The sequence below is a fragment of the Scyliorhinus canicula genome, chromosome 6 (genome assembly GCF_902713615.1).
Source record: "Scyliorhinus canicula chromosome 6, sScyCan1.1, whole genome shotgun sequence".
Taxonomy (NCBI): Eukaryota; Metazoa; Chordata; class Chondrichthyes; order Carcharhiniformes; family Scyliorhinidae; genus Scyliorhinus; species Scyliorhinus canicula.
In genome coordinates, this window is record NC_052151.1 from 11,733,252 (window position 1) to 12,257,680 (window position 524,429).

At 48.3% G+C, this 524,429-nt stretch overlaps 2 protein-coding genes across 2 annotated transcripts; one reads left to right on the forward strand and one right to left on the reverse strand.

Moving 5' to 3' along the window:
- Positions 1-52,931: 52,931 nt before the first annotated feature.
- On the reverse strand, positions 52,932-384,136 carry LOC119966981 (inactive tyrosine-protein kinase 7-like). The gene is made up of 20 exons (XM_038798955.1): positions 383,847-384,136; positions 261,860-262,153; positions 232,287-232,389; positions 222,335-222,522; positions 186,556-186,703; positions 161,533-161,663; positions 156,896-157,162; positions 139,640-139,773; positions 130,356-130,491; positions 124,909-125,028; positions 108,552-108,698; positions 107,549-107,690; positions 101,573-101,700; positions 101,256-101,456; positions 92,615-92,770; positions 84,985-85,217; positions 72,682-72,762; positions 68,176-68,327; positions 57,121-57,299; positions 52,932-54,223 (listed from the first exon to the last, which is right to left on the reverse strand). The coding sequence occupies exons 1-20, from the start codon at positions 383,929-383,931 to the stop codon at positions 54,063-54,065; spliced, it is 3,186 nt and encodes a 1,061-aa protein (XP_038654883.1). The 5' UTR covers positions 383,932-384,136; the 3' UTR covers positions 52,932-54,062.
- A 93,171-nt stretch (positions 384,137-477,307) lies between these two features.
- LOC119966988 (cold-inducible RNA-binding protein B-like) lies at positions 477,308-478,938 on the forward strand. Its single transcript, XM_038798965.1, has one exon. It carries the CDS (start codon positions 477,455-477,457, stop codon positions 477,935-477,937), a length of 483 nt encoding a protein of 160 aa, XP_038654893.1. The 5' UTR covers positions 477,308-477,454; the 3' UTR covers positions 477,938-478,938.
- The last annotated feature ends 45,491 nt before the right edge of the window (positions 478,939-524,429 follow it).

Below are 524,429 nucleotides of genomic sequence, written 5' to 3' on the forward strand. Positions count from 1 at the left end.
ACTAATTCCCGGGATGGCAGGACTGGCATATGGAGAAAGATTGGATCGCGACTGGGCTTGTACTGACTGGAGTTTAGAAGAATGAGAGGAGATCTCATAGAAATATATAAAATCCTGATGGGACTGGACAGACTAGATGCGGGAAGAATGTTCCTGATGTTGGAGACGTCCAGAATTAGGGGTCACAGCCCCTGAATAAGGGGTAAGCCATTCAGGACTGAGATGAGGAAGAACTTCTCTCAGAGAGTTGTGAACTTGTGGAATTCTCTACCACAGAAAGCTGTTGGGGCCAGTTCGTTGGATATATTCAAGAGCGAGCTGGACGTGGCCCTTGTGGCTAAAGGGATCAAGGGGTATGGAGAGAAAGTGGGAGTGGGATACTGAATTTGCCATGATCAGCCATGGCCATATTGAATGGTGGTGCAGGCTCAAAGGCCCGAATGACCGACTCCTGCACCTACTTTCTATGTTCCCATGTTGATATGTCCCCATTGTGTGGTTGATAGGCATCTTGGATAAGTCCAAACTGGTCTGGTAAGGTAGATTTTTGATCCATAATCATTTAAGATTAAAAGTGTGCACAGTTTGAAATGTCACCAGGAAGCCCCAGACAGCTCTGAAGTACTGTTCTTCCAAAGGAGGCTTGGAAATGTTAATGGGCTCCTGCAGTAATGGTGGTCACAATTTCTGGGTTTTCAATTTTCAGCAGCATGAAATGAAATGAAAATCACTTATTGTCACGAGTAGGCTTCAATGAAGTTACTGTGAAAAGCCCCTAGTTGCCACATTCCGGCGCCTGTCCGGGGAGGCTGGTACGGGAATCGAACCGTGCTGCTGGCCTGCCTTGGTCTGCTTTCAAAGCCAGCGATTTAGCCGAGTGAGCTAAACCAGCATCTCCCTGATTGACATTTCTGAAACTTCCCCACAGTGTGGAAATATTTTCAGGTCATGAAACCATTGATTCCTGGCTTCTGCTGCATCTTTTCATTGCTGACTATTTGTTATTTAATTTAATTTGTTTTTCCATTTGGAGGGATCTTGGCAGCCGACTTGGAATTCAGGGCTGTTCAAGGTGCATTTTAAGACAACAATTTTGACTGCTGATGATGTTAAAGATTTTTAGAAACTCATTCTGGCCAAGAGCTTGAGTTTTTTTAATCTTACAATCTCTTCCGACATTGCACTCTTTGGGGTTTTATTTCTACTTTCTGCTTCCAATCCCGCTTTGGAACTTTTCTCTGGAAATTTCCGTCCGCATCTTTGCTTCAGCACGTCAGAATGCTGCTCTTTTTAATCTTCCAGGTTTCAAATTTCTTCTGATAGGCTCTGGGTTGTTCTAATAAATGCCACCTTGTGGTCAGATATCGTGAGTAGTTCAGTGGGCCTCACAAAGAGGTCCTGAGTTTTGTATAGTGTAAGGATCCTCGTGTAAATCCTTGTCAGTCTCTTGTTTTCTTTTATTCATGTGTTCTTTGGGCTTTTATACTTTCTGTACCTGGACAAGAAACTTGCCTATACCTTTAAGATGACCTGCACCTTTAATTCAAAACCAGGAGAATCTCATCAGGCTGTGACATCAACGATGACACATCTTGATGGTTTTGTCTGTCAGCCAATGGGCTACTTTCCATCCCGGGTCTTAACTGACACTCAATGCTTATTGGTGCTGGCTGTTCCAGAATGTTCTGTAAAGGCAGGCTTGTTCTCAGGAAGTTTCATTTTTAGTTTCATTTTTGAACATAGAACTGAAGAATGCTCTTTTGGAATCTCTCTCTCAGAGGGTAAAACTCTCTCGTGGCTAGCACGAGGGGACATAGCCTTAAATTGAGGGGTAATAGATATAGGACAGAGGTCAGAGGTGGGTTTTTTACGCAAAGAGTGGTGAGGCCGTGGAATGCCCTACCTGCAACAGTAGTGAACTCGCCAACATTGAGGGCATTTAAAAGTTTATTGGATAAGCATATGGATGATAATGGCATAGTGTAGGTTAGATGGCCTTTAGTTTTTGACTTCCCATGTCGGTGCAACATCGTGGGCCGAAGGGCCTGTACTGCGCTGTATCGTTCTATGTTCTATGTACCCAGTTGGAGGCTCTGTGTTCTCCTCAGCCGAGCTGGTAGGCATCCTAGGGAAACTGAACACCAAGTAAGATTAAAAATCCAATCTGGGTGCTGGGTTTGAGTGGAGACAAGTAATCTTAAGGATCCAATCAGCCAGTAGCTTAGCAGGGTCTGTGCTTCAGATTCTCTCCTTGCAATCTCGTGTGGAGAACTCTAGTCTTATCTCAGTGAGGCTGACAGGTATTCTGCTGGAGTTGGAAGCATGTCAGAATTAAACAGACCTAAGGTGGATCTTCTGAATGAAGGCCCAGGTTAATACAAGTTAAAGTGACTCCCTCGGTGGGAACCCGTAACTTGAGAGTTCTGCCTGAAGGTTTCAGCCAGAAGACCCTCGTTAGCCATCCACCCGACAGTATTCAATCTCTTTGCATCCTAGAAGAACAGTTAACTGGAAAAAAACTTCCACATCCGAAGCAAGGGTACTCATCTTCCATCCCACATTAGTCCTCTATTATTTTTACCCTCCCCTTCCCTCCGTGTGTGTCCATCTTGTGTGTGTTTGAGTAGAGGGTGGGGTGGTAAAAATGGGGGGGGAGTAGTAGATTAGCAGGCGGTTATTCTCGTGTAATTATTGCATGCCTTCTCACTACTGTTGTTATAAATAAACAGTTGTTGTGTTTCACTTACAAATCTGGTGCCTGTAAGTCATTGGAGCAATCAAGGGTCAAAGATCTCAGACACTATATACAAGCCGTGGGCAGCACGGTAGCAAAGTGGTTAGCACAGTTGCTACACAGCTCCAGGATATCAGGTTCGGTTCCCGGCTTGGGTCGCTGTCTGTGTGGAGTCTGCACATCCTCCCCGTGTCTGCGTGGGTTTCCTCCGGGTACTCCGGTTTCCTCCCGGAGTCCAAAGATGTGCAGATTAGGTGGATTGGCCATGCTAAATTGCCCGTAGTGTCCTAAAAAGGTTAGGTGGGGTTTCTGGGTTACAGAGATAGGGTGGAGTCGTGGGCTTAAGTGGGGTGCTCTTTCCAAGGGTCGGTGCAGACTCGATGGGCTGATTGGCCTCCTTCTGCACTGTAAATTCTATGATTCTATGAGCTACTGGTTAATTCACTTGTGTTGGGACTATGGGGCCTGGTCCAGGGTATCGTAACAATAGCTTAACAGTGTTTATCAACAACTTGTAACTAGGTACATTTATACAGTGCAAAGTCTAAGCTAGGAATTGTCTCCTGCTTTGCTCTACACAGGTCTCTGTCTAGTATAAGACTTCCCTCTAGACCCAGGTCATGTGTTCCTTTACATTGTACTGTGGGCAGTGCAGTGCCCAGTCCCACATTAACTCTATCTATGCCAGGCCCTCATGCTAAAGTGATCCAATTACTCCTTAGCCTCCTGGTATTGGGGATAATGTATTGACGTGGATGGAGAAGGAGGTTGGCAGACAGGAAGCAGAGAGTGGGAATAAACGGGTCCTTTTCAGAGTGGCCGGCGGTGACTAATGGGGGTACCGCAGGGTTCAATGCTGGAACCCAGCTATTCACAATATACATTAATGATTTAGACAAAGGAATTGCAAACAATATCCCCAAATCTGCAGATGACACTAAGCTGGGTGGCAGTATGTGATGTGAGGAGGATGCAAAGAGGCTGCAGGGTGATGTGGACAGGCTGGCTGAGTGGGAAAAAATTGGCAAATGCAATAAAATGTGTGTAAATGTGAGATTATCCACTTTGGTGACAAAAACAGGAAGGCAGATTATTATCTGAATGGTGGCAGTTTAGGAAAAGGCGAAGTGCAATGAGACCTGGGTATCATGGTGGAAGTCGCTGAAGGTTGGCATGCAGGTGGTGAGGAAAGCTAATGGCATGCTGACCTTCATAGCCAGAGGATTTGAGTGTAGGAGTAGGGATGTCTTTCTGCAGTTATACAGGGCCTTGGTCAGGCCACACCTTGAGTATTGTGGGCAGTTTTGGTCCCCCAGTTTGAGGAAGGACATTCTTGCTATTGAGGGTGTCCAGCGAAGGTTCACCAGACTAATTCCCGGGATGGCAGGACTGACATATGGAGAACGACTGGATCGCGACTGGGCTTGTACTGACTGGAGTTTAGAAGAATGAGAGGAGATCTCATAGAAATATATAAAATCCTGATGGGACTGGACAGACTAGATGCGGGAAGAATGTTCCTGATGTTGGGGACGTCCAGAATTAGGGGTCACAGCCCCTGAATAAGGGGTAAGCCATTCAGGACTGAGATGAGGAAGAACTTCTCTCAGAGAGTTGTGAACTTGTGGAATTCTTTACCACAGAAAGCTGTTGGGGCCAGTTCGTTGGATATATTCAAGAGGGAGCTGGACGTGGCCCTTGTGGCTAAAGGGATCAAGGGGTATGGAGAGAAAGTGGGAGTGGGATACTGAATTTGCCATGATCAGCCATGGTCATATCGAATGGTGGTGCAGGATCGAAGGCCCGAATGGCCTACTCCTGCACCTACTTTCTGTTTCTAAAAGGACTTAATTGGCTGTAAAGCACCTTTAATATAAAAACATAAAAAATAGGAGCAGGTGTAGACCATCTGGCCCCTGGAGTCTGCACAGCAACCGTGGAGGAAGGGAAATCATGTTTGACTAATTCTTAGTGTTTTTTGAGGAAGTAACAAAAAAGCAGACAAAGGGGAACCCTCACATGTGGTACACTTGAATTTCCAAAAGACATTTTGTCAGATGCCACATAAAAGGTCACGACACAAAACAAGTGCTCATAGTGTAGGGAGTAACATGTTAGCATGGATTGAGGATTGGTTAGCTAACAGGAACAGAGACTGGTATAAATGAATCATTTCTGGGTTCACAGACTATTAACTAATGGAACAATGAGGGATCAGTGCTGGGTCCTCAACTATTTACAATCTAATGTCATATGAGAGAACCTTTAAGAACTGGGTGTTTATTAAATAGCTGTAGTGGATGTACCTTTAAGAAATGGGTGTTTATCAAATAGCTGCAGTGATGTCAGGGTGTGGGTGGAGCTGGGCTGTCTGTCTTTCACTTTTGTTTTTGAGCAGGTAGCTACAGGGTGTGTTTACTTTCATTTTGCAGATTGGGAGCTGCATCCAGAGAAACAAGGTGTAATTCTGGTCAGTCTCTGTATGAAAGGAATGTCTTCAGATCACTTGCTAATTTAACAGTGATGTCTGCTCTTAGTAGAGAATTTAAACCTGATCTCTGTGTTAAAAACGGTCTTTTGCCTTATGGATGTTGCAAGGATTGATTAAGGGTTACCTATAGAATATAGTATCTGTGGGGATTTATTGGTGTTGATAGTTGTTAAGATATTTACTGTGGGTTTATAAAGTGTTAACTGGTTTCATAAATAAACATTGTTTTAATTTAAAAGTACTTTAGCTCACTGTTGCACCACATCTGTAAAGTAGGCCCGTGTGCTCCCCATAACACAATCTATTAAAAGTTGTGGGTCAGGTGAACTCCATGATACACTTTGGGTTTCTCTAAACCTTGGCCCATAACACTATATGTATGGCATGGAAGATGGAACCAAATGTATGGCAGCTAAATTTACTAATGACAGAAAGTTAAGTAAGTTGTGAAGAGGACAGGAGTTAAATAGGTTAAGTGAGTGGGCAAACATTTGACAAATGAAGTATAATGCGAACGTGTCCACTTTGGCAGGAAGGTTAGTAAAGCAGTGCAGTATTTGAATGGAGAGAGATTTCAGACTTCTACAGTACACAGGCACCTAGATAAGCTGATACATAAATCACAAGATGTTAGTAAGTAGGTACAGCATTCTCATGAATGCTGTACCTTTCATAAGTCTGGAGGCAGTAGGGAAAAAGCTGTTCTTGAGTCGGTTGGTACGTGACCTCAAACTTTGTTATCTTTTTCCTGATGGAAGAAGGTGGAAGAGAGTCTGTCCGGGGTGCGTGGGGTCCTTAATTATGCTGGCTGCCTTTCCGAGGCAGCGGGAATTGTAGACAGAGGCAATGGATGGGAGGCTGGTTTGCGTGATGGATTGGGCTAAATTCACAACCTTTTGTAGTTTCCTGCGGTCTTGGGCAGAGCAGGATCCATACCAAGCTGTGATACAACCAGAAAGAATGCTTTCTATTTTGTTTTTTATAAATTTAGAGTACCCAATTCATTTTTTCCAATTAAGGGGCAATTTAGTGTAGTCAATTCACCTAACCTGCACATCTTTTGGGTTGTGGGGGTGAAACCCACGCAAACATGGGGAGAATGTGCAAACTCCACACGGACAGTGACCCAGAGCCGGGATCGAACTTGGGACCTCGGTGCAGTGAGGCAGCAGGGCTAACCCACTGCGCCACCGTGCTGCCCTAAAGAATGCTTTCTAAGGTGCATCTGTAAAAGTTGGTGAGAGTTGTAGCTGACATGCTAAATTACCTTAGTCTTCTGAGAAATTGGAGTCGTTGGTGGGCTTTCTTAACTATATTGTCGGCATGGGGGGACCAGGACAGGTTGTTGGTAATCTGTACACCTAAAAATCTGAAGCTCTTGACCCTTTCTACTTTGTTCCCATTGATGTAGACAGGGGCATGTTCTCCTCTACGTTTCCTGAAGTTTATGAATTGAGGAAGGATATTAGCTCGGACAATGCAGAATTAGGATGGGTGGAGCTGAGAAACACCAACAGGGCAAAAACAATAGTGGGTGTTGCATATAGACCCCCAAACTGCAGTGATGATGCTGTGAATGGCATTAAACAGGAAATTAGAGATGCATGTAATAAAATAACATCTGTAATTATAGGTGATTTTAATCTGCACATGGATTGGGCAAATCAAATTAGGCACTATACCGAAGAGGAGGAATTCCTGGAGTGTATACGGGATGGTTTTCTGGATCAATATGTGAGGAACCAACTAGAGAACAGGCCATCCTAGTTTGGGTACTATGTAATGAAAATGGAATCATTGGCAAACTAGTTGTGGGAGAGCCCTTGGGGATGAGCGACCATAATATGGTAGAATTTTTCATCAAGATGGAGAGTGAAGTCGTTGATCCTGCAATTAGGGTCCTGAATCTTAATAAAATAAACTACGATAATATGAGGCGTGAGTTGGCTATGATTGATTGGGAAAACGTTACTTAAAGGGATGACAGTGGATGGACAGTGGATGGAACAAAGATGGGCAAACATTCAAGGAGTGCATAGGGGAACTGCAACAATTGTTTATTCCTGCCAAAAGTGAATTGGGAAAGATGGCCAATCAATGGCTTACAAGGGAAATTAGGGATAGTATTCGATCCAAGGAAAAAGCATGCAAATTGGCCAAGAAAAACGACAGGCCTGAGGATTGGGAGCAGTTTAATATTCAGCAAAGAAGGACAAAGGGATTGATGAAGAACAGGAAAGTACAGTACCAGTAAGCTTGCAGGGAACATAAAAACGGACTAAAAGTGACTATAGGTACGTGAAGAGAAAAAGATGGGTGAAGACAAATGTAGGTCCCTTACAGTCCGGAACAGGGGAATTTATAATGGAGGACAAAGAAATGGTGGAGCAACTAAATACATACTTTGTCTTCACAAATGAGGATATAAAAAAGATACCAGAAATGTTGGGGAACACAAGGTTTAGTGAGAGCGAGACATTGAAGGAGATCAAGATTACAAGAGAAATGGTGTTGGGGAAATTGATGGGATTAAAGGCTGATAAATCCCCAGGGCTGATAGTCTGCATCCCAGAGTACTGAAGAAGGTGGCTCTGGAAATAGTGGTTGCATTGGTGGTCCTATAGACTCTACAGATTGGAGGGTAGCTAATATAATGTCACTAAGTGAGATGGATAGAATACTGGTTGGCAGACAGAAAACAAAGAGTAGGAATTAACTGGTCTTTTGTAAATTGGCAGGCAGTAACCAGTGGGGTACCACAGGGATCGGCGCTGGGACCCCAGCTATTCACAATATATATTAATGATTTAGTTGAGGGAACAAAAGGAAATATCTCCAAATTTGCAGATGACACCAAGTTGGGTGGGAGAGTGAGCTGTGAGGAGGATGCAGAGATCCTTCAGTGTGATTTGGACAAGTTGAGTGAGTGGGCAAATGAGTGACAGATGCAGTATAATTGGGGTAAATGTGAGGTTATCCACTTTGGTACCAAAAGCGGGAAGGCAGACTATTATCTGAATGGCCATAAATTAGGAGAGAGGAATGCAACGAGACTGAAGGTAAGCATGCAGGTGCAGCAGGCGGTAAAGATGGCAAATGGTATGCTGGCCTTCATAGCCGGAGGATTCGAGTACAGGAGCAGGGATGTGTTGCTGCAATTATACCGGGAGCTACACCTGGAATATTGTGTGCAGTTTTGGTCTCCTTATCTGAGGAAGGATTTCCTGCTATAGTGGGAGTGTAGTGAAGGTTTACCAGACTGATTCCTGGGGTAGTGGGACTGCGTATGAGGAGAGATTGAGCCGGTTCGGATTATATTCCCTAGAATTTAGTAGAGTGTGAGGATTCTCATAGAAACTGATACAATTCTAACAGGACTAGACAGAGTAGATGCATAGAAGGATGTTCCTGATGGCGGGGGTGTCCAGACCAGGGTTCACAGTCCAAGGATACGGGATAGACCATTTAGGTGAGGAGAACTTTCTTCACCCAAAGAGTGGTGGGCCTGTGGAATTCATTACCACAGAAAGTCGTTGAAGCCAATACATTGGCGGCTAGATTCTCCATTACTGAGAGCACACTTTGACGCTGGGGCAGGAATTGTGGAGTTCTACCATTGCAAAACCGGTGCTGCACCTGGACCGATTCAGCGACCATTGATAGGCTAGCACCAGTGCCACGTGCAACACGATGGATTCCAATGGAAACCTGTGTTGGATTCACCAGGGGCGGTATTAACACTCGAGAGGCTGATAAGCTGCAGCCGCATATTAGCACACCACTCCCCACACACGCTCATCCCAGCCAACAAGATGGCACTGTTGCCCTGGAGCGCACCAATCTCATTCATGGGTCAGAGGGTACCTAGGAGGGGTGGCCTGGGGGGGGGGGGGGGGTCACCTATACATCACTGGGCAGTCAGTAGTGTGCGCAGCCGCATGGCATCCTGCAGGCTGTGGCAATGGTGTTCTGTGTGCGTCCACCCCGAACCCTGGCCCAACTCCCTGTTAGCACAGCATGGCGATGTTGGACACTTCCCATACCCCCTCTCTCCCCCTCATCAGCCACGGCATCTGTTTCACCGTTTTTGAAAGCACAAGCGAACATCGCCATTGGACTCAGTGGAGGCGGGTGATAATGGAGGCCTTGGAGAATACTGTGTTCGGCCCGCGAATGGGCCTGACCCGGTGTTTACGGCGTTTGATGTAGGTATAGTGTGGAAAAGATTGACGTGATTTGGCGTGAACCCGGCGCAGCCACGATTTTGCCGTCAAAACCGATTCTCTACCCAATTCCGACGTCGCCGACAGAGAATCCCACGCTGTATGTTTTCAAGCAGCAGTTAGAAATAGCTCTTGGAGCAAAAGGGATCAAAGGATGATGGGATTGAAGGTGGATAAATCCCCAGGGCTGAGAATCTGCATCCCAGAGTGCTTAAGGAGGTGGCTCTGGAGATAGTGGATGCATTGGTGGTCATCTTCCGGGATTCTACAGACTCTGGAACTGTCCCTGCAGATTGGAGGGTAGCTCACGTCACTCCGATATTCAAAAAGGAAGGTAGAGGGAAAGCAGGGAATTATAGACCAGTAAGCTGAACATCAATAGTGGGGGAAATGCTTGAATCCATTATCAAGGACTTTGACAAGGATAGCGGAACATTTAGAAAGCAGTGGCAGGGTCAGTCAGATTCAGCATGGATTTATGAAGGGAAAATCATGCTTGACAAATCTGTTGGAATTCTTTGAAGAGGTAACCAGTACAGTTGACAAGAGGGAGCCAGTCGATGTGGTATATTTGGACTTTCAGAAGGCATTTGACAAAGTCCCGCATAAGAGATTATTGTGCAAAATAGAAGCGCATGGGATTTGGGGAAATGTATTGAGGTGGATAGAAAACTGGTTTGCAGAGAGAAAACAAAGAGTAGGGATTAATGGGTCCTTTTCAAATTGGCAGGCAGTAACCAGTGGGGTACCACAGGGGACCCCAGCTATTCACAATATATATTAATGATTTGGATGAGGGAACAAAATGTAACATCTCAAAGTTTGCAGATAATACCAAGTTAGGTGGGAAGGTGAATTGTGACGAGGATGCAGGGATCCTACAGCAAGATCTGGACAGGTTGGGCGAGTGGGCAAACCAATGGCAGATGCAGTATAATTTGGATAATAGTGAGGTTATTCATTTTGGAAGCAAAAACAGGAAGGCAGATTACTACCTGAATAGTTGTAAATTGGGGGAGGGTTGTGTGCAGCTGGACCTGGGTGTCATTCTGCACCAATTGCTGAAGGTAAGCATGCAGGTGCAGCAGGCGTTAAAGAAGGCTAATGGTATGTTGGCCTTCATTGCGAGAGGTTTCGAGTATAGAAACAGGGATGTGTTGCTGCAATTATACAGGGCCTTGGTGAAGCCACACCTGGAGTATTGTGTGCATTTTGGTCTCCTTCTATGAGGATGGATGTTCTTGCTCTTGAGGGAATGCAGCGAAGGTTTACCAGACTGTTTCCAGGGATGGCGGGACGGTCCTATGAGGGATTGACTAGGTTGGGATTGTTCTCGCTGGAGTTCAGAAGAATGAGGGGATCTCATAGAGACTTATAAAATTCTAACAGGATTAGACAGGGTAGATGCAGGGAAGATGTTCCCAATGATAGTTGTGTCCAGAACCAGGGGTCACAGCCTGAGGATTCAGGGTAAACCATTTCGGACAGAGATAAGGAGACACTTCTTCACACAAAGGGTGGTGAGCATTGGAATTTATTGCCACAGGAAGTAGTTAAGACTAAAACTTTGTATATATTCAAGAGGCGGCTGGATATAGCACTTGGGGAGAATGGGATCAAAGGCTATGGGGAGAAAGCAGGATTAGGTATTGAGTTGGATGACCAGCCATGATGGTGATAAATGGCGGAGCAGGTTTGAAGGGCCAAAAGGCCTCCTCCTCCTCCTATCTTCTATGTATCTATGTATCTATGATCAGCCATGATCATCACAAATGGCAGAACAGGTTCAAAGGGCTGAATGGCCTCCTCCTGCTCCTGTTTTCTATGTCAGGATAGTGTCCTCTACCAAAACCATCTTTAGCTGCTTCATCAAAGACCTCCCTTTATTCAGTGCATTCAGTCAGAAGTGGAGATTGCACAATTCAGCACCATTCAAGACTCCTCAGATAATGAAGCATTTGTTTCCAAAAGTGGCAAGATATGGACAATATCCAGGCTTAGGCTGACAAGTGATAAGTTATATTCGCGCCACACAGGTGCCAGGCGATGACCATCTCCTACAAGAGAAGATCTAACCCTTGCCCCTTGACATTCAATGGCATTACCATCGCTGAATCCCCCACAATCAACATCCTGGGGGTTACCGTTGATCAGAAACTGAGCTGAACTAGTCTTATAAATACAGGGGCTGGTTTAGCTCACTAAGCTAAATCGCTGGTGTTTAAAGCAGACCCAGCAGCTTGGTTCGATTCCTGTACCAGCCTCCCCGAACAGGCGCCGGAATGTGGCGACTAGGGGCTTTTCACAGTAAGTTCATTGAAGCCTACTCGTGACAATAAGCGATTTTAATTTTCATTTCACTATGTCGGCAAGAGCAGGTCAAAGATTGGGAATTCTGCGACGAGTAACTCACCTCCTGATCCCTCCCCCAAAGCATGTCCACCAGGTGAGTGATGAGCCTGTGGAATCCGTTACCACAGGAAGTAGTTGAGTCCAAAACATTGCATATTTTCAAGAAGCAGTTAGATATAGCATTTAGGACGAAGGGGTCAAAGGACAAGGGGTAAAGCAGGATCAGGATATTGAATTGGATGATCAGCCATGATCATAATGAATGGGGGAGCAGGCTCGAAGGGCCAAATGGCCTCCTCCTGCTTCTATCTACTATGTTTCTATGTTTCTATGTAACCTGCTCTGCCCAATTCAGTATTTTATGCACGTATACACCCAGGTCCCTCTGATCCTGCACCCCATTTAGAATTGTGATCTTATATTATCTCCCCATGTTCTTCCTATCAAAATAAATCACTTCACATTTCCCTACATTAAATTTCACCTGCCACTTGTCCATCCATTACCCACTTTCCATGTCCTTTTCAATATGGGCGGTGCAGTAGCACAATGGTTAGCACTGTTGCTTCACAGCGCCAGGGTCCCAGGTTCGATTCTCGGTTTGGGTCACTGTGCGGAGTGTTTGTTTCAAATGTTAGTTTCAAATATTTGAAACAAATATGTTGGACTTTAACCTGGTGTTGTAAGACTTCTTGCTGTTAATGTAAGCCTACTTGTGACAATAAAGATTATTATAATAAAAATTCCAAAATGCTCCTCCTCGCAATTCACATTACTTCCAATTTTTGTATCATCCATGCATTTTTAAATCGTGCCCTTCACACCAAAGTCGAAGTCATTAATATATATCAGCAGGGCAGCACGGCGGTGCAGTGGTTAGCACTGCTGCCTCACAGTGCCTAGGACCCGGGTTCGAATCCCAGCCACGGATCACTGTCTGCGTGGAGTTTGCACATTCTCCCCATGTCTGCGTGGGTTTCAGCCCCATAACCCAAAGATGTGCAGGCTAGAACATAGAACATAGAACAGTACAGCACAGAACAGGCCCTTCGGCCCTCGATGTTGTGCCGAGCAATGATCACCCTACTCAAACCCACGTATCCACCCTATACCCGTAACCCAACAACCCCCCCTTAACCTTACTTTTTAGGACACTACGGGCAATTTAGCATGGCCAATCCACCTAACCCGCACATCTTTGGACTGTGGGAGGAAACCGGAGCACCCGGAGGAAACCCACGCACACACGGGGAGGACGTGCAGACTCCGTACAGACAGTGACCCAGCCGGGAATTGAACCTGGGACCCTGGAGCTGTGAAGCATTTATGCTAACCACCATGCTACCGTGCTGCCCACTAAGGTGGCTAGGTGGATTAGCCAGGTTAAATTGCCCCTTAATTGGAAAAAAATAATTGGGTACTCTAAATTAAAAAATATATAAGAGGAAGAGTTCCAACACTGACCTTTGGGGAACTCTAATACAAACCTTCCTCCAGTCCGAAAAACATCCATTAACCCCTACTGTCTGTTTCCCTTTAATCGGCCAATTCCATATCCTCATTGCTCCTGTTCCATTTTTCCCATTAGCTATAACTTTTCTCACAAGTCTGTTGTGCAGCACTGTATTGAATGCCCTTTGGATATCTATGTATTCCACATCAATAGTGTTACCCTCATCCACCCTCTCTATTACCTCATCTAAAATCTCAAGCAAGTTAGTTAAGCAATGTTAACCCATAAGCTAACCCATGTTAGCTTTTCTTAATTAACCTACATTTGTCCATGTCACTATTAATTTTGTCTCAAAATATAGTTTCTCTAAGTTCCCCCACCACTGATGTTAAACCGACTGGTCTGTAGTTGCTGGATTATCGTTACACCCTTTTTTTGAACAAGAGTGTATGATTTCTAATTCTCTGGAACCATCCCCCCATCTAAGCTAGACTGGATACTTATAGCCAGTGCCTCCGCAATTTCCATTCTCAATTCACTCAATATCCCTGGTTGCATTTGATCCGGTCCTGGTGCCTGATAAATTTTAATACAGACAGCCTCCGTGTCTCCTCCCGACATTCACTCTTCCAGCCTCTTCCATCAGGCAGGAGTTACAAAAGTCTGAGAACACGCACTAAGATTCAAAAACAGCTTCTTCCCCGTTGTTACCAGACTCCTGAATGAACCTCCTATGGACTGATTAGATCTCTTCACACATCTTCTCTACTGAGTAGTACTACAATCCTGTATGCTTAGACCATAAGACTATAAGACACTCGGCCCATCGAGTCTGCTCCGCCATTCAATCATGGCTGATATTTTTCTCATCCCCATTCTCCTGCCTTCTCTCCATAACCCCTGATTGATCAAGAACCTATTTATCTCTGTCTTAAAGACACTCAGTGATTTGGCCTCCACAGCCTTCTGCGGCAAACAATTCCACAGATTCACCACCCTCTGGCTGAAGAAATTCCTCCTCATCTCTGTTTTAAAGGATCGTCCCTTTAGTCTGAGATGGTGTCCTCTGGTTCTAGTTTTTCCTACAAGTGGAAACATCCTCTTCACATCCACTATATCCAGGCCTCGCAGTATCCTGTAAGTTTCAATAAGATCTTCCCTCATCCTTAAAAACTCCAATGAGTACAGACCCAGAGTCCTCAACCGTTCCTCATACGACAAGTTCTTCATTCCAGGGATCATTCTTGTGAACCTCCTCTGGACCCTTTCCAAGTCCAGCACATTCTTCCTTAGATACAGGGTGCAGAACGGCTCACAATACTCCAAATGGGGTCTCACCAGAGCCTTATACAGCCTCAGAAGTACATCCCTGGTCTTGTATTCTAGCCCTCTCGACATGAATTCTAACATTGCATTTGCCTTCTTAACTGCTGACTGAACCTGTACATTAACATTAAGAGCTTCACCTGATGCCTGTGTCTATGTTTACATTGTGTATTTTATGTATGCCAAATGTTTTTTTTCATGTATGGAATGACCTATCTGGAGTGTACGCAGAGCAATACCTTTCACTGTACCTCGGTACACGTGACAATAAACAAATCCAATCCAATTAAGTTTAAACCCTTCAATTGTGTGAATGACCTCCTCCTTCACCAAGGCCTCGGTCCCATCTTCTTCTTTGGTGAAGACAGATGCAAAGTATTTAATTACTATCTCAGCTATGCTTCTTGCCTCCATGTGAAAATTCCCTTTTTTGTTCCTGATTAGCCCCACTCCTTTTCCCACCCTTTTTAAATGTATATTATTACAGAAGACCATAGGACTCCATTTTATGTTAGCTGCCAGTCTCTTTTCAATATCCATCTTTGATTCTTTTATTTGCTTCTTCACCTCTCCTCTTGACCCTCTATGTTCAGCTTGCTTCTTTATTGTATTTCCTACCTGACATCTGTCATAAGCACATTTATTCCCTTATCTTTTCTATCTCTTTTGTCATCCAGTGAGCTCTGGATTTGTTTCACCTGCCTTTTCCTTTTGAGGAAATAAACCCTAACTGTGCCCAAACGAACTCTTCTTTGAAGGTAGCTCATTAGTCAGCCACCATTTTTCCTGCTGACCTTTGACTCCAATTCATTCAGCACAGATCTGTTCTTACCCAATTGAAATTGGCTTTCCCTCAATTAGTTATTCTCACGTATTATGTTCTTTCTCCTTTTCCATCGTCAACCTGGACCTTATGTTACAATGATCACTGTTCCCTAACTGTTCGCCTACTGACACATAGGTGGGATTTTCCTCTACCTCTCTAGTGTTCTGCAGTGGAAGAGGGCAGCTCGCCAGTGGCCGACAGCAGGATTTTCTGTTCCCGCCATTGTCAACGGGGTTTCCTGTTGAACGTACCCCTAGCCACCGCAAAATGTACGACAGGGGTGCAACCTCGGTGGGACCGTAAGATCCCCGGCTCGCGTGAACGGCCAGGAAATCCCACACTTGATCTACTTGGCCCACCGCATTCCTAGGAACCAGGTCCCAACAGCGCAGCTTTTCTCATTGGACTGGAAGCATACTGCTGCAGGACATTTTCCTGAATACACTCTGGGAACTCTTGCTTCTCTCTGCCCTTGCCACTATCCCAATCTATATTCAGATAATTAAAGTCTTCCATTATGACTACTTTCTAAGTGTTGCGCCTCAATGTGATTTCCTTGCCAATTTGTTCTTCTACATCCTCCCACTAGTTGCTGGCTTATAGACTACACTGAGTAATGTTTTTTTTTTTATAAATTTAGAGTACCCAATTAATTTTTTCGAATTAAGGGGCAATTTAGCATGGTCAATCCGCCTACCCTGCACACCTTTGGGTTGTGGGGGTGAAACCCACGCAAACACAGGGAGAATGTGCAAACTCCACACAGACAGTGACCCAGAGCCGGCATCGAACCTGGGACCTCGGCGCCATGAGGCACAGGGCTAACCCACTGCGCCACCGTGCTGCCCTTCACTGAGTAATGTTATTGGACCATTCTGTTCCTTCACTCCAGCCAAATAGAATCTGTCCTTGAATTCTTTGGGACATCCTCTTTCTCCTGCACTGCAATGGTCTCCTTAATCAATACCACCACCCTTCCTCCTTTTCATCCTGTCCTATCTTTCCTTCAAGAAGGCATACGGCATGCTTGCCTTCCTCGGCCGGGGCATTGAGTTTAAAAATTGGTAAGTCATGCTGCAGCTTTATAGAACCTTAGTTAGGCCGCACTTGAAGTATTGTGTTCAATTCTGGTTGCCACGCTACCAGAAGGATGTGGAGGCTTGGGAGAGGGTGAGAAAAGATTTACTAGGATGTTGCCTGATATGGAGGGTGTTAGCTATGAGGAGAGGTTGGAGAAACTTAGATTGTTCTCACTGGAATGACGGAGGTTGAGGGGCGACCTGATGGAAGTCTACAAGATTATGAGGGGCATTGACAGAATGGATAGTCAGAAGTTTTTTCCCAGGATGGAAGAGTCAATTACTGGGAGACATAGTTTTATGGTGCTCTGGGCAAGGTTTAAAGGAGATGTACGACAGAAGTTTTTGTACACTGAGGGTGGTGGTAGCCTGGAACTCGCTGCCAGAGGAGATGGTGGAAGCAGGGACGAGTGACGTTTAAGGGGCGTCGTGAAAAATCCATGAATAGGATGGGAATAGAGGGATATGGTCCCCGGAAAGGTACGGTGTTTTAGTTTTAGTTCAGACAGGCAGAATGGTCGGCACAGGCTTGGAGGGCCGAAGGGCCTGTTCCTGTGCTGTAATTTTCTTTGTTCTTTGTTCTCAATACCTTGTATTTAGAAATATTTAACAGCAATCCCTGCCCTTCTTTGAGTCAGGTCTCTTATCGCCACAGAATCATTTTCTATTTGACAATATGCTCCTGTAACTCATATTATTTTCTAAAATCTGTGCATTCACATGCAGAAGAACCCTGATTTAGACACTGCTACTTTCTTCCTTCCTGCACCTAACAACTTACTATTCCTAATTCTAGTGCTATCTGTCTCTCCCAACATTCTGTGTGACTTGGTACTCCTCCCTAATATCATTTCCTGGTTCCTACACCTACCAAGTTACTTCCAACCCTCCCCAATAGCATTAGCAAGATACCCCACAAGGGGTGTGTTCAAGACCTGTTCATCTGTAACTGTTCCGGCAAGTCCATCTCTTCTAGAACCAGTCCCAATGTCCAAGAATCTAAAGTCATCCCCTCCAACACCATCTTTCCAGCTGCCATTCAGCTGCCTCAGCCTCTTATTTCTGCACTCACTTGCACATGACACTGTGAGGAATTCAGAGATTCCTACTTTGGAGGTCCTCCATACTAATTTTCTACCTAGCTCCCCAGGTTGAGATCTTTCCAACCTTTTTGATCTGGTTTAATATCATTTATTTTTCTTGTTTCATAAATATTTGAATCTTTGTGTGAAAAGGTAATCAGCAGAATCCTGTGAATTTGTTTAGTAACTTTCCTCCACAGTCTCTAAAGCAAATTGGGATCTATCAAGCCAGCTTCCACTGCAGGTTCTGTGTTGTCCAGTATTGACATCAGCTGGGAGTATAACCAGATGTCTTGGTGATGGAAAGGAAATGGGTTCGGAAGCTATGGAGTCCCTCTGGTTGGAGGGGAGGGGGGCTCACGGCACCACTACGCAAATCCTTGGATCGTGTTTCCCCATTCCGGGGGCAACTCTTGTCCCAGCCCGTCTGCCTCAACGACCACCCATAATCCCCACCAACTGCCGAGGCCTCTGGCCGTGCAGCTGAAGGGAATTGGCAATCGCGGTTAGAATCATAGAATTTACAGTGCAGAAGTAGGCCATTCGGCCCATCGTGTCTGCATCGGCTCTTGGAAAGAGCACCCTACTCAAGACCACACCTCCACCCTATCCCTATAACCCAGTAACCCCACTCAACACTAAGGGCAATTTTGGATACTACGGGCAATTTAGCACAGCCAATCCACCTAACCTGCTCATCTTTGGACTGTGGGAGGAAACCGGAGCACCCGGAGGAAACCCACACACACACGGGGAGGACGTGCAGACTCCGCAAAGGCAGTGACCCAAGCCGGGAATCGAACCTGGGACCCTAGAGCTGTGAAGCAACAATGCTAATCACAATGCTACCGTTCTACCCAAAGTAGATTCCCGTGGGTGGGTGGGCCGTGTAGCATGTGGGAGTCATTGCCTAGCATCCCAATCAGACCGCAATGCCTGGACAAAGCGGTTCCGATGCCTCGACCGCTGCGGAGGGGCACTCCAGTACGCCACCAAGAGGGACGCCCACTTTGTTGTGGTCTGCTGTGTCCCCCACAACCTGGCACAGCAGCGGGGCAACGAGCTGGAGGTTGGTGACGAGGAACATGTGGCCACCTCTGAGGAGGAGGGGGATGAGAACCAGGAGGACAAGGATGATGAGGAGGCACCAGACCAGCAGAGGCTGGAGGCCGAGGCCATGGAGAAACCTGAGGCCCAGCCGCAGGCTGCAGGACATGCGGCAGCGGTGAGGGCATGGCAACCCCGGAGGACCAGGAAGGCCCTCATTCTTGCCCGTTTACCTAGGACGTGGCCTGGTCCGTCATCGCAAACCTTAGCCACCTACCACCCCCATCTTCCACCCTCCCACGGTCTCTGTCACATCACTCTATGTATCGGCACTGTCACAGGGTCACTGGTCAGGGCAGGGAGGGCGATGGTAACCTGCAGAGAGCTGGGCACTGGTGCTCCTCATTCTATGCCATAGTCTGACCCTGCCTGTCTGCAGTGACTGGGACACATCCCTCAGTGACTGGGACACCTCCCTCAGTGACTGGGACACCTCCCTCAGTGACTGGGACACACCCCTCAGTCACTGGGGCACCTCCCTCAGTGACTGGGACACCTCCCTCAGCGACTGGGACACCTCCCTCAGTGACTGGGACACCTCCCTCAGTGACTGGGACACACCCCTCAGTCACTGGGGCACCTCCCTCAGTGACTGGGACACATCCCTCAGTGACTGGGACACACCCCTCAGTCACTGGGGCACCTCCCTCAGTGACTGGGACACCTCCCTCAGAGACTGGGACACCTCCCTCAGTGACTGGGACACATCCCTCAGTGACTGGGACACACCCCTCAGTCACTGGGGCACCTCCCTCAGCGACTGGGACACCTCCCTCAGCGACTGGGACACCTCCCTCAGCGACTGGGACACCTCCCTCAGCGACTGGGACACATCCCTCAGTGACTGGGACACCTCCCTCAGCGACTGGGACACCTCCCTCAGCGACTGGGACACATCCCTCAGCGACTGGGACACCTCCCTCAGCGACTGGGACACATCCCTCAGCGACTGGGACACATCCCTCAGCGACTGGGACACCTCCCTCAGCGACTGGGACACATCCCTCAGTGACTGGGACACCTCCCTCAGTGACTGGGACACCTCCCTCAGCGACTGGGCCAACTCCCTCAGCGACTGGGACACCTCCCTCAGCGACTGGGACACCTCCCTCAGCGACTGGGACACCTCCCTCAGCGACTGGGACACCTCCCTCAGCGACTGGGACACCTCCCTCAGCGACTGGGACACATCCCTCAGCGACTGGGACACCTCCCTCAGCGACTGGGACACCTCCCTCAGCGACTGGGACACATCCCTCAGCGACTGGGACACCTCCCTCAGCGACTGGGACACCTCCCTCAGCAACTGGGACACCTCCCTCAGCGACTGGGACACATCCCTCAGTGACTGGGACACCTCCCTCAGCGACTGGGACACCTCCCTCAGTGACTGGGACACATCCCTCAGCGACTGGGACACCTCCCTCAGCGACTGGGCCAACTCCCTCAGTCACTGGGACACCTCCCTCAGCGACTGGGACACATCCCTCAGCGACTGGGACACCTCCCTCAGTGACTGGGGCACCTCCCTCAGCGACTGGGACACCTCCCTCAGCGACTGGGACACCTCCCTCAGCGACTGGGACACCTCCCTCAGCGACTGGGACACATCCCTCAGTGACTGGGACACATCCCTCAGCGACTGGGACACATCCCTCAGCGACTGGGACACCTCCCTCAGCGACTGGGCCAACTCCCTCAGCGACTGGGACACCTCCCTCAGTGACTGGGACACCTCCCTCAGCGACTGGGACACCTCCCTCAGTGACTGGGACACCTCCCTCAGTGACTGGTACACCTCCCTCAGCGACTGGGACACCTCCCTCAGTGACTGGGACACCTCCCTCAGCGACTGGGACACATCCCTCACGACTGGGACACATCCCTCACGACTGGGACACCTCCCTCAGCGACTGGGACACCTCCCTCAGCGACTGGGACACCTCCCTCAGCGACTGGGACTCCTCCCTCAGCGACTGGGACACCTCCCTCAGCGACTGGGACACCTCCCTCAGCGACTGGGACTCCTCCCTCAGCGACTGGGACACCTCCCTCAGCGACTGGGACACCTCCCTCAGCGACTGGGACACCTCCCTCAGCGACTGGGACACCTCCCTCAGCGACTGGGACACCTCCCTCAGCGACTGGGACACCTCCCTCAGCGACTGGGACACCTCCCTCAGCGACTGGGACACCTCCCTCAGCGACTGGGACACCTCCCTCAGCGACTGGGACACCTCCCTCAGCGACTGGGACACCTCCCTCAGCGACTGGGACACCTCCCTCAGCGACTGGGACACATCCCTCAGCGACTGGGACACCTCCCTCAGCGACTGGGACACCTCCCTCAGTGACTGGGACACCTCCCTCAGCGACTGGGACACATCCCTCAGCAACTGGGACACCTCCCTCAGCGACTGGGACACCTCCCTCAGCAACTGGGACACATCCCTCAGTGACTGGGACACATCCCTCAGCGACTGGGACACCTCCCTCAGCGACTGGGACACCTCCCTCAGCGGCTGGGACACACCCCTCAGCGACTGGGACACCTCCCTCACGACTGGGACACCTCCCTCAGCGACTGGGACACCTCCCTCAGCGACTGGGACACCTCCCTCAGCGACTGGGACACCTCCCTCAGTGACTGGGACACATCCCTCAGCGACTGGGACACATCCCTCAGCGACTGGGACACCTCCCTCAGTGACTGGGACACCTCCCTCAGCGACTGGGACACCTCCCTCAGCGACTGGGACACCTCCCTCAGCGACTGAGACACCTCCCTCAGCGACTGGGACACCTCCCTCAGCGACTGGGACACCTCCCTCAGCGACTGGGACACCTCCCTCAGCGACTGGGACACCTCCCTCAGCGACTGGGACACCTCCCTCAGCGACTGGGACACCTCCCTCAGTGACTGGGACACACCCCTCAGCGACTGGGACACCTCCCTCAGCGACTGGGACACCTCCCTCAGCGACTGGGACTCCTCCCTCAGTGACTGGGACACATCCCTCAGCGACTGGGACACCTCCCTCAGCGACTGGGACACCTCCCTCAGCGACTGGGACACATCCCTCAGCGACTGGGACACATTCCTCAGTGACTGGGACACCTCCCTCAGCGACTGGGACACCTCCCTCAGCGACTGGGACTCCTCCCTCAGCGACTGGGACACCTCCCTCAGTGACTGGGACACCTCCCTCAGCAACTGGGACACCTCCCTCAGTGACTGGGACACATCCCTCAGTGACTGGGACACCTCCCTCAGCAACTGGGACTCCTCCCTCAGTGACTGGGACACCTCCCTCAGCGACTGGGACTCCTCCCTCAGCGACTGGGACACCTCCCTCAGCGACTGGGACTCCTCCCTCAGTGACTGGGACACATCCCTCAGTCACTGGGACACATCCCTCAGCGACTGGGACACCTCCCTCAGCGACTGGGACACACCCCTCAGTCACTGGGGCACCTCCCTCAGCGGCTGGGACACCTCCCTCAGCGACTGGGACACCTCCCTCAGCGACTGGGACACACCACTCAGCGACTGGGACACCTCCCTCAGCGACTGGGACACCTCCCTCAGCGACTGGGCCAACTCCCTCAGTCACTGGGGCACCTCCCTCAGCGACTGGGACTCCTCCCTCAGCGACTGGGACACCTCCCTCAGCGACTGGGACTCCTCCCTCAGTCACTGGGACACCTCCCTCAGCGACTGGGACACACCCCTCAGCGACTGGGACACCTCCCTCAGCAACTGGGACACCTCCCTCAGCGACTGGGACACCTCCCTCAGCGACTGGGACACCTCCCTCAGCGACTGGGACACCTCCCTCAGCGACTGGGACACCTCCCTCAGCGACTGGGACACCTCCCTCAGTGACTGGGACACCTCCCTCAGCGACTGGGACACCTCCCTCAGCGACTGGGACACCTCCCTCAGCGACTGGGACACCTCCCTCAGCGACTGGGACACATCCCTCAGTGACTGGGACACATCCCTCAGCGACTGGGACTCCTCCCTCAGCGACTGGGACACCTCCCTCAGCGACTGGGACACCTCCCTCAGCGACTGGGACACACCCCTCAGCGACTGGGACACCTCCCTCAGCGACTGGGACACCTCCCTCAGTGACTGGGACACCTCCCTCAGCGACTGGGACACCTCCCTCAGTGACTGGGACACCTCCCTCAGCGACTGGGACACCTCCCTCAGCGACTGGGACACCTCCCTCAGCGACTGGGACACATCCCTCAGCGACTGGGACACCTCCCTCAGCGACTGGGACACATCCCTCAGCGACTGGGACACCTCCCTCAGTGACTGGGACACACCCCTCAGTCACTGGGGCACCTCCCTCAGTGACTGGGACACACCCCTCAGTGACTGGGACACCTCCCTCAGTGACTGGGACACATCCCTCAGTGACTGGGACACCTCCCTCAGTCACTGGGACACACCCCTCAGTCACTGGGGCACCTCCCTCAGTGACTGGGCCAACTCCCTCAGTGACTGGGACTCATCCCTCAGTGACTGGGACACACCCCTCAGTCACTGGGGCACCTCCCTCAGTGACTGGGCCAACTCCCTCAGTGACTGGGACTCATCCCTCAGTGACTGGGACACATCCCTCAGCGACTGGGACACACCCCTCAGTGACTGGGACACACCCCTCAGTCACTGGGACACACCCCTCAGCGACTGGGACACACCCCTCAGCGACTGGGACACCTCCCTCAGTGACTGGGACACATCCCTCAGTGACTGGGACACCTCCCTCAGCGACTGGGACACCTCCCTCAGCGACTGGGACACATCCCTCAGTGACTGGGACACCTCCCTCAGTGACTGGGACACACCCCTCAGTCACTGGGACACCTCCCTCAGCGACTGGGACACCTCCCTCAGCGACTGGGACACATCCCTCAGTGACTGGGACACCTCCCTCAGTGACTGGGACACACCCCTCAGTCACTGGGGCATGCTCTGCAGTGCCTCGGCAATATCCACCTGCGACAGGAACAAGCTGTTAATAAACAGATTATGTTCAATCATAAAGGCCTCTAGGTCTCTTGGTGAAACATCAAGCAATCTTACATTATGGTAGTAGTGATTGAAAGGCAAAAACCACAGATAAAACACAGAGAAAAGCTAAAATTCTTCAAGACTAAAGAAAAATTTGAAATATCTGACCTGAGAAAATCTTGAGAAGCAGACGTGCAGAGGACAATCATCAGGGGAAAGATTGCAGACTGAAGGTTTTCAATTCCAGAATGAAGCAAGACCTGAGAAACTCCTAAATATTTCAGTGTCAGAAATTTCCATTTAAAAACTCCTTCAGAAAAAAACGATGTATGTCTGAGCTGAAGAAAAGTAAATTTAAATAATTACTTCAGAAGAATTGCGACTGACGAGTCAGTTTTAACGACAAGAAAAAGGCCAGGATTTGACACTTCCGCAACCCTACAGCATAATACCGAAATGGAGAAGGTGATCCAAGCAGCCATTGATTACATTTTTTTCCAGGCAACGGGTGAAAACACCAAAACTGGCAAACGGGGTAAACCCTTAGTCTTCAAATAACCAGTGGTGCCATCTTGAATTTCAGCAACTTCTTAAAGCTATAACTACACTTTAAAATGTTTAGCCATAAATCAAAACACCAACTTGTCAGATTGTTTTTGATTTATCCACAGGCTGACCCAACAGAAAATTGAGCATCCTGGAGAAGTAAAGTTAACTACCGGAGTACATCAGATCTCAGAAGCAAATCAGAAAGAGGTGAGATTAATACCTTTTTACATTGATTTGGTGAACTTGCTGATGAATCTTCAACCAACTTCAATGAAATACTGAAAGCCTTTGAATATTTTAATCTTGATGTTCTGGAATGCACAGATCTAAAAGAGAGACACAGAAAACCCCACAGTAAAGCACCAAAAGGGAAAAAGACAATATGACATGAAAGAAAATGAAATGAAAATCGCTTATTGTCACAAGTAGGCTTCAGTGAAGTTACTGTGAAAATCCCCTAGTCACCACATTCCAGGGCCTGTTCAGGGTGGCTGGTACGGGAATTGAACCCGCGCTGCTGGCCTGCCTTGATCTTCTTTCAAAGCCAGCGATACTCGAGTAAACAACATGAAGGCATCAGAGAGGCATAGCGTCTCAATTTGGAGATCTTGACACATTGCATGACAGTACGGAGTGAGCAGCTGACTGTGAATGAATGAAAATGATCTGATTAACCCAACAGAAACATGCCCTGCAAATGAAAAATGAAATAAGACAGGAAAATGTTCAAAATAAAGCACAGCTGGAAGACGTGAAACATAAGATTGAAGCAGAGTATATGGACTGGATTCTCTGTTCTGGAGAATAAGCCCCCATGCTGGCGTGAAAACGATAGCGTTTCAAGACAGAAAAATCATGGTGAAACAGCCACCGCATTGCGGGGGGGTTCTAGCAGCCAGGCAGCATAGAGCTCCCAGCTCTAGCTGCCAATACAGGCTGGAGAATTGCCGGGTCGGTGGTTGCGCATGCGCACTCATGAAATAGTCCCCCCGTTCGGCTGGCTTGCCCGCCCTAGACCGCCCCACCACAGTGCCCCCAGCCCCGAATATGTTCCTGCCCGCGGATCGGCCCTCCCCCTGACAGCGTCGGCGCTGGACTGAGTCCGCAGCCACCACGCCGAGTTCCCGACGAATGAGAACACACGTGTCCCACGCCGACGGGAATTTGGCCAGTCAGGGGCGGAGCATTAGGGGGCGGGCCTCAGCCAACATACAGAGGCCGTGGATACAGCATGTGGCATATTCTGCGAGTACCCCACTTTTCACAGGGCGGAGCATTGCGAAAGCAGCGGCGCCCCCAATTTTGGTGTCATCGAGGATTCTCCGCCCCATCACCAAACAAAATTTTGGCGCCGGGATTGGAGAATCCAGCCCCATATCTTTGAAAATACAATGATCAACTCAAACCTTCACAAAACCAACCTCACCCTGGACTGTCCAACATCTGAACAAACAATTTCTGATATGTTAATTAACTTAAAAGTTGCTGTTTGGTATATAAGAAGGTGAATTTTGAATCAGCTTTAAACAAGGTTCTACTTGTACTTACTTGCAGCTGGAGCTTGTTAATTAGTTAATTGCATTAGGCCAGTTTTCAGAGGCTAGAGTCACAGAATAAATCTGAGCTAGTTACAGTGTAGACTTTGTTTGCACTAGAGTGCTGAGCTTGTGGCATTTGAGTGCTACAGTGAGAGTTTGGTGACTGAGGGAGTTAGGTGAGGAGGGAGTACGGTGTTCCTTACATTTCATTTCCTATATTTATCAAAGAGCGTGAAGGGAGCCAGGAGTTTAGAGTACAGCTGATTGGATGCAGAGTTGGAGGGCGGAGGTCCAGTTGGTCTACAGGGCAGCTAATTCTGTAAAGTAAGAGGGGATGGAGGCTAGGGCAGTTGCATGCTCCTCCTGTAGGATGTGGGTGGTGAGGGATACCACTGGTGTCCCCGCTGACTGTACCTGCGGGAAGTGCACCCAACTCCAGCTCCTCAGAGACCGTGTTAAGGAACTGGAGCTGGAGCTGGATGAACTTCGGATCATCCGGGAGGCAGAGGGGGTTATCGAGAAGAGTTACAGGGAGGTAGCCACACCAAAGGTACTGGACAAGAGTAGCTGGGTTACAGTCAGGGGAAAGAAAACTACCAGGCAGACAGTGCAGGGATCCCTCGTGGCCATTCCCCTTCAAAACAAGTATACCGTTTTGGATGCTGTTGGGGGGGATGACCTACCGGGGGAAGGCCCCAGCGGCCAGGTCTCTGGCACTGAGTGTGGCTCTGGGGCTCAGAAGGGAAGGGGGGAGCATAGAAAAGCAATAGTAATAGGAGATTCAATGGTTAGGGGAATAGATAGGAGATTCTGTGGTCGCGAGCGAGACTCCCGAAAGGTATGTTGCCTCACGGGTGCCAGGGCCAGGGATGTCTCTGATCGTGTCTTTAGGATCCTGAAGGGGGAGGGTGAGCAGCCAGAAGTCGTGGTGCACATTGGTACCAACGACGTAGGTAGGAAAAAGGGTGTGGAGGTAATAAACAAGTTTAGGGAGTTAGGCTGGAAGTTAAAGGCCAGGACAGACAGAGTTGTCATCTCTGGTTTGTTGCCGGTGCCACGTGATAGCGAGGCTAGGAATAGGGAGAGAGTGCAGTTGAACACGTGTCTGCAGGAATGGTGTAGGAGGGAGGGCTTCAGGTATTTGGATAATTGGAGCGCATTCTGGGGAAGGTGGGACCTGTACAAGCAGGACGGGTTGCATCTGAACCAGAGGGGCACCAATATCCTGGGGGGGAGGTTTTCTAGTACTCTTCGGGAGGGTTTAAACTAATTTGGCAGGGGAATGGGAACCGGATCTGTAGTCCAGCAACTAAGGAAGCCGATATTCAAGACGCCAAAGCACATAGTGATGCAGTGGGGAAGGTAACACTGACAAAGGAGAGTACTTGCAGGCAAGGAGATGGGTTGAAGTGTGTATACTTTAATGCAAGAAGCATCAGGAATAAGGTGGGTGAACTTAAGGCATGGATCGGTACTTGGGACTACGATGTGGTGGCCATCACAGAAACTTGGATAGAAGAGGGGCAGAAATGGTTGTTGGAGGTCCCTGGTTATAGATGTTTCAACAAGATTAGGGAGGGTGGTAAAAGAGGTGGGGGGGGTGGCATTGTTAATTAGAGATAGTATAACAGCTGCAGAAAGGCAGTTCGAGGGGGATCTGCCTACTGAGATAATATGGGTTGAAGTCAGAAATAGGAAAGGAGCAGTCGCCTTGTTAGGAGTTTTCTATAGGCCCCCCAATAGCAGCAGAGATGTGGAGGAACAGATTGGGAAACAGATTTTGGAAAGGTGCAGAAGTCACAGGGTAGTAGTCATGGGTGACTTCAACTTCCCAAACATTGAGTGGAAACTCTTTAGATCAAATAGTTTGGATGGGGTAGTGTTTGTGCAGTGTGTCCAGGAAGCTTTTCTAACACAGTATGTAGATTGTCCGACCAGAGGGGAGGCCATATTGGATTTGGTACTTGGTAATGAACCTGGGCAGGTGATAGATTTGTTAGTGGGGGAGCATTTTGGAGGTAGTGACCACAATTCTGTGACTTTCACTTTAGTTATGGAGAGGGATAGGTGCGTGCAACAGGGCAAGGTTTATAATTGGGGGAAGGGTAAATACAATGCTGTCAGACAAGAATTGAAGTGCAGAAATTGGGAACATAGGCTGTCAGGGAAGGACACAAGTGAAATGTGGAACTTGTTCAAGGAACAGGTACTGCGTGCCTTTGATATGTATGTCCCTGTCAGGCAGGGAAGAGATGGTCGAGTGAGAGAACCATGGTTGACGAGAGAGTTGAATGTCTTGTTAAGATGAAGAAGGAGACTTATGTAAGGCTGAGGAAACAAGGTTCAGACAGGGCGCTGGAGGGATACAAGATAGCCAGGAGGGAACTGAAGAAAGGGATTAGGAGAGCTAAGAGAGGGCATGAAAAATCTTTGGCAGGTAGGATCAAGGAAAACCCCAAGGCCTTTTACACATATGTGAGAAATATGAGAATGACTAGAGCGAGGGTAGGTCCGATTAATGACAGTAGCGGGAGATTGTGTATTGAGTCTGAAGAGATAGGAGAGGTCGTGAACAAGTATTTTTCTTCAGTATTTACAAACGAGAGGGGCCATATTGTTGGAGAGGACAGTGTGAAACAGACTGATAAGCTCGAGGAGATACTTGTCAGGAAGGAAGATGTGTTACGCGTTTTGAAAAACTTGAGGATAGACAAGTCCCCCGGGCCTGACGGGATATATCCAAGGATTCTATGGGAAGCAAGAAATGAAATTGCAGAGCTGTTGGCAATGATCTTTTCGTCCTCGCTGTCAACAGGGGTGGTACCAGAGGATTGGAGAGTGGCGAATGTCGTGCCCCTGTTCAAAAAAGGGAATAGGGATAACCCTGGGAATTACAGGCTAGTTAGTCTTACTTCGGTGGTAGGCAAAGTAATGGAAAGGGTACTGAGGGATAGGATTTCTGAGCATCTGGAAAGGCACTGCTTAATTAGGGATAGTCAGCACGGATTTGTGAGGGGTAGGTCTTGCCTTGCAAGTCTTATTGACTTCTTTGAGGAGGTGACCAAGCATGTGGATGAAGGTAAAGCAGTGGATGTAGTGTACATGGATTTTAGTAAGGCATTTGATAAGGTTCCCCATTGTAGGCTTATGCAGAAAGTAAGGAGGCATGGGATAGTGGGAAATTTGGCCAGTTGGATAACAAACTGGCTAACCGATAGAAGACAGAGAGTGGTGGTGGATGGCAAATATTCAGCCTGGAGCCCAGTTATCAGTGGCGTACCGCAGGGATCAGTTCTGGGTCCTCTGCTGTTTGTGATTTTCGTTAACGACTTGGATGAGGGAGTTGAAGGGTGGGTCAGTAAATTTGCAGATGATACGAAGATTGGTGGAGTTGTGGATAGTGAGGAGGGCTGTTGTCGGCTTCAAAGAGACATAGATAGAATGCAGAGCTGGGCTGAGAAGTGGCAGATGGAGTTTAACCCTGACAAGTGTGAGGTTGTCCATTTTGGAAGGACAAATATGAATGCGGAATACAGGGTTAACGGTAGGGTTCTTGGCAATGTGGAGGAGCAGAGAGATCTTGGGGTCTATGTTCATAGATCTTTGAAAGTTGCCACTCAAATGGATAGAGCTGTGAAGAAGGCCTATGGTGTGCTAGCGTTCATTAACAGGGATTGAGTTTAAGAGCCGTGAGGTGATGATGCAGCTGTACAAAACCTTGGTCAGGCCACATTTGGAGTACTGTGTGCAGTTCTGGTCGCCTCATTTTAGGAAGGATGTGGAAGCTTTGGAAAAGGTGCAAAGGAGATTTACCAGGATGTTGCCTGGAATGGAGAGTAGGTCTTACGAGGAAAGGTTGAGGGTGCTAGGCCTTTTCTCATTAGAACGGAGAAGGATGAGGGGCGACTTGATAGAGGTTTATAAGGTGATCAGGGGAATAGATAGAGTAGACAGTCAGAGACTTTTTCCCCGGGTGGAACACACCATTACAAGGAGACATAAATTTAAGATAAATGGTGGAAGATATAGAGGGGATGTCAGAGGTAGGTTCTTTACCCAGAGAGTAGTGGGGGCATGGAATGCACTGCCTGTGGAAGTAGTTGAGTCGGAAACGTTAGGGACCTTCAAGCGGCTATTGGATAGGTACTTGGATTAGGGTAGAATAATGGAGTGTAGGTTAACTTCTTAAGGGCAGCACGGTAGCATTGTGGATAGCACAATTGCTTCACAGCTCCAGGGTCCCAGGTTCGATTTCGACTTGGGTCACTGTCTGTGTGGAGTCTGCACGTCCTCCCCGTGTGTGCGTGGGTTTCCTCGGTGTACTCCAGTTTCCTCCCACAGTCCAAAGATGTGCAGGTTGGGTGAATTGGCCATGAAAAATTGTCTAAAATTCTATGATTAACCTAGGATAAAAGTTCGGCGCAACATCGTGGGCCGAAGGGCCTGTTCTCTGCTGTATTTCTCTATGTCACAAAGGTACAAAAAGGCTTTGAAAACCCCCCCAGAACGGTAGAATATTGAGAAAAATGCAATAAGTGGAAAGCTGAATTGTGTGCGGTCTCAGTATTTATATCCAGAAAAGTACAAGGAGGAAAATGCAATTCTGAATTCCACTGTTTCAACTCAAAATAGAAAATGGAAGAACTCAACTGGAAGTACAGACAGGCAAACAGCAGGCAGAAAATGTACTCAAAGAAGTTGCAACCTTGAAAGAGTCTTTGGAGAATTGATCTGAAAAACACGAGTTGTTACAAAAGATGTTGAATACCACTTCAGAAAAAGCTGCAATGAAACATAGATACATAGAAGATAGGAGCAGAAGGAGGCCTTTTAGCCCTTCGAGCCTGTTCTGCTATTTAGCACGATCATGGCTGATCATCCAACTCAATAGCCTCATCCTGCTTTCTCCCCATAGCCTTTGGTACCATTTGCCCCAAGTGCTATATCCAGCCGCATCTTGAATATATTCAACTATGGAACTATGAGTAGCAACAAAGCAATTCACTGAGGTGCAGAGTAAAATGGCAAGAGCTGACAAGGAAAATAAACAGCGGAACTAACAGCTGATTATCCTTCAAGATTAAATAGAAAAGCAATACATGGCATTTCACAGCATGAAGAAATGAAGACTGTCTTGAACAGCAGAATGGAAGAACAGCATAAAAAACCAAGCAGAGAATTTTTATGTGGCTGGAGAAGTAGTGAAAGGAAACATGAAATGGCAGACGAACGGAATAGTTACTTTGCATCAGTCTTCATGGTGGAAGACACCAGTCGGATGCCAGAGCTCCAGGAGAACCAGGGGGAAGAGGTGAGTGTAGTGACCATTACTAAGGAGAATGTTCTGGGGAAACTAAAAGGTCTGAAGGTGGATATAAGTCCCTGGACTGGATGGACTACACCCCAGGGTTCCAAAAGAGATAGCTGAGGAATTTGTGGAGGCATTAGTGATGACCTTTCAGGAATCACGGGAGGCAGGAAGGATCCCAGAGGACCTGAAAGTGGCTAATGTAACACCGCTGTTTAAGAAGGGAGGGAAATTATAGGCCAGTTAGCCTGACTTCGGTCATTGGTAATATTTTAGAGTCCATTATTAAAGATGAGATTTTCAGAAGGCCTTTGACAAGGTGCCGCATAGGAGACTATTAAATAAGTCAAAAGCCTATGGTGTTAAAGGTAAGATCCTGGCATGGATAGAGGATTGGCTGACAGGCAGAAGGCAGAGAGTGGGGATGAAGGGATCTTTTTCAGGATGGCAGCCGGTGACTAGTGGTGTGCCTCAGGGGTCGGTGCTGGGACCACAACTTTTCACAATATACATTAATGATCTGGAAGAAGGTACTGAAGGCACTGTTGCTAAGTTTGCAGATGATACAAAGATCTGTAGAGGGGCAGGTAGTATTGAGGAAGCAAGGGGGCTGCAGAAGGACTTGGACAGGCTAGTGGAGTGGGCAAAGAAGTGGCAGATGGAATACAATGTGGAAAAGTGTGAGGTTATGCACTTTGGAAGGAGGAATGGAGACATAGACTATTTTCTAAATTGGAAGATGCTGAGGAAATCAGAAGCACAAAGGACTTGGGCGTCCTTGTTCACGATTCTCTTAAGGCTAACGTGCAAGTTCAGTCGGCAGTTAAGAAGGCAAATGCAATGTTAGCATTCATGTCGAGAGGACTAGGATACAAGACCAGGGATGTACTTCTGAGGCTGTATAAGGCTCTGGTCAGACCCCATTTGGAGTATTGTGAGCAGTTTTGGGCCCAATTTCTTAGGAAGGATGTACTGGCCTTAGAAAGGGTCCAGAGGAAGTTTACAAGAATGATCCCTGGAATGAAGAACTTGTCATATGAGGAACGGTTGAGGACTCTGGGTCTGTTCTCGTTGGAAGTTTAGAAGGATGAGGGGGGATCTTATTGAAACTTACAGGATACTGCGAGGCCTGGATAGAGTGAACGTGGAGAGGATGTTTCCAATTGTGGGAAAAACTAGAAGAGGACACCATCTCAGATTAAAGGGACGATCCTTTAAAACAGAAATGCGGAGGAATTTCTTCAGTCAAAGGGTGGTGAATCTGTGGAACTCTTTGCTGCAGAAGGCTGTGGAGGCCAAATCACTGAGTGTCTTTCAGACAGAGATAAATAGGTTCTTAATTAATGAGGGGATCAGGGGTTATGGGGAGAAGGCAGGAGAACGGGGATGAGAAAAATCTCAGCTATGATTGAATGGCGGAGCAGGCTTGATCGGCCTAATTCTGCTCCTATGTCTTATGGTCTTATGGAGATTCTGTTGAATTACAAAAAACTCGATGAAACAATTGAGTTTCACAAACAAAAGGAAAAGCTGGTTAAGGGATTTCACACGCTACAAAGATCCCATGGGTAAAGGTTTGCTCCTTTGTTACAAAGAGAAGCAAAATGAATTTAACATCCCTCTGAACGTAGTGAAGAACCAGTTGGTAGAGAAGACTCGGCATTGTTCTATATTCCATGAGAAAGCCAAGAGATAAGAGAAAGACATTGAAGAGCGAAAGATTGAGGAACTACAAGGAAAGACCATGGATGCCTGAAACTTACTGAGAATCATGGAGCTGTTCAAAATTGAATGGTTAAAATGAAAATCAGGAGCCTAGAATGGCAAAAGAAAGTCAAAGTTCTCCAAAGGAGTTTAAAGAGTCTCAGAAACAACTAACAGAAGTCAAATCAAATAACGAGAGCTTGAAGAATATCAAACAGGATTTGGGCTGTACTCAGGGAAAGCAGTTCAGGGTACAGAAATAATGGGTGATTTCTCTGTCTGGCCGCACAAGTTTACTGGTGCAGCTTGATCTCGCCGGCAGCGGTATTCTCCAACCTGCCAGCCGGCCAAAGATGTGCAGGTTAGGTGGATTGGCCATGCTAAATTGCCCTTACGTCCAAAAAGGTTAGGTGGGGTTACTGGATTACAGGATAAAGTGGAGGCATGGGCTTAAGTGGGGTGCTCTTTCCAAGGGCAGGTGCAGACTCGATGGGCCGAATGGCCTCCTTCTGCACTTTAAATTCTATGATCTATGTGCAGGTAGGCATATTGGCCTTGCTAAATTGCCCCCTAAATGGGAAAAAATAATTGGGTACACTAAATTTGAAAAAAAAAAGAATTAGCAACCAAAACTGATAAAATTCTTGAACTTCGATCTAATCTGAAGGACATGAAAGATGTGATACGCAATATGAAAGAACAAATTCAGAATTTACATAGAGAACATGTGAATTCGACAGATAACTCTGAATCAAAGACTACTGAACTCACCAGAGTAGTTGCTGAGCTGAATTAAAAGATTCATAATATTGAAAACAAACTGGAAAATGAGAGAATAAGCAAATATTTGGGTCAAACTGTAAAACAAGTGGAAATGGAGGTTCCATTTTTGAAATATCAACTTCCCATGGAAAATGAAAACCCAAAGTCACTCCAGGAAGGAACAGAATGAACATTTTCTTTGCTAAGGTTGTGTCAAATCCACATTGTCCAAAGTAGACAGGTTGTTGATAAAGAGAAAAGCAACTCAGGGCAGCACGGTGGTGCAGTGGGTAGTACGGCTGGCTCACGGCGCCACGGTCCCAGGTTCGAATCCCAGCTCTGGGTCACTGTCTGTGTGGAGTTTGCACATTCTCCCCGTGTCTGTGTGGGTTTCACCCCCACAACCCAAAGATGTGCAGGTTAGGTGTATTTGGCCACGCTAAATTGCCCCTTAATTGGAAAAAATGAATTGGGTACTCTAAATTTATATAAAAAAACAGAGGAAAGCAACTCGAAGAAGTGTAAACAGCAAATCAAATGGTGATCGCCATTAATAAAGGCTTCCAACATTTTCCCTACGACAGATTTGAAGGAAAGTGGCCTGCAGTTTCCTGCTTTCTGTCTCCCTCCATTTTTGAATCAATTAATAAGAATAATAATAATAATGGTCTTTATTATTGTCACAAGTAGGCTTACATTAACACTGCAAAGAAGTTACTATGAAAATTCCCCAGTCGCCACATTCCAGCGCCTGTTTGGCTACACTGGGGGAGAATTCAGAATGTCCAATCCACCTAACCTGCACGTCTTTGGACTGTGGGAGGAAACCGGAGCACCCGGAGGAAACCCACGCAGACACGGGGAAAATGTGCAGACTCCACACAGACAATCACCTAATTCAGGAATCGAATCTGGGACCCTGGAGCTGTGAATTAACAGTGCTAACCACTGCGCTACTGTGCTACTAAATTTGCTGAATTTTGGAAAATTAAAACCAACACATCAAATATCTCGCGATCCGATTCTTTTGAGATCCCAGAATTAAGTCTATCTGGACCTGAGTTGTCAGCCTGCAGCTCCCACTATTTACTTAGTGTCACTTCCCTGGTGAAGTTATTAACGGATTCTTCGCCGGTGGAATCTTCTGGCCAGCGGGTTTCTCAACGGCATGGGGTGGCAACAATGGGAAATCCCATTGGTTGGCTGATGAAATGGAGAATCTCACTGCCAGTGGGGGCGCGCTGTCCCAGAAAACGCAGCAGGCGGAGCGGGAAATCCCTGCCAATATTTTTGAGTTCCTCCCTCCCTTCCATTTCCTGATTTACAACTATTTCTGGGCTGTTAATAAGAATATAATAATCGCTTATTGTCACAAGTAGGCTTCAATGAAGTTACTGTGAAAAGCCCCTAGTCGCCACATTCTGGCGCCTGTTACTTGTATCCTCTAGTAATCCTCCACCTAGCACCCAGTGAAGACAGATGCAAAATACCTGTTCAATTCACCTGTCAACTCCTTATTTTCCCATATTAATACACTTTCTATGGGATCAAAGCTTACTTTGTTAATTCTTTTTTAAAAAAATATCCATAGGAACTCTTACTGTTTTTATATTTCTAGCTAGCTTTCTCTCATACACTAACTTTTCTCTTCTTCTTAATCTTTCAGTCATTCTTTGATTCTTCTTTATATTCTGTCCAATCTTCTCACCTGCTTTTTCTTGAAGTTTGATCCTATCTTTAACTTTTTTAGTTAACCATGGATGGTGGATCCTCCCGTTGGAACATTTATTTTTTGTTGGAATGTGTCTATTCTGTGTCTCCTAAAATATTCCGTTAAATACCTGCCACTGCATCCCTGAATTTCCGTGAACCTCCGTTACCTCTTCACTTTGCTTCAGAGGTCTCTCTCTTTTATGTCCTCAGAACTTCCCCTTTTTGAGTTTAAAATTACAGTCTCAGACCCTCTCCCCTCTCCCCCAAATTGAATGTAAAATTCAATCATATTATAATTGCTTATTGTCACGAGTAGGCTTCAAATGAAGTTATTGTGAAAAGCCCCTAGTCGCCACTTTCTGGCACCTGTTCGGGAAATCCGGTACGGGAATCGAACCCGCGCTGCTGGCCTTGTTCTGCATTATAAGCCAGCTGTTTAACCCACTGTGCTAAACCAGTTGCTATCTTGGAGTACCTTCGTTATTATCATTAATTAATCCCAGCTCATTGCACAACGCCTGATCTAATATAGTCTGCTTGCTGATTGGCTCCAAAACATGCTGTTCTAAGAAACTATCTGAAAGCATGAATTCCTCATCTAGGCAACTTTTGCCCATGTACCATTCAATATTCAGGTCCCAATCTATGTCATTATGCAGCCATATCGCATATCACCAGGGTCAGGTTCGATTCCCTGCTGGGTCACTGTCTGTGCGGAGTCTGCACGTTCTCCCAGTGTCTGCGTGGGTTTCCTCCGGGTGCTCCGGTTTCCTCCCACAGCCCAAAGATGTGAAGGTTAGGTGGATTGGCCATGATAAATTGCCCTTAGTGTCCAAAAGGGTTAGATGGAGTTTTTGGGTCAGGGGGATAGGGTGGAAGTGAGGACTTAAGTGGATCGGTGCAGACTCGATGGGCCGAATGGCCTCTTTCTGCACTGTATGCCCTTTGTTCTATCCTATCAGTTTTCAGATCGTACTTAATTTCTATTTACGCTATCAGCTCATCTATTTTGTTTCAAATACAATGTGCATTCAGATTCAGAGCCTTTAGTTCTGTCTGGTGTCTTATGTGTCAGCTTTGTTCAGTAGGTAGTGCTCTAACCACTGTGTCTCAAGCTTTATATGTCAAGCCACGTTCCAGAGACTTTAGCATATAATGTAGGCTAACCCTCCAGAACTGTACTGGAGGAGTGCAATCTTTTCACTGAGGCATTAAACCCAAGGCCCTGTCAGTTCTCCCAGCTGCAGGTAAAAGATCCCTTGACACTATTTGAAGATCAGCAGAGAATTGTCCTGATGCTCTGATCATAACCAACATCTCTAGAACAGATTAAATGGTGATTTATCACATTAATAGTTAACCTGGCTATTAACCATGGCTATTTCCTCAATCATGTTTCCTGTATTACAACAGTGATGACACTTGGTTGACTATGAAGTGTTTTGACAAACTATGAGGTCATGAAAGGCAATCAATGGGATTTGCTGACAACACAATAGGCAACTCAGTTCTGCGTGGTTCCCCAATGATGGTTCTATCTGGGAGGCAAACACGTCAGGTCCCCTATATACCCCTCTGAACATCCATGGGTACAAGCTACCCTCCTGCAGCCAATGTTCCAGTGTGATTTTGGTAAGAGTTAGCAGGCTGTGCCATCATTGTAAAGGTATCTTCACATCAAATGTCCACATGTTGGTCTCCCCTGAAATGGTTACTGAATAACTCAAGGGCACTGAAACCTTGTAGCAACTTGAATTTATATAACACCTTTAATGTAATTAAATGACACAAGGAGTATGGTGAAACAAACACTAAACCAATGACAGAGTGTCATAACCTCCATGAGGACCACAGGGAAACCTTCATTGACCTCCCCACGGGATTCGTGGAGTACGAGCTTTCCCAGCTAGGGGGCGGAAGCTGACCACACGTTATGAGGTTAAAAGTAGGCCCAGATCAGGGCCTGGTGAGATACGTCCTCCCAGCTCGGATGGAAATGGGAGTGAGATGCTGCATTCTGCAGACCCTTGTAAATAAATCGATACTGCGTTTACTGTCAACGTGCTCAGTAAATATTAGGGCAGACAGTCAGAAATGTGGAGTGTCTTAAAGGAAGAAAGCGAGGGAGGGAGGCAGGGGTGTTTAGAGATGGAATTGCAGAATGCTGGGCCTGGTAACTGAGGGAATGGTCACCAATAGTGTTCAAGAAGCCAAAATTGGTTGCAGGCAGGTATCTGAGGGAATAGGGCGAGAGGGGATTACAGAGATAGGGAGGGAGAGACCACAGAGAGGCTTCAAAACAAGGAGAATTAGTTCTTTAATCAAGGTATTGTGTGGCCAGGAGTCAATGCAGTTCAGCAAGCAGAGGGGGTGATGGGGGAACAGGTTAAGACAAAGAATGGTTTTGGATGGCAAAGGGAAGGTGTTTGGAGAGTAGCCAGGGGTCCATTGCAATAGTCCAGTCGAGAGGTAACAAAGTCGTGATTGAAAGTTTCAGCCGCAGATGGGGTGGTGGTCCGGCCGGGAGATTTTACAGCGGTGGGCCGAGGTATTCTCAGTGAGGGCTGCATATAGGACAGTGAGATATATCGTCAGAAGCTCAGTGTGGGCTCAAACTGCTTGCAAACAATCTGCTTCAGCCTCAGCCATTTGCCGAGGAGAGTGATGCAGTAGCTCACAAACAAGGTTTAAGGTGGAGGGATAGTTTCACTTAGCTTGAATTTTTCAAATCAGTCCTTTCAGTAGGCGAGCGTTTATTGTGCATCCCTAATTTTCCTTCAAAAGGTGGTGGTGAGATATCTTCTTGAACCGCTGCAATCCCTGAGGTATATGTACACCCACTGTGCTGTTAGGGAGGGGGTTCCAGGCTGTTGCCCCGGCGAGTGGCATTAGATTTTCAAGTCAGGATGGTGAGTGACGTGGAGGGGAACCTCCAAGTGGTGGGGTATCTCCAGGTGGTGGGGTATCTCCAGGTGGTGGGGTACCTCCAGGTGTTGGGGTATCTCCAGGTGGTGGGGAACCTCCAGGTGGTGGGGTATCTCCAGGTGGTGGGGTATCTCCAGGTGGTTGGGAACCTCCAGGTGGTGGGGTATCTCCAGGTGGTGAGGTATCTCCAGGTGGTGGGGTATCTCCAGGTGGTGGGGTATCTCCAGGTGGTGGGGTACCTCCAGGTGTTGGGGTATCTCCAGGTGGTGAGGTATCTCCAAGTGGTGGGGTACCTACAGGTGGTGGGGTATCTCCAGGTGGTGGGGTATCTCCATGTGGTGGGGTATCTCCAGGTGGTGGGGTATCTCCGGTGGTGGGATATCTCCAGGTGGTGGGGAACCTCCAGGTGGTGGGGTATCTCCAGGTGGTGAGGTATCTCCAGGTGGTGGGGTATCTCCAGGTGGTGGGGTATCTCCAGGTGGTGGGGTATCTCCAGGTGGTGGGGTATCTCCAGGTGGTGGGGTCCCTCCAGGTGGTGGGGTATCTCCAGGTGGTGGGGTCCCTCCAGGTGGTGGGGTATCTCCAGGTGGTGGGGTATCTCCAGGTGGTGGGGTATCTCCAGGTGGTGGGGTATCTCCAGGTGGTGGGGAACCTCCAGGTGGTGGGGTATCTCCAGGTGGTGGGGTATCTCCAGGTGGTGGGGAACCTCCAGGTGGTGGGGTATCTCCAGGTGGTGAGGTATCTCCAGGTGGTGGGGTATCTCCAGGTGGTGGGGTATCTCCAGGTGGTGGGGTACCTCCAGGTGTTGGGGTATCTCCAGGTGGTGAGGTATCTCCAAGTGGTGGGGTACCTACAGGTGGTGGGGTATCTCCAGGTGGTGGGGTATCTCCAGGTGGTGGGGTATCTCCAGGTGGTGGGGTATCTCCGGTGGTGGGATATCTCCAGGTGGTGGGGTATCTCCAGGTGGTGGGGAACCTCCAGGTGGTGGGGTATCTCCAGGTGGTGGGGTATCTCCAGGTGGTGGGGTATCTCCAGGTGGTGGGGTATCTCCAGGTGGTGGGGTATCTCCAGGTGGTGGGGTATCTCCAGGTGGTGGGGTATCTCCAGGTGGTGGGGTCCCTCCAGGTGGTGGGGTATCTCCAGGTGGTGGGGTCCCTCCAGGTGGTGGGGTATCTCCAGGTGGTGGGGTATCTCCAGGTGGTGGGGTATCTCCAGGTGGTGGGGTATCTCCAGGTGGTGGGGTATCTGCAGGTGGTGGGGTATCTCCAGGTGGTGGGGTATCTCCAGGTGGTGGGGTTCCTCCAGGTGGTGGGGTATCTCCAGGTGGTGGGGTATCTCCTGGTGGTGGGGTATCTCCAGGTGGTGGGGTATCTCCAGGTGGTGGGGTACCTCCAGGTGGTGGGGTATCTCCAGGTGGTGGGGCATCCCCAGGTGGTGGGGTATCTCCAGGTGGTGGGGTCCCTCCAGGTGGTGGGGTATCTCCAGGTGGTGGGGTATCTCCAGGTGGTGGGGTATCTCCAGGTGGTGGGGTATCTCCAGGTGGTGGGGAACCTCCAGGTGGTGGGGTATCTCCAGGTGGTGGGGTATCTCCAGGTGGTGGGGAACCTCCAGGTGGTGGGGTATCTCCAGGTGGTGAGGTATCTCCAGGTGGTGGGGTATCTCCAGGTGGTGGGGTATCTCCAGGTGGTGGGGTACCTCCAGGTGTTGGGGTATCTCCAGGTGGTGAGGTATCTCCAAGTGGTGGGGTACCTACAGGTGGTGGGGTATCTCCAGGTGGTGGGGTATCTCCATGTGGTGGGGTATCTCCAGGTGGTGGGGTATCTCCGGTGGTGGGATATCTCCAGGTGGTGGGGTATCTCCAGGTGGTGGGGAACCTCCAGGTGGTGGGGTATCTCCAGGTGGTGGGGTATCTCCAGGTGGTGGGGTATCTCCAGGTGGTGGGGTATCTCCAGGTGGTGGGGTATCTCCAGGTGGTGGGGTATCTCCAGGTGGTGGGGTATCTCCAGGTGGTGGGGTCCCTCCAGGTGGTGGGGTATCTCCAGGTGGTGGGGTCCCTCCAGGTGGTGGGGTATCTCCAGGTGGTGGGGTATCTCCAGGTGGTGGGGTATCTCCAGGTGGTGGGGTATCTCCAGGTGGTGGGGTATCTGCAGGTGGTGGGGTATCTCCAGGTGGTGGGGTATCTCCAGGTGGTGGGGTTCCTCCAGGTGGTGGGGTATCTCCAGGTGGTGGGGTATCTCCTGGTGGTGGGGTATCTCCAGGTGGTGGGGTATCTCCAGGTGGTGGGGTACCTCCAGGTGGTGGGGTATCTCCAGGTGGTGGGGCATCCCCAGGTGGTGGGGTATCTCCAGGTGGTGGGGTATCTCCAGGTGGTGGGGTATCTCCAGGTGGTGGGGTATCTCCAGGTGGTGGGGAACCTCCAGGTGGTGGGGTACCTCCAGGTGGTGGGGTACCTCCAGGTGGTGGGGTACCTCCAGGTGGTGGGGTATCTCCATGTGGTGGGGTTCCTCCTTATTGTAGGGAACCTCCAGGTGGTGGAGTATCTCCAGGTGGTGCGGTATCTCCAGGTGGTGGGGTACCTACAGGTGGTGGGGTATCTCCAGGTGGTGGGGTACCTCCAGGTGGTGGGGTACCTCCAGGTGGTGGGGTATCTCCAGGTGGTGGGGTATCTCCAGGTGGTGCGGTATCTCCAGGTGGTGGGGTACCTACAGGTGGTGGGGTATCTCCAGGTGGTGGGGTACCTCCAGGTGGTGGGGTATCTCCAGGTGTTGGGGTATCTCCAGGTGGTGGGGTATCTCCAGGTGGTGGCGTATCTCCAGGTGGTGGGGTACCTACAGGTGGTGGGGTATCTCCAGGTGGTGGGGTACCTCCAGGTGGTGGGGTATCTCCAGGTGGTGGGGTATCTCCAAGTGGTGGGGTATCTCCAAGTGGTGGGGTATCTCCAAGTGGTGGGGTATCTCCAGGTGGTGGGGTACCTCCAGGTGGTGGGGAACCTCCAGGTGGTGGGGTATCTCCAGGTGGTGGGGTATCTTCCAGGTGGTGGGGTATCTCCAGGTGGTGGGGTATCTCCAGGTGGTGGGGTATCTCCAGGTGGTGGGGTCCCTCCAGGTGGTGGGGTATCTCCAGGAGGTGGGGTATCTCCAGGTGGTGGGGTACCTCCAGGTGGTGGGGTACCTCCACCTCCAGGTGGTGGGGTCCCTCCAGGTGGTGGGGTCCCTCCAGGTGGTGGGGTATCTCCAGGTGGTGGGGAACCTCCAGGCGGTGGGGTATCTCCAGGAGGTGGGATATCTCCAGGTGGTGGGGTATCTCCAGGTGGTGGGGTATCTCCAGGTGGTGGGGTATCTCCGGGCGGTGGGGTATCTACAGGTGGTGGGGTATCTCCAGGTGGTGGGGTATCTACAGGTGGTGGGGTATCTCCAGGTGGTGGGGTATCTCCAGGTGGTGGGGTACCTCCAGGTGATGGGGTATCTCCAGGTGGTGGGGTATCTCCAGGTGGTGGGGTATCTCCAGGTGGTGGGGTATCTCCAGGTGGTGGGGAACCTCCAGGTGGTGGGGTATCTCCAGGTGGTGGGGTATCTCCAGGTGGTGGGGTATCTCCAGGTGGTGGGGTATCTCCAGGTGGTGGGGTATCTCCAGGTGGTGGGGTATTTCCTGGTGGTGGGGTATTTCCTGGTGGTGGGGTATCTCCAGGTGGTGGGGTATCTCCAGGTGGTGGGGTATCTCCAGGTGGTTGGGTATCTCCAGGTGGTGGGGTATCTCCAGGTGGTGGGGTCCCTCCAGGTGGTGGGGTATCTCCAGGTGGTGGGGTATCTCCAGGTGATGGGGTATCTCCAGGTGGTGGGGTATCTCCAGGTGGTGGGGTACCTCCAGGTGGTGGGGTATCTCCAGGTGGTGGGGTACCTCCAGGTGGTGGGGTATCTCCAGGTGGTGGGGTATCTCCAGGTGGTGGGGTATCTCCAGGTGGTGGGTTATCTCCAGGTGGAGGGGAACCTCCAGGTGGTGGGGAACCTCCAGGTGGTGGGGTACCTCCAGGTGGTGGGGTATCTCCAGGTGGTGGGGTATCTCCAGGTGGTGGGGTATCTCCAGGTGGTGGGGTACCTCCAGGTGGTGGGGTATCTCCAGGTGGTGGGGTATCTCCAGGTGGTGGGGTATCTCCAGGTGGTGGGGTACCTCCAGGTGGTGGGGTATCTCCAGGTGGTGGGGTATCTCCAGGTGGTGGGGTATCTCCAGGTGGTGGGGTATCTCCAGGTGGTGGGGTATCTCCAGGTGGTGGGGTATCTCCAGGTGGTGGGGTACCTCCAGGTGGTGGGGTATCTCCAGGTGGTGGGGTATCTCCAGGTGGTGGGGTATCTCCAGGTGGTGGGGTATCTCCAGGTGGTGGGGTATCTCCAGGTGGTGGGGTATCTCCAGGTGGTGGGTTATCTCCAGGTGGAGGGGAACCTCCAGGTGGTGGGGTTCCTAGGAATCTGCTAGTCTTGTCCTTCTAGATAGTTGTGGTTATGGGTCTGGATGGTGCGGTCGAAGGAGCCCTGGTTAGTTCATGGAGTTCGCGGTGGTGGAGGGAGTGATTGTTTGTGGAAGGGGTAGCAATTTGTCCTGAATGGTGTTGAACTTCTTGAGTGTTGTTGGAGCTGCACTCATCCTGGCAAGTGGAGTGTATTCCATTACACTCCTGATTTGTGTCTTCTAGATGGTGGACAGGCTTAGAGGAGTCAGGAGGTGAGCTACTCGCTGCAGGATTCCGATCCTTTGGCCTACCCAGGTAGCCACAGTATTAATGTGGCTAGTCTAGTTCAGTTTCTGATCAATGGTAACACCCAGGATGTTGATAGTGGGGGATTCAGTGATGGTAATGCCATTGAATGTCAAGGGGTGGTGATTAGATCCTCTCTTGTAGGAGATGGTCATTGCCTGAATGTAACTTGCCGCTTGTCAGCCCAAGCCTGGATATTGTCCAGGTTTTGATGCATTTGGAAACGAATGCTTCAGTAGCTGAGGAGTCGTGAATGGTGCTGAACATTGTGCAATCCCTACTTCTGACTAACTGCACCGAATAGAGGGAGGTCATTGACGAAGCAGCTAAAGATGGTTTTGGCAGAGGACACTATCCTGAAATAGAAAACAGGAGCAGGAAGAGGCAATTTGGCCCTTCAAGTCTGCTCTGCCATTTATGATGATCATGGCCGATCATCAAACTCAATAGCCTAATTCCTTCTCTCCCCCCCATCAAAATTGTGGTGGGCTTCGGCTTCACTCCAAATCACAATTCTCCAGGCGCTTCGACAGCAGCATCCACATTGCCACAGCATCACCATTGGAGTATCATGAGCGAGCTTGACCCGGCATTCTCCTGGCCTTCGCAATTCTCCACATGCACGGGGCAAATTCCCAACAGTGGGTTCACTTGTGCGTTTAAAAATCATGAAACAGGCGCAGTGGCTGCTGAGGGGGAGAGAGAGGGTACGGAAGCTGACCCACAACACCATCATTTGCTGATAGTCATGCCGTTGACTAGGGGTCTTCTGCCAGGGGGTGAGTGGTTGGGGGGGGGTGGGGGGAATACCGGACGGGTGGCAGGAGGTTGGCTTTGGGGGTCGGGGTGATTGGGCACGGAACTCCATTGCCGCGACCTGCAAGGCAGCCATGCAGCTGCGCATGCCACTGACTGCCCATTGTGAACTTAGGGCTTCAGGTCGAATGGGTGTACCCACCAGGCTACCCCCATAGGGGCCCTCGGGCCCCAGCAGACCCATCGGTGAGATGGGCGCGCTTCAACACAACCAGTGCCATCTTGTTGGCTGGGATGAGTGTGTGGGGGGTGTGACATGTGTAAATGAGGCTGCAGCTTGTCAGATTTCTGAGTGTCAATCACAGACCCGGGGCCTAGCCCATCAATGGTTGCTGAATCGGTCCAGGTGCAGTGCCAGTTTTGGAAGTCTGCAAATCCCACCATCAACATTGAGTCTCAGAAAATTCTACCGACAATGTTTTGGACTCAACTACTTCCTGTGGGAACGAATTCCACAGGTCGACCACTGGGAAGAAATTTCTCCTCATCTCTGTCCTGAATGGTCTACCCCATATCCTGAGACTGTGACCCCTGGTTCCGGACACCCCCACCATCGGGAACATCCTTATTGCATTTACCATGTCTGGTCCAGTTAGAATTTCATAGGTTTCTATGAGATCCCCTCTCATTCTTCTGAACTTCAGCGAATACAATCCCAACCGACTCATTCCCTCCTCATTTGTCCATCCTACCATCCCAGGAATCAGGAATCAGTCTGGTAAACCTGAAGCACTCCAGAGTGATGTTCAGGAACTGAGATGATTGACCTTGAACAAGCACAACCATCTTTAGGCGTGCGAGGAATGTCGCCAACAGAGTGGTGTTTCCCCCCTGATTCTCACGCACTTCAGTTTTACCAGGGTTCCTTGATACCACACTCGGCCAAATGTCACCTTCATACAAGGGCGGTGACTCTCACAGTCAATCAGTTCACACATTAAATAATACATTTTACTTCAGAAATATTGCTTGCATTGATTTATTGCAAATAGAAAGTTGCAACATCATAAAACATTGGGCATCATAAAACATTAGGCATCATAAATCATTGGGAACAAAACCACGGTATTCACTGGTCTGTGAGGTATCCATTGTCAGAGTGTGGAGGGAGCACAGAACTGTACCATCTCGCCACAAGAGTTCAGCCTTTAATTTGAGACAAAAATCTTTGTTGTTACTGTAATCAGGAAACAGATGTTAGTTGCTGCTGATGTTCACCTGATGCACTGCAATTAATGAACACGAGAAGAAATGACTGGTTAGCTGGACGGTTATCTGGACTCACCTGAATTCTCTCCCTCTCGGACCTCAGCTAAAGAGAATATAAATTCTCTCTGCTGGTCTCCATCCCTCACTCTGACTGTCTTCGCTTGTTCTTTCTCTATCTCTCTCTGCTCGCCTACTTTTATTCTTTGTTTTACTATACGTGATGATTTCATCACCTTTTTCTCTCCAATTTTGCAAGTCCCCTTTCCCTCGCTCCTTGCTCTTCTTGTCTTCATCTCTGTCTGCCTCTGGCCGTCTTGTTCGAATCTTACTCTGTCTGTATCGAGCCAAACCATCTTCCCCTCTCTGTCCCTGTTCATCTCCCCTTCCTCTCTCTCTATCTTCCTCTCTTTCTCTCTGCCTGTCCTCTCTTCCCCTCTCTCGATCTTCTTTTGGTCTCGGTCTTGATTCATCTTTTCCTCTCTCTCGATCTCTAGCAACGTCCCTCTTCCTCTCTCTCTGCTTTTGTCCATCACCTTTCCCTGTTTCTGCCTCTGTCCATTTTACCTTCCTCTCTTTGTCTCTGCCGATTATTTCTTCTTTTCTACCTGTCTCTTTCCACTTTGATTTCAACTCTCGCTCCCTTATCACTTTGTCTTCATTTCTGTTTGTCGCTGAATATCTGTTTTCTTCTCTCAATGTCTTTCTGCTTCCTGCCTTCTGTCTCTGGTCACCTTGTCTTCCTTTGTCTCTCTCTTCAAATGATTGTTCTTCCTCTTCCTCTGACTCCACCCATCTGGGTTTCCTTTCTCTCAGTTTCTTTTTCTCTCTCTTGTCTTCTTCTCTCTTTCTCTCTTTACTCACCTGACCTTCTTGTTTGAATTCTGCCCATCTTGACCTTGTCTCTTGCTTCTTATGCCTATCGCTTGCTCTGTGTGTGTCTCTATTCAGTTTGTCTTCCTTCCTTTCCTGCTCTCTTTCTGTCCAAGGTGCTGTCCTCCTTCTCGTCTCCTCTTCTTCTCTTCCTCTCTCCTTGTACGTCTTTGCCTGTCTCATCTTCTTCTCTCGATCTCTGTGACAGTCTGCTTTTTCCCTCTCTCCATGACTGTCTCTGCCCATTCTCGACCCCACTCTATCCCTGACTGTTTTGTCTTTGCCCTCTCTATGTGTCTGCTGCGCATTCCTTTTTTGTCTCTTCCTTGCTCTCTCCCTCTTGTTCTCTAATATTTGTGAAAATATTTTTGATGAAAGATTTTGGAAAGTCTCACTGTGATCCCACTGCCACCAATGACTGTGTAAAATGCCTTAAGCTCAGCAAAGTCACTCTGTGAGGTCATCAGAGAAGAGATTATGAGAAATGAAAATGTCACATGGGTGCCTGGCCAGTGGCTTGCTGGCTGTGAAATGCATGTCAGGGCAATGGCAGAGAAAATAAAAATTGGCAGATTTCATATTTTCACCCGGTAGTCAATGGGAATCAGGGGGAAACTCTCCACTGGTTGGAGTCATACCTGGCTTAAAAGAAGATGGTTGTGGTGGTTGGAGGTCAATCATGTCAGCTCCAGGACATCACTGTAGGGGTTCCTCAGGGCAGTGTCCTCAGCCCAACCACCTTCAGCTGCTTCATCACTGACCTGCTGCTGTGTTTCTCCGGTCAGTACACTTCACAGGACCTCTGTTCACAACATTGTGACAAGACAAGGTTGTGAAAGATGTTATATAATTGAGTCTTTCTTCCTTGATCATAAAGGCAAAATACTGCAGATACTGGAAATCTGAAATAGAAACAAAAAATGCTGGAAAAACTCAGCAGTTTCGGCAGCATCTATGGTGAGAGAAACAGAGTTAATGTTTCAAGTCCTCTTCAGACTTTTCCTTGCTTTCTTCCTTTCCCACAGGATCATCTCCCCTGTGACGCATAGTCCCAGCGACATATCACACTGGGTTAACTCAGCCTCTCCTCTCTGACACAAGTGGTTAACATCTCTAAAACAGATTATCTGATCATTATCACATTGCTGTTTGTGCATGCTTGCTGTACTCAAATTGGCTGCACACATTTTCTTCATTACAATTGTGACTACACTTCAAACGTACTTGGTTGGCAGTCAGCCACTGGGACCAACACTCTGTGGTCATGAAAGACACGAGATGAACTCAAATCTTTTTTTCTCTTTTTGATGCAGTCTTCTCCTCAATGACCCATTTTGGACTTCTGGTTGCGGCGATGCGGAGCTGAGCCGCATATTCGGTGGCTCCCGCTATTTTTGGACTTTCGGGCTCTTTTAAGGGCCCACAACGGCGCTGTTTTGACTTTTCCCCAGGTGGGAACGCAGCCTCTGTGCTTGGCGGCCGGTGAATGGGCTAGACTAGAAGTGGAGCGACCAGAAAATCAACTTTGCAGCAGAAGAAGGTGCGAGGCAGAAAGGACAAGATGGTGGCAGGCAGGGAACCGGCAGCGTGGCAGCAGTGGGCGAGGGAGCAGCAGGAGCTGCTGCTGCGCTCCTTCCAGGAACTAAAAGCTGAGATCCTGGAGCCGCTGAGGGCATCGCTGGACAGGCTCGGGGCGACTCAGACGGCTGAGGCTGCAGAGATTCGGGAGCTGCAGCAAAAGGCTTCGGAGAACGAGGACAAACTCCTCGGCCTGGCGGTGAAGGTGGAGTCGCTTCACAAGAAATGGTTGGCAAGGATGGAGGAGATGGAGCACCGCTCCCGCCAGAAGAATCTGCGGATTTTGGGCCTTCCGGAGGGGCTGGAAGGTTCGGATTTGGGGGCCTATGTGGTCCTGATGCTGAACTCTCTGATGGGAGCAGGGTCGTTCCAGGGATCCCTGGAGCTGGAGAGTGCCCATCGGGTGTGGCTGCGGAAGCCCAGGCCGAACGAGCCGCCCAGGGCGGTGCTGGTCCGATTTCAACGCTTGGTCGACCGTGAGTGTGTGCTTCGTTGGGCGAAGAGGGAGAGGAGTAGTAAGTGGAAGAATACGGAGATCAGGATTTACCAGGACTGGAGTGCGGAGGTGGCGAAGAGAAGGGCTGGGTTTAACCGGGCGAAGGCAGTGCTCCACAAGAAGGGGGTCAAGTTTGGCCTGTTACAGCCGGCACGCCTGTGGGTCACTTATAAAGACCGCCAACTTTATTTTGACTCCCCGGAGGAGGCCTGGACTTTTGTCCAGGCAGAGAAGCTGGACTTGAACTGAGGACTGGGGGTTGGGGAACGTTGTATGCAGCCCGGAGGCTTTGACCTCCTTGATATCCTTTCGCTCTTTTTTGGTTCTACTGGACGATGTTTTTTTGCTGTTCTGTTTTTTCTTTTCTGCTTTTCGGGACTGTTATCTGTTTACTTGGGTGTTTTATCATATCATGTTGGGATTTTTATTATTTCACTGGTTACGGGTTTGGGTGGGGTTCGCGGCCCTGTTGGGTCATGTGCCTGTCTTCCCGCGTTTTGGGTCGGGGGCGGGGCTTGGGATGGGGGCGCGGGCCTCTCTCCCGCGCTGGAGAAGCAGGGGGCGGGGTCGGCATTGGGGGAATGGTTGGGGGACACTGGGGAGGGTAATTGGGGTGGCGGGAGCAGCCGGGGTCAGCAGGAGTCGGCTGACTTCCGGAAGTACAATGACTGGAGTTACGCAGCCAGGGGGACCCTAGCAAGGGGGGGGGGGGGGGCGCGGGTTGCTCCTGGAATGGCCAAGAAGGAGCTGGAGCGTGCAGAGGGGGTCGGGATGGGGGTCTGTCGCTGTGGGGAACAGGCTGAGCGGGGGGGGGGGGGGGGGGGGGGGGGGCGCGGACACGTGGCGGATTACGGAAGTGTGATTGATGGCTAGTCGACGGGGGGAGGGGGGGCAGGTGGCCCTTCGATCCGGCTGATTACCTGGAATGTGAGGGGACTGAATGGGCCGGTCAAACGGTCCCGCGTGTTCACGCACCTGAGGGGGCTGAAGGCGGACGTGGCTATGCTTCAGGAGACGCACCCGAAGGTGGCGGATCAGGTCAGGTTGAGGAAGGGGTGGGTGGGCCAAGTGTTTCATTCGGGGCTGGATGAAAAAAACCGGGGGGGGGGTGGCGATCCTGGTGAGGAAGAGGGTGTCGTTTGAGGCGTCGAGTGTGGTGGCAGACAGCGGCGGGAGGTACGTGATGGTGAGTGGCAAGCTGCAAGGGGAGCGGCTGGTCAATGTATATGCCCCGAACTGGGATGATGTGGGTTTCATGCGGCGCATGTTGGGCCGGATCCCAGATTTGGAGGTGGGGGGCCTGATAATGAGGGGGGGGGGGGGGGAATTTCAACACGGTGCTGGATCCGCCACTGGATCGATCCAGTTCCAGGACGAGTAGGAGGTCGGCGCCGGCTAAGGTGCTGAGGGGGTTTATGGACCAGATGGGAGGGGTGGATCCATGGAGGTTCGCGAGGCCGAGGGAATTTTCATACTTCTCCCATGTGCACAAGGCCTACTCCCAGATCGATCTTTTCGTTTTGAGTAGGGCGCTGATTGAGAGGGTAGTAGACGCTGAGTACTCGGCGACAGCCATTTCTGACCATGCCCCGCATTGGGTGCATCTCGAGCTGGGAGAGGAGAGGGACCAGCGCCCGTTGTGGCGCTTGGAGGTGGTGAGGGGGCGGGTTCAAGGATTTATCGAGAGCTATCTAGAGGCCAACGATAATGGGGAGGTCCGAGTGGGGACGGTCTGGGAGGCGATGAAGGCGGTGGTTCGGGGGGAGTTGATCTCCATTCGGGCCCACAGGGAGAGAGGGGAGCAGAGAGAAAGGGAGAGATTGGTGGGGGAGATGGTGAGAGTGGACAGGAGGTACGCGGAGGCCCCGGAGGAGGGATTGCTGAGGGAGCGGCGCAGCCTTCGTGCTGAGTTCGACTTGTTGACCACCAGAAAGGCGGAGGCTCAATGGAGAAAGGCTCAGGGTGCGGTGTACGAGTATGGGGAGAAGGCGAGCAGGATGCTGGCACACCAGCTCCGTAAGCGGGATGCGGCCAGGGAGATTGGTGGTGTTAAGGATCAGGGAGATAATGTGGTGCAGAAGGGGGTAGACATTAATGGGGTCTTCAGGGACTTCTATGAGAGACTATATCGGTCCGAACCTCCGGCGGAGGAGGGGGGGATGGGGCGCTTTTTGGACTGGCTGAGATTTCCGAGGGTGGAACAGGTGGAGGGTCTGGGGGCGCCAGTTGAGCTTGAGCAGCTGGTGAAAGGGATAGGGAGCATGCAGCCGGGGAAGGTGCCGGGGCCGGATGGGTTCCCGGTTGAATTTTACAAGATGTATGCAGACCTGCTGGGCCCCTTGTTGGTGAGGACCTTCAACGAGGCAAGGGAGGGGGGGGCTTTGCCCCCGACGATGTCTCAGGCGCTGATCTCCTTGATTCTTAAGCGAGACAAGGATCCCCTGCAGTGTGGGTCATACAGGCCGATCTCACTCTTGAATGTAGACTCCAAGTTGTTGGCAAAGATCTTAGCCACGAGGATAGAAGATTGTGTGCTGCAGGTTGCTGCAGGTTATCCACGAGGATCAAACGGGGTTTGTGAAGGGGAGGCAGCTGAACACTAACATACGGAGGCTCTTGAACGTTATGATGATGCCGGCAGTGGAAGGGGAGGCGGAGATAGTGGTGGCGCTAGATGCGGAGAAGGCCTTTGATAGGGTCGAGTGGGGGTACTTGTGGGAGGTGCTGGAAAGGTTCGGGTTTGGGGAGGGGTTTGTCAGTTGGGTGAGCCTGTTGTATGAGGCCCCGATGGCGAGTGTGGCCACGAATATGAGGAGATCGGAGTATTTTCGATTATATCGAGGGACGAGGCAGGGGTATCCCGTCCCCCCTACTTTTTGCGTTGGCACTTGAACCCCTGGCTATGGCGCTGAGGGAGTCGGGGAATTGGAGGGGGCTGGTCCAGGGTGGGGAGGAGCACCGAGTGTCGCTCTACGCAGACTACCTCTTGTTGTATGTGGCAGTCCCGGTGGGGGGAATGCCGGTGGTGAAGGGGATTCTCCGGGAATTTGGGGGTTTCTCAGGGTATAAGCTTAACTTTGGGAAAAGCGAGCTGTTTGTGATACGCTCGGGGGACCAGGAGAGGGGGATGGGAGGCTCCCACTGAAAAGGGCGGAGAGGAGCTTCAGGTACTTAGGGGTTCAGGTGGCCAGGAGCTGGGGGGCCTTGCATAAGCTAAACCTCACACAGGTTGGTGGAGCAAATGGAGGAGTTTAAGAGGTGGGACATGCTGCCACTGTCTCTGGCGGGTAAGGTGCAGTCAGTCAAGATGACGGTGCTCCTGAGGTTTCTGTTCCTGTTCCAGTGCATCCCCATCCTTTTCCCAAAGGCCTTTTTTAGACGGGTTAACAGGCGCATTACGGGGTTTGTGTGGGCACACGGGACTCCAAGGGTGAGACAGGTGTTCTTGGAGCGGGGCAGAGATGGGGGGGGCTGGCGTTGCCCAACCTCTGTGGGTATTATTGGGCTGCCAACGCAGCGATGGTGCTTAAGTGGGTAATGGATGGGGAGGGGGCAGCAAGGAAGAGGATGGAGACGGTGTCCTGTGTGGGCTCGAGCCTGGAAGCGCTGGTAACGGCGCCGCTGCCGCTCCCTCCAACAAGGTATACCACGAGCCCGGTGGTGGCAGGTACCCTCAAGATTTGAGGGCAATGGAGGCGGCACGGGGGGGGGGGGGAGGTGGGGGCCTCGATGGGGTCCCCGATACAGGGGAACCACCGATTTGTTCCGGGGAGAATTGATGGCGGGTTCCTGAGTTGGCACAGGGCAGGTGTCAGGAGGCTGGGGACCTGTTCATAGACGGGAAGCCTGGGTGAGCTGGAAGGGATGTTCAGGCTCCCCCCGGGGAACACCTTTAGGTACATGCAAGTAAGGGCGTTTGTCAGGCGGCAGGTGGCGGGGTTCCCCCTGCTGCCACCGCGTGGGGTCCAGGACAGGGTGCTCTTGGGGGTATGGGTTGGAGAGGGGAGGATCTCGGAAGCGTACCAGGTGATGCAGGAGGTAGACAAGGCCTCGGTGGAGGAGCTGAAAGGTAAATGGGAGGAGGAGCTGGGTGAGGAGATTGAGGGGACGTGGGTGGATGCCCTGGAAAGGGTGAACTCCTCCTCTTCTTGTGCGAGGCTTAGCCTCATACAGTTTAAAGGTACTGCATAGGGCTCATGTGACCGGGACAAGGATGAGCCGGTTTTTTGGGAGCGAGGACAGGTGTATTAGGTGCTCTGGGGGCCCAGCAAACCATGTCCCCATGTTCTGGGCATGCCCAGTGCTGGTGGAATTTTGGAAGGGGGTGGTAATGACGGTATGAGGGTGGTAGGATCCAGGGTCAATCCAGGCTGGGGACTCGCAATATTTGGGATTGCAGTGGAGCCGGGAGTGCAGGAGGCGAAAGAGGCCGGTGTTCTGGCCTTTGCGTCCCTAGTAGCCCGGCGGAGGATTCTTCTTCAGTGGAAGGATGCGAGGCCCCCAAGCGTGGAGGCCTGGGTCAACGATATGGCGGGGTTCATTAAATTGGAGAGGGTGAAATTTGCCCTGAGGGGATCAGTGCAGGGGTTTTTTCAGGAGATGGCAACCATTCCTAGGTCTCCTGGCAGAACGGTAAAATCGAAAGGTCAGCAGCAGCAGCAACCCGGGGGTGGGGGGGGGTCTCTTTGTTTTTGTTTTGGGATGAATCTTTGTCAACGACGGGTGTTTATTTATTTTTACTCTTTTGTATATACAGGGGGGGAGGGGGGGGGGGGGGGTTTGTTCTTAGAATTTTCTGTTACTGTTTTCTTTTTTGTGAAAATGTGAAAATTTGAATAAAAATTATTTTTAAAAAAAAGACCCATTTTGCACATGGCCCTGTGCAGCATTTACCCAGTGACGCACGTCTGATCTCTCTCAGCATTCACACAGGGCCAAGTCTAGCCTCCTCCCTCTCCTTATTGTGACTTACCAACAGTGATGCCAGAATTAAACGGCAGATATCTATGAACACAGATAAATTGACACACCAGAAAGTGTGAACTTTATTGACAGCAGCATGTAAAAATAACGGATATAAAACCAACTGCACAAGCCAAATATAAACTAAATGTCTACGTTTTATGCAAATTAAAAAAACTAAAAATTTCAGCCAAGTTTTTATTTCCACACTTAAAAAAATGAAAAATTTGATTAAAAAAAGTTTTTAAAAAGAATTATAAAAATCAGGATCTGGCATTTTGTTACAGTTTTGATAATTGATAACAATTCCTTCATACACCAGGCACTTGGTTCAATACAGGTTTGCGTATACGCAATGCCAGTTTAGCCACTGGCTTTAGATATAGTGTTTCTGCTTGTAAATATATGGTTAAAGGTTAACATACATATAATAAACTTTTTAAAAAAAAAAAGGCAAACAGTACCATGTTGGAAAGACAAGATAATTGAGAACCTACTGAAATAAATAGACAGGTTTCTCCAGCTTCTTTCTATGTTAAGCAATGTTGGGATGTGATTTTCAATTCTACAGTATGTACAAACTCCAGGCACGGAGACATCCTGAGATCATGCACTATTCACCAGCAGGCCATGGTCCTTTAAGATAGCTTGCACCGTCTCACTGAACACAATTACATTTCTGAGATTATTGTGCTTGGTCTCTTACTTTTCATGAAGCAAATTCATTCTACCCAGTAATCTGCTGATAAGAGAAGCAAGCACTGTATTCCAGGTCAGCAGTTGGTGGGGTAGTGTGGCCATCATTTATTGCTCTTAGTCAATGCAGTAGACAATCTGTAATGTCGCTCTCCGAATAACAAAAGCCTCCCTGATATGTTTGGAGGTAATTATCCCCAGGCTCCTGAACCGGAGACACAAACATCTTCCACAGTAGGAGCAGGTGCACAATGATAGCAGTGGGCAGAAGGCCTTGGAAACAGCACTCTGTACAGTTAAAATTAAGCCAAAAAGGTCCCTGGAAATTGTGATGCTCTATTCCTCGGATGAAATATTAAAAAGAAAACACAAAAAGTTACAATAAAACCTAGGTACGCAGCCAGCAGACATGCCTTGGATGGGATGCTGATCTCTCTTTGTTCAACACTGTACATGATTCTAGGAAGAGTCATTTTAATTCCCATCAGACTTTGCTGTCAGCAGGGATTTCGCCCAGAGTGTTGACAATCTCACTGAAAGATGGGCGGTCCTTGGGGCTCGCAGCCCAGCAATGCTGCATCAGTTTGTAGAGTTTAGGTGGGCAGCCATCAGGTGCAGCGTGTTTGATCTGATTGTTCTGTATGCCTGTAAAAAAAAGGTGAATCCTTATGTGTGAACGTGTGTATATATCCCCATTTTCCTCCAGTCTCCCCCATTACCCTCCCGTCTCCCCCATTATCCTCCAGTCTCCCCCATTACCCTCCCGTCTCCCCCATTACCCTCCCGTCTCCCCCATTACCCTCCCGTCTCCCCCATTACCCTCCCGTCTCCCCCATTACCCTCCCGTCTCCCCCATTACCCTCCCGTCTCCCCCATTACCCTCCCGTCTCCCCCATTACCCTCCCGTCTCCCCCATTACCCTCCAGTCTCCCACATTATCCTCCCGTCTCCCCCATTATCCTCCCGTCTCCCCCATTATCCTCCCGTCTCCCCCATTATCCTCCCGTCTCCCCCATTATCCTCCCGTCTCCCCCATTATCCTCCCGTCTCCCCCATTATCCTCCCGTCTCCCCCATTATCCTCCCGTCTCCCCCATTATCCTCCCGTCTCCCCCGTTCCCCTCCCGTCTCCCCCGTTATCCTCCCGTCTCCCCCGTTATCCTCCCGTCTCCCCCGTTATCCTCCCGTCTCCCCCGTTACCCTCCCGTCTCCCCCGTTACCCTCCAGTCTCCCCCGTTACCCTCCCGTCTCCCCCGTTATCCTCCCGTCTCCCCCATTATCCTCCCGTCTCCCCCATTATCCTCCCGTCTCCCCCATTATCCTCCCGTCTCCCCCATTATCCTCCCGTCTCCCCCATTATCCTCCCGTCTCCCCCATTATCCTCCCGTCTCCCCCATTATCCTCCCGTCTCCCCCCATTACCCTCCCGTCTCCCCCATTACCCTCCCGTCTCCCCCATTACCCTCCCGTCTCCCCCATTATCCTCCCGTCTCCCCCATTATCCTCGTCTCCCCATTATCCTCCCGTCTCCCCCATTATCCTCCCGTCTCCCCCATTATCCTCCCGTCTCCCCCATTATCCTCCCGTCTCCCCCATTATCCTCCCGTCTCCCCCATTATCCTCCCGTCTCCCCCATTATCCTCCCGTCTCCCCCATTATCCTCCCGTCTCCCCCATTATCCTCCCGTCTCCCCCATTACCCTCCCGTCTCCCCCATTATCCTCCAGTCTCCCCCATTACCCTCCAGTCTCCCCATTACCTTCCAGTCTCCCCCATTAGTCTCCAGTCTCCCCCATTATCCTCCAGTCTCCCCATTACCCTCGTGTCTCCCCCATTACCCTCGTGTCTCCCCCATTACCCTCGTGTCTCCCCCATTACCCTCGTGTCTCCCCCATTACCCTCCTGTCTCCCCCATTACCCTCCTGTCTCCCCCATTACCCTCCTGTCTCCCCCATTACCCTCCTGTCTCCCCCATTACCCTCCTGTCTCCCCCATTACCCTCCTGTCTCCCCCATTACCCTCCTGTCTCCCCCATTACCCTCCTGTCTCCCCCATTACCCTCCTGTCTCCCCCATTACCCTCCTGTCTCCCCCATTACCCTCCTGTCTCCCCATTACCCTCCTGTCTCCCCATTACCCTCCTGTCTCCCCCATTACCCTCCCGTCTCCCCCATTATCCTCCAGTCTCCCCATTACCCTCGTGTCTCCCCCATTACCCTCGTGTCTCCCCCATTACCCTCCTGTCTCCCCCATTACCCTCCTGTCTCCCCATTACCCTCCTGTCTCCCCCATTATCCTCCCGTCTCCCCCATTATCCTCCCGTCTCCCCCATTATCCTCCCGTCTCCCCCATTATCCTCCTGTCTCCCCCATTACCCTCGTGTCTCCCCATTACCCTCGTGTCTCCCCATTACCCTCCTGTCTCCCCCATTACCCTCCTGTCTCCCCCATTACCCTCCTGTCTCCCCCATTACCCTCCTGTCTCCCCCATTACCCTCCTGTCTCCCCATTACCCTCCTGTCTCCCCCATTACCCTCCCGTCTCCCCCATTATCCTCCAGTCTCCCCATTACCCTCGTGTCTCCCCCATTACCCTCGTGTCTCCCCCATTACCCTCCTGTCTCCCCCATTACCCTCCTGTCTCCCCATTACCCTCCCGTCTCCCCCATTATCCTCCCGTCTCCCCCATTATCCTCCCGTCTCCCCCATTATCCTCCCGTCTCCCCCATTATCCTCCCGTCTCCCCCATTATCCTCCTGTCTCCCCCATTACCCTCGTGTCTCCCCATTACCCTCCTGTCTCCCCCATTACCCTCCTGTCTCCCCCATTACCCTCCTGTCTCCCCCATTACCCTCCTGTCTCCCCCATTACCCTCCTGTCTCCCCCATTACCCTCCTGTCTCCTCCATTATCCTCCTGTCTCCCCCATTATCCTCCTGTCTCCCCCATTATCCCTGTCTCCCCCATTACCCTCCTGTCTCCCCATTACCCTGCTGTCTCCCCCATTATCCTCCTGTCTCCCCCATTACCCTCCTGTCTCCCCCATTACCCTCCTGTCTCCCCCATTACCCTCCTGTCTCCCCCATTATCCTCCTGTCTCCCCCATTACCCTCCTGTCTCCCCCATTACCCTCCTGTCTCCCCCATTACCCTCCTGTCTCCCCCATTATCCTCCTGTCTCCCCCATTATCCTCCTGTCTCCCCCATTACCCTCCTGTCTCCCCCATTACCCTCCTGTCTCCCCCATTACCCTCCTGTCTCCCCCATTACCCTCCTGTCTCCCCCATTATCCTCCTGTCTCCCCCATTACCCTCCTGTCTCCCCCATTTCCCTCCTGTCTCCCCCATTACCCTCCTGTCTCCCCCATTACCCTCCTGTCTCCCCCATTATCCTCCTGTCTCCTCCATTATCCTCCTGTCTTCTTCTTAATCTGCACATGCCTCAAGTTAGGATAGTAAATATTAACAGTTTCTGGTGTTGCGATCTGGAATCAGTGCACCAGCCAGTGCTACACGCGAGGACAAGGAACAAATAAAACCAACTTCAATACCTGTTAACACTTCATCATCACTAAGTTTGGAAAATGGCAACTCCCCCTGTGAGAAGACCTCCCACATCAGAACCCCAAAGGACCACACGTCGGACTTTGTGGAGAAATCATCCTCAAATATGGCCTCAGTTGGCATCCAGCGGAGTGGAATCCACGCTTGATGGAAATGGTAATACTCACTGGTGAATAAGAGGCAGAACATTAGAGCTTGGTTCTATCAATAATTAAAGTGCCAAAACATCACAAAGCACTTCATACATTGACCTGCGTTGGTCGTGTGGAGAAGTAGCCCAGCAATCAGCAGTAAAACTTTTTTTGGTGTTATTAGCGGAGGGAAGAATATCGGACATGACAACTGCTCTGCAGCATTTTCAAAGATCAGCTGAAAGACAGCACTTGCTGTATGATCGGGAAAGTTCATTGTTTGTGTGTGGAGCCAACATGAAGTGACCTATGTAACAGCCAGTGCATCTCAGAATGCCTTATTCCAACTGACAAATGCCTACAACAACAACAACTTGTATTTATGTAGCACTTTTAGTGCAATAAAACGTCTCAGAGCTGCTCACAAGAGCGTAATCAGACATTTATATTTCATTTTTCACCAAGTCACAAAGGAACCATTAGGGTAAATGGGTCAAAACGAGCGTTCTGCAGGGTGAGAGAGATAGCAGGAATGAAGTCATGGAGGGATTTGAAAACAAGACAACAACATGCAACAATAAAGTTTGATTTACATAAATCATGCTGAAAGTATATAAACAGTTTAAGTGAATTTCTGTTTAATGATACTTGAGATTTGAATCATACAGATTGTTTATAGCACAGCAGGAAGCTATTTAACCTGCCAAGACTATACTGACTCTCTCCATGTGCTATATGGCCAGTCCCACTCGCCTGTCTTTCCCAATAACCCCCAAATCTGCTCTTTTCAAGCGTTTATTTAATTCCCTTTTGAAAAGCCAAGATTGAATCCACCTTTGCCACACTCTCAAGTCTGTGCATCATAGATCATAGAATTTACAGTGCAGAAGGAGGCCAATCGGCCCATCGAGTCTGCACCGGTCAGTAGACAGTAGAACATTGGAAAGAGCACCCCACTTAAGCCCTCACCTCCACCCCATCCCCGTAATCCCACATAACCTTTTTGGACACTAAGGGAAATTTATCATGGCCAATCAATCTAACCTGCAAATCTTTGGACTGTGGGAGGAAACCGCAGCACCTGGAGGAAACCCACACAGACACGGGGAGAACATGCAGACTCCGCACAGACAGTGACCCAAGCTGGGAATCGAACTTGGGACCCCGGAGCTCTGAAGCAACAGTGCCAACCACTGTGCTACCGTGCCATCCTTTCCGGATCCTACCTACGATCTACATAAGCAGGTATTTGTCCAGCAAATGAAGTGCAGTGAGTGAACTGGACTGTATTTTTACACAATACTATCTCAGGCCACTGGATCCACCAATGTCAATCACTCCAATATAAACTTTCATCCTTGCAGCCAAATGCATTCAAAATAAGCAAGTGAGAGAAATATAAAATCAATGTTTTGTATCTCCAACCAGTCTGAGCTGTAAAAGCAGTCTACCCAGACAAAGCCTAAAAAGGATCAAACAACGTCAACCTCAAAAGGAAGGAATATTCCTTAACAAGCATATCCTAATATGGTTGTAATGTGAGCTGAACAACATCCAGCTCTGGTTTCTACAGCTATTTGCTGAGTGTTTGGAAAGAAGATGAAATTTAATTTAAAAATGAGTTAGGTTTCAAAATTTTACTTAAAAAAGCTAAGAATTGGTGCTGAACAAGATGAAATATACAAGTTCTTTCGCAAATAATGAATGTACTAAACTGCAACTCAGTTGCAGGAAATGTAGTCCCAGCCTCCAAAATCACATCCCCTGTCAAAGGGTGCCCTCTGGTGGAGGTTAAGGAGGCAGGCAGGTTCAGCATGACACACACATCCTCGCCAAGCTAATGGTTAATGAGTCACATGGCTGGCAGAGACTTTTAGCTGGTCGATACACATTGGTGAGATGGTATTATCAACGCTCTCTGTACAAGAATGACAGCACAATGGGATACCTGAAAGAAATCAACAGTCAATGCGGCATGATTATGAATATGGGGTGTGATTTAGTGGCGGGATGAGGCCCGTACGAGAATCGTACGAGAGGCCTCTTGCGGGATTTGCGACGTTCAAAACATCTTGAGAGATCCAACAGAACGTTGCGAGCTGGATTTCGCCCTCGCTGGGAGTGAACAGTTCAGCATATTTAAAAGAGCAGTCTGGGACTGAACAACTGCGCCTGTGTGACCTCGCCAGGGCGCCATTTAGTATTGGCCCACACAAATTTGGTCGGAGACAACAGGGTAGCACCAAGGTAATGGTAGCCATGTCAGGGATTGGGCCTCGGGGGGATTTCTGGGGGCCTCCCCAAGGGTTTGGGGGTCGGTGTCTATATCAGAGGGCTGAAGGAGGAGCAAAAGATCAGTGCAGCCTTCCAATTCCACCTCAGCTGCTGAGAAACACTGCGTTAAACGCACCCAAAACTGGACATAGTAACTTTTGGGGTAAATTGTTCCGATGGTCTAGCTGTTGATGAAAATTATTCATCTTGCAGCATGTGCCTGAAACTGTGGCAGCAGCTTAGAATCATGGGACAATTCTTTCCTTGCTGGCACCTGAAAAACAGTGCATCAGCTTGGTTTGGTCGACGTACTCTCACCTCTGCGTCAGAGATTGGTGTGTTCAAGCCCCACTCCAGGAACTGAGCTCAGAACCTAGACTGAACTTTCAGTGCAGCATTATTGGAGGTGTCTTCCTCCAGGTAAAGCTGCAAACGGAGTATCTATTGATCTGTTCCTGTTGTTATGTGGGAGTACCTTTAAGAAATGGGTGTTTATAAATGGGTGTGTATATAAATATCTGTAGTGAGAGTACCTTTAAGAAATTACTGCAGTGATGTCAGAGAGGGGGTGGAGCTGGGCTGTCTGTCAGATTATACTTTCTTTTTCGGCTGTTTGCTACATGGTGTGTTTTAGTTTCGTTTTCAGAGTTGGAGCTCAAGCCAGACAGAGCAGGTGTACTGCTGTTCTCTCTGCCATCAAAAGACTATCTCTTGATGAATTGGTGAATTCTGAATTATAAATGTTCTCAGTAGTGAATGTAAACCTAATGTACTTCTGTTGAAAGGAGTTTCTTCTGTCTTAGAATAGAATAGAAGTTACAGTGCAGAAGGAACCCATTCGGCCCATCAAGTCTGCACCGGCTCTTGGAAAGAGCACCATACCCAAGCCAACACCTCCACCCTACCCTACAACCCCATAAGCCACTAACCCCACCCATAACGAAGGGTTGTGGGAGGAAACCGGAGCACCCGGAGGAAACCCACACACACACAGGGAGAATGTGTAGACTCCACACAGACAGTGACCCAAGCCGGGAATCGAACCTGGGACCCTGGAGCTGTGAAGCAATCGTGCTAATCACTATGCTACCGTGCTGCCCAGGTAGCATTGTGGATAGCACAATTGCTTCACAGCTCCAGGGTCCCAGGTTCAATCTTCTGTCTTCTGTGTTTCTTCTGTCTTCTGGATGATGTTTGGGAAGTCATTAAGGATTACTTAGTGTTGTATTCTTTGGGGCTTGTATTTGAATTGATGGTTGCGAGGATGTTCACTGTATGTTTCAAAAAGGTTAACTTGAGCTCATAGAATAAACATTGTTTTGCTTTTTAAAAATACTTCTTCCAATTTTGCTGTACCATGCCTGTAGAGTGGGCCGTGTGCTCCCCAAACCACAATCTATTAAAAGCTGTGGGTCAGGTGAACTCCATGATACACTTTGGGGTTCTCTAAACCCTAGCCCACAACAAATTGGGGGCTCGTCCAGGATAAAAGTCGATCTATTGGATTGGCTTAGTGAATTTAAAGACAGTGAGGGGTGAGCATAATGTGGTTGCTTTTCAGGTGGGGTATTCCAATTCAAGTAGGGTGTGTGTTGTGGACAATGGCTCTTTCAGAGGTCTGAAGTTTTTTGGGGTGGAGACGGTCAAATGGACAGAGATTAAAAGCAGACTGTTAGATTTGGCAAAAATATTGCAGTTAACATTACCTGACAAAATGTGAAAAGATGAGGCAATTATGGCGGTGGCTAAGCATTTAAAGTTGCCAGAGATACAGTTTGACTCATTGGAAATGGCAAAAATTCAGTTACAAATTAAACAAATGGAACATGAGAAAGAATTAAAGCAGCTTGAATACGAAAGAGAGAGAGAGGAAAAAGAAAGAGAAAGGGAGATACAGATCAGGGAAAAAAATAAAGAGAGAGAGTCTGAACTTCAGAAAATGGCATTAAACATGACAGTCAGTTAAAATTGGAAGGCATAAAGGGAAACGTACAGTTGGATGACAGTTGTGACTTCTTGACCTGCTCCTCCTGATACACATGAATAAACTTTACCCACACAAATAAATTCTTTAAAGAGATCTGGCACCTTCTTATCAATCACTTCTTGATCAGGCTGTACAATCTTTTGCACCTCCTTCACTTCACTTGGGCTTTCCTTTACCACTTTAACAAACCCCACTGTCTTATCCTGTTTTACCACATCAGCCTTCCCACAAGTGAGGATAGTGGGAAAGAGCGTCAAAGTCGAAGGCTTGGTGGGAATCTATTTAAATATGTCCACACATTGCCAAGGTTTGATGAGAAGGAGGTAGAAGCCTTTTTAATTTCATTTGAGAACGTGGCAAAACAAATGAAATGGCCACAGGACATGTAGGTATTACTGATTCAAACAAAGCTGGTAGGTAGGGCCAGTGAAGTATTTGCAGCACTACTAGGAGGTATCTGGGACGTATGAGGAGGTGAAAAAAAATCCATCTTAGGTGCATATGAACTAGTGCCTGAAGCCTACAGACAGAGGTTTAGAAATTTAAGGAAAGAATTTGGTCAAACATACATGGAGTTTGAAAGGATCAAACAGAATAATTTTGATAGGTGGATAAGGGCTTTGAAAATAGACAAAACGTATGAAGCTCTCAGAGAAATTATACTTTTGGAGGAGTTTAAAAATTCAATTCCTGATGTAGTGAGAACTCATGTGGAAGAGCAGAGGGTTAAAACTGTGAGATTAGCAGCAGAAATGATTATGAATTAGTTCATAAATCAAAGCTTGGTTTCTGACATCAGTTTCAGCCTGTGAGGGATAGAAACTGGGGACATGAGAAATACTCAAGTGGTAAAGGTAAAGGTGATCTGATGGGAGATAATAAGGAGAGTGTACCTCAGATTAAAAAAGAAATCCAGGAGGGTGGAAGAGACATGAAAAGTTTCAAATGTTTTCACTGTAATAAACTAGGCCACGTAAAGTCACAGTGTTGGTGGTTGAAGAAAAGCACTGGGAAGGCTGATGTGGTAAAACAGGATAAGGGTTTGTTAAAGTGGTAAAGGAAAGCCCAAGTGAAGTGAAGGAGGTTCAAAAGATTGTACAGCCTGATCAGGATTGATAAGAAGGTGCCAGATCTCTTTAAAGAATTTACTTGTGTGGGTAAAGTTTGCTCATGTGTATCAGGAGGAGCAGGTCAAGAAGTCACAATTTTAAGAGATACAGGAGCTAGTCAATCTTTAATGGTAAGAGATGAGGAGTTATGTAGTTTGGGAAGAATATTGCCAGAAAAGGTGGTAATATGTGGAATTCAGGGTGAGAGGAGTAGTGTTCCATTATAATAAGGTATGGTTGGAAAGTCCAGTGAAGAGTGGTGAAGTGGTAGTAGGAGTAATAGAGAAACTATCTTGTCCAGGAATACAGTTTATCTTGGGTAATGATATAGCTGGATCGCAGGTGAGAGTGATGCCTACTGTGGTTGATAAGCCAGTGGAAAATCAGACAACTGAAGGGTTGAAGGACGAATATCCTGGGATTTTTCCGGATTGTGTAGTAACAAGGTCGCAAAATCACAGGTTAAGACAAGAGGAGAAATCGAAGAGTGAAGATGAAGTTGAAGTGCAATTATCAGAAACGATTTCTGATCAGATGGTTGAAAAAGAACAAGAACAGGTGGAGGATGAGGTGGATATTTTTAGTTCAGGAAAATTGGCGGAGTTACAATATGGAAATAAAATGGATGTATCAGAAAGCATATACAGAAGAGGAATCTGAGAGTATACCAGAATGTTATTACCGTAAAAGTGATGTCTTGATGAGAAAATGGAGACCTGTACATATGCAGGCGGATGAAAAGTGGGCAGAAGTTCATCAAGTAGTATTGCCAGTAGGGTATAGAAAGGAGGTGTTGCGAGTTGCACATGAGGTACCAGTGAGAGGTCACTTGGGAACAAGGAAAACTGAGGCTAAAATCCAAAACCATTTTTATTGGCCTGGACTACATAAAGATGTAGTAAAATTTTGTCAATCATGTCACACATGTCAAGTGATAGGGAAACCTCAAGCAGTGATAAACCCAGCACCCTTAATACCCATTCCAGCATTTGAGGAGCCTTTTACAAGGGTCCTAATTGATTGCGTAGGACCGATTCCTCAAACAAAAAGTGGGAATCAATATCTTTTGACTATAATGGACGTGTCTACTAGGTTTCCAGAGGCCATTCCAGTACGTAATAGCACAGCTAAAAAGATTGTGGAGGAGTTACTTAAATTCTTTACTAGATATGGACTACACACAGAAATACAATCGGATCAAGGATCGAATTTTACCTCAAAGTTATTCAAAGAAGTTATGGATAGCTTAGGAATTAAACAATTTAAATCAACTGCGTACCATCCAGAATTGCAGGGAGCGTTAGAAAGGTGGCATCAGACATTAAAGACAATGTTGAGGGCTTATTGTCATGATTATCCCGAGGATTGGGATAAAGGAATTCCATTTGTACTGTTTGCAATTAGGGATGCAAATAATGAGTCAACCAAATTCAGTCCTTTTGAACTAATTTTTGGTCATGAGGTAAGAGGACCACTTAAATTGATTAAGGGAAAATTGGTGAGTGAGAAATCAAAACATACATTATTGAATTACATGTCAAATTTTAGGGAATGATTAAATAGAGCAGGTGAATTGGCTAGACAACATTTAAAAGTTGCACAAAATGTGATGAAACGGGTCGCGGACAAGAAATCCAAAGTTCGTAGTTTTGCCTGTGGAGATAAAGTTTTAGTGTTGTTACCAGTGGTAGGTGAGCCTTTAAAAGCGAGGTTTTGTGGACCTTATTAGATTGAAAGGAAATTAAGTGAGGTGAATTATGTGGTTAAAAAAACCAGATAGAAGGAAGACTCACTGAGTGTGTCATTTGAATATGCTTAAAAGATACTTTGAAAGGGAAGGAGAGAAAAAGGAGGTTTTAATGATTCTAACTCAAAGTGACAAAACAAATCCAGATGACTGTTAATTTGACACACCTCAAATTAAATTGGAAAATGAGGATGTTATTAAAAATTGGGATAAATTGTTGAGTTACCTTCCAGAGGAAAAACGGACTGACCTGAAAGAGTTATTGATATCACATGGGCATATTTGTGGAGATAAATTGGGAAGTACTAAAATGGCTATACATGATGTAGATGTGGGAAATGCTGTTCCAATCAAACAACATCCATATAGACTTAACCCTTTAAAATTGGCACAGGTAAACAAAGAAAGAGTGTATGCTTAAAAATGGCATAATTGAAGTGGGTTGCAGCCAATGGAGCTCACCCATAGTGATGGTACCTAAACCAGATGGTACCCAATGGTTGTGTGTGGACTATAGAAAGGTGAATGCAGTTACAAGAACGGACTCTTATCCTATCCCACATTTGGAGCATTGCATTGAGAAACTGGGACAATCAGCTTTTATTTCCAAACTGGATTTACTTAAAGGTTACTGTCAGGTACCTTTATCCGAAAGGGCGAAGGAGATTTCAGCTTTTGTGACTCCAGATGGTATATACCAATTCAAAGTTGTGCCATTTGGCATGGAAAATGTCCCAGCCACATTTCAACGGTTAACTAACAAAGTTGTTTCAGGATTACCCAATTGTGCGGTATACAACAACGATCTGGTAATTTTCAGCCAGACATGGACAGGACATTTGAAACATCTGATGGAGTTATTCGATCGACTTCAGGTGGCAGGTTTGGTGGCAAACCTAGCCAAAAGTGAATTTGGAAAAGCCCAAGTCATTTTCCTTGGCCATACAATCAGACAGGGTCGAATGGTCCCACGGGATGTGAACACAAAAGTTATTGGGGAGTTTCCGATATCCTCAAGGCAAAGGGAAATAATGCGATTTCTTGGCATGAGTGGATTTGATTGAATTTGATTTGATTGTGCAAAAGTTTTGTAGCGTGATTGTTCCACTGATGGACTTGTTGAAGAAACATCGAAAATTTCAGTGGACAGCGGACTTTCAACAGGCATTTCACAGCCTGAAAGCTGTGATAACCAATGCTCCTGTGTTGGAGAATTACAAGGGACTCTGTGATCAGATTGAACTAAAGTATCTGACTTTAAAGAGAAATGCCAAGGCATAGAGAAATGGACGGACTGTGCAAGGACCTTCTTTTTCAAAGAGACTGTCAATCGAGAAGGATTTCAGTTGGAGGAAGAACAACAAAAAAAAGGACTATATTATTATACCTGTTTGCGTGTGTTGTTTTTTTTTTAAACAAAAAAGTATATTTACTGTGTGCATTTTTTAAAGGATAGTGAAAAGGTGAAAAATGAAACCATCTTGAAGTTGATGGTTTATTTTGTTTATCTTGGGGGAGGCGTCATGTGAGAGTACCTTTAAGAAATGGGTGTTTATTACTGCAGTGATGTCAGAGAGGGGGCGGAGCTGGGCTGTCTGTCAGCTTTTTACTTTTGTTTTAGGCTGTTTGCTGCAGGGTGTTTTATAGTTTTGTTTTCAGTGTTGGAGCTGAAGCCAGACCAAGCAGGCGTACTACTGTTCCTTCTGCCATCTAAAGACTCTCTTGATCATTTGGTGAATTTAGAATTATAAATGTTCTCAGTAGTGAATATAAACCTAATGTGCTTCTGTTGAAAGGTGTTTCTTCTGTCTTCTGGATGTTGTTTGGGAAGTTATTAAGGATTACTTAGTGTTGTATTCTTTGGGGGTTGTATTTGAATTGATGGTTGCTAAGTTGTTCACTGTATGTTTCAAAAAGGTTAACTTGAGTTCATAGAATAAACATTGTTTTGCTTTTAAAAAATACTTCTTCCAATTTTGCTGTACCACACCTGTAGAGTGGGCCGTGTGCTCCCCATACCACAATCCATTAAAGGTTGTGGGTCAGCTGAACTCTATGATACACTTTGGGGTTCTCTAAACCCTGGCCCATAACACTGTCGATGTGAAAATCACATGGAATTACTGGAGGAGATGGTGGCATTTGGCAGAGAGCCAGGCTAATGCTCTGGGAACATGGATTCAAAATCCACCATGGCAGCCGCTGGAATTAAAAGCTAATCTCAGTGATGGTGTCGTTGGAACTATCATCGATAACTGTAAAAATACCATCTGGTTCCCCAGTGCCTTTCTTGCAAGGAAATCTGCCATTCTTACCTGGTCTAGCTTAAATGAGCACAGCAAGAAGCCTTACAACACCAGGTTAAAGTCCAACAGGTTTGATTCAAACCTGTTGAATGAAATGACTTTAACCTGGTGTTGTAAGACTTCTTACTATGCTCACCCCAGTCCAACGCCGGCATCTCCACATCATGGCTTGAATGATACTGGGGAGGGAGTGGCAGTGCTATTGTCACTGGGCTTGTATTTCAGAGACTCAGGGTAAACACTCTGTGGGCCCAGATTCAAATCAGATGATGGACTTTGAATTCAATAAAAATCTGGAATTAAAAGTCTAATCAGTACCATGGAACCATTGTCCATCTGGATCACTAATATCCTTTAGGGAAGGAAATCTGCCATCCTTACCTGGTCTGGCCAACATGTGACTCCAGATCCATTGCAATGCCCTCAAGGGCAATTAGGATTGGGCAATAAATGCTGGTCCAGCCAGTGACACACACACCCCCTGAAATTATTTTATTAAAAATCCACAAAATAGCTGCCTTGGAAGCCACCTGGTTCAAGGGCAAATTGTGATAGGCAAGAAATACTGACCTGGTCAGTGGCACCCACATCCTATAAAAGGATACATTCGGAAAATAAACTACTGGGAAATAGGGACTTCCTATTGTCCATCTAAAATTCTTCCCTCAATCAAAATAACTGGTGTGGGGTTTGCACCCCCCCCACCCCCCACTGCATGGGTCTCACCCCCACAACCCAAAGTTGTGCAGGATAGGTGGATTGGCCACGCTAATTTGCCCCTGAATTGGAAAAAAATAATTGGTTATTCTAAATTTAACATAACATTGGTTTTTCATTTCAATTGTCAATGCCAAAGGTAGATGTTAAAATGAAGATAATGTTTTAGCTATCCTGAGGATGTAATAAGTTTTCTCTTGGTGTGGAGGCTATCTCATCTGCTACACAGCAATTGAACACCTATGGTGTGGGAGCACCATCACCTCCACCATAGCTTTGGGCATAGATTGCTAATTCTTCGCTGGTGCTGAATCAAGATTCTGGAATTCCGTCTGTTGGAGCATGACCACCACCACAAGGACTGCAGAAGATCGAGTTGCCCCAAATCACCTTGGAACAACTAGGAGTGTGCAATAACTGCCCTGGGAATAAATCAAGCTACAAATTTGGAACAAATACCTTTCTGGAGAACGAGAATGAAGGAATTTAACCAGATTTCAGGAAATCAGGAACCGATCCGCTTACATCTGTGCAGTTGGACAGTCTAAATTAGCCTAGGTTTATCTACTTTGTGTGAGATCCTGCTGGATCATGGGGCCATTTTAAATACTGACATTAACATTTGTGGAAGGATGCTTCTTGTACAACCTCTTGTTTTGAATATTATATAGAAAACCAATCCCATATTATTTTTACAAGGATGTGCAAAATGTCTTGCCCCATTACCGGGGAGGGGGGGAGAGAGAGAGAGAGAGAGAGAGTTTAACTTACCTGTTGTACACATCTTTGCGCAGTCCAAGTGCTGCCACCTTGACCTGTCGTTGAGCACTGATCAGACAGTTTCGAGCAGCCAGGTCCTTATGTACAAAGCGATGGTTTGACAGGTACTCCATTCCCAGAGCTACCTGTATGCAAATACCCACCTGGAAAAGAAGATCATAGAATCAAAGAACACCACAGGAGGAGGCCATTCGGCCTGCTGTATCTGTGCTGGCTCCCTGTAAGAGCAATTCACCAAGTGCCACCTCCCCGCCTCTCTTTTCCCTACACTGTTTTCCTCTTAAGATAATTATCTAATCCCCATCTGAAAACCATGATTGAATCTGTCTCCACCATGTTTCTAAGCAGTGCATTAAGAGTTCCAACAACCTCCTGCATAATAAGGGCTTTCTGTTACTATTTGCTGCTATTGCTTATTTGGACAATCACCTTAAAATGGGTAACCACTGATTCTTCATCCTTCCACTTACAGAACTGCGCCTCCTTAGTTACTTTGTCATATCCCTCACGATTTTGAATAGCTGCATCAAATGTTCCCTCAACCTTCTCCTCCAGCTGGAGCGAGTGCTGTTTCGGATGTGGAAGGGGATGGAAGAATTGGGGATATCTACAAGTGGCTGGGGGGGGGGGGGGGGGGGGGAGGAGGCGAGCGGGTGGTGAAGATCGAGGAGAAATGGGAAGGGGAGTGGGAGAAGAGCAATTGAGGAGTATGGAGTGAAGCACTGCATAGTGCAGGGTAAACGGCACCTCCTCCTGTGCAAGGATGAGCCTGATATAGTTTAAGGTGGTGGACAGGGTGCATATGACTCGGGCGAGAATGAGTGGGTTCTTTCAGGGGGTAGTAGATGAGTGCAAGAGGTATGAGCAGGGGCTAGCGAATCACGCGCACATGTTTTGGGTTGCGAAAAATTGGGAAAATTCTGGGCGGGAGTGTTCGGCGTCATAGCCAAGATAGTGGAGGAGGTGGTGGACCTGGACCCTTTGGCGCTGATATTTGGGGTTTCACCGAAGCGGGAACTTATGGAGAGGGGGAAGGCCGATGTCTTGGCCTTCGCCTCTCTGATTGCACGATAGTGAATTTTACTGGAGTGGCCGTCGTCAGTCATCATCGCCATCGGGGGTAGCGATGATGGTTGGGTGTTCTGTATGACTTCCTGTGGTTGGAGAAGATAAAAAATGAGTTAAGGGGCTCTGCAGAGGGGTTTAAGGTGGGGGATGTTTGTGACCATGTTTGAGGAGCTGTTCGTCGCAGAGGGGTGAGGGAGAGGGTAAAAAAAAGCGGGAAAAGTGTATGCAGACTGAATAGTTGTTTGCTGGGAAGTATGTTTCCCACGGTGTTTATTCGCTGGAACCTGTTTTGATACATGTTTGTAATAAAATGCATATAAAAAAAAACTTCTCTGCTCCAAGGAGAACCATCCTAGCCTCTCCAATCTATCTACCTAACTGAAGTTCCTCTCTCCTAGGGCCATTCTTGTATCTTTTCTGCATCCTTTCTAATGTTTTAACATCCTTCCTAAAGTGTGGTACCCAGAACTGGACACAATATTCCAGTTGAGTCTGAACCAGTATTTTATACAGGTTTAACATAACTCCCTTGCTTTTGTACTCTATGCCGCTATTTAGAAAGCCCAGGGTTGTGTGTGCTTGAACTGCTCTTTCAACCTCTCCTGCCACCTTCAGTAATTTCTGCACATATACACATATATATCCAATGCACTCCCTTTAGAATTGTACCCTTCATTTTAAATTGTCTGTTTGCAATCTTACGACCAAAATGTACTACTTCACAATCCTCTACGTTAAATTGCTCCTGATACTTGTCCGCTCATTCCACCAATTCGTCCATGTCCTTTTGAATTTTACTACTACCCTCCTCACATTTCATACTACTTCCAGGTATCCTGTCATCCACACATTTTGAATTGTCCTGTACATCAAAACCCAGGCCATTAATATACATCAAAAAGGTCAAAGGTCCTAACCAATCATTGGGAAATCCACTGTAAACCTTCCTCCAGTCTGAAAAACAACCATTCACCGCTGCCGTTTCCTGTCACTTAGCCAATTTTCTATCCATATTGCTACTGCTTCCTGTTATTCCATGAGCAATAACTGTGCATTGTGTGGCACTGTATCAAACATCTTTTGAAAGTCTATGTATGCCACATCAACAGCATTACCCTCATCCACCCTCCCTGTTACCCCCTCAAAAAATTTCAGCACGTTAGTTAAACATGGGCGGGATTTTCTGGCTGTTCACTCCAGCGGGATATTCTGTTCCCATGCCCGCACACGAGTTTCCCGGCAGCAAGGGATGCAGTCAACAGGAAATTCTGTTGACAACGGCGGGACCAGTAGTAAATTATGGCCTGTGCAACCACAGTTTTCACCTTTACTATCATTCGATGCATTGCATCTGGTCTTGATGAATGATAACATTTAAGTACATCCAAGCCTATCTATTGCCTCCACCGTAACGATTTGAAGCCCTATCCGCTCTTTCAGCAGACCCAGGCAGCATTGTCTTGGTAAAGACTGTTGCAAATTATTTATTTAATACCTCAGCCGATGGAGCAGATCCAGGAAAGACTTTCAGAAGTGGGAACTAAACTAGGAAGACACAGTTACCCCTGTTGAGCTAAAGGGAGCAGGGGTTCCCCACATTCAGAGGATCAGCAAGGTGGCGGGAGGGGGAGGGCTGTGGAACTGGTGATGGTTGGAGAGAGGAAAGAGTCAGACCACAAAGGAATTTAAACATGGTGACAATTTTAATTCTGAGGTACTGAAAGCCAACACGGGCCAGCAGGGGCAGGAAGTGGGACTCAGTGTGGGATGAGATAGGCAGCGGAACTTTAGATAAATTGAAATTTATGAGGTGCGGAGAATGGGAAAGCATTGGAAAAGTCTAATTTTACAGTGACAAGGGGGAGAGAAGGTGGTTTCAGTTAGATGGGCTGGGATAGGCATACAGATGGGTGAAAAAATAGGACGGGAAAGGGTCAAGCATAGATCCATGGGTTATTCTGGAGTAACTGTGTGGGGGAAGGAAGAGAAACCATTGCAGGACAAGCTTTGACTAAAACTGTGTCTCTAAAGTATAAACAAGTGAGTTTAGTGTCACCAGATGGACAACGGTGTAGAGGAGTTAGAGGAGGATGACAGTCAACCAGGACAAAGACTCTAGAGGTCAAAAGGGATCAGTGATACATACACCACAGTTACAAACACAGAGAATGTTGTTAGTGACTTTAATTAGATATTGTATATATGCATACCATCACTAAGACCACCGTTGTAATATTACCTCAACACACCTCACTCTTGCCTTGTTACATCTGGACAATACTAATTCGAAACCCTCTTGGCTGGTCTCCCACATTCTACCCTATGTAAACTTGAGGTCATCCAAAATTCCATTGCCCGTGATTTAACTTGCAGCTAGTCCTGTTCCCCATCATCCCTGTGCCCGTTTATCTACGCTGGCTCCCCATCCAGCAAAGTCTCCATTTTAAAATGCCCATCTTTTTTTTTTAAAACAATCATCCTCGTCTCTGTAATCTCCTTCGGCCCACTACCCTCAGATACCTTGTGTTCCTCTCATTTTAGCCTCCTGAGCATTTCAGAATTGAATCACTCCACCATTGGTGTCTTCATCTGACTAGGCCCAACGGTCGAATATTTCCTTCTTAAACCTCTTTGCCTCACTTTCTCCAATAAACGACTCTTCAAAACCTATCTCTTTGACCAAGCTTTTGGTCATCTGACCTATGTGATCTTGTGTTGTACTTTGTTTTAAATGTTTCTGTAAAGCACTTTGGGATGTTCATTATGTTTAGATGCTGTATAAATACAAGTTGTTGTTTTGAGTCACAGAGACTGGCAGATTTTATGTTCAGTTCCCCGGTCTGTGTTAAGCTGTGGCGAGACAATCCAGTTCAGTGATCTGGGCAATGGAAGAAAAGCAGCCCAGGTTCCCACTTCCAATTGTTGTCTTACAAAGCTACTTACTGGACAAGGTCAAACAGCCACAAAGATGCACCATCTTGGATGACATGTGAACAATACGGTAGTTGGGCAAGGTCCCAGATGGCTACAAGGGAACCACACACCATCACTAATGATCAATTTTAGGAGACAAGGCGAGAGAGGTAAAAAAATCTCGTGGGTCGACAATCACCAGATTATTCAGCGGCACCACATGCTGGAAAATAATGCTTGTGAAGAAGTTACATCAGGGTTTTAATATGTACAAAAAGTGACACGATCATGGTTTCCTTCCAAGTTTTGGGAGAATACAGTGCAACACAGACTTGGTGGAGTCTCCTGAGCATTTATTCTTCTGGCTTCTGGCTCTATTATATATATATATGTGCAGTGCCCATATATGGAAATATAGCTCGCTTCAAGTGGCTCAATTCCTAAACCAATAAACTAATTTTCCACACGACACTTCAAATGATTTAAAAACCTCAACTGAAAATCCTCAGCTCCTACCTTTTGTTTTGTGCTTAACGGTTGAGATTTAATCTTCTCTTCTTTGCCTTTTGCAATACGCAGAAACTGCTTCAGATCTCCCTGGAAGACAAAGTGTGTGAAGTTTAAATGTTCATCAGTAACCTCTGGTAGAGTAAGAACATTCAGGACACCGTGTGGAAACACCAAAACAGGAAACTGTGACTATACTCAACAAATAACCCCCACCTTTGCTTCAAGTTTAGAACACAGCCGAAGTTAGGCACAATAATTACAATTTGTATTGCCATATGTTATTTTCGGCACAAGCAGCAAGAGTCCATCATTTGATTTGGGATTTTCTTTGCTGGTGCGAGAAAGGGTTTGTAATCTTTATTAGTGTCACAGGTAGGCTTACATTAACACTGCAATGAAGTTACTGTGAAAATCCCCTAGTCGCCACACTCCGGCGCCTGTTCGGGTACACAGAGGGAGAATTCAGAATGTCCAATTCACCTAACAGCACGTCTTTCTGGACTTGTGGGAGGAAACCGGAGCACCCGGAAGAAACCTACGCAGACACGGGGAGAACGTGCAGACTCTGCACAGTCACCCAATCCGGGAATCGAACCTGGGACCATGGCGTGGTGAAGCAACAGTGCTAACCACTGTGCTACCATGCAGGGTTTGGGATGGAGCTTGAAAAGAGGGTAGGAGGGGGAGGAGGATGGGCCATGAGGAGACGGGAGGAAGGAGCAGGAGAAAGAAAACAGGGAGAGGGGACGGGGCAGGAGGAAAGTGCTGTGCCTAAAAGACGGTGAGTAGGGAAAGGAGCAGGAGAAAGAAAACAGGGAGAGAGGAGGGGGCAGGAGGAAAGTGCTGTGCCTAAAAGACGGTGAGTAGGGAAAGGAGCAGGAGAAAGAAAACAGGGAATGGGGACGGGGCAGAAGGAAAGTGCTGTGCCTAAAAGACGGTGAGTAGGGAAAGGAGCAGGAGAAAGAAAACAGGGAGGGGGGACGGGGCAGGAGGAAAGTGCTGTGCCTAAATGACGGTGAGTAGGGAAAGGAGCAGGAGAAAGAAAACAGGGAGAGAGGAGGGGCAGGAGGAAAGTGCTGTGCCTAAATGACGGTGAGTAGGGAAAGGAGCTATTTTTCATAATTTGAGCACTTTGAAGAAGGGCGGTTACAATTAATTTTGCCACAACAGACATTGTTCGGTGTGGAAGGTTGGGGGGGGGGGGGGGGGGGGGGGGGGGTATATAGGCAATTCCCATTTATGACATTTATTTTAGAATTTGTAACCAAGTGTAATAACTTATACAGAAAGACAAGTACCATTTAGCATTGAAACATCAGTACAACAAGGGGCCCAAAGGTTCAATGAGGCTACAGTGTGTTGCTGAGCTCATTCCCCCATCTGGGTCAAATTCATCAAAATAACAGTGACTAAAATATCATTTAAAGCACTTTGCAAATATCTCAGGCTGCAACAAGACAAGGCATTATATAAATATACTGTGCAAAAACGTTAATTCTTAAATTATAGCCACTTAAACAATACTTCTATGTTCTATGTACTAAGGATTTTAATAGAAATGTTCCAAGGCGAGCTGTCAGAGAATTTTAAATGAAAACATTACAAGTTTGAGGAGGGATTTTCAGAGTGCAGGATCCGGACAGTTAAATACCCCATCAATGTCAATGATGGAGTGAAGGAGAAAAATAAACGAGATGCAGAAGTCAGAGGAGTAGAATGCTCCATGCGTACATTGCAGAGCTGGAGCAGACTGAACAAACAGCATTCACAGTTAGACCTGGAGAACCTGATCGTTTGTGGTATGTGGCACACCAATAAGGAAATGCTACACTTTCAAGGCTCTTGTGCTACCAGAAGAAATCCCGAACTATTATTTGTAGAATCATAGAAACCTTACAGTGCAGAAAGAGGCCATTTGGCCCATTGAGTCTGCACCAACCCACTGAAAGATAACCCTATCCAGGCCCATGCCCCCACCCTATCTCTATAACCCAGTAACCCCACCTAACCTCTTTAGACACTAAGGGGCAATTTATAACATGGCCAATCCACTTAACCTGCACATCTTTGGTCAGTGGGAGGAAACCGGAGCACCAGAGGAAATCCACGCAGACACTGGGAGAAAGTGCAAACTCCGCACAGACAGTCACCCAAGGCCGGAATTCCTGGCGTTAACCACTGTGTCACACTCTTTTTTTAAAATTTAGAGTACCCAATTATTTTTTCCAATTAAGGGGAAATTTAGAGTGGCCAATCCACCTTTCCTGCACATCTTTTGGGTTGTGGGGGTGAAACCCACACAGACACGGGTAGAATGTGCAAACTCCACACGGACAGTGACCCAGGGCTGTAGGCAGCAATGCTAACCACTGTACCACCGTGCTGCCCTCTATGCCACCCTTGTGACAGCTATCCATGATGTCTGATCAACGCCAAGTTAGATGTTTAAATACTAGTTTGTAGCTTACCACGCACTTTGCGAGAGTGGAATGCATGAATTAAACTTTTGCATTGTCTAGCCTTCACGATTGTTTGATAATGCTGATAGACCTCTGTTTTTCATGGTCACTTCACAGAACTGTCATCATAAGTCTGAGAAACAAGGACCTAAATCTGCCAGGAATGAATGAGGGGCTGAGCCTCTACTATAAATGGCACATGGATCACTTCCACCGCACAGCTCAGCTACTAATTCAGCAACAGATCAAGTGCAACAACACAGTGATGCGAGGTTGATTGTTAAACAGAGGATATTACAGAAGGTACATATTAGACATCTAACATGTTTGGCCATAAATACGGGATTAAGCTCTTATTGAAGCCATATGAGTAGATTTCAGTTTGGGCTTCACATTTCTTCAATGTATAGAAATTCCATTTTCAGACTGCACTGGCTGGTGGAAAATTCAAAGATAAGCTTTCATAGAATTCACAGTGCAGAAGGTGGCTATTTGGCCCAATGAGTCTGCACCAGCCCTTGGAAAGAGCACCCCAGTTAATGCCACACCTCCACCCTATCCCTGTAACCCAGTAACCCCACCTAACCTTTTTGGACACTAAGGGCAATTTATCATGGCCAATCCACCTAACCTGCACATCTTTGGACTGTGGGAGGAAACCAGAGCACCCGGAGGAAACCCACGCACACATGGGGAGAACATGCAGACTCTGCACAGACAGTGACCCAAGCCGGAATCGAACCTGGGACCCTGGTGCTGTGAAGCAATTATGCTAACCACAATGCTACCGTGCCGCCCTAGATTAATTCTGTCTCTCAGAGTTGCTTCCAATAGTTTCCCTACCACGGAGTGTATTGGAGCTTGACTTGCTGACTAACTGGCTTATAGTTTCCTGGTTTATCCCTCCCTCCTTTCTTGAATAATGGTACCACATCCTCCAGTCGTCCAGCACCTCTCCTATGGCCAGAGAGGAATTGAAAATTATTGCCAGAGCTCCTGCTATTCCCTCCCTTGCCTCACTCAATAGCCTGGAACACATTTCATCTGACCCTGGAGATTTATCTACTTTTATGCCTGCCAGGCCCTCCTCTCAGTACATGTTAATTTCTTTAATTTTATTGCCACACTACCAGGAGGCTTTGGAGAGGATGAAGAGGAGGTTTACCAGGACGTTGCCAGGTCTGGAGCGTGTTAGCTCTGCGGAGAGGCTGAACAACAGAGGTTGAAGGTTGACCTGATAGAGGCCTACAAGATTATATGAGGGACATGGATAGAGTGGATGTTCAGGCACTCTTTCCCAGGGTGGAGGGATCAGTCACCAGGCGGCATAGGCTTAAGGTCCATCTTGTAGGAAAAACTAGAACCAGAGGACACCATCTCAGACTAAAGGGACGATCCTTTAAAACAGAGATGAAGAGGAATTTCTTCAGCCAGAGGGTGGTGAATCTGTGGAACTCTTTTTTTTTTTAAATAATTTTTATTGAGAAATTTTGATTTTATACAACAATAACGCACCTTAGTAACATACCGAAAATAACAATAATATTAACAATCATATACATTCGCCCCATCCCTAATCTGTGGAACTCTTTACCACAGACGGCTGTGGAGACCAAATCACGGAGTGTCTTCCGGTTGCGGTGATGTGGAGCTAAGCCGCACGTTTGGTGGCTCCCACTTTTTTCGGTCTTTTGGGCTCTTTTAAGGGCCTGTAGCGGCGCTGGCTGGACTTTTCCCGGTGGGGGAACACATTTGCGGCTGTCATCTGCCGATGGATGGACTGGACCAGGAGCGGGGCGGTCAAAAAATCGGCTTTGGAGCAGAGAAAGGTGTGAGGCAGGAAAAACAAGATGGCGGTGGGCGGGGAACCGGCAGCGTGGCAGCAGTGGGCGCAGGAGCAGCAGGAGCTGCTTCAGCGCTGTTTCAGAGAGCTGAAAGCTGAGCTCCTGGAACCGCTTAAGGCCTCATTGGACAAGCTTATGGCGACTCAGACGGCTCAGGGCGCAGAGATCCGCGAGTTATGGCAAAAGGCCTCGGAGAACGAGGATGAAATCCTAGGCCTGGCAGTGAAGGTGGAGTTGCACGAGGCGCTTCACAAGAAATGGCAAGCGAGGATGGAGGAGATGGAGAACCTCTCCCGCCGGAAGAACCTGCGGATCCTGGGCCTCCCGGAGGGGCTGGAAGGTTCGGACTTAGGGGCGTATGTGGCCTTGAATCTGAACCCGTTAATGGGCGCAGGGTCCTTCCAAGGGCTCTTGGAGCTGGAGGGTGCCCATCGAGTGCTGCTGAGAAAGCCCAGGCCGAACGAGTCACCAAGGGCGGTGCTGGTCCGTTTTCACCGCTTCGTTGACCGTGAGTGTGTGCTGAGATGGGCAAAGAAAGAGAGGAGCAGCAGGTGGGAGAATGCAGAGATCCGGATTTATCAGGACTGGAGTGCGGAGGTGGAGAAGAGAAGGGCTGGTTTTAATCGGACGAAGGCAGTGCTTCACAAGAAGGGGGTGAATGTCGGCCTGCTACAGCCGGCACGCCTCTGGGTCACTTATAAAGATCGCGGGCTCTACTTTGACTCCCCGGAGGATGCCTGGGCCTTCGTCCAGGCAGAGAAGCTGGACTCGAACTGAGGACTGGGGGGGCTGGGGACTGATGTACACTGTCCGGAGGCATTGTCCCCCCGGTATCCTTTTTTCCTGTTTGCTGTTTTTGTTGGTTCTTTTTTTGCGGCTCTTTAATTATTTATTTTGGTGTTTTTTTGTGGGGAACGGGCCTGGGGGGTTCTGCGGGCACGTGGTGAGCCGAGGGAGAGCTATGGCTGACCAGCGCAGAGGGAGGGGGAGGACCCCCCCCCCCCCCCCCCCCCCGATTCGGCTGGTCACATGTAATGCGAGGGGGCTGAATGGACCGGTGAAGCGGGCCCGGGTGTTGGCGCACTTGAAGGGGCTGGGGGCGGACGTGGCTATGCTCCAGGAGACGCACCTTAAGGTGGCGGATCAGGTGAGGCTGAGAAGAGGGTGTGTTGGACAAGTGTTCCATTCGGGGCTAGATGCGAGGAACCGGGGCGTGGCGATCTTAGTGGGCAAGAGCTTGTTGCTTGTGGCGTCGAGTGTGGTGGCGGACAGCTGTGGCAGATACGTAATGGTGAGTGGTAGGCTTCAAGGGGAGCGGGTGATACTGGTCAATGTGTACGCCCCCAACTGGGACGATGCAGGCTACATGCGGCGTATGCTGAGCCGGATTCCAGACCTGGAGACGGGGGGCTTAATACTGGGAGGAGATTTTATTACTGCGCTGGACCCGGCTCTGGATCGTTCGAGGTCCAAGACGGGCAGGAGGCCGGCGGCGGCCACTGTGCTGAGGGGTTTCATGGACCAGATGGGAGGGGTAGACCCTTGGAGGTTTCTGTGGCCGGGGGGTAGGGAGTTCTTGTTTTTCTCCCACGTCCACAAGGCTTATTCCCGGATCGATTTTTTTTGTCCTCAGCAGGGCGCTAATCCCAAGGGTGGTGGAGGTGGAGTACTCGGCGATAGTCATATCAGACCACGCTCCGCATTCGGTGGACCTGGAGCTGGGGGAGGGGAAGCCCGCTATGGAGGTTAGATGTGGGGCTTCTCTCGGAGGAGGAAATATGTGGGCGGGTCCGCAGGTGCATAGAGGGGTATTTGGAAGCTAATGACAATGGGGAGGTGCAAGTAGGGGTGGTCTGGGAGGCGTTGAAGGCGGTGGTTAGAGGGGAGCTGATATCTATGAGGGCATACAGGGAGAGGGGGGAGAAGGTTGAGAGGGAGGGGCTGGTGGAAGAAATGGTAAGGGTAGACAGGAGGTACGTGGATGTCCAGGAAGAGGGGTTTTTGAGGAAGCGTCGCAGTCTCCAAGCGGAGTTTGATATACTGACCACCCGGAAGGCGGAGGCGCAGTGGAGGAGGGCGCAAGGGGTGGTATATGAGTACGGGGAGAAGGTTCCCGAGAGTGGGGGAGGAGCGGGTGGAGTGCCTGGAGCCCCAATTGAGTTGGAGGAGCTGATCGAGGCGTTGGGGAGCATGCAGTCAGGGAAGGCACCGGGGCCTGACAGGTTCCCGGTGGAGTTTTACAAGAAGTTCTTGGACCTGCTCGGCCTGTTGTTAGTGAGGACCCTGAATGAGGCGAGGGAGAGGGGGCTTTACCCCCGACGATGTTCAGAGCACTAATTTCTCTGATTTTGAAGCGGGATAAGGACCCCCTCCAGTGTGGGTCTTACAGGCCGATCTCGCTCCTCAACGTGGACACGAAGCTGTTGGCCAAGATACTGTCCAGGAGGGTGGAGGATGTGGTTCTGCAGGTCATCCACAAGGACCAAACGGGGTCTGTGAAGGGGAGGCAGCTGAATGTCAACGTGCAGCGGCTTCTTAATGTTATAATGATGTCAGCGTCGGACGGGGAGGTGGAAATAGTGGCATCGCTGGATGCGGAGAAAGTCTTTGATAGTGTGGAGTGGAGTTACCTGTGGGAAGTGTTGAGGAGGTTCGGGTTTGGTGAGGGGTTCATTAGTTGGGTGAGGCTACTGTACAGTGCTCCGGTGGCGAGCGTGGTGACGAATGGGAGGAGGTCGGAGGACTTTCTGCTGTCCTGGGGGACGAGGCAGGGGTGCCCCTTTTCTCCCCTGCTTTTCACGCTAGCGATTGAACCCCTGGCCATTGCACTGAGGGAATCGAGGAACTGGAGGGGGATTGTGCGGGGGGTGGGGGGAGGGGGAGTGAATTGTTAGTGGTGCACATGGGGGACCAGGAGAGAGAGACAGGAGAGCTTCCGTTGAAGAGGGCAGACAGGAGCTTCAGGTATTTGGGAGTCCAGATATGCTGGGGGACCCTGCATAGGTTAAACTTTACGAGGCTGGTGGAGCAGATGGAGGAGGAGTTTAGGAGGTGGGATGTGTTGCCACTCTCCCTAGCGGGCAGGGTCCAGTCGGTTAAGATGACGGTGCTCCCGAGGTTTTTGTTTCTTTTCCAGTGTCTACCCATCATGATTCCGAAGGCTTTCTTTAGGAGGGTTAACAGGAGTAGTTTGGGGTTCGTGTGGGCGCAGAAGACCCCGAGAGTGAGGAGGGTATTCTTGGAGGGAGGCATGGAGGTGGGTGGGCTGGCGTTGCCCAAACTGTGTGGATATTACTGGGCCGCGAATGTGGCAATGATTTGTAGTTGGGTGATGGAGGGGGAGGGAGCTGCATGGAAGAGGATGGAGGCAGCGTCCTGTGTGGGCACGAGTTTGGAGGCACTGGTGACGGCCCCGATGCCACTCCCCCCGGCAAGTTACTGTAAGAGTCCAGTAGTGGTAGCTACCCTCAAAACTGGGGTCAGTGGAGACGTCATAGGGGGGAGGTGAAGGCCTCAGTTTGGTCCCCGATACGGGGGAACCACCGGTTTGTACCAGGGAGGATAGATGGAGGGTTTTTGAGCTGGCATAGGGCAGATAAGGGCGGATGGGGAACCTCTTCCTCGACGGGAAGTTTGCGACCCTAGAGGAGTTGGAGGGGAAGTGGGGTCTCCCCCCAGGGAATACCTTTAGGTATATGCAGATTAGGGCGTTTGTTAGGCGACAGGTGGCGGAGTTTCCGCTGCCGCCGCCAAGGGGGGTTCAGGATAGGGTGCTCTCGGGGATGTGGGTCGGTGAGGGGAGGATCTCTGCAATTTATCAGGTGATGCAGGAAGGGGAAGAGGCCTCGGTGGAGGAGCTGAAAATGAAGTGGGAGGAAGAGCTGGGGGAGGCGATTGACGAGGGGACGTGGGCAGATACCCTGGGATGGGTGGATTCTTCCTCTTCTTGCGCACGGCTTAGTTTAATTCAGCTAAAGGTGCTGCATAGGGCGCATATGACTAGGACCAGGCTGAGCCGGTTCTTTGGGGGTGAGGACAGGTGTGGGAGGTGTTCGGGAAGCCCAGCGAATCACACCCACATGTTGTGGGCTTGTCCGGCGCTGGAGGGTTTCTGGAAGGGGGTGGCGGGGACCTTGTCCAGGGGGTTGGTTCCAGGGTGGAACCGGGCTGGGGGCTCGCTATTTTTGGGGTGGCATCGGAGCTGGGAATGCAGGAGGCGAGAGAGGCCGGTATCCTGGCCTTTGCGTCCCTAGTAGCCTGGCGCAGGATCCTTCTACAGTGGAGGGACGCGAGGCCCCCGAGCCCGGAATCCTGAATCAGTGATATGGCTGGGTTCATTAAACTGGAGAGGGTCAAGTTTGCCCTGAGGGGGTCGGTGCAAGGGTTCCTTCAGCGGTGGCAGCCCTTTCTTGATTTCCTGGCGGAATGTTAGAGGATGGTCAATCTCAGCAGCAACCGAGGGGGGGGGGGGGGGGGGGGGGGGGGGGGCGGGGAGACCTTGGCTCGGTTATGGGGGTTTGTTCATACGGTTCTATGTTTATTACTCTTTTTGTTGTTAATTTATTGCTTTGTATTGGGGGGTTTCTGTTTTTTCTTTTTGTTTTCTTTGTTGGGATAAAATTTGTTGTTGAAAAATCTGAATAAAAATTATTTTTTTAAAAAGACAGAGAGAGATAGGTTCTTAATTAATAAGGGGATCAGGAACAGCGGCTAGGATGAGTAAGTTCTTCGGGATTGAGGATATGTGTGCGAGGGGCGCAGGAAGCCCAGCAAATCATGTCCAAATAATTTGGGCATGCCCGAAGCTTAGAGGGTTTTGGCAGAGTTTTGCTAAGGCAATGTCCACGGTGCTAAAAACACGGGTGGTGCCGAGTCCAGAGGTAGCGATCTTTGGAGTGTCGGAAGAGCCGGGAGTTCAGGGGGCGAAAGAGGCCGACGTCTTGGCCTTTGCCTCCCTGGTAGCCTGGAGACGGATCTTGTTAATGTGGAGGGTCTCGAAGCCCCCGAGTGTAGAGACCTGGGTTAGTGACATGGCTGGGTTTCTCAGTCTCGAGAAAATAAAGTTTGCCTTAAGAGGGTCAATTTTAGGGTTCTCCCGGAGGTGGCAGCCGTTCGTCGACTTTCTCGGGGAAAATTAAAATGTCAGCAGATTCCAAGGTAAGGGGGGTGTGTGGGGCGGGGGTGTGTGTGTGTGTGTGTGTGTGTGTGTGTGTGTGTGTGCGTGCGCGGATTGTTGCTGTATGGTTGAGGTGTGTGAAGATTGGGCTGGGTTGGGGGAAATGTTTATTTTACCATGTTGATATCAATGTTTATGTTACTGTTATAAAGATTTTCAAATACCTCAATAAAATATTATTAAAAACAAATAAGGGGATCAGGGTTATGGGGATAAGGCAGGAGAATTGGGATGAGAAAATATCGGCCATGATTGAATGGCGGAGCAGACTCGATGGGCCGAGTGGCCTAATTCTGCTCCTATGACTTCTGGTCTTATGGTAAAACAACTTAGGATTTTCCCTTATTTTATCTGCTATCCTTTCATGTCCCCTTTTTATTCTCCTAATTTCCTTTTTTAGTTCCCTCTTGCACATACTATATGCCTCTGGGGCTTCTGATGTTTTCAGCCATGAATACCTGCCATAAGCCTCCCTTTCTCTTTATCCAATGCTGTACATCCCTCGATATTCAGGGTTCACTGGATTTGTTGGTCCCACTCTTGTTTTTCATTCCTCTCCCTATTTCCTTCTTGAATACATTCCACTGTTCTGTCACAGATTTACTGAAAGGTATTTGTTCCCAGTCCATTCTGGCCAAATCGTATCTGATCTTATTCAAATCGGCCTCCCCCCAGTTTAGAACTTTGATTTCAGGCCCATCATTGTCCTTTTCCATAACAACCTTGAATCTAACGGAATTATGATCACTGTCTGCAAAATACTCCTCCACTGATACTTCAACCACTTACACAGCTTTGTTACGTAAAATTAAGGTCAGGACCGCCCTCTCTCTTAGGATCTTCTATGTACTGGCTTCAAACTTTTTTCTGAATGCATTTTAAGAATGCTTCCGCTTTATCCAACCCGCTTGTCATCAGAATTCTAATACATTTGTGAAACACAACATTCCTTTCGCAAAACCATGTCAACTGTGCTTAATTGCATTTTCCTAAAGGTCTTGCTATTATTATGCTATTTGGGTGTAGTAGTGGGTGTATTATTTGCTCTTATAATAGATTCCAGCATCTTTCAACTATCTCTTTTGGTCCCCCTCCTTTTGTGAGTAGAGGTGTTATATTTGCAATTTTCTAATTTGCTGGGACTATTCCAAAATTAGAGAATTTTGCAAGATTACTACAAATGCATCCTATTCTTCTAAAACCTCAGGATGCAAGCATCAGGTCCAGGGACCAATTATCCTTGATCCCCATTAGTTTCCCAATATATTTTCTCTAGCAAGTTCCTTTTGCTGGATACAGCTTCAACCAGTGGAGTGTCTTTCCCCAGCCATCACCCACAGATTTCAATTTTGCATGGCTTAGCAGGCAGCTTTTTCTGCAACACAAATGTTAAATACTATAGCTGTACTGTTGGCAGGGTCCAAAGCCGTTGTCGTATCCAATCATCACAGTGATAAATAGTGAGGAGTAAGGCCTTAGATTACAGGACAATATAGATGGGCTGGTTAGATGGGCAGAAGACTGGCAAATGGAATTTAACTATGAAAAGTGTGAAGTTTGGGAGGACTAACAGGGGAATATACAATGAATGGTCAGACCTTAGGAAGTACAGAGGATCAAAGAAACCTTGGTGTGCAATTTCACAGATCTCTGAAGTCAGCAGGGCAGCTTGATAAGGTGGGATATGGGATTCTTGCCTTTGTTAATCAAAACATTGAATATAAGAGGAGGGAGATTTTGTTGGATCTGTATAAAACCTTGGTTAGGCCCCAGCTGGAGTACTGTGTGCAGTTCTAGTCAGCCACTATAGAAAGGATGTGATAGCACTGGAGAGGGTGCAGATGAGATTCACCAGGATATTGCCTGGGCTGGATCGCTTCAGCTTCAGCTATCAAGAGGCTGGGGTTGTTCTTCCTGGAGCAGAAAAGGCTGAGGGAGGACCTGATTGAGGTGCAGAAAATTACATAGATAGGATGGGTAGGAATATACCTTTTCCCTGAGTGGAGGGGTCAATAACCAGGGGACATAGATTTAGGTAATGGGCAGGAGGCTTTGAGGAGATGTCAGGAAAAACCTTTTCACCCAGAGGGTGGTGGGAATCTGGAACTCACTGCCTGGAAGGTAGAGGCGGGAACCCTCGCAACATTTAAGAAGCATTTAGATCAGTACTTAAAAAAACTACGGACTAAGTGCTGGAAAATGGGAGTAGAATCGTTAGTTTCTTGACGATGGGTCGAGGGGCCTCTTTCTGTGCTGTAAAATTCGATGACTCTTATGAGTTATTTCAATACCATGTGGAGTGAAAGGCTGAAGACCAGACTTCAGAAGGCCGAGAACAATCATCCAAATCTACATCTGGTTGATGACGACAAATGCTTTAAGCCTCACCTTTTGCACTATCATGCTGGACTACCCTATCAATAATAATGGAGATGCTGGTGGAGTCTCCACCTCCAGTTAGTGAATGAAGACTCAGCTGAGATTTCATACTCAAGTCTCTGCAGTGGAGGTCAAACCCATAGTCTACTGAGGTGAGGGAGTTACCACTGGGCTAAGCCTGACTCAAAAGCTTATCAGTTTAGATAGATTAGCAAGCATTATTAACTTAATAACTAATTCCCCACACTGCTTAGGGTAATAATACCTTCACTTAGTTTGAAGGCAATTCCAAAAACGCTGACTGGATTTTCGGTTCACAACGTACAAGCAGTTTCCACGTACAAGATTTATTCACAAATGGTGCTGGATTAACATGTTTCAAAACATACCGGGGACATTTTAAAAACTGACTGAGCAACACAATAGAGCAGCTCCCCTTTCAGTCTCTTACCAGATCGACATATTCAGTGATCATGTAGTGTGGCTCCACTTCCCGGCACAGGCCCAGCAGTCTCACCACATTGTTGTGATTCATCTTACTAAACATCTCAAACTCTCGACGGAATTCTAGTTGCAGCTGTTCATCCCGTGTGGTCAGACTCTTCACCAGAACTACCGTCTCTGCTTCACTTTTGTCCATCCCCTTGGCTTTGGCTAAGAAGACCTCGCCATATTCCCCTTTTCCTGTGGTTACAAACATACGAGCAAAGGTTGAACGGCATGTCAAAGTTACAGTCAATATCATCAGTAATGGGGAACAAATTGTTTTTGCCAATATAAATTTGAAAAGAAATATACTTCCACATTCTGCAGACATGGAAGTAAAATTGTTCAGGCCATGAAAAGCTGATATGATGAAGACACTAGGGTAAAGTATTTGATCCTGGCTTCCTACACATCCAGTATCCTTCCCAGGTGGGAAAGTTTCTTTTGGACAAATACTTGAAGGCCAATTATTTCCTCATGTGACCACTCCCCCCCTCCCCTGCAGATGCTTATCAAGCTGTGATACAAATACACAAGACTTAACAGCCTGAATATTTGAAAGACATAGGGGCAGAATTAAAACATTCGGCCCATCGAGTCTGCTCTGCCATTCAATCATGGCTGATATTTTTCTCATCCCCATTTTCCTGCCTTCTCCCCATAATCCCTGATCCCCTTATTAATCAAGAATCTATCTATCTTTGTCTTAAAGACACTCAGTGATTTGGCCTCCACAGCCTTCTGCGGCAAAGCGTTCCACACTTTCACCACCCTCTGGCTGGAGAAATTCCTCCTCATCTCTGTTTTAAAGGATCGTCCCTTTAGTCTGAGGCTGTACCCAAGGACTCTAGTTTCTCCTACTAATGGAAACATCCGCTCCACGTCCACTCTATCCACACAAAAGAACGCGAGGGACAAGCAGGACGGACAAAGCCACAAGAGACCCATCCAAGGGCAAGCTAAAGTCCAAACCAAATTGTAAAAATAAATGCCTGTAAATACGTGTTTGGACTATATTGGGGAATTTAAAATATGTATGCCAACTAAAGGGGGTCACAGCACAGTTGTGAAGATACACGCTTACGAATATATGTGTTGGACTTTTGCTAGGGTTTTCTAATTTATAAATTATGGGATATAAAATATGAAACTCAATAAAAACATTTAAAATAAAAAAGGAAATTAACACAATAGTGAGGAAGGATATTAGTTCGGACAATGCGGAATTAGGATGGGTGGAGCTGAGAAACACTAAGGGGCAAAAACATTAGTGGGTGTTGCATATAGACCCCCAAACTGCAATGATGATGCTGTGAATGGCATTAAAAAGAAAATTAAAGATGCATGTAACAAAGGAACATCTGCAATTATGAGTGATTTTAATCTGCATCTAGATTGGTCAAATCAAATTAGTCACGATACTGTAGAGGAATTATTCCTGCAGTGTACACGGGATGATTTTCTGGACCAATACGTTGAGGAACCAACTAGAGAGCAGGCCATCTTAGACTGGGTACTGTGTAATGAGAATGGAATCATTGGCAGTCTAGTTGTGTGAAAAACCCTTTGGGGATGTGCGACAATAATATGATAGAATTTTTAAAATCAAGATAGAGAGTGAAGTAGTTGATTCTGAGACTGGGGTACTGAATCTTTTTTTTAAAATATAAATTTAGAATACCCAATTATTATTATTTTTTTCCAATTAAGGGGCAATTTAGCATGGCCAATCCACCTAACCTGCACATTTTTGGGTTGTGGGGGTGAAACCCACACAGACATGGGGAGAATGTGTCAACTCCACACAGACAGTGACCCAGGGCCAGAATTCGAACCTGGGTCCTCAGCGCCACAGTCCCAGCACCAGCACTGTGCCACATGCCACCCTTGGGTCCTGAATCTTAATAAAGGAAACTACGATGATATGAGGCACGAGTTGGCTGTGATCAATTGAGGAATGTTACTTAAAGGGATGATGGCAGATAGAAAATGGTAAACATTCAAGAAGCGCATGGGGGAACTGCAACAATTGTTCATTCCTGTCTGGTGCAAAAGTAAAATGGGAAAGGTGGCCAATCCATGGCTTACAAGGGAAATTAGAGATAGTATTCGAACTAAGGAAGAAGGGTACAACAGGACTGAGGATTGGGAACAGTTTAGAATTCAGCAAAGAAGGGGAATATATTGGCAATTGCACTAAGAGCCTCTAGGGGCTGGTCAGGAGGGAGAGTGGAACACAGAGTCTCGCTTTACGCAGACGACCTGCTCCTGTATGTATCGGACCCAGTAGAGGGGATGGAAGGGGCTGGTCAGGGGGGAGAGTGGAACACAGAGTCTCGCTTTACGCAGACGACCTGCTCCTGTATGTATCAGACCCAGTAGAGGGGATGGAAGGGGCTGGTCAGGGGGGAGAGTGGAACACAGAGTCTCACTTTACGCAGACGACCTGCTCCTGTATGTATCGGACCCAGTAGAGGGGATGGAAGGGGCTGGTCAGGGGGGAGAGTGGAACACAGAGTCTCGCTTTACGCAGACGACCTGCTCCTGTATGTATCCCCAGTAGAGGGGATGTAAGAAATCATGAGGATTCTGGGGGAACTTGCCTGGTTTTCAGGGTACAAACTAAATATGGAGAAAAGCGTGATGTTTGCAATCCAGGCAAGGGGACAGGAGCGACGACTGGGGGGGGGGGGGGGGGGAACTGCCTTTTAGAGTGGTCGGGGGAAGCTTTAGGTATCTAGGCATCCAAGTGGTGCAGAAATGGGAACGGTTGCACAAACTTAATCTGGCCCGACTACTAGAACAAATGGAGGACGATATTCGGAGGTGGGACGTGCTCCCGGTGTCATTAGCTGGGAGGGTCCAGACGGTGAAGATGATGGTCCTTCTGAGATTCCCGTTCGTGTTCCACTCTCTCCCCATCTTTATTCCGTGGTTCTTTTTTAAACGGGTTAACAAAGTTTTAACTGGCTTTGTATGAATTTTAAAGAATTTTTAATAGAATTTTCATAGAATTTAGAATTTACAGTGCAGAAGGTGGCCATTCGGCCCATCGGGTCTGCACCGGCTCTTGGAAAGAACACCCTACCCAAGGTTAACACCTCCACCCTATCCCCATAACCCAGTAACCCCACCCAACAATTTTGGACACTAAGGGCAATTTATCATGTCCAATCCACCTAACATACACATCTTTGGACTGTGGGAGGAAACCGGAGCACCCGGAGGAAACCCACGCACACACGGGGAGGATGTGCAGACTCCGCACAGACAGTGACCCAAGCTGGAATTGAACCTGGGGCCCTGGAGCTGTGAAGCGATTGTGCTATCCACAATGCTACCGTGCTGCCCACGGTAAGGGTGGGCAAGAGTCCGCGAGTAAAAAAGAGGATGCTTCAGCGGAGCCGGGGGAGGGTGGGCTGGCGCTGCCAAACTTCAGTAACTATTATTGGGTGGCGGATATAGCCATGATTAGGAAGTGGGTGGTGGGGGGAGGGTCGGCATGGGAGTATATGGAGGCGGCTTCATGTAAGGGCGCCAGTTTAGGGGCGTTGATAACGGAGCCTCTGCAATTCCCGCCGGCCCGGTACTCCACCAGCCCTGTGGTGGAGGCCCTAAGAGTCTGGGGCAATGGAGGAAGCATGTGGGAGCGGCGGGAGCATCGGTCTGGTCTCCAATTTGTAATAATCACCGGTTTGCCGGGAAGGATGGACGGGGGGTTTCGGAGATGGCAGAGGGCAGGAATTGAGAGGATGGGGATATGTTTATAGAGGGGAGCTTTCCTAGCTTGAGGGAGCTGGAGGAGAAATTGGATTGGCAAGGGGAAATAAATTCAGGTACCTGCAGGTGCGGGACTTCCTACGTAAGCAGATCTCAATCTTCCCGCTCCTACCACAAAGGGAGATACAGGACAGGGTAGTTTCCAGAGTGTGGGTGGGAGAAGGGAAGGTCTCTGACATCTATAAGGAACTCATGGGGTCAGAGGACACGCAGACTGAGGAGCTGAAGCGCAAATGGGAAGAGGAGTTAGGAGGAGAGATAGAGGATGGTCTCTGGGCGGATGCATTGAGTCAAAACATCCACAACATGTGCCAGGCTCAGTCTGATACAGTTTAAGGTTGTGAACCGGGCTCACATGACAGTGGCCCGGAGGAGCAGGTTCTTTGGGGTAGAAGATAGGTGCGCAAGGTGTGCGGGGGGGCCAGTGAACCATGGCCACATGTTTTGGACATGCCCAAAGCTCAGGGGATTTTGGCAGGGGTTTGCAGATGTCGTGTCCACGGTATTAAAAACAAGGGTGGCACCAAGTCCGGAGGTGGTGATTTTCGCGGCATCGGGAGATCCGGGAATCCAGGAGGAGAAAGAGGCAGATGTTTTGGCCTTTGCTTCCCTGGTAGCCCGGGGACGGATACTATTATGTTGGAGCGACTCAAAGCCTCCGAAGTCGGAGACCTGGCTATCGGACATGGCTAGCTTTCTGTTTGGAGAAAATCAAGTTCACCTTGCGAGGGTCACTGTTAGGGTTTGCCGAGAGGTGGCAACCGTTTGTCGACTTCTTCGTGGAAAATTAATTGTCAGCAGAAGGAGGGTGGGTGGGTTAATAAAGGTGGGACCTGTAAGGGAGGAAGCAGGTTTTTTGCACTATGTTTACAGACTCATGTACATCGTTTATTTTGTAGTTGTAAAACCAAAAATACCGAAATAAAATTGTTTATTAAAAAAAAAGAAGGGGAATATAGAGTACAAGGGTAAGCTTGCAGGTAACATAAAAACTGACTGTCAAAAGTTGTGACAGATATGTGAAGAGAAAATGATTGGTGAAGACAAATGTAGGTCCCTTACAAGTCAGAAACAGGGGAATGCATAATAGGGGACAAAAAAAAATGGCTCAGCAACTGAGGACACAAATCAGACACCAGAATGGACGGTGGCACAGTGGTTAGCACTGGTGTCTCACAGCGCCAGGGTCCCAGGTTCAATTCCAACCCCGGGTGACTGTCTGTGTGGTGATTGCACTTTCTCCCCTATTTGCGCGGTTTCCTTCGGGGGCTCGTTTCCTCCCACAGTCCAAAGATGTGCGGGTTAGGTGGATTGGCCATGATGAATTGCCCCTTAGTGCCCAAAGAAAAAGGTTAGGTGGGGTTTCTGGGTTATGGGGATAGGGTGGAGGTGTGGTCTGAAGTAGTGTGCTCTTTCCAAGGGCTGGTGCAGACTTGAAGGACTGAATGGCCTCCTTCTGCACTGTAAATTCTATGATTCTATGAAATCTTGGGGAACACCAGGTTTAGTGAGAGGGAGGAACTGAAGGATATCAATATCAGTAGAGAAACGGTGTTGGGGAAATTGATGGGATTGAAGGTTGATAAATCCCCAGGGCTTGATAATCTACATCCCAGAGCACTTAAGGAAGTGGCTGTAGAAATAGTGGATGCATTGGTGGTCATCTTCCAAGGTTCTATAGACTCTGGAACAGTTCAAATAGATTGGAGGATATCTAATGTAACTCCACTATTTAAAAAGGGAGGCAGAGAGAAAACAGGGAATTATAGACCAGTAAGCCCGATGTTGGTAGTGGGGAAAATTCTAAAATCCATTATCAAAGATTTTATAGCAGAGCACTTAGAAAACAGTGGCAGGATCGGACAAATTCAGCATGGATTTATGAAGGGGAAATCGTACTTCACAAATCTACTGGAATTTTTTGAGGATATAACTAGTAAAGTTGGCAAGGGGGAGCCAATGGACATGGTTTACCTGGACTTTCACAAAACTTTCGACAAAGTCCCACAAAGAGGTTAGTGTGTAAAATGAAAGCACATGGGATTGGGGGCAATGTATTGAGATGGAAAGAAAACTGGTTGGCAGACAAGAAACAAAATGGGTCTTTTTCAAATTGGAAGGCAGTGACTAGGGGGGTACTGCAGGGGCCAGTGCTAGAACCCCAGCGATTCACAATATATATATAAATGATTCAGATGAGGGAATTTTAAATGTACTGTCTCCAGATTTTCAGGTGACAAAAAGCTAAGTGGGAAGGTGAGCTGTGAGGAGGATGCAGAGATGCTTCAGTGTGACTTGGACAAGTTGAGTGAGTGGGCAAATGCAGTATAATGTGAATAAATAAGAGGTTACCCACTTTGGGAGCAAAAACAGCAAGGCAGGTTACTGTATGAAAATGGATATAGATTGAGAGGGGGGGATGTGCAATGAAACTTGGGTGTCCTCGCACACTAGTCGCTGCAGGTTCAGCAGGCGTAAAGATGGCAAATGGCATGTTGGCCTTCATAGCGAGAGGATTAGAGTACAGGAGCAGGGACATCTTGCTGAAATAATACCAGGCCTTAGTGAGACTACACCTGGAATATTGTGTGCAGTTTTGTCCTCCTTATCGGAGGAATGATGTTCTTACTATAGAGGGAGTTCAGCGAAGGTTTAGCAGACTGATTCCTGGGATGGCGGGACTGATGTATGAGGAGAGATTGAGTCAGTTAGGATTATGTTCCCTGGAGTTTCGAAGAATGAGGGGGGATCTCACAGAAACCTATAAAATTCTAACAGGTCTGGACAGGGTAGATGTAGGAAGGATGTTCCCGAAGATTCCAGAACCAGGAGTGACAATCTAAGGGTAAAGAGAGGAGAAATTTCTTCACTCAAAGTGGGGAGCCCGTAGAATTCTCTCCCATAGAAAGCAGTTGAGGTCAAAACATTGCATGTTTTCAGGAAGGATTTAGCTGTAGCTCTTGAGGCTGAAGGGACCAAAGGGTATGGGGGTGGGAACAGGATTATGGAGTTGGATGATCAGCCATGATCATAACGAGTGGCAGAACAGGCTTGAAGGGACAAATGGCTTCCTCCTACTCCTATTTTCTATGTTTCTCCACCATTCAATACATTCATGGCTGATCTATTATCTCAACTCCACTTCTCAGCCTACCCCCAATATTAAATAAAGCAAATTACTGCGGATGTTGGAATCTGAAACGAAAGGGAAAATGCTGGAAAATCTCAGCAAGTCTGGCAGCATCTGTAGGGAGAGAAAAGAGCTAACGTTTCGAGTCTGATGACTCTTTGTCAAAACTCCCAATATTCATTGATTCTTTGAGGTCAAAATCTCAGTCTTGAATACACTTAATGATGGAGCATCCATAACCCATTTGAATTGAGGATTCCAAGATTCCCAACCAGCTGAGTGAAGAACTCTCTCTTCATCTCGGTCCTGAATGATTAACCCTTTATATGCCGCCATGTTGTGGGTTCCAACAGACAGAAGAAATAATCTCTGTGTACCTCGGCAAGCCCTTGAAGATCAGATTTCCATTCAATAGGTGCACACATCATTCCTGCTTGCAGAGGATATTTCAATTATTTCATGGTTGAGCATTACTGTATTGAAATATTCCAATATCTCATCCTCTTATCTGGCACTCTGTTACCATGATTAGTCGTGGAGACAGTGGACAATATATCTGCTGCCACATGGACTGTGGGATATTGGTTCTTATGATCTTAGCATTCATGTTATAGCTGGAATTTGTCAACTTAATTAATGCAAAAAGGCAGTGAGGCAAGAGACAAATTATGTCTTTACAACATACCCAAGGTTGTGATTGCCTTGAGATTTGAGCGAGGGAAGTGTAGTTTATCATGCATGCTGTGCCGTTTGTTGGACATGACTGTCATACTGATGTTATTAATGGATGCCTCCTCCTGAATCTCAGCTGTTAGCTGGCCATTCTGCTGCAAAGTCCCACCTGTATTTTAAGAAGAAAATAAAGTTGTCAAAAAATGCACTCAATCCTGCTATTTGAATCATTATAATCCTATACAATATATATATATAAATAAAAATCCATATATATACATTATACAGATATATATATATATATAACACACACACCAGGTGCAAAAGATTCATCAAGGGAAGATTGTATCAGTTCAGCACCTTCCCTGATATCCCAAAGTGCTTTGCAGCCAATGTCATCACTGTTGTAATGTGGGAAATACAGCAGTTAATTTGCACACAAAAATTATTCATGGTATGCTAATTAAGGGATAAATGTTGGCCAGTACACTGAAAACATCTTTGATCCTTTTGGAAAAAATGCCATGAAAGTATTTTATATTCACCTGGGAGGTCAGATGGGATCTTGTTTTAATGACTCACCTGAAAAGCAGCATCTCTGACAATGCAGCACTGTTGTTGCTGCACTGAAGGAAATCTCAATTTTGTGCCAAACTCTCGAGACCCACAACCTCCTGATTCAGGGGCAACAATGCAACCCGCTGAGCCATGGTTGACAATCAAACAACTAATTGCGTTATGAAAGAAGGCCTATGGTGTGTTGGCCTTTATTGGTAGAGGGATTGAGTTCCGGAGCCATGAGGTCATGTTGCAGCTGTACAAAACACTAGTACGGCCGCATTTGGAGTATTGCATACAGTTCTGGTCGCCTCATTATAGGAAGGACGTGGAAGCTTTGGAACGGGTGCAGAGGAGATTTACCAGGATGTTGCCTGGTATGGAGGGAAAATCTTATGAGGAAAGGCTGATGGACTTGAGGTTGTTTTCGTTAGAGAGAAGAAGGTTAAGAGGTGACTTAATAGAGGCATACAAAATGATCAGAGGGTTAGATAGGGTGGACAGTGAGAGCCTTCTCCCGCGGATGGAGGTGGCTAGCACGAGGGGACATAGCCTTAAATTGAGGGGTAATAGATATAGGACAGACGTCAGAGGTAGGTTTTTTACGCAGAGTGGTGAGGCCGTGAATGCCCTACCTGCAACAGTAGTGAACTCGCCAACATTGAGGGCATTTTTTTTTTAAAATTTAGAATACCCAATTCATTTTTCCAATTAAGGGGCAATTTAGTGAGGCCAATCCGCCTACTCTGCACATCTTTGGGTTGTGGGGGCGAAACCCACGCAGACACGGGGAGAATGTGCAAACTCCACACAGACAGTGACCCACAGCTGGGATTCGTACCTGGGACCTCGGCGCCGTGAGGCAACAGGGCTAACCCACTGCGCCACCGTGCTGCCCCACATTGAGGGCATTTAAAAGTTTATTGGATAAGCATATGGATGATAATGGCATAGTGTAGGTTAGATGGCCTTTAGTTTTTGACTTCCCATGTCGGTGCAACATCGTGGGCCGAAGGGCCTGTACTGCGCTGTATCGTTCTATGTTCTATGAAAGTAATTTTTCATTCACTGCATAGATTGCCTTCTGTGCTGTAATTGTTCGGCCATCATGTCCATGATGGTTCTGTACAAAAGCAACTCAGCTAGACCCATTTTCCCAGCTTTTTCTTGTAGCCCGACAAACCTCCTCTCTTCAGATAATGATCCAATTCTTGTTTGAAAGCTGCGATTCAACATGCATCTGCCACATTCTCAGACAGTGCATTCCAGATCCTAACCATTCGCTGCATTTTTCATGTTACCTTTGGTTCTTGTGCCAGTCATCCAAAAATTGTGTCCTCTGGATCTACACCCTTCCACCAATGGAAACAATTCCTCTCTCTTCTTCTTTACGGGCAGCACGGTAGCATAGTGGTTAGCACTATGGCTTCACAGCACTAGAGTCCCAGGTTTGATTGCCACTGGGTCACTGTCTGTGTGGAGTCTGCACGTTCTCCCAGTGTCTGCATGGGTTTCCTCTGGGTGCTCCGGTTTCCTCCCACAGTCCAAAGATGCACAGGTTAGGTGGATTGGCCAGGCTAAATTGCCCTTAGGTTAGATGAGGTTGCAGGTTTATGGGGTAGGGTGGATGTATGGGGTTAAATAGGGTGCTCTTTCCAAGAGCCAATCCAGACTTGATGGGCCGAATGGCCTCTTTCTGCACTGTAAATTCTATGATTCTATCTAACACCTCTTATCAAACTTCCTCTCAACATCTCCTTTTAAGGAGAACCACCTGCCTCAGCTTCTCCAATCCACATAACTGAAGTTCCTCATTCTTGGAATCATTCTCGTAAATCTTTTCTGCGCCTTCCCAAAAGCCTTGCTAAAGTGTGGTACCCAGAACTGGAGTAAAGGATCTCACCAAAATAGAGGGAGAGGGGACAAATGCTATCATCTCAACATGAACATTAAATTACGAACTAATGGATGAGGGTAGTCCAGTTGATGTAGTTTACATAAATTTCAGCAAAGCATTTGACAAGGTTCCACATGCAAGACTTATAAAGGCGGCAAATGCACATGGGATGCAGGTGAACTTAATAACGTGGATTCAAAGCTGGCTGAGTTGTTGGAGACAGAGGGTGATGATAGACGGCTGCTTTAGTGTTTGGAAGCCAGTGTCCAGTGGTGTACCACAGGGATCTATGCTGGGCCCTCTATTATTTGTCATTTATATAAATGACATAGCTTACTACTGGGGGGGGGGGGGGGGGGGGGGAAGAGGAGATATAGGATCAGTAAGTTTGCAGATGACACAAAGATAGGCCGGGTGGTTAACAGTGAGGCTGAGCTCTTGGGTTACAGGAGGATATAGACAGGATGGTCAAATGGGTAGAAAAGTGGCAGATGGAATTTAATTCTGAAAAGCGTGAGGTGTTACACTTTTACACTTTGGAAGGAGCAATTTGACAAGGAAATAGTCAATGAATGGCACCACACTGGGAAGTGAGCAGCACGTAGCACAGTGGTTAGCACTGTTGCTTCACAACTCCAGTGTCCCAGGTTTGATTCCCGGCTTGGGTCACTGTCTGTGTGAGGTCTGCATGTTCTCAGTGTCTGCGTGGGTTTCCTCCGGGTGCTCCGGTTTCCTCCCACAAGTCCCGAAAGATGCGCTGTTATGTAATTTGGACATTCTGAATTCTCCCTCTGTGTACCAGAACAGGGGCCTTTTCACAGTAACTTCATAGCAATGTTAATGTAAGCCTACTTGTGACAATAAAGATTATTATTAAGTGCTGAGGAACAAAGAGACCATGGGCGTGTTTGTTAATAGATCTCTGAAGGCAGAAGGGCAGGTTAATAGCATGGTGGAAAAGGCATATGGTACACTTGCCTTTATCAATCGTGGCATAGTTTACAAAAGCAAGGAAGTTATGTTTGAGTTAAAAAGAATATTGGGTGGGGCCTCCCCCCAGGGAATACCTTTAGGTATATGCAGATTAGGGAGTTTGTTAGGCGGCAGGTGGCGAAGTTCCCGCTGCCGCCCCCATGGGGGGTTCAGGATAGGGTGCTCTCGGGGATGTGGGTCGGTGAGGGGAGGATCTCTGCAATTTATCAGGTGATGCAGGAAGGGGAAGAGGCCTCGGTGGACGAGCTGAAAATGAAGTGGGAGGAGGAGCTGGGGGAGGCGATTGACGAGGGGACGTGGGCAGATACCCTGGGATGGGTGGATTCTTCCTCTTCTTGCGCACGGCTTAGTTTAATTCAGCTAAAGGTGCTGCATAGGGCGCATATGACTGGGACCGGGCTGAGCCGGTTCTTTGGGGGTGAGGACAGGTGTGGGAGGTGTTCGGGAAGCCCAGCGAATCACACCCACATGTTGTGGGCTTGTCCGGCGCTGGAGGGTTTCTGGAAGGGGGTGGTGGGGACCTTGTCCAGGGGGTTGGTTCCAGGGTGGAACCGGGCTGGGGGCTCGCTATTTTTGGGGTGGCATCGGAGCCGGGAATGCAGGAGGCGAGAGAGGCCGGTATCCTGGCCTTTGCGTCCCTTGTAGCCCGGCGCAGGATCTTGTTACAGTGGAGGGACGCGAGGCCCCCGAGCCCGGAATCCTGAATCAACGACATGGCTGGGTTCATTAAACTGGAGAGGGTCAAGTTTGCCCTGAGGGGGTCGGTGCAAGGGTTCTTTCAGCGGTGGCAGCCCTTTCTTGATTTCCTGGCGGAGTGTTAGAGGATGGTCAATCTCAGCAGCATCCTGGGGGGGGGATTATGGGTCGGTTATGGGGGTTTGTTCTTACGATTCTATGTTTATTACTTTTTTTTGTTGTTAATTTATTGCTTTGTATTGGGGGGGGTTTCTGTTTTTTCTTTTTTGGGATAAAATTTGTTGTTGGAAAATCTGAATAAAAATTATTTAAAAAAAAAAGAATATTGGTGAGGCCACAGCTGGAGTAGTGTGTGTAGTTCTGGTCACCACATTATAGGAAGGATGTGATTGCACTGGAGGGGGTACAGAAGCGATTCAGCAGGATGTTGCCTGGAATGGAGCATCTGAGCTATAAGGAGACACTGGACAGGGTTGGGTTGTTTCCTTTGGAGCAGAGAAGGCTGAAGGGATATGATTGAGGTGTATCAGATTATGAGGGGTTTGGACAGGGGAAATAGAAAGCAGCTGTTCCCCTTGGTTGAGGGTCAGTCACAAGGGGGCATAGTTTTAGGGTGAGGGGCAAGAGATTCCGAGGGGATTTAAGAAAAAAACAATTCACTCAGAGGGTGGTGAGAATCTGGAATGCACGGCCTGGGGAGGTAATGGAAGGTGGAAATCTCACAACCTGTAAACATCACTTGCCTGAGCACTTGAAACCCCATCATATTTATGGGTCTGTAGAATCTTGGAAGATGACCACCAATGCATCCAATATTTCGAGAGCTACGTCCTTAAGTACTCTGTACTCAAGTACTTAAGTAGATTATCAGGCCCTGAGGATTTCTAAGCCTTCAACTTCATCATTTCCCCCAATGCCTTCTCTACTAATATTGATCTTCTTCAATTCCTCCCTCTCACTAAACCCTGTGTTCCCCAACGTTTCTGGTATGTTATTTTGTGAAGACAGAACTAATATATGCATTTAGTTGGTCAGCCATTAATTTGTTTCCCATTATAAATACTCCTTTTTCTGACTGTAAGACATTTGTCTTCAACAATCCTTTTCTCTTCACATACCTATAGAAACTTTTGCAGTCAGTTTTTATGTTCTCCACAAGTTTACTCTCAGACTAAGTTTCCCCTTTCTTAATCAATCCCTTGGTCCTAGGAGCTGGTTTAGCTCACTGAGCTAAATCGCTGGCTTTGAAAGCAGACCATGGCAAGCCAGCAGCACGGTTCAATTCCCGTACTTGCCTCCCCGAACAGGCGCCGGAATGTGGCGACTAGGGGCTTTTCATAGTAACTTTATTTGAAGCCTACTTGTGACAATAAGCGATTTTCATTTTTTTTTTCATCCCTTTGACTCCTTGCATAGGTTCCTATCCCTCTGCCATTTTAGTTTAAACCCTCCCCAACCACTCTGGCAAATACTCCCCCTAGGAGCCAAGCTCCGATGAAAACTCTACAATGAGAACTAGAAAGCTAGTCTTGACTAAGTTTATTGTGTTCAGCAATCACTTCAACAATAACACAGAGCCACCTGTATCTCCTTTATATTTGGTGGTCTACTAACAATTAAGTGCAGTCCATTAAAAAATTAAAACTCCAATTTACCTTACGTACTAGGGAACATTAAACTCTTTATGTCAACCTTGTGGGAACACTTTGCAGCTGCAGGATGTGTTTGCTGCTTACTCTTGCTGGTGGCTGCAGGTGCCTGGGAGCCGGTGTGGTCATAAAGGAGGACAATTTTTTCAGGGATGCCTGGGTCCTTGAGCACCGGGCTTGTGGGGTTCTATGGGACCGGGGTTGGGGGGGGGCCTGTGGTGCTTGGCATTGGTCTGGGTGGGCTGCCAGGTGGTGCCATTGGGAAGGTGATTTCCTGGATTGCAGATGCTTTTGTTGCTGGTGTGGTGAGTGCTGTATGTGGCTGGCGCGTCGCTGTGGATTGGACGGGCTGGGGTCGGGAATGTTCAGCTGTACCTTGGGCACAGGTGGTGTGTGTGGATGCCGGGATTTGGTCCCGGTGGGGTAAGGGGGGTGGGGAAACGGGGGGGGGGGGGGGGGGGGGGGGGGGCTGCTGTGCAGTTGTGGCTCGGGGGTGGTGTGGATGCTTGGAACAGGCAACACAGATCATTTTGCCACAGTTTTGTTTTACTCGTTCATGGGGTGTGGGTGTCACTGGCTGGGACAGCATTTGTTGCCCATCTCTGAGGGCATTTAAAAGTTAACCAAATTGCTGTGGGTCTGGAGTCACGTATAGGCCCGGCCTTCCCTAAAGATAAAGGTAAGAAGCAGTGAGCACCTTGTTAATCTGCTTTACAACAACAGACAACGGTTTCACGGTCATTAGACTTTTAATTCCAGATTTATTTTATTGTTGAATTCAAATTGCACCAGCTGCCCTGATGGGAATGATAGCATATTCTCAGGCTTATGCTCCATTTCTCTTGAGGAATCTGCGAGGGAGTTATTATGGGTTTGTTTTTTTTGTCAAAATGAGTTGATATAGCTTTGTACTGGTACCAATATGGAACAGTGACATTTCATTGTTTTTTTTAATGGTTAGTGCGATATGTGGAATGTTATGTAGTTGATTTTCAAATCTTTGTTATTGTTTGTCCGTCGAATGAACAAAATATTCTCCCTGAAGAGCTCTTCCCAGAGACCCAGTGCAGATTCTACCCACTGAGAGGCACAAAGATCATGATCCTCACCATGTGGCAGCTACAAGAGAAATGCAGGCAACAGCACAAACCCTTGTACATAGCCTTCTCCAGCCTTCAGCACCATCAATGTGAGGGACTATGGAGTGTCGTCCTTCAATTCAGCTGCCCCCAAATGTTTGTCACCATCGACCTCCGCCTGCTCCACAATGACATGCAAGCCATGAACCTGACCAACAGATCCACCACAGACCCAATTCACGTTTGGACTGAGGTGAAGCCAGGCTGCGCCATTGCACCCACGTGGTTCTTGATCTTCTTTGCTTCAATGCTACATCTCACTCTCAGCAAGACCGCCAATGGAGTGGAGCTAAACTATAGAACAAATGGGAATCTGTTCAACTGTCATCGCCTGCAGGTCAGGTCCAAGGTCGTCCCATCCTCTTTCACTGAACTACAGTATGCAGATGATGCTTGCGTCTGTGCACACTCGGAGGCTGAGCTCCAAGGCACCTCACCCAGACCCACATCCCGCCCTATCCCCCCGTAACCCCACCTAACCTGCACATCCCTGGATACGAAGGGGCAATTTAGCACAGCCAATCCACCCAACCTGCGCATCTTTGGACTCCCTGATGCTGTGAGGCAGCAATGCTAACCAATGTGCCAGCAGTAGTCATAACCATCTTTCTACATGTGGACTCTGTACAGCCAGCACTTCAAACCCCTGGCAAAGAACCATCTGCACTGCCTCCGCAAGATCCTGCAAATCCATTGGATGGATAGGTGTATCAGCGTTTTCACTCAAGATTAACATCAGTCCCGCTGGGCGGGCCACATTGTCCACGTACCTGACACGAGATGCCCGAAACAAGCACTCTACTCGGAGCTTCGGCACGGGAAGCAAGCCCCCAGGAGGTCAGAGGAAATACTTCAATGACACCCTCAAAACCTCCTTGAAAAAGTGCAGCACCCCCACCAACACTTGGGAATCTCTGGCCCAAGACTGTCCCTGTGGCAGTAAAGCATCCGGGAAGGAGCTGAGCACCTCGAGTTTCATCGTCGAGAACAAGCTGAAGTAAAGTGTTGACAGTGAAAGGACCGCATGGCAATCCGGGCATCAGACCCAAACACTCCCCTAACCACTGTCTGCCCCACCTGTGACAGAGACTGTAGGACACACATTGGACCCACTCACCTGAGAAGTCATTCTTAGTGTGGAGCAAGTCCCCGAGAGACTGCCCAAGAGAAAATTGACATAATTCTTTTTCCAGTGAAAACAATTGTGAAATGATCATTCACTGCCTCAACCACTGCATCTACCAGGTGGTCCTTTTGGTTCTACTCTGACTTTGATGATCTTTTAACAATTTATATATTTATATTTAAAGACATTTGGAATTTCAATTCTCCTCCTATTCACTCTCTATTCCCCCGTTTCACTCTTATTTCCTGTTTCAGTTCTACTCTCTATTCAGCGTGGTTCTCTACTATGAGCCTGGCACTCACCATATTTAGCCTGTATCTTTTCAGAAAAAGGACTGATTGGTACCGGGCTGATGGGCACCGGGTTGTTGGGCACTGTGCTGATGGGCACCGGGCTGTTGGGCACCGGGCTGTTGGGCACCGGGCTGTTGGGTACCGGGCTGATGGGCACCGGGCTGATGGGCACCGGGCTGATGGGCACCGGGCTGATGGGCACCGGGCTGTTGGGCACCGGGCTGTTGGGCACCGGGCTGATGGGCACCGGGCTGATGGGCACCATCATATCTGCTGAAACCAAGGGCTGCACATGCACCTTACCATTCAGCACCTCCATTTCAGGTTCTTCTCCCTCTGGGCCCTTGTGCAACCTCTTCGCCTTTCGTCTTTTTTTGCAATAGAACATGAGACCTAATACAATGATGATGTAAGCTACTGCAGCTCCAACGGAGAGTCCAATCGTCTGGATCATCTTATATGGAGTATGATGATTTCCATTTTCTTCAAAAACGGCTGGCTTACCTTCAGGGACATTAAAAAAAAATGAAGTAAATTCGGGGCGTTTTATGCTATTTTCAAATCGATTCGCAAATATAAAGTATTGAGGAGAATTGTGTAAATCAATAATCATTACTCACTAACAACATAGAGGAAAGCATCTCGGTGCAGGATGCTGCAGTTGTTGCCAGCGATACACGTGTATTTCCCACTATCCTCTACATTGACATCATGGATTACCAGGGACCCATTTGCCACTTTCTGTACCCTATTCAGAAACAAATCATGAGAAGAATCAGTCAAGCTGCTCATTCAAAGGATTAATGTTTAAGGTAATATTCCACGCAAGCAGCATCACCGGACGTTAATGGCCAAACCAAGGACATCATTGGTTTGTGTAGTTCAATATTTTGGAGGTTTGAAGTTTGTAGAAAGGTTCTGGGCAGGTCTAGTTCTTAGCTGCCAAAAGCTGCAAAATGACCCACATTACCTTGCTGTTGACCACATGATACTGTTATGACCACAGTGAACGTTGATTGTTGAGCAAATCAAATCCCAGAGGGAAACTTGGCTTATGAACTATACAAAACGTTTTTTGCATTTAAAAAAAATAAAAATTTTATTAAGGTATTTGAAAATTTTTATAACTGACATTTTTAATTTTCCCCGAGAAAGTTGACGAACGGCTGCCACCTCTGGTAGAACTCTAACATTGACCCTCTTGAGGCAAACTTTATTTCCTCAAGACTGAGAAACCCAGCCATGTCACTAACCCAGGTCTCTACACTCGGGGGCTTCGAGTCCCTCCCTCCGTCTCCGGCTACCAGGGAGGCAAAGGCCAAGACGTCGGCCTCTTTTGCCCCCTGAACTCCCGGCTCTTCCGACACTCCAAAGATCGCTACCTCCCGACTCGGCACCACTCGTGTTTTTAGCACCGTGGACATTGCCTTTGCAAAATCCTGCCAAAACCCTCTGAGCTTCGGGCATGCCCAAAACATGTGGACATAATTTGCTGGGCTTCCCACGCACACCTATCCTCTACCCCAAAAAAACTACTCATCCTAGCAACTGTCATGTGTGCCCAGTGGACTACCTTAAATTGTATCAGGCTAAGCCTGGCGCACGATGAGGAGGTATTAACCCTGCTTAGGGCATTCGCCCATAGACCCGCCTCTATCTCTCCTCCTAGCTCATCCTCCCACTTGCCCTTAAGCTCCTCCACCGGAGTTTCCTCCGCCGAGAGTCAGCTGACCCATGTTGACTCGATAGCTCCCGTCCCTGGCACCAAGCAGTCTGTCTCCCTATTGTACTCTCCTCTCTCTCCCCGCACATGAATAAACATTTTAAAAGCATCACATTACCCAGTAAACAAACAACAGAAAAAAACCAGTGAAGAAACAATCACTTTAGAAAAATACTCACCCAAAAAGCAGCACTAAATTCAAAGCCCATCCCCCCCCCAACAAGGTCCCTGTAAGACAGATCAACCTATAACCATCCACACAGCCCATTATTTCACATAGAGCTACTTAGATTTTTACAATCCAGTACCGCAAATCGCTGCCACAGTACTTCTAAAAGCTTCAGTGTCTTTTAATTTGCCTCCAGCTTCATTGGTCCATACTTGGTCTGCTGTTTCAAAGTACAAGTCCCGTTCCTCATGCGTGACCCACAGACAGGCTGGGTACAGCATCCCGAACTTCACCCCCTTCTTAGGCGGGCTGGGTACAGCATCCCGAACTTCATCCCCTTCTTAGGCGGGCTGGGTACAGCATCCCGAACTTCATCCCCTTCTTAGGCGGGCTGGGTACAGCATCCCGAACTTCACCCCCTTCTTAGGCGGGCTGGGTACAGCATCCCGAACTTCACCCCCTTCTTAGGCGGGCTGGGTACAGCATCCCGAACTTCACCCCCTTCTTAGGCGGGCTGGGTACAGCATCCCGAACTTCATCCCCTTCTTAGGCGGGCTGGGTACAGCATCCCGAACTTCACCCCCTTCTTAGGCGGGCTGGGTACAGCATCCCGAACTTCACCCCCTTCTTAGGCAGGCTGGGTACAGCATCCCGAACTTCACCCCCTTCTTAGGCAGGCTGGGTACAGCATCCCGAACTTCATCCCCTTCTTAGGCGGGCTGGGTACAGCATCCCGAACTTCATCCCCTTCTTAGGCGGGCTGGGTACAGCATCCCGAACTTCATCCCCTTCTTAAAGAGGGTCGCTTTTCCGATTGCCTCTTTGCCAAATCCGCTCCTAGGTCCTGATAAATGCGCAACTCACAGTTCTCCCACTTGCTTCTCTAGTTTTTCTTAGCCCACCGCAAATTGTGTTCCTTGTCCATGAAACGGTGAAAACGTACCACCATGGCCCTCGGCGGTTCGTTCGCTCTGGGCTTCCTCGCGAGGGCTCTGTGCGCTCTGTCCAATTCCAGGGGCTGAGGGAACACCCCAGTCTCCATCAAGCTCTCCAACATGTCCGTCACATAGGTCCTCGCATCCGATCCCTCACCTTGGCCCACCTGAACACACATCTGCCTCCTGGACCTGTTCTCCAGGTCCTCCAGCTTCTCCTGCAATCTTTTCTGGCGGTCGTTCATCATCCCCACCTTGCTTTCCAGCACAGTTATATACTCCTCGTGCTCGGACAATCTTTGTTCGACCTCCTGGATCGCTCTCCGTGGATTTCCTGATTCTGAACCACTTGATCAATCGAAGCCTTAAATCGGGTCCAGCGTGTCCTTCTTCAGCTTGGCGAAGCAATCCTCGAAAAACTTCACCAGCTGCTCCGTCGACCGCTGTGCCGTCTCCCCGCGGCCCTTGCTCTCCGCCGTGCTGTCCCGTGTTACCAGCTCTGCATGCGCCTCCATTATAGGACTTTGTCATCTCAAACGTCCACTTCTGGTCCAATGTTCCATACACCGGAGGGGGACTTCTCCTTTTTGTCTCACTCTTCACCAATTTATCCCATAAAATCCAAAAAAAAGGGGGAAAAAGGTCCAAAAGTCTGTCACAGGCAGGAGCTATCAAATATGCGATCTACCCCGCCATGGCCGCCACTGGAAGTCGTTTTTTTGCATTCTGAAACAAAACGTATTTATCTCAGCAGCAAAGAAGTCCAGTACAACCTCTGGGTTTTTACAAATTAAAAGATAAAGATTAACAAGAAAAAAAAAAGAACACTTTAGCACACAAGAGTTCCACAGTTAAAAATAGTCTTACAGAACATTCCCCAAAAGACTCCCTACCTGGTCAGACTCAAAAGTCAACACCTTCCAGGCAACACTCCCTTACATATGTTTAACTATCAAAATCCAGCAAAATGACCCAAGGCAAACTGCTGTCCCTCTAGTAAAGGTATACCACACCTCTCAAACTAGCTTCCACTCTGCTGTGGAAATCCAAGAAACTTCAGAAAGAAGGGTGACTTTCTACAGCCCAACACTTCTCTGGCTTGACTGGATAGCTGATGCAGCCTTCCTCTCAGGACATTCTGTTCTCGGGTTTCATGTTTGGCGGGGAGAGGCCAGGCTCTTCAGGGTCGACTGAATCTTAGTACCAATTTTGGAGGAAGTCGGTTCAATTGGTTAACTGACAACTGGTGGACTGACCAGGGACAGTGTTCTGCCTGACAACGGTCAGCGATTGGTTCCTGCATGATGCTTTCTGAGAGAACTTGGCAAAGTGATTAGACCTTGGACGGAGAAGGTATGAGCTCTCTCTCTTGCTTGGTGAAGGGAAGAACTGCTCTATTGTGCGAAAACCAGTGAAGGCCTGGCATATCTTTGCTGTGAACTTGAAATGTTGCTGAGATTTGCAGAGACAGTAGACAACATTTCCAGAGAAAAACATCTCAAGCCTAGAAGGAAGAAATATCAAAACGAAAACCTGAACTTCAGAAAGACATTGACCAGTGCAAAGATCCTTTATTCTTTTATTTTATTAACATTTGCTTTATCTTTCAACCACCCTTTCTTCCTGTGTTATTTGTCTGTGTGTACATGTGTGTTTGCTTGTGTTTGCGTGTGTGTGTCAAGAGTGGAGGTAGTCAGAAGTGGTTTTAATAAAGAAGTATTAGGTAGTCAGCTAGATGTTTCGGTCAGATTAATTATTATACTGTACATACTAAAAAGGTTACTCTGATTAGTAAGTTTGCGAACGACACAAAGGTTGGTAGAATTGCGGATAGCGATGAGGACTGTCAGAGGATACAGCAGGATTTAGATCATTTGGAGACTTGGGCGGCGAGATGGCAGATGGAGTTTAATCCGGACAAATGTGAGGTAATGCATTTTGGAAGGTCTAATCCAGGTAGGGAATATACAGTGAATGGTAGAACCCTCAAGAGTATTGACAGTCAGAGAGATCTTGGTGTACAGGTCCACAGGTCACTGAAAGGAGCAACACAGGTGGAGAAGGTAGTCAAGAAGGCATACGGCATGCTTGCCTTCATTGGCCGGGGCATTGAGCATAAGAATTGGCAAGTCATGTTGCAGCTGTATAGAACTTTAGTTAGGCCACACTTGGAGTATTGTGTTCAATTCTGGTCGCCACACTACCAGAAGGATGTGGAGGCTTTAGAGAGGGTGCAGAAGAGATTTACCAGGATGTTGCCTGGTATGGAGGGCATTAGCTATGAGGAGAGGTCGAATAAACTTGGTTTGTTCTCACTGGAACAAAGGAGGCTGAGGGGCGACCGGATAGAGGTCTACAAGATTATGAGGGACATAGACAGAGTGGATAGTCAGACTTTTTCCCAGTGTAGAGGGGTCAATTACTAGGGGGCAAAGGTTTAAGGTGCAAGGGGGCAAGGTTTAGAGGAGATGTACGAGGCAAGTTTTTTTACACAGAGGGTAGTGGGTGCCTGGAACTTGCTGCCAGAGGAGGTGGTGGAAGCAGGGACGATAGTGACATTTAAGGCGCATCTTGACAAATACATGAATAGGATGGGAATAGAGGAATATGAACCCCGGAAGTGTAGACGATTTTAGTTTAGACGGGCAGCATGGTCGGCGCTGGCTTGGAGGGCCGAAGGGTCTTTTCCTGTGCTGTACTTTTCTTTGTTCTTGTTCTTATGTTAAAGTTTCAAACCTGGTGACTGTAGTTCATGCTGCCAGGGACCCGGGATCAATTGCAGTTTGGGTGTCTGTGCGGAATAGGCACGTTTTCCCCGTGTCTGCGTGGGTTTCTTCCGGGTGCTCCAGTTTCCTCCCACAGTCCAAAGATGTACAGGTTAGGTGGATTGGCCATGCTAAATTGCCCTTAGTGTTCAAAAGGTTAGGTTAGGCTCCGGGGATGGGGTAGCGTGGGGCCTCTTCCCAATGGGTCGAATGGCCTCTCTCTGCACTGTAGGGATTCTATGATCCAATGGGGGCTCATTCAAGGCCCGCGGGTATTTTAAATAAAATCTTATTTCCCCTGTGTTGCGACTTCAGGTCAAATGGGGCTGGAATTGCCCAGTCACTAGCCCAGGGTGTCATAACAATCCACATCAAGTACAGAGCCATTCCTTTTAATAATGATCCCCGTGTAAACTTTGGAGCCCCAAAACTTCTCTTGTTAAATACACTACCATGCATGAAAGATTCCTCCAAACCTTGAAGAGTTCAGATTTAGTTCCCAGTCTGGGTTGAGTTAACTGATTTCAGTTGAAGCAGTATGGGAGCTAGCGTTAATGAACAGAATATCTGTGTGTTATTTAATAGCATCTGCTAAAATGTGTGCATATACCTTCTGAGGACAGCAGCAGGCTCAACAACAAATCCCCTCAACTGGGTTGACACATGAAGAAATGGCCACTTTGGGTGAAAAATGCATACCCATGGAACTGTATCCCATCTTTAGGGGAAGAGGGAAAAATGAATAAAAAGAATATCATCTTGTACCAGTGGAAACATGTTGAAATGTCACAAAAAGAATCTGCATCCAAAACTCTGCGTAATTAGTTTCTTACTTCAAGGATTCAGCCGTGAGTGAAGAGGGGTTTAAGGAACTCCACAGCTAAATTATAAGTGGAATCTTGAGTCTCTTCCTCACTGACCAACGACTCGCAGCGCTTATTCCAGAACTGTACACGACACTTGCACTATTGTCTGCCAGTAGGTTAAAAAAAAACACCCCCTACCTCTGTGTGACCTTGCCAGGATTCTCCTTCACTTTCCAATGAATGTTAGGCTGGGGTTCTCCAGTGGCTTGACAGTTCAGCACTGCAACATACCCCTGATATACAGTTGTGTTCTCAGGCTCCAGCTTAAACTTTGGTAAAACTAGGGGAAAGGCACAGATAGGGAATGTTGGTTTTACACTTGCATCAAAAAGAGACATTTCAATACAAAATTATTCAGTTTTCTCTTTGCCCCTACTGCCAAATGTATATACTCCCAGGTCGAGTAGAATCTAGTTTAGAGTAAGACCCCATTCCACTCTGTCTCAACATTCGCAGATTCTAAACACACACCCTCACTACCTGGAAGGAGCAACAAAACATTGCATCAAGACCACCCATGACAGCTGACAAACAGGGCCTTTCACTGCAATTCAAACTCAACAAAAGGCAGACAACAATGTACCATCTGCCTTTTTGTTGTTCAGAGTAAAAGTTTTCTTTCCTTAGCTGGATTTCTGAAAAATTAAATAAAATTGCACAACTTTTAATACATTTGACCCAATTTTAGCAATGCATTTTGCATGTGTCAATGCATTCAAATTTAACTGATCAGAGAAAGATTGTTCAGCTTTTCAAGGACCAATTTGGGGATTAAGATTGCAATTGTTTACCAGAGGAATCACTGCTGGATTTAAACTTCACCACAATATTTTAAAAATAAATTTAGACTGCCAATTCATTTTTTCCAATTAAAGGGCAATTTAATGTGGCCAATGAACCTACCTTGCACATCTTTGGGTTGTGGGGGCGAAACCCACGCAGACACGGGTAGAATGTGCAAACTCCACACAGACAGTGACCCAGAGCTAGGATCGAACCTGGGATCCCGGCGCCGTGAGGCAGCAGTGCTACTCACTGTGCCACCACGCTGCCCTCAGCTTCACCACAATATATAGACAGCTGATTAAGTGGGCTGATCCAAATGAGCAGACAGCTGAAATATTGACAGAGACAATCTTACCTGCAACAATAAGGTGCACAGGTGCCCTGATTCTCCCTTGACTATTTGATGCAACACAGACGTAGTGTCCAGCGTCACTTTTAGTCACTTTGGTAAAATGCAACAATCCAGCTTCTTGCCTAATGTGAGGGGCTATGCGACTTCCATCTGTAGGTGAAGATACACCAGTTGGAGGAATGACAGAAGTTATGAAGTCAAATTAAATGCGCAGAAAACAGGCAGCGGAGTAAAATTGCACCATCAGAAACACGTCATAGAAAAGAGAAGTTTATCACAAAAAAGACAACTCATCACGTAAACCTAAATCAACAAAGAAAAAAAGAGTGGCATCACAGGCAACAGGTATGTAGACGATAGGATGGTGAGTATTACCATTTTTTTGTTTTGTCCAAATTAGTTAGTAGTAGTCAAATAAATATAGCAATGCCGCCCCGCCGAATGCACATAAAATGCTGTCAACTGGTGGAATTTGAGCTTTGGGTTTCAGAGCTGCAGGATTAGTTAGCTGCCTGCAGTGCAGCCACAAGGATGAGAGTTATGTAGACAGCACATTTCAGGAAGTGGTCACTCTAGAGCTTAAGAATGTGCAGGCAGAATGGTACTGGGTAACTGCCAGACTGACTAGGAAAACTAGCTAGTTAGTGCAGGAGCCCCAAGGGGCTGGTTTAGCTCACTGGGCTAAATCGCTGCTTTTTAAAGCAGACCAAGCAGGCCAGCAGCACGGTTCAATTCCCGTACCAGCCTCCCCGGACAGGCGCCGGAATGTGGCGACTAGGTGCTTTTCACAGTAACTTCATTGAAGCCTACTCGTGACAATAAGCGATTTTCATTTCATTTTCAAATGCATCTCACTTTGTTTTGAACAGGGTGCAATCACATAGGTAGAAAGAGGGATGAGGTCCTTTAAGCAGATTTTAGGGAGCTCGGAAATATATTGAAAAGTTGGACCTCAAAGCTAGTAAGCTCTGGATTATTTCCCGTGCCATGAGCAAGTTAATACAGAAATAGCAGACAGGTAAATGCATGGTTGGAGAGATGGTACAGGTGAAAGTGCAAGAAAAGGGCAGTTCAAAATTAAATTTTAGGGAATGAAGTTAATCAGGTGGATAGGACATGTCCTGGCTGATGGACAGGAGAGTTGGGAGTTCTGGATGGCAAGATGTAACTAGTGGGGTGTCACAGGGTTCGGTCCTTGGGCCCCAGCTGTTTAAAATCTATATAAAACGACTTTGATACAGGGATAGAAGGTCCTATCGCCAAATTTGCAGATGACGCAAAAATAGGTGGGACAGTAAATTGCAATGAGGAAATAAGAACTTTACAAATGGATATAGGTTAGGAGAGTGGGCTAAAATGTGGCAGATAGAGTTTAAAGTGGATGATAGATTACTGATGTACTGGTTCATTAATTTATTTGGTGCATAGACAGAGAATGGAATATTTTAAAAGGACAGAAATATGGAAAGATAGTCAGTGTTTCAGATAATGAATAAGAATTGTGATGTTTGACTTCCGGTTGCGGCTGTGCAGAGCTGGGCCATGCGTTTGGCAGCTCCCGCCAGGAACGGACTTTTGGGCTCTTTTTGGGGCCCCCCAGCGGTGCTTGTTCGGCGATTCCCGGCGTGGGAGGGGGTCGGCGGCAGTTCCCCATCAGTGTGTGGCCTGGGCCGGGAGTGGGGCGACCAGGATGGCGGTGGCGGCGCCAAAGAAAAAGCGAGGGAGGAAGCGCGGGATGGCGGCCGGCGGAGGCCTGGAGGCGGTGGGCGCGGGAACGGCGGGGTCTCTCCGGCGCTGCTTTCAGGGACTCAGGGCGGAGCTGCTGGAGCCGTTGGGGGCTTCCATCGACAAGCTGCTGGAGACTCAGACAGCCCAGGGGGTGGCAATCCGGGAGATCCGACAGCAGGCCTCTGAAAGACAGGATGAGGTCTCAGCCCTCGCGGTAAAGGTGGAGATGCATGAGGCGCTTCATAAAAAGTGGCAGGAGCGGTTCGTGGGGATGGAGAACCGGTCGAGGTGGAAATATTTGCGGATCCTGGGCCTCCCGGAGGGGCTGGAGGGGTCAGACCTGGGGGCCTACGTGGTCGTCCTGCTGAGTTCGCTGATGGGAGCTGGGTCCTTCCAGGGGCCCCTGGAGCTGGAAGGGGCCCACAGAATACTGGCAAGGAGGCCCAAGCCGAATGAGCCGCCACAGGCGGTGCTGGTGCAGTTCCACCGGTTCGTTGCCCGGGGGTGTGTGCTCAGGTGGGCCAGGAAGGAGCGGAGTAGCAGGTGGGAGAACGCGGTTGTACGGATCTACCAGGACTGGAGTGCGGAGGTGGCTAAGCGGAGGGCCGGGTACAACCGGACGAAGGCGGTGCTCCACAGAAAAGGAGTGAAGTTTGGCATGTTGCAGCCGGCGCATTTGTGGGTCACCTACGAGGATCGACACTTTTGCTTCGAGTCCCCGGAGGAGGCGTGGGCCTTCGTGCAGGCCGAGACGTTGGACTCAAACTGAGGGTTGGGTGCGGGGGTCTGTATGTAACTGTGTTATTTTCTGAGGGGGGGCTTTCTGTTTAATGCTGGTTCTGTGTTGTTTTCAGGGCGGGTGGGGTACTGTCATTTTGCGTGGGTTCGGTGGATGGGCTAGAGGCGGGGGGTAGACTTGCAGTGTGGGGAGCTGGTGGTGGGAGGGGGGCTGGGGCCCCGCGAGGGGATTGGGCCGACAATGGGAGCTGCTTTAGAGGAGGCAGGGTCGGGCAGGTGGAAAGCGCGGGCTTTTTCCTGCGCTGAGGGTTGATGGGGGCGGGGTCGGAGCTGGGAAGCGCGGGCTTTTTTCCCGCGTGAGAGCGGGAGGAGGAGGAGGAGAGCCTGCTGGTGGGTACTGGGGAGGAGGGGTAGCCCCACGCTGGGAGGGGTCGGAGGAGTGGCGGGAGTTGCCGGGGTCAGCTGGCTTACGGGAGTACTATGGAGGGAGTAATGCGGCTAGGAGGGGTCCTAGCTTTTGGGGGGGGGGGGGGGGGGGGTGTACTGGGTTGCTGCTGGAATGGCCAGGAAGGAGCTGGAGTATGCAGGGGGGGGGGGGGTCGAGATGGGGGTTTGCCGCCGTGGGGAACGGGCCGAGCGGGGGACGCTGGCCAGTGGCGGGCAGGGGAAGGGTTATGGCTAGTCGGCGGGGGAGGGGGGCAGGAAGCCCCCCCTGATCCGGCTGATAACTTGGAATGTGAGGGGGCTGAATGGGCCGGTCAAACGGGCCTGGGTGTTTACACACCTGAAGGGGCTGAAAGCGGACCTGGCAATGCTTCAGGAGACACACCTGAAGGTGGCGGACCAGGTTAGACTGAGGAAGGGGTGGGTGGGCCAAGTGTTTCATTTGGGGCTGGATGCAAAAAATCAGGGGGTGGCGATCCTGGTGGGAAAGAGGGTGTCGTTTGAGGCGTTAAATGTGGTGGCGGACAGCGGCGGGAGGTATGTGATGGTGAGTGGCAAGCTGCAGGGGGAGCGGGTGGTGCTGGTGAACGTATACGTCCCGAACTGGGACGATGCGGGTTTTATGCGGCGCATGTTGGGCCGCATTCCAGATCTGGAGACGGGGGGCCTGATAATGGGGGGGGGACTTCAATACAGTGCTGGATCCCCCATTGGATCGATCCAGGTCCAGGACAGGTAGGAGGCTGGCGGCGGCTAAGGTGATGAGGGGGTTTATGGACCAGATGGGAGGGGTGGATCCTTGGAGGTTTGCGAGGCCGAGGGCCAGGGAGTTTTCATTCTTCTCCCATGTGCATAAGGCCAATTCCCGGATTGATTTTTAAATTATGAGCAGGGGGCTGATTTTGAGGGTGGAGGATGCCGAATATTCGGCGATAGTCATTTCGGATCATGCCCCACACTGGGTGGACCTCGAGCTGGGGGAGAAGAGAGACCAGCGCCCGCTCTGGCGCTTGGAGGTGGGGCTGCTGGCAGATGAGGAGGTGGGCGGACGGGTTCGAGGTTGTATCAAGAGGTACCTGGAGGCCAATGATAATGGGGAGGTCCGAGTAGGGACGGTTTGGGAGGCATTGAAGGCGGTGATTAGAGGGGAGTTGATCTCCATCCGAGCCCATAGGGAGAGGAGAGAGCAGAGATAGAGGGAGAAGCTGGTGGGGGAGTTGGTGAGGGTGGATAGGAGATACGCGGAGGCTCTGGAGGAGGGATTGCTGGGGGAGCGGTATAGTCTTCAGGCCAAGTTCGACTTACTGACCACCAGAAAGGCGGAAGCTCAGTGGAGGAAGGCACAGGGAGCGGAGTATGAATATCGGGAGAAGGCTAGCAGGATGCTAGCGCATCAGCTCCGTAAGCGGGATGCGGCCAGGGAGATTGGTGCAGTTAAGGATAGGGGAGGGAATGTGGTGCATCAAAGGGATAGGGAGCATGCAGTCGGAGAAGGCGCCAGGGACAGATGGGTTCCCGGTCGAATTCTACAAAATGTATGCAGACCTGCTGGGTCCCCTGTTGGTTAGGACCTTCAACGAGGCAAGGGAGTAGTGGGGGGGGGGGGGGGGGGGAGCCCCGACTATGTCCCGGGCGCTGATTTCCTTGATCCTTAAGCGGGACAAGGACCCCCTGCAGTGTGGATCATACAGGCTGATCTCGCTGTTAAATGTAGACGCCAAGCTGTTGGCGAAGATCTTGGCCACAAGAATAGAGGACTGTGTGCCGCGGGTCATCCACGAGGATCAGACGGGGTTCATGAAGGGAAGGCAGCTGAACACCAACATATGGAGGCTCTTGAATGTTATAATGATGCCGGCGGTAGCGGGGGAAGCGGAGATAGTGGTGGCGCTAGACGCGGAGAAGGCCTTTGATAGGGTTGAGTGGGGGTACTTGTGGGAGGTGCTGGAAAGGTTTGGGGAGGGGTTTGTCAGATGAGTGAGGTTGTTATACGAGGCCCCGATGGCGAGCGTGGCCACGAATAGGAGGGGATCGGAGTACTTTCGGTTATACCGAGGGACGAGACAGGGGTGCCCCTTGTCCCCCTTGCTCTTTGCGTTGGCAATCGAACCCCTGGCCATGGCGTTGAGGGAGTCGAGGAACTGGAGGGGACTGGTGCTTTGGGGGGGGGAGAGCACCGAGTGTCGCTTTATGCAGATGACTTATTGCTATATATGGCGGACCCAGTGGGGGGAATGCCAGAGGTGATGATGATTCTCAGGGAATTTGGGGACTTCAGGGTACAAGCTCAACCTGGGTAAGAGCGAGCTGTTCATCGTGCACCCGGGGGATCAGGAGGGGGGGGGGGGGGGATTGGTAGGCTCCCACTAAAAAGGGCGGAGAGGAGCTTTATGTACCTGGGAGTCCAGGTGGCCCGGAGCTGGGGGGCCCTACACAAACTTAACCTTACATGGCTGGTGGAGCAAATGGAGGACGAGTTTAAAAGATGGGACATGTTGCCGCTGTTGCTGGCGGGCAGGGTGCAGTCAGTCAAGATGACGGTGCTCCCGAGGTTTTTGTTCCTGTTCCAGTGCCTCCCCATCCTTATCCCGAAGGCCTTTTTTAGGAGGGTCAACAGGAGTATTATGGGATTTGTATGGGTGCACGGGACCCCGAGGGTGAGAAGGGTGTTTCTGGAGTGGGGCAGGGAGAGGGGGGCCTGGCGCTGCCCAACCTCTGTGGGTACTATTGGGCTGCCAACGCAGCGATGGTGCGTAAGTGGGTAATGGACGGGGAAGGGGCAGCATGGAAGAGGATGGAGATGGCGTCCTGTGTGGACACGAGCCTGGAGGCGCTGGTAACAGCGCCATTGCCGCTCCCTCCAACGAGGTATACTACGAGCCCGGTGGTGGCGGCTACCCTCGAAATTTGGGGGCAATGGAGACGGCACAGGTGGGAGGTGGGGGTCTTGATGGCGTCCCCGATACGGAGGAACCACCGGTTTGTTCCAGGGAGAATCGATGGCGGGTTCCTGAGTTGGCACAGGGCAGGTGGTTAGGAGGTTGAGGGACCTGTTTATAGACGGGAAGTTTGCGTGCCTGGGTGAGTTAGAGGGGAAATTCGGGCTCGCCCCGGGGAACATTTTTAGGTATATGCAGGTAAGGGCGTTTGCCAGGCGGCAGGTGGCGGGGTTCCCTCTGTTGCCCCCACGTGGGTCCAGGACAGGGTGCTCTCGGGGGTGTGGGTTGGAGGGGGGGGGATTTCGGACATGTACCAAGTGATGCAGGAGGTAGACGAGTCCTCGGTGGAGGAGCTGAAGGGTAAATGGGAAGAGGAGCTGGGTGAGGAGATTGAGGAGGGGGATGTGGGCAGATGCTCTGGAAAGAGTGAACTCCTCCTCTTCTTGTGCAAGGCTTAGCCTCATACAGTTCAAGGTGCTACATGGGGCTCATAGGACCAGGACGAGGATGAGTAGGTTCTTTGGGGGCGAAGACAGGTGTACTAGGTGCTCGGGGAGCCCAGCGAACCATGCCCATATGTTCTGGGCATGCCCAGCGCTGGGGGAATTTTGGAAGGGGGTAGCAAGCACGGTGTCGAGGGTGGTAGAGTCCAGGGTCAAGCCAGGCTGGGGACTCGCAATATTTGGGATTGCAGTGGAGCTGGGAGTGCAGGAGGCGAAAGAGGCCGGTGTTCTGGGCTTTGCATCCCTAGTAGCCCGGCGGAGTATTCTTCTTCAGTGGAAGGATGCGAGGCCCCCAATCGTGGAGGCCTGGATCAATGATATGGCAGGGTTCATCAAAATGGAGAGGGTGAAATTTGCCCTGAGGGGATCAGTACAGGGGTTTTTCAGGCGATGGCAGCCTTTCCTAGATTTGCTGGCAGAACGGTAGGGAAAAAGGCCAGCAGGAGCAGCTGCCCGGGGGAGGGGAGTCGTTTCGGTGGGTTGGGTTGAAGGGACGTGTACATGTGTTCTTTGTTTATGACGGGTGTTAATCTATTTCTTCTTTTTTGTATTTAGCGGGGGGGGGGGGGTTTGCTCTCGTTTTTCTTAGTTGTTAATATTTTTTGTTAATATTTTCTGTTATTGATATTTTGTGAAAATCTGAATAAAAATTATTTTTTAAAAAAAGAATTGCGATGTTTGCAGGCATCTAATATTGTTTCATGAAACATTGCATAAAGGCTTCTTGTAATGAATAAACCGCACATTTAGTAATGAATGTGTATCAAATACTAATCAATAGCAAGGTTAATGCACCTTATCTTTGTCAGACTGGCGCACATGGCAGGCATTAAATTAATTTGATGGACATTAGTAAATCTTAAGTAATGGCCACAGTTTGATGAACAAATCATTTTCTCAGCGACAGACAGTTATTTGAATAAACCAGGACGCCTCTGCTGATAATTAGAAACCAATGAGAGTAAATGAGGGATTAGACCATTGATAAGAATTTCTTTAAGAATGAGACTTCATGATTATACTTTTGTTCTGAACTTATGCTTTCATGAAATTCTGAACCATCTACTGATTTCTCATTTTCTTTATATTTTCTCATGCTCGTGTTTAACTCTTTTCATTATGTTTTCACCAGTTTATGTATTATTCTGATCAACGTTTTTGTTTTTATGTGAGTCAAGGTGAATGATTAGCAAATAAAGTTGTATTTTAGACACCTTCAATCAACCAGACTTTTGACTCTTATTTGAAGCTAAAATAAAAGATCGTATAGTGGATAAGTGTGAGGCCATGCATTTTGTTGAAAAAATGGAAAGGCAACTTATTATCTAAATGGGGGGAGACTTCGGGGAGCTCTGATGCAGAGGGATTGGAGTGACCTCGCGCATGAGTCACAGAAAACGAGCATGCAGGTGCAGCAGATAATCAGGAAAGCAAATGGAATTTTGGCATTTATAGCAAAAGGAATTGAATACAATGGTAAGGAAGTGTTGTTGCAGTTATACAAGGCACTGATACGACCGACCCTGGAGTATTGTGCACAGTTTTGGTCTCCTTATTTGAGGAAAGATGTAGTGGCATTGGAGGCAGTTCAGAGGAGATTCACTAGATTGATTCCAGAGATGGGTTTGTCGTATGAGGAGAGATTGAACAGTTTAGCACAGGGCTAAATCGCTGGTTTTGAAAGCAGACCAAGCAGGCCAGCAGCACAGTTCAATTCCCGTACCAGCCTCCCCGAACAGGCACCTGAATGTGGCGACTAGGGGCTTTTCACAGTAACTTCATTTGAAGCCTACTTGTGACAATAAGCGATTTTCATTTTCATTTCATATATTCTGTCGAGTTTAGAAGAATGAGGGGAGATCAAATCGAGGTATACAAGGTGCTAAACGGCATGGATAAAGTAGACATGGAGCTGATGCTTCCACTTGCGGGGCATTCTAAAGCGAGAGGTCATAATCTTAGAATAAGAGGTAACGAGGACAGTACGGCTGCGCAGTGGTTGGCATTGCTGCCTCATGGCGCCGAGGTCCCAGGTTCGATCCCGGCTCTTGGGTCACTGTCCGTGTGGCGTTTGCATATTCTCCCCGTGTTTGTGTGGGTTTCGCCCCACAGCCCAAAATATGTGGAGGTTAGGTGGATTGGCCACGCTAAATTACCCCTTAATTGGAAAAAATGAATTGGGTACTCTAAATTTATTTTAAAAAGAACAAGAGGTAACAGATTTAAAACAGATTTGTAACCCAAAAGGGTTGTGATCCCTTCACTACCCCAGAGTGCGGTCAATGCAGGGACAGTGAGTAAATTTAAGGAGAAGTTAGACAGATTTTTTATTGGTAATGGGTTGAAGGGTTATGGAGAACAGGTAGGACGGTGGAGTTGAGGCCAGGATGGGATCAGCCATGATCACATTGAAGGTGTTTAGGCTCGGGATGGTAAATTGCCTACTCCTGCTCCTAGGTCATGTGTTCTAGGAAGGAGGTGCTCTGGCTGATTTTCCAATCCAACTCTAGGTTTGTAGCATTGTAGGTAGCAGATAAGGAACATACGAGCCATGATAGAATGGCGGAGCAGACTCAATGGGCCAAATGACCTAATTCTGCTCCTATATCTTTCTGAATTTATGACCGGTGGGAGAGCACTTTGGTGGCATGGTCACCATTGAGCTCGCCTGGTGAAATTATGGAAAAGGCCAAAGATGGACCAGGAGAAAAAGTTCTAAATTATGTGCTGTGGGTAAAGGGGAACTGCTGAATGTACTGCGTTTATATTTCCAGAAGGTGTGTGATAAGGTGACTCATTAAAGGTCATTGCAGAAAATAAAAGCTCATAGAGCAGGGGTAACACATTGGCATGAATAGAGGATTGGCTAGCTGGTAAGAAACAAAGAGTAGGCATAAATAGATCTTTTTACCCACTCACTTAACCCATGTTGCTAACTTGGACAAAAGTAAAAGACAATTGCCATCCAATCACCTACCTATCTGCTGCCCCGTGATGCCTTTCCTTGACTTTCTAATTGTTTTGGATTTGCCTGGTGAGTTAGCTTTTTGGTGAAAAGCTTCCTGTTTCTATCAAATGATTTTGATGGCGCAGTTTGTTTGTTTAGCTGGCAAGATGTTAATGAGTGGTGTGTGGCACAGGGATTAGTGCTGGGGCCTCAACCTTTTGCAATTTATATATATATATTTTTTTTAAATTAGAGTACCCAATTCATTTTTCCCAATTAAGGGGTAATTTAGTGTGGCCAATCCACCTACCCTGCACATTTTTGGGTTGTGGGGGCGAAACCCACGTAAACACGAGGAGAATGTGCAAACTCCACATGGACAGTGACCCAGAGCCGGGATCGAACCTGGGACCTCGGCGCTGTCAAGCAACAATGCCATCGTGCTGCCCTACTCTGCAATTTATATAACTGACTTGGAAGAAGGGACCGAAGGTATGGCTACTAAATTTGCTGGTGATACAAAGATAGGTAGGAAAGCAAGCTGTGAAGAGGACATAACAAGGCTATAAAGGGACAAAGATTATTTAAGTGAGGGAGAAGGGAGTCCTCCCCCCCAACAACGTTGCAGGCTTTGATTTCATTGATCCTGAAATGGGCGAAGGATCCGGAGCAATGCAGGTCATACAGACCAATTTCGCTACTGAATGTGGACACCAAACTGCTGGCTAAGATACTGGCCACTAGGATAGAGGACTGTGTCCCGGAGGTGATAGGGGAAGACCAGACAAGATTTGTAAAGGACAGGCAACTCACGGCCAATGTTCGAAGGCTTTTAAATGTTATTATGATGCCCTCAGAAGGAGAGGAGGTGGAGGTAGCGATGGATGCGGCTTTTGATCGGCTGGAGTGGAATTACCTGTGGGAGGCGCTGGGAAGGTTTGGGTTTGTTAAGGGCTTTATTGACTGGGTGTGGTTGCTCTATCAGGCACCAGTAGCTAGTGTGCATATGAACCTGCTGAGGTTGGGGTATTTTAAACTACACCGAGGGATGAGGCAAGGATGCCGCCTCTCCCCGTTACTGTTTGCTCTGGCCATAGAGCCATTGGCCATGGTCCAGGTGGCTCGGGAATCGGAGGCACTGCACAAGTTTAGCCTATCCGGTTGGTAGAACAAACAAAAGGGACTTTAAGAGATGGGACATGCTCCTGGTATCACTGGCGGGGAGGGTACCGACTGTGAAAATGACAGTCCTCCCCAGATTTCTGTTTGTCTTTCAGTGCCTCCCCATCTTCATCCCAAAGGCCTTTTTCAAGCGGGTGAATAAGGTTATTTTGGGCTCTGTGTGGGCGGGTAAAACCCCGCGGCTGGCGCTGACGAACTTCTGCAATTACTACTGGGCGGCTAATATAGCCATGATTAGGAAGTGGGTAGTGGGGGAGGGGTCGGCATGGGAGTGGATGGAGGCGGCTTCATGCAAAGACACCAATTTGAGAGCACTGATAACGGCACCTCTCCCGTTCTCGCCGGCCCGATACTCCACAAGTCCGGTGGTAGTGGAGGTTCTGAGAATCCGGGGGCAATGGAGGAGATATAAGAGAGTGGAGGGAGCATCGGTTTGGACCCCGATTTATAATAATCATCGGTTTGTGCCGGGTAGGGTACCGGAGTTGGCAAAGGGCAGGAATTAGAAGGATGGGGGATCTATTTATAGACGGGAGCTTCTCCAGCTTGAAAGCTTTGGAGGATAAATTTGAATTGCCAGCAGGGAGTGGGTTTAGATATCTGCAGGTGCGAGACTTCCTGAGAAAACAGGTTCTGGGATTTCCGCTGCTGCCGCCATGAGGGATACAGGATAGAGTAGTCTCCAGTACCTGGGAGGGAGAGGAGAAGGTATTGGATATTTACCAGGAGCTTTCGGAGGAGGAGGAACTCCGGTGGAGGAGCTTATGGGCAAGTGGGAGGACGAGCTGGGGGGGGGGGGGGGGGGGGGGGGGGGGGGGGGGGGGGGGGGGGGGGGGGGGGGGGGGGGGAGAGAAAGAGAGAGATAGAGGCGGGTCTGTGGGCAAATGCCCTAAGCAGGGTTAATACATCCTCATCATGCGCCAGGCTCAGCCTGATACAATTTAAGGTAGTCCACCGGGCACACATGACAGCGGCTAGGATGAGTAAGTTCTTCGGGATTGAGGATAGGTGTGCGAGGTGCGCGGGAAGCCCAGCAAATCATGTCCACATGGTTTGGGCATGCCCGAAGCTTAGAGGGTTTTGGCAGGATTTTGCTAAGGCAATGTCCACGGTACTAAAACACGGGTGGTGCCGAGTCCGGAGGTAGCGATCTTTGGAGTGTCGGAAGAGCCGGGAGTTCAGGGGGCGGAAAAAGCTGACGTCTTGGCCTTTGCCTCCCTGGTATCCCGGAGACGGATCGTGTTAATGTGGAGGGACTTGAAACCCCCGAGTGTAGAGACCTGGGTCAGTGACATGGCTGGGTTTCTCAGTCTCGATAAGATAAAGTTCGCCTTCAGAGGTGGCAGTCGTTCGTTGACTTCTCGGGGAAAATTAAAATGTCAGCAGATGTAGTATTCCACGGTGGGAGGGCCGGGTTGTTGTTTTATGGTTGGGGTGTGTGAAGATTGGACTGGGGGGCGGGGGGGGGGGGGGGGGGGGTGTTTATTATGCCATTTTGATGTCATTGTTACTATTATAAAAACTTTCAAATACCTTAATAAAAATATATTTTTTTTTAAATCACCATCAGTCAGCTCTTCCCCGTCAAAGGGGAAAGAAGCCGATGTCAGCTGGGACTATGCCAATTTTCCCTTACTTTATTTGCTCTACTGATTACATTTTTAAAGGAAAACCATTAGGAGTAGTGTATTTGGATTTGCAAAAAGGCATTCGATAAGGTACCACACTAAAGTTTACTACACAAATACGAGTTCATGGTGTTGTGGTAACATATTAACATGAACAGAAAATTTACTAACTAACAGGAAACAAAGAGTAGGGATAAATGGATCATTTTTAGGTCAGCAAACTAACCAGTAGCGTGCGACATGAATCAGTGTTCGGACCTCAACTATTTACAATTTATTTGGATGAAGGGACCAACTGTATAGTAGACAAATTTATTGATAATACAAAGGTAGCTCGGAAAGCAAGTTGTGAGGAGGATACAAAGGGACTGCAAAAAGATATACGATATGTTAAGGATAGGTTAAGAATGGGCAAAAATGGAGAATAATGTGGGAAAGTGTAAAGTTGTGGATGGAAACTGCAGAATGCTGCACCAGGCAGCTAGGTGTCCTTATATATGACTCAGAAAAAATTTACATGAAGGTACAGCAAGTAACTAGTACGGCAAATATAATGACAGCCTTTAATCCAGAAGGAAGTGAGTATCAAAGTAGGGAAGCCTTGTTATAACTTTGCAAGACTGGTGAGACCACATAAAGGGGGAAAATTGAGTATGACAGCAAACTTGCAAGTAACATAAAAGCAGACTGTAAAAGCTTAAGTATGGAAAAAGAAAAAAATTAGTGAAACCAAATGTGGGTCCCTTACAATCCAAAACAGGAGAATTTCTAATACAGAATGAAGACATGGCAGAGCAGTTAAACAAGCTTTAGTTCTGTCTTCATGGAGTAACCTCCCAGAAACGCTAAGGAATCAAGCTCCAGTGAGGAGGATGAAATGGAGGAAATGAAAAATGAAATGAAAATCGCTTATTGTCATGAGTAGGCTTCAATGAAGTTACTGTGAAAAGCCCCTAGTCACCACATTCCGGCGCCTGTCCGGGGAGGCTGGCACGGGAAATATTACTAGAAAAATAATGCAGGTAAAACTAATGGGACTGAAAGGCGATAAATCCCCAGGGGCTGATAATCTACATTGCAGGGTACTAAAGAACATGGCCATGGAAATAATGGATGTGTTGGTTGTCATCTTCCAAAATTCTATAGATTCTGGAAAGGTCGAATTGGAATGTGGCAAATGTAACCCCGCTATTTAAAAAAAAAAGAGGGGGGGGGGGGGGAAAAAGGGGGAAGAGAGAGAAAACAGGGAACTACAGACCAGCTAGCCTAAGATCAGTAGCACAGAAAACGCTGAAGTCTATTATAATGGATTTGATAACAGGACATTTATAAAATATCAACTAGATTAGATAAAGTCAATGTGGATTTATGGAAGGGAAAACATGTGAGATACACCTACCAGAGTTTTTTTGAGGCTGTAACTAGTAGGGTCCACACAGGGATCAGTAATTGGGCCCCAGCTATTCACAATATACATCAATGATTTGGGTGAGGGAACCAAAGGTAATATTTCCAAGTTTGCTAATGACACAACTGGAGGGAATGTGAGTGGTGAGAATTTTGTTAAGGGGCTTGAAGTTGATTTCGACAAGTTGAGTGAGTGAGTAAATTTGTGGCAAATGTTGTATCACATAGATAAATGTGAAGTTATCCACTTTGGACGTAGAAACAGAACGGCAGAGTATTATTTAAATGTTAATAGATTATGAAATGTTGCTGTACAAATGAACCTGGGTATCCTAATATGCCATACCCTGAAAGCAAACATGCCAGTATAGTAAGTAGTTACGAAGGCAAATGGTATTTTGGGTCTACATTGCAAGAGGATTTGAGTTCAGGAACAAGAGTGTTTCACTGCAACGTACTGCCCAGGTTCCTCTTCCTGTTTAGATCCATTCCGATCTACATCCCCAAGGCCTTTTTCAAAGTGCTGGACAAACTTATCATGGCGTTCGTATGGGGGGGGTAAAAATGCTAGGATCCCAAAGAAGGTCCTACAAAAAACAAAATCCAGGGGGGGCTAGCCCTCCCGAATCTACAATTCTACCACTGGGCGGCAACAGCCGAGCGAGTAAGGGGCTGGTTCCAGGACCCAGAAGCCGAGTGGGTGCGTGTGGAGGAGGCCTCCTGCATGGGGACCTCCCTCCGGGCCCTCGCCACGGCAGCACTCCCATCCCCACCCAAAAAACACTCCAGCAGCCCAGTGGTGACAGCCACCCTCCAATCCTGGAACCAACTGCGGCAGCAATTTGGCCTGACCAAAATGTCGGACAAGGCTCCCATCTGCAACAACCATAGGTTCACACCAGCACTGACTGACGCCACCTTCAAAAGGTGGAGGCAGGACGGGGGGACACTGACAGTCAGGGACCTATACATGGACGACAGGATTGCAACACTGGACGAACTGACAGAGAAATGTTGGCTAGCTGGGGGGAACGAGCTACGGTACCTGCAGCTCAAAAACTTCCTACGAAAGGAGACAAGGACGTACCCACAACCGCCACGACAGACACTACTGGAAGACCTACTGGACACAAGTATCCTAGAGAAAGGGAACTGTAGCGACATGTATGACCGACTGGTAGAAAGGGACGACACCGTACTGGACGCAACAAGAATGAAATGGGAGGACGACCTGGGGATTGAGATAGGGTGGGGACTCTGGAGTGAAGCACTGCATAGGGTCAACTCCACCTCCACGTGCGCAAGGCTCAGCCTGACGCAAATAAAAGTGGTACATAGAGCCCACTTAACAAGAAACCGTATGAGTAGGTTCTTCCCGGAGGTGGAGGACAGATGTGAACGGTGCCAAAGAGGCCCGGCCAACCACGCCCACATGTTCTGGTCTTGCCCCAGACTTGTGGAGTACTGGACAGCCTTCTTCGAGGCTATGTCCAAAGTGGTGGGGGTAAGGGTGGAGCCATGCCCGATAGTGGCAGTCGTCGGGGTTTCAGACCAGCCAGATCTATTCCTGGGGAGGAGGGCGGACGCCCTTGCCTTTGCCTCCCTGATCGCCCGCCGTAGAATCCTGTTTGGCTGGCGGTCAGCAGCACTGCCCAAAGCTGCAGACTGGCTGTCCGACCTCTCGGAATATCTCCAAATGGAGAAAATCAAATTCGCCATCCGAGGGTCGGACGACGGCTTCCACAGAACGTGGGAGCCATTCGTGCAATCGCTCCGGGACCTGTTTAGTGGCCAACGTACAAGAGGAAGAATAGTTGGGTGGCCAAGAATCAGGGGGAAATGGACGGGAATCGGGGGAAGGTAGCCGGGGGGGGGGGGGGGGGGGGGGGGGGGGGGGGGGGGGGGCGCTACGGATTTGTTATGGGTGTTTGATGGCTAGCTAAGGCCCAAAACCAACCTGTAAATAAATGCCTATAAACATGTGCCTCGGCCATATTGGGGAATGTACAATATGTATGCCGGCTAAAGGGGGCGTTGTTATCACAGTTGTTATTACGACGATGCTTACCTGTAAATATACATGTTAATTTTTGCGTGTTTTTTTTTGTTTTTCTCTCTCTAATAATTTGTTATTTATTCAATATAAAATATGAAAACTCAATAAAAAACATTTTTTTTAAAAAAGAGTGTTTCACTGCAGCTGTACAGGGCTTTGGTGAGACAACAAATGGAGTTTTGTGTGCAGTTTTGGTATCGTTATTTAAGAAAGGATATACTTGCCGTAGAGTGTAGCGAAGGTTCACCTACTGGCAGGATTATAGCACGAGGAGAGATTGGGTCGACTGGAATTTAGAAGAATGGTAGAGTGTCTAATTGAAACGTATAAAATTCTGACTGGGCTGGACAGAACTGGATGCAGGGATATTGTTTCTTCTGGCAGGGGGAGGGAGGGGGTCGAGAACTCGGGTTCAGTGGATATGGGGCAGGCCATTTCGGACTGAGATGATAAGAAATCTCTTCACTCCGAGGGCGGTGAACCTGTGGAATTCTCTACCACAGAAGACTGTAGTGGTCACGTCACAATAGATTCCTAGACTCTAAAGGTGTCAAGAGTGTGAGGAGAGCGCTATGACATTGAGATAGAGAATCAACCATGATCGTGTTGAATGGCACAGCTGGCTCGAAGGGCCGAATGGCATACGCCTGCTCCCATTTTATATGTTTCTATTCTGCAGCTTTATTATTTGATTTGGCAAAAAACAGGATGAAGATTTCATTGGAATTGACTGATGTGCAGCCTGCAAAACAAATAAAAACACACAAAAGAGTAGTGTAAATTCTCACCGCCGTTGCTCCATTCGATGAAAGGTTTCTCACGGCCAGTGGCAGAGCACTGAATTGTCATATCCTTATTCAACTCCATACACTGCTGTGATAGTGGAGGTGGTGTAAACTTCAGCTTCTCTGTAAAATACAATATGAAGAGTTGCAAGATGCAAGTGGCTCAATTTCAGATGACAAGAGATGGAAATAGTTCGGAGGTTGTACACATTTTCCCCAACGTGGTGCAAGAAAAATAAAAATGGTATTATAATTAACTAACGTGTACAGGTTCGTATCACACCACACCCCTGATGACTTGGTGGACCAAGTCTCTATCTTAACCGAGTGCAGCCGAGGAACGGAGAACCGAGTGCAGCCGGGGAACGGAGAACCGAGTGCAGCCGAGGAACGGAGAACCGAGTGCAGCCGGGGAACGGAGAACCGAGTGCAGCCGGGGAACGGAGAACCGAGTGCAGCCGGGGAACGGAGAACCGAGTGCAGCCGAGGAACGGAGAACCGAGTGCAGCCGAGGAACGGAGAACCGAGTGCAGCCGAGGAACGGAGAACCGAGTGCAGCCGAGGAACGGAGAACCGAGTGCAGCCGAGGACGGAGAGAACGAGTGCAGCCGAGGAACGGAGAACCGAGTGCAGCCGAGGAACGGAGAACCGAGTTGCAGCCGAGGAACGGAGGAAACCGAGTGCAGCCGAGGAACGGCGAACGAGACAGGAACCGAGTGCAGCCGAGGAACGGAGAACCGAGTGCAGCCGAGGAACGGAGAACCGAGTGCAGCCGAGGAACGGAGAACCGAGTGCAGCCGAGGAACGGAGAACCGAGTGCAGCCGAGGAACGGAGAACCGAGTGCAGCCGAGGACCGGAGAACCGAGTGCAGCCGAGGAACGGAGAACCGAGTGCAGCCGAGGAACGGAGAACCGAGTGCAGCCGAGGAACGGAGAACCGAGTGCAGCCGAGGAACGGAGAACCGAGTGCAGCCGGGGAACGGAGAACCGAGTGCAGCCGGGGAACGGAGAACCGAGTGCAGCCGGGGAACGGAGAACCGAGTGCAGCCGGGGAACGGAGAACCGAGTGCAGCCGGGGAACGGAGAACCGAGTGCAGCCGGGGAACGGAGAACCGAGTGCAGCCGAGGAACGGAGAACCGAGTTGCAGCCGAGGAACGGAGAAGAACCGAGTGCAGCCGAAGGAACGGAGAACCGAGTGCAGCCGAGGAACGGAGAACCGAGTGCAGCCGAGGAACGGAGAACCGAGCTGCAGCCGAGGAACGGAGAACCGAGGTGCAGCCGAGGAACGGAGAACCGAGTGCAGCCGAGGAACGGAGAACCGAGTGCAGCCGAGGAACGGAGAACCGAGTGCAGCCGAGGAACGGAGAACCGAGTGCAGCCGAGGAACGGAGAACCGAGTGCAGCCGAGGAACGGAGAACCGAGTGCAGCCGAGGAACGGAGAACCGAGTGCAGCCGAGGAACGGAGAACCGAGTGCAGCCGAGGAACGGAGAACCGAGTGCAGCCGAGGAACGGAGAACCGAGTGCAGCCGGGGAACGGAGAACCGAATGCAGCTGAAGAACGGAGAACCGAGTGCAGCTGAGGAACGGAGAACCGAGTGCAGCTGAGGAACGGAGAAACGAGTGAACACTTCGGCCAAGAGAATGAGGATGTAGGTATGGAACTCAGGAAGGGAGGCTGTGAGGTTCTTAAGCAAATTGACATAGGGAGTGACAAAGTATTTTGAGGTGTTGCCGGGCTTAAAAGTGGACAAATCTCCAGGTCCAGTTGAATTTTCTCCCAAGCTACTATGGGAGGTGAGGGAGGAGATTGCAGGTTCTCTCACCCAAATTTCTAATTCCTCTCTGGCCATGGGGAAGGTGTCAGAGTACTGGAGAACAGCTATCGTGATTCCACTATTTGGGAAGGTTGGAGGGATAAGCCAGGGAACTAGATATCAATGAGTCTCACATCAATGGTAGGGAAATTATTGGGGCAAATTCTGAAGGAGAGAATCTCTCTCCACTTGCAGAGGCACGGTTTGATCAGGAATAGTCAGCATGGCTTGGTCAGAGGGAGGACATGCCTAACAAATTTCATTGAAATTTCTGAGGTGTGTATATGAGGGTAGTGCAGTTGATGCCATTTATATGGATTTTAGCAAAACCTTTGACAAGATTCGACATGGGATACTTATAAAGAGGGCAGAGGTAAGGTGGCAACAGCATAGATCATTATGTGGTGGTAAGATCAGTAAGTTTGCGGATGACACAAAGATTGGCCGGGTGGTTAACAGTGAGGTTCAGTGCCTTGGGTTACAGGAAGATCTAGACAGGATGGTCAAATAGGCAAAAAAGTGGCAGATGGATTTTAACCTTGAAAGTGTGAAGTGATACATTTTGGAAGGAGTAATTTAACAAGGATTCAATGAATGGCATGACATTAGGAAGTTCAGAGGAACATAGGGACCGTGGCGTGTTTGTCCATACATCTCCGAGGGCAGATTAATAGGGTGATAAAAAAGACAAATGAGACACGCCTTTCTCAATCGAGGTCATGTTGCAGTTGTACAGAACTTTGGTGTATTCTAAACAAAAAATAAAAGTTAAGATCTATCAAGCCAGGTTCCATCCTGGTTACGGGATCGTAACAGGAGGGGTCAAATGTGTTGAACAGAATTTCCTAGATTGTGCGTATTGGTCATCTAGGCCGGAGGTACTGCTGTATCTGGGGAATAAGGTGAACCAAGTAGACCAAGTGACTGTATGGAAACACTCAAACTTCGAAATTAGATGTCTGATTCAATGGGGTGATAAAAAATTGAGCCAGAGTAAAATTAAACCAAAGTCCGCCATGGTCTTTGGGCAACACGTTAGCGCAGTGGTTAGCACAGCTCCAGGGTCCCAGGTTCGATTCCCTGCTGGGTCACTGTCTGTGCGGAGTCTGCATGTTCTCCCCGTGTGTGCGTGGGTTTCCTCCGGGTACTCTGGTTTCCTCCCACAGTCCAAAGATGTGCAGGTTAGGTGGATTGGCTATGATAAATTGTCCTTCGTGACCAAAAAGGTTAAGGGAGAGGGTGGAGGCATGGGTTAAGTGGGGTGCTCTTTCCAAGGGCCGGTACAGACTCGATGGGCCAAATGACCTCCTTCTGCACTGTAAATTCTATGATTCTATGAAGAATGGTAACAGGACAATGGGCAATCTTCAAGGAGTTCAGGTGCAGACTCGGTACATTCCAGCTAGGATGCAATGTAGGCGAACCGATCCCAGTTCCTTGGATGAGCAGACACGCAGAGAATATGATAAAACAAAAGAAACGGTGTACAATGCATATCAGGTGAATGCTTTGTGAGAACCAATCCAAATACAATAAGCAGTGAGGAGTCATCTAGATTTACAGCACAGAAAAGGCCCTTCGGCCCATCACATCTGCACCGGTCAAAAACAACCACCTAACCAATCCCATTTTCCAGCACTTGGCCTTGTATGACTTAGCATCACAAGTGCACATCTAAATACTTCTTAAATGTTAGGAGGGTCTCTGCCTCCACCACCCTTTCAGGCAGCAAAGTTCCAGACTCCCACCACCCTCTGGGTGAAAATGTTTCCCCTCACATCCCCTCTAAACCTCCTGCCCCTTACCTTCAATCTATGCCCACTGATCATTGATCCCTCCACCAAGGGGGAAAGTTTCTTCCTGTCTACTCTATCTATGCCCTCATAATTCTATACATCTCAATCATGTCCCTCCTCTGCTCCAAGGAGAACCATCCAAGTCTATCCAATCTCTCTCTACATCTAAAACTCTCCAGCCCTGACAACGTCCTGGTAAATCTCCTCTGCATCTTTCCAGTGCTATCACATCCCTCTTTTAATGTGGATTCCAGCACTGCCACTATACACTCGCTGTGGCCTAATCAAAGTTTTATGCAGTTTCAGCATAACCTTCCTGCTCTTAAACTCTATGCCTTGGCTAATAAAGGCAAGTATACCATATGCTTCCTTAACTACTGTATTCACCGGCTCTGCTACCTTAAGGGGCCAGTGTACATGGATGGACACGAAGATCCCTCTGATCCTCGGTGTTTTCCAGGGTCCTGCCGTTTAACATGTACTCCCTTGCCTTGTTTGTCCTGCTTAAGTACATCACCTCATAATTAACCGGATTGAATTCCATTTGTCACTGATCAGCCCATCTAACCAGCCTGTCTGTATCTTCCTGTAAGCTGAGGCTATCCTCCTCACAATAGGTGGGAGGGACAGACAACAGCAGGGTGGGGTGGCAGCGGGAAGAAAGAAACTGGAGATGGGGAGAGCGGAGAGACAGGAAGTTACGGGCCTTTATGACTATGATCATTGTCACCTAAATTTTCCCCTTTGACTATTTCAAAGAGTTGCCACAGGAATGATGGGCTGAATCATCTCCTTCCTGATGCATTATTCTACGATTTGTCAAGGCACATCCCCCCCCCCCCCCCCCTCCAGGAGAAATTGGAAGGAGATTATTATTCTGGTCCACTTCCAGATTCTTTTGGTTAAAATTATGATTTATTTTGAAAAACCTTGATCAGCATGATAAATGACTAGTTAATCTGGTTTGGTAATGCAGTTGAGGGATAAATGTAGACTCGGACCCCTGTTCTTCACATGGAATGAACTAAATCTGGTCACCATCCAACATTCCATTGCTTTGAGATGTGCAAATGACAAAAAACACGATGAAGTCCTACATTGGTGAAAAAGATCACAAAAGCTCATAGAACATAGAACAGTACAGCACGGAACAGGCCCTTCGGCCCTCGATGTTGTGCCGAGCAATGATCACCCTACTCAAACCCACGTATCCACCCTATACCCGTAACCCAACAACCCCCCCCTTAACCTTACTTTTTAGGACACTACGGGCAATTCAGTGTGGTCCCTTCTGGTAGCTGGATGTAGTGCCCTGTGTCACAAGTAACAGGCATATTGGAGATGAGCTCCAAGACTGAAGAACATGCTAGCCCTAGTCTTTAGCATAGTGGGCTAAACAGCTGTCTTGTAATGCAGAAACAAGGCCAGCAGCACGAGTTCAATTCCCGTACCGGCCTCCCCGAACTAGGCGCTTTTCACAGTAACTTCATTGAAGCCTACTTGTGACAATAAGCGATTATTATTATCATTATTCAGGTTCAACACAAACAGTCAACTGGATGAGGCATTAGAAATTGCTAGACGGTGGGAATGTATCATTGCAGAATATGACAGGGGAAAACAAGGTGCACCCTGGGGAACAACGCCATGATGTCGAAACATGGGATTTTCTATTCTGCAGCAGAGCGAGTGATCTAAGTCATCTTGTACAGCACGTCCTGTATTACTGAATTCATGCTCCAAACAAAATGGTTGAATTTAATCAATTGAGAAATTGTTGGAAATAAAATAAAGTAATTCAAGTTAGCTACCTGCAGTGAATGAATGTCTGACTTACCCAAGACGTGGACGCGCACAGTTTCCTCAATGCTTCCTGCTGGAGTGCTACTCCGACATTTATACAGAGTTCCATCGTACACCTCAACATTCTTAATACGCAGAGTTCCATTGTCAAACTCCTCAAATCGGTGGTCCTGCAAATAAATAAAGACAATTAGGAGCCATTGGAATTTATGGTAGCTGCCAACAGGCTAAACAAAAAAAATCCTGCAATTCTTTGCCAAATAAAGAATGTTTTGTTTTTCTTGAATTACTTCAGACAAGAATTGAGATTGAAAAATTGGATTTTTAAGTGGCTTGCACGGAAGATGGTTAATGCTTCCAAATTAGTATCTGTGAAATAGAAACGGTGTTTTTATATACAGGGCAATGTTGTAGCTGCACCTTTGTTTTAGATCATTTGTGAAATCAAATTTCACCTGATGAACTTCGAAGTTGCATTGCATCGATGTAAATGTGATGGGAGGTTGGCCTCTTAGCTCAGTCATTTACTAATGAGCGGTTACCTAGTTACTTCATAGGGCAGTAAGTCTCTACCATGTAGGGTGCTACTGGAATTGGGCAAGGTTTGGAATCAGGGACAGCATGGTGTCGCAGTGGTTAGCACTGCTGCCTCATGGCGCCGAGGACCTATGTTCGATCCCGATCCCGTGTGGAGTTTGCACATTCTCCCCGTGTCTGTGTGGGTCCCCCCCCCCCCATAATCCAAAGATGCGCATGGTGGATGGAATAATGGCCACGCTAAATTGCGTGTACTTAAAATTTATTTTAAAAATTGAAAGCAGGTTTGACTACAATCGCCTCTATATTTGAATGGTCTGCCAACTTTCATCATCCAGGATTCACAAACAATGAAGAATAGAAAGAAACCTGTACCTTGAAGCACTGAATAGTGTATTAAGGTAATGAGTTAAAAACCTGTACCTTGAAGCACTGAATAGTGTATTAAGGTAATGAGTTAAATGGCTCATTTGCCAAATATGCTAATTGAGGGTCTGCACATTGGAGAGAGCTCAACATCTACTGAAGCATATGGGATGCTTACATCAGTTGAAGACAAGTTAGAGGATGGCCAGTACAGCCCCTGAATCAAACTATACCTCACATCTGGAGTTGTTTTACTCACTGAGGCATAAAGGAAACATTCAGGTTAGGAAGAAAACTTCCAGAACCTTCTCCTACCAGGGAATTGAAGGACAAGAAACAAATGAGAAAATGAGATCCTTTACTCTTAAAGGGGCATGACTAAGAAGATAGGTTTAAAGATAAAGACATTAAAAAGCACTTTAGATTAATGAGAAACCAGGACACTAGGACAATAATTTTAAAAAAGGCAAGTACAGGACTGATGAAGAACTAGATTTACGAAAGGAACAACCAATATTTCCAAATGACGGTGAGTCAAATTAACTTACTTCAGAGCCAATTATATGATGCAGAGAGATTGCTGATCTTTCATTTTAAATGGGTAAGCTAACATGGTCTGAATCACTTTCTCCACCTGTATCTTACAGGACTTTCCAAAATAAGATATTTTACAGAATAAGCCACAAATTTACAAGTGAACAAAATATATCACCATATCGTTCAAACTTGAAACAAGTGTTAGAAATTTCAGACTTTCTGCTGTAATTCCGATTAAAGGGAGCAGCATGCTCAATCTTGGGGAATAATCTGACCTTGTTGGAGCTTCAGCAGGAGATAGTGACACAAACTTGCATTCATGAGGGTAAGAACAACAGGGATAGCACATTTCTGACGGAATGCAGTTTAAGAATGTGCTGGAAGAGGGTGAGCAGCACAGGAAATCCAGGCAGGAATTGCAAGACTCCTCTTTGTACATCTTGGTCTCTGACTAGTATTCAGTTTTGAACATTGGTGAGAGTGATCATTATTTTGCGGAACCAGAGGGAAGTCCATTGTACCACTGGTGAACTGGGACAGGCAGGGTGCTAAGGAAGGTTAAAAACAGCTATCGCAATAAAGAATTAGGGGAGGAGGAGTGGCACGGTGGTAATGTCACTGGATTCACAATCCAAAGGTCCAGGCTGATGGTCTGAGGACACGGGTTTGAATCCCATCACGGCAGCTGGTGGAATTTAAATTCAGTTAATAAATCTGGAATTAAAAGCTAGCCTGAGTGGTGGTGACCATTGCAGATTGCTGTAAAACTCTGCCAGTTCACTGATGTCAGCACAGTAGCATAGTGGTTAGCACAGTTGCTTCACAGCTCCAGGGTCCCAGGTTCGATTCCTGACTTGGGTCACTGTCTGTGCGGAGTCTGCAAGTTCTCCCCGTCTCTGCGTGGGCACCGGTGGTCCGGTTTCCTCCCACAGTCCAAAGATGTGCAGGTTAGGTGGATTGGCCATGGTAAATTGCCTTTAGTGTCCAAAAAGGTTAAGTAGGGGTTACGGGGATGGGGAAGAGATGTGGGCTGAGTAGGGTGCTCTTTGTAAGGGCTGGTGCAGACTCGATGGACCAAATGGCCACCTTCTGCACTGTAAATTCTTGATTCTATGTCCTTAAAACCACCTAGCAGGCCTCTGAGTTGTATCAAATCACATACAATGTCTGAATGGAATGAAACTGGATGGACAACCCAGTGACAACCTTGTCACTGGAAACAATGACAAACCCAGCCCTGTTCATCTGCAAAGCCCTTCTTCCTAACATCTGTGGATTTGTGCCAAAATTGGGAAAACTGTTTCACAGACTGGTCTAGCCTGACATAGTCATACTCATGGAAGCATACCTTACAGACAATGTCTCCATCACCACCCTTGGTATGTCCTCGGTGTTGAGGACCTAAATATTCATCAGCAAAAATGGCACAGTAGCATTGCCAATGAGCAAGCCGGCCAAATGGCTGCCAGACAGGGCCCATGGCAGGTGATGAGGGCCAAGGAGCGGGAACTACTAGACCTGGTCCTCACCTGCCACAGGTACATCTGGGTAATACGATAACAATGGGCTACTTCAGTTTATATATATATATATATTGTGTAAACCTAATTAGCACTAATGCTGTGGGAGATGAATTCCTGGAATGTGTACAAGAGGTTTCTGGCGCAGTACACGGAAGAACCAGCTCGATTTGAGGTATTGTGGATTAGTATCGTGCGGTGAAAAATAGTTAATTAATAACCGTGTCATAATGGAGCCTTTAGGAAATACTGACCATAAGGTGATAGAACGTTACATGAAGTTTGCAACTTACAAAGCTCATCTACACCAAAAGATTGGACGGTAGACAGACAATGGCTAGCATTCAAAGTAGTATTACATGGTCTACAACAAATATACATTCTACTAAGACACATGACCCAACAGGAAATGCGAATCAACTGTGGCTAACAAAGGAAGTTAAAGATGGCATTAGATCAAGGAAGTGGCTTTCAGGTTGATAGAAAAAGTGATAATCCCAAAGACTGGGAGCAATTTAGAACCAAATGGAAAAGAGAATATGAATGTGATTGAGAACCATAAATGCAGGCTATAAAAGTTTTTTTACGTCTGTAATAAAGCAAAAGATTGACAAGGACAAATGTGAGTCTATTACAGTCAGAGACAAGAGAACTTCTATAGAGAATAAGAAAATGGTGGAGAAACTGAACAATTACTTTGTGTCTGTCTTCACAGAGGAAGATATAGGAAATGTCCCAGAAATACTGGGTAAGTAAGGTGCTTGTGAAAATTAGGAGCTGAAAGAAATTTGCATTAATAAAGAGGCAGTTGACGAAAAACTAACTGGATTGATAGTTAATAAAAGCCCTGACCCAATAAACTGCATCTGTGTTGAAGGTGATGGCTATAAAGATAGTAAATGTATTGGTATTTATCTTTCAAAATTCTACAGATGCTGGAAAGGTGCCTGCAGACTGGGAAGAGGCAAGTTGGGAGGGAGTGGGAAAATGGAGAACTACACACCTGTCAAGTTTGGTATCAACAGTCGGGAACAGGCTAGGACTATTATAAAGGATGCGATAACTAGTCACACGGAAAATAATGATGTAACTGGAAAGAGTCAACATGGAAAAACGAAAGGGAAATCATGTTAAACATACCTATTGGAGTTTTTTGAGGATGTTACTTGTAGCATGTGGTATAGTTGGATTTTCAAAAAGCTTTTGATAAGATCCCACACAGATCAGTAAACAAAATTGGAGCGCGTGATTGGGAGTAATACACTGGTTATGTATTGAGAATTGATCAAGAGGCAGAAAGCAGAGTAAAAACAAAAAACAGGGCATCTTCAGGATGGCAGGTTTTTACTAAGGGGCACCACAAGGTTCAGTGCTATATATGATTTAGATCTGGGGTCTAAATGTAATTATTTACAAATTTGCTGATGTCATAAAACATATGTGATTAGGTGTGAAATTACCCACTTTGAAAACAGAAAGGCAGAAGATTTCTTAAATAGAGAGGAGAGGTTGGGAAGTGTTGATGTTGGAAGGTTTGGGTGTGCAAGTTCATGAGTCACTAAAAGCAAACATGCAGGTGCAGCCAGCAATTAGGAAGGTAAATGGGATGATAGGCTTCATAACAACAGGATTTGATGGAGGAAAGATGTCTTGCTGCAAATGTGTAGAGCTTTGGTGAGACCGCACCTGGAGTAGTCTACAGTTTAGGTCTCCTTACCGAAGGAAACACTTCCCATGGGGGACTGCAATACAAGTTCATCAGACTAATCAATGGAATGGCAGGATTGTCTCATGAGGAGAGATTGAGGAAATTGGGCCTGTATTCTTTAGAGTTTCGAAGAATGGGCAGCACAAGTGGTTAGCACTGTGGCTTCACAGCGCCAGGGTTCCAGGTTCGATTCCCCACTGGGTCACTGTCTGTGCAGAGTCTGCACGTTCTCCCCATGTCTGCGTGGGTTTCCTCCGGGTGCTCCGGTTTCCTCCCACAGTCAAAAGACGTGCAAGTTAGGTGGATTGGCCAGGCTAAATTGCCAAAAAGGTTCGGATGGGTTATTGGTTTGTGGGATAGGGTGGAAGTGATGGCTTAAGTGGGTCGGTGCAGACTCGATGGGCCGAATGGACTCCTTCTGCGCTGTATGTTCTATAATGAGAGGTGATCTCATTGAAGTGGACAAAATAGTTTGGATGAGGAAACCAAAAGTAACATTTCTAAGTTTGCTGATGACACAATTGGTGGGAATGTGAGTGGTGAGGAGGAGGTCGAGGCTTCAAGGTGATTTAAACAAGTTGAGTAAGTGGGTAAATACATGGTGGATACAGTATAATATGGATAAATGTGAAGTTATCCACTTCAGGCAACAGAATGGCAGAGTATTGATAGTAATAGACAGGATATGTTGACATACAAAGGGACCTGGGTGTCCTAGTACACCAGTCACAGAAAGTAAACATGCAGCTACAGCAAGCAGTTAGGAAGGCTAATGGTATGTTGGCCTTCATTGTAAGAGGATTGGCGTACAGGAGCAGGGATGTCCTACTGCAGCTGTACAGGGCCTTGGTGATACTGCAGCTGTACAGGGCCTTGGTGATACTGCAGCTGTACAGGGCCTTGGTGATACTGCAGCTGTACAGGGCCTTGGTGATACTGCAGCTGTACAGGGCCTTGGTGATACTGCAGCTGTACAGGGCCTTGGTGATACTGCAGCTGTACAGGGCCTTGGTGATACTGCAGCTGTACAGGGCCTTGGTGATACTGCAGCTGTACAGGGCCTTGGTGATACTGCAGCTGTACAGGGCCTTGGTGATACTGCAGCTGTACAGGGCCTTGGTGATACTGCAGCTGTACAGGGCCTTGGTGATACTGCAGCTGTACAGGGCCTTGGTGATACTGCAGCTGTACAGGGCCTTGGTGATACTGCAGCTGTACAGGGCCTTGGTGATACTGCAGCTGTACAGGGCCTTGGTGAGACCGTATAGAGTATTGTGCGCCGTTTTGGTCCCCTTATCTAAGAAAGGACATATTTGCCACAGAGGGAGTGCAGTAAAGGTTCACCAGACTGATCCCGGGGATAGCAGGATTATTGTATGAGGAGAGATTGGATCAGCTAGGCCTCTATCCACTGGAATCTATAATGAGAGGGGATCTGATTGAAATGTTTAAAATTCTGGCAGGGCTGGGCAGATAGGATGCAGGGATATTGTTTCCTCTGGCTGGAGGGGTCTAGATCAAGGGGTCACAGTCTGAGGGTACAGGGTAGGTCATTTAGGACTGAGATGAGGAGAAATGTCTTCACTCAGAGGGGGGTGAACCTGTGGAATTCTCTATCTTAGAAAACTGTGGAGGATAAATCACTGATTAATTGTTAAGAAGGAAATAGATACATTTCTCGAGTCTAAAGGTATCAAGGGGTATGTGGAGAGCACTGGAGTATGACATTGAGATAGACGATCAGCTGTGATCATGTTGAATTGCGCAGCAGCTCAAAGGGCCGAATAGCCTTTATAGTGATTGCACTAAAAAGGGAGCAGAGGAGATTCACAAGGATGTTGCCTAAGTTGGAGAGTTTCAGGTATGAAGAGAGGCTGGCCATGTTGGTGTTGTTTTTCTTAGAGCAGAGAAGGTTGAGGGGGGACCTATTTGAGAAGTACAAAATTATGAGGGATAGATAGGGTAGACGTTTTCCTTTAGTAGAGCCAATAACTAGGGGGCATAGATTTAGGTAATGGGCAGGAGATTTTGAGGGGTTAGAAGGAAAAGCCTTTTCACCCAGAGGGTACTGGGAATCTTAATCTCACCTGAAAGAGGTGGGAACCCTCACAATATTTAAGAAACATTTTGGTGAGCACTTGAAACACCAGAGCATACAAGACTACAGACCAAGTACTGGGAAATGGGATTAGAATAGATGGATCCCGGATGGCCACTCAGACACAATGGACAAAGGGCCGCCTCCTGTGCTGTAAAACTCTGACTCTGTGACTAGCCTCCTCCTGCTCCTATGTTTCTAAAATTCTTACAGGACTGGACAGGATGGGTGCAGGAAGGAGGTTTCCCCTGGCTGCTAAATCTAAAACCAGCTGAGATTAGGAGGAATCTTTTACTTAGAGGGTGGTAATATTTGGAATTCTTCACCCCAGAGGTTTGTGGAAACTCAATCATTGAGCACAATCAAGACAGAAATCAATAGATTTTTGGATACTAATGACAGTCAGGGATTTAGGGACAGCACAAGAGTGGCTTTGAGGTAGCTGATCAGCCATTAACTGAATGGTGGAGCAGGCTTGATAGGCCAAATGGCCTCCCACATCTATGTTCCATTGTTAGAGGAACAGAGAGGCACTCCTGGAGTCACAGGCATGACCCCAGGTGCAAGGGTGAAGGATGTTACTCAGCTGCAGCAGAACATTCTTGTGTGGGTGGGTGGGAGAGTTCTGGGGCATTGGAACCTGGACAAGCTAATGGATTGTACCTCACCATGGCCAGGACTAATATTGTGGCAGGAGGTGCCATTGTGAGAGTTTAAACTAACTTGGAAGGGCATTGGGAACTTGGACATGGATTCAGAGGTGGGAGAAGAAAAGTTGGAAAAAGAAAGCAAAAAATAAAGAAGCAGGTAAGTAAGGAAGTGAAAACGAAGACTATAAAATAGACAACAAAACAGCAGTTTAGTGTACACTGGTGTACACTCTTCAATTCAAGGAATCCAGTAAATATGGCAAATGAACAGAGAGCAAAGATAGACACTTGGAAGCATATCAGAGCTATTACTGAAACAAGGAACTTACTTACTAACAAAGAACACTCAACATTTCTGGTTGCAGGATTATTAGGATTTTTGCTCAGACCACCAATTAGCATGAGTCACTGCAATTCAGTTTGCCCCTCCCTCAAATCCTAGACAACATGATTGGTTGCCATTCAAGAACATTTCTCCAACTACATGTATCAGTAGCAAAAGTAACTGAGTTTAGCTGCAGCGGCTCTTGTTTCTATTGTTGAGATCTCCAATAGTGGGTGAGTCATCCACATACTCCTCAAGAGCAACCCATATCAGGTTTACATACGATTAAGCTACTTTCAAAAATACCAACTGTGGTTCCAGAGAACATACAGTGCAGAAGAAGGCCATTCGGCCCATTGGGTCTGCATCGACCCACTGGTTCGGTGATAACACTCTTGCCTGCTTCAGTAGGTTGTGGCTTCAAGTCCATTCTCCAACACAAAATCTAGGCTGACAAACCTGCGCAGTTTTGAGGGAGCCCTGCACTGTCAGAGGTGCCATCTTTCAGATAAGACGTTAAACATCCTCTCAGATGTAAATGATATTAGAACATAGAACATAGAACAGTACAGCACAGAACAGGCCCTTCGGCCCTCGATGTTGTGCCGAGCCATGATCACCCTACTCAGACCCACGTATCCACCCTATACCCGTAACCCAACAACCCCCCCCTTAACCTTACTTTTTAGGACACTACGGGCAATTTAGCATGGCCAATCCACCTAACCCACACATCTTTGGACTGTGGGAGGAAACCGGAGCACCCGGAGGAAACCCACGCACACACGGGGAGGACGTGCAGACTCCGCACAGACAGTGACCCAGCCGGGAATCGAACCTGGGACCCTGGAGCTGTGAAGCATTTATGCTAACCACCATGCTACCGTGCTGCCCACTAACTCTGACGAACTCTAGGTGCTTTTAAAAAAATAATTATCTGGTTATCACATCGCTGCCAATGGACCAGCGAATCAGTTGCCACTTTTCTTCCATTTGGCTGTAAAGTGCTTTGGGATGTCCCTAGAATGTAAATGGACCTATATAAATCCAAGTTATTTAGGTTGTTTAGAGTCAGTTATAGCTGAAGACTTTAATGAAATGCCATAATATTGAACTGCTCGTGTAGGGCTCACTATGATTTATGGCTACAAGTGAAATTTAGCATTGTTGCACAATCTTTGCCCTTGAACATTAAAACATCTAATGCTCCATTATTCTTTCCAGCTGATTTCAGCAGGGTTATGATAATGGCGCTGTAACTGCTCTCAGTATTCCTGAATAAGAACAAAGGGTAAAACTATGCAAAGCTTCAAACTCCAAATTCAGTCATTCCTCTTCAAAACGAGGATATGTGAAGACTGAATGGTGAAGAGCTACTCAGCTGAGATGTGTCTTCTGCCTGAAAAGCCCACCGGCAGCCATTATTTGTACTTGTGAAAGGCAGGAAAGGTATGAATGGAACCATACCTGAACAAAATTGCCTTCAAAAAGAGGGGTGGATAGACATTTCCATTTACCCTTCCTTCACCAATGAGAACAAACATAAATCACACAGATACCTCCAAAGACATACTTACACCAGAAATGTCCACATTGTTCCGGAACCAGGTAACTGTGGGAGTGGGGTTAGCCCGGGTACTACAGTGCAAAAATCCTGGCTTCCCTTCATCCAGCTTGCTGCTAGTTGGTTTGACGACCCACTCTGGGAATGCTGAGAGAAGAATTCATAAGAATAACTTCCATTACCAGTCTTCATCATTTGTCTTGTATTAAAATCATATTAAGAAAAAATAAAGTGGCAAGCTGGTCAAATCATGCTCCACTGATTGGTTCAGTATGTAAATGTACCATGAAACATTGCACTAAGCCACTATTGGTTCAGTATGTAAATGTACCATGAAACATTGCACTAAGCCACTATTGGTTCAGTATGTAAATGTACCATGAAACATTGCACTAAGCCACTATTGGTTCAGTATGTAAATGTACCATGAAACATTGCACTAAGCCACTATTGGTTCAGTATGTAAATGTACCATGAAACATTGCACTAAGCCACTATTGGTTCAGTATGTAAATGTACCATGAAACATTGCACTAAGCCACTATTGGTTCAGTATGTAAATGTACCATGAAACATTGCACTAAGCCACTATTGGTTCAGTATGTAAATGTACCATGAAACATTGCACTAAGCCACTATTGGTTCAGTATGTAAATGTACCATGAAACATTGCACTAAGCCACAAACACCAGGGGTTCCAATTTAGAACAAATGTGTAATTTCTCTACAGCGTGGACTCTATAAACTACATACTTACTCGGACTCTACAGATCGAAACTAGTGAGAAAGAGAGAGAAAACTCTGCAGGCTAATTAAAGAGCTATAAAGAATTACAACGTCAATGATATGGGGACTTAAAATTATCCTAATAAAGGGCAATAACGGGATACGGTTTCGAAGAGTGTTCAGGAAAACCTTCTTCAACAAATACAGGGGTTGGTTAGCTCAGTTGGCTGGATGGCTGGTTTGTGATGCAGAATGATGCCAATAGCACGGGTTCAATTCCTGTACCAGCTGAGCTTACCATGAAGGCCCTACCTTGCCCCTAGCCTGAGATGTGGTGACCTCCGGTCCACGCTCTCCTCCTCAAAAGGGGAGTGCATGCTCTGGGACTATGGTAACTTTCAGTTCATGCTTGCATTAATTTTATTTTTGGGCGGCACGGTGGTTAGCACTCTCAGCGCCAGGGACCCAGGTTCAATTCTCCCCTTGGGTAACTGTCTGTGTGGAGTTGCACTTTCTCCCAGTGTCTGCGTGGGTTTCCTCCGGGTGCTCGGTTTCCTCCCACAGTCCAAAGATGTGCAGGTCAGGTGGACTGGCCATGCTAAAATTGCCCCTTAAGGTCCAAAAAAAAGTTAGGTGGGGTTACTGGATTTATGGGGATGGTGTGGAGGCGTGGGCTTAAGTAGGGTGCTCTTTCCAAGGCTGGTGCAGACTCGATGGGCCGAATGCCGAATGGCACTGTAAATGCTATGATTCTATGATACATTTCTTTTTTTTTAATAAACAATTTTATTGAGGTAGTTTTTGGCTTTATAAACAGTTACAGACATCATCAGAAAGGAAGCAAAAAAGGCAAAAATGTGCAAACATCCACGTTCTTTCAATACTTCCACCGTAACATATTGCACAAGCCCGCTCCCCTCCCATCGGTACTACCCGCCATATTTTCCCTCCTACTCTACTCTAACCCCCCCCCCCCCCCTGCTGACGCTCACTCTCCCGCAAAGAAGTCAATAAATGGTTACCACCTCCGGGTGAACCCCTGCACAGAACCCCTCAAGGCGAACTTGATTTTTTCCATCCCCAGGAAACTCGACATGTCCGCTAGCCACCACTCCGTCTTCGGGGGCTTTGAGTCCCTCCACGCCAATAGTATTCGTCGCCGGGCTATCAGGGAAGCAAAGGCCAGCACATCGGCCTCTTTCTCCCCCTGGACGCCCGGGTCTTCCGAAACCCCAAAAATTGCCACCCCTGGGCTCATCACCACCCTTGTTTTTAGCACCTGGGACATGACCCCCGCAAATCCCTCCCAGTATCCCCTCAGCTCAGGGCATGCCCAAAACATGTGAACATGGTTCGCTGGTCCTCCCGCGCACCTAGCGCATTTGTCCTCTATCCCGGAAAATTTGCTCATCCGAGTCACCGTCATATGGGCCCGGTGAACGACCTTAAATTGGATCAGCCCGAGCCTAGCACATGTCGCGGTCGAGTTTACCCTACTCAGGGCCTCTGCCCACAGCCCATCCTCCATTTCCCCGCCTAGCTCCTCCTCCCATTTAAGTTTCAGTTCCTCTGTCTGGGACCCTTCCTCCCTCATGAGCACCTTATAAATACCCGAGACTCTACCCTCCCCTTCGTCCCTCCCAGAGACTATTCTGTCTAGGATCCCCATTGGCGGGAGGCGCGGGAAAGATGGGACCTGTCTACAAACAAAGTCCCGCAACTGTAGGTATCTAAAATCATTTCCCCTTACCACCCCAAATTTCTCCTCCAAGCTCCTCAAACTCGCGAAGCTCCCTTCCAGGAACATATCACCCACCCTTCCCGCCCCTGCTCGCCGCCATACTCGGAACCCCCCATCCATACTGCCGGGGGCAAACCGATGGTTGTCGCAGATTGGCGCCCAGACAGACGCCCCCATCTCCCCCACATGCCTCCTCCACTGGCCCCATATCCGCAGGGTCGCCACCACTACCGGGCTGGTGGTGTACTTGGCCGGCGGCAGCGGTAGAGGAGCCGTGACCAGGGCTTCCAAACTGGAGCCCCTGCACGAAGCCGCCTCCACCCGCTCCCAAATAGACCCCGTACCCACCATCCACTTCCTTATCATAGCGATGTTGGCCGCCCAGTAATAATTGACCAGACTCGGCAAAGCCAGCCCTCCCTCGCTGCGGTTCCTCTCCAACATCGCCTTCTTTACCCGCGGAGACTTTCCCGCCCAGACAAAGCTCATGATCAGCCCGTTAACTCTTTTGAAGAAGGACTGTGGGATAAAGATCGGGAGGCACTGAAAAATAAACAAAAATCGAGGGAGGATTGTCATCTTTACAGTCTGCACCCTCCCTGCCAGCGACAGCGGGAGTGCATCCCATCTCCGAAACTCTCCCTTCATTTGCTCCACCACCCTGGCCAAATTTAACTTATGCAGCCTGCCCCAGTCTCGTGCCACCTGGATTCCCAAATACCGGAAATTTTCCTCAACCAGCCTAAACGGTAGCCCTCTCAATCTATTCTCCTGGCCCCTTGCCTGGACCACAAACATTTCACTCTTGACCGTATTTAATTTGTATCCTGAGAACTGGCCGAACTCCCTCAGCATTCCCAGTATAGTTCCCATCCCGGCCACTGGGTCCGACACGTACAGGAGCAGGTCGTCTGCATAAAGAGAAACCCTGTGTTCAACCCCGCCCCTCACCATCCCCTTCCAACCCTCTGCGGCTCTCAGCGCCATCGCCAGCGGCTCTATGGCCAGCGCAAACAGCAGCGGGGAGAGCGGGCAGCCCTGCCTGGTCCCTCGGTACAACCTAAAGTACTCCGACACTTCTCTGTTAGTCCTGACGCTGGCCCTCGGGGCCTGATATAATAATTTGATCCAATCCACCAATCCCTCCCCGAACCCAAACCGTCCGAGCACCTCCCATAGATAGTCCCACTCTACCCGGTCAAAGGCCTTCTCGGCGTCCATTGCCACCACTACCTCCACATCTCTACCCGCCGGGGGCATCATTATCACGTTGAGCAATCTCCTCAGATTGGCCGCCAGCTGCCGACCTTTAACGAACCCAGTTTGATCCTCCCCAATCACCTCCGGTACTATGATACATTTCTGACCCTATGACAAAGGGGAAGCATTGCTGGTTCTGGGGAACGAGGTTGGTCCAGTAAATTAAACATTAATGCGGGAGTATTTATGGAATAGTGATCATTAGCCCATAACCTCCTCAGAGTGGCAATCACCAGCAGATTGCCAATCTGGAGGGAATTATCCTTGTTGAAGTTCCAAAGTCCCTATCTCGCCCAATCTTCCGCTTTGAAGCGGGAACAGTGAAGCCCCACTCCCAGCTGAATCGGCACAGAGTATCGGGAGTGCTGGCAGGTAAGACATGGGGCGGGTCGGAAAGGAGCAGGATGTCAAAGTTAGACCGGGAGGGGGCTGTCTGAGTCGGGAGGGGAAAAGGGTGAAGCTGGGCCATGGCTTTGCTTGGTTGGGAACTCAACACCACCTTCCTACGGGCAAATAGAGATGGGCAATAAATGCAGCGACCCCCACATCCCATATATGATTTTTTTAAAAAGACAGCAGAAAAGGGGGGGCGTGGGTAAATGACAGATATCACATTAATGCAATTGAGAAGCAAGATAAATATACAAAAGTTCAGATGGAAATTGAAAAAGGAAATAAAAGGGGCAAAGAGAGTATAAAAGTATAAGAGAATGGAATCTAATAAAGAGAATGCAAAAGTCTTTCTTTTTTATTTGATGGGATATGAGCATTGCAAGTAAAGCCAACATTTGTTGTCCCTCCCAGCTGCTGTTGAACATGCCATCTTTTTGAACCACTCAAGTCCATCTTGTGTAGGTACACCCACAGTGATCTTAGGAAGGGAGCTACAGGAGTTTGACACGGCACCAGTGAGGGAACGACGATACATTTCCAAGCCAGGATGGTGAGTGACTTGGAGGGGAACTTAGAGGTGGTGGTGTTCCCAGGTATCTGCTGTCCTTGTCCTAAGTAGTAGAAGTTGCCGGTTTGGAAGGTACTATTTAAGGAGGTTAGGCAAGTTGCTGCACTGCATCTTGTATATAGTAGTGAATGTTTAAAGTGGTGGATGGTATGCAAATCAAGGGGACTGCTTTGTCCTTGATGGTGTTGAGCTTGAGTGCTGTTGGAGCTGCACTCCTCCAGGCAAGTCATCCAGTCATTTACAACCCTTCTAGTTTATCCCTCAATCTCCTTTGTCCCAAGGAGAACAACTAGCTTCTTCCACCTAACCTTGTTGCTACAACAGCTAACAGCAATGCTACATCCCCATAGTTGCTACAGTGTGATTGTGAGCATCATGGTACAGTATCACTATGGAATTTTTTCATTCTGCTGGAGTTCAACAAATAGGGCATGTTATGTGAGAGATTAGTACGTCATCTTCATGCTGCACCACTTCCACAGGGAAATTGTCAAGGCCAGAACCTTTGTCGTTTTCCATCTGTTTGCAATAATTGCCACTTGGTCAAAATCTTTCCAACGTGAATTTTATCAGTTGAGGATTTACAGATCTTGGATTGCCTTTAAAAACACACAGGCGCATGCATGTCAGTGAGGAGTTGAATGACCCAAGCCTTCTCTGTCCACCATTTGTTCTTTAGATTGCAGGCTCTTTTCTAAGGAGAACAACGATACTTATCCAATCTATCAAGAGTTGTTATCTCTGGGTTGTTGCCCGTGCCACGTGATAGTGAGACGAGGAATAGGGAGAGCGAGCAATTAAACACGTGGCTACAGGGATGGTGCAGGCAGGAGGGATTCAGATTTCTGGTTAACTGGGGCTCTTTCTGGGGAAGGTGGGACCTCTATAGACAGGATGGTCTACATCTGAACCTGAGGGGCACCAATATCCTGGGGGGGGGGGGGGGGGGGGGGGGGGGAGAGAGAGATTTGATAGTGCTCTTTGGGGGGGTTTAAACTAATTCAGCAGGGGCATGGGAACCTGGATTGTAGTTTTGGGGTACGGGAGATTGAGAGTATAGAGGTCAGGAGCACAGATTTTACTTCGCAGGAGGGTGCCAGTGTTCAGGTAGGTGGTTTGAAGTGTCTCTACTTCAATGCCAGGAGTATACAAAATAAGGTAGGGGAACTGGCAGCATGGGTTGGTACCTGGGACTTCAATGTTGTGGCCATTTCAGAGACATGGATAGAGCAGGGACAGGAATGGTTGTTGCAGGTTCCGGGGTTTAGGTGTTTTAGTAAGCTCAGAGAAGGGGGCAAAAGAGGGGGAGGTGTGGCGCTGCTAGTCAAGGACAGTATTACGGTGGCGGAAAGGATGCTAGATGGGGACTCTTCTTCCGAGGTAGTATGGGCTGAGGTTAGAAACAGGAAAGGAGAGGTCACCCTGTTGGGAGTTTTCTATAGGCCACCTAATAGTTCTAGGGATGTAGAGGAAAGGATGGCGAAGATGATTCTGGAAAAGAGCGAAAGTAACAGGGTAGTTGTTATGGGAGAATTTAACTTTCCAAATATTGACTGGAAAAGATATAGTTCGAGTACATTAGATGGGTCGTTCTTTGTACAATGTGTGCAGGAGGGTTTCCTGACACAATATGTTGACAGGCCAACAAGAGGCGAGGCTACATTGGATTTGGTTTTGGGTAACGAACCAGGCCAGGTGTTAGATCTGGAGGTAGGTGAGCACTTTGGAAACAGTGACCACAATTCGGTGACCTTTACGTTAGTGATGGAAAGGGATAAGTATACCCCGGAGGGCAAGGGTTATAGCTGGGGGAAGGGCAATTATGATGCCATTAGACATGACTTAGGATGTGTAGGTTGGAGAAGTAAGGTGCAAGGGTTGGGCACACTGGATATGTGGAGCTTGTTCAAGGAACAGCTATTGCGTGTTCTTGATAAGTACGTACAGGGAGGAAGGGGTAGAGCAAGGGAACCGTGGTTTACCAAAGAAGTGGAATCTCTTGTTAAGAGGAAGAAGGAGGCCTATGTGAAGATGAGGCGTGAAGTTTCAGTTGGGGCGCTTGATAGTTACAAGGAAGCGAGGAAGGATCTAAAGAGAGAACTAAGACGAGCAAGGAGGGGATATGAGAAGTCTTTGGCAGGTAGGATCAAGGAAAACCCAAAAGCTTTCTATAGGTATGTCAGGAATAAAAGAATGACTAGGGTAAGAGTAGGGCCAGTCAAGGACAGTGGTGGGAAGTTGTGTGTGGAGGCTGAGGAGATAAGCGAGATACTAAATGAATACTTTTCGTCAGTATTCACTCAGGAAAAAGATAATGTTGTGGAGGAGAATGCTGAGACCCAGGCTATTAGAATAGATGGCATTGAGGTGCGTAGGGAAGAAGTGTTGGCAATTCTGGACAAGGTGAAAATAGATAAGTCCCCGGGGCCTGATGGGATTTATCCTAGGATTCTCTGGGAAGCCAAGGAAGAGATTGCTGAGCCGTTGGCTTTGATTTTTATGTCATCATTGGCTACAGGAATAGTGCCAGAGGACTGGAGGATAGCAAATGTGGTCCCTTTGTTCAAGTAGAGATAACCCCGGTAACTATAGGCCGGTGAGCCTCACGTCTGTTGTGGGTAAAGTCTTGGAGAGGATTATAAGAGATACGATTTATAATCATCTAGATAGGAATAATATGATTAGGGATAGTCAGCATGGTTTTGTGAAGGGTAGGTCATGCCTCACAAACCTTATCGAGTTCTTTGAGAAGGTGACTGAACAGGTAGACGAGGGTAGAGCAGTTGATGTGGTGTACATGGATTTCAGTAAAGCGTTTGATAAGGTTCCCCACGGTCGGCTATTGCAAAAAATACGGAGGCTGGGGATTGAGGGTGATTTAGAGATGTGGATCAGAAATTGGCTAGTTGAAAGAAGACAGAGGGTGGTGGTTGATGGCAAATGTTCAGAATGGAGTTCAGTTACGAGTGGCGTACCACAAGGATCTGTTCTGGGGCCGTTGCTGTTTGTCATTTTTATAAATGACCTAGAGGAGGGCACAGAAGGTTGGGTGAGTAAATTTGCAGACGACACTAAAGTCGGTGGAGTTGCAGACAGTGTGGAAGGATGTTGCAGGTTACAGAGGGACATAGATAAGCTGCAGAGCTGGGCTGAGAGGTGGCAAATGGAGTTTAATGTGGAGAAGTGTGAGGTGATTCACTTTGGAAAGAATAACAGGAATGCGGAATATTTGGCTAATGGTAAAATTCTTGGCAGTGTGGATGAGCAGAGGGGATCTCGGTGTCCATGTACATAGATCCCTGAAAGTTGCCACCCAGGTTGATAGGGTTGTGAAGAAGGCCTATGGTGTGTTGGCCTTTATTGGTAGAGGGATTGAGTTCCGGAGCCATGAGGTCATGTTGCAGCTGTACAAAACTCTGGTACGGCCACATTTGGAGTATTGCGTACACTTCTGGTTGCCTCATTATAGGAAGGACGTGGAAGCTTTGGAACAGGTGCAGAGGAGATTTACCAGGATGTTGCCTGGTATGGAGGGAAAATCTTATGAGGAAAGGCTGATGGACTTGAGGTTGTTTTCGTTAGAGTGAAGAAGGTTAAGAGGTGACTTAATAGAAGCATACAAAATGATCAGAGGGTTAGATAGGGTGGACAGTGAGAGCCTTCTCCCGCGGATGAAGGTGGCTAGCACGAGGGGACATAGCCTTAAATTGAGGGGTAATAGATATAGGACAGAGGTCAGAGGTAGGTTTTCTACGCAAAGAGTGGTGAGGCCGTGGAATGCCCTACCTGCAACAGTAGTGAACTCGCCAACATTGAGGGCATTTAAAAGTTTATTGGATAAGCATATGGATGATAATGGCATAGTGTAGGTTAGTTGGCCTATAGTTTTTGACTTCCCATGTCGGTGCAACATCGTGGGCCAAAGGGCCTGTACTGCGCTGTATCGTTCTATGTTCTATCCTTGCAGCTGAAGTCTCTCATCCCTGGAACCATTCTCATGAATTTTTTTTAACCCTCTCTGAATTTTTATATTCTTCCTAAAGTGCAGTGCCCAGAATGGGACACAATACTCAGTTGAGGTTTTATAAAGGTTCATTATAATTTCCTTGCTTTTGTACTTTATTCCTCTAGCGAAGCACTAACACCTTAATGACTTTGTGATAGTCAGGATCAGAGATCGATAAGTAAGCAACACACTTGATATGGTTACAGCCAACGAATGCTGGACAAACTACCAATTAATTTGCTCATTATTGACACTTGAGCCAATCCCTCAGCTGCAACAGATACAGAGAAAGCTCAAGGTTCCTGGCCTGTCAAACACCCAAGCTCAAAGACGTTCAAAAACAAATCAATTGGAATTTACAGAAATGGATGGTCACTCATCAAACAAGCATCCACTGCAATCTAAGAAATCCTTCAACATATCAAAACGGTTTTCTTAAAGAGGGATACAGAAATATGAAAACTCATCAATTGTAAATGGGCAGCACTCCAAACCTGGCAATTTCCAAACTCCACAGAAGATAAGCTCGTTCACCAGGCATCCAAAGCTGAGTTTTAAAAAAGAACCTGGACTTGAGTGGTTCAAGAAGGTGGGATGCCAGCACCTTCACTAATTGCCCTAGGGAAGGTGATGGTAAGTCACATTACTGAACTGCTGCAATCCATCTCACACTGCTGGTAGGGAGCGTCAGGATTTTGATCTAGTAACGATGAACGAATGGGAATATATTTCCAAGTCAAGATCATGTTAAACTTGATGGGGAACTTGCAAATGGTGGTGTTCCCATGTGTCTGCTGCCCCTGCCTTGCTATGTGGTAGATAACACAGTTTTAAGAGGTGCTTTCAAAGAAGCCTCAGCGAGTTGCTGAGTGTATCTTGTAGACAGCAGACACTGCTGCTACTGTGGAGAGTCAATGTTTAAGGAGGTTGGATGGGTACTTTGTCCTGGAGGGTTTTCATCTTCTCCAATGCTGTTGGAACATTAGTCACCCAGCCAAGTGGAAAGTATTCCTTTACAATCCTGACTTATTCCATGATGGGGATGGGAACCGATGCAGGAAGTCGGAAGGTAGTAAAACAGGAACAGAAACAAAAGGCAGTAAGGGGGAATTGTGCAAGGCAGAGAAGCCATAAGTCAAAAATCAAAAAGGTCGACAGTACAAGGTACAGTGACTGAGGGGAGCTCAGTGAATAGGCCCAGTAATACTAAAAGGAATAAAAAGGGAAGTAAAAACATAAATGGAAAGCGACGCGGCAGGTTGTTACATGAAGATATGGGTTCAACGACAAGGAAAATTAGGAGAAAAGTTAAGACGAAAAATAACTTCGGAGAGGTTACTGATGAAGGTGTTAAGATTCAAAACAGAGGTATAAAAGCCAACATAGGTGTACTTTACCTGAATGCTCGTAGTATTCGGAATAAGGTAAATCAGTAGATGGCGCAAATCATCGTGAATGACGATGATTTAGCGGCCATTACTGAAACATGGTTAAAGGATGGTCACGACTGGGAGTTAAATATCCGAGGGTATCAAACTATTCGGAAGGACAGAGTGGATAGTAAGGGAGGTGGTGCAGCTCTGTTATTTAAGGATGACATCCGGGCAATAGTAAGGGATGACATCGGTGCTATGGAGGATAAGGTTGAATCCATTTGGGTGGAAATCAGGAATAGTAAGGCGAAAAATTCACTGATGGGAGTAGTCTATTGGACACCAAATAGTAACATTATGGTGGGGCAGGCAATAAACAAAGAAATAACTGATGAATGTAGAAATGGTATAGCAGTGATCATGGGGGATTTTAATCTACATGTCGATTGGTTTAACCAGGTCGGTCAAGGCAGCCTTGAGGAGGAGTTTATAGAATGTATCCGCGATAGTTTCCTGGAACAGTATGTAATGGAATCCATGAGGGAACAAGTTGTTCCTGTGTAATTGATTAATGACCTTATAGTTAGGGATCCTCTCGGAACAAGCGATCACAATATGGTGGAATTTAAAATACAGATGGAGGGTGAGAAGGTAAAACCAAATACTAGTGTTTTGTGCTTAAACAAAGGAGATTACAATGGGATGAAAGAAGAGCTAGCTAAGGTAGACTGGGAGCAAAGAATTTATGGTGAAACAGTTGAGGAACAGTGGAGAACCTTACAAGCGATTTTTCACAGTGCTCAGGAAAAGGTTTATACCAACAAAAAGGAAGGATGGTAGAAAGAGGGAAAATCGACCGTGGATATCTAAGGAAATAAGGGAGAGTATCAAGTTGAAGGAAAAAGCATACAAAGTGGCAAAGGTTAGTGGGAGACTAGAGGACTGGGAAATCTTTAGGGGGCAACAGAAAGCTACTAAAAAAGCTATAAAGAAGAGTAAGATAGAGTATGAGAGTAAACTTGCTCAGAATATAAAAATAGATAGTAAAAGTTTCTACAAATATATAAAACAAAAAAGAGTGGGTACGGTAAATATTGGTCATTTAGAGGATGAGAGGGGAGATTTAATAATGGGAGATGAGGAAAATAGCTGAGGAACTGAACAGGTTTTTTGGTCGGTCTTCAGAGTGAAAGACACAAATAACATGCCAGTGACTGATAGAAATGAGGCTATGACAGATGAGGACCTTGAAAGGATTGTTATCAGTAAGGAGATAGTGATGGCCAAGCTAATGGGGCTAAAGGTAGACAAGTTTCCTGGCCCTGATGGAATGCTTCCCAGAGTGCTAAAAGAGATGGCTAGGGAAATTGCAAATGCAGGTTCAGGGGGGTATTGTTTAGGTTAATTTAATTTATTTTAAATTTATTTTGTTGTTCCTCGGGTTTTTTGGGGGGGGGGGCTCATTATATGCGTTGTTATGGGTCCGGGGGGTGTTTATTATTGTTATTATTATTGTTTTGTTGTTATACATTTTTCAAAAATTTCAATAAACATTTAAAAAAAAAAAAAATTACCAAAATTCACTAGACTCTGGGGTGGTCCCGACAGATTAGAAATTAGCAAACGTAACACCACTGTTCAAAAAAGGAGGTAGGCAGAAAGCGGGTAATTATAAGCCAGTCAGCTTAATTTTGGTAGCAGGGAAGCTGCTGGAATCTATCAAGGAAGAAATAGCGAGGCATCTGGATGGAAATTGTCCCATTGGGCAGACGCAGCATGGGTTCATAAAGGGCAGGTCATGCCTAACTAATTTAGTGGAATTTTCTGACGACATTACCAGTGCAGTACATAATCGGGAGCCAATGGATGTGGTATATCTGGATTTTCAGAAAGCTTTTGACAAGGTGCCACACAAAAGGTTGCTGCATAAGATAAAGATGCATGGCATTAAGAGTAAAGTAGTAGCATTGATAGAGGCAGTTGTGGACAGGGCCCTCAACAGTGTGCGGTCCATCTCCCATGCCACTACCCTCGCCCCCTCCACTCCCTCCCAGAACAAGGATAGAGTCCCCCTCGTTCTCACATTTCATCCCACCAGCCTCCGTATGCAAAGCATAATCCTCCTTCTTTTTCGCCAACTCCAGCGTGATGTCACCACCAAACACATCTTCCCTTCACTCCCTCTGTCAGCATTCCGCAGAGACCGTTCCCTCCGAGACAATCTAGTCCACTCCTCCACCATACCCAGTACCTGGTTTAGCTCACCAGGCTAAATCGCTGGCTTTTAAAGCAGACCAAGCAGGCCAGCAGCACGGTTCGATTCCTGTACCAGCCTCCCCGGACAGGCGCCGGAATGTGGTGACTAGGGGCTTTTCACAGTAACTTCATTGAAGCCTACTCGTGACAATAAGCAATTTCAATTCAATTCAATTCAATTCATCACCCATGGCGCCTTCCCATGCAATCGCAGAAGGTGTAACACCTGCCCCTTTACCTCGTCCATGCTTAACATTCCAGGCCCAAAACACTCATTCCAGGTTAAGCAGCGTTTCACTTGCATCGCCTCCAATTTGATCTACTGCATTCGCTGCTCCCAATGTGGTCTCCTCTATATTGGAGAGACCAAACGCAGACTGGGTGATCGCTTTGCTGAGCATCTTCAGTCTGTGTACATTCAGGATCCTGACCTTCCTGTTGCTTGCCATTTTAACACAATACCCTGCTCCCATGCCCACATGTCTGTTCTTGGCCTGCTGCAATGTTCCAGTGAAGCGCAATGCAAATGGAGGGACAACATCTCATCCTCCGGTTAGGCACACTACAGCCTTCCTGTCTCAACATCGAATTCAACAACTTCAGATGATCAGCCCCACCTCGACCCATTTGTTTTCATTTCATTTTAACTGTCTTTTACCATTTCTTTCTTTCTTTCTTAATATACATTAAATTTCCCCCCCAATCTTATCCACCTTTCCTGCACCTTTCTCCTCTTTGCTTCCCCCCCCCAGTTTTCCTGGGTTTCTGTGGCTATGACTCATCTTTCATTCTCACTCCACAGTATAAACAGTTCCCACTCTCTCTGTCTGTTAGCTTTGACAGAGTCATCGGACTTGAAACGTTAGCTCTTTTCTCTCCCTACAGATACTGCCAGACTTGCTGAGATTTCCCAGTATTTTCCCTTTCGAGCATGGATAGAGGATTGGTTAATTAATAGAAAGCAAAGAGTGGGGATTAATGGGTTTTTCTCTGGTTGGCAATCAATAGCTAGTGGTGTCTCTCAGGGATCAGTGTTGGGCCCACAATTGTTCACAAGTTACATAGATGATTTGGAGTTGGGGACCAAGTGCAATGTGTCCAAGTTTGCAGATGACACTAAGATGAGTGGTAAAGCAAAAAGTGCAGAGGATACTGGAAGTCTGCAGAGGGATTTGGATAGGTTAAGTGAATGGGCTAGGGTCTGGCAGATGGAATACAATGTTGACAAATGTGAAGTTATCCATTTTGGTAGGAATAACAGCAAAAGGGATTGTTATTTAAATGACAAAATATTAAAACATGCTGCTGTGCAGAGAAACCTGGGTGTGCTCGTGCATGAGTCACAAAAAGTTGGTTTACCGGTGCAACAGGTGATTAAGAAGGTAAATGGAGTTTTGTCCTTCATTGCCAGAGGGATGGAGTTTATGACTAGGGAGGTTATGTTGCGATTGTATAAGGTGTTAGTGAGGACACACCTGGAGTATTGTGTTCAGTTTTGCTCTCCTTACCTGAGAAAGGACGTACTGGTGCTGGAGGGTGTGTAGAGGAGATTCACTAGGTTAATCCCAGAGCTGAAGGGGTTGGATTACGAGGAGAGGCCGAGTAGACTGGGACTGTACTCGTTGGAATTTAGAAGGATGAGGGGGGGGATCTTATAGAAACATATAAATTATGACGGGAATAGATAGGATAGATGCGGGCAGGTTGTTTCCACTGGCGGGTGAAAGCAGAACTAGGGGGCATAGCCTCAAAATAAGGGGAAGTAGATTTAGGACTGATTTTAGGAGAACTTCTTCACCGAAAGGGTTGTGAATCTATGGAATTCCTTGCCCAGTAAAGCAGTTGAGGCTCCATCATTAAATGTTTTTAAGAAAAAGATAGATAGATTTTATGAAGAATAAAGGGATTAAGGGTTATGGTGTTTGGGCCGGAAAGTGTAGCTGAGTCCACAAAAGATCAGCCATGATCTCATTGATTGGCGGAGCAGGCTCGAGGGGCCAGATGGCCTACTCCTGCTCCTAGTTCTTATGTAGGTGAAGTCAGAAAGTGAGTAACACGCTGCAGAAATCCCAGTCTCTGACCTCTTTTTGTAGCTACAAGATATATGCGGTTGGTTAATATTCTAGACAATGATGATTCCCCCACCCCACCACTAGCATGTTGCTGCTCAAGGATTTGATGACAAACACTGAACGTCAAGCATTGGGGGTTAGACTTGCCTGTTGGAGATGATCATTGTGTGGGAAGACTGCTACCTGCCACTTATTAACCTAAGTCATAGTGCATGCCAGACTGCTCTATCTACAACATACTGCTATTGAACGCAAACGTGGTCACACCAAGTTGGTGAACGTAACCAATACTGTATCTCCTTAACCAAACAAGACTTAAAATTTGGAAAATAAAGTGTAAGGGTAGGAGGATCAATTAAAGGATGTGAATTCTATGTCAAATCAGGTTCAGAAAGTGAAGAGAGACAAAAAGGAAAATCTAGAAAAACAATAAGTGAATTAAAACTTTTACTTTTAGTCCCACTCCACTGTCTTTTCACTGAGCCCCTTCAAAACTTTTCTTCCCACAATTCTCTTTTGAAAGACCCGTCTGCCTCTGCCACACTTTCAGGCAGTAGATTCTAGATCCTAACCACTCGCTGCTTAAAAGTCGCTTTATTGATGCTGCTTCTGTTGTTTCGCCAATCAACATTAATTAAGCTCCTCTCTATCCTTCCTCCAAAAGAAACGGTTTCTCCCCATCTACTCTAGAGAAATGATACAGCACCGGAGGGGCCATTCGGCCCATCTTGTCCACGTCGACACAAAGATACCCAGGTGCCCTTTCTAATCCCATCTTCCTGCACATGGTCCGTAGCCCTGCAGCTTACAGCACCTAAGGTGCGGATCCAGGTACTTTTTAAAAGAGTTTAGCTTCCCTGCTTCCACAAACAACTCAGGAAGCGAATTCCAGACACCCAACACCCTCTGCTAAATGCATTATCTTCCACATATCAGAGTTAAGTCTATCTGTCATTTTTCCTGCCTTCTCCACAAACCCATCAAAATCATTTTGGACTTTCCAGCTATCCTCCACACTATGCAGTAAAATTTTGAATGTCTCTTTCAAACTTCTCTCAACCATCTCCTCTCTAAAATGAAGAGTCCAGCTTGTCCATTGTATTCACTTAACTGATGTTTCCCATCCCTTGAAGCATTCTTGTGAATCTTTCCTGCAGTCTCTCCAAAGCCAAAGGGATCAGTACTAGGCAGGCTCCAACTTATACTTGTCCATTAGAAACAAACAATTGAGGACAATGTTTTAAAAAGTCCAACAGTCATCAAAAGGGATCAGATTTTTTCCAACTCCAAGTGAAGGTGTTGACTCCTTACTGGGTCTGTCTAACCTTACAATTCATGTGCGAGTCTGGACAACAATTAGCCTCGATAAGAATGAGTGCTTGTTGAATGTTTGACTATCAGAGTTAAGCCAAGTTCAGTGCCTACCAAATGTCACAGATTTATATTTTTGCAGGAAGGTTTTGGATAGCAATTTGCCTGGGGTGGCCGCGTGGCCCAATGGATAGCAATTACTCACGAAAATCAACTGATTATTTTTCTCTTTGCTGCAGGGATCAATGCCTGTACTGCTGTCTTGCACGAAAACACAAGTTATTTATTTGCATTACAAGTGTGGACTCAGTTGGTAACACCCTTGACTAACTCGAAGTTGTCATAGAATTTACAGTGCAGAAGGAGGCCATTCGACCCATCGAGTCTGCACCGGCTCCTGGAAAGAGCACCCTACCCAAGGTTAACACCTCCACCCTATCCCCATAACCCAGTAACCCCACCCAACACTAAGGGCAATTTTGGACACTAAGGGCAATTTATCATGTCCAATCCACCTAACTTGCACATCTTTGGACTGTGGGAGGAAACCGGAGCACCCGGAGGAAACCCACGCACACACGGGGAGGATGTGCAGACTCCGCACAGACAGTGACCCAAGCCGGAATCGAACCTGGGACCCTGGAGCTGTGAAGTGATTGTGCTATCCACAATGCTACTGTGCTGCCCTAATTTGTGGATTTGAATCCCTGGCAGCAAACACAATTTGGGGCTGATACTTTAATAAAATGCTGCGGGCCGAAACTAGCCTTTCAGGTGAGTTGGTAAATGAAGGCTACACCTGCCTGCTCATGGGGGATATCAACAATGCTGTGGCAATATTCAAGGTCAGCAGAAAAGTTGTCCGAGTGCCCTACTACTGTCCATCCCTCAACCAACCATCTGTTATCTTATTCACTGTTGATGAAGTCCATGACCAAATTGACTGCCACCTTTTCCAATGCGAATTCGTCCAAGTCAAAGGGCTCATTGGCTGAGATAAAGGACATCAACAAACATTGTGTGAACACTGGTTCTTTTTTCAGATCCCTAAACGGTGATGGTGTGCAGCATTAATTTGGTTGCTGAATTTTGGGTGGGTTGTTAAACCAAGGTCACAATCTGAAGAGGGGTGGGGCTGAAGAGTGAGCTGCACAACAGCGCGCAATCATGTCTCTAATTCCCATTTGGTTGGTGAGTTCTTCATTTCAGCCGAACTGACTGAGCCAAAGGCTGCTGAAGAGGTGCTGATTCACTTGCTGGTTCCTACTTTGAGAGCTACGGGAAGGGGTCTCGTCTTGATAAGCTGTAAGGTTTTGTGCAAAATGTGTGCATGTGAAAACACTTGTTTTCTATGGACTTCTGGCTAGCATTTATCTCAGCCAAAATCCTCCATAAATAAAGTGAACCAATCGTTTAACTCATTGGAGTTAATGTAATGCTGCTGTGTACAAATTGGCTGTGTTTACCTACACTGCAATATTGACTACAGGTCAAACTAATTTGTTGGCTGTTAATACTTTCCAGGGGATATGAAATACACACAGAAATCTAATTGCTCCTTACTTGCCACAGTGATGCTCAGGTCCCTGGTCTTCTCTCCGGCTTTATTTCTAGCTTTACAAGTATAAATCCCAGAATCCTCTTCTGCTATTTCATTGAAGATCAGCTCGTTCCCATCCTGGTAGACACGTCCTTCATTTGGAACCCGTGTACTCCCTCTATACCACGACACAACAGGCAAAGGCAGCCCTCTGGGTGGTGGACATTCAACATGCTGCGTAGTATTTGCAATGAAAATCTTTGGACTGAACATCAGCATATCGTTGATTTCTGAATGGAAAAAAAGATGGTTTGAGAAGCAGTTCACCATTTAACAATTACTTTTGAATCTACTTTTCCCCTGCATCCTTATGGTGGGCCGCATGTTAATACTCACAGGAAACCGTTATTCAAAACTACACTCAATGTTTTTGAAGAAGCTTTCAGCAGCTCAAACATCTATTTCATTTTGCAAACATATACTTTCTCATAAAATATCTAAAAGAACATTCCACAATCATGGCCAGAGTGCAACGATATTTAAATTTTCTACATACATCATGTGAACTCCAACATTTGTTGCCATTTTATACTCAACAGATGAGCATCAGTGCCACATATTTCCCGTTCTCTTCCAATTTGTTAAAGATGATCCTCTGCATTTTAAATTAATTTTGACAAGCTTCATTTATATAAAGGTCACATGCGAAGCATCTAAAAGCTATCATCTATCAGATATGATTGTAGAAGTACGACTATGTAATAATAATCTTCATTGTCACAAGTAGGCTTACATTAATGCGGCAATGAAGTTACTGTGAGAAGCCCCTAGTCGCCACATTCCGGCGCCTGTTCAGGTACACACAGAGAGAATTCAGAATGTCTAATTCACCTTACAGCACTTGTGGGAGGAAACCGGAGCACCCGGAGGAAACCCACGCACACACAGGGAGAACGAGCAGACGCCGCACAGACTGTGACCCAAGCCGGGAATCGAACCTGGGACCCTGGTGCTGTGAAGCCACAGTGCTAGCCACTGTGCTACCATACTGTGCATCAGGTCATGGCTGTTAGGTAAATCATCTAGTTTTCCTGTTCTTGATCACTATCCAGTAGCCCCCAGTGCATTGAATTTCTGTAAAATGTTCTCCCATCTATAAAGGTGCCATGTCTAGGGTCACACGTGAAGGATAGTTACTCATGAGAGATACTGGAAAGCCTCCAAAAATTGTGAACCTGCATTCATCGTGGGACACTGCCTCGAGGAAACAAAGAAGTGAACAAAGAAGAGATATTACTGGGAGAGAGCCATATGTGGTTCTTGTAAAGAAAGTGATATTAAAATCTTGATTTATAATTGGCTTAAATGCAATTCAATTATTTGATGCAAGTTTATTCAAATTCAAAGTACACTATTGGAAACAAGTTCATCACTACTGATGAATGCTGACAACACGAAAACTGACCCACAGACAACTTACGAACTAACTGTTCTGGTTGTCATTAATCAGGCAAAATGGATATTGATTAAAGTTTTCTCAGATGCTCAATTGTGACATTATGGTGTTGTCATGTCTCCCTACCCAGCAGATATGTCAATGCAGTCACTTCGCGGAGACTGATGTCTCCAATAATGTAGCTCTTGCTTCAATGGTAGCCGATTCCCTCCCACTGAATATGCCTCCATGGTGTCACTGACACACACACGCTTCTAGCCCCTCAGCAGCAACCATACCACAAGACAATCTCACGAAGATTTCAGGGCGGAACTGCAAAGCTTACAGGAAATTCACCAAATAATTGCTCCCTCTAGAGTCTAGAGGATTGAATTGATATTTTAGGCAGGAATTTCCCTGCTGGCTTCTGAATGCTGACGTTGGGAAATTGCGTTAGCAGCTGATGGATGCAGAACACCGTGCCCTTAGCTCCGCGACCCTGCTGACACCCGCCTGTGACCCATCCATGGGTCGCGACTAGCACTTTTAAAACCCATTCTAAGGTCCACCGCATATTTTAGCACAACTCTTACTGTCTGGTTTCACATTTCTTGCTAATTTATTCTCATATTCCAATTTCTCCATTTAGTTCTTTTTTTAAATAATATTTTGGTTTCCAAAATGTTCCCAATCAACCAGTCTACCACTAATCTTCACAGTACTGTACACCTTTTCCTCCACTTTGATTTCATTCTGAACTTCCTTCATTAGCCACAAATGGTGTGGCCTTCCCTTGACTATTAGTGGAGTTTTGGTATGTCTGTCACTGTTGTATTGTATTGCATTTTAATCTATTTCCAGTCCACTGCAACCAACTCTGTCTAATAGCCTTTCTTTAAGTTTAACACGCTTAAAATTTCAGATCCAAATTTTGCACCCACAAACTGAATGTGAAATTCTAATATGTTACGATCATGCCTGGAGGGTTCTTTATTACAAGATCATAAATTAATCATGTCTCATCACATGTTACCAGGTTTCCATGCTTGGTTCGAGAACATGCCGTTTTTTAAAAAAGTGTCTCAAATACTCGCTCATCCTCAAGAGTGACTTTGCCAATTTGATTTCTTGAATCTATAAGATGATTAATATTGCCCACTATTAATGCAGTTCCTTTCTTATAAGCCCCCATCATTCTTGGGGCTGGTTTAGTTCACTCAGCTAAATCGCTGGCTTTTAAAGCAGACCAAGCAGGCCAGCAGCACGGTTCGATTCCCGTACCAGCCTCCCCGGACAGGTGCCGGAATGTGGCAACTAGGGGCTTTTCACAGTAACTTCATTGAAGCCTACAATAAGCGATTTTCATTTTTTCTTGATATATATTCTTTCCTGCAGTGTAGCTTGTTAGTGGGCTGACAAAATACATCCACTTGTGACTTCTTTCCCTTGCTATTTTTTATTTTCCACCCAAACTGATTCTCCACCTTGATCTTCCAAGCCAAGATAATTGCTCACTTCTGTACAGAATTTATACTTTGTTAGCAGAGCTACCCCTACACCTCGTCCTTTCTCCTATCTCTCTGAAATGTCTATTACACTTGAATATTCAGTTCCCAGGCCTTAACCACATTGCAACCATACCTTTGTAATGGCTATCACATCAGATCCATTTATTTCTATCATCAGATTATCCATCCTGTTATAAAATGTTTCATGCATTCATATAAATTGCCTTTAATTATGTGTTTTTCCCATTTTCCCTATTGTGCCTTTATTTGCAGGAACACTCTTTATGTTTGTACTCTCTGTCCTTTCCAGTCACACTCGGGCGATCATTACCCTGCACTATTACCTTGTCCTTTCTCTTAACTGTCCCAATCTTGCCTCATATGAAAGCCCTCTCCATAGCTCTGGATACATACGATTTGCCAGGGCCCTGGTCCCAGCAGCACAGCTCCTCACTCCCCAGGACTGATGCCAGTGCCCATAACTCAAAACCCATTCCTGCCACACTAACCTTTGAGCCATGCATTTAACTCGGATCATATTTATCCAATGCCAATTTACTTGGGGCTCAGACAGCAAGCTGGGATTAATACTTTTGTGGCTCTGTTTTAGCTGAGCCCTTAGTTGCTCATGCATTCTGAACAGAGTCTCTTTTGCAGCCCTACCTATGTCGTTGGTATCCATGTGAACCAGGCCAACTGGATCCTCCCCCTTCCACTCCAAGTTCCTCTCTAGCCCCAAGGAGACATTGAGCATCCAGGCATCATACAGGCAGTACAGCCTTTGGGACTCTCACTCCCGGCTGCAGTGAGATTGTGTCACCCCTTAACCATACATTCCCTACCACTCCTACATTCCTTCTTCCTCTCCCAAAATTAATCCCATGACCGTAGGAACACCACGACCTGGAAGTTCCTCTCTAAGCCACTCACCATTGTGACTTGGAAATATAATCACTGTTCGTTGACAGTTGCTGGGTCAGAATTCTGGGCTCCCTCCCTACAGCATTGTGAGTGTGCCTACACCACGTGGACTGCAGCGGTTCAAGGTGGCAGGTAAACACCATTTTCTCACGGGCAATTAGGGATGGGCAATAAATGCTGGCCAAGCCAGCAATGCCAAAACCAAATGAATGAAGAAAAAAGGTTTGCCTGTACCAATGTGCTGAGGTCAGTCTGCTCCTCTTCACTCTCAATTCGTGTCCATTCAAGCTACAAAAACTTCAAACCAATCCAATTAATTCGGCTGATAATCAAACCATCATCCATTTTGGAAGAAAGGCAAAATTCAACCTCTAACTGGCAGAAAATAAGTGGAAAATTTGCACCAATTCTATTCCATACCTGTCAAGAGAGACATGACTGCATCTTGCATGCACCTGTTACCTTGTGATGAAGTTTAAAGCAGCAAAAACCTGTTTGTAATTCTCCTGTCTCCTTGTGAGAACAATGAAATACTCATACTATGTCTTTATGTTCCTCCACCTAAAATATTCATTGAAACATCATTGAAAAGCTGCAGTGATCTTTGATTATGTTCAGAGCATCCCTCTTCCAACAACCTACTGTTGAAGGAAAAGAAAGATAAGGATGAAAAATAAAAGAAAGCTAGTCATTGTTTCTTCCTTTCCAGCATTATGATATCTGCACTATGACTTCATCCTGCAACACGTGAACATGGTGGCTGAGATTTTATATTGACATTGTTCTTTATTCATACCTGCCATGCGTAGTTCAGCTTCCAGCACTGTGGGCTTCCCTCTCGGACCCCGACCAACACATCTGTAAACACCAAAGCTGCGAGGTTTCACGTTGGTAAGTAGCAGGGAGCCATTAGTAAATACAGTTGACCTAAGGAGAAGATTCAGATGAAACACAGGTTTATGCTGCCCTCTGTTGGTAGTTTTGCAGTTTCTACATCCTGAAGCTTCAGTACGCTGAGATGTGGCTCCATCGACAGCAGCTGCCCAAAGTAAACAAATACTGTGGGCGCATTCCGGTTCCGGCGGGATGCGATGCCTTCTGACGACCCTTTTGGGGCCCCCACCATTCCGGAGGCCCCTACATACCCGGCCTTCAACCCCCCCCATCTCTTCATATCCCCCTCTTCCCTCCTTTCATGGGCATGGCCTCCCCTCACCCTGACTTGGCAGTGTCACCCAGGAGCATGCCAGCCAATGCCAGGGTGGCAGTGCTGAGGTGCCAGCCTGGCAGTCATGGTGGCCAGATGTCAGCGACCCTATAGCAGGGTGCCATCACTTGGGGAGTGGGCATGGAATAATGCCCTTATGTGTGGGGGATGACATTGCCCTTGGGTGGGAGGTGTGGGGGACCCTCAAGCTCATTTAGAGATCAGGGCACTATCAAAATGATGGCCCCATCTCGGAGGAGCCAGTCTGGCCTGTGAGTTCAGCTCTCCAGTGATGGAAAAAACTGTGTGTGGGCTAGCCCCGAGAGAAGCTCCTCAGGGCCCGATAAAGTGACTAAGTGTGGTTAGATAGTGGTGGGGAACTCACCAAAAGTGGCGGAGAGAAACTCCCAGCCAAACCCGCCTGCAATGCCACTTAGAAACTTTTTGGTTAAATTGCACCCATAATGTCGATCTTCATAGAGGAAGTTATAAGAAACTTTTCGGAAATACTAGAGAACCATAGAACAAGTGAGAATAACAACCTGAAAGATGTTATTTTTAGTTTAAAATGTTGTACTGGAGAAATTAATTAGATTGAAGTTGATAAATCCCTTGAACCTGATGATCTACATCCCAGAATGTTGAAAGAAATAGCTGCAGAGAGTGTAGATTTATTGTTGGTCATCTTCCACAATTCCCGAGATTCAGGAACAGTTCCTGCAAAGTAAAAGCTTGCAAATGCCACCCCACTATTTAATCAAGGAGGGAGGGAAAAACAGGTAACTACAGTATAGACCTGACCCAGTAAGGAAAATGCTAGAATCTAAAGGATGTGATAACTGGGAACCAGTGGATATGGGGCGGGATTCTCCATTGCCTGACACCGATATAGTAATCTGTGATCGGGTGGAGAATCCACTCTGATGCTCGGCGCTGGTCAGCCATGCTCTGCCCCCTACCAAAATGACTTAATCCCACCGCAGCAACGGTGTTGGTGCGTCATCGGCAGGCCATCCGGTGATCTCCTCCCCCAATGGGCCGATTTCCCGACTGCGCGGGACACTTGTGGTCTCAGCAGTCGGCGACTCAGCCTGATGACTGCGGACTGTATCCAGTGCCGCTAACTCAGCCCAGAGTCCATGCCGGGGGGTTCCATGCGGGCTGGGGGGGGGGACTGGTGGGTGGTGGCCAGGGGGTGGCTTGTGGGGTCGAATCCGCGTACGGCCGGCGCTATGTTGTACGGCGTGACCACTGCAGATCGTCGGCGTGCGTATGCGTGGCCAGTCACCCGGCCGTTTTTAGCATGGGAACCGGGAGTTTCAACCGGCAACACTGCTAGCCCCTCACCGGCCCTGGAATCAGTAAGGGGTCAGCGCCGATTTCTGTGTCTCTAAATCCTGTGAATTCTCCGTTCCAGCCGGCACTTAACCGCTGAAATGGAGAATCCAGCCCATGGTGTATTGGGATTTTCAGAAGGCCCTTGTTAAGGTCCCACATAAGAGGTTATTAAGCAAAATTAGAGCACATGGGATTGGGGATAATTTGGTGGCGTGGCAAGAGTTGGTTAACAGAAAAACATTTTTAAATGGTGCAACACTGGGAAGTGTTGATGTCCAAAGGAACTTGGGTGTCTTTGTTCATAAATCACAAAACAAACATGCAGGTTTAACAAGCAATTAAGGAGGCAAATGGTACATGAGCCTTTATTGCCAGAGGATGTGAATACAGGAGTAAGGAAGTCTTGTGGCAGGCGTATGAGCCTTGATGAGACCACACCTGGAGCACGGTATATAGTTTTGGTCTCTTTATTGAAGAAAGTATATACTTACCAGAGAGGGTGTAACACAAAGGATCACCATTTGATTCTTGGGACGGTGAGTTTGTCCTATGAGGTGTTTGGTATTGTATTCTCTCAAAGAATGAGAGGTGACCTCATCGAATTACACAAAAGGGGTTCGACAGGGTAGAGACCGGATGTTCCACCTGGCTGGAGGGGTCTAGAACCAGGGGGCATATCTCAGAATAATAGGTAGGCCATTTAGGACAGTGATTATTCAGAGGGCGGTGAATTTGTGTCGCACTCCATCTCAGCGGGCTGCGGAGGTTCAGTCATCGGGTATACTCAAGCCTTACAGATTGACAGGTTTCCGGATATTAAGGATATCAAGTGTTCCATAGATGGTGCGGGGAAATGGCATTAAAGTAGATTAAATTTTCATTTTTAATTCAATTGAATGGTAGAACAGGCTCGAGGGGCCGAATGATCTACTCCTGCTCCTCTGTTTCCCAACTCTGGTACGAGGGGCCGAATGATCTACTCCTGCTCCTCTGTTTCCCAACTCTGGTACGAGGGGCCGAATGACCTACTCCTGCTCCTCTGTTTCCCAACTCTGGTACGAGGGGCCGAATGATCTACTCCTGCTCCTCTGTTTCCCAACTCTGGTACGAGGGGCCGAATGACCTACTCCTGCTCCTCTGTTTCCCAACTCTGGTAACATGTCTCTGAAGCACAGGATTCCAGGTTCAAGGCCTACTCCAGTGTTGAGAACAAAAGTCTAAGTTGACACTTGAATGCAGTATTGGGGGTTCGCTGGGCTGCTGAGGGTACTGACTTTCAGGTGGGATGTTAACTCGAGACTCCAGCTGCTTGTTTAGGTAGGTATAAAAAAATTAATTTTAAAGAAAATCAGTGGAGTTATCGCGATGACCTTGTCTGGTCACTATCACGTTGTTTGTGGGAGTTTGCTAAATGCAAATTGGCTACCACATTTCCTACAGTACAACACTGACCATTTCTTTGGTAAAAAGCTTCGAGACATCCAGTGGTCTCTCTTTTCAAAACAGGCATAATTCTTATGGGTAATGTTAGGTCGTGAGCGCTAACAGACTGATGCACAGCATCTTTTTCTGATCCAACAAGCTTAACAACACACTCTGTAGCACGCGCCACTGACAACAATCGACAAGAATTTTGGTCGTTTTTTTTTTCATTCTCTGAAGAAATTGCAAGCTCAGTTTATTGCCCAGGTTGAAGTACAGATCAGGGAACAAATCAGAGTTTAACAGATCTGTAAGGCTAAATATTACATGGAAATATTTTGAAGCAGATCTACAGGGGGAGTAATCAGTCATTAATAATTAAATGGAGGATCCCTTATGGTAATCTTCCTCATTCTGGTGAGAGAACACGACTGGCATCAATTTGGGACTATAATTCGTGCCTGCCCAAACCGTCCTACCCTTAGGAATCGGATAGGAAAAAGAACGTAATCCAGGTAAAGAGAAAAAGTGCAGCAAAGTTAATATAATTGTTTCTCTTTCAAAAATGTAAATAATCCAAGTTGAATCCAAGACTAAAGCACCTTCAAACTTTCAGCTGAAATTTAGTAAAACAGTGAATGAGATGTTTGAAGGGGTCCTCACATCACTACCAGAGAACTGCACCATTATACAGTATAGCCAATTGGACTGGTCTGGTGACTTTGACTCCCAGGATATCATTGTAGGATTTCCTCACAGTAGTATCCCAGGTCCAACTATCTTAAGTGGCATCATTAATGACCTTTCTAAATTGCATCATTAATGACCTTTCTTCCATCATAATGTCAGAAGTTGGAATGTTTGCTGATGATTGCTGTGTTCGGGTCCATCCACAACTCCTCAGATAGTTAAACTGTCCAAACCGGCATGCAGCAAATCCTGGACAATATTCAGGTGGGCTGATAAAGTGGCAAATAATACTTGCACGGTCAAGCTTCAGTAAAATGACCATTGCCAACAATGGAGAATCTCGAAACATAGATTTCTTACAGTGCAGGAGGTCATTAAACCCACCAAATCTGCATCGACCCTCTGAAAAAGCACCCTACCTAGGCCTCCACTCTATTACCCTAAACCTACCTAACCTGCACATCATTGGACTGTAGGAGGAAACTGGAGCACGCGGATATCTTATACACCTTGACATTCAACAGTCTTGGCATTGCTCAATCCTCCACCATCAACATGCTGGGCATCACCAATGACCAGAAACATAATTGGACCTGTACAAGTACACTGACAACATGAGGTTAGAGATTGGAAATTCTGCACCAAGTATCTCACATCACAAACCACCATCTACACGGCAACTGTCATGAGTGTAATGAAATATTCCCAATTGCTATGAGATTTTAGTATGTGGGATCTATCTTAAGCACTCAAATTTATTGGTTGAAAGCAAGTTGCTTAACTCTTTTGAACTCTATAAGTTTGCTTGGGTTTTTTCTGGGGAGTTGAGAATTTTTGGCAGTACACCTTGGGTATTAGCTCCTACACAAGCATTTTGGGTCATCGCAGTTTGACAATACTTTCATTGGACAGCAGGGAGTAAACCTCAAAGATTTTTTCCAATGATCTGCTTTGCAATAGAAGGGTACAAGTCTTGTTGCAAGCTTTTCAAATGAGACGAAAAATACTTCCACATCCTCCTCATTAAAGCGGACTATCAAGTGGGCTAATTTACCTCACTAGTTGTGTCTCCTTTGGGTGCAGCTGACCATTCCCTATTTCATTCAAGCTGCCTTAATTCCTATTCCTGATCATTCCTTCTGAAAGCCTCTTTTTCTGACCTGCTCCAGGAATTTTCTCTCCTCCATTTTTTCCTGTCCCTCTCTTTCCTCTTCATTTTTCTTGGAATCCTAGCTCTAATTTCCACTGCTCCAGTTGTATCTTTGCTAACACTGGCCTGTTCATTTCAGATTCCATGCCTACCTTGTTCTTCAGATTCAACTGAAAAACGGGAGGTCAAAGGTTTGCCGATTTCAAGTTTCATAGTTTTTGGGCAGACACTTCTAAATGCCAAGTTGTACATCTCCAACTGCTTAAGACAGGAAAGAGGGGGGAGGAGACACACTGTAAACTAGAAGCAATATCAAATATCCAGGATTGACTTCTATTTGCGGTCCAGGCTCAATGTTTCCTCTACAGCAACAGCCATTCAGCCTCGTGTCTCTTTCTCTCTCCTTTCTGTATAACCAAGGCCAGAAACATGCTCACTTTCTCTCCAATGTGCCACGCTGTTTCTCAAAGTCTCTGAAACATCTAGAATGCTTAAGTTAAGGATGCAAGTACTGCTCATCTTTCACCTGGATGGATCATGTTACAGCCCTCCTCAAAAGAGTCCAGGGTAGAGCAGTATATTTGATCACATTCCCACCTGTTCATACCACAATGCCATGAGACTCAATATCCACCAGCAGTGCATATTTAAAAAATGCAGTGCAGCAACTCACTGAGGTCATGATTCAACATTAATAAGTATCCATGGGTACTTGTGATTAAATAGAAATATGGAAGCTAACATTATTAGCAATCACCCCGATTAATTTTTTAGAAATTCATTTACGGGATGTGGGAGTCGCTGGCTCGGACAGCATTTATTGGCCATTCATAGTTGAAATGAAAATGAAAAAATGAGAAGCGGCTTTCTTCAACTTCTGAGGGTAGGTACACCCACAGTGCAGTGAGGGAATGAGTTCTAGGATCTTTACCCAGCGACAGTGAAGGAACGGCGATATATTTCCATGTCAGGATGGTGAGTGACTTGGAGGGGAACTTTCAGGTGGTGGTGTTCCCAAGAATCTGCTACCTTTGTCCTTCTAGATGCCAACGGTTATGGGTTTGGAAGGTGCTGTCTGAGGAGCCTTGGTGAGCTCCTGAAGTGCATCTTGTAGATGGTACACACTGCTGCTACTGTTCATTGGTGGTGGAGGGATTAAATCTTTGTGGGAGGGGTATCAATCAAGCGGGCTGCTTTGTCCTAGATGGTGTTGAGCTTCTTCAGTGTTGTTGGAGCTGCACTCATCCAGGCAAATCAAAATATCTCTCACAACAATTGGACAAAGAGGCTAGAAGCTGCACTAATACATGTTGTGTAGATATATTGAGGCGCAACTCCTAAGATTGGTGAAAGTAAAGAATATAAAGTTCTGCACTGAACTGTGTCAAATATTTATTAAATGAAATTAGGAGTAAAATATACTTCCCTATATTGTACAAATGTACATCAAATGATTTCCAATAAAATTCAGTCTGATGATTGAAATAATTGTGACCAGCCACAGATATGGCTGCAGCAGAGCTTTCAATTGAGACAGACAGAGCTCTCACTGTCCATGGGTTAACCGTTCCTGTAACATACATTCCAGGAACCTCTCATGTTCCCTGATGCTGTGCAGTGACTCCAGCTGCCCCTCAAGCTTGGAAATCCTGAGCTATAGTTTTAGTAGCTGGAGACATTTTCTAAACATCTGATCCCCCAAGACACATGAAATGCCTTAAGGTTCCCACATGGTGCAGGAAAATACAAGGAACAGGTTTCAGCTGCCTATGCATAGTCTAAAAAAAACTCTATTCTCTCTTAATCTAGTTAGTACCTTGATCTATGCTCTATGCTAATATTCTTATTAATTCATTTAATGTGTACCTTGATCTATGCTCTATGCTAATACTCTTATTAATTTACTATTATTAATTAATTATTAATTTACTTATTAATGAACAGCGGGGCTGTTTAGCACAGGGCTAAATCGCTGGCTTTGAAAGCAGACCAAACAGGCCCGCAGAACGGTTCGATTCCCGTAACATCCTTCCCGAACAGGCGCCGGAATGTGGCGACTAGGGGCTTTTCACAGTAACTTCATTTGAAGCCTACTCGTTACAATAAGCAATTTTCATTTTCAATTCATTTAATGTGTACCTTGATCTATGCTCTATGCTAATACTCTTATTAATTCACTTAATGTTACACTTACCCTGATCACTGCTTTCTCTCAAGTTTGCTCTGACTCCCTGTTGCCGCTATTAACTGTGGGTCTCAGGCACTGTTTTCCCTCAGGCTTGCTTACGCCGCTGTCATCGAGGCCCTCTCTGGCTCTCAAAAATGCTTTTGCGGTTTCTTTTGCATGCACACTCTGATACCAGGCCTAAGTCTTCTCCCAGGCTGGGAAAACTGATTTAAAAGCCTAAGCGCTAGGCTCTCAGAATCTGATCTAGAATATAAAAGGCATCTATTTACAGCATACACAAAATGTTTACTGTTTTAACTAATGCCTGTATGATTGTGTAATACTGGAGGTGAAGCCAAAGATAAATTTCCATTTGTGTGCAGAGAATAAAGCTCTATTCTATTCTACCAAAGGGATGTATGCCGTAAAATTAGTAAATATCACCAACATCCTGTTGCAACACAGTGGCAGCATTCTTTATTCTTCCTTTTATTGAGATTGCACAGCAGGGGTTCTTCTGGTTTGTTAATCTCCATTAGCAAGGCTGTGTCAAGACTGCCATTCTCAACATTATCTCTTTGGTCACACGGCACAGCAAAACAAGCCTGACAACTTTATGATGTGTGAATATCTTTAATCAAAGAGGAGTGAAGGTGAACGATTGTCCAGCAGCATTGGGAAGCCTGTCATTATTGTCAGTTCCGCACCAAAGGATTCAACAAACCTCTTAAGAACAGAAACAAGTTTTGAGAAAGCTATTTCCTAATTAACACATGCTTCTTGTCTAAACACCACAATGGGTTAGGATTCAAGCCCGGCCCTCTCCCACTAAGGCAGCATCCAAATACTAATCTCAAAACAATGGTACAAGCCGGTTTCATCTGTAAAGTGCTTAAATACTTTAGATAACCACGGGATCAGCCCAAACAATTTCTTCAGTTCTCCTCAGGGATCAGATTGCATCTAAATTGTAAGCTTGGCTAATAATAGTTGCATGGATATTTCTGTTTGCAATCTGACAAATTGTCAGTATGAACATATCAAACAGCTTGATTCTGGCAGTCTGGAATGGGAAGGTAAACAACAACTTTTTTGTAGTAACCCACCTTCTTAAATCCCTCTCCTCTCTCTCCTTTACCCTCACCGTCAACAAGTATGAGGAACTTATGGACTTGGCCATCACAATTGAGACCATGTGATCAGGGTTGTTGTTACGTGGTTTGATTCTTATCTATCTAATCGTAGCCAGAGGTTCACTCACAATGGCTTCTCTTCTGACTTGTGCAGCTGGAATCCCCATGGACCTATCCTTCTCACCAACCCCCACACCCCCCTCCCCATTTACATGCTACTCTTCAGAGACATCAGATAACGTGTCAGATTCCACATGTACAACACACAAGTCCCATTTAGGATTTTAGTGAACTAGGAAAGAGATTGAAAAGGACGACCCCCAAGGCAGTAATCTCGGGGTCACTCTTTGTAGCACAAAGCAGTGAGCATAGAAATAGGAGGATGAATGTGTAGCAGGGGAAACAGTGCAGGAGTGAGGGCATTAGATTTCTGGGGTATTGGGACTAGTTGTGGGGCGAGTGGGACCCGTCCACGGAGGGCAGGTTACACCGTAGTATGACTGGAACTATCAGCCTTGTGGGCAGTTTTGTGAATGCTGTTGGGGAGAGTTTAAACTCGCTTGTCAGGGGAATGGGGATCAGAGGGGGAATTTGGAAATGAGAAAAAATGGCAACGTGAAGTAGCAAAAGAAAGTGAATGGCAGCAGAAACCAATGTCGGCACCAAATAAGAGTCAAAATATACAATAATGTTAAAAGGACAGATTTAAAGGGCAACTCTATCTGAATGCACACAGCATTCGCAACAGGTGAATTGGTGGCACAAATAGCAGCCAATGGGTGTGATCTAATTGCCACGAGAGAGATGTGGCTGTAGGATGACCAAGGCTGGGAACGGAGTATTCAAGATGATTCAACATTTAGGAAGTGAGGCAGGTTAGCGCTAATAATAAGGCAGGAGACATTAGCAAGAGAAACAGATCAGAAAAACAAGATGCAGAATCTGTTTGAATAGAGCTAAGAATCAGCAAATGACAGCAAACATTGGTGGTTGCTGTTTATAGGCCACCAAACAATAGTGGGGATGTCTTGAAAGATTGGCAACCACCAAGTAGATTAGCAAATAAAACAGTTTATTAAGGCAAATAACTTTTGACAAGTGTGCTCCGGTTTCTTCCCACATTCCAAAGATGTGCAGGTTATGTGGGCTGGCCGTCTTAAATTTGCCCCTTAGTGTCCAACAGTGAGGTGGGGTTATGGGCATTGGGCCGAGGTAGGGTGCACTTTCGGAGGGTCGGTCAAGACTCGATGGGTCAAATGACATCCTTCTGCTTTGTAGGGATTCTATGATTCTTTGAAAGGCTACCATATTCCACAACTCCAAACTCCGAACAGTAAAACCCGCACTCAGCACCAGGATTCGGGCGCTCCGGCCTGACTGGTTACATGACCCTCCAAGAACTCGTCCTCTGAAAGAGGCATGCTACCACATCCCTTCCTTAAGTTCCTGATTAACACATTACAACAACAATGGAACTATTTACAATATTAGACAACAAATGTATCTCAGCACAGTTCCTTATAAGATAAGTCGGTCCAGGGACTTCCTGATTCTTTGGGAGCATTTGATTTGATGTTTATTGTCACATCTACCGAAGTATAGTGAAAAGTATTTTTCTGCAACCAATGCAACGTACACAGTACATACACAGTAGACAAAAGAATAATCAACAGAGAACATTGACAAATGGTACATCGATAAACAGTGATTGATTACAGTGCAGAACAAGGGCCAAACAAAGTAAATACATGAGCAATCATAATTCACTAGCAGTGAGAGGTCACTTCGGTTTGAACCTCAATGGGTTGGCTCTTGACTTGTGAAGGTGCATCTTTGGAGATAATTTCCCCAGTTCCCACTGGAACATTACTGGGCTCTTCCTCGGTGTAGCTTGCTGCAGCATTACTTTCCATAATGGTCCGGTGTTCAATTCACTCTTTTTCAAATGGTCCAGGTGTTCCTTCGCCCTTTTTTCCTGGGCATCCTTGGGTGGCGTGGTGGCACCGTAGTTAGCACTGCTACTTCACAGCACCAGGGGCACGAGTTCAATTCCGTCCTTGGGTGACTTTGTGGAGTTTGCACGTTCTCTCGGTGTCTGCATGGGTTTCCTCCGGGTGCTCCGGTTTCCTCCCACAGTCCAATGATGTGCAGGTTAGGTGGATTAGCCATGTTAAAAATTGCTCATTAGTGTCCAAAGATATGGAGGTTAGGTAGAGTTGCGGGGATAGGGCAGGGGAATTGGCCTAAGTCGGGTGTTCTTTCAGAGGGTTAGTGCAGGTTCGATGGGCTGAATGACCTCTTTCTGCACAGTAAGGATTCAACGGATTCTATTCTATGTCATATAACACTGGACGTAAACAGCCACCACCATTCCAGGGATTCAATTGGGACCAACACCAACATTTCTTACATATACCAAGTCATCACAGTAGCTGACTTCATTCGTAAGTGTGTAGAAGACTGTGTGCCAAAGAAGCAAATCCGCGTGTTTCCCAACCGGAAACCATGGATGAACAGGGATATCCACTGCTTGCTGAAGTCTAGGTCTGAGGCGCTCAAGTCAGGCGACACTGACCTATACAAGAAAGCCAGATATGATCTAAAGAAATCCATCAAAGATGCCAAAAGACAGTACCGGACCAAGCTCGAGTCCCAGGCTAACCCCACAGACCCCGCTGTCTATGGCAAGGTCTGCAAGACATAACGGGCATGTGAAAAATTAAATGAAATGAAAATCGCTTATTGTCGCGAGTAGGCTTCAAATGAAGTTACTGTGAAAAGCCCCTAGTCGCCACATTCCGGCGCCTGTTCGGGGAGGCTGTTACGGGAATCGAACCGTGCTGCTGGCCTGCTTGGTCTGCTTTCAAAGCCAGCAATTTAGCGTTGTGCTAAACAGCCTAGGCATGATGAAGGCATGTAAAATCGCCGGCTCCAATGCACCCCTCCCCGATGAGCTCAACGCATTCTATGCACGCTTTGAGCAAGAGGTAAGCGAGAACGAGCCCTCCACCCCAGAAGACTCGGATGAACTTGTATCTGAGATCACCACAGCAGACACCAGAGCAGCCTTCTCGAAGGTCAACCCACGGAAAGCCACTGGCCCGGATGGGGTACCCGGACGAGCACTCAGGTCTTGTGCGGATCAGTTGGCGGGGGTATTCGCAGACATCTTCAACCTCTCTTTACAACAATCTTGAGGTCCCTATCTGCTTCAAGTAGACGACCATCAACCCTGTACCAAATAAAAGCCAAGCAGCATGCCTTAATGACTATTGTCCAGGACTTCCGGTGGCGGCGATGACGTAGGAAGCCGCACATTTGGGAGCTCCCGGTTCAAACTGACTTTTCGGCTCTTTGTAGAGCCCAAAACGGAATTTTTTCGACGTCTCCCGGGGGGAGAAGGTGTGGTGATCAACTTTCTCTACATTTCATGACTCGAACTCGGAGTGGAAAGGGGGAAAAAATGGCAGCAGCTCCCCAGGAAAAACGGGGGAAGGATTCCAAGATGGCGGCCGGCAGAGCACCAGAGTGGAGGCTGTGGGCGCAGAAGCAGCAAGCTGCTCTCCTGCTCTGTTTTGCAGATTTTAAGGCTGAGGTGCTGAGCTCTCTGCAGGAAACTAATAAAAAGCTTTCGGAGATTCAGACGACCCAGGGTGCTGCCATCTAGGCGTTGCAGGCGCAGGCCGCTGAACAAGAGGAGGAGGCCGTGGTTCTCGTGAGTAAGGTGGAGGGGCACGAGGCGCTCCATAAGAAGTGGCAAGACCGCTTCGAGGAGCTTGATCACCGCATGAGGCGGAAGAATCAGGATCTTGGGCCTTGCGGAGGGGCTGGAGGGGTCGGATCTGACAACCTACGTGGTCACGATGCTGAACTCGCTGGTGGGGCAGGGTCTTTCCATCTGCCCCTGGAGCTGGAGGGAGTCCACAGAGTACAGGCCAGGAGGCGTAAGGAGAATGAAACCCCGCGTGCGGTGCTGGTGAGGTTCCACCGGTTCAGTGATCGGGAGTGTGTCCTGCGCTGGGCCAAGAGGGTGAAGAGCAGCAATTGGGAGAATGGGGTAGTACGGATCTACCAGGATTGGAGTGCGGAGGTGGCTAAGCGGCGGTCCGGGTTTAATCAGACGAAGCAGGTGCTCTATAAGAAGAAAATAAAGTTTGGAATGTTGCAGCCTGCGCGCTTGTGGGTAACTTATTTGGAGCAGCATTATTATTTTGATCCCCCGGAGGAGGCGTGGGCCTTTGTGCGGACGGAGAAGCTGGACTCGAACTAGGGGTTGGGGGTTGCGGGGTCGGTTGTAATGCTTTCTTGCTGGTTTCTGCTGTTGCTGTGTTTTTTCTGTACTTTTGTAATTTTGATATGGTTATCCATTGGGGTGTTCTGTTTTTTGTTGGGGGGCATTGTTTGAGCTTTGTATTTTGCGGGGGGGGGGGTGGGGGGGTTTGTTGTATTCAGTATAGGGTTGGGGGTATGGAGTGGGGCTGGTATTTGGGAGCTGCGTCAGAAGGGTGTGGTGGGGCAGTGCGAAAGCGCGGGCTTTCCTCTGGTTTCTGGGGGGGGGGGGGGGGGGGGGGGGGGGGGGGGGGGCCTTAACTGGTTCCTCCCCGCGCTGGAGGAGTGACAGGATGGGGGATGATCCCACTGTGGGAGGGGTCAGCAGAAGTTACCTGACCTACGGAAGTACAATGGAGGACAGTTCGCGGCTAGGAGGGTTCCTACCTTTTGGGGGGGGTGGGGGATACCGGGTTGCTGTTGGCAGGGTCAGGAAGCAGCTGGTGTGGGCCGGGGGGACAGAGGGGAGGTGTTGTCGCCGTGGGGACTGAGTCGGGCGGGAGGTGCTGGCCTGGGGCGGGCCGCCCTCTGATCCGGTTGGTCATCTGGAATGCGAGGGGACTGAATGGGCTGGTGAAGCGGTCGAGGGTACTTGCTCATCTGAGGGGGCTAAAGGCAGATGTGGCAATGCTTCAGGAGACCCACCTGAAGGTGGCGGACCAGGTCCATCTGAGGAAGGGGTGGGTGGGGCAGGTTTTCCACTCTGGGTTGGATGTGAAGAACCGGGGAGTAGCGATTCTGGTGGGGAAAAATGTGTTGTTTGAGGCATCGGAGGTGGTGGCGGATAAGGGGAGTAGGTTTGTTATGGTTCGGGGCAGGCTACAAGGAGAGAAGGTAGTACTTGCTAGTGTGTATGCCCAAATTGGGATGATGTTCTCGGATAGACTTCTTCGTGGTGAGTAGGGGACTGATTCCGAGTGGAGGAGGCCGAATATTCGGCCATTGCAATCTCCGACCATGCTCCACATTAGATGGAGTTGGAGATGGGGGAGGTGCGGGACCAGCGCCCGTTGTGGCGGTTGGATGTGGGGTTGCTGGCAGAGGAGGAGGTGTGCAGGAGGGTCCAGGCAAGTATTGAGGGGTACCTCGAGGTGAATGATACGGGGGAGGTCCGGGTGGGGATGGTCTGTGAAGCCTTGAAGGCAGTGATTCGTGGGGAGCTAATATCCATCCGGGCACACAGGGAGAGGAGCGAGAGGAGTGAGAGGGATAGACTGGTGGGGAAGATGCTGGAGGTAGACAGGAGGTACGCGGAGGCACCAGAGGAGGGATTGTTGGGGGAGAGGCGCAGCCTACAGGCTAAATTCGATTTGCTGACCACTAGAAAGGCGGAGGCACAGTGGAGGAAGGCACAAGGGGCAGTGTATGAACATGGTGAAAAGACGAGTAGGATGCTGGCTCATCAGCTCCACAAGCGGGATGCGGCTAAGGAAATTGCTGGAGTAAGAGATAAGAGTGGGAATGTGGTGCGGAAGGGGGTAGAGGTGAATGAGGTCTTCAAGGACTTTTACGGGGAACTGTACCGGTCGGAGCCAACGGTGGAGAGGAGGGGAATGGAGAGGTTTCTCGACAGGCTTTCTTTCCCGAAGGTGCAGGAGGACCAGGTGGAGGGGTTGGGGGCGCCGATTGAGCTGGAGGAGCTGGTTAAGGGGATCGGGCAGATGCAGTCAGGGAAGTCGCCGGGGCCGGATGGGTTCCCGGTGGAGTTTTATAAAAAGTTTGTGGACCTCGTGGGCCCCTTGCTGGTGCGGACACTTAATGAGGCGTGGGAAGGGGGGACTTTGCCCCCGACGATGTCGCGGGCGCTGATTTCTTTAATCTTAAAGAGGGACAAGGATCCCCAGCAGTGTGGTTCGTACAGGCCCATATCTCTCCTTAATGTGGATGCCAAGGTGCTGGCAAAGATCCTGGCCACCAGGATACAGGACTGTGTGCCAGGGGTTGTACATGAGGGCCAGACAGGTTTTGTTAAGGGAAGGCAGCTGAACACGAATGTGCGGAGGTTGTTGAATGTCATCATGATACCGGCGATTGAGGGGGAGGCTGAGATAGTGGTGGCGCTGGATGCGGAGAAGGCCTTCGATAGAGTGGAGTGGGGGTACTCATGGGAGGTGTTGGGGAGGTTTGGATTTGGTGAAGGATTTATTAGATGGGTGAGGCTGCTATATGAGGCCTGCTATACGTGCGGAGTCTGCACGTCCTCCCCGTGTGCGCATGGGTTTCCTCCGGGTGCTCCGGTTTCCTCCCACAGTCCAAAGATGTGCGGGTTAGGTGGATTGGCCATGCTAAATTGCCCGGGGGGGGGGGTGTTGTTGGGTTACGGGTATAGGATGGATACGTGGGTTTGAGTAGGGTGATCATTGCTCGGCACAACATCGAGGGCCAAAAGGCCTGTTCTGTGCTGTACTGTTCTATGTTCTATAGGGTGTCGTTGTACGCCGATGACCTGCTACTGTATGTGGCGGACCCAGTGGGAGGGATGCCGGGGGTGATGGAGCTGCTAGCTGAGTTTGAGACCTTTTCAGGCTATAAACTAAGTCTAGGCAAGAGTGAGGTGTTTGTAGTGCACCCTGGGGACCAGGAGGAGGGAATTGGTAGGCTCCCTCTTAGGAGGGCAGGGGAGAGTTTTAGGTACCTGGGGGTGCAGGTGGCCAGGGACTGGGGGACTCTTGGCGGCGACCCTAAGAATCTGGGGACAGTGGAGACGGCATAGGGGGGAAACAGGGGGTTGTCAGTGGAGGAGCTGAAGGCTAAATGGGAGGGGGAAATTGGGGAGCAGATAGTGGACGGGACTTGGGCGGATGCCTTGGAGAGAGTCAACTCTTCCTCTTCATGTGCGAGGCTTAGTCTCATCCAGTTTAAGGTGCTGCACCGGGCCCACATGTCCGGGACTAGGATGAGTAGGTTCTTTGGGGGTGAGGATAGGTGCACCAGATGTTCGGGGAGTCCTGCGCACCACGCCCATATGTTCTGGGCATGCCCAGCACTGGAAGAATTCTGGAAGGGGGTGGCGGGGACGGTGTCGAGGGTGGTTGGATCCAGGGTCAAACCAGGGTGGGGGACTCGCGATTTTTGGAGTTGCGGTAGAGCCGGGAGTGCAGGAGGCGAAAGAGGCCGGTGTCCTGGCCTTTGTGTCCCTAGTAGCCCGCGGAGGATCTTGATGCAGTGGAAAGATGCGAGGCCCCCAAGTGTGAAGACCTGGATCAGTGACGTGGCGGGATTTATAAAATTGGAGAGGGTCAAATTTGCCCTGAGAGGATCAGTACAAGGGTTCTATAAACGGTGGCAGCCTTTTCTGGACTTCCTGGCTCAAAGATCGGTATCTTGGTCAATAGCAGCAGCAACCCGGGGGGGGGGGGGGGGGGGGGGGAGAGAGAGAGAGAGAGAGAGAGAGAGAGAGAGAGAGAGAGAGAGAGAGAGAGAGAGAGAGAGAGAGAGAGAGGAGAGAGAGAGAGAGAGAGTGTTCTTTACTGTATTTTTTTTTTGACTGTTATCATTATTGTTAGTATTTTATTGCGGTTCGTTGTTATATAAATACAAAATTTTTCAATAAAATTTTTTTTTTTTTTTTTTTTAAATGACTATCGTCCAGTGGCTCTGACATCCATCATTATGAAGTGCTTCGAAAGGTTAGTCATAGAACATAGAACAGTACAGCACAGAACAGGCCCTTCGGCCCTCGATGTTGTGCTGAGCAATGATCACCCTACTCAAACCCACGTAACCTGTATACCCGTAACCCAACAATCCCCCCATTAACCTTACACTAAGGGCAATTTAGCATGGCCAATCCACCTAACCCGCACATCTTTGGACTGTGGGAGGAAACCGGAGCACCCGGAGGAAACCCACGCACGCACACACAGGGAGGGCGTGCAGACTCCACACAGACAGTGACCCAGCCGGGAATCGAACCTGGGACCCTGGCGCTGTGAAGCATTGATGCTAACCACCATGCTACCGTGAGTCATGGCACAAATCAACTTCAGCCTCCCAGATTGCCTTGATCCACTACAGTTTGCCTACCACTGCAACAGGTCTACAGCAGACACCATCTCCATGGCCCTCCACTCTACCCTGGAATACCTAGATAACAAAGACACCTATGTCAGACTGTATTTATCGACTACAGCTCAGCCTTCAACACCATCATTCCTACGAAACACATCTCCAAACTCCGTAAGAAGTCTTACAACACCAGGTTAAACTCCAACATGTTTGTTTCAATCACCAGCTTTCAGAGCACTGCTCCTTCCTCATCTCCACATCCAAACTCCGTGGCCTTGGCCTCGGCTCCTCGCTCTGCGACTGGATCCTGAACCTTCTAACCCACAGGCCACAATCAGTCAGGATAGGCAACAACACCTCCTCCACGATCATCCTCAACACTGGTGCCCCACAAGGCTGTGTCCTCAGCCCCCTGCTATACTCCTTATACACCCATGACTGTGTGGCTAAATGCCCCTCCAACTCGATTTTCAAATTTGCTGATGACACCACCGTAGTGGGTCGGATTTCAAACAATGACACAACAGAGTACAGGAATGCGATAGAGAATCTGGTGAACTGGTGCGACGACAATAATCTCTCCCTAAATGTCAACTAAACGAAGGGGATTGTCATCGACTTCAGGAAGCCTAGAGGAGAACATGCCTCGTCTACATCAATGGGAACGAAGTAGAAAGGGTCGAGAGCTTCAAATTTTTAGGTGTCCAGATCACCAACAGCCTGTCCTGGTCCCCCCATGCTGATTCTACTTTCTCAGAAGACTAAGGAAACTTGGCATGTCACCTTCAACTCTCACTAACTTCTTTGACAGATGCACCATAGGAAGCATTCTTTCTGGTTGTATCACAGCTTGGTATGGTTCCTGCTCTGCCAAGACCGCAGGAAACTATAAAAGGTTGTGAATGTAGCTCAGTCCATCACGCAAACCAACCTCCCATCTACTGACTCTGTCTACAATTCCCGCTGCCTCGGAAAGGCAGCCAGCATAATTAAGGACCCTACGCACCCTGGACATACTCTCTTCCACCTTCTTCCATCAGGAAAAAGATACCAAAGTTTGAGGACACCAACCAACTGACTCAAGGAACAGCTTCTTCCCTACTGCCATCAGACTTTTGAATGGACCTACCTCGTATTAAGTTGATCTTTTCTCTACACCTTGCTATAACTAACATTATATTCTGCAATCTCTCCTTCCTTCCCTATGTACGGTATGCATTGTTTGTGCAGCATGCAAAAACAATTCTTTTCACTGTATACTAATACATGTGACAAGAATAAATCCAATCAAATCATCCACCTCAAATATTCTCTCAGGTTTTCGAGTTGTGAAGTTTTGTCTGCGCATTGTTTTACCTCCACCCTCCCCACCAAATTCAGATATATCAGATCCAGGGTTCTAATGTGTCTGCCTATTAGCAACTCGGCAGGTGTAACTCCTGTAGTGACACGAGGTGCTGCTCTATAGGTAAGCAGGAAATAGGCCAGTCTTGTTGTAGAGAGGCTGATGATTGTTTCTTCATGGTGCCTTTGAATGGGTGGACGGCTCTCTCAACCAGTCCATTTGAAGCAGGGTAGGGAGCAGTTCGAATGTGTTGATTGTCTTTGGTTCTCGTGAAATGTTGGAACTCTTCATCAGTAAAATCAGTCCCATTTTCGGAGATCAGTATCTTGGGCAACCAGGGGGTGGCAAATGTCTGTCACAATTGCTGTTGAGGTTGTGGACTTCATTTTGTGTATGTCTAACCACTTCGAATGAGCATCTCTGATGAAGAGCATTTTAAGGCCGCAGACGTCAGGTGTTATTGCATTTGAATGGATTTATTTCTTGTCACATGTACCGAGGTACAATGAAAAGTATTGTTGTGTATACAGTTCATTCCATACATGAAAAGAAAATACATAGGGCAAACATAAAATACACAATGTAAATACGTAGACACAGGCATTGGGTGAAGCACACAGGAGTGTAGTACTACTCAGTAGAGAAGATGTGTGAAGAGATCAGATCAGTCCATAAGAGGGTCAATCAAGGGTTTGGTAACAGCGGGGAAGAAACTGTTTTTGAATCTGTTAGTGCGTGTTCTCAGACTTTTGTATCTCCTGCCCTATGGAAGAGTTGGAAGAGTGAATAAGCCGGGTGGATGGGGTCTTTGATTATGCTGCCCACTTTCCCAAGGCAGCAGGAGGTATGGACAGAGTCAATATATGGGAGGTGGGTATGTGTGATAGACTGGGCTGTGTTCACAACTCTCTGTAGTTTCTTGGGCTGAACAGTTGCCATAGCAGCCTGTGATGCACCCAGATAGGATACTTTCTACGGTGCATCTGTAAAAGTTGGTAAGAGTCAATGTGGACATGCCAAATTTCCTTAGTTTCCTGAGAAAGTGTAGGTGCTTTTGTTCTTTCTTGGTGATAGCATTGATATGGATGAACCAGATCAGATTGTTGGTCATGTGCACACCATGAAGCTGTCAACTATCTCCACTTTGGCCCCGTTGATGCAGACAGGGATGTGTACGGCACGTTGCTCCTGGAAGTCAATGACCAGATCATTAGTTTTTCTGATATTGAGGGAGAAATTGTTGTCGTTGCACCACTCTACTAGGTTCTTTATCTCCCTACTGTATACTGACTCATCGTTTTTTGAGATCTGACCCACTACGTTCACGTTGTCAGCAAACCTGTAGATGGAGTTGGAGCCAAATTTTGCCATACAGTCAGATGTGTATAGGAACTGTAGCAGGGGGCCAAATACACAGCCTTGCAGGGCCTCAGTATTGAGGACTATCGTGGAGGAGGTGTTGTTGTTTAACCTTACTGATTGTGGTCTGTGGGTCAGAAAGTCGAGAATCCAATTGCAAAGTGAGGAGCCAAGTCCTAGGTTTTGGAGCTTTAATATGAGCTTAGCTGGGATTCTGGTGTTGAAGACGGAGCTGTCAACGAATAGGAATATGATGTAGGAGTCCTAGTTCTCGAGATGTTCCAGGGATGAGTGTAGGGCCAGGGAGATGGCCTCTGCTGTGGACCAGTTGTGGCGGTATGTGAATTGCAGTGGATAAAGGCATTCTGGGAGTATGGAGTTGTTGTGTGCCTCATGACCTATCTCTCGAAGCACTTCATTACGATCAATGTCAAGGCCACCAGATGATAGTTGTTGAGGCAAGTTGCCCGTTTCTTCTTTGGCAGTCTATGATGATGGTCTCCCCGAAGCAGGCGAGGACCTCGGAATGGAGTAGGGAAAAGGTTGAAGATGTCCGCGAACACATCTGCCAGCCAGTGCACCAAGGACACCATCAGGATCCGTCGCCTTCCGAGGGTTTACTTTCAAGAAGGCCAATCTGACTTCGGAAGCTTTTATGGTGGGTATGGGTGTGCCTGGAGCTGCTGAGGCAGTTGACAGCGGTTTGATGGTTTCCTGCTTGAACCGAGCATAGAATGCATTGAGTTCATCGTAGTGGTGCACTGCTGCCGAAGATTCTGCTTGGCTTTGCTTTGTAGCCCATTGGGCTGTTTAGGCCTTGCCACAACCAATGAGAGTCCGTGACGTTAGTCTGGTCTCATATTGTCTCTTGGCATCCCTGATGACTTTGTGGAAGTCATACCTGGATTTCTTGTATTGGTCAGGGTCGCCTGACTTGAACGCCTCAGACCTGGCCTTCAGTAGGGAGTCAATCTCCTGATTAAGCCACGGTTTCCGGTTGGGGAACACGATGTACTACTTTCTTTGGCACACAGTCTTCTACACATTTGCGGATAAAGTCTATGACATTTGTGACATACTTGTTTCAGTTGGTCGCTGAGCTCTTAAATATGGACCATTTGAAACTGTTCACGTATTTTAGAAATAAATTTAGACTACCCAATTATTTTTTTCCAATTAAGAGGCAATTTAGTATGGCCAGTTCTCCTACTCCGCACATCTTTTTGGGTTGTGGGCGTGAGACCCACGCAGACACGAGAAGAATTTGCAAACTCCACATGGACAGTGACCCGGGATCGAACCCAGGTCCTTTGCGTCATGACACAGCAGTGCTAACCACTGTGTCACTGCGCTGCCCCATGTCACAATGTTTGGCCAGATTGAGGGAGAGATTGTTGTCATTACACCACGACACTAGGTTCTCAATCTCCCTCCTGTATTCTGACTCATCGTTATTCGAGATCGGACTCACTACGGTCGTATCGTCAGCAAACTTGCAGATGGAGTTGGAGTCAAATATAGAAGAGCAATAGGGCAAAAAGGAAATAGGGAGGGTAGAGGTCAAACATAGACATAGACATAGAACAGTACAGCACAGAACAGGCCCTTCGGCCCTCAATGTTGCGCCGAGCCATGATCACCCTACTCAAACACACGTATCCACCCAATACCCATAACCCAACAACCCCCCCTTAACCTTACTTTTATTAGGACACTACGGGCAATTTAGCATGGCCAATCCACCTAACCCGCACATCTTTGGACTGTGGGAGGAAACCGGAGCACCCGGAGGAAACCCACGCACACAGGGGGAGGACGTGCAGACTCCACACAGACAGTGACCCAGCCGGGAATCGAACCTGGGACCCTGGAGCTGTGAAGCATTTATGCTAACCACCATGCTACCCTGCTGCCCACCTGGCCAACATGTTCCCTCAAGGGTGACAGGAAGGAGTAACAAAGCCAGAAAACCATGGATGACCTGAGATATTCAGGATATGATGAGAAGAAAGGGAGAGGCTTTCAACAAGTAGAAAGGGAGCAATCAGCAGAGGGATTAGTGAAGTACAGAAAAGTTCAGGATGCAGCTTAAGAAAGCAATTAGGAGAGCAAATAGGGAATATGAGAAAGCTCTGGCTGGTAAAAGTAGGGAAAATCCCAAGATATCCTATAAGTATATCAATGGGAAGAGGATAAACAGGGAAAGTGTAGGGCCCATTAGGGGTCAAGAGGGGTAATCTGTGGGTGGAGCCAGAGGACATTGGCAGGGTGTTGAACAAATACTTCACATTTGGCTTCACCCAAAATAATGAGGAGGTAGATATGAAACTCAGGGAGAGAGACTGTGAGGTTCTTCAGCAAATTGACATAGGGAGTGACAAAGGTATCGGAGGTGTTGGTGGGCTTAAAAGTGGACAAATCTCCAGTCCAGATGAATTGTGTCCCAGGCTGCTGTGGGAGGCGAGGGAGGAGATTGCAGGGGCTCTGACCCAAATTTTTTAATTCCTCTCTGGCCGCGGGGGAGGTACCAGAGGACTGGAGAACAGCTAATGTGGTCCCACTATTTTAGAAAGGTTGTTGAGATCAGCCAGGGAACTACAGATCAGTGAGTCTCACGTCAGTGTTATGGAAACTAGTGGATAAAATTCTGAAGGAGAGAATCTATCTCCACTTGCAGAGGCACGGTTTGATCAGGAATAGTCAGCATTGCTTTGTCAGAGGGAGGACATGCTTAACTAATTTCATTGAATTTTTTGAGGAGATGACCAGGTGTGTAGATGAGGGAAGTGGATGTAGTTTAGATGGATTTCAGCAAAGCCTTTGACAAGGTTCCAGATGAGAGACTTATAAAGAAGGCAAATCGGGTACAGGGTAATTTGATATGGTGGATTCAAAATTGGCTTTGCTGTAGGAGACAGCTGCTTTCGTGACTGGAAGCCAGTGTCCAGTGGTGTACCACAGGGATCTGTGCTGGGTTGCCTATTATTAATCATTTCTATAAACGACATAGATGACTATGTGGGGGAGTAGGATCAGTAAGTTTGCGGATGACACAAAGATTGGCCGGGTGGTTAACAGTGAGGTTGAGTGTCTTGGGTGACAGGAAGATACAGACGGGATGGTCAAATGGGCAGAAAAGTGGCAGATGGAATTTAACCCTGAAAAATGTGAGTTGACACACTTTGGATGGAGAAATTTGACACGGAAATATTTAATGAACGGCATGAGACTGGGAAATTCGGAGGAACAAAGTGATCTTGGCGCGTTTGTCTCTGGAGGTGGGAGGACAATTTAATCGGGTGGTGAAAAAGGCATTGGGGACATCTGGCTTTGTCAATCGGGGCACAGATTACAAAAGCAGGGAGGTCATGATGGAATTGTACAGAACTTTGGTGAGGCCACAGCTGGAGTACTGAGTGTTATTCTGGTCACCATATTATAGGAAGGATGTGATTGCACTGGAACAGGTGCAGAGACGATTCATCGGGGTATTGCCTGGGATGGAACATTTAAGTTATGGAGACAGGTTGGATAGACTTGGGTTGTTTTCTCTGGAGCAGAGAAGCTGATCGAGGTGTACAAGATTATAAGGGGCATAGACAGGGTGGATAAAATACAGATGTTCCCCTTAGTTGAAAGATCAGTCACGAGCGGACTCAAGATCAAGGTAAGGGGCTAGAGGTTGAGGGGATGTGAGGAAAAATATTTATACCGAGAGGGTGGTGACAGTCCTGAACGCTCTGCCTGAGGAGGTGGTAAAGCCTGACATCCTTTTAAAAAGTATCTGAATGAGCACTTGGCACATCTTAACATTCAAGGCTGTGGGCCAAATGCTGGCAAATGGGATTAGGTAGGCACGTCAGGTGTTTTTCATGTGTCGGTGCAGACTCAATGGGCTGAAGGGCCTCTTCTGCACTGTATTATTCTGTGATTCTGCAATAGGCCTTTCTGCACTTTCTTCCATCGTGTTTAAAACTGCTCTGATTCCAGAACGAAACACATCGCAGGTAGAATTCTCTTTTCTGAGAGGTCAAAATGAACCAAGTGACTTGAAGACTGCAAACCTAGTTTGACTTTTTCCAAAGGCTTCTTTCTGATGATGTCTCCTATACCATGCCTGTTGCTTCTTGAGTAGTATGTGTAGGAGTTTAGAAATCATTTACATTTAGAAATCTGAGGAATAAATCTGGCGCTGCGAGGCAGCAGTGCTAACCACTGTGCACCATGTTACCCCAATTATAAATTCATATGATATAGGAGCAGAATTAGGCCATTCAGCCCATAGGGTCTGCACCGCCATTCTATCATGGCTGATATGTTCCTCATCTGCTACCTACAATGTTACAGACCAAGAGCTGGATTGTAAAATCAGCCAGAGCATCTCCTCCCTAGAACACATGACCTAGGAGTAGGAGTCGGCAATTTAGTCTCCTGAACCTGACACCCTCAATGTGATCGCGGCTGATCCCATCCTGGCCCCAACTCCACCTTCCTGCCCGTTCTCCATAACCCTTCAACCCATTACCAATTAAAATTATGAACAAATGTAAGAGTTGACATTTTTATCTTATTGCTTTTTTACTCTTGGAGTTCAGCTCCTTATAAACAGGCAGCTCAAATATTCACATTCTTAACCTGCATCAAGATCATTACTAGGTCCTCCCTATTTGACAGCAGAAAGCATTTGTTCACAATGTGAGACTAGGTTTAAATGACATTTCTTTGAATCATGCAAGACTCAAGGCTGGGCCTCATAGGTGTGTCTCAACTGAAGAAATTTGTGGAACTAAACCAATGAAAAGATTCAAAGTCAGAATTACCTTTGACAGCTTACCCAGCTGGCTCAGTTTGCAAATGTCCTGCCTGATGTGACATTGAAGTCTCCAGATCAGGAAGACATGTGATTAAATCAATATGTCCAGTTAAGCAGCCTCACATGGAACAGTGAAAGGGATTATTCAATTTCTTAAATGCACTGGTTAGACTGAGACAAAGCACAGCTGTTAACATTAGGGTACAGGGTTGGTGGCCAGTAGCTATGGAACAGTCTCCAGTAAAAAGCCACAAATTAACATGTTTGAAGCATTTGCTGATATCAGCTGTAAATTTGTCCTTCACTTCTATCCTGCTCCGACATCCACCTATAATTTTTTTTTTTTTTTTAATTTAGAGTACCCAATTAATTTTTTCCAATTAAGAGGCAGTTTAGCGTGGCCAATCCACCTATCCTGCACATCTTTGGGTTGTGGGGGTGAAAGCCACACAGACACGGGGAGAATGTGCAAACTCCACACGGACAGTGACCCAGAGCCGGGATCGAACCTGGGACCTCGGCGCCGTGAGGAAGCAGGGCTAACCCACTGCACCACCGTGCTGCCCCTCTACCTATGAATTTGACATTGCTTACAGAACTCACTAACATCCGCAGTCCATTTCCCTTTCGTCACTTTGAACCTTTCAAGGGCACAAAGGAAGGAGGAAGGGAGAGAAAAAGGGCAGAAAGGAAGGGAAGAAGGGAGAGAAAACAACAGAATGCATTTTGGTCAACAATGCTGAATGTGTTTCCCCAGTGGATATACACTCAGCACCAAGTCCAGGTCATAATCAACATGCTGCTCATTGTATTTAAATTATTGCTCTGTACATCAAATGCTTAGAAAAAAAACTTTACCGTGATGAGTTATGGATGATGGAATTATCAAATACCCATTCTTGTATGGGGAGAGGTGTAGCTGTGAACTGACAGTGAAATATGCCATCCTCCTTCTTATTGACAATCTGGTCCTGAGGTCGGATTACAGGTTGCGGAAAACTGGCATCTATAAAATACAGTGACAAATAAAACTTATAACATATCAAGCATAACTTGGTCAAATGTTACTATTTCATTTATACGGGTAACAGAAAAGTGATTTCTCCCCACCTCTGCATCAGTATTTGGACATATTACCTTGCATGAAAACCTAGCTGGCTGCATGAACAAGAGCATACACGAACAAAGGATCTTAGAGATCCAGGTACATATGGCATTAAACCTCTTCTCAGTTGCCACCCACAAATCTAATCAGATGCAGAACATAAGTGTGAGGGGTACAGAATTACAGTACACCAGTGAATTAGACTATTATGGTCATACAGACACTAGTCCGACTTCATTTAGAATAATGCATTCAGTTTTGGACCCAATAAATTAGAAAAGAAATACCAGTTTTGCAGAGTCCAGCAATGATTCACTAGAACTATATCTGGGACAAAGTGACTTAAGAATGAGGGGAGATCAAATTGAGGAAGACAAGATGATAAAAGGTATGGATAAAGTAGAGGTGGAGTGGATGCCTCCTCTTGTGGGGTATTCTAGAACGAGAGGTCAGTCTTAGGATAAGAGGCAGCAAATTTAAAACAGAGTTGAGGAGAAACTACTTCTCCTAAAGGGTTGTGAACCTGTGGAATTTGCTACCCCAGAGTGTGGTGGATGCTGGAACAGTGAGCAAATGTCAAGAGGTGTTAAGACAGATTTTTAACTGGTAATGAGTTGAAGGGTTATGGAGAGCGGGCACGACGGAGGAGTTAAGACAAGGATGAGATCAGACGTGATCGAATGGTGGAGCAGACTCGATGGGCCAAATGGTCCAATTCTGCTCCTATATATTATGAACTTATGAGGTAGAGGAAAATCTGGAAAAATAGGGCTGTATGCAATAAGCGGTGATGTTCTGATGAAAGCATTTAACACAAGTAAAGGATAATGGGCAGATAGTTAAGGAAAGACTGTTATCATAGAATTTACAGTGCAGAAGGAGGCCATTCGGCCCATCGAGTCTGCACTGGGTCTTAGAAAGAGCACCCTACCCAAGGCCAACACCTCCACCCTATCCCCATAACCCAGTAACCCCACCCAACACTAAGGGCAATTTTGAACACTTAAGGGCAATTTATCATGGCCAATCCAGCTAACTTGCACATCCTTGGACTGTGGGAGGAAACCGGAGCATCTGGAGGAAACCCACGCACACACGGGGAGGATGTGCAGACTCCTCACAGACAGTGACCCAAGCTGGAATCGAACCTGGGACCCTGGAGCTGTGACGCGATTGTGTTATCCACAATGCTACCGTGTACTTCCTCTACTTCATAAGTTCATAATATATATATCTCCAGTATCTAAAACAGAATAGGGCATAAAGTTAACTGACAAAGCAATTCTACATTCAAGTTCACTGTGAAAGCAGAATGTAATGTACTATGCCATCACAATCACAATCAATTGGATGTTGAAAAGGGAGGTACAGCATGGGTTCGAATGGCAGAATGGGCAGAAAATTGGAAATATGAATAGAGCTGGAATGGCTAACAAAAAACAACTGAGCAAGATCAATAGTTTAGTCCCTATTTAGGGGTTGCAAGTAACACATGGATTTTCCTTCTCTCTGATGTCAGACCACTGCTCGTGGGCCATTCTTGCAACCCTTCCTAAATTGTTCCCAATTTCTGAACTTTCTCTGCTTTCATGTGCAATTAAGGAGTTTTTGAAGATTGAAACCATTTAGAATTTTAAGCATCACAATGTCACATGGTTAACAAAGGTACACTCGGTAGGTAGGAGGAGGAATTAAGTGTCAGGTTGGCAAAACCTTGGGCAAGACTTCAGGAGACTATACTGACCTGGAACAGACCGCCAACCAAAAGTTTGCAACTGAGAGACAACAGATTTGAAAATGAAGCTCTTTGCCATCGTAACAAGACTCAAGTTCAGCCTGTTTGTCAGATTCACTGGCAGAGTGTTTTTCATGCTTCAAGCATGTCGTGCAAATGTCAATCACTCTGTCAGTGAGACTAAAAGGAACTGCATCATAATTACTTTGACGAATGCATGGAAGGAGGAAAAATCCTGGAAGCAGGCAAATCCATCCAGAACTTTCACCCTTGGCAAATAAAGCAGTCATGCTTCTTTGCATAATCATGTCCCTTGGCACAGCGAGCACAGTATCACAGCTAATCAAGCAGCATCCCAATACAGTACTTTCACCTTTTAACTTGGTTGGATTATATCATTATGAATTCATCTGCATCAGATTTAACATCCAATTTTATACAGTAACTGGATATTGAGGAGAAGACGGAATTTATTCCAAAGTACTTGTCCACTTCCCTCCACCCACCAAGCTTAATCTACGTATGGTTCATTTTAGATATCTTACCTAACAGATCCATCTTTATTTACAACCAGAACAAATGTCTCATGCTGTTCAATGAATCACAATCAAGCACCATCTTCCCCTCATCGTATCAGCTTAGTTTCTTGGTGCTGATGGACAATCAATAGAACTTGACTTGGCTACAAGTCACTCAAGCTTTATGAGGAGATTTATTTTTTAATTCACCCCATCCACAAACATTTACTCCCTCCACCACAGACACACAGTGGCAGCCGTGTGCACCATGTACGGCAGGAGCTCACCAAGGCACCTTAGACAGCACCTTCCAAACCCACGACTGCTACCAGCTAGAAAGATAAGGGCAGAAGACACATGGAGTGGCACAGTGGTTAGCACTGCTGCCTCACAGCGCCAAGGACCCGGGTTCAATCCCGGCCCCGGGTCACTGTCCATGTGGAGTTTGCACATTTTCCCCATGTCCACACAGCCCAAAGATGTGCAGGGTAGGTGAATTGGCAATGCTAAAATTGCCCCTTAATTGAAAAAATATAATTGGGTACTCTAAATTTTTTTATTTTTTTTAAAAAAGACACATGGAAACACCACCACCTGGAAGCCACTCACCATCCTGACTTGGAAATATGTCGCTATTCCTTCACAGTTACTGAGACAAAATCCTGGAAAACCTTCCCTAAAAGCACTGTGGATGTACCTACACCTCAGGTACACAAAGACATCTCAAGGGCAATTAGGAATGGACAATAAATGCTGGCCTGGCCAGCGATGCCCATATTCCATGAATGAATTAAAAAATAAATCTCCTCATAAAGCTTGAGTGACTTGTAGCCAAGTCAAGTTCTATTGATTGTCCATCAGCACCAAGAAACTAAGCATAACCAGGAACTTAATTTGCAAACTTCGACAATAACACTGGAAACATTATACAACATGTTTGGTCACAAAATTCCAATAAAGCCTCCCAATTTAACTAATAATTGGATACAGTGTTACTGTATACGTTTTGCTCAGGTCTATTTTTCCAACTGTGTCGAGTACAACTACCTAAGGAAATATATTGCGTGCAAGGACACAATACCCACAGGAGCTGAGCTTTAATGGCTGCTCCAAACATAACCTTGGTTAATTAGTCACAAAGGGACAATTAAAACGTTGCCTAAGTGATCAAATTAACCAGCAGCAAACTTCAACCTATAAAAAGGCACAATCATAAAGAATGGCCAAAATATTTCCCTGGAATAAATAATTGCCATGGACCATTACAGAACGTAAAGACCCGAATGGGAGCAGAATAAACTCCATCTGCTTTTCTCAAATCACTTTCAACTAAATGTAAATAGAAGACATTAATTCTATTGATAATCCGGGAAAGCTGGAGATATTCAAAGATGCAGTTTTAAAGGTTTGTTGCTGCTTTGACGACACCTTGGGTGGAATTCCCAGTCAGTTTCCAAAGCTGGAGGTCTATGCAGCTGGCAGCTTGGAATTCTGCGGCCTGGTGCTTATCCACGTGCTGAGCACATAAGCACCACAGGGTAAAACCCGGCTTCTTCATTTGGAGATGGTAATTTTAACACCCAACCACACACAATGTGAAGCATAAATAAAAACTGAAAATGCTGAAAATACTGAGCCGGTCTGGTAGCCTCGGTGGAGAGAAATATCGATAGGCCTTTGTCAGAACTGGAGAAATATTAGAGATCTAACAGATTTTAAACAAGGGTAGAGTCAGGGTTATTGGTGGGGGTGGGTGCTGAATTGAAGGAAAGGATTTTGGTAGGGTGGAAGGCAGGAGAGGTTAAATGACAAAAGGACGATGATGCAAAAGGAGAGTATTGGGCCACCAGAAAAAAAGAGAAAAAGGGCATTACTGATCTGAAATTGTTGACCTCAAGGTTGAGTCCGGAAGGCCGTGAAGTGCCGAGCTGAAAAATGAGGTGCTGTTCCTCGAGTTTCATTGGAACAATGTAGGCAGCTAAAGATAGAGAGGTCGGAATAGAAGTGGAGTGGAGGATAAAGCAGCTTGTATGAACAGAGTGCGGCACGGTGGCACAGTGGTTAGCGTTGCTGCCTCAAGGTGCTTAGAACCAGGCTTCGATCCAGGGAAATGTGGAGATTGCACATTCTCCCAGCGTCTGCATGGGTCGCACCCCCACAACCCAAAGATGTGCTGGATAGGCGGATTGGCTACGCTAAATTACCTCTTAATTGGGAAAAAAAGAATTGGGTACTCTACTGAACATGTGCAGTTGGTATCATTGTAGAAATGCAATTTTTAATTTAAATCACTAAAATCACAATGTCGCATCTGCATAAGGACTGAATTCTATTGAAATCAAACACTAAAAGACGCAAAACACTGCAATGAATCACAGAATAGCAGCACAAAAGGAAGTCACCCAATCAGCTGAATCTATTTGAACTCTTGAGAACTGATAAAAAAGGATGTTTCCTGTGTGATGTGTCACAAAATGCAGAAATGGGGATTCACAACTACTAAATTGCAGAGTTACTTTAATCTGATTGCACAGCAATTCAAGGAACAAAATGAAGTCGACATGACATCATTACAAAGACTATGACACATCATCCAAACTCCCATAGCAATTTAATCTCATTGCTGTGATAGATGTAGGAAATTGTTCCCACTATATTTTGTTGCAATGTTATTAAAAACCCCAGCTGACTTCCAGTGGCAGGCATGAGCTGATGGGTCGCACAAAAGGTGGCTCCTGCTTGGAGGCTTCGGTTTTGGCCCTTTCTGCCTGGTTCATGGGCTCCTTGCTTGTAAAAGTGCAGAATAAGTGGAGGGAGTTGGCTTCTCCTCCAAAGTGGAATGTCGGTGGGCTATAACACCTGTCAAAAGTCGAGTAAAGCCTCGGCTCAGGAGGCAGAGGACCCGCGTGGCGCAGCAACTGAAAGAATAGCGGAGTTCGGTGCACCGTCATCACCTACCACACTGCCTGTGGAGCAAGAGGGAGTTTCAGCATCATCAGAGAGCGATGCAAAAGGACTGATCCATTGCAATTGAGGGAGCAGTAGACCCTCTTCGCGGTACCTTGGAGCAGGAACTTGGAGCAGGTGGAGAAACGCATGGTATCGTAAGGTGCGACGATCCAAGGGGTGGAAAGGGTGGTGTTGAACCACAGTGACTGGATTGTCTCATTGAAGGCGGAGCTGGCGAGGTGCTGAGGGCAAAGGTGGACATCCAGGGGAATTGGTATCAGCGGCAGAATCTACAAACCGTGGGGCTGCAGGTTGGGGCGGAGTGAATGAGTACCACAGACTACATATCAAGGATGATCGTGAAGCTGATCAAGGAGGGGGGTCTTCGATAAGCCTTGGAGGTGGATGGTGCCCACTGGTCATTATGAAAGAGGCAGAGAGACTTCCGGTTGCGGCTATGCGGAGCTAAGCCGCACGTTCAGCAGCTCCCGCTATTTAGGGACTTTTGGGCCGTTTCGAGGGCCCCAAACGGCGCTGTTTCTACGCATCCCGGTGGGGGAAGGTGCCTGGAAGAACTTGCCCCACACTATATGGTGCTGACCCAGAGTGGGAAGAAGAAAAAGGCTGCAGTAACTCCCCCAAAAAAACAGGGGAAGAAAAACAAAATGGCGGCCGGCACTCCTGCTATTTAGGGACTTTTGGGCCGTTTTGAGGGCCCCAAACGGCGCTGTTTCTACGCATCCTGGTGGGGGAAGGTGCCTGGAAGAACTTGCCCCACATTATATGGTGAAAAAGGCTGCAGTAACGCCCCCAAAAAAACGGGAGAAGAAAAACAAAATGGCGGCCGGCGCTCCCGCTATTTAAGGACTTTTGGGCCGTTTTGAGGGCCCCAAACGGTGCTGTTGCTACGTATCCCGGCGGGGGAAGGTGCCTGGAAGAACTTGACCCACACTATATGGTGAAAAAGGCTGCAGTAACTCCCCAAAAAAAGGGGGAAGAAAAACAAAATGGCGGCCAGCGCAACACCCGAGGACTGGTGGAAGTGGGCGCAGGAGCAACAGGCCTCGCTCCTACGTTGTTTTGCTGAGCTGAAAGCTGAGCTGCTGGACTCCATGAATGCAACTACTACCAAGCTGCTTGGAACCCAGACAGCACAGGAGGAGTCTATTCGGGAGTTGCAGCGGCAGGCCGTTGAAAGAGAGGAGGAGGCCGTGGTCCTCGTTGGGAAAGTGGAGTTGCACGAGGCACTTCATAAAAAGTGGCAGGACCGCTTGGAGGAGCTGGACGTTCGCACAAGGCGAAAGAATCTGAGGATCCTGGGCCTGGCGGAGGGGCTGGAGGGGTCGGATCTCCCGGCGTATGTGACCACGATGTTGAGCTCGTTGATGGGAGCGGGGTCCTTCCATTTGCCCCGGAGCTCGAGGGAGCGCACAGAGTGATGGCCAGGAGGCCCAAGGCAGGTGAGCCCCCGAGGGCGGTGCTGGTGCGGTTCCACCGATTCAGTGACCGGGAGTGTGTGCTGCGCTGGGCCAAGAAAGAGAGGAGCAGTAAATGGGAGAATTTGGTAGTGAGGATCTACCAGGACTGGAGTGCGGAGGTGGCTAAGCGGCGGGCCGGGTTCAAACGGATGAAGGCGGTGCTGCATGTCAGGCAGGTCAGGTTTGGAATGCTGCAGCCTGCGCGTCTGTGGGTGACATACAAGGACCGGCACCATTACTTCGAGTCCCCGGAGGAGGCGTGGGCCTTTGTACAGGCGGAGAAGCTGGACTCAAACTAGGGCCTGGGGACATACTTTGGCCGGCGTTGTTTCCGCTGTGGCTGTTTTGTTCCAACTGTTTCAACTTCGACATGTGTGTTATGTATGCTGGTTTTCTGTTTGCTCTGGTTACGGGTGGGTTTGTTTGTTGGGCATGGTTGTGGGTTAGTGGGGGTGGGTGGGGGGGGGAGGAGTGTTGGGAGTTTGTGTTCTATATGTTCTCTTCTGTACGGGGCTGGGGATTGAGGGGAAACTGGATTTTGGGGAACTGCGTCAGAAGGGTGGGGTGTGGCAGTGTGAAAGCGCAGGCTTTCCTCTGGTTTCCCGCGCTGCGGGGCAGGGGGGGGTGGAGCTTGCGGTGGGGGCGGGGCCTCTACGGGTCTTTTTTCCCGCGCTGCAGCAATGCCAAGGAGGTGTGGCAAGAGAGGGATGACCCCAAGCCGGGAGGGGATAGGTTTTGGCGGGAGCTGCCGGGGTCAGCAGAAGTCAGCTGACTCACGGAAGTACCATGGAGGGTGCGTCGCGGCTAGGAGGGGTCCTAGCCTTTTGGGGGGGGGGGGGGGGGGGGGGGGGGCACTTTTTATGAAGTGCCTCGTGCAACTCCACTTTCCCAACGAGGACCTCTGATCCGGCTGATTACCTGGAACGTGATGGGGCTGAACGGGCCGGTTAAGAGAACCAGGGTATTTTCCCATCTAAGGGGGTGAAGGCGGATGTGGCTATGCTCCAGGAGACCCACCTGAAGGTGGCGGACCAGGTCCGTCTGAGGAAGGGTGGGTGGGGCAGGTTTATCATTCAGGATTGGACGCGAAGAACCGGGGGGTGGCGATTCTAGTGGGGAAGAGGGTGGCGTTTGAGGCGGCTGAGGTGGTGTCGGACAAGGAGGGCAGATATATCATGGTGAGGGGTAGGCTGCAGGGAGAGAAGGTGGTGCTGGTGAACGTATATGCCCCGAATTGGGATGATGCTGGCTTCATGAGGCGATTGTTGGGCCGCATCCCGGACCTGGAGGCAGGGGGCCTGATCATAGAACATAGAACAGTAAAGCACAGAACAGGCCCTTCGGCCCTCAATGTTGTGCCGAGCCATGATCACCCTACTCAAACCCACGTATCCACCCTATACCCGTAACCCAACAACCCCCCCCTTAACCTTACTTTTATTAGGACACTATGGGCAAATTAGCATGGCCAATCCACCTAACCCGCACATCTTTGGACTGTGGGAGGAAACCGGAGTACCCGGAGGAAACCCACGCACACAGGGGGAGGACATGCAGACTCCACACAGACAGTGACCCAGCCGGGAATCGAACCTGGGACCCTGGAGCTGTGAAGCATTTATGCTAACCACCATGCTACCCTGCTGCCCATCATGGGGGGAGATTTTAACACAGTGCTGGATCCCACACTGGACCGGTCCAGTTCAAGGACGGGTAGAAGACCGGCGGCGGCCAAAGTGCTGAGGGGATACATGGACCAGATGAGGGGGGTGGATCCCTGGAGGTTTGGGAGGCCGAGCGCGGGAGTATTCCTTTTTCTCTCACGTCCATGGGGTTTATTCCCGGATAGACTTTTTTGTCCTGAGCAGGGGATTGATCCCGAGGGTGCAGGATGCCGAGTATTCGGCCATAGCGATTTCGGACCATGCCCCGCACTGGGTTGATCTGGAGATGGGGGAGGCACGGGACCAGCGCCCGCTCTGGCGCCTGGATGTGGGGATGCTGGCGGAGGAGGAGGTGTGTAAGAGGGTTCGGAGAAGCATTGAGGGGTATCTGGATACCAATGATACGGGGGAGGTCCAGGTGGGGATGGTCTGGGAGGCTCTGAAAGCAGTGATCCGGGGGGAGCTGATCTCTATCCGGGCCCACAGGGAAAGGAGGGAGAGGAAGGAGAGGGAGAGACTGGTGGGGGAGCTTCTGGAGGTGGACAGGAGATAAGCGGAGGCACCGGAGGAGGGGTTGCTGGGAGAACGGCGCAGGTTACAGGCCAATTTTGACTTGTTGATCACCAGAAAGGCGGAGACACAGTGGAGGAGGGCGTATGAGTATGGAGAGAAGGCGAGCAGGATGTTGGCGCATCAGCTCCGTAGGCGAGATGCGGCTAGGGAAATTGGGGGAGTGAAGGATGGGGGTGGAAATGTAGTGCAGAAGGGGACAGAAGTAAACGGGGTCTTTAGGGACTTTTACGAGGGATTGTACCGGTCGGAACCTCCGAGGGGGAGAGAGGGGATGGAGAGCTTCATGAACAGGCTATATTTCCCAAGGGTTCAAGAGAGGCTGGTAGAGGGGCTGGGGGTGCCGATAGAGTTGGAGGAGCTAGTCAGGGGGATCGGGCAAATGCAGTCAGGTAAGGCCCCGGGGCCGGACGGGTTCCCGGCAGAATTTTACAAAAAATATGCGGACCTGGTGGGTCCCCTGCTGGTGCGAACTTTCAATGAGGCGTTGGGGGGGGGGGGGGGGGGGGGCTTTGCCTCCGACGATGTTGCGGGCACTGATCTCTTTGATCCTAAAACGGGATAAGGACCCCTTGCAGTGCGGATCATATAGGCCTATCTCGCTCCTTAACGTAGACGCTAAGTTGCTGGCGAAGATCCTGGCTACCAGGATAGAGGATTGTGTGCCAGAGGTAATTCATGAAGATCAGACAGGATTTGTCAAGGGGCGGCAGCTCAACACGAATGTGCGGAGACTGCTCAATGTTGTCATGATGCCGGCAGTGGAGGGGGAGGCGGAGATAGTGGTGGCGCTGGACGCACAGAAAGCATTTGATAGAGTTGAGTGGGGGTACCTGTGGGAGGTGCTGGAGAGGTTTGGATTTGGGGAGGGATTCATCAAATGGGTGAGGCTGCTTTACGCGGCGCCGATGGTGAGTGTAGTCACAAATGGAAGGAGATCGGAGTATTTTAGGCTTTATCGTGGGACCAGGCAGGGGTGTCCCCTGTCCCTCCTGTTCTTTGCACTGGCGATTGAACCGCTGGCCATGGCGTTGAGGGAGTCAGGGAAGTGGAGGGGTCTGGTGCGGGGTGGGGAGGAGCACCGGGTATCGCTGTATGCGGACGACCTGCTGTTATATGTGGCGGACCCAGAGTGGGGAATGCCGGGGGTGATGGAGCTGTTAGCGGAATTTGGGGGCTTCTCGGGCTATAAGCTGAACTTAGGAAAGAGCGAGGTATGTGTAGTGCACCCGGGAGATCAGGAGGAGGGAATTGGGAGGCTCCCCTTCAGGAGGGCAGTGAAGAGTTTCAGGTACCTGGGGGTGCAGGTGGCCAGGAGTTGGGGGGCTCTTCATAAGCTTAACTTCACCAGACTAGTGGAACAGATGGAGGAGGAATTTAAAAGGTGGGACATGGTGCCGCTATCGCTGGCGGGCAGAGTGCAATCCGTCAAAATGACGGTTCTCCCGAGGTTCTTGTTCCTCTTCCAGTGCTTGCCCATCTTTATCCCTAGGGCCTTTTTTAAAAGGGTGACCAGCAGCATCATGGAATTTGTTTGGGCACATGGCACCCCGAGAGTGAAGAGGGTCTTCTGGGAGCGGAGTAGAGATGGGGGGGGGCTGGCGTTGCCCAACCTCTCGGGGTACTACTGGGCTGCCAACGTGTCGATGGTGCGTAAGTGGGTGATGGAGGGGGAGGGGGCAGCATAGAAACGGATGGAGAGAGCGTCCTGTGGGGATACAAGCCTGGGGGCCCTGGTAACGGCGCCGTGGTCGCTCCCTCCCACGAGGTACACCACTAGTCCGGTGGTGGCGGCTACCCTCAAGATTTGGGGGCAGTGGAGGCGACATAGGGGAGAAGTGGGGGGCTCGATGGAGGCTCCGTTAAGGGGGAACCATAGGTTCGTCCCAGGGAACATGGATGGGGGATTTCAGGGATGGTGCAGAGCGGACATTAGACAGCTGAGGGACCTGTTTATCGACGGAAGGTTTGTGAGCCTGGGGGAGTTGGAGGAGAAATTTGGGCTCCCGCCGGGAACATGTTTAGATATCTGCAGGTAAAGGCATTTGCTAGACGGCAGGTGGAGGGATTCCCTGCGCTCCCCGCGAGGGGGGTGAGTGACAGGGTGCTCTCGGGGGTTTGGGTCAGGGAGGAGAAGATATCCGATATCTACAAGCTTATGCAGGAGGTGGAAGAGGCGTCAGTAGAGGAGCTGAAAATGAAGTGGGAGGGGGAACTGGGGGAACAGATCGAAGACGGGACATGGGCTGATGCCCTGGAGGGGGTAAATTCTTCCTCCTCGTGTGCGCGGCTTAGCCTCATCCAATTCAAGGTGCTGCATAGGGCCCACATGACTGGGACGAGGATGAGTAGGTTCTTTGGGGGTGAAGATAGGTGTGTCAGGTGCTCGGGGAGTCCAGCGAACCATGCCCATATGTTCTGGGCATGCCCGGCATTGGAGGAGTTCTGGAAGGGGGTAGCGAGGACGGTGTCACGGGTGGTGGGATCCAGGGTCAAGCCAGGATGGGGCCCCGCGATCTTTGGGGTTGGGGTAGAGCCGGGGGTGCAGGAGGCGAAAGAGGCCGGTGTGCTGGCCTTTGCGTCCCTAGTAGCCCGGCGAAGGATTTTGCTACAGTGGAAGGACGCGAGGCCCCCAAGCGTGGAGACCTGGATCAATGACATGGCGGGCTTCATTAAGCTAGAGAAGGTTAAATTCGCCCTGAGAGGATCGGTGCAAGGGTTCTTTAAACGGTGGCAACCTTTCCTCGACTTTCTGGCTCAACGATAGGGTACTGGGACAGTAGCAGCAGCAACCCGGGGGGGGGGGGGGGGGGGGGGGGGGGGAGACGTTGATTATGTTTGCTTATTTTATTTAAATTTGATTTATTTAATTTTTATTTATGGTTAAGTTCTCATGTTGGGGGTGGGGGGAGTGTGATATATGTGATGTTACGGTATGGGGGGAATTGTGGGTGTTATGGGGCTGTTAGTTGCATATTACTGCTTGTGGCTATACTTGTTATATTTTTATATTTTCTGTAAAAAATTCCAATAAAAATTATTTTTATAAAAAAAATGAAAGAGGCAGAGAGCTGGGGAGCCGCCGCGGACGGAGTTTCAGAAGGTGGAGAGCATTCAGAGACTGGCTGGGAGGGGAATCAGAAGGAGGAGAGCATTCAGAGACTGTGGCTAGGAGGGGAATCAGAAGGTGGAGAGCATTCAGAGACTGGCAGGGAGGGGAATCAGAAGGTGGAGAGCATTCAGAGACTGTGGCTGGGAGGGGAATCAGAAGGAGGAGAGCATTCAGAGACTGTGGCAGGGAGGGGAATCAGAAGGAGGAGAGCATTCAGAGACTGGCTGGGAGGGGAATCAGAAGGTGGAGAGCATTCAGAGACTGTGGCAGGGAGGGGAATCAGAAGGTGGAGAGCATTCAGAGACTGTGGCTGGGAGGGGAATCAGAAGGAGGAGAGCATTCAGAGACTGGCTGGGAGGGGAATCAGAAGGAGGAGAGCATTCAGAGACTGGCAGGGAGGGGAATCAGAAGGTGGAGAGCATTCAGAGACTGTGGCTGGGAGGGGAATCAGTAGGAGGTGAGCATTCAGAGACTGTGGCTGGGAGGGGAATCAGAAGGTGGAGAGCATTCAGAGACTGTGGCTGGGAGAGGAATCAGAAGGTGGAGAGCATTTAGAGACTGTGGCTGGGAGGGGAATCAGAAGGAGGAGAGCATTCAGGGACTGTGGCTGGGAGGGGAATCAGAAGGTGGAGAGCATTCAGAGACTGTGGCTGGGAGGGGAATCAGAAGGTGGAGAGCATTCAGAGACTGTGGCTGGGAGGGGAATCAGAAGGTGGAGAGCATTCAGAGACTGTGGCTGGGAGGGGAATCAGAAGGAGGAGAGCATTCAGAGACTGGCAGGGAGGGGAATCAGAAGGTGGAGAGCATTCAGAGACTGGCTGGGAGGGGAATCAGAAGGAGGAGAGCATTCAGAGACTGTGGCTGGGAGGGGAATCAGAAGGAGGAGAGCATTCAGAGACTGTGGCTGGGAGGGGAATCAGAAGGAGGAGAGCATTCAGAGACTGGCAGGGAGGGGAATCAGAAGGAGGAGAGCATTCAGAGACTGGCTGGGAGGGGAATCAGAAGGAGGAGAGCATTCAGAGACTGGCTGGGAGGGGAATCAGAAGGTGGAGAGCATTCAGAGACTGTGGCTGGGAGGGGAATCAGAAGGTGGAGAGCATTCAGAGACTGGCAGGGAGGGGAATCAGAAGGTGGAGAGCATTCAGAGACTGTGGCTGGGAGGGGAATCAGAAGGTGGAGAGCATTCAGAGACTGTGGCTGGGAGGGGAATCAGAAGGTGGAGAGCATTCAGAGACTGTGGCTGGGAGGGGAATCAGAAGGTGGAGAGCATTCAGAGACTGTGGCTGGGAGGGGAATCAGAAGGTGGAGAGCATTCAGAGACTGTGGCTGGGAGGGGAATCAGAAGGAGGAGAGCATTCAGAGACTGGCAGGGAGGGGAATCAGAAGGAGGAGAGCATTCAGAGACTGGCTGGGAGGGGAATCAGAAGGAGGAGAGCATTCAGAGACTGGCTGGGAGGGGAATCAGAAGGTGGAGAGCATTCAGAGACTGTGGCTGGGAGGGGAATCAGAAGGTGGAGAGCATTCAGAGACTGGCAGGGAGGGGAATCAGAAGGTGGAGAGCATTCAGAGACTGTGGCTGGGAGGGGAATCAGAAGGTGGAGAGCATTCAGAGACTGTGGCTGGGAGGGGAATCAGAAGGTGGAGAGCATTCAGAGACTGTGGCTGGGAGGGGAATCAGAAGGTGGAGAGCATTCAGAGACTGTGGCTGGGAGGGGAATCAGAAGGTGGAGAGCATTCAGAGACTGTGGCTGGGAGGGGAATCAGGTCCAGGTTTACCAGGGCATTGGGGCTGACCTGGCCAAATGGTGGCGGGTTTTAAACAAGGGCAAGACGGCGCTCTTTCGGAGCGAAGCCCGTTTGGGGTGTTGTAGCCGGCCAAACTCGATGACCTTCAAGGGCAACGATCATTACTTTATGATGCCGGAGGAGGGAAATTGCTTTGTCAAGGAACATGGGTTGGGGGAGGATGGGGCTAGTTTAGCAAAGGGCTAAATCGCTGCCTTTTAAAGCAGACCAAGGCAGGCCGGCAGCACGGTTTAATTCCCGTACCAGCCTCCCCAAACAGGTGCCGGAATGTGGCGACTAGGGGCTTTTCACAGTAACTTCATTTCAAGCCTACTTTTGACAATAAGCGATTTGTTTTTATTATTATTTTGTTAATGGTGGAACCTTTCCGTTTTGTATATGGATATACATATACATACCTGTATATGTATATCCATGTATATACAAGTTTTGTAAGTGTTATGTTGTTTTCTGCACATGTGGTCTTGCTTTTGTTTTGGCCAATGAGGGGATGGTTCCGAGTTTTGGGCTTATTTCCCAGGCTGGAGTGAGGGGGAGGGGGTTCTGGTAGAGGAGACCTGGGTAGGGGATTTCCAAAGGATGGAGGTGGGGGACGCACAGTAGCTGCTAGTAAACAGAAGCTGTGTGAGGGTGGAAAGAATGGTTACGTAGTAGTTTGGGGGGGGGGGGGGGGGGGGTTTAAGGGGACCGTGGGTTTAGGCGGTTATTGAGCAACATCAGGTGGTTATTGAATGTGGCAATGACTCCGTCAAGGGACAAATCCCGGAGGTTACCAAATCAATGGACACAAAGAAGGTTTTTGATTGGGTACAATGGAGATAGCTGTTTGAGATCTTGGGTGGTTTGGGTTTGGCCGAGGCGTCATTGTACACCATTAATTTGTTGCTATATGTTTTGGGCCCGCTGGAGTGAATGGGGAAAATAACGGACTGACCGGGGAGTTTGCCGCCTTTTCTGGGTAGAAACTGAATGTGGCAAAAAGTGAGATATTCCCGGTGTGCCCAATGAGGAGTGTGAATTTGGGTGCCTTGACATTCAAGCTGGCCAAAGTACGGTATTGGTAACTGGGTATTCAGATGGCCCATGACTGGGCCACAATGCATAAGTGGAACTTGGCCAGTTTGGTAGAGGGTGTAAAAGGAGATTTAAAGAGATGGGATGTCCTGCTGCTATCCTTGGCGGGGAGGTTACAGACTGTAAAAATGAACATTTTTCCAAGGTTTTATTTCTTCTTCAGTCCCTCCTGATATTCCTTTGAAATGTATTCTTTCTGAGGGAGGAGAAATTAATTTCAGAATTTGTATGGTCAGGAAAGGCTTCTAGGATCCAGAGGGCTTTTTTGAAGAGAGGACGGCGGGTAGGGGAGCTGGCACTCCCAAACCTGCTGTATTACTATTGGGCAACAAATGTGGAGACGGTGAGATGCTGGTGGGGGATGGGGAGGGGATGGGTTCTGAGTAGGTTCAGGTAGAGGAGGCTTCCTGTGTGGGTGTGAGTTTATGGGCCCCTTCTGTCCTTCCTGGGTAGGTATACAACAGTTGAATTGTAGTGTTGTCCCTCAAGACCAGCTGAGGCGACACTTTGGAGTTTGGGGGGGGGGGGGGGGGGGGGGGGGGGGGATGTCACTATTGGCCCTAGTTTGTGGCAATCATAGGTTCATACCAGCAGGGGTAGACGCAACGTACAGGAGCTGGCATAGGGAAGGGCTAGAGGAGTTGCAGAGGAAGTTTCAGCTGCCGAGGGGGAATTAATTCAGGTGTATGCAGGTGCGGAATTTTGTTCGGAAAGAACTCCCTTCGTTTCCTGAGCTGCAAAAGTAAAGGCTATAAATTGCTAATTCAGGATGAGCTAGAAGGGAGGATTGTGGATTGCTATTGTGGTTGTTGTTAACGGAGAAGGCACCAGTGGAGGAGATAAGACGGAAATCAGAGGAGAAATTGGGGATAGAGCTTGGGGGAAGAGCAGGCGGGGCTGGAGTGAACAAACAACAAAGAAAAGTACAGCACGGGAACAGGCCCTTCAGCCCTCCAAGCCAGCACCGACCATGCTGCCCGTCTAAACTAAAATCTTTGACACTTCCGGGATCCATATTCCTCTATTCCCATCCTATTCATGTATTTATCAAGATGCCCCTTAAATGTCACTATTGTCCCGGCTTCCACCACCTCCTCCAGCAGCGAGTTCCAGGCACCCACTACCCTCTGTGTAAAAAAACTTGCCTCGTACATCTCCTCTAAACCTTGCCCCCTTGCACCTTAAACCTATGCCCCCTAGTAATTGACCCCTCTACCCTGGGAAAACATCTCTGACTATCCACTCTGTCTATGCCCCTCATAATTTTGTAGACCTCTATCAGGTCGCCCCTCAACCTCCTTCGTTCCAGTGAGAATAAACCAAGTTTATTCAACCTCTCCTCATAGCTAATGCCCTCCATACCAGGCAACATCCTCGTAAATCGCTTTTGCACCATCTCTAAAGCCTCCACGTCCTTCTGATAGTGTGGCAACCAGAATCGAACACAATACTCCAAGTGTGGCCTAACTAAGGCTCTATATAGCTGCAACATGACTTGCTAATTGTTATACTCAATGCCCCGGCCAATGAAGGTAAGCATGCTGTATGCCTTCTTGACTACGTTCTCCACCTGTGTTGCCCCTTTCAGTGACCTGTGCACCTAGATCTCTCTGACTGTCAATACTCTTGAGGGTTCTAACATTCACTGTATATTCCCTACCTGTATTTGACCTTCCAAAATGCATTACCTCACATTTGTCTGAACTAAACTCCATCTGCCATCTCTCCGCCCAAGTCTCCAAACGATCTAAATCCTGCTGTATCATCTGACAGCCCTCATCGCTATCCACAATTCCACCAACCTTTGTGTCGTCCGCAAACTTACTAATCAGACCAGTTACATTTTCCTCCAAATCATTTATATATACTACGAACAGCAACGGTCCCAGCACTGATCCCTGTGGAACACCACTAGTCACAGCCCTCCAATCAGAAAAGCACCCTTCCATTGCTACTCCCTGCCTTCTATGACCTAGCCAGTTCTGTATCCACCTTGCCAGCTCACCCCTGATCCCATGTGACTTCACCTTTTGTACCAGTCTGCCATGAGGGACCTTGTCAAAGGCCTTACTAAAGTCCATATAGACAACATCCACTGCCCTACCTGCATCAATCATCTTTGTGACCTCCTCGAAAAACTCTATCAAGTTAGTGAGACATGACCTCCCCTTCGCAAAACGGTGCTGCCTCTCGCTACTAGGTCCACTTGCTTCCAAATGGGAGTAGATCCTGTCTCAAAGAATTCTCTCCAGTAATTTCCCTACCACTGACGTAAGGCTCACCGGCTGTAGTTCCCTGGATTATCCTTGCTACCCTTCTTAAACAAAGGAACAACATTGGCTATTCTCCAGTCCGCCGGGACATCACCTGAAGACAGTGAGGATCCAAAGATTTCTGTCAAGGCCTCAGCAATTTCCTCTCTTGCCTCCTTCAGTATTCTGGGTAGATCCCATCCGGCCCTGGGAAATTATCCACCTTAATATTTTTCATGACGCCCAACACCTGGTCTTTTTGGAACTCAATGTGACCCAGGCTATCTACACACCCTTCTTCAGACTCAACATCCACCAATTCCTACTCTTTGGCGAATACTGATGCAAAGTATTCATTTAGTACCTCGCTCATTTCCTTTGGCTCCACACAGATTCCCTCCCGTCTTTCAGTGGGCCAACCCTTTCCCTGGCTACCCTCTTGCTTTTTATGTACGTTGGGATTTTCCTTAACCCTATTTGCCAATGACTTTCCGTGACCCCTTCTAGCCCTCCTGACTCCTTGCTCAAGTTCCTTCCTACTTTCCTTATATTCCACAAAGGCTTCATCTATTCCCAGCCTTCTAGCCCTGACAAATGCCTCCTTTTTCATTTTGACGACACCTACAATATCTCTCGTTATCCAAGGTCCTGAAATTTTCCATATTTAGCCTTCTTCCTCACAGGAACATGCCGGCCCTGAATTCCTTTCAACTGACATTTGAAAGCCTCCCACATGTCAGATGTTGATTTACCCTCAAACATCTGATGCAAAGTAACTATTCAATTCGTCTGCCATTTACAGAGATAGATAGAATTTACAGTGCAGAAGGAGGCCATTCGGCCCATCGAGTCTGCACCGGCTCTTGGAAAGAGCACCCTATCCAAGGTTAACACCTCCACCCTATCCCCATAACCCAGTAACCCCACCCAACACTAAGGGCAATTTTGGACACTAAGGGCAATTTATCATGGCCAATCCACCTAACCTGCACATCTTTGGACAGTGGGAGGAAACCGGAGCACCCGGAGGAAACCCACGCACACACGGGGAGGATGTGCAGACTCCGCACAGACAGTAACCCAAGCCGGAATCGAACCTGGGACCCTGGAGCTGTGAAGCGATTGTGCTATCCACAATGCTACCGTGCTGCCATTTCTTTGACCCGCGTATCAGGTTCATATGTTTTGGTTGTGCCTAAAGTTAGGACATGGATTTTCAAGACCCTGTCAGAGATTGTGGGGGTGAGGATGACGCCATATCCTTTGGTGGTAGTTGTCAGTGTTCAGAGCTGATAGAGAAGGGAGCCGATGCCGTGGCCTTCCCGACTCTGACAGCAAATCTTACTGGGCTAGAGGTCGGCTGCGCCGCTGAAGGAATCGTCGTGATTGGGGGGATATGGTGGAATTTCTATGACTGGAGATTAAGTTTGCTCTCAGATGGTCAGAAATGAAATGAAATGAAAATCGCTTATTGTCACGAGTAGGCTTCAATGAAGTTACTGTGAAAAGCCCCTAGTCGCCACATTCCGGCGCCTGTCCGGGGAGGCTGGTACGGGAATCGAACCGTGCTGCTGGCCTGCTTGGTAAGCCAGCGATTTAGCCTTGTGAGCTAAACCAGCCCCTGAAGAGGGGTTCTTGTAAGATGGAGGCTCTTTCTGTCTCTATTTGAAGATCTGTTTGTCGCCAGCAGGTGGAGGTGGGCCTGTTGAGTTGTTTAGGGGGGAAAAAGGGGAAATTTTTTAAAACACTGGGTTCAACTACATACAGGCAGTTTGTCTGCTAAAGCTGTGATTAAGGAGGCATACAGGCAAGGTAATCATTGATTTCAATCATTTACTTGTTTACAAATAGATGGCTAATGGAATATTGTTTGAGGATCTCTGGGGTGTAGATAATTTATGAGGGATTGTGTTTAGTCCGAGCTCAGAAGGTCATGAGACATCCTCGTGGGAGGAGACTAGAGAATTCTTTTTGCTTAGGATACAGATGATGTAATTAATGGGAAGAGCCAGGTCTGTCTGTAGTTTGCAGTTTGCCATATCATCTTATCCTGACAAGATAGAAGGATTTTCCGGTTGTTCCTGAAAGGGTCTCTCTCCAAAGGTCTGCACAGGAACCCTGATTCTTAGTTTTTATTAATAAATGGCATTTGAACTATATTGGGTTGCTTAATTGGAATATATAGTGGCAGGTGTATTTCGGGAATCAACATTTTTCTTTCTTTTATTGAAGAACTGCTTTTTAAAAAAAATATTTTTATTCTCCTCTTTTTTCACATTTCCTCCCAAATTTACATCCAACAATAAACAATAATCAGTAACAAATGAAATATCAATAACAAAAATCACACCCTCCCACCAAACCCCCAAAACATTAGCCCGCATGTTAACATAAACAAATGACAAAAAGGAATCAGGAATCACCCATAGTCACCACTAACAGTCCCCCTCCCCTCAACTCTCCCAACCCTAATGTTCGATCTGATCCAATTCTCGAAAGTGCATAATGAATAACGCCCATGAATTATAGAACACCTCCATCCTTCCCCTCATTTCAAATTTGACCTTCTCAAGAGTCAAGAATTCCAGCAGATCCCCCCGCCATGCCAGGGCACAGGGTGGAGAAGTTGATCTCCATCCCAACAGGATCCACCTTCGGGCGATCAACGAGGCGAAGGCTATAACATCTGCCTCCAAACCCGCTTCCAACCCTGGCTGGTCCGACACCCCGAATATGGCCTCCCGAGGACCCGGGTTCAGTTTCATGTGCACCACTTTAGAGATTACCCTAAACACCTCCTAAAAACAGTAATCCTCCAGCTTTGGACAGGACCAAAACATATTATTATGGGAGAGGCGTTTTCAGAACCCCAAAATGTATCGTGGAGTTCAACCAACCTCCCCCTTTAATGTATTGTTGCTTTTGAAGCACACGGCTTGTTCTCCAGGTGTGGTACTACAATTATGGACATGTGGGTTTTTAAACACAAAACAATGTTTATTCCATGAATTCAACTTAACCTATTAAATAAACACTGGATCACTTAACACCCCTTACTTCAAAGTTAACCCCGAAAATAATACAACACTAAATAATTCCTCAAAATGTTCCTTCAAACCTCCAAAAGACTTCACCTTTAACAACAGACATGAGGTTAATTCAATATACTTATAGTCTTTGGATTTTCAGACATCTAACAGACCAGTTCTGTGTTTTCTTCTTACAGCTTTTTGCAAAACACACAAACACTCCCAGCTTTCTCCTCAAAACTGAAACTAAGGGCAGCATGGTGGCGCAGTGGTAGCACTGCAGCCTCACGGCGCTGAGTCCCAGGTTCGATCCCGGCTCTGGACTCAACTGTCATGTGGAGCTTGCACATTCTCCCCGTGTTGCGTGGTTTCAGCCCCCACAACCCTAAAAGATGTGCAGGCTAGGTGAATGGCCACGCTAAATTGGCCTTAATTGGAAAAATGAATTGGGTACTCTAAATTTATAAAAATAAAACTGAAACCAAAAGCAGAAGTGAGCTCAGCTCAGCTCCCCCACCCCTTGACATCACTTCAGTAATTGAGCTGCTCCATTTCTGAAAGGTACATTGCTCTAAAATCTATTCTTAAAGGTACTCTACATGACGATATGAACGTGGTTTGCGTCTCCCCCCCCCCCCCCCCCCCCCCCCCCCCCCCCCCCCCGCCGCAACGTTCACACACATCTTCTACCCCACAAAAAGCGGCTCATCCTCGCCCTGGTGAGGTGGGCTCTATATCCCACCTTCAGCAGTATCAGCCCTAACCTCGCACACGAGGTGGAGGCATTCACCCTCTGGAGCACCTCACACGTGCATATCCTTTCCCAACTCTTCCTCCCACTTTGCCTTGATCCCTTCCAACGATGCCTTCTCCTCTTCCAAAATAGCCCCGTAAACCGTTGGCACGACTCCCTTCTCCAGTCCTCCTGTCGTCAGCACCTCCTCCAGCAATGTGGAAGCCGGTTCTACCGGGAAGCTCTGTATCTCCTTTCTGGCAAAGTCTCGAACCTGCATGTATCTAAATATTTTCCCCTGCATGTATCTAAATATTTCCCCCTACTCCAGCCCATACTTCACTCCCAGCGCCTTCAATACTACAAACCGACCCCCAAGAAACTTTGTGTCGTAATCCTTTCTCCTCCCATCTCGGAAAATTTCCATCCCAGTTGCCTGGCTCAAATCTATGGTTCCCCCTAATCGACATTTCCCTTGACCCTGCCCCAACCCTAAGTGCTGCCAAACTGCCCCCAAATTCTCAACAAAGCTATTGCTACCGGACTCCCTGAGTATTTTCCCAGGGCTGTCGGGAGCGGTGCTGTCGCTAGCGCCTTCAATCCCGGCCCCCCTACATAAACTCCTCCATTCTGAACGCCGCCCAGTAATAATACATCAGGACGGTCGACCCCAAACCCCTGCCTGCCTTCCTCTCTGTAGTAGCACCTGTGTACTCTGGCCACCTTCCCATCATATATGAACGAGATAATCATCCCTTCAATCTCTCAAAAAAAATGCCTTTGGCAGGAAATTCGGCAGGCATTGGAATATAAACAGAAACCGCAGAAACACATTCATTTTAACCGCGTGTACCCAACCCGCCAGTGATAGAGAGAAACCATCCCACCTTGCCAGATCGGCTTTCACCCTCCTCACCAAATGTTGTACCAAAGAGGAAGAACTGTTTTTACTGTTAATTGGAAAGCTATTACTGTGTCTTGGTCAGTGTCATCACTCCGATGGTTTAGTAGTTTCCCTCACAGTCTTAAAAATTCCAAATTGTTGGGATTCTTGCACAAGAGTCCGAACATTACACTGATAGATTTAGATTGCACTTCAAAGGTTGTGTTATTCATGAGATGCACAAATTCCCGATTTCACTTGAGCTGAGGTAAGTGGTGACGATAAGAATTAAGGAGAAGGAACAGGAGTAGGCCATTCGGCCCCTCAGGCTTGTACTGCCATTCAATAAGATGGTCGTTGATTGGATTTTGGCTTCAACTGTACTTTCGTGCCTGTCCCCCATAAGCCTGATGCCATTGCTGATCAAAATGAATGTAGAATATTTTACAACTCTGGAATCTGACCATTACATTTCACAATGGATTTAAAGCAGAGAGTGCTCTTAATGGAACTGTGCATATGCAATTACTGAAATGTCTTGTTTGAGCCAAATTTCTCATATGGATCCTCTTATGGATGCTGGGAGTGGAATGATCTGCACAGATCATGATTATCTCTAATGGCTATACAAATATATTGCTCACATATATGGGCAGTTTGAAGTGTCTGGAGAACTCCAGGCCATTTGGACGCACTCTGCATTTAGGAGAAATAATGCAATGTAATTGGAGCATTAATGATCATTACAGTAGTGTACCGACTGTTTCAGCTGAGGGTGGGGAAAGCTGTGATCTGGTGCAGCAGGAAATCAAAGAAGCGAGGTACAACACAGACTTACTGCAGAGAAATTTGTGAAGCTCTAAGAATGTTATACTGGGTTTAGATATTTTCATAAGCACTGGGGAAGATGCAAGAAAGGAACTCCAATAAACCTGCACACCACCATAAATCCAGGAATTCATGAGAAAAACAGGAAATCCGGATGACATAATCACAAGATATCTATGACACCAGCCAAAATTCCACATCAATCTAATCACATTACACCAAGTACACTCTAAATCTGTTTTATTTATGAGGTACATCATATAGCAAGTTATAAATCAGATCAATAAGGATACAACACAGCTTGCATTATTTTCATTCACTGATTGCCAATTTACAGAATACTCAGGACCATAACCATTTCCCAGTTGGCTCACACCAAGATTAAAGTTACTGTCTTTTGTTAAGTTCCAGCAACAAGAAAAAAGGCGGTTTGTTCAAGGACTGTTGGGTGATGTTGGCGAAGTGCATGTGGTGTTTCCCCTGACGATTCGTTTTTATAAGTTCCTTCTGAATGTGCCGGTGTTTTGTTATTTTGCCACCACGGAAACTGATTTAAGCATTTAAGCAACAGTTTTTTTTTAAAAATATGCTCAAGAATTTAAAACACACAGGCTGGAAAATATTGAATGATAAAGATATGCCTGCAGAGATGGCTATAATTCAGATGGCAAGCCTCCCCCAATCTTCTAACGGCCAAAACTCTGAGCACAATTCTGGTCACTGAACTCAACAAATCCTGACAAAATTGGCTTTAGAGCTGAAAAAATTCATTGGAAGAGTCGCTGGGTTCTTATTCGGTCTTCCCTCAACACCATTCGTTTCACTGTCGATTCTAACACCAGCACCCTTACCGACATCGAGACGGCCCTTTCGGACCACAGCAGCAGTACCTGTACATTGGAGTCCAGGCTGACTGCAGCGATCAACGAGCCATTATAGTCCGGTTCCATTGAGGAGCTTGTTTTTCAGTGGACAAAAGGACAGCGCGATGATACTTACTAAGGTCACTCAGTCAGGATCTACCAGGACACGAGTGCAGACCTGGCAAGGAGGCATGAAGCATTTAACAACATCAAATCCACCCTGTACAAGAATGGAAGTGGTTTTGGGTTTGATCACCCTGCCCATCTCCACATCACATTTAACGGCGGAGATCACTTCTTTGATGCACAAAACAAGGCACATTCTTTCCTTCATACTTAATTCTTGACGGACTTACTGAATCTGTGGTATTGTTTTGGGATCATGTGCTTGAATATCTACATTGGCCATTTAATATGCTCAAAAGTAAGGGCATGTTCAACTGTTTAGTGCACTAGAGTTCTTCCTATGCTGTTAGAACATGAAACTTTCCAACGGCGTATTATATAATAAATAGTCTTTATTGTCACAAGTAGGCTTACATTAACTCGGCAATGAAGTTACTGTGAAAAGCCCCTAGTCTCCACAGTATAACAAGACCAGCAGCACGGGTTCAATTCCTGTACCAGCTGAGAATTCTGAATTCTCCCTCTGTGTACCTGATAATAGTTCATGTCAGGGGTACGACCTGTTAACAAGGTTGGTTAGTCAACTGATGCTAGAAATAGGGAATACCTGCTTGTCTGGTTTATAATGACAAGCTTAAGATTTGATTGATGGTTTTATTTAAAGGTTTTTTTTAAATCACACTCTTTTAGTATTTTGTTCTAGCGGTTTCGGAGTGTGATGTTTGTCCTGGGAATGGAGAAAATTGGGAGGGATTTGCTACATTGACAGTAGCCAAAGACCTTTTTGTATTTTGGCCATTTTCATTATGTAATGAGACCTCTTGGCCTTGCTTTATTTTTCATCCCTTGGAGAAACACACCTTCATTTTTAAGATCACACCAGATTACGTAAAGCCTGGGTTACTCGGGTGTTTAATTCCAACTTTAACAGCAGAGTTAGGCGGAATGGCAATTCTGATTAACAAAAGAATACAGTAATGCCAGACCCTGGGGGACACTATACAATACTTAGTGGCACACTTTTTCAAACGTTTTGGTGAGCGTTTATGTCCCTAACTGGGACAATACAATATTTATCACATCGCTTCTATCCTCCTTCCCGAATCTGGACACCAACCATCTTATTTTTGGAGGGGTTCTAAACTATGTTACAGATCCGAAGCTGGATCGCTCTCCAGATCAAAGACTTGAGTCCTTTCTGGCATTTCCCAAGCTCTCTCCATCTTTATGACTCAAATGAATTGTACAAATGAATGGAGCTTGCTTCACCATTCAATACGATCATGGCTGACCTCTCTGTGGACTCAGTTCCACTTACCCGCCTGCTCACCATAACCTTTTATTCCTTTACTGTTCAAAAATCTATCTATCTGTGCCTTAAAAACATTCAACAAAGTAGCCTCAACTGCTTCACTGGGCAGGAAATTCCACAGATTCACAACCTTTTGGGTTGGAGGTTCCTCCTTAATTCAGTCATAAATCTGCTCCCCCTTATTTTTGAGGCTATGTCCCCTCATTCTCGTTTCATCCGCCAGTGGAAACAGCCTCCCTGCTTCAATCCTATCTATTCCTGTCATAATTTTATATGTTTCTATAAAATCCCTCTTTATTCTTCTAAATTCCAATGAGTATAGTGCCAGTCTACTCAGTCTCTTCCTCATAAGCCAATCCTCTCAACTCCGGAATCAACCTAGCGAATCTCCTGTGCACACCCTCCAGTGCCAGTACATCCTTTACCAAGTAAGGAAACCAAAACCGGACACAGTACTCCAGGTGTGGCCTCACCAGCACCCTATACAGCACCATAGCTGCAAAATAATGTCCCTGTTTTTAAACACCATCCCTCTAGCAATGAAGGACAAAATTAATTTGCCTTCTCAATTAACCTGCTGCACCTGTAAACCAACGTTTTGTGATTCATGTACATGGACACCCAGGTCCCTCTGCACAGCAGCATGCTGCACTTTTTGACCATTTAAATAATAGCCCATTTTGCTGTTATTTATTTATTTTTTTTTAAAAAAAGAGTACCCAATTCTTTTTTCTTCCCATTAAGGGGAAATTTAGCGTGGCCAATTCACCTACCCTGCACAAGTATGAGATGTGGGGGTTAGACCCACACAGACACGGGGAGAATATGCAAACTCCACATGGATCCGGGGCCGGGATCGAACCCAGGTCCTCAGCATCATGAGGAAGCAGTGCTAATCACTGCACCACCGTACCGCCCTTTATTGTAGGTTGTTTAACTGTTCCTTACCTCTTTTGAAAAAAATCAATAAAAATAATTTTTAAATAAAATATGCAGCAACAGTTTACCCTAAATTGATCACATCTGATCCTGAAACTTTGCCTTCCTCTATTTTACTAGGGTCTAGGACAGGTTAATGTAAAAGGGAAAATGCAACAAAATGCAAGGGCAGTTTAAGGGGCATCATGACAAATACATGAATAGGATGGGAATAGAGCAGGGGTGGGCAAACTTTTCCGTGCAAGGGCCACATTCAGAAATTCACAATTTTAAAGGGCCGCATAGTATATTAAGTAAAATAATTACTTCACCCGGTTATGATTCTGGGCGCCTCATATAGAACATAGAACAGTACAGCACAGAACAGGCCCTTCGGCCCTCGATGTTGTGCCGAGCAATGATCACCCTACTCAAGTCAACGTATCCACCCTATACCAGTAAGTAACCCAACAGCCCCCCCCCCCCCCCCATTAACCTTAAAAAAAAAAAAAAAAAAAAAAAATCTTTAAAAAAAAAATTTTTTTTTTTTTTAATGACTTGGTGGCCCGCATGCGGCCCGCGGGCCGTAGTTTGCCCACCCCTAGAATAGAGGGATACAGACCCCGGAAGTGTAGAAGATTTTAGTTTAGACGGGCAGCATGGTCAGCACAGGCTTGGAGGGCCGAGGGGCCTGTTCCTGTGCTGTACTTTTCTTTGTTCTTTGTTCAATTGTAGAATGGACATGCAATTGGCAAATTACCTTAAATATAAATATGAAATGCGAAGTGGCGTATATTGGATCAAGGAATACGGGATGTTGGACAAAGCAAGTCCAGATGGGAGTAGAGAACAACGGGCAGACACAGAAATCACTCAAAATAATGGTAATAACCGCAGTGAAAAAGTAAACCAAGTACTGGGCTCATTACGATGCTTTCCAATTCTGTAAAGTAGAAGTTACATTAAACGTTATCACACTTAGATTGGATCAAACTTGAAATGAAAATGAAATGAAAATCGCTTGTTGTCACAAGTAGGCTTCAAATGAAGTTATTGTGAAAAGCCCCTAGTCACCACATTCTGCCGCCTGTTTGGGGAGGCTGGTATGGGAAACTTATAAACTGGTACTTTGAGAATTTACACAATTCTCATCTCCATGTTATCAAGAGGATATTGAGGAAAATTTAACACCTCTCTGCAAGAAAGGAGGGAAACAGAGAGCAGGAAACTATAGGACAGTTAGTCCAACATCTGTCATTGGGAAATTGGCAGAATATGTTATTGAGGTTACAGCAAAATCAAAATGACATCTGGCAGATTCCACATAGTTTTGTGAAAGGAAAGTCACGTTTGACAAATTTATGAAGAGTTCTTTGAGGATTTAAGAAGCAGGGTGGATAAAGGAGATTTCCAAAAGACATTTGATAAGTGAAACATAAAAAGTTATAAAACAAGCTTCAGAGCGCATGGTGCTGTGAGTGATATATTAGCATGGACAGAGGACTGACCATCTAACAAGAATCAGAGTTGGGATAAATTGGTTATTTTCAGGTTGGCAAACTGTGACAAATGGATCAGATTAAAGGAAATAAACTTTTGCATCAACAAACACATAGGAACAAGAGTCGGCCATTTGGCTCCTCAAGCTGCCCCACCATTCAATAAATCATGGCTGATCTGGTTGTGGTCTCAACTCCACCTTCCTGTCTTCCCCCCCCCCATAACCCCCATCTGCCTCAAATAGGTTCAGAGACCTCCACTACTTTATGGGGACCTTTGGGAACTACCTTCAGGACACATGGGGATAGCACTATGGCTTCATAGCACCGGGGTCCCAGGTTCGATTCCCCGCTGGGTCACTGTCTGTGAGGAGTCTGCACGTTCTCCCCGTGTCTGCGTGGGTTTCCTCTGGATGCTCCGGTTTCCTTCCACAGTCCAAAGACATGCAGGTTCAGTGGATTGGCCATGATAAATTGTCCTTCGTGCCCAAAACGGTTAAGAGGGGTTATTGGGTTACGGGGATAGGATGGAAGTGAGGACTTAAGTGTGTCGGTGCAGACTCAGTGGGCCGAATGGGCTCACTGGGCTAAATCGCTGGCTTTTAAAGCAGACCAAGGCAGGCCAGCAGCACGGTTCGATTCCCGCACCAGCCTCCCCGGACAGGCGCCGGAATGTGGCGACTAGGGGCTTTTCACAGTAACTTCATTGAAGCCTACTCGTGACAATAAGCGATTATCATCATCATTCTGCACTGTAAGTTCTATGAAACCATTTGACTATGAAGAAGCTTTTCGTCATCTCTGTCTGAAAAAGGGAGACCTCTTACTTTTGAACTAAGTCTACCAATTTTAGTCTCTCCTACAAGAGGATACATCGTCTGGGTACCCACCCTCTCAAATCCCCTCAGAATCAAGTATGTTTCAGTAAGATCACGTCTCATCCTTCCAAGCTCCAATGGGTACAGGCCAACCCTGCTCAATCTTTCTTCATGACACAACCTTTTTATCCCAGGAATGAGTTGAAGGATTCTTGTCTGAACTGCTTCCACAGAAATTATATTTTTCTTCAAATAAGGAGACCAAAACTGCACCGTATTCCAGATGTGGTCTCACCAAGACCATGTACAGCTGTAGTAAAACTTCCTTATTTTTATATTCTATTCCACTACAACGAACACTGGGTATTCTTTCAGGAGGGTCAGTGCAGACTCAATGGGCCAAATGGCCTCCATCTGCTGTAGGGATTCTATTCTATTCCAGATATCCTGCCTAACCACTAGCTGTGCTTCCATATTAATTTTGTGATTCATGTACCAGGACACCTAGATCTCTTTGTACCACCAATTTCTGCAATCTTTCTCCATTTAAATAGTACACTGTGTTTCTATTCGTCATGACAAAGTGAACAACTTCACATTTTCCCACTTTATACTCCATCTGCCAATTTACAGACGAAGTTCCAGAGGACTGGAGAGTAGCCAATGTTGTTACATTGTTTAAGAAGGGCAGCAGGAAATTATAGGCCGATGAGCCTTACGTCAGTGGTCGGGAAATTATTGGAAAAGATTCTTAGAGATAGGATTTAATCACATTTGGAAACAAACGGTCTTATTAGTGATGGACAACATGGTTTTGTGAAGGGGAGGTCGTGCCTCACGAATTTTTCGAGTTTTTCGAGGAAGTCACAAAGATGATAGAGGAGGGAAAGACAGTAGATGTTGTATACATGGACTTCAGTAAAGCCTTTGACAAAGTACCTCATGGTAGACTGGTACAAAAGGTGAAGTCACATGGGATCAGAGGAGAGCAGGCAAGTTGGATACAGAACAGGCTTGGGCACAGAAGACAGAGGATAGCAGTAGAAGGGTACTTTTCTCAATGGAAGGCTGTGACTAGCGGTGTTCCACAGGGATCGGTTCTGTGGCCTTTGTTGTTCGTGTTGTCTAAAATAATTAAGAAGAAAATGTAGCTGGTCTGATTAATAAGTTTGCAGACGACACAAAAATTGGTGGAGTTGTGAATAGTGAAGAGGATTGTCAGAGGATTACAGCAGGATATAAATTGGTTGGAGTCTTGTGCGGAGAAATGGCAGATGGAGTTTAATCCGGCCAAGTGTGAGGTAATGCACTTTGCATGGTCCAATGCGGTTGGAATTACACAATAAGTGGTAGAACTCTTGCGAGTACTGACAGGCAGAGATCTGGGTGTATATGTCAACCGATTACTGAAAGTGGCAACGCATGTGGATAAGGTGGTCAAGGAGGCATACGGCATTTGGAATATTGTGCGCAATTCTTGCCACACCACCAGAAGGATGTGGATGCTTTGGAGAGGGTACAGAAGCGGTTTACTAGGATGTTACCTGGTATGGAGGGCATTAGCTATGAGGAGAGGTTAGATAAACTCAGTCTGTTTTCACTGGAACGACGGAGGTTGAGAGGCAACCTGATAGAGGTCTACAAGATTATGAGTGGCATGGACAGAGTGGATAGTCAGATGCTCGTTCCTAGGGTAGGAGAGTCAAGTACTAGGGTACATAGGTTTAAAGTGCGCGGGGAAAAGTTTAGAACAGATGTGCGAGGCAAGTTTTTTTTACACAGAGGGTGGTAAATATATGAAACATGCTGCCTGGGGAGGTGGTGGGAGCAGGTACTATAACGGCATTTAAGGGATATCTAGACAAATATATGAATAGGGTGGGAATGGAAGGATTCAGACTCCACAAGTGCAGGCGGTTTTAGTTTAGGCAGGTACCATGGTCAGCACAGGCTTGGAGGGCCAAAGGACCTGTTCCTGTGCTGTATTGTTCTTTGTTCTTTTCCCTCAATAAACCTGCCTCCATCCCTTGGCACATTCTCATCCTCCTCTTGGCCACTTACTTGGTGTCATCACCACAATCAAGATATATCTGACAACCTCTTTCACCATGCACCTCACTCTGGGCAGAACAAGTCCAAACCAACTTTCCAACAGTATCGCCATGCTAGGCCAAAACTTCCACTATCCTTCAAAGGTGTCCATTCAGCCCCGGTCGCCAGATTCAATTTCATCAACAGGGCCTTCCACCACTCTTTATTCCTTAAATCTCTATAATTCCCATCTGTTCTGTTTCTTTCCTTTCAAACAGAAAGCGTACCCTCCCCAGCACCATCGCCCTTGTCAGCACCACCATTATACAAAAATATAAACTAGGAGCTGGAGTGGGTCATTCGGCCCCTCTAGCCTGCTCTGCCATTCAATAAAATCATGGCTGATCTCATTGTAACCTCAGCTCTACATTGCTGCCCCCAATAACCTTTCACCCCATTGTTAATCAAGAATCTATCTAGCTCTCCCTTGAAAAAAACACTCTGCTTTCACTGCCTTTTGAGAAAGAGGGTTCGAAAGACTAACAATATTCAAAAAATTTTAAAATCCTCATCTTAAATGAGCGACCCCTTATTTTAAAACCATGACCCTTACCCAGAAGAGGAATCCTCCTCTCCACAGCCACCGTGTCAAGGCGCCTCAGGATCATGTATGAAGTCGCCTCCGACTCTTTTAAACGACAAACCTATCCTGTCCAACCTTTATTCATATGACAGCCCATCCATTCCAGGTATCAGTCCAGTAAACCTTCATTGAACTGCTTCCAACACATTTAATTCCTTCCTTAAATAAGGCCACACAGTACTCCAGACGTGATCTCATCAATGCGATCTTATAACTGAAGCATAACCTCCCTACTTTTGAATTCACAATCGACAATAACATTCTATTAGCTTATTTGCCGTACCTGCAGACTAACCTTTTGTGATTCATACACTCGAGAGCTCTGTATCTCTCACCATTTAGATAATAAGCTTTTTTATTCTTCCTGCTAAAATTGACAATTTCACATTTACCAACATTATGCACCATTTGCCAGATCTTTGCCCATTCACTTAATCTATTTATGTCAGGGAAGCAATGGTGTAGTGGTATTCTCACTGGACTGGTAATCCAGAGACCCAGGGTAATGCTCTTTGGAGGCGGGTTCAAATCCCACCATGGCAGATGATGAAATTTGATTTCAGTAAGAATCTGGAATTAGAAGTCCAATGATGGCCATGAAACCAATGTCCATTGATATAAAAACCCAGCTAGTTCACTAATGTCCTAATCTACCATCTTTACCACAGCAGTGTGATTAACTCTTAAATGACTGAGCAAGCCACACAATCAAGGGCAATTAGGGATGGGCAATAAACGCTGGCCCAGCAACACCTGCAGAACAAGAAATAAATGTTTTTTTAAATCCCTTACAAACCCTCCACATGTTATCCTCTTCACAATTACTTTCCTTCCTATGTATAATATCCTACCTTTGTATCATTAGCTAATTTAGCAACAATACCTTTGGTCCCTTCATCCAAGTCATTTACTCCGTCCTGCCAACCTGAAAATGACCCATTTATTCCTACTCTCCATCTCCTCTCAGCTAGTGAATCTTCTACCCATGCCAACATACTAGATGGTACACCCGGCTCTTCACCGGTGGTGGAGGGAGTGAATGTTGCAGATAGTGCGTGCTATCCACAAGAGGCACTGCAACAACTCACCAAGGCTCTTTAGCATCTTCCAAACCCACGGCCTGTACCAGCTGGAAGAACAATGGCAGCAGATGTATGGGGATATACCATCTGGAAGTTCCCTTCCAAGTCACACACCATCCTGATTTGGAACTACATCACCCAATTGCCATTGGTTCAAAATCGTTGAACACCCTTTCTAACCACACTGTGGGTGTCCCTACAGCACGTGGATTGCAGCAGTTGACAAAGGCAGCTCACTACCACCTTTTCAAGGGCAATTAGGGGTGGGCAACAAATGTCGGCCTAGCCAGCGAAATGAAAAAAAAGATTTTCCTCTTATTGGTTCCTCGCCAGCTGTCCAAGACGCAGTCTAACAGCTATGTCCTTTAGGACTTCACCAGCTTGGTTGGTAGTGGTGTTACCAAGCCACTCTTGATGATGGGCATTGAAGTATATTCTGTGCCCTTGCCAGCTGCAGTGCTTCTTCCAATTTGTGTTCAACATGGAGAGCACTGATCGATCAGCTGATTGGGGAGTGGTAGGTGGCCATGACTGACCAGATGCCATGAGATTTCATGGAGTCTGAAGTCAATGTTAAGAACTACAAGCGCAAACTCCCTCCTAACTGTATACCAGTGTCGTCACCTCTGGCATAAAACATACCCAGGGATGGTGATCGGCTGTCTGTGAGACATCATCTGCAAGTTATGATTTGGTGAGTGACTATTTCAGGCTGTTGCATGACCAGTCTGTGAGACAGCTCTCCCAACTTTGGCACAAGACCTCAGATATTAGTAAAGAGAACTTTACACGGTCAACAGGACTGAGTTTGCCACTATTGTGCCTCGGTCAATGCCAGGTGGTCCATCTGTTTTATAATAATAATCTTTATTGTCACAAGTAGGCTTACACTGCAATGAAGTTACTGTGAAACGCTCCTAGTCACTACACTATGGCGCCTGTTTGGGAGCCTGAAGGAGAATTTAAAATGTCCAAATTACCTAACAGCACAACTTTCAGGAATTGTGGGAAGAAACCGGACCACCCAGAGGAAACCCACGCAGACACGGGGAGAATGTGCAGACTCCACATAGACATTGACCCAAGCCGGGAATCGAACCTGGGACCCTGGCGCTGTGAAGCAACGGTGCTAACCACTGTGCTATTGTGCCGCCCAAATTCCATTTAGACTTTTTAGCAGTTTAATAAAACTAAATAGCATGCCATTTCAGCGGGCATTTAAGAGTCAACCACAGTGCAGTGTGCCTGGAGTCACATGTAGGCCAGAACAGATAACAACGGCACATTTTCTTTTAACTTTTAATTTCAAATTCTATGATTTGAATTTAAATTTCACCAGCTTTGCTGGTGGTATTTGAATCTGTGCCCACAGCATTAACCTGGACCCTCTGGTTAACTTGCTCAGCAAAATTGTCACTACGCTACCGCCTGCCCCCTCTGAGTTTAACAGGGAAAGAAAAGGGAAAAGAATAACATTTGGTATTTTTGAGATCTCCCCAACAATTAACTACACATGCATGAGATTGGACACAATGAACGAGAAGTGTTTCTGTTAGTTAGGGCATCATGATCGGCACAGGCTTGTAGGACTGAAGGGCCTGTTCTTGTGCTGTACTTTTCATGGTTCTTCTGTGTTGAACCATTTCCATTCTGGGACAAAGAGCTTGATTGTATTAATTTGATTTGCGTTGTAAAGGCCTTGTGCTCTTACTTACCCAACATAACTTTTTGTGGAGAGTTTATTGGGTAATTAATTTTCAAATTCAACAAGTCCTTGAAGATGTGTGTCATTTGTATGTTGAACAGTGAAGCAGAAGCCTTGGAGGTTCTTGGCCTGAAAGCTGCTGGTTAAATTGTATGTTAATAATGCTGTGCCTCACAGGGTCTCGCTGTATGCTGACGACCTGCTCCTGTATATTTCTGTCCCGTTAGGGGGGATGGGGGAGATTATGCGGATTTTAGGGGAATTTGGCCGGTTTTCGGGGTACAAATTGAATATGGGGAAAAGTGAGATGTTTGTGATCCAGGCAAGGGGGGAGGAGATGAGACTGGGAGAGCTGCCATTCAGAGTGGTGGGAGGGAGCTTCCGTTATTTGGGAATCCAGGTGGCACGGAACTGGGGGCTGTTACATAAACTAAACTTGACCCAGCTAGTGGAACAAATGAAGGAGGACTTTCGAAGGTGGGGCATGCTCCCACTCTCACTGGCGGGGAGGGTACAGACCGTGAAAATTACGGTCCTCCCCAGATTTCTGCTTGTTTTCCAGTGCCTCCCCATCTTTATCCCAAAGGCATTTTTTAAACGGGTAAATAAGGTGATTTCTGGTTTTGTGTGGGCGGGTAAAACCCCGCGAGTGAAGAAATTGCTGCTGGAGCGTAGTCAGGGGAAGGGTGGGTTGGGGTTGCCGAACTTTCCCTGAGAGTCTGGAGGCAGTGGAGGAAGTAAATGAGAGTGGAGGGAGCATCGGTCTGGGCTCCAATTTGTAACAATCACGGTTTGTTCCGTGGAGGCTAGATGGGGGGTTTTGGAGATAGCAGAGAGGAGGGATCAAGACGATGGGAGATTTATTCATAGATGGGAGCTTTCCCTGTTTGGAGTATTTAGAGAGAAATTTGAATTACCGAGAGGGAATGGGTTTAGATATCTGTAGACACATGATTTTTTTTGCGAAGGCAGGTTTCGACCTTTCTGCTCCTACTGCCACAGGGGATACAGGACAGGGTAGTTTCTAGAACGGGGTTGGAAGAGGGGAAGCTCTCGGATATCTATAAAGAACTCATGGAGTCAGAGGTAACTCAGATAGAGGAGCTAATCCCATACCAGCCTCCTCGAACAGGCGCTGGAATGTGGCGACTCAGGGTTTTTCACAGTAACTTCATTTGAAGCCTACTTCAATAAGCAATTTTTCTTTTCTTTCTTTCAAGTCTAAATGAGATGATGAGCTGGGGGGGGTAGGAGATAGAGGCGGGTCTGTGGGTGGATGCATTGAGCAGAGTCAACATGTCCTCAACATGTGCTAGGTTCAGCCTGATACAATTCAAGGTGGTGCACTGGGCACACATAATGGTGGCCCGGATGAGTACGTTTTTTGGGATAAAGGACAGGTGTGCGGGAGGGCCAGCAGACCATGTCCATACGTTTTGGGCATGTCTGAAGCTTAGGGGATTCTGGCAGGGATTTGCAGAGGTCATGTCTACGGTGCTAAAAACAAAGATGGTGCCAAGTCCAGAGGTGGCGATTTTTGGAATGTCGGAAGATCCAGGAGTCCAGGGGGCAAGAGAGGCCGACGTCTTGGCCTTTGCCTCCTTGGTAGCCCAGAGACAGATATTGCTCGCGTGGAGGGACTCGAAGCCCCCAAAATCAGAGATCTGGGTCAGCGACATGGAGATTTCCCAGACTTGAAAAAAATTAAGTTTGCCTTAAGAGGGTCAATGCTGTGGTTCGTCCGGAGGTGGCAGCCATTTGTCGACTTCTTCGGGGGAAAAATAATTTGGCTGGGCTACTTTTACATTTATATATACTTGAGCTGACTATTCTGTCTTCAATCTGTTCTCACACTCTAATGATGCAGATATCCAGAAGAGCAAATTTCAACCTTTACAACTTACCAATGATCATCAGGGTGAAGTTATCATTGCTGCAAACATTTCCCACAGCGTTCCTGGCACAGCAGTAATAAACCCCATTATCATCGGGGCTGGCACTTTTCAGGGTCAAACTGCGTTCTTTGTTGTTGAACGTATAATGGCTTGCATCTGTTAACTGGATACCATCTCTGAACCATTGCCAGTTGGGACTAAAGATTGAAGAAATAAAAACAAGTGTCATGAGGCGTTGTTCAAAGGCAAGAATGAAAACATATGGAAGAAAATATTCGAATCTGAAGATTCGAATTACAAAATAGTTTTTCTGTTTGTCCTCAAAATTAATAAAAGGCAGGCCAAAAGCTGAAAAAATAAACAAAACACTCAACCCATTTATCCACAATTATTGCAGAAACAATATAAAGAAATCATATAGCCACGTAAAGAACTAATATTGAAGATTTTTAGTGTAAGCAGTAAATTAAGAATTTGTGTGTGAAGATTCCTTGGAGCTCCCAGGGAAAGGTGGATACTCTACATCAGGAGTTAGTGGCATTAAATATTCCCCACCACCTCACTGGGAACCAAGAACAATTTTTATCCTGAGACAGCTGCTTGACTGAACAGACAGAATTAAACTGGGATTTAGAAATTACTACTGATCAATACTTTGTAAATGACCTGTTACAGTCTTTGATATTGTGAGGATGGAACATATTTGTGGGGAAGATTGTGTTAGTCGGTAAAGAAGGTTGTGTGTGTGTCTCTGTGTGTGTGTCTGAGTGCGTGTGCGTGCGCATGTATAACATTGATTTAATAAAGCTGGGGAAAGGTAACAGCAACAATTTGTTTGAGAGAGTTGGAAAAGGAGTGAAGGTGCGAAAGGCCTGCATTTCTAATAGGAGGTCATAATGAAATGGATTTATAAGTAAAGGAGTAGACTTTAAAAAATTACATTAGGAGATAGACATGCTTTTCAGCTGTTAAATTTAAAAGAGAGCAAGTGTCTTTTGCAACTTATGGCTGTTTGTTAAGTAAACAAGGGAATGTTATTACATTTTAGCTTACCCAAAAGCAGAGGCAACAAGAAAACATGAAATATTTTATATTTTGGAAACGTTTTGTCCACGTTTGGAAACGTGATAGCATCAGGGTGCTGAGGGAATGTATGAAATCTGAAGCAGCCATCCAGAAACGCCTTTGTTTCTGAAAGCAGTCTCGTTTCTGAAATTTCTTGGATTTCCACAAAAGGTGAGAAGTCGTGTGGCATACCTTTACTAAAGTGACTGCAGTTTAAGTAATATTACTGGACTTTTAAAGTTAAAAATCCATTAGGAATTTTGGCCAACCAGGTGTTTACTTGTATATTCTGACCAACTGGGTTATATTGGAGAGGTTTTGTAAGATTGTTTTAACCATACAACTTTAATCTCACGTGCCCATGATTTATTTTCTTCCCATTAATAAAATCTTATAAAATTTAAAATCCCAAAAGTGTTCCTGGAACTCGAAGCTTCTGGAATCAGTAGGTTACTCCCAATTTTCAGAATACATAAAAATGGTTATGATCACAAAGACTAGTTTCCCTCTTGGATTTAGCTTGCTCAGCAAATAACATCTGGTGTGGTATCACAACACCCAGACAGAACAATTCTACAGCTCTCAATGTAGCATCCCAACAGTTGCCCAAATAGTTCCAGGGTATTTATTTCTATCATTTTTACCCCAAAATGTAGTCTGCATAGTATTCACTCCAGAAGAACCTCCTGGCATTAGCCTTGAATTTAATTTTTACAGGATTGTGCCCCATTATCATACTCTGCTGAATTTGTCTTCAACATTTCCTTACCGTTTTATTTTGTTTAGCTGGTGAACTATATAATTTGTACATATCGTAGCTTGCCGCATTTCAACATAACCCATGAGCCCCTGCAATCTCCCCCTTGCCTCCCACAGCCGCCTGGGATACATTTCGGTGGGCTTGGGGATTTATCCACTTTTAAGTTTCCCAAACCCCCAATACCTCCTCCCTTCCATTGCTAATTTGTTCAATTATATCACAGTTCCCCTCTCGGATTTCAATACCTACATCATCCTTCTCCAAACACAGATTCAAAAAGCTCATTGAAAACCTCACCTTTGTCAAGCCTAATTCTTACTAACCTCATGAGCAACTTTCTTTCTTCATGCAAGATAGCTTTAAGTGTCAGTACCAATCATTAAGTGTCAGAACCAATCATATATCAAAAAGTCCACCTTTAACCTGCCTGAGTTGGCCAACTATCCTCCCATCTCTGACCCCCTTTCAGTGGCGTGCAGAGGTCTGGTGATGCCCGGGGCAAATCTTGATTATATGCCCCAAAGACTCAAGTATAAGGCCTAATATACTGAGAAATATTATGAGAAAGGAAAACATTTTGAATATAACTTCCCGTACCAGCCTCCTGAACAGGCGCTGGAATGTGGCGACTAGGGGCTTTTCACAGTAACTTCAGTGAAGCCTACTTGTGGCAATAAGTGATTTTCATTTCAATGTAGATGATGTTCTAAACGGCTGTGTGCAGAGAGCAGTGAATGGTCTCTCCCCAGTGTGAACTCGCTTGTGTCTCAGCAGTTGGGGTGAATGACTGAATCCCTTACCACACAGAGGGCAGGTCAATGGCTTCTCACCTGTATGAACTCACTGATGTCTCAGCAGGATGGATGGCTGAGTGAATCCCCTCCCACACACACTGCAGGTGAACGGCCTCTTCCCGGAGTGAACCCTCTGGTGTGTCAGCAGGTTGGTTAATTGAGAGAATCTCTTCCCACACACAGAGCAGGTGAACAGCCTCTCCCCAGAGTGAACTCGCTGGTGTGTCAGCAGTTGGGGTGAATGACTAATCACACTCAGAACTGAGGGAGTGCTGCACTGTCAGAACAGCCTTCTTTCAAATAAGTTGTTAAACTGAGGCTCTGTCTGTCCCTATTAGGTGGATGTTGAAGATCCCACAGCCACTATTTTGAAGAAGAGCAGGGGAGTTACCCCCGTGTCCTGGTCAATACTAGGGGCTTTTCACAGTAACTTCATTTGAAGCCTACTTATGAAATGAAAATCGCTTATTGTCACATTCCGCATTTGCCACATTCCAGCGCCTGTTTGGGGAGGCTGTTACAGGAATCGAATCGTGCTGCTGGCTTGCCTTGGTCTGCTTTCAAAGCCAGCAATGTAGCCCTGTGCTAAACAGCCCCTGACAATAAGCGATTTTCATTTCATTTCATGTGTCAAACTGAGGGAGCAAAGGATGTCAATATTTTTAAGAGAGAGACCTGGGCCAAGCTTTCCAGAGTCTGAACCCTCCCTGGATTCACTTCCTTTCCCTTCAGTTGCTGCAAGTGACCAATTGATGGTCAGAATGAAAAAAGAAATGGAAAGGGGGAGAAAAGAAAGTGTTTTACTCACAGATGTTGGAGACAGGAGGAAGATTCCGTCGGTGTGAAAGCTCAATTATCACTCACACAAATCCCGCGCTCTGATTGGCTGGAGAACCACAGTCCCTCCGGTCCTCAATCTTTTTTCATTGGTCAACATCTCAGCACACAGATCAGGGGGCGGGGCCTTTCCCTACATGTGAGGAGCTCTGATTGGCTGGAGAACCACAGTCCCTCCGGTCCTCAATCTTTTTTCATTGGTCAACATCTCAGCACGCAGATCAGGGGGCGGGGCCTTTCCCTGCATGTGAGGAGCTCCCCCTCCCTTGGACATGCGCAGTCCCAGGCCGCCCGCCCGCGCGGCAGATAGAGCGGTTTCCCCACCGCGGGGGAGTCTGGGAGCGCAGTCACCTCACCCTGACACAAGGTACATGTCGGTAGTCACTGGATTTGATTGTGACGCGCCCCCCCCCCCCCCCCCCCCCCTAAGCAAAACAATTTGTTAAATTCAGGTGGAAAAATTTAGGCATCTGGGTGACATTGGGGAGAGCAATAGCCTCCAATTGATGCCCCCACCCAATGGATGCCCGGGGCCAACGCACCGTCGGCCCCCCCCTCTGCACGCCACTGCCCCCTTTCCCATCTCACAGTGCCTGGACTATATTACTGACTGCAAAAAGAATACATCTTCTCTATTTGTTAGTCTTTTTTTAACATAATTTTTATTGGAATTTTTTACAGAAAATATAAAACAAACGACAAACAATGAAATGCAACAAAATAACCCATGATAACTGTAACACATCCAGACCGTATCGACGCATGTATCACAGCCCCCACCCCCCCCCAACCCCAATGAACAACAAAAGAACTTAAAAATAAATTTAAATTAAATAAACAAACATAGTCATCGTCCGCCCCCCCCACCTTTCCCCTCCCCCCCCCACAGTTCCCCTCCCCCCCCCCACAGTTCCCCTCCCCCCCCACAGTTCCCCTCCCCCCCACAGTTCCCCTCCCCCTCACCCACCTTTCCCCTCCCCCCACCTTTTCCCTCCCCCCCACCTTTCCCCTCTTCCTTCCCCCCACCTTTTCCCTCCCCCCCACCTTTTCCTCCCCCCCACCTTTTCCCTCTCCCCCCCACCACCTTTTCCCTCTCCCCCCCCCCACCTTTTCCCTCCCCCCCCACCTTTCCCCTCTTCCCTCCCCCCACCTTTTCCCTCCCCCCCCACCTTTTCCCTCCCCCCCACCTTTTCCCTCTCCCGCCCCCCCCACCACCTTTTCCCTCTCCCGCCCGCCCCACCACCTTTTCCCTCTCCCCCCCACCACCTTTTCCCTCTCCCCCCCACCACCTTTTTCCTCTCCCCCCCCACCACCACCTTCCCCCCCCACCACCACCTTTTCCCTCTCCCCTCCCCACCACCTTTTCCCTCTCCCCCCCCACCACCTTTTCCCTCTCCCCCCCCATTTCCCTCTCCCCCCCACCACCTTTTCCCTCTCCCACCCCACCACCACCTTTTCCCTCTTCCCTCTCCCCCCCCATTTCCCTCTCCCCCCCACCACCTTTTCCCTCTTCCCCCCCCCACCACCTTTTCCCTCTCCCCCCCCACCACCTTTTCCCTCTCCCCCCCACCACCTTTTCCCTCTCCCCCCCCCCCACCACCTTTTCCCTCTCCCCCCACCACCTTTCCCTCTCCCCCCACCACCTTTTCCCTCTCCCCCCACCACCTTTTCCCTCTCCCCCCACCACCTTTTCCCTCTCCCCCCCCCACCACCTTTTCCCTCTCCCCCCCCACCACCTTTTCCCTCTCCCCCCCACCACCTTTTCCCTCTCCCCCCCCACCACCTTTTCCCTCTCCCCCCCCACCACCTTTTCCCTCTCCCCCCCACCACCTTTTCCCTCTCCCGCCGCCCCCCCCCACCTTTTCCCTCTCCCCCCCACCACCACCTTTTCCCTCTCCCCCCACCACCTTTTCCCTCTCCTCCCCACCACCTTTCCCCCCCCCAACCACCTTTTCACTCTTCCCCCCCCCACCACCTTTTCCCTCTCCCCCCCCCATTTCCCTCTCCCCCCCACCACCTTTTCCCTCTCCTCCCCCCCACCACCTTTTCCCTCTCCCCCCCCCACCACCTTTTCCCTCTCCCCCCCCCATTTCCCTCTCCCCCCCACCACCTTTTCCCTCTCCCCCCCCACCACCTTTTCCCTCTCCCCCCCACCACCACCTTTTCCCTCTCCCGCCCCCCACCACCTTTTCCCTCTCCCGCCCCCCACCACCTTTTCCCTCTTCCCCCCCCCCACCACCTTTTCCCTCTCCCCCCCCCCCAACCACCTTTTCCCTCTCCCCCCCCCCCCCAACCACCTTTTCCCTCTCCCGCCCCCCCACCACCTTTTCCCTCTCCCCACCCCCCATGACATTTCCCGTGTACCTATGACAGGGAGGGCTCAAAACAGTGGAAGCACCAGAGGAGTATAGAAAGTAGAGGAAGATAGTTAAAAAAGGCTGAGGACCTGGGTTCGATCCTAGCCCCAGGTCACTGTCTGTGTGGAGTTTGCACATTCTCCCCGTGTCTGCATGTGTCTCACCCTCACAACCCAAAGATGTGCAGGTTAGGTGGATTGGCCAAGCTAAATTACCCCTTAAATGAAAAAAAAAAATTGGGTACTCTAAATTTATTTTTTAAAAAGAAATTAGGACAGTGAAGAGAACATAAGAACATAAGAACCAGGAGCAGGAGTAGGCCATCTGGCCCCTCGAGCCTGCTCCGCCATTCAATTAGATCATGGCTGATCTTTTGTGGACTCAGCTCCACTTTCCGGCCCGAACACCATAACCCTTAATCCCTTTATTCTTCAAAAAACTATCTATCTTTACCTTAAAAACATGTAATGAAGGAGCCTCAACTGCTTCACTGGGCAAGGAATTCCATAGATTCACAACCCTTTGGGTGAAGAAGTTCCTCCTAAACTCAGTTCTAAATCTACTTCTCCTTATTTTGAGGCTATGCCCCCTAGTTCTGCTTTCACCCGCCAGTGGAAACAACCTGCCCGCATCTATCCTATCTATTCCCTTCATAATTTTAAATGTTTCTATAAGATCCCCCCTCATCCTTCTAAATTCCAACGAGTACAGTCCCAGTCTACTCAACCTCTCCTCATAATCCAACCCCTTCAGCTCTGGGATTAACCTAGTGAATCTCCTCTGCACACCCTCCAGCGCCAGTACGTCCTTTCTCAAGTAAGGAGACCAAAACTGAACACAATACTCCAGGTGTGGCCGCACTAACACCTTATACAATTGCAACATAACCTCCCTAGTCTTAAACTCCATCCCTCTAGCAATGAAGGACAAAATTCCATTTGCCTTCTTAATCACCTGTTGCACTTGTAAACCAACCTTCTGTGACTCATGCACTAGCACACCCAAGTCTCTCTGAACAGCGGCATGCTTTAATATTTTATCGTTTAAATAATAATCCCGTTTGCTGTTATTCCTACCAAAATGGATAACCTCACATTTGTCAACATTGTATTCCATCTGCCAGACCCGAGCCCATTCACTTAACCTATCCAAATCCCTCTGCAGACTTCCAGTATCCTCTGCACTTTTCGCTTTACCACTCATCTTAGTGTCATCTGCAAACTTGGACACATTGCCCTTGGTCCCCAACTCCAAATCATCAATGTAAATTGTGAACAATTGTGGGCCCAACACGGATCCCTGAGGGACACCACTAGCTACTGATTGCCAACCAGAGAAACACCCATTTATCCCAACTCTTTGCTTTCTATTAATTAACCAATCCTCTATCCATGCTACTACTTTACCCTTAATGCCATGCATCTTTATCTTATGCAGCAACCTTTTGTGTGGCACCTTGTCAAAGGCTTTCTGGAAATCCAGATATACCACATCCATCGGCTCCCCGTTATCTACTGCACTGGTAATGTCCTCAAAAAATTCCACTAAATTAGTTAGGCACGACCTGCCTTTTACGAACCCATGCTGCGTCTGCCCAATGGGACAATTTCTATCCAGATGCCTCGCAATTTCTTCCTTGATGATAGATTCCAGCATCTTCCCTATTACCGAAGTTAAACTCACTGGCCTATAATTTCCTGCTTTCTGCCTACCTCCTTTTTTAAACAGTGGTGTCACGTTTGCTAATTTCCAATCCACCGGGACCACCCCAGAGTCTAGTGAATTTCGGTAAATTATCACTAGTGCATCTGCAATTTCCCTAGCCATCTCTTTTAGCACTCTGGGATGCATTCCATCAGGGCCAGGAGACTTGTCTACCTTTAGCCCCATTAGCTTGCCCATCACTCCCTCCTTAGTGATAACAATCGTCTCAAGGTCCTCACCTGTCATAGCCTCATTTCTATCAGTCACTGGCATGTTATTTGTGTCTTCCACTGTGAAGACCGACCCAAAAAACCTGTTCAGTTCCTCAGCCATTTCCTCATTTCCCATTATTAAAACTCCCTTCTCATCCTCTAAAGGACCAATATTTACCTTAGCCACTCTTTTTTGTCTTATATATTTGTAAAACCTTTTACTGTCTGTTTTTATATTCTGAGCAAGTTTACTCTCATACTCTATCTTACTCTTCTTTATAGCTTTTTTAGTAGCTTTCTGTTGCCCCCTAAAGATTTCCCAGTCCTCTAATCTCCCAGCAATCTTTGCCACTTTATATGCTTTTTCCTTCAATTTGATACTCTCCCTTATTTCCTTAGATATCCACGGTCGATTTTCCCTCTTTCTTCCGTCCTTCCTTTTTGTTGGTATAAACCTTTGCTGAGCACTGTGAAAAATCGCTTGGAAGGTTCTCCACTGTTCCTCAACTGTTCCACCATAAAGTCTTAGCTCCCAGTCTACCTTAGCTAGTTCTTCTCTCATCCCCTTGTAATCTCCCTTGTTTAAACACAAAACACTAGTATTTGATTTTACTTTCTCACCCTCCATCTGTATTTTAAATTCCACCATATTGTGATCGCTCCTTCCGAGAGGATCCCTAACTATGAGATCATGAATCAATCCTGTCTCATTACACAGGACAAGATCCAGGACCACTTGTTCCCTCGTAGGTTCCATCACATACTGTTCTAGGAAACTATCGCGGATACATTCTATAAACTCCTCCTCACGGTTGCCCTGACCGACCTGGTTAAACCAATCGACATGTAGATTGAAATCCCCCATGATAACTGCTGTACCATTTCTACATGCATCAGTTATTTCTTTGTTTATTGCCTGCCCCACCATCTCGTTACTATTTGGTGGCCGATAGACTACTCCTATCAGTGACTTTTTCGCCTTACTATTCCTGATTTCCACCCAAATGGATTCAACCTTATCCTCCATAGCACCGATGTCATCCCTTACTATTGCCCGGATGTCATCCTTAAATAACAGAGCAACACCACCTCCCTTACCATCCACTCTGTCCTTCCGAATAGTTTGATACCCTCGGATATTTAACTCCCAGTCGTGACCATCCTTTAACCATGTTTCAGTGTTGAAGCTGTGCTGCATTTGACGCATTACCTGGCCGGCAGGAGATTCACTCTTCTCACTGACCAACGGTCGGTAGCCTTTATGGTTAACAAAACACAACGGGGCAAGATCAAGAACGATAAAATCTTGAGATGGTGGATCGAGCTCTCCACCTACAACTACGAGATTTTGTATCGCCCCAGTAAGCTCAACGAGCCCCCAGATGCCCTATCCCGAGGTACATGTGCCAGCGCACAAGTAGACCGACGCCGGACTCTGCACAACAACCTTTGTCACCCGGGAGTCACATGGTTCTACCACCTCATAAAGGCCCAAAATCTGCCCAACACGGTCGAGGAAGTCAGGGCGACTAACGACACACCCCATGAGGGAGAATAAAGTACCATAAGACCAAAAGTGCAATTGAACTTGGTTTAGTATTATGTCTCATGAAAGTGGGAATAATTTTATTTCAATCGTACAAATTCAGAAAAAGAAAACAGAAAATCTGGAGACCTTGTCACCAACAGCAATTAAGAACTTGGAGTCCAGTCACTTCAAAAATGACAAAACATACAAGGTGGATTTGGATGAATTTATTAGAACAATCTATAATGGTTTTGGCAGACAGGTTGGGGGAGGGGGGGGGGGGGTGCAGAGAAATAATACTGCATTTAAGTTCATATGATGAGTCAGATTGCATTTTGAAGAATTGCAGGAAAATAAAGCTCTTCACCGGATAAGTGATGTAAATCATATACGGCCAACATATCAGGGTAATAAACGGAGACAGCCCATCAACCACTATTCAGAATTTACCCTAACTCCAAATACTTTAACATTGCTGGGAAAATAAATCCTTATTCCAATAATATCCTTATCCAGGTTGTCTACAACTACCAATTTACATTCATTTTTACCTTTCAAGATAACGATGGTGCCTTAAGTGACTTGTGTAATATAACAGCAAAATTGACTTCCATTTGAAAATGCTGCACCTGACTGAATAAAGTAGGCTGCCTGTACAACATGGGAAATATTGGAGCTATTCAATCGAGCAAAGGCTTTCTTACCGGGGGTGCCCATCAATGTGACAGCGCAGCGTGACTGGAGCAGATGTTTGTATTTCAGACATGATGGGTGGATCTTTCAGAATTACTCCTCCTGTCTCTATCCCTGAAATAAAGGAAAACAAATTTGATGAAGACGAAAACAAAAAAATTGGATCTTCTCAAAAACAGACTTTCTCCAGATGCCTGGTATTGATCACTGAGGTACTTGCTTTATGTTGTAATGCAATCCGACAACTTATTTTCCATGTTTCTTTATTCAACACAAGTCCTCCTCGGACTATCCCACACACACTGACTCGCACTCCCCTATGTAAAATCAGTTTGGCTAATCGAATCTATGATTCTTGATCACAATACATGCAAAGTAGTGGAGTTGCAACTGTTTTTGTATCAGATCATTGCATGGTGGAGTTCAGGCAAGGTCAGTCTAATTTTCGGTTGAATACAGTGCCTTCAAGTCATACGTTCACTTTCCAAAACTATTAAATGATAAAATGATCATCAAATTGAAGAAATGCTTAATGTGTCAAAATGACCTGGAAGAGGGTGTAGAAGGATGGGTTAGTAAATTTGCAGATGACACGAAGGTCGGTGGAGTTGTGGATAGTGCTGAAGGATGTTATAGGATACAGAGGGACATAGATAAGCTGCAGAGCTGGGCTGAGAGGTGGCAGATGGAGTTTAATGTGGAAAAGTGTGAGGTGGTTCACTTTGGAAGGAGTAACAGGAATGCAGAGTACTGGGCTAATGGCAAGATTCTTGGTAGTGTAGATGAACAGAGAGATCTCGGCATCCAGGTACATAAATCCTTGAAAGTTGCCACCCAGGTTAATAGGGCTGTTAAGAAGGCATATGGTGTGCTAGCCTTTATAAGCAGGGGGATTGAGTTTCGGAACCACAAGGTCATGCTGCAGCTGTACATAACTCTGGTGCGGCCACACCTGGAGTACTGCGTGCAGTTCTGGTCACCACATTATAGGAAGGATGTGGAAGCTTTGGAAAGGGTTCAGAGGAGATTTACTAGGATGTTGCCTGGTATGGAGGGAAGGTCTTACGAGGAAAGGCTCAGGGAATTGAGGTTGTTTTCGTTAGAGAGGAGAAGGCTGAGAGGTGACTTAATAGAGACATATAAGATAGTCAGAGGGTTAGATAGGGTGGACAGTGAGAGTCTTTTTCCTCGGATGGTGATGACCAACACGAGGGGACATAGCTTTAAATTGAGGGGTGAGAGATATAGGACAGATGTCAGAGGCAGTTTCTTTACTCAGAGAGTAGTAGGGGTGTGGAACGCCCTGCCTGCAACAGTAGTAGACTCGCCAACTTTAAGGGCATTTAAGTGGTCACTGGATAGACATATGGATGAAAATGGAATAGTGTAGGTCAGATAGGCTTCAGATGGTTTCACAGGTCGGCGCAACATCGAGGGCCGAAGGGCCCGTACTGCGCTGTAGTGTTCTATGTTCTATGTTCTATGAGACTGTGTAAGGTTATAAGTGCATTCGGATAACTTTTTATTGCTTGTCTGATTTATTCAAACAGTAATTATCTGACTTTTTTGAACCAATAACTGTCATTACAAAAAGAAATACATAAGATGATCCACACACGGACAGGTCACAAGCACACAATTACCACCAAAGCCACAAATTCAGACCAATGCACAACGTAGGCCTTAAAACACGGCACAGCAGAACGATTAAAGATTTCGGCCAAATGTACGGAATGTAAGTTTGCCCAGGCATTATGTGGAAAACAATTGGTTTGTCTGAAAATTAAAGATGCTGTCCAAAGGGGCTGGTTTAGCTCACTCGGCTAAATCACTGGCTTTTAAAGCAGACCAAGCAGGCCAGCAGCACGGTTCGATTCCCGCACCAACCTCCCCGGACAGGCGCCGGAAAGTGGCGACTAGGGGCTTTTCACAGTAACTTCATTGACGCCTACTCGTGACAATAAGCGATTTTCATTTTCATTTCAATACTCCATGGGTTAAGGCAGTGTTCTTGAAACTTTTATTCCGGGAACCCATTTTTACCAACCAGCCAACCTTCAGGACCCAACCCACAGTCCCTGTGATGCAAGTACAGTGCTGTTAGGGAGGCAGTCCCAAGATTTTGACCCAGCAGCAGTGAAGGAACGGCGATATATTTCCAAGTCAGGATGGTAACTTGGAGGGTATCTTCCAGTTGCTGGTATTCCCAAGTATCTGCTGCTCTTGTCCTTCTAGATGGTTGTGGTCGTGGGTTTTGAAGGTGCAGCCCAAGGTTGCCTTGGTGAGTTACTACAGTGCATCTTGTAGATGGTGCACGCTGCCGCCACTGGGGAGTTTGTGTTTGTGGAAGGGGTGCCAATCGAGTGGACTGCTTTGTCCTGTATGGTGTCAATCTTAATGATGTTGTTGGAGCTACACTCATCCAGGTAAGTGGAGAGTGCTCCATCACACTGTTGACTTGTGTCTTGTAGGTGATAGACAAGCTTTGGGGAGTCAGGAGGTGAGCGTTTTGCCTCAAGATTTCTAGCCTCTGACCTGCTCTTGTAACCACAGTATTTATAAGGCTAGTCCAGTTTACTTGAAATGAAATGATAAACCTCCGGGATTTGATAGACATAAGAATCATAGTCAGGAGGCCATTTGGATCATCAAGTCCACGCCAACCCTCTGAAAGAGCATATCACTGTGGCCCACTACCCCACCCTATCCCTGTAACCCCACCTAACCTTTGGACACTAAGGTTCAGTACGGCCAAACCACTTAACCTGTACATCTTTGACTGTGGGAGGAAACCGGAGCACTCGGAGAAAACCCACACAGACATGGGGAGAAAGTGCAGTCTACACATAGACAATCACCCAAGGTTGGAATTGAACCCGGGTCCTTGAGGCAGCAGTGCTAACCACTGTGCCACCGCACAACCCAGGGATGAATTCAGCTATAGTAATGCTATTGAATGTCATGGGGTGATGGTTAGATCCTCTCGGTGGAGATGGTCATTGCCTGGCATTTGTGTGGCACAAATGTTACTTGCCACTTGTCAGCCCAAGCCTTGCTGCATTTGGACACGGACAGCTTCAGAATCTGAGGAGTCAAGAATGGTGCTGAACATTGTGCAGAGCAGTCATAGCTGACATCCGCATTTCTTATTTTTAAAAATAAATTTAGAGTACCCAATTCATTTTTTCCAATTAAGGGGCAATTTAGCGTGACCAATCCACTTAACCTGCACATCTTTTTGAGTTGTGGGAAAAAAACCACGCAAACATGGGGAGAATGTGCAAACTCCACACGGACAGTGAGCCAGAGCCTGGATCAAACCTGGGACCTCGGCGCCGTGAGGCCGCAGTGCTAACCACTGCACCATCGTGTTGCCCAACATCAGCATTTCTGACCACATGACGGATAGAAGGTCACTCATGAAGCAGCTGAAGATGGTTGCCGCCGAGGACACAACCCTAGGGAACTCCTGCAGTGATGTCCTGGAACTGAGATGATTGTCTTCTAACGACCACAATCATCTTCTTTTGTGTCAGGTATGACTCCAACCAGTGGAGAGTTTTCCCCCAGTTTCCCTTGGCTCTACTTTTGCTGGGGCTCTTTAACGCCACAACTTGGTCAAATGCTGCCTTGATGTCAAGGGCAGTCACTCTCACCTCACTATACAGACCTGGGAGGTTCCAGGTTTGAATCTTTTGCAGTGCTGAGTTTAATAAAGACAGTTAAAGTAGTAATAAATATGTCCTGACTCTCTTCAACTGCATCTTCCAAACCAGTGTCCTCTACCACCTAGAAGGATTAGGGCAGCAGACACATGAAAACACTACTTCACCACTTGCAAGTTCCACTCATGCACTAACCGGACTTGGAAATATAATCGTTCCTTTGCTCAAAATCCAAGCACCTTCTCCCTAAGAGCACTGTGGATTACAATTGACCAGAAACTGAACTGGCCAAGCCATAATAATAATAATCTTCATTAGTGTCACAAGTAGGCTTACATTAACACTGCAATGAAGTGACTGTGAAACTTCCCTTGTCACCGCACTATGGCGCCTGTTCGGGCGCCTGAAGGAGATTTAGAATGTCCAATTCACCCTAACGGCTCATTTTTCGGGACTTGTGGGAGGAAACTGGAGCGCCCGGATGAAACCCTCACAAACACAGGGAGAATGTGCAGGCTCCACATAGACAGTGACCCAAGCCAGGAATTGAACCTGGGACCCTGGCTATGTGAAGCAATAGTGCTAACCACTGTGCCGACCATTCCCTGTCCTGTTCGTGAAATCAGCTAAGGTGGTTCCAAGAAAGGAACTTCAGTTGAATTAGCATTGAGGGAGCTAGATATGGGACTCACAGAAAATATGAAGTCAGAGGAAGCGTTGCTTCAGAGATGAGATGGAATCTAGTGAAAGATGCGAGTTCAGGGTTATGGCAGCGGGGAATGTTTAGGCGGGGCTGCAGTTTGACCTGATGAACCAGAGGAAGAGAAGGAAGCAGCTGAAGGGTGGTCTCAATCTTTGTGACAAAAAGTCTATGAACTCCTTATACTTATTAACGGAGGTGAGGATGGAAGAGACAGGGTGAATGGTTTTAGGAAACAGTTTGTTTTGGGATGAGATACCGGAAATTATGTTCGCATTCCTGGGACCTGCTCAGCTACGGAGAATATAATCCGATAATGCTTCAGTGATCCAGCAGTTCTTGAAAAGAATGGTTAAGCCAGTATTTTGCCAAACATATTTAAATCTGCTTTCCTTGGGATATACTTGGGGAATGATATGGATGAGAGAGAACTTTAGTTCTTACAAAAATAGCATTGCACAGACAGAGAGAGAAAGAGAGAGAGAGAGAGGAAATGTATTTAAAACCCAAATTTGAGAGAAAAGACCAGGGACCCAAGGAAAGATTGTATCCAGAACTTGGTTACTGCTTTAAATGTCTGGGACTCAAGTTTGTGAACATGAAAAATTGAAAAAGGAGCCCCAGAAAAACAAAAAATGGGCAAGTGCAAAATTAAGCTCGGCAGTTTCTTTACCTCAAAGTGCCCTCGAAAAAAAAACATTTCATTCCTGGTAGAGAGCAATACCTGGAGATAGAGAGACTACAATGAGAGCAGTGAAGCCATGCGGAATAACAAAATCAAGGGATGGATGTGCATATGATTTAATAAAAAGGATTTAGTGAAGAAAGGAGGCAGGAAATTTGGGATATAGAACAGGGAATTCCTGGATCCATTCAGCTTCCTAATTTATGTTATAGTTCTCTCAGAACGTGCTCATTTCTTGGATTGGAATATTGTCACGTGTACAGTAGTGAGCAGCTCAACAGATCATTACGTACATGAAAAGAAAAAGAAAAGAAATAAAAGGGAAACACAAGGTACACAATGTAACTACATAAACACCGGCATGGGGTGAAGCATACAGGGGTGTAGTATTAATCAGATCAGTCCATAAGAGGGTCGTTTAGGAGTCTGGTAACAGCGGGGAAGAAGCTGTTTTTGAGTCTGTTCTCAGATTTCTGTATCTCCTGCCCGATGGAAGAAGTTGGAAGAGTGAGTAAGCCGGGTGGGAAGGATCTTTGATTATGCTGCCCGCTTTCCCCAGGCAGCAGGAGGTGTAGGTGGAGTCAATGGATGGGTGGCAGGTCCGTGTGATGGACTGGGTGGTGTTCACGACTCTCTGGAGTTTCTAGCGGTCTTTGGCCGAGCAGTTGCCATACCAGGCTGTGATGCAGCTGGATTGGATGCTTTCTACAGTGCACCTGTAAAAGTTGGTTTGAGTTAATGTGGACATGCCGAATTTCCTTAGTTTCCTGAGGAAGTATAGGCGCTGTTGTGTTTTCCTGGTGGTAGCGTCGTTGTGGGTGGACCAGGACAGATTTTTGGTGATGTGCACCCCTAGGAATTTGAAGCTGCTAACCATCTCCACCTTGGCCCCGGTGATGCTGACAGGGGTGTGTACAGTACTTTGCTTCCTGAAGTCAATGACCAGCTCTTTAGTTTTGCTGGCATTGAGGGATATATTGTTGTCGCTGCACCACTCTACTAGGTTCTCTATCACCCTCCTGTATTCTGACTCGTCGTTATTAGAGATCCGGCCCACTATGGTCGTATCGTCAACAAATTTGTAGATGGAGTTGGAACCAAATTTTGCCATGCAGTTGTGTGTGTACAGGGAGTAGAGTAGGGGGCTAAGTACGCAGCCTTGCGGGGCCCCGGTATTGAGGACAATTGTGGAGGAGGTGTTGTTTATTCTTACTGATTGCGGTCTGTGAGTCAGAAAGTCGAGAATCTAGTTGGAGAGTGAGGAGCCAAGTTTTGGAGCTTTGATATGAGCTTGGCTGGGATTATGTTGTTGAAGGCGGAGCTGTAGTCAATAAATAGGAGTCTGATGTAGGAGTCCTTGTTGTCGAGATGGTCTAGTGATGTGTGTATGGCCAGGGAGATGGCGTCTGCTGTGGACCAGTTGCGACGGTATGCGAATTGCAGTGGATCAAGGCATTCTGGGAGTATGGAGTTGATGCGCTTCATGACCACCCTCCCGAAGCACTTCATTACAATTGATGTCAGGGCCACCGAACAGTATTCATTAAGGGACAGGTTAAAGATGTCCACGAACACATCTGAAAGCTGGTCCGCGCAGGCTCGGAGTGCAGAACCAGGGATCCCGTCCAGACCTGTCACCTTCCGAGGGTTCACATTCAGGAAGGCCGATCTGACTTTGGAAGCTGTGATGGGGCACTCGACAGCAGATTGTTGGTTTTCCTGCGCGAACCGGGGAGGTGTGCGCTGCTGCTGGAGATACTGCTCACCTTTGCTTTGTAGCTGTTAGATTGTTTTGGCCTTGCCCCAACCGCCGAGAGTCTGTAATGCGAGTCTGTGACTCTAGCTTGGTCTGATAGTGTCTCTTGGCATCTCAGATGGCTTTGCGGAGGTTGTAAAATTTCATGGAAATTTTAAATTTCCATTTAAATTTCATGGAAATTTTAATGACATAGAAATTTTACTGACTTCAAGCACTCTGGTAAAATCAATCCATTTCAATTTATATTGGCTATAATCCTATAAATGCATTTGTTTATGGACCAAGCGTATGACAGCAAGTTATTTGACCAGTGAGGGTCACATAGTGAAGGACACTTCTATCTCCACTCACATCCTACACTTCCACCATGGGGGTCACTGGATGCTGAGAGATTGTTTCTGCTGGATCTAAAACACGGGGGTACCATCTCAAGATAAACAGCCAATCATTTAGGACTGAGATAAGGAGAAATTACTTGACTCAACTGGTCATGAATCTTGGAATTTTAATAAATGCAAAGCTGGGTTTGACAGATTTGTGGTGCCCCAGGGAATTAAGAGATATGGGGAGCAGGTAGGAAAGTGGAATTGAAGCCCAAGATCAGCGATAACCAAATTGAATAGTGAGCAGGCTCGATGGGCCATATGGTCTACTTTCAATCCTATTTCCCCGAGTTCTGGTAGATAGTAAGCAAGAGCAGAAATCCCACCTCCTTCCCTGTTTGGTCAAACTTATCGCTTAACTGTTTCTCATGCTGAAATAGTGTCACTTGGCACAGACGGAAATGGCAGTCTTCTTAGAATCATAGGAAATAGGAGTAAGCCATTCCACTCTTCGAGCCTCCTCCACCATTCAATATCATACCTCATCCTTGATCTGAATGCCATCCCCCTGCAATCGCCCCATACCTCTTGATGCCTTTAGAGTCTAGAAATCTATTTCCTAAATCTATTCAGTGACTTCACAGCCTTCTGTGGGAGAGAATCCCACAAGTTCACCTCCCTCGGAGTGAAGAGATTTCTCCTCATCTCAGTCTGAAATGGCCTGCCCCATAACCAATGACTGTGACCCTAGTTCCAGAACTTCCCCCCTACCCCCCTCCAGCCAGAGGAAACAATATCCCTGCATCCAGTCTCTGCAACTGTCAGAATTGTATACGTTTCAATTAGATTTCCACTCATTCTCCTGAATTCCAGTGTACACTGGCCCAGTCAACCCAACCTCACCTCATACGATAATCCTGCCATCCCAGGAATCAAACTGGTGAGCCTTCGCTGCACTCCCTCTATAGTAAGTATGTCCTTTCTTAAATTAGGAGATCGACACAATACTCCAGTTGTGGTCTCACCAAGGCCCTCTACAGCTGCAGTAAGACATCCCTGCTCCTGTACTCAAATCCTCTTGCAATGAAGGCCAACATACCATTAGCCTTCTGAACTGCAGTTGTACCTGCATGCTTACTTTCAGGACCCCTAGGTCTCTATGTATGTCAACATTTCCAAATCGACCACCATTTTAATAATACCCTGTCATTCGTCGTCTCCGTCTGATGTGGATAACTTGACATTTGTCTATTATACTGCATCTTCCGCATATTTGCCCATTCAACTTGTCTAAATTACATTGAAGTCTATTAACATCCTCGTCACCACTCACATTCCCACCAAGTTTTGTATCCTCAGCAAATGTGGAATTATTCTTGTTCGATACAGCTGATGATTTTGAATACCTGCATGAGACCTCCCGTCAACTTTCTCTTCTCCAAAGAAAATGTCCCAGCTTCTCCATCTATTCATTCATCTGAAATCTCCCATTTCTGGAACCATTCTCAACATTTTATGCACCCTCTCCAAAATCCTAAAGTACGATACCAGAAATTAACTCAATGCCTGCAGTTCAAGCTAAATCGGTGTCGAATAAAAGTTTATTTAGTTAATAAAAGTTAATAAAAGTGTTTAAACAAAGGAGATTACAAGGGGATGAGAGAAGAACTAGCTAAGGTAGACTGGGAGCTAAGACTTTATGGTGGAACAGTTGAGGAACAGTGGAGAACCTTCCAAGCGATTTTTCACAGTGCTCAGCAAAGGTTTATACCAACAAAAAGGAAGGACGGAAGAAAGAGGGAAAATCGACCGTGGATATCTAAGGAAATAAGGGAGAGTATCAAATTGAAGGAAAAAGCATATAAAGTGGCAAAGATTGCTGGGAGATTAGAGGACTGGGAAATCTTTAGGGGGCAACAGAAAGCTACTAAAAAAGCTATAAAGAAGAGTAAGATAGAGTATGAGAGTAAACTTGCTCAGAATATAAAAACAGACAGTAAAAGGTTTTACAAATATATAAGACAAAAAAGAGTGGCTAAGGTAAATATTGGTCCTTTAGAGGATGAGAAGGGAGTTTTAATAATGGGAAATGAGGAAATGGCTGAGGAACTGAACAGGTTTTTTGGGTCGGTCTTCACAGTGGAAGACACAAATAACATGCCAGTGACTGATAGAAATGAGGCTATGACAGGTGAGGACCTTGAGACGATTGTTATCACTAAGGAGGGAGTGATGGGCAAGCTAATGGGGCTAAAGGTAGACAAGTCTCCTGGCCCTGATGGAATGCATCCCAGAGTGCTAAAAGAGATGGCTAGGGAAATTGCAGATGCACTAGTGATAATTTACCGAAATTCACTAGACTCTGGGGTGGTCCCGGTGGATTGGAAATTAGCAAACGTGACACCACTGTTTAAAAAAGGAGGTAGGCAGAAAGCAGGAAATTATAGGCCAGTGAGTTTAACTTCGGTAATAGGGAAGATGCTGGAATCTATCATCAAGGAAGAAATTGCGAGGCATCTGGATAGAAATTGTCCCATTGGGCAAACGCAGCATGGGTTCGTAAAAGGCAGGTCGTGCCTAACTAATTTAGTGGAATTTTTTGAGGACATTACCAGTGCAGTAGATAACGGGGAGCCGATGGATGTGGTATATCTGGATTTCCAGAAAGCCTTTGACAAGGTGCCACACAAAAGGTTGCTGCATAAGATAAAGATGCATGGCATTAAGGGTAAAGTAGTAGCATGGATAGAGGATTGGTTAATTAATAGAAAGCAAAGAGTTGGGATAAATGGGTGTTTCTCTGGTTGGCAATCAGTAGCTAGTGGTGTCCCTCAGGGATCAGTGTTGGGCCCACAATTGTTCACAATTTACATTGATGATTTGGAGTTGGGGACCAAGGGCAATGTGTCCAAGTTTGCAGATGACACTAATATGAGTGGTAAAGCGAAAAGTGCAGAGGATACTGGAAGTCTGCAGAGGGATTTGGATAGTTTAAGTGAATGGGCTCGGGTCTGGCAGATGGAATACAATGTTGACAAATGTGAGGTTATCCATTTTGGTAGGAATAACAGCAAACGGGATTATTATTTAAACGATAAAATATTAAAGCATGCCGCTGTTCAGAGAGACTTGGGTGTGCTAGTGCATGAGTCACAGAAGGTTGGTTTACAAGTGCAACAGGTGATTAAGAAGGCAAATGGAATTTTGTCCTTCATTGCTAGAGGGATGGAGTTTAAGACTAGGGAGGTTATGTTGCAATTGTATAAGGTGTTAGTGCGGCCACACCTGGAGTATTGTGTTCAGTTTTGGTCTCCTTACTTGAGAAAGGACGTACTGGCGCTGGAGGGTGTGCAGAGGAGATTCACTAGGTTAATCCCAGAGCTGAAGGGGTTGGATTATGAGGAGAGGTTGAGTAGACTGGGACTGTACTCGTTGGAATTTAGAAGGATGAGGGGGGATCTTATAGAAACATTTAAAATTATGAAGGGAATAGATAGGATAGATGCGGGCAGGTTGTTTCCACTGGCGGGTGACAGCAGAACTAGGGGGCATAGCCTCAAAATAAGGGGAAGTAGATTTAGAACTGAGTTTAGGAGGAACTTCTTCACCCAAAGGGTTGTGAATCTATGGAATTCCTTGCCCAGTGAAGCAGTTGAGGCTCCTTCATTACATGTTTTTAAGGTAAAGATAGATAGTTTTTTGAAGAATAAAGGGATTAAGGGTTATGGTGTTCGGGCCGGAAAGTGGAGCTGAGTCCACAAAAGATCAGCCATGATCTAATTGAATGGCGGAGCAGGCTCGAGGGGCCAGATGGCCTACTCCTGCTCCTAGTTCTTATGTTCTTATGTTCTTATCGTAACTTCTTTGTTTTTGTACTGTAAAGTAAAAATGGGAACATATGTCATTTGAAACATGGAAGTCTGGCAAAAACTGACCTGGGGGTACATGAGAAAATGTAGGGGAAAACCCCACGAAGGGTTACCAGCAGCAGCAAAAGAAGGTTTTGAAATGCAGATAGCCTTTATCAAACAGGTGTGAGGAAAACAACTTGTAACAGCTCAAGCTGTAAAACTGATGCCTATCTTTCAAGTTAAAGCAGATTGAACTTTTAGTTACATGAAGAGGAACAATATTTCACACCTTCTTTGAAGTTAATTATTTTAGTAAGCAGTTATTAAAGAAGTGGCAGGATCTTCAGTTGAATTAGGTGACAAATGTTTAGGTGTGAAATCCTGCTGACACCAGTTGAATATGGGAAGCTGGAGACGACGTGTCCATGAGAGCACAGGTTAACCCCAAATCGGGATCAGAGATCTGACAAGCTAACCGGCACGATAATAAAGCAACTTTAGAAGTGACAAGAACCAGATGTAACACCCCTCTAGGATCAAAATCACTTTTGAACATTACAAGGGAAAAAATGTAATCAGAGTTCGATGAACTAAAGTTATGCTCAACATGAATACATAAGTCGTGTGAGAAGTAATTAAAATTAAAGGTACACTAAACAGTCAAGAGCAAAACAAAGTTACTTTACGATAATGTGATATAAACGTAATAACTGCTGGAAGGGAAATATAAACCCTAAATCGATAGCAGCCAGCAGAGTCAGCTCTCATAGCTGCCCTCGGTCATGGGAAGGATAGAACACAGAAACCGAGCAGAACAGCGAATCCATCAGGAGAAAAACAAAAGCTAAAGAAGAAAGATTGTCAAGGCAGACCTGAAGGTCTAACAACTGACCAGGAGGATCCAAAGAAAATATCTTTTTAACTTTCTGTAAAAACAGTGATTTCATCTTTTAAAATAAAAAATATTATAATAAAATAAAGTTTTAACCTGAAATAGTGATTATTACAAAGTCTACTTTACTTACTTAGCAACGCGTGACCCAGGATCGATGCTACTAAGTGTTAAGTAGATAAAATCTTCTATGAAGATATGGATTATACCAAGGGGATAACTTGAAAATATAGATTGACCCGAATAGCACTCACCTCAGTCTGCCTAAGAGTCAGGGAGTGAGAAACCCTGTTCACCATTTAGATTGTCTTATTGACCCTTTTTGGTATAGGGGGGATTCGAAGAATAATGGTGAGTTTTTTACTTCAGTACTTTGCCCCATTTATCAAACATTGGTTTCCTTAATATATTTATCACTTTCCCAACCAGCCCTGCCACCTTCAACTATTTGGAGACATGACAGTGTCTCTGCACCTGCAACCTCTTCAGAATTGTGCCCTTTTAGTGCCTAGCCTCCCTCAATCTTTCTTGCAAATCTCTCACCACATTCTCTGCATTAAACGTCTACCTGTCTGCTCATTCCACTAGCCTATGTCCCCTTGAAGTCTTCTCAATGTGCTTCCCACAGCCCTTCCCATAGTTCACAGCTTCCCACAGCTCACAGTGCTGCTCACTGTGCTTCCCACAGCTCACTGTGCTTCCCACAGTTCAGAGCTTCTCACTGTGCTTCCCACAGCTCACTGTGCTTCCCACTGTTCAGTGCTTCTCACTGTGCTTCCCACAGTTCAGAGCTTCTCACTGTGCTTCCCACAGCTCACAGTGCTGCTCACTGTGCTTCCCACAGCTCACAGTGCTTCCCACTGTTCAGTGCTTCTCACTGTGCTTCCCACAGCTCACAGTGCTGCTCACTGTGCTTCCCACAGCTCACTGTGCTTCCCACAGTTCAGAGCTTCTCACTGTGCTTCCCACAGCTCACAGTGCTTCCCACAGCTCACTGTGCTTCCCACAGCTCACAGTGCTTCCCACAGCTCACAGTGCTTCCCACAGTTCAGAGCTTCTCACTGTGCTTCCCACAGCTCACAGTGCTGCTCACTGTGCTTCCCACAGCTCACAGTGCTTCCCACAGTTCAGAGCTGCTCACTGTGCTTCCCACAGCTCACAGTGCTGCTCACTGTGCTTCCCACAGCTCACTGTGCTTCCCACTGTGCTTCCCACAGCTCACTGTGCTTCCCACTGTTCAGTGCTTCTCACTGTGCTTCTCACTGTGCTTCCCACTGTTCAGTGCTTCTCACTGTGCTTCTCACTGTGCTTCCCACAGTTCAGAGCTTCTCACTGTGCTTCCCACAGCTCAGTGCTGCTCACTGTGCTTCCCACTGCTCACTGTGCTTCCCACTGTTCAGTGCTTCTCACTGTGCTTCCCACTGCTCACTGTGCTTCCCACTGCTCACTGTGCTTCCCACTGTTCAGAGCTTCTCACTGTGCTTCCCACAGTTCAGAGCTGCTCACTGTGCTTCCCACAGCTCAGTGCTGCTCACTGTGCTTCCCACAGCTCACAGTGCTGCTCACTGTGCTTCCCACAGCTCAGTGCTGCTCACTGTGCTTCCCACTGCTCACTGTGCTTCCCACTGCTCACTGCTTCTCACTGCGCTTCCCACTGTTCAGTGCTTCTCACTGCGCTTCCCACTGTTCAGTGCTTCTCACTGTGCTTCCCACAGCGCTTCTCAGTGCTTCCCGCAGCGCTTCTCACTGTGCTTCCCACTGCTCACTGTGCTTCCCACTGTTCAGTGCTTCTCACTGTGCTTCCCACAGCTCAGTATGCTTCTCACTGTGCTTCCCACAGCTCACAGTGCTTCTCACTGTACTTCCCACAGCTCACAGTGCTGCTCATTGTGCTTCCCACAGCTCACTATGCTTCTCACTGTGCTTCCCACGGCTCACAGTGCTTCTCACTGTACTTCCCACAGCTCACAGTGCTGCTCATTGTGCTTCCCACAGCTCACTATGCTTCTCACTGTACTTCCCACGGCTCACAGTGCTGCTGATTGTGCTTCCCACAGCTCACTATGCTTCTCACTGTACTTCCCACAGTTCAGTGCTTCTCACTATGCTTCCCACAGCTCACATTGCTTCTCACTGCGCTTCCCACAGCTCACTATGCTTCTCACTGTACTTCCCACAGTTCACTATGCTTCTCACTGTGCTTCCCACAGCTCACAGTGCTGCTGATTGTGCTTCCCACAGCTCACGATGCTTCTCACTGTACTTCCCACAGTTCAGTGCTTCTCACTATGCTTCCCACAGCTCACATTGCTTCTCACTGTACTTCCCACAGTTCACTATGCTTCTCACTGCGCTTCCCACAGCTCACTATGCTTCTCACTGTGCTTCCCACAGTTCAGTGCTTCTCACTGTGCTTCCCACAGCTCACAGGGCTTCTCACTGTTCTTCCCACAGCACTTCTGACTGTGCTTCCCACAGCTCACTATGCTTCTCACTGTGCTTCCCACAGTTCAGTGCTTCGCAGTTTGCAGTGCAGCTCACTGTGCTTCCCACAGTTCACAGTGCAGCTGACTGTACTCCCCACAGCGCTTCTCACTGTACACATTGCTTCTCACTGTGCTTCCCACAGCTCACAGTACTTCTGACTGTGCTTCCCACAGCTCACAGTGCTTCTCACTTTGCTTCCCACCGTTCAGTGCTGCTCATTGTGCTTCGCACAGCTCACAGTGCTTCTCACTGCGCTTCCCACGGCTCACAGTGCTTCTCACTGTACTTCCCACAGCTCACAGTGCAGCTCATTGTGCTTCGCACAGCTCACTATGCTTCTCACTGTACTTCCCACGGCTCACAGTGCTTCTCACTGTACTTCCCACAGCTCACAGTGCTGCTCACTGTACTTCCCACAGCTCACAGTGCTGCTCATTGTGCTTCCCACAGCTCACTATGCTTCTCACTGTACCTCCCACGGCTCACAGTGCTTCTCACTGTACTTCCCACAGCTCACATTGCTTCTCACTGCGCTTCCCACAGCTCACAGTGCTTCTCACTTTGCTTCCCACCGTTCAGAGCTGCTCATTGTGCTTCCCACAGCTCACTATGCTTCTCACTGTCCTTCCCACAGTTCAGTGCTTCCCACAGTTCGCAGTGCAGCTCACTGTGCTTCCCACAGTTCACAGTGCAGCTCACTGTCCTTCCCACAGCTCACAGTGCAGCTCACTGTGCTTCCCACAGCTCACAGTGCAGCTCACTGTGCTTCCCACAGCTCACAGTGCAGCTCACTGTGCTTCCCACAGCTCACAGTGCAGCTCACTGTGCTTCCCACAGCTCACAGTGCAGCTCACTGTGCTTCCCACAGATCACAGTGCAGCTCACTGTGCTTCCCACAGCTCACAGTGCAGCTCACTGTGCTTCCCACAGCTCACAGTGCTTCTCACTGTGCTTCCCACGGCTCACAGTGCTTCTCACTGTGCTTCCCACAGCTCACAGTGCAGCTCACTGTGCTTCCCACAGCTCTCAGTGCAGCTCACTGTGCTTCCCACAGCGCAGCTCACTGTGCTTCCCACAGCTCACAGTGCAGCTCACTGTGCTTCCCACCGTTCACAATACTTGCAAGTTTGGCGTTGTCTACAAATTTTGAAATTATACCCTGTGCACCCAATTTTGGTCATTAATTAAAATCAAGAAGCAGGAGCCTTATGGAATCATAGAATGTACAGTGCAGAAGGAGGTCATTCGGCCCATCGAGTCTGCACCAGAATCCCAGGAGAACGCCAATACATACTCCAATATATACTGCTTAGAGCCAGTGGGCTGGTCAGTATTTAAAAACTCTGTGACCAGCCTGAACGAGTACGCCACAACAGTAACTGACGTCATTAGTAAGTGTGTAGAAGACTATGTGCCAAAGAAGCAAATCCACGTGTTTCTCAACCAGAAACACTGGATGAACGGGGATATCCACTGCTTGCTGAAGCCTAGGCCTGAGGCGTTCAAGAAAGCCAGATATGATCTAAAGAAAGCCATCAAAGATGCTAAAAGACAGTACTGGACCAAGCTCGAGTCCCAGGCTAGCCACACGGATACCCGCCGTCTATGGCAAGGTCTGCAAGACATAACAGGCGACAAGATAAAGGCATGTAAAATCGTCGGCTCCAACACACCCCTCCCTGATGAGCTCAATGCATTCTATGCCCGCTTTGAGCAAGAGGTCAGCGAGCAAGCCCTCCACCCCAGAAGCCGCGGATGAACTTGTATCTGAGATCACTGCTGCAGACGTCAGAGCAGCCTCCTCAAAAGGTCAACCCACAGAAAGCCACTGACCCGGATTGGGTACCCGGATGAGCACGCTGGTCTTGCGCGGATCAGCTGGCGGGGGTATTAGCAGACACCTTCAACCTCTCTTTAGAACAATCTGAGGTCCATATCTGCTTCAAGAAGACGACCATCATCCCTGTACCAAAAAAAAAGTCAAGCAGCGAGCCTTAATGACTATAGTCCAGTGGCTCTGACATCCATCATTATGAAGTGCTTCGAAAGGTTAGTCATGGCACAAATCAACTCCAGCCTCCCAGATTGCCTTAATACACTACAGTTTGCCTACCGCTGCAACAGGTCTACAGCAGACACCATCTCCATGACCATGTACTCTACCCTGGAACACCTAGATAGCAAAGACACCCATGTCAGACTTCTATTTATTGACTACAGCTCAGCCTTCAACACCATCATCCCTACGAAACTCATCTCCAAACTCCGTGGCCTTGGCCTCGGCTCCTCCCTCTGCGACTGGATCCTGAACTTTCTAACCCACAGGCCACAATCAGTAAAGATAGGCAACAACACCTACTCCATGATCATCCTCAACACCGGTGCCCCACAAGGCTGTGTCCTCAGCCCCCTACTATACTCCTTATACACCTATGACTGTGTGGACAAATTCCCCTCCAACTCGATTTTCAAATTTGCTGATGACACCACCGTAGTGAGTCGGTTTTCGAACAATGACACCACAGAGTATAGGATGTACCATAGAAAGCTTTCTTTCTGGTTGTATCAGCTTGATATGGAGCCTGCTCTGCCCAAGACCATGGATTGGCCATGATAAATTGCCCTTAGTGTCCAAAAGTGCCCTTAGTGTTGGGTGGGGTTACTGGGTTATTGGGATAGGGGGAGGTGTTGACCTTGGGTAGGGTGCTCTTTCCAAGAGCCGGTGCAGACTCGATGGGCCGAATGGCCTCCTTCTGCACTGTAAATTCTATGAAAAAAAAAATCTATCTATGAATGAGATAGAGAATCTGGTGAACTGGTGGAACGACAATAATCTCTCCCTCAATGTCAACAAAAGAAAGGAGATTAACATCGACTTTAGGAAGCATAGAGGAGAACATGGCCCCTGTCTACATCAATGGGAACCAAGTAGAAAGGGTCGAGAGCTTCACGTTTTTAGGTGTACTGATCACCAACAGCCTGTCTTGGTCCCCCCATGCCGACACTATAGTTAAGAAAGCCCACCAACAACTTTACTTTCTCAGAAGACTGAGGAAATTTGGCATGTAAGCTACAACCCTAACCAACTTCTACAGATGCACCATAGAAATCATTCTTTCTGGTTGTATCACAGCTTGATATGGATCCTGCTCTGCCCAAGACCGCAGGAAACTACAAAAGGCTGTGAACGTAGCCCAATCCATCACGTAAACCAGCCTCCCATCCATCGACACTGTCTACAATTCCCGTTTCCTCGGAAAGGCAGCCAGCATAATTAAGGACCCCACGCACCCCGGACAGACTCTCTTCCACCTCCTTCCGTCAGGAAAAAGATAACAAAGTTTGAGGTCACGTACCAACCGACTCAAGAACAGCTTCTTCCCTGCTGCCATCAGACTTTTGAATGGACCTACCTCGTATTAAGTTCATCTTTTCTCTACACCTTGCTATAACTAACATTATATTCTGCACAGTAAGAAGTCTTACGACACCAGGTTAAATTCCAACATTTTGTGTTTCAAACACTAGCTTTCGGAGCACTGCTCTTTCCTCAGGTGAATTAAGAGGTATGTTCCAGAAACATATATATAGACAAATTCAAAGATGCCAGACAATGCTTAGAATGCGAGCATTTGCAGGTAATTGAGTCTTTACAGATGCAGAGATAGGGGTAACCCCAGGTTAAAGAGGTGTGAATTGTCTCAAGCCAGGACAGTTGGTAGGATTTCGCTAGCCCAGGCCAGATGGTGGGGTTGAATGTAATGCGACATGAATCCCAGGTCCCGGTTGAGGCCGTACTCATGTGTACGGAACTTGGCTATAAGTTTCTGCTCGGTGATTCTGCGTTGTCGCGCGTCCTGAAGGCCGCCTTGGAGAACGCTTACCCGGAGATCAGAGGCTGAATGCCCTTGACTGCTGAAGTGTTCCCCGACTGGAAGGGAACATTCCTGCCTGGTGATTGTTGCACGATGCCCGTTCATTCGTTGTCGCACCGTCTGCATGGTCTCGCCAATGTACCACACTTCGGGACATCCTTTCCTGCAGCGTATGAGGTAGACAACATTGGCCGAGTCGCACGAGTATGTACTGCGTACCTGATGGGTGGTGTCCTCACGTGTAATGGTGGTATCCATGTCGATGATCTGGCACGTCTTGCAGAGATTGCCACGGCAGGGGTGTGTGGTGTTGTGGTCGCTGTTCTGAAGGCTGGGCAGTTTGCTGCAAACAATGGTTTGTTTGAGGATGCGCGGTTGTTTGAAGGCAAGTAGTGGGGGTGTGGGGATGACCTTGGCAAGTCGTTCATCTTCATCGATGACGTGTTGGAGGCTGCGAAGAAGCTGTCGTAGTTTCTCCGCTCCGGAAAAGTACTGGACGACGAAGGGTACTCTGTCGGTTGTGTCCCGTGTTTGTCTTCTGAGGAGGCCGGTGCGGTTTTTTGCTGTGGCGCGTTGGAACTGTTGATCGATGAGTCAAGCGCCATATCCCGTTCGTACGAGGGCATCCTACAGCGCCTGTGGATGTCTGTTACGCTCCTCCTCGTCTGTGCAGATCCTGTGTATACGGAGGGCTTGTCCATTGGGGATGGCTTCTTTAATGTGTTTAGGGTGGAAGCTGGAGAAATGGAGCATCGTGAGGTTATCCGTGGGCTTGCGGTAGGCGAAGTGCTGAAGTGACCGTCCTTGGTGGAGACGAGTGTGTCCAAGAATGCAACTGATTTTGGAACAAACCTGTTGGACTTTAACCTGGTGTTGTAAGACTTCTTACTGTGTTCACCCCAGTCCAAAGCCGGCATCCCCACATCATTGTATCCTGCAGTCTCTCCTTCCTTCCCTATGTACGGTATGCATTGTTTGAATAGCATGCGAGAAACAATACTTTTCACTGTATACTAATACATATGACAATAATAAATAAAATAAAATCAAACCTTCCCCCAATGATAAAATAACCATTTAACCAACACGCTCTTTTCTGTCAATTAACCAATTTCATGTCCATTTTATTCAATGGATTCACAGTGCTGAGGACCCGTGTTCGATCCTGGCTCCGGGTCACTGTCTGCATGGAGTTTGCACATTCTCCCTGTGTATTCGCAAGTCTCACCCAACAAACCAAAGATGTGCAGGGTAGGTGAACTGACCACGTTAAATTGTCCTTAATTGGAACAAAATTAAACAATTTATTCCATGGACTTCAATGTTGCTGACGAGCCTATGCGGCACTTTATCAACATTTCACATCTTCAGTAAATTTTGAATTTGTCAAACTTCTTGAATGTTCTCTTTACTAATCTAGATGAGTGGTTAAGTATTCCATCACTCTTCTGGCTTGAGAGTTGCAGGTGATAGGGGCATTTTAAGGGGATTAATCGTCTATAGTTATTTCAATTCAGCAACCATTCTTTTAGATTGGAAAAGTGGGGCGGCAGGGTGGCGCAGTGGTTAGCACTGCTGCCTCATGGTGCTGAGGATCCGGGTTTACACATTCTCCCCGTGTCTGCATGGGTGTCCCGCCCCCACAACCCAAAGACATGGAGGGTCAGTGGATTGGCCACACAAAATTGCCCCTTAATTGGATAAAAAAGACTTGGATACTCTAAATTGATTTTTTTTTTTTTAATTGGAATATTGGTCTCGTCATCCCACCAATTAAGACAGACAAGAGGGGTTAACCACGGAATAATAAGAGGGGTTAACCAGGGAATAATATATCAGTTAGACGAACGTCTGTCATTGGGATACTGCATAGTTCATAATTAAGTAGACAGAGACTGAAATACTTGAAGTTTTCAGTTGATCAAAGAGAACCAGCTAGGATTTATAAAGGATAGATCATGCCAGACTAATTCAACTCAATTTTTGGAAGATGTGACTGAAGACGGGAACAGGAACCGTATTTATATAGACTTCCAAAGGCATTTAATAAAGTTTGGGGAGGTGGTGGCATAACTGGACCATTAATCCAAAGGCCCAGGCTACAGAGTCAGAGAGACATAGCGGGTCTACAGCACAGAAAAGGCCCTTCAGCCCATCAGCTGCACCGGTCAAAAACAACCACCTAACTATTCTAGTTCCATTTCCCATCACAAGGCCCATAGAGCCTTGTAGGTTTGGCATTGCAAGTGCACATCTAAATACTTCTTAAATGTTAAATGTACCTTCACCACCCTTCAATCCAGTGAATTCCGGGCTCTCACCACCCTCTGGGTAAAAAGGTTTTCCTCATCTCTCCGCTAAACTCTTGCCCCTTACGTTAAATCAATGCCCCTGGTCATTGACCCCTCCACCAGGGGGAAACATTTCTTCCTGTCTACTCTATCTATGCCCCTCATAATTCTATACATCTCAATCATGCTCCCCCTCAGTCTCCTCTGCTGTAAGGAAAATAACCCCAGTCTCTCCGATCTCTCTTCATAGCTAAAACTCTCCAACCGAGGCACAACCTCAAATCACTGGGGAGTTGTGTTGAAGTTCCACCGTGGAAATCGGAGCAATTTAAATTCAATTCATAAATCTACAAATTCAAGCTAGTCCCAATAATAGTGACAATCAAACTATCGTAGAGTGACACAAAAACCCATCTGTCCTTGAGGTAAGGAAATCTTGCATCCCTACCTGGCCTACACACGACTCCAGGCCACAGCAATGGAGTTCATTTGGTGTCCCCTGAAGTGGCCTGCTAAGATGGCTTGTAAAGTGAACTGAACTGTATCAATGCTGGCATGTATTGCAGTGGGAGTGGGGATCCGTTCAGTCCAAGTATCAGTATTCACTCAGTACTTTCCCCTAAAAGAAGTCCAGCCCAGTCTCTTGGACTCACATGCTGCGCTCAGTTGAGAAATCAAATTTTTATGGACCCTTCTGATGAAATCATTGACCACACAAAACTCACATCTTTGCAATGCATCACATGCCACAACTGCACCATCACCCAGAGTTGATTTTGGACCAAATGTAAGCTCAGTGTGGTATCCCATGAGAATTAATAGTGTTAAAAAAACAACAGATAGAAATGAAGCACATTGCATGTGCACAGCAGAGGAGTAAAGTCATGAGTGTGATTAGTTAGGTGTTTCAGTTACAAGCTTGTTGGGTAGCAGGCTTGTAGACAGAGGCATTTCCTGCCAGGGGAAAGAAAATCTGATGTGGTCAGGTCATTCTTCATGTTGTACAATGGCCAAGGACAAATCCCAGAACAAAGAAACTACCACTTTTGGAAAAACATGAAATTTGAGCAAAAATATTTATTCTAGTTACAGAAAAAGAGCAGTGATTGAAATCCTCAATGGCACTGGCGAATGCAACACAGTTAGAGCAGAAATTATCTCCAGCGGAGTGGGAGGCAGAATGTTAATTGGACCCCTGGGTTATGGAGGAAAAACAAACAAAAGTCACCAAGCTTGATATCACTACCCAGGAGCGCATTCTGTGCAGGCAGATACTTCAGGTGTGAAGATATGATTGGCCTCAACCGTGATGTTCCTCGCTTGCACGAATCAACACTCACTAAACTAGGTTTAAACAAAAATAAGATTAGGTTTAAAAAAAAGAACATTGCTATTTCTTTGCTGCAATCAATTAGAGGGCGGAGGGCCAAGTTTCAGACAATAAGGGGCTTCCAGAACGTAAACATTATTTGAATACTGAAGGGTCATTTTCCCGCAGGAAATTCAGCTGTCCACTGTCCTCAGTACCTGGGACTTCTGCAATTTATTTGAATGCCTATTTCTAGCCGTGAGGGTGCGATCAGGAGTTGGATACATTCCTCGATGGAAGATGGGGAAGAGGAGGCAAGGTGAAAGTAAATGCAAATAAGTCTGTTCTGCTCAAATTGTACTGACCAATGTTGTACGTTACATTCAGTATTTAGCACAAGCATAAAAAATTATTGTGGAGAATGGATTTAGAATAGAACTGAGATGGAATCCATCAATCGTTAATCACTGTTGACTTGAAAATTTTAATTTTAAAGAGGACATTACAATTTATTGATTAATTCAGTCACTTCATATAAATTAGTCATGATGTGGAGATGCCTGCGTTGGACTGGGGTGAGCACAGTAAGAAGTCTTACAACACCAGGTTAAAGTTCAACAGGTTTGTTTCAAACACGAGCCTTCAGAGCGCAGCTCCTTCCTCAGGTCAATGGAGAGGTATGTTCCAGAAACATTTATATAGACAATGTCAGAGATGCTGGACAATGCTTGGAATGCGAGCATTTGCAGGTTATCAAATAATTACGGATCCAGAGAGAGGGATATTCACAGGTTAAAGAGGTGTAAATTGTCTCAAGCCAGAACAGTTGGTAGGATTTTGCAAGTCCAGGCCAGATGGTGGGGGGTGGATGTAATGCGACATGAATCCAAGATCCTGGTTGAGGCAGCACTCATGCGTATAAATTAGTGTACAGGATTATGCACACTGCAGTGTCAGCAAATATACCCAGAAATTATGTTAAAAGCAAATTACTGCAGTTACTGGAATTGGAAACAAAAACAGAAAATACTGAACAATCGCAGCAGGTCTGAGAGCATCTATGGAGAGAGAAGGGAGCTAATATCGCAGCAGGTCTGACAGCATCTATGGAGAGAGAAGGGAGCTAATATCGCAGCAGGTCTGACAGCATCTATGGAGAGAGAAGGGAGCTAATATCGCAGTAGGTCTGACAGCATCTATGGAGAGAGAAGGGAGCTAATATCGCAGTAGGTCTGACAGCATCTATGGAGAGAGAAGGGAGCTAATATCGCAGTAGGTCTGACAGCATCTATGGAGAGAGAAGGGAGCTAATATCGCAGCAGGTCTGACAGCATCTATGGAGAGAGAAGGGAGCTAATATCGCAGCAGGTCTGACAGCATCTATGGAGAGAGAAGGGAGCTAATGTTTCAAGTCTGAATAACTGTCAAAGCTGGAGAGAACTGGAAGTGGGGTCAGATTTAGACTGTAGTGGGGGAGGGGGCTATGGATAGGGGGCTATGGATAGGGGGCCAGCGATAGGTGGAGATTGACAAGGATGTTAGGTCAGAAAGACAAAAGGAATATAAACGAAAGTGATTAAGGATAAGAAGGTGCTGATAGTCAATAATGTGAATGGCAGAACAAAGGTGAGCAGTGTCTCAACGGACAAGTAGGAACAGATGGCCCAAGTGGTGGTGGTGATGGTGGGGGGGGGGGGAATGGGGTGAAAGTGGGAGTTCACAGTTTCAATGTTAATCTGGAAGGCTGTAACGTGCCTAATCGGAAGATGAGGTGCTGTTCCTCCAGTTTGCACTGGGCTTCACTGGAACATTGCAGCTGGCCAAGGCCGGGCATGTGGACGCGAGATCAGGACGGTGAGTTGAAATGGCAGCAACAGGAATGTCTGAGTCCTGCTCGCAGACGGACCGGGTGTGTTCTGCAAAGCGGTCACCCAGTCTGAACTTAGTCTCTCTAATGTAGAGTTACATTTATTAAGTTACATTTGTCAACATTGAGGAGCTCATTGATTTGCATAATATAGCACTGACATTTCACTTTAAAGACACATTAGAACAATTTCACTGAAGAATATGCTGGAGTCTGTCAAGGATAATAACATTATCTAGACACATTCTCTCCGTGTCTGCGTGGGTGTCACCCCCAGAACCCAACGATGTGCAGGTTAGGTGAATTGGCTACGCTAAATTGCCGCTTAATTGAAAAAAAGAATTGGGTACTCTAAATTTATAATTAAAAAAATAATAGTATGATTCGACAAAGTCAATACGAGTTTACAAAAGAGAAACCATGTTTAACAACTTTATTAAACTTTGAGGATGCCACTAGCAGGGTAAATAAAGGTGAGCCCAGGGTATATTGCTTTTCCAAAAGGAATTCAATGAGGTGTCACACAAAAAGTGCATGGATAGAGGATGGATTGATGGACAGGAAGCAGAGTGTAGAAATAAGCTTGTGTTTAGGTGATAGGTTGTGTCACAAAAATTAGTGGTGGGGCCAATTTATATGAATGACTGGTGGTTGTAAGGATAAACCCAGCAACTACAGACCAGTCAGTTTAATTTCTTAAGTCTTACAACAGCAGGTTAAAGTCCAACGCTGGCACCTCCACATCAAGTTTAATTTCAGTTCTGGGCAAGTGTAGTAATCCACGGGAGGCAGAAGTTCCGTCACTGCACCAATATTTATTTGCAATAACGATATTACAGGAGCAGCTACAAACAGTGCTGCTAGCAGTCCAGTCAACTTAAGACTGGCTCACAAAGCCTACGCAGGTGATTATATGGGCCCCCTCAATGAGCTATCATTGAGGGAGCTCATACTCCAATTGGCCAACCAATAAAGCCAATTGGAGTTCATTACAGCAAGCTTCTAAAAACAATTATTTGGTATAGAATTAGTAGTCACTTGGAAAAATATGGGGCGATTAGGAAAAGCCAGCATGGATTTCTTTGATTTGATTTAAATTTATTCTTGTCATATGTATGAGTATACAGTGAAAAGTATTGTTTCTTGCATGCTGTACAAACAATGTATACCGTACATAGGGAAGGAAGGAGAGACTGCAAAATATAATGTGACAGTTATAGCAAGGTGTAGAGAAAAGATCAACTTAATACAAGGTAGGTCCATTCAAAAGTCTGATGGCAGTAGGGAAAAGCGATAGAATTAAGTTTTGGAAGCATAGAACGAGAGTAAAAGATGGAATTAGAGGGTATGCTGGGCACAGCTTGCAAGAAGTCGCCTCACTCCGGCGCCATCTTAATTCTCTATTTCTTAATTCTCTAATTCTCTTAATTCTAAAGGGGAAATTGTGTTTCACTAACTTGGGAGCTTTTTGAGGAGGTGATAGAAAGGGTGGAGGGTAATGCTGTACATGTACTTTCAGAAACACAACAGACGTGCTGGATAGTTTTGTCCCACTGAGACGAGGAAGGAATGGTACGGTGAAGGAGCCTTGGATGACAAGAGAAGTGGAGCTTCTAGTCAAGAGGAAGAAGGAGGCTTACATAAGGTTGAGGAAGCAAGGATCTGGCAAGGCTTTAGAGGGTTACAAGGTAGCCAGGAAGGAACTCAAAAATTGACTTAGAGAGAGCTAGAAGGGGGCATGAAAAAGCCCTGGCGGGAAGGGTTAGGGAAAACCCCAAGGCGTTCTCCACTTGTGTGAGAAATAAGAGGATGATCAGAGTGAGAGTAGGGCCGATCAGGGATAGTGGAAGGAACTTGTGCCTAGAGTCTGAGGAGATGGGGGAGGCCCTAAATCAATATTTTGCTTCAGTATTCACTGGAGAGAGGGACCTTGTTGCTCGTGAAAACAGCGTGAACCAGGTTAATAGGCTCGAACAGGTTGTTATTAGACCATACGACCATAAGACATAGGAGCAGAATTAGGCCACTCGGCCCATCGAGTCTGCTCCGCCAATTCAATCATGGCTGATATTTTCTCATCCCCATTCTCCTGCCTTCTCCCCATAACCCCTGATCCCCCTGATATTGAGGATGAGCTGGAAAGCATCAGGATAGACAAGGTCCCTAGGCCAGACGGGATATACCCAAGGTTACTACAGGAAGCGAGGGAGGAGACTGCTGCGCCGTTGGCGATGATCTTTGCGTCCTCACTCCCCACTGGAGTAGTACTGGATGATTGGAGGGAGGCAAATGTTGTTCCCTGTTCAAGAAAGGGAATAGGGAAATCCCTGGGAATTATAGACCAGTCTGTCTCATGTCTGTGGTGAGGAAAATATTGGAAAGGATTCTGAGAGATAAGATTTATGATTATTTAGAAAAACATAGTTTGATTAAAGATAGTCAGCATAGTTTTGTGAGGGGCAGGTCATGCCTCACAAGCCTCATTGAATTCTTTGAGGATGTGACGAGGCAAATTGATGAAGGTCGGGCAGTGGATGTGGATTTCAGTAAGGCATTTGATAAAGTTCCGCATGGTAGGTTCATTCAGAAAGTTAGGGGGCATGGGATACAGGAAATGTGGTTGCCTGGATACAGAATTGGCAGGCCGAAAAAAGACAGCAAGTAGTAGTGGATGGAAAGTATTCCGTCTGGAGGTCGGCGACCAGTGGTGTCCCACAGGGATCTGTTCTGGGACCTCTGCTCTTTGTGGTTTTTATAAACAACTTGGATGAGGAAGTGGAAGGGTGGGTTAGTAAGTTTGCCGATGACACAAAGGTTGGTGGAGTTGTAGATAGTGTTGAGGGTTCTTGCAGGTTACAACAGGACATTGTCAGGATGCAGAGCTGGGCTGAGAAGTGGCAGATGGAGTTCAACCTAGATAAATGTGAAGTGATTCATTTTGGAAGGTCGAATACAGGGTTAAAGGCAGGATTCTTGGAAGTGTGGAGGAACAGAGGGATCTTGGGGTCCACGTACATAGATCCCTCAAAGTTGCCACCCAGGTTGATAGGGTTGTTAAAAAGGCATTTGGTACAGTGGATCGGATGAGTAGATTCTTTAGGGTGGAGGACAGGTGTGTAACATGTGCGGGAGGACCAGCGAATCATGTCCACATGTTCTGGCCGTGTCCAAAACCTCGGGGATATTGGCAGGGGTTTGCGGACGTTATGTCCAGAGTATTGAAAACAAGGGTGGCAATGAGCCCAGAGGTGGCGATTTTTGGGGTGTCGGCAGATCCGGGAGTCCAGGAGAAGAAAGAGGCAGATGTTCTGGCCTTTGCCTCCCTGGTAGCCCGGAGACGGATATTTTTAGAACAGTACAGCACAGAACAGGCCCTTCGGCCCTCGATGTTGTGCCGAGCAATGATCACCCTACTCAAACTCACGTATCCACCCTATACCCGTAACCCAACAACTCCCCCTTAACCTTACTTTTTAGGACACTACGGGCAATTTAGCATGGCCAATCCACCTAACCCGCACATCTTTGGAAGCCCCCGAAGTCGGAGGCCTGGTTAACGGACATGGCGAGCTTTCTCGGCCTGGAGAAGATTAAGTTCGCCTTGAGAGGGTCAGTATTAGGGTTCGCCCGGAGGTGGCGACCGTCATTGACTTCTTTGCAGAGAATTAATCATCAGCAGTGGGAGTATTGGGGGGGGGGGGGGGGGGGGGGGGGGGGGGGGGGGGTCCTAGGGTAGAGTAGAATAGGGGATTAAATAGGCGGGTCTTGGAGGGACGCGCGTCGGTGTTTGCACTATGTTTATTGTTTTTTGTACATTGTTTTTATACTGTTGTTGTTTGTAATGCCAAAAGATACCTCATTAAAATTGTTTGTTTAAAAAAAAAAGGCATTTTGTGTGTTGGCTTTCATTAACAGGGGGATTGAGTTTAACAGCCGCGAGGTTTTGCTGCAGCTTTGTAAAATCCTGGTTGGACCACACTTACAATATTGTGTCCAGTTCTGGTCGCCTATGGGAAGGATGTGGCTGCTTTGGAGAAGGTTCGGAGGAGATTTACCAGGATGCTGCCTGGAATGGAGGGCATGACTTATGAAGAAAGGTTGAGGGAGCTCGGGCCTTTCTCACTGAAACGAATAAGAGAGGTGACTTGATAGAGGTGTACAAGGTGATGAGAGGCATGGATAGAGTGGATAGCCAGAGATTTTTCCCCAGGGTGGAAATGGCTGTCACGAGGGGACATAATTTAAGGTGATTGAAGGAAGGTGTAGGGGAGATGTCAGAGGTAGGTTCTTTACACAGAGAGAGTGGTGGGTGTATGGAATGCACTGCCAGCAGAGATGGTGGAGTCAGAGTCATTAGGGACATTTAAGTGAATCTTAGGCAGGCACATGGACAGCAGTAAATTGCAGGTGTGCGGGTTAAGTTGATCTCAGATTAGGATAAATGGTCGGCACAACATCGTGGGCCGAAGGGCCTATACTGTGCTGTTCTATGTTCTAAAATTGGCTGCATATTAGGAAGCATAGAGTAATGGATATTTTTCAGGCTGGAGGAAGGTTTGTAGTGGAGTTCCCCAGGAGCCGGTATTGGGACCCTTGCATTTCCGGATATATATTAATGATCTCGAGCTTGGTGTGCAGGGGATAATTTCAAAGTTTGCAGATGATACAAAACTTGGAAGTTTTGCAAGCTGTGAAGAGGACATTGTAGAACTTCAAAAGAACATGTTGGTGGAGCGGGCAGGTAGGTGGTAGGTGAAATTCAATGTGGAAAAGTGTGAGGTGATACATTTTAGTAGCTAGAACATGGAGAGACAATAGAAAATACGGGGTAAAAATTTTTAAGGAGTACAGAAGAGGGACACGAGTGTATATGTATGCAGATCATTGAAGGTGACAGGACAGTTGAAGAGCAGTTAATAAAGCATATAGTATTCTGGGTTTTATTAATAGGGGAATAGAGTACAAGAGCAAGGAGGTTATGTTGAACTTATTCAAGACACCAGTTAGACCTCAGCTGGCATATTGTGTACAGTTCTGGGTGCTACACTACAGGAAAGACTGTAGAGAGTGCAGAAGAGGTTTACAAGAATGGGTCCAGGGATGAGAAACTTCAGTTATGAGGGTAGATTGGAGAAAAGGAGGCCAAAAGGAGATGTGATAGAGATGTTCAAAATCATGAGGGGCTGGGCAGAGTAGATAGGGAGAAACTGTTCCCACTCATAAAAGAATCAAGAATGAGACACACAGATTAAAGGTGATTTTCAAAAGAAACAAATGTGATGTGAGAAACCACTTAATGAGTGGCTCGGATGGGATCTAGATTGTCCTGTCTGGAAGGGTGATGGAGGCAGGTTCAGTTGAGACATTCGAAAGAGCATTCGATGATTATTTGAATAGAAACAACGTGCAGGGTATGGGGAAAGGCAGGGAACGGAACTGAGTCATGTTTCTCGTTTGGGGAGCCGAAACGGTGGGCCGATGTGCCAACTGTCCCCCTTCTGCACCGTAACAATTCTGTGGCTCTGTGAAACACTGGGGGGACAGCATTGCCTTCTGCCTGGGCAGTCAAAGTTAGCAGCACCCAATGAAATTAAATTAGCAACCAGCGGAAGCTAAATCTGGTCCAAAACAATAGTAGATGTCGCATGTATCAAGAATAAATAACTCACATTATTCTCTATTTCTCCCAGTTCATTAACACCTTTTCTATTTCGACTTTTCATTTCCCACATCCTATTTCTTTCAGAATTTTCTTACAACAATTCAAGTTCTTCCCACAGGTGATTTCTAAGTGCCAGACTACTGAAAAGGGTCTTTAAGTCGTCAAAATAAAATGACTTGAACTTTGTACGATGTGGGACCTCCCGCACTGGTACTCACATTTAATATTGAAGGACGCAGTCGCTGTTCTCGCTTCCTCACCGGTGACCATGTCCCGTGCTATGCACTGGAAGTCTCCACTGTCCTCCTTCCGATCGACTGCAGTAAATTGAAGGTTGCTGCCTTCAACGAAGCGTCTCTCAGAATTCTTCACAGGCTTTCCATTCAGCAGCCACTCAAACTCAATGTTCATTGGAATCTCAACCGCACAGCGGAGAATTGCACTACGCCCATGCAAAGCATCTTGGGAATAGGGCTCTTTGGTGAAGAGAATGATCGCCTGCACGCAGCATGCTAGGAAAAAACACAATTTGGTTTGTTGTTACAAATTTTGCACCATTCCCTGGGATGGATGGATAAGAGGAATCTGAATGCCAGAATTATGCACACTGTTCTTTCACCTTGCTATTGATACGAGTGCGATATGGCAGTACAGGTTCCACACTGTTCTTTCACCTTGCTATTGATACGAGTGCGATATGGCAGTACAGGTTCCACACTGTTCTTTCACCTTGCTATTGATACGGGTGCGATATGGCAGAACAGGTTCCACTCAAAGTATGGAGTCCCAAATAAAGCAATTACTGTGATGTATTTAATCAATGACAATAATGGGGCACCATCTAACAATTTCTAAGCGTCATTTGCAGTGGGTTTTGCTCGGAGATTCTGGGCGGCTCTGCCGGCGAGTTCCCCACCGCTATTCAATGACACGTAGCCACATCTTTGGGCCCTGGGGAGTTTCTCACCGATTTAGCCACACTTCAAATTTTTTTCATCCTGGGGAGCTGAACTCGGAGATCGGGCTGCCATTTTGAAAGGGTGCCCCAATCTCTAAGTGAGCTTGCCCCCCCCCCCCCCCCTCCCGGGACAAAGTCACCCCCCCCCCCCCCCCAAGTGAGGACAGCACGCTCCCTCTTCAGGCTCTCTCCTCCCCCCCCCCTTTGAGGGCCACCGTACATCACCCCCAACCTCCCAGAGGCCCCTTCTTTCCTGCCCTGCACCGTCCCCCACCCTTCATTCCTCCCTCCACTCTCCTTTCATGGGCATGCTCCCCCCACCCCCCAACCTCCTGGGCCCATACTCTTGGCAGCGCCACCCTGGCATGCTGGCTGCGCTCCTGCTGGCATGGCAGTACCTCCCAGGCACCTTGGCATTCATTCCTTCCAGTCCTATTCCATGCCCTCCCTCTCCAGCCTGGGTAACTTTGTTGTTGGACTCTCCCTACCGTCTACTGCTTGTTCTCCATCAACCAGGCCCACCAAATGTTGGCAGCCACACTTGCATCACCTGCTACAGTCCTCCACGCTTCCCACAAGCACCAGTACCATCCACCAGATACATCCACCAACCAATAACCATGTCACATAAATTGGGCATTCAAAACAGTCTGGACAAAGCTGAATTTTCCTGTACTTTCTCTAACTGCAAGTGCACTAAACAGCAAGTGTGGAATGATCGTGGGCTCTCTTGTGCATAAATCAGACTGGACAATTACAAGTGTTAGGAAAACAAAGATAGTTTTATGGAATTTATATTTGTATTGGTAAACATTAGAAATAAGGTATAGTTTTAGGTGGGTCTAATTTACCGTTTCTCTGCCTGCAAGAAACCTAAAATTAGATTCATGCTGGACACAGGCGTTTGTGTGTGGGGTTGGTTACGGTCCAACTGTGATAAAGAGCTATGGTGTGAAGAATGAATATAGTTGCTTAATAACCAGAGGCCCTTATAAAGTAAAACAAAAAGCTTTCCTTTGCTCTTTGGTTTTACTGGAAGCTACAGTAGTTGGGGACAGGCAGCCAGAGAGAGGCAACTGTCTCAGCATTGTTAGATGAAAAGCCATACAATGGAGTAATGGTGAAGAACGCCAGTGCCAGAAATCTAAAGGACAGCTACTTAATGAAACTAGAGAAATGAAGAGTTTCCAGGGAGCCTAAAGTTAAAGGGACAAAGAGGAAATGGGAGCAGAACAGGACACTCAAGTCACTGTACTGTAAAGGAGCTGGCAAGTGAGAAGTTAGTAAGATATTGTGACAATTGGAAGAATTAGGAAAATTAGGTTATAAATGTATTTGGCAATTCAATGGTTAAAAGTCTGGAGATAGAATATGTTTGACTGCAATGGTCCTGTTTTTAAAAAAAATAATTCTGTTCTGCAGGGCCTGAGAGTTTTAGCTGCCAGAAGGTGAAATTGACAAAGGAATATGTTTTTCAGTCTGGTCTAATGCATAGTGGTTTGACTGGGGACGTCTCTGGGGAGTTTATGTGCTTTCAGTCCCTGTAAAGTTAAGTTGATTTTTAGCTTGGGGAGATGATGTCAGTGCTGGGTTGAGCTGAGATATGCTTTTTGGCAAAATACTTTTGGAAGTGAAGTCGATGTTTTTTTCGACATAAGCAAAGGCAGTTTTCTTTTCCACAAAATGATGTTTTTTTAAAAAGGTAATAATGTTTTGAAAGCAGAGCAGTCTTGGCTGAAGACCAGAAAGAGGCTGAAACAACCAGTTGAAGCAGCTATTGGAAGACATTCAGCCAGGGTCTGTAGGGGTTCGAACAAGAGCCAGAATCTGTTCTATAAAGCAAGTATTACTCTATGCCCTGCTGATTTTGAGAGTTGTATGTTTCTTTTCTTGCTGTTTAGTGTGGAAATTTAGTAGCATTAAGGGGTAATTGTAAACTCTTCTTTTCAGATGTGAAATTAAAAAGTTTCATATTGTATTCATAATAAAAAAGTTTGTTTTAGAAATACCAAAGCCCTATTCATGCAATCACTCCTGGAGCAAATCTGCACAGTCGGTCCAATATCCTAGCCACTGTTGGGGTCTGGTCTGGAATCGTCAATAAAATCTGAATTGGTTCTAAAGTTTGTAATATATTTTTACAAGATTGTGTATTGCACTGTGGGTCAGCCTTGAGCTTTGTGCTCAAACCCTGGAGTGAGACTGGAAGTCACAACGTTGTGGCTCAGACAAGAGTGCTTAATCCACAGCTGACAATCCAGCCTCTCGTCCAGATATCTTTATTTCATTCAATATGATCCTTCCCTCATTTATAGCTGCCTTCAATAGAAGCAATTCTGGATTAAAATAATATCGCTAACTTCAATTGGAAAATTCTAACAGACTGCCTAATTGCACACACATTCTGAACGCTACGGTTTAAGATTATCCAATGGAGCTGGACAATGGAAGTGAGGTGATAATTTATACTAAATGTTGTGAAAGGCTGAGGAGGATCTCAGCAGGTGTACAAGAAGGACAGAAGCTAAGACAGATTTGAACAGGAAATTTTAACGGAGACAAGCTCACAGATTGCAGAGAGGATGGGAATGGGTCAGGCTAGATTGGGGGGGGGGGGGGGGATAGTGTCCAGGAAAAGGGATCCATCACCAATACGCCCTCTGGATGGAAATTTAAATGGGTTTGATGCCTGGAACGGTAATAAAGGGAGCAGGGGTAAGGGCGACACGGTAGCACAGTTCGGGTGGCAAGTTGGCACAGTGATTAGCCTGTTGCTTCACACAGCTCCAGGGTCCCGGGTTCCTGTCTGTGTGGAGTCTGCACTTTCTCCCCCTGTCTGCATGGGTTTCCTCCGGGTGCTCCGTTTTCCTCCCACAGTCCAAAGACGTGCTTGTTAGGTGCACTGGGCATTCTGAATTCTCCCTCTGTGACCCGAACAGGCGCCGGAATGTGGCGACTAGCCGATTTTCTCAGTAACATCATTGTAGTGTTAATGTAAACCTACTTGTGACACTATGAAATGAAATGAAATGAAATGAAATGAAAGATTATTATTATTAGAACTGTGTTGATCTATAAGCTTGAAGAATGAGGTGGAGTAACGTTGACCTGAAGCGGCAAGGAAACCTATTTATTATAGTCTAAAAGTCTATCCTGGGCTGGTGTGAGGAACAGACAGGTTTGTTGGCTGGAAGGAGGGCTAACAGTTGTAAGCATTTCCCTTTAAGAATCACAGAATAACAGAATTGCTCCAATGCAGGAGGAGGTAAGAGTAACAGAATTGTTACCGCGCAGGAGGCGGTGAGAATAACAGAATTGTTAAAGTGCAGGAGACGGTCAGAACAACAGAATTGTTACCGTGCAGGAGACGGTCAGAATAACAGAATTGTTACAGCGTAGGAGACGGTCAGAACAACAGAATTGTTACCGTGCAGGAGACGGTCAGAATAACAGAATTGTTACCGTGCATTGTTACCGTGCAGGAGACCGTCAGAATAACAGAATTGTTACAATGCAGGAGACGGTCAGAGTAACAGAATTGTTACAGTGCAAGGAGACGGTGGGAATAACAGAATTGTTACCGTGCAGGAGTCAGAATAACAGAATTGCTACAGTGCAGGAGACGGTGGGAATAACAGAATTGTTACCGTGCAGGAAACGGTGGGAATAACAGAAACGTTACAATGCAGGAGGTGGTCAGAATAACAGAACTGTGGGCACACGGTTGCACAGTGGGTTAGCCCTGCTGCCTCATGGCGCCGGGATCCCAGGTTCGATCCCGGCTCTGGGTCACTGTCCGTGTGGAGTTTGCACATTCTCCCCGTGTTAGCGTGGGTTTCGCCCCCACAACCCAAAGATGTGCAGGGTAGCTGGATTGGCCACACTAAATTGCCCCTTAATTGGGAAAAATTAATTGGGTACTCTAAATTTATTTTTCTAAAATAACAGATCTGTTACCGTGCAGGAGACGGTCAGAATAACAGCATTGTTACAGTGCAAGGAGACGGTCAGAATAACAGAATTGTTACAGTGCAAGGAGATGGTCAGAATAACAGAATTGGTACATTGCAGGAGACGGTCAGAATAATAGAATTGTTACAGTGCAAGGAGATGGTCAGAATAACAGAATTGTTACAGTGCAAGGAGATGGTCAGAATAACAGAACTGTTACCGTGCAGGAGACGGTCAGAATAACAGCATTGTTACAGTGCAAGGAGACGGTCAGAATAACAGCATTGTTACAGTGCAAGGAGATGGTCAGAATAACAGAATTGTTTCAGTGCAGGAGACAGTCAGATTAACAGAATTGGTATTATGCAGGAGGCGATGGAATAACAGAATTGTTACAGTGCAGGAGACAGTGAAATTAACAGAATTGTTACAGTGCAGGAGACGGTCAGAGTAACAGAATTGTTAACAGTGCAGGAGACGGTCAGAATAATAAAATTGTTACAATGCAGGAGATGGTCAGAATAACAGAATTGTTACAATGCAGAAGAAATGAAATTAAATGAAAATCTCGTATTGTCACAAGTTAGCTTCAAATGAAGATACTGTGAAAAGCCCCCAGTCGCCACATTCCGGCGCCTGTTCGAGGAGGCTGGTACGTGAATTGAACTGTGCTGCTGGCCTGCCTTGGTCTGCTTTCAAAGCCAGCTATTTAGGCCTGTGCTAAACCAGCCCGAGACAGTCAGAATAACAGAACTGTTACAGTGCAGGAGACGGTCAGAATAACAGAATCATTAAAGTGCAGGAGGCGGATTACTTACTTGAAATTTGTTCACTTTCATTTTTGAGCTTTTCACGAGTGGGAAGAGTTCCTCCCTATTTACCGTCCTCATGATTTTGAGCACCTCTATCCAATCTCCTCTCAACCTTCTCTTTGTCTATAAACACAGTCCCTACATCTCCGATCATCTCTCCAGTCCACAAGAACAAAGAATTATGGCAGTGCTGTTGCAATTTTCACTCACTTCCCTCAGCGTCTTTGGGTGCGTCTCAACCTATCCCAGCACTTGGTCAATTTTGAGTACAGGTAGCCTAAAAAATATCTCAAATTTTAAACCCTTCCGGATCTGAATTTCCTCCACCTTCACCATGACTGGGTAGCATTTTCATGCTTGCTGAAGACAAAACCTCCTTTTTGGTTCCTAATAACCTCTACACTCCCTTTACTATTTATATGCCTATAGAAAACGTTGGGATTCCCTTTTATGTTGGCTGCCAGGCTCTTTTCATAATCCCTCTTCACTTTTCTTATTTATTTTTTGACCGCTCATCTGAACCTTCTATATTCAGCCAGATTCTCAATTCGGTTTCTTACTTGCCACCTGTCATAAGCACATTTTGTCTTGTAATTTCTTTCTTTCTAGTTTCTGTCTGTTGAGTGATTCAGAGAACTCTGAATTTGTTTCCCCTACCTTTCCCTTTTGATGGAAGTATACCTTGACTAAGCCCAAACCAGCTCTTACTTGAAGGCAATCCATTAGGTAGATACCATTTAGAACAGTACAGCACAGAACAGGCCCTTCAGCCCTCGATGTTGTGCCGAGCAATGATCACCCTACTCAAACTCACGTATCCATCCTATACTCTTAACCCAACAACTCCCCCTTAACCTTACTTTTTAGGACACTACGGGCAATTTAGCAATCCCCCCATTAACCTTACACTACGGGCAATTTAGCATGGCCAATCCACCTAACCCGCACATCTTTGGACTGTGGGAGGAAACCGGAGCACCCGGAGGAAACCCACGCACACACGGGGAGGACGTGCAGACTCCACACAGACAGTGACCCAGCCGGGAATCGAACCTGGGACCCTGGAGCTGTGAAGCATTGATGCTAACCACCATGCTACCGTGAGGCCAATATTCTAGATTTACATCCGTGGCCACATAACTTTGCAGCCACACAAACATCTATCTATTCCCCTAACTCTCGAATCACCTATCACAATTGTTCTTCCAGTCGGCTTTGTATCCTCTACATGCTGAGCCACCTGCGATGCCACAGACCTGGCTCTGGCTGCACTCCCCAGATGAACCTTCACTCTCATTAGTATTCACGAGACTGGAATGCAATCAGGAGACTCCTGTTCTCCCTGGCTGTTTCTCTTGACTGTCAGGTAGTCACACATTCCTTCTATCCTGCATTCTCTTAAGATGTAGGGTGACTAAACAAAGATGCTATCTATGACTCTCTCAATCTCACATATTTGTGGAGAGGCTGAATAGACTCTTCTCATGAAAGGCGGAGGTTGAGGGGTGACCTGATAGAGGTCTACAAGATTATGAGGAGCATGGATAGAGTGGATGGGCACGCACTCTTTCCCAGGGCGAAGGGGTCAGTCACCAGGTGGCACAGGTTTAAGGTCTGTGGGGCAATGTTTAGAGGAGATGCGCGAGGCAGATCTTTTACGCAGAGGATTGAGAGTGCCTGGAATGCGTTGCCAGGGGAGATTGTGGAAGCAGATACATTAACATCGTTCAAAAGGCATCTTGACAAACACGTGGATAGGAAGGGCATAGAGGGATACGGTACCAGGAAGTGCTGAGGGTTTTGGCAAAAGTTGTTATCATGACTGGTACAGGCTTGGAGGTCTGGAGGGCCTGCTCCTGTGCTGTATTGTTCTTTGTTCTATATTCCACCGTAATGTCAGCTGCAGCTCGAGTTCTGAAACCCAAGCTCAAGCTGCTGCAAGTGACCACACTTCTTGCACATATTTTTAGCCATGCCTCAGGAAAATGTTTTGGAGTTCCCACATTGCACAGGAGGTGCACTTTCAAGGTTAGGGCAACACTCCATCGTGCTATTTATTAATTAATAACTTTGTGAAACTGCAAGTAAAACCTGCTCCTGTTCATGAATAAAGGTTTAGCAATACAAATAAACCTTGCTACCAACAATAAACCTGACTAATATTGATACTTTACTAAACTTTAGTTAAAATTATTGCTGGTGATGAACAGTTAATTCTTTTTTGATAAACGTAAAACTTGGTTGTTTACACAGTCCCTGAGCAGCAATACCTGCTAGCTTATCTCAGCTACAGCTCTCCTGTGATCTCACAGTTTGATTTTCTTTCCAAAACCCCATGTTCTCCAGCAGCTGCCTCAGTTATCCTCCTCTTTGACCCATTTACTTGTAGGTTCGCGGCCTCTGCCAGGTCAGGAAGAAATTATGAAGATGATTACGATTAAATCTACTATTGTGCATCTGGAGTCTATATTCGGTTGGAGGAGGGTGGGCAGAGAGGAGCGTGGGCAGAGATTATTAGAGGTACACTTGCCATCAGAATGTGAATGAGGTTCTCCTTCGCTTCCAGGATGACTAATAGGCAGTTTTGACTAATGATGGCAGAGTATGACAGTTTCACATAGACAAGCCAGATCAGCTGATTAATGATGAGCCAGTCATCAAGACATCTTATCGTCTTGATTTAAGAATCAAACATGGACATTGTGTAAGGGCAGTGAGTAGTCAGTGTCATTGTTTTATAAATACTTTCAGCCATGAGAGCTTTGGAGTTGCACTGGCTTTTTTTTTTAATTACCGAATTGGGAGGAATTCATGCTTCAAAGTACTTTCTCCAGAATTAATTTGCTGCCTCAGTAATCAAGATTATGTAAACACCATTGCAGCGAGTAATCTGTTATTGGGTGAATACAGCAATTACATTTTTTTTGGAGTGACATGAAAGACAGAAATAGGCAGCTCCAAAACCAGCTAATTATTTCTCGGAGAGCCAAAGTGTATCCAAACCTATTGAATGAGCCAGCTCTGCTGGCTGAATTCCCAGATCAAACGGAATGCTTTTTGGGTATATAGGGGCACCTCTAATGTCGGAGTGAGACCTGCGTTTACCAGAATTTATATTTTGTTTAAACCAGTGCAATAATATAAGCCATCACATCACAAATAGTTTTTCTTGGACAGGGGTAGGAAGAGTAGTCAGTTAAAAGGCAGGACTAAATGTGGAATCTCATTTTATAATCCCCTAAAACAGATATTTTGCAGAGCAGAATTCATTACAATGTGAATTAACAAATATTGTTACAGGTTAGCCAATGATAATCGTGACCATCGTAAGTAGTTGTGAATAATAATCTTTATTACTGTCACAAGTAGGCTTACATTAACATTGCAATGAAGTTACTGTGAAAAGCCCTTAGTCACCACATTTCAGCACCTGTTCAGGTACACAAAGGGAGAATTCAGAATGTCCAAATTACCTAATAGTACATGTTTCGGGCCTTGTGGGAGGAAACTGGAGCACCCGGAGGAAACCCATGCAGACACGGGGAGAATGTGCAGAATCCACACAGAGTGACCCAAGCGGGAATCAAATCTGGGACCCTGGTGCTGTGAGCCAACAGTATCAACCACTGTGCTACCATGCTGCCCAAAGTATTACATGTTTAGTTAAACACTGGTTTCAATCCATTTTCTTCTTTGAAAAACCTTTTGGCCAATGAAGTTTGCGTTCAACATTTAATATTAAAATTATCACATGGCATGGTGGCACAGTGGTTAGGTGGCAATACTGCCTCACATCACCAAGGACCCGGGTTGAACCCCAGACTTGGGTTACTGTGTGGAGTTTGCACTTCCTCCCCTTGTCTATGTGGGTTTCCTCCGGGTTCTCCGGTTTTCTCCCACAATCCAAAAATGTGTAGATTAGTTGGATTGTCCATGTTAAATTGCCCCTTAGTGTCCCAGGATGTGCAGGTTAGGTGGGGTTTTGGGGTTAGGATGGGGGGGTGGGCCTAGGTAGAGTGCTCTTTCACAGGGTCGGTGTGGACTCGATGGGCCGAATGGCCTCTATCAGCACTGTAGGAATTCTGCAATTATATTCTCTGATTCTACATATTAAGGTAATTTGGGTCTCAATTTTAATCTTAAGTATTTTAAGACACCCCAGCTCCCTGACCCATGTTCAAATTACATAACTGGTGATGCAGCTGAGGCTTTTTATGACAGCCCGTCATAAGAAATAACAAAATACATTAACTTTTAAAGCTACTCAAATGTAACGCAACAATGAGGATTAATTGTAAAATACAATCCTCTTCCATTATTATTTAAATGATAAAATATTAAAACATGCTGCTGTGCAGAGGGACCTGGGTGTCCTAGTGCATGAGTCGCAAAAAGCTGGTTTACAGGTGCAACAGGTGATTAAGAAGGAGTTTTGTCCTTCATTGCTAGAGAGATGGAATTTAAAATTAGGGAGGTTATGCTGCAATTGTATACGGTGTTAGTGAGGCCACACCTGGAGTATTATGTTCAGTTTTGGTCTCCTTACCTGAGAAAGGATGTAATGGCGCTGAAGGGCGTGCAGAGATTCACTAGGTTAATCCCAGAGTTGAGGGGGTTGGATTACGAGGAGAGGTTGAGTAGACTGGGACTGTACTCGTTGGAATTTAGAAGGATGCGAGGGGATCTTATAGAAACATATAAAATTATGAAGGGAATAGATAGGATAGATGCGGGGAGGTTGTTTCTACTGGCGGGTGAAAGCAGAACTAGGGGGCATAGCCTCAAAATAAGGGGAAGTAGATTTAGGACTGAGTTTAGGAGAACTTCTTCACCGAAAGAGTTGTGAATCTATGGAATTCCTTGCCCAGTGAAACAGTTGAGGCTCCTTCATTAAATGTGTTTAAGATAAAGATAGATAGTTTTTTGAAGAATAAAGGGATTAAGGGTTATGGTGTTCGGCCGGGAAAGTGGAGCCGAGTCCACAAAAGATCAGCCATGATCTCATTGAATGGCGGAGCAGGCTCGAGGGGCCATATGGCCTACTCCTGCTCCTAGTTCTTATGTTCTTATTATGGGTCATCTCCTTGCATGGAATACCTCCGCTTATTTTGTTGAAGCACCTGACCAAAGAATTTTGATGTACCATGAGCTCACTGCATGTTTTTTTTGCCAAGTCTTAAATGGAAAGAAATCTACCAACACGCCAACAGTCTCCAAATTAACCTACTGAGAAACCCACATATGCCACAGCAGGTTACCCAATATTGTTTGGACAATGATCTCCTTTAGTATAGGCAACAAGTAACTGACAATACATTCTCTTCCTGATGTCAGGCCATCATCTCTCCTGCTTGATTCTTTGAAGGAGTAGAAGATGTGTGTGCGCATTGCGGGGGGGGGGGGGGCTAATCATGTTCATATATTTTGGTCCGGTCCAAAGCTAGAGGATTACTGAAAGGAAGTTTTTAGGGTAATTTCCAAAGTGGTGCATGTGAAACTGGACCCGGGTCCCCAGGCGGCCATATTCGGGGTGTAAGACCAACCTGGGTTGGAAACGGGTGCGGAGGCAGATATCGTAGCCTTCGCCTCGTTGATTGGATACTGTTGGGATGGAGAGAAGCCTCTCCACCCTGTGCCCTGGCTTGGCGGGGGGGACTTGTTGGAATTCTTGACTCTTGAGAAGGTTAAGTTTGAACTGAGGGGAAGGACGGAGGGGTTCTACAATTCATGGGCATTATTCACTATGGGTAATCCCTGATTCCTTTTTGTCATTTGTTTATGTAAACATGCGGGCTAATGTTTGGGGGTTGGTGGGAGGATGGGATCGTTGTTATTGTTATGGGGATTGACATTTGTTGCTGATTATTATTTATTGTTGGTGGGTGTAAATTTGGGAGAAAATGCGAACAAGGCGGAGAATAAAAATATTTTTTTAAAAAGAATGCATTGAGTTCATTGGGGAGGGGTGTGCTGCTGCCGGAGAATCTACTTGGCTTTGCTTTGTAGCTCATTATGTTGTTGAAGCCTTGCCACAACTGACGAGAGTCCGTGTCATTAGTCTGTGACTCTAGCTTAGTCTGGTATTGTTTCAGATGGCTTTGCGGAGGTCGTACCTGGATTTCCTGTATAGGTTAAGGTCGCATGTCTTGAGCACCAAAGACCTACCTCGTCTTCAGTAGGGAGTGAATTTCCCGATTAAACCATGGTTTCTGGTTGGTGAACGTACATGCTACTTTCTTTGGCATTCAATCTTCTACACACTTGCTGATGAAGTCTGTGACGGTGGCCACTGAGTTTTTGATTATGGACCAGTCCACTGACTCCAAGCAGTCACATAGGACCTCTTCTGTTACCTCGGACCAGCACAGTACGACCCGTTTCTCCAATATTTCATCTCTGCAGATATATTTTCTCTAATTTCCTCATTCTTTGTTAATGTCTAATCATGATATTAAAATCCTCATTCATGCCTTCATTACCTGTCTATTCCAAAGTAATCCTGGCTGGTCGCCAACATTTTACCCACAGTAAACTTGAGGTCATGCAAACTCTACTGTCTGTGCCTCAACTCATATTTCTCTATCACCCTACACTCAAAGACCTACACTGGTCAAGTAAAATCTTGATTTCAAAATGGTCATCCTTTCTTCCCACAAATCCATCCATGGCCACACCCCTCCCCATCTCTGTAATTTCATCCAGGTATTCATTAAGGTCGCGCCTTCTCAACCCTGCCCCTTGCCCGAGGTGTAGATCCTCAGGTTAAATCACCCCCAGTCAGTTCCCGCCTTCAATGGGGAGAGGAGCCGGTGGTCAGCTGGGACTATGGCGACTTTACCTTTAATCTCCTCGAACCCGGAGAAACCTGCGCTCCTCTAATTGTGGCGTGTTAATTCTGAATTTGAATTAGATTACTTCACTATTGGTGGCTGTATCTTCAGGGCTCAGGTGAGACATTGCACTGAAGTACTGGTTTGCCTGCCTTTTGTATTAGATTACAGCATCTGCTACAGAGGTTAATTTGGTCTAAACATCTGGCCATAGCTGTGCCATTTTGGATTCCCAACAACCCCTATTCGTTTCTGCTTTCATCCTTCGCCCTTCATCACAGGATAGACATTTATTTATACTAGGAGTTCTGGAACAATAGGGAGTGGCAGTATAGTGAAATTCAAATTCGAATTTGATAAAAACCTGGAATTAAAAGTCTAACGATGACCATGAAACCTGTCATCTTTACCCAGTCTAGTCTACATGCGACTCCAGGCCCATACAAATGCATTTGACTCTTAAATGCCCTCTGAAATGGTCTAGTAAGCCACTGAGTTCAATGGCAATTAGGGGTGAGCAACAAATGCTGATCCAGCCAATGACACCCACATCCAATGAATAAATAAAAAGCAGCAATTGTCATTTTAAAATTATTTCCAACCCCTCTTGAACAATGAAACAATTATACTCAAGGCTACTCAGCACTACCTTCCCAAACCATTAGAAGCAATAGAAGTTCATTTTCCGTCCTCCACAGCAACATCCACATTTGGAAACTCAGCACACTGGGGGGAGCTCATGAGTTCAACATTACAGCAGGTCTGACACCATGGAAGTAACTCGGAAGACCCTGGTTTCTGCTGAGGTCTGTGGATGAGGTTGGTTGCGTGCTCCATCCTCACTCCCGTTCTCAGGTAGGCAATGACTTCAGTACATCCACCAGTCAATCTTATTTAAGTGTTAAAATGTCTTATTGTGTGGCAGTGAAATCCATGGCATTTCAGATTGCAATGTCTAGATGTGAGCAAAGGGAGTTATTTCTTTGCATGACACACTTCAAATCTGCATTAGATCACACTTGAAAGTTCTTAGGTGTTACCAAGCTGTGTGGTCAACAAAGAGTGTCTGGGCACTTAAATGCATTAATAAAATACAGTCACAGGAATAAACTCAAGAGCTGTCATGATGCAATGTGGTTGTATTAGGTTGGGATGGTGATGAGGTGAAGATTTAAAGGATTGAGTAAGATATTTAAAAAGATCATATTCAAGACAACTCAACCAGTTTAAGACAGCTAGTCGATGAGATTCTTTGTACATAAAAATATGTCTGATAAAAGGAGGAACAAAGCAGAACTGTTAAATATTAGTCTTTGGAGGAGTAGAGATATCGAAAGAATGCAGCGACCCTGTGAAGTACTCTCCTTCTTTCCCATTCACACAGACCTCAGCGACCGCATGCTGATGGACAGCAACGGCCCAATGAAGAGAACCTTACCAGAGATGCAGTTGTGAAATGACCCAGACAGTCTCAAAACATTGAAAGAAGTTCATCAACCGAATACCAAAAAGGAAAAGCAGCATTTATTATAAAACATCAGTCAATTTCCAAGAACAAAGCATAGACGGAGGTGCTGGACTGCTGAGCACTGATTGAAATATTATACTCTGCCTTTAGACTTGTCAGAGGTAGTTTGCTGAAATACGATTGACTGATCCACAAGGTATCTTTTGGTGCTAGATATTTTTAAGAGGTGATATAAAGAAAGAGCCTGTTGTGACTTTTGTTTTGATCTTTAATGTGGGATACACAGCTGTTATGTCGAGTGCCTGACTTCCAGCGAAGTCCTTTGATCATCCAGAGTTGGTGCTCTGACCCACAAAGTCCTCAAGCATCCTGCATACAAAATATAATCAGCATTCCTCACCCACCCATCACTACCTAAGTTTAATAAACTGACATTAAGTTTCATCCTTAAGCCAAAGAGTGACAAATAATACTCTAGGCTCTCCCTTCTCCTGTACCTTTGTTGGGCTTAAGAAACAGATAATACTCATGTCATTTACAATCTGGTATTGGTTAATAAATTAAGTTAGAGAGTTTCTATAAAAGGAAGCTAGCCACAATTTGATTATGTACACAGCGAAAGCCTCAAAGAAATGGCATTTGAAATAATTTGATTTCAATGACCTGTATAATCAGGGTTAATGAGTATCACAAGCTATTGCAAGTAGGAAAAGACGTACAGCCAGGTAAATAATTCAGCTAAACACATAATATACAGGACTTTGTACAACTCGATAAATGTGAGCACAAGTCAAGAGTGTGGTGAAATACTCTCCCACTTGCCTGGACGAGTGCCTCTCCACTCAGCACCACCCAGGACAAAGTATCCCGCTTGATTGACACCTCATCCACCACCTACATCTTTCACTCTCTTCCCCCACTGTCGCACAATAGTCACAGTGTGCAATATTAACAAGATGCACTGCAGGGACTCTCCAAGACTCCCCCACTGTCGCACAGTAGTCAGAGTGTGCAATATTAACAAGATGCACTGCAGGGACTCTCCAAGACTCCCCCACTGTCGCACAGTAGTCAGAGTGTGCAATATTAACAAGATGCACTGCAGGGACTCTCCAAGACTCCCCCACTGTCGCACAGTAGTCACAGTGTGCAATATTAACAAGATGCACTGCAGGAACTCTCCAAGACTCCCCCACTGTCGCACAGTAGTCAGAGTGTGCAATATTAACAAGATGCACTGCAGGAACTCTCCAAGACTCCCCCACTGTCGCACAGTAGTCAGAGTGTGCAATATTAACAAGATGCACTGCAGGGACTCTCCAAGACTCCCCCACTGTCGCACAGTAGTCAGAGTGTGCAATATTAACAAGATGCACTGCAGGGACTCTCCAAGACTCCCCCACTGTCGCACAGTAGTCAGAGTGTGCAATATTAACAAGATGCACTGCAGGGACTCTCCAAGACTCCCCCACTGTCGCACAGTAGTCAGAGTGTGCAATATTAACAAGATGCACTGCAGGGACTCTCCAAGACTCCTTCAACATCATCTTCCAAGTCTACAACCACCAAGGATAATGACAGCAGGCGCATGGGAACACCACCACCTACATGTTCCCCTCCAAGCCACACACTATCCTGACTTGGAACTATATTGCTTTCCTTCACCGTCACTGGATTGAAATTCTGGAAGTGCCTCCCGAACAGCACTGTGACTCTACGCACACCACACGAATAGCTGTGGTTCAAGAAAGCAACTCATCACCACCTTCTCAAGGGCAATTAGGGATGTGGTACTGTCACTGGACTGGTCATCCAGAAATAAAGGGTAATATTCTGGGGGCCTGGGTTCAACCCCCACCACAGCAGATGGTGAAATTTGGATCCGTAATAATCGGAATGATCAATAAACCATTGTCGATTGTCATAAAAGCCCATCATTAATGACCTTGAAAGAAGGCCAACTGCTCTAGCCTACATAACTCTTAGATGGGCAATTAGGGATGGGCAATAAATGCTTGCCCAGCTCACAATGCCCACATCCAATGAATAAAAGGCAAAGATACAGAAGTTAACAAAAGGGTTTGTATGCTGGTGCCGAGGACCCAGGTTCAATCCCGGCTTGGTTCACTGTCCATGTGGAGTTTGCACATTCTCCCCATGTCTACGTGGGTCCCACCCCCACGACCCAAAGATGTGCAGGTTAGGTGGATTGGCCACGTTAAATTGCTCTTAGTTGGAAAAAAAAAGAATTGGTACTCTATTTAAAAAAATTTTTTTTTTTTTTTTATAAAAGGTTTAAAATGTAGGGACGTGCCTAACATCCCACTAATGTAAAACACATACACAACATCCTCAATATCACGACACCCTGGGCCAGAGCATGGTAAATTCCAGCTCCACATGACCCGAATGCTCAACACGGGTGAAATTAGATCTTATTTAAAATACCCGAAGTCCTTCATTGAGTCCAATAAACTACAGTCACTAGGTTTGTAACATTAAAACACAAGTAACCTTTTATTCTGTACAATATTAGAATTAAACAGACAGAAAATCTAACTATGTACTAATCCTTTCCCAATCCTCCCCTTCCTAACTCGCCCAACTGTGTGTACACACAAACAACAGAGGGGAAAGGGTGGTGGAAAAGGAAATAAAATATTCATATTCATGAAAATAAAAGGATAAGGGTCTGTAATGCACTGGGATGGCTTCCAGTCAATGCCTTTCTGAAGTTCAGGCTTTTGATTCACTACTTCTTTCTTCTAGACTCAAGATAGTGTTTTCCCTTCGCTGCAGATTCAGCATCACTTCAGAGTCACAGCGAAGGATATGGTAGGCACTCACTTCTTTCAAAAAATAGAGCAGTTCTTAGAGCGAGAGAGAGCAAGAGCACAAGTTAGAGAGCGAGCGGGAGCGCAAGAGAGAGAGGGCGAGCGCGAGAAAGAGTGTGAAAGAGTGTGTGAAAGAGTGAGAGAGAGAGAGCGAGAAAGAGCGAGCCAGAGTGTGAGAGAGTGCACGAAAGAAAATAATAGTGCAGTAGGAGGCCATTCGGCCCATCGACAATGGAAAGTGTATCCTACCTAAGCCCATGCCTCCACCCTATCCCCATAATCCAGTAACTCCACATAACCTTTTGGACACTAAGGGCAATTTATCATGGCCAGTCCACCTAACTTGCACATCTTTGGACTGTGGGAGGAAATTGGAGCACCCGGAGGAAATCCATGCAGACATGGCGAGAAAGTGCAAAATTCCACACAGTCACCCGAAGCTCAAATTAAATCCGGGTCCCAGGAGCTGTCAGGCCACAGTGCGAGAGCGCAAGAGAGAGCGGGCGAGAGAGAGCCCATGGAAGGGTTCCATAAAACCCTTCAATTCCTTTGCCACTCGTTTATTGATCAAGATTGCTACCCCCCTGGTCTTTGAGTCCAGCCCTAAGTGGAATACTTGGCCAACCCACCCCTTTCTGAATTTTGTCTGGTCTATAACCTTTAGGTGCATCTCTTATAGCATTGTCACGCCCTCTTGACCGGCCCATTCTAGCTCGCGCCCTCCGAGGGTTACGGGTATAGGGTGGATACGTGGGTTTGAGTAGGGTGATCATGGCTCGGCACAACATTGAGGGCCGAAGGGCCTGTTCTGTGCTGTACTGTTCTATGTTCTATACTTCGTCCGGTGTTTTGAAGGAGAAGTTCCATTCCTCATATGTGACCCACAGGCGGGCTGGATACAACATCCTGAACTTCACATCCTTCTTAAAGAGGGCCGTTTTTGCCCGATTGAACCCAGCTCGCCTCTTGGCCAAGTCCGCACCCAGGTCCAGCTCATAATTCTCCCACTTGCTGCTCCGTTCCTTCTTGGCCCACCTCAGAACGTGTTACTTGCCCAGGAATCAGTGAAAGTGTACCACCACGGCCCTCGACAGCTCATTCGCTCAGGGCTTCTTCACGAGGTCTTTGTGTTCTCTATTCACTTCCAGGGGCCAAGGGAATGCCTCAGCCCCCATCACCTTCTCCAACATGTCCCTCACATAAGCCCTCGCATCTGATCCCTCACTGCCTTCAGGGAGGCCAACAATTCTGAGATTCTGCCTCCTGGACCTGTTCTCCAGATCCTCCAGCGGTCTTTCATCATCCCCACCTTGGTCTCCAGCACGGTTATGTGTTCCTCATGCTCGGGCACCTTTTTCTCCACCTCCTGGATCGCTCTTCAGTGGGTTTCCTGATTCTGAACCACTTGCTCAATCGAAGCCTTAATCAGGTCCAGCGTGTCCTTCTTCAGCTTGGTGAAGCAATCTTCGAAAAACTTCACCAGCTGCTCCGTCGACCACTGTGCCGTCTCCCCATGGCCCTTGCTCTCCGCCATGCTGTCCCGCGTTACCGGCTCTGCTTGCATCTTCCTTATAGGATTCTGTCTTCTCAAACGGCCACTTCTGGTCCAATTCTCCATACACTGGAGGGGGATTTCTCCTCACTGTCTCACTCTTCACCGATTTATCCCATAAAATCCAGGGGGGGGAAATGGGGGAAAAGGTCCAAAAGTCCGTCACAGGCAGGAGCTATCAAATGTGTGACCTACTCCTCCATGGCCGCCACAGGAAGTCGACAACTGACATTTCAATGGAAAATGTTCCCTCTCCTCCATCAGTGCAACATATGGAAAGTGGCCACACGGCCAGATTTCTCTCGGCCTGATATCCCCATGGAATTATAGCTCTTCAGTCATTACTTTCTAAATATTGAACAAGGACAGGAGAGGTGAAGCGGCAGGCAGAAAAACAACAAATGTTATCGCTGGGGCTTTTGATCAAAAAGTTTAAATATCTGAAACGCATATATAATGCCCGGCCTGCTTTCAAAGTTCTTTCAAAGTGCAGCATTTCAATGTAATCCAATACATGACTGGATTATCTTTAATCCTTTTCACTATAGTACACAAATATGATGATTGTAGTGCTTTCAAGCTGTGCTAGACATGCGTGTGGTGGAGCTTTGCCTTGGCATTTAGTATATGTTGAAGGTGAAGGATTTTACTGGGAATGTGTCAATGCACTACGAATGGCAATTAAAATTGAACCCACATTTATTGGTTTGGGGGAGGAATTTCTCTACCCCTCACAAACTTTACTGCCTAGAATCTGACTCCATTCCTCTCCATGGCAACTATGTGAAGTTGAACGAGATTGTTTGCAACCTTGGTATTGCATTTGACCTAGCGATGAACTGCCGAATGCACATAATCGCTAAGATCACCTATTTCCTCCTCTAAAAGATTGCCTGACTGCACCTTTATGAAAGATTATGGAGAATGGGCAGGACAGCCATGATCGAATGGTGGAGCAGACTCTATGGGCCAAATGGCATAATTCTGTTCCTACAACTTATGAACTCAACTCAGGGAAGTACTTAATCCGTCACCTTGCTTGCTTCAAAAAACAATTCAAATTGTATCCAACTCATGACCTCCAGAAGAGAGATATAGTAGATTCAAGCTGACAAGAGCTGGCAATACACTTGATCCTAGCCAAAACAGGTTGATGTGGTGTGTTTCATGGTCTCGTATTCATTTCTTTTTAAAATTTAGAATACCCAATTAATTTTTTCCAATTAAGGGGCAATTTAGTGTGGCCAATCCACCTACCCTGTGCATCTTTGGGTTGTGGAGGTGAAACCCATGCAAACATGGGGAGAATGTGCAAACTTCACATGGATAGTGACCCAGAGCCGGGATCGAACCTGGGACGTCGGCGCCGTGAGGCAGCAATGCTAACCACTGCACCACCGTGCTGCCTTGCTCTCGTATTCATAACCATACTCACACCTGATCTTCCAGAAGGAGCAGGTAGCTGCATCAACCAAACCTCTTGCAGATCAGAGGTTGAAACCAGGGAACTCTGTTTTGGATGAGCGATGAGCTGTTGGTTCTTTATGTTCATAGATCATAGAATTTACAGTGCAGAAGGAGGCCATTCGGCCCATCGAGTCTGCACCAGCTCTTGGAAAGAGCACCCTACCCAAGTTCAACACCTCCACCCTATCCCAATAACCCCACCCAACACTAAGGGCAATTTTGGACACTAAGGGCAATTTAGCATGGCCAATCCACCTAACCTGCACATCTTTGGACTGTGGGAGGAAACCGGAGCACCCGGAGGAAGCCCATGCACACACGGGGAGGATGTGCAGACTCCGCACAGACAGTGACCCAAGCCGGAATCGAACCTGGGACCCTGGAGCTGTGAAGCCATTGTGCTATCCACAATGCTACCGTGCTGCCATGTGTTGCATGTGTCTCACAATTCCATCCATCTGGATAGTGGGCTGCATGAATATTAGCTGCTATTTCCCAGAATGGTGGTGAGTTCAAGTTGTCATGAATGGAAAAATCAATGTTATTTGTGACTTTTTCCATATCACAATGAATGAATGGCAGGCAGGGAAAAGTAGGACACCAGGAACCATTGTTTCTCTCCAAAGATGCCAGACCAGAGTTGCTCGAGCATTTTGTTCTTACTCCAGATACCACTTAGTTGGAGAAAACTGGAGCTTCCATGACACTATATTTGTGTTGACATTTAACTGCACATCTATGATCTGTGTGCGCTAGCTGGAGAATCATGAGGCAGTGCAGTATTTGGCAACGGAGTAGACTAGGGCCACTGATATCCTGGCTATATCCCATTAAGTGCCAGCAAGGTTCACCCGACCTTTTGACCATTGTGGAGTTGGGGCCAATAGGTTCAACTATGTTCCTCCAGTTCTGTTGCTACTTCTATTAACAAACCACAAGCTACGAGTAGGTTGCTTGTATTGACCAAATGACCACACAACCAGTATGTTAGTTCAAAAGACAGTTTATTATTTAGCAGAAGACTTCTGTATACACGCAATGATACACGCGGCTAAGCATTAAACTACACCTATCAACTAAGATGACCTTTACTTAGGTGGCACGGTAGCATGGTGGTTAGCATAAATGCTTCACAGCTCCAGGGTCCCAGGTTCGGTTCCTGGCTGAGTCACTGTCTGTGCGGAGTCTGCACGTCCTCCCCGTGTTTGCGTGGGTTTCCTCAGGGTGCTCCGGTTTCCTCCCACAGTCCAAAGATGTGCGGGTTAGGTGGATTGGCCATGCTAAATTGCCCGTAGTGTCCTAAAAAGTAAGGTTAAGGGGGGGTTGTTGGGTTACGGGTATAGGGTGGATACGTGGATTTGAGTAGGGTGATCATTGCTCGGCACAACATCAAGGGCCGAAGGGCCTGTTCTGTGCTGTACTGTTCTATGTTCTATGTTACTTAACTTCTGGATGGCCGGCTCTGTGCAGGTAGATATGGCCTTTATCCGAGTCCCCGCGTGTGTCGGCTGGAAATAGTTAGGTTCGTCTCGGCTGCGGCTCATCTCTCTCTCTCTCTCAAGTAGTCATCGTAGGTCTTGAACTTGGCTGGTAGTTATGCTGCAGTTGGTGTGGACACAGGCCGGTCCTAAAAGAGACCGATCCCTAGTGCGCAGGGCCTCTTATCCTTCTCTTTCGCGCCCTTTTGGGTGGTACTAACTCAGGATCCAATGGATTGATAGGGTCTCGATCACCCTAATCCAGTGTTCTTCAAATTTTTTTTCCCAGGGACCCCATTTTTACCAACCGGCCAACCTTTGGGACCCAACCCAGCCGACCTTCACGACCCGCGGCAGCCAACCTTCGCAACCCATGCCAGCCGATCTGCGCGACCCACCATTTTCTCTTACCTTGTTTGCTGCTGACAAAAATGGAGCAAGTGGTTTTGGGTCCCTTTGGCCCTCGTACACGCTCCTCCAATGGAACCTGTTGGATAAAGGTGAAGCCGTCCAGTGTCGGAATGTATGGAGTTCTGCGGGGTTTTTTTCGGGTACAATTTTATAAAATAAACCCCCCAAACTGGTGTAAAGTTGATCTGGCACGCATGCGCAGTGCGGCCGCATTTTTTTTTACATGTTCGTGGCCATTTTGAAGGCCGCTTGCAGCCGGCTTTTAAAAAAAAATCTTTTTATTGGCTTCTCATATTTATAAACAGTTGTTGTGTATATACATTACATTTTTCTTGCCTGCGCTAATTTGCTTTATTTTACAGAGAGGTTTGTTTTGTCCTTCATTTGACTAACTATGTACATTTTGTTGCTCTCTGGATCAGTCTATGATACCCCCCCACCCCCCCCCCGGCTTCAGCACCCTTCCTCTTCTCTTGTGGTTTCCCCACCTTACTGCCCCCCTGCAAACCCCCCACCCCACCCCGAGCAGTCCTTTGGTTCCACATCTTTTTTTTCTCCTGGCTTACTCCTCGTTGCTGGCCTCGAACAGGTTTGGGAACAGGCCGACGAACTGCTCCCAAGTATCCAGGAAGCCTTCCTCTGACCCTCGGAGGGCGTACTTAATCTTCTCCAGGTGGAGATATTCCGAAAGGTCAGCAAGCCAATCTGCAGCTGTGGGTGGTACTGCCGATCGCCAGCAGAGCAGGATTCTCCAGCGTGCGATTCGGGAAGCGAAAGCCAGGGCGTTGGCCCCCTTCCCCATGTGTAGCTCTGGCTGCTCCAATGCCCCGAAGATTGCCACTATTGGGCATGGCTTCACCCTCACCCCCACAACCTTGGACATTGAAGGCTGTCCAGATCCCAGCAAGCTTGCGGCAAGCCCAAAACATTTGGGTGTGGTTGGCCGGGCTCCTCTGGCACCGTTCACATTTGTCCTCCATCTCCGGGAAGAACCTGCTCATTCAGGTTCTGGTCAGGTGTGCTCTGTGCACCACTTTGAACTGCATTAGGCTTAGCCTTGTGTAGGAGGAGGAGTTCACCCTGCTCAGTGCTTCGCTCCAGAGTCCCCATCTACCTCTGTCCCCAGTTCCTCCTCCCATTTTTGTCTGGTCCCATCCAGTGGCGTCTGGGCTCTATCCAGTGGCTGTCCGCGTATTTTCCCACATAGCCCCCCCTTCTCGCTGCTTGTGCCTATCAGGTCCTTTAGTAGTGTGCTTTCTGGGGCCCCGGGGTACCCTACTGTCTCTTTGCGGAGGAAGTGCTTTATTTGGAAGTGTCTCAATTCCTGTCCTCTTGATAGTTTCCACTTCCTCGTCAGTTCGTCCAGTGTCGCCAGTCTGCGGTCTACGTAGCAGTCCCCAACCATCAGTGTGCCCCGCCCCACCTCAATATTTTGAAGGTGGTATCTAGCATGGCTGGGGGGAATCTGTGATTGCCGCAAATATGGGCCATTAGGGACATTTTGGTTATCCCGAAGTGCTGTCTCAACTGAGTCCACGTTCTCAGCGTGGCCACTACCATTGGGCTCGTTGTGTATCTTGTTGAGGGGGATGGGAGTGCTGCTGTGGCCAGGGCCCGGAGGGTTGTTCCTTTACAGGATGCCTTTTCCATTTGTACGTGTTCTTGTACCCATCCCCTCACTTTTTCTGCCGTTGCTGCCCAGTGGTAGTATTTTAGGTTCAGTAGAGCCAGGCCTCCTCTGACTTTCCCTCTCTGCAGTGTCGGTTTGGGAATTCTCGAGTTCCCCACACAAACGCCATGACTAGCCTATCTATGTTTTGGAAAAAGGCCTTGGGGATGAAGATCAGGATGGATCTAAACAGGAAGAGGAACCTTGGCAGTACGTTCATCTTGATCATCTGCACTCTCCCCGCCAGGGAGAGTGGGAGTGAGCCCCACCGTTGAAGGTCTTTTCTTTCTTCCTCCACCAGACTGGTCAGGTTCCACTTGTGAATCTGTGTCCAGTCTCTGGCTATTTGGATCCCCAGGTAACGGAATCTGTTCTGGGCCATTTTGAACGGGAGCCCCTTCAGCTCTGTCCCTCCCACTTTTGGGTTCACTGCGAATGTCTCGCTTTTGCCCAGGTTCAGTTTGTAGCCTGAGAAGGTTCCAAACTCTTTCAGTATTGCCTTCAGTCCCTCCTGTGGCTTCGAGATATAGAGGATCAGGTCACCTGTATAGAGTGAGACTCTGTGCTCTCTGCCTCCTCTCCGGATTCCCTTCCAGCTTTTTGCGTCCCGCAGGGCTATCGCCAGGGGTTCGATCGTTAGTGCGAACAAGAGTGGGGACAGGGGGCAGCCCTGTCTTGTTCCTCTCTGTGGCTGGAATTATTGTCAGCTGCCTGATGTTCGCTATGAGCTGTCTACCCTTGACAAAGCACCTGGTATGCGGCCCTCCAGCCTATTGGCCAGGACCTTTGCGAGTATTTTCGCATCCACGTTCAGCAGTGAAATGGGTCTGTATGATCCACGTTCCGTCAGGTCTTTATCTTTTTTGGGTATCAGTGAGATTGTGGCCTGCGCTAGCGTTGGGGACAGGGTGCCCCCTGCCAGTGAGTCCGTGAACATGTCCCTTAGGTGTGGGGCCAGGACTGGTGCAAATCTTTTGTAGAAGTCGGCCGGGAACCCGTGTGGTCCTGGTGCCTTCACCGCCTGCATGGAGCTGACGCTCTCCATGATTTCTGCAGCTGACGTTTTTAACAGCCGGTTTCTGCTGCTGTTGCGTGCAGATTTGCGTGATCGGGACCGCGACGGACGGCTCCACGACCCTCCCGATACCCACCCACGGGTTGCGCCCCCGGGTTTGACAATGCCTGCCCTAATTGATACTGGCCATCAGTACCTCAATGGCTGGGCGGGTCCTAGTTACCATTGTCCCAAATAAGGGGAAGCAGCGCCAGTGAGTCTGCTACTGTTGCTATTCCTTAATTTGAGTCTATTGTCCTGGGGAAATCGGTGAGTGACCTTTAACAGGTGCAAGTTTCAGTTCGGTCTGGTTTTCCTTTGCACAATCCACTTTCTCATGTTCTCAACTTTGTACCAATGGAACTGGTGGGGAATGGAGGGATACAGATCCTTTTGGAAATTAGTAGGTCTACATAAGGAATCTAGATTGGCACAGACTTGGTGGGCCGAAGGGCCTGTTCCTGTGCTGTAATCGGTGATTGACCTTTAACAGGTGCAAGTTTCATTTCGGTCTGGTTTTCCTTTGCACAATACACACAGGCTGTGTACTGTCTGTGTCCCAACTTGACCACAATTCCCATTATACTTTGTGGGCAGCCATTTTAGACGGCCACAGTTCCATAAAACAAACTTGAGTTTACATCAAGGTGAAGTTGAGTTTGACATAAAGTGTAGGACTTTAGAAAAATTGAACTGAATGGGAATAACATTTGAAGAGAATTTCAAGACAAGTTCGTCAAATGTGGAGATTGGAAACCCTCTAAGACAGTTTCAGTGAGACTGGTTGGCTCACAGTGCTAAAATTCTGGATGGGTTGCTGAAAAACCCAAAGAGTTCACTTTGGTCTCACCCAAGTGTGACATGTCGGACCACAGTTTTTGGTCACCAGTTTTTGCACATGTGCGGCATACTTTATATTTAAAATCCAGATATACGAGATATATACATAGAGATATATATCAATATAATGATGTATTGTATACATATATATATTATGGCTGAAGATAGTTGAGTACAAGGCAATCAATATACCAGATGTCGCCCCCCCCCCCCCCCTCCGTGTCGAGATAAACAACTCAAAATGCCTGTAGTTCATTTTATTTCAATTAAACTTAAAAGTGATCCATGTGATCCCACAGCTGAGCAACAGAGCAGAAGACCAGTGGAAGCAGATTCAATTTTAAATCAGAATTAATTGGATAAATACTTCGGAGAAATACTTTGGGGGAGAACAGGGGAGTGGGACTAGTTGGATAGATCTTTCAAAGCACCACCACAGGCACAATGGGACACTTCTGTTTGACTCGAACAAAGACCCATTGATTGGTATTACTGACTGTTACTTACCTTCCAGTTATCTGTGCAAATTTTGGTTTTTAGGGTCTGCATGTCTTCGTAAGTATCACTTCAAAGGTTAAACAAATTGAGTGAAGATTATTATTCAGAAACTGTTCAGTAGAAAACAGTTAATTAACAAAATACTTTGTGCGTAAATTGAACTTCTCAAAATGTTAACAAAAATAAATAAATTGCCTTCCTTTAATTATCTTCCTGTTCACCTCCCACTTTCTCATGATCTCAACTTTGTACCAATGGAACTGGTGGGGAATGGAGGGATACAGATCCTTTGGGAAATTAGTAGGTCTAAATAAGGAATCTAGATTGGCACAGACTTGGTGGGCCGAAGGGTCTGTTCCTGTGCTGTAATGTTCTTTGTTCTGTTCATAGTTTATCCTTCCAACTGATTTCGCATATATATTTCTTTTCTTAAAACTACTGCGTTTGGAAAAACAGCTACAAAAACAGCTGGAGAAAGGGAAAGGAAGGCTAGGGGTACACCACCGGCAGGGTTGAAGTTGTGTCTTCCTAAAAAAAAACATTAGTGGAGGGAATTTTTCATTCCCAAATGTTTGATTTTGGAGGACAGAAAAAAAAGCATCGTCACCACAGCAAGCCAGGGATGCACAACAGTATGACTGTGTGTGTGTGTGTGTGTGTGTGTGTGTGTGTGTGTGTGGGTGTGTGTGGGTGGGGGTGGGGGGGGGGGGGGAAGAACCCGCCCATATTGTCTACCTTATCCAAATCTGCCATAATCTTGCACATCTCTATCAAATCACCCCTTAGTCACCTTTTCTCCAAGGAGAACAACTTCTCCAACCCAACTTGGCGCTTCTCCTATTTTACTTGGGTTCACCACAATACTGGTTGATCACCCTTCTCCCTATCCATCAGTCACCCAGTCCTCTTCGAACTTTGCTGCATTCAAGTATCTCACCACCTCATCTTTCCATTTGGTCTTTGGCCTGTTTACTCTTCTTCCGAGCAATCCCACCTCAATCACTTACCTCACCATATTTCTTCTCCAACCACATTGTTTCAAACTCTTCTCGGCTACTTTCTTCTATTCTCCCTTAATCTTCACTGACCTTGATGTTGCCCTTTCATGTCATTGCACACAACCTCAGCATTCACAGTTCATTAGTCATTGTTCTGGTCTTCTTGATGTTATCCAAGTTTCTTACTTTGTAATGAGGCCTATATAACCTAATATATATTATAATACAATAGTATAACGTAACCACGTAACACAATTATCTCATCCATGGAACCTTCTGTTAAATCTCTTCTACACCCTCTCAAGGGCCTTCATGTCGTTCTTAAGGCTCAGCATGACATTGCTGTTTTTATACTCCATGCCTCTATTTATGAAGCCCGAGGTCTTATATGCTTACACATTACTCTCCCAATATGTCCTGCCACCTTCAAAGACCGGATGAAATCCAGGTGTCTTTTACCCTGCAGACTCTTTAAAATGGTGCCATTAAATCATTTCCCTATCCCCTCTGCCAAAATGCAACACCTCACACTTCCATCTGCTTCTTGTTTGTCTGTTCTGTTCGCCTTATTGCAGTCAACTGCATCACCCTCACTGTGTGTCACATTTTCAAATTTTGAAACTTTGGTCTATATTCCAATATCCCAAGTCATTTATATAAAAGCAGTGGCTCCAGCATTGACCCTTGATAAACATCATCTACCCACCCTCCGGTCTAAAAGAATAATTTACCGCAACTCACTCTTCGCAGTCCTTGGGCCAATTCTTTTACATTCAAGGTGACACAGACCCTTATATTACATCAGCCTCAACTTTGTGTGTTTGGGGGGCAGCACGGTGGCACAGTGGTTAGCATTGCTGCCTACGGCGCTGAGGACCCGCGTTCGGATCCCGACCCTGGATCACTGTCCGTGTGGAATTTGCACATTCTCCCCGTGTCTGCGTGGGTTTCACCCCCACAACCCAAAAGATGTGCAGGGTAGGTGGATTGGCCACGCTAAATTGCCCCTTAATTGGAAAAAATAATTGGGCTCTCTAAATTTATTTATTTTTAAACTTTGTGTGTTTGGTGTGGAGCAGAGGCAAACAGTTTTAGTAACGGATAGATGCGGGATCTCAGTTCTGTTTGGGTTAAACAGGATACCAAGGCTGAAAATAAGCCCGAGACAAAGGCCAAAGATCACAAAAAAAATCACAATTAATCGTGATTTCCCACCCATTGCGGTCAACAGGGCCCTGAACACTCTTTTCAAGTGAGGCAACACTTCACGTGCACCTCCTTCAATCTGCTCTATTGCATTCGCTGCTCCCAGTGTGGTCTACTCCACATTGGAGAGACTAAACACAGACTGGGTGACTGCTTTGCAGAACACCTTCGGTCCGTCCACAAGCAGGACCCAGACCTTCCTGTTGACTTGCCATTTTAACTCACCGCCCTGCTCTCATATCCGTCCTTGACCTGCTGCAATGTTCCAGTGAAGCCCAGCACAAACTGGAGGAACAGCACCTCATCTTCCAATTAGTCACATTAGAGTCTTCTAGACTTAACATTGAGTTCAACACCTTCAGACTGCGAACTCTCTCTTCCACTTTCACCCCATTATAGAACATATAGAACAGTACAGCACAGAACAGGCCCTTCGGCCCTCAATGTTGTGCCGAGCCATGATCACCCTACTCAAACCCACGTATCCGCCCTATACCCGTAACCCCCAGTGAACCCCCAGAGAACCCGTAATTCTCCACAGACGCTGTCAAAATCTGATGAGATTGTCCAGTAATTTCTGTTTTTTGTTTCAGATTCCAGCACCTGCAGTAATTTGTTTTTAATCACAGGAAAGCCAGCAGCAAAGAAGTGGAGTTATGGCATGAAACCAAGTTGATAGCTTCATTTAACCTGATGCTGAGTTGGAAAAAGTGAAACAGAATGAAGATTTAAAGTCACTCAAGAAATCCGACAGGAATTTGGCAGAGGTATCGGAGCGGAGTGTGGATGTACATGTAAAAACTGGCCCTTTACCTGTAGAACAGGAAGGCAAGGTGAAATCAGTTAAATTTAGAGAAGCAATTAGTGAAATTAGAAATGAAATCAGTCATACGGAAATGCACAACAAACAGAAAAATTTGCTAATCTACCAGTCCTCAACTTCAGAACTGCAAACCCATTTAAAATTGCATTTCCAACTGGGTCCCACAATCAGCAGAGTTTGGGATTTGAGAGAAAACTGGGAAGAAACACAAAACTGTGAATAACTGCACTATCCTGAAGGTACTTTGAGACATGAACACTGGAGTGAACCATGTGATGGTCAGTGAGAGCCCTTGGAGCAGGAGAACTGGGGCACTTTGACACAATGTAAATGCTGTAGGTGGTGAGACTGGGACACAGCAACAAGGTTTTGGAAGAAAAATGAGAGGTCACAGAGAGAATTAATTATTAGATTGAAGGAATAGAAAAGCTGTCCAATGATATTCAGGTTAGGTGGATTGGCCTTGCTAAATTGCCCCTTAGGTCCAGGGATGTGCAAGTTAGATTATGGTGTTATGGGGTAAGTGGGTGGGGGAAATGGGCCAAGGGATGGTGCAGACATGATGAGCCAAATGGCCTCCTTTTGCACTGCAGGGATTTGATGATACATGGGGCTGGGATTTGGAGGTAGAAACGTCACATAGGGCTGGTCTGTACTGTTGCAGTGGTTCACACGTGATGTGCATTACAGGTTATTACAGTATTCCAATATTACAAGCACAGCAAACTTAACAGGCAAACCTATTTTCAATTGTGTCAGAAATCAAGGAATGTATGAAATTGAAGGCCTGTTGAACTGAAGCACAAGTAATTCAGGATGAAATACATCAGTGTTCAAGTGTTCAGTATCTGCATTAATGTGTTCAACATCTAATAATAATCTTTATTAGCGTCACAAATAAGCTCAGTACATTAACACTGCAATGAAGTTACTGTGAAATTCCCCTAGTCGCCAAACTCCAGCGCCTGTTCGGGTACACCGAGGGAGAATTCAGAATGTCCAATTTACCTAACAGCACGTCTTTCGGGACTTGTGGGAAGAAACCAGAGCACACGGAGGAAACCCACACAGACACGGGGAGATGATGCAGACTCCGCACAGACAGTGACCCAAGCAGGGAATCGAACCTGGGACCCTTGCTGTGAAGCAACAGTGCTAACCACTGTGCTACCATATTAAAACGTTCAGCATCTGCATTAAAACGTTCAGCACCTGCATTACAACGTTCAGCACCTGCATTAAAACGTTCAACATCTGCATTAAAACGTTCAGCAGTCTCCAGCAATTTCACAGCATGAAACTCATAGCTAACAGGACATACCACATTGCACTCACACATGATGTCCCATTCAATTTGCATTTGCTGAATTGACCATCTTGAAACCAGCACTTGGTATTAATTGCTTCTTTGCTCATTAAAGAACCTCTCATCGGCGAGGACAATAGACAAAGTTCATACTGGCATGAGATTGGTTTTAACCAAGCTGCATTCCCACCACTGCTTCACATCCTGTGTCAATTAACAGTCACAATAGAAACCTTCAAGCCAAGACACTATCACAAGAGAAATGTCTCCCTCAGTCTCCCTGCAAGAGAAATGTACAGAACAAACCCCAAACCAAGATCAAAGTTCTGTGTTCAGCCGGTTTAATAATGCAGGTGACCGACCACCCAACCCTGTTGACAAAACAGTAAACTTGGTCATGGCAGAAATTTCAACATTAAACGTCTAATATTATTCTCCCCGAAAAATTTTTTTAAGATATTCGGAACAAACTGGGGACAAATGTTGGATACTGTCAACCAAGGATTTATCCGCCGAGGTCCCAGGTTCGATCCCGGCTCTGGGTCACTGTCCGTGTGGAGTTTGCACATTCTCCCCGCGTTTGCGTGGGTTTTGCCCCCACAACTCAAAGACGTGCAAGGTAGGTGGATTGGCCACACTAAATTGCCCCTTAATTGGAAAAAATTAATTGGGTACTCTAAATTTATTTTTTAAAATTAAAAAACATTTTTTTTTAAACCAAGGATTGATCGTCAAATAGTTACTACAACCATTATCCTCTACACAAATTAAAATGTAATTCTTTTAACTATTTTAGAGAATTTTTTGTCATTGTTTGCTCTCCAAGCTAATCAGCTCAATAAAAGGTATTAGGCAATCAGTGCGACAGAGGACTAAAGAATATTGGAAAACTTTATCTCACCTGGAAAGCTCGCACATTAAGCAAAAAATATGCGTCAAGTCACCAAAAAGCTGGGGATATAGGTACATAAGATTTGAAGGAATGTTTTATGGGGTAGTGTTTTCAGTTCCATTTAAGCAGTTTAACTGATTCGTTGAAAATGAAATATTTAGAAGACCCATGGTTTCTTGCAATGCAAAAATGGAAGATATGGGTGTTGGCTGTTGTGCAAAGGTGAACCTTTGAAATATTCCCAGGGCCTTGAGATAATAGGAAGGCCAAAATAAGCCATTGTTGGAGAAGTTGTGACAACATGCGGTATGGAGCACAGTGGTTAGCACTGGGTTAAATTCCAGCCTTGGGTGACTTTGTGTGGAGTTTGCACTTTTTCTCCCATGTCTGTGTGGGTTACCTCCGGGTGCTCCGGATTCCTCCCACAGCCCAAAGATGTGCAGGTTAGATGGGGTTATGGGGATACGGCGGGGGGCCTAGGTAGGGTGCTCTTTCAGACAGTCATAAGATAAAGATGCATGGCGTTAAGGGTAAAGTAGTAGCATGGATAGAGGATTGGTTACTTAATAGAAAGCAAAGAGTGGGGATTAATGGGTGTTTCTCTGGTTGGCAATCAGTAGCTTGTGGTGTCTCTCAGGGATCAGTGTTGGGCCCACAGTTGTTCACAATTTACATAGATGATTTGGAGTTGGGGACCAAGGGCAATGTGTCCAAGTTTGCAGATGACACTAAGATGAGTGGTAAAGCAAAAAGTGCAGAGGACACTGGAAGTCTGCAGAGGGATTTGGATAGGTTAAGTGAATGGGCTAGAGTCTGGCAGATGGAATACAATGTTGACAAATGTGAGGTTATCCATTTTGGTAGGAATAACAGCAAACGGGATTATTATTTGAATGATAAAATATTAAAACATGCTGCTGTGCAGAGAGACCTGGGTGTGCTAGTGCATGAGTCGCAAAAAGTAAGTTTAAAGATGCAACAGGTGATTAAGAAGACGAAGTACCCAGGTATTGAGGACTATCGTGGAGGTGTTTTTGTTTATCCTTACTGATTGTGGTGTATGGATCAGGAAATCGAGAATCCAATTGCAGAGAGAGGATAAGTCCTAGGTTCTAGAGTTTAATATGAGTTTAGATGGGATTAGAAGGCGGAGCTGTGGACAATGAATTGGAGACTGATGTAGGAGTCCTTGTTGGACAAATGCTCCAGGAATGAGGGTAGGGCCAGGGAGATGGCATCAGCTGTGTTGTGGCGGTATGCAAATTTTTAAATACTTCACAAACTGGTAAGCTTCTTCAATTTGTGAAGATCTATCCCTGACTCAGTTTCTGCAACCCCTTTAGAATTACACCCTTTATTTTTGTGATGTATTGTGGCACACTTCTGGCGTTGTCAAAAGACTCCAGACTTTGTTCAGAACAAGAAAGTATTTATTAGGAAAGAGTAACTTGGTACAAGAGGTTTTGCAGCACTCGGCTGTCTTGGATCCTTACATGCTTATTACATGCCTGCTAGATGTATTCTGCTCAAAAGAGGACTCCACCCTCTGGGATGATCACACTCCATTCCCATTGGTCCCTCAAGTCGGGTGACCCTTTTCAGCTATGCCGAATTAAAGAAAGACACCACAAACATTACAATTTTATACTACCTCTCCTTGTTCTTCCAACCAAATATATTAATTTGCGTATTTCACCAGCCTATGTTCTTGTGTGTATCTCTGTTGTCCTCAGTGACAATCCTTCCAAGTTCTGGGTCAGCTAAAAATGCTGAACTTGTGCCTTACACACCGTCTAGGTCATTAATGTATTTTAAGAAAAGCAGTGGTTGTAGTCCCTCCCCTATATACCTTCATCCAGTCTGAAAAACAACCATTCACAACTACTCTCCAACTGCTATCACTCAGAAAAATTTGCATCCACTGTCCCTTTCAGTCCATAGACTCCATCTTTGCTGGCATGGGGCACTTCATTGAAGTCCATTAACACCACATTATTGTTACCATCCCTACAGATGCCAATGTTTAAAAGAGAAATCTGACCTAGTAAATGGAAAAACAGCACCACAAGATTTCAAGTTATTAAAATGAAAACTATCATCACTGAATGTAAAAAAAATAAACAAAGCAAGAACAACTAACCACACTATGGCTGTCAAGACTCCACTTTAACTCTTTCTCCCCGGGGGGGGGGGGCACGGTAGTACAGTGGTTAGCACAGTTGCTTCACAGCCCCAGAGTCCCAGGTTTGATTCCCGGTTTGGGTCACTGTCTGTGTGAAGTTTGCACTTTCTCCGTGTCTGCGTGGGTTTCCTCCGGGTGCTCCGGTTTCCTCCCACGGTCCAAAGATCCACAGGTTAGGTGGATTGGCCATGATAAATTGCCCTCAGTGTCCAGAAAGATTGGGAGGGATCCCGGGGACAGGGTGGAGATGTGGACTTAGGTAGGGTGCTCTTTCCAAGGGCCGGTGCAGACTTGATGGGTCAAATGGCCTCCTTCTGCACTGTAAATTCTATGATTCTATGATCTCCCCCCCCCCCCCCGATTCCCTTATACATGAGGAAATCTTGACCATTCGTTCACTTATCTTGGGATCACTGTCCTCAGAGGTCACTTGGACACAGCCTCTGTGTTCTTCTGAGATACAAGAGTTCCTGGGGATCCTTTTATTAGCTTTCAGCAGGGTGGCACGGTAGCGCAGTGGTTAGCACAGCTCCCACACCATGCCAAGGACCTGGGTTCGATCCTGGCCCTGGGTCACTGACCGTGTGGAGTTTGCACATTCTCCCCATGTCTGCGTGTGTCTCGCTCTCATAACCCAAAGATGTGCAGGCTAGGTGGATTGGCCACACTTCCATAGATCATTGAATCTACGGCACGGAGACAGGACCTTCGGACCAAATTGGTCCATGCCAACCAAAAAGTCCATCTAAGCTAACTCCATTCGCCTGCATTTGGTCCGTATCCCTCTAAACCTTTTGTGTCTGCCAAATGCCTTTTAAATGTTGTCAATATCCCTGTCTCAACCACTTCCTCCGGCAGCTCATTTCACATACAAACCACCCTCTGTGTAAAAAAAGTTGCTCCTCAGGTTCCCATTAATTCTTTCCCCTCTTAACTATGCCCTCTAGTTCTTAATTCCCAAGTGCATTCACCCTATCCATGCCTCTCATGATCTTATATACCTCAATAAGATCACCCCTCAGTCTCCTACGCTCCAAAGAAAAAGGTTCTAGCCTGTCCATTCTCTCCCTATAACCCAGTCCCTCGAGTCCCTGACAACATCTCCAGTTTTATAACATCTCGACCAAAACTGAACACATTACCCCAGATGCAGCCTCACCAACGTCCTGTATAACTGCAACACAAGTTTCCCCAACTTCTATGCTTAATTCCCTGACTGATGTTTGCCAGCATGCTAAAAGCCTTATTCACAGACCCATCTACCTGTGACTCCATCTTTACAGAACCGTGCACCTGAACTCCAAGGTCCCTCTGTTCCACAATACTCCCTAAGGTCCTACCATTCATCGTCAAAGTCCTACCTTGATTTGACTTTCCAAAATGCAACACCTCACTGCTATATTGCCCCTTAATTGGAAGAAAAAATTAGCACTTTAAATTTATATTAAAAAACTCAATTATAATGAACCCAGGTTTGTTTAATTTGTATTCACATTCGGGTTGTTTGGATTCTGAATTAAATGTTTCCATTATGTACCTTAAAAAAAACAATTCCTAAACCATTATGTTCTAAAACATGAATTATGAAACGGGATATTCACAATGCTATCCTTATCGATCCTGTCAGCTCAAAGAAAACGCTCAGTCAAACTGGGTAAACCCCATTTGCTTTTACCAAATCTCTGCTGGCATTAGGTAATCCATCCTAATCCAATTACTATTAATTTTGTCCTGTATTATTGTTTCTAAAAGTTCTCTCACGATTGAGGTTGAATTGACCGGCCTGTAGTTATTGGGTTTATCTTTGTCTCTTTTCTGAACCATTTGCAATTCTGCAGTATTCTGGCACCAACGTGTATCCGGCAACAAATTATATAGCCATTTTTAACATCTGCAACATCATAAAACAAAAGAATGCCACTCAGCCACAGAAGGTATTAGGTGAAATGACCAGCTGACCAAAATCTTGGTCAGAGATCTGGGTTTTAAGGAGAGTCTTAAAGAGGGAAAGAGACAGAGAGATGTAGGGAGGGTGTTCCAGAGCTCACAAACGGCAACTGAACATGCAACCCACCAATGGTGGAGCAACTAAAGTCAGAGCTGATCAAGAAATCAGGATGTGGAGATGCCGGCGTTGGACTGGGCTGAGCACAGCAAGAAGTCTTACAACACCAGGTTAAAGTCCAACAGGTTTGTTTCAAACACCAGCTTTCGGAGCACTGCTCCTTCCTCAGGTGAATCAAGATCAGAGAGCAAGAAATCAGGATTAGAGAGCACAGATATCGGAGGGTTGTAGCACTGGAGAGGGGACAGTGATGGGGTGGAGCTAGTCAACAGAGGGATTTGAAAATAAAGTGAATTTTTAAAAATTAAGATGCTGCTGGACCGGGAGCCAATCTCGGCCAGCAAGCATAGAGGTGATAAGTGAACAGGACTTGGATTGGATTGGATTTGTTTATTGTCATGTGTACCGAGGTACAGTGAAAAGTACTTTTCTGCAAGCAGCTCAACAGATAATTAAGTACATGGGAAGAAAAGGGAATAAAAGAAAATACATAATAGGGCAACACAAGATATACAATGTAACTACATAAGCACTGGCATCGGATGAAGCATACAGGGTGTAGTGTTAATGAGGTCAGTCAATAAGAGGGTCATTTAGGAGTCTGGTGACAGTGGGGAAGAAGCTGTTTTTGAGTCTGTTCGTGCGTGTTCTCAGACTTCTGTATCTCCTGCCCGATGGAAGAAGTTGGAAGAGTGAGTAAGATGGGTGGGACGGATCTTTGATTATGCTGCCCGCTTTCCCCAGGCAGCGGGAGGTGTAGATGGAGTCAATGGATGGGAGGCAGGTTCGTGAGATGGACTGGGGGGTATTCACAACTATCTGAAGTTTCTTGCGGTCCTGGGCCGAGCAGTTGCCATACCAGGCTGTGATGCAGCCCGATAGGATGCTTTCTATGGTGCATCTGTAAAAGTTGGTACGGGTTAATGTGGACATGCCGAATTTCCTTAGTTTCCTGAGGAAGTATAGGCGCTGTTGTGCTTTCTTGGTGATAGCGTCGTTGTGGGTGGACCAGGACAGATTTTTGGTGATGTGCACCCCTAGGAATTTGAAGCTGCTAACCATCTCCACCTCGGCCCCGTTGATGCTGACAGGGATGTGTACAGTACTTTGCTTCCTGAAGTCAATGACCAGCTCTTTAGTTTTGCCGGCATTGAGGGAGAGATTGATGTTGTTACACCACTCCACTAGGTTCTCTATCTCCCTCCTGTATTCTGACTAGTCGTTATTCGAGATCCGGCCCACTATGGTCGTATCGTCAGCAAACTTGTAGATGGAGTTGGAACCAAGTTTTGCCACGCAGTCGTGTATGTACAGGGAGTAGAGTAGGGGGCTAAGTACGCAGCCTTGCAGGGCCCCGGTATTGAGGACTATTGTGGAGGAGGTGTTGTTCATTCTTCCTGATTGTGGTCTGTTGGTCAGAAAATCGAGGATCCAGTTGCAGAGTGGAGAGCCAAGTCCTAGGTTTTGGAGCTTTGATATGAGCTTGGCTGGGATTATGGTGTTGATATGGTATGGTATGGACTTGGTGCAAGGTAAGACATGGTCAGCACAGCTTTCATGACCAGCTAGAAGTACACTCAAAAATGCAAGTCTAGGTAACAAAGGCATGAATGTGGGTTTCAGCAACAGTTTTGCTGAGACGGGTGAAGTCAGGCATTGTTACATAGGTGTAAACAAGAAGTCTTAGTGCAGCACAGAAGATTTTGGAAGCTCCTCATAGGGCTAAATGCAGCACCAAGGTTGTCAACAGACTGGCTTAATTTCAGATTTTTGCCAGGGAGGGAGTCAGTAGTGGGAATGGAGTTCAGAGCACTGACCAAAAGCAACAGCTTCAACCTTCGCATTGTTTTTAATTAATCGGAGAGATGTGGGGGTCGCTGATTAGACCAGCATTTATTTCCCATCCCTAGTTGCCCATCAGAAGTGGAGGGGAGTTGCCTTCTTGAACCACTGCAGTCCCGGAGGTGTAGGTACACCAACAGTGCTGCTAGGGAGGGAGTTTCAGGCAGTGAAGGAACAGCGATAGATTTCCAAGTCAGGGTGGTGAGCAACTTGGCAGGGAACCTCCTGGTGGTGGGGTTCCCAGGTTTCTGCTGCTCTTGGCCTTTTAGATGATAGCAGTCATGGGTTTGGAAGGTGCTGCCTAAGGAACCTTTGTGAGTTACTGCAGTGCATCTTGCAGATGGTACACATGGCTGCCACTGTTTGCTGGTGGTGGAGGATTTGAATATTTGTGGAAGGAGGAGCAATCAAGCGGGCTGCTTTGTCCTGGATGGTGTTGAGCTTCTAGTGTTGTTGGAGCTGCACTCATCCAGGTAAATGGAGAGCATTCCATTAAACTCCTGACTTTTGCCTTGTAGATGGTGGATAGGCTTTTGGGGGGGGGGGGGGGGGGGGGGGGGGGTGAAGCAGGAGGAGAGCTACTTGCCACAGGATTCCTAGCTTTTGACCTGCTTTGGCAGCCACAGTATTAATGTGGCTAGTCCAGTTCAGTTTTTTTATCAATGGTAACCCCCAGGATATTGAGTGTGGGGAATTCATTGATGGTAATGCCATTGAATGTCAAGCGGCACTGGTTAGATCCTCGCTTGTAGGAGATGAGCATTGCCTGGCACTTGTGTGGTGTAACTGTAATATATAATTGGAGGAAGTGTCTGCTCGTCCAGTATTGGATATCTAATAAGCAGTCTGCTAAATTAGCAACAGTAGATGAATCGATGGAAAGCTATCAGTGAGGTAGAGTTGGGTGTCGTCAATATGCATGAAAAGTTGTGCATCAGAGGTAATGACGCACATGCAAGTGATTCTTCATCTATGATTAGATAATAATGAAACCAGGTGAGAGAAGCTCCACCAACTAGATGACAGTGGAGAGGTACTAGAGGAGGGTGTGGTCAGCCACATCAAAGACCATAAGACCATAAGACATAGGAGCAGAATTAGGCCACTCAGCCCATCAAGTCTGCTCCGCCATTCAATCATGGCTGATATTTTCTCATCCCCATTCTCCTGCCTTCGCCCCATAACCCCTGATGCCCTTAGTAATCAAAAAATTATCTATCTCCGTCTTAAAGACACTCAGTGAATTGGCCTCCACAGCCTTCTGCGGCAGAGAGTTCCACAGATTCACCACCCTCTGGCTGAAGAAATTCCCCCTCATCTCTGTTTTAAAGGATCATCCCTTCAGTCTGTGATGGTGTCCTCTGGTTCTAGTTTTTCCTCCAAGTGGAAACATCCTCTCCACGTCCACTCTATCCAGGCCTCGCAGTATCCTGTAAGTTTCAATAAGATCCCCTCTCATCCTTCTAAACTCCAACGAGTCCTCAAATGTTCCTCATACGACAAGCTCTTCATTCCAGGGATCATTCTGGTGAACTTCCTCTGGACACTTTCCAAGGCCAGCACATCCTTCCTTAGATACGGGGCCCAAAACTGCTCACAATACTCCAAATGGGGTCTGACCAGAACCTTATACAGCCTCAGGAGTACATCCCTGGTCTTACATTCTAGCCCTCTTGACATGAATGCTAACATTGCATTTGCCTTCTTAACTGCCGATTAAACCTGCACGTTAACCTTAAGAGAATCGTGAACAAGGACTCCCAAATCCCTTTGTGCTTCTGCTTAGAAAATAGTCTATGCCTAAATTCCTCCTTCCAAAGTGCATAACCTCACACTTTTCCACATTGTATTTCATCTGCCACTTCATTGTCCACTCTCCTAGCCTGTCCAAGTCCTTTTGCAATCTTGCTTCCTCAATACTACCTGTCCCTCTACAGATCAACGCCTACAGACAAGTCGAGAAGGTCAAGGAGGAAAAGTTTGTCACCGTCACATACATATCATTTATTCTGTACGTGGCAGGGACAAACATAACTGGAAACATAACTTGCTTTGTGGAAAAGCAAGGCATGGATTTGAGAGGTGACAAAACATTCAGGACTTTGGTGAGGAGAGATTAGAGGTGGTGTGGTATTTTGCAAGTATAATGAGGTCACGGGTTTTGTTTTGACAAGTGAAGATGATACATTTGAAAGAGAAAGATAAACCTGAAGTGAAAAAACAATTAAGGGCAACACTCACTCCTCCCTCCCTCCACCCCCAAATTTGATGGCTGCAGAAGGGGACTTCGAGATGTGGCCCAGCAGGTAAATTGTCAACTTGAACATCCTTTCACTCAGGCTTTGGCAAGGAGATAAGAGTGGGAGAATTTCCTGGTCAGCCAGAACATGGTAGCACAGTGGTTACCACTGTTATAAAACCAGGATTATATATACCTGAAGCACAGGTGTGGTCTAACCAGAGCTATATATACCTGAAGTACAGGTGTGGTCTAACCAGAGCTATATATACCTGAAGTACAGGTGTGGTGTACAGGAGGCGCCACGGTAGCACCGTGGTTAGAATTTACCAAAGGTTTAGTTGGGGTCGAGTTAAAATTTCCCTGCTTACACAGTCAGACCATAAAAATTTCAAGCCTAACTAATGGGCGGCACGGCAGCACAGGTGCTTCATAGCTCCAGGGTCCCAGGTTAGATTCCCGGCTTGGGTCACTGTCTGTGCAGACTCCGCACATTCTCCCTGTGTCTGCGTGGGTTTCCTCCGGGTGCTCCAGTTTCCTCCCGCAAGTCCCGAAAGACTTGCTGTTAGGTAATTTGGACATTCTGAATTCTCCCTCTGTGACCCGAACAGGCGCCGGAATGTGGCAACTAGGGGATTTTCACAGTAACTTCATTGCAGTGTTAACAGAAGCCTACTTGTGACAATAAAGATTATTATTATAACAGTGTGCTGGCGTCAGCATAACAGCACCCCATATCAAAGGACTCATGCACAAGTGTCCTCGTTTCGCAAGAGAGGGAGGGAACTCTTGGTGAAGATTAGAGAAATTTAACTGGAGCAGCAAGGAGAAATGGACATAGGTCTGGGAGGTTAGGAGGGATCAGGCAGGCTCAAGATTAGGTTGCAGCTTGCAAGATCAAAAGTTTTTTTTTGAGAGGTAGTGAGTGATTTTGAAAGAGAATGAGACAGTACTCAAGGAAACAAGCCATTTACAACCCAGTTAACATGTGGGCCAGGAACAGAAGCCGCATGTCGTGCCCAATCAGACTGAGGTTTACAGGAACAAGAGGTAGGTTGTTCCTGTAAACAAGTTGATCTTGTGAGAAAGCATGGGAGAGAGAAAAACATATTGGTCAAAACTGGGGTACTGGAGGTAAGGAATGAGGTTTCATTCCTTACATAACATAACAGAGCAGCAGAATTGACAACTAAATAAATAGTCTTTCTTAATGACAAAGAAACCCTTTCATTCCTACCATTTGTTGTTAGAGTGAGGGGAGAGATTTGAGGAAGTCATCAGAAATGTAGAGTGAGGAGATCTTTGGGATGTTAAATGAATCAGGAGGAGTTGCTTTGACAGTAGAAATCAAGACCTGGTCGAGTTTGGTGCAATCCAGGTATATCTACACAATAGAGCATCGGTAAGATTCTCTATTATACATGTACTCCATTAATCAAATCAGTTTAATGTAATCAATCTGGCCTACTGTCAATATTTAGTTCTCCATTGGTGCTGAAAGTGCAAATGGACTATAGCAGATCCAAGTTATAGTGCGGGATACAAAATGTCCTGCTACTGCTCCATCTTCCTTTTTCTGAGCAAGAGGAGAATTCAACAGACTCCACAAAGTGATCATCACCCTTTAAATTTATCCTTCCTTTTTCAGACTGGTTAAAATGTAACTGCCACTAATGATGAAGTGTTCTCCCCTGCTAAGCATCAACGCACTAAACATTTTGGACCAATTTGATGCATGACATTTCCTTCCAAAATGGGGTCCAGATGTACTTCCTTAAAGCCTTGCAGCTATCTCAGTTAATGAGCAGTGCTTACAGATTCCAGCACATTCAGCAAATGTGGTTCGGGACCAGTGGAAACAATACCAATGAAACCCCAATTAAAGACTTATGGCAAACCATTTCAGAAAACTGTAGTTACCGGCAATTGACCCCCCCCCCCCCCCCCCGGTCCCGTGCATGTTAAGAACAATGGCATTCAGCATGCCATTTGAATTCTGAAAATACGTCTTTATCCATTGCGCCTTTTGCTCTGCTAATCTGGGGGGAAAACATTGTACACTGGAAACCAAGACCAGAAGTACATATTTATGTTTAAAAGGGACAGTTGAAGGAATGAGGTGTAGGGTACATCTCAATGGCTATGGATTCAGAGCTACTTTTGACATTCAGTTCAATACTTCAGCATTGGTGCATTAGTGAATGTGCACACACCAGTTATTTTCAATCAAATCAATAAGCCTAAAACCAGGTTTTGTAGTTCCTGTAAAAAGAGTCCCTATTTGAATCCATTTTGCTTTTAAATATAAAATGTAAAGTTTGCAGAAACTGGTGAGATTCCTGCTGTGCATTAGGTTAGTTATGAAGCCATTTACTGCACTTCAGAGATCACAGTCAACATTTTACCCGATATTCTGCAATTATTTCAAGAGCAACCAAAGACCTGAAGCTTTTGCTTCAATACTAAAATACTCCTAAAATATCTGAATGATAGAACATATAGAACATACAGTGCAGAAGGAGGCCATTCGACCCATCGAGTCTGCGCCGACCCATTTAAGCCCTCACTTCCACCCTATGCCCGTAACCCAATAACCCCTCCTATCCTTTTTGGTCACTAAGGGCAATTTATCATGGCCAATCCACTTAACCTGCACGTCTTTGCACTGCGGGAGAAACCCGGAGCACCTGGAGGAAACCCACGCAGACACGGGGAGAACGTGCAGACTCCGCACAGTGACCCAGCAGGGCGCCACAATGCTAGCCACTTGTGCTACCATGCTGCCCTATTAATTTTTCTTTTTGTGTTCCACATCTCTCTGCACAATCTTCAGGCCGAGATTAAATTAAATTAAATTAAATTAAATTAAATTAAATTAAATGAAAATCGCTTATTGTCACGAGTAGGCGTCAATGAAGTTACTGTGAAAAGCCCCTAGTCGCCACATTCCGGCGCCTGTTCGGGGAGACTGTTACGGGCTGACTACATGCTCAAGCTTTGCTCAATATTAGAATTTCCCAAAGGTTTAGTTGGGGTCAAGTTAAAGTTTCTCTGCTTACACCGTCAGACCATAAAAATTACAAGCCTAACTAATGGGCAGCATGGTAACACAGTGGTTAGCACAGTTGTTTCAAGGCTCCAGGGTCCCAAGTTCGATTCCCAGCTTGGGTCTCTGTCTGTGCGGAGTCTGCACGTTCTCCCAGTGTCTGCGTGGGTTTCCTCCGGGTGCTCCGCTTTCCTCCCATAGTCCAAAAATGTGCAGATTAGGTGGATTGGCTATCATAAATTGCCCTTAGTGTCCAAAAAGGTGAGGTGGGTTATGGGGATAGGTTGAAGGTGTGCGGTTAATTAGGGTGCTCTTTCCAAGGGCCGGTGCAGACTCGATGGGCCAAATGGCCTCCTTCTGCACTGTAGACTCTATGATAATAAAAGACAGAGTTCTGATAAGAGGGGTACTTTCCGAATGGAAGCCTGGAATGAGTGGAGTGCAACAGGAATCAGTGCTGGGGCCACAATTATTGACAATATATATGAATGACTTGCACGACAGAATGGAGTAAAAAAAATAGGGAAATCTTGCTAAAGTGAGACAAGCTACTGGAATACTAGGGAGGCGGTGGAGTATTATCGCTGGAATAGTAATCCAGAGAGCCACGGTAACAATCTAGGGACCCGGGTTCGAATCCCACCAGGGCAGGTGGTGGAATTCCATCTCCATAAAATATCTGGAATTAAAAGTCTAATGGGAACCACAAAACCATTGTCAATTGTCATAAATACCCACCTGGTTTACTTTTAGGGAGGAAATCCTTACCTGGACTGGCCCACATGTGACTCCAGACCCACAGCAATGTGGGTGACTCTCAACTGCCCTCTGAAATGGCCGAGCAAGCCACTCAGTTGCATTCAATTGCTACAAAAACACCGAGGGAATGAAACCGGACGGGCCACCCGGCATAGACACAGGCACTGGAAACAACAACGGCAAACCCGACCCTGCAAAGCCCTCCTTACTAACATCTAGGGGCTTGTGCCAATGTTGGGATAGCTGTCTCACAGACTAGTTAAGCAACAGCCTGACAATCACACTCTCAGAACATACTTTACAGACAAATGTCCCAGATACCACTCTCACTATGTCCTGTCTCACCGGCAGGACAGACCCAGCAGAGGAGGCAGGCGCCACAGTGGTATACAGTCGGGAGAGAGTTTTTTTTTTTTTTTCTTTTTTTTTATAAATTTAGATTACCCAATTATTTTTTCCAATTAAGGGGCAATTTAGCGTGGCCAATCCACCTACTCTGCACATTTTTGGGTTGTGGGGGCGAAACCCACGCAGACACGGGGAGAATGTGCAAACTCCACACAGACAGTGACCCAGAGCCGGGATCGAACCTGGGACCTCAGCGCCGTGAGGCGGTTATGCTAACCACTTGGCCACCGTGCTGCCCTTAGTCGGGAGAGAGTTGCCCTGGGAGTCCTCAACATCAATTCTGGACTCCATTAAGTCTCTTGGCTTCAGGTTAAACATGGGCAAAGAAACCTTCTGTTGATTACCACGTACCATCCATCAGTTGATGGGCCTCCATGTTGAACACCACTTGGGAGGTGGGAGGTGGCAAGGGCACAGGATATATTCTGGGTGGGGGACTTCAATGTCCATTGCCAAGAGTGCCTCGGACCACCACAGACTGAGCTGGCCAGGTCCCAAAAGGCATGGCTGCGAGACTGGAACTCCAGCAGATGGTGAGGAAACCAACAAGGGAAAAACATCCTCACCAACCTTACTGCTACAGATGCATCTCTGTGACAGTATCGGTTAGAAATGTCACTGCACAGTCCTTGTGGCGACAAAGTCCCGTCTTCACATTGAGGATACCCTCCATGTTGTGTGGCACTACCACCGTGATAAATGGGATAGGCTTTCAACAGAAAGTTACAACACAGGACTACACTTGTGCTAAACAGCAAGCAACAGAGCTAAGCGATTCCACAACAAACTTGTGGTAAAGACAAACGCAGGCCTCCCCACGGACAGAAACAGGGGAATAAAGGACAATGAAATGGCTGAGCAATTGAATACATACTTTGGTTCTGTCTTCGCAGAAGAGGACACGAATCAGATACCAAAAATGTTGGCGAATGAAAGGTTTAGTGAGAGGGAAGAACTGAGGAAGATCAATATTAGTAAAGAAATGGTGCTGGGAAAATTGATAGGATTGAAGTCGGATAAATCCCCAGGGACTGAAATCCTGCATCTAGAGTGCTTAAGGAGGTGGGTCTGGAAATAGTGGATACATTGGTGATCATCTTCCGGGATTCTATAGACTGTCCCCGAACAGACGCCAGAGTGTGGTGACTAGGGGCTTTTCACAGTAACTTCATTTGAAGCCTACTTGTGACAATAAGCGATATCATTTCGTTCAGTCACCCTGGAACAGTCCCTGCAGATTGGAGAGTATGTAATGTCACTCCAATATTCAAAATGGGAGGTAGAGAGAAAACAGGGAAATATAGACCAGTAAACCTAACATCGGTAGTGGGGAGAATTTTTGAATCCATTATCAACGACTTTATAGCAAAACATTTAGAAAGCAATGGCACGATCAGTCAGAATTAACATGGATTTATGAAGGGGAAATCACGTTTGACAAATCTGTTAGAATTCTTTGAAGATGTAACTAGTACAGTTGACAAGGGGGAGCCAGTCAATGTGGTATATTTGGACTTTCAGAAGGCGTTTGACAAAATCCCACCTAAGAGATTATTGTGCAAGATTAACTCCCATGCAATTGGGGGAAGTGTATTGAGGTGGAAAACTGGTTGGCAGAGGAAAACCAGGGGCTGGTTTAGCTCACTCAGCTAAATCGCTGGCTTTTAAAGCAGACCAAGCAGGCCAGCAGCATGGTTCGATTCCCGTACCAGCCTCCCCGGACAGGCGCCGGCATGTGGCGACTAGGGGCTTTTCACAGTAACTTCATTGAAGCCTACTCGTGACAATAAGCGATTTTCATTTCAAATGAAGAGCAGGAATTAATGGGTCATTTTCAAATTGGTAGGCAGTGGGGTGCCACAGGGATCGGTGCTGGGACCCCAGCTATTCACAAACTATATTAATGATTCGGATGAGGGAACAAACTATAAAGTTTGCAGATGATACCAAGTTGGGTGCGAGAGTGAACTGTTCAGAGGGTGCAGAGATCCTAGGGGCTGGCTTAACACAGTGGGCTTGTAATGCAGAATAAGGCCACCATACTAGCCTCTCCGAACAGGCACCGGAATGTGGCGACTAGGAGCTTTTCATAGTAACTTCACTGAAGCCCTACTTGAGACAATAAGCGATTATTATTATTACAGCATGATCTGGACAGGTTGGGTGAGTGGGCAAATCAATGGCAGGTGCAGTATAATTTGGATAAGTGTGAGGTTATTCACTTTGGAAGCAAAACAGGAAGGCAGATTACCATCTGAACGGTTGTAAATTGGAAGAGCAGAGTGTGCAGCGGGACCTGGGTATCCTTGTGCACCAGTCGCTGAAGGTAAGCCGGATGCCTTCTTGACTACCTTCTCCACCTGTGTTGCCCCTTTCAGTGACTTGTGGACCTGTACACCTAGATCTCTCTGACTTTCAATACTCTTGAGGGTTCCACCATTCACTGATTAGGCTATCGATTTGGATGATCAGCCATGATAGTGATAAATGCCAGAGCAGGCTCGAAGGGTCAAACGGTCTCCTCCTGCTCATATCTTCTATGTGTCTATGTATCTATGTATCAGATCCAACCTGGCATATCCAGCTGTGGGTGTGACAGAATTGCAGAGCTTAGATCTGAACCACTGGTTGCAGACCCACTCAGCTCTGTCAATTATTTGGTGCTTGACAAGCAAGTAGTCCTGTGTTGTAGCTTCCCCACGTTGACACTTCATTTTTAGATATACCTCGTGCCGCTCCTGCCATGTCTGCCTACATTCTTCACTGAACCAGGCTTGATCGCCTGGCTTGGTAGTTATGGGGTAGTGGGGGTATGCCAGGCCATGGGGTTACAGATTGTGGTCAATTATAATTCTGCTGCTGCTGATGTCCCACAGCACCTCATGGATGCCCAGTCTGGAGTTGCTAGATTCGTTCTAAATCTATCCCATTTAGTATGGTGGTAGTTGTGACTTTGTCTCCACAAGTACTGTGCGGTGGTCACACCTACCAATATGGTAATGGACAGGCAGGTTGGTGAAGAGGAAGTCAAGTATGTTTTTCCCTTTTGCCGATTCCCTCACTACCAAACACAGCCCCAGTCTAGCAGTTTGGTCCTTCAGGACTCAGCCAGTTCAGTCAGTAGTGGTACTACCGAGACACTCTTGTTGATGGACATTGAAGTCTCCCACCCAGAATAGCTTTGACAAAGCCGGACACAGTAGAATACTACATAGGATTACGAAGGGGGAGACAAACAGGCCTAAAAAGGTAGAAAATTACTATTTAAAAAATAATTTGGAGGACAGCATTGGCGATTAGGGCAGCATGGTAGCACAGTGGTTAGCACAGTTGCTTCACAGCTCCAGGGTCCTAGGTTCAATTACCGGCTTGGGTCTCTGTCTGTGCGGAGTCTGCACATTATCTGTGTGTGTGTGTGTGTGTTTGTTTCTTCCGGGTGCTCCGGTTTCCAAAGATGTGCAGGTTAGGTGGATTGGCCATGATAAATTGCCCTAGTTTCCAAAAGGGCTAGGTGGGGTTACTAGGTTACAGGGATAGGGTAGAGGTGTGCGCTTAAGTAGGGTGCTCTTTTCAAGAGTTAGTGCAGACTCGATGATCCGAATGGCCGCCTTCTGCACAGTAAATTCTATGATAACCATGATTAAAGCAGTGTCCCCCCCCCCCCACCCCCCCCCCCCCCCCCCCCCCCCCTCCACCCCCCCCCCCCCCCCCCCCCCCCCCCCCCTCCCCCCCCCCCCCGGCAACCCCCAGAGTGGTTGAAAGTGATATGTCACACAGCATCCAGTCTGGGGCCGCTTCTGTTCACAGGAGTGATTTTTCTATGCGACTATGGATGTGGCGGCCAGATTTATAGTAAAACCAAAACAGGCGGCATAATCAGGGCTTCCAAAACCAGTTGTAAGGAAATGAGATAAACTTTGATCACGTATTTTGTAGATGACACAAAAAACATTTTACAAATAGTAGAAAAACCAAGAGGCAAAAGGGATGGAGGAGCTTTAAACAATCAGTAGAAAAAAAATACGAGGAAATCTAATAGAAGCAAAGGCTGGCAAGCCACCTGGACCTGATGCCCTGCATCCTCAAGTCTTAAAAGAAGTGGGTGCATCGATTGCAATCTTCCAAAATCCTCTAGATTCTGCAAGATCACAAATGATTGGAAAACTACAAATGTAACTCAATTCACGAAGGGGGACAGACAGCAAGAAACAATAACCCAACATCTGTCATTTGGGAACATGCTCTTCCATTACAATGACCAAAGGACATTTAGAAAATAATCAGGCAGAATCAACATAGTTTTGTGAAAGGAAATCACATTTGATGAATGTATTAAGAGTTTGAAGGATGCAACAAGCTGGATGGATGAAGCAGAATCAGCAGATCTCGCGTGTCTTTGGACTTCTAAAAGGCTTTTAATAAGAACAAAGAACAGTACAGCTCTGTACCGGTCATGATACCAACCTTTGGCAAAATCCTCAGCACTTCCATGTGCCGTATCCTTCTATACTCATGGGCTAGTCAAGAAGACTTTTGAACGCCGTTAATGTATCTGCTTCATGCACGTGAAACTGGACCCGGGTCCTCAGGAGGCCATATTCGGGGTGTTGGACTAGTCGGAGTTGGAAGTGGGCGCGGAGGTTGTAGCCTTCACCTCGTTGATTGCCCGAAGGCGGATCCTGTTAGGGTGGAGATCAACTTCTCCACCCTGTGCCCTGGCGCGGCGGGGGTACCTGCTGGAATTCTTGACGCTTGAAACGGTCAAAATTTGAACTGAGGGGAAGGATGCAGGGGTTCCACAAATCATGGGTGTTATTCATTATGCACTTTTGAGAATTAGATCACATAGAACATTGGGGGGGGGGGGGGTGCTGGGGGAGAGGGACTGTATATGTGTTAATGGTGATTATGGGTGATTCCGGATTCCTTTTTGTCATTTGGTTATGTTAACATGCGGGCTAATGTCTGGGTGTTTGTGGGAGGATGGGACAGTGGTTCTCAATATGGGGATTGGCATTGCATTAGTTACAGATTATTGTTGGGTGTAAAATTGGGAGAAAAATGTGAAAAAGGAGAATAAAAAACTTTTGTTTTTTTTTTAAATGTATCTGCTTCCACAATCTCCCCTGGCAACACGTTCCAGGCACTCACCATCTCTACGTAAAAAACCAAGCCATAATAATAATAATCTTTATTAGTATCACAAGTAGGCTTACATTAACACTGCAATTAAGTTACTGTGAAAATCCCCTCGTCGCCACATTCCAGTGCCTGTTCGGGTACACAGCATATCTTAGGGGCTGGTTTTGCACACTGGGCTAAATCGCTGGCTTTTAAAGCAGACCAAGGCAGGCCAGCAGCACGGTTCAATTCCCTTACCAGCCTCCCCGAACAGGCGCCGGAATGTGGCGACTAGGGGCTTTTCACAGTAACTTTATTGAAGCCTACTCATGACAATAAGCGATTTTCATTTCATTTCTTTCAGGACTTGCGGGAGGAAACCGGAGCACCCGGAGGAAACCCACGCAGACACTGGGAAAACGAGCAGACTCCACACAGAGTGACCCAAGCTAGGAATCGAACCCGGATCCCTAGAGCAACAGTGCTAACCACTGTGCTACCATTCCACCTAAATACTATGGCGACAACAGCAGGTCAAAGGCCGGGAATTGAACAAAGAGCAACTACCTCCCGACTCCCCAAAGCCTGTCCCCACCAACAACGCACAAGTCAGGAGTGTAATGGAATACTCTCCATTTGCCTGAATGCAGCTCCAACAGTTCACATCTAGGTCAAAGCAGCCAACTTGATTTGCACCCTATCCACCACCTTTAGCATTCACTCCCTCCACCACTGACATATAGTAGCAGCAGTCATTGCCATTTACTAGATGCACTGCAGCAACTCACCAAGGCTCATTTGGCAGCACCTTCCAAAGCCATAAAGCCTACCACCTAGAAGGACAAAGGCAGCAGATGCATTTGAACACCACCACCTGCATGCTCCCCGAAAAGCCACATACCATTCTGACTAGGAACTAGTACACCGGCCCTTCAATGTCGCCGGGTGAAAATCGTGGAACTCCTTCCTAATTGCATAATGGGTGTTCCCACACCACATGGACTGCAGCAGTTCAAGCCAGCATCCCACCACCACCTTCTCGAGGGCAACCTCACCAGATCCCTCCATGCCCTGTGATAAATTGTTTTGTAAAAAATCAATCTAGTGATTTTCCAGCTACATTTTGTTATGGTTCTACATCACCAGACTATTATAATTTTGTCAAGTCACCTTAGATGTTTTGTTTATTCATGCCTTCATGATCCAATTGCATTATGGATCTGCAGTGGCCAGGTACACATGAACACAGGATACAGTAGACAGTTTATGGCCATGGTTGATCGTGGGCTTCAACTCCACTTTCCCAGCCGCTTCCCATATCTCTTGATACCCCGAGACACAATTTTGATCGTAGTCTTAAATACAGTCAACAATGTAGCATCCGCATCTCTCTGGGGCACAAAAGTCCAAAGATTCACAGCCCCTTGAAGAAATGTCTTCTCATCTTAATCATCAAATGATCGCCCCCATATCGTGAGACTGTGGCCTATGTTCTAGATGTCCAGCCAGCATAAATAACCTGTGCCTGGACCCTGTCAAGCCCCTTCCGAATCTTGTTTTAAGGTGTAAGTGAAGTGTAAATTTGGGACAACGGCAGTCAGAAACATCTCTCCCTAAATTTAGCACAAGTCGGTTGATGCCACTTCTTGGGTTAAACACCTTTCTCATTTCAGCAGCTGTGGTTAAGTTAGCACTTCACCCTATAGAAATGTTCGAAACATCAAACAGTTCATTTAATTTTTTTCTTTTTTAAACCTTTTCATCTCCTGCTGGGCCAACCAAACAGGCAGCAGGAACACACAAATCTCACTTCATATCTGTACTCCACATCAAACAGTTGGCCATACTTTCACTATGGTGTGTAGGTGCTGATGTGCAGTCTGAAAGTATGGAGCAGCTGTTAAAATTCAAGGTCAGTGTCAGAAACATCAACAGAAATTCACAATTATAGGATCAGAGGCAAGCTGTCAAGAAACAATTTTAATATTTGACTGTGCATCCCAATTAAAGGTCAGGATTAAATTTTTTTTTCAAAACTAGATGCAACATAAAACGAGTTCAAGTCACTGAAATCACCCAGAAATTCTTAAAGCTATTACTCAAATTTCTTTGCACCCTGACCTCATGGTTTCAGCAAGGTGTGCAAATCTCGAAAGGTCCTTCTATCCTGTGTACTGTTAGATGCTTAATATTAAAATATGGAAAATGTAAAATTTATTTATGGACTATTAAGGCCTGGAAAGCATCATGCATTTGTTCTATTTGCTAGACAGAGAATACTGTACGAAGCAACGGAAAATAAAACTTTCATGTTTAATTGTTACAGACACCTGGTCAGCTCTCAACAGTGGCTAAGAGACTAGACCAGGGCTATAACTTAAGTGTAAAGATGATGCAGAAAGATTGTTTTGTCCCAGGAGTGATAATATAAAAAATAGAACCTGGCTATTTTATAAATAAACTTCATTAAAACAACAGAAAACAATATTTATGTTTTTGAAATTCAACCTTAATAACAGATTACGCGCGGTTTCGTAACCTTAACACACAAGTTCCCATTAAACAACACTGACATGCCACTTCACAGGCAAAGGTAATAGTTGCATTTGCGAATACATTTTTCTTCTGGTAGACATTTGTTCCGAACCCTTTTTCCAAAGACCGTCTCAGTGGCAACTTTCATGACCTTCTTGGTCGATTTCCAAAGCCTATTCCTCTGTAACTGTTCAGACGAGCATTCTTTTTCTCTCTCTCCAAACTACACCTTGTCCCTCAAACAAAGGCTCTCTCTCCTGGGGTGTACAGACTTCAACCCACCAGTTTTCTTGGCTGTTTTATTTCCCACTTTCCAACTCCAGCTTATACAAAGAACAGAGTCATGCTATTGATATGCAACTAACCTCCGATTCACTGGCAAAGAGGTCATCAGACTCTGTAATGGGCTAATTGCTGGCCACGGGAATGTCCAGAAAGGCAATGGATCTCGAGTGAATCACCCTTGCCGAACCAAGCTATCCTGTGTATTCCCACTACTGGTTTGAAGTCTCAATGGGACAAGATAACTCGGACGTGCAAATCTGTGCAAGCAGGTTTTTTTCCCCTCAGTTGGTTTAACCCCTAAATTGCCTGTGATATTGGAGTCTCATTTCTGGACCCAATTTCCTAATATACCCCTCGTGTAACAATGTAAAATATTTTTGTTTGCTGTAGTTAATACGGAATCACCCAAGTTTTTTCAAACTATATTTATCTCCAATCTACTTCGTCTTGTCCAAAACAAAAAATCAACTCTGCATTATAACCACGGTTTTACAATTTTAAAATTAACATCTGTGCGTTACTGGAGTCAGTCTTACTCGAAGTACAAAACATTTGGCAATCTAGTTCGATATTGACCAGGATTCCATTGAATTTGCCTTTATCTTTGGAGGAGAGCAGAAGTGATATCCGTCCAATGCTTAAAATTAGTATTATTACTACAAAATTTACAATTCCATGGGTCTAACTTTTATCGCAGCTAAGAAATCTGTTCCCATTTCTCAGATCCAGCTGCTGCCTAGACTTTGGAAATGTTACTCTATACTTATACACAGTGGCCTTGAATTGAAAGGCATCTTTACATTGGTTTACACTGCATTCCGCTGCCTTGCATCTATGCTTTTCAATCTGGTTGCGTTGGTCCTGCAGACCCAGTTTTCCTTGGATCTATTTAATAACATTAATAACTAGCTCTCAGAAACCAACTTAAAGACCAAACGAAAAGTTCTTTAAATCTATATTTAGGTGCAATAAAGTTTGCACAAGTTTATTTCAGGCTTCCAATTCCAGGGAGAATCAAATATTTTTATTCAGAAACCGTTTACTTGCAAATAAATCAATTCAAGAAAGGAAATTAATTCACTGTATTTTGAAAAGGAAATTGGGGCCTGTGTAGGATGCGAAACAATTTACAAGGATGATAGGAGAACAACAATATTGTACCAATCAGGAATGGGTAAAAGGGACGTGTCTCTTTTCTCCTGTAAAGTGAAGACAGAGGTAACCGATTCAAAGACTTTAAAATTATAAAAGGCTTGATGAAAACATTCTTGTGAGTAACAGCAAAGCCTTCGATATAAGAAAGCAAACATGACATCAGTTAAATAATTCAGGAGAAAGTTTTTTACCGAGAGTGGAACTCACCATCCCAGGGAATAGATGAAGGTAATAGTACAAATGCATTTAAGGAAAAAGGCTGGTTTCGGTGCTGCATATTGTGTGGAATTCTATGTAAAAACCAATGCAAACATTTTTTTAAAAATACTTTTAGAATCAACTATTTAGTTCTAACACTTGAGAACTTTAATATGTTGCAGTTTTTCATCTTGTACGCCTCAGAAGAGACACATGAATGCCAAACTTTAAACAATCACAACAATGTATACTAGAGGAGAAGGGTTGCTAATTGGTTGGCAAGTGGACACTGACTGGTCGAGACATTATCATGGAGAAAATAATGGGGAAGTATAGGCTCCCCAAACATCCTAGAAATATTTTAAAAGTGCAAGGCTTGAACATGTTCCTCTTGTTTGCAGAGAATGGCTCCATGTGTATGAATATTGCTTCAAACAAGCTGTCTGCAAACAAAAGAACATGCCCAGCCTTGCACCTTTTTTGAATTTCCTGGGAGCTTAGGGATTCTGTAGTTCCCCATTGTTCCCACCCCACAGCAACACCTTTTTCAGGTTAATTTGGCTAGGGAGTAAGGGGGCCTAAAACTAAATAGATGAGCATGGGGGGGGAAAAGCAAAACGATATTACAGTATTACAGCACTACAAGACAGCTATTTAGGTAATGATACCCAGAGTGTGGCAGGAAGGGACAGAGTGCACAAACATTAAAAAACACATGGGGTCAAAAAGGGAGGGCGGGGGGGAGAAATGGTAAAACTGAATTGTTCTTTACTTAAATAAATGTCAAATTTGGCAAGATTAAATGAATTAACAGCACAAAATGAGGTTAATGGTGTGATAAAGAGGATTTTAGGAATATTCAAAATATTGGGACAGTTTAAGGGTTAAAAGCCTAGGGTTAGTGTGTTTTACTGCAGTGATCATATTTTTTTTTTTTTAAGGGTTATGCTTTGCAGAGCTTGGGAGCTTTTGGGAGTTAGAAGGTGAAATTGACCAAAGGAATGTGGTTTTCAGTCTGTGCTAATGCCCTGTGATTTGACTGGGGGAAGTCCCTGGGGAGTTACGGTATTTTCAGTCTGCAAAGGTAATTTGTTTTTCAGCTTGGGGAGATTAGGTCATTACTGTGGTGGAGCAACGGGATGCTGATTGAAAACGCTTTAGAAAGTCAGTTTTTGAAGAAGGTTTTGGAGAGAGAAGAGGTGAATTCTGATCTGTCTGACACAAAGTCCACAATTCTCTCACAATAGGATAGTTATAACAGAGTAATAATATTTAAAGCAGAGCAGTCTTGTCTGGTGACAAGGAAGAAACTGAAACACACCAGGTGATCCAGCCTTTTGAAGATATTCAGCCAGAGTCTGAAGGGGTTCTAAAATCGGTTTTATAAGCATGTATTACTCTATGCCATGCTGATTTTAAGATAGATTAGGTGCTGGTATGTTTCTTTTTTTGCTGTTTAATCGGAAATTGAGTAGTAGGGTTTTTTTGGGTGTGAAGTTCAAGAGTTTAAGATTGTATTCATAAAGTTTGTTTTAAAAAAATACGAAATCCTTATTTCTTCATGCAATCACTCCTCAAGTGAATCATTCCTTCCGCACAGTCTTAACAAATAAAAATATTGGTGTTTCACTCCAGTATCCTAGCCACTGTTGAGGTCTGGTCTGGGATCATAATAATGGGTATGATCTTATAGCCATTGTATAGACTTGCTAACAAGGAGATTAAAGCTGAGAAGACGAGTCTGGGGTGGGGGCGGGGGTGTAGTCTATAGGCCTCCTATAGATAAATAGCAGCTATACTACAGGAAGTAGAATAAATCAGGAGATAATAGAGGCATGTAAAAGGGGTAATATTTTAATCATAGTTGACTTTGATTTTCATTGGGAAAATCAAATTGGCAGAGGTAGCCATAAGAAGGAATTCAGAGTGTATCGGGAGAGATGGATTGGAGATAGGGAATAAATTGACCATGGTTAAAGAAAGCAGTGAAGGATAATATTAAACTGAAAGAAAAAACACAATGTGGCAAAGATTAATGGCCAGCCAGAGAATTGGCAAAGTTTTAAAAAAACAGACGACCATAAAAAAGTGGGAGAAGATAAACAGAAGGTAAACTAGCAAGTAATATAAAAATGGATAGCAAAAACTTCTTTAAATATATATAAAAAAGAGAAGCCAAATGAACATGGGCCTCTTTGAGAATGAGACTGGGGAAATGGTGGGGAACCAGGAAATGGCAGAGGAGTTGAATAAACACTGTTCATTAGTCTTCACATTAATAACATCAAGGGACGGAGATAAATACAATAACAATTACTAAGGAAAAAATACTAGGGAACCTAATGGGACTGAAGGCAGATAAGTTGCCTGGACCTGATGGGTTGCATCACAAAATATTAAAGGGAGTAGTTACAGAGATAGTGAATGCACTGGTAGTAATCTTCCAAAATGGGTCTCACACCCCACAACCGGAAAAGATGTGCAGGGTACGTTAATTGGCCGCGCTAAGTTGCCCCTTAATTAGATTCTTTTTTTAAAAAGTAATCTTCCAAGAATCCTCAAATTCCGGGAAAAGCCCCAAAGGATTAGAAAACTGCCAATGTGACACCTTTGTTCAACTACACAAGGCATGTTAGACCACGCCTGTGAACAGTTTGATCCCCTTTCCAAGGAAAGATATACTGGCATTGGAGGCAGTCCAGAGAAGGCTCACTGGAGTAATCCCCCGAGTATGGAAGGATTATTTTTATGAGGAGAGCTTGAGTCGGTTGGGCCTAAACACACTGGAATTCAGTAGTATGATGGACGGTCCGGTAGCACAGTGGTTAGCACTGTTGCTTCACAGCTCCAGGGTCCCAGGTTCAATTCCCGGCTTGGGTCACTGTCTGTGTGGAGTCTGCACAGTCTCCTCGTGTCTGTGTGGATTTCCTCCGGGTGCTCCATTTCCTTCCACAAATCCCAAAAGATGTGCTGTTAGGTAATTTGGATATTCTGAATTCTCTGTGCACCCAAACAGGTGCCGGATTGTGGCGACTAAGGGCTTTTCACAGTAACTTCATTGCAGTGTTAATGTAAGCCTACTATTGTCACATGTATGAGAGGTGTCCTTATTGAGACATGGGATTCTCAGTGGGCTTGGCAGGGTAGATGCTGAGAAGATGTTTCCTTTTGTATGAGAGTCTGGGACCAGAGGGCATAATCTCAAAGTAAAGGGTTGTCCATTTAAGACAGAGATGAGGGTAGCTTTAGAGCTTTAGAGGCTGGATCGTTTAGTCTATTTAAGGCTGCGATAGGCAGATATTTAATCAATAAAGAAATCAAGGGTTATGGGGATAAGGCGGGAAAGTGGAATTGAGAAATATATCAGGTCCGTCGTATTCTCATTGAAGAAAGGAGCAGACTCAATGGGTTGAGTGGCCCTTTTCTGCTTCTACGTCTTATGGTCAGCAACCTTTTCTGCTGTAGCATGAATTATTGTGTTGGTTTAAAATAGGCTATCTTGCATTTGTCCTGTTGAGTGCAAGACAAAAAGCTTCAGCAACATGTCCCTTTACAGCAATATTCAAGTTCTGTACTACCAAGCAACTATCTTAGAAATAGCATTTTGGTAATGATGGGAGACTAGGAGCTGAAAAGTTGAGAGATTTGGGCACCAAAGGACACAATTCACTGAAGAGCCAGAACACAGAGACAAAAACTAATTTGAAAAGCAAAAAAAACCATTGGCCTGAATGTTGAGGACTGCAATACAAGTGATGCATTTAGATTGCGGACAAAGGCAAGTAAAGGCTGTGGTTAGGCACATTGACAGCCGCTTTGTGGTAAATAGAAGACCAGCAGATGGGCAGGTGAGAGTTTGAAACAGTAAATGTAAATAACTGTGAAAGGTTTTCCAAAGACAGGCGCAAAGTGAGGTTCGAAAGGGATATATAGATGAGGATATGAAAGGAAATGGTCAAATATGACAATGTCAGGGCAGCACGGTGGCCTAGTGGGTTAGCCCTGCTGCCTCACGGCGCTGAGATCCCAGGTTCGATCCCGGCTCTGGGTCACTGTCCGTGTGGAGTTTGCACATTCTCCCCGTGTCTGCGTGGGTTTTGCCCCCACAACCCAAAAATGTGCAGAGTCGGTGGATTGGCCACGCTAAATTGCCCCTTAATTGGAAAAATAATTGGGTACTCTAAATTGCTTTTTTTGGATTTTTAAAAAAATATGATAATGTCAGTGATCAAGACAATGGGAGTAGAGAAGCATCGTAGATGATAACGCCAACAAAACGACTGCCAATTGTACAAATTTAGTGTATAGCGAGGACAAAAGGACAGTAAATTCAGAATGAAAGGGGAGTTGGAGATTAAAATCACAGAATAAGGTGTAACAGCGTGGGATATGAAGAAATGTGGGGGGGGGGGGTTATGTGAGGCATAAATTTCAATTAGGAAAGGGTTCAACAGAACAACGGGCAAAGTCTGAAACAGCCACACGGTCAGGTAATTAAATGGAAATGTTCACAAGGAGACACCACAATACTAATTGAAATTGAGGAGCACACTGCCTTTTGACAATTTGGAAAAGTACAAGGCTGGGAAGGTTTCATTAAGTCAAGTTTCAAAGGCAGCTAGAATATCAATGCAATCAAGGGTCGTTATCATCTGGAGAAAAATGAAGCTATTGATTGATCGGAGAGTCTACTGAGACAGCGGTGTGTGATTCAAGGGATCACTAGGAACTTAAGCATTCATACAATCCTATCAAATCAAGCTCAGTGTTAACCAGGCCTACTCACGGGACAGAAAACCCTCCTCCCTACTATGGTAATAAGCAGATGAGCACAGCTCAGCTCTCATGAGTAATTGCACTCAGATGCACCCACTTCTGTGGCAGACCCCAATATAGAAGGCTGAAATATATAAAATCATTGAATGGTTACAGCAAAGGTGGTCTTCTTCAGCTTGTCCTGACTATGTCGGTTCTCTGCAAAAGCAGATCAATTAGTTCCACTCACTTAACCTTTAAAATCGGTGTCCTCTGATCTCAACCCTGCCTCCAAAGGGAACAGTTTCTCCTGAACTACTCTGTCCAGGATTCTCATGATTTTGAGCATCTCTATCAAACCTCTTTCAACTTCTTTCTCCAAGGAGAACAACCCCAGCTTCTCTAATTCATCCGTGGAATTGAAGCTCCTCATCCCTGGAACCATTACTACAATTTTTTTCCACCCTTTAAAATACCTTCACACCCTTCCTGAAATCCAGGCCCAGAACTGGACATAATACTCCAGCTGAAGCCAAACATATACGTGTTTATCACCATTTTCTTCCATAAATATTAAAACCCGTTTATATTTATATGTGGGATATCTGCCAACCATTTTGGCTCTTGCCTGAGTTAGGAAATTACAGAGATTTGAGCACAAGTTTAGGCTGACACTTTGTGCAATAATGATGGTGCTGCACTTGAAGGTTCCATCTTTCAAGTAAGATATCAAATCAAAATCCCATTTGTTCTCCCAAGAGGAGAAGAAAGATTCCTCGGTATTAACTGAAGGGGAGCAGGAAGTTCTGACCAGTATCCCAACTAAAATTTAGTGGAAATTGGTCGATCGGTTTCCAACATAACCTGGAGTGCACTTCAAAAAGTGCAAGGACTGTGAAGCACTCTGGGATGTTCCAAGGCCTTATCATGCACTACAGAAAAATATACATTTATATGTGGTCTTTGCATACCACTGGGGAATTTTCAGGCTGTCTTGCATCCCAATCTTAAAAGATGCTTTCAACAACTGGTCTTTTGTTCAGCAAACCATCGAATGACTATAAAGAGCAACACGATCAATAGTACACAAGATCAGAATCAATCTCTGAAGAAATAAATTGTCGCATTGTCAGACCCACCCTTAACTTGTATTATTCCCAGCATAAGGAGCCCGATGTGGCTTCTAAATTTCTTTCACAGGCACCACACAGGCTTGATCCATTGTTCCTTCAGAAATTATGCATGCAGTATTAACTAAAAACACAAGATAATATTTATCTGTATACACAGGTGACCAAAGTACGATAACTGCACCGTTAATGTGAAATATGTTCATAAAATAAATATTTAAAGCCCAATGAAAATCAGGAAAAATCAAATCATTGGGAATTTTAATGCAAAAATTTGGAAACTGCATCAACAATGCACTTTGGATATATTCAGCAGTTTATAGCATATTAACTTCCACAATGAACAGGCACTGCTCATTTTATTGATTTGCAGTAATTAATCCTTTGAAGCAGGAAGATACGGCTGGACGACAATCAGCAAAATTGGAGAGACAGTGGAAATAAAGAATGGCATCAAAGGCACAACTGTGGCCCAAATGTTTTTCAGAATTGGAGGATCTCTTAATCCCCATGTGCTCTCTCTCCTAAAATACCTCTGGATCCTAAAACCCCCATCCCAGGGGCTGTTTAGCACACAGGGCTAGATCGCTGGCTTTGAAAGCAGACCAAGGCAGGCCAGCAGCACGGTTCGATTCCTGAAACAGCCTCCCTGAACAGGCGCCGGAATGTGGAGACTAGGGGCTTTTCACAGTAGCTTCATTGAAGCCTACTCGTGACAATAAGTGATTTTCATTTCATTCAGTTCTGGCTGCCTTCATAGCCAACACTCAATGTGGGTAAGTGATTGATTGCCCTTGATACCACTTAGCATAATAATTCTGTTCTAACGAAGGAAATCTGATATGTTTGAAAGCCACCTCTTCATTAAGTGTGAATACATTTAATAAATTGTCTCAACACAAAAACAGAAAAACATATCTGCATAAACTAGATAGTGGTTTTCAACTTTGGACCCATTGGGGGGAAACTGTTCTAAATACAAGACAGGATTTAGGGACAGTTGGGCGTAGCACTACATTGCTACACTGGAATAAAACCAATGTGAATTTGCAGAATATGGATGCTGGAACAGTTAACACTTTGTTTTATTGAAATCCCACTTTGCACAGTTGCTTCTGCCATATACGGTAATGTTTCTTCCACATCTTGAAGCAATCAGTATCTTTGCCAATTCCTTAACCAGATGGTGTGGTAGACGTCTAATTCACTGCACAGTCAGTCTAGAAACCAGAGCAGCCATTCCAGACTCCCATAACCTAACAGACAATACAAAAGCTCGATTTTTAAAACTGCACATTTCGGAACCGCTTATTTAGACTATTCCTAATAGTCCCACTCAGCTGTAGAATACACTCCACTTTCAAAGGTTTCCACAATACTCATGTGATGAATGTTTCAGAACCCACAGCTAACTTTTGTGCATTAACATAGAATCGACCACAAAGAATAGTCAAAACAGAAAAGATACTGTATGAATAAATGCACAAGACAATATTTAATGGCAATTCACCATTGCAAAGTAAATACCTTCAGGGATTAGCTGGTTTTCTGCTTGGTGTTGCTGGGAAGCTAGCTTGACCTGCATAAACCCCAGCTTAACATGCCCTGTAGGTGTGTTAGGAGTACATAATACTGTCACCTTACCTGCAAATCTTGAAAAAGATCACAGTGCAACTTAAGCTGCATGTCATTTTGTAAATCAGATACTTTTACACTTGCATGCAAACTAATATGTAATTGTGTTACACTATATGCTCGAGAACTAGACAATACTATGAAATTACCCGTAATCACGCTCGCTCCCTTCTGTGAAGTTAGCAAATCCCACAATTTCTCATCAGCTGTCAGTTCAATTTATCCTATTTTCAAACCTGCCTCTTGGTTTTATTGCCACAACAAAAGTAACCACCAAATTTGCCGGTTCTCTGCACTACCATTTTCTCCCCCATTGTTTTTTCTCCTGAAGAGGGTGATTTCTGAGATGAGGTTTTACTCAGATGCAGAGACACTGCTGGCATCACTACCCCATTACACCTCTCTCTCACCTCACCACCACCTCCCCTCAAGAAACCTTTGCACAGAAGTGGCAAAAAACTATCGGGGGGGGGACAGGGACACACACGACACAATGGTGCAGTACTGCCTCACGGCGCTGAAGACCAGAGTTTGATCCCGGCCCACTGTGTGGAGTTTGTACATTCTCCCCATGCCTGCGTGGTTCTCACCCCCACAACCCAAAGATGTGCAGGGTAGGTGGACTGGCCAGGTTAAACCACCTAACCTGCACATCCTTGGGTTGTGGAGGTAAAACCCATGCAGACTTGGGGAGAATGTGCATGGACAATGACCCAGGGACGGGATTCGAACCCGGGTCCACAGCGCCGTAATCCCAGTGCTAACCACTGTGCCACATGCCGCCTCCTGGCCAGGCTATATTATCCCTTAATTGGCAAAAAACTTGGGTAGTCTAAAAAAAAAAATTTTTAATAAATTTAGTGTACTCAACTCATTTTTTCCAATTAAGGGTCAATTTTAGCGTGGCCAATCCACCTACCCTGCACATCTTTGGGTTGTGGGGGTGAAACCCACGCAAACACGGGGAGAATGTGCAAACTTCACACGGACAGTGACCCAGAGCTGGGATCGAACCTGGGACCTCGGTGCCATGAGGCAGCAATGCTAACTATTGTGCCACCATGCTGCCTATTTTTATTTATTTTTAAACTATCCAAGGAGAAGAGCATCAATGCTAACTCTTTAAGTCAATGTTAACAAACTTCCAACAGGGCCCCCAATATAGCGGTTAATCAGGATGATTGACCCAAGCAGAACCCAAGTGCACATGCCACCTACAATCCATACCCAATATCCCAGTTGACATCAGACAACACCATAATACAGGAAAGAAGCATAAAATTGCAACGAGATATTGGTACAGTTAGCAAATGAAAGCCATTGGCAACAGTTTTGCCCAAAATAAACATATGGGAGATAATTTGGACAAATGTGAAATCGTTCACACTTGTATAGACCAGGGTACTTTCTTTTAAAGTTTACCCAATTATTTTTTTCCAATTAAGGGCAATTTAGTGCAGCCAATCCACCTAACCTGCACATCTTTGGTGTATGGGGGTGAAACCCACGCAGACACAGGGAGAACATGGACAGTGACCCAGGACTGGGATCGAACCCAGGTCCTCAGCACCAGAGGCAGCAGTGCTCATCATTGCCACTGTGCCGCCCCAGACCAGGGTACTTTCCAACTGGTAAAAAGTGTTAGAACCAGTTGAAGTCCTAAGATCATTCAAATGTCATGGAATTTGTAAAACAAAAAAAAATCATCATCAAGTTAACGGAATGTTGATCGAGGGTACAAGAGGAAGGAAGTTATACCACAGCTATACAAAAGCCCTGGTTAGACAACATCAGGAGTATTCTGAGCAGTTCAGAGCAACACACCGGAGGGGGGAGATTGGCCTCGGAAGGAGTCAAGAGTTAAATGTGAGTTTACACAATCTCAAGTTGCATTCACCGGACTATAGAAGGTAATAGGTGATTTGATTAAGATTTTCATGATTTTATGAGGAACACGTACAATAGATTGGGAATCTAAGACTAAGGGACTATATGACTAAAGTAAAGCAAGACCTTGCAGGAATGAAATTAGGAAAGACTTCGCAGAAGGGCAAAATCAGAAACTCTTCTATGAACGGCAAATGCTGCTAAATGTTAATTTTATATCTGAAATCAATTGAGTTTTGGAAATGAAGGATTATGAGGCAAAGGCAGGCATATGGAGTGAGGTCATAGGTCAGTCAAGCTCTCACTGAATGCCAGAACAGGTTCAAGGAACCAGATGATTACGTCCGTTCTGTGCTCCTACTATCACCGATGGTAACCATGAAAACACTGGACTGTTGTTGAACAGTCAATGTGGTTTACTAATATCCTCTGGGGAAAGAAATTTGCTGTCCTTATCCAGTCTGGCCCACAGCATGTGGTCAACTCTTAACCACCCTCTGAAATAACCTAGTAAGCCACTCAGTTTATCAACCCACTACAAAATGTGGCTACAAAATATAGGGGCTGGTTTAGCACAGTGGGCTAAACAGCTGGCTTATAATGCAGAACAAGGCCAGCAGCGCGGTTTCAATTCCCGTACCAGCCTCCCCGAACAGGCGCCTGAATGTGGCAACTAGGGGCTTTTCACAGTAACTTAATTTGAAGCCTACTTGTGACAATAAGCGATTTTCACCTTTCAAAAAAACTGAACTGCACCTCGTATAGACCTAGGCACCAGGCAAGACAAAGGCACACTAACCCAGTCAACCCTGCATAGTGGTCCACATTTGGGGAAGTGTGTCACAATTGGGAAAGTTGCAAATCTGACATCATGGTACAAAGAATTATAATTTTTCAGCTAAAATTGCAGACTCCTCCATCACCATTCCAGCAGATAGTCTGTCCCACCAGACTGAGATGCAGACATGTCAGTACAACGGTATATCAGGTGACAGTGGCCTTGGAAGTCCTCATCAGAGACTCTGGCAGCATGAAGTCTCAGGGCATCACGAGAGTGGTCAGTGACCTCCGGTGGCGGCATGCGAGGAGAGGTCGCTCACAAGGTAGCGCCAACCAGGATCTGCGTTTTTGGGTCTTCATGCCCGATTATTCGGGGGATTTTTTGCTGGAAAGGATTCTTGATGAGCAGTACAGAGTTCCCGCATCAAATACATGCCAAAAAGGAGGGATAAAAACCCACAGGAGGTCATTCTTCGGCAGACACAGAAGCGTTGTGCAGTTTGTCAACAGAGAAAATGGCGGCAACAACACTGTCAACACCGGCCGCCCGGCTAACAGGGAACATGGTCTCGGTGTGCTTGCAAGGAGTTTGACAAACACTTTGATAACAATTAAAGTTCAGCCTAGGAAAATCGATTGAGGGAGTGCAGGGCCCCGTCCGGGTGAAACTTGACCACCAAGGCAACAAAGAGGCATAGCAGAGGATTTACCAGGATGTGGGGGCTGAGCTGTGGAGAAAACACTGGCTAGATGAGCAGCTTGCATCATTGGAGGTCGAGGTGACCGGTGAGAATAAAAGATCGAAAGCCAAGTTCGGTGATCTCGAGAATTGATCAAGAATTGATCAAGGAGGCAGAACCTCAAAATCGTGGGGTTGCTGGAGGGGATGGAGGGCCCGAATTCCATAGAATATCTATCGCAGAAGTTTGGGAAGATGGTGGACGAGGGTAGTCTTGCGTCCTCTCCGGAGCTGGACAGGGCCATCGGACACTTCGGCAGAAGCCTCAGCCACTTGAGCCACCTGGAGCAATCATTATTCGATTCCACAGCTTTAGGAAGGAGAGGATCTTGAAGTGGGCCAAAGAGCACTGTGACTCAAAGTGGGAAGGAAAGCTCGTGAGGATTTACCAGGATGTGGGGGCTGAGCTGGCAAGGAAGCGGGCAGCCTTTAATAAGGTTACGGTCCTTCTGTATACGAAAGGGGCAGTATACCCGGCAAGGTTAATAGTCTAAGGACTACTACTGAGGCACCAGAGGAAGCTGACACCTTCATTAAAAAGCGTGGATTTGGACCTAGTTGAATGTATGAGATCTTAATGTATGTGGATTGGGAACAACATTGGGATATCCTGTGTATAGTTGTTGATGTCAACTAGGAAGCAGCAGTTTAATCTGGCATCCACAGGGAAGGTGGTGGGACAAATGCGGCACTTGAGGAGAGTGGTTTGGGAGTACAGGGAGAATGCAGGCTGTATTTTGGCTCACCAGTTGAGGCGGCTTCCCGGGATATCATACAAATTAGGGACTCAGGTATCATGTTGGTTTCCACGAGGGGCGTCAATGCGGTGTTAGAGTTTTTTTTTTAACATATAGATCAGAGCCCCCGGAGAGTGGATTGGACATGTCTGAGTTCCGAAATGGGTTGTCCTTTCCGGTGGCAGGGAGAGAGCGAGAGGAAGAATGAGAGAGGCGAGCAAGGGTGAGGGCTAGGGCGAGAGAGAGAGAGGGGGCGAGAGAGAGAGAGAGAGGGGCGAGAGAGAGAGAGAGGGCGAGAGAGAGAGAGAGAGAGGGCAAGAGAGAGAGAGAGAGGGCGAGAGAGAGAGAGAGAGAGAGAGGGCGAGAGAGAGAGAGAGAGAGAGAGGGCGAGAGAGAGAGAGAGAGAGAGGGGCGAGAGAGAGAGAGAGAGAGAGAGAGAGGGCGAGAGAGAGAGAGAGAGAGAGAGGGAGAGAGAGAGAGAGGGCGAGAGAGAGAGAGGGCGAGAGAGAGAGAGAGGGCGAGAGAGAGAGAGAGGGCGAGAGAGAGAGAGAGGGCGAGAGAGAGAGAGAGGGCGAGAGAGAGAGAGAGGGCGAGAGAGAGAGAGAGGGCGAGAGAGAGAGAGAGGGCAGGAGAGAGAGAGGGCGAGAGAGAGAGAGGGGCGAGAGAGAGAGAGAGGGCGAGAGAGAGAGAGGTGCGAGAGAGAGAGAGGGCGAGAGAGAGAGAGGGCGAGAGAGAGAGAGGGCGAGAGAGAGAGAGGGCGAGAGAGAGAGAGGGCGAGAGAGAGAGAGGGCGAGAGAGAGAGAGGGGCGAGAGAGAGAGAGGGGCGAGAGAGAGAGAGGGCGAGAGAGAGAGAGGGCGAGAGAGAGAGAGGGCGAGAGAGAGAGAGGCGAGAGAGAGAGAGGGGCGAGAGAGAGAGAGGGCGAGAGAGAGAGAGGGCGAGAGAGAGAGAGGGCGAGAGAGAGAGAGGCGAGAGAGAGAGAGGGGCGAGAGAGAGAGAGGGCGAGAGAGAGAGAGGGCGAGAGAGAGAGAGGGCGAGAGAGAGAGAGGGCGAGAGAGAGAGAGGGCGAGAGAGAGAGAGGGGCGAGAGAGAGAGAGGGGCGAGAGAGAGAGGGCGAGAGAGAGAGAGGGCGGAGAGAGAGAGGGCGGGAGAGAGAGAGAGGCGAGAGAGAGAGAGGGCGAGAGAGGAGAGAGGGGCGGAGAGAGAGAAGAGGCGAGAGAGAGAGAGGGCGAGAGAGAGGGCGAGAGAGAGAGAGGGGCGAGAGAGAGAGAGAGGGCGAGAGAGAGAGGGCGAGAGAGAGAGGGCGAGAGAGAGAGAGAGGGCGAGAGAGAGAGGGCGAGAGAGAGAGAGGGCGAGAGAGAGAGAGGGCGAGAGAGAGAGAGGGCGAGAGAGAGAGAGGGCTAGAGAGAGAGAGAGGGCGAGAGAGAGAGAGAGGGCGAGAGAGAGAGAGGGCTGATAATGAGAGAGGGCGAGAGAGAGAGAGGGCGAGAGAGAGAGAGGGCGAGAGAGAGAGAGAGGGCGAGAGAGAGAGAGGGCGAGAGAGAGAGAGAGGGCGAGAGAGAGAGAGAGGGCGAGAATTGGAGGCCTCGTTAAGCCCTGAGCATTCAGCTGATGCAAACAGGTACGGGCCCGGATGGGTTTCCCGTTGAATTTTCGAAGAGGTTTGCAGGCCAATTGATGACATTGATAGTACATACGCTGAATGATCCTTTGGCTCGGGTTCAATGCCCGGCAAGCCTCTACCTCCCTCATCTTGAAAAATGGCAAGGGCCCCACGGAATGTGGATTATATAGATCCATCTCTCTTTTGAACGTGGATACCAAATTACTGTCCACAGTGCTGCCGCTGTGATTGGAGGCTCGTGTCCCAGAAGTAATTGCATGAAATGAAATTAAATGAAATGAAAATTGCTTATTGTCACAAGTAGGCTTCAAAATGAAGCCACATTCCGGCGCCTGTTCGGGAAGGCTGGTATGGAAATTGGACAGTGCTCCTGGCCTGCCTTGGTCTGTTTTAAAGCTAGCTCTTTAGCCCTGTGCTAAACTAGAAGACCAGGCATGTTTTGTTAAGCGGCGGCAGTTGTCAGCTAATACATGGAGTGTACCGAGTGCTGTCCTCTTTCTCGCCCCCCCCCCCCCCCCCCCCCCCACGCCCGCCTCTCCAGCTCTTGAACCAGGGGTAATTATATCTATGGATTCTGAGAAAGCATTCAACAGGGTGGATTGGGAGTACCTTTTTGAGGTGCTTGGGAGATTTGTACAGCAGTTCATTCCATGGGTCCGGCTGTTGTATTGAGCCCCGAGGTCCAGTGTACGCTCTAATGCGATGAGTTGGAGATATTTTCTAATGAGAAAGGAAGGGATGCTCTTTGTCACTGCTCCTGATTGGAGGGAGAAAGATAAGAGAGAGAGAGAAAGTAAAGAGAGAGAGAGAGAAAGTAAAGAGAGAAAGTAAAGAAAGAGAGAAAGTAAAGAAAGAGAGAAAGTAAAGAAAGAGAATTCTTGTGTTACGGCTCCAAGTATCGTCTTTGGATGAAATAATGAAGTGGAGGAGCTTTGGCTCCTTTTCGGGGTACAAATTGAACCTGGGGAACAGTGAATATTTCCTAGTTAATCCCCCAGGGAGGGAGCCAATCTGGGGGTACTGCCGTTTAGCCTTGCCAGTAGTTCCCGGTATCTGTGTATCAGAGTGGCTCATGCTTCATAGGTTAAACAAGTCTAGTTAGTAGGGAGAGGCCCGATTTCCAGAAGTGGGATAATCTTCCGCTGTCCTTGGCAGGCAGAGTCAAAAATTAACATTCTCCCAAGGGTTTTATTTCAGTTTCAATGTCTCCCTGTTTTCTTTGCTAAGTCTTTCTTTGGCATGGTTAACAAGTTAAATCACCTCTTTTATTTGGGCAGTCACCAGAAAATCGTAGGGTATTCCTTCAGAGGGACTGACAGTCGAGGGGCCTGGCTTTACCCAATTTGCTCGCTTATTAATGGCCGATCAAGAGTGAGAAGGTACTGGGGGAGTCAGATACTATATGGGGCCATCAGGTTCCATATGGAGGTAGACAGGGGTGAGTTTGTGTAGGGGCTCGTGTTTACAGGCTTTTGGGCTGGGCCAGCATTTATTGCCCATTCAGGAGGGCAATTAAGAGTAACCACATTGCTATGGATCTGGAGTCACGCATCAGCCACATTAGATAAGGATGGATGGGTTTTTACGGCAATTGATAATGGTTTCATGGTCATCATAGACTTTTAATTTCAGATTTTTATTGAATTCAAATTCAAACTGGGCTCGAGCGATTTGAACCCGGGTCCCCAGAGCAAAACCCTGGGTCTCTGGAGTACTAGTCCAGTGACAATACCACTATGCCACTGCCTCCTCCACGTCGCTCCCATTCTCCCCAGTGAGGCATTTCTCAAACCCAGGTGGTAATCTCTACTTTCTTAAAAATATTTTTAAATTCTCCTCCTTTTTCATATTTTCTCCCAAATTCACACGCAACAATAAACAATAATCAGGAACAAATGTAATGTTAATCCCCATATCAATAACAGAGATCCCATCCTCCCACCAAACCCCCCAAACATTCGCCCGCATGTTCACATAAACAAATGACAAAAAAGGATCAGGAATCACCCATAGTCACCGTTAACACATACAGTCCCCCCCCCCCCCCCCCCCCCCCCCCCCCCCCCCCCAAACCCTCCCAGCCTCCTTCCCCCCTAATGTTCGTTGTGATCCAATTCTCGTAAGTGCATAATGAATAATGCCCATGAATTATAGAACACCATCCTTCCCCTCACTTCAAATTTGACCTTCTCAAGAGTCAAGAATTGCAGCAGGTCCCCATGCCAGGGCACAGGGTGGAGAGGTTGCTATCCACCCTAAAAGGATCCGCCTTCGGGCGATCAACGAGGCGAAGGCTACAACATCTGCCTCCGTGCCCGTTTTAAACCCCAGCTGATCCGACACCCTAAATATGGCCTCCCGAAGGCCCAGGTCCAGTTTCACGTGCACCACTTTACAGATTACCCTAAACACCTCCTTCCAGTAATCCTCCAGCTTTGGACAGGACCAAAACATATGAAGTTGGTTTGCGGGCCTTGCCCGCAACGTTCAGACACATCTACCCCCTCAGAGCCGGCCCATCCTCGCCCTTGCAAGGTGCGCTCTATTCACCACCTTCAGCTGTATCAGCCCCAACCTTGCACACGAGGTGGAGGCATTCACCCTCCAGAGCACCTCATACCAGTACCGCTCCTCCATACCCTCGCCCAACTCTTCCTCCCACTTTGCCTTGATCCCTTCTAGTGGCACCTCTCCTCATCCAAAATAGCCCCGTAAACCGCCGATACTACCCCCTTCTCCCCCTGTCATCAGCACCTCCTCCAGCAATGTGAAAGCCGGCTCTACTGGGAAGCTCTGTATCTCCTTTCTGGCAAAGTCTCGAACCTGCACGTATTTAAATATTTTTGCCCCTGCTGCAGCCCATACTTCGCTCCCAGCTCCTTCAATCCTGCAAAACGACCCCCAAGAAATAAATCTTTTAGTGTCCTAATTCCTTTCTCCTCCCATCTCCGAAAATTTCCATCCCACTTCCCTGGCTCAAATCGGCATTTCCCTTGACCCTGCCCCCAACCCGAAGTGCTGTCGAAACTACCTCCAAATTCTCAACGAAGCTATTACTACCGGACTCCCCGAGTATCTCCCCGGGGCTGTCGGGAGCAGCGCTGTCGCTAGCACGTTCAATCCCGACCCCCTACACAAAACTCTGCTCCATTCTGACCCACTGGGAGTCAACCCCTCTGACCCAACTCCATTCTTCTCCACATTCGCCGCCTAGTAATAATACATCAGGTTCGGAAGACCCAAACCTTCCTCTCTGTAATAGCACCTTTTTAATTCTGGCCACCTTCCCTCCCCATATGAACGAGGTAATCATCCCTTCAATCTCTCTAAAAAATGTCTTTGCCAGGAAAATCGGCAGGCATTGAAAAATAAACAGGAATCACGGCAGCACATTCATTTTAACCGCCTGTATCCGACCCGCCAATGATAGAGTGAGACCATCCCACCTTGCCAGATCAGCTTTCACTCTCCCCACCAAACTAGAAATGTTATACCTATGGAGCACACACCCCCAATCTCAGGAAACCTGCACCCCCCTCCCCGGTATCTAAAGTGAGTACCTGCCTTACGGAATGGCAGCCCTCCCACCCCTGGCTGAGACATCACAAAATATTCACTCGTCTAGATTTAATTTGTACCCTGAGAAAGACACAAACACCTGAAGCACACTTGGTTCCGACATGTATAATAACAAGTAATCGGCATACAAGGACACCCTATGCTCTATCCCCCCCCCCCCCCCCCCCCCCCCCCGCACTATCCCTTTCCATACCCCCAAACTTCTTAATGTGATGCCAATGGCTCAATCGCGAGTGCAAACAGCAAGGGGGGGGGGGGTCATCCCTGCCTAGTCCCACGGTGGAGAGAAAAGTATCTCGAGCTGATGTTATTTATGTGGACAGTCGTCCTCGGCTCCTTATATAGTAGCTTTACCCAGTCCACAAATCTGGGTCCAATTCCAAACCACTCTAGAACTGCCATCAAGTACCCCCATTCTACCATTTCAAACGCTTTTTCGGCATCCAACCACCTCGGTTTCCTTTCCCTCCGCTGGTACCATAACCACGTTCAATACCCTCCTAATGTTCGAAAAGAGCTGCCTCCCTCTCACAAACCCGTCTGATCTTCACCTTTCACTTTCGGGAGGCACTCCTCTAGCCTACCTGCCAGTACCTTAGCCAATATCTTTGTGTCCACGTTTAAAAGTGATATTGCCCAAAACGACCCACACTCCGTCGGATCTTTTTCTTTTTTTTAATAAATCTAGAGTACCCAATTCATTTTTTCCAACTTAAGGGGCAATTTAGCATGTTCAATCCACCTACACTGCACATCTTTGGGTTGTGGGGGCGAAAAAGTTAATAAACTGTTAATAAATGTTAATAAACGCTAACACACTATAGGCCTTCTTCACGGCTCTATCCACTTGAGTGGCAATCTTCAGAGATCTGTGGACATGAACCCCAAGATCTCTCTGTTCCTCCGCATTCCTCAGAACCCTGCCGTTGACCCTGTAATCCGCATTCAAACTTGTCCTACCAAAATGAATAACCTCGCACTTATCAGGGTTCAACTCCATCTGCCATTTTTCGGCCCAGCTCTGCATCCTATCAAAGTCTCTTTGCAGCCTACAGCAGCCCTCCACCTCATCCACTACTCGACCAATCTTGGTGTCATCAGGAAATTTACTGACCCCCACCCTTCAGCCCCCTCCTCCAAGTCATTGATAAAAATCACAAATAGCAGAGGACCCAGCACTGATCCCTGTGGTACACCGCTGGTAACTGGTCTCCAGTCTGAAAATGTTCCATCCACATTTCGGACAGAGATGAGGAGACACTTCTTCACACAGAGTGGTGAGCTATTGAATTCATTACCACAGGAAGTACTTGATGCTAAAACTTTGAATATATTCAAGAGGTGGCTGGATATAGCACTTGAGGAGAATGGGATCAGGGGCTATGGGGAAAAAGCAGGATTTGGCTATTGAGTTGGATGATCAGCCATGATCGTGATGAATGGCGGAGCAGGCTCGAAGGGCCAAAAGGCCTCCTCCTGCTCTTATCTTCTATGTATCTATGTACCCTCCATCACAGTGTGGCATTACCACTAAATGGGATAGATCTGAAACAAATCAAGCAGTTCAAAATTGGGTGTTCAAATGCCACAGAACATCAACTGAATTGGACCACAATCCAAACTGTGCATTAATGAGCAATGTAAAAAAAGCATGCACCAGGAGCATCAGGGGTACCTAAAGGTTCCAATGTGCTGAATCAGCGCCATAGAATGACGTACATGCTAAGCAGCAAATGCAACATGCTTCAGACAGATAGGTGATTCCACAAAGAATGGAGCAGATAAAAACTCTGCAGGCCTACTACATTCAGTCATAAATGGTGGTTAACAATTAAACAACTAAATGGAGGAGTCTCCATGAACATCCCAATCCTTAATGATGCTGAAGCCCACAAGTGCAAAAGGTTAAAAGGTTTGCAATCAAATTCAACCCAATGGTGAGGCAATCAACCACCTCAGCCTCCCCTTGGAGGTCCCAGCATCACAGGGGCCTATGGCAAGCAATTTTATTCACTCCACATAATAAACAGCTGAGCACACTGGATACTGCAAATGCTATGTCTGACAACATGCCAGCTATCGTGCTGAAGACGCAAGCTGTTCCAGTACAGCTACAACAATGGTATTGATCCCAAAAAAGCAGAAAATTATCCAACTATGTCCAGTCAACAAAGACCAAGAGAAATCCAATCCGGCCAATTTTTATCCCATTAATTTACTCTCAAGCAAGGTGATGGATGGGGTAATTGATAGTGGTGTCAAGCATTACTTAATCACCAATAACCTGTTCTCCAATGTTCAGTTTAGATTCAAACAAAGCAACGTCCAAGATTCAAATCTTAGTCAAATATAAACTCTACATCGAGATTTGACCAGGCCTTGCCCAGACCTAGAATTTCAATTGTTATTCAATTTCAAACAGTGCCAGAACTAAAGAGAACAATTAAAACTAGCAAAGTCAGAAGGGTTTCTCGCCTTGATCAACATGAAAGTGCATCAATAATCACAAACGGTCTATTACTTCGTGTATCTCGCTCAGCCGGCATTGCAAAAATACATTCCCAAGTGCATAACCTCTGACCACAGCTCAAAACATGGAGTGACCTTTCACAAGTTGGCACTTTTCCAGTTTGTTTCAAGCTGTCTGCTTAATTTTAAAATAGTTTTTGAAGTAACACCAAAGCTTAGCTTGTCAAAGTCAAATCATCTCTATTAATGTGGTTGGGGGGGGGGGGGGGGGGGGGGGGGGGGGGTTTGGGGGAGGGGGGAATATATGCAAAGTCTTGCAACAAAAAGTGAATTTTGTTGACGATTTCTTCATTCGGAGGTCTTTCAGTAAATTTGGCTATTTTGGTTTATGCTGCTTAGGGCAGCAGGGTAGCATGGTGGTTAGCATAAATGCTTCACAGCTCCAGGGTCCCAGGTTCGATTCCCGGCTGGGTCACTGTCTGTGTGGAGTCTGCACGTCCTCCCCCTGTGTGCGTGGGTTTCCTCCGGGTGCTCCGGTTTCCTCCCACAGTCCAAAGATGTGCGGGTTAGGTGGATTGGCCATGCTAAATTGCCCGTAGTGTCCTAATAAAAAGTAAGGTTAAGGGGGGGGGGGGGTTGTTGGGTTACGGGTATAGGGTGGATACGTGGGTTGAGTAGGGTGATCATGGCTCGGCACAACATTGAGGGCCAAAGGGCCTGTTCTGTGCTGTACTGTTCTATGTTCTATGATTCCCCCACAGGGATGGCAATAAGTCAAATTCCTCCGAACATAAAACTGAATGATTGTGACTGCTGGCAGTACCACACGTGTGATAAAGTGAATGGTTATTTTCCAATTATTTTAGGAACCTCGATGCTGCATTTCCTCAATGAAGCAAGACTTTGCATATATTCCATATAATTAAAGGCAAAGCAAACAAGCAAACTTCTCTCCGGCCCCACCAATACCAAACCAGAGGATAAATAATTGGTTCTAAAAGTATGACACAATGGAAAACATGCCTGGCTCTTTAGGTCCTTGTAAAGAGAGCTTCACAACAGACTGAATTAGTTAGGCCAACCATTCCATCTTACCATGCCAGCTCTTTCAAAAGCTATTTAATCAGCCTGGTCATCATGTTCTTTTGCTAGGGTGAGCAAACTTCTCCCCAAGAATTTGTCCAATTCCCTTTTGAAAGTTCCCGCTGAATCTGCTTCCAAATCTTTTTAGACAAAATTGAAATCCTAATTCCCCGTATAAAATAATTCACATCTTCATGTTGACTTTTTTACATTAATCTATGCAGGTAGCAAGGCCCGGAAGAGGGAGTGCACAAAGTGCAAAATACCGGGGACCCTGTACCCTTGGGAGAGCCCAGGGCTCAATGTGCAGCTTTACCAGCAGTGCCACTCCTCTGTCCAGGCACCAGGCACCTATATTCACAGGCTGCACGGAATGATTTTGAAACATTAGCTGTTCCTAATTCAACGGAGATCCTGGACACAGCATCCTAATTGGCTGCCTCCAAGGAAATCTAGCCAACAGGTGCACGAGTGCCAGTGTACCCCTTCTCCCAGGCCTTAGCCAGTTCCCCTACTTTATGCAGAGGTCACAAGCAGCACAGAAGAAGAGGATGCAGCGCGAGAAATATCTCAAACCAATGCTACATTCATGTAGATGAAGTGGGTACATGAAAATTGCATGGTCTCCACTTGGATCTGCATGGGTGCAGTTAGATCACGAATAGCAATCCCACAAAAAAAAAGAGAAACCCCATTTTTAGCACAATTTGTTGGAGAACAAAGCTGAAAAGATTTGACCAGTTTGAAACTACTTAAAGGGAGAAAAAAAACAGCTTCAGTTTCCAAAAAAACTATGTAAAGTTAAAACGCATAGAACATAGATCGATACAGCGCAGTACAGGCCCTTCGGCCCACGATGTTGCACCGACATGGGAAGTCAAAAACTAAAGGCCATCTAACCTACACTATGCCGGGCAGCACGGTAGCATGGTGGTTAGCATAAATGCTTCACAGCTCCAGGGTCCCAGGTTCGATTCCCGGCTGGGTCACTGTCTGTGCGGAGTCTGCACGTCCTCCCCGTGTGTGTGTGGGTTTCCTCCGGGTGCTCTGGTTTCCTCCCACAGTCCAAAGATGTGTGGGTTAGGTGGATTGGCCATGCTAAATTGCCCGTAGTGTCCTAAAAAGTAAGGTTAATGGGGGGGGGGGGGGGTTTGGGTATAGGGTGGATACGTGGATTTGAGTAGGGTGATCATGGCTCGGCACAACATCGAGGGCCGAAGGGCCTGTTCTGTGCTGTTCTATTATCATCTATATGCTTATCCAATAAACTTTTAAATGCCCTCAATGTTGGCGGGTTCACTACTGTTGCAGGTAGGGCATTCCACGGCCTCACCACTCTTTGCGTAAAAAACCTACCTATGACCTCTGTCCTATATCTATTACCCCTCAATTTAAGGCTATGTCCCCTCGTGCTAGCCACCTCCATCCGCGGGAGAAGGCTCTCACTGTCCACCCTATCTAACCCTCTGATCATTTTGTATGCCTCTATTAAGTCACCTCTTGACCTTCTTCTCTCTAACGAAAACAACCTCAAGTCCATCAGCCTTTCCTCATAAGATTTTCCCTCCATACCAGGCAACATCCTGGTAAATCTCCTCTGCACCCGTTCCAAAGCTTCCACGTCCTTCCTATAATGAGGCGACCAGAACTGTACGCAATACTCCAAATGCGGCCGCACCAGAGTTTTATACAGCTGCAACATGACCTCATGGCTCCGGAACTCAATCCCTCTACCAATAAAGGCCAACACACCATAGGCCTTCTTCGCAACCCTATCAACCTGGGTGGCAACTTTCAGGGATCTAGGCACATGGACACCGAGATCCCTCTGCTCATCCACACTTCTGAGAATTTTACCATTAGCCAAATATTCCGCATTCCTGTTATTCTTTCCAAAGTGAATCACCTCACACTTCTCTACATTAAACTCCATTTGCCACCTCTCAGCCCAGCACTGCAGCTTACCTATGTCCCTCTGTAACCTGCAACATCCTTCCACACTGTCTACAACTCCACCGACTTTAGTGTCGTCTGCAAATTTACTCACCCAACCTTCTGTGCCCTCCTCTAGGTCATTTATAAAAATGACAAACAGCAACGGCCCCAGAACAGATCCTTGTGGTACGCCACTCGTAACTGAACTCCATTCTGAACATTTGCCATTAACCACCACCCTCTGTCTTCTTTCAACTAGCCAATTTCTGATCCACATCTCTAAATCACCCTCAATCCCCAGCCTCCGTATTTTCTGCAATAGCCGACCGTGGGTAACCTTATCAAACGCTTTACTGAAATCCATATACACCACATCAACTGCTCTACCCTCGTCTACCTGTTCAGTCACCTTCTCAAAGAACTCGATAAGGTTTGTGAGGCATGACCTACCCTTCACAAAACCATGCTGACTATACCTAATCATATTATTCCTATCTAGATGATTATAAATCGTATCTCTTATAATCCTCTCCAAGACTTTACCCACAACAGACGTGAGGCTCACCGGCCTATAGTGACCAGGGTTATCTCGACTCCCCTTCTTGAACAAAGGGACCACATTTGCTACCTTCCAGTCCTCTGGCACCATTCCTGTAGCCAATGATGACATAAAAATCAAAGCCAAAGGCTCAGCAATCTCTTCCCTGGCTTCCCAGAGAATCCTAGGATAAATCCCATCAGGCCCCGGGGACTTATCTATTTTCACCTTGTCCAGAATTGCCAACACTTCTTCCCTACGCACCTCAATGCCATCTATTCTAATAGCCTGGGTCTCAGCATTCTCCTCCACAACATTATCTTTTTCCTGAGTGAATACTGACAAAAAGTATTCATTTAGTATCTCGCTTATCTCCTCAGCCTCCACACACAACTTCCCACCACTGTTCTTGACTGGCCCTACTCTTACCCTCGTCATTCTTTTATTCCTGACATACCTATAGAAAGCTTTTGGGTTTTCCTTGATCCTACCTGCCAAAGACTTCTCATGTCCCCTCCTTGCTCGTCTTAGTTCTCTCTTTAGATCCTTCCTCGCTTCCTTGTAACTATCAAGCGCCCCAACTGAAACTTCACGCCTCATCTTCACATAGGCCTCCTTCTTCCTCTTAACAAGAGATTCCACTTCTTTGGTAAGCCACAGTTCCCTTGCTCTACCCCTTCCTCCCTGCCTGACTGGTACGTACTTATCAAGAACACGCAATAGCTGTTCCTTGAACAAGCTCCACATATCCAGTGTGCCCAACCCTTGCAGCTTACTTCTCCAACCTACACATCCTAAGTCATGTCTAATGGCATCATAATTGCCCTTCCCCCAGCTATAACTCTTGCCCTGCGGGGTATACTTATCCCTTTCCATCACTAATGTAAAGGTTACCGAATTGTGGTCATTGTTTCCAAAGTGCTCACCTACCTCCAGATCTAACACCTGGCCTGGTTCATTACCCAAAACCAAATCCAATGTGGCCTCGCCTCTTGTTGGCCTGTCAACATATTGTGTCAGGAAACCTTCCTGCACACATTGTTTGTTTGTTTGTTTGTTTATTGTCACGTGTACAGAGGTACAGTGAAAAGTATTTTTCTGCAAGCAGCTCAACAGATCATTCAGTACATGGGAAGAAAAGGGAATTAAACAGAATTCAAGAAAATACATGAGAATACATAATAGGGCAACACAATATATACAATGGACTACATAAGCATTGGCATCGGATGAAGCAGACACGGGTGTAGTGTTAATGAGGTCAGTCCATAAGAGGGTCATTTAGGAGTCTGGTGACAGTGGGGAAGAAGCTGTTTTTGAGTCTGTTCGTCCGTGTTCTCAGACTTCTGAATCTCCTGCCCGATGGAAGAAGTTGGAAAAGTGAGTAAGCCGGGTGGGAGGGATCCTTGATTATGCTGCCTGCTTTCCCCCGGCAGCGGGAGGTGTAGATGGAATCAATGGATGGGAGGCAGGTTCGTGTGATGGACTGGGCGGTGTTCACGACTCTGTGAAGTTCCTTGCGGTCCTGGGCCGAGCAGTTGCCATACCAGGCTGTGATGCAGCCCGATAGGATGCTCTCTATAGTGCATCTGTAAAAGTTGGTAAGGGTTAATGTGGACATGCCGAATTTCCTTAGTTTCCGGAGGAAGTAAAGGCGCTGTTGTGCTTTCTTGGTGATAGCGTCAACATGAGTGGACCAGGATAGATTTTTGGTGATGTGCACCCCTAGGAATTTGAAACTGCTCACCATCTCTACCTCGGCTCCGTTGATTCTGACAGGGGTGTGCACAGTACTTTGCTTCCTGAAGTCGATGACCAGCTCTTTAGTTTTGCTGGCATTAAGGGAGAGATTGTTGTCGCTGCACCACTCCACTAGGTTCTCTATCTCCCTCCTGTATTCGGACTCGTCGTTATTCGAGATCCGGCCCACTATGGTCGTATCGTCAGCAAACTTGTAGATGGAGTTGGAACCCAGTTTTGCCATGCAGTCGTGTGTGTACAGGGAGTAGAGTAGGGGGCTAAGTACACAGCCTTGTGGGGCACCGGTATTGAGGACTATTGTGGAGGAGGTGTACAAAGGACATTGTACAAAGAACGACCCATCTAATGTACTCGAACTATATCTTTTCCAGTCAATACTTGGAAAGTTAAAGTCTCCCATAACAACGACCCTGTTACTTTCGCTCTTTTCCAGAATCATCTTCGCAATCCTTTCCTCTACATCCCTAGAACTATTAGGTGGCCTATAGAAAACTCCCAACAGGGTGACCTCTCCTTTCCGGTTTCTAACCTCAGCCCATACTACCTCGGAAGAAGAGTCCCCATCTAGCATCCTTTCCGCCACCGTAATACTGTCCTTGACTAGCAGCGCCACACCTCCCCCTCTTTTGCCCCCTTCTCTGTGCTTACTAAAACACCTAAACCCCGGAACCTGCAACAACCATTCCTGTCCCTGCTCTATCCATGTCTCTGAAATGGCCACAACATCGAAGTCCCAGGTACCAACCCATGCTGCCAGTTCCCCGACCTTATTTGAGCGGAGTTTGGGCCTCTCCAGGAAAAGCGGTGAGTAATATGTTCCTAAACTGTTCAGAAGATCATTACTGGCTGCTAACCAAGATCAGCAAACATGCTGTGAGGAAGCAAAAACACTCATCTTTTGCCCTCTCTACCCCCCCCCCCCCCCCCCCCCCCCCACCCCCACCCCTACAGTGTTGGTTTGTCTTGTGTGTGTGTGTGTGTGTGTGTGTGTGTGCAGGGGGGAGGGGGAAGAGAACAGTTTATGGGGTTAGGTTAGCTTGTTAATCACCACATAGTTCATCATTATTCTTGTTACAAATGAACAGTATTTGTGTTTCAACTTACAAACCTGTGATTAAGGGCCAATGATTGGGTATTTTTAGAAGAATTATTGGTTGTGTTGTGACTCTGGGACGAGTGGGGCTGGAATTGATTGTGCACTTGCCCAGGGTGCCATCACAACATGGTATTGCTGAAAATGGGAATGCAAGTTACAACGAGGAAGTAAGACATTTACAAATGGATATGGATAAGTTATCGGAGTGCGCCGAAATTTGGCAAATGGAATTTAATATGGATAAGTGTGAGGTTATCCATTTTGGTCTGATGAATTAAAATGCAAATTAGCTAAATGGAGAGAAACTTTAAAATGCTTCAGTACAGAGGGTCCTCGTGAACAAATTGCAGAAAGTTAGCATGCAGGTAATAAGAAAGACAAATGGAATTTATAAGATGCTAAAGGGGATTGACAGGGTAGACGGAGAACGGATGTTTCCCCTTGTTGGACAGTCTGGAACAAGAGGCAGCAGTTTTAAAACAGAAATGAGGAATTACTTTACTCAACAGGTCGTGAACCAATGAAATTCTCTACCCTAGAGTTCAGTGGACGATGGAACACTAAACAAATTTGAGGAGATTGAAATTCTTAGCCCATGAAGGATTAAGGGGAGCAGGCAGGAAGGTGGCGATGACATCAGGCATGATCGCAATGAATGGTGGAGCAGGCTCCTAGTTCTTGCGTTCTTATGCCTGCAGAATTGAACATTTTAAATTCATCTTTATAGAACATGCAGGAGGCCCATTTTGTCTGCATTAACCCTCAGAAAGAGCACTTTACCTAGGCCCAGTCCCCCACCCTACCCATATAACTCCATCTAATCTGCATATCTTTGAACACCAAGGGGCAATTTAGCATGCTCAATGCACCTAACCTGCACATCTTTGGACTGGGAAGGAAACCGGAGCACCCGGAGGAAACCCACACAGACATGGGGAGAACATGCAAACGCCACACAGAGAGTGACCCAAGGTCAGAATTGAACCTGGGTCCCTGGTGCTGTTAGGCAGCAGTGCTAACCACTGTGCAATCAAACAGTTTATAACATAATGAAGCATTCTATGGTGCTTCGTAAGAGCATCATAAAACGAAGTATGACATCAAGTGACACAAAGCGATATTAGGTCATATGACCAAAGGATTGGTCAAAAAAGGGACTAAAGACAATGGCCTTAGTCTTACCAATATTTAGTTGGAGAAAATTTCTGCTGATCTATTATTAATTGTCAGCGAAGCACTGCGGCAAAATGAGATTGGTGGCGCTGAGTGACAGTGGAGTGACATTAGCACACATGAAGCATATTGTCCATATGTCTACTGACATCCATGTGAATATTAAAGACACAATATTCATGCAATTATTTTCTTTTGCTATAGTACGTAATACAAAAAATAACCAATAGATACTGGACACAATGCATCACCTTAATTAAAATGGCATTTATGTTAACATATATTCCCTGAACATAATTTTTTTTAACATATAACTAGAAACATAAAATTGAATAAAGAGCCACAGTTTGCTTTGCTCAAGTAATATTTCCAAATCCTTGAAGCAGCTCTTATTCCTCACTTGTGACTCAGTGATATTAGTTTGCTCACTGCAAGTCCCAAACTATCAAGGCAATAATGCAGCTGCAATTCCCAAATAGTTTGTTGATATTACATCAATCGCTCTAATTCCAGAAGGATTCTATTGGCAGTCCCAATACATGTGAAGCATTAAGCACAAAGATTCATAATTTTCATTTCTTTATTTTGTGTAAGTAAATTAAATTGTGATGCAGTTTGATGTTCATTGGCATACTGAATTATTAAGTATACTAGGCTCAGGAACAAGCACTGAGTTTTCCAACGGTCTGAGCAAGATCTCAGTAGGCACTGAAAGAAAGAACTTCTTTATAGCTATTTATCTTATATACACAACAGCTCCTCAATTCCATTATAGAAGAGCAGGCTGGTCTTCTGCATTCTTGACTGAAATATAGAAGATGTAGACCAGAAACAAAATGATCCAGAAATACTAGACTCTTGTTGCCAAGCTTCAGAATTTCAACCAAATGCAAGGTTAAAATAAAACTCACCACAAACTAGCAATCTCTCTTAAGGCACAAAGTTTGCTGATTATGACAAGACACTGCTGAGATGTTGTAAATGATCAGTCTCAGACCACATGGCGAGAGTAGAGAGGTTTGAGAAATGGAAATCAATAAATATTTGGAAGACTTATATTGTCTATTACATAATACTCCACATCCATGCCAGGCCATGGAAATGTTTAATATTCCACGTGGGATAGTAATTTTCACTTTGGAAAATGTGAAATTTCATCCCCCACCAAAGAAAATCATGTTTTATTTGCTCAACCTAGATCAGGAATATTCATTGTTGCAGATAATGTTTGACAAAACAAAACTGAATGGACATGTGCTACAGATGCACTAAAGCCAAGTCATCCTACCATTTCTACAGACTAATATTTTGTACATGCAGACAGTGCAAAGTGTCAGTACTATGTGTATGTTTCTGGATTTGTACATAGCGTTCACCAAATTTAGAGGATCTGAGCAGCTTCAACTTGCGTAGCTGCATGGTCCCAGAACTATCTCAATGTGCATTCATTTTATCAGTTTGAGGAAGTGCCTAGTTTATTGATAGAAAACAAAAGTCACAAGAATAAAAAAAGAGAAAATGTGCAAGTGAGAATGACAAAAAAATGCAAATAATGATGGTGTAATTATTGAGGGGGAGACTGAACAACAAAAGACACAGGATAAGAGAGAATTTCCAAGTCCTTCCTTAAACTAAGATTTCAAACTATCAGCATGATGCTACCAGATACAAAAGTTACTTTTGCAACCATGATTCCTTTGACCTTTATATTTTTTACTTTTGGGGGACAGGGCTGAGCAGAACAATGTGCGACAACATCGCACAAAGTAGGTCGTTCATCTGCACGGTGAACTTTGATGCACAAACTGAATTACACTTGTTGAAACACACTTAATGGTATTAGAACTAATTTATTCAACTTAATAAAGACCTTCATGCCTCAAATGGTTAATGCAAACATCAACCAGGCAGAGATCCAAGATGACTTCAAAGTGAAGCTGATAATAAACAGACTGCTGCAATAAAAATCAGACATGCAATCCTTTCTCAGAGACGGTCACAAAGACATTCAGACAAAGACATGTGTTACAGTTTTAAAAAATATCCCTACTGCGTTCAGTTATTTTGTTAAGTCATCTGAAGCAAAGTTTCAATCTCCAAATTACTGCTTCCCAACAGATATCTCTTTGATGTCGAGCTAATTTCAGTGCTGCAACTAAGGCACCTTAAGGGAATAGGAAGGGCAGTTTTATATGTGTTAAGCTCAGATGATATTTCAATCAATGTTGATGCAAAACTAAGAACAACTAGTTTGGTTGCAAATCATCACACATCGGGTGGCATACTGGCATAGTGGTTAGCACTGTGGCTTCACAGCTCCAGGGTCCCAGGTTCAATTTACAGCTTGGGCCACTGTCTATGCAGAGTCTGCACGGTCTCCCCGTGTCTGTGTGGGTTTCTTCCAGGTGCTCCGGTTTCCTCCCACAGTCCAAAGATGTGGTTAGGTGGATTGGCCATGCTAAATTGCCCTTAGTGACCAAAAAGTTTAGGTGGGGGGTTACTGGGGTAGGGTGGAGTAGGGTGCTCTCCAAGGGCCGGTGCAGACGCAATTGGCCAAATGATTCTATACACCTAGTTGATCATATTTGACAATAAGTGGGGGAAAAAATATATTTTAACATCTGAACCTACCTCCATGATGCAGAAAAAATAATCTGAGCGCGCAGTCTTTTGTTATGAGACTGGGTTGGATTTTTTTATTTTCACGTGTACCAAGTTACAGTGAAAAGTATTTTTCTGCGAGCAGCTCAACAGTACATGAAAAGCAACGGAAATAAAAGAAAATACATAATAGGGCAACACAAGGTACACAATTGAACTACCTAATACCGGCATCGGGTGAAGCATACAGGGGTGTCATGTTAATGAGGTCAGTCCATAAGAGGGTCGTGTAAGAGTCTGGTAACAGCGGGGAAGAAGCTGTTTTTGAGTCTGTTCATGCGTGTTCTCAGGCTTTTGTATCTTCAGGGGCGCGGCCGATGCCCCCGACGCCTTCATGTGCAGGAAGTGTGTCTAGCGGCAGCTCCTGTTAGACCGCATGACGACTCTGGAGCTGCGGATGGACTCACTTTGCAGCATCCGTGATGCTGAGGAGTTCGTGGATAGCACATTCAGTGAGTTGGTCACACCGCAGATTAGGATTGGTGAGGGAGACAGGGAATAGGTGACCAAAAGGCAGAGAAAGAGCAGGAAGGCAGTGCCGGTGTCCCCTGCGGTCATCTCCCTCCAAAACAGGTATACAGTTTTGGATACTGTGGGGGGAGATGACTCACCAGGGGAAGGCAGTAGTAGCCAGGCTCATGGCACCGTGGCTGGCTCTGCTGCACAGAAGGGCGGGAAAAAGACTGTCAGGGCTATAGTCATAGGGGATTCAATTGTAAGGGGAGTAGACAGGTGTTTCTGTGGTCGAAAACAAGACTCCCGAATGGTATGTTCCCTCCCGGGTGCACGGGTCAGGGATGTTTCCGATCGGCTGCAGGACATACTAAATGGGGAGGGTGAACAGCCAGTTGTCGTCGTGTATATAGGCACCAACGATATAGGTAAAAAACGGGATGAGGTCCTACAATCAGAATTTAGGGAATTAGGAGATAAGTTAAAAAGTCGGACCTCAAAAGGTAGTAATCTCAGGATTGCTACCAGTGCCACGGGACAGTCAGAGTATAAATTCAAGAATAGTCAGTATGAATCCGTGGCTTGAGAGATGGTGCAGGAGGGAGGGGTTCAGATTTTTGGGACATTGGAACCGGTTCTGGGGACGGTGGGACCATTACAAATCGGATGGTCTACACCTGGGCAGGAACCAATGTCCTCGGGGGTGCTTTTGCTAACACTGTTGGGGAGGTTTTAAACTAATGTGGCAGGGGGATGGGAACCAGATTAGGAAGTTAGAGGTCAGTAAAGAAGCAGCAACTAAAGCCAGTAAGGTACTGGATAATAAACTCAATGTGACTAAGGGGAAGAGTAGACAGGGAAGAGATGATGATCGCAAAGTGACAGGTGGTCTGAGGTGCATTTGTTTTAATGCGAGAAGTGTAGCAGGTAAGGCAGATGAATTTAGGGCTTGGATTAGTACCTGGGAATATGATGTTATTGGTATTACTGAGACTTGATTGAGGGATGGGCAAGACTGGCAATTAAATATCCCAGGGTATAGATGCTTCAGGAGGGATAGAGAGGGGGTAAAAGGGATGGAGGAGTTGCATTACTGGTCAGAGATGATATCACAGCTGTGATTAAGGAGGGCACGATGGAGGATTCGAGCACTGAGGCAATATGGATAGAGCTAAGAAATAGGAAGGGTGCAGTTACATTGTTGGGACTTTACTATAGGCCTCCCAAAAGCGAGCGTGAAGTAGAGGTACAAATATGTAGACAGATTATAAAACAATGTAGGAGCAATAGGGTGGTTGTGATGGGAGATTTTAACTTCCCCAACATTGAATGGGACTCGTGTAGTGTTGGAGGCGTAGATGGAGTAGAATTTGTAAGGAGCATCCAGGAGAGTTTTTTAGAGCAGTATGTAAATAGTCCAACTTGGGAAGGGGCCATACTGGACCTGGTATTGGGGAATGATCCCGGCCAGGTGGTTGACGTTTCAGTTGCCGATTACTTTGGGAATAGCGATCACAATTCCATAAGTTTTAGAATACTCATGGACAAAGACGAGAGTGGTCCCAAAGGAAGAGTGCTAAATTGGGGAAAGGCCAAATATAACAAAATTCGGCAGGAGCTCAGGAATCTGGATTGGGAGCAGCTGTTTACAGGTAAATCCATATTTGAAATGTGGGAGTCTTTTAAGGAAAGGTTGATCAGAGTGCAGGACAGACATGTTCCTGTGAAAATGAGAGATAGAAATGGCAAGATTAGGGAACCATGGATGACGGGTGGAATTGAGAGACTAGCTAAGATGAAAAAGGCACAACGTGTACACCAGAATTGACTTCTTTGTGGTGGGGAAAACGGTGCTTCCAGAGATAGACAAGGTGGAATACTCCGCAATTGTGATATCAGACCACGCTCCACACTACATGGATGTGCGGCTAGAGACGGGAAGGGCCCAGCGCCCCAAATGGAGGTTGGACGGTGCCTTACTAGCTGACAAGGCCTTCAGCGAAAGGATAGCGCAGGCCATAGCGGAGTACACGGAGATCAACCAAAACGGGGAGGTCTCACCCTCCACGTTCTGGGAAGCGCTTAAGGCCGTACTAAGAGGGGAAATCATAGCCTACAAAGCGCAAAGAGATAGGGAGGAAAGGGTGGCTAGGCAGAAGCTGGTCGACTCCATACTGGAGGTAGACCATAAATACTCCGAGGCCCCGACTGTAGAACTCCTGGCGGAGAGAAAAGAATTACAAAGGAACTTTGACCTGCTCTCCACCAGGAAAGCATTACACCAACTCCGCCAGGCACGCGGGGCCCTATACGAACACGGAGACAAAGCCAGCCGCCTGTTGGCCCACCAGCTGAGAAAGCAGGCAGCCAGCAGAGAAATTGCGCAAATCAGAGATACCAGAGGCACGTTGGAAACAGAACCAGAGAGGATTAACAAAACCTTCAAGGCCTTCTACCAAGAGCTGTACACCTCAGAGCCCCCAACGGGGAAGGCTGGGATGAACCGGTTTCTTGACGGACTGGACATACCAGTTGTGGGAGAGGGCAGAAAACGGGATCTGGAAGCACCACTAGCACTGGGAGAGATCATGGAGAGCATTAGCTCCATGCAGGCGGGGAAGGCGCCGGGACCGGACGGATTCCCGGCGGACTTCTACAAAAAATTTGCGACAGCGCTGGCCCCGCACCTGCGGGAGATGTTCACAGACTCGCTAGCTAGGGGCACGTTGCCACCCACGTTAGCACAGGCCTCAATCTCGCTGATACCTAAGAAAGACAAAGACCCAACGGAATGTGGGTCATACAGACCCATATCTCTGCTGAATGCAGACGCCAAAATACTGGCCAAAATCCTAGCCAAAAGGCTAGAAGACTGTGTACCTGAGGTGGTCACAGAGGACCAGACGGGCTTTGTCAAAGGTAGACAGCTTACCGCGAACATCAGGCGCCTGCTGAACGTGATAATGACCCCCTCCGGGGAGAGAACACAAGAGGTGATCGTCTCCCTGGACGCAGAAAAGGCCTTCGACAGAGTCGAGTGGAAATACCTCATAGAGGTACTGGAGCGGTTCGGGCTTGGAACAGGGTTCACCGCTTGGGTAAAGCTCCTGTACAACGCTCCCATGGCGAGTGTACAGACCAACAATACCAACTCCCAATACTTCCAGCTGCACAGGGGCACCAGACAAGGATGCCCACTGTCCCCGCTGCTGTTCGCACTAGCAATTGAACCGCTAGCAATCGCGCTCAGGGCAGCAAAAAATTGGAGGGGGATCCGAAGGGGAGGTAGAGAGCACAGAGTCTCACTCTATGCGGATGATCTGCTCCTCTATATCTCGGACCCACAAAGCAGCATGGACGGAATCATCGCGCTCCTGAAAGAGTTTGGAGCCTTCTCGGGCTACAAACTCAACATGAGCAAAAGTGAGATCTTCCCAGTGCACCCGCAAGGGGGGGGGGGGGCAGCACTAAAGGGGCTGCCGTTCAAACAAGCCCGACATAAATTCCACTACCTGGGGATCCAAATAGCCCATGACTGGAAAGGGATCCACAAATGGAACCTCACCAGCCTGACGGAGGAAGTTAAAAAGGACCTGCAAAGATGGAACACACTCCCGCTCTCCCTCGCGGGGAGAGTTCAGACGATCAAAATGAACGTACTGCCCAGGTTCCTCTTCCTGTTTAGATCCATTCCGATCTACATCCCCAAGGCCTTTTTCAAAGCGCTGGACAAACTCATCATGGCGTTCGTATGGGGGGGTAAAAATGCTAGGATCCCAAAGAAGGTCTTACAAAAAACAAAAACCAGGGGAGGGTTAGCCCTCCCGAATCTACAATTCTACCACTGGGCAGCAACAGCCGAGCGAGTAAGGGGATGGATCCAGGAGCCAGAAGCTGAGTGGGTGCGTGCGGAGGAGGCCTCCTGCATGGGAACCTCCCTCCGGGCCCTCGCCACGGCAGCACTCCCATCCCCACCCAAAAAACACTCCAGCAGCCCAGTGGTGACAGCCACCCTCCAATCCTGGAACCAACTGCGGCAGCAACTTGGCCTGACCAAAATGTCGAACAGGGCTCCCATCTGCAACAACCATAGGTTCACACCAGCACTGACTGACGCCACCTTCAAAAGGTGGAGGCAGGACGGGGGGACACTGACAGTCAGGGACCTATACACGGACGACAGGATCGCAACACTGGACGAACTGACAGAGAAATTTCAGCTAGCTGGGGGGAACGAGCTACGGTACCTGCAGCTCAAAAACTTCCTACGAAAGGAGACAAGGACGTACCCACAACCGCCACGACAGACACTACTGGAAGACCTACTGGACGCAAGTATCCTAGAGAAAGGGAACTGTAGTGACATGTATGACCGACTGGTAGATAGGGACGACACCGTACTGGACGCAACAAGGAGGAAATGGGAGGACGACCTGGGGATGGAGATAGGGTGGGGACTCTGGAGCGAAGCACTGCATAGGGTCAACTCCACCTCCACGTGCGCAAGGCTCAGCCTGACGCAACTAAAAGTGGTACATAGAGCCCACTTAACAAGAACCCGTATGAGTAGGTTCTTCCCGGAGGTGGAAGACAGATGTGAACGGTGCCAAAGAGGCCCGGCCAACCACGCCCACATGTTCTGGTCTTGCCCCAGACTCGTGGAGTACTGGACAGCCTTCTTCGAGGTTATGTCCAAAGTGGTGGGAGTGAGGGTGGAGCCATGCCCGATAGTGGCGGTCTTCGGGGTTTCAGAACAGCCAGATCTATTCCTGGGGAGGAGGGCGGACGCCCTTGCCTTTGCCTCCCTGATCGCCCGCCATAGAATCCTGTTTGGCTGGCGGTCAGCAGCACCGCCCAGAGCTGCGGACTGGCTGTCCGACCTCTCGGAATCTCTCCAAATGGAGAAAATCAAATTTGCCATCCGAGGGTCGGACGACGGCTTCCACAGAACGTGGGAGCCATTCATGCAACTGTTCCGGGACCTATTTGTGGCCAATGTACAAGAGGAAGAATAGTCGGGGGAAGGTAGCGGGAGGGGGGGTGGGGGGGGGGGGGCTACAGGTTCGTTACGGGGGTTCGATGGCTAGCTAAGGCCCAAAACCAAACTAAATAAACATGTTGAGGGGGGGGGGGGGGGGGGGGGGGGGCGCAGTTACTACTACGAAGATGCTTACCTGTAAATATGTATGTTAATTTTTGCGTGTTTGTTTTTTTTTCTCTCCTAACAATTTGTAATTTGTTCAATATAAAATATGAAAACTGAATAAAAACATTTATTTAAAAAAAAGATGAAAAAGGAAGCATACATAAGATCGAGGCAACTCAAAACTGCTGAAGCTTTGGAGGAATATCGGGAAAGTAGGACAAATCTCAAACGCGCAATGAAGAGGGCTAAAAGGGGTCATGAAATATCTGGCTAACAGGGTTAAGGAAAATCTCAAAGCCTTTTATTCGTATATAAGGAGCAAGAGGGTAACTAGAGAAAGGATTGGCCCACTCAAAGACAGAAGAGGGAATTTATGCGTGGAGTCAGAGGAAATGAGTGAGCTTCTTAATGAGTACTTTGCATCGGTATTCACCAAGGAGAGGGACATGATGGATGTTGAGGCTAGGGATGGATGTTTAAATACTCTAGGCCATGTCAGCATAAAGAAGGGGGAGGTTTTGGGTATTCTAAAAGGCATTAAGGTGGACAAGTCCCCAGGACCGGATGGGATCTATCCCAGGTTACTGAGGGAAGCGAGGGACGAAATAGCTGGGGCCTTAACAGATATCTTTGCAGCATCCTTGAGCATAGGTGAGGTCCTGGAGGACTGGAGAGTTGCTAATATTGTCCCTTTGTTTAAGAAGGGTAGCAGGGATAATCCAGGGAATTATAGACCTGTGAGCTTGACGTCAGTGGTAAGCAAACTGTTGGAGAAGATACTGAGGGACAGGATCTATTCACATTTGGAAGAAAATAGACTTATCAGTGATAGGCAGCATGGTTTTATGCAGGGAAGGTCATGTCTTACAAACCTAATAGAATTCTTTGAGGAAGTGACAAAGTTAATTGATGAGGGAAGGGCTGTAGATGTCATATACATGGACTTCAGTAAATCATTTGATAAAGTTTCCCATGGCAGGTTGATGGAAAAAGTGAAGTCGTATGGGGTTCAGGGTGCACTAGCTAGATGGATAAAGAACTGGCAGGGCAACAGGAGACAGAGAGTAGTGGTGGAAGGGAGTGTCTCAAAATGGAGAAAGGTGACTAGTGGTGTTCCACAGGGATCCGTGCTCGGACCACTGTTGTTTGTGATATACATAAATGATCTGGACGAAGGTATAAGTGGTCTGCTGAGCAAGTTTGCAGATGATATTAAGATTGGTGGAGTTGCAGATAGCAAGGCAGACTGTCAGAGAATACAGCAAAATATAGATAGATTGGAGAGTTGGGCAGAGAAATGGCAGATGGAGTTCAATCCAGGCAAATGCAAGGTGATGCATTTTGGAAGATCCAACTCAAGAGCAGACTATGCGGTCAATGGAAGAGTCCTGGGGAAAATTGATGTACAGAGAGATCTAGGAGTTCAGGTCCATTGTACCCTGAAGGTGGCAATGCAGGTCGATAGAGTGGTCAAGAAGGCATACAGCATGCTTGCCTTCATCGGACGGGGTATTGAGTACAAGAGTCGGCAGGTCATGTTACAGTTGTATAGGACTTTGGTTAGGCCACATTTGGAATACTGCGTGCAGTTCTGGTCGCCACATTACCAGAAGGATGTGGATGCTTTAGAGAGGGTGCAGAGGAGGTTCACCAGGATGTTGCCTGGTATGGAGGGTGCTAGCTATGAAGAAAGGTTGAGTAGATTAGGATTGTTTTCATTGGAAAGACGTAGGTTGAGGGGAGACCTGATTGAGGTCTACAAAATTATGAGAGGTATGGACAGGGTGGATAGCAACAAGCTTTTTCCAAGAGTGGGGGTGTCAATTACAAGGGGTCATGATTTAAAGGTGAGAGGGGAAAAGTTTAAGGGAGATGTGCGTGGAAAGTTTTTTATGCAGAGGGTGGTAGGTGCCTGGAATGCTTTGCCAGCGGAGGTGGTAGAGGCGGGTACGATAGCATCATTTAAGATGCATCTGGACAGATATATGAACGGGCGGGGAACAGAGAGAAGGAGACCTTGGAAAATAGGCAACAGGTTTAGATAAAGGATTTGGATCGGCGCAGGCTGGGAGGGCCGAAGGGCCTGTTCCTGTGCTGTAATTTTCTTTGTTCTTGTCCTGCCCGATGGAAGAAGTTGGAAGAGTGAGTAAGCCGGTTGGGAGGGGTCTTTGATTATGCTGCCTGCTTTCCCCAGGCAGTGGGAGGTGTAGATGGGAGGCAGATTTGTGTGATGGACTGGGCTGTGTTCACGACTCTCTGAAGTTTTTTGCGGTCCTGGGCCGAGCAGTTGCCATACCAGGCTGTGATGCAGCCAGATAGAATGCTTTCTATGGTTCATCTGTAAAAGTTGGGAAGAGTTAACGTGGACATGCTGAATTTCCTTAGTTTCGTGAGGAAGTATATAGGCGCTGTTGTGCATTCTTGGTGGTCGCGTTGACGTGGGTGGACCAGGACAGATTTTTGGAGATGTGTACCCCTAGGAATTTGAAACTGCTAACCATCTCCACCCGGGCCCCGTTGATGCTGACAGGGGTGTGTACAGTATTTTGCTTCCTGAAGTCAATGACCAGCTCTTTAGTTTTGCTGGCATTGAGGGAGAGATTGTTGTTGCTGCACCACTCCACTAGGTTCTCAATCTACCTCCTGTATTCTGACTCGTCGTTATTCGAGATCCGGCCCACTATGGTCGTATCATCAGCAAACTTGTAGATTTTAAAAATATTTTTATATGGATTTGGATCCAAATTTTGCCACACAGTCGTGTGTGGACACGGAATACAGTAGGGGTTATAAAAGGTGCAGAATATAATTTATCACAGAAATGTTCCATTTGGAAAATGATCATTTTTCCTCTAATCTTCTGAGATAACAGTAGAAATCAAGCAACTCCCCAAAATAAGAAAATAAAGAAGTTGAGTGCACTTAGTTAATTCAAGCTGGGCATGACTCCGTACATGATTGGAGATGATGATGACTGTTCTTTCAACCAGGGACTGCTGCATAGCACAAAGACAGGTGAAGGAAATTGTTGAAAAAAGGGGTCCAGGTTAAAAAGAGGCCAGTGCTAGATGCATTGCTCCTGCAATTCGCAGTTTGTTTTAAATTCATTTATGGGTATGCACATCAATGGTTAGGTCAGCATTTATTGCCCACTCCTAGTTGCCCTTCAAAAGGTGATGGTGAGCTGCCTTCTTGAACTGCTGCATTTTGAGGTGTAGGTACACCCACTGTGCTGTTTGGGAAGGATTTCCAGGATTTTGCCCCAGCTGCAGTGAAGGAACGGCAATATATTTCCAAGTCAAGGTGGTGAGTGACTTGCGAGGGGAACCTCCAAGCGGTGAGAATCGGAGGGGAACCTCCAGGTGGTGGGCATTGGAGGTATCTGCTACTCTTTCCTTCTAGATGGTAGCAGTCGTGGCTTTTGAAGGTGCTGCCTAAGGAATCTTGGCGAGTTACTGCAGTGCAGTAACTGGGGCTGGTTTAGCACAGGGCTAAAGAGCTGGCTTTTAAAGCAGACCAAGGCAGTCCAGCAGCACGGTTCAATTCCCGTACCAGCCTCCCCGAACAGGCACCAGAATGTGGCAACTAGGGGCTTTTCACTTCATTTTAAGCCTACTTGTGACAATGTGATTTTCATTTAATTTCACCTTGTAGATGGTACACACGCTGCCACTGATCATCAGTGGTGGAGAATTTGAATGTTTGTGGAAGGGGGAGCAATCAAGCAGCCTTTGTCCTGGATGCTGAAGAGTTTCTCGAGTGTTTTGGAGCTACATTCATCCAGTCAAGTACTTGTGCCTTGTATATGGTGACAGGCTTTTTTGGGGTGGGGGTTGGGGGGGGGGTCAGGTCAGGTGATTAGTTACTCGCCAGAGGATCCTAGCCTTTGACCTGCCCTGGCACCCAGCGTATTTCCTGATCAATGGTAACCCCCAGGATATTGATGGTGGGGGATTCAGCAATAGTAATGCTGTTGAATGTCAATGGGGCAATGGTTAGCTCCTCTCTTGTAGGAGATAGCAATGGCCATTGCCTTGCATGGATGCAATTTGCCACTTGTCAGCCCAAGACTGGATATTGTCCAGATCTTGCTGTATTTGGACATGGACTGCCTCATTATCTGAGTCGCGAATGGTGCAAAAGATTGTGCTGCCATCTGCGAACATCCCAATTTCTAACCTTACGATGGAAGCGAGGTTGATAGATTACAGATTTACTGATTTCCTTTTTTTTTTAAATAATTTTTATTGGAATTTTTGTGAAAAATATATATCAACAGAACAATAATAATAATAACAATAATAAACACCCCCGGCACCCATAACAACACATGTAACAAACCCCCCCCCCCCCCCCCCCAAACCCAATAAACAACAAAATAAATTAATAAGCAAATTAACTTAAACAAGGTTAAGTTGTTAAGTCCCCCCCCCCCCCCCCCCCCCCCCCCCCCCCCCCCCCCCCCCCCCCCCCCCCCCCCCCCCCCCCCGGGTTGCTGCTGCCGCTGACCTAGTTTCCTATCTTTGAGCCAGAAAGTCGAGGAAAGCCTGCCACCTCCTAAAGAACCCTTGTACCAACCCCCTCAGGGCGAATTTGACCATCTCCAACTTAATGGATCCGGCCATGTCGTTGATCCAGGTCTCCACGCTCAGAAGTCTTGCATCTTTCCACTGCAGCAAGATCCTCCGCTGGGCTACTAGGGACGCAAAGGCCAAAATATCAGCCTCTTTCACCTCCTGCACTCCCGGCTCCACCCCAACCCCAAATATCGCGAGTCCCCAGCCTAGCTTGACCCTGGACCCTACCACCCTCGACACCGTCCTCGCCACCCCCTGCCAGAATTCCCCCAGTGCCGGGCATGCCCAAAACATATGGGCATGGTTCGCTGGGCTCCCCGAACACCTAATGCACCTGTCCTCACTCCCAAAAAACGTGCTCATCCTCGTCACGGAGATATGAGCCCTGTGCACCTTGAACTGGATGAGGCTAAGCCTCGCACATGAAGACAAGGAGTTCACCCTCTCCAGGGCATCCGCCCATGTCCCCTCCTCAATCTGCTCCCCCAGCTCCACTTCCCACTTAGCCTTCAGCTCCTCTACCGACGCCTCCTCCACCTCCTGCATCACCTTGTAGATGTCAGACACCTTCCCATCCCCGACTCACCCCCCCCGAAAGCACCCTATCCCTTACCCCCTGCGGGGGCAGCAAAGGGAACCCCTCCACCTGCTGCCTACCAAACGTCTTGACCTGAAGGTACCTAAACATATTCCCCGGGGGAGCTCAAACTTCTCCTCCAGTTCACCCAGTCTCGCAAACCTCCCGTCAATGAACAGGTCTCCCAACTTCCTAATGCCTGCCCTGTGCCACCCCAGGAACCCGCCATCAATGTTTCCTGTGACAAACCGGTGGTTCCCCCGCAGCGGGGCCTCCACCGAGCCCCCCACTTCCCCCCTGTGCCGCCTCCACTGCCCCCAAATTTTGAGGATAGCCACCACCACCGGGCTCGTAGTGTACCTCGTTGGAGGGAGCGGCAACGGCGCCGTTACCAGTGCCTGCAGGCTCGTGCCTCCACAGGACGCCCTCTCCATCCATTTCCATGCTGCCCCCTCCCCATCCATTACTCACTTACGTACCATAGAGACATTAGCCGCCCAATAGTACCCAGAGAGGTTGGGCAGCGCCAGCCCCCCTCTATCCATGCCCCGCTCCAAAAAGGCCCTCCGTACCCTCGGAGTCCCGTGCGCCCAAACAAATCCCAGAATGCTGCTGTTCACCTTCCTAAAATAGGCCCTCGGAATGAAAATGGGGAGGCACCGAAACCTTGGGAGCACCGTCATTTTAACGGACTGTACTCTACCCGCCAACGACAACGGCAGCATGTCCCACCTTTTAAACTCCTCCTCCATCTGCTCCACCAACCTAGTAAAATTAAGCTTGTGCAGAGTCCCCCAACTCCTAGCCACCTGAATCCCCAGGTACCTAAAACTCCTCACTGCCCTTTTTAGCGGGAGCCTACCAATCCCCTCCTCCTGATCTCCCGGGTGTACAACAAACAGCTCACTCGTGCCCAGGTTCGATTTATAGCCCGAGAAACTCCCAAACTCAGCAAGAATCTCCATCACCTCCGGCATTCCCCCCACCGGGTCTGCTACATACAACAGCAAGTCACCTGCATACAGCGACACTCGGTGCTCCTCCCCACCCCGCACCAGACCCCTCCACCTCCCCGACTCCGAGAGCCATGGCAAGAGGCTCAATTGCCAACGCAAAAAGCAAGGGGGACAGGGGGCAGCCCTGCCTCGTCCAACGGTGAAGCCTGAAGTACTCGGACCTCCTCCCATTTGTCGCTACACTCGCCATCGGGGCGTCGTACAGCAACCTCACCCATTTAATAAACCCCACCCCAAACCCAACCTCTCCAACACCTCCCACAAGTACCCCCACTCAACCCTGTCAAAGGCCTTCTCCGCATCCAATGCCACAATCTCCGCCTCTCCTTCTGCCGCCGGCATCATTATCACATTTAGCAGCCTTCGCACGTTAGTGTTCAGCTGCCTCCCCTTCACAAAACCCGTCTGATCTTCATGTATCACCCCCGGCACCCAGTCCTCTATTCTAGTGGCCAAGATCTTCGCCAGCAACTTGGCGTCTACATTCAGCAGTGAAATCGGCCTGTATGATCCGCACTGCAAGGGGTCCTTATCATGCTTCAGGATCAGGGAAATCAGCGCCCGAGACATCGTCGGGGGCAAAACACACAGATTTACTGATTTCCTGATTGCTTCATTGATATATTTGGGACATTTTGGGTCAATAAATTTTCTAATTCAGTACATAGAGAATCCACAAGGTCAATGTGACTCTAGTTTCAGATTTAGAAAAATAGGAGCTGCTATGAAGGAATCTAACATTGTTTTATGAATAGTTACATAAAAGTCCCTTGTAATGTTTAAAAAGTATCATAGCCTAGCAACAGAAACATAAGAATAAAAATGTATCGAAAGCAAGGTTGCAAGCACCTTATCTTTGTCGGAATGGCATACATGGCGGGTTCACGTAGACATTTAATTAATTTGATAGACATTAAGAATGACCAATGCTCGAATAACAATCATGTTTTAAGTGACAGACAGTTGTTTGAATTAATCAAAGCCTCAGCTGCGAATTAGAAACCAATAAGAGTGAAAGGGAAACCGTTGGTAAGAATTTCTTTAAGAATAAGGCTTCTTGATGAAAGTTCTGTTCTGAATTTATGCTTTAAGAAATTCTGAACCATCTATCAATTTCTGTTTAACTCTTTATTATGTTTTGATGTATTATTTGATGAGTTTTTGATTTATTTTTATGCAAGAGAATTAGGTGAATAATGCGCAATAAAGTTGTATTTTTTGACACCTCCAATCACTCTTATTTTGAAGATAAATAAGAGATCCTATAGAGGGCATTGATGAAGCAGCTGAAAATGGTTGGGCCCTGGACACTGCCCCAAGGAACTCCTGCAGTGGTATGCCATATAGAATACTGTTTGCTTCAGTGCAGAAGGGGGCCATTTGGCCCATCGAGTCTGCACCGACCCACTTAAACCCTCACTTCCACCCTATCCCCATAACCCAATAACTCCTCCTAACCTTTTTTTGGACACTAAGGGCACTTTTATCATGGCCAATCCACCTAACCTGCACGTCTTTGGACTGTGGGAGGAACCCGGAGCACCCGGAGAAAACCCACGCAGACATGGGGAGAATGTGCAGACTCCGCACAGACAGTGACCCAGCAGGGAATCTAACCTGGGACCCTGGTGCTGTGAAGCCAGTGCTAGCCACTTGTGCTCCCGTGCTGCCCAAGAATGTCAAAGTCAGCGTGGGAAAGTTAAGGCCATGGCATTTGCATCAAGGTCTTCACAAGCTGTGAAAACAGATGGGATTTCACGGTGTTTGAACTGCCTTTGATAACATGGAGGAACCAAGTCTTTCAAACTTGGATGTTCTGATAGAACTGTAAATCTGATGCAGTAGTTTTATGATGTAATGATAGACAGTTGCTAAGTGACCCCTTTGATGTAATACGTGATATGAAGCAAGGGTGTGTGATGCTTGATCAATGACTCCAGAAGCGAGATTGGATGACAATTGAAGGCTTTATTGGACTCTATGTTTCCCCCAGCAGCGTAGGTACAGAATGCAGCTGCTCGGGAGACACAGGCTCTTATACTCCGCCCTACTGGGCGGAACTAGCAGGCAGGCTTCACCAATGATATTGCTGTCTCATGTACCTCCCACACCAATAGTCGTGCAGCATCAACCTGGGAACCCCTAACACCGACTACCACATTCACGCCGTTTGTTTTAAAAAAAAGAGTCCGGCGGGGCTGGTGGTCTCGCGTTATAACAGTGGTAGAGGTTATGGTGGTACCTGGTATTCATTAGTACAGTGTTTTGCCTCGTTACATGTCACAACTATTTACAGTATATATTTACAGTCAAAATGAAGCAATTAGTCGATCGGGGGCCCTGGTCGTCCTCTGCGATCGTCGCAGTTTCGGCGGTGATGCAGGCGCCGGCACGGGCATCCGTGGCTCCGGGAGCATGGCTTCGGCTTCTTCGGCAGCTTCATCATCTCTGGATGGGACTGATGGGAGGACCGATCCACATGGGAAGGGGGCGGCTGTGGGGTGCGCCGGTGGGAGGGAGGGTGTGGGTGGGGATCCAGCAGGCGCCAGGTCCCGTAGGGAGGCCGTATCCTGTCGGCCGTCGGGGTACGCCACGTAGGCGTATTGAGGGTTAGCACGAACGAGGTGGCCCCTCTCGACCAATGGGTCCGACGACTTGTGCGCCTGCACGTGTTTGTGGAGCAGGATGGGTCCAGGAGCTGCCAGCCAGGTTGAGAGCGAGGTCCCGAGGAGGACTTCCTAGGGAAGACAATGAGACGTTCGTGAGGTGTTTGGTTGGTCGTGGTACACAGTAGTGATCGGATGGAGTGGAGAGCATCCAGAAGGACCTCCTGCCAGCCGGAGACTCCTGGACCGGAGGGCAAGCAGGATGGTCTTCCAGACCGTTCCGTTCTCCCTCTCTACCTGTCCGTTTCCCCTTGGGTTGCAACTGGTCGTCCTGCTCGAGACAATGCCCTTGCTGAGCAGGTATTGACGCAGTTCGTCGCTCATAAAGGAGGACCCCCTATCGCTGTGTATGTAGGTGGGGAAACCGAACAGTGTAAAGATACTGTGGAGAGCTTTTATGACAGTGGCTGCAGTCATGTCCCGCAGGGCAGGGGATGGCGAATGGGAAGCAGGAGTACTCGTCAATCACGTTCAGGAAGCAAGTGTTGCGGTCAGTGGAGGGGAGGGGCCTTTTGAAGTCCATACCTGGGCGTTCAAAGGGACGGGAAGCCTTTACCAGGTGCGCTTTCTCTGGCCTGTAGAGGTGCGGCTTGCACTCCGCGCAGATTTGGCAGTTCCTGGTGGCGGTCCTGACCTCCTCAATGGAGTAGGGCAGGTTGCAGGTCTTGATGAAATGGATAAATCGAGTGACTCCCGGGTGGCAGAAGTCCTCGTGGAGAGCCCGGAGTCGGTTCACTTGTGCGTTGGCACATGTATCGCAGGATATGGCATCAGGAGGCTCGTTTAGCTTCCCGGGATGATACAAGATCTCATAGTTGTAGGTGGAGAGCTCGATCCCCAACCGTAAGATCTTATCGTTCTTTATCTTGCCCCGCTGTGCATTATCCCACAGGAAAGCAACCGGCCGTTGGTCAGTGAGGAGACTGAATCTCCTGCCTGCCAGGTAATGCCTCCAGTGCCGCACAGCTTCTACTATGGTCTGGGCCTCCTTTTCAACTGAGGAATGGCGGATTTCTGAAGCGTGGAGGGTGCGTGAGAAGAAGGCCACGGGTCTGCCCATTTAGTTGAGGGTGGTCGCCGGAGCTACGTCGGACGCGTCACTCTCGACTAGGAAGGAAAGGGATTCATCGATTGCGTGCATCGTGGCCTTTGCAATGTCCGCTTTGATGCGGCTGAAGGCCTGGCAGGCCTCTGCCAGGAGGCCTGCGCCGGCTAAGGTGCTGAGGGGGTTTATGGACCAGATGGGAGGGGTGGATCCTTAGAGGTTCGCGAGGCCAAGGGCCAAGGAATTTTCATACTTCTCCCATGTGCACAAGGCCTACTCCCGGATCAATTTTTTCGTTTTGAGTAGGGCGCTGATTGCGGGGGTAGTAGACGCTGAGTACTCGGTGATAGCCATTTCGGACCATGCCCCGCATTGGGTGGACCTCGAGCTGGGGGAGGAGAGGGACCAGCCCCTGTTGTGGCGCTTGGAGGTGGGGCTGCTGGCGGACGAGGTGGTGAGGGGGCGGGTTCAAGGATTTATCGAGAGCTATCTAGAGGCCAACGATAATGGGGAGGTCCGAGTGGGGACGGTCTGGGAGGCGATGAAGGCGGTGGTTTGGGGGGAGTTGATCTCCATTCGGGCCCACAGGGAGAGAGGGGAGCAGAGAGAAAGGGAGAGATTGGTGGGGGGAGATGGTGGGGGTGGACAGGAGGTACGTGGAGGCCCCGGAGGAGGGATTGCTGAGGGAGCGGCGCAGCCTTCGGGCTGAGTTCGACTTGTTGACCACCAGAAAGGCAGAGGCTCAATGGAGAAAGGCTCAGGGTGCGGTGTACGATTATGGGGAGAAGGCGAGCAGGATGCTGGCACACCAGCTCCGTAAGCGGGATGCAGCCAGGGAGATTGGTGGTGTTAAGGATCAGGGAGATAATGTGGTGCAGAAGTGGGTAGACATTAATGGGGCCTTCAGGGACTTTTATGAGAGATTATATCGGGGGGGGGGGGGGGCTTTTTGGACCGGCTAAGATTTCCGAGGGTGGAGGAAGGACGGGTGGAGGGTCTGGGGGCGCCAGTTGAGCTCGAGGAGCTGGTGAAAGGGATAGGGAGCATGCAGTCGGGGAAGGCACCGGGGCCGGATGGGTTCCCAGTTAAATTTTACAAGATGTTTGCAGACGTGCTGGGCCCCCTGTTGGTTAGGACCTTCAACGAGGCAAGGGAGTGGGGGGGCTTTGCCCCCGACGATGTCTCATGCGCTGATCTCCTTGATTCTTAAGCAAGACAAGGATCCCCTGCAGTGTGGGTCATACAGGCCGATCTCACTCTTGAATGTGGACGCCAAGTTGTTGGCAAAGATCTTAGCCACGAGGATAGAGGACTGTGTGCCGCAGGTTATCCATGAGGATCAAACAGGGTTTGTGAAGGGGAGGCAGCTGAACACTGATATACGGAGGCTCTTGAACGTTATAATGATGCCGGCGGTAGAAGGGGAGGCGGAGATAGTGGTGGCGCTAGATGCGGAGAAGGCCTTTGATAGGGTCGAGTGGGGGTACTTGTGGGAGGTGCTGGAATGGTTCGGGTTTGGGGAGGGGTTCGTCAGTTGGGTGGGTGAGGCTGTTGTATGAGGCCCCGATGGCGAGTGTGGCCACGAATAAGAGGAGGTCGGAGTATTTTCGATTATATCGAGGGACGAGGCAGGGGTGTCCCGTTCCCCCTACTTTGTGCGCTGGCAATTGAACCCCTGGCTATGGCGCTGAGGGAGTCGGGGGATTGGAGGGGGCTGGTCCAGGGTGGGGAGGAGCACCGAGTGTCGCTTTACGCGGACAACCTTTTGTTGTATGTGGCGGACCCGGTGGAGGGAATGCCGGTGGTGATGGGGATTCTCCGGGAATTTCTCAGGGTATAAGCTTAACTTTGGGAAAAGAGAGCTGTTTGTGGTACACACGGGGGACAGAAGGGGGGGATTGGGAGGCTCCCACTAAAAAGTACGGAGAGGAGCTTCAGGTACTTGGGGGTTCAGGTGGCCAGGAGCTGGGGGGCCTTGCATAAGCTTAACCTCACAAGGCTGGTGGAGCAAATGGAGGAGGAGTTTAAGAGGTGGGACATGCTGCCGCTGTCTCTGGCGGGTAGGGTGCAGTCAGTCCAGATGACGGTACTCCCGAGGTTTCTGTTCCTGTTCCAGTGCCTCCCCAAGACCTTTTTTAGGCGGGTTAACAGGAGCATTACGGGGTTTGTGTGGGCACACAGGACTCCAAGGGTGAGACGGGTGTTCTTGGAGCGGGGCCGGGATTGGGGGGGGGGGGGGGGGGGGGCTGGCGTTGCCCAACCTCTGTGGGTATTATTGGGCTGCCAACGCAGCGATGGTGTGTAAATGGGTAATGGACGGGGAGGGGGCAGCATGGAAGCGGATGGAGATGTCATCCTGTGGGCACGAGCCTGGAAGCACTGGTAACGGCGCCGCTGCCGCTCCCTCCAACGAGGTATACCACGAGCCCGGTGGTGGCAGCTACCCTAAAGATTTGGGGGCAATGGATGCAGCACAGGGGGAGGTGGGGGCCTCGATACGGGGGAACCACTGGTTTGTTCAGGGGAGAATTGATGGCGGGTTCCTTAGTTGGCACAGGGCAGGTGTCGGGAGGCTGGGGGACCTGTTCATAGACGGGACGTTCGCGAGCCTGGGTGAGCTGGAAGGGACGTGTGTGCGTGTGTGTTCCACGTTGCCCAGGGCTGCTGCGCAGTCAGGGATGTACGCGCAGGCGTTTCGGGAGGCCACATCCAGGCGATTAGCATGGGCCCGTGCCTCCTTGAGGCCTAGTGTCTCTTTTTCTAGCAGCCACTGGCGGATTTGGGAGGACAACATACCCGCAACTAATGTGTCCCAGATCAAAAGTTCTGTGTGGTCGCTGGCTGAAACTTGCGGGCAGTCACAGTTCCTACCTAACACCAGGAGCGCACGGTACAATTCCTCCAGCGATTCCCCGGGATTTGTTACCTCGTCGCTAGCAGATGTCGGGCGTAGACCTGGTTTACTGGGCGAATATAGTGTCCTTTCAACAGGACCATTGCGGCCTCAAAATCGTCCGCATCCTCGATGAGGGTGTAGATCTCTGGGCTCACCCTCGAGTGAGGAACTTGCATCTTCTGGTCCTCCGTGGGTGTAGTTGTGGCCGTCCTGAGGTACCCGTTGAAGCACGCCAGCCAGTGTTTGAAGGTTGCTGCTGAATTTGCCGCGTGGGGGCTGAGTTGCAGACACTCCGGCTGGATTCGGAGCTCCATTCTTTAAAATCTAGTCCAATAAATTGATGCACAATCAATGACTCCAGAAGCGAGATTGGATGACAATTGAAGGCTTTACTGGACTAGATGCTTCCCCCAGCAGCACAGGTACAGAATGTAGCTGCTAGGGAGACACAGGCTCTTATACTCCGCCTTACTGGGCGGAACCAGCAGGCAGGCTTCACCAATGATATTGCTGTCTCAGGTACCTCGCACACCAATGATCGTACAGCATCAACCTGGGTACCATAATACCCCTAATACCGACTACCACAGTGTGTCACAGCCCCTGTGTTCTTTGGTTTTACCTTTGCTGCCATGCTTTCAGAGACATTTGATAGAATATACATCCAAATCAGAACAGACTGCAATCTCTTCAACATCAGATGATGGAAATCCTCATGGAATCAGATGATACAAGAATTGCCGTCTGCCATTGACTACCCTGTTGTCAATCTGAGCATAGCCTTTCTAAAAGTAGCTGACAACTATTGGCTAACCATCGGCTTCAGACAGAAGATACTCCAAACACCATCAAATCAGACTATACTCCACCACCTAAAACTATGACTTAACCCTTCACCTATTCTGGAAGCACAATCTGTATTGACTGTGAGGTAGAAAATTAATAGCTAGGGCAGCAAGCACGGTGGCACAGTGGTTAGCATTGCTGCCTACGGCACTGAGGACCCGGGTTCGAACCCCAGCCCTGAGTCACTGTCTGTGGAGTTTGCACATTCTCCCTGTGCCTGCGTGGGGTTCACCCCCACAACCCAAAAGATATGCAGGTTAGGTGGATTGGCCACGCTAAATTGCCCCTTAATTGGAAAAAAATAATTGGGTATGCTAAATTTATTTTAAAAAAAGAAAATGAATTGCCTGTGCAAGCTTAGCATTTGCCTGTTAATCCGAGACTGCAAAGGAAATTAGGAAACAAAATTGCAACAAAACTTATGTGCAAAGCTGGAGCAATGCTTAACCTCCTATATGTCTCCGAGACATGGAATATCTACTCAGACAGGTTACGCAGCTGGATAGGTTCCACATGATACCTCTGAAACACGGGCATCAAATGGAAGGACAAAGTGCCCAAAACGGAGATACTTCAAAGAGCTGAAAGGTCTGGAATTGAAACACTCATGGTCATGTCGCACGCATGACATGATAAAACTCCCAAGGTCATTGTATAATCACAACTTAACTTGGACACATCCTCGGCCTACATCACTGGCAAAGGTCCAAAGATTCCTTCAAAGTGAATCTCAGGAAATGTGGCACCACAAACTGGGATGAAATGGCACACAAAAAGGGGCAGCACGGTAGCATTGTGGATAGCACAATCGCTTCACAGCTCCAGGGTCCCAGGTTCGATTCCGGCTTGGGTCACTGTCTGTGCGGAGTCTGCACACCCTCCCTGTGTGTGTGTGGGTTTCCTCCGGGTGCTCCGGTTTCTTCCCACAGTCCAAAGATGTGCAGGTTAGGTGGATTGGCCAGGATAAATTCCCCTTAGTGTCCAAAATTGCCCTTAGTGTTGGGTGGGGTTACTGGGTTATGGGGATAGGGTGGAATTGTTGACCTTGGGTAGGGTGCTCTTTCCAAGAGCCGGTGCAGACTCGATGGGCTGAATGGCCTCCTTCTGCACTGTAAATTCTATGAAAACAAAGAACGACCTCAGAACAAAGAACGACCTCAGACCAAAGAAGCAGCGCTGTATCCTTCGAGCGGCAAACGGAAAATAGCAAGCTACAAAACTGGGCAATCATAAGAAAATCAAGCAATTCCTCCTTGCCAGCACTGTGAAAAGCCATGCAGACCTTCAATTGGGCTCCACTGTCACATTAGAAAGTATAACCGATGACAGTGTGATGAAAGAAGCAGTCATCTTCGATAACGCAGGGAAATTAATGTTGATTAGATATGCAACGCTCTCAGATCCTACAGCTATGACAAAAAAAAAATCACCAGCAAGAAAAGGCAGATACCAACGGTGATATCTTAAAATGAGACAAGTACACAAACCTGCACCATAGGACAGCGGATGTTGGTAACAATGGCATTTTGAAAGTAAATCTCAGAGCTTGTGCATTGAATCCCAATAAAAAGGAAACAACCCTGGACAGGTCCAAATAGGGAACTCGGTCATCAAGCAATCTCAACATCTGAGTGGAGTAGGTGCAGAGGCGTTTAACCAGAATGTTTCCTGGGATGGAACATTTAAGTAATGAAGAGAGGTTGGGTGGGCTTGGGTTGTTTTCGCTGGAGCAGAGAAGACTGAGGGGCAACCTGATCGAGGTGTACAAGATGATGAGGGACATGGACAGGGTGGATAGACTGCAGCTGTTCCCCTTAGTTGAAAGGTTGGTTACGAGGGGCTACAAGTTCAGGTGAGGGGCGGGTGGTTCAGGGGAGATTTGAGCGGAAAGCTTTTTACCCAGAGGGTGATGACGGTCTGGAACGCACTGCCTGGGAGGGTGGTAGAGACAGGTTGCCTCACATCCTTTAAAAAAAGTACCTGGGTGAGTACTTGGCACCTCTTAACATTCGAGGCCAAGTGCTGGCAAATGAATTAGGATTGGCAGATCAGGGGGCAGCACGGTGGTTAGCACTGCTGTCTCACAGCACCGAGATCCCAAGTTCGATCCCGGCTCTGGATCACTGTGGAGTTTGCACATTCTCCCCGTGTATGCGTGGGTTTCGCTCCCACAACACACAGATGCACATAATGGGTGGATTGGCCGCGCTAAATTGCCCTTTAATTTGAAAAAATGAATTGGGAACTCTAAATTTATTTTGGGGGGGGGGGAAGAGAAAGGATTGGCAGATCAGATGTCTTTCATGCGGCAGTGCAGACTCAATGGGCCGAATGGCCTTTTGTGAGATTCTGTGAAAACAGAGTTAGGCTCCTCCACAACAAGCCAGTGTATCACAAAACCAACATCTTTATCTCTTCCTTCAATAGTGCTTCAGGTGTAATATTTGCAATCTGCAGATCAGGATCTGGTTTATCAAAACTGAGATGACACCAAACTAGATGAACAATCGTCCTCCTGGCTGACCATTTATTGGTGTAGGTGATGGGCGAATCCATCACAGTCAAATCCATTATTTGGTATAATTGTAAAATTTCCTATGCAGCATCATAAAGACTTAAAACTTTGCTGGGTGGATTAAACAGTCACCAGAAAAGTTTAATCTTTTAATCAGTCCAGTGTACCGATGAAATATTAAACAGATGGTCATGCCTGCTTGCTTTATGGCATATGAATTGAGGCTACAACTTTCAGCTTGCTAAGTCACAGCATTCTTTGAAGTATTATACCAAATAATTTTAAAACTAGATTACTGGTGCATGATAGGTTTTAATGTCAGCATTTGTCTCTATTTAATGTATTTTCTCCAACATTTTCTTCATTGGATTCCCTGACGGGAGGACAGACTGGAGATCTCCACAAAGGCTGTCAGTTTGTGCCATTACAGCTTCCTTATTTCTAATTTATGTGCTTTTAAATAGCATTGGGAATAAGACATTTATCCAAATTTCAGTACTTGCTGTAAATTAGAAATGGTTTTAACTATACTAGGAAACATTGCTGCATTATTTATCATTTTCCTTTCGGCATGCGTCATTCGGTACTGAGGTAGCCAGGTGATCTTTGTTGAGATGGAACTGTACAGAAATTATTTTATGTCAGTTGGTGATTTCATTTGATTTGCCTTGTCAGATTAGCTTGGTGGAACTTTCACCTCAGTTTGAATATAGTGGGTAAAGTCCTACTTTTGGCTTTAATTAATGTCCTGTGGACAATTCTGGGCACCACAATCCAAGAATATACGATAGTCTTAAGGGTACAGAGAGGCTTACCAGGAACCAGCTATAAAGAGTGCAGAATAGAGACGATCAGAACATTGCCTAATTTCCTGACAGCAACTTCAAGATGTTTAGAGATGCTACAAGAGTGAATTAGAGTTGTCAATAACAAGCTCATGGATTCAAATTCAGTGGCAAAACATCTAGCGAGAAGAGGAGCATTTAATTGCGACCTAGAAGGTTCTACCTGGCTTAACAAATAATTTTTTTTTTTAAAAGGAGGATGTGGACTCGTTACAGAGAAAAAGCAGGGGGTTGGGACTCAATGTACTGCTCTTTCAAAGAGGCAAAACAGACATGAAGAACTGAATAACTTACTTCTGGACTTCCAGTTTCTACGGTTTTATAATTTATGATTTGGCTTTGCGCCTTGGCAGCTGCAGCAGTGTGTTGTTTGAAATGCTGCCAAGTTGGGAATAGGGGAAGCTACCTCATGGCGCCGAGGTCCGAGGTTCGATCCTGCTCTGGGTAGGTTCGGTTGATTGGCCATGCAGAATTGCCCATTAAATTGGGAAAAAGAGAATTGGGTACTCTAAATTTATTTTTTTTAAAGTTGGGAATAGGATAGAATCCTTACAGTACAGGAACAGTACGGTAGCACAATGGGCAGCATCGTAGCACAAGTGTATAGCATTGTGGCTTCACAGCGCCAGGGCCCCAGGTTCGATTCCCTGCTGGGTCACTGTCTGTGCGGAGTCTGCACGTTCTCCCTGTGTCTGCGTGGGTTTCCTCCGGGTGCTCCGGTTTCCTCCCACAGTCCAAAAGATGTGCAGGTTAGGTGGAGTGGCCATGCTAAATTGCCCTTAGTGACCAAAAATGTTAGATGGGTTATTGGGTTACAGGGATAGGGTGGAAGTGAGGACTTAAGTGGGTTGGTGCAGACTCAATGGGCTGAATGGCCTCCTTTTGCACTGTATGCTCTATGTATGGGTTAGGTGGCTTGGCAGTGATAAATTTCCCTTAGTGTCCAAAAAAGATGAGGTTGGGTTACGGGGATAGGGTGGAGGCGTGGGCTTAAGTAGGGTGCTCTTTCCAAGGGCCAGTGCAGACTTGATGGGCCAAATGGCCTCCTTCTGCACTGTAAATTCTATGGTTCTTCACCCAAAGGGTCGTGAATCTGTGTTATTCCCTGTTTATTTGAGTTCAATTTTGAGACTGTTAACTCTAATCAAGTGTTAAAATTATTGTATTTTTACTTTAACTCTTTTATAAAATAAGCACAAAACAATATCTTCCTGTGTCTGCGTGGGTCTCACCCCCACAACCCAAAGATATGCAGGTCGGTGATTTGGCCACATTAAATTGTCCCTTAATTGGGAAGAGAAAAAAAAACTAGTTACCCCAAATTTATTTTTTTTAAATCCTCTCTACTCAAAACAAATAATGAAAGGCAAAATTGTGAGAAATAAACATTGATGAATTAACTATGTAATTGGGATCACGGAGACCCGGCTCCAGGGTGGCCAAGGATAGGAACTCAACATCCAGGGATATTCAATTCAGGAAAAATAGAAGGGACGGGAGGTGGGGTAACATCGCTGGTTAAAGAGAATTAGCGCAATTGTAGGGAAGGACATTAGCCTGGACAATGTGGAATCTGTATGGGTGGAGCTGCAAAACACCAAAGGGCAAAAAATATTAGTGGGAGTTGTTTACAGACCACCATACAGTGGAGATGGCATCAAACAGGAAATTGGAGATGCGTGCAGTAAGGGTTCAGCAGTTATTATGGGTGACTGAATCTGTATATTGAGTGGGCTAATCAAACTGGTAGCAATGTGATGGAGGAGGATTTCCTGGAACATATAAGGGATGGTTTTCTCAATCAATATGTTGAGGAATCTAACGAGAGAGCAGGCCATCCTAGACTGGGTATTGTGCAATAAGAGAGGACTAGTTAACATAGAACAGTACAGCACAGAACAGGCCCTTCGGCCCTCAATGTTGTGCCGGGCCATGATCACCCTACTCAAACCCACATATCCACCCTATACCCGTAACCCAACAACCCACCCCTTAACCTTACATTTATTAGGACACTACGGGCAATTTAGCATGGCCAATCCACCTAACCCGCACATCTTTGGACTGTGGGAGGAAACCGGAGCACCCGGAGGAAACCCACGCACACAGGGGGAGGACGTGCAGACTCCACACAGACAGTGACCCATCCGGGAATCGAACCTGGGACCCTGGAGCTGTGAAGCATTTATGCTAACCACCATGCTACCCTGCTGCCCCAAAGTTAGCAACGTTATGGTGCAAGATCATAGAATCTACAGAGCAGGAGGCCTTTCGGCCCATCGAGTCTACATCGGCCCACGAAAGAGCACCATACCCAAGCCCACACCTCCAACCGAGCCCCATAATCCAGCAATCCCACCTAACACTAGGCAATGGCAGACATTTAAAGAACACTTGGATGAACTTCAACAATTGTACATCCCTGTCTGGCGCAAGACGGGGAAGGTGGCTCAACCATGGCTAAGAAGGGAAATCAGTAATATTGTTAAAGCCGAAAAAGATGCATATAAATTGGCCTAAAAAAAGTAGCACGCCCGAGGACTGGGAGAAATTTAAAATTTAGCAGAGGAGGACAAAGGGTTTAATTTGGAAGGGGAAAATAGAATACAAGTGCAAGTTTGCAGGAAACATAAAAACTGACTGCAAAAGCTTTCACAGTAACTTCATTGCAGTGTTAATGCAAGTCTACTTGCGACATTAAAGATTATTATTCTATTATGAAAAGATGGGTGAAGACAAATGTTGAATTCATAATGGGCAACAAAGAGATGGCAGACCAGTTGAACAATTTCTTTGGATCAGTCTTCACTAAGGAGGGCACAAATAACCTTCCAGAAATACTATGGGACAAAGAGTCAAGGAGGCACTGAAGGAAAACTGTATTGGGGAAATTAATGGGATTAAAACCTGATAAATCCCCTGGGCCTGATGCATCCCAGAGTAGTTAAGGAAGTGGTCCTAGAAATAGTGGACACATTGGTGATCATATTCTAGCATTCTATAGACTCTGGAAGAGTTCCAATGGATTGGAGCATAGCTAATGTAACCCCACTTTTTTTTTTTAAAGGAGGGAGAAAATAGGGAATTCTTGACCAGTTAGCCTGACATCAGTGGTGGAGAAAATGCTGGAGTCAATTATTAAGGATGAAATAACCGAGCAATTGGAAAGCGGGGACAGGATCGGTCCAAGTCAGCATGTATTCACTCAAGGAAAATCATGTTTGACAAATGTCTTGGAATTATTTGAGGATGTGACCAGTAGAGTGGGCAAAGATGAACCAGTGGATGTTGTGTAACTGAACTTCCAAAAGGCTTTTGACAAGGTCCCACACAAGAGATTAGTGAGCAAAATTAAAGCTCATGGTATTGGGGATAATGTATTGACGTGGATAGAGAACTGGTTGGCAGACAGGAAGCAGAGAGGGGGAATAAATGGGTGCTTTTCAGAGTGGCAGACTGTGACTAGTTTTTTAAATAATCTTTATTCTCACAAGTAGGCTTACATTAACACTGCAATGAACTTACTGTGAAAAGCCCCTAGTCGGCACACTCCAGCGCCTGTTCGGGTACACAAAGGGAGAATTCAGAATATCCAATTCACCGAACAGCACGTCTTTCGGGGCTTGTGGGAGGAAACTGGAGCACCCAGAGGAAACCCACGCAGACACGGGGAAAATGTGCAGACTGCACAGACAGTGACCCAAGTTGGGAATCGTACCTGGGACCCATGAGCTGTGAAGCAACAGTGCTACCCACTATGCTACCGCGCCTGCCCTAGTGGGGTACCACAGGGTTCAGTGCTGGGACCCCAGTTGTTCACAATATACATAATGATTTGGACTAGAATTACATGCAATATATCCAAATTTACAGATGACACTTAGCTGGGTGACTTGGGCAGGCTGGCTGAGTGGTCTAATGCAATATAATGTGGCTAAATTGGAGGTTATCCACTTTGGTGGCAAAAACAAGAAGGAAGACTGTCCAAATCGCGGCAGTTTAGGAAAAGGGGAAGTGCAATGAGACCTGGGTATCATGATGGAACAGTCGCTGACGGTTCAGGTACAACATTGGGGAAAGCTAATGGATGTTGGTCTTCAAAGCGAGAGGATTTGAGTATAGGAGTAGGGATGTCTTGCTGCAGTTATACAGGGTCTTGGTGAGGCCACACCTTGAGTATTGTGGGCAGTTTTGGTCCCCCAGTTTGAGGAAGGACATTCTTGCTATTGAGGGTGTCCAGCGAAGGTTCACCAGACTAATTCCCGGGATGGCAGGACTGACATATGGAGAAAGACTGGATCGCGACTGGGCTTGTACTGACTGGAGTTTAGAAGAATGAGAGGGGATCTCATAGAAACGTAGAAATTCCTGATGGGACTGGACAGGCTAGATGCGGGAAGAATGATCCCGATGTTCGGAACTTCCAGAACTAGGAGTCACAGCCCCTGAATAAGGGGTAAGCCATTCAGGACAGAGATGAGGAAGAACTTCTCCCAGAGTTGTGAACTTATGGAATTCTCTACCACAGAAAACTGTTGGGGCCAGTTCGTTGGATATATTCAAGAGGGAGCTCTATGTGGCCCTTGTGGCTAAAGGGATCAAGGGGTATGGAGAGAAAGCGGGGGTGGGATACTGAATTTGTATGATCAGCCATGGCCATATTGAATGGTGGTGCAGGCTCGAAGAGCTGAATGGCCTACTCATGCACCTATTTTTTCTTTCTATGCAAGAATTCTTATTTTTTTTTATTCAATTTTTACGGGAGGTGCGTTACTGGTTAGGCCAGCATTTATTGCCCATCCCTAAGGTGTAGGTACACCCACTGTGTTGTTAGGGAGAGGGCTCAAGGATGTTTCTCCAGTGACAGTTAAGGAGCGGCGTTATATTTCCAAGTCAGGGTGGTGAATGACTTGGGAGGGGAACCGCCTGATGGTGGTGTTCCCAGGTATCTGTTGCTCTTGTCGTTCGAGATGGTTGTGATCGTGGATTTGGAATCTTGGTGAATTACTGCAGTACATCTTGTAGATGGGACACATGGCTGCCACTGTTCTTCAGTGGTGGAGGGTTTGAATCTTTGTGGAACGGGGAGCAATCAAGTGGGGCTGCTTTGTCCTGGATGGTGTAGAGCTTCTTGTGTTGTTGGAGCTGCACTCATCCAGGCAAGTGGAGAGTATTCCACTGCACTCCTGACTCATGTCTTTTATTTTGTTGAATGAATTATGAACATACTTTTAATTTTATTTCCCAACATTTCCAATTCAGCGGTCAGATTTTCAGAACATAAATGGATAATTGACAGAATCCTTATGGTCAAGGCACAAGCACAAAACTTGTTTTTTCTCCAACTTTGTTTCAATTTTTATTTTCTTCCATGAGTACATTCCTTTATTCCCAGAACTTAACATTAAAGATACTTATTGACTAGTAATTACTCACCAATGTATATTTTCTAGTTTATATTTCCAGTTCTGAAGGCTAGGTTCCTGAATGATCCACATCAAAACCATTTTGTGGCAAGTCTTTGACATGGCAATTATCCTCCTCTGTGGTTATGGTTATATAAGGTTGAGGTCTGTTTCCAAGTTGCAATTATGCACGAGTATGGTTTGCATTAGTTTTTTCTGCAGCACAATCTACTATTGACTCTCACATCATTCATGCTCCTTTTCTCCTAATTAAAAGCATACCAAGCAATCTTGTTACATTCAAACACATCATACAGCATTATTAGAGCTCACCAAGATTCAGAGATCAGCAGCATTTCGGACTATCAAACTACTGAGAATGTACAAATACAAGTGCACACAGACAACTGAAAAGAAAGGGGAGAAAGGATAGACAGCTGCTATATAAAGTGTCTCCCAACCAAATGATGGGTTATGACAAATTGGGAATAAACTGAAATAATCCCACCCGTCCATTCGCGAAACAGGTCCTGAAATTATTACACACAGCACACATCTTCAACTATACTTTACATCCGGGGCAGGGCAGCACGGTGGCGCAGTGGTTTGCACTGCAGTCTCACGGCACTGAGGTCCCAGGTTCGATCCCGGCTCTGGGTCACTGTCCGTGTGGAGTTTACACATTCTCCCAGTGTTTGCGTGGGTTTCGCCCCCACAACCCAAAAGATGTGCAGGGTAAGTGCATTGGCCACGCTGAATTGCCCCTTAATTGGAAAAAATGAATTAGGTATGCAAAATTTTAATAAAAAACTATACTTTACATCCTGTAAACAGAGGAAATGGAATAGAAGCCATCTCTCAGTCAATTTTGACCAGGAAAATTTCAAGTTTCACTAAAACATTCTATCCAGGGAGTTACCACTGACCAGGAACTGAACAGGATCAGTCATATAAATACTATGTCTCACAAGAGCAGATCAGAGACTGGAAACTCTGGACGAGTGCAGCTCCAACAACAAGCTCAAAACCACCCGGAACAAAGTAGCCCCATCCAGGACTAGAATTGGTACCCCATCCACCAATTTAGGCATTCACTCATTCCACCACTGACGTACAGTGACAGCAGTGTATACCATCTATAAGATACACTCTGGATTAATTCCCCTTCAGCGACACCTTCCAAACACGCAACCATTACCATCTAGAAGGACAAGGGCAGCAGATGGATTGGAAAACTACCTTCAAGTTCCCCTCCAAGCCACACACAATCCTGACTTAGAATTATGTCGCTGTTCCTGCAGTATTGATGGGTCAAAATCCTGGAACTTCCTTTCCAACAGCACTGTGGGTGTACTTTCTTCACAAAGATTGCAGTGGTTCAAGATGGCAGTACACCACTACCTTCTCAAGGGAAATCAGGGATGGGCAATAAATGTAGCCTAGCCAACAACACCCACAGGCCACAAATGAATAAAGAAAATTATATGACTAAATAACCTGTGAAAATGTCGCAATATAACCAAAAGAAATTGGAGTTCGCCATTCAAAAATGTACGGTGTGTGCAGTAGACCATAAAGGTGGTCAAACCTGCTCTGCCATTCAATGCCGCAATCATGGCAGATCTTGGGCTTCAACTTCAATTTCATGTCCATCCCAGCCTTAAATGTATTCAACAATGGAGCATCCACAACCCTTTGGGATAGAAAGGTTAATAACCCTCTGAATGAAGTCATTTTTCATCTTAGACCTAAATTCAATCCCTTGAAACTCCTCTGCCATTCAATGAGATCATGGTGATCAGATCATGGCCTTAACCCGTTTCTTACTAATCCTCTCACCACTCCCTTTCCTGCCGCCCCCCCCAACTTTTTAGATCTCAGCCTTGAAGATATTCAGTAACCCATCCTCCAGTTCTCACTTGGGAAGAGAACTCCAGGATCCTTTGGAAGAAGAAATCCCTCTTATTCCCATCTTAAATAGAAGACCCCTTATTTTTTAAAAACTTCACTCCTAGTTCTAGATTTCCCCTGTAAGAGGAATACATCCTTGGAGCAGCACCATGGCACAGTGGTTAGAACTGCTTCCACCAGCACCAAGGACCCGAGTTCGATCCCGGCCCCGGGTCACTGTCCGTGTGGAGTTTGCACATGTCTGTGAGTCTCACCCCCACAACCCAAAGATGTGCAGGGTAGATGGATTGGTCACAATAAATTGCCCCTTAATTGGGAAATTTTTTTTAAAAGAGGCAACTTGGCAACTGCCCTGTCAAGTCCCTCAGAATCTTATATGGTTCAGTCTCATTTTTCTAAATTTGCATGAGTATGGCCCATCCTTCCTCAAGGAGACCAACCATACAGCATTCCAGGTATGGCTGTCCTGTACAGTTGTATCCAGATTCCCTACTTTTATACTCCATCGCTCTTGCAATAAAGGTCAACATTCCATTTGCCTAATCGCTTGCTGTAACCACAAGCTAACTTTGGAACATCCAGATCCCTCTGCACTGCAGCATTCTGTAGTCTCTCTCAATTTCATTTCCTGCTTTTCTATTTTTCCTGCCAAAGTCAGCAATCTCACATTTTCCCACATTACACTCCCATCTGCCATATTTTGACCACTCTCAACTTATCCACAGCTCTTTGCATCTTCCACACTACTTGCTTTCCTACCCATCTTCATTTTGTCAGCAAATTTGCCTTCAATACACAGTCCCTTTATTCAAGCCATTAATACATATTGTAACCCCAGTACCGATTCCTGCAACTCTACTAGTTATAATTTCTCAACCCAAGATTATTTAAGATGACTTCTTGTTTTCCATTAAATTAGCCAACCCACTATTCATGCTAATATATCATTCCCCAAGACTATCAGGTCCAAAGAACCTATGCGTTCTTAGCCCCATTCATTTTTCTGGTGCTTTCTCTCCAGTGCTTTTTTAGTTCCTCCCTCCCTCTTTTTCCTTAATTTTCTACTTTTTGGGATGCTTTTTGATCTCCTACCATGAAGACAGATAAAATGCTTATTTAAAGTCCCTGCCATTTCCTGGTTCCCCATCAATTCCCCAGGTCATCCTCAAGTTTCAATCATCATTTTTGCTTCTCTCTTTCTTTTAATACTTGTAGGCATTCTTACTGTGTTTCTATGTTCCTTTTCCTCTCATTTCTCCTGCTTTTTTAGTACTTGGTTGGTTTCTAAAATTGTCCCAATGTTCTGGTCTACCACAAATCTTCACAACATTGGGTGCATTTTCTCCCCCATTTTAAAGATTTTTTTAACAAGAAGTACTTACACTTTCAAGAATCACATTTCATCCCAAATATCAGTGAAAATAGAACTTCCTGGGTATATAGGAAAGGATTAGTGGGCTGGGTCTGGTTTCTCTTGAAAAAAGAATTCAGAAGATTATTGTCACTCTTTGGATCAACAGGTGCTGGAATGTGGCGACTAGGGGCTTTTCACAGTAACTTCATTTGAAGCCTACTTGTGACAATAAGCGATTTTCATTTCATTTCAATTATGTAGAACTTGCTACCAAAGAGTGACTGAAGTTAATTCCAATGTTTTCCTTAACTCTAGGAAACAGAATAAGTTTTACTCACGACTGGAGTTTTACAGCCGGCATTTGCAGAATTGCTAGCTTTTAGTTTCATTGATGGAGCTAACGATAAACACCCTTACTCTACCTAGAGGTCCAAAAATTAGCCACCCATTGCTTGTTTTTTTCCTCCAAACTATCAACTCTGACCTTTAAGGTAAGTATAGGCAAGCCTTTAATTGTAATTAACTCGTTAGTTGGTTGTTTAGTTATTCAACCAGATGCCGTCATTTACCCAGTTAAAACAAATTCCTAAATCTAGAGCCTGTGAACAGTTCTTAGGGTTTCTCCAAACTCCTCTCCTAGCAAATACAGGTAAATTTAAATCAGAGAACATGAAGCTCCACCCATCCCCATGACAACATAGCCTATCTGGTTGCACCAAATGCTCCTACTGCTCAAGATCTCAAAACCAATTTAGCTCAAAATCCCAAAAACAAAGCATCTCTCTGGACTGCACTTCTCTGAAGGCAGTGTAGACATTTCTCCAGCTCAGTAAGCCCACCTGCTGTTTTGTGACACCATTAAACATGGGTAACCTTCTCAGCTACCATCTTGTTTTGAAGTGTTCTGACAATCTTCAAATTCCATCATTTTAGTTACTTTATCTTTACATCATCTTCCCATAACTAAACATCACCTCTAAAATAGTAACAGGAACTAGATATTCGTTAGGGCCACAGTGAATCTATGATTTGGGTGGGGAGAAGTCAATATTAATACCCAGGGAGACACTACCAAGATAAACACCATCATGGAGGGGCATCCTTCAAATGTTGTAGGAGCTTCATCCAGATGAGTATTCCGGTATATTCCCACAGAGGAAAGGAGAGTAACCAAAACCAAAGTCGCCCAGCTATCAAATAATTTAAAGATTAGAATGAAGCAGTAAAAAAGGGATGAAAGGCATACATCAGCAGAACAAGGGAAAATCAGTGTGAATATCGAAAGGTACAGCAGACAACTATGAAAGTGAATGAAATGAGAACAAAGAGCAGTACAGCACAGGAACAGGCCCTCTAAGCCTGTACCGCTCATACCAACCTTGGCCAAAACCCTCAGCACTTCCTCGTGCTGTATCCCTCTATACTCATCCTATCCATGTATTTGTCGAGATGCCTTTTGAAAGCCGTTAATGTGTCTGCTTCCACAACCTCTCCTGGCAATGCGTTCAGGACAGGCAACCGTGACCTACACAGGAAATCCAGGTACGACCTCCGCAAAGCCATCAGGGATGTCAAGAGACAATACCAGACTAAGCGAGAGTCGCAGACTAGCAACACAGACTCTTGTCCTGCGGCAAGGGGTAAACAACATAACGGGCTGCAAAGCAAAACCAAGTAGAATCTCCAGCAGCAGCCCACCCCTTCCCGATGAACTCAATGCATTCTATGCTCGGTTTGAGCAGGAAATCATCAAACCATTCTCAACTGCCCCAGGAGTCTTGGACACACCCATATCTACCGCTTCCGAAGTCAGATTGGCATTCATGAAAGTGAATCCTCTAAAAGCAACAGGTCCGATGAAGTCCCTGGTCATGCACTCAGATCCTGCGCAGACCAACTGGTGGATGTTTTCGTGGACATTTTCAACCTCTCCCTACTCCGTTCCAAGGTTCCCACCTGCTTCAAGACGGCCACCATCATAATGGTGCCAAAGAAGAACCAGGCAACATGCCTCAACGATTACCGTCCTGTGGCCTTGACATCTATCATTATGAAGTGCTTTGAGACACATGAAATGAAAATGAAATGAAAATCCTTTATTGTCACAAGTAGGCTTTAATGAAGTTACTGTGAAACGCTCCTACATCAACACATCAACTCCATATTCCCAGAATGCTTAGATCCACTGCAATTTGCATACCGCCACAACCGGTCCAAAGCAGATGCCATCTCCCTGACCCTACACTCACCCCTGGAGCATCTCAACAACAAGGACTCCTACGTTAGACTCATTCATTGACTACAGCACTGCCTTCAACACTATAAATCGAAACTGAGTAAAGATTGGCTCCATTTCATCTTTCACCAAAAGGTGTTTAACAGCTGCTACCGTTGATTCAAACTCTGTACAGCACTAGAACATTAGTCTGGTTATTCAAGACAAGAGTAAATGGAATAGAGTAACTACTCCAAAGTTACTGTGAAACCACCAATTAACCACATACTCAACTTGCAAAACTAGCCTTATTTACCTGGCGTCACATATTTCAACGACAGTCTACAGTTTCAAAATGACAAATTAGCCACATGTAACAAACCACAGACCATTCAAAGCACAATATTCTCAACTAAGTAAATATGGACACAACTGAGGATTTGCTGTTATCACAAGAACATTTGATTTCAGTATTTCAATGACTGGCAAACAGCTAGATTGGATAAGAATCTCCAACTAAGCACTCCCACTCAGCCATGCAAAGATTTTACCATTATGTCCAGGAATCCCACAACCCTATTAGGAGAGTTAAAAACTCTGCGCTGATAGGAATGCATTCCCCTATAGCAATGTCATAATGTACTGGCAGTGCAGGTGCACTGGTCAAGCCTAGGCCAATCTACTCATGTACAAAATGATGAAACCTGAAGTCCTGCAACCAATCTAAAGGAAACCCAACTGCACCTGCAGGTTATGATGCAAGTGGAAATGGAGAGTTAAAAGTTGAAGATGTCAGGAAATCTAACAATCAGTTAAGAGCTTTTCAAACGTGGATGCAGAATAGGATAAAGCCATACTGCAACTGATAAAAAGTTTTTTTTAAATAAATTTAGAATACCCAATTATTTTTTCCAATTAAGAAGCAATTTAGCGCGGCCAATCCACCTAACTTGCAAATCTTTGGGTTGTGGGGGTGAAACCCACGCATACACGGGGAGAACGTGCAAACTCCACACGGACAGTGACCCAGGGCCAGGAATCGAACCCGGATCCTCAGCGCCGTAGACAGCAATGCTAACCACTGTGCCACCGTGCTGCCCCACCTGATACAAAGTTGATCTCAACTCTTGCTTCATGGAAGGGCAGCACGGCGGCACAGTGATTAGCACTGCTGCCTCACAGCACCGAGGACCAGGGTTTGATCCCGGGGGCCCCAGGTCACTGTCTATGTGGAGTTTACACATTCTACCTCACTTATGATTTCACCATATTCAGTACATTCACAACACCTCAGATCCACAGAAGTCACGTCAATGTGCAGCAAGACCTGGACAACATTCAAGCACCACTTAATAATAATACTGCATTTGACCGCAGCCACCTTGTATGTTTAAAGGGACATTGATTTGAGATGTGCAAAATCACATCAGAAGAGAAACGCTTGCCATTGACAGACCGGTCAAGAGCCAGAGGATGGAGATTGGCAAAAGAATCAACAGCAATATAAAGGGGGAGGGGGGGGCGGTGAAACCTGATGGGAATGTGCTCAAGTGGTTAAGGTGCAGGTTGCACATCTGAATGATAGTGGAAGCAGAATCAATCATTTATTTCAAAAAGTAATTGGATAAGAAGCTATACCTCTTATTTATTCTTTCATGGGATGTGGATGTCACTGGCAAGGCCAGCATTTGCTTCCCATCCAAATTGCCTTTGAACTGAGTGGCTTGCTTGGTCAATTCAGAGAGCAGTTACGAGTTACTGTAGATCTGGAGTGACATGTCGGCAGGCCAGATATGGATGGCAGATTTCCTTCCCAAAAGGTCAGTGCACCAGATGGGTTTTTACAACAATATACGATGGTTTCATGGGCATCATTACTGAGACCATCGGCCTCTGCCTTAAAGATATTGTGCAGATGGACTGTTTGAAATGACAATCAATTTTAGTTTCACGATCACCATTACTGAGACTAAATTTCAATTACATTTTTACTTCATAAATTTAAATTCCACGAGCTGCCATAGCGGTATTTGAACCCACATGATCAGCCTGGGCCTCTGGATTGTCCAGTGACTTTTACCAATGCACCACCATCAGAGTGAAGAGAAAATGTTTGCAGTCTACAGGGGAAAAGACAAAGGAACAGGCTAGTTAGAAATTAAGAACTAGGAGCAGGAGTCGGCCATCTGGCCCCTCGAGCCTGCTCCGCCATTCAATGAGATCATGGCTGATCTTTTGTGGACTCAGCTCCACTTTCCGGCCCGAACACCATAACCCTTAATTCTTCAAAAAACTATCTATCTTTATCTTGAAAACATTAAATGAAGGAGCCTCAACTGCTTCACTGGGCAAGGAATTCCATAGATTCACAACCCTTTGGGTGAAGAAGTTCCACCTAAACTCAGTCCTAAATCTACTTCCCCTTATTTTGAGGCTATGCCCTCTAGTTCTGCTTTCACCCGCCAGTGGAAACTACTTGTCCGCATCTATCCTATCTATTCCCTTCATAATTTTATATGTTTCTATAAGATCCCCCCTCATCCTTCTAAATTCCAACGAGTACAGTCCCAGTCTACTCAACCTCCCCTCGTAATCCAACCCCTTCAGCTCTGGGATAAACCTGGTGAATCTCCTCTGCACACCCTCCAGCGCCAGTACCTCCTTTCTCAGGTAAGGAGACCAAAACTGAACACAATACTCCAGGTGTGGCCTCACTAACACCTTGTACATTGCAGCATAACCTCCCTAGTATTAAACTCCATCTTATGAATAAAGGTTGAGGGAGCTCGTGCTTTTCTCACTGGAGCGAAGAAGGAAGAGAGGTGACTTGATAGAGGTGTACAAGGTGACGAGAGGCATGGATAGAGTGGATAGCCAGGGACTTTCCCCAGGGCGGAAATGGCTGCCACGAGGGGACATAATTTTAAGGTGATTGGAGGAAGATATTGGGGAGATGTCAGAGAGTGGGGGGTGTGTGGAATGCACTGCCAGCAGAGGTGGTGGAGTCAGTGTCATTAGGGGCATTTAAGCGACTCTTGGACAAGCACATGGACAGCCGTAAATTGGAGGGGTGTAGGTTAGGTTGATCTTAGATTAGGATAAATGGTCGGCACAACATCGTGGGCCGAAGGGCCTGTACTGTACTGTGCTGTACTATACTGTACTGAAACTCACATAACGTTAGCCCTAAAAAGCCACTCATGATCCCCTGTGGGCTGCACAAAAGAAATTCAGAGAGCTGTACAAAGCATTTCATAAGCCAGGGTGGCCAACAGGAGTCTGCCAATACAAAGGGCCCTGCGACTTTCTTTCCAATTCTGATTACGTTGAGACATTTAACGTGCCTGGGGCAGCAGGGTAGCATGGTGGTTAGCATAAATGCTTCACAGCTCCAGGGTCCCAGGTTCGATTCCCGGCTGGGTCACTGTCTGTGTGGAGTCTGCACGTCCTCCCCCTGTGTGCGTGGGTTTCCTCCGGGTGCTCCGGTTTCCTCCCACAGTCCAAAGATGTGCGGGTTAGGTGGATTGGCCATGCTAAATTGCCCGTAGTGTCCTACAAAAAGTAAGGTTAAGGGGGATTGTTGGGTTACGGGTATAGGGTGGATACGTGGGTTTGAGTAGGGTGATCATGGCTCGGCACAACATTGAGGGCCGAAGGGCCTGTTCTGTGCTGTACTGTTCTATGTTAATCTCGGGGACCCAGACAAGGTATAAATGTTCTTTGTCAAAGACTGTATAGAAGTGGGAGCCATGCGACATGGGTCTCTACCTTCTGGAACCAGTAATATTGCTTTGCTAAACTGCATAGTCTCAGTCTGCTTTTTTTTTTTAATTATCTGACGAGCAGTTTCACGTTCTAGGAGCTCTGGCCTAGGTTGGACACCCGGCTTCTGCCAGAAATTATATACCATCGCCTACATGACTGACTCATCTCTGCATGCATTGGTTTTCCTGTGATGGAATGCCTCAATTGACATGGATTCTAGAACCCACATGAACCAATGTTTTTTTTCTTTGTCCCTGTATCATTTGCTCGCCCTCTTTTATGATGCAAACGCAAATGGGGAGAAATTGCAAACCCTCTTCTCACAAGGTGCGCAAAACTAATTTTGAGTTCATCCCATCTCGAGTTTGCTGTGGGGAAGTTATGAATAAAAATTAAGGTGTTGGGGAATACCACTTATAAAGAGGGAAACCAGTCAAAAACAAATATATAATAATAATAATAACTTATTTCACAAGTAGGCTTCAATGAAGTTACTGTGAAAAGCCCCTAGTCCCAACTTTCCGGCGTCTGTCCGGGGAGGCCGGTACAGGAATTGAACCCGCGCTCCTGGCATTGTTCTGCATTACAATCCAGCTGTTTAGCCCACTGTGCTAAACCAGCCACTATCTGTTTACAATGGGCTGAGAAAGAATTTAGTGCTGATTATATTAATCCCGTCCTGTCCATAAAACTTGCATTGTATATACCTTAGGGTCCATTCTTGTCTGACACAAATCCACCAAGGGACAAATTTTCATACATTTAAATAAATGTATTTACATTATGTATTTATCATACGTCCTATATTTTTTCATGTATGGAATGATCTGTCTGAACTGCACGCATCACACATGACAATAAATCAAATCCAAAAACATTTATGTTGTGGTTGTTATGGTCTCAGCTCTTCCCAAAAACACTTTCAGCCAATTAAGTACTTTTAAAATAGTTATTATGGCAATCCATGGCAGCAGCCAAATTTGGATGCAGCAAGTTCTGACAACCAAATAATTTTTTGGTAGTGCTGGTTGAGGTATTAATATTGGTCAGGGCAGCAGCAAGCTGATAATCTTCAAAATAGCGCCACCCGAGGGGGAACATGGAGCCTCCGCTTGTCTAATTGAAAGGATAAAATCTCAGACTGTAGGACATTCCTCAGCCTGGATTTTGCGCACAAGTGTTCAGAATGGAAGGTGAATCGTTAATCTTCTGACTCCGGGAAACCAGGAGGATTCTTGTCATACAAGGTTCTTAGCTGAGAATAGGTCAGTCGGAAAACTAGGATTTTGTTTCTTTTCTTCCTCTCCCACAACACCCAGCTAAATAGGACATTCTCAGTGCCCATTTGGACAAGGTTCCATAATTGTCCTTCACTTTTCAGTTCACCTTCAAAATTGCATAAAGTTACCCGACAAAAGCAAATTCTGTGGTTGCTGAACATCGGAGAGATAAAGAGTCAACCTTTCAAATCGTGAACGTTCAGGAAAGGGCAAGGGTTGGAAAAAAAGCCTGAGCATTACTGAGCATGATTGAATAGGTCGAACTCTCTTGCATGTGTTGTGTGAAAACGACTACATTGACACGTTGGAGGCGAACATCCAAATTTAATACCCCAGATTCGTCAAAAATGGCAAGTGCCGAAGAGAAATAAAATCTCTAGGTTGGTGCTGCAAATCGTTAAATGTGCAAGTGTCCAGCGTGAGTTTCTTAAAAATCCAACTTTTTACACAGGAGTTATTCAAACCAATAAGAAGCATCACCCCTCCCCCGAGACTTCCTAATGCTTCAGAAAAATTATCCCAATGAAAATCGCTGAGTACAGTATTTTATTTCGCAGTTGCCACATACTCTGGAATGTACCCCACGAAGAGCAAGTCACAGCACTTTAAATGGTTCCAAGCTCCAATATATTACAGGACGCGAAGAGCAAAATTTTCCAAACATCAGTTTATGACATCTGGCTGTAATCACGATCTAGAGATCACAAAGCGCAAATTTCAACCAAGATACAAACCCACTTTCTTTTTATAACCGCAAAAAGAACACCTAGATTTTAATACTCCTTCACTGAAGAGCGTTCTCCTTGCCCGAAAGCCACAACTTAAAACATCCAGAAGTTTAAATAGATTCGCAATCGCTCGGTTCTCATTTCTGAGAGATTATATAAAAGTATAACACACATGGACAAATTTAACACACACAACACAACTTCTTCACAAGTTGCATCTTGTCCCACGCTCACTTTAGCAACTCCTCCAACGTTGTTTAAACACACGGGTAAATTCATCCCTCATGCATGAAGCAATTTTCCTTCTAACACCGGCTCCGTCTCCCGGCAGCAGCCCAGGAAGAGCTCAATCCTGCAACCCCACCCACCCACCCCGACCCCCGGGATTATGAAGCCATTCGGGGGGGGGGGGGATTTAGCCAATTTGCATCTCGTCTTGTTTTACTGATACCGGACTCCCACCGGGTTATTTATTAGCCCTGCCCAAAGTCCCCTCACATTACCTTGCACCAGGAGCACCCAGGCTGCCAGAACCGCCGTCGTCCTCTTCGCCATCGAAACTCCGCAAGTCAGCACCAAGAAATACATGAAGAGGGGAATGGGTGGAAGGAACAAGGAAGGTGAAACCGCTTTGCGTTTGTTTTTCCCCCCTTCTTCTCTCTCTCTTGGTCGGCCGTCTTTTATTCGGTGCGGTGCTTTGCTTTCTCCGGCGTTACCATCGCCCGCCTGCGAGCGAGCGAGCGAGCGGCCAACGAAAAAAAAACCGCCACCGCCAACACCGAACCTGCTGGCCGGAAACTAACTGACTGATGGACCCGGCGACCAATCAACGCCCGCTCCCCGGGGCGGGACCAGCAGAACTGTCCAATGGCGGGTTTAAAGGGACGGCCCACTGCTTCCGGTTGGGTGAAGTTAGGTTGCGTGGTGATTTGGTGCTTTGTTAGTCTGAGGGAGGAAAGGTGAGTTTAACCGTGAACGTTAAAAAGATGTAATGGCACCCGCGACTAAATCACCTCCAAAATATCCACAGGTCGTGGAGGAAATTAAGTTTCTGTGTTCACTCTGACTTTCAGGAAGATGAACCGTCCCTTGATTTGACTTTTGTTTTTAAATCTCATTTTGTGACTGTCAGTTATTTTCTATCGGTTCCCAGTCAGACCTGTTCAATAAAAAAGATGAGGGTGTTGGCCGCTTGACAACGGCCACTCCAATCCCAAACTGCTGTTTGTCTCCAGGTAGCGGTTTCGGCTGAGTGAAGCAGCTCGGTCGGTAGGTGGACCGAGGAAGACGGCATTCCCATAGCGCCTTTCACCATCTCAAACCGTCCCAGAGCGCTTTACAAAGATTTGAAGACTAATTAATGTTGATCAAGCCCGAAATCGGGTGTAATAATGCCTATTCTTGTCAGCTTGGATCTAGAATGTCCCTTTTGTAGGGACCATGAATTGGACTCTGATTTGAATTGGGGTTTTTTGGAGCAAGCAAGGGGGTGGATTAGGGAGTTGCCCTGTACTCTCTGCACATTGGCTTTGTAACTCTGAGGGAAGATAAAATGAGGAGGGGGAGGGGGGGGGGGGGGGGGGTGGAATCACTTGCAAAACCTGATGGCCCGCCTGATGTGGAAAGTGGACAAATATAAATAAATAGTATCAATTCCGTTTCCTGGTACTCCTCACTCTGCGCTAATTTCTCGCCAGTCTTGAAGGTCTCGACTGATATTGAGGTAAGGTTTGCAGAGGCTGACAACTTTCCAGTGCTGTACAACCATTCCTTCTGAGCCAGGATGGAGAGCACCAGGTGATGCAAGGTCACAACCTGAAACGTTAGCTCTGTTCCCCTTTCTCCAGCTGCTGCCTGAAGTGGGGTGATTGAAATCGTTTGACATTAATAGCTTTGAAGTAGGAAAATATAGAAATGAGCATTAACAGCTTTAAAAGAATAGTTATTAAAGCCCTTTCTCAGCATGCTGGGCCTAGGAACATAACAATTCACAAACATAATGACTTTCACAGAATGGAAAAGCAAAATAATAATAATCTTTATTTTTGTCATAAGTAGGCTTACTTAATTAAGTTACTGTGAAAATCCCCTAGTCACCACATTCTGGCGCCTGTTCAGGTGGAGAGAGAATTCAGAATGTCCAATTCACCTAACAAGCACGTCTTTCGGGACTTGTGGGAGGAAACCAGAGGAAATCCACACGGGGGAGAACATGCAGACTCTGCACAGACAGTAGCCCAAGCCAGGAATCGAACCTGGGACCCTGGTGCTGTGAAGCAACTGTGCTAACCACTGCTACCGTTCCACCCTAAAGTGTGATGAGCAGATACTTCAGCTTTCAGTTACTGTAAAGTACAACTGCAGCCAGTAAAATGCTGCTTATTAGGATTTATAGTGAAAGGGTGATGACCAAAAATATAAATGTGTTACACAGCCTTGGTACCAGTAATACATTTTGTAGGAGCAGGGTTATGTCTCTCCAATATGTTTCTGAATAAAGTCTCAGTTACTGCAATTTACAAACTTGAGTGGTCCAATTTTTTGAACACTGTCAGATCTGAGTATGTCCAGCATTTTCTGTTTTTATTTGTGATAACTTATTATGTATGAGTGACATTAGCTGAACACCCAGTATTTAATGGTGATGAAGAACAGGATCTCTGGCATTGATTTTAAAGATTGAATGTAACTACCCCTCTCCCAATAAGCTGTCAAATTAAACATGCAGCTTTTTTTGTAATATCAGTAACTAAGAATTGTAATGTGTGGGATTATAGGATGCTTTCAAGATACTCCTTTACAAGGCTATCATAGGATCGTACAGCACAAAAAGAGGCTATACAGTCAATTGTGTCAGTGCCAACCCTTTGAAAAAGCTAACCAATGAGTACCACTCTCATGTTCTTCCCCATAACCCTGCAAAATTTTCCTTTAAAAATATATCCAATTCCTTTTTAAAAGTTATTATTACACCTGTGTCCACAATTCTTTCAGGTAGTGTATTTAAAATGGTAACATCTTGCATAATAAAAACGGTAGTCATTCCAAACCAAACTCCTCCTCAACCAATTTCACTAAATCTTTATCCTCTGATTACTAACGATACACATTGCTTTTAAATGAGTTTTTTGCATCTATGTTCACTCTGGAGAAGGACGATGTACATATAGAAATCAAGAAGGGGGAGAACTGTGATTATAATTGAACAAATTAGCATTGGAAAGGAGGAGGTATTAGCAATTTTAGCAGGGTTAAAAGTGGATAAGTCCAGGCGAGATGTATCCCAGACTGCTGTGGGAGGAAGGGAGGAGATTACAGGGCACTATCCACTCTGGCCACAAGAGAGGTGCCAAAAAACTGGAGGACATCTAATGTACCATTATACAAGAAGGGTAGTAGGGATAAACCAAGTAATTACAGGCCAGTGGGTCTAACATCTGTGGTAGGGAAATTATTTTTTAAAAGTTTATGGACAGAATTATTCTTCACTAGGAGAAGCAAGGATTAATGCAGGATAGTCTGAATGGCTTTTTCTGGGGGAGATATTGTGTAACAAATTTGACTGAATTTTTTGACAGGGTGACTAGGTGTGTCGATGAGGGTAGAGCAGTTGATGTAGTCTACATGGATTTCAGTTAGGCTTTTGACAACGTCCTACATGGAAGACTGATCAAGAAGGTAAAAGCCAGGCAACGTGGCAAATTGGATGCAAAATTGGCTTAGTGGCAGGAGGCAGAGGGTGATGGTCGAAGGTTGTTTTTGTGACTGGAAGCTTGTGTCCAGTGGTGCAATGGAGGGATTGGTACTGGATCATTTGCTGTTTGTAGTCATTAGTGATATAAACATGAATTCGGGGGGTTGATAAGTTCTCAGATGACATGAGAGTTGGTGGTGTAGTAAATTGTGAGGAGGAAAGCCTTAGAATAAAGGACGATATAGATGGGCTGGTCAGTAGGGCAAAACAGTGGCAAGTTGAATTTAACCCTGAAAAGTGTGAATTGATGTATTTTGAGGGAACTAACAAGACAGGGAAATATATAATGAACAGTTGGACGCTAAGAAGGACAGAGGACCGTTAGGTACATATCCATAGATATTGGAAGGTGGCAGGACAGGTAGATAAGGTGGTTAAGAAAGTATATGGGATTCTGGCCTTTTTTAGCTGAGGCATAGAATGTAAGACAGTGATGGGCAACCTAGGCTAGGGAGAACCTCTCATCTCACTGGGCCTGGTCACTAACCCATGACACCATGGATAAGATTAAATACATTTAATATAACTTAAAATTGTTTGATCATTTGCTATGAACTGGGGGGGGGGGGAAATTAAGATTCAAAAATGAAATTGGGATAAAATAAAAAGGGGAATTGAAGGGCAGCTGTCTGAAGAGATTTTGATAGGAGAATTAACATATCAATGAGAAAAGCAAGTGTTTACCCATGTGACGAGGGGAAAATAATGGGGGATAGAAGAGGTAACTTCAAAGCGGAGCGATAAGGAAATTGTCATGTATGTGCTAAGAGCTGGATCCACAGGATGGGTAACACCAGAGGGAAAGAATGATACATCCAGCACAATAACTGGAGAAAGAGTCACGGTACCAGCTACCATCAAAGCCACACCTAGCTGTAGAAACAGTCTCCCGAAAGCACATTATTGCAAAATGGGCAGCATCCCAAACGCAAACCAAGAAGATCCTCCCTTCGCTGAAACTGATGACGGTTTTCCCAAGCATGCCCAAATAACCTGAGTAGTAATTATCTGTTGGACTTAGCTCATAGAGTTATATAATATTGGATGTTGTTCAAGAACAAAGGGGTGTCTCAGAATTCAGGGAACGTAGGTAGTTGTAACCAAGAGGTAACTTCATGTAATACTGAGTGTATATAGCCATCAGTGTAATTAAGTGTTGTGTATTATATTCCTTCTTGTCATGTGTTTTTTTTAAGTTAATAAATATTCTTTTTTAATTGATCACACATCTACTGGACTATTCCTCCCTAGTTTGCATATCTTTTCTCACGGTACACCAAATTGAAAATGAACACCCTGAAGAACTGATGTTCCAACTTACCCTTCTGGGTTTTGGGGTACACTCACATTTAACATCAATAGAACAATCATCAACTTCAAATGTAAAACAAAATAAATATTTACAATTTGGTTGCAGAGGGAGTCCACGATTCTCACAGTCAATGTTGTGTAGGATCAGCATGCACCTCATTTCACTTGCCCTTGCTTCAGTCATACCGGTAGGAAAAAACTACATGGACAGAAATCAGAGGAATGTGGCAACCCAGCACATGGGAAATGGTCAACAAAATGTCATGTAAATTGGAGAAGGTGAAATTTGCCCTGAGGGGATCAGTACAAGGGTTCTTTAGGCGGTGGCAGCCTTTCCTGGACTTCCTGGCGGAACGGTAGGGAAATAGGCCGGCAGCAGCAGCGGGAGGGGGACGGGGGAGGGGGAGGGGGGAGGGGAGGGGAGGGGGGAGGGAGAGGGGAGGGGAGGGGGGAGGGGAGGGGGGGGGGGGAGGGGGGGGGAGGGGGGGAGGGAGGGGGGGAGGAAGAGGGGGGGGAGGGAGGAAGGGGGGAGGAGGAGGGGAGGAAGGGGGGAGAGGAGGGAGGAAGGGGGGAGAGGAGGGGGGAGGGAGGAAGGGGGGAGAGGAGGGGAGGGAGGAAGGGGGGAGGGAGGAAGGGGGGAGAGGAGGGGTGGAGGGGAGAGGAAGGGGGGAGAGGAGGGGGGAGGGAGGAAGGGGGGGGGAGAGGAGGGGGGGAGGAGGAGGGGAGGGAGGAAGGGGGGGAGGGAGGAAGGGGGGAGAGGAGGGGGGAGGGAGGAAGGGGGGAGAGGAGGGGGGAGGGAGGAAGGGGGGAGAGGAGGGGGGAGGGAGGAAGGGGGGAGAGGAGGGGGGAGGGGGGAGAGGAGGGGGGAGGGAGGAAGAGGAGGAGGAGGGGGGAGGAGAGGAGGAGGGGAAGGGGGGAGAGGAGGGGGGGAAGGGGGAGAGGAGGGGGGGAAGGGGGAGAGGAGGGGGGGAAGGGGGAGAGGAGGGGGGGGGGAGGAGAGGAGGAGGGGAAGGGGGAGAGGAGGGGGGAGGGAGAGGAGGGGGGAGGGAGGAAGGGGGAGAGGAGGGGGGAGGGAGGAAGGGGGAGAGGAGGGGGGGAGGGAGGAAGGGGGAGAGGAGGGGGGAGGGAGGAAGGGGGAAGGGAGATGGGGGGGAGGAGGAGGGGGGAGGAGAGGAGGAGGGGAAGGGGGAGAGGAGGGAGGAAGGGGGGAGAGGGAGGAAGGGGGGAGGAGGGGGAGGAGAGGAGGGGGGGGGAGAGGGAGGAAGGAGGGAGGGGGGAGGTAGGAAGTGGGGAGGGAGGAGGGGGGAGAACATAAGAACTAGGAGCAGGAGTAGGCCATCTGGCCCCTCGAGCCTGCTCCGCCATTCAATTAGATCATGGCTGATCTTTTGTGGACTCAGCTCCACCTTCCGGCCCCGAACACCATAACCCTTAATCCCTTTATTCTTCAAAAAACTATCTATCTTTACCTTAAAAACATGTAATGAAGGAGCCTCAACTGCTTCACTGGGCAAGGAATTCCATAGATTCACAACCCTTTGGGTGAAGAAGTTCCTCCTAAACTCAGTCCTAAATCTACTTCCCCTTATTTTGAGGCTATGCCCCCTAGTTCTGCTGTCACCCGCCAGTGGAAACAACCTGCCCGCATCTATCCTATCTATTCCCTTCATAATTTTAAATGTTTCTATAAGATCCCCCCTCATCCTTCTAAATTCCAACGAGTACAGTCCCAGTCTACTCAACCTCTCCTCATAATCCAACCCCTTCAGCTCTGGGATTAACCTAGTGAATCTCCTCTGCACACCCTCCAGCGCCAGTACGTCCTTTCTCAAGTAAGGAGACCAAAACTGAACACAATACTCCAGGTGTGGCCGCACTAACACCTTATACAATTGCAACATAACCTCCCTAGTCTTACACTCCATCCCTCTAGCAATGAAGGACAAAATTCCATTTGCCTTCTTAATCACCTGTTGCACTTGTAAACCAACCTTCTGTGACTCATGCACTAGCACACCCAAGTCTCTCTGAACAGCGGCATGCTTTAATATTTTATCGTTTAAATAATAATCCCGTTTGCTGTTATTCCTACCAAAATGGATAACCTCATATTTGTAGGGACGAAGGGGGGGAGGAGGGGGGGAGAGGAAGGGGGGGGAGGAGAGGAGGAGGGGGGAGGAGAGGAGGAGGGGGGAGGAGGAGAGGAGGAGGAGAAGAGGAGGGGAGGAGGAGGAGAGGAGGAGGGGAGGAGGAGGGGAGGAGGAGGAGGGGAGGAGGGAGGGGGAGGGGAGGGAGGGGGAGAGGAAGGAGGGGGAGGGGGAGAGGAGGAGGAGAGGAGGGAGGGGGAGGGGAGGAGAGGAGGGAGGGGGAGGGAGGGGGAGAGGAGGGGGAGGAGGAGGGGGAGGAGGAAGGGGGGAGGAGGAAGGGGAGGAGGAAGGGGGAGGAGGATGAGGGGGAGGAGGAGGGGGAGGATGAGGGGGGAGGAGGAGGAGGAGGGGGGAGGAGGGGAGGAGGGGGGGGGGAGGGGGAGGAGGGGGGGAGGAGGGGGGGAGGAGGGGGAGGAGGAGGAGGGGGGAGGAGGAGGGGGAGGAGGAAGGGGAGAGGGGGAGGGGAGGAGGAGGGGGAGGAGGAGGAGGAGCGGGAGGGAGGAGATGGGGGGAGGGAGGAGATGGGGGAGGGAGGGAGGGGGGGAGGGAGGAGATGGGGGAGGGGGGAGGAGGAGGGGTAGGGGGGAAGGGGAGGGGGAGGGGGGAAGGGAGGGGAGGGGGAGGGGGGAAGGGAGGGGAGGGGGGAAGGGAGGGGAGGGGAGGGGGGAAGGGGGAGGAGGGGGAGAGGGGGAGGGGGAAGAGGGGAAGGGGGAGGGGAAGAGGGGGGGAGGGGAGGAGGGGGGAGGGGAGGAGGGGGGAGGAGGGGGGAGGGGAAGAGGGGGGGGAGGAGGGGGGAGGGGGAGGAGGGGGGAGAGGAAGAGGGGGAGGAGGGGGGAGAGGAAGAGGGGGAGGAGGGAGGGGGGCAGGAGGAAGGGGGGAGAGGAGGAAGGGGGGAGAGGAGGGGGGAGAGGAGGGGGGAGGGAGGAGGGGGGAGGGAGGAAGGGGGGAGGGAGGAAGGGGGGAGGGAGGAAGGGGAGGAGGAGGGGGGAGGAGGAGGAGGGGAAGGGGGGGAGAGGAGGGGGGAGGGAGGAAGGGGAGGAGGGGGGGAGGGAGGAAGGGGAGGAGGGAGGGAGGGAGGAAGGGGAGGAGGGGGGAGGGAGGAAGGGGGGAGAGGAGGGGGGAGGGAGGAAGGGGGGAGGGAGGAAGGGGGGAGGGAGGAGGGGGGAGGGAGGAGGGGGAGGGAGGAAGGGGAGGAGGAGGGGGGAGGAGAGGAGGAGGGGAAGGGGGGAGAGGAGGGAGGAAGGGGGGAGAGGGAGGGGGGAGGGAGGAGGGAGGAAGGGGGGAGGAGGGGGAGGGGGAGGAGAGGAGGGGGGGAGGAGAGGAGGGGGGGAGGAGAGGAGAGGAGGAGGGGGGAGGAGGGGGGAGAGGGAGGAAGGAGGGAGGGGGGAGGTAGGAAGTGGGGAGGGAGGAGGGGGGAGAACATAAGAACAAGGAGCAGGAGTAGGCCATCTGGCCCCTCGAGCCTGCTCCGCCATTCAATTAGATCATGGCTGATCTTTTGTGGACTCAGCTCCACTTTCCGGCCCGAACACCATAACCCTTAATCCCTTTATTCTTCAAAAAACTATCTATCTTTACCTTAAAACATGTAATGAAGGAGCCTCAACTGCTTCACTGGGCAAGGAATTCCATAGATTCACAACCCTTTGGGTGAAGAAGTTCCTCCTAAACTCAGTCCTAAATCTACTTCCCCTTATTTTGAGGCTATGCCCCCTAGTTCTGCTGTCACCCGCCAGTGGAAACCACCTGCCCGCATCTATCCTATCTAGTCCCTTCATAATTTTTTTTTTTAATTTTTTTTTTTTAGAGCACCCAATTCATTTTTTCCAATTAAGGGGCAATCTAGTGTGGCCAATCCACCCGGCCTGCACATTTTTTTGGGCTGTGGGGGCGAAACCCACACAAACACAGGGAGAATGTACAAACTCCACACGGACAGCGACCCAGAGCCGGGATCGAACCCGGGACCTCGGCGCCGCGAGACTGCAGGGCCAACCCACTGCGCCACCATGCTGCCCTCCCTTCATAATTTTAAATGTTTCTATAAGATCCCCCCTCATCCTTCTAAATTCCAACGAGTACAGTCCCAGTCTACTCAACCTCTCCTCATAATCCAACCCCTTCAGCTCTGGGATTAACCTAGTGAATCTCCTCTGCACACCCTCCAGCGCCAGTACGTCCTTTCTCAAGTAAGGAGACCAAAACTGAACACAATAGTCCAGGTGTGGCCGCACTAACACCTTATACAATTGCAACATAACCTCCCTAGTCTTACACTCCTTCCCTCTAGCAATGAAGGACAAAATTTCATTTGCCTTCTTAATCACCTGTTGCACTTGTAAACCAACCTTCTGTGACTCATGCACTAGCACACCCAAGTCTCTCTGAACAGCGGCATGCTTTAATATTTTATCGTTTAAATAATAATCCCGTTTGCTGTTATTCCTACCAAAATGGATAACCTCATATTTGTAGGGACGAAGGGGGGAGGAGGGGGGGAGAGGAAGGGGGGGAGGAGAGGAGGAGGGGGGAGGAGAGGAGGAGGGGGGAGGAGGAGAGGAGGAGGGGAGGAGGAGGGGAGGAGGGAGGAGGGAGGGGAGGGAGGGGGAGAGGAAGGAGGGGGAGGGGGAGAGGAGGAGGAGAGGAGGGAGGGGGAGGGGAGGAGAGGAGGGAGGGGGAGGGGGAGGGGAGGGGGAGGGGGAGAGGAGGAGGAGGAAGGGGGAGGAGGAAGGGGGAGGAGGAGGAGGGGGAGGAGGAGGGGGAGGATGAGGGGGGAGGAGGAGGCGGAGGGGGGGAGGAGGGGAGGAGGGGGGAGGAGGGGGAGGAGGAGGAGGGGGGAGGAGGAGGGGGAGGAGGAAGGGGAGAGGGGGAGGGGAGGAGGAGGGGGAGGAGGAGGAGGAGCGGGAGGGAGGAGATGGGGGGAGGGAGGAGGGGGGGAGGGAGGAGGAGGGGAGGAGGGGGGGAGGAGGAGGAGGGGAGGAGGGGGGGAGGGGGAGGGGGGGAGGAGGAGGGGAGGAGGAGGGGGGAGGGGGAGGGGGAGAAGGAGCGGGAGGGAGGAGATGGGGAGGAGATGGGGGGAGGGAGGGAGGGGGAGGGGGAGGGGAGGAGGGAGAGGAGGAGGGGAGGGAGGAGGGAGAGGAGGAGGGGAGGGAGGAAGGAGGGGGAGGGAGGGAAGGAGGAGGGAGAGGAGGAGGGGAGGGAGGCAGGAGGGGGAGGGAGGGAAGGAGGAGGGGGAGGGGAGGAGGAGGGAGAGGAGGAGGGGAGGGACGGAGAGGAGGAGGGGAGGGAGGGAGAGGAGGAGGGGGAGGGGAGGAGGAGGGAGAGGAGGAGGGGAGGGACGGAGAGGAGGAGGGGAGGGAGGAAGGAGGGGGAGGGAGGAAGGGGATGGAGAGGAGGGGAGGGAGGAGGAAGAGGAGGAGGGGAGGAAGGGAGGAGGGGGAGGGAGGAAGGGGATGGAGAGGAGGGGAGGGAGGAAGGGGAGGGAGGAGGGGGAGGGAGGAGGGGGAGGGGAGGAGGAGGAGGGGGGAGGGAGGAGGGGAGGGAGGAGGGGGAGGGGAGGGAGGAGGGGAGGGGGTAGGGGAGGGAGGAGGGGGGAGGGAGGAGGGGAGTTTGGATTGGGGGGGTTTGGATTGGGGGAGGGAGAACTGTGTACATGAGTTTGTGGGATGTGGCGGGTGCTATCTCTTTCCCTTTTGTTGTTGGGTGTTCTTTTGGTTTTTTTTTCTTTTGTTTGTAGTTGCTTTTGAAGTTGGGTGGGAATTGTTCTTGGGGTGTTACCGCGGTTGTTTTGTTAATAGAGTTGAGTTGTTTATATTTTGTAAAAATGTCAATAAAAATTGTTTTGAAAAAAACAAAATGTCATGTGGCTGCACTCAGAATCCAGATGGGCCACATGGGCTGGTTTAACTCACTGGGCTAAATCGCTGGCTTTTAAAGCAGACCAAGCAGGCCAGCAGCACGGTTCGAATCCCGTACCAGCCTCCCCGGACAGGCGCCAGAATGTGGTGACTAGGGGCTTTTCACAGTAACTTCATTGAAGCCTACTCCTGACAATAAGCCATTTCCATTTTCATGTCATTTAGCCCCCGGGCTACAGGATATCCACCACTGATGTAAGAGCACGGAGGTTATGACAGAGTTGTATAAAATGCTGATTAGGCCACTGCTAGAGTACTGTGTGCAGTTCTAGTCGCCACACTATATGAAGGATGCAATTGCACCAGAGAGGGTCCAGAGGAGATTCACCGGGATGTTGCCTGAGCTGGAGCATTTCAGTTATGAAGAGAGGCTGGTTAGGCTGGAGTATCAACGAAGGTATCCATCAGGTAAAAGATACAGAAGTCTGAAGATTCGCACCTCCAGACATAGGAACAGCTTCTTCCCCACAGCTACTCGGCTCCTCAATGACTCCAGCAGACTGATCCGTTCCCTGTAAGAACACAATTCACAACGCCCTATGCTGCTAATGATCATGTATTTGCTTGTTCTGCACTGTAACCAAGCACTATTTGTTGATGTACATTTGTCAATGTACTTTGTCGATTATTCTTTTTGTCTACTATGTACGTACTGTGTACGTTCCCTTGGCCGCAGAAAAATACTTTTCACTGTACTTCGGTACATGTGACAATAAATCAATCAATCAAACCAGAGAGTGGGTAGAAAAGATTCATGACCCGAAGTCAGGAATGTGGGTCAGTGATATGGTAGGGTTTCTCAGTCTGGAGAAAATCAAGTTCGCTCTGAGAGGATCAATACAGGGATTCGCCCAGAGTTGGCAGGCGTTCATTGATTTCTTTAACAAAAATTGAACATTTTCGTAATGGGGGACGGGGAAAAGGTGGGGGGGGAGGAAATCAGGAGGCAGGGTAATGTTAAATAAGGACAGGGAGCTTAGTATACAGGTAATTGGGGACAGGGCGTGAAAAGTGGGGGACTTGGATTATTGTTTGTTCTTTTAGGGGGTATTTTGTGCGTCGACCTGCGCGGTTGTTTTAGAAATGTTAAATTGTGAAAATTACAGAAGACTTCCGGTGGCAGCTATGAGAGAGTAAGTCACACATTTGGTGGCTCTCGCTCCGGTCAGAATTTAATACCTTTTTCCCCGACTTTTTTGAACTTTTGAGCGCTAGAATGAAAAACAATAGCACTCTAGATCTGACTCCATACAGAGTTGTATGGACTTAAGGAGCAGAAGGGAGCGAAAACAGGCGAAGAAGGGGCTGAACAAAGGTGGTGCAGAAGCTAAAGTTGGAGGAAAGATGGCCGATGAATGGACCACGGAAAGGACGGTCCAGGCAGCACTTGACAACATGCTGACGGTCATGGAAGAGAGCTTCGCAGCACTGAAGCGGGATAATTTGGAACCGCTCCAGAAAGCGGTGGAGTGACTTGACCAGAGGCTGGATGCTCAGGATAAGAAGGTCCAGGCACTGGAGAAGACAGTGGAAGAGCAGGCGGATTTCTAAACAGTAGCGGACGTGGAAATTAGTAAGTTGAAGGAGCAGCAAGCAAGGCTGATGGACAAGCTGGAGGACCTGGAAAACAGGTCTCGCCGGCAGAATCTGAGAAACATTGGGCTCCCGGAGGGGGCCGAGGGAATGGATGCCACAGCATATGCTGCAGAAGCTGGTGGGGGATGATTTCTTCCCGTGTCCGTTGGAGCAGATTGCCCTTCGTGTTAGCGATGTCGTTTGGCATGCTCTTTTACTTAAAACTGGGGGTGTTCTTGTGTTTGCCTGTTTGAAAGTTTTTTTTTATAAATTTAGATTACCCAATAATTTTTTCCAATTAAGGGGCAATTTAGCATGGCCAGTCTACCTACTCTGCACATTTTTGGGTTGTGGGGGCGAAAACCACGCAGACACGGGGAGAATGTGCAAACTCCACACGGACAGTGACCCAGAGCCGGGATCGAACCTGGGACCTCAGCGCCGTGAGGCGGTTGTGCTAACCACTAGGCCACCGTGCTGCCCTTGTTTGAAACTTTTAAAGTTAAAGCCAAAGTTATAGTTAAAGTTTAAGTTGTTAGGTGCTGGGGGGTGTGTACACAGCCAGTATATGGCAGGGGTTAGGTTACAAGGGGTTGATGCTGGGGGGGAGGGGGGGAAGATGATCTGCTGGCGAGGGAGGGAACTGAACCAGGTAACAGGGAAGGGGTCGGGGGTGGGAGCTGCCAAGAGGCGGACGAGGGGAGGCGCGGTACATGGGCAGGGGGTGGGCCCAAGAAGGGAGATGGCTGATCGGCGTAGGGGGGCAGGGTGCCCTCCAACCAGGCTGATCACCTGGAATGTTAGAGGATTAAACGGGCCGGTCAAGAGGGCACGTGTGTTCGCACACTTACGGCTCTGAAGGCAGATGTAATGTTGCTGCAGGAGACACATTTGAAAGTGGCAGACCAGATTAGATTGCGGAAGGGCTCGGTTAGCCAGGTCTTCCATTCGGGGCTTGCGCTAAGACCAGAGGGGTCGCGATCATGATCAACAAACGGGTTAAATTTGAGGCGGACAGCACAGTTGCAGATTGGGGTGGTAGATTTCTCATGGTCCGGGGCAAGCTTGAGGGGGTAAAGGTGGTCCTAGTGAATGTTTACGCTCCAAACTGGGATGATGTAGATTTCATCACAAGGCTGCTGGGAAAAATCCCCGACTTGGATTCACACAAGTTGATTATAAGTGGGGACTTTAATACAGTCCTCGTCCCCGACCTGGACCGGTCGTGCTCCAGAACGGGCAGGGTCCCAGCAATGGCAAGAGAACGGAGAGGGTTCATGGAACAAATGGGGGGGGGGGGGGTAGACCCCTGGAGAATCAGCCGGCCGACAGGGAAGGAGTTCTTGTTCTATTCACATGTTCATAAGGTTTATTCTCGTATTGACTTCTTTATTATGAGTAGGGACTTTTTGGAGGGGGTGAGGAGGGATACAGAATACTCGGTGATCACTATTTCGGACCATGCTCCACATTGGGTCGACCGGCTGGTCTGCAAAGAAAGTTACCAGCGCCCACAATGGAGGTTAGAGGTGGGATTGTTGGCAGAGGAGAGGGTGTGTGAGAGAGTGGGGAAATGCATGCAGGACTACCTGCAGGTCAACGATACAGGGGAAGTCTCAGCAGCGGTGCTCTGGGAGGCGCTGAAGGCGGTGGTGAGAGGGGAACTGATCTCAATCCGAACCCATAGGGACAGAAAGGATAGGGTAGAGATGGACAGACTGGTGCAGGAGATGACACGGACGGATAGGGAATATGCAGACTACCCGAGGGCAGAGCTACTTAGGGAATGACGGAGACTGCAGGCGGAGCTGGGAGCGCTATCCACTGGGAAGGCCGTAGAGCAGCTCAGAAAGGCCAGGGGCGCGGTGTATGAGTACGGGGAGAAAGCCAGCAGAATGCTTGCACAGCAACTTAGGAAGAGGGAGGCGGCCAGGGAGATAGGGACGGGAGTGGACGGGGCAGGGAACCGGGTGGGAGACCCGGCAGGACTGAACAGGGTATTCAGGGACTTTTACAGTAAGCTGTATACCTCGGAACACCCTATGGGGCCGGAGGGGATGAGGTGTTTCTTAGATGGGCTGACCTTCCCAAGGGTGGGCAGGGGGATGGTAGATGGGCTGGGGTCCCGATTAGAGATGAAGAAGTAATGGGGGGCCTGAAGGCCATGCAGTCGGGTAAAGCCCCGGGGCCGGACGGGTATCCAGTGGAGTTCTATGAAAAGTTTGTGGGTATACTGGGGTCGGTGCTGGTTAGGGTGTTTAACGAGGCGAGGGACAATGGGGTGCTACCCCCGACGATGTCACAAGCCACCATCTCGCTGATATTAAAACAGGATAAGGATCCGGAAGTTTGGGGGTCCTATAGGCCAATCTCCCTGATTAATGTGGACGCTAAACTGCTGGCCAAGATCCTGGCATCCAGAATCGAAGACTGCGTACCGGACATGATTGTGGAGGACCAAACGGGGTTTGTTAAGGGCAGGCAGCTGGTAGCCAATCTAAGAAGGCTACTCAATGTGATTATGATGCCCCCGGAGGGCAGAGAGGTGGAGGTAGTGGTGGCAATGGATGCCGAAAAGGCTTTGGAGTGGGACTATTTATGGGAGGTGCTGGGACGGTTTGGGTTTAGAGAAGGCTTTGTGGACTGGGTTAAACTGCTATATCAGGCCCCGGAGGCTAGTGTAAGGACGAACAGGACGGCATCTGAGTATTTTAGACTACACCGTGGGACAAGACAGGGATGCCCCCTCTCTCCACTGCTGTTTGCGTTGGCCATAGAACCGCTGGCAATTGCTCTGAGAGCGGCAAGGGGGTGGAAGGGAATGGTCAGGGGGGGGATAGAACACAAGGTATCGCTATACGTGGATGACCTGCTTTGGTATGTGTCAGATCCAGCGGCAGGGATGGACGGGATTATGGAAATCCTAGGGGAGTTTGGCCGGTTTTCGGGCTACAAGTTGAACATGGCAAAGAGCGAGATGTTTGTGGTGCAGGCAAGGGGTCAGGAGAATAGGCTGAGGGAGCTGCCATTTAGGCTGGTTGGGGAAAGTTTTAGGTATTTAGGAATACAAGTGACTGGGGTAAGATGCATAAGTTGAACTTGTCCAGGCTGGTGGAGCAAATGAGGAGCGAGTTTCGGAGGTGGGATGTGCTCCCGCTGTCACTAGCGGGGAGAGTGCAGACGGTGAAGATGATGATCCTCCCGAGATTCCTGTTTATTTTTCAGTGTCTCCCTATTTTCATTCCACGGTCCTTCTTTAAAAGAACCAATAAAATCATCCTGGGATTTGTGTGGGCGGGGAAGTCTCCGCGGATAAAGAGGGAGATGCTGGAACGGAACCGTAGCGAGGGGGGACTGGCGTTGCTGAACCTGAGCAACTACTACTGGGCGGCTAACATAGCCATGATAAGGAAATGGATGGTGGGTACGGGGTCGGTTTGGGAGTGGGTGGAGGCTGCTTCGTGCAGGGGCACCAGCTTGGCAGCCCTGGTCACGGCTCTCCTGCCGCTCCTGTCGGCCAGGTACTCCACCAGCCCTATAGTGGTGGCGGCTTTGTGGATTTTGGGCCAATGGAGGAAGCACGCGGGGGAAGTGGGAACGTCGGTCTGGTCCCCAATATGTGACAACCACTGATTTGTCCCGGGGAAGATGGATGGCGGGTTTTGAGCGTGGCGGAGGGCGGGGGTGGGGAGGATGGGCGACTTGTTCCTGGAAGGGAGCTTCGCGAACATGAGGGCGCTGGAGGAGAAGTTCGGGCTGGCGAGGGGAAATGAATTTCAGTACTTGCAGGTGCGAGATTTCGTACGTAGACAGGTCCCGTCCTTTCCACGCCTTCCACCAAGGAGGATCCAGGACAGGGTAGTTTCCAGGGGTGAGGTAGGAGAGGGGAGAGTCTCGGATATTTATAAGGAGCTTCTGGGAGCGGAGGACACAGGGACCGAGGAACTGAAACTTAAGTGGGAGGAGGAGCTTGGTGGGGAGTTGGAGGGAAGCGTATGGGCAGACGCTCTGAAGAGGGTAAATGCAACCGCAACATGTGCCAGGCTCGGCCTGATCCAGTTCCAGGTGGTTCACCGGGCCCACATGACGGTGGCCCGGATGAGCAAATTCTTTGGGCTGGAGGACAAGTGTGCTAGATGTGGGGGAGGACCAGCAAACCTTGTCCACATGTTCTGGGCGTGTCCAAAACTCAGGGGATACTGGCAGGGATTTGCGGATGTCATATCCCGGGTACTGAAAACAAGGGTGGCCATGAGTCCAGAGGTGGCGATTTTTGGGGTGTCGGAAGACCCGGGAGCCCAGGAGGGGATAGAGGGCGACATTGTGGCCTTTGCTTCCCTGATAGCCCGGCGACGAATACTGTTGGCCTGGAGGGACTCCAAGCCCCCAAAGACCAAAGTATGACTGTCGGACATGGCAAGCTTTCTCGGCTTGGAAAAAAAATCAAGTTCGCCTTACGAGGATCACTATCGGGGTTCGCCCGGAGGTGGCAACCATTCATCGACCTCTTCACAGGGAACTAATCGTCAGCGGGGGGGAGGGGGGGTAGAATAGTGTAGCGTAGGGGGGAAGAATAGGTGGGTCTATTTGCAAGAGTGGTACTGTTATTTGCACTATGTTTTTTGTTATTGGTATCTGTGCACTAATGTATATTGTTACTGTTTACAATGTCAAAAATACCTCAATAAAATTGTCTGTTTAAAAAAAAAATTGTGAAAATTACAAATGCTTCAATAAAATATTTTCTAAAAGAAGATTCATGACAATGGTTCCAGGGATAAATTACTTCAGTTATGTAGTTGGATTTGGAAAGTTGGGACTGTTCTCCTTTCGATTTAATAGAGGAATTCAAAAATCATGGGAGATCTGGACATAATATTTAGGGAAAAACTATTCTCAATTGTGGAAGGATCGAGAACCAGACGGCACAGATTTAAGGTGTGGCAAAAGAAGCAAAGGTGTTATGAGGAAAAACTTCACACACCAAATGGTTATGGACAACAATGATATGATAATGTAATGAGAGAAATTGGATTATTGTCTTAAGAAGGAAGAGTGTGCAAGGCTAAGAGGAGGAGGCAGAGAAGTGGCACCAGGGACATTGCTGCATCAGCGAGCCAGCAAAGACATGATGGGTTGAATGGGCTCCTTCTGAGAAGTAGCCTTTCTATGATTCAAAGAGGTAAAGGGAAAAGAGAAACTTAAAAGTACTGGAAAATTAATAGACTCGGGCTGACAAGTCCCTTGGATTACCTCAGTTTTAAATTAAGTGCCTGCAGAGAATACAGATGGATTAGTTGGAACCTTCCAAAATTCCTTCCATTCTGGAATGGTCCATCTGATTGGGAAAACTGCAAATGTAACATCCCTAATTAAGAAATGGAGAGAAACAGAAAGCAGGAAACAATGGGCCAGTTAGCCTAAGATCTGTCATTGGGAAAATGTTAGAATCCACTCGTTGAGGAGGTAGTACCAAATTATTAAGAAAATCATAATACAATCATCTGGCAGAGTCAACATGGTTTTGTGAAATACAATTGTGTTTGATATTTAAAAACAAATTTAGAGTATCCAATTATTTTTTCCAATTAAGGGGGATGCTAGTGTGGCCAATTCACCTAATAATAATTTTTAAGGACTTCCGGTGGCGGCGATGAGTGAGTGAGCCGCACATTCGGTGGCTCTCACTCCGGCGGGATTTGAGGACCTGGTTCCCCGGTTTTGCGGGACTGCGGAGTGCTGGAAAGACGGCCTGGGAGGTGCGGAGGAGCGGGCAGAGCTGCATGGAACTGCGGGAGAGCAGGAAGCAGCGAAAACGGGAGAGGAAGGGACAAAGGAAAGGTGCAGGGGAAGCTGACCCGGGATCAAAGATGGCGGACCTACGGCCCTCCGTCCCGGCAATCCAGCAAGCGCTGGAAAACATGCTGCAGGTGATTAAAAAGCAGTTTTGAATCGTTGAAGCGAGATAACTTGGACCCACTTCAGAAGGCAGTGGATCAATTGAACCAGAGATTGGATGCCCAGGACGAAAAAGTTAAGGAGCTGGGGGAGGCGGTGGAGGAGCAGGCGGACGCGCAGACGATTGCTGTGCTGAAGTCGACGGGTTGAAGAAGAGGCAAAGAAGACTGCTGGACAGAGTAGAAGAACTGGAAAATAGAGCCCGCAGACAAATCTGAGGATCATCGGCCTCCCGGAGGGGGCTGAGGGAGCAGATGCCACCGCGTTTGTGGCTGACCTGTTGATGCAGCTGATGGGAGCTGAGGCCTTTCCGTAACCGCCGGAGCTGGAGGGGGCACATAGGGTACAGGTGAGGCAGATGGGTCCGGGGGGTCCTCCCCGTCCGATGGCGATCAGGTTCCACAGGTGTGCGGAGAAGGAGCGGGTGTTGCGGTGGGCAAAGAGCGCTAAGAGCAGCACATGGAATAAGAGTGTTCTTCGCATTTATCAGGACCTAAGCCAGGAGGTGGCCAGGCGTCGAGCAGCCTTTAAACAAGTAAAGGAGGTTTTATTTAAAAAGCACGTGAAGTTAGGGGCTGGTTTAGCTCACTGGGCTAAATCACTGGCTTTTAAAGCAGACCAAGCAGGCCAGCAGCACGGTTCGATTCCCGTACTAGCCTCCCCGGACAGGCGCCGGAATGTGGCGACTAGGGGCTTTTCACAGTAACTTCATTGAAGCCTACTCGTGACAATAAGCGATTTTCATTTCATTTTTCAAGTTTGGTCTACTCTTCCCGGCCCGTCTTTGGGTTACGCATAAGGGTCAACACCACTACTTTTCCGAGCCCGAAGAAGCGATGGACTTGGCGAGGGATCAGGGGGGGGACGGGGAAGGGGGGGTGAGGAGGGGGGGGGAGGGAGGAGGGGTGAGGAGGGGGGGAGGGAGGAGGGAGGAGGGAGGAGGGGAGGAGGGGGAGGGAGGAGGGGAGGGGGGAGGAGGGGAGTTTGGATTGGGGGGGTTTGGATTGGGGGAGGGAGAACTGTGTACATGAGTTTGTGGGATGTGGCGGGTGCTATCTCTTTCCCTTTTGTTGTTGGGTGTTCTTTTGGTTTTTTTTCTTTTGTTTGTAGTTGCTTTTGAAGTTGGGTGGGAATTGTTCTTGGGGTGTTACCGTGGTTGTTTTGTTAATAGAGTTGAGTTGTTTATATTTTGTAAAAATATCAATAAAAATTATTTTTAAAAAAACAAAATGTCATGTGGCTGCACTCAGAATCCAGATGGGCCACATGGGCTGGTCTAACTCACTGGGCTAAATCGCTGGCTTTTAAAGCAGACCAAGCAGGCCAGCAGCACGGTTCAATTCCCGTACCAGCCTCCCCGGACAGGCGCCAGAATGTGGCGACTAGGGGCTTTTCACAGTAACTTCATTGAAGCCTACTCGTGACAATAAGCGATTTTCATTTTCATTTCTCAAGTTTGGTCTACTCTTCCCGGCCCGTCTTTGGGTTACGCATAAGGGCCAACACCACTACTTTTCCGAGCCCGAAGAAGCGATGGACTTGGCGTGGGAACAGGGGCTGGTCCCAAAAAAAGGACCCACGGACGCAAGCCAGGGTCCGAGAGTTATTGCTTGGGGGGATGCCTACTGTGCCTGGACTGACGGTCGACTGTTTACTGCTTTAAAGGTGCCATGTGTTGTATTTTTGGCAGCTTTTGCCTACGGCGGGGGGGGGGGGGGGGGGAGGAGAGTGGTGCAGGTGAACATATATGCTTCAAACTGGGACGACGCTGATTTTATTAAAAGAGTGCTGGGGAAAATCCCAGACCTAGACTCATGCAAGTTGTTGATTGCGGGGGGAACTTTAATACGGTCCTCGACCTGGGGCTAGACCGGTCATGTCCCAGAACGGGTAAGCTCCCAGCAATGACAAGGGAGCTGAAAGGGTTCATGGAGCAAATGGGAGCAGTGGACCCATGGAGAGCCAGACAGCCGACGGGAAGGGGCTATTCATTCTACTCGCATGTTCATAAAGTATACTCTAGGATTGATTTCTTTATCTTGAGCAGGGACTGTGTAGGGGAGGGACTCAAAACCCCCGAAGACCGAACTATGGCTTTCGAACATGTCAAGTTTTCTATCAACCTCTTTGCGGGAGAGTGAACGTCAGCAAGGGGGGGGGGGATTAGAGTAGAGTAGGAGGGATAAATAGGCGGGTAGTGTCTATGGGAGAGGAGCGGGTATGTGCATTATGGTTTGGTTGAAGTGTTGGTTTTCTGTTGATGTTTGCATATTTCTGTTATCTGTAACTGTTTACAATGCCAAAAAATAACTCAATAAAATTGTTTGTTAAAAATTTTTTTTTTTTTTAAAGTAGGCTTACATTAGCACTGCAATGAAGTTACTGTGAAAATCCCCTAGTTGTCACACTCCAGCGCCTGTTCGGGTACACTGAGGGAGAATTCTGAATGTCCAAATTACCCAACAGCACGTCTTTCGGGACTTGTGGGAGGAAACGGGAGCACCCGGAGGAAACCCACGCAGACACGGGGAGAATGTGCAGACTCCACACAGACAATGACCCAAGCCGGGAATCGAACCTGGGACCCTGGCACTGTGAAGAAGTGCTACCATGCCGCCCTTAACCTGCACATCCTTGGGTTGTGTGGGTTGTGGTGAATGAGATTCACACGGTATTATAATCTGTATATATATGTATCAATATTGTAAGTGCAGTTGCACTACCTGACCACCAGGGGGAGTAGCTCTGGGAGTACTCGAGAGATTGTACTGGGCTCCTCCCTTGGCTCTGCCCAGGACTCCTCCCCCTAGAGCTGCTGTATAAAGAGCCGTGCCACAGGGTCAGCCAGCCAGTTCACCGAAAGTTCAACGGCTAACAGGCTGGCTCTGTTGTAAGTATATTAAAACCGCTATTCTAATCCTACAAGCACGTGTCTGTAGAATTGTTGGTTCCAACATGGGTGAAACCCACGCAGACACGGGGAGAATGTGCAAACTCCATACAGAAAGTGACCCAGGGCCAGGATCAAACCTGGGTCCTCACCGCCGCAGTCAGCAGTGCTAACCACTGCACCACCATGCCGCCGCTTGTGTTTGACAAATGTTTTCAATTTCTATGAGGATTTGGGAAGCAGGGTGGATAAAGGGGAACCAGTGGATGTAGTTTTCCAAAAGGTATTTGATAAGGTGACAAATAGAAGGTTAATACGGAAAAGCTCATGGTTTTGAGGATGATATATTAGCATGGATAGAGGATTGGCTAACCTAAAGGAAATAGAAAGTTTCATTGTCAGATTGACAAGCTGTAACTAGTGGAGTGCCAGAGGGATCAGTGCTGGGACCTCTATTATTTATCGTCTATCACTTGTTTCTCCTTCAAAGTGAAGATAATGATGTTTATCATTTGAGGTATTTGGCAGGATTCTGGTGAGTACAGAGGTGCCTGCTCAGGTCAGTCTGTACCTGAAAAGTTCAAGTGCCTGCCCCTGGTCCTAATTTGTAAGTTTGTATGTTGGACAGATCAAGTAAAGTGGTTGAGCTTCTTGGCATGATGCTTTAGTCTCTGTATTAATCTACATTAAGGACATGGGTAAGGGACCGACTGTTGTAGCCAAATTTGCTGACCATACAAAGATAGGTAGGAAAGCAAGTTGTGAGGAGGATACAAAATGTCTGCAAAGGGAAATAGAACAGTAAAATGAGTGGGCAAAAATATGGCAGATGCAGTATAATGTGGGAAAATGTGAGGTTGTCCGATTTGGGTTTGCTTATTCTCACATGTACCCAGGTACAATGAAAAGTAATGTTCTGTGTACAGTTCAGCCAGATCATTCCGTGCATGCATGAAAAGAAAATACACAGGGCAAACATAAAATAAAGAATGTAAATACACAGGCACCTTGTGAAGCAGACAGGAGTGTGGTACTACTCAGTAGAGAAGATGTGTGAAGAGATCAGATTAGCCCATAAGACGGTCGTTTAGGAGTCTGGTAACAGCAGGGAAGAAGCTGTTTTTGAGTCTGTTCGTGCGTGTTCTCAGACTTTTGTATCTCCTGCCCAATGGAAGAAGTTAGAAGAATAAATAAGCCGGGTGGGAGGGGAAATGTCAAACAATGGGAGGCGGGTTTGTGTGATGGACTGGGCGGTCGTTGTTCTCAACTCTGTTGTTTCTCATGGTTTTGGGCCGAGCAGTTGCCATACCAGGCTGTGATGCAGCCAGATAGGGTGCTTCCGATGGAAGGTAAATGTTGGTAAGAGTCAATGTGAACGTGCCAAATTTCCTTAGTTTCCTGAGAAAGTATAGGCGCTGCTGTGCTTTCTTGGTTGTAGCAGCGATTATGTGTGGACCAGGACAGATTGTTGGTCTTGTTGCTTTAGGATGGGAATACTTGCAATGGAAACAATTCAGGGAAGGTTCACTGGATTGATTCCTGGGATGGAGTTGTCTTCCAAGGAAAGACTGACCAAGTTGGGCTTTTCACCATGGAGGCGATCTTATTGAAACATAAGATACTGAGGGGGTTCGACAGGGTAGATGCTGAGAGGGTGTTTCCCCTTGGGTGGGGAGAGGGGGTGAATCTGGAACATTTCCCTATTTAAGACAGAGATGTGGAAGAATTTTCTCTCGGAGAGGAATTCTGTCCCCCCCGAGAGCAGTGGAGGCTGGATCATTGAATATATTGCAGGCTGAGTTCAAGTACAATTGAAAGCTTTATTGGACTAGATGTTTCCCCCAGCAGCGCAGGTACAGAATGCAGCAGCTGGGAAGACACAGACTCTTATACTCCCCCTTACTGGGCGGAGCCTGCAGGCAGGCTTCACCAATGATATTGCTGTCTCAAGTACCTCCCACACCAATGGTCTTACAGCCTCAACCTGAGTACCGTAATACCCCTAATACCGACTACCACATTCACCCCCTGTTAAAAAAGAGTCCGTCGTGTGGTGGTGGTCTTGCGTTATACAGTCGTAGAGGTGTTTGCTGTTTCAAACACTAGCTTTCGGAGCACTGCTCCTTCCTCACGTGAAACAAACATGTTTGAAACAAACATGTTGGACTTTAACCTGGTGTTGTAAGACTTCTTACTGTGCTCACCCCAGTCCTGTGCCGCATCTCCACATCATGACAACTATTTACAGTATTTATTTATATGTACATATCAAAATGAAGCAATTAGTCGATCGGGGACCCTGGTCGTCCTCTGTGAACGTCGCAGTTTCGACGATGATGCAGGCGCCGACTCGGGCATCCGTGACTCCGGGAATGTGACTTCGGTTTCTTCGGTAGCTTCATCACCCCTAGATGGGACCAGTGGGAGAACTGAGCCACCTGGGAAGGGGCGGCCATGGGGTGCACCAGTGGGTGGGCGTCAGGTCCCATAGGGAGACCGTATCCTGTCGGCCGTCGGGGTATGCCAGGTAGGCTTACTGAGGGTTAGCGTGAATGAGGTGGACCCTCTCGACCAATGGGTCCGACTTGTGCACCCGCACGTGTTTGCGGAGCAGGATGGGTCCAGGAGCTGCCAGCCAGGTTGGGAGCGAGGTCCCGGAGGAGGACTTCCTAGGGAAGACAAGGAGACGTTCATGAGGAGTTTCGTTTGTCGTGGTACACAGTAGTGATAGGATGGAGTGGCGGGCATCGGGGAGGACCTCCTGCCAGCGGGAGACTTGGAGATTTCTGGACCGTAGGGCCAGTAGGACGGCCTTCCAGACCGTTCCATTCTCCCTCTCTACCTGCCCGTTTCCCCGGGGGTTATAACTGGTCGTCCTGCTTGAGGCAATGCCCTTGCTGAGCAAGAATTGACGCAATTCGTCGCTCATGAAGGAGGACCCCCTATCGCTGTGTATGTAGGTGGGGAAACTGAATAGTGTAAAGATACTGTGGAGAGCTTTTATGACAGTGGCTGTGGTCATGTTGGGACAGGGGATGGCGAATGGGAAGCAGGAGTACTTGTCAATCACGTTCAGGAAATACGTGTTGCAGTCGGTGGATGGGAGGGCCCCCTTTGAAGTCCATACTGAGGCGTTCAAAGGGACGGAAGCCTTTACCAGGTGCGCTTTCTCTGGCCTGTAGAAGTGCGGCTTGCACTCCGCACAGATTTGGCAGTTCCTGGTGGCGGTCCTGACCTCTTCGATGGAGGAGGGCAGGTTGCGGGTCTTGATAAAATGGAAGAATCGAGTGACCCCCAGGTGGCCTCATGGAGGGCCCAGAGTCGGTCCACTTGTGCGTTGGCATATGTGCCGCAGGATATGGCATCAGGAGGCTCGTTTAGCTTCCCGGGACGATACAAGATCTCATAGTTGTAGGTGGAGAGCTCGATCCCCAACCGTAAGATCTTATCGTTCTTTATCTTGCCCCGCTGTGCATTATCGAAAATGAAAGCAACCGAACGTTGGTCAGTGAGGAGCGTGAATCTCCTGCCTGCCAGGTAATGCCTCCAGTGCCGCACAGCTTCTACTATGGCCTGGGCCTCCTTTTCAACGGAGGAATGACGAATTTCTGAAGCATGGAGGGTGCGTGAGAAGAAGGCCACGGGTCTGCCCGCTTGGTTGAGGGTGGTCGCCGGAGCTACGTTGGACGCGTCACTCTCGACTAGGAAGGAAAGGGATTCATCGATTGCGTGCATCGTGGCCTTTGCAATGTCCGCTTTGATGCGGCTGAAGGCCTGGCGGGCCTCTGCCGACAGGGGGAAAACTTTGGATTGGATTAGTGGGCGGGCCTTGTCCGCATAGTTGGGGACCCACTGGGTATAATATGAAAAAAATCCCAGGCAGCGTTTCAGGGCCTTGGAGCAGTGTGGGAGGGGAAACTCCAGGAGGGGCGCATGCGTTCGGGATCTGGGCCTAGAACTCAATCATGGACTACATAGCCGAGGATGGCTAGACGGTTGGTGCCAAAAGGCATTTGTCCTTGTTGTAGGTTAGATTAAGGATTTTTGCGGTATGGAAGAATTTTCGGAGGTTGGTGTCGTGGTCCTGCTGGTCGTGGCCACAGATGGTGACATTGTCGAGGTACGGAAACGTGGCCCGCAAACCGTACCGGTCAACCATTCAGTCCATCTCCCATTGGAAGACCGAGACTCCATTTGTGACACCGAAGGGAACCCTCAGGAAGTGGTAGAGCAGCCCATCTACTTTGAATGCAGTGTATTTGCGGTCGTCCGGGCGGATGGGGAGCTGGTGGTAGGGTGATTTGAGGTCCACCATGGAAAAGACCTTGTATTGTGCAATCTGATTGACCAAATCAGATATGCGGGGGAGAGGGTACGCGTCGAGCTGCGTATACCTGTTGATGGTCTGACAATAATCGATGACCATCCTGTGCTTCTCCCCGGTCTTTACAACCACTACTTGAGCTCTCCAGGGGCTGTTGCTAGCCTCGATAATACCTTCCTTCAGTAACCGCTGGACTTCCGACCTAATGAAGGTCCGGTCCTGGGCACTGTACCGTCTGCTCCTGGTGGCGATGGGTTTGCAATCTGGGGTGAGGTTCACAAAGAGGGAAGGCGGGTCGACCTTGAGGGTTGCGAGGCTGCAGACAGTGAGGGGGATATAGGGCCGCCGAATTTAACGGTTAAGATCTGGAGGTTGCATTGGAAGTCTAACCCTAGGAGCGTGGCAGCACAGAGGTGAGGGAGGACGTAGAGGCTGAAATTTTTTAATTCCCTTCCCTGGACCGTGAGGTTAGTTACGCAGAACCCCTTGATCTCTGCAGAGTGAGACCCGGAGGCCAAGGAGATTCTTTGAATAACTGGGTGTATGGGAAGAGAACAGCGCCTTACCGTGCTGGGGTGTATGAAGCTCTCTGTGCTCCCGGAGTCGATCAGGCAGGATGTTTTGTGTCCATTGAGGAGCACGGCCGTCGTCGCAGTCGAGAGCGTTCGGGGCCGAGACTGGTCCAGGGTCACCGAGGCAAGTCGTGGCAAAAGTTTTTGTTTTTTTTTATAAATTTAGATTACCCAATTATTTTTTCCAATTAAGGGGCAATTTAGCATGGCCAATCCACCTATTCTGCACATTTTTGGGTTGTGGGGGCGAAACCCACGCAGACACGGGGAGAATGTGCAAACTCCACACGGACAGTGACCCAGAGCCGGGATCGAACCTGGGACCTCAGCGCCGTGAGGCGGTTGTGCTAACCACTAGGCCACCGTGCTGCCCTTGTCGTGGTAAAAGTTGAAGATTTTCCTCGGGTGGTGTGTGGTCATCCGAATCGGGGTCCTGAGACTCCAGCCAAGATGGCGGCACCCACGGGAAAACGCCCGCTGCCCGCACGTGGCCCATGGAGAGAGTTGTGTGGCGGCCCCGGTTCACCCCCGGTGATGGCGGCAACTGCCCGGGCCTGGCATAACGCCACGAAATGGCCCTTTTTGCCGCACCCTTTGCAGGTGGAGGAGCGGGCCGGGCAGCGCTGCCGGGGGTGCTTGGCTTGCCCACAAAAATAACAGTGGGGCCCCCCGGGGTTGACTGGTAGCTTGCTTGTGGGGGGATGGGGGATGCATCGGGGTCGGCCACGGGCGGGTTCCACGCTGCTGAAGGGGCTGCCGTGCGGTCGGGGACATATGCACGGGCATTTCGGGAGGCCACATGCAGGGAGCTAGCAAGGGCCCGTGCCTCCTTGAGGCCTAGTGTCTCTTTCTCCAGCAGCCGCTGACGGATTTGGGAGGACAGCATACCTGCAACGAATGCTTCCCGGATTAAAAGTTCTGTGTGGTCGCTGGATGAAACATGCGGAGAGTCACAGTTCCTACCTAGTACCAGAAGTGCGCGTTAAAATTCATCTTGTGATTTCCCCTGGGATTTGTCGCCTTGTCGCTAGCAGATGTCGGGCGTAGACCTGGTTTACTGGGCGAATATAGTGTCCTTTCAACAGGGCCATTGTGGCCTCGAAATCGTCCGCATCCTCGATGAGCGTATAGATCTCTGGGCTCACCCTCGAGTGGAGAACTTGCAGTTTCTGGTCCTCCGTGGGTGTAGTTGTAGCCATCCTGAGGTACCCGTTGAAGCACGCCAGCCAGTGTTTGAAGGTTGCCGCTGAGTTTGCCGCGTGGGGGCCGAGTTGCAGACACTCCGGCTGGATTCGGAGCTCCATTCTTCAAAATCTAGTCCAATAAATTGATGCACAATCAATAACTCTCGAAGCGAGATTGGAGTACAATTGAAGGCTTTACTGGACTAGATGTTTCCCCCAGCAGCGCAGGTACAGAATGCAGCAGCTGGGGAGACACAGACTCTTATACTCCGCCTTATTGGGCGGAACCAGCAGGCAGGCTTCACCAATGATCTTGCTGTCTCGGGTACCTCCCACACCAATGGTCTTACAGCCTCAACCCGGGTACCGTAATACCCCTAATACCGACTACCACAATCTCATTGATTGGCGGAGCAGGCTCGAGGGGCCAGATGGCCTACTCCTGCTCCTAGTTCTTATGTTCTTATGTATCATGAAATCGTTTTACATCCTACTCACCACTCACGTTGCTGCCCAGTTTTGTGTCATCAGCAAATCAGTAATATGAGAATATTACATTAGGTTACCTTAGCCAAATCATTGATATATATTGTGACTGCTGGGGCCCAAGCACTGATTCCTGCAGTTCCCTCCCAATCACCACCTGCAGCTCCAAAAAAGACTAATTTATTCCAAATCTGTTTCCTGCCTGCTAACCAATTCTCATTCCATGCCAATATATTTCCCCCAATCCCATGTATTTTAATTTTACACTCTGTGTGTGTTCTATGATCGCATCCATTTTATAAACTGCCGCATTTCCCAAGTTCTGATGTTAGGTTAACAGGTCAGTAAATTTTTTTGTTTACATTCCCAACCTTCCAATCTGCCAGGACTATTCCAGAATCTATGGAATTTTGGAATATGGCAACCAACATATCCAGTATTTCCATGGCCACTTCAGTACCTTCCTTCAGTACCCTGGGATGCAGATTCAGGCCCTTTAAGTCCTATTAGTTTCTCCAGTACTATTATTTTTACTAATACCATTTCCTTCAATTCCTCATTAGACCCTTGTTTCCCGAGCATTTCTGGGAAGTTATTTCATCAATCACATTGCGGCGAGAAACGATAAGACTCTGAGAAACAAAGATCAAAACAAAATCGCAAGAAACAATGGAGATAAGAAGAACTCTCCGAAAACCTTTACGTCCGTACTCAAATCGAAGGTAATGCTCAATGATGCTTTCAGTCAGGGCAGCACGGTGGCCAACCGCCTCACAGCGCTGAGGTCCCAGGTTCGATCCCGGCTCTGTGTCACTGTCCATGTGGAGTTTGCACATTCTCCCCGTGTCTGCGTGGGTTTCGCCCCCACAACCCAAAAGATGTGCAGGGTAGGTGGATTGGCCACGCTAAACTGCCCCTTAATTGGAAAAAATAATTGGGTAATCTAAATTTTTTTTTAAAAATGATGCTTTCAGTCATTGTGACTTTGACCCTAAAGCGACGGCCAACCTCGTGAGTTGACATGCTTTGCAAAAGCTAAATGTGCAGCAGGACTTTGCTGATTGACAAGGGCTGATGATAGAATTCAGAACAAGAACTCTGGCGACCTTCAGTGTTTGTGAATTAATGTTCTCAGTGGCAGGCAAGAAGCAAACAATACTCTTATACATAGTAAACATGGATGTGGACTCAGTACTTAGGATAAAATCATGCGGATCCCTGAAACTAGTCGAGCAACTAAATATCCTAGAAGATGGCTGGTCACCTGAGCATAGTGAACCCCTACATGACATTACAGTATACAGTGTAGGAGGATTTAGAAGAAATCCTAGTGGAGGATGACAAATCAGACAAGGGGACGGAACTGCCGGTGAGCATTCCAATCTTGAAGAACGTGCACAGGCTCGATGGCATGATACAAGAACATGATTACCCATAGTAAAGCATCTGTAAGGTGTGAGTGTTAAATGGACAGAGCATGGAAAGCCGTGGAGTTTCACTCTGGAGTTTCCATTCGGGCTAAATGAGTATTTCACGAATGAGGTGATCACTAAAGTGCATCAGCTGGACTCATGGCCGCTGAAATCGTTCTTTGCTGAACCACAAATCATCAGCTGCACAGGCTGCATAATCGACTGGAAGGAGGGCAAAAATGTAACAATGCGAATAATCCAAACAAAACCAAAGTACAAGAGTTGGAGCATGCAAGACAACGACAAGAACCATACCAAATGAATCGTTCTTCAATTTTTTCAGCCCCACTAAAGTTCCAGAGTGAGATTCTAAGCCAAGCTTCGGCAGCCAAACTAAAGGCTGATTTTGAACTTGGTGCTCTATTACCATGAATATCTACTTGAAGTTATTGACGATGATACAGGAAGTGATGACATGGAAGGTGAGATGGATGTCGAACACTATGAGCTGCTTGCACATCTCTTCTCCAGCAGCACAGATGAGGCTCCAGTGGCACAGCTCCGGTGGTCTGCAAGCAATGACGAGGTGGTCATGGGGGACGCCAGACCGCGCTGGACTCTGTAGAGAGCGGGAGTTTGGAGATGGCGCATATAGAAATGGAAGCTGCTGATACAACCGAAGATCAGCTATTGACTGACCCAGAGACGCAAGAAGTCATCCCAATCGTGGAAAAAACAAGCTTTGGAGGTATGTGGTGACCCATTCCAAATCCTTGAAACGGCTCCGGTAATTTACGGCCAAACCATCAACGACACCGATGACGAATGAGAGGACATAGATGAAGATGTTGATCACAGCGACTTGGAGATTGCTATAGTGGGCAACTCTTGAGACTGACTTTGAGAACAACAGAATGACGATCTCATTATGCAGCTCCACAGACCACACGCGCATTAGTGAGTTTAATCAAGAAGACCCAGTGCCTGGATCAGCTCAGCCAGAGAGCACAGACATCTCCAATGATGAAGAGCAAGTCACTGATGCTCCAGCAAGCCAAGAAGAGGTGAGACTGGAAACCCCAGTTGCAACCTTCATGCTGGCACCAGAAACTGAGGTAATCCAGCAGCTCGATGAGGTCGCAGAAGTGGGTGTAGTTATACCACCCACCAATGATGTGATGCCTAAATCTCTGCAAACAACTGAAAACACAACGACAACCAGCGCCACAAGCCAGAGGTTGCTACGAAAAAACCCAAAACCAAAGGACATAACAAAATACATCACCGTGTCCTAAAAATTAAGAGAAAAAAGAGAAGACAGGGAGAGCTACCACATCCCACCAACCAACCAGCAACAAAAACAGTCACAAGTAGCAAGCAACATCATGCAAGAAATCGAAAGAGAAAGTGACTGGTAACACAAGTATGGAAGTCATGGACACAGGCTTTTCAAAGGCACAGAGCCAAGCACAAAGGTAAAAAGATGCCGGCAAGTAAATCAGTCTCTGGCGAGGTGGGCAACAACTTGAAAAATTCCAGAGGATCTCTTGCGGGAGGCATAATGAGATCTGTGCAAAGGCATTGGACATTTGTCGGGCACATGTTTATGGATACCTTAGTAAAACACATTCCCTTTACTAGTTACATATAATGAATGTATAATGTTTAATGATGTCTGTGAAATTATCTGTGAGGAAGAAGGGATATGGTGATATGCCTCTGGGCTTTATCACAGACGGGTGGTGTGCGATCTCCAACCAGCAGGTTGCGGAACAGACACACCATGCAGTCTCTAGACCAAAGTCCTGTGACCTGTGACTCCCATATAAGGGGAGACAACTCCGGCCATCTTCTGAAGAAGATTGAGAGGGTAATAAGACATACATGTGGATGGTCAGTGCTAGGTGCAAGTTCCAGAGGAGTAGTTAGTAGACTCCATGATAACATACGGGCTGGTTTAGCTCACCAGGCTAAATCGCTGGCTTTTAAAGCAGACCAAGCAGGCCAGCAGCACGGTTCGATTCCCGTACCAGCCTCCCAGAACAGGCGCTGGAATGTGGCGACTAGGGGCTTTTCACAGTAACTTCATTGAAGTCTACTCGTGACAATAAGCGGTTTTCATTTTCAACCTGCTCTGTATCAAATTGCTATCTTGCAACACGAGACTCAAATAAAATATTCTGGTTTAGACAAGTCGAAGGGTTTGGTGGATTCCTTCATAGGGTACAAAGGACCAAACACAACAGTTTCCGTGGATGGCACTGTAGCACAGTGGTTAGCACTTTTGCTTCACCACTCTGGAGACCTGGGTCCGATTTCCGGCTTGGGTCACTGTTTGGAGTCTGCACGTTCTCCCCGTGTCTGCGTGGGTTTTCTCCGGGTGCTCCGGTTTCCTCCCACAAGTCCCGAAAGACGTGCTGTTAGGTGAATTGGACATTCTGAATTCTCCCTCGTGTTAATGTAAGCCTACTGACATTACTCACAAATAAGCCTACTTGTGACACTAATAAAGATTATTTCATAGAACAGTACAGCACAGAACAGGCCCTTCGGCCCTCGATGTTGTGCCGAGCAATGATCACCCTACTCAAGCCCACGTATCCACCCTATACCAATAACCCAACAACCCCCATTAACCTTATTTTTATTAGGACACTAAGGGCAATTTAGCCTGGCCAATCCACCTAACCCGCACATCTTTGGACTGTGGGAGGAAACCGGAGCACCCGGAGGAAACCCACGCACACACAGGGAGGCAGCGCCGGCCCTAGGGTTGCTGGCGCCCCGGGCAAGCTGAACTTCGGCGCCCTTGGGGGGGGGGGGGGGGGCGGGGGGGCGGGGCCGAGGAGGGGCGGGGCCGAGGAGGGGCGGGGGGGCGGGGCCGAGGAGGGGCGGGGGGGCGGGGCCGAGGAGGGGCGGGGGGGCCGAGGAGGGGGGGCGGGGCTGAGGAGGGGGGCGGGGCCGCGGGGGGGGCGGACCCGAGGAGGGGGCGGGGGGGCGGACCCGAGGAGGGGGCGGGGGGGCGGACCCGAGGAGGGGGCGGGGAGGGGGGGGGGGCGGACCCGGGGGGGGGGGCGGGGGGGCGGACCCGCGTGGGGGGCGGACCCGAGGGGGGCGGACCCGAGGGGGGGCGGATCCGAGGGCGGGGCGGGGGGGCGGACCCGAGGGCGGGGCGGGGGGGCGGACCCGAGGGGGGGGCGGACCCGAGGAGGGGGCGGGGGGCGACCGAGGGGGGGCGGGGTGAGCGGACCGAGCGGGGGGGCGGGGCCGCCCTGGGGGAGAGCGGCCACCGCGCATGCGCTGGTTGGCACCGGCCCAACTGCGCATGCGCGGGACCCGAGTCTGGCGCCCCCTAGCACATGGCGCCCCGGGCGACTGCCCGAGTTGCCGGTGCCTTGAGCCGGCCCTGCAGGGAGGACGTGCAGACTCCGCACAGACAGTGACCCAGCCGGGAATCGAACCTGGGACCCTGGAGCTGTGAAGCATTTATGCTAACCACCATGCTACCATGCTGCCCGCAATAATTATTGTTATTATTATTATAGCAGGGCACTTAAGAGAAACATAAAGTCACCAGATAGAACCAGCATGATTTTATGAAAGGGAAACCAATTTATTGGAACTCTTGAAAGGAGTAACATGCACTGTGGATACAGGGGCATCTGTAGATGTAATGTACCTGGATTTCCAGGTGGCATTTGATAAGGTGCCACCTCAAAGGTCTTTGTGGAAAATAAAAGCTCATGTTGCCGGGATAACATATTACCCACATAGAGGACTGGCTGATTGGCAATAAACAAAGTATGCATACATTTTTTTTGATTGGTAGGATGTGACAAGCGGAGTCCCACAGAAGTCTATGCTGGGGCCTCAACCGTTTACAATTTACATCAATGACATAGATGAGGGGAGTGAATGCATGGTAGCTAAATATGCAGATAAAGGGCGGCACGTGGCGCAGTGGTTCACACTGGGACTACGGCGCTGTGGGCCCGGGTTCGATCCCGGCTCTGGGCCACTGTCCATGTGGAGTTTGCACATTTTCCCCGTGCCTGCGTGGGTTTCATCCCAACAACCCAAAGATTGGACAGACTGTACTTGTTTCCACTGGAGTTTAGAAGAGTGATTGACACGGGGTTTGTTCTGCTCTGGATAATCTCCAGATATAAAACAATTTTTGGATTGGGGAGTTTCCACATTCTCCCTGTGTCTGCGTGGGTCTCACCCCCACAACCCCAAGATGTGCAGGGTTGGTGGTTTGGCCACGCTAAATTGCCCCCTAATTGGGGGGTGATGCGCTATCAATTGCACTTAAAGACTCGAATCGGTACAAGAGAGGCTTTATTACAGTGAGATGTTTATCCTCCGACTGCAGCTGGTAGAATGGCAGCACAGGAGAACTCATACATATTTATACGGCTCCCTGTGGGTGGAGCTAGCCGGCAGGGGCTACCGATGAACCTGTAATACAGGTAATGCTGTACATCCCCTAATACAGGCACACACACAATTACACAGCGGTGGATCACCATATTCACCCCCTGTTAAAAATGAGTCCGGCGGGGGTGGCGTGGAACTATATACAGAATCCATGAATTATTTACAGAAGGGAGGGGAAAAAAAATTAAGTGTCCATCTTGCAACCTGGTGCCCGTCAGAGGTGAAGTCTGTCCGGTGATCTGACGGTTCGTTGGGAGCGACACAACAGTGGTGGCGACGTAAATTGGACTCAAACTGAGGGTCTGGTATGGGCGATGTTGTATTTGCTGTATTTACTGTATTTGCATTTGCTTGGTTTAGTAGCCTTAGGGTGGGTGGGGTGATGTCGTACTGTTTTTTCTATATGGGTTTTTAAGCAGGGATCGGGTGGACGGGTTCGGGCAGAGGGGTAAACGGGGAGTTCGGAGAGCTGGTGGGGGGGGACTGACAATGGAAGTGGCCCTGGAGGAGGCGGGGCCCGGCAGGGCGAAAGCGCGGGTTTCCCGCGCTGTGAGATGGTGGGGGCGGGGCCGGGGCTGAGAAGCGCGGGTCGTTGCTGGCTGTTTTCCTTTCCCGCGCAAGAGCGGGGGGAGGGGGGACCCATTAACGGGCACAATGGAGGAGGGGCAGTCCCACGTGGGGAGAAGCCGAAGGTAGGGCGGGAGTCGCCGGGGTCAGCAGAAGTTAGCTGGCTCACGGGAGTGCTGTGGAGGGAGGGGCGCGGCTAGGAGGGGTCCTAGCCTGGTGGGGGGGGGGGGGGGGGGGGGGTACCGGGTTGCTGCTGAAATGGTCAGGAAGGAGCTGGAGGACGCAGGGGGTGCTGGAGGGGGGGGGGGAGTTGCCGCCGTGGGAAACTGGCAGAGCGGGGGACGCTGGCCGGGGGTGGGCAAGGGATGGGGTATGGCTAATCGGCAGGGGAGGGGGGCAGGGAGCCCTCGGATCCGGCTGATAACCTGGAATGTGAGGGGGCTGAATGGGCCGGTCAAACGGGCCCGGGTGTTTGCGCACCTGAAGGGACTGAAGTCGGATATGGCCATGCTTCAGGAGACACACCTGAGAGTGGCGGACCAGGTTCGGCTGAGGAAGGGATGGGTGGGCCAAGTATTTCACTCAGGGCTGGATGAGAAGAGTCGGGGGGTGGCGATCCTGGTGGGGAAGAAGGTGACGTTTGAGGCGTTAAATGTGGTGGCTGACAGTGGCGGGAGGTATGTGATGGTGAGTGGCAAGCTGCAGGGGGAGCGGGTGGTGTTGGTGAATGTTTACGCCCCAAACTGGGACGATGCGGGGTTTATGCGGTGTATGTTGGGCCGCATTCCGGACCTGGAGGTGGGGGGCCTGATCATGGGGGGGGACTTCAAGACAGTACTGGATCCCCCATTGGATCGATCCAAGTCCCGGATGGGTATGAGGCCGGCGGCGGCTAAGGTGCTGAGGGGCTTCATGGACCAGATGGGGGGGGTGGACCCCTGGAGGTTTGCGAGGCCAAGGGCCAGGGAGTACTCGTTTTTCTCCCACGTACATAAGGCTTACTCGAGGATTGATTTTTTTGTCCTGAGCAGGGGGTTGGTGTCGAGGGTGGAGGATGTGGAATACTCCGCCATTGCCATTTCAGATCATGCCCCGCACTGGGTGGACCTCGGGCTGGGGGAAGAGAGGGTCCAACGTCCGCTCTGGCGCATGGAGGTGGGGCTGCTGGCAGATGAGGAGGTGGCCGAGAGGGTTCGGGGGTGTATCGAGAGGTACCTTGAGGCCAATGATAACGGGGAGGTTCGAGTGGGGACGGTCTGGGAGGCATTGAAGGCGGTGATGAGGGGGGAATTGATTTCCATCCGAACCCATAGGGAGAGGGGGGAGCAGAGGGAGAGGGAGAGACTGATAGGAGAGATGGTGCAGTTGGATAGGAGATATGCGGAGGCCCCAGAGGAGGGATTGCTGGGGGAGAGGTGTAGCCTTCAGGCCATATTTGACCTATTGACCACCAGAAAGGCGGAAGCTCAGTGGAGGAAAGCACAGGGGGTGGTGTATGAGTATGGGGAGAAGGCGAGCAGGATGCTGGCACACCAGCTCCGAAAGCGGGACGCGGCCAGGGAGATTGGGGGAGTGACGGATAGAGCTGGGAAGGTGGTGCGGAGGGGGGTAGATGTTAATGGGGTCTTCAGAGACTTCTATGGGGAATTGTACCGGTCGGAGCCCCGGGTGGAGGGGGGTGGAATGGGGCGCTTCTTGGACAAGTTGCGATTCCCGAGGGTGGAGGAGGAGCAGGTGGAGGGACTAGGGGCGCCGATCGAGCTGGAGGAGGTGGTCACTGGGATTGGCAGCATGCAGTCGGGGAAGGCGCCGGGGCCGGACGGGTTTCCGGCGGAATTTTATAAAAGGTATTTGGACCTGTTGGGCCCCCTGTTGGTTCGGACCTTTAACGAGGCAAGGGGGGGGGGGGGGGGGCTTTGCCCCCAACTATGTCACGGGCGCTGATTTCCTTGATCTTGAAGCGGGACAAGGACCCTCTGCAGTGCGGGTCATATAGGCCGATTTCGCTGCTGAACGCCGATGCTAAGCTGCTGGCAAAGATCCTGGCCACTAAAATAGAGGATTGCGTACCCGGGGTCATTCATGAGGACAGACGGGGTTTGTGAAGGGAAGGCAGCTGAATACAAACGTACAAAGGCTCCTCAACGTTATTATGATGCCGGCTGTGGAAGGAGAGGCGGAGATAGTGGTGGCATTAGATGCGGAGAAGACCTTTGATAGGGTTGAGTGGGAGTATCTGTGGGAGGTGTTGGAGAGGTATGGGTTTGGGGAGGGGTTTATCCGGTGGGTGAGGTTTCTCTATGAGGCCCCGATGGTGAATGTAGCCACGAATAGGAGGAGGTCGGGGTACTTTCGGCTGTACCGGGGGACGAGACAGGGGTGTCCCCTGTCCTCCTTGCTCTTCGCGTTGGCAATTGAGCCCCTGGCCATGGCGTTGAGGGAGTCAGGGAACTGGAGGGGCCTGGTGCAGGGTGGGGAGGAGCATCGAGTGTCGCTGTACGCGGACGACCTGTTGCTGTATGTGGCAGACCCGGTGGGGGGGATGCCGGAGGTGATGAGGATTCTTAGTGAATTCGGGGGTTTCTCGGGGTATAAGTTGAACTTGGGCAAGAGTGAGGTGTTTGTGGTACATCCGGGGGAGCAGGAGGAGGGGATTGGTAGGTTCCCATTGAAGCAGGCAGGGAAGAGCTTCAGGTACCTAGGGGTCCAGGTGGCGGGGAGCTGGGGGGCCCTGCACAAGCTCAACCTCACAAGGTTGGTGGAGCAGATGGAGGAGGAGTTTAAGAGGTGGGATATGTTACCGCTGTCACTGGCGGGGAGGGTGCAGTCCGTTAAGATGACGGTGCTCCCGAGGTTTTTGTTCCTGTTCCAGTGCCTTCCCATCCTTATCCCGAAGGCCTTTTTTAGGAGGGTCAACAGGAGTATCACGGGATTTGTGTGGGCGCATGGGACTCCGAGGGTGAGAAGAGTGTTCCTGGAATGGGGCAGGGATAGGGGGGACTGGCGTTGCCCAACCTCTGTGGGTACTATTGGGCTGCCAACGCAGCGATGGTGCGTAAGTGGGTAATGGACGAGGAGGGGGCAGCATGGAAGAGGATGGAGGCGGCATCTTGTGTGGGCACGAGCTTGGAGGTGCTAGTTACGGCGCCGTTGCCGCTCCCTCCAACGAGGTATACCACGAGCCCGGTGGTGGCAGCTACCCTCAAAATTTGGGGGCAATGGAGATGGCACAGGGGAGAAATGGGGGGCTCGATGGAGGCCCCGATACGGGGGAACCATCGGTTTGTCCCAGGGAGCATTGATGGTGGGTTTCTGGGCTGGCACAGGGCAGGGGTTAGGAGGTTGAGGGACCTGTTTGTGGAGGGGAGGTTCGCGAGCTTGGGGGAGTTAGAGGGGAAGTTTGGGCTCCCCCCGGGGGACATGTTTCGGTACATGCAGGTTAGGGCGTTTGCCAGGCGGCAGGTGGAGGGGTTCCCCTTGTTGCCCCCACGTGGGGTACGGGACAGGGTGCTCTCGGGGGTGTGGGTTGGAGGAGGGAGGATTTCGGACATAAACCGGGTAATGCAGGAGGTAGACGAGGCCTCGGTGGAGGAACTGAAGGGTAAATGGGAAGAGGAGCTGGGTGAGGAGATTGAGGAGGGGACGTGGGCGGATGCCCTGGAGAGAGTGAGTTCCTCCTCTTCCTGTGCGAGGCTCAGCCTCATACAGTTCAAGGTGCTGCATAGGGCCCACATGACTGGGTCGAGGATGAGTAGGTTTTCGGGGGCGAGGACAGGTGTGCTAGGTGCTCGGGGAGCCCAGCGAACCACGCCCATATGTTTTGGGCGTGCCCAGCGTTGGGGGAGTTTTGGAAGGGGGTAGTAAGGACGGTGTCGAGGGTGGTGGGATCCAGGGTCGAGCCAGGCTGGGGACTCGCAATTTTTGGGGTGGCAGTGGAGCCGGGAGTGCAGGAAGCGATAGAGGCCGGTGTTCTGGCCTTTGCGTCCCTAGTAGCCCGGCGGAGGATCTTGCTCCAATGGAAGAATGTGAGGCCCCCAAGCGTGGAGGCCTGGATCAATGATATGGCGGGGTTCATCACATTGGAGAGGGTGAAATTTGCCCTGAGAGGATCAGTACATGGGTTCTTTAGGCGGTGGCAGCCTTTCCTGGACTTCCTGGCGGAACGGTAGGGAAATAGGCCGACAGCAGCAGCAACCCGGGGGGGGGAGGGGGGGTTTGGATTGGGGAGAGGGAGAACTGTGTACATGGGTCTGTGGGGTGTGGGGGGTGCTATCTCTTTCCCTTTTGTTGTTTGGGTGATCTGTTGTTTTTTTTTCTTCTTCTTTTGTTTGAAGTTGCTCTTGAAGTTGGGGGGGTATTGTTCTTGGGGTGTTACCGCGGTTGTTTTGTTAATAGAGTCAAGATGTTTATATTTTGTAAAAATTTCAATAAAAATTAAAAAAAAAAAAAACCAGTGGTGTACAGTCTGTTCAGGCGGTGTCGGCGTCGACAGCGTCGGTGCTGGTGGTGTTGGTGCTGGTGGTGTCGGTGCTGGCGGTGTTGGTGCTGGTGGTGTTGGTGCTGGTGGTGTTGGTGCTGGTGGTGTTGGTGCTGGTGGTGTTGGTGCTGGTGGTGTTGGTGCTGGTGGTGTCGGTGCTGGTGGTGTCGGTGCTGGCGGTGTTGGTGCTGGTGGTGTTGGTGCTGGTGGTGTTGGTGCTGGTGGTGTTGGTGCTGGTGGTGTTGGTGCTGGTGGTGTTGGTGCTGGCGGTGTTGGTGCTGGTGGTGTTGGTGCTGGCGGTGTTGGTGCTGGTGGTGTCGGTGCTGGTGGTGTCGGTGCTGGTGGTGTCGGTGCTGGCGGTGTTGGTGCTGGCGGTGTTGGTGGTGTCGGTGCTGGTGGTGTCGGTGCTGGTGGTGTCGGTGCTGGCGGTGTTGGTGCTGGCGGTGTCGGTGCTGGCGGTGTTGGTGCTGGCGGTGTCGGTGCTGGTGGTGTCGGTGCTGGTGGTGTCGGTGCTGGTGGTGTCGGTGCTGGTGGTGTTGGTGCTGGTGGTGTCGGTGCTGGTGGTGTTGGTGCTGGTGGTGTCGGTGCTGGTGGTGTCGGTGCTGGTGGTGTCGGTGCTGGCGGTGTCGGTGCTGGCGGTGTCGGTGTTGGCGGTGTCGGTGCTGGCGGTGTCGGTGCTGGCGGTGTCGGTGCTGGCGGTGTCGGTGCTGGCGGTGTCGGTGCTGGCGGTGTCGGTGCTGACGGTGTCGGTGCTGGCGGTGTCGGTGCTGGCGGTGTCGGTGCTGGCGGTGTTGGTGCTGGCGGTGTCGGTGCTGGCGGTGTCGGTGCTGGCGGTGTCGGTGCTGGCGGTGTCGGTGCTGGCGGTGTCGGTGCTGGCGGTGTCGGTGCTGGCGGTGTCGGTGCTGGCGGTGTCAGTGCTGGTGGTGCTGGTGGTGTCGGTGCTGGTGGTGTTGGTGCTGGCGGTGTTGGTGCTGGTGGTGTCGGTGCTGGCGGTGTTGGTGCTGGCGGTGTTGGTGCTGGTGGTGTTGGTGCTGGTGGTGTTGGTGCTGGCGGTGTCGGTGCTGGTGGTGTCGGTGGTGTCGGTGCTGGTGGTGTTGGTGCTGGTGGTGTTGGTGCTGGTGGTGTTGGTGCTGGTGGTGTCGGTGCTGGCGGTGTTGGTGCTGGTGGTGTCGGTGCTGGTGGTGTTGGTGCTGGCACTGTTGGTGCTGGTGGTGTTGGTGCTGGTGGTGTTGGTGCTGGTGGTGTTGGTGCTGGTGGTGTCGGTGCTGGTGGTGTCGGTGCTGGCGGTGTTGGTGCTGGTGGTGTTGGTGCTGGTGGTGTTGGTGCTGGTGGTGTCGGTGGTGTTGGTGCTGGTGGTGTCGGTGGTGTTGGTGCTGGTGGTGTTGGTGCTGGTGGTGTCGGTGCTGGTGGTGTTGGTGCTGGTGGTGTCGGTGCTGGTGGTGTCGGTGCTGGTGGTGTTGGTGCTGGTGGTGTTGGTGCTGGTGGTGTCGGTGCTGGCGGTGTCGGTGCTGGTGGTGTTGGTGCTGGTGGTGTTGGTGCTGGTGGTGTCGGTGCTGGTGGTGTAGGTGCTGGTGGTGTTGGTGCTGGTGGTGTTGGTGCTGGCACTGTTGGTGCTGGCGGTGTCGGTGCTGGTGGTGTCGGTGGTGTTGGTGCTGGTGGTGTCGGTGGTGTTGGTGCTGGTGGTGTTGGTGCTGGTGGTGTCGGTGCTGGTGGTGTTGGTGCTGGTGGTGTCGGTGCTGGCGGTGTCGGTGCTGGTGGTGTCGGTGCTGGTGGTGTCGGTGCTGGTGGTGTTGGTGCTGGTGGTGTCGGTGCTGGTGGTGTCGGTGCTGGTGGTGTCGGTGCTGGTGGTGTCGGTGCTGGTGGTGTCGGTGCTGGTGGTGTTGGTGCTGGTGGTGTTGGTGCTGGTGGTGTCGGTGGTGTTGGTGCTGGTGGTGTCGGTGCTGGCGGTGTCGGTGCTGGCGGTGTCGGTGCTGGCGGTGTCGGTGCTGGTGGTGTCGGTGCTGGTGATGTCGGTGCTGGTGGTGTTGGTGCTGGTGGTGTCGGTGCTGGTGGTGTCGGTGCTGGTGGTGTTGGTGCTGGCGGTGTCGGTGCTGGTGGTGTCGGTGCTGGTGGTGTCGGTGCTGGTGGTGTTGGTGCTGGTGGTGTCGGTGCTGGCGGTGTCGGTGCTGGTGGTGTCGGTGCTGGTGGTGTCGGTGCTGGTGGTGTCGGTGCTGGTGGTGTCGGTGCTGGCGGTGTCGGTGCTGGCGGTGTCGGTGCTGGTGGTGTTGGTGCTGGTGGTGTTGGTGCTGGTGGTGTTGGTGCTGGTGGTGTTGGTGCTGGTGGTGTCGGTGCTGGTGGTGTTGGTGCTGGTGGTGTTGGTGCTGGTGGTGTCGGTGCTGGCGGTGTCGGTGCTGGCGGTGTCGGTGCTGGCGGTGTCGGTGCTGGCGGTGTTGGGGCTGGTGGTGTTGGTGCTGGTGGTGTCGGTGCTGGCGGTGTCGGTGCTGGTGGTGTCGGTGCTGGTGGTGTTGGTGCTGGTGGTGTTGGTGCTGGTGGTGTCGGTGCTGGTGGTGTCGGTGCTGGTGGTGTTGGTGCTGGTGGTGTCGGTGCTGGTGGTGTCGGTGCTGGTGGTGTCGGTGCTGGTGGTGTTGGTGCTGGTGGTGTTGGTGCTGGTGGTGTCGGTGGTGTTGGTGCTGGTGGTGTCGGTGCTGGCGGTGTCGGTGCTGGCGGTGTCGGTGCTGGCGGTGTCGGTGCTGGTGGTGTTGGTGCTGGTGGTGTTGGTGCTGGTGGTGTTGGTGCTGGTGGTGTCGGTGCTGGTGGTGTCGGTGCTGGTGGTGTCGGTGCTGGCGGTGTCGGTGCTGGTGGTGTCGGTGCTGGTGGTGTTGGTGCTGGTGGGGTTGGTGCTGGTGGTGTCGGTGCTGGCGGTGTCGGTGCTGGCGGTGTCGGTGCTGGCGGTGTCGGTGCTGGTGGTGTTGGTGCTGGTGGTGTTGGTGCTGGTGGTGTTGGTGCTGGTGGTGTTGGTGCTGGTGGTGTTGGTGCTGGTGGTGTCGGTGCTGGTGGTGTTGGTGCTGGTGGTGTTGGTGCTGGTGGTGTCGGTGCTGGCGGTGTCGGTGCTGGCGGTGTCGGTGCTGGCGGTGTCGGTGCTGGCGGTGTCGGGGCTGGTGGTGTTGGTGCTGGTGGTGTCGGTGCTGGCGGTGTTGGTGCTGGTGGTGTTGGTGCTGGCGGTGTTGGTGCTGGTGGTGTTGGTGCTGGTGGTGTTGGTGCTGGTGGTGTCGGTGCTGGTGGTGTCGGTGCTGGTGGTGTCGGTGCTGGTGGTGTCGGTGCTGGTGGTGTTGGTGCTGGTGGTGTTGGTGCTGGCGGTGTCGGTGCTGGCGGTGTCGGTGCTGGTGGTGTCGGTGCTGGCGGTGTCGGTGCTGGTGGTGTTGGTGCTGGTGGTGTCGGTGCTGGTGGTGTCGGTGGTGGTGGTGTCGGTGCTGGTGGTGTCGGTGCTGGTGGTGTTGGTGCTGCCGGTGTTGGTGCTGGCGGTGTCGGTGCTGGTGGTGTCGGTGCTGGTGGTGTTGGTGCTGGTGGTGTCGGTGCTGGTGGTGTTGGTGCTGGTGGTGTTGGTGCTGGCGGTGTTGGTGCTGGTGGTGTTGGTGCTGGTGGTGTTGGTGTTGGCGGTGTCGGTGCTGGTGGTGTTGGTGCTGGTGGTGTTGGTGCTGGTGGTGTTGGTGCTGGTGGTGTTCGTGCTGGTGGTGTTGGTGGTGGTGGTGTTGGTGCTGGTGGTGTTGGTGCTGGTGGTGTTGGTGCTGGTGGTGTCGGTGCTGGTGGTGTCGGTGCTGGTGGTGTTGGTGCTGGTGGTGTTGGTGCTGGTGGTGTTGGTGCTGGTGGTGTCGGTGCTGGTGGTGTCGGTGCTGGTGGTGTCGGTGCTGGTGGTGTTGGTGCTGGTGGTGTTGGTGCTGGTGGTGTTGGTGCTGGTGGTGTTGGTGCTGGTGGTGTCGGTGCTGGTGGTGTTGGTGCTGGTGGTGTTGGTGCTGGCGGTGTCGGTGCTGGCGGTGTCGGTGCTGGTGGTGTTGGTGCTGGTGGTGTCGGTGCTGGTGGTGTCGGTGCTGGTGGTGTTGGTGCTGGTGGTGTCGGTGCTGGTGGTGTCGGTGCTGGTGGTGTTGGTGCTGGTGGTGTTGGTGCTGGTGGTGTTGGTGCTGGTGGTGTTGGTGCTGGTGGTGTCGGTGCTGGTGGTGTCGGTGCTGGTGGTGTCGGTGCTGGTGGTGTCGGTGCTGGTGGTGTCGGTGCTGGTGGTGTCGGTGCTGGCGGTGTCGGTGCTGGCGGTGTCGGTGCTGGTGGTGTTGGTGCTGGTGGTGTCGGTGCTGGTGGTGTTGGTGCTGGTGGTGTTGGTGCTGGTGGTGTCGGTGCTGGCGGTGTCGGTGCTGGCGGTGTCGGTGCTGGTGGTGTTGGTGCTGGTGGTGTCGGTGCTGGTGGTGTTGGTGCTGGTGGTGTCGGTGCTGGTGGTGTTGGTGCTGGTGGTGTTGGTGCTGGTGGTGTCGGTGCTGGCGGTGTCGGTGCTGGTGGTGTTGGTGCTGGTGGTGTCGGTGCTGGTGGTGTTGGTGCTGGTGGTGTCGGTGCTGGTGGTGTTGGTGCTGGTGGTGTTGGTGCTGGTGGTGTCGGTGCTGGCGGTGTCGGTGCTGGCGGTGTCGGTGCTGGTGGTGTCGGTGCTGGTGGTGTCGGTGCTGGTGGTGTCGGTGCTGGTGCTGGCGGTGCTGGTGGTGTCGGTGCTGGTGGTGTTGGTGCTGGTGGTGTCGGTGCTGGCGGTGTTGGTGCTGGCCAGTGGCTGTATGACTCCGGGAGCGTGCCGAAATCTTCCATGTCCTCTAGCGTGGGCAGGGGAAGGAGGGATGGACCTGGTGGGGCTGATGCTGGGAGCGCCGGGGGAGGGGAGGGTGGCGTGTGGGTGGGGACGTGTGTGGGAGTGGGATTGGCACCCGAGGGAGCCAGGTCCCTGAGCGAGACCGTATCCTGGCGGCCGCCGGGGAACTCCACGTAGGCATACTGGGGGTTTGCGTGGAGCAGGCGTACCCTATCCACCAAGGGGTCCGCCTTGTGGAGTCGGACATGCCTACGCAGTAGAACTGGTCCTGGAGATGCGAGCCAAGTCAGGAGCGACACCCTGGATGTAGACTTCCTAGGGAAGGTAAAAACACGTTCATGGGGCGTGTTATTCGTGGCAGTGCATAGTAGAGACCGGATGGAGTGCAATGCATCCGGGAGGACCTGCTGCCAGCGAGCGGCTGGGAGGTTCCTGGACCGTAGGGCCAGCTGGACGGCCCTCCAAACCGTCCCGTTCTCCCTCTCTACCTGCCCGTTTCCCCGGGGGTTGTAGCTGGTCGTCCTGCTGGAGGTGATACCCCTGCTGAGCAGGAACTGACGCAGCTCATCGCTCATGAATGAGGATCCCCTGTCAGTGTGGATGTAGGCGGGGAATCCGAACAGAGCGAATATGGAATCGAGGGCCTTGATGACGGTGGCAGACGTCATATCCCGGCCTGGGATGGCGAATGGGAACCTAGAGAATTCATTGACCACACTGAGGATATATGTGTTGCGGTCGGTGGAGGGGAGGGGCCCTTTGAAATCCACACTGTGGCGTTCAAAGGGGCGGGACGCTTTCACCAGGCGCGCGCGGTCTGGCCGGTAGAAGTGCGGCTTGCACTCAGCACAGACCTGGCAGTCTCTGGTGACTGTCCGTACTTCCTCGACGGAGTAGGGCAGATTGCGGGCTTTGACTAGGTGGTACAACCGAGTGACCCCCGGATGGCAAAGGCTGTCGTGCAGGGCACGGAGCTGGTCCACTTGTGCGCTGGCACATGTACCTCGGGAGAGGGCGTCTGGGGGCTCGTTGAGCTTGCCAGGGTGATATAAAATCTCGTAATTATAGGTGGAGAGCTCGATTCTCCACCGCAAGATTTTATCGTTTTTGATATTGCCCCGCTGGGTGTTGTTAAACATGAAGGCTACCGACCATTGGTCAGTGAGGAGAGTGAATCTCCTGCCAGCCAAGTAATGCCTCCAGTGCCGCACCGCTTCAACGATTGCCTCGGCCTCCTTTTCAACAGACGAATGTTGAATTTCGGAGGCATGGAGGGTGCGGGGAAAGAATGCCACGGGTCTGCCTGCCTGGTTTAGAGTGGCGGCAAGTGCGACATCTGAAGCGTTGCTCTCTACTTGAAAGGGCAGTGACTCGTCTACTGCACGCATCCCGGCCTTGGCTATGTCTGAGCGAATACGGGCGAAGGCATGTTGTGCCTCGGCCGTGAAGGGAAATTGAGTAGCCTGTATCGGTGGACGGGCCTTGTCCGCGTATTATGGGACCCACTGGGCGTAGTAGGAGAAGAACTCCAGGCAGCGTTTGAGGGCCTTGGGGCAGTGGGGAAGTGGGAGCTCCATGCGGTAGGGATCGGGCTCCAGGAGTCCGTTTTGGACTACGTAGCCGAGGATGGCTAAGCGGTTCGTGCTGAATACGCACTTCTCCTTGTTATAAGTGAGGTTGAAGAGAGATGCGGTGCGGAGAAATTTGGCTCGGTTGGCGTCGTGGTCCTGCTGGTCATGGCCGCAGATGGTGACATTGTCCAGGTACGGAAACGTGGACCGCAGTCCGTACCGGTCAACCATTCGGTCCATTTCTCTTTGGAATACCGAGACCCCGTTAGTGACGCCGAAAGGAACCCTAAGAAATTAATAAGAGGCGACCGTCCGCCTCGAAGGCAGTGTATAGACGGTCCGATTTACGGATGGGGAGCTGGTGGTAGGCAGATTTAAGGTCAATCGTTGAGAAGACCTGGTACTGTGCAATCTGATTGACCATATCAGATATGCGAGGGAGGGGGTACGTGTCGAGCTGCGTGTACCGATAGATGGTCTGGCTGTAATCCATGACCATCCTGTGTTTTTCCCCAGTTTTAACCACCACCACTTGGGCTCTCCAGGGACTGTTGCTGGCCTCGATGATACCCTCCCGAAGCAGCCGCTGGACCTCGGACCTGATGAAGGTCTTGTCCTGGGTGCTGTACCGTCTGCTCCTGGTGGCGACGGGCTTGCAATCTGCAGTCAGATTGGCAAAGAGGGAGGGAGGGTCAACCTTGAGGGTCGTGAGGCCCCAAACGTTGAGTGGGGGTAGGGGCCCGCCGAATTTGAAGGTGAGGCTCTGGAGGTTACATTGGAAACCAGGCACAGTAACAGTGTAGCACAGAGGTTGGGGAGAACGTACAGGCGGAAACCGCTGAATTCCACGCCTTGTACGGTGAGGTTGACCATACAGAAACCCCGGATCGGGACAGAGTGGGATCCGGCAGCCAGGGAGATCCGCTGGTTGGCTGGATGGGAGGGAGCAGCGCCTTACCGTGTCCGGGTGGATGAAGTTATCGGTGCACTCGGAGTCTAGTAGGCAGGAGGTAGCGTGGCCGTGACGAGCACCGTCGTCGAAGCGGTAGCCAGGTTGTGAGGACGGGACTGGTCCAGCGTATTGGAGGCGAGCAGCGGGCGATCGTCCGAGGATTCCGACGAGGAGCGGCAGCGACCCTGGCCCCATGGTCCAGTCCCGAGGGTCTGAAGTACCTGTGGGGAAGAAGATGGCGGCACCCATGCAGCGCACGTTGCGGGCATGGGGCAAGATGGCGGCACCCATGGTGCGCACGGTTTGGGGAGGGGCAAGATAGCGGCGCCCATGGGCCGCATGTTGACCTGGGGGGAGAAGATGGCGTCGCCCACTGGTCGCATGTGGCCCCGGGAGCAGAGGACGGCGGCGCCCATTGTGCGATCTGCTGAGAGAAGATCGGGCGCGATAGCGGCAACTGCGCGGGCCTGACACACCGCCGCAAAGTGGCCCTTCTTGCCACAGGTTTACAGGTGGCGGCATGGGCCGGGTAGCACTGGTGGGGGTGCTTCTGTTGGCCGCAGAAGTAGCAGCAGGAACCCCCAGAGTGCGCGGTGTGGCGAGCAGCGCAGGCATACTGTGCGGGAGCGGCCCCAGTCGGGGGGGGGGGGGGGGGTCGGTTGCGGGGTCCGCGAGGTGTAGGATGTGTGGGCCGCGCGGCGGGCTGGGTAGGACTGTACATTACGGGAAGCGACCGTCATGGAGAGCGCTAAAGTTTTTGTTGCCGTTAGGTCGAGCGCGGCCCCTTCCAGCAGTCGTTGCCGGATGGGGTCCGATGCAATCCCCGTCACGAATGCATCACGCATGAGGAGATTGGAATGTTCCGTGGTCGTGACAGCCTGACAGTCACAGTCCCGTACTAGAGGGATAAGGGCCCGCCAGAAGTCTTCAATCGACTCACCAGGTAGTTGTAAGCGAGTGGTGAGTACATGCCTTGCAAACAGAGTGTTCGGCTTCTGGACGTAATTTTCTTTAAGGAGTTCAATGGCGCGTGCGTAATTCTGCGCGTCCTGTATCAGCGGGAACACGCTGGAGCTCAACCTTGAGTAGAGAAGTTGAATTTTCTGAGCTTCCGTCGGTGCGAAGTCCACTGAGGTGATGTAGGCCTCGAAGCTCGCCAGCCATTGATTAAAGTCTTTTCTGGCAATTGGCGATTGCGGATCCAGCTGCAAGCGATCTGGTTTTATCCTGATGTCCATGATGCGGAAAATCTCACTGTAATAAATTTTTTTTTTAATTTAGAGTACCCAATTATTTTTTTTTCCCAATTAAGGGCAATTTAGCGTGGCCAATCCACCTAGCCTGCACATCTTTGGGTTGTGGGGGTGAAACCCACGCAGACATGGGGAGAATGTGCAAACTCCACACGGACAGTGACCCAGGGCCGGGATTCGAACCCGGGTCCTCAGTGCCGCAGTCCCAGTGCTAACCACTGCGCCACATGCCGCCCTCACTGTAATAAATTGATGCGCTATCAATTGCACTTTCAGACTCGAATCGGTACAAGAGAGGCTTTATTACAGTGAGATATTTATCCTCCGACTGCAGCTGGTAGAATGGTAGCTCAGAAGAACTCATACATGTTTATACGGCTCCCTGTGGGTGGAGCTAGCTGGCAGGGGTTACCGACGAACCTGTAATACAGGTAATGCTGTACATCCCCTAATACAGGCACATACACAATTACACAGTGGTGGATCACAGGTTCGATCCCAGCTCTGGGTCACTGTCCGTGTGGAGTTGTGGGGGCGTGGTCTCGCCCCCACAACCCAAAGATGTGCAGGCTTGGTGGATTGGCCATGCTAAATTGCCCCTTAATTGGAAAAATAAATTGGGTAATCTAAATTTATTTTTTTTAAAGCGTTGTTATTGGACTCAGCTTCTGTGGTCTTTGTGAACATTACAACATCCATCCTGATAATAAGAATCACAAAGAAACACAAAGAACGCCACAGCCCCCCCCCCCCCCCCCCCACCCCCCCACTATTAAGTTGTGGGTATCCGAATCCAGGATGGCACCCAGCACCAACTTTGCAAAGACTGCATCATCCTAGTTGGGGCCATATATGCTCGCAAGTGCCACCAATCTCCCCTCTTAACGTCCCCGTCACGATCACGCACCTACCCCCAATGGTCCGCCACCACCTTTTCCATCTGAAACCTCACCCTCTTGCTCACCAATACCGCTCCCCCCCCCCCCCCAAGCCCTGCTATCCAACCCTGAATGAAACACCTGACTCACCCAGCCCTTCCTGAGCCTCACTTGATCTTTCACCCTCAAATGGGTCTCCTGCAGCAACGCCATGTTGGCATGAGAGTCTTTAAATGTGCAAACAGCCTTGACCTCTTCACCAGTCCCCCAAACCACCTCACATTCCACGTTACTATTCTAACCGGCGGTCTCTCACCCCCCCCCCCCCCCCCCCCCCCCCACCCCTATCCCCCACCCAATTATGCTGGTTGCCTTTCTGAGGCAATTGTAGACAGAATCAATATATGGGAGGTTGGTTTCAATGATGGTTTGGGCTACATTCATGACATTTTGTAGTTTCCTGTGGTCTCGCGCAGAGCAGGCTCCATACCAAGCTCTCATACAACCAGAAAGAAAGCTTTCTATGGTGCATCTGTAGAGGTTGGTGAGAGTCGTAGATGACATGCCAAATTTCCTTAGTCTTCTGACAAAGTAGTCATTGGTGAGCTTTCTTAACTATGTTGTCGGCATGGGGATATCAGGACAGGTTGTTGGTAATCTGGACACCTAAAAACTTGAAGCTGACGACCCTTTCTACTTCGTTCCCATTGATGTAGACGGGACATGTTCTCCTCTAGGCTTCCTGAAGTCGATGGCAATCTCCTTCGTTTTGTTGACATTGAGGGAGAGATTATTGTTGTCGCACCAGTTCACCAGATTCTCTGTAAAAGCGGATGCTGGAATCTGAGACCAAAGAGAAAATGCTGGAAAATCTCAGCAGGTCTGGCAGCATCTGTAGGGAGAGAAAAGAGCGAACGTTTCGAGTCCAGATTTTTGTCCAACCAGATTCTTTCACATTCCTGTACTCTGTCTCGTTATTGTTTGAAATCTGACCCACTACGGTGGTGCCATCAGCAAATTTGAAAATCGAGTTGGAGGGGAATTTGTCCACACAGTCATAGGTGTATAAGGAGTATACTGTAGTAGGAGGCTGAGGACACAGCCTTGTGGGGCACCGGTGTTGAGGATGATCGTGGAGGAGATATTGTTGCCTATCTCTACTGATTGTGGCCTGTGGGTTAGAAAGTTCAGGATGCAGTCGCAGAGGGAGGAGCTGAGGCCAAGGCCACGGAGTTTGGAGATGGGATTCGTAGGAATAATGCTGTTAAAGGCTGAGCTTAGTCAATAAATAGGAGTCTGACATAGGTGTTCCAGTGTTGAGTGCAGAGCCAGGTAGATGGAGTCTGCTGTGGACCTGTTGCAGCGGTAGGGGAACTGTTGTGGATCAAGGCAATCCGTGAGGCTGGAGTTGATTTGTGCCATGACTAACCTTTTGAAGCACTTCATAATGATGGATGTCAGAGCCACTGGACGATAGTCATTAAGGCATGCTGCTTGGCTTTTATTTGGTACAGGGATGATGGTCGTTTTCTTGAAGCAGATAGGGACCTCAGATTGTTGTAAAGAGAGGTTGAAGAGGCCTTGGGTGACTGTGTGGAGTTTGTATGTTCTCCCTGTGTCTGTATGGGTTTCCTCTGTGTGCTCGGATTTCCTCCCACAGTCCAAAGATGGGCAGGTTAAGTGGGGTTATGGAAATAGCTTTCTGAAAATCCAAATACATTACATCCAATGGTTCTCCTACGAGGCCTTGGGACGCGATGGTAGTGCCCCTATCGCTGGACCAGTATCTCCGGGTTTGAGTCCAACGCTAGGACTTTTTGGTCATGAAAGGGGCATTCAACATGGTTCAACGGGCTGATAATTGGCTCAGACATCCTTCACCACTTCCCCCACTATTTCCCAAAGAGTAAGAAAAGCAGTATATAGGTATGACGATATGCCAACAACAATAATTGGTACTCCTTTATCTATCCTACTAGTTACATCCTCACCTCCCGCAGCCTTGGCAAAGCATAATCAAAGACTCTTCCCATTTTGGATTATTCTCTCTTCCAACCTCTTCCATCAGGTAGGAGATACACAAATCTGAGAACACGGACTGACAGATTCAAAAACACCTTCTTCCCCGCTGTTATCTGTGGTGAATCACAGTAGCGTAATTCACACTGTATTACACATGTTGTACTATGTCTCTGTAAGCTCGGCACATGAGCAGTTGCGCTGCTTTGCCACTAGGGGGAGATGCACTGGGGGTGTACGAGAGTTTGTACTGGGCTCCACCCTTGGCTCTACCCACGGCTCCTCCCCCTAACCGGAAGTATAAAGGTTGATGCTGAGAGCCTGCCTGTTAGTTCATCTGGAGTTCACCTTGTCACAGGCAGGCTCTGTTGTAAGACGATTAAAACCACTGTTCACTTCTAACCACGTGTCGCGTGAATTGATGGTCTCATCAATTTAATCGTCTTAAGAAACAGTAAGGAATGACCATGGTGTGGTGAATGTGATTCACACTATATTTAGTTGCCAATATCACTCCATGTATATATGTTCGTTATCCACCATTGTAAGTGCAGTTGCACTATCTGACCACCAGGGGGGAGTCGCTCTGGGAGTACGCGAGAGTTTGTACTGGGCTCCTCCCTTGGCTCCGCCCAGGGCTCCTCCCCCTGGGACCGATGTATAAAGATCAGTGCCTTAGAGCCAGCCTGCCAGTTCATCTGAAGTTCAACGATGAATAGGCAGGCTCTGTTGTAAGTGTATTAAAGCCTCTGTTCAGATCCAACTACAAGTGTTCGCTGAATTGATAGAACATAGAACATAGAACATAGAATGATACAGCGCAGTACAGGCCCTTCGGCCCACGATGTTGCACCGACATGGGAAGTCAAAAACTAAAGGCCATCTAACCTACACTATGCCATTATCATCCATATGCTTATCCAATAAACTTTTAAATGCCCTCAATGTTGGCGAGTTCACTACTGTTGCAGGTAGGGCATTCCACGGCCTCACCACTCTTTGCGTAAAAAACCTACCTCTGACGTCTGTCCTATATCTATTACCCCTCAATTTAAGGCTATGTCCCCTCGTGCTAGCCATCTCCATCCGCGGGAGAAGGCTCTCACTGTCCACCCTATCTAACCTTCTGATCATTTTGTATGCCTCTATTAAGTCACCTCTTAACCTTCTTCTCTCTAACGAGAACAACCTCAAATCCATCAGCCTTTCCTCATAAGATTTTCCCTCCAGACCAGGCAATATCTTGGTAAATCTCCTCTGCACCCGTTCCAAAGCTTCCACGTCCTTCCTATAATGAGGCGACCAGAACTGTACGCAATACTCCAAATGCGGCCGTACCAGAGTTTTGTACAGCTGCAACATGACCTCATGGCTCCGGAACTCAATCCCTCTACCAATAAAGGCCAACACACCATAGGCCTTCTTCACAACCCTATCAACCTGGGTGGCAACTTTCAGGGATCTATGTATATGGACACCGAGATCCCTCTGCTCATCCACACTGCCAAGAATTTTACCATTAGCCAAATATTCCGCATTCCTGTTTTTCTTTCCAAAGTGAATCACCTCACACTTCTCTACATTAAACTCCATTTGCCACCTCTCAGCCCAGCTCTGCAGCTTATCTATGTCCCTCTGTAACCTGCAACATCCTTCCACACTGTCTACAACTCCACCGACTTTAGTGTTGTCTGCAAATTTACTCACCCAACCTTCTGCGCCCTCCTCTAGGTCATTTATAAAAATGACAAACAGCAACAGCCCCAGAACAGATCCTTGTGGTACGCCACTCGTAACCGAACTCCATTCTGAACATTTGCCATCAATCACCACCCTCTGTCTTCTTTCAACTAGCCAATTTCTGATCCACATCTCTAAATCACCCTCAATCCCCAGCCTCCGTATTTTCTGCAATAGCCAACCGTGGGGAACCTTATCAAACGCTTTACTGAAATCCATATACACCACATCAACTGCTCTATCCTCGTCTACCTGTTCAGTCACCTTCTCAAAGAACTCGATAAGGTTTGTGAGGCATGACCTACCCTTCACAAAACCATGCTGACTGTCCCTAATCATATTATTCCTATCTAGATGATTATAAATCGTATCTCTTATAATCCTCTCCAAGACTTTACCCACAACAGACGTGAGGCTCACCGGCCTATAGTTACCGGGGTTATCTCTACTCCCCTTCTTGAACAAAGGGACCACATTTGCAACCATCACATGGAATCAGCCCTCAAGCCTAATCGACTGGAACTCGACCTGCAGGATGCAGAGGCGAAATAAATCTTTTCGCATTGGCTCCGATGTTTTAAGGCCTACCTGGCTGAAGCAAGCAACCCAGAAACGACGGAGGAGCAGAAACTCAGCCTACTGCACGCGAGGGTGAGCCATCGTATATCTATTCAGCTAAACTGTACCGGCTCATATACAGAGGCCCTGGCCCTACTCGATAGAATGTACGTGAGCCCTATTAATGAGGTCTACTCGCACCACATTTTTACGACTGGCCGCCAGTGCCCTACAGAATCGCTAGAAGAATTCCTCAGAGACTTAAAAGCCTTATCCCGGGACTGTAATTATCAGGCTGTAACTGCTGCAGAACATAGAGAACTTGCTGTCCGCGATGTCTTTGTTGCAGGCCTTAGATCAAATTACATGTGCCAGCGATTGCTGGAGAAGGGGGACCTAAATTTAGAAGATACCGTTGAACTCGCTACAACTATGGAGGTCTCATTTCGTAGCCTCACCTCGTTTCCTGCCGACTGCGCGACCCCGTCATGGGCCCCCGACCAGTGACTCCCCCAGGCCTGCGCCGCGCGGCCACCCAACCACCATGCTGCCCCAGCCTGCCACTTTTGTGGCCAACCCCAGCACCCGCAGCAGCACTGCCCGGCCCGCAACACGACCTGCAGCAGCTGCGGGCGAAAAGGCCACTACGCCAGAGTGTGCCTGGCAAGGAAGGCCCCAGCCCCTAAACCTCCAGCGGCACAAAGTAATCGCCCTCCGCACGCGCAGGCCCGCAGGCTCCGGAACGCAGTGGCCTATGACCCAGCTCCACTCCCACCCGCCACGTGCGATCCATGGGGGCCGCCATCTTGGTGGACCCCCACCACGCGGTCCACCACGGGCGACTCATGGGGGCCGCCATCTTGGATGCCATTTTCCTCACCGCCCGCCACATGCAATCCAAGGGGGTGGCCATCTTGGGCCCTATCCTCTCCACACTCAGAAAACTCGATTGAAGACTGCGCCCTCAGCGGACACTCATCGCGGGGCCATCCCAGCGCAGCCGACCGAGCCGCCGACTACCCGCAACTCAACGCAGTCACACTGGACCAATCGCGCCCAAAGCATCTCCACAACTCGATGACGACGGTCAAAATCAACGGGTACAGCACGCCGTGCCTTCTCGACTCCAGGATTACTGAGAGCTTCGTACACCCAGATCTGGTAAGACGCTGTTCACTCCCCGTTTTCCCTGCACTGCAAACTATCTCCCTCGCTTCGGGCTCACACTCTGTCCATATCCAAGGGCGCACCATCGCAACTCTAACAATCCAAGGCGCTAGCTACTCTAATTTCCAACTATACGTCCTGCCCGAACTCTGCGCCCCACTCTTATTGGGACCCGACTTTCAATGCAATCTCAAGAGTCTCACCCTCAGCTTTGGCGGACCCCTACCCCCACTCACTATCTGCAGCCTAGCCACGCTGCAAATCTCCCCCCCTCCTATCTTTGCCAACCTCACTCCGGACTGTAAACCCGTAGCCATTCGCAGCAGGTGGTACAGCCTACAGGACAGGGTGTTCATTCGATCCGAGGTCCGGAGGCTTTTACATGAGGGGATCATAGAGGCCAGTAACTTCAAAGCGCTGGACAAACTTATCATGGCGTTCGTATGGGGGGGTAAAAATGCTAGGATCCCAAAGAAGGTCCTACAAAAAACAAAATCCAGGGGGGGGCTAGCCCTCCCGAATCTACAATTCTACCACTGGGCGGCAACAGCCGAGCGAGTAAGGGGATGGATCCAGGAGCCAGAAGCCGAGTGGGTGCGTGCGGAGGAGGCCTCCTGCATGGGAACCTCCCTCCGGGCCCTCGCCACGGCAGCACTCCCATCCCCACCCAAAAAAACACTCCAGCAGCCCAGTGGTGACAGCCACCCTCCAATCCTGGAACCAACTGCGGCAGCAATTTGGCCTGTACAAAATGTCGGACAAGGCTCCCATCTGCAACAACCATAGGTTCAAACCAGCACTGACTGACGCCACCTTCAAAAGGTGGAGACAGGACGGGGGGACACTGACAGTCAGGGACCTATACACGGACGACAGGATCGCAACACTGGACGAACTGACAGAGAAATTTCAGCTAGCTGGGGGGAACGAGCTACGGTACCTGCAGCTCAAAAACTTCCTACGAAAGGAGACAAGGACGTACCCACAACCGCCACGACAGACACTACTGGAAGACCTACTGGACGCAAGTATCCTAGAGAAAGGGAACTGTAGTGACATGTATGGCCGACTGGTAGATAGGGACGACACCGTACTGGACGCAACAAGAAGGAAATGGGAGGACGACCTGGGGATGGAGATAGGGTGGGGACTCTGGAGCGAAGCACTGCATAGGGTCAACTCCACCTCCACGTGCGCAAGGCTCAGCCTGACGCAACTAAAAGTGGTACATAGAGCCCACTTAACGAGAAACCGTATGAGAAGGTTCTTCCCGGAGGTGGAGGACAGATGCGAGCGGTGCCAAAGAGGCCCGGCCAACCACGCCCACATGTTCTGGTCTTGCCCCAGACTTATGGAGTACTGGACAGCCTTCTTCGAGACTATGTCCAAAGTGGTGGGGGTGAAGGTGGAGCCATGCCCGATAGTGGCGGTCTTCGGGGTTTCAGACCAGCCAGATCTATTCCTGGGGAGGAGGGCGGACGCCCTTGCCTTTGCCTCCCTGATCGCCCGCCGTAGAATCCTGTTTGGCTGGCGGTCAGCAGCACCGCCCAGAGCTGCAGACTGGCTGTCCGACCTCTCGGAATCTCTCCAAATGGAGAAAATCAAATTCGCCATCCGAGGGTTGGACGACGGCTTCCACAGAACGTGGGAGCCATTCATGCAATTGTTCCGGGACCTGTTTGTGGCCAACGTACAAGAGGAAGAATAGTCGGGTGGCCAAGAATCAGGGGAAAATGGACGGGAATCGGGGGAGGGTAGCCGGGGGGGGGGGGGGGGGGGGGTTACGGGCTCGTTATGGGGGTTTGCTGGCAAGCCAAGGCCCAAATCCAAACTATAAATAAATGCCTATAAACATGTGCCTCGGCCATATTGGGGAATGTAAAATATGTATGCTGGCTAAAGGGGGCGGCCACAATTGTTATGAAGATGCTTACCTGTAAATATTCATGCTAAATTTTTGTGTTTTCTTTTTTTTTCTCTCTAATAATTTGTAATTTGTCATATATAAAATATGAAAACTCAATAAAAAACATTTATATTAAAAAAAATAGAGGCCAGTAACAGCCCCTGGAGAGCTCAGGTTGTGGTCGTTAAGACCGGGGGAAAATTCTGCATGGTCATAGACTATAGACAGACCATTAACCGGCTTACGCTCCTCGATGCGTACCCCCTCCCCAGGATTGCAGACATGGTGAATCAGATCGCCCAGTATCGGATTTTTTTCCACAGTGGATCTGAAGTCTGCATACCACCAACTCCCAATCCGCCCGGAGGACCGCCACTTCACGGCGTTTGAGGCCGATGGCCGTCTCTTCCACTTCCTCCGGGTCCCCTTTGGTGTCACGAATGGGGTTTTGGTGTTACAACGAGCAATGGACCGAATGGTGGACCAGTACGGACTGCGGGCCACGTTTCCGTACTTGGGTAACGTCACCATCTGCGGCTATGACCAGCAGGACCACGATGCCAACCTCAACCAATTTCTCCAGATGGGCCAGAAGCTTAACCTCACATACAACAAGGAGAAATGCGTTTTCCAGCGCAACCAGACTAGCCATCCTCGGCTATGTTGTGGAAAACGGAGTCCTGGGTCCCGACCTGGACCGTATGCGCCGCCTCTTAGAACTCCCTCTCCCTCATTGTCCCAAGGCCCTCAAACGGTGCTTGGGATTCTTTCCGTATTATGCCCAGTGGGTCCCTCAGTATGCGGACAAAGCCTGCCCACTATTTAAGGCCACACTTATTCCCCTGTCAGCTGAGGTTCGCCAGGCCTTCAACTGCATCAAGGAGGACATCGCCAAAGCGGCCATGCGGGCGGTGGATGAGTCCGTCCCTTTCCAGGTTGAGAGCGATGCCTCAGAGGTTGCTCTTGCAGCCACACTAAATCAGGCAGGGAGACCAGTTGCATTTTTCTCCCGAACCCTCTCCACTTCGGAACTTCGACACTCCTCAGTCGAAAAGGAAGCACAAGCCATTGTGGAGGCTGTTCGTCACTGGAGGCACTACCTCGCAGGTAGAAGGTTCACCCTCATCACCGACCAAAGATCGGTTGCCTTCATGTTTGACAACTCGCAAAAGAGCAAAATTAAAAATGACAAAATTCTGAAGTGGAGGATCGAACTCTCCACCTACAAATACGATATTATGTATCGACCGGGGAAGCTCAATGAGCCCCCAGATGCCCTGTCCCGCGGGACATGTGCCAGCGCACAGAGCGACCGTTTAAAAGCCATCCACAATGACCTCTGCCACCCGGGGGTCACCCGGCTCGCCCACTACATTAAAGCCCGAAATCTGCCTTTCTCCACCGAGGAAGTAAAAGCCATCATCAGGGATTGCCCGATCTGCGCGGAGTGCAAACCGCACTTCTACAGACCAGACAGGGCCCACCTGGTCAAGGCTTCTAAGCCCTTTGAACGCCTCGCTATCGATTTCAAAGGGCCACTCCCCTCGACTAACAGGAATGTGTACTTCCTGAACGTCATAGACGAGTTCTCCCGTTTCCCATTCGCTATCCCGTGCCCCGACATGACTTCCCACACAGTCATTAGGGCCCTGCATAGTATCTTCCCCCTGTTTGGTTTCCCCAGCTATGTACACAGCGACCAGGGTTCGTCCTTTATGAGCAACGAGCTGCGTCAGTACCTGCTCGGCAAGGGCATCGCCTCGAGCAGGACTACCAGCTATAACCCCAGGGGGAACGGGCAGGTAGAGAGGGAGAATGCGACGGTTTGGAAGACCGTCCTACTGACCCTCTGGTCCAGGAATCTCCCGATCTCCCATTGGCAAGAAGTCCTCCCCAACGCGCTCCACGCTATTAGGTCCCTCTTATGTACTGCTACCAACCAGACCCCTCACGAGCGGCTCTTTAATTTTTCCAGGGGCACTACCACGGGGGTTTCGCTCCCGGCATGGTTGAAGACACCGGGCCCAGTACTCCTCTGGAAGCACGTCAGGGCACACAAAACTGACCCACTCGTAGAGAAAGTGCTTCTATTGCATTCAAACCCCCAGTACGCCTTCGTAGAGTTCCCTGACAGCCGTCAGGACACTGTATCCCTCCGGGACCTAGCACCTGCAGGATCCAACCCCCCCCACTACCACCGCCGAGGTACCCCTCACACTACATCCCACCCAACTCGCCCCCCACGCCCTCGCACCTACCAGTTCGCTACATTTTTTTTTGCGCGCCTAGCCAGCTAGCTCCCAGCGCCCCCAGTCCCCAGTCGGACCAGACGGGTACGGAGCTCGGGTGGAATCGCCCCCGGAGTCCACCATCATACCCCAACCAACGGTGCTCATCCAGCCACCAGAAGGGGCTGCAACCCCGGTGCTCCGCCGATCACAGCGGACAACTCGGCTACCGGACAGACTCAATCTGTAAGCCACCACCCCCTCCGGATTTGATTTTTTTACAGGGGGTGAATGTGGTGAATCACAGTAGCGTAATTCACACTGTATTACACATGTTGTACTATGTCTCTGTAAGCCCTGCACACGAGCAGTTGCACTTCTCTGCCACTAGGGGAGATGCACTGGGAGTGTACGGGAGTTTGTTCTGGGCTCCACCCTTGGCTCCTCCCCTAACCGGAAGTATAAAGGTTGATGCTGAGAGCCTGCCTGCCAGTTCACCTGGAGTTCACCTTGTCACAGGCAGACGATTAAAACCACTGTTCACTTCTAACCATGTGTCGGTGAACTGATGGTCTCATTAGTAGGAGATACACAAATCTGAGAACACGCACTGACAGATTCAAAAACACCTTCCTCCCCGCTGTTACCTGACTCCTGAATGACCCTCTAATGGACTGAACTGATCTCTTCACATATCTTCTCTACTGAGCAATACCACACTCCGGATGCTTCACTCGATGCCTGTGTCTATGTATTTACATTGTGTATTTATGTTTTCCCTATGTCTTTTTTCATGTATGGAATGATCTGTCTGGTCTGTACGCAGAACAATACTTTTCACTGTACCTCGGTATATGTGACAATAAATCAAATCCAATTCAAAAACCTCCAGTAGATATAACATTTTGATTCCCCTTTCATGAATCTATGTTGACTGTGTCTATTTCGGTTCACATCCTTTCTGACATTTGCTTAATTGGAATAAGGGACAAATAATTCCAATCCGCAGCAGGAATTCCCCCAGTTATGACACTCAGAAGTTCCAAAGTTAAGGAACATAGTATTCAAAAGCATAGCAAAATAACCAGCATACTGTCATAATGGAGAAAAACACCAAGGAATTTTGCTTGAAATGTTGAACTTTAAAAAAGACTTGAGTTTAATTTTTTTAAATGGACACAAATCCCCAAAATGGCTGAGAATCTACAGTCAGCCACTGACAGGAATGGCTGCACGGTAGCACAGTGGTTAGAACTGCTGCCTCACAGCGCCAGAGACCCGGATTCACTTCCGGCCTTGGTTCACTGTCTGTGTGGAGTCTGTACGTTCTCCCCATTTCTGCGGGGGTTTCCTCCGGCTGCTCTGGTTTCCCCCTCAGTCCAAAGGTGCAGGTTAGATGGATTGGCCATGCTAAATTGCCCCTTAGCGTCCAAGGATGTGCGGGTTAGGTTATGGGGTTACAGGGATAGGGTAGAGTGGCAAGGGGAATGTTAATTGGGAGCTCATTTGAAAGGTTGGTGCAGACTCGATGGGCAAATGGCCTCCTTTTGCACTGTAGGGATTCTATGATTCTGGGTGGGATTTTCCAGCCACGTCCGCCCAGTTACCGGAGAATCCTGGTCAAGGTCAATGGAGTTCTCCATTGTACACAGTTGACCTGTGGCGGGAGAATCCAGGGGCAGGATTCTCCGACCCCCCCGCCGGGTCGCAGAATCGCAGGGGGTCGGCGTGAATCCTGCCCCCACCGGCCGCCGAATTCTCCGGCCCTCCAAAAGTCGGTGAGGAGTGAGTTGCGCAGCCCGTCCCGGAGAATGGCGGGGACTGGCGCGACTCAATGGGCCTCGGGGCTGCCCGAAGTCTCCGGCAATGGGCCGAAGTCCCGCTGGTTTTTTGCCGGCCCGCTGGCATGGATCAGACTAGGTCCCTTACCGGCGGGACCTGGCAGCGTGGATCAGACTAGGTCCCTTACCGGTGGGACCTGGCGGCGTGGATCAGACTAGGTCCCTTACCGGTGGGACCTGGCGGCGTGGATCAGACTAGGTCCCTTACCGGTGGGACCTGGCGGCGTGGATCAGACTAGGTCCCTTACCGGCGGGACCTGGCGGCGTGGATCAGACTAGGTCCCTTACCGGCGGGACCTGGCGGCGTGGATCAGACTAGGTCCCTTACCGGTGGGACCTGGCGGCGTGGATCAGACTAGGTCCCTTACCGGTGGGACCTGGCGGCGTGGATCAGACTAGGTCCCTTACCGGCGGGACCTGGCGGCGTGGATCAGACTAGGTCCCTTACCGGCGGGACCTGGCGGCGTGGATCAGACTAGGTCCCTTACCGGCGGGACCTGGCGGCGTGGATCAGACTAGGTCCCTTACCGGCGGGACCTGGCGGCGTGGATCAGACTAGGTCCCTTACCGGCGGGACCTGGCGGCGTGGATCAGACTAGGTCCCTTACCGGCGGGACCTGGCGGCGTGGATCAGACTAGGTCCCTTACCGGCGGGACCTGGCGGCGTGGATCAGACTAGGTCCCTTACCGGCGGGACCTGGCGGCGTGGATCAGACTAGGTCCCTTACCGGCGGGACCTGGCGGCGTGGATCAGACTAGGTCCCTTACCGGCGGGACCTGGCGGCGTGGATCAGACTAGGTCCCTTACCGGCGGGACCTGGCGGCGTGGATCAGACTAGGTCCCTTACCGGCGGGACCTGGCGGCGTGGATCAGACTAGGTCCCTTACCGGCGGGACCTGGCGGCGTGGGCGGGCTCTGCGGTCCTGGGGGGGCGCGGGGCGATCTGGCCCCGGGGGGTGCCCCCATGGTGGCCTGGCCCGCCATCGGGGCCCACCAATCGGCAGGCGGGCCTGTGCCATGGGGGCACTCTTTCACTACGCATTGGCCGTATCAGCCTCCCTGCACATGTGCGAGGATGACGTCAGCAGCCGCTGACACACCCGCGCATGTGCGGACTCTCGCCGACCAGTGGAGTCCCTTTGGCCCCGACTGGCATGGCGCCAAAGGCCTTCCACGCCGGCCGGCGGGGCGCAAACCACTCTGCCGCCGGCCTAGTCCCTGAATGTGGGGAGGATTCGGCACCTTTGGGGCGGGCCGACGCCGGAGTGGTTCACGCCACTCCGTCCCGCCGGGACCCCTCGCCCCACCGGGTATGCGAGAATCCCCTCCCAGCTCTCTATGTTTCTCTCAGGGACAGTGGAAGCCCGTCATTTTTCATTAGGTACTTCTAAAATCATCCATAAACTGATTACCATCTCCGGTAAAGGCAAAGGGTCATAATTGCCATCCCATCTCAAGAGACAGAAACCGTGGGCAGCACGGTGGTGCAGTGATTAGCATTGCTGCCTCACGACGCCGAGGTCCCAGATTCAATCCCGGCTCTGGGTCACTGTCCGTGTGGAGGTTGCACATTCTCCCCGTGTCTGCGTGGGTTTCGCCCCCACAACCCAAAGATGTGCAGGTTAGGTGGATTGGCCATGCTAAATTGCCCCTTAATTGGAAAAAAATGAAAGTGGCTGGTTTAGCACAGGGCTAAATCGCTGGCTTTGAAAACAGACCAAGGCAGGCCAGCAGCATGGTTCAATGCCCGTACCAGCCTCCCCGGACAGGCATCGGAATGTGGTGACTAGGGGCTTTTCACAGTAACTTCATAAGCGATTTTCACTTTTCACTTTTTCACTAAATTTATTTTTTAAAAAGAGACAAAAACTGATTAACATCTCCAGTAAAGTCATGAAGAATTAATGGCCATCCATCTCAAAAGATCGTCAGCTGGATTCTCTGCTGTCAGGATTCTCCGTTGTGCCGGCAGCGCACACACATCTGGGGATTTCCCGATGGAGTGGAGCTGCCCACAATGGGAAATCCCATTAGCCAGTTGGTGGGACAGAGAATCCTGCTGCTGGTGGGGCAGAGAATCCCGCTGCTGGTGGGACAGAGAATCCCGCTGCTGGCGGGACAGAGAATCCTGCTGCTGGCGGGGCAGAGAATCCCGCTGCTGGCGGGGCAGAGAATCCTGCTACTGGTGGGACAGAGAATCCTGCTGCTGGCGGGACAGAGAATCCTGCTGCTGGTGGGACAGAGAATCCCGCTGCTGGCGGGGCAGAGAATCCCGCTGCTGGCGGGGCAGAGAATCCTGCTGCTGGTGGGACAGAGAATCCCGCTGCTGGCGGGCAGAGAATCCCGCTGCTGGCAGGGCAGCGACAGAGAATCCCGCTGCTGGTGGGACAGAGAATCCCGCTGCTGGTGGGACAGAGAATCCCGCTGCGGGCGGGGCAGAGAATCCCGCTGCTGGCGGGGCAGAGAATCCCGCTGCTGGTGGGACAGAGAATCCTGCTGCTGGCGGGACAGAGAATCCTGCTGCTGGCGGGACAGAGAATCCTGCTGCTGGCGGGGCAGAGAATCCCGCTGCTGGCAGGACAGAGAATCCCGCTGCTGGCGGGACAGAGAATCCTGCTGCTGGTGGGACAGAGAATCCCGCTGCTGGCAGGACAGAGAATCCTGCTGCTGGCGGGGCAGAGAATCCCGCTGCTGGTGGGACAGAGAATCCCGCTGCTGGTGGGACAGAGAATCCTGCTGCTGGCGGGACAGAGAATCCCGCTGCTGGCGGGGCAGCGACAGAGAATCCTGCTGCTGGTAGGACAGAGAATCCTGCTGCTGGCGGGACAGAGAATCCTGCTGCTGGCGGGGCAGAGAATCCTGCTGCTGGTGGGGCAGAGAATCCCGCTGCTGGCGGGGCAGCGACAGAGAATCCTGCTGCTGGTGGGACAGAGAATCCTGCTGCTGGTGGGACAGAGAATCCTGCTGCTGGTGGGACAGAGAATCCTACTGCTGGCGGGACAGAGAATCCTGCTGCTGGCGGGACAGAGAATCCTGCTGCTGGCGGGGCAGAGAATCCTGCTGCTGGTGGGACAGAGAATCCTGCTGCTGGCGGGACAGAGAATCCCACTGCTGGCGGGACAGAGAATCCTGCTGCTGGCGGGACAGAGAATCCTGCTGCTGGCGGGGCAGAGAATCCCGCTGCTGGCGGGACAGAGAATCCCACTGCTGGCGGGGCAGAGAATCCTGCTGCTGGCGGGACAGAGAATCCCGCTGCTGGCAGGGCAGAGAATCCCGCTGCTGGCGGGACAGAGAATCCCGCTGCTGGCAGGACAGAGAATCCCGCTGCTGGCGGGGCAGAGAATCCTGCTGCTGGCGGGACAGAGAATCCTGCTGCTGGCGGGACAGAGAATCCTGCTGCTGGCGGGACAGAGAATCCTGCTGCTGGCGGGACAGAGAATCCCGCTGCTGGCGGGACAGAGAATCCCGCTGCTGGCGGGGCAGAGAATCCCGCTGCTGGCGGGGCAGAGAATCCTGCTGCTGGCAGGACAGAGAATCCCGCTGCTGGCGGGACAGAGAATCCCGCTGCTGGCAGGACAGAGAATCCCGCTGCTGGCAGGGCAGAGAATCCCGCTGCTGGCGGGGCAGAGAATCCCGCTGCTGGCGGGACAGAGAATCCCGCTGCTGGTGGGACAGAGAATCCCGCTGCTGGTGGGACAGAGAATCCCGCTGCTGGAGGGACAGAGAATCCCGCTGCTGGCGGGACAGAGAATCCCGCTGCTGGTGGGACAGAGAATCCCGCTGCTAGTGGGACAGAGAATCCCGCTGCTGGTGGGACAGAGAATCCCGCTGCTGGCGGGGCAGAGAATCCCGCTGCTGGCAGGACAGAGAATCCCGCTGCTGGCAGGACAGAGAATCCCGCTGCTGGCAGGACAGAGAATCCCGCTGCTGGCGGGACAGAGAATCCTGCTGCTGGTGGGACAGAGAATCCCGCTGCTGGTGGGACAGAGAATCCCGCTGCTGGCGGGACAGAGAATCCTGCTGCTGGCGGGACAGAGAATCCTGCTGCTGGCGGGACAGAGAATCCCGCTGCTGGCAGGGCAGCGACAGAGAATCCCGCTGCTGGTGGGACAGAGAATCCTGCTGCTGGCGGGACAGAGAATCCCGCTGCTGGCAGGGCAGCGACAGAGAATCCCGCTGCTGGCGGGACAGAGAATCCTGCTGCTGGCGGGACAAAGAATCCTGCTGCTGGCGGGACAGAGAATCCTGCTGCTGGTGGGACAGAGAATCCTGCTACTGGTGGGACAGAGAATCCTGCTGCTGGCGGGACAGAGAATCCTGCTGCTGGCGGGGCAGAGAATCCCGCTGCTGGCGGGGCAGAGAATCCCGCTGCTGGCGGGACAGAGAATCCTGCTGCTGGCAGGGCAGAGAATCCTGCTGCTGGTGGGACAGAGAATCCTGCTGCTGGCGGGGCAGAGAATCCCGCTGCTGGCGGGGCAGGGAATCCCGCTGCTGGCGGGACAGAGAATCCCGCTGCTGGCAGGACAGAGAATCCCGCTGCTGGCAGGACAGAGAATCCTGCTGCTGGCGGGGCAGAGAATCCTGCTGCTGGCGGGACAGAGAATCCTGCTGCTGGCGGGGCAGAGAATCCCGCTGCTGGCGGGACAGAAAATCCCGCTGCTGGTGGGACAGAGAATCCCGCTGCTGGCGGGACAGAGAATCCTGCTGCTGGTGGGACAGAGAATCCCGCTGCTGGTGGGACAGAGAATCCTGCTGCTGGCGGGACAGAGAATCCCGCTGCTGGTGGGACAGAGAATCCCGCTGCTGGTGGGACAGAGAATCCTGCTGCTGGTGGGACAGAGAATCCCGCTGCTGGCGGGACAGAGAATCCCGCTGCTGGCGGGACAGAGAATCCCGCTGCTGGCAGGACAGAGAATCCCGCTGCTGGTGGGACAGAGAATCCTGCTGCTGGCGGAACAGAGAATCCTGCTGCTGGTGGGACAGAGAATCCCGCTGCTGGCGGGGCAGAGAATCCCGCTGCTGGTGGGACAGAGAATCCTGCTGCTGGCGGAACAGAGAATCCTGCTGCTGGTGGGACAGAGAATCCCGCTGCTGGCGGGGCAGAGAATCCCGCTGCTGGCGGGACAGAGAATCCCGCTGCTGGCGGGACAGAGAATCCCGCTGCTGGTGGGACAGAGAATCCTGCTGCTGGCGGAACAGAGAATCCCGCTGCTGGTGGGACAGAGAATCCCGCTGCTGGCAGGGCAGCGACAGAGAATCCCGCTGCTGGCGGGACAGAGAATCCCGCTGCTGGTGGGACAGAGAATCCCGCTGCTGGCAGCGACAGAGAATCCCGCTGCTGGCGGGACAGAGAATCCCGCTGCTGGTGGGACAGAGAATCCCGCTGCTGGCGGGACAGAGAATCCTGCTGCTGGCAGGACAGAGAATCCCGCTGCTGGCGGGACAGAGAATCCCGCTGCTGGCGGGACAGAGAATCCCGCTGCTGGCGGGACAGAGAATCCTGCTGCTGGCAGGACAGAGAATCCTGCTGCTGGCGGGACAGAGAATCCCGCTGCTGGCGGGACAGAGAATCCCGCTGCTGGTGGGACAGAGAATCCCGCTGCTGGCGGGGCAGAGAATCCCGCTGCTGGCGGGACAGAGAATCCCGCTGCTGGCGGGACAGAGAATCCCGCTGCTGGTGGGACAGAGAATCCCGCTGCTGGTGGGACAGAGAATCCCGCTGCTGGCGGGACAGAGAATCCTGCTGCTGGCGGGGCAGAGAATCCCGCTGCTGGCGGGGCAGAGAATCCCGCTGCTGGCGGGACAGAGAATCCTGCTGCTGGCGGGACAGAGAATCCTGCTGCTGGCGGGACAGAGAATCCTGCTGCTGGCGGGGCAGAGAATCCCGCTGCTGGTGGGACAGAGAATCCCGCTGCTGGCGGGACAGAGAATCCTGCTGCTGGCGGGGCAGAGAATCCCGCTGCTGGCGGGGCAGAGAATCCCGCTGCTGGCGGGGCAGAGAATCCCGCTGCTGGTGGGACAGAGAATCCCGCTGCTGGCGGGGCAGAGAATCCCGCTGCTGGCGGGGCAGAGAATCCTGCTGCTGGTGGGACAGAGAATCCCGCTGCTGGCGGGCAGAGAATCCCGCTGCTGGCAGGGCAGCGACAGAGAATCCCGCTGCTGGTGGGACAGAGAATCCCGCTGCTGGTGGGACAGAGAATCCTGCTGCTGGCAGGGCAGAGAATCCTGCTGCTGGTGGGACAGAGAATCCTGCTGCTGGCGGAACAGAGAATCCCGCTGCTGGCGGGGCAGAGAATCCCGCTGCTGGCGGGGCAGAGAATCCTGCTGCTGGCGGGACAGAGAATCCTGCTGCTGGCGGGACAGAGAATCCCGCTGCTGGTGGGACAGAGAATCCCGCTGCTGGCGGGGCAGAGAATCCTGCTGCTGGCGGGACAGAGAATCCTGCTGCTGGCGGGACAGAGAATCCCGCTGCTGGTGGGACAGAGAATCCTGCTGCTGGCAGGACAGAGAATCCCGCTGCTGGCGGGGCAGAGGATCCCGCTGCTGGTGGGACAGAGAATCCTGCTGCTGGCGGGGCAGAGAATCCCGCTGCTGGTGGGACAGAGAATCCCGCTGCGGGCGGGGCAGAGAATCCCGCTGCTGGCGGGACAGAGAATCCCGCTGCTGGCGGGGCAGAGAATCCTGCTGCTGGCGGGGCAGAGAATCCTGCTGCTGGAGGGGCAGAGAATCCTGCTGCTGGCGGGACAGAGAATCCTGCTGCTGGCGGGACAGAGAATCCTGCTGCTGGCGGGGCAGAGAATCCTGCTGCTGGTGGGGCAGAGAATCCCGCTGCTGGCAGGGCAGAGAATCCCGCTGCTGGCGGGACAGAGAATCCCGCTGCTGGCAGGACAGAGAATCCTGCTGCTGGCGGGGCAGAGAATCCCGCTGCTGGTGGGACAGAGAATCCCGCTGCTGGTGGGACAGAGAATCCTGCTGCTGGCGGGACAGAGAATCCCGCTGCTGGCGGGGCAGCGACAGAGAATCCTGCTGCTGGTGGGACAGAGAATCCTGCTGCTGGTGGGACAGAGAATCCCGCTGCTGGTGGGACAGAGAATCCTGCTGCTGGCGGGACAGAGAATCCCACTGCTGGCGGGACAGAGAATCCTGCTGCTGGCGGGACAGAGAATCCTGCTGCTGGCGGGGCAGAGAATCCCGCTGCTGGCGGGACAGAGAATCCCACTGCTGGCGGGGCAGAGAATCCTGCTGCTGGCGGGACAGAGAATCCCGCTGCTGGCAGGGCAGAGAATCCCGCTGCTGGCGGGACAGAGAATCCCGCTGCTGGCAGGACAGAGAATCCCGCTGCTGGCGGGGCAGAGAATCCTGCTGCTGGCGGGACAGAGAATCCTGCTGCTGGCGGGACAGAGAATCCTGCTGCTGGCGGGACAGAGAATCCCGCTGCTGGCGGGACAGAGAATCCCGCTGCTGGCGGGACAGAGAATCCCGCTGCTGGCGGGGCAGAGAATCCCGCTGCTGGCGGGGCAGAGAATCCTGCTGCTGGCAGGACAGAGAATCCTGCTGCTGGCGGGACAGAGAATCCCGCTGCTGGCAGGACAGAGAATCCCGCTGCTGGCAGGGCAGAGAATCCCGCTGCTGGCGGGGCAGAGAATCCCGCTGCTGGCGGGACAGAGAATCCCGCTGCTGGTGGGACAGAGAATCCCGCTGCTGGTGGGACAGAGAATCCCGCTGCTGGAGGGACAGAGAATCCCGCTGCTGGCGGGACAGAGAATCCCGCTGCTGGTGGGACAGAGAATCCCGCTGCTGGTGGGACAGAGAATCCCGCTGCTGGCGGGGCAGAGAATCCCGCTGCTGGCAGGACAGAGAATCCCGCTGCTGGCAGGACAGAGAATCCCGCTGCTGGCGGGACAGAGAATCCTGCTGCTGGTGGGACAGAGAATCCCGCTGCTGGTGGGACAGAGAATCCCGCTGCTGGCGGGACAGAGAATCCTGCTGCTGGCGGGACAGAGAATCCTGCTGCTGGCGGGACAGAGAATCCCGCTGCTGGCAGGGCAGCGACAGAGAATCCCGCTGCTGGTGGGACAGAGAATCCTGCTGCTGGCGGGACAGAGAATCCCGCTGCTGGCAGGGCAGCGACAGAGAATCCCGCTGCTGGCGGGACAGAGAATCCTGCTGCTGGCGGGACAGAGAATCCTGCTGCTGGTGGGACAGAGAATCCTGCTGCTGGCGGGACAGAGAATCCTGCTGCTGGCGGGACAGAGAATCCTGCTGCTGGCGGGACAGAGAATCCTGCTGCTGGTGGGACAGAGAATCCTGCTACTGGTGGGACAGAGAATCCTGCTGCTGGCGGGACAGAGAATCCTGCTGCTGGCGGGGCAGAGAATCCCGCTGCTGGCGGGGCAGAGAATCCCGCTGCTGGCGGGACAGAGAATCCTGCTGCTGGCAGGGCAGAGAATCCTGCTGCTGGTGGGACAGAGAATCCTGCTGCTGGCAGGACAGAGAATCCCGCTGCTGGCAGGGCAGAGAATCCCGCTGCTGGCGGGGCAGAGAATCCCGCTGCTGGCGGGACAGAGAATCCCGCTGCTGGCGGGGCAGAGAATCCCGCTGCTGGCGGGGCAGGGAATCCCGCTGCTGGCGGGACAGAGAATCCCGCTGCTGGCAGGACAGAGAATCCCGCTGCTGGCAGGACAGAGAATCCTGCTGCTGGCGGGGCAGAGAATCCTGCTGCTGGTGGGACAGAGAATCCTGCTGCTGGCGGGGCAGAGAATCCCGCTGCTGGCGGGACAGAAAATCCCGCTGCTGGTGGGACAGAGAATCCCGCTGCTGGCGGGACAGAGAATCCTGCTGCTGGTGGGACAGAGAATCCCGCTGCTGGTGGGACAGAGAATCCTGCTGCTGGCGGGACAGAGAATCCCGCTGCTGGTGGGACAGAGAATCCCGCTGCTGGTGGGACAGAGAATCCCGCTGCTGGTGGGACAGAGAATCCCGCTGCTGGCGGGACAGAGAATCCCGCTGCTGGCGGGGCAGGGAATCCTGCTGCTGGCGGGACAGAGAATCCCGCTGCTGGCAGGGCAGCGACAGAGAATCCCGCTGCTGGTGGGACAGAGAATCCTGCTGCTGGCGGGACAGAGAATCCCGCTGCTGGCAGGGCAGCGACAGAGAATCCCGCTGCTGGCGGGACAGAGAATCCTGCTGCTGGCGGGACAGAGAATCCCGCTGCTGGCGGGACAGAGAATCCCGCTGCTGGTGGGACAGAGAATCCCGCTGCTGGCGGGACAGAGAATCCCGCTGCTGGCGGGACAGAGAATCCTGCTGCTGGCGGGGCAGAGAATCCCGCTGCTGGCAGGGCAGCGACAGAGAATCCCGCTGCTGGTGGGACAGAGAATCCTGCTGCTGGCGGGACAGAGAATCCCGCTGCTGGCAGGGCAGCGACAGAGAATCCCGCTGCTGGCGGGACAGAGAATCCTGCTGCTGGCGGGACAGAGAATCCTGCTGCTGGCGGGACAGAGAATCCTGCTGCTGGCGGGACAGAGAATCCCGCTGCTGGCAGGGCAGCGACAGAGAATCCCGCTGCTGGTGGGACAGAGAATCCTGCTGCTGGCGGGACAGAGAATCCCGCTGCTGGCAGGGCAGCGACAGAGAATCCCGCTGCTGGCGGGACAGAGAATCCTGCTGCTGGCGGGACAGAGAATCCTGCTGCTGGCGGGACAGAGAATCCTGCTGCTGGTGGGACAGAGAATCCTGCTACTGGTGGGACAGAGAATCCTGCTGCTGGCGGGACAGAGAATCCTGCTGCTGGCGGGGCAGAGAATCCCGCTGCTGGCGGGGCAGAGAATCCCGCTGCTGGCGGGACAGAGAATCCTGCTGCTGGCAGGGCAGAGAATCCTGCTGCTGGTGGGACAGAGAATCCTGCTGCTGGCGGGGCAGAGAATCCCGCTGCTGGCGGGGCAGGGAATCCCGCTGCTGGCGGGACAGAGAATCCCGCTGCTGGCAGGACAGAGAATCCCGCTGCTGGCGGAACAGAGAATCCCGCTGCTGGTGGGACAGAGAATCCCGCTGCTGGCAGGGCAGCGACAGAGAATCCCGCTGCTGGCGGGACAGAGAATCCCGCTGCTGGTGGGACAGAGAATCCCGCTGCTGGCAGCGACAGAGAATCCCGCTGCTGGCGGGACAGAGAATCCCGCTGCTGGTGGGACAGAGAATCCCGCTGCTGGCGGGACAGAGAATCCTGCTGCTGGCAGGACAGAGAATCCCGCTGCTGGCGGGACAGAGAATCCCGCTGCTGGCGGGACAGAGAATCCCGCTGCTGGCGGGACAGAGAATCCTGCTGCTGGCAGGACAGAGAATCCTGCTGCTGGCGGGACAGAGAATCCCGCTGCTGGTGGGACAGAGAATCCTGCTGCTGGTGGGACAGAGAATCCTGCTGCTGGCGGGACAGAGAATCCCGCTGCTGGTGGGACAGAGAATCCTGCTGCTGGCGGGACAGAGAATCCTGCTGCTGGTGGGGCAGAGAATCCCGCTGCTGGCAGGACAGAGAATCCCGCTGCTGGCGGGACAGAGAATCCTGCTGCTGGCGGGACAGAGAATCCTGCTGCTGGCGGGGCAGAGAATCCTGCTGCTGGCGGGACAGAGAATCCCGCTGCTGGCGGGACAGAGAATCCTGCTGCTGGTGGGACAGAGAATCCTGCTGCTGGCGGGACAGAGAATCCTGCTGCTGGCGGGACAGAGAATCCCGCTGCTGGTGGGACAGAGAATCCCGCTGCTGGCGGGACAGAGAATCCCGCTGCTGGCGGGGCAGGGAATCCTGCTGCTGGCGGGGCAGAGAATCCCGCTGCTGGTGGGACAGAGAATCCCGCTGCTGGCGGGGCAGAGAATCCTGCTGCTGGTGGGACAGAGAATCCCGCTGCTGGTGGGACAGAGAATCCCGCTGCTGGCGGGACAGAGAATCCCGCTGCTGGCGGGGCAGAGAATCCTGCTGCTGGCGGGACAGAGAATCCTGCTGCTGGTGGGACAGAGAATCCTGCTGCTGGCGGGGCAGAGAATCCTGCTGCTGGCGGGGCAGAGAATCCTGCTGCTGGCGGGACAGAGAATCCCGCTGCTGGTGGGACAGAGAATCCTGCTGCTGGCGGGACAGAGAATCCCGCTGCTGGCGGGACAGAGAATCCTGCTGCTGGTGGGACAGAGAATCCCGCTGCTGGTGGGACAGAGAATCCTGCTGCTGGCGGGACAGAGAATCCCGCTGCTGGTGGGACAGAGAATCCTGCTGCTGGCGGGACAGAGAATCCCGCTGCTGGCGGGACAGAGAATCCCGCTGCTGGCGGGACAGAGAATCCCGCTGCTGGTGGGACAGAGAATCCTGCTGCTGGCGGGGCAGAGAATCCTGCTGCTGGCAGGGCAGAGAATCCTGCTGCTGGAGGGGGCGCGCTGCACCAGCAAACTTGTGTGACGTGACGGTGAATCCCACCACTGTGTGTAATACCTCCACAGAGTAATGGATTCCTTGTTCCACTTGGAATATGCAAAGATGGAGGTTATAAACTAGCTTAGAGAGCTACTCCAGGGTCTGTCTGTGTATACTCTGTGATGAGAAGCAGCTATATATCTACAATCTCTCTCTCTGACTCTGGATACCAGCACCAAGCAGCTGGGAAGAACTGAAATGAAAAAATGAAAATCGCTTATTGTCAGGAGTAGGCTTTAATGAAGTTACTGTGAAAAGCCCCTAGTCGCCACATTCCGGCGCCTGTCCGGGGTGGCTGGTACAGGAATTGAACCGTGCTGCTGGCCTGCTTGGTCTGCTTTAAAAGCCAGCGATTTAGCTCAGTGAGCTAAACCAGCCCCTGGTACTCTCTCTACCAATCCACAGAACACTGGAGTCAAAGAATCAACTATTCACCTGCAGACATCAACTCTACTGGAACCAAGTCGTAACAGCCGTTGCTGCATCATCTACTCCTCGTAAGTCAAAGACTGTTCTCTTTACCTTTTTATTTACTTATTATTAGACTCAATTCTCACTTCTAATCTGGATGAATGTATACAATTTTTTTTAAACCATTTTTCTCCTTGCCTTTTTATTAATTGAACTCATAGCCTAGTTAAATTGGTTCCTTTATAAACATAACTACTGGGTCTGGAAAAGGTACTCACCGGAAAGGGAACCTTGTTAGATTAAAACCTTGTTTCTACCAGCAGATGGGGTTAAATAAAAACAGAGCAAGTTCTTCCTCCCTCATCTGGGTTTGTAACAATTTGGGGGTAACCCAGCCAAACGGTGACAAATCAATTGGTTTTGCGCGGATCAAAAAATTGGTTAACCTCACCTGCGGATGGATGTAACAAAACCCTTCCATAAAATCTGGTCAGCTGGTGTGTGTTTCAAATTCTATTTACAATAGTCATCTTGTGGTAAAAATATATTGGATTTGCTGCCACCCTGTGGACAGAATGTTTATTTTTTATATATATTTAGAGGACCCAATTCATTTTTTCCAATTAAGGGGCAATTTAACGTGGCCAATCCACCTACCCTGCACATCTTTGGGTTGTGGCGGCGAAACCCAGGCAAACACATGGAGAATGTGCAACCTCCATACGGACAGTGATCCAGAGTGGGGATCGAACCTGGGACCTCGCCATGAGACCCCACACACCACCCTCTCAATTAGGGACGGCCATGCCAGTGATCCCACACACCACCTTCTCAATTAGGGGCTTTGCCAGTGATCCCGCACACCACCTTCTCAATTAGGGGCCTTGCCAGTGATCCCACACACCACCTTCTCAATTAGGGGCGTTGCCAGTGATCCCACACACCACCTTCTCAATTAGGGATGGCCTTGCCAGCGATCCCACGCACCACCTTCTCAATTAGGGGCCTTGCCAGAGATCCCACACACCACCTTCTCAATTAGGGGCCTTGCCAGTGATCCCACACACCACCTTCTCAATTTTTTTTTTTTTTTTAAATAAATTTAGATTACCCAATTATTTTTTCCAATTAAGGGGCAATTTAGCATGGCCAATCCACCTACTCTGCACATTTTTGGGTAGTGGGGGCGAAACCCACGCAGACACGGGGAGAATGTGCAAACTCCACACGGACAGTGACCCAGAGCCGGGATCGAACCTGGGACATCAGCGTCGTGAGGCGGTTGTGCTAACCACTAGGCCACCGTGCTGCCCCTCCACCTTCTCAATTAGGGGCTTTGCCAGTGATCCCGACACCACCTTCTCAATTAGGGATGGCCATGCCAGTGATGCCGCACACCACCTTCTCAATTAGGGATGGCCATGCCAGTGATGCCGCACACCACCTTCTCAATTAGGGGCCTTGCCAGAGATCCCGCACACCTCCTTCTCAATTAGGGATGGCCATGCCATGCGACCCCACACACCACCTTCTCAATTAGGGGCCTTGCCAGCGATCCCACACACCACCTTCCTAATTAGGGATGGCCATGCCAGTGATCCCGCACACCACCTTTTCAATTAGGGGCCTTGCCAGTGATCCCGCACACCACCTTCTCAATTAGGGACCTTGCCAGTGATCCCGCACACCACCTTCTCAATTAGGGGCTTTGCCAGCGAACCCGCACACCACCTTCTCAATTTGGGATGGCCTTGCCAGCGATCCCGCACACCACCTTCTTAATTAGGGGCCTTGCCAGTGATCCCGCACACCACCTTCTCAATTAGGGGCCTTGCCATGCGACCCCACACACCACCTTCTCAATTAGGGGCCTTGCCAGTGATCCCACACACCACCTTCTCAATTAGGGGCCTTGCCAGTGATCCTGCACACCACTTTCTCAATTAGGGGCCTTGCCAGTGATCCCACACACCACCTTCTCAATTAGGGGCCTTGCCAGCGATCCCACACACCACCTTCTCAATTAGGGGCCTTGCCAGTGATCCTGCACACCACTTTCTCAATTAGGGGCCTTGCCATGCGACCCCACACACCACCTTCTCAATTAGGGGCCTTGCCAGTGATCCTGCACACCACTTTCTCAATTAGGGGCCTTGCCATGCGACCCCACACACCACCTTCTCAATTAGGGGCCTTGCCAGTGATCCCACACACCACCTTCTCAATTAGGGGCCTTGCCAGTGATCCCACACACCACCTTCTCAATTAGGGGCCTTGCCAGTGATCCCACACACCACCTTCTTAATTAAGGGCCTTGCCAGCGATCCCACACACCACCTTCTCAATTAGGAATGGCCTTGCCAGTGATCCCACACACCACCTTCTCAATTAGGAATGGCCTTGCCAGCGATCCCACACACCACCTTCTCAATTAGGGATGGCCTTGCCAGTGATCCCACACACCACCTTCTCAATTAGGGGCCTTGCCAGTGATCCCACACACCACCTTCTCAATTAGGGACGGCCATGCCAGTGATCCCACACACCACCTTCTCAATTAGGGGCCTTGCCAGTGATCCCACACACCACCTTCTCAATTAGGGGCCTTGCCAGTGATCCCACACACCACCTTCTCAATTAGGGGCCATGCCAGTGATTCCACACACCACCTTCTCAATTAGGGATGGCCTTGCCAGCAATCCCGCACACCACCTTCTCAATTAGGGGCCTTGCCAGTGATCCCACACACCACCTTCTCAATTAGGGGCCTTGCCAGAGATCCCGCACACCACCTTCTCAATTAGGGATGGCCTTGCCATGCGATCCCACACACCACCTTCTCAATTAGGGGCTTTGCCAGCGAACCCGCACACCACCTTCTCAATTAGGGGCCTTGCCAGAGATCCCGCACACCACCTTCTCAATTAGGGGCCTTGCCAGTGATCCTGCACACCAACTTCTCAATTAGGGGCCTTGCCATGCGACCCCACACACCACCTTCTCAATTAGGGATGGCCTTGCCAGTGATCCCACACACCACCTTCTCAATTAGGGATGGCCATGCCATGCGACCCCACACACCACCTTCTCAATTAGGGGCCTTGCCAGCGATCCCACACACCACCTTCTCAATTGGGGATGGCCATGCCAGTGATCCCGCACCACCTTCTCAATTACGGATGGCCTTGCCAGTGACCCCACACACCACCTTCTCAATTAGGGGCCTTGCCAGCGATCCCGCACACCACCTTCCCAATTAGGGAAGGCCTTGCCAGCGATCCCGCACACCACCTTCTCAATTAGGGGCTTTGCCAGCGATCCCGCACACCACCTTCTCAATTAGGGATGGCCTTGCCAGCGATCCAACACACCACCTTCTCAATTAGGGATGGCCTTGCCAGCGATCCCACACACCACCTTCTCAATTAGGGATGGCCTTGCCAGTATCCCCACACACCACCTTCTCTTTTTTTTTTTAAATAATTTTTATTGAAGAAATTTTTCAAAATACAAACATTTTAACCCCCCCTACATTTACATTTAAATTATAACAAAACAAAGTCAAACCCCCCTACTTAACAAAAAAAAAAAAAAAAAGTCCCCCCCCCCCCCCCTACTCGCGCGTCCCCCCCACCGGCGAACCGACAGTCAGACCAACTTATCATTTCTGGCAGTGTCCTCGGGCAGGCCTTGCCCGTGCCACCACCGCTACCGTACTTCCTTCGTCGTTGTCCCCCCTCCCCCCCCCCCCCCCTCCCCCCCCCTCCCTCCCGCCCTCCCCTCCCCTCCCGGGTTGCTGCTGTCACGACCTCAGTTTCTATCTCTGATCTAAGAGGTCTAGGAAGGGTTGCCATCGCCTGAAAAACCCCTGCACCGACCCTCTCAGGGCGAATTTGATCCTTTCCAATTGGATGAAGTTTGCCATGTCGTTTAACCAGGTGTTAACACTCGGAGGCCTTTCGTCCCTCCACTGAATCAAGATCCTCCTCCGAGCCACCAAGGACGCAAAGGCTAATATTCCAGCCTCCCTTGCCTCCTGTACCCCCGGTTCCACCCCAACCCCGAAGATCGCAAGTCCCCATCCTGGCTTGACCCTGGACCCCACCACTCTCGACACCGTCCCTGCCACCCCCTTCCAGAACTCCTCCAGTGCCGGACATGCCCAAAACATATGTGCATGATTCGCAGGGCTTCCCGAACATCTAATACACCTGTCTTCACCCCCGAAAAACCGACTCATCCTTGTCCCCGTCATGTGGGCTCTATGCAGTACCTTAAATTGAATGAGACTTAGTCTCGCACATGACGACGACGAGTTGACCCTCTCCAGGGCGTCTGCCCATGTCCCGTCCTCTATCTGTTCCCCCAGCTCTAACTCCCACTTATCTTTCAGCTCCACTACTGGTACCTCCTCCACCTCCTGCATAATCTTATAGATGTCCGAGATCTTCCCCTCCCCGACCCAGACCCCTGATAGCACCCTATCACTCACCCCCCTGTCGGGGAGCGCGGGGAACCCCTCTACCTGTCGTCTGGCAAATGCCTTCACTTGGAGGTACCTGAACGTGTTCCCCGGGGGGAGCCCAAATTTCTCCTCCAGCTCTCCCAGGCTCGCAAACCTCCCCTCTATAAACAAGTCCCTCAGTTGTCTAATACCCGCCCTCTGCCAGCTCTGGAATCCCCCTCCTGTGTTTCCCGGCGCAAATCTGTGGTTCCCTCTTAGTGGTGCCCCTATCAGACCTCCCACTTCCCCCCTGTGTCGCCTCCACTGCCCCCAGATCTTGAGGGTGGCCGCCACCACCGGGCTCGTGGTATACCTCGTGGGAGGGAGCGGCCATGGTGCCGTTACCAGTGCCCCTAAGCTTATGTTGCCGCAGGACGCCCTCTCCATGCGCTTCCAGGCTGCCCCCTCCCCTTCCATCATCCACTTTCGTACCATCGATGTATTTGCCGCCCAGTAATATCCTGAAAGGTTGGGTAACGCCAGCCCTCCACTATCCCTACTCCGCTCCAAAAAGACCCTTCTAACTCTCGGGGTGCCATGTGCCCACACAGACCCCATGATACTACTTGTTACCTTCTTGAAAAAGGCCCTGGGGAGGAAGATGGGCAGACACTGGAACAAAAACAAGAACCTCGGGAGGACCGTCATTTTAACTGACTGCACCCTCCCTGCCAGCGACAGCGGCACCATGTCCCACCTCTTAAACTCCTCCTCCATCTGTTCCACCAGTCTGGAAAAGTTCAACTTGTGGAGGGTCCCCCAGTTCTTTGCCACCTGCACCCCCAAATACCTAAAACTTTTAACTGCTCTTTTGAAGGGGAGCCTCCCAATTCCCTCCCCTTGGTCTCCCGGGTGTATTACAAAGACCTCACTTTTCCCCAGATTTAATTTATACCCCGAAAAGTCCCCGAACTCCGCTAGTATCCCCATTACCTCCGGCATTCCCCCCTCCGGGTCTGCCACATACAACAACAAATCATCCGCATAGAGCGAGACCCGATGTTCCTCCCCTCCCCTTGTCAGTCCTCTCCACCCCCCTGAACCCCTCAGTGCCATCGCCAACGGCTCAATCGCTAATGCAAAGAGTAAGGGGGATAGGGGACATCCCTGCCTAGTACCTCGATGGAGCCCAAAATATTCTGACCTCCTCCCATTTGTTACCACACTTGCCATCGGAGCTGAATAGAGCAGTTTTACCCACTTGATAAATCCCTCCCCAAACCCAAACCTTTCCAACGTCTCCCACAAGTATTCCCACTCCACCCTGTCAAATGCCTTCTCCGCGTCCAACGCTACCACTATCTCCGCCTCCCCTTCCACTGCTGGCATCATAATCACATTTAACAATCTCCGGACATTTGTGTTAAGTTGGCGTCCCTTCACGAACCCCGTCTGGTCTTCATGGACTATCCCTGGCACACAGTCCTCTATCCTGGTTGCCAGGACCTTTGCTAACAGCTTGGCGTCAACATTCAGGAGGGAGATGGGCCTGTAGGACCCGCACTGGACCGGGTCCTTGTCCCGCTTCAAAATCAAGGAGATCAGGGCCTGCGACATTGTTGGGGGCAGAACCCCCCCCTCGCGCGCCTCATTAAAGGCTCGCACCAGCACTGGACCCACCAAGTCCACAAATTTCCTGTAAAACTCCACCGGGAACCCATCCGGCCCCGGCGCCTTCCCCGCCTGCATCTGGCCTATCCCTTTAATTAGCTCCTGCAGCTCTATCGGCGCCCCCAACCCTTCTACCAGCTCCTCCTGTACCTTTGGGAACCCCAATTTGTCGAGAAAGTTCTTCATTCCCCCTCTCCTCTTCGGCGGTTCAGACCTATACAATTCCCTATAGAAGTCCCTAAAGACCCTATTCACCTCTTGCCCCTTCTGCACTACGTCCCCACCCCTCTCTCTCACTCCCCCAATCTCTCTGGCTGCATCTCACTTACGAAGCTGGTGTGCCAGCATCCTGCTCGCCTTTTCCCCGTACTCATACGCCGCACCCTGCGCCCTTCTCCACTGCATTTCCGCCTTCCTAGTGGTCAGTAGGTCGAACCTGGCCTGCAAGCTACGCCGCTCCCTTAATAGCCCCTCCTCTGGTGCCGCCGCATATTTCCTATCTACTTCTAGGAGCTCCCCCACCAGCCTCTCCCTTTCCTGCCTCTCCTTCCTCTCTCTGTGTGCCCTTATGGAGATCAGCTCTCCTCTAATCACTGCTTTCAAGGCCTCCCAGACCGTCCCCACCTGCACCTCACCTGTGTCATTCGTACCCAGATAGTTCTCAATGCCCGTTCTCACCCTTCTGCACACCTCTTCGTCCGCCAACAGCCCTACATCCAGGCGCCACAACGGGCGTTGATCCCGCGCCTCCCCCATGTCCACGTCCACCCAATGTGGTGCATGGTCCGATATCGCAATGGCCGAGTACTCCGTGTCCTGCACTCTCGGTATCAGCCCCCTGTTCAATACGAAAAAATCGATCCTAGAGTACACTCTGTGGACGTGGGAGAAAAAAGAATACTCCCTCGCCCTAGGCCTACCAAATCTCCATGGGTCTACCCCTCCCATCTGCTCCATGAACCCCCTTAACACCTCTGCCGCTGCCGGCCTCCTATTCGTCCTGGAACTCGATCTATCCAGCCCAGGGTCTAACACCGTATTAAAGTCCCCTCCCATGATCAGGCCCCCTGCCTCCAGTCCCGGGATGAGGCCCAGCAGGCGCCTCATAAAACCCGCGTCGTCCCAGTTCGGGGCATACACATTTACCAGCACCACATTCTCTCCCTGCAACCTACCCCTCACCATCACGTACCTGCCCTCCTTGTCTGCCACCACCTCTGCCGCCACAAACGACACCCTCTTTCCCACCAAAATCGCCACCCCCCGGTTCTTGATATCCAAGCCTGAGTGGAACACCTGTCCCACCCACCCCCTTCTCAGGCGGACCTGATCTGCTACCCTCAAATGAGTCTCCTGCAGCATTGCTACATCAGCCTTCAGTCCCTTCAGGTGTGAGAAGACCCTTGATCTTTTGACCGGCCCATTCAGCCCCCTTACGTTCCACGTGATCAATCGGATCGCAGAGCGACCCGTCCCTACTCCCTGTCGATTAGCCATGTCTTGTCCCTTGCTCGCCCCGGGTCATCCCTCCTTTTCTGACCCGCTTCCCATAGTGATGGCCCCCCCCCCCCCCCCCCCCCCCCCGGCTCTCCCCTTCTCGTCCCTGGTCTTTCCAGCAGCAACCCGGTGTCCCCCCCCAGCCCCCCCCCCCCCCACCCCCCCTCCCCCTGGCTAGGACCCCTCCTAGCCGCGATGTACCCAACATCGTACTCCCGAGAGTCAGCTGGTCTCCGCTGACCCGACTGCTCCTGCCACATTCCGACTCCTCCCGGTTCACCCCATCTGCGCCCGTGAAAGACCCCCTTAAAACCCCAGAGAAAGACCCGCATAATCAACCCGCTCCCCCCCGTCCCGTCTCCCCAACTTAACGATATAAATACCCAATGGCAACTAAATACATAAATACTTAACTACATACTTAAATAACAAAATAATTAACTAGCTATCAACTAACAGTGTGCCCAACCATCACCCTCCATCAAACAGTATAAATAACCGCAGATAACCATAACCCGAAAAGAAAAAACGAACAAAAAAAAAAAAACCCCCCCAAGCACCCAAAGGAAAAGGGTAAGAGGGGTAAATAACTAAGGGAAATTGGAAACAGGAAGAAACACCCCATAAGAAGCCAACGACCCACAATAGAGATTTCAACAGTACAAATATACAGAAACACCCAACAACTCGAAACCTTCAAGATATTCAGAAAAGTCAACCGTTCGAGAAAAAACACCCCAAACAATCCACGAAACTGTTACCCAGTTCCGACCTGGCCTGAAAAAAGGGCCACTTGCTCAATCAAGAGTCCCCAGGCGGCTACGACCGCCGGTGCTCCCAGGTTTTAGTTCGTGTCCAACTTTTCCTCTTGTACAAAGGTCCAGGCCTCCTCTGGGGACTCGAAATAATGATGTTGGTCCTTGTTGGTGACCCACAAGCGCGCCGGCTGCAGCATTCCAAATTTGATCTTTTTCGCGTGTAGCACCGCCTTTGTCCGGTTGTACCGGGCCCGCCGCTTTGCCACCTCCGCACTCCAGTCCTGGTACACCCTTACCGTCGAGTTCTGCCACTTGCTGCTTTTCTCCCTTTTTGCCCACCTCAGGACTTTCTCTCGATCACTTAGCCGCTGGAACCGCACCAGCACCGCCCTCGGGGGCTCGTTTGCCCTAGGCCTCCTGGCCATGACCCGGTATGCCTCTTCCAATTCCAGGGGCGCCGGACCGGCCCCTTCCCCCATCAGGGAGCTCAACATCTCCGCCACATATCCCGGGAGATCCGACCCCTCCAGGCCTTCTTCCAGGCCCAGGATCCTCAAATTTTTCCTCCTCATCCGAGTGTCCAGCTCCTCGAAGCGGCTCTGCCACTTCATGTGGAGTGCCTCGTGCACCTCCACCTTTGCCCCGATGACTGTGGCCTCCTCCTCCCTCGCGGTCATCTCCTGCTGCAGCTCTATAATCGACGCCTCTTGGATCGCCTGGGCTCCCACCAACCTGGTGGCCGTCGCGTTCATGGACTCTAAGAGCTCCACTTTCATCTCCGTGAAAAAACGGAGGAGAGCGGCCTGCTGCTCCTCCGCCCATTTCTTCCACTCCTCCGATGCGCCGCCGGCCGCCATTTTGATTTTCTTCCCCCGCTTTTTTTGGGGAGCTGCTGCCGTTTTTCTTGCCGCTCCACTCCGGGTACCGACCATAAAATCGGTCTAGTTCTCCTCAGGGGACCTTCCCCCACCGGGATTCGTCTTTTCAGCACCGTTGGGGCCCTCCAATTGGCCCAAAAACACCTTTGTCGCAGGAGCTTCCAAATGTGCGGCTTAGCTAGTCATAGCCGCAACCGGAACTCCACACACCACCTTCTCAATTAGGGGCTTTGCCAGCGACCCCACACACCACCTTTTCAATTAGGGATGGCCTTGCCTGCGATCCCGTACACCACCTTCTCAATTAGGGGCCTTGCCAGTGATCCCACACACCACCTTCTCAATTAGGGGCCTTGCCAGTGATCCCGCACACCACCTTCTCAATTAGGGGCCTTGCCAGAGATCCCGCACACCACCTTCTCAATTAGGGATGGCCTTGCCATGCGATCCCACACACCGCCTTCTCAATTAGGGGCTTTGCCAGCGAACCCGCACACCACCTTCTCAATTAGGGGCCTTGCCAGTGATCCCGCACACCACCTTCTCAATTAGGGGCCTTGCCAGTGATCCCACACACCACCTTCTCAATTAGGGGCCTTGCCAGCGAACCCGCACACCACCTTCTCAATTAGGGGCCTTGCCAGTGATCCCGCACACCACCTTCTCAATTAGGGGCCTTGTCAGCGATCCCACACACCACCTTCTCAATTAGGGATGGCCATGCCAGTGATCCCACACACCACCTTCTCAATTAGGGATGGCCATGCCAGCGATCCCGCACACCACCTTCTCAATTAGGGATGGCCTTGCCAGCGATCCCACACACCACCTACTCAATTAGGGGCCTTGCCAGCGATCCCACACACCACCTTCTCAATTAGGGATGGCCATGCCAGTGATCCCGCACCACCTTCTCAATTAGGGATGGCCTTGCCAGCGATCCCGCACACCACCTTCTCAATTAGGGATGGCCATGCCAGTGATCCCGCACACCACCTTCTCAATTAGGGGCCTTGCCAGCGATCCCGCACACCACCATCTCAATTAGGGACCTTGCCAGCGACCCCACACACCACCTTCTCAATTAGGGATGGCCTTGCCATGCGAGCCCACCCACCACCTTCTCAATTAGGGGCCTTGCCAGCGATCCCGCACACCACCTTCTCAATTAGGGATGGTCTTGCCAGCGATCCCGCACACCACCTTCTCAATTAGGGGCCTTGCCAGCGACCCCACACACCACCTTCTCAATTAGGGGCCTTGCCAGCGATCCCGACACCACCTTCTCAATTAGGGACCTTGCCAGCGACCCCACACACCACCTTCTCAATTAGGGATGGCCCTGCCATGCGAGCCCACCCACCACCTTCTCAATTAGGGGCCTTGCCAGCAATCCCGCACACCACCTTCTCAATTAGGGGCCTTGCCAGTGATCCCACACACCACCTTCTCAATTAGGGGCCTTGCCAGTGATCCCACACACCACCTTCTCAATTAGGGGCCTTGCCAGTGATCCCACACACCACCTTCTCAATTAGGGATGGCCATGCCAGTGATCCCGCACCACCTTCTCAATTAGGGATGGCCTTGCCAGCAATCCCGCACACCACCTTCTCAATTAGGGACCTTGCCAGTGATCCCACACACCACCTTCTCAATTAGGGACCTTGCCAGTGATCCCACACACCACCTTCTCAATTAGGGATGGCCATGCCAGTGATCCCGCACCACCTTCTCAATTAGGGATGGCCTTGCCAGCAATCCCGCACACCACCTTCTCAATTAGGGACCTTGCCAGTGATCCCACACACCACCTTCTCAATTAGGGATGGCCATGCCATGCGACCCCACCCACCACCTTCTCAATTAGGGGCCATGCCATGCGACCCCACACACCACCTTCTCAATTAGGGGCCTTGCCAGTGATCCCACACACCACCTTCTCAATTAGGGGCCATGCCAGTGATTCCGCACACCACCTTCTCAATTAGGGGCCTTGCCAGTGATCCCACACACCACCTTCTCAATTAGGGGCTTTGCCAGTGATCCCACACACCACCTTCTCAATTAGGGATGGCCTTGCCAGCAATCCCGCACACCACCTTCTCAATTAGGGGCCATGCCAGTGATCCCGCACCACCTTCTCAATTAGAGATGGCCATGCCAGCGACCCCACACACCACCTTCTCAATTAGGGATGGCCTTGCCATGCGACCCCACACACCACCTTCTCAATTAGGGATGGCCTTGCCATGCGACCCCACACACCACCTTCTCAATTAGGGACGGCCATGCCAGCGATCCCGCACACCACCTTCTCAATTAGGGGCCTTGCCAGTAACCCCATACACCACCTTCTCAATTAGTGGCTTTGCCAGCGATCCCACACACCACCTTCTCAATTAGTGGCTTTGCCAGCGATCCCACACACCACCTTCTCAATTAGGGATGGCCATGCCAGTGATCCCACACACCACCTTCTCAATTAGGGGCCTTGCCAGTGATCCCGCACACCACCTTCTCAATTAGGAATGGCCTTGCCAGTGATCCCGCACACCACCTTCTTAATTAGGGACCTTGCCAGAGATCCCGCACACCACCTTCTCAATTAGGGGCCTTGCCAGCGATCCCGCACACCACCTTCTTAATTAGGGACCTTGCCAGCGATCCCGCACACCACCTTCTTAATTAGGGACCTTGCCAGCGATCCCACACACCACCTTCTCAATTAGGGGCTTTGCCAGCGACCCCACACACCACCTTCTCAATTAGGGGCCTTGCCAGCGATCCCACACATCACCTTCTCAATTAGGGATGGCCATGCCAGTGATCCCGCACCACCTTCTCAATTAGGGGCCTTGCCAGCGAACCCGCACACCACCTTCTCAATTAGGGGCCTTGCCAGTGATCCGCACACCACCTTCTCAATTAGGGATGGCCATGCCAGTGATCCCGCACCACCGTCTCAATTAGGGATGGCCTTGCCAGCGATCCCGCACACCACCTTCTCAATTAGGGACCTTGCCAGTGATCCCACACACCACCTTCACAATTAGGGATGGCCATGCCATGCGACCCCACACACCACCTTCTCAATTAGGGGCCTTGCCAGCGATCCCGCACACCACCTTCCCAATTAGGGGCCTTGCCAGTGATCCCACACACCACCTTCTCAATTAGGGGCCTTGCTAGCGACCCCACACACCATCTTCTCAATTAGGGGCCTTGCCAGCGATCCTGACACCACCTTCTCAATTAGGGATGGCCATGCCAGTGATCCCGCACACCACCTTCTCAATTAGGGGCCTTGCCAGCGATCCCACACACCACCTTCTCAATTAGGGATGGCTTTGCCAGTGATCCCGCACACCACCTTCTCAATTAGGGGCCTTGCCAGCGATCCCGCACACCACCTTCTCAATTAGGGGCCTTGCCAGCGATCCCGCACACCACCTTCTCAATTAGGGGCCTTGCCAGCGATCCCGCACACCACCTTCTCAATTAGGGGCCTTGCCAGCGATCCCACACACCACCTTCTCAATTAGGGATGGCCTTGCCAGCGATCCCACACACCACCTTCTCAATTAGGGGCCTTGCCAGCGATCCCACACACCACCTTCTCAATTAGGGATGGCTTTGCCAGTGATCCCACACACCACCTTCTCAATTAGGTGCTTTGCCAGCGACCCCACACACCACCTTCTCAATTAGGGGCCTTGCCAGTGATCTCACACACCACCTTCTCAATTAGGGGCCTTGCCAGCGATCCCGCACACCACCTTCTCAATTAGGGATGGCCATGCCAGTGATCCCACACACCACCTTCTCAATTAGGGATGGCCTTGCCATGCGATCCCGCACACCAGCTTCTCAATTAGGGATGGCCTTGCCAGTGATCCCGCACACCACCTTCTCAATTAGGGATGGCCATGCCAGTGATCCCACACACCACCTTCTCAATTAGGGGCCTTGCCAGCGATCGCACACACCTCCTTCTCAATTAGGGATGGCCTTGCCAGTGATCCCACACACCACCTTCTCAATTAGGGGCTTTGCCAGTGATCCCACACACCACCTTCTCAATTAGAGATGGCCATGCCAGTGATCCCACACACCACCTTCTCAATTAGGGATGGCCTTGCCATGCGACCCCACACACCACCTTCTCAATTAGAGATGGCCTTGCCAGTAACCCCACACACCACCTTCTCAATTAGGGGCCTTGCCAGCGATCGCACACACCTCCTTCTCAATTAGGGATGGCTTTGCCAGCGAAGGCCAGTAGTGGGGGTGTGGGGATGACCTTGGCAAGATGTTCATCTTCATTGATGATGTGTTGAAGGCTGCGAAGAAGATGTCGTAGTTTCTCCACCCCAGGAAAGTATTGGACGACGAAGGGTACTCCGTCAGTGGTGTCCCGTGTTTGTCTTCTGTTGAGGTCGGTGCGGTTTTTTGCTGTGGCGCGTTGGAACTGTCGATCGATGAGTCGAGTGCCATTCGTACAAGAGCATCTTTCAGCATCTGTAGGTGTCTGTTACGCTCCTCCTCGTCTGAGCAGATCCTGTGTATACGGAGGGCTTGTCCATAGGGGATGGCTTCTTTAATGAGTTTCAGGTGAAAGCTGGGGAAGTGGAGCATCGTGAGGTTGTCTGTGGGCTTGCGGTAAAGCGAAGCGCTAAGGTGACCGTCCTTGATGGAGATGAGTGTGTCCAAGAATGCAACAGAATTTGGAGAATAGTCCATGGTGAGTCTGATGGTGGGATGGAATTTATTGATCTCATCGTGTAATCGTTTCAGTGATTCTTCGCTGTGGGTCCAAAGGAAAAAAATGTCATCGATGTATCTGGTGTATAACATCGGTTGCAGGTCCTGTGTGGTGAGGAAGTCTTGTTCAAACTTGTGCAGGAACATGTTGGCATATTGAGGTGCAAATTTGGTCCCCGTGGCTGTTCCATGCATCTGGATGAAGAATTTGTTGTTGAAGGTGTAGACGTTGTGATCTAGAATGAAGCGGATGAGTTGCAGAATTGCGTCTGGAGATTGGCAGTTGTTGGTGTTGAGTACTGAGGCTGTTGCAGCAATGCCGTCGTCATGGGGGATGCTGGTGTCGAGTGCCGAGACGTCCATTGTGACGAGGGATGTTCCTGGTTCAACTGGTCCATGGGTGCTGACAAACAACCTTCAAACAACCGCGCAACCTCAAACCATTGTTTGCAGCAAATTACCCAACCTTCAGAACAGCGACCACGACACCACACAACCCTGCCAGGGCAATCTCTGCAAGACATGCCAGATCATTGACTTGGATACCACCATTACACGTGGTAACACCACCCACCAGGTACGCGGCACATACTCGTGCGACTCGACCAATGTAGTCTACCTCTTACACTGCAGGAAAGGATGTCCCGAAGCGTGGTACATTGGCGAGACCATGCAGACACTGCGACAACGAATGAACAGGCATCGTGCGACAATCACCAGGCAGGAATGTTCCCTTCCAGTCGGGGAACACTTCAGCAGTAAAGGGCATTCAGCCCTGGTAAGGGTTCTCCAAGGCGGTCTTCAGGACACGCGACAACGCAGAATTGCCGAGCAAAAACTTATAGCTAAGTTCCGCACGCATGAGTGCGGCCTCAACCGGGATCTTGGATTCATGTCGCATTACATCCACCCCCCACCATCAGGCCTGGACTTGCAAAATCCTGCCAACTGTTCTGGCTTGAGACAATTCACACCTCTTTAACCTGTGATTATCCCTCTCCCTGGATCTGTAATGATTTGATTACCTGCAAATGCTCGAATTCCAAGCATTGTCCAGCATCTCTGACTTTGTCTATATAAATGTTTCTGGAACATACCTCTCCATTCACCTGAGGAAGGAGCTGCGCTCCGAAAGCTCGTGTTTGAAACAAACCTGTTGGACTTTAACCTGGTGTTGTAAGACTTCTTACTGTGCTCACCCCAGTCCAATGCCGGCATCTCCACATCTTTACTCAAGTGAGGAAGGTTCACCTGAGGAAGGAGCAGTGTTCCAAAAGCTAGTGTTTGAAACAAACCTGTTGGACTTTAACCTGGTGTTGTCAGACTTCTTACTGTGTTCAGCCATCTTGATATCATATAGAGTGAATTAATTTGGTTCAAGACTGCCATCTGTGATACTGGGGACTTCCCAGATGGTTCACTGCTGGCTGGAGTTTGTAGCAATTGCTTCAGCCTTGTCTTTGGTACTGATGTACTGGGCTCTCCCATCATTGAGGATGGAGAAATTTGTGGAGCATCCTCCTCCAGCGAGTAGTTTATTTGTCCACCACCATTCATAATTGTACATGGCAGGACTACAGAGTTTATATCATTGGCTGTGGGATTGTTTACCTTTGGCTTTCGCATGCTGCTTCCACTGTTTGGCAACAAGTGGCTTCACCAAATTGACACCTCATTTTGATATACCATCAGTATCTAACTTGCATGACATTAATTAGATTAGGTAATTCTTTGCATTCATGTTCAACACAAAACAATCACCTAAACCCAACATTCAAGCTGAACCTCAATCCCTTACCTTCTTGTGGCAATACAATGTCACAATATTCCTTACTGGTTTTCTGCATTGCACTATCCAAAATCCAAGTCATCTCCTTCTCCATTCTCACCAAACGCACTTAAGTCCTGGTTTCCAGAGAGTAGGGACACAAAGTGATGACTGCAGGATACCTCCACTGTTGACATGTGTCAGCCGTATTCATTGGCCTCATTTGATCAGAATTCCTCGCTGACAAACCTGGCCTGGCATTGACCAGCAGACGACTGTTGCTCGTTTTACTGGAGTGTGATTAACACGCCTCCGTTTAAAGGCCGTGTGCTTAACACTACTATGGCTCTGTATGTGTAATTATGCTCGGAGTCGCCAGGTGTCGTATTGAGACACCGTGACAAGTATATCAAGGTCAGGTTCAAAGTAATAAATCTGTACACCGATTAGTAAGTCCAAACGATTGGTGTTTATTATAACAAATATAATAAATACACATGCATACGCTAAAGAGACTAACTTACTTCTAATACTAAACAACTAAATACTTATCTAGACAGGAACAGGCAAGGTCAGGGAGCAAGGCCTTCGTCCCGTTCTTGGTCTGTAACTTTCTGATTGGCAAAGTTGTCAAGGGCTAGCAAGGTCTGGATCACGTAGCGATCGTTGTGTTGGCACTTACAGTTCGATGGCTGATGCTCAACGGCCGGTGATGAAACTGGAGTCAGGATGCGATGTAACGGGTCTGGGCCGGAGTCTGGAAGCAACAGTTGGAGCAAACAGACCGAACCATGTGCGGGATCTATTCTTATAGGTCCCAGGAGGTCCAGGCCCCCTTGGGGAGGCTCCCTCATCGATTGGGTTTTTCCCAATCGATATCTTTCGAACTCCCCAATCCTAGGGTCGTTCCTCGATGGGTGGGGCGGTCCCTACGGCTCTTTGTTATGGTTGCTTTGGCGCCATTCTGTCTGAGCGTCTATGGAAAAGTATCCATTGATACTTAAATGTTTCTATTGTACCTGAGTCTGAGCCGGGATCACCTCATTAATATGCAGATCTGTTTCCCATTTGCACCTTTGGCTGAAACTCTGCAACTCTTTGGAAACTGGTTTCTGTACGTGCAAAATGCAAAATAGCCTTTTGCAAGCTGTGTGTCCTCACTATGACTGTTTTTCCCTGCAGTCTTAGCAGTTCTCCATTTTGTAGCCCAGTGTCCATCTTAGATGGCTACATGACCCAGCCTCGCGGTGCCCGCCCTCTCAAACGCCACCACCAATCAATCAAGGACTGCCCACGGCCGGTATTCTTAACAGCCTTTGGGGACTTCTTCCCATGATCGGGAATGCCACAACCGATCACTCCGCGAATCACCCGACCCCCACCCACCCCGCCCTGGGACCCACCCATGGGTCGCAACCCTGAATTTGAAAAACCCTGAAATAGAGTATGAGAGTAAGCTTGCAGGGAACATAAAAACTGACTAAAAGTTTTGTGAAGAGAAAAGGAAGATGAAGACAAATGTAGGTCCCTTACAAATGTATAATAGGGAAATGTGTAATAGGGGACAAATAAATGGCAAAGCATCTAAACACATACTTTGGTTCTGTCTTCCCAATTGAGGAAAAAATGAGGTCCAGAAATATTGGGGTATGCAAGGTTTAGTGACAGGGAGGAACTGATGGAGATGATGAGATTGAAGGCTGCTAACTCCCAGGTTGATAATCTACATCCCAGAGTACTAGAAATAGTGGATGCATTGGTGGTCATCTTCCAGGGTTCTCTAGACTCTGGAACAGTTCCTACAGATTGGAGGGTAGCTAATGTAACCCCACTATTTAAAAAGGGAGGTAAAATAAAAACAGTGAATTATAGAACAGTAAGCCTAACATCAGTCGTGGGGAAAATTCTAGAATCCATTATCAACGATTTCATAACAGGGCACTTAGAAAACAGTGGCAGAATCAGACAGTCAGCATGGATTTATGAAGGGGAAATCATGCTTGACAAACCTCCTGGAATTCTTTGAGGATGTAACTAGTAGAGTTGAGGAGGAGGGACCAGTGGGGGTAGTATATTTGGACTTTCAGAAGGCTTTTGACAAAGTACTGGATAAGAGATTAGCATGTAAAATTAAAGTGCATGGGATTAGGGGTAGTGTATTCTGATCGATAGAAAACTGTTTGGCAGACTGGAAATAAAGAGTCGGAATTAACAAGTCTTCTTCAAATTGGCATGCAGTGACCAGTGGGGTACCGGTCTCAGCTATATACAATATATATGAATGATTTAGATGAGGGAACAAAATATGCCAAATTTGCAGATGACACCAAGTTGGGTGGAAGGGTGAGCTGTGAGGAGAATGTGGAGATCTTTCACTGTAATTTGGATAAATTGAGTAAGTGGGCAAATGACTGCCAAATGCAGTATAATTTGGGTAAATGCAAGGTTATCAATTTTTTAAAAAGCTTAAGAGTACACGATTATTTTCTTTCAATTAAGGGGTAATTCAGTGTGGCTAATCCACTTAACCTGCACATCTTTGGGTTGTGGCATGAAACCCACGCAGACGCAGGGAGAATGTGCAAACTCCACACACAGTGATCCGGGGATCACAGTGCATGGGACCTGGGTTCAATTCCTGCCTTGCATGACTGTCTGTGTGGAGTTTGCACTTTCTCCCAGTGTCTACGTGGATTTCCTCCAGGTGTTCCGGTTTTCTCCCACAGTCCAAAGATGTGCAGATTAGGTGGATTGGCTGTGCTAAATTGCCCCTTAGTATCCAGGGATGTGCAGGTTAGGTGGGGTTATGGGGATGGAGCGGGTGAGTGGGCCTAGTTAGGGTGTTCTTTCAGACGGTCGGTGCAGACTCTATGGGCTGAATGGCCCCCTTCTGCACTGCAGTAATTCTATGTTTCTAAGTCGCAGTCACCTTTAATAATGATATAATAAAAGCTGTGGATGCTGGAAATCTGAAATAAGAACAGAAAATTCTGGAAAAACATGATTGAGTTTTTTGAAGGGGTAACCAAGAAGGTAGATGAGGGCAGTGCAGTTGACATTGTCTACATGGACTTTAGCAAGGCCTTTGACAAGGTACCACATGGTAGGTTGTTGCAAAAGGTTAAATCTCATAGAATCCAGGGTGAGGTAGCCAATTGGATACAAAATTGGCTTGGCAACCGAAGCCAAAGGGTGGTTGTGTTTTTTCAAACTGGAGGCCTGTGACCAGCGGTGTGCCTCAGGGATCAATGCTGGGTCCACTGCTATTTGTTACATTCTCATCCAAATCATTAATATATATAAGAGGCATGGTTAGTAAGTTTGCAAATGACACCAAGATTGGTGCCATAGTGGATAGTGAAGAAGGTTATATAAGATCGCAACAGGATCTTGATCAATTGGGCCAGTGGGCGATGAATGGCAGACGGAGTTTAATTTGGATAAATGTGATGTGATGCACCTTGGTAGATCAAATCAGGACAGGACCCACTCAGTTAATGGTAGGGAGTTGGGGAGAGTTACAGAACAAAGAGACCTAGGGGTTTATAGCTCCCTGAAGTTGGAGTCGCAGGTGGACAGGGTGGTGAAGAAGGCATTCAGCATGCTAGGTTTTATTGGTCAGAATATTGAATACAGGAGTTGGGACGTCTTGTTGAAGTTGTACAAGACATTATTAAGCCCACACATTAAGTCCAGCGGGGGTGAAGTGGGCTCACAGGTTGAGTCTGTCCGGTGCCTTGATTGTTCACTGCGATCGCTTGAGCTCTAGTTTCGCTGCGGGCATGGTTGTTGAACTCGTCGCTGCGGGCACGGGTGTTGACTCCGGGAGCGTGTCTTCTGGAATTTCATCCCTGTAGGTCGGCGATGGGGGGAAGGGGGTGTAGGCCATATAGGGGCGGGGCAGTGTTCGGTGTAGGGTCGGGGGGGTAGGTGACGGTCGCAAGGGAACTGGCGGGTGCCAGGTCCCAGAGGGAGACTGTGTCTTGTCGACTGTTGTGGTGCCACATAGGCATACTAGGGGTTGACGTGAAGGAGGTGGACCCTCTCGACCAGGGGGTCGGACTTATGGCTCCTCACGTGCTTTCGGAGGAGAACAGGCCCCGGTGTTGTCAGCCAGGCTGGAAGCGAGACCCCGGAGGTGGATTTCCGGGGGAAAACAAATAGGCGTTCATGAGGGGTCTCGTTCGTGGCTGTACAAAGGAGTGACCTAATGGAGTGGAGCGCGTCGGGGAAGACCTCCTGTCAGCGGGAAACTGGGAGACTCCAAGACCTTAGGGCCAGAAGGCTGGCCTTCCAGACCGTCACGTTCTCCCTCTCCACATGCCCGTTTCCCCGGGGGTTGTAACTGGTAGTCCTGCTCGAGGCGATGCCCTTACCGAGCAGGTACTGACGCAGTTCATCGCTCATAAACGAGGAGCCCCGGTCACTGTGGACGTAAGTAGGGAAACCGAACAGGGTGAAGATACCATGCAGGGCCTTAATGACAGTGGCCGCGGTCATGTCGGGGCATGGGATAGCAAAGGGGAAACGGGAGTACTTGTCAACGACAGTAAGAAAATACGCGTTGCGGTCCGTGGAGGGGAGGGGCCCTTTGAAATCGATGCTGAGGCGCTCAAAGGGCCGGGATGCCTTCAGCAGGGGGGCCTTATCTGGTCGATAGAAGTGCGGCTTACACTCCATCCAGATTTGGCAGTCCCTGGTCATGGCCCTGACCTCCTCGGTGGAGTAGGGCGGGTTGCGGGCCTTGATGAAGTGGAGAAGCCCGGTGACCCCCGGTCATTGTGGATGCCCGGAGTCGGTCATCTTGTGCGCTGGTGCATGTGCCGCGGGACAAGGCATCTGGGGGCTCGTTGAACTTCCCTGGACGATATACAATATCGTAGTTATAGGTGGAGAGTTCGATCCTCCACCTCAAGATTTTATCATTTCTTGATCTTGCCCCACTGTTTATTGTTGAACATGAAGGCTACCGACCGTTAGTCGGTGACGAGGGTGAACCTCCTACCAGCAGGTAGTGCCTCCAATGCTGCACAGCTTCCACAATGGCTTGAGCTTCTTTTTCGACTAAGGAGTATCGAATCTCGGAGGCGTTGAGGGTATGGAAAGGTGGCCCGCAGCGATGACAACGAGTGGTGAGGAGATGCCGCGCAAACACTTTGTTCACCAGCCTCACGTACAGCCTTTTCAGGATCGCAACCGCGTCTGCGTAAGTGGTCGCTTCCTCGATCTGCACGGAAATTCTGTGGCTCACCCAGGCGTGGAGGAGACTCAGTTTCTGTTCCTCGGTGATGGTGGGCAAGGAGGAGGCGGCGAGGTAGGCCTCAAAACAGCGGAGCCAGTGTGAAAAAATTCCTTTGGCTTCTGCTGCCTGAGGGTCGAGTTCCAGTCAATCAGGTTTGAGGGCTGCCTCCATAGTGATATTGTAGCTGATTAAATTGATGCGACCATCAATTCACACGAGAACAGTGGTTTTAATCAGCTAGAACTGTGCTTGCCTGCGACTGCACTGTACTGAGTGCCGCCTACAGGCTACAGATCTATATACCTGCCCCGAGGGGGTGGAGCCATAGGTGGAGCCCGCAAGGGCATCAACATAATAAATACAGTGCAATGTGATGTAATACAATGGTGAATGGTCGCAGTAATACATTCACCACAGGAAGTCTACAAGATTATGAGGGGCATGGACAGAGTGGATAGTCATACGTTTTTCCCAGGGTGGAAGAGTCATAGGGGCATAGGTTTAAGGTGCAACGGGGCAAGGTTTAAAGGAGGTGTACAAGGCAAAGTTTTTACACAGTGGGTGGTGGGAGCCTGGAACTTGCTGCCGGGGGAGGTAGTGGAAGCAGATACGATAGTGACTTTTAAGGGGTGTCTTGACAAATACATGAATAGGATGGGAATAGATGGATATGGTCCCCGGAAGGGTAGAGGGTTTTAGTTCAGAGAGGCAGCATGATTGATGCAGGCTTGGAGGGCCGAAGGGTCTGTTCCAATGCTGTATTTTTCTTTGTTCTTCAGAGCTTTGACCTTGATAACAGTGCTGGTTGGCCCTGGCATGATCCCAGATGATCTTCCTTGGGATATTTTACTCTATTTAAGGTGTACTTTGAATTGATATTGAAGTGGTGTGAGAAAATTCCTGTCTGCTACCCAGATCAGTGGAGCCGAATAGCCACTTTGTGTTTTAAATTAGATGTAAATCTGTTCAAATTTCTTTCAAATATGATGCTGTATATAATAAAACAACTTTTATCCAGCTGAATTGGGTGTGAAATGAATGATTTTCCTTCTGAAGCATTTTGTTTTTTTAGCCTCATTGGAGCTGCTTTCATTGTGTCCGATTGAAAACGAAAGGGGGCGAGAGAGACAAAAGAGAGAAGCGGCCATCTTGCCGTGGAGTCATTCAAATGAGGCAATTTCCGCTCTCGGCTTCCTCTTTGTCTGTTGGTGTGGAGTGAGCGGCGCCATTCTCAACTCCTGCAGCTTCACTCACTCAAGTGCGTAGCAAACCCGCCACCATGACTGAAGAAGCAAAGTTGTTCGTCGGCGGCCTCAACTTCGACACCGACGAGCAGGGCCTGGAGGATGTTTTCTCCAAGTACGGGCAGATCGCTGAGGTGAGAGTGATTAAAGACAAAGACACCATGACGTCCCGCGGTTTCGGCTTCATCACTTTCGAGAACCCCGACGACGCCAGGGACGCGCTGCAGGCGATGAACGGAAAATCCCTGGACGGGCGGCAGATCCGGGTGGGCCACGCCGAGAAAAAGTCGGGCGGCGGCCGCGGGTACGGAGGAAGCCGGGGCGGCGGCGGCTACAGCGGCAGCAGGAGAGGCGGCGGCGGCTACTGGGATAGGGACCGGAGCAGCGGCTATAGCGGCGGAAGCCGGTACGAGTCTGGAGACCGGGATAGCTATTCGGGTGGGTACAAGGGCCAAGGTGGATACTACTCTGGTAGTGGTGGCAGTTATGGAAACCGCTCGTACAGGGACTATGAGTGATCAAATATAGAGAAGCATTTCTGCCAGATTCAGGATCAACCTCCCACCTTGTTCATATAAAATGGCTCTTGGAACCGCAGAAAGCAGTATCTGATGAAATTTGATTTGCCTGTTATGTTAAAATGCTAGAAAACCATTTTCACCATTGTCATGATTAATCTTGTTACCTGTTGTTTAGTCTGGAGTACTGCTTTATGTCGGGGCTTTGGACTCTGAACCTCAAATACCATGTCGTTTTCTATATTCTTTTAAAAATAAGACCGTTGGTCATTCGGACGTTATCCTGGCGGCTTAAATCGCCACTGAGTCTCCTTTTGTCAGCTCCTTTTGGAATTTGTCGAAATCGTTTTGCTTTCTGGTGAGATTTTTCCACAATTCCATGCGGTGCAAAGAATGAAAGAGCGGAAAAGCTTCACTCCCACTGTCTGGTTGCTTCTTATACAAAATCTGATCTTTGGAAACCCGGACTGCCATTCTTAACAAGACTGGTCTCAGAATACCAGCACTCGAGTTATTTTTCTTTCAATCGACCGATTTTCGTTCAATCTGTTATGTCCGGTTCTTGACTCGAGTAACTCGTTATGAGGATTGGACATTTATTTTTAAAAATTTAGCCTTGTGGCTTTTAATGAATTTAAATGTCTTCACTTGGAAAATTGGCATGGAACATCTAGGAATTTTTTTTTACGGGGGGAGCATCTTGAGTTGAATGTTGCCAGCAATGTGCCCGATTACTTGAGTCATTTTCCTTGCCACTGAAAAGTAATGAAAGATCTCCTCTGCAACAGCTTTTTCATGTAACTTATTGCAAGACTCTTTCAAAGCAAACTGATGGTCTTTGTTTTAAAACTCATTTATTGAAAACTGTACTGATTTTAAAAAATCAATTGTCATTTGTTGTACTTTCATCAGCTGGCATAGTCCTTTGAACAGAACATTGCCACTTTGGAGACAAATCCTTTTGCCAGTGGATGTATCTGAATAAAATGCAGCTTCAGGAACACTCGTGACTTGTCTTTGTTCTAAATCATACAAATTCCTTCCAAGGATCGTCCAGAGTTGGTCCTTTTATTCCAAACTTGTCTCCTCCCATTATTAGTTTTCTCTTGTGTAAATGCTGAAGATTTTGTGGTGCTTCTCAAGAAAACTGCAAGGACTAAGGTAAAAACATTGGATATATATATCTCAAATATGCTTTATGTGCACAACACAGTAATTACTGTAGTTATTGTAAAATTATTTACTAAAATCCCATATTTTAAAATTGTAGGTGTAAAAGGATTGACTAACATCTAGGTATCAAAAATCCAGCCCTTAAACTTATGCCTGTATTCTTTACAAATATGCTTATACTACCCACTTTGTGGTTTCCATTCTATCATTTGAGTTCATGTGTGAGTGAGCTTGAAAAGTGTGTTGGCACGATGTTTGGCTGTAATAATGATTTCAACCACTGTGATAAGAAAAGTAGTTGTGGCTAAATAGAAATCAGGTGAAAACTCCAACCAGCCTCCCATTTTCCACGCTTAAGTGAGCCAGCTCATACATAACTCCACTAACAGTATCGTGATGCATCAAGTCCTGTTTACCCATTGTCCATGTTCTTGATGTTCTACATTGGCCCCCAGTTCATCAGCAACTTGATCATAAAATTCTCGTCCTCATGTTCAAATCACTCCAGGCCTCTCCTCTCTGAAGCCTCTTACAGCTCTGAGAACTCCTCCAATTTTGGCCTCCGTCTGCTTCCATCACTTGGGGATTGGCAGCTGCATCATTGCCCATTTGGACCCCATGCTTTTGAATTTCATCCAAGACATGCTTTAAAATCTTCCTTTCTTTTTTTCCCTTGGGCTTGGTGCTGTAGATATACATTTGTTCATGGCATGTGGGCGTCGCAAGCTGTATCAGCATTTATTGCCCATCCCTAATAACTGCCCCCTCAAGAGTAAACAGTGAACCACCTGCTGTGGGTCTGGAGTCACATGTAGACCAGACCAGGTAAGGATGGCAGATTTCCTTCCCTGAAGGATATTAGTGAACCAGATGGATTTTTACGACAATGGTTTCACGGTCATTTTTAATTCCAGATATTTATTTAATTCAAAATTCACCGTCTGCATTGGTGAGATTCAAACCTGGGTCCCCAGAGCTTTACTCTGGGTCGCTGGTTTACTAGTCCAGTGACAATCCCACTATGCCACCTCCTCCCCACGCAGAATAGTTAAAATCGTCTGGGTCAGATATTTGTAGTGCCTCATGAATATCAAATTGTATGAGGTTGGAAACTCACATAATCTCTACAGGAGAAAGGCATTCGGCCCATTGAGTCTGCACTGACCTGCCGAAGAGCACTCTACCTAGGCCTGTAAAATTCTGCATCCATCATAGCCAATCCACCTAACATGCGCGTTTTTGGATTGTGTGATGAAACCGACACAGACATGAGGAGAACATTCAAACTTTGCACAGTCACCCAAGGCCAGAATCGAACTGGAGTTCCTATCACTGAGGCAGCAGTGCTAACCACCATGCTGCCCTCTGGTTCTAATGTGACATCAAGATTGTGAGCAGACGGCTCGATCAAGAACAAGACAAACTTGGAATTCTGAGCTATGATTCCCCTGACTCGAGTCTGTCCACAGACTACAAAAAGCAAGTCAGGAGCGTGATGAAATACTATTGAAATGAAATGAAAATCGCTTATTGTCACGAGTAGGCTTCAAATTAAGTTAGTGAAAAGCCCCTAGTCGCCACATTCCGGTGCCTGTTCAGGGAGGCTGGTATGGGATTTGAATCGACGCTGCTGGCCTGCTTTAAAAGCCAGTTATTTAGCCCTGTGCTAAACCAGCCCCATCACTTGCCTGTTGTATTGTGCAGCTGCAACAATGTTGAAGAAGCATAAAACCATCCAGGAAAAGCAACTCGCTTGATTGGCATCCCGTGACCAGGAAACAAAATTTAGAACAATCTCGTGTGTAGAATCGTCTTGCAGCTTGATTTTCCCCCAGAGAAATGCCCCATTGACAATGTAGTTATTTATATTCAAGGTCCATGATTGACCTGCAAAAATATGTTCACGTAACCTGGGATCATATGTTGCTACAACCAGAACTTTAAATAGAATTTGCAGAACTGAAACCAATAGGTTGAAGCTCCCCTCTTCTCACCCTATTGGCATATCTTTGTGTTCCTTTCTCTTCTGTCACCAAACTAACTTCCTCTTTCAGTGTATATACAATGTTAATTGCTTCAAATGATCAATGTAATTGCAAATTTCACACTCTCACCACTCTGGATTAAGAAGTTTCTCTTGAATTCTTAGTGCATGTATTCATAACCATCTTGTATTTATGGTCTCCAGCTTTGGACACCCCACAATTCAAAATGGCTCCATCTACCTATTGAACCCCAACACTATTTTAAAGACTTCTAATACGGTCAACTTTCTCCACAGGAATGAGCATCTGGTGGTTCAGTCATTCCTAATAATAACCTCCTGTTTATTCATACTTGCAAAACTTCGCACTTTTGTCCAGCGCTGTATCCTTTTCATAAGAGGGACACGTGAAGTCTGCACAGTATTCTACAAATCTGGTCTAATTCAAGTTTTGTAAAGGTTTGACCATCTCCACTTTTTAGTTCTATTCCTTTAAAACTGAATTTGTGCTTTATTTGTATATTCTGTGGCTTCATTAATGTGCATTGCTATTATTTTGGGGCCTGGTTTAACTCGCTTTAAACAGCTGATTCATGATCCAGAGCAAGGCCAGCAGCGTGGGTTCAATTCCCCTACCTGCTGAGGTTATTCATGAAGGCCCACCTTCTCCGCCTTGCCCTCACTTGAAATGTGGCAATCCTCAGATTAAATCACCACCGGTCAGCGCTCTCCTTCAAAGATGAAAGCAGCCTATGGTCATCTGGGACTATGGGAGCTTTTTGTGTGTTTGAACCCTAGATACTATTGTACTTCTACCTTATTTAAGCATTCCTATTTCTAAGGAATATGTGGTCTTATCTTTCCTACTGTTTTCTCAGATGTATTGAAATTTTTTAAGATGACCCAATTCTGTTCTATACAATTAAGGGGCAGTTTAGTGTGGCCAATCCACCGAACCTGCACATCTTTGGATTATGGGGGCGAAACCCACACAACACAGGAAGAATGTGGAAACTCCACACTGACATAACTCAGCCAAGATCCAATCTGGGACCTTGGTGCCGTGAGGCAGCAGCACTAACCACTGTGCCACCATGCTGCCCTGATGTATTAAAATTAATATTGTAACTTATTCATGGCAAACCAGTGATTGCTCATCTGAAAGGCATAGCTGATTGAGAAAATGTACAATGTACAGCTGAAAAGAGCAGAAAACCCAACTGACAATTTGATTTGATATTATTGTCACATGTATTAGAATACAGTGAAAAGTATTGTTTTGCATGCTGTACTAACTATGCATACCATACATTTTTTTTTTTAAATTTAGATTACCCAATTATTTTTTCCAATTAAGGGGCAATTTAGCGTGGCCAATACACCTACTCTGCACATTTTTGGGTTGTGGGGGCGAAACCCACGCAGACACGGGGAGAATGTGCAAACTCCACACGGACAGTGACCCAGAGCCGGGATCGAACCTGGGATCTCAGCGCCGTGAGGCGGTTGTGCTAACCACTAGGCCACCGTGCTGCCCGTGCATACCATACACAAGGAAGGAAGGAGAGACTGCAGAATATAATACAGTTATAGCAAGGTGTAGAGAAAAGATCAACTTGATACTAGGTAGGTCCATTCAAAAGTCTTGATGGCAGCAGGGAAGAAGCTGTTCTTGAATCGGTTGGTACGTGACCTTAAACTTTGTTATCTTTTTCTGATGGAAGGAGGTGGAAGAGAGTCTGTCCGGGGTGCGTGGGGTCCTTAATTATGCTGGCTGTCTTTCTGAGGCAGTGGGAATTAAAGAGTCAATGGATGGGAGGCTGGTTTGCGTGATGGACTGGGCTACATTCACAACCTTTTGTAGTTTCCTGCAGTCTTGGGCAGAGCAGGCTCCATACCAAGCTGTGATACAACCAGAAAGAAAGTTTTCTATGGTGCATCTGTAGAAGTTGGTGAGGGTCGTAGCCGACGTGCCAAATTTCCTTAGTCTTCTGCGAAAGTAGAGTCGTTGGTGGGCTTTCTTAACTATAGTGTCGGCATGGGGGGACCAAGATAGGCTGTTGATGACCAGTACACCTAAAAACTTGAAACTCTCAACTCTTTCTACTTCGTTCCCATTGATGTAGACAGGGGCATGTTCTCCACTACGCTTCCTGAAGTCGATGATAATCTCCTTCGTTTAGTTGACATTGAGGGAGAGATTATTGTCGTCGCACCAGTTCACCAGATTCTCTATCGCATTCCTATACTGTGTTGTCATTGTTTGAAATCCGACCCACTACAGTGGTGTCATCAGCAAATTTGAAAATCGAGTTGGAGGGGAATTTGGTCACAGTCATAGGTATAGTAGGAGGCTGAGGACACAGCCTTGTGGGGCACCGGTGTTGAGGATGATCGTGGAGGAGGAATTGTTGCCTATCTTTAATGATTGTGGCCTGTGGGTTAGAAAGTTCAGGATCCAGTTGCAGAGGGAGGAGCCAAGGCCACGGAGTTTGGAGATGAGTTTCGTAGGAATGATGATGTTGAAGGCTGAGCTGTAGTCGATAAATAGAAGTCTGACATAGGTGTCTTTGCTATCTAGGTGTTCCAGGGTAGAGTACATGGTCATGGAGATGGTGTCTGCTGTAGACCTGTTGCAGTGGTAGGCAAACTTGTGGATCAAGGCAATCTGGGAGGCTGGAGTTGATTTGTGCCATGACTAACCTTTCGAAGCACTTCATAATGATGGATGTCAGCCACTGGACAATAGTCATTAAGGCATGCTGCTTGGCTTTTATTTGGTACAGGGATGATGGTCGACTTCTTGAAGCAGAAAGGGACCTCTGATTGTTGTAAAGAGAGGTTGAAGATGTCTCCGAATACCCCCGCCAGCTGATCCGCACAAGACGTGAGTGCTCGTCCGGGTACCCCATCCGGGCCAGTGGCTTTCTGTGGGTTTACCTTTGAGAAGGCTGCTCTGACGTCTGCAGCAGTGATCTCAGATACAAGTTCATCGGTGGCTTCTGGGGTGGAGGGCTCGCTCTCGCTGACCTCTTGCTCAAAGCGGGCATAGAATGCGTTGAGCTCATCAGGGAGGGGTGCGTTGGGAGCTGATGATTTTACATGCCTTTATCTTGTGGCTCCTTTTCCTCCACAAACTAGGTTTTGAGTAATGTCTCGGTGCCAGTAGCCGAGTACCCAAGCCGTTCGTGGTATAACTGGCTGATATTCACTTTGTGGGTTTATGCATATGAAAATGAGTAAAGATTTTTTTTTCACAATTAAGGGGCAATTTAGAGTGGCCAATCCACCTACACTCCACCTCTTTGGGTTGTGGGGGTGAGACCCATGCACACACTGGGAGAATGTGCAAACTCCACACGGATAGTTACCCAGGACTGGGATTGAACCCGAGTCCTCAGCGCCATGAGGCAGCAGAGCTAACAACTGCACTACCGTGCTGCCCCTAAACAGTGAGTAAAGATAATGCAACAATAATTTAATGTATTTAGATGACTATGAACAAATGCAGCTTAATGCCTATAACCACTGCGCCACCGTGCTGTCCTTGTTGAGCTTCTTGAGTGTTGGAGCTACACTTATCCAGGCAAGTGCAGAGAATTCCATCACATGAGGCAGACTTTTGCCAGACTTTAGGGAGTCAGGAAGTAAGATCATCTCCGTGAAATTTCCAGCAAAATACTGCAGATGCTGGAAATCGAAATAAAATCAGAAAATATTGGGTAAATTGAACAGGTCTGGCAGCTTCTGTGGAGAAGCAGCATTTCACCTGCACCTTCACTATATTCACTGTGTTGCAGAATATCTTCATTCTGGCTGCAGTCGTAATTCCAATCTTCCAGTTGCTTGCCATTTCAACCCAGCATTATGCTCTCATGCCCACATGTCCGTCCTCGGCCTGCAGTGCTCCAGTGATGCTCAATGCAGACTGGAAGAACACCCTCATTTTCCGATTTCAGCTTCTGAGCTCCGCATTTGAGTTTAATTAAAAATAAACTCCTCCTCCTCACCCCACCCATGCCTTTTTAGAATTAACAGTAGGAGGCTATTCAGCCCATTGCGTCCACACCGGCCCTTGGAAAAATCACCCTATCCCCGCAACCCTGTTACCCCACCTAACCTATCTGGACACCAAGGCCAATTTAGCATAGCCAATCCACCTAACCAGGTCTTTGGATTGTGGGAGGAAACTGGAGCACTCGAGGAAACCCACGCAGACATGGGGAGAACATGCAGACTCCGTACAGTGACCCAAGCCGGGAATCGAACCTGGGACCCTGGAGCTGTGGAGCAACGGTGTTAATCACTGTGCCACCCTATACTTGGCTACCTGTCCATGCTGTTCAGTTGCTTTCATTAACCCATTCTGCTATCTCACCTTTTGCCATCCTTTAATGGCAGCATTAACACTTCTCTTGTCTTATGCCCATGACAAATTTGTCCACTCCTTTGCCCTGACCTATCCCTATTCTGCCCCACCAAATCCACCCTTTTCCTACAATATATTCTGTACGTGTCTACCTCCAGGTTGGTGGAAGAATCAAATAGATCCAAAATATTAACTCTGTTTCTCTCCAGGAATGCTGTCGGACCTGCTGAGCCAGCATTTTCTGTTTTTATTCAAGCTTCTGACCTCTTGTAGCCACAATATTTATATGGCTGCTCCAGTTCAGTTTCTCATAGTAACCCCCAACCCCAGGATCTTCATAGTGGGGGATTTAGCAATTATAATATTGAATGTCAAGGGAGGTGGTTGAATCACCTGCAACTTATGTGGCATGAATGGTATTTGAAACTTAGCAGCCCAAGCCTGAATATTCTCCAGTTCCTGCCATGGGCTCCTTGTAGTCTTGGGGGACTCTATAGTCAGGGGCACAGATAGGTGCTTCTGTGGACATGAAAGAGACTCCAGTGTGGTATGTTGCCTCCCTGGTGCCAGGGTCCTGGATGTCTCGGAATGGGTAGCGGACATCCTGAAGGGGGAGGGCAAACAGGCAGAGGTTGATGTACATATTGGTACTAACAACATAGGCAGGAAGGGGCATGATGTCCTGCAGCAGGAGTTCAGGGAGCTAGGCAGAAAGTTAAGACAGGACCTCGAGGATTGTAATCTCGGGATTACTCCCTGTGCCACGTGCCAGTGAGGCTAGAAATAGGAAGATAGAGCGGCTAAACAGCTGGTGTAGGAGGAAGGATTTCTGTTATCTGGACCACTGGGAGCTCTTCCAGGGCAGGTGTGACCTGTATAAGAAGGACTGGTTGTATCTAAACTGGAGAGCCATAAATATCCTGGCCGTGAGGTTTGCTACTGTCACACGGGAGGGTTTGAACTAGTATGGCAGCGGGGTGGATACTGGAGCAATAGGGAAGAGGGTGAACAGATTGAGGGAGAACTAGGGACTAGGGTCAGTATGGCTCTGAGGAAGAGCAGACAGGGAGATGTTGCTGAAAACAATGGGACTGGTGGCCTGAAGTGCATATGTTTTGATGCAAGATGTATGACTGGTAAAATGAACTTCGAGCTTGGATTAGTACTTGGAACTATGATGTTGTTGCCATTACAGAGACCTGGTTGAAGGAAGGACAGGACTGGGAGCTAAACGTTGCAGGATTTAGATGTTTCGGGCGGGATAGAGGGGAATGTACAAGGGGTGGAGGAGTTGCGCTGCTAGTTAGGGAGAATATCACAGCTGTACTACGGGAGTACACTTCAAGAGGGTAGCGAGGCTATGTGGGTAGAGATCAGGAATAAGAAGGGTGCAGTCGCAATGTTGGGGGTTTACTACAGGCCTCCCAATAGCCAGCGGGAGATAGAGGAGCAGATAGGTAGACAGATTTCAGAAAGGAGCAAAAGCAACAGGGTTGTTGTGATGGAAGACTTTAACTTCCCTGATATTGACTGGGACTCTGAGTGCTTGGAGCTTGGACGGGGCAGAGTTTGTAAGGAGCATCCAGGAGGGCTTCTTAAAACAATATGTAGATAGTCCAACTAGGGAAGGGGCTGTACTGGATCTGGTATTGGGGAATGAGCCCGGCCAGCTGGTAGAAATTTCAGTAGGGGAGCATTTGGGAATAGTGACCACAATTCAGTAAGTTTTGAAGTGGTGGTGGACAAGGATAAGAGTGGTCTGAGAGTGAATATGCTAAATTGGGGGAAGGCTAATTATAACAATATTAGGCGGGAACTGAAGAACCTAGATTGGGGGCAGATGTTTGAAGGTAAATCAACATCTGATGTGGGAGACTTTCAAATGTCAGTTGAAAGGAATTCAGGACAGACATGTTCTTGTGAGGAAGAAGGATAAATATGGCCAATTTCGGGAACCTTGGATATCAAGAGATATTGTAGGCCTTGTCAAAAAGAAAAAGGAGGCATTTGTCAGGGCTAGAAGGCTGGGAACAGACGAAGCCTGTGTGGAATATAAGGGAAGCAGGAAGGAACTTAAGCATGGAATCAGGAGGGCTAAAAGAGGTCACGAAAAGTCATTGGTAAATAGGGTTCAGGAAAATCCCAAGGCTTTTTACACGTACACAAAAAGCAAGAGGGTAGCCAGAAAAATTGTGTTGGCTCATTGAAGGACAGGGGAGGGAATCTATGTGGAGTCAGAGGAAATGGGCGAAGTACTAAATGAATACTTTGCATCGGTATTCACCAAAGAGTAGTAATTGGGGATAGCACGGTGGCGTAGTGGGTTAGCCCTGCTGCCTCACGCTGCCGAGGTCCCAGGTTCGATCCCGATCCTGGCTCTGGGTCACTGTCCGTGTGGAGTTTGCACATTCTCTCCGTGTGTGCGTGGGTTTCAGCCCCACAACCCAAAGATGTGCAGGGTAGGTGGATTGGCCATGCTAAATTGCCCCTTAATTGGCAAAAATGAATTGGGTACTCTAAATATAAAAAAAGAGAAGTAATTGGTGGATGTTGAGTCTGGAGAAGGGTGTGTAGATAGCCTGGGTCACATGTGACATCCAAAGAGATGAGGTGTTGGGCGTCTTGAAAAATATTACGGTAGGTAAGTCCCCAGGGCCTGATGGGATCTACCCCAGAATGCTGAAGGAGGCTAGAGAGGAAATTGCTGAGGCCTTGACAGAAATCTTTGGATCCTCACTGTCTTCAGGTGATGCCCTGGAGGACTGGAGAATAGCCAATATTGTTCCTTTGTTTAAGAAGGGTAGCAAGGATAATGCAGGGAACTATGCTTCACAGCTCCAGGGTCACAGGTTCAATTCCCGGCTGGGTCACTGTCTGTGCGGAGTCTGCACGTCCTCCCCGTGTGTGCGTGGGTTTCCTCCGGGTGCTCCGGTTTCCTCCCACAGTCCAAAGATGTGCGGGTTAGGTGGATTGGCCATGCTAAATTGCCCTTAGTGTCAAAGTAAGGTTAATGTAGGGGGGGTTACTGGTATAGGGTGGATACGTTAGGCTCGAGTAGGGTGATCATTGCTCGGCACAACATCGAGGGCTGAAGGGCCTGTTCTGTGCTGTACTGTTCTATGTACAGGCCGGTGAGCCTTACTTCAGTGGTAGGGAAATTACTGGAGAGAATTCTTCAAGACAGGATCTACTCCCATTTGGAACCAAGTGGACATATTAGTGAGAGGCAGCACGGTTTTGTGAAGGGGAAATAGTGTCTCATTAACTTGATCGAGTTATTCGAGAAGGTCACAAAGATGATTGATGCAGGTAGGGCAGTGGATGTTGTCTATATGGACTTCAGTAAGGCCTTTGACAAGGTCCCTCATGGCAGACTGGTACAAAAGGTGAAGTCACATGGGATCAGGGGTGAGCTGGCAAGGTGGATACAGAACTGGCTAGGTCATAGAAGGCAGAGAGGAGCAATGGAAGAGTGCTTTTCTGATTGGAGGGCTGTGACTAGTGGTGTTCTGCAGGGATCAGTGCTGGGACCTTTGCTGTTCGTAGTGTATATATAAATGATTTGGAGGAAAATGTAACTGGTCTGATTAGTCATTTTGCGGCCGACACAAAGGTTGGTGGAATTGCGGATGGCGATTGAGGACTGTCAGATGATACAGCAGGATTTAGATTGTTTGGAGACTTGGGCAGAGAGATGGCAGATAAATGAAATGAAATGAAAATGAAAAATGAAAATTGTTTATTATCACTAGTCGGCTTCAAATGAAGTTACTGTGCAAAGCCCCTAGTCGCCACATTTCGGCGCATGTTCGGGGAGGCTGGTACGGGAATTGAACCGTGCTGCTGGCCTGCCTCGGTCTGCTTTAAAAGCCAGTGATTTAGCCCAGTGTGCTAAACCAGCCCCAGATGGAGTTTAATCAAGACAAATGTGAGGTAATGCATTTTGGAAGGTCTAATACAGGTAGGGAATATACAGTGAATGGTAGAACCCTCAAGAGTATTGACAGAGAGCGCCAGAGTATCGAACCTGGAACCCTGGAGCTGTGAATCGACTGTGCTAACCACTGTACTACCGTGCTGCTTAATTATGTATTTTGTCAAATGCTATCATGATGTCAAAGATAATCACTTTTTCTCCCCGTGTTTGTGTAGGTTTCGCCCCCACAACTCAAAGATGTGCAGGCTAGGTTAACTGGCTGTGCTAAATTGCCCCTTAATTGGGAAAAAATGAATTGGGTACTCTAAATTTGTAATAAAAAAGATAATCACTTTTCCCTTGCCAAGGGATTTAGCTCCATGTTTGGACCAAGTGTGATGAGGTCTGGAGTTGAGCAGTCAGGGTGGAAGCCAAATTGAGCATTAGTGCGCAGGCTATGACTGAGTAAGTACTGCTTTATAGCACTGCAGAAGACCCCTTCCATCAGTTAGCTAATGGATGGGATGATAATTGGCCAAATTGTATTTGTCTTGATTGTGGACAATTTTCCAAATCATGGAGCATAAGTCTTTAGCACGACAGCTAGATGTTCTCTGAGCCCGCAAAGTATGCCACAGGAAGTTTACATATATTGCAATCCTCAATTTGAAATTTGCAGAACGTCAAATGCAAGTGTATATAATCAGGAATGTTGCAGAGGGAAAATGTTTTCAGGAGCATTTGTTCCAAGGTGATTACCTCCGATTGCTCAGAATGGAGCAGCTTTTTTTTTCTAAATCTTTTATTGTCACAAGTAAACTTACATTAACACTGCAATGGGGCAGCATGGTGGCACAGTGGTTAGCAGTATTGCCTACGGTGCTGAGGACCTGGGTTCAAATCCCGGCCCTGGGTCACTGTCCGTGTGGAGTTTGCACATTCTCCCGTGTCTGCGTGGGTTTCACCCCCACAACCCAAAGATGTGCAGGGTCGGTGGATTAGCCACACTAAATTGCCCCTTAATTGGAAAAAATAATTGGGTACTTTAAATTTTTTTTTTAAACCCACTGCAATGAAGTTACTGTGAAAAGCCCCTATTCGCCACACTCCAGCGCCAGTTCGGGTCACAGAGGGAGAATTCAGAATGTTCAAATTACCTAACAGCACGTCTTTCGGGACTGGTGGGAGGAAACCGGAGCACCCGGAGGAAACCCGCGTGCGCACACGGGGAGAACGTGCAGACTTCGCACAGACAGTGACCCAAGCCAGGAATCGAACCTGGGACCCTGGAGCTGTGAAGCAACAGTGCTATCCACTGTGCTGCCCATGGAAGACTGAGACCATCAGAGTAGGAAGCAAGAGGTGAGGGTAGAATGAGGATCATCTGGATTTGGCTGAAAGTTTAGACTCTGGGATATTAACAAAAACACGAATAGTGATTTGGCACTGAGGACAAGGGAAACTATAGGTGAGAGGTTATTGTGGGACTTTCTTTAGTTATCATTGGTATAGAAGCCCAAAGAGCAAGGGTAGTTCATAATGCACACATAATGCACACCAATAGGAAGATGACATTCTCCCAGTCAGTGGGGGAAAAAACGTGCACCTTTCAAAACACTTTTCAGCCAATGAATGTCGTCACATTTATATTAAGCCAGCAGCCAATTTGCAAATGGCAATGTGAAAATAACTTTTTTGTGTGATGCTGGCCAGAACCTTGAGGATAGCACTCCCCTGCGCTTCTTTTGAAGTAATGCCATGGAATCTTTTCCATCTACCTTAGAGGGCAGAAGAGGCCTCTGATTAATGTCTCATCTGAAAGACTGCATCTCTCGGCAGCGCACACTGATTTTGGTGTTCCAGGTCCTGGGGTAGGACTCGGAATCAGAGAATTTTACAGCACAGAAGGAGACCATTCAGCCCATCGTTTCTTTAAAAAAAAACATTTTTTAAAGTACCCAATTCATTTTTTCCAATTAAGGGGCAATTTAGCGTGGCCAATCTACCTACCTTGCACATCTTTGGGTTGTGGGGGCGAAACCCACGCAGACACGGGGAGAATGTGCAAACTCCACACGGACAGTGACCCAGAGCCGGGATCGAACCTGGGACCTCGGTGCTGTGAGGCAGCAGGGCTAACCCACTGTGCCACCTTGCTGCCCTCAGCCCATCGTTTCTGCACAAGCTCCCAAAAGAGTTACCTAACCAGACCCTCTCCATAGCCCTTTAAATTAATCACTTTCAAATATATCTCCAGCTCTCTTTTGAAACCTCACTATGGAATCCACTTCCACCACTCCCCCAGGCAACACATTCCAAACCCCATCAACTCTGAGTAAAGAAGTTTCTCCTCATCTCACTCCAGCTCTCTTTCTGAGGCAACTGAGTTTCTGAAATCTTGGTCACTGGGCTACCTGGTGATTAGGTGTGGCTCACTGTCCCTCACTGTCACCGTAAGGCTCCAACACTAATTGGTATTTTTACAGTTAATTTTTAATATTTTGATGGGTTCCTGCCGGGGCTCCCACCGTTTAGCAGTAGGAATGGGTGTGAATTTCAAAAGTGGCTGTGATGTTCCTTCACTCGGGCCCATATTTAATAGTTTTGGCTGCAGAATCTGTCTACAGTTCAACGCTAAAAATCATATGGTATGCTGCAGCCATCTGAAGAGCTTTTGTGTTCACTCTACAAAATTTAAACCTATATTTTTAACATCTTGATACCTGTACTGAGCATGGCAAAGAAAATATGAAAAAAATACTTGAAGCATAACAAAACTAACAGTACTTTCTTTTACAAACCATGAGATTATTAACTGGAACTGGGCCTATTATAAAGAGGCTTGTGAGCCTTATGGCTATCAATAAGTGGAATATCTGTTTTGACAGTCATCCAGACTGAAAACATTAGCTCCCTTCTCTCTCCACAGACGCTGTCAGACCTGCTGTGATTGTCCAGTGTTTTTTGTTTTTGTTTCAGATTCTAGCATCCGCAGTAATTTGCTTTTATAAATGAGTGGAAGACGTGTTAAATGAGCACTTTATTTGTTTTTACAGTTGAAGAGATCAACATACCAGTAGACTACGAGGTTCTTCAGGACCTGATGGTTTGCATTCCAGACTATTAGAAATAGGTGAGCAAATTGCTGAAGCATTAAATTATAATTATTCAAAGCTCTCTTGATCCATAAATTGTGCTTTTGGATTAGAAAGTGGTAAAATCGTTCAATTTTTGACAAGGGAAATAAATGCATAAAATTACAGGATTTTTGTCAGAATAAAAAAACAAACCAAACTGTTTCCAAGCAACCAGATTTAAAATCTGATTCAAATTGGCAAAACTAGACTGAGGGAAAGTGACTGAATTTTACACAGTGAGTTGTTACCGTAATGGCATGGGCTGAAAGGGTGGTGGAAGCGGATTTAAAAAAAGATGATTGGCATTTGTATTTAAAAACAGAGCTTCATAGACAACAAAACTAGGTCAACAAAACGAGGTCACCGGTATAGAAGTTAACACAATAAAACCAACAAAACATGAGCCTCACACTGTTACCATGTCCGTCACTGAGGTCTCAATACTGTTTTACTTTATTTACAATAGTGTTTAAACAGGGTTCTTCCTGGGGCTTCTCCCACTTAGCAGTAGGAGTTGCACCCAGCTTTGCCCATATATTTACATACATTGCTGGGACACTTCCCCTTGTTTGCTGGTTGTCTCTGTTCGCTGGTGGGGGCGAGGTAATCCTGTTCGTCCCTAGAGTTTTCGAGGGAGGGTGGTGTCGGTCCCCAGTTTCCTGGTTTAGCCCATGTGGGAGGGGTTTGTGTTCCCTCCTGTGGGTGGTCTCATTAGCCTCGTTTGGGTCCACTACCATCCTACTATTTCTGTCCCAAACCTGTGGCATCTCTTTCGCTGTGCCAGAATACGGCTGACCTCATCTCCATCATTGTAGAAGCCCCCCACACACAGCTTGGTGGAGCTGGTTAACTGCCTTCCATGTGGATAGCAGGTCAGATTCCATCTGCAGCTTTTCCTTTCTGGCAGCAGCTCCACAGTTGGGGACGTGGATGGAGTGAATCAGCATGGCCCTACAGACTGATTTCACCCCTGATTACCACCTTTAGTGCCTCCCAGAACTTGGAGGGTGAGACCGCCCCGTTCTGGTTGCAGGATACATAATTGTCGATGGTTTGGGATATTTTAAGTACAAAAATCCTAGAATTCCTTATCGGGGTCGAGAGCTGTATCAAGCCTCCATTGGGGGGGGGGGGGGGGGGGGGGGGGCATTGGGCCTGTCCCTTCTCCATCCACATATCTATATAATTTGGTGCAATGTCTCTCTCCCCCCCCAATGATAAGTCGGTGGGTGTCCAGGAATGGTATTTTGGCCATTGTTTACTTGACGCATTCTGCGTCATCCCAGTTTGGGACATATATATTTCCCAAGACTACTAGGGTCCCTTCCCGGATCCTGCTGACCATCACACATCCTTCTCCCCCCAACCCCAGTCCATCACTGTGCTCGTTGGCATGAATGAAAATGAAACTGTCCTGTTGACATGTCGAAGCATGAGTGAAACATTTGCCCACCCAGCCTTTCCTTAACCACTGTCAGTCCCTTTTGCTTTGAGGACTCTGGATTTCTTCACCGGCCTGTTGAGGCCCCTCACATTCCATGTTACTATCCGGATTGTGGGGGGGGAGGGCGGGGAGAATTGCAACCTCCGACCCCCCTCTTTTAGCCCTTTGTTTCCCCTGATTTTCTGTCTTTCCCCTCCCTTCTGCCAGGCACTCCCTCTCTCCTGGGAGGCACGCCACGCCTCCTTCACTATACTCCCGTACACCAGCCTGCACGCTAATGTAGCAACTCCCCTACTAGCCCCCGTCTGCTTATTTCCCCACTCTGCCGGCCTTCTCTGCATCTTTGTCTCTTGTTCGTCTCTGCCCCTTTCGTCTTTTTGTAGCGCAGATTGTGGCCATTGCTCTCTATTGCTGTTTGGCCAGTCTGCTGTTCTGGACAAATTTGTTGGCTTCCTCCGGGGTGTCAAAATAATGTTCCTTCCCCTGGTGCATAACTCATAGCTTGGCAGGGTACAGCATGCCAAACCGCACCCAACCTTTGTACAGGACGGATTTGGCACTGTTGAATTCAGCCCAAAACTTGGCCAGGTCTGCCCCAATGTCTTGGTACAAGCGGATGGAATATCCTTCCCACTTGCACCTTCTCGCGCCTTTTCTCCCACCGCAAGATTCACTCTTTGTCCTGGTATTTGTGGAGCCTCACAATTATTGCCTGCAGTGGCTCCTCCGCTTTGGTCCACTGCCGCAGCGACCTGTGGGTGCGGTCCAATCCGGGGGCTTGGCAAAGCTCTCCTCGCCAATCAGATTCCCGGGCACCCTGCTATGTGCCCTGGATTCCTCTCCTCCATTCCTTCCGACAGCCCTACGATTCTCAATTTCTGTCGACACGATCTGTTCTCTTGGCCATTGACCTTTTCTTTCAGCCCCTTCTGGGTTCTGATCAGGATCAGACTTCCCACCTCGGCCTTGAGCGCCGTGAGCCGGTACCCTTGGTTGCGGCAACTTTCTTGTGGTTTCTTGCCGTTGTCTCCTGGACCTCTAGGCTTTGCTCCATTTTGGCAATTGCTTCCTTCATGGGAGCCGTCGCACTTTCCACTGCTATTTTGACAGCTGCCAGCAGGTCTAGTCTCAACTCTACCCTATGTATCTGCAGCTCGGAGGTGATGAAGCCCGTAAGCTTGTCCATCAGCATCTGGATCTGCTAGGATCTCTGTGGGGTTGACCCTCCCCGGTTCCATGCCACCGCATATGGCCACTGGCTCCGAGGCTGAGGTTTCCCCTCCCTTGCCGTTGAATCATAGAATTTACAGTCCAGAAGGAGGCCATTCGGCCCATCCAATCTGCACCGGCCCTTCAAAAGAGCACCCTCCTAAGGTCCATGTATCCACCCATCTCCGTAACCCCACCTATCCTTTTGGACCCTAAGGGCAAATTAGCACAGCCAATCCACCTAACCTGCACATCTTTGGACTGTGGGAGGAAACCGGAGCACCCGGAGGAAACCCACACAGACACTGGGAGAAAGTGCAAACTCCACACAGCTGGCTTTTCAACTGGCAGCTGGCTTTTTCCCATTCTTGTCAGTGCGGTTGCCTAGGGTGAAGCTGGGGGATTGTAGGTGCTTTTAGTGCCTGGTTGGTGGCGTTGGAAGGCCATTGTCGAAGATTTTATGCAGGAGCCACCTTTCGTGCAACTGCTCAGCTCATGGCTGCTACCAGATTTCTGATGGAAACCAATTCAAAAGTAACTTTCAGAAGAGATTTTGATGGAAGTGAGATTAATTGGACAACCATTTCAGAGAGCTAGCACAGAAACAGTACACCTAATGATTCTATGTTTTTAAGCTGGTGTACAGGTACAAAGCAACCAAATGGCATATTGGCCTTCAAGGAAGGCTGAACTACAAAAGGTTATGATAAAACTTCCGTTATATATTGATTTGGCGAGCGGTATGCATTTAAATTTGGGCATTGAACATCAGGAAAGATATACAGTATTGGTTTTGGAGAGTGTACAGCGCTGATTCACATGAATGATACCAGGGCTTAAAAACAGTTCTGAGAACAAGTTGCATAAAAGACCTTTCTTTCCCCTTGTGTTTCGAAGGCTATGGGGTAATTGAATCAAGATGTTTGAAATAAGTGTTTCTAAGGGCGGCAGGGTGGTGCAGTGGTTAGCACTGCTGCCTCATGGCGCCGAGGTCCCAGGTTCGATCCCGGCTCTGGGTCACTGTCCGTGTGGAGTTTGCACATTCTCCCCTTGTCTGCGTGGGTCTCACCCCCACAACCCAAAAGATGTGCAGGTTAGGTGGAATTTAAATTTATTTTTTAAAAGGCTGAACTGGGGGTTACCATTGATCAGAAACTGAACTGGACTAGCCACATTAATACTGTGGCTGCCAAAGCAGGTCAAAAGCTAGGAATCCTGTGGCAAGTAACTCTCCTCCTGCGCCCCCCCCCCCCACAAAAAAAAAGCCTATCCACCATCTATAAAGGCACAAGTCAGGAGTTTAATGGAATACTCTCCACTTGCCTGGATGAGTGCAGCTCCAATAACACTCGAAGCTCAACACCATCCAGCACAAAGCAGCCCAGTTGATTGCTCCCCCATCCACCACCTTGAGGAATCATTCTCCCTCCCACCGATACAGTGGTATCACTGCAGTAAGTCACCCAAGGTTCCTTCCACCGGATCTTCCATAAAGTGACCTGTCACCCAAACATAAGATGCATCCAAGTTCCATCCAACCCACACCTTCCTGACTTCAAATATATCACCTTTCATTCACTGCTTCTGGGTCAAAATCCTGGAACTCCCTCCCTCACAGCACTTTGATTGGACCTACATGTGGTTCAAGAAGGCAGCACACTAAGTTCCAGATACTATATGAACTTAAATTCTAATTGTGTTCATTTGAGAGTTTAACCATACAGGTAACAGGAGACTTTTGTTGAAGTAACTCTCAAAATTGCTATTAAGATGTAGATTAATACTTAACAAAAACAGATCAGGACTTGACTGCGTACTGCCACTCTTATTTTCCAGTTCAGCCTTTTAAAAAATAAACCCATACAAACACGGAGAATGTGCTAACTCCACACGGACAGTGACCCAGAGCCGGGATGGAACCTGGGAATATGGTGCCGTGAGGCACCAATGCTAACCACTGTGCCACCGTGCTGCCCTTCCAGTTCAGCTTTGGGCACAGGTTGACATTCGGTCTCTGTTCTTTCCCTCTAACTTATGCTGGACAATCGGCTGTGTGAACTTTAGTTTCAAACTGCATGCCTTGTTCAGTGAAAGCTGTTGCTTAATCACTCCTTCCAAGCCACAACCCACAATGTGATCAAGGAAAGCATTCTGATTGGCCTAAATGAGGTGAGGCGTTTTTCCGAATTGGCTTGAAGGGAGCATGATTAATCAGTGACTGGTCAAGGCTGTGTATGATCAGTTTCTAATTGGTTTCTCAAGGGTGATGGTCATCTATTGATTTAATTTTCCACAGTCTTCCAATGACCCCCTCAGGTGTCAGTTGTTTGCGGGACCATTCCTCTCATTAAAGTTTGTTTCTGTTACATCTTGTTAAGAGAAAATGATGTTTTATAATGTCTTCTTTGCCAATTTGTTCAGGAAGGATGCTGTCATGCCCCCATGGATGATACCTTGAGCTCATTGTCTCGAACTTTGTTTAATTGGTATTAAATCAGACGCCTGTCTTTTTATTAAGACTGTAAAAAAACATACAAGGCCAAACGGTACAAACACCCATTTTGTGTTGGAGAAACAGGATATCCTCCCCTCGGTACCAACATACCGGGGGGGGTACTCGTGATTATTAAAACTGTTCACAACACGTTTCTACAAAAGACAAATGATACAAGCGCTGGAGAGATCAGATACCCTTGCCTCTGTACCAACAGAAAGGAAAGGAAGGGGGGTGGTGGGGAGAGAGGGGAAAGGAGGGTGGTGGGGAGAGGGGGGAAAGGAGGGTGGTGTGGAGGGAGGGAGTTGGAGTGTTGGTGAAGATGGGGGGGGCAATAGGGCACTGCCTGAACTATCTACAGAGGCAGAAAAACAAAAGAACATTCAATTATGATGTACCAGATTCTTGTAGTCCTACAGAGGAGGTGAGGGGCAACATAGTGTCAGGCATGAGTGAGACCCGCACCCCGCTAGAGCGTCTCGTGCACCCTGCGCTCCCGACACTGGGCGGCTGTTTTGTACAGGCCATTTGCTGAGTGATATTTATCTCTTGTGGTCACTTAGAATGAGTTACTTTTAAAGCAACGGATATAGTGGTAAATTTGCTTATAATCCTTAAAACTGTGAAGATTATAAAGTACTTAGAAGTTATATCGGGCATGTATAAAATATGAGAGAATGGTTTTGATATCTGCTTTTATTTGAGATAAGGGAGCAAGTGATATCAGGCAACGTGGATTCATTGGTCCAGATTTCAAACTGACCCATAGGTATTAGTGTGTTTTGTAGAACTTAATTAAAACAGACACTTAAAAATGTATTTCTGTTGGGGCGGCGCAGTGGTTAGCACTGCTGCCTCATGGCACTGAGGCCCAAGGTTCGATCCCGGCTCTGGGTCACTGTCCTTGTGGAGTTTGCACATTCTCCCCGTGTCTGCGTGGGTTTCACTCCCACAACCCAAAGATGTGCAGGGTAGGTGGATTGGCCACACTAAATTGCCCCTTAATTGGGAAAAAATGAATTGGGTATTCTAAATTTACCTTTAAAAAATCAAATGTATTTCTGTTGAGGGAATCTCTCTTTAGTTCTATCTGTCAGTGCTTAGTATAATTAAACTCAAAAAAAATACAGAATAGTTTTACAAAACCTAGTTACAGCAATTACACCCAGTCTGCATAAAATACAAATAAAATCATTGCTTGAAAATGATAGTGTGCTAAATATAACAACATAATTCTTTTACATTTTAAAATGTATTAGTTGAATATTGAGTTACAAAAGCTAATTACAGAATTTAATTCTAAACTTACAAAATGGTTGCATACTGTGAAAGAATGTCCAACAGGTTTGTTTTGAATCACTAGCTTTTGGAGCACTGCTCCTTCCTCAGGTGAATGAAGAGGTATGTTCCAGAAACAACTATATAGACAAATTCAAAGATGCCAGACAATGCTTAGAATGCGAGAATTTGCAGGTAAATAAATCTTTACAGATCCAGAGAGAGGGGTAACCCCAGGTTAAAGAGGTGTGAATTGTCTCAAGCCAGGACAGTTGGTAGGATTTCGCAAGCCCAGGCCAGATGGTGGGGGATGAATGTAATGCGACATGAATCCCAAGTCCCAGTTGAGGCTGCACTCATGTGTGCGGAACTTGGCCATAGGTTTCTGCTCAGCGATTCTGCGTTGTCGCGTGTCCTGAAGGCCGCCTTGGAGAACGCTTACCCGGAGATCAGAGGCTGAATGCCCTTGACTGCTGAAGTGTTCACCGACTGGAAGGGAACATTCCTGCCTGGTGATTGTCGCGCAATGTCCGTTCATTCGTTGTCGCAGTGTCTGCATGGTCTCGCCAATGTACCACGCTTCAAGACCTCCTTTTCTGCAGCGTATGAGGTAGACAACATTGGTTGAGTCGCACAAGTATGTACAGCATACCAAGTGGTGGTGTTCTCACATGGAATGGTGGTATCCATGTCGATGATCTGGCATGTCTTGCCGAGATTGCCATGGCAGGGTTGTGTGGTGTCGTGGTCTCTGTTCTGAAGGCTGGGTAGTTTGCTGCAAACAATGGTTTGTTTGAGGTTGTGCGGTTGTTTGAAGGCAAATAGTGGGGGTGTGGGGATGACCTTGGCAAGATGTTCATCTTCATCGATGAAGTGTTGAAGGCTGCGAAGAAGATGTCGTAGTTTCTCTGCTCCGGGAAAGTACTTGACGACGAAGGGTACTCTGTCGGTTGTGTCCCGTGTTTGCCTTCTGAGGAGGTCTGTACGGTTTTTTGCTGTGGCGCGTTGGAACTGTTGATCGATGGGTCGGGCGCCATATCCCTTTTGTACGAGGGCATCTTTCAGCGTCTGTAGATGTCTGTTACGCTCCCCCTCATCTGAGCAGATGCCGCAAACTGCCGGCTCAAAGTGGAGAGGATCTCCAGGAAGATGCAAGAAAGCAGACAAGATCCCTAAAGGGCTACAGATCTCAAACCCACTCAAGTCGACCTACAACACAGACTACGCTGAGAGACTCTGCCGTCGCACCTCTCTCACACTCCTCAACCACCTCGTACGCCAGCTCTACAGCAGACGACACAACCTGGAAACCATGATGGAGGCCATATTCTCAACGTGCGCTCAGGACGCAGCAGACCAGCTGCGGAACACCACCAAACAGATGAGCCAACGATACTATGCCACCTATATGCACATCAAGAACAGGAAGCTCGAGAAATTTGACATCACCACCAGCAGCAACCAAGCTTCCCCCGGTACCACAGTAGAAAACAATACAGGGAAATCTATTTTCAACTTGTCGGACTGTACCCTTCAACCAGACAAAATCAAAGTCCTCAGCAGAGGGCTCAATTTCTGCACCACCACCAAAATGGACCCCGTCAGTCTCACGGCAGACATGGAAGAATTCAGTGTCCCAGCATTCAGTATAAAATCATATTGGGACATACTTTGATTATTTGACAAACACCCATAATTATTTACAATTAGTTTGTAGTTTAGTTATCAAAATTAAACTTTCCTATAACACCACCTCAAAGACGATTAGAGATGGGCAATAAATGCTTGAGCTGTGGGGGGGGGGGGGGGGGGGGGGGGAAACATGTGCAGTTTAGGTGGATTGGCCATGCTAAATTGTCACTTGGTGCTCCAAGATATGCAGGTCAGGTGGGGTTATGGGGATAGGGCGGGAATGTGTTTAGGTAGGGTGCTCTTTCGGAGGGTTGGGGTGGACTCGATGAGCCGAATGGCTTCCTTCTGCACTGTAGAGATTCTATAGAATTTGTTGTGCAGCTTATCCTGGTCAGCTTTAGGGTCTACCATCTTCATTAGACCATAAGACAGAGTGGAATTCAACCCATTGAGTGCTCTGCCATTCAATCATGGCTGATATTTTCTCATTCCCATTCTCCTGCCTTCTCCCCATAACCCCTGATCTCCTTATTAATCAAGAACCCATCTATCACTGTCTTAAAGACACTCCGTGATTTGGCTTCCACAGCCTTCTGCGGCAAAGAGTTCCACAGATTCACCACCCTCTGGCTGAATAAATTACTCATCTCAGTTTTAAAGGATCGTCCCTTCATTCTGAGGCTGTACCCTAGAGTTCTAGTTTTTCCTGCTAGTGGAAACATCCTCTCCACATCCACTCTATCCAGGCCTCATTATTCTATAAGTTGCAATAAGATCCACCCTCATCGTTCTAAACTCCAATGAGTACATACCCAGTGTTTCAATCGCTCCTCATATGACAACCTCTTCATTCTGGGGATCATCTACAGCAGTTAGTACTGCTGCCTCACGGCACTGAAGTCCAGGGATCGGTCCTGGCCCCGGGTCACGGTCCATGTGGAGTTTGCACGTTCTACCTGTGTCTGCGTGGGTCTCGCCCCCACAACACAAAGACGTGCAGAGTAGGTGGTTTGGTCACGCTAAATTGTTCGTTAATTGGAAAAAATTTGGTATTCTAAATTTATTTTTTAAAATTTCAGCATTCATTCTTGTGTACCTTCTTGGGACCCTTTCCAAGGCCAGTACATCCTCCCTTAGATACCGGGTGCAAACCTGCTCACAATACTCCAAATGGGGTCTGACCAGAGCCTTATACAGCCTCAGAAGTAGATCCCTGCTTTTGTATTCTAGCCCTCTTGACATGAATTTGCATTCCTAACTGCCGAGTGAACCTTAATGTTAACCTTAAGTGGCACTTGATGCAGTGGTTAGCACTGCAGCCTACGGTGCTGAGGACCCGGGTTTGAATCCCGGCCCTGGGTCATTGTCCGTGTGGAATTTGCACATTCTCCCCGTGTTTGCGTGGGTTTCATCCCCACAACCCAAAGATGTGCAGGTTAGGTGGATTGACCACACTAAATTGGCAGTTAATTGGGAAAAAAATAATTGGGTACTCAATTTTTTTTTTAAGAAAAGGTGGAAAAAAAGTGAATCTTGAACTAGGACTCGTAAAGAGATAAACGTGCCAAAGTGTGTACAGTAAGAAGTCTTACAACACCAGGTGTCCAACAGGTTTGTTTCAAACACTGCGAGCATTCTAAGCATTGTCTGGCATCTTTGAATTTGTGTGTATATATATATATATATATATATATATATATATATATATTATATGTTTCTGGAACATACCTCTTCATTCAGCTGATGAAGGAGCAGTGCTCCGAAAGCTAGTGTTTGAAACAAACCTGTTGGATTTTAACCTGGTGTTGTAAGACTTTTTACTGTGCTCACCCCAGTCCAACGCCGGCATCTCCCCACCAAAGTGTGTTGGTGCAGGAAAATATCCCTGTTTGACCTCACTGAACCTCGAGGGTTCTGATGTTACCCAATCATGGCTGACTTCACCCATGTTGTCATGGAAACAGGAAATCACGTTGAGCACCTTCGTTGTCAGCCGATTTTCTTCATCTAAAATAGAAGCCGCACTGCATTCACAGGGTCGAATGCCTTGCTGAGATTGCTGGAGCAATATATAGTGGCCTCCTTGTTCGCAACATTCCTCTTGTAGCTGCCAGACTGAAGATTATCACATACCGTAATTAGCACCCGACTCCTCTACCATACACACACAAAATCAGGCCGTGACCCCCTCCTACCATACACACAGTAATCAGCCCCCTTCTCCATTTGTTAGTTTTGTTGCCAGTGATTCAGTCACGAAGCCAGGGTAAGGGGCCTGTATATTAGGCGGACAGAAGCAGAAACACGGCAAAGGTGAAATACAGTAGTCCCCCGTTATACCGCGCTCCGCAATACCGCGGTTCGCGATATACCGCGGGGGGGCTTATGGACCCCAACTATCAGTTGTGTCAATTTCAGCGGCTGGCTCTTTTTGATCCGGAGAGGGAAGCTGCTCTCTCACTGAAGCAATCAGCCGGCCACTGAAATTGACACTGCCGGCTGCTCTCTCCCTCCAATCAGAAACATTAAAACTTAAAGGTTGGATTGGAGGGAGAGAGCAGCCGGCAGTGTCAATTTCAGCGGCCGGCTGATTATTTCAGTGAGAGCAGCTTCCCTCTCCGGATCAAAGTGAGCCGGCCGCTGAAATTGACACTCTTTTAATTAGATCCACGATGGGGGTTTTAAATGTATTTAAAAAGCTATGCTAGCGCTTCCCATTGTGAGTCTACGGGGGTCTGACCTCTCCCCCCGCCCCCCGTAGACTCACAATGGGAAGCGCTAGCATAGATTTTTAAATAAATTTAAAACCCCCATCATGGATATCCGCGGCTCAGATGCAACGCGGGTGGCTGTCTTGGACCCCAACACCCGCGTTATAAAGGGGGACTACTGTATTCCCTTATCTTCCTGGCTCAGCTTGTGGGTGGCACAGTGGTTATAGCTTGACCAATCCACCTACCCTGCACATCTTTGGGTTGTCGGGGTGAGACCCACGCTGACTCGGGGAGAATGTGCAAACTCCACACGAACAGTGAACCTGGGACCACAGCGTCGTGAGGAGCAGGGCTACCCGTTGTGCCACCGTGCTGCCCGAGGATAGTGGAGTTGAGACTACGATGACATTAGCCATGATCTGTATGGTGGAATTGGCTTGAGGGGCTAACTGTCCTCCTGCTGCTGTTTCTTTCTTTTCTTTTTTGTCTTTATTCATTCATGGGATGTGAACCTTGCTGGCTGGGCCAGCATTTGTTGCCCATCCCTGAGAGCATTTGCGAGTCAACCACATTGCTGTGGGTCTGGAGTCACATGTAGGCCAGACCTGGTAAGGACGGCAGATTAGTGAACCAGATGGGTTTTTACAACTATTGACAATGAGACTTTTAATTCCAGATTTGTATTGAATTCAAATTCCACCATCTGTCATGGTGGGATTTGATCCCGGGTCCCCATTACTCTGGGTCTCTGGATTACTTAATAGAGGTAACCATTGGTTTACCCACAATGGACTTCAAATTCACTGCTTTTGTTTTTGTCATGTTTCAACTTTTTATTAATTTTCAAATTATCTGGCAATTGATCCCACCTCCCTTCCTAGCAATGTGATATTCTTTCTTACTGAAAGAAGGCATTTTGGTATTCTGTAATGTTTTTCCAAATGGCTTTTTTGTTGCTTTGTAGTCCTTAAAATCTGGAAGTTTTGTTTTGATTTTCATAATTCGTCAATTCCTGTAATGTCAAATCTGATCTCACAGTCGTCAGCGGTACTTAAAGCCTCATTCATCTTTCATTGGAGATTTGATATTCCCCATTACCCAATAAAATTCCGAATTATTCTCCTGTTGATTTGTTAATCAGGGCCCCTCTCCCTATGTGAGTCATGTTGATGGCCTGATTTGGGTAATAAACATTTAAGCTGCTGGGAAGGCAACAGCCAGAAGGTTTGAAGTTTTTTAATGTTACCCCTCACACATCCCATTTTGATTTGATGCTTGGGTGAAAATTGGGGCTTTTGTTTCCTCTATTCAGTGGTATGGTAATAATAGTAATAATAAACGCTTATTGTCACAAGTAGGCTTCACATGAAGTTACTGTGAAAACCCCTAGTCGCCACATTCTGACACCCGTTCGGGGAGGCTGGTATGGGAATTGTTCTGCATAGCCAGCTGTTTAACCCACTGTGCTAAACCAGCCCCTAATAACAACCTGAAAGGATTATATGGGGAAGTCTTCACATAGAGGTGATTAGAATCAGGATTTGCCACCACAAATTATTGTTCAAGCATAGTCCATTATTCTTGAAAGTTGGAATATTAGAATTTATGGTGTCAATTGTATAAATGAAAGTTATGTGTATACAAGTGGATGGTTACTTAAGCACCGTGAAGAGATATTGATTGATATTGGGGTGGGAATAGAGTTGGGAGTTCTCTTATCACTGTGAATAAATCTAAAACTAAGTAAAGATTGGCTTCTGGTCTCTGACTTCGCCAACTGACTGTCAGGAATTTAACAACCAGGGGCTACTTGAAGGCATTGGCACAGAAGGATTTAATGGTCTGTTTCTGTACGGTAACCTTCTATGTTAGCTGAACTCAGCTAGGGGCAGCAAATGGCCTCAACAACTTGGGTCCTGGTGTCCCCTGTCCACCACCAATAAATTAAATAATTCCATTGTGTAGTTCATAATTTAGGATTGAGAACATTATCAACTTTAAAAAAATAAATTGAGAGTACCCAATTCTTTTTATCCAATTGAGGGGCAATTTAGCGTGCCCAATCCACCTACATTGCAAATGAAATGAAATGAAAATCGCTTATTGTCACAAGTTACTGTGACAATTGTCAAATGAAGTTACTGTAAAAAGCACCTAGTCGCCACATTCCGGCGCCTGTTCGGGGAGGCTGGTACGGGAATTGAACCGTGCTGTTGGCCTGCCTTGGTCTGCTTTCAAAGCCAGCGATTTAGCCGTGTGCTAAACCAGCCCCTAATGCTAAAGTAGCCCCACATCTTTGGGTTGTGGGGGTGAGACCCATGGAGGCACGGGAGAGAAAACATTATCAACTTGTGACAATTTTAAACAGTTTTTAATATCTAGTTGACTGGTAACCAGGGAAGCAGAAATACTTAAACAAAAGTAAAATCTTGCAAATGCTGGGAATCTGGGTAAAAGACAAAATGCTGGAAGTACTTACCAATGCAGGCAGCATCTGTGAAGAGAAAAATAGAGTTAATGTTTCAAATCAAGCACTTTTCATTAGAACTTGGGAAAATTAGAGATGTAATAAATTTTAAGCAGGTGAAAAGGGAGAAAAAGCACAAAAGTGAAGACGAGTGGCATTAAATGACAAAATAAATGGTTCTGCAGAGCAAAAGGAGTGATAGTATAAGAAACAAAAGAGGTGTCCAGAGGAGGGATGTGGTGGAATAATAAATCACTACTGTTCAAAACGGGTGCTCAGTGGTTGGCACTGCTGCCTCACAGCTCCAAGGACCCGAGTTCAACTCCAGCCTTGGGTGACTATGTGGAGTTTGCATGTTTTCCCCGTGGGTTATCTCCGGTTTCTTCCCACAGTCCAAAGATGTGCAGATTAGGTGGGTTTATAGGCTAGGGCAGGGGAGTGGGCCTAGGTAAGATGCTCTTTCAGAGGGTCAGTGCAGACTCAATGGGCCAAATGGCTTCTTACTGCACTGCAGGGATCTTCTGGTTCTAAAAGCAGAAACAAGAGAAAAAGACTGAAATATGCAAAGAAAATGGGTCAGAGATACAGCCTGAAATTGTTGAACTAACTGTTGAATCCGGAAGGCTACAAAGTCTAATTGAAGATGAGGTGATGTTCCTTGAGCTTGTGTTGATCTTTAATGGAATATGCATTCAGTTGAAGACAGTAATATCAGCATTAGAACAAGGTGGAAAATAGAAATGACAGGCTACAGGCAGTTTGGGGGTCATGCTTTCAAACCCAACAGCATTGTTATGCAAAGCGGCCTCCCCAGCATATAGCAGACTGCATTGTGAACACCAGTACACTAAAAAGTGTACATATAAATCACCAAATCACTTTGGAACGAGTGTTCCAGACCTTGACAGGGAGGAGAGAGGAGGTAAGAGGGCAGGTGTTACATCTCCATTTTCATGAGGTACTGTGGGAAGGAGGCAGGGTGATGGGGTAATTGAGGACCAGGGTATCACTGAGGTAACAATCCCTTTGTAATGCTGAAAGAGGAGGCGGAAGAGGATAATGTTTTTAGTGGTGGCATAATGATGGAGGTGGCTGGGCGGCATGTGGCACAGTGGATAGCACTGGGACTGCGGTGCTGAGGACCCGGGTTCGATTCCCGGCCCTGGGTCACTGTCCGTGTGGAGTTTGCACATTCTCCCCATGTCTGCGTGGGTTTCACCCCCACAACCCAAAGATGTGCAAGTTAGGTGGATTGGCCACGCTAAATTGCCCCTTAATTGAAAAAAAAAACAAAAAATAATTGGATACTCTAAATTTAAAAGAAATAAATAAAAAAATGATGGAAGTGGCGGAAATGGTTGATGATCGAATGGATCCCGAAGCTGGTGGAGTGTAAGGCCCTTGCTCTCGGCCTCGACGTGGATTTTGATAACTTGGGGGGGGGGGGGGGGGGGGCAGCAGTCTCTGTGTGGCGGGGGGGGGGGGGGGCAGCAGTCTCTGTGTGGCGGGACAGGTTGGTGGAGGACCTTTGTCTTGTTAATGTTTAGTATAAGGCCCTTGCTCTAGGCCTCGATGTGGATTTTGATAACGGGGGGGGGGGGGGCAGCAGTCTCTGTGTGGCGGGACAGGTTGGTGGAGGACCTTTGTCTTGTTAATGTTTAGTATAAGGCCCTTGCTCTCATGCGCTTCGGTGAAGGCGTTGATAGCTTGGAGCTCTGCCACCCAAGTTGGCTCTGACATGGGATGAGACTACCTTGTATCTGGCCTGCAGGTGGCGATGGTTGATCAGATTCCTGTTTGTTCTGCAGTTTATCTCCACCCCAGCATTGAGCTTGCTAGGGGTGAGATAAAGCAGTGCAGCAAGGAAGATCGGGAAGAACTTTGGTGTGATCACACGGCCTTGCCTGTCTACAGTCTGAATGTGAATTGGATCTGTGGTGGTTCTGTTGGTCAGGAACACTGTTTGCATGTCATCGTGGACAGGCAGAGGATGGGGGCAGCTGAAACAAAGGACGACGTTCCATGGTCCCTCAGTTGAAGACCTATGTGAGGCTAAAGAAGGACATGTACAAGAGTTTGTGCTGTTCCCTGCATTTCTCTTGTTGCCATGCAATGAAGATCGTGTCCAATGTGCCCCTTAGTGGGGGAATCTGCATTGGTTCTCTGGCAGGAGCTCTTCAGCCAAGAAGTTGATTATGGAGGACACTTCTCTGTGGCTGACAGCAGGGAAATCCATCTATAGTTATTGCAGTCAGAGTTTACAATTACAGCATCTGAGATCTCCTGGCACGTCGTCGTCCTCCTTCCAGAAATAAGGTCATATATTTGTGCCGATACTGCTTCTCCTCCAGGTTTTAGGATTCAGCGGGGATCCCATCGGCTCCAGGTGCCTTATTGTTTTCTAGCTGTCAAGTGGCCTTTTCTACCTCGTGCCAGGTCAGGTTGTGCTGGTGGTGGTGGGTAACCTTCTGCAGGAGGGAGTCAAGGACACTCATGTTGAAGACAGAGTTAAGGAGGCCTTCAAAGTGCTCTTTCCAATGTGCGCTGACTGCTTCCTTGATGAATACCTTGTTATTGGCCAGCAGTGGGGTGGGGCCCTGGGTGCTTGGGCCACAGGTGGTCTTGACTAAAGAAACCTTGCACATCATGGTTTTTAGCCAACTGCTGGATCTCCTGCACTTTCTCCACCCACCATCTGTTTGTTAGGTTATGGTTTAATGCTGGGTTTCAGCCAGCTGTAGAGCTGCTTTCTTACACTCAATTTGGGTTTGCTGTTTCAGGTTCAGAAAAGCAGTGTGCTTACACTTCATCAGCTCCTGGATCGCTTGGTTGTTCGACCGTTAGGCAATTACTTCAGCCCATTCCTGCCCTACTGAACTGATTTCTTCCAACCTATTCTTTTTTTCTTCCGACTTCCAAGGTGGCAGCCTTGGTGTGAGTGGTCGCATACAGGCAGCTCCTGCTTGAAGGCACAGAAAAGAGCATTTTTTACCTAATATTGGGTGGAACTTTGATGGAAATATGTAGGTGAAGGTTGGAGGAGGAGTCCCCCCCCCCCCAGGAGTCGTATGTCCGCTGGTTCCAAACCGGCAGAAGACGGTGAGAGACCTGGCCAGTGAGTTGGTCCACCTGTGGTGCAGCAGCCAGTGTAAGTATGGCTGAGGGGGAAGGGCTGGTGCAAGATGGAAGGCTCCAGATAGAGCAGTTGAGGCTTTTATTAAGGAGGAAATCTGCTAGTAGAGGAAGGAAATGAGGAAAGATCGCTCGAAGGCGCCCCTGAAGAGTTCGATGGAACGGGTGGAGAAGTGTTTAGAGGTGCAGGGGTCGCAGATTCAGGAGATCAAAGGACTGATCTCGGACCACAGCGATCGTATGGTGGCTCTGGAGGGGAAGGTGGGGTTACTAGGAGACCTTTGTAAAACGTTGAGGGCAAAGGTGGAGGAGCAAGGGAATACCTCTAAGGCAGAACCTGCGAATAGTGGGCCTGCCTGAAGGAGTGAGTGCCAAAAGATAAGTCCCGAAGATACTGGTGGCAGAAGGGGTGCTAGATAAAGCCCCTTAAGTGGACCGAACGCATGGGTCCCTGAGGCAGATGCCTAGAGCTGGGGAGCAGCAATGAAATGAAATGAAAATCGCTTATTGTCACGAGTAGGCTTCCATGAAGTTACTGTGAAAAGCCCCGAGTCGCCACACTCCGGCGCCTGTCCGGGGAGGCTGGTACGGGAATCGAACCGTGCTGCTGGCCTGCTTTAAAAGCCAGCGATTTAGCCCAGTGAGCTAAACCAGCCCCATGGGCGATAATCATGAGACTCCACAAATTTGTGGACAAAGAAGATTTTGCGTTGGGTCAGAGAGAAGCTGCAAATGGGAGGGGAACAAGGTCCGAATTTATCAGCACATCGGAGCCAAGTTGGCGAAGCGGCGGACAGGTTTTAACAAGGCCAAGACGGTGTTGTATTGGCGACGGATCAGGTTCGGATGCTTAACCCAACTAAATTATGGGTGATGTTCGAGGGACAGGAGTATTATTTTGAGACCCCAGAAGCAACTGAAGACTTCATTAAGGAGCAGAAATTGGGGGAGAACTGTGTAGACAATGTTTGGGAACCCGGGGTGCTGGCACTTTGTAATGGTTGGGAACATATTTGGGGTAGGGTTTGGGGGATTTTCATTCCCTCTTGGTTTGGAGTGGGTCCTTTTCTGGGTTTGCTGTTTATTGTTGGGATTGTTAGGGGTGAAGGATTTATGTGGGGATAGATGTTCCCATTCCCCTCCCCCTCCTGTTTTATAGGACTGTTTGTGTTTAGCATTTGTTTGTTTGCTTTTGGGAGAGGCGACTTGGAGTTCTGGAGGAGTCTTTTTGGATGGGGATGGCAAGGTCAGCAGGGAGCCTTCCTCCTTGAGCTGATGAGTGGGCGGAGGGGCAGGGAAGGTCATTGTGAGGTGCCTACGAGCAGGGGCTGCCACGTTAGCAAGTAATGCTGGTGAAAGGAAGTGAGGTGGTGGAGGAGAAGGCCGAGAAGGGGGGAGGGGGGTAGGCTGTTGTGATATGACAGGGGTGAGAGATGACATGGTCAATGGCGGAGAAGGGGGCAATCTGGGATGGGCTAGGTATAGGATAGAATTAAGGGGGCTGGAGTTAAGTGGGGAAGCTGGTGGACGGTAGAGGGGATTGGAGGCATAAGGCTGATGACGTGGAACGTCCAGGGACTGAACGGGCCGGTTAAAAGGTTTTTGTGATGAGGTGCAGGCGGCGTTTAAGGAGTATGTGGAGTTGAATCAAAATGGGGAGATGTCGGCGGCCACCTTTTGGGAATCACTGAAGGCAGTGGTCCGGGGGGAAATTATTTTGTTTAAGGCTAGGGAAAGGAGGGAGGAATATGAACATCCTGTGAGCGAGACAGTGGAGGTGGACAGGGAATGTTCGAGGGTGCCCACCGTAGAGGGATTGGCGAGGAGGAAAAGGTTGCAGGGGCAGTTTGACAAGTTGGCATTGGGGAGGGCGGTAGGCAACTGTGTACGGCAAGAGAGGTGCAATACGAGTATGGGGAGAAGGCAAGCCGTATCCTGGCGCATCAGCAAGCAGGCTGCATCCAGGGAAATATTAAAGGTACGGGTTGGGGATGTGGTGTCGGAGCCGGGGATATAAACAAGGCATTTAGGGAGTAATGAAGTTACTGTGAAAAGCCCCTAGTCGCCACATTCCGGCGCCTGTTCGGGGAGGCCGGTACGGGAATTGAACCCGCACTGCTGGTCTTGTTCTGCATTACAAGCTAGCTGTTTTAGCCCACTGTGTTAAACCAGGGACTGACTAGGCAGACCCGGGGGGAGAGGAGGGGAACATGGGGTGGTTTCTGAACGAGCTGGAGTTTCCCCAGGTGGAGGAAGCAAAGAGGCAGGCGTTGGAGCAGCCCCTGGGGCTGAGGGAGGTGCTGGATAGTATCAGGGGTATGAAGTCGGGGAAGGCCTCGGGGCCAGACGGTACCCAGCAGAATTTTGTAAGGAATTTGCGACAGATCTGGCACCACATCTGTTTTGGGGCATTTAATGAAATGCTGGAGAAAGGGGAGCTGCCGGAGACGATGACGCAGGCAATAATCATGATAATCCTGAAAAAAGGCAAAGACCCGGGGGGGAATGTGGGTCATATAGGCCCATATCTATATTGAACACACATGTGAAAGTATTGACTAAGTTGTTGGTGGGGAGGGTGCAGGATTGTGTCCTGGGGATGGTTGTAGAAGATCAAACGAGCTTCTTCAAGAGCAGGTAGCTCACAAGTAATATAAGACGGCTGTTGAATGTAGTGGCAAATCCATGGGGGCTCTAGTGCCAGAGATAGTGGGGTCCATGTACGCGGAGAAGGCACTTGATCAGGTGGAGTCGAGGTTTTGGGAAGGTTTGGGTTTGGGCTGAGATTTGTGGTATGGGTGCGTTGCTGTATGTGGCACCAAGGGGGAGGGTGAGGATGAATAATATGAGTTCGCAAAGCTTTGACTTACACAGGGGTACGAGGAAGGGCTGCCTGCTGCCACCGTTGCTGTTCGCGCTGGCAATGCTCTTAGGGGGTCAGCGGAGTGGCAGGGGATTATAAGGGGACAGAGCGAGCATTGGGTGTCGCTCTGTGCCAATGACCTCTGTATGTTTTGGATCCGCTGGAGAGTATGGGAAGGATGATGGGCCGGCTGGGGAGGTTTGGAGGGTTCTCGGGGTACAAACAGAATGTGGAGAAAAGTAAGGTTTTCCCGGTGAATGAGCTGGGACAGCAGGCTAATTAGGGGGATGCCATTTACGGAAGCAAGGGATAGGTTTAGGTATTGGGGATTGAAGTAGCGAGGGAATGGACAGGGCATAAGTGGAACTTAACAATGGAGGTGGAGGAAACCAGGGAGGATCTCAGGAGGTGGGATACACTGCAGTTAATAATAATAATCTTTATTGTCACAAGTAGGCTTACATTAATACTGCAAAGAAGTTACTGTGAGAAGGCCCTAGTCGCCACCATCCGGCGCCTGTTCGGGTACACAGAGGGAGAATTCAGAATGTCAAAATTACCTGACGTTGGAGGGACGGGTCCAAGTGGTGAAAATGAATATTCTGCCGAGGTTCTTGTTTATTTTTCAGGCTCTCCCGATCTTTATGCCGAAAGCATTTTTTCAGAAATCGGACACTACCATTTCGGACTTTGCATGGGCGGGGATGGTGCCGAGGGTGGGGAGGACCTGCTACAGAGGCAGCAGGGGGGTTGGTGTTGCCCAATCTGCTTCATTATTATTGGTCGGCAAATGTGGATAAGGTGCGGCGATGGTGGGAAGGATAAGGGGTGGAGTGGGTTAGGATGGAGGAGCAATCTTGCAAGGGTACTAGTTTGAGGGCTACGGTGACGACAGCATTGCTAATCCTCTGAGGAAGTATTCGAGGGGCGCGATGGTGTAGTCCACGGTGAAGATATGAACTCAGTTGAGGAGGCATTTTAGGATGGAAAGGATATTGGTGATCACACTGCTGTGCTAGAATCATGGGTTTGAGCTGGGGATGGATAGTGTATACAAAAGGTGGAGGGAAGTGAGGCTGGTCAAAGTGAGGGATCGGTATTTGGAGGAAGGGTTTGCCAGTCTGGAGGAGCTAAGGGAGAAGGTAGAGCTGCCGAGGGGTAGTGAGTCCAGGTATCTGCAAGTTAGGGACTTTACGCGAAAGGTCTGGAGGGAGTTTCCAAGGTTGCCAGGATACACCCTGCTGGAGCGACTGCTGCTCCTGGATGTGGAAGGGGAGGGAAGAATTGGGGATATGAACAAGCGGCTGGGAGAGCAGGGAGGCGAGCGGGTGGTGAAGATCAAGGAATTATTATGAGAAATGGGAAGTGGAGTTGGAGGGGAGATCAATTAGGGAGTGTGGAGTGAGGCACTGTGAAGGGTAAACTGGACCTCTTGTGCAAGGATAAGTCTGATACAGATTTAGGTGGTGCACAGGGTGCATTTGACTCGGGTGAGAATGAGTTAAGGGGCTCTTCAGAGGGGTTTGAGGAAAGCAGGGGGATGTTTGTGACCGTGAATGAGGGGCTGTTCATCGCGCGGAGGGGGGGGGGGGGGGGGGGGGGGGGGGTGGCCGAAATCTGTACTGCATAGTGGATTTCTGGAAGTACATTTCCCGGGGAGTTTATTTGTTGTAACCTGTTTTGATACATGTTCATAATAAAATACATTTAAAAAAAACAATCTTTTTTTTCTTCCTTTGCTCGATCTCCATGAGTCTTCTGCTGCCCTCCATCACTTTAACAGTTTCCATTTTCCTGGTCTGAACTATCTCCTCTTTGCCTTGGATGGCCAGTCCCTCTGTACCTCCATGCACACTGAAAGGAGCTCAAACACTTTCTGTACACCATCGCCCTTCTCAGCCCAGCTGAACTTGCTCTCATATTGAACTATTTCTGTTTTAACTTATTTCACTTCCTCCAAATGAAAGGTATTGCTGCACATACCTAGACAGGTCCTAACTTGTGCCTGCCTTTGTGTAAGATATGTGAAATATTCCAGGTTGCAATCTTACTCCGGGATGGGGATGTGGCCCTCCATCAACTGTAGGACAGTGATTTTTTAAAAAAAAATAATTTTTATTGATATTTTTACAAAATACAAACATCACAACAATATTAACAAAACAACCGCGGTAACAACCCAAGAACAACACCCACCCAACTTCAAAAGCAACTACAAACAAAAGAAAAAACAAAAGAACACCCAAACAACAAAAGGGAAGGAGATAACACCCGCCACATCCCACAAACCCATGTACACAGTTCTCCCTCCCACTGAACCAAACTCACCCCCCCCCCCCCCCCCCCCGGTTGCTGCTGCTGCCAGCCTATTTCCCTACCGTTCCGCCAGGAAGCCCAGGAAAGGCTGCCACCGCCTAAAGAACCCTTGTACTGATCCCCTCAGGGCAAATCTCACCTTCTCCAATTTGATGAACCCCACCATATCATTGATCCAGGCCTCCACGCTTGGGGGCCTCACATCCTTCCATTGGAGCAAGATCCTCCGCCGGGCTACTAGGGACGCAAAGGCCAGAACACCGGCCTCTCTTGCCTCCTGCACTCCCGGCTCCACTGCAACCCCAAAAATTGCGAGTCCCCAACCTGGCTTGACACTGGATCCCACCACCCTCGACACCGTCCTTGCTACCCCCTTCCAAAACTCCCCCAGTGCTGGGCACGCCCAAAACATATGGCCGTGGTTCGCTGGGCTCCCCGAGCACCTAGCACACCTATCTTTGCCCCCGTAAAACCCACTCATCCTCGTCCCAGTCATGTGGGCCCTATGCAGCACCTTGAACTGTATGAGGCTAAGCCTCGCACAGCAAGAGGAGGAATTCACTCTCTCTAGGGCATCCGCCCACGTCGTCCCCTCAATCTCCTCACCCAGCTCCTCTTCCCATTTACCCTTCAGTTCCTCCACCGAGGCCTCGTCTACCTCCTGCATTACCCGCTATATGTCCGAAATCCTCCCTCCTCCAACCCACACCCCCGAGAGCACCCTGTCCCGCACCCCACGTGGGGGCAGCAAGGGGAACCCCTCCACCTGCCGCCTGGCAAACGCCCTCACCTGCATGTACCTAAACATGTTCCCCGGGGGAGCCCAAACTTCCCCTCTAACTCCCCCAAGCGCGCGAACCTCCCCACCACAAACAGGTCCCTCAACCTCCTAGCCCTACCCTGTGCCAGCCCAGAAATCCGCCATCAATGCTCCCTGGGACAAACCGATGGTTCCCCCGTATCGGGGCCTCCATCGAGCCCTCTACTTCTCCCCTATGCCGTCACCATTGCCCCCAAATTTTGAGGGTAGCCGCCACCACCGGGCTCATGGTATACCTCATTGAGGGGAGCGGCAACGGTGCCGTTACCAGCGCCTCCAGGCTCGTGCCCATACATGACGCCACCTCCATCCTCTTCCATGCTGCCCCTTCCTCGTCCATTACCCACTTATGCACCATCGCTGCGTTGGCAGCCCAATAATACCCACAGAGGTTGGGCAATGCCAGCCCCCCATCCCTGCCCCGTTCCAGGAACACTCTTCTCACCCTCGGAGTCCCATGCGCCCACACAAATCCCGTAATACTCCTGTTGACCCGCCTAAAAAAGGCTTTCAGGATAAGGATGGGGAGGCACTGGAACAGGAACAAAAACCTCAGGAGCACCGTCATCTTGACGTACTGCACCCTCCCCGCCAGTGACAGCGGTAACATATCCCACCTCTTGAACTCCTCCTCCATCTGCTCCACCAACCTTATGAGGTTGAGCTTGTGCAGGGACCCCCAACTCCCAGCCACCTGGACCCCTAGGTACCTGAAGCTCTTCCCTGCCTGCTTCAATGGGAGCCTACCAATCCCCTCCTCTTGATCCCCCGGATGCACCACGAACAACTTGCTCTTGCCCAGGTTCAACATATACCCAGAGAAACCCCCGAATTCACTAAGAATCCCCATCACCTCCGGCATTCCCCCCACCGGGTCCACCACATACAGCAACAGGTCGTCCGCATAAAGCGACACTCGATGCTCCTCCCCACCCCGCACCAGGCCCCTCCAGTTCCCTGACTCTCTCAACGCCATGGCCAGGGGCTCAATCGCCAACGCGAAGAGCAAGGGGGACAGGGGACACCCCTGTCTCGTCCCCCAGCACAGCCGAAAGTACTCCGACCTCCTCCTATTTGTGGCTACATTCGCCATCGGGGCCTCGTAGAGCAGCCTCACCCTACGGATAAACCCCTCCCCAAACCCATACCTCTCCAACACCTCCCACAGATACTCCCACTCAACCCTATCAAAGGCCTTCTCCGTATCTAATGCCACCACTATCTCCGCCTCCCCTTCCACAACTGGCATCATAACGTTGAGGAGCCTTCGCACGCTCGTATTCAACTGCCTTCCCTTCACAAACCCCGTCTGGTCCTCATGAATGACCCTGGGCACGCAATCCTCTATTCTTGTGGCTAGGATCTTTGCCAGCAGCTTGGCGTCGACATTTAGCAGCGACATCGGCCTGTATGACCCGCACTGCAGAGGGTCCTTGTCCTGCTTCAGGATCAAGGAAATCAGCACCCGTGACATAGTTGGGGGCAAAGCCCCCCCCTCCCTTGCCTCGTTAAAGGTCCGGACCAACAGGGGGACCAATAGGTCCACACACCTTTTATAAAATTCCGCCGGAAACCCATCCGGCCCCAGCACCTTCCCCGACTGCATGCTCCCTATCCCTTTAACCACCTCCTCCAGCTCGATCGGCGCCCCCAGTCCTTCCACCTGCCCCTCCTCCACCCTCGGGAATCGCTGCTTGTCCAAGAAGCGCCCCATTCCACCCCCCTCCACCCGGGGCTCCGACCGGTACAGTTCCCCATAGAAGTCCCTGAAGACCTCATTAACATCTACCCCCCTCCGCACCACCTTCCCAGCTCTATCCGTCACTCCCCCAATCTCCCTGGCTGCGTCCCGCTTTCGGAGCTGGTGTGCCAGCATCCTGCTCGCCTTCTCCCCATACTCATACACCACCCCCTGTGCTTTCCTCCACTGAGCTTCTGCCTTTCTGGTAGTCAATAGGTCGAACCTGGCCTGAAGGCTACGCCTTTCCCCCAGCAATCCCTCCTCCAGAGCCTCCGCATATCTCCTATCCACCCTCACCATCTCCCCTATCAGTCTCTCCCTCTCCCTCTGCTCCCCCCTCTCCCTATGGGTTCGGATGGAAATCAATTCCCCTCTAGTCACCGCCTTCAATGCCTCCCAGACCGTCCCCACTCGGACCTCCCCGTTGTCGTTGGTCTCAAGGTACCTCTCAATACACCCCGAACCCTCTTGGCCACCTCCTCATCTGCCAGCAGCCCCACCTCCAAGCGCCAGAGCGGACGTTGGTCCCTCCCTTCCCCCAGCCCGAGGTCCATCCAGTGCGGGGCATGATCTGAAATGGCAATGGCGGAGTATTCCACATCCTACACCCTCGAAACCAGCCCCCTGCTCAGGACAAAGAAATCAATCCTCAAATAGGCCTTATGTACGTGGGAGAAAAACGAGTACTCCCTGGCCCTTGGCCTCGCAAACCTCCAGGGATCCACCCCCCCATCTGGTCCATAAATCCCCTCAACACCTTAGCCGCCGCCAGCCTCCTACCCATCTGGGACTTGGATCGATCCAATGGGGGATCCAGTACCGTGTTGAAGTCCCCCCCCCCAATGATCAGGCCCCCCACCTCCAGGTCCGGAATGCGGCCCAACATGCGCCGCATAAACCCTGCATCGTCCCAGTTTGGGGCGTAAACATTCACCAGCACCACCCGCTCCCCCTGCAGCTTACCACTCACCATCACATACCTCCCGCCGCTGTCCGCCACCACATTTGACGCCTCAAACGTCACCTTCTTCCCCACCAGGATCGGCACCCCCCCCCGACTCTTCTCATCCAGCCCTGAGTGAAATACTTGGCCCACCCATCCCTTCCTCAGCCGAACCTGGTCCGCCACTTTCAGGTGTGTCTCTTGGAGCATAGCCACATCCGCCTTCAGCCCCTTCAGGTGCGCAAACACCCGGGCCCGTTTGACCGGCCCATTCAGCCCCCTCACATTCCAGGTTATCAGCCGGATCAGAGGGCTCCCTGCCCCCCTCCCCTGCCGATTAGCCATATCCCATCCCTTGCCCACCACTGGCCAGCATCCCCCGCTCTGCCAGTTCCCCACAGCGGCAACCCCCCCCCCCCCCCCCCCCCCCCCCCCCCCCCCCGTGCATCCTCCAGCTCCTTCCTGACCATTTCAGCAGCAACCTGATTACCCCCCCCAGGCTAGGACCTCTCCTAGCTGCGCCCCTCCCTCCATAGCATCCCGTGAGCCAGCTAACTTCTGCTGACCCCGGCGAATCCCGCCCTACCTCCGACTCCTCCCCACGTGGGACTACCCCTCCTCCATTGCCCCTCCCGCTCTTGCGCGGGAAAAGAAAACAGCCAGCAACGGCCCGCGCTTCTCAGCCCCGACTCCGCCCCCACCATCTCCCAGCGCGGGAAACCCGAGAAAAGCCCCCCCACCAGCTCCCCGAACTCCCCGTTTACTCTCCTGCCCGAATCCGTCCACCAGACCCATACAGAAAAACCCATACAGAAAAGACAAATCGACATCACCCCACCCACCCTAAGGCTAACCCACATCTTACATTAAACCAAGCAAATGCAAATACAGTATTATACAACATCCCCCATCTTAGACCTTCAGTTTGAGTCCAATTTCTCAGCCTGCACAAAGGCCCACGCCTCCTCCGGGGACTCAAAATAATGGTGCCAATCCTTATAGGTGACCCACAGATGCGCCGGCTGCAACATGCCAAACTTCACGCTCCGTCTGTGGAGCACCACCTTCGTCCGGTTGTACCCGGCCCTCCACTTAGGCACCTCCGCACTCCAGTCTTGGAAGATCCGCACCTCCGTGTTCTCCCACTTGCTGGTCCGCTCCTTCTTGGCCCACCGGAGCACACACTCACGATCCACGAACCGATGAAACCGCACCAACACCGCCCGAGGCGGCTCGTTCGGCTTGGGCCTCCTGGCCAGAATTCTGTGGGCCCCCTCCAACTCCAGGGGCCCCTGGAAGGACCCAGCCCCCATCAGCGAGTTGAACATAACCACCATATAGGCCGCCAGGTCCGACCCCTCCAGCCCCTCCGTGAGGCCCCGGATCCGCAAATTCTTCCGCCTCGACCGGTTGTCCAGCTCCTCGAACCGCTCCTGCCATCTTTTATGGAGTGCCTCGTGCATCTCCACCTTCCCCGCCACGGCCACGGCCTCATCCTCCCTTTCGGAGGCCTGCTTCTGCAGCTCCCGGATCGCAGCCCCCTGGACTGTCTGAGCCTCCATCAGCTCTCTGGTGGTAACCTTCAATGACTCCAGCAGCTCCACCTTGAGCTCCTGGAAGCAGCGCAGCAGCGTCGCCTGCTGCTCCTGCGCCCACTGCCTCCAGTCCTCTGGGCCTCCGCTGGCCGCCATTTTGTCTTCCTTCCCCCGCTTTTTATGGGGTGCTTCTACTGTTTTTCTCCTTACCCCACTCCTGGTCCGGACCATAGGACCGTAGGGGTCGACTCCTGTCCTCTTCCCACGTCGGGATTTGCCGATAAAGTTCCGTTGGGGGCCCTGAAAAGAGCCCCAAAGTCCGTTTTCAGCGGGAGCTGCCAAATGTGCGGCTTAGTTCCGCATTGCCGCCACCGGAAGTCAACTGTAGGATTAGGACAGTGATGACTGCATTAGCAATGTTTCTTGTTCTTACCCTGAACTGGAAGCATTTAATCGACTTTGCTTCCCATTTCCACCCTTCACTTGCCTTCACATGATCCATTGTCGACTTTTCCCTTCTGTTTCTCAACTGTTTCGTCTTAATTTCTGAGGTTAGGTTAACATTGAATACTCTATTATGGGCCTGCTGACTCCAACACACTCAACTGCACTTCCACACAACCTATTTCCAGTTAAGACTCCATTCAATTTCCCCTGTTTCTCTGTCTACCAGGGAATTAGAGAGGAACACCAATCAGATGCTGGCAATTGCTGAGTTCAAAAGAAGGATGAAAAGACAGTAACATCACCACAATTAAGCAATTGATCAGTTAGTGAGTATCTGCTTTGAGGATCTGTGTGCAAATAGCTCGACTAGTTCACTACTTTTAGGTATGGAAATAACTGCATTGTAGAAAGACATACACAGCCCATATGAACAAAGAACAATATAGCACAGGAACAGGCCCTTCGGCCCTCCAAGCCTGCGCCGACCATGATACCTGCTTAAACTAAAACCATATGCACTTGTGGAGTCCATATCCTTCCATTCCCACCCTATCCATATATTTGTCTAAATGCCGCTATCGTACCTGCTCTCTCCATCTCTCCAGGCAGCGCGTTCCATATATTTACCATCCTCAATGTAGAACAAAAAAGACTTGCCTTGCACATCTGTTCTAATCTTTTCCTCGCACACTTTAAACCTATGTACCCTAGTACTTAAATCTCCTACCCTAGGAACGAGCATCTGACTATCCACTCTGTCCATGCCACTCATAATCTTGTAGAGCTCTATCACGTCGCCCCTCAACCTCCGTCGTTCCAGTGAAGACAGACAGAGTTTATCTAACCTCTCCTCATAGGTAATGCCCTCCAAACCAGGCAACATCCTAGTAAACGAGGCGGGCTGCAGAAGGACTTCGACAGGCTAGGAGAGTGGGCAATGGCCTCCTGCACAGTAAATTCTATGATAATCTATGAAAAACAGGGGTCGGGGAGGGTCTCAGAAATATATAACGAACTGATGGAGTGGGAAAGGGTTCCAATATGGGAGGTGAAGAGGAAGTGGGAGGAAGAGTTGGCAGGGGAGTCGCGTTATGGAAGGAGGCCCTGAGGAGAGTCGATGCATCCTCGTCATGTGCCAGGCTTAGCCTGATCCAGTTCAAGGTGGTCCACATGGCTCATACGACTGTGGCCCGGATGAGTAGATTTTTTGAGGAGGTGAGGAACAGGTCTGGGCGTTGTCCAAGGCTGAGGGGATTTTGGCAGAGATTTTCAAATGTTATGTCCGAGGTCCTGGAAGGGAGGGTGACTCCAAGTCCAGAGGTGGCAATATTTGAGTGTCGGGTGGGGGCGGGGGGGGGGGGGGGGTTGTTGAGGCCGACGTTTTGGCCTTTGCCTCCCTGGCAGCCCGGAGACTGATTTTGTTGGGATGGAGAGAGTCGGAACTTAAACTCGGGTGTCTTGGTCAGTGCCATGGCAGGGTTTCTTAGGCGAGAGAAAATTAAGTTCGCCTTAAGGGTTCAATACAGGAGTCCGCTCGGAGGTGGCAGACCTCTTCAAGCAAAATTGACCGTCAGGTTGGGGGGAGGGGGGGGCATGGCAGTGACAAATAAGGGTGGGGAATCTAATGTATGGGTAGTTAGGGCCTATGTTTGGGGGAGGGGGGGGTGGGTATGTTATTGTGGGGTGTTTGTGTGTGCTGGATCTCTGTTTAAAATGTTAAAAGTATAAATGCCTCAATAAAATATTTTCTTTTTTTTTAAAAGTACCTCTGGTCAGACTCCATTTGGAGTATTGTGAGAGGTTTTGGGCCCTGTATCTAAGGAAGGATGTGCTGGCCTTGAAATGGGTCCAGAGGAGGTTCACAAGAATGATCCCTAGAATGAACAGCTTGTCATATGAGGAATGGTTGAGGGCTCTGGGTCTGTACTCGTTGGAGTTTAGAAGGATGAGAGGGGATCTTATTGAAACGTACAAGATACTGCAAGGCCTGGATAGAGTGGACGTGGAGAGGATGTTTCCACTTGTAGGAAAAGCTAGAAGGAGAGGACACCATCTCAGACTACCTCAGACAATCTCAGACTAACCTACAAGCCCTAAGATGGCGTCGGAGCGAGGCGACTCTCTGCGAACTCTCCCCAACAGATCCACTTTTTACTTAACTTATACTTGTTCTAATCTTTTAAAAATTAATTCTGAAACTAACATTATTACTCTATTATGTATTTTCTTTTATTCCCTTTTCTTCCCATGTACTTGATGATCTGTTGAGCTGCTTGCAGAAAAATACTTTTCACTGTACCTCGATACACGTGACAAGAAACAAATCCAAATACAGGGACGATCCTTTAAAACAGAGATGAGGAGCAATTCTTCAGCCAGAGGGTGGTGAATCTGTGGAACTCTTTGCTGCAGAAGGCTGTGGAGGCGAAATCACCGAGTGTCTTTAAGACAGAGATAGATAGGTTCTTGATTAATAAGGGGATCAGGGGTTATGAGGAGAAGGCAGGAGAATGGGGATGAGAAAATATCAGCCATGATTGAATGGCGGAGCAGACTCGATAGGCCGAGTGGCCTAATTCTGCTCCTATGTCTTATGATCTTGTAGTCTGAACTGCTTCTGTACCCTCTCCAAAGCGTCCATATCCACCTGGTAATATGGGGACCAGAATTGTACACAATATTCCAAATGAGGCCGAACTAAGGTCCTGTATAGCTGCAACATGACTTGCCAATTTTTATATTCAATACCCCGACCGATGAAGGCCAGCATGCCGTATGCCTTCTTGACTGCCTTATCCACATGCGTTGCCACTTTCAGTGATCAGTGGACATGCACGTCCAGATCTCTCTGCCTGTCAATACTCGCAAGAGTTCTACCATTTACTGTGTCATTCCTACATGCATTGGACCTTTCAAAGTGCATTACCCCACACTTGTCCGGTTTAAACTCCATCTGCCGTTTCTCCGCCCAAGACTCCAACCAGTTCATATCCTGCTGTATCGTCTGACAATCCTCTTCACTATCCGCAACTCCACCAATTTTTATGTCATCTGTGAACTTACTAATCAGACCAGCTCCATTTTCTTCCAAATCATTTATATGCATTACGAACAACAAAGCCCCCGAACAAATCCCTGTGGAACGCCGCTAGTCACAACCTTCCATTCAGAAAAGTACCCTTCTACTGCTATCCTGTCTTCTGTGCCCAAGACAGTTCTGTATCCAACTTGCCTGCTCTCCTCTGATCCCATGTGACTTCACCTTTTGTACCAGTCTACCATGAGGTACTTTGTCAAAGGCTTTACTGAAGTCCATGTAGACAACATCTACTGTCTTTCCCTCATCTATCATCTTTGTGACTTCCTCGAAAAACTCGATCAAATTACTGATGCATGACCTCCCCTTTACAAAACCATGCTGTCCATCACTAATAAGTCAATTTGTTTCCAAATGTGAGTAAATCCTATCCTATAAGAATCTTTTCTAATAATTTCCCTACCATTGACATAAGGCCCAACTGCCTATAATTTCCTGGATTATCCCTGCTGCCCTCCTTAAACTTTCCAAATATTGACTGGAAATACTATAGTTCGAGTACTATAGATGGGTCAGTTTTTGTACAGTGTGTGCAGGAGGGTTTTCTGACACAGTATGTAGACAGGCCAACAAGGGGCGAGGCCACATTGGATTTGGTACTGGGTAATGAACCCGGCCAGGTGTTAGATTTAGATGTAGGTGAGCACTTTGGTGATAGTGATCACAATTCAGTTATGTTTACTTTAGCGATGGGCAGGGATAGGTATATACCGCAAGGCAAGAATTATAGCTGGGGGAAAGGCAATTATGATGCTATTCGGCAAGATTTAGGATGTATAGGATGGGGAAGGAAACTGCAGGGGATGGGTACAATCGAAATGTGGAGCTTTTTCAAGGAACAGCTACTGCGTGTCCTTGATAAGTATGTACCTGTCAGGCAGGGAGGAAGTTGTCGAGCAAGGGAACCGTGGTTTACTAAGGAAGTTGAAGTACTTGTCAAGAGGAAGAAGAAGGCTTATGTTAGGATGAGACATGAAGGCTCAGTTAGGGCACTTGAGAGTTACAAATTAGCCAGGAAGGACCTAAAGGGAGAGTTAAGAAGAGCGAGGAGAGGACACGAAAAGTCGTTGGCGGATAGGATCAAGGAAAACCCTAAGGCTTTCTATAGGTATATCAGGAACAAAAGAATGACGAGAGTAAGATTAGGGCCAATCAAGGATAGTAGTGGAAAGTTGTGTGTGGAATCAGAGGAGATAGGGGAAGCGTTAAATGGATATTTTTCGTCAGTGTTTACACTGGAGAAAGACAATGTTGTCGCGGAGAATACTCAGGTTCAGTCGACCAGGCTAGATGGAATTGAGGTTCACAAGGAGGAGGTGTTAGCAATTTTGGAAAGTGTAAAAATAGATAAGTCCCCTGGGCCAGATGGGATTTATCCTAGGATTCTCTGGGAAGCCAGGGAGGAGATTGCAGAGCCTTTTGCCTTGATCTTTATGTCGTCTTTGTCGACAGGAATAGTGCCAGAAGACTGGAGGATTGCAAATGTTGTCCCCTTGTTCAAGAAGGGGAGTAGAGACAACCCTGGTAATTATAGACCTGTGAGCCTTACTGGTTGTGGGTAAAATGTTGGAAAAGGTTATAAGAGATAGGGTTTATAATCATCTTGAAAAGAACAAGTTGATTAGCGATACTCAACACAGTTTTGTGAAGGGTAGGTCATGCCTCACAAACCTTATTGAGTTTTTTGAGAAGGTGACTAAACAGGTGGATGAGGCTAAAGCGGTTGATGTGGTGTATATGGATTTCAGTAAGGCGTTTGATAAGGTTCCCCACGGTAGGCT

What these genes read in the sequence shown, in the direction of transcription:
- LOC119966981 (XM_038798955.1), bottom strand. Translation starts at nt 383,931, where the DNA reads ATGTATTTCTTGGTGCTGACTTGCGGAGTTTCGATGGCGAAGAGGACG. An exon ending in ACAATGTGGACATTTCTGGT is followed by an intron (nt 130,492 to 139,639) that starts GTAAGTATGTCT and finishes ATTTATTTGCAG; the next exon opens with GACCACCGATTTGAGGAGTT. An exon ending in TGTGCACCTTATTGTTGCAG is followed by an intron (nt 107,691 to 108,551) that starts GTAAGATTGTCT and finishes CCTTTCCCCTAG; the next exon opens with TTTTACCAAAGTTTAAGCTG.
- LOC119966988 (XM_038798965.1), top strand. Translation starts at nt 477,455, where the DNA reads ATGACTGAAGAAGCAAAGTTGTTCGTCGGCGGCCTCAACTTCGACACC.